Below are 576,716 nucleotides of genomic sequence, written 5' to 3' on the forward strand. Positions count from 1 at the left end.
AAGGAGCAATTCAAAGTACTGAACCTGTTTGGCATTTAGGATCAGCACCTTAAACACTCCTTCATAGTCCAAACCAACACGGAGAGCAGATTTACTGTGGACGGAAAAGCATTCCTTCTGCCACAGCAGTGCAATCTGTATGGGACTACCATGGAAGAGTTGTCAGAGGCTGCAATGTTTTTTTGCTATCCTTGTTATTATTGAACATATTTTGTGGTGGGCTTGGTGTCGCATTGCTAATTAAGAGCCGTCAGCATCACAAAAGACCTATTTCTGATGAAGATGAAAATGGACAAAAGTAGTTTATCGACTTCATCCCACACACTACTTGTATTTTTGGACTCTCTTGAGATGAATATGGCCATGAGGACTGTCATGATGAGCACCAACACATCAAAATCCCCCATTACATTACTGCTACAAGCTTGTAATTCCTGGATTTTATCCTAGAAACTCTTGGGAGGTATCTCTAGAGGGCTTTTACTGCTGGACGTGAATGCTGGGTCTGAGGGAAATCCCAGACAAGATTCACAGACAGTCCATTATTTCACATCTTGTTTTATTCCCTTGTTTTATTGCCTTATTATTAAATGTCTGCTTTAAGGGCTTCTTTCTCCCTGAACGTCTTACTTTTGCAAAAGTATATCTCTCTCTTTTTTGCCACTGACTTTATTACTGACACACAGGAGAGCCCTGAGTTAGATGGAATGGTTCCCTAGAGAACCACGCCATGGAACCAAGACTCGCTCGATTTCAGTGTAATTCATCAGGAAGTTCCTTTTACGGAGCACGTTGGCTGCAAGCATTTTGTGAGGAAGCCTTGAAGGATGCCTCCATTTTGGCAGCGATGTCGTTTTTTCCCTACAAACACATTTTTTGGCTCCATACGTTAAGGGTCAGATCCTAATTTTCCCTGCTTTGTTTCCGGTTTCAGGCTGGGGCCAAGAGAATATCACCCCTCACGAAATAACTCTGAGATTAGTGGCCAAGCCACATATGAAATATTTCTTAGAGCCTGGTATCAGATGCAAGGTTACATCCAGGGAGATGATATTATTATTATTATTATTATTATTATTATTATTATTATTAACCTTTATTTATGAAGCTCTGTAAATTTACACAGCGCTGTACATCTGTTGCAATTTCTCAGCCGTGTCAGATTCACCGCAATAGCTATATGAATGAAGACAAAAACAATATTTGAAATGCAACAGAGTGGAGTTAAAAGTACAGATTGTTGCACTAAATGCATAGATAGATAGATTGATGGGGGACTTGTTCAAATAATGCACCAGATGTTTTTGGCTTCTTCCTTCCTAGGTGAGGTCAGCTGTTAGTTATATTTATATGCTCCTGGAACAATCTATGTCATTCTATATGTTTCAAACGTACAGAGAAGTGATCCGTGGTACATGGTAATTGGTACTTGGTACTTGTGACAACACCATCATTACTGCTCAATCCCTGGGGAAGAATTGCAAGTACCTATCCCCCCAAAAAATCTAGTACTTAAAAACAAACAAATTGGAAGGCAAGGTGAAAGGATGGACCTCTAACTAGTACTTTTCAACTATAAAAGGCAGGATGGATGAAGCAAACAACAGGGTAAGACTGAGATTTGTTCCAGAGTTCACCTTGCATATATACAATGTAAAGGAAGGGGCAAAATGCTGTTCTAGCCATAGATGAAGAATTCGCAGTGACAGCGGTTAAGAAAGTTACGTCTGCCATCACACTGTGTCTATTCTGGTAGATGGGAAGCTGAATTTACTAGTAAGAGTGATAAATAATAGATACTTTGGCACTAAAATGGAAAATAGCCTTTTTGTCCCCCCTTCTCTTTAAGTGTAGAAGCTTTTTCCTTCCTCTGTTCTCCAGCTCTGAACAATTCAAACCTATCCTTTTCCCTCCTCTTTTTGTCCTACACTTTCAAGATGTAAAGCCATGCCTGGTTAATCTTTAGTAAGGATGTGACTTTTTATTTTGTAATTAACTTATTGATATTAACAATACTCCGATCTCCATATTACAACAATTTCTCCCATTCGTTACAAACAAGCCCACTTCCCCTTCCCATCTCTGCCCCAATTCGCTCTATAGAAATATCATTCGGTCAAACCGCTTACATCTGCAGTTTCCATTCTATTCCTATGCATATTAATATAATAGTTTTTATCTAGTTTTTAATCCAGAATTTAACATGGTCATTTAGTGGTTTTAATTCGCCATTACTTTGATACATAAAAATAACAAATGGCTTCCCACATGATACCAAAAAAGTCTTCTTTTACATCTCCTTTTGCTAGTCTTAATTTATAAATTAACTTCTTGGATAAGGCTACAGTTCATATCTCATTTTGCTACTCTTCATGTATAAATTAATTCCTTGGATAGGGCTCTAGTCCATATCACTTAAGCCAATTCTTAATTGATAAATTCTCTAAGGATGTGATCCTTTGCTAATTTTCTTCTGGGATGAGTAATTTTAGCAGTTTCTTTCCTGCTGCAAGACAGTCTTTGAAAGATGATTCACAGTCCAGGAATTATTCTGTGCAAAATTTGCACAGGACATTTTGTTGCACAAAAAACAACATTTTATTTGCAGAAAATGACATTTCTGTGCATTTTTCTTAATTTCTTATGCTTTACTCAGAAAAATACGATTCCTGCACAGAAAATACCATTTTCAACACAAAACAATGATATGTAAATTTTGTACAGTGAAAAAAAATCCCCAATTACACCATTTTCTGCACAGAAAAGAGCATCTTTTACACGGAATAGAATAGTTCTACACAGAAATAATAATTTTGTTCCAGAAAAAGATGTTTTCTGCACAACAATGCCTTGAGCAAATTTTGCATTGAATATGCCCCCAATTGCAAAGGTATTTATGAGTTTAGGACTCTTCTCATCAAGGTTTCTGAGCATCGGAGAATCACTTTTTAAAACCATTTTTAAAAATCATTTCAAATATTTTTTCCCTAGTACTTGGAGGTGGGGAAACTAAGGAATACCAGGTGTTGTCGGCTATATTTCATGGGAAGGAAAGCACAAATTGCAAATCCTTTGTGTATGGAAACATATTAGTAATCCATAAGTCAACAGGCAAGTTATAGGTGCTCTCTTTCTGTCTCTCTCTCTCTCACACATACACATCCCTTATGAATGTAATTTAAGGTAGCTTCCAATAAAATAACACAAATACATAAGAAGAATCAAAGTAAAACAAAATTAAAACAGAAGTAATTAAATTAAATTAAAACACCACCCATTCAGTGAGACCCTCTTTAGCAACAACCCAATTCATTTGTCATCCTGAGGCTTGTTTCTTCCTTCCTGATGTACTAGCATTGATAGGTACTTGAAAACCAACATCCTGTTGGTGTCATGTATAGGAGTAACTGGAATTATACCATAGCATCCAAAATCCACAAAATAGCAATACCTGTATTGGACCAACCAAACTGCGCAAAATACATGTTGCACGCTTTCAAAGCTTCCCTGGCCTCTTTGTCAAAGGTGTTAAAAAATCATACAGGAGAAATTTAAAAGGTTATATGACAGTGTTAGAGTCACAGGCCTACATTGTGTAAATATGTTGTTGTTCATAGTTCAGATGATATGGAGGGATACTCATGTAGGCAAGCACTCCTCCTTATTGCCATGTTGGTTCTGGGAGACACAGGATCCCAATGTCCAGGAAATAAAATTTAAATCCCATTAACAAAACACACAAAATCCTCCCTTTGATATCCAGGTCGTTTCTGTCCTTGTAAGGCTACCAGCCTCCTTTGTCAGGCAGAGAACATTACATTGTCGTTTTGTGGATTTGGGATGTTGTTGTACTTTGCTGTATGGCCAACATGACTAACCCTGGATAAGTTTTCTGGAGTTACAGCAGTATGTGTCCTTTCTCAGACATTGTGGAAGGAGGTATTCCGTACCTTCTGCTACAATGCCCCAAGTGAGCAGCTCTGGCTCCTCAGCCTCTAACGGAGCACCAAGAGAGAAAGGAATAGCCTTACATTGGGACTGGAGCCTTCTCTTTCTTCTCTTCATACTCTTCATACACCTTCTTCCCTTCATACATAAAGAAAGAATCCGTGGATATGGAGGGCCAGCTGTAGTTATTTTGTTCTGTCAGTGGGATGTAGGATCGCATCCAAGAGATCCAAATCTGTTGGTATAATTTAAAACAAACCTCACTCCCAGAGAAGAGGAATCCCAAGGAGCTTGAAACAGAAGCTTTGCCCCCTTTCTACAATAACATCTTGCTGGAAACATTTCAAAACAACTCCATAACCATTTTAATGCCAGTTGCAAAGAGTCTTCATGGCTGTAAACCCTGGAACGGTCTATAATTACACACGTTCGGCCCACTATGGAAAATTGATACTTACACGCTCTGCTGCCTTCCTTATCCTGCCGATGCAGTCTAAATGCAGATCACACATCCCCACTGGAATGGCTGCAAGCGCCATTCCAAAGAGAGGGTACTTAAAGTGGTGAAGAAGTTCTTCTTTAGAAAAGGATGGGGGGGAGAAAGCAAAGGATAGACGAGGTGCAGCTTCACATTAATTTAAGCCTATCCAAATTCTTTGTGCATGGCTTGCTTTCCGACTATGATGTCAAGGTCAGAAAATGACTACATATAGGACTTTCCTGTGCTTTGAAGTTGTGCCTAGAGATAAGATTCCAATGTGTTGGTATTAATTACATTACCAGTTCTGGTTCACAACATAAGTACCTTTTCCCATCAGTGAAATTCCATGTAATTTAAGGATTCTTTCCTAGGGATGACATGGGAAATATTTTTTTGTTAGCCATATTGCTTCATCTCTTTACCACCTTCTTGAAGTGTGGTGCCCAGAACTAGACACAGTATTTCAGATGATTCAGTCTCCAATGCTGAACTGGCATCAGAAGTAGAGATGGGCAAGACCTCAGACTTAGGCTCGAGAAAGTGGGCACCTGCTAGAGCAGACTAGGCAAGATGGACCAATGGTCAGCTTCATATATTCCATTTGATTGCAGCATCACATGCAGGGTTTCCTGTGTTACTGAGACATTATAGTGAACTGGTGAATCTGTGGCTCTGCATAGGTTGTTGTACTCACATTAGACCCACACAGTATAGCCAGTGGTCAAGGATGATAGAATTATTAGTCCAGTGACATCTGCATTCACAAATCATGGCTATCTGACTTTCTAATTCAGTCATCTATTAATTTTGTTTGCAAAGATTTCCATTGTCAGAGGGGGACATGGCTGTATTTTCCTCTTCCACTCCCAGCCAACGATTTCTCTTTTCCTTGGGTATAATCTCTCTGTTGAAGCTGATTCTGTTTGATCTTCTCATTGTAATGCAGTCAAGGGAAGTGAGTCCAGCAAATGGCTGTCTTTAGAATTAAACCGTTTCTCTAATGTGATTACAAATGGCTGTTAACCCTCTTAAACACATGAAGGAATTGATACTCAGGGATGCAGGGTGTGCTTCTAGCCTTCCTTTGCCAGGTATCATCCCAACTGTGTGATTTAGTATGGATAATTTTCTTCATCCTTGTATTCCCATATGGGACTGGGTGGATAAGGAAGCCTTGTGGGGGGAAGGAAGGAAGGAAGGAAGGAAGGAAGGAAGGAAGGAAGGAAGGGAGACACATGTGTTCGCTAAATAAATCCTTTAGAAACACTTTGAATCTGTATTTATTGTGATGTTGGGGAGCACCAAAATCTTTTTAAGTGCTTACAGCCTCTAAAGGTCTGAATCTGGTCTTGGATTTGGTAGAACTCCTGAGAAGATACACCATTGGGAATGCATGCATATTTAAAGAACTTCATTCAGTCTAGCTGATCCTTCCCGTACTTCCAACAAAGATCTTGATATTACTTGCAAGACCACAAAGGCAGCGGGAAAAATGTAATCTATAGGGAAGGGGGAAATGTCCCACATTATTTTCCATAAAGACATGATGCCAAGAGCCAGAAGTGATGCCATGATTGTCAATAGGTTGTGCACATTGGCAGTGGGGAGAGAAGATACCGGAATACATAATAAATACAAGAAGGACAAGATGTGTACATGAAACCCTTCCTCAAACCATAATGCTGTCTCTAATTCCAATCCTCAGTGTGTTGAAATTATTATTGTGCTCAGAAAGTATGTTATATGACACATATATGTTATATGTTACTAAAATACGTCAGTGTATTTTTAAAAAAGTGATCATGGTGGCTGAGGATTAACAGAGCTGAAGTGGTATTACGTGTGAGAGGAAGCTAATGTAAAAATGTAAAGAGATAGGGTTAGTATAAAAGGACATGCCTGGGGTGATGTCTTATGCATGAGTAAGTTCCCCTATGCAAATGGTTGGGCATTTTTGCCCAGTGTGAAATGTCCACATTCAGTCAAAGATGAGTACTATGCACTGGAGGTCAGCGCACACACATTTGCTTCTTTATTTAGCTGCATAATTTGTCCGATGTAATCATTCAGCACAAGAGTTGCATAGCACATTTAAGGCATCCCTCCACATGGGGAGAGGTATACAGTGGGTCCTTGGTATCTACTGGGGTTTGGTTCCAGGACCCCCTGTGGCTATCAAAATCCGTGGATGCTCAAAATCCCATTAAATATAATGGCATAGTAAAATATTGTCCCTTTTATAAAATAACAAAATCAAGGTATACTTTTTGGAATTTATATTTTTTGGAATATTTTCAAGCTGTGGATGCTTGAATCCATGGACAAACAATCTGTGGAGAAGGAGTGCCAACTGTACTACATTACCCTGATGAAATCTTTGCTGAATTCTGGAAACGTCTCAAAGTGTGGACTTTGATAGAAAGGTACAGTCCTGTTATCCTCTGTACCTCTAGGTGAGCTTACTGGTAGAGGGAACTTTTGGATGGACCTCTGCTGCCCTGCAGCACCACTGTTGCAGATGGCCAGAAGGTGGCACTGCAAAAACCTGTCAAACAGTGATCAAATGGCATGATGTTAATAGGGTCCCATCTGGTCCTGTAAAGCTGCTAATTCTGAGCAATTTGTCAGTCAAGTGCTGACTGAACTGCTTGTAGGCTGCCTAATTCTTGCTCATCTGTTTGATGAACCCATCTGCTTGTTTCCAGATCACCAATCCTAATGAGGAATAATGAGATCTGTAGTTTGGTTAAAAAACAACAACATGCACACACAACCTTAAGAATTCTCCCTCAGGAGAGAACTCTAGTACATTCCTCTGAACTATAAATCTCTAGCAGAGACGTGTAAAAACCCCACCAAATGTCAAGAATCTGTACAATGGACCCATGACACCAAAGAGCTTTCAGACTGCTGTAACTGTTTAGTATGGATACAGGTCTCCCAGACATGAGCCAGAATCTCAAGATGGCTTCTAGATACAAGGAAAGTGATAGAGGTTGGTAAAGGCACAGTCTTTCCTGACCACGTGAGCCCTATGGAGCCATGTTCAGTTGTCTGTGTGTGAGCAGGAGACAATGGAAACCTGACTTGAAGCTGAAACAGTAGCTGCCTTGTCGATGGCTCCTCTTTTTCTCCACACTGACAGCTTGACAAGCAAGCAGGAAAAATGAAGTTGGTGAAGGAAGAAATGCTATCAGGAGTTCCGTGCTAAAAGGGCAGACAGGCCAGATTGGAGGAAAATGAGAAGCTGTCTCGGCTAATGCAATCATTTATCACATAATCTCACCTGGCGTTTGGGTGAAGATGTTGGCAAGCAAAGGCATTACACTGGAGCCAGCCCACAGACCTTACATACACAGGAGTCTTCCTTTGAGTTCGCTTGCCTTGGTTGAAGCCGTTGCTGATAATGGCTTAGCTTGTTTAAGTTTAAGAAAGGGTATCAGCAGGCAAGGTGTCAGGGGTCTTGAAAGGGAGGTTATAGTAGGGGAACGCACCTGTCAAACTATTGACTATACCATTGTGGCACCGCTCTGCCAAAGAGAAAGGCTGATTTCCCATATTCTGCACTTTGATGCTAGCACTATCCAGAGTGTTTCTGTAATTTCCTCTTTAGTGGAGATCACCAAGAGTAAAAAGTATTCCATCTAGGGACATTTCCACACGAGGTGCTAGTGGTGAAATTGGATTGGAATTACGACATGTGATTTTTCCCCTTTTTGACTGATGTCAGGACTCATTCATTGCTGGACAGTTGACCTATCATTATTATCATGCAATTTTGCATTAACTAGAAAAAACTCATCAATAGCCACCAATATGTGCAACTGTGAATCTGCATTTCCTTTCTCTATGTGCATACTTTCAAGTTGCCTGTCAACCTATAGCGATCCCTTGAATCTCTGAGGGTTTTCTTAGACAAGGAACACTCAGAGGTGGTTTTACCAGTTCCTTCCTCTGAAATACAGCCTCTAGCACCTGGTATTTATTGGCAGTGTCCCATCCAAGTAGTAACCAGGTCTGAGCCTGCTTAGCTTCCAGGATCAGATGAGATTTGATATCAATCTGGACCTCTCTCCTCTTCATGTTTCTGATGCACCAAACATGAAGAGAGAGGAGTTCTTAATGGATTCTGTCTGACTTTGAAATTCTCTTCTCCTGTGAGAGTCTCCCAAACTGCTTGACTGATATTTTTATTTTTCATTAAAAATAAACAAACTGTTTTTGATTATCAGTGATACAGAAGAATAATCTACATGTTATTAAATTCCCTAAGCCTTTGGAATAGGTCAGTTAAGAATCCACAAACCTTTTGGTCTATAGTTCATGTAGCCTTGCATGGCAAGAAAAGACAACATGCATCCCATAGGATGGATGTGCCCACCATCAGAGATCCTGGAAATGGTTTTTAGGGTGGAGGGGGTCGCCACATCTGTGGGTGAGTTGTTATTAATTTTACCCTTTTGCAGATATTTGCAGGGGGAGAGTAAATCATTTTCCCCCATCCATTATCGTTCAATCATCGATAAATATGAAGACATGTACAAGCTCAACACATGCTTAGAACTGCCTGCCATGTGTTCAGTGTACCAAGCAAGCATGGATAGGTTATAGTGCTGGCAGGTTTTTTAATTTCTTGAGGGCTCAACAACAATAGCTGTCTTAATAGTTCTTAGCACTTGATTGTTTAGTACACTTGTAATGAATAATTTCTGAGGAAGCTTACTACAGAGGTCTTGGTGATCCAGTTCGGTCCAATTATGTTTTGGGGGGTCTCTAACCTCCCTTGCCTAGTCTTGTGGGGGTTGAGCACCCCTGCCCCCATCATATGGCAGAGATAGAGAAATGGGCACATATGAAATCAAATAGTTGGAAGGGACCACAACCTCCTACCATGCAGGAACCCACAGCTAAAGCACCCCCAGGATATGGCTATCCAATTTCTAGTTAAAGGCCTCCAATGAAGGACATCCTATGACATGACCCATATCTATACAATAAGTTCTTCCTCCTACAAAACGGTAGCTGCTGACACCATTGTGCAAAACCACCCCATCCTGCAAAACCACATCACTTCCTCATTCCACCTTGCCTTATCATTCTTGCTCATCCTCCTCTTGATTCCCTCTTATCTTCCTTACTTCTTTGTTGTCTCTCAGAGAACTGCCTTCCTGTCTTCTTTCTATCCATTCACTGGAGAGCCTGGTAGAACTGTGGTCAAAATTGTTGCTGAATGTCAGTGACAACAGTGGTGACAGATTCAATCACTGGAAGTATATTCCAGAGTAGAATGCATACCCCTACTGTATGGGAAACCTATAATAGGGTTAACAGACAAATGTTCCAATGTGCAAAGTTACTCATTTCGCCCTTGCTCCACCATGGAGCTATTTTGGGTGCAGATCAGAGGATGTGGCTCTCCCCCTCCAAGAATGCAAATGTGGACAAAGAGCATTTGCTTTTGACTCCAACTGTCTTCAAATATTAATTTCAGGAACAGAGCAAGAGACCAATCTTTCCACTGTGGATTGTCCCAGAAAAGGGGCACCGTGACAGCAGGAAAGCTTTAGAAATCCAACTCCGGCAAGTTTCATGTCAAAATTACATTGACGCTTTACTGAATCTGAGAATGAAACATTGTCCCCCAGAGCTCACATTTCCCCAAATGAAATGAAGTAATTCTACCTCTTTAGATGCAGAAAAAGCATGGGTTTTCAGACAATGCAAATGTAAATATTTATGCTGCTTCTGTTTCTGGGTACACTGGTTTAAATCTAAGGATATGCATTTCATTCCCATCTTAACTGCCCAAACCAATATGGAAAGGAAGTGAATAATCCTTCCACACAAGTTCTGGGAATTAAAGCAACACAGGCTTTCAAATGCAAAGCAATATTTCTTTGAGGAAGCAAAATGCAAAAGGAACTAGAAGGCAATAGGATGGCTGGGTTTAAGTGTGAGGGGATGCATCATGGTTAAGAAGAAAGGGCCAATGAATTGAACATTTCAAAATGAATTGGGGAATGGCTCTTATGCCTAAGTGTTTGGTGAGAGGAATTGGAATGGAAAAGATGGAACCTTGAACAAAACCTGTCAAGCCCCCATGTAAAGCACAACTAACAATGCAAAATGTTATATAATACTGCCTATAGGAAAATATGTATTGCTGTAGATCTGGGTAGCTTAAATGCAGATTCATGTTTGAAAACAGTGAAACTGAATGATGCATAAACAATTCTTTAGATGGGCGTGTGTGATACGGTAAAACCTCCTCTGTCTCTGAGCAGCCTAGTGCTCTTTAGAGCAGGTAGGATTTTTGGTGTGTGCATACATGTATTTCCCTAGCTCTGCTGTTGGTTGTATTTTTCTACTTCAAACTGACTAGAATAGATTAAGCAGAAAAAACGTTCTCTGAAGATGCCAACCACAGATGCTGGCGAAACATCAGGAATAAACTCTTCTAGAACATGACCACATAGCCCAAAAAACCCACAAAAAACTATGGATGCTGGCCACAAAAGCCTTTGACTTCAGAAGCAGGAAATAGTTTTCATCATACTGTTGAAAATTTCACATATGAAAACCAGGACATGTGTGGCGAAGCAACATCGGAGTGAGTCAAGCTGGTAAATGTTATTACTAAGGATAAACACACACAAGCTAGGAGAGGCTGCAGCAGTTTGCTTTTACATGAGTCTGCAGAGAAGGGCAAGATTCCACCCGTTGAATTCCTTTCCCAGCCACTGAATTAATAGAATGCAAAGTATTTTTGCCCTCTGAACACATTTTGCAATAACTGAAGTATGCAGAGGACAAAATGGGAATGTGGGGAAGAGGAGAAAGAACGTGGGACATTTTAAAAGCAGCCTAGATATGGGAGAAGAAAGTTACTTTTTGGAAAGTGTAACTGTAACAAATTCCTTTGTAAAGCAAGCTCTGGGTGGGAGTTGCTCAGAAGGTTTTATTGAGCTGTGGCTTGTGCGAGGGCCGAAATGCCATGACACAAAGCAAGATGGAGCAAAGTCTGATCACGGTGGAACATAAGCAGGGAAAACAATTCCCTTGCTACTTACTCCAGACCCTCTCCAGCTGAGTCTGTACCACTGAGCCTTTCTGGAGTGTATTCCTCCAATAGCTGGTGGGAGGAAGTTATAAATCCTGCAGTAATTGGGGTTTAACAGGAGTGTTTATGACTTGCGTTGCACTATGTTGTTATTCTCATGGGGGCTACACAGTGAGGACCTAGTTTATATCTGCATGTGGATATGTACGCAGTACTGAGGAGATGTCAGATTGCAACCATACTTTCAGTTGCCATTACCACCTGTTCTCAGAACTGGTGTCATGTGCTCAAAGCACATTGTTTTCTCTGATGGTTGTGCTCTTCTTTTCCTCCCCGCTCCACCGCAACCAAGAATACGAGCTCTTATGGCTGTTGTTATTATTGGGAATGTCACCAAAGGGCTTTAGAGCAATGGCAACAATGCTAATTAATTAGATGTGTGCACTGTTCCTCCTTCTCTGGAGTATTCATTAAAGCATCCTGACAATGCCAGAGAAAGGGAGGAAACAAGCAAGTGGTGTGAATGGATGATAATAAAGCAAAACAAAGCAGGAGCAATGAATGGAAGGACGAGATGAGAGAAGCTGGCACAAGGGGTGCCTTTATTATCAGAAAGACAGCTATTAAGAAACATCAGGTGGGTGGGGCAGCTTTAATTCAGATTAGTCTTTCTTGGTTAGGCATAAGGAAGAGTGTATCTATACATTTTAAAGCAGGGGCCCATAAGACCAGTTCTAAGATCCATATAGCAATCGTACCTTTATTACGCCAACTGAAAAGCATGGCATTCTCTGCGCAAGCTATTGAGACTGCAGGGTTCTTCAATGGACAAAGATAGTTTAAGAAAAATATTCAGGGAAAATGTTAGAATCACATGATTTTTCTGCTTTTTTGAGAAGACGTGTCAGCAGACTTCGTACACTCCAAAATTTCAGAGATGAAAATTCAGATATGTTGTGGCCAAGGAAACATCAGCATGTGGTTAAGATGGCAAGAGGAGGAAGAACAGAGAGGCTAGGAGGAACTGCAGCTTTTTGCTTTTATCTCATCATATTTGCAAAAGCAGGATTCTCCCCTCCTCTCCTCTCCTGTCCTACTGCTGGGATAATTGAGCACAAACTACAGTTGTACATTGAATTATTTATTAAATAATGTTGTGCATTAAATGCTGTCCATTGAACTCAATTTTCACCAACTGAAGTAAGGTGTGGGCAAAGGAGAAAAGTGAGAGGGAGAGAGAGAAACTGGGACAGTTAAAATGCATCTGAAAAAGTGGGATGACAGAGTATTCATCAGGAATGTCCCTGCAAAATTGAGATAGTTGGTGGTCATGAAACTATAAAATTAGTCTTTGGTTCTATTAGTCTGTGGACGCACCAAATTCGCCAGAAAAACGTCAGCACCAAACATTTTGCACATTTATTTCTCCTCGTATTTTGTACTTTTTCTTCCCTTTCCTGTGCTATCATTTCCCTCAGTACAATTCTTTGTATATACACTCTCTGTTACACTGTTTTTTTAATTATTTTCATGATTTATGTTAAGAGTCAATGGGTATTTTGCATTTTTAATTAGTTGTAATCCACTTTCATTATCATTGCATTCATTATCATTGTGATATCATTAAAAACCAAAGTCAGAATCATCAAGGCCACAGTATTTCCAATTTCTATGTGTGGGTGTGAAAGCTGGACAGTGAAGAAAGCTGACAAGAGGAAAATCAGTTTATTTGAAATGCAGTGCTGGAGAGAGTTCTGTGGATACTGTGGATATAGTCTTCTGGACTGCCAAAAAAGATTACTTCTAGAACAAATCAGGCCTGAATTCTCACTAGAAGTGAAGTTGGCTAAACCAAGGTTGTTGTACTTTGGACATATCATAAGATTATATAAATTCATTAGAAAATATGATAAGGCTTGGTAAAACAGAAGGCAGTGCGAAAAGAGGGAGACTATTCTACAGGTGGAATGATTCAATGAAGGAAGCTACAACCTTGTGTTTGCAAGACCTGAGTAGGGTCTCCCATTCATTGGGCTCCCAAAAAATGAAGTTGACTTGATGGCAACAGAAACAAAAATGGATTTCTCACACTGAAAAGTGGGCTATAAAGATTATTATCATCTTAATGTTCTCCTTCTCCACCATCCCAACAGACTAGGATTTCTGGTGATGGCATCAACCTAGATGAAGAGTAGTTCAAGCTCAGCTTAGACAATAGTCTGTGTGGAAAGCCCATGAACACAAACAACAGTGAGATGGTGCATCGAGACAATAATTCCTGTCTTGCCACTTGCTCCATTGAATATGAGAGAGCAAATAGGCATAGGACTTGTGTGAAGAACCTGAAGCTTTCAGCCTTTATCTGAGGTCTCTTGGGAATTCTTAGGCCTGATTCCAACTACCCTTTAAAACGGATCACAAATCGCTTTGAACTGGTTCAAATTACCCTGGTTCCCACTGAAACTGATTCGCTGAAACAAATCGGAGAGAGGGGGCCATGCAGTAGACTCATTTAACCCATGTCTTTTTGACACTGATTTTTTTCACGTCTTTTTGGATAAATCAATCCTGCACAAGTGTGAACCAGATGCAGAACGGAATCGATTTAAATTTGGCCTTTGGCTGGCTGGAGTGAGTCCATTTTGAAACGATTCATTCATCGATGTGAATCACAAGTGGGTTATTTTATTTTGCAGCAAGACAATGCAACTGGGGCAAATGTAGTGTGAACTATGCTCCGATGTTGAATCGACCCATCGATTCGGATCGTGCACTGATTTATTTGTAAGTGGGAATGAGGCCTTACTAAGAGAAACTACAACAAGAGGGAAGTATAAATATAGTGATAGCAGCTGAATATGTTAAGTAGACCACCATTATGGGTTTTCTGAAATACAATCCAGAATCATCCCCATGTTCTCTAATCCAGCCCAGGTCCAAACTTTCATTTGTAGAGATGATAGCCTTTGATTAGCCAAATGGCGTTCTACCACTCTGGTGCGAATCATCCTTTTCCTATATGAAGAGTGCCTGTGAGTGTTTTGTGTTTGTTTCCACAAATCCATTTTCTGTTTAGGTGTCAGAAATAAATTTTACCACTGGAGTCTGCAGCATCTGATCAGTGAATTATTCAGGGTGGAGATAGTGTTCTGTGTGACCTCATTAGTAACCCTGAGGTGAGTGGGATGCATTAGACTAACCACGGCATTGCCACCAAGGAGAAGGATGGGGGCATTAAAATGGATTAAAGTGCTTTACCAAGAAATGCAGTGCACCTCATAAAAATATATTTTAAAAGTGCATTGTTAAAGCTGGAAATAAACAAGCCAGAATGAAGGAGCACTAGCAGGCATCAGGGGGGCTGGAGCATTGAGTCAACCATGCATAAACAAATGATAGCCTTTGCCAGGAACTGATTTTATGGAGTTACAACCCCAAACATTTGCATGGAAGTCAACATAGGATTTACTACTTTGGACTAAAGGTCCTTCTACTCCATCATTCTTTCCCCAGTAGTGCTAGTCATGAACATCCCTTTTTGTATGTACTCTAGGATTGCCAGGATGGATGCAGAATGGGGCTCCTTGTAGCTTTAATCATGAACAGATTTATCTCCTGGCCAGAAGAAGGTACCATAAAATTCTGTCAATCTGGATGAAGGTGCCTGATCTCTTAACATCTAAACCTCAACTTTCAGCTTCAGCTACCCACTTCCAAAATAACACTGGCCTCCCTGGCGACTTTAAGAAACACTCAGCTCTGTTCTTGTAACTGGCACCACTGCAGCCATCCTCTGCTCTCTACTGGGGAGACAATCATTTCTGGAAGGAGAAAGTTGTGGTTGAAAGCTGGAGTTTGGAAGACCTTCATGATCTTGTCCTGCTTCATGATCTCTTCACCATTAAAGTTACTGGAGCCTCATCCTGCAATCTAGTTTGGCAACTCTAATGTGCCCATTTACTACAATTACAATGACAACTACTAGAACTATCCTCATCATCCTCATCATCATCATCTGTGTCAAGATCGGACTGGGGAGCAACATGAGAAAAGGAGGAGGACACCAAGGTAGTTCTACAAAACATACCATTTACGTCAAGAGTGGAGAAACCGTGACACCCCTACACACATTTTAGACTCTACCTTCCATCAACCACAGCCAATATGGTTAATGTGCAAGTGTTATGGAAGATGTAGCCCTTCAGATGGTGGATGACTAACTCCATTAGTAGTTGGTTGTTGTTGTTGTTGTGTCTTCAAGTTATTTCTGACTTATGGTGACCCTAAGGTGAAGTTATCATGGGGTTTTCTTGGCAGGATTTGCTCAGAGGAGGTTTTCCATTGCTTTCTCCTGAGGTTGAGAGAGTGTGACCTGCCCAAGGTCACTTAGTGTAAATATATGCAATTTATAAGGGCAGTAAGTATTTGCATTATTTATTAATAGTTGCACGAGTAATATACAATTAGTAGCAGACTTTTCTTTTTAGTCTTTTGGGCTACAAGTTCTCACCAATTAATAAATCAAGGCTGGACTTCAATTCTCACCCCCAGAATTTATTCAAACTTTAATAACAAATTTTGATTCTGAAATCTGAATACTACATTTTCTGGACACGTTTTACCACCAGAATAGCAGCACTTGAAAAAAAACCAACAACAACAGCATCTCTATTATTGTACAATCTTGGTTACCTTTCTCTGAAGACGCTCCAGTTTGTCAATATCCTTCTTGAATTGTGTTGTTCACAATTGGATACAGTATTCTAGATCAACTCTGACCAATGTAGAATAGAGTAGTACTATAATTTCCCTCAGTCAGGATACTATGCTCCCTTTGATGACTCCGAGAATTGTGTTGGCTTTTTTGGTTACTGCATCACACTGTTGGTTCATGTTTAGCTTGCGGTCTGTTAAGACCTCCAGATCTTTTTCACAGAGACTATTCTCAAGCCAAAGGTCCCCAGTCCTATATTTATGCATTTCACTCTGTTGCTAAGATAGGAATAGAAGCACAAGTGTTTGTACTTTTTCAGAGCTTAAATACAGACTCTAGTAGAGTGAACCATTTACCAAGTATTTCAAACACACTCACAGTCCTCTCTTTCACTTTTGACTGGATGAGTGGGAGTGATAGCACAATACATGGTTTTAAAACCATGGTCTCACACAGAGCATAACTGCATTGATGCATGTTTACACTATTTTAGAAGTATATATGATTGAATATGATGTATATGATAAAGATCCTTATTAGTCAGATTGGAACAGGCATAACCGTCAAATAACTACCAACATTGATTCGAATATCTTTGACTATTAAGGAAAAAAATATCTTATTTAAAATGTGGCCAAAGTAAACATGTGAGTCAGCAATGGGGATGGATGTACTAGCTCCTCCACCTCTTTCTCCTTTATATGTGCACAACATCTTTCTGAAAGAGAGACTCTCTTCCGTCTGAGGATGTTCTCTCTGTAGATAGAAACACTTGGAAAACAAAGTTCAAAATCTCAGGACTGACGCATGGAATTATAAAGTTTTCTTCCATAACACAATTGCCATCTAGGGTTCCTTTCACATTACACTACACAGAGCTATGATTCTCCTTTATCTGCCATGGCTACAACCAATAGGTTCCTGGGCTGGGTGTTTGGAGAAGGGTATTTAGTAATCTCAACCACAGACAACTAATGTCTTGTGTGTGTTGTATGCCTTCCAAGTCATTTCCAAATTTTGGTAATCTTAAGGCAAACCTTATCGTAGGGTTTTCTTGGCAATATTTGTCCAGAGGAGATTTGCCATGACCTTCCCTTGAGGCTGAGAGCATGTGACTTGCACAAGGTCACCCATTGAGTTTCATGGCCCAGCAGGAATCAAACCCTGGTCTCCAGAGCTATAGTTTGATGCTCAAACCAAACATGAAAACAAATCAAACAAACAATAAAACAAGATTCCATAGGTCACGACATTTAAAGTGGAATATAGCACTATACAGAATTAAGGGTAGGAGGCAAGGAATAGAACAACAAGGAACTACTAGACCACAGTATTTTTAAAGGTAACAACCAACACTTTGCACCTTGCCCAGAAACGAATTGATAGACATAACAAAATTCATCCTAAATAATATCCCTAAAAACCAATAAGAGTTTTCTACTCCCCCTTTTTCATCATTCACTTGTGATGCCCTCTAAGTTATAGTAAAACAGTTTAATACAGCCCCAATTCTGAGTTGAGTTACATTGCATCTATGAGAAGAAAGCCAATGTTACATCTGGATGAGCTATGTTCCCTTTTGCCCTTGTTCTTTTTTTCCTGTGTGAGAGAGAGGTTGTGGGAAAGGCAGAGAGAAAGATAATTGGCAGAGAGGCCAATGGATTTCACCAGTGGGACAGGGCTGACATGGTAGTATTTGTTGGCTCAGCAGCAGTTGCAGATAAATGGCTGCTAAAAGGCTTTGTGGTTCATTGATGTCCGTCTTTTTAACCACACATCCTTCATCCCTTTCTTGGGACATTGTAATCCTATTGTTGCTGCGAGTCCAGCTTCTTGGGCACTAAACTCGATTGCTTCTGTCATGCAATGAACTGTATCTCTTTTCTGAAACCCCAGAAGGCAGAGTAGGGAAACTCCTTCCTTCCTTCCTTCCTTCCTTCCTTCCTTCCTTCCTTCCTTCCTTCCTTCCTTTTCAATGGTTCAGGATGAAACCTGGATCTTAGGTTTTACCCATATTTTTTTGATGGTAAACACCTTCCTTCCTTCCTTCCTTCCTTCCTTCCTTCCTTCCTTCCTTTTCAATGGTTCAAGATGAAACCTGGATCTTAGGTTTTATCATAGCTTCTTGGTAGTAAACTGTATGCAACATACTACTGGCAATGAAGTGCAGCTGGTCCTCCATCTCCATGGATTCCTTATCTATGGATTTAACTGTACAAGGCTTGAAAATTTTCAAAAGTATATAAATTCCAAAAATCAACCCTTGGTTTTGCCATTTTATATAAGGGGCACTATTTTACTATGCCACTGTATTTAATGGAACTTTGGTATATGGAGTGGGGTCCTGGAACTGAACCCCACTGGATACACGCTGTATACGCAACATTGTGCTAGCAATAGATTCTCAAGTGTAAATACTGCCTTTCAGGATTAAATGAAGCCTAATATTTTAGGAACAGAGATAGTAGCCACAGATATATCAAGGGAGGCATGGAGCAGGATGTTGACTATCATAAAAGGACTCATCATTTCTACATATCTCAGCTTCACTCTGGAGCCTGATGGAGACATCTGTCTTGCAGATAGTGCTAAAAGGGATGTTTGATTGGAAGAGAATCTCTCTCTCTCTCTCTCTCTCACACACACACACCCTTGTGTATTTGTGAGCCTTGAAGGAAGATTGCCCTAGTGAGAGATGAAAAGGGGACTGAGATAGATCTAGGTGAGAAGTGGGAGGAAGACTGGCAGAAATGAGAGGTGTGGCTTTCAAACAATCTATGGTTATTTGTAGAGAATCGCACCTTGCCTTTGTGAAATGGAAATCTATTTAGCCTTGTAAGTAGGTTACCTTTATTTTTGTGTAAGGGTTTAATCATCTCTCTTATTATGTTCCAAGATGTTTAAGTCAATCTTTTTCCTAACATTTTATTCCAGGTTCTCTGGATTGATTGATATTTTGCATTGTGCATTTACCTGTTGATCTACACATTGTCATTCCATTGCATCACAGAAAAGCTCTTTCAGTTCTCTCTCCACACGATGTTATGCTTACTATTTTCAGGTTTGGTAGGTCTGTCCTCTGTGAGCTAATCATTACCCTCCAAAGTAGTAGCTAGCACCTCTTTCTGTGGCAACAATCTACATACAGGAATCTGATGGGACCAAAGGAGGTGTGTGCATATACACACAGAGAATGAGTGTGGCTGGGGTGGTATGCCTCCCTCCCCGGCTAGTACATAGCTAATGTACCATAGGGGAGCACATGGAGGTAATGTACAGAGGACAATATCACCTCCTAGGTTCAAGAAAAGGGATTCTGTGTGTGTGTGTGTGTGTGTGTGTGTGTGTGTGTGTGTGTGTGTCAAGGATTTCTGATTTGGTATATCTGTTAATTGTTGTTGTTCCCCACCTTGATCTATGGGGAAAGGTAGGTAAATAATAATAATAATAATAATAATAATAATAATAATAATGATAATAATCAGGCAGGAAGGAAAAGTGGTCTCTCACGCCTGAAGTCTGCAGTGTTTTGGGTCTCAGTGTCCTGACACTTAGTTGTGGTGCATGTGTCTATATTGACTCAGCTGCATCATTAAGTGTAAGGTAATCAAGCACAGAAAAATAAAATGTGTTTGAGTGAACAAATCATGTTTGTGCAAACCAATGTGAACAAGTAATTCATGGATAAGATTCAACTATCCTTCCTAGAAAATAAAAACAGAACAAAGAAGTCAAAGTAGTTGACTTCATCAGTTGGTGATGCCTTTGGATTGCAGTCATGTCCATTTACACAGCGAGATTCTGCTCAGTAACGGTTGCACACCCTGGACCTATGATTCGCTATGTGACTTTTTAATATGTGTGTGTGTGTGTGTGTGTGTATTTAAAAAACCCTTCTTCAAACCTGGGAATTTTTCCAGTGTCTCTACATTGATATGATCATGATTCTATAATAATATTTTAATCCAATGATGAGCTAAATTAAGCATAGTAGCCCCTCCGTGTCCTATTCTCCAGACTGGTGCCAATAAGTTCTGATAAAACCGTTGGCACTGATAGGTTTTTGCTGAGACATGACTGTGAATTGCCATTTAAAGATGAGAGGAAGAGAAGCTGAGAAAGGCAATCAAATTTGAATCAAATGTTTTAGGAAAGAGTATTTCCTGAAGGAGCCCATGCGCTGTAGTGGCTTGAGCATTGGACTATGGCTCTGGAGATCAGGGTTCAATTCCCTGCTCCTCCATGGAAACCCACTGGGTGACCTTGGGTGAATCACACAATCTCTGCCCCAGAAAACCTTGTGATAGGTTTGCCTTAGAGCCATCATAAGTCAGAAATGACTTGAAGGTACACAGCAACAAATCAACAAAATTCACGAAAAGACAGGAGGTGACTTGCATCTCTGGAAAATAGAATTGGGCAGTTGAGTGACATCTATAACTAGTAGAAGACTGCTGATACATATTGTATATACTCATGTATAAGTCTAGAAGTTTTAAACCAAAAAATTGGCCCCAAAAACCTAGGTTGACTTATCCACGGATCAATGTACATACTCTTCCTTAACTCTTATCAAACTGGGAACCATTCCTTTCTCTGAGTAGAGTGGTGAAACGTGAGAGCTTAGTCCATCCAGGGAGAACCTAAAAGAAGCATTGACCTCCTCTACTCTCTCCACTGCAGTGCCTCCTCTGGCCTTTTTAATGTCTGGGTGACAAAAATAGTGTTGCACTTTGGCATAATTTTCCTTTCCTTCATCCTTTACATCCTTTGTTACATGTCCCCAAGTTTTACCCTTGGATTTTACCTGGGTCATATGAAAAGTCATAATTTTGGTTCCCAAACCTGCCCTTGACTTATACATGAGGTTGACTTATAGTGGAGTATATACAGGAGCTATGTAGCACAACTGGCAAAGTGACTGATGTGTATTGGGACCGAAGCAAATAGGAACTGATGTGCTATGGTCCCTCATCAGTGATGGGCCTCCAATGCATTATGGCCCCTCAATTTGTGATGACATACTGGTGAAAGGAGTCTGATGTGCATCAGGTTCTACTGATGCACATCATGTGATGCACAATGAGTAAAAGCATTTCTTACTGTAAAAAAACCTCATTAAAATATGTGTTAAAATGGTTGAGACACTCTAAAACACAATCCTTACATGTGTTTCTAAAGACAAAACAGAACAGTTTAAAACATGCCAAACAACATTGCATACAAGGAGCTCAAAACAAATGGACCCAGCTTAATTTTCATGATCAAGCCATGTGCCACTCATCCTATATTCGTAGATTTCCTTTTTCCTGCCTAAGTGTACCATCTTAAAACTATTGCTCCTGAAGTTCATTTTGTTAGTTTTGGTCATCTCTCCAGGTTGTTAATAAAACAGTATAAACCATTCTTTGGTTTGATTCCATCAACCAGTTAGACATCCACCTAAAATAGCATAGTCTAGCTACATCTTACTAGCTTGGCCACATGAATATCATGGAAGACCTTGTCAAAAGCTTTATTGAAATCAAGATATGCTCCATGCGCAGCATTCCCCTGAGCACCCAAGATTGTAACTCTATTAGAAAAAGAGATAAGGTTAGTCTGGCATGGCATGTTTTGAGAAACCCATGCTGATTCTTAGTAATTATAACATTCCTTTCTAAGTATTCACAGACTGACTGTTTAATGATCTGTTCTAGAACCTTTCCTGATATCATCCTCAAGCTGACTGGTCAGTAGTTGCCTATCACCATCCATGCTCAACAGCAGTCACTCTGTCCAAGAGAAGATATTTTACTTGGCAACGCTAAGGACTGAACATGGGAACTTTATCATGCAAAGCATGCTCTCTGCCACTGAGCTATGGTGTCTCACAAAAGCAATACTGTAATGTAGCTTTCAGAAAACTGCCACTCTTTAGATGCTTTGGACTTTATGTTCCAGAAGCCCCAGCTAGCATAGGCAATGCCAAGGGGTCATGGGATTTGTTAACCATGGCTTCCACATCAGCAGTTTCTTTCATGAATTTATATTGAGTTCCATCATGACTTTAAAGGAGCTATCCAAGGTGCTGCTGAACCTATTTGGCAAGTAGGGCTCAACACTCTGGATCACTCTTTTGAACCTCCAGCTGTTGTTCTTGCTGTTCTTGTCATCATCAACATCATCATCATCATCATCATCATCATCATCATCATCATCATCATCATCTTATTTACTTCTATCCCACCTTTCTCCCAATATACGGACTCAAGGTGGCTCAACTACAACTCAGAACAACTGACATGGAAGCCACCAGCATGGCTAGCTGAAGCCCAGAAAGTCCGGAGAGCCAAAGGTCCCCCATTCTAGTTGTACTGTTTCGGGCAGATAGTACTTTAAAATATTATCAGATATTCTTTTAACTTGCTTTGCATATTGTACCAGAATTTAGCACCTATGACACTTGATGGTAAATAATCCATTGCACTAGAAGTACCTAAGACTCTAACCTTGGCTTCACAGATTTTATTTACTTGGTCCAGCAACTAGATTAGGTTAGATTTTTGTTTATTTCTATGCTGCCTTTTTGAAAAGGAAACTGTGCTCAATGTGGCTCACAAAATGCAAGAGAAAGAATCTGTCACTAGAATACAAAAAATAGAAATTTCAGCACTATCAGCTGTATACTTCAAGCATACTATTAACATTTCAATCATGTTTCAATAACAATTGATACAAATGTTTCTTGTATAAAACAAGCCAAATGGAGATCTCTGCATAGATATGACAAACTGAAGCAGCATCAACAATTATTACAGTAATGGCAGTTGTCAAAACTGTAACAAATTGTTTTCACAACCCACTTCACACTCAGGTTACTTTCACAGAGTCTCCCATTTACCAAGTGGGTTTGCATTGCTCACCATGTCTCCTCCTCATGCCAGGGGCATCCTCAATACATTAACCATGTATTCTTGACTTCCCAAGAGTAAATGGGAGCAAATGTCCACTGTCTATCTTGTGATAGACAGAACGTCTCTCTTTGCCTCCAAACCCTCTCAGAAACAGCTTTCCCTTGAAGACTTCTGAGCTGTGTGGATGGAGCAAGACAAGTGGAAGTATCCAGGTCTATGACGGCAGCCAGAAGGTCTCTCTTCCAGTACATACTTTCTGTGTATGGCTGAGATTAAATGTAGTCACAGGTACTCATCCAGATACATCTCTCCCATAATGCTAGAGTAAGCATAGATAGTTTGTAGCCCTCCAGATGGTGTTGAGTTCAACTGCCATCAGACCTAGTCAATGTGCACAATGTTAGCTATACTGGGAATTATACTTGAGCAATATCTGGAGGATCACAGGTTTCCATTTCTTATTCTTGAACTCAGGACCATACGACTGATTGATAATACTCAGAAGATATGATTCCTTTCTGATGTTGGCTACCACAAGAGGCTTTCTATGGTTTTCCAAAAGTATCAGATCTTACAGTATCAGACTTTACGGCTGTTAGCTACAATAGCTACATGGGGTATATTGTTAGTAGTCGCTCCTGATATCTTCATCAACACATGTAGATGAACTCATGTTTGCACATGTATGTAAGAAAGCATAGCACACACATTGTACACTCACACACTGTGCTGGATTAAAGTGAGAACATTAGGTTACCGACAAACATAAAGGCTGGCATCCTGTTCCATCATCTAGATTTATGATCTTGTAATTGCTGGGGAGTCATGTTTATAGTACTTAATGACTGAATGCAAACACCTTTTCAGCTTAGCAAAACCCCAGTCAAAGGGTTTCTAATGCTCTGCAGATCCAGGTGCTAGAAAATGATGTATCCACTATCCTTTCAGTTATGAAGTGCCTTGAAACAAGTAGTTGCAGCAGGACTGCCAGGCAAGTTTGGTTGGGATACTACCAGGCTGTACCTTTTGTTGGGGAGGAGAGAGGAATGGCGTTGTCGGATGTGACTGAGGAGTACATTACTCCATAAAATCAATCTGGAAGAGTATTCCCAATAACGATGAACTTTGGAGAAACAATATATTTGGGTGCCAGTTGTTCAGGGTAAACTATATGGCCCAGGTAGGCAATTTCATCATGTTCAACATCCAGTTTCACTCTAGAATCCTGATACTGGCTCTCCACTGAAGCATGGTAGCAACTGGAAATGGGAAGAAAAAACACCAACATTTTCCAGAAAACTGTACTTTCTGTAGTAAAACCAAGCACATTTGACTATAAGTCTTGTTTTACAGCTTGGGTGAGCAATGGTTTTGTGAGTCCTGAGCATAGTTGCTACTGTGAGATTCTGCTCCTGGAAGCTTCCAGAAGTGGCATTTTTGCTCCGAAATAGGTCCCAGCAGCACTCCTTAAACCCAAGTCCTACTATATCCCAAAATTCAATTCAGAAATGGATTTCTAATCACTTAATTTGGGGTGGTCGTGGTAATGTTTATTTTTGGTCCTATTGCAGTCAATAGAAAGTCCTGGGACTATGTAGAAAATTGCTACTAGATCTTCTGAGGTTTCTCCTCCCTGTTTTAAAGAACAATTGTGCTCCTTGTAGGGTTTGGGGAGCAATGCTTCTCTAAAAATATAGAGAGTGGTTTGTGAATGCACCAATGAAATGTGGTGCTGGTGGAAAGCAAAATGGCAAGGACACAACTTGTTCACAGGGTACATGTTGATCACCTTTGCTATAAGGAGAAGTGGCTACCATGACCATCAAGCTTTATTGACCAATTTACTATAGGCAAACAGTTGGCCACTTTGGTAAATGGGATGCTAGAATGAATGAAGCTTAACTCGACTCCATCGGGCTCCTTTTTCTTCTTCATGGAAAGAATGTAAAATCCCCCCACCCCGCCAATATTAATTATAATAGCTCATTCATACACTATGAGGGATTGTGATGCAGAATCTTAGCTTTATGTAGTCACCTCTCTTATTTCCTTCTCAGCCTCATCTACCAGACAATTACAGGAAACTCATTTAGTGCTATTTAATAATATATACACATTTATTGTGCCTCTCAAGCGATTTGCATTGTTGAATCCTATGGACTTATTTAAAGCGTTCGCTACACTTCTTTCACTGTTTAGGTTAGGAAACCTCAAATACTCATAGCCATGTGGAAAACAGTCAGAATAAAGGCTTGCATGTAAATAAAAGGAAATGTCCTTCTTCAGACAAGTATAGTTCATAAACTGAACAATTAGTACATTAAGACATTCAGGGTGTGAGGATGTTCAGAGTAATAAGTGAATACCCAATCACTAGAATCCTGCTGGTGATGTACATAAACAGTGTGTGTGTGTGTGTGTGTGTGTGTGTGTGTGTGTGGTGTTTGTGTGTTGTGTGCCTTTAGGTTGTTTCCTAAGACAAACCTATCATGGTGTTTTATTGGCAAGATTTGGTTAGACAAAGTTTGCCATTGCCTTCCTCTGAGGCTGAGAGCAAGCGACTTGGTCACGGTCACCTAGTGGGTTTCATGGCTAAGTGGGAATCAAACCCTGCTCTCCAGAGTCATAATCCAGTGCTCAAACCACAAAAAATATGAGAGACACTGGGTCTCTCGTGTGTGTGTGTGTGTGTGTGTGTGTGTGATTTCCTGAGGGATTGGACAAATCCATGAATATCGACCATAGTTGCCAAATGGAGATGCCAAGTACATAGGCATCTGAGTACCAGGTATGGGAAAGAAATATCAGAAAATACCACCATGACCATCACAGATGCATAAAACTAGCCACTTATGGAGATAGAACACTGGGCTCATTTCACCTGATATATACAAAAATGGATCAATCACTTTGGATTAAGAATGTATGATAATGAGTGGCTGGAATCCTATATGTGAGTTACATCTTTGTAACCAGACTCAGCAGGCAGATATTTACACTACAGTGATAGTATGTTGAATTGCAGCCTATATGTGTGGGAGAAAATTATGGAGGTGGCACATCCCTGAACACTAGTTCTTATTATTTCTTACTTGCATGGATATATTTTCCCCATACATTCTGTCCCTATGGAATTTGTGAGATGTTTTGGGACCCTCAGGCCAGCTTTGGAGTGGTGGGAGAGAGCGGCTGCTTAATCATCAAAAGAAAGAGGAAATATGTCGCTTAAAAAGAGGAGACAAGGTTGCATAAAATGTGCTCATGCTAATGGAGATGGCTGCATATTCAGAAATAATGAGCATCATTTAAATAGAAGCAAGACATCTTCTCAGAGTGGCAACAATTGTTAGCAAATTACCAGCATGCCTACTCAGTCTGCTATCCATGCACTGTATACGGACATATTCAAGGTCTTTGCGTTCCTGGCATCTTATTGTTCTTTACCTTTAAGGTGGACTTGGATTGAACAGACCTTCAAACAGAAGATGCTTTCAAAAGGGTGGTTCTATGCAAATTTGGAAACAGCATGAAGGGGCAGTTGAGAACCTTAGTAGGGTAGGGCTGTTGGTTTCATTCTGTCTTTTGGTGGGCTTCCCAGAAGCACTTGGTTGGCCATTTGGAAGCCAAATGCTAGGGGGGATTGTCCCATTATTTCAACACATCCATTACTGGCCAAGATCCTATGTTGGGATTGCATAGTGGAATTGTTTGGCTGCATCCACACTGCAGAACTAATCCAATTTGATACCACTTTAACTGGGAATTGTAGTTTTCTGAGACATTTAGTCTTCTCTGTCAGAGAGCTCTGGTACCACAACAAACTACAATTCCCAGAATTCCATAGTATTGAGCTATGGCAATTAAAGTGGTGTCAAATTGGATTTTTTTCTGCAGTGTGGATACAGCCTTTGTATGCAGAACTACATAGTAACTGCATTATGCAACTCTTGTATTGAAGGGTTGCATTTCACAACTGAACCAACATATCAATTGTTCAACCAAATGCACACCAAATGTGTATGCTCATACATGCACAATGCGCAGTATACACTCATGAAATGCACAAGGCATGCTCATGAATATTGCACAACAGCATAACTTCACTTTCGCCACTTTGAACCAAACATTAAAATTCTGAATTGGACAAATATGTCTAACCTGTTTAACTGGTGGAATGAATGCATGTGCAAGACAAGACACCAACAAGGTGCTGAACAGCCTGCATTTCTCTTACAAATCTTCCAGAATTTTGTCTGGCAGGGCTGGGTGACAAGATGGCACTCCTTTCCTTACTCCTACGTTGTCTTCTTCCCATGCTTCATGCTGTCATGTCCTACCCACATGGCTTGGGAATGCCATATAGTTTGCAGGTGGAAAGGGACCCCCATGTCCAAACACTCCATTAGTAGTTCTGTCAGTACTTGCCACAGCTTGAGGCTCTCACCATTTTCTTCTTCTCCTTTCTGCATTGCAAAGGGATTCTTGATTTTAGCCACTTGGTGCTATTCTTCTGGTGCCATGAGAAGTTCAAATCCTGCATGAATCAGACCCGCTGAAGGTGGCTATGGTTTATTAGGGGGAGGGGTGGGGATTGCCTTTTTATCTGTGGAAAAAGAGAGGGAGAATGCTTCTCCTGCAAAAATACATCCTTTACCATTCGTGGCACCAGGTGGCGTTGCTTTCATTGGAAGCAAGCTCCCTTCCTGGTGTGCAGATCTTGAAAGCTGCTATGTTAAATTCCTCAGGCCCAATGCAGATGTGGCATGGGAGATCTCCCAGTATATTCTACTTTTCAAAAAATTTAAAGCAGCCGTGGGGAGTTCTTTAACAAGAGCAGCAATGCAAATGGGGAGTATATAATGCACCTCCATGTCATTTGCCTCATGCACATTTTGCCTTTCCCATTGCACACTGCCTCTTTATTAGCTTTATTAGCTTTAAAGCAATTGTGAAGCAGTCATAAAGGAAGGCGTGTCATTAAGAAAGAAGGGATTTGCCCACCCCTCCTTGCCACATGCCATTTTGGTGATTTAAATTTAACCTCACGGTGGAAAAACATATGCATAAGAAGGCTATTTGCATTTCATTCTCAGCAGGACTGAGGGCTGCCTTGCTGGGGTAACTCAGATCACAAACTTTAAATCCTCTCTCCATATCTCCTTCAGTCAAAAGCAAAACATCCTTCCCCAGCACTCAACAAAATATGGCTATAAAATGACAAGGTACCTTTTTAGCTCCTCTCCCATCAAAACACTATAATTCTTTCTGTTTCCAGGGTTCATGATGGGAGTGCTGTTCCATATGTAGGCAAAGTGGCACCAGGGAATCTTAGAGTAGAAGACCAAAGATACCTTTAAGGGAGGGATTTAAGGGGGAAATCTTTCCAAGCATCCTCCTGAGGTCTGGTCCCTACTAGAATTGACCCAGTAGGATTTACATCAGTGTTTGTAACATTCAATGGCTCTACTTTAATTGGACTGCCAGATAGATATAGGCTGCATCCACACTGGAAATGTTTCCAAGCTCTGCTTTTCATTTCAGTTCACTGGAATATATTTGCCAAGCAATGGGCTGTGAATTTGTCGACATCGCTACCTGTCCTTTCTAGTATTACATAGACTAGAAATGATGCATTTAGAGGCAGTGAATATTATTCTGGATAAATAAGATTACTGGAAAGCGGTCCTCAAGCAGCAGCAATGTTCATTGGTTTGTATGTGACTAAATATTGACTCACTTCCTGCTGAAAACTGAAGTTCTGAATGGAGGCTTCACCTGCTTCATTTCTGTCCGCCATGCGGCTGTTGACAGCACAGAGCCTCTGGCCATTAAAAATATGGTATTCAACATGGATCCTGAAATGATCTTATTGAATTCCTTGGATCATGACATAATCATTTCTCTGCCGAGGAGAGAAAGGATACCTTAATATCTTGAATGCCGCCACTGGCTAAACTGAAATGGGCTTAACAATCGAAAAATTGATTCCATCAATTCAGCCATGGCTTTATAAGACATGGGTTTTCCTAGAGGTTCACAAGATTTTATACTGAAGGCATATGAGGAACACTTCAAAAAAGTTTTTTTTAAATGTTGCTTTTAAAATAATAATTTATTGAAACTAAGACTATCAGCAGAAAACCTTCTGGAGACTTCTACGCCTCTGTTCAAGTAAACATCTTCACTTTATTTTTGCTTTATAGAATGGACAAGGTTAAAAACTGGGAATGCACTGAAGGATTTTACCTTGACACTCTTTTTGTGTCTAGATGTTGAAGGTAAGATGCATTCTTTCCTTTCATTCTATGCAAGACGAGTCAGTCCTGTGTTAGAAGGTCTCTTGTGTTCTGATTTTGAACATCATTGGCAAAGGATGTGTGCTGTTGGTCTCCAACTCCCATCAGCCCCAGCCAATCTGGCCAGTAGTGTGAGATGATGGGAAGTGTAGTCCGACAACATTTAGAGGGACACAGATCCACTATCTCTGAATGGTATAAAGAATTTGAATCAAAACACACACAAAAGCACTTCAGAAAAAGGAGGAGGAAACAGAAGAAGGTGACCTTGGATTTTGGGGACCAAGGTTGATTGTTTAGCAGCCCTGGTTGGAGTCTTGTGTAAGGGTTTTGTTTATTTGGGGGCTGTAGGCTCTCAGTACATAGCCTAAGAGGATAGGGCTTCTGTGGCATCACTGATTTGGCTTGGGATGGATCTAGCAGTTTCTAATTCTATATAGCTGCTGCCTAAGTCTCTGGCAAACAGGAAAAGCAAAATAGGCATTTTTTGGAGTGTTGGAGGGGAAACTTTGAGCAGGAGGGCTGGAAAGGTTTCCAGCTGCCTTTATAGAATAATGAATATAGATGGTGATGAAGCTGTTGCAGTGATCTGAAACATCTGTGCCATGTTTGTATTCCTGTCAGAGGAGATGTGGGGCTATATCGGCAACAAGTGCAAACTGGTTGCCCTGCTGGAAGACAAGGAGCAGCAGCTTGAGGCCCATGTATCTACATTTTACTTTGTTAAAGGGCGGTTTAAGCTATTTTGGGGAATGAGTGCAGTAGAGAGATTGAAACAAGTCAGAAGGAGGGGAACATTTCTGAACCACAAGAAGCTGATACTTGAAAGAATGTAATGCACAAAAGAAAAACCATCAGGAACCATGTTGCAAGTTTGGAGCTGCACAATTAATTCCATGTTCTCTTCTTAATCAGCAGTTATGAAGAACAGGAACAAGAACATCAGCCTCACTTCTCAGAAGCATTGGTGGTGAACTTGGAGAACTCTCAGGATGAAAGGGCTCTTGTCAGTTCCCAGAGAAAGAAGATACATGATGGTAGCAGATGGAGGAACAAAAGCAATAGAGTGTGTCTCCCAGGGCACAGAGCCATCATGTTACAGAGAGGCTGATAAGACTCATCAAGCCAAACCTTGAGAGTGCTCACCAATGGTTTCTTTTCATCCTGGAGAGAAGCGACTAGTAGGGCGCATCAGGATTCTGTCCTGGGCCCAGTCTTGTTAAACATCTTTATAAAAAGCTTAGATGACAGAATAGATGATAGGTTCATCAAACTTGGAGATGACACCAAATTAGGAGGAACAGCTAATATAGTGGGTCCTTGGTATCTGCTGGGGTTTGGTTCCAGGAACTTCTATTGATACCCAAATCCATGGATGTTCAAGTTTCATTATATACAATGATGTAGTAAAATTGTTTCCCTTATATGAAATCAATTTTTGCTTTTTGGAATTTATTTATTTACTTTTGCAGTGGAAGGATTATATAGACAGTTGAATCTGTGGCTCCATGCATACAGAGGGCTGACTATATTTGTGAAGACAGGATCAGAATTCAAAACAACTTTGACAGACTGGAGAAATGGACCTAGAAATAACAAAATGAATTTCAACACTAATAAATGCAAGGTGCTACATCTAGGCAGGAAAAGTGGCATCTAAAACTATGGAATGAGTGACACCTGACTTGAAAACAGTACATGTGAAAAGGATCCAGGGGTCTCAGTAGATCAGAAGCTAAATATGAGTCCACTATGATATGATAACCCAAAAAAGCCAATGCAAGTCTAGGCCAGAGCAACAGCAGTATAGTGTCCAGATCAAAGAAAGTAGCAGTGCCGTCCTATTCTACTTTGATCAGACCTCACTTGGAATACAGTGTCCAGTTCTGGGCACCATAGTTCAAGAAGGATATAACAAGCTGGAATATATCCGGAGAAATGTGACCAAGATGATCAAAGATCTGGAAACCAAGCCTTGTGTTTAGCCTGGAGAAGAGAAGACTGAGAGGCGAAAGGATAACCATCTTTAAATATTTCAAAGAATGTCCTTTAGAAGATGGAATGACCTTATTTTCTGCTACTCCAGATGCTAGAATAATTAAAATAATTAAAAAGATTATATGTACAGAGCTGTGTAAATTTACAGCGCTTTATAAATAAAGTTTAATAATAATAATAATAGAATGAGAACCAATGGATTCAAATTATAAAGAGTGAAAAAGAGAGAGTACACCTAGACCTTAAGAAGAATTTCTTTACTATAAGAGCTGTTTGACAATGGTGCAGATTGCCTTGAAGTGGGGTAGATTCTCCATGTAATTTTTGGCTCCTTGAGGTTGTACAATGAGTATCTGGGCATGATAGGGCATATCAGGTGCACAACCAGTATCTGGGGTTGGTAGGTAGGGGAAATTCCAGAACCCCAACAATGCAGAGAGGACCTATAACTGCTGATGACAGTCTGCAATTATCAGAAGAAGAGCACAAGGTAAGATGGTTGACTGTTGCCACCACTTTCTTAATTTCCCCAGAATGCCTTTGTTCCCAGATATGAGGCTGAACAACTTTCTGAGAAAGTGAACATAGAGATGAGGTGCTGGGGAAGGATGCGGAGAATACCATGGATGGCCAAAAAGAGAAATACATTTATCTTAGACTAGAACAAGCTTGAACTCTCCCTGGAAGCCAGGATGATGAAACTGAAGCTGTCATACTTTGGTCACACAATGAGAAGGCACGATTCATTAGAAAAGACAATAATATTAGGGAAGGTAGAAGGTAGCAGAAAAAGAGAAAGACCTCACACCAGATGGATAAACTCAATCAGGGAGGTCCTGGGCCTGAATCTGTAGGACTTAAGCAAAGGATAAGGGGGCTTGGATATGTAGCATCCACATGGTCACTGTGAATGTGGGCCGACATGAAGGCAATTATGAATAACAAGAATACAGTTGCTTTGCTTGGTTTTTCTCTTTGGAGCTTCAGTTTTGTAACATCACTTGTCCCTACAGCTGCCTGCTTTGCCATCTCGCTCCAACCTGGTTTTAACTTGAGAGGAAGCCTAGCCAGGAAACCTGACCAAGAGTCTCTCTAATCTTGTTCCTAGCCCTGGATAATTTCAAACTGCTTTCATTTGCTTAGGGAAACACACCTCTGACTTTGAGAAGTGTAGCTATATATGCTGGGCAAATAGGTGTAATTCTTTAAGCAAATAGCTTATTGATTTCCCACTCGGTTTCTCTGAAATGCTGTTCTCGGTGCAGGGGTGGTCTTGGTATTTTTTTCTGTCTTCTTTCCCCTCAGGACTTGTCTCACATTCTGGCAGGTATCATTTGTAGGCAAGCAAGGTGGAGTTGGATTTAGAATTGGAATTCAGCAGCCTTTCCAAAATTCACCTTCACTGCACTGCAGTCTATATCCAGGGAGGAACAGATGAGGAATTGGTTCCTGGGACTTCTCACGGGAGCTGAGACTTGGACCTGGATGAATGCGTGGAGCAGAACTTAAGTTTTCCATCAGATTTTGAATATTTCTGAATTTGAAGTGTAGTCCTTGGTAGGGCTGTGCAATTCGGTAAGCCAAATTCAGAATAATGAAGTGAAATGGGTTGACTCAAATTGATTTATACCAGGGAGTTTATCACACAGGGAAAAATAGGGAGTTTAAACAGTCAATATCCCGTGAAAATTGCACTATTGCAATTAAGATTTTCACACACATCGCAATTAAAGAGTCAAAAATCCTGGGAATAACCAGGGAATAACCAGCAACAAATCATTCATGGGATTTCCCTGTGAATGACTTGTTGCTGGTTATTATTATTCCCTGGTTATATCCGAGACAATGATTCTTTAATCACGATGTGTGTGAAAATCTTAATGACAATCGTGCAATTTTCATGGGACGTTCACTGTTTAAACCCCAGATTTTCCCCGTGTGAAAATCAAGCTCTGAGGACTGGGGATAAGAAGCGCACCCTTTCTCTGAACCCAATCCACATTTTCAGCAACAAGGTGGGACAAGTTTGTCACACACATATGTTTTCTGTGCTTCCTAAACAAGTACCAGATACACTAAAGAGACAAGCAACAAAAACAAATAATAACAAATGTATTTCATTGGCATGCCAGCAATTGACAAAATAGTCAGCAATTTGGCCAAGCAGGGGCTCTTCTCTTCTCTCTGAGATGCAGTTGTTTGTGATAAGTCACAAAGTCATTTGCATAAGCCCAAAGAGGACAAGATGTCTGTGTTCCTCAGCAAAATCCATCACGCCAGGAAAGGCATTTGTCCATTGGCAAGAAGAACCGTTGTTTTTGACAGCAAATGCGATGAGGCGTGGGCAGGTTTATTCATCTCAGTAAATCCAACAGACCCATACAGAAGGCATTGTTTGAGCAACAAGAAGCCTGCAATGAAACGGAGGGTAGAAGAAAACTGATTTCGATCAGTGTGAATGGGAAGATACGCAGAGAAGATCAGGGTGCACCGTCCTTGTTTAGACTGATGTCACAAGGAATCAAAGGGACAACGGTTGATCAGATTATCTCCCTACATCTGTCTTACTCTTGGCCCAGTGGCAAGATCATATGGATACCCAGCAGAGCTGGAAACATTCACCTGTGAAATGTTTCCAAAGTTTTCTCCCCACTGAGTGCGATGTATGAGAGTTTTTGCTCAGTTTCAGTTACTTCTCTTTTTCTTCCATCAAAAACATAACCATATTAGTCTGGAAAATCAGTAACCAAAGAGATCTTGTAACAGCTTTGAGACTAACTGAAAAAAGACATTGAAAGCAGGATAGCTTTTGTAAACTTGAACCTACTTCCTCTACTGCCCTGTGCATCTGAGGAAGTAGGTTCATGTCTATGAAATCTGATGCTACCAATTTCTTTCAGTTAGTCTCAAAGGTGCATTTAAGCCAATGTTGTTGGTTTTTAATGAAAGTCATTTATTTTGCACAACGTAATAATTTCTATGCCTAATGGAACATTTCTCTACAAAAAAACATGTTTTGTTTTGAATCACTGCTGGTGATTTGTTTAAAAAAAGTGCTGGTCTTCTTGCTATCATACGAGGGCAAGGAAATCTCACACCAGTTGGCAGCTTTTTAAATGAAGTATCTCAATATGTTGACACCGTTTTGCATCAAGGATGAGAACATTTGTGAATATGTTTGCATCCCTAGTACCCAAACATTGCCGTATGTTCTTTTTGCACATACAGTTAGCATCTTGTTAGGCAGTTATAATGTTGTGACCTTCGGTTTTGTATTCCAATTTATTACCATGCTACTTTTTCACAACCAGAAAGGTCCCTAAAACCCATCTTAAAAGCCTGGAAGTCATATCGAGTGAAGGAGGTCTCTGAATCTATGTAGAGTTTGCTAAATTCTTTTCATAATGAACTTGAAATTCTCTCCCATTTCTACCAACCAAAATTAGTAAGTGCAGCCATTCCAATTGGAGAGAATCTTACTATTTTCTGACTATTAAAGATGTACATACCAGCAAAAAAAGTGGTTTGAGCCTTAATACACATTAACATGGCTGAATTTACAGGGACCCAAGCCTACAGTTCAAATACTAAACGCTTAAGAGTAATCAGTCTAGATGGATGAATCCATTGGTTCTGGTTAATCCTGTATTCACCTTTATATAATCTCTAGTTCTTTCCATCTAGGAGATGAAGAAATTTGCTGGTATTGTTAAATTCTTATCAAAAATTTGCTGAAACACAGTTTTCTGCCATTTCTTATTACTGCTTCTTAGAGCTCTCTGTATGGAGATAATAAGTCTGGCTTAGTTTATATAGGCATTGTCATATTTACAGAGAAGGCGACCAGACCTTGGGAAAGTTACTTCTTTGGATTACAACTTCCAGATTCACACGGCCAAACACAGGCTTCACAATTCTAAGAGCTTAATCCTCCAAGACTGGGAAGGGACCATAGCTCAGTAGTAAATTATATTTCCCCCTTTTATGCAGATAACCTAGATTCAATCCCTGGAATCTTAGGATTTGATAGTAGGTGATGGGAAAGACATCAGTCTGCTATTTTAGAGAATTATGGTCAGACAAAAAAAAGATGGAACTGGGACAGAGAAGCAAATAATCAGCACTCCTGGCATAAAACATTTTTTAATGTTCCATATCTGAGTAGAACTTTAAAAGAAATGCTATATTATGGAAGGCAGAATTCTATATTCTCAGGAGAGCTGAGTAAAGTTATCTCTTGGACAACTCTCCAAATCAGCAGCCCAGCAGAGCTGTGTGGGATTCTGGGAACTGTAATCCAAACAAGCAACATCCCCAAGCTCTGAATCTCAGAGGCTTTCTTGTTTTTGCGAGATTGGTCTGAAGCCAGAAAGATCTTTTGGTCATGGCAAAATAAGGGGAAGAGCACATGCGTTGCCTGCAGGAAGTGCCACAATGAAACTTACATCTAGTAAACATGGACTGGATTGGGCTTTTGACTGTTACATCCGTCTTCTCATCCACTCTATTCTCGGTGGTATCAAACTGCATTATTTCTGGAGTGCAAATCAGACCTCACATAGCTATGCATGGTGTCTTAGAAAGAACAAAGTCCATTAGATTCTATTACTTTCACCTACAAGTGAACATTCATAGGACTGAGCCTTATGTCCCCTTGAAGGAGACAGGACATAAGACAAGGACAGTTCTTTTGGGGGGAGACTATAAAGTTGTATCCAGAAGGATTCAGTAAGTATCCACTAAGTACCCAGCATGCTTAAGCATGGCTGATTTCAGCCAAACTCAGGCATTTTCTTCCTTTTTTGTATGCTTGCTTGCTTGTGTAATTTCCCAGTTTTTGTATAATCTACCACAACTAATACTGGAAGGAGAAGGAGAAGCAAATGCCTGGAAGAAGCTGGGTTAAAAACAACAACAAAAAACATGATTATGGGAACTTAGAGGAGGGGGAAAAGCAAATAAAAAGAGTTTGTGCCAAATGGAGAGAAGGATAAAATCAATATCTAGGAAGAGCTATGATTACCCAATCTCAGCTCCAGGAGCTCGCAAGCAAAGGGAGAGCAGTGAATTTCAAATGATGATACAGTAACAGTATCATCGTATCTACAGAACAGAAATTCTTAAACCTTTGCTTGTTCCAGACAACAGAGACACGTCTTTAAAATTCATGCCCAGTGTCCAGAGCAGAGTAGTGTTCCTTGGGGGGATTAACCAGGATGAAAGGGAACGTTTGCCAGGTCGACCTGGAAGGGATCCAGATCAATGAGAGATGCTCATGCAGTATCTCTCTGACAACAACCAACAATTCTCTAGTGGTCTATCAGATTTAGGTGACAAACCTATGTATGCTCACATGGCAGCGGATCCCACTGGATTCAGTCGCACTTACTTATGTGTAAGTATGCCTAGAATTCTGCTGCTATGCTGCATTTGACTGCACTGTTACCTGGGAGTATGGCTCATTGAATATAAAGCAATTTGCTTTGGAGTAAACACACATAGAGTCGACCCTCTATGTCTATGGATCTTTTTATCCATGGATTCAATCACCCATGGCTTCAAAATATATTTTTTAAAATATACATAATCCCAAAAGCAAACCTTTGAACTGAAATGGTGGCTCACTTCATAACATATATTTTAAAAAACATATCTGCAGGGATCTAAAGATCTTTTGTATTGGAAATGATAATGGGTTTATGTCAAAATGAAAAAGAAATACATGCATTCATTCTTTTGAAAAAGTAGCTGTTAAGCTAACAAAGAATATTTAATAGCTTGAGATGACTGGGGGTTGCCAGCTTCTGTCCACACACAGAACTGGCTTATGGGTTGGATTTTGCAAGTGGCTGATCAGGAAAAACATTGCTGGTATATGGGAAGCTTTTGGAAGAACTGGCTTTAAAGACTAGCTTTATCTACCTGGTTTCCTATGTTCACTGTGTAGATTTGTAAATCAATAAATATTACAAAAATAATATATCTTCAGTATGTCTGGTCACAAGAGAACTTTTCTCATCAAGGTCTGTCTTCCAAAAAATTCCTCTGTCTGGAGAGGAATCAGAATAGAATAATAAAATCATAGACTTGGAAGAGATCACAAAAACCATCCAGTCCAATCCCCTGCCATGCAGGAATACACAATCAAAGCACTCCTGACAGATGGCCATCCAGCCTCTGTTTAAAAACCTCCAAAGAAGGAGACTCCACCACACTTTGGGGCAGCATATTTTACTTTCAAAATCAAGAAGTTCTTCCTAATGTTTAGGTAGAATCTCTTTTTCCTGTAGCTTGAATTCACTGGTCAGTCTCCCTAGTCTCTGGAGCAGCAGAAGACAAGCTTACTCCAACCTCAATGTGACATCCCTTCAAATATTTAAACATGGCTATCATATCACCCCTTAACCTCTCTTCTCCAGGCTAAACATGCCCAGCTCCATAAGTCTCTCCACATAAGGCATAGTTTCTAGAAATGTCACCATTTTGGTCACCCTCCTCTGGACATGGTCATCTGGACACACTGATATCCAAACCCAAAAGAACATGAGGATCAAACAATGTCAGAGAAAGCAAAGCTGCCATACCTCACAGTGATGTGAGCTTGGAAAGGTTAGTTTCCTGGACTGCAACTTGAAGTATCTCCTACTGATGTCTATTAGCCAACTAAGTGCTTGAAGTCCATATGTTCAGGTTGCTGGCTTCTGTTGGGGCAACCTTATGTGTACTTAGCTGCCTCCCTTCCAGAGTGTGTTAGTTTTCCCTCATCACAAATCAGACCAATTACAAGTTTCCAGCACTTTGCTAAGATGTTATAAAAAGGACAATTACAATGAAAGGAAGATACAAAATTATTTCTTACAATTAAACCATAATTACAAAGAGTGATGGCAAATCAAGAGAATGCCTGACCATAAGGACCTTAATTAAATCGAGAAAGAAAGACGTGGCAAGAAAATGATCAACTAAAATTCCAAATGAACTGATTCAAATTGTTTAAAAATGATAAGGTGAACACATTCGTACAAACATCCTATTAGCAATTAGAAACCAGCGATAAAAGAAATAAAGGGAAAGACTAACAATGCCCCGCATTAAAGACAATGAAACAGTATAGTTAAAACCAAACTGTTCAACAATCTCTGTAGAAGCACTGGAATCGCAGATGTTTGGTGGCACACCAATTTGTTCCTAATTGTCTAGTCTCAGAAGTGACTCACTGGGGCATGGACTTTGTCACCATATTAAATTGGAGAGGACATCCTAAGTCTCAGAAACTCAGATTCTGCAGCTGGATTTCCTACACCAAGGAGCCCTATTGGGCTGTTTCCAGCTGCAAGATTGTATTCTTCTAAGTCACCAATTGCAACTGGCATTAGGCACTAGGCACTAGCACACTTTGGCAGAGAAACCTAAGATCTTGAAAAAATACAAAGCCCAGGATTCCATAGGATGGACCTACAGCACCTAAAATAGTGTCAAACTGCACCATTTCTACCATTTAGAATAAAGCAGACATTAACTTAAACTTACAGCAAGTCTATGTAGTCCTACTGAACACAGAACAATTATACATCTATAACTCTAGGTTAGGCATCTGCAACTGGAATACTGAATGTTGTTGTTGTTTTGTTTCCGATTTATGGCGACTCTAAAATGAACCTATCATAGGGGTTTCTTAGCAAGATTTGTTCAGAGGAGGTTTACCATTGCCTTCCCTTGAGGGTGAGAGCAAAAATTGTATTACCAAATAAGATCTTCCTTGTTAAAATTACTTGCCTCTGTTTGCCACACTCCCATACCTGGGCCGCAAGCTGTGTTTCTGACTTTACGAATATTCTTGTATTCTCGTGAATCCCCCAATTCCCCATGTTCCTCATAAGGTCTACAATGAACCTCCATCTGGACCCTGTTTAAAGACTAGCATGCATCCTCTCTTAATTATTGATTTGTTCATTATAAATGCATTGGCAGGGCAATAGTCACCTCTCCGTGAGCCAGGTTTTCATCCATAACTACGCAGGGACTCAGAGGGGTGGCATAAAATCTGACACAAGGATTGGGGGGAGTGAACTGCAGTGGGGGGTCTGACTGCGGGTTTCTTGGCTCTCACAGCTGTGCCTCTATGCTGCAGCCAAGGCCTCGTGGACCTGGGAAGGCAAGAGTATTTTTGTTCTCCGTTTACTGTGCCTAATTTCCTTTGGCTTCTCTCACAGGCTGAAGATGGCCCCATATGCCATGGGAGGAGCTCTCCGGAACTGGAAGGGGCTTCCCCCCTTTTCTCCCTCCTTCCCCTGTTCTCTTTAACAGTATCGCTTCTTAATGTGTCAAGCGGAGGCTTGGGGAACTTGGCACGCTGGATCAAAACACAATTATGCCATCGAGCACTGAGGCTGCTGTCATCTTTGCACAGGGAGAGATTAGATCCCACGTTTTAGTGATGGTTAACGATTTTTAAAAGCTGCTATTGAAAAAGCATACACACACACGCACACACACACATACAGGCACACACATGGGCATGCAGATGCTTTGGGGGAAAGACATTTTGTCCTCTTGGTTCCAGCGGTGGTAATATACCTGTCACTTTATCTCTCAAAATGGGGGGGGGGGATTGGGGGAAATACTTTTTTGGGGAAATATTTCCCTAAATAAAGAGTCAGTTCATCACTGATGCTACTTTGGGCCCTTTTTAAAACCTATCCATATCTTTTAGAGCTAATCTAGATATCCTCTGATGCTGGCAGGCATTTCTGATTCTTCTACAGCAGTGTGAAATCAGCAATGCAAATCGGTAACCAAACCTTCTGGGAGCCTTCAGTAGCATCACACCTGTAGGCCAGAGCTTGGAGAGGTTACATTGTTCGACTACAGCTCCCAGAATCCCCCAGTTAGCTTGCAGAGCTCTAATATCATGGATTCAAATTACATGGGTTCTAATTTCAAGAAATGGGATTCTACACAAACACTGGGAAGAATGTATGGACTGCCAGATCTATCTGAGAGTGGAATAGGCTGCCTGGAAGAGTGGTTGACTCCTCTTTGGAGATCTTTAAATAGAGGTTGGATGGCTCAGATGTGCTTTAGTTGTGTATTCCTGCATGGCAAGGGTAGGGGCAGATGGCCCTTGCAGTCCCTTCCAAAACTATGATTCTATAATGGCTGAAAGGCCTGTGACAGTTCTTATCTCCAGTGTGAGACTGAGAAGGTGTCCTTTTTTCCTGTAATTTGTGCAAATCTTTGCACAAAATGGGTCTCTTTGCAAAGCAGAAAACGTACGCAAATACAGCGGTGACAGAAAGACTGCCTGCTGTATGAAAAAAGATGCAAACAATCCAACTGAAGCTATTAAGGTTTTTTTATTTTAAAAACTTAGAAGTCCACACAGGAGTCATTTTGGTGCATTTTGTGCAAAATTTGTTCTCCCTGATGCAAGAAGTCAAGAAGAACAGAAAGTACCTCATCAGCTGGAAGGCTTGATGAAAAATTGTATTGTTTCTTCTTCTTGTGCATGGGAACAAACAAGCAACAATTTATATCCCTAGTGAGGCGACCCAAGAAATCAATGAAATGTCATTTGACTCTGCAGAAGAGAGGTGAGTGTTGAAGTCTGACTAAATCTTCTGCTTCTGAGAATTGGTAACTAGGAATGGATGGGAATTTCATTTGGTACTTCTGTTGATAAAACCTTTCCAAAATCTGTACTTATCTTTATGGAGTCAGAGAGAAAAAAACATCAGATTTTAAAAGATGTGAATGTGGGATAGTTTTGATGATCTAGACAGAAAGATTTTAATATTTAGTCTAGAAGACCCTGGCATTGAATCTTTCTGTATTTGACCATGTTTGTGGTTCTGAATCAATTTTAACACCAACATGGCAGAGAGATGCAGAGCAGCATGGACAGTTTAGCCAAATGATGGAGTTGAAAATGTGTTTGTTTTTATTTCTTAGGAAAGAAGTTTGCTAGATTTACAAAATTCATCACTAAGAATCAATTAAGCCAGAATTAAGGCAGTTTGATATTGCTTTAACTGTCATGGCTCCATGCTGTGGAATGCTGGGATTTGTAGTTTTGTGAGATATTTAGACTCCTCTGTCAGAGAGTTTTGGAGCCACAACAAACTACAAATCCCAGGATTCCATAGGATGGAGCCATGGCAGTTAAAGCGGTATCAAACAGCATAATTTCATCAGTGCAGATTGGACCAAATAGGATAGAAAGAACTGGAGGGTTTTAAAAAAATATCCCAGAACTGCTTATTAACTTCTGATCTACTCTGCTACTCTTTGTCCCATTTATTCTTCAGCGCTTGCCTGTAGAGCCTCTACTTTTTAAAATGATCTGTTCCAGAAGCTTTCCTAGTATTGACATCAAGCTGATGGGTTAGTAGTTGATCAGATCAAAACATCTCCTCCCCACATTTTCTGAATATGGACAAAATAATCACTCTCCTTCTGTTATTCCTGTTCTCCTGTTATTATTGACAAACTTATTTTTGAGAAGCCTGTGCTGGCATTTGGTAAGTCCAGAACTTCTCTTGTTCTCCAAAAATTTTCAAAGATCTCCAACCACGTCTCTGACATTACAGCTATCAGTTCCTTCAGTACCCTTGGATGCAATTCATCCAGCCTGGGAGACTTTAATTCATTCAAAGTAGCTATGTATTCCTGTACTACCACTTTACCCATTCTGTCCATCAGTCTCCTTACTGCACCAGTTACTTTATTCTTACCAGTTAGATCACTGCTTTCCTTTTGAGAGCTAAATGAGGGGAAAAAAGGTGCTGAGCAGTTCCACCTTCTCTCTGTCCCTTTTTAGTATTTAACCATCTTAGCTATGTAGTAACCCTATTATTTCCATACTCTTTCTCTTCCTTGAAACATAGTCAGAAAAACTCCTTGATCTTATTTTAAACCTCTCTAGCTAGAATAAGTTTATTTTGAACTCTACCTTTTCCAGCTTTTCCCCTACAAGAACAGACTATTTGTTTGAATTTCTCTTTTGCAACTACTCCTTTCTTTGATTTCTTGTACAGTGGATGCTTCTTATCATAGAATCATAGAGTTGGAAGGGACCGCAAGGGCCATCCAGTCCAACCCCCTGCCATGCAGGAAATCTCTGGGGTTATCTGCTGGGGTTTGGTTGCAGGACTCCCCATAGATACCAAAATCCGTGAATGCTCAAGTCAATAGTACACAATGGTGTGCAAAATGGTGTCCCTAATATGCAATGGCACAATCAAGGCTTGCTATTTGGAATGTATACCTTTTAAAAATATTTTCAGGTCGTGGATATTTGAATCCTTGGATAAAGAATCCATGGATATGGAAGACTGACTGTATATGTCTATTTTAAACCTCGGATCACTTCAAGGAGTTATCTTTACCTACTCAGGCATCTTGTCCAGCATTATTAGCAACTATTTATTAGGTAGAAGATGTCAGGAAAGAGCTTAGAGCTTCCTGGCCCTCAGCCACTGGCTATTTTCCTCTCTTGGAGAAAAGAGCTGTGTATACTATGTGGCCTCTCTTGTACACTCAGCACATGGTAACACCCTGCACATGAAGGGTGCTACCATATTGCCAGTCAAAGTAAGACAGAAGTACCATATCTGTCAGACTTCTGTAGGTGAAATGGAGGCATTGCTATTTCCTCAGTCTGGAATGTGTCTTGGATTGGCCAAGACTGTGAACTTGTATGCCAAAGGATATTGTGTGGCCAAAAGAGAGAAGATTAAGGGCCTGAACAGACAGTGCAAAATAAAGCTGCTTTGGGTCACTTTGGAGGCATGCTGTTTAAATGACACATCCATCTTAAGTGGCCAGAAGCTGCGCTAAAGCTGCGCTCCAGTCCTTAGAACACATGCAGCATTTAAACCATATACCTCCCAAGTGACCCGAAACAGCTTTATTTTCACCTGTCTCTTTGGGCCCTTGGTCTCATTAAAGGTCCTTTCACACTCTCAGGCCATTAAGGTCCAGGTCAAAGGCCCTTCAAGCTAGGCACAGGTTTCAGAAACTCTTGGAGACAAGGAAAGACTCCTCCACACAGAAATTCAGGTGAGGAGCTAGCCAAGGTGCTGGAAGCTCCTGACTGGCTTGCCTTTGCCTAGATTTATCTCATTTGATGGTTTATCAGACCAACCAGGACAGATCTTCTATGGAGCCAGTTTCCCTAGGCCTGAGATCAGGACAGAACAGGACCAATGGAAGAATCTCCCCTTTTTCCTTCTAAGAAAAATTGAGACATTTCTTTTCTTATCCAGGGGATAATGATTGTACTCTGGAGTTGTGGATGATATGCCAAGTCATAACTTAGAAATAATGAAATATGCACTTTCATGATCACTTCAGAACTTTCTACATCTTAATATGGGCACAGGCATCCATGTGAAGCCCTCACCTTAATTTCAAGCAGGCCTCAAGCTAACAGTTTGTATCTCTGGAAGGAAAAACATGCCCTGAGAGTGAGGAGAGAAAGGAAGAGGTGTCAGAAAAAGAGAAAGAGAAAGCAAGGGGGGCATGGTTGTTCAATACTTTTACAGTCTTAACTCCATCTGCCAATGATGTGACCCCACACACTGCCATATTGTGGCATCTGATACATTGTTCCTGAAGGAATGTGACCCCTTGCAAAAAAATAAAACCTTGCTCAACCTACACTTCAGTCACCATTTGTGTGGCAAAACTAATTCACATTAGTTCTATGAACTAATTGTGTGCAACTGAAGATATTCTGACGTTTTGTTAATGGAGTTTGGAGTCCCTACTTATCCCAGGGCCAGAACAAAGCATCTCTAGGTCAATAAAGTTTCATCTGAATTGGACTTCTCTTTTGTTCTGAGATCCTCTTGGGAAACTGAAGAGCCCGATCTTGAGAAATTGTAGTGTGTAGGTTAAAAAAAGGAGCATGAATACACCATGGATAGTGACACTCCTAAGAAGCAAGCAAGTACGGCTCTTCTTTTATAGCAGAGAAGAGCAGAATGGAGATTGGGATCTTACTGCCAAGCTCTAGATGCTTTGCAGTAGATTAGCGAGGATTTTTTACTCATTTTAAAAAAACCACACACAGCAAAATTAAAACATCATCCCAACAGCAAAATGTTGTGGTTTGCACAGTGATCAGTTCCATCATGTACAATGCACCCTGTGCCCCAAGTGAGTGTATATATGATTGCAATGTCAATTGGGTTACTGTAGTTCAGCTATCTAGAGTGAAGAGATCCAGAGTAGCTGAGATTCTGCATCAGGATTGTGCAGTGTAAATCTTTCCGTGTGTAGCTGTGCATTCACCAGGCTACATGTATAAACCTTGTTTTTAATGACTTCATGCAACCGAACAAAGACACTAAATGGGCAACCAAGTACACAAACACATGTGCAATGGCATTACATACATGACTCCACTGCTGCAAACATGAATTGAATGTAGACATTCTGCATCTGGCAAAAAAAAAAGCCCCAAAACAAAACAAAAATCACCACCGCCAACAACAGCAACAACAACATGCCCAACTGCTTCCATAGGGAAGCATACATAAGAAACCAAAAAGATTTCAGACGTTCAGCTCTTGTCATTAACATAAAATAAATTTTCCCCACTTTGAGCATTGATCTATTATATTATGCCTCCTCTGCTTTTGAGAAGCTCAGGAATCCACAGATATGGTTATCCTGTCTTTGTTTCCTAAGAACCCTGGAAGGTCAGCTGAGATAGTATCTCTGCAAGGGATATTTGGAAAAGAGTATCAACCTGCCCAAGGCTACTTAGTGTACCACACAACCTGGCAGTGATTTAAACCCTGATCTCTAATCCCTATTGTGTGCCTTCAGTTCATTACCAACTTATGTCAAGCCTAAGGTGAACCCTATCACAGGGTTTTCTTGTCAAGATTTGTTCAGAAGGGAGTTTCCATTACCTTCCTCTGAGACTAAGGGCACCCAGTGTGTTTCCATGGACAAGTGGGGATTCAAACTTCTATCTCCTGCAGTTGTAGCCCAACAACAGAAAACACTACAGCAGAGCAGCTCTCACATCTCCACTACAGCTGCCAAATCTGGTTCTCCATTACATGACACAAAGAGTTCTTACTTCAGTAGGTATCACCATAGTGATCTCCAGGACTTAGGACTGCAGGGCAAAAGAGAGACAAATGTGAAAAATCAAGCAAACAAAGGTTCTGGTGGGTACTGAAAAAACAAACAAACATCAAATACTGATGCAGTAACTCAAAATCAGGAACCTAAAAATATATAATTCCAAAGGAAGATGCATCCTCCTGCCCCAAAATAATAGCAATCAATTATATTTTAAAAACCCATCTGAATTGAAATTTAAAAGCCCTGGGTGGAAAGGAACATTTTAAACTGATGCTAAAAAGAAAGCAAGATACCGCTTTCATAAGGGCATCTAAAAGTTAGGGCGACATCACAGAGAAGGCCTTCTTCATCATAAAGACACAAAGGCACCGTATATTCCCTCCACTGATTGTTCTCATCTGAAGATCTTAATGTGCAGAGTGGATGATATGGGAAATCCATCCTCTTCACTGCAGCTTTTCATTAACAAGGTTTGTGTGATTCACAGCAGTTCCCCTCTTAGTCACTGTGCAGCTATTGGACGCACCTAATTCTATCTTTCAGCATTCTGTCTGTGTGTACATCACTTTGGAAGGGCTTAGCTCTAAAAAGCAACGTATAAATACTTTGAATGATAAAATGAATAGAGAGGTGAATGATGTATACATTAGTTCGATTTATATTCTCATTTTCTCTGCAGAAGTCAAAGCAACATATATGGTTCCTCTCCTGCCCCCTCCCTCCCCGCCAAGTCTTGCAACAACCTGTCGGGTAAATCAGGATGTGTGTGTGTGTGTGTGTGTGTGTGAGAGAGAGAGAGAGAGAGAGAGAGAAGCTGATGGACTCGCTGAACTTAGTGAGTTTCATATTCCATGTGGCGTCTTGACCCTAGATCTTTCAAATATAAATCCAACGCTCTCGCCATGCAGAGCTCCTTACCTATTGAAGAGGACAGAAATATTTTAATAATCAAATAATGTAAGTATTCTAATTATATTGGTTCTCCCAGTATGCCACACTGGTTGTTATAGGCACACAAGAGAATACTGTCTACTGCAGTGGTTCTCAACCTCTGGTCCTTCAGATGTTCTTGACTTCATCTCCCAGATTAACTCATCATTGGCCATGCTGGCAAATGCTTCTGGGTGCTGAAATCCAAAACAGCTGGAGAATCAAAGGTTGAGAACCTCTGGTCTACTATGTTTCCAAGGTCCAGAGTTCTGCCAGCATGTTCAACACTGGTGGTCCAAACAACAATGCACAACAGAACAGGATGTTACTGGAGTGGATACTTGCAGTGGCTGCGGATGGAGGCCTGCCCTGACTCTGGGTGGTGTTGTCCAAACAGTTGCTCTCTTGAGGCCTAGGAGAGTGAATGCTGCCTCTTTCCTTCCAGTTATGCAATGGCAACTGGACAGTTCTTTGTTGTCATGCACCTTTAAATCATTTTTTTTTACTTATGGTGGCCCTAAGGTTAACCTACCATTGGGTTTTCTTGGCAAGATTTGCTCAGAGGGGTTTGCCTTTGCCTTCCTCTGATGCTAAGAGAGTAGGACTTGCTTAAGATTAGCCAGATGGTTTCTGGGGCTTAGTGAAGATTCAAACCCTGGGGTTCCAGAGTCCTAGTCCACCACTGAAACCATTACACCGCTCTGAACAGTGCCAGGGCACAATTCCTCCCCAGGTTACTGACTGACTTTGGAGGTGTAACTTGCCACTATCAAGCTGTTGCTGTGCAGCTGTGGAAAAGATGCTGCAGAAGGTATCTACCCTTGGACAATGCCTGAATAGGTATTTATGCGGGCATGACTCTTGCTTATGCCAGCACAAGCCAGGGGATTCTGACCTGTGTGCTGTATAATTGTGCTATATAATAAGAGTAGGGCATCTTTCCTCAACTTGGTGCTTCCTAGATGTGTTGGATTACAACTTCCATCACCCCTAGATAGCCTGTCCTTAGTCCTTGAAGGTAGAGACGATAGGAATTGCAGTCCAGGGTGCTTGAAAGGCACCAAGTGTGAGATGTCTGCTCAGCCTACCCCAACTTGGTGCTTCTTAGATGTGGTAGATTACAACTTCCATGACCTCTAGATAGCCTGTGCTTAGTTCTTGTAGGTTGAGATGATAGGAATTGTAATCTGGGGTGCTTGAAAGGCGCCAAGTGGGGAGGTGTTGCTGTGGTGGACCAATACGACCTCAAAAGGGAATCTTCATCGAAGCATCCATGCCACATAGCATCTGCTACCTTTCACAATGCTAGGGCCAACTGAACATCAAGGCCATGAGAGTGCCCCCTGCAGGATCAGCTGAGGGAAGGAGCAAAAGCTAAGACAAATCAAAGCAATTGCTGTCCCCACAGCAGTGTTCTTGTTCCCCTTGTATTTTTTCCCCAAACTTCAGAAGGAAATGATATTGCAAGCAAAGTTCCACATCCTATCTCTCCCCCAAGCCTTGGGAATAGCTGGAAGGCAATTTTTGATGTGGTGTCTGCTGTATAAATTTCCTTTTCAAGTACGCTGGGAGAAGATGCCCACGTGTGCTGCAAAGAGGTTGCCTTTTGCAAACAGATCAGCCCTCACCCTGGAGAGACTTTTAAAAGGGACGTGGGTGGAAAAGGGAGAGAAAGATGTGTGCAGGGGTGACTCTTGGGAGGTGCATGACTAAATTAAGGATGCAACAAGGACCGCAGAGGGTTAATCCCTAGGCAGCTGGTGGAGGTGGCAAAAGTTGCTGTTGGCTCCAAATCAGTTCTCAGCAGATGCCGGCTGACCTTAGAAGACAGGGCAACAAGAGAGGGAGAAAGTGGCCTCAATGCTGCTTTCTTTGTACAGACTTCCTCTGCCAGCAAGGAGCAAGCCAAGAGAGAGAAAGCATGAGATTTTCTTCATTGAACAGAGGTTTCCTTTTCCCTGAGGACCTTGGGAATTGTAGTTCTTTGAGAAGGTCTAATGGAGCTCTCTAATAAAGCATCCTCAGCATCAGCACCAAACTACAACCCCCAGGATTATTTCAGGGAACCCACCACAGATGATATAAACTGATATAAACTGGCATTCTTGGGTAATGCTATCCTTGGATGGCATAACAGAGCTTTCAAAAAGTGGGAGATTATTATTTTTTCCTTAATGGTCTGTACTGGAAGATCATTCTCAGTCTCTTCAACCTACCTGCAAGCTCCCAAGCAGGGCCTTCAGATCAGGTGAGAGTATATAAAGAGGTTTAAATAGGTAAACATTCCCTTGAAGTCAAAATGACTAAAATGAGACCGTCAGACTTTGGACATATGAGAAGACAGGACTCTAAACTTGAAGGCAGCAGGAAGAGGGGAAAATCATACTAGAGGTGTATAGATTCAGTCAAAAAAAGTAACAGCCCTTAGTTTGCAAGACCTGAGCTGCACTGTTGATAAGAGGGGTGACTTAGAGGTCTCTCATTCATAGGCTCATGTTGAAGTTGACATGACAGCAATTAACATCATCCACAACAAATAGATGAAACCCAAAATCAGGTTCTAAGCCATTTAGAACTTTAAAGATAAAAAGTGCCATATTGAATTAGGTCTGAAAGTACAATGTTAGCAAATGCAACTAGTGCAAAAATGGTGTTAGGTATTCAGACTTTTTGTGCAACCTCCATTAACACCTGAGCAGCCAAATTTTGCAACGTTTCCAACCCTTCTTCAAAGACAGTCCATATCAAATTCATTGCAGAAATCCAATCTGGGTGAATGTGTAAACAACATCCTCTCATGGGGGTCACATGCCATCACAGTCCTCTCACCCAGTTTGTGTCAGAAATTGTATTAGTTAGGCACCAATTCCTTATTTCTTTTCTTTCCAGAATACTAAGTCCATAGAGAATCCAAAGCAATAAACAGGCCCCAAAGACCAGAACCTTCTTGTAGTCAGGTCCTCCAGGAGAGCCAATATATCTCCTTTCATTTATTGTGTTCGTTCCCTTACTTTCTCTACATCCATAGATGTTGCATTTATTGTCTGTGTACAAGAAGTCACATCCCACTGAAGACTGGTTCAAAGAGAAGGCGGGTGCCTTTACCAGCTTTCCCATTCCTTCAGCTGGTGCTGTGTCTTTGAAATCAAGAGGCAAGACCTTACACACTTTAGGGAAAATTGTAAATCTCCCTTAGCAGAAGAAAAGAGCCCATTTACGAAGGATCTGGGGATTTTGCCTGCTGCCTGGGAGGTATTTACAATGAGCTCTAGGGGGAAAGTGAGAACTGCAACAATGTTATCAATTCATTATAGAGGAATTGGAGATCTCTGCATATAGATTTACACTCCATTATCATGTTAGCGCCGACATAAGCTGTGCTTTCTTGAAGCACGGAACCATCCTGACAGCTGTATAGGTAGCTGAGGTTTGAATTAGAACCAGGACGAGACGAAAGGCAGGAGTACAATCAGAAATATGGCACAGGGATGTGTTTCGGGGAGGGTTCAGGCTCCCAAAGTTCTAGCCTATTCTGTTCTGGCACAGCTTAAGCAAACAGACATGGAAAAATGTAAGAGCAATATTTGTGACATAAACTACTGTCAAAATTAAAATTATACTTTTGAATTACAATATTGTACATACAGCCTAAATATGTATTTGCATATACATAGCTTCATGTGGTTAAAGCAAACATTTGGTAAAATGTGTTTTTCCTTTCCCCTACTACTGAGCCTCATCCCATTCAGACCATCTCTTCTGCTGAGCTCCAGTGTTTTAAAGGGACACAGGTGAACACTACAGCCCACATCTGCCCAAAGGCAGATGTTTGGGAAGCATCTTGGAAGTATTACCCCCTTTAGGATGTCATCTGGTGCAGCTTGCACCCCATGAACCCCTGAATGATGCCCTTGGAGCCCACTGCCCTCTAAACCACTGCCAAACAGTTCTTACTGTTACAAAGAATTACTAAATTCTTCCTAATGCTTACTCAGAATCTCCTTCCTTTCTGCATGCATGGTTTCTCTTCTCCTGTAGAACTGTCACATATACCCAGCTTTGCCCATCATGGGAACACTAAGAATAAGGAATTGGTTGAATGCTATCCTATAAATCGAAAATGGACAAAACAAGCAACATATTTCTTCCAGGCTCCCACAGAGGGACTGCTGAGTTTACAGTGATCACAGATATAAATTACAAAAAATCAATTCATATTATCCTTCCCAGATAAGGACAACGTGATAACTATGTCATTGTGTTGGTGCTTCGTCCTGTTTGCAGCTGAGGCGCACAGATTTGTATCTTGGTGAGAGGTTTTCTGAAAAGTGTGGCCTTCTTTGGGTGTCATGTGGCTCTGAAGGATGGGCATGGGTAAGAGATCCATGAATGAGGAATGTATCTTCCCCTTCTGATGTCTGCTTAAGTGGAGGAGACTAAGGTCACTAAGGAGTGTAGTGAATCAAATGTGAAACATCTGTAACTGCCACAGTTCAATACAAATGGCCCGCCATATCAATGGATTCAACCAACAAAGGCTTCAAAATATTTTTAAAAATGTAAATTCCAAAAAGCAAGTTTTGATTTTGCCTTTTTATATGAGGAACACAATTATTGTGTCATTGTATATACTGGGACTTTAAGTATACACAGATTTTGGTACCCATGAGGGGGTTCTGGGACTAAACCCCAGCAGATATTTTGAATCTTTCATTATGAGAAACTTCTTTAGAAAAAAGAAAAACCATCTGCACTGGACAAAATCTCTTTCTGCATGCCAAGACACAAGCAAGATTCCAGCCACTGTATTTCTAGTCACACTGGAGTAACTATTTCTAAATGTGCATATATACATATAAATTAACATATACAAATTTAAGCAAGACTGAAACCTCCCCCTCCCTCAGGGGATACATTTCCACTTTGGGGGTGAATTATAAGAGGTTCCTATCGATGGTAAGGAAACCATGCCGCGTGCAGAGCACCACAGGGAGCTGGGTAGGTTTAGCCTGGGGAAGAGAAGGTTAAAAGGTGACATGATAGCCATGTTTAAATATTTGAAGGGATGTCATATTGAAGATGGAGAAAGCTTGCCTTCTACTGCTCTGGAGAATAGGACATGGAACAACTGATTCAAATGACAAGAAAAGAGAATATGACATCTTCCTAAACACTAGGAAGAATATCTTGATAGTAAGAGCTGTTAGATGGTGGATTACGCTGCCTTGGAGAGTGATGGAGTCTCCTTCTTTGGAGGTTTTTAAACACAGGTTGGATGGCCATCTGTTGGGAGTGCTTTCATTATGTATTTCTGCATGGCAGCAGGGTCAGACCAGATGGCCCTTGTGGTCTCTTCCAGCTGTATGCTTCTATGCTTCTATATTAACCATCCAATATACCTTTTCCTTCTCTTATGGAACAGTCCTTAGTATGTCTTAGTCCTTAGTGGCATCAAGGGAGACAATCAAAGGAGTTTATCACATGGGGGAAATCCTGTGCAGAAACAGGGGTTTAAATCTAATTTCTCCAAGTTATAGGAGGAAAACTCCTTTTCACAACTGCCTTTGGTCACAACCTCTGCCTTTTTATTCCTTCCTTAGCCCCTGGAGCCTATCTTTTCATGTCCCTGATATCACAGCCAAGCCTATCTATAAGAGCTCATTTTCTACTCTCTCTCTCAAGTTGGCTTTCATGATTGTTCGGCTGCATTCCCTCCTGCTTCCTAGCACACACCTTCCTTCACTTGCCAAATAGAGGCTTGAGGAAGGGATCCAATTCATTTTCCTACCCAGGGGCCCTTTCACAGTGCCCAAGGATAGCACTGTGATTCCACTTAAACTGTCATTGTCCATCCTATGGAATCTTGGGATTGGCTGTTTAGGCAAATTCTCAGCCAGAGTTCCCAGCCAAAGAACATTAGTGCCACCCCAAGTTACAAATCCTAGGATTCCACAGAATATTGCCATGGTAATTAAAGTGGAATCATAGTTCTGTGATGATGCAGTGTGAAAGGGCTCCATGTTTTATCATACAAAGGCTGCCTTGTCCACATGGGACAGAGCCAAAGGCCCGATTCAACTACAAACTGTCTTCACATGGGAAGGGCAATTCCACAGTGAATCTGGAACATCTATCCCTTAAAGCAAATTTGCTCTACATCATCCCAGAATATCTGAAGCTCTCCAGCATGGTGCTGTCTACACACCTGTCCCACTTTGAGTGTGTATTACTGCATGACATGGGGTTGGACAAGATGCCCCTTTGGTATCTCTTTTAACTCAATGATTCTGTACTTACCACCCACTACATCCTTTTCTTTTCCTATGGAACAGCCCTTATACCCCACCGGCTCTAGTATGTCCAAGTGGCATCAAGGGAGGCAACTGAAATGAGAAACAAACATGTGCTAACTCTCAAAGTGCTTACATTTCTGTTATCTGTGTATCCTGGTGCTAGGAAAGCTATTTCAAAGTAACAAGCTGACACTGTGAAGGTTACAAAGCATATTTTGTTATGTTACAGTGCCAGAAGACTGGGGGACTGGTTATGCAGTAAGAACTAGGGAATGGTGGTTTACTTACAAGACTGATGCCTCAAAATTTTGCCTTCTATTGAATTTGTTAGCTCCATAGAATTTGCTGTGTCAGTTGGCACGAGTTGCTCCCTCGGGGGTCACAGCAAGGCACCCAGCCATGTGGTTGACACTGGGCACCTCATTTTCAACCTCAGACGGAGCATCTCTCTGTGGCAGTGCCAGGTAATACAGCAGGACATGTGTGTAGGCAGCTGCCCAGTGTCACTTCAGTGTGCCCAGTTAATGGGAGGAATTCAGGGCAAATTCGGGGCTAGAATATTCCAGGAGCAACCCAAAGTATTCTGGACAGCATAGAACCATCCTTCACTGTCTCTTTGTTCCACCATTTAGGGACATAGCTAGGATTTTAGGAGGGGGGGGGTCCAGACTAAGTGCCATCATTATAATGGGGCTTGGGTACGGCGGTGCAGCAGCACACACCATTCATTTTTCTAATGGAATGGGGGGTCCTGACCCCAAGAACCCCTCCCTTGGCTACGTCCCTGCACCATTCACCACTGTTTGCTATCTCTCTTAGACTTACATGTGTGGGCAAAGTAATGTGTTATATACAGGAGGATCTGGCCTGGCTCTAGAGCAGCAATTCTAATTTTTAGGGGCTCTCAGAACAGGACTGTCCTGCTGGGTCCTGCATAGTACCAGGTGGGTAACACTCTCCTCCTCACATTTATTTCTGCTTGGACATGAAGGGCATAGCCTCCAAGACTGCAGACCTCAGGAAAGTTGCTTTTTGAAATTGCAATTTCTTCTATTATTATTTTTGGAGCACAATTGGGCATTCTGCCTAGGAGATTCGAGGATGTATAATTTAAAAATAGTCATTTTCCTAGCTCTGCCCATTTGCATGTTCATGCTGGGCATCATCAGGGGGATAGACCGGAGTTTCTCAAGCCAAACATCAAACAGGAGCAAACTCAATTGAACTCTGGTTGTTCTTTGTTAAGATTTGGCTGCTGGCTTTCAGTGAGGGTCCGCTATTTCAAGATGAGGGTGACACTGTTGCTCCCCTCCACCTCCAGAAGGGCCTTTGTGTCTTCATATGGGAGAAATTCAACAAGTCCTCACCAACAGGAAGGTACAGTGAAGGATAATTTCTTTTTACATCATTATTAAAGAGACAGAAGGGCGCAGGTGTTTCAGAAGAACCCTATCAAAACATACATGATTTTCTAATTCAGAGAGCATATCTTCACATGAAAGTGACACACATTAGCACATTTGGGTTGTTGTCACACAACATCTTGATGCAAACATTTCTAGAATCTTGAGCTACAGTATATGCTAGCACAATTGTCACATTGGGATAACAAACAAGGGAGGTGTTTTGATGTCACCCCAAATAGACAAGAGTTGGCAATGGTAAGGTAGCAGTGGGTGAGAGAGAAAATTACCCAATTCGTCTCTCTCTGTCCCACAATAAGAGAATCCAATGGCACCAGTGAAGCTGATAGGCAGGGAATTACGGAAGTCAGTCGAAAGGACGTTTCATCTCAAGCTTGCAACCCTATTTACACTTACTTGGAAGTAAGTCCCATTAAAATCAGTAGGATTTATTTTTGCATAGGAAAAAAACCCAATAGAACCCATGGGGAAAAAAAAAGAGAGCACATGCATCAAGATGCTGAAGAACGATATTCAATAATTAAAAAGCCTGACGCATTTTGGCCTATGAATATTTTAAGCCCTTCTTGAGGGGACTATACAAAGGATTTAAAAGACAATGCATAAATATATATAACCATCATGAAGCACAAAACTATATTATATTTGCACTTTGCCTACATCCTTGCACATATTTGCTTAGGGCAAAAAGTCTGCAGAAATGTGTGATCTGGGGAAATCCACTATCACTTGCCAGCAACTGAAAATATGTGAAAACTGGAAGAGAAGACTGAGAGGTGACATGGCAACCATCTTTAAATACCTGAATGGATGTCATGTAGAAGGAGGAGAAAGCTTATTTTTTGCTGGTCAAGAGACTAGGGCTGCATCCATGCTGGAGAAATAATGCAGTTTGACACCACTTTAACTACCACGGCTCCATCCTATGGTATACTGGGATCCGTAGCTTGCTGTGGCATCAGGGCTCTCTGACAAGGAAGCTTAAATATCTCCCAAAATTACAAATGCCAGAATTCCATAGGATGGAGCCATGGCAGTTAAAGTGGTGTCAAACTGCATTATTTCTGCAGTATGGACCAATTGATTCAAATTACAAGATTCCACCTAAACATTAGGAAGAACTTCTGGATGGTAAGACCAGTTTGGTAGTGGAATAGACTACCTTGATGAGTGGTGGATTCTCCTTCTTTGAGGTCTTTAAACAGAGATTGGATGGACATCTCTCAAGAGTGCTATAGCTGTGGATTCTTGCATGGAATGGAGTTGGACTGCGTGGCTCTTGGCATCCCTTCCAGCTTAATGATTATATGAATGGAAAGCTAAATAGTTTTATGTATGGATGCTTTTTATATCCTTAAAACTTTTGTGTCACCCTGAAAAGGGATTTAAAATATCCATAAGGCTAAAACACATCAGAGTTTTCAGTTATTAAACATAATTCCTCAGCACCTAGATAGATGTCTCCTTTATGGTGGTCTTATTTTTGTATCCATTTTTAATAATGCCATGGTAAATCAGGAATGGAGAACCTTCTTCACTTGGGGTGGTGGTGGATGTGGTCCCTCACATATAACCTTATGTTTGACAGTGGGATATACTGCCTTGGAGTGTGGTGGAGTCTCAATCATCTGTTGAAGGTTTTTCCATACTTTCCCACCTTTGATCATAGGTTAATCTGGCCACTGCGATTAGCTATTGTAACAAATGTTCATATGGCTTCAGTGTTCTTTCCTCTCCAGTCAATTCCAATAAATAAAATTCTGTCTGCAATACTAATTTTTTGGGGGTGAAACAGACTACCCCAAAGGGGTAGATTGGGCCGCCCCAGCGCCCCATGAAGACACTAAAGAAAAGCCATCCTAGCTTCCTTAGGAAAAAAGTTCCAAAATGTGAAATCAGTCGCAGAGAAGGTCTTCTGCCATGTTCCCACCAATTGTACATCAAAAAGGAGCAAGAAAGAGAGAAGTGTCTCTTTATCGTATGCCACAAAGGTTGGAATCTGGCCTGTTTTCATTTAGCTGTGGTTGCCCTTCTTCTTTTGGCCCCACTTTGTGGCCTGGGTGCACTTTTACAGCCATTTCCACAGATCGAAATTTGGTTTTCCTCCATGGCTTGTAATGCATTTTACCAATTTCGGCTGGCACACCAGCCACAGTGCTTCTTGATCAAATGGAAGCTGGCTCCAAGGATAAATAGGAGAAAGAACGGCATTTAGACATTCCCTGATAACATCTCAGGTGTGTTTAGTGTAGTGGTGCTGAGCTTTGAAGTCTCTTAAGAAACAATACAAACATGATTGTTCAGTGGCAAAGGTTATACAGCAGGTGTGGGTACAGATATTGGAGTGGGCACAGACCCCGAACTCAGTTCTCTTCCAGACTCTCTCAGTCCTCTCTCTGGCTCTTTGCCTGGGATCTGACTTCATTTCTCTGTCATTTCTTTTCCAGTTGCAAAAAGGGAAACAGAAATGTAGTGCTTCTACAGTTGTCATTTGCATGGGTCAGAAGAGTCCTTAGGTCTTACCCTGTACAGTGAGCCATTGGTATTCACTGGTGTTTGGTTCCAGGACCGTCTGTGAACACTAAAATCCGTGGATGCTCAAGCCCTATTAAATACAATGGCAAAGGGAAAATGGGGTTCCCTTACAGAAAAGGGAAAAATCAAAGTTTGCTCTTTGACATTATATATTTTTTAAATATTTTCAAACTGTGAATGCTTGGATCAGTGGATAAAAAACACATTGATATGGAGGGCCGACTGTTGAAAGCACCTGGCCTTGCAGTTTCAACTCCTTCTCCTCAAAGGGAGCAAGAAGGATACACCCTCCAACATTTCATAAATGAAAATAGATACATGGCCAAGCAATATTAGTGGGCAACCAAGATGACAAAAGGTATTAAGGACAAACATGAGAGAGGCTGCAGCAGTTTGCATTTGCCTGAGCCTATTGGGAAGTGCAAGACTCCACCCTGTCCCCTCCTCTGCCACTGAGTTAACTAAGGTTAACTTAGTTAACCTTAACTAAGGTTAACTCCTGCTGCCCCCTTTACAGCCAGATTGGGGGCTGTGGCAATGCACACTGCGCCTCTGATCTGGCCTTTCCAGGGTGCGAGAAGGAGGCCCTGGAAAGGATGCGATAGCCACAGTGCCACAACTTTACAGTGCTCCTTTGGCTCCATTTTAAACATGGCTAAGAAGCATGAATTTATATGTATATGAGTGTTTGTAGCTTCTATTTTGTAATGTCCCCCACTTTTCTTCAATGTCTTACATTTTGTGGTGCCTTTTCCTCCTTTGCAGTTAGGACATCTAGTCACCCTGGATGGGAGATGCCATGCATTTTCATCTTGGCCTTCCAGGAGCTGCATGAATCTTGGCATTGTGTCCCAACCACTGTCTACAAACACAGCTGTGCCCCTGGAAGGCAACTGTCATTATTGTTAGTCAAAGATGGCAAGGACTTCTCTCCCAGCCCAGCCAGGAGGAACTAGGTTTTAATGAGAGGGAGAAGGCTATGGGGAGCCTCTGTGTGCCTGCGGGATTAGGTCCACAAAGTGGCATATCCTCCCTGGGAGCATCACCTCCTGCCAGCACTTAAAAGGGCATCATTTCATTTCTGGGCACAATCCAGAGCTTTGACAAACCTACATGAACCAAGCTAAGGATGTGTGAAGGATTCCCTGTTCCTCAGCCATTAAAATCCTCTTCTGCTCAGTTCTTCATGTTTTGAAATGCTGTGGATGCCCACACAGAGCAGTTCCTTTCCAGTTACTGCCATGCCGTCATGAACATTGCCCAATCTCATCTGATTCCACAAGTCAAGTAGGATTTGGCCTGCCTTGTATTTGGGGGAAATGCTACCCCCCACATTCACATCAGTCTCAATGTACACCACAAGTTCAGAAAAACCATCCTGGAATAAATTGAGACCAACCTGTAACTGAACAAAGACGCCTCTAAACCCAAGGCACTCATCCATAATGAAGACTGCCCATTCTTGCTTCTTTTTGACTTGCTGCCCTCAATGCCTTCCAGCTGTCCTTCACTGGAGGTTGCTCTGTTGCACTTTTCTAGACTTCAGCCTACTCCTTCAGATGCATTTGAACTTTTGCAAAGGCATCTAAGGAAGTAGACTCAAGTCTACAAAACCTCCTGCTGCCAACTTCTTTCTTTCCATGAGTCTCCAAGGTGCTCCAAGATCTTGCTACAGACTGATTCTACAGAGTAACACGACTATATCTTTGAATTCTATGTACTGTATTGTTGTTGAGAGATCTTGCAGCATCTTGGAGATTCACCGATAGAAAGAAGTTGGCAGCATTAGCTTTCCTAGACTTCAACATACTTCTTCAGATGCATTTGGACTTTTCTTCAGATGCATTTTGGATTTGCAAAGAACGAAGTTGGCAGCCTGAGCTTTCCTAGGCGTAAGTATACTTTGAACTTTTCTTCAGATGCATTTGGACTTTGGACTTTTCTTCAGATGCATTTGGATTCGCAAAGAACGAAGTTGGCAGCATGCGCTTTCCTAGACTTCAGTCTACTTCTTCAGATGCATTTGGATTTGCAAAGAATGAAGTAGGCTGCATGAGCTTTCCTAGACGTAAGTCTACTTGGGACTTTTCTTCAGATGCATTTGGATTTGCAAATGCATCTGGGGAAGGAGACTTACGTCTAGGAAAGCTCATGCTGCCAATGGTCGTCCTTTCCATGAGTCTCCAAGGTGCTACAAGACACATACCAAAGCCAGGAGAAGGCTTTCCTTTCTCTTTTTCTAGAAGGAACCATTTTTTGGGGAGGCAAGGGCGAAGCGTGCAGAGGGCAGGGACGTAGTCAAGGGGGGGGGGGTTCTTGGGGTCCGGACCCCCCCCCCCTTTCATTAGAAAAATGAATGGTGTGTGCTGCTGCACCACCGCACCCAAGCCCCATTATAATGGTGGCACTTAGTCTGGACCCCCCCCCCTCCTAAAATCCTAGCTACATCCCTGCAGCAGGGAGGTTGTTATTCCAGATGAGGGGGAGGAAAAGCTCCCCTAAGTTTGGCAGGAGCAGATCTGGTGGCAGGAGACTTTCTTGCCAGGAAGCCAAGGATGCTTTCCTGGGGCTGTTGAAGGATCTGGGTTCTTTCTTTGCTCCACCTGTCGCCTCCTTCCTCTTTGCAGCCCAAGGCCCACAAGTCTGTTCCTTGATAGGTTGCCTTCTTGTGTCTGTGTGCAAGGGAGCAGAAAGAAGAGCCTTTGAAAAAGAGAAAGAGGGAGGAGGAAAGAGGAGGAGGAGGAGGAAAAGCCAGAGAGGGAAGCCACGCAAAGCAAGCCCAGCCGAGCCCCCGAAACATGCAGCTTGCATCTTAATGCGCTCCGGCCTTCATCAGGCGCGTGCACGACGGGCGCGCGTGCACGCACCCCTTTCACTTATATACACTCCCTTCCTGATCCCTGTTAAGTCCCTTCTCCAGGATTCCTTCTTCCTCTTGCAGTTGCATTTCGCCTAGTTTGCAAGCATACTTGCAACAAAAAAAGCATTAAAAGATATTATAATCATCATCATCATCATCATCATCATCATTATTTTGCAAGGTCTAGGAAGACAGGCTCCTCCTTTTCCAGCCCATGTCCTCCTTTCCTCTTTCCAGCCTTCCGACCAGGAGGAATCCCCTCCATGTAGTGCCTTTTGGAGTAGTCATTTCCAGGGCTAATGTTTCGAGCTGTTCTCCATTTTTCTCGGGCGTCCTACATTTTTGGGGGAGAGGAGAAAGGGGTGTTCCTCGTCCTCTTCGGAGGGGAGGACATCATCCCCTCCCCCTCCCGCAGGAAGAGATCTCACCAGTTTTGGCAAATGTTGGCCAGTTGCTAAATAAACGTTCGCCAAGTGTGGAAGAAAAAAAGTAAGCCGGGTGACGTTGGACGGTTTTGGAAATTGCATTTGTTTTTGTTTTCAATTTCAAAATCGTCCAGATTTACCCTCCTTCCTTCCTCTCTCTGTGTTTTCCTTCCTTCCTTCCTTCCTTCCTTCCTTCCTTCCTTCCTTCCACTATCTTGTCCTCCCTTCCTCTCTTTCCCTTTCTTTCTTTTTCTTTCTTCTCTCTCTCTTTCCTTCCTCTTTTTCTTTCCTTCTTTCTTCGTCCCTCCCTCCTCCTTCCTTCCTTCCTTCCTTCCTTCCTTCCTTCCTTCCTTCTCCTTCCCTTTCTTTCTTTCTTTCTTTCTTTCTTTCTTTCTTTCTTGTCCCTCCCTCCCTCCCTCCCTCCCTCCTTCTTCCTTCCTTCCTTTTCTTTCTTTCTTTCTTTCTTTCTTTCTTTCTTTCTTCCTCCCCTCCCGCCCTCTTCCTCTCCGGGCTTTTCCTCGAGGCTCCTGCTCTCCTCGGCCTTTAGGTCCTGAAGCTCGTTCCAAATGAAGGCTTCCTGCCTTGGCTTGGCTTGGCTTGGCTTGGCTTGCCAGATGGAGGACTGGCGGAGAGGGCTCCCGAATTCCATAGCCTTGAGTCAGAAAAGAATCAAAGCGGTGCCAAACCGGGTTATCTCTCCAATGTGGATGCAGCCAAGGTGGTCAGCTTTCCTCGGGAGTCAGCCCCCAGGTGCCTGTTCCTGAGGGATGGGTTTGTGTATCTTACACACTGGAGGCACAGAAAGAGATGCCGCCCAAGGCCAGGGGGCGCCCGAGGCCTCCCCTCCTTCCAGGATGGGCCCTTGCCAGCCCTTGCCAGCCAGCTGGTCCCTTGCTTGCCCAGAGCCCAGCCTCCCCGGCATCAACACTCAGACCTTGCGGGGGGGCTCTCCGTCTTCTTTTGGAAAAGAACCACACACACAGGGAGCAGCCATGGAGGCCAAGGCGAGGGGGGTCCCCTGGAAGAGGAGGAAGAGGAGGGAGGTCAGGAGGAAGGACCTCTGCTTAGGAGCACCCCGACCCCCCCCCCCTTTGCAGGTGTTTCCCTCTTGACCTGGCCCCGAAGGGGGGACTGGGCACCCCAAGCGCCATCCTTTCGCGCTCTCCCCTCCTTCCCTCTTTCCTTCCTTCTTTCCTTCCTCCCCTTCCTTTTCCTTTCCCTCCTCCTCCCGCTTCTCCTCTTCTTCCTTCTCCTCCTCCTTTCCTCCTCCCCTTCCTCCTCCTTCCTGTCTCCCCCTTTCTTCTCTTCTTCCTCCTCCTTTTCCCTTCCTTCCTTCCTCCTCCTTCCTCCCCCTCCTCGTCCTTTCCGCCTCCTCTTCTCCTTCCTTCCTTCAACACCTTCTCTTCCTCTTCCTCTTCTTCCTCCTCCTCTTCTTCCCCTTTCTCTTTCCTCTCGCCCTCTTTCCTCTTCCTTCATTCCTTCCTTCTCCCCCTCTTCCACATCTTCCTCTTCCCCCTCCTTCTTCCTTCCTTCCTTCCTTCCTCCTCTTCCTCTTCTTTCTTCCTCCCTCCCTTCCTCCCTGCTTCCCTCCCTCCCTCCCTCTTCTTCCTCCCTCCCCCTTTCCTCTTCCTCCTCCTCCTCCTCTGCTGCCCATCTCCTTCTCTTGCAATCTTAGCTAAGGCTGGAGGCGAGGAGGGAAGAGGAGGATCAACCAGGAGCCACAGAAAGAGAGAGAGGCAGGCGCGTGCCTAGCCAGGGTGACGCGCGCGCGCCCCCGCCCCCGCGCGCCCCCGCCGTCCCTGTCCCTGAGAGCCGGAGCCCCACTCACTACAGAGCAAGAGCCAGAGAAGCAGAGCATCGCTGGATCGGCTGCGCCTGGCGCCCGTCTCCCGGAGCAGGACTCCTTCCCTGCAGCTGCTCCCTCCCTCCATCATGACTCCCCCGTCGGAAGGATCGGGGCCGGATCGGAGCCCTTGAAGGGGGCTTTTGGGGGCGGGTGGGTGGGTGGGGGTCGCCTTGGTTCCCCCTCCCTCCCTCTCCATCCTCCCCTCCCCTCTTGCCATCCCCCCTCTATCTCTCTCTGGTCCTACCCCCCTAAAAAAATTAAGCACCCCTATCTACCCCCCTTTCCCCTCCTTCCTCCCCCCTTTTTTGGATAGCACCCCCTCCTCTCCCCTCTCCTCCCCCCCTTGAAGATGGATGCCTCCTTTTGCCCGACCAAAGGTAGTTTTTGGCAGCTGCTGTGGCTCTGGAGCCTCTGGGGGGACTACCTGCTCTCCGCCTGGGGATGCCCGGCCAACTGCCTCTGCAACAAGACCGAGATCCACTGCAAGAAGCCCGACGATGGCAACCTCTTCCCGCTGCTGGAAGGGCAGGACTCCGGCACCACCAACGGCAACGCCAGCATCAACATCACCGACATCTCCAGGAACATCACCGCCATGTAAGTCGAGGATCTGCCCCTCTTGGATGCCTTGGGTGCCAACGGGAAGGAAATGGGCACCGAGGGAAGGTGGGCACCTCTGAGGTGCCCCTTGGCAACTGGGTGGTTTGTGTTTTTTTTAAAAGAAGGGCATTGAGTTGGATTAGGCATAGGCTTTAAACAGAATGCAGATCTCCTCTTCCATGGCTTGGTTTCCCCTCCAAAACAAATGGACAGAGAAGGGGGCATGCCAGTTTCAACCCTCTCCTGATGGAAATGCAGACCTCCTCTTCCATGACTCCAAAAATATGGGCACAGAAGGTGGAATACCAGTTTCAACCTTCTCCCGATAGATATGGAGATCTCCATGTCTTGGTTCCCACTCCAAAAAAAGAAATGGGCAGAGGAGGGACATGCCAGTTTGAACCCTCTCCTGATGGAAATGCAGATCTCTTCCATAGCTTGGGTCACCCTCCAAAAATAAATGGGTAGAGGATGCCAGTTTCAACCCTCTCCTGATGGCAAAAAAGCAACAGTTTGGACCAAAGCTGGGAAGTCAAAAGCTGAAGGAGCTGGGAGCCACCTTGGGGGTGAGGTTTGTGTGTTTGTGTTTGTGGACCAGAAAGATCCTGGCTTGAGATACCTTCCCCATCCAGCCCAAAAATGAAGACCAGTCTTTCTCCTCCTCCCATTTTGGAGAAAAGCCTTGCCATGCCCATCAGGGTGGCATCTCTCGCTTCTTTTTGCCACCTTTCTGGGTTCTCCATGGTGGTTTTGTGTGTGAGTTGAATGCAGTGATCTATAGCATCTCTAGTGGGGTGTGTGTGTGTGTGTGTGTGTGTGTGATCTATAGGCATCTCTGGCAGGTCTGATGGGATGTCTTCTACAAAGAGGACAAGACTTGTCCCTGCAAAGAGCTTCTTCGGGTTCAATAAGGGACATATTTTGGGGATTAGAAACCAGGGGCTCTTGATGCCAGTCTGCCTCCCAGCATCCCTCCCTTTGGACCTCTTTTCTTTTTCTTTTCCCCCCTCCCCCTTTTTTCTTTTGCAGTGAATGTTTGGCTGCCAGAGTAGCTGAGGTGAGGCTTGTGGAAAGGCAAGAGATATTTTTAGTGCAAGGGCTTCAATACTACTACTAATAAAATGGCTTGTAGGGTTGTTTATCAGGGAAACCAACTTCCTTGAGAGATTCCCAGTGGCTAAAGCCCATGCAAAATCCCTTCAGTGGGGGAGGAAGGAGGGAGGGGGAAAAAGAAAGAGAGAGAGACAGAAAGGCAGCCTTTCCTTCCCTCTCTATTCCACTTTCCTTGTAAGCATCCATTCTAGATTTTAGTTCTGGATGCATTTTTTTTTACAATAAAACACCCTGCTCGGCTTTAGATCTCTGCATTGTGCTATTTCGAGCAAGGCACATCATGCACACACACAGAGAGACCGCGTTGGGGAGAGTGCATGGGCATAAAAACACCCTCATTATCCTTTTGCTAATTGCAAAGAAGGAGAATTAGACAGAGAGAGAGGGGGGCATCCTTTTCCATCAGCCCCAATAAGCCGCCTGTCCCACTCAAATGGAGGCAGGATGTGGAATGTGGATTGCTTCATTTTTTGGCAGCCCAAGGCAGGAAGGCCAAAAGGGAAGGAGGGAGGGAGGGAATCGAACCATTAATTAATCAATTAATTAATTGATGGTACAGGGAGGGGGGTACATGGACCTTCTTGGGAAGTTGGGGGGTGGTGGTGGAAGTGCAGAGACATGATCTTTTGGGTTGTTTCCCTTTCTCATTTCCCTGGCTGGGCTGTTCAGATCTGGCTTTGGAAGAGTTGCCGGAGAGTGTTTTTTGTGGCTTTTTCGGGCAATGTGGCCATGTTCTAAAAGAGTTTATTCCTGACGTTTCGCCTGTGTCTGAAGCTGGCATCTTCACAGATTTCTCTGGAGATGCCAGCCACAGATGCAGGCGAAATGTCAGTAATACACTCTTCTAGAACATGGCCACAGAGCCCGAAAAATCCCACAAAAAACTATGGATGCCAGCTATGAAAGCTTTCGACTTCACAGTTGCCAGTGAACTTGTTTTGGACCTTAGTAATGGCTTCATGGTGTGTGTGTGTATATATGTATGTATTTCTCCCCCCGCCCCTCTCTCTATATATTGGCCATGCCCTCAGCAATGGATCTTCACAATTCTCCAGTACTGGTTCGCTACCAAGGATGGTAGCTTTTGTATAAATAAGTCAACAAAAGTTACTACACTCCAGAGATGTGGGGAAGAGAAGAAAATAAGTATCTATCTCTGAGCTGACAAATGCTCTTCTATTTGCTCTCCTGGGGGTGAATGGCTCTCCCCAGAGGCAACTATCCAAGTGGCTGTTTTGGAGCCCCTGCTGCCTCCAATGGATTCCTTCTATTGCCATCTTTCTATCCTGCAAATCTGTTCCATGCCGCCCATTTTCTGTTCTGCCTTTTTTCTTCAGTTTTTTAAAAACCCACGCAAATGTTCTTCCACGTAACCAGAGAAACTGACTCTGGATGTAATGCCACCTTCTGTTCCGCATTTCGTCAGTACGGAGAGACTTCCAGGTAACATTAGAGAGAAAGAGAGAAAAGTCAGAGAAAGTTGGTTTCAGGTTGGTGTTTTGGCCTTTGGACCTTTGGAGGCATGCTTTGAAGGTTGGAGAGAAAAGCGAGAAGAGAAAACTGTGGACGATAATGACACTCTGCCTTGATAGAAGTCTTTCTAGCATTTTTGGGTTGTTGTTACATGGATATTTCAGCCAGTGTGTGTATATCATAATCTGAACTGCTGGGGGAGATATGATTATGTGAATCTTTTGTGTCCGGGAAATAACTTGACTGCTTTGGAAATGCTGATCAAGCAGTTAGTTAAGTACAGGGAGGACTCACTCGACTCCAGAATAAGTGAAGGTGATGTGTGCATTTTGAAGAATGAGGACATATTTTTATTCCCTTTATTGTTATTTTTTCAAAGTCGGGAAATGATTGGAGATTCTTGTTCAGGAGAACTGAGTCTGCTCGCGATTCTAGCTTTTTGAAACAGCTAAGGAAGAAGCTAGTGACTGTTCCACAGGCCAGCCCTGTGTTGCAAAAAGGCTGGACAAAATTTGTATTTTGGGCCAAAGAACTCTTCAAAATGTGTGCATGTGAATGTGTGATGGAAGTGATAATAAAATCATCAGTGGTTATTTGCTACAATGGTGTGATATCTTGAGGTACGGTCTACTATGGATGTCAAATCCTGGGAACTTTTTGCCTCACCAATGGGCTTCCTTGAAGTATGTGAGTGGCCAGCTGTTGGAAGCAAAATGCTGGATTCGATGGAGCCTCATCTGTGGACCACTATATGTGTATACATGGATTACTAATCCCTTTCTCCTGTCCTTCAGTAATTCTCCTCAGGGACCTACAACATGTAGAGAGATCTTGTAACATCTTTGAGACTCATTGAAAGAAAGAAGTTGGCAGCACGAACTTTCGTAGACTTTGGCCAACTTCCTCAGATGCATTAAGTCTTCGAAAGCTCATGTTGCCAACTTCTTTTAGTTAGTATCAAAAGTGCTTCAGGATCTCTCTCCATACTGATTCTACAGACTAACACAGCTATGTCTTTGAATGGGGCCTACAATGTTAGCCTAAAAGAGGTCATGATGAGTGGAAAACAGGATTACTTTATTGGATGACAGTTCTTAAATTCCCCTAACCAACGATTCCAAAGTTTGATGGAAAACTGGTGGAAAGTGTTGTTTAAGGTTATGGCAAGTTAATGGGTTCATAGAATCATAGAATCTTCACATTGGAAGGGACCACAAAGGTCATCTCATTCAATTTGATTCTGCCATGCAGGAATACACAACTACAGCAGTCCTGAAAGATGCCCATCCAACCAGCCTCCATTCTACGATCAAATAGCTCTTACTGTCGATGTTGAGGTGGAATCTCTTGTAAATTGAATCCATTGGTTCATGTTCTAGTTGATAGACAGGAGACTGAGGACCTCTCTTCCTCAGTTCTATATACTTAGGCCTTATTTATCTATAGAACTATCAGTGTACATGCACTTCTCTCTCAAGCCTGGGTTTGAGTTTGGTAAAGCTCTAGGGCTCTCTGGCTGAGAAATTGAAATACCTCTTCATAAGCCACAAACCTTCAAATTCCATTGGATGGAACCTTGGCAGGTAAAGTGCAATCTTTTACTTGGTCTCTGGACTATAACAATGAGTGGTTGTTCTTGTTGTCGAAGTGGAATCACAGTGCTATAGTTTTGTAATGTGAATGTGTCTATGGTAAAGGGTTGAGGCACAAGAAGAGCTTCTGCCTCTGGGCTTCCCATTGTGAAATTAAGTGGATACCCTGCTGTGTAAGATAAAGATGGCTGTGAGAGAAATGCATCAATTGTAACATAAGCAAATCTGTTTGTAAGTTTCATATGTGGCTTTTAATTGTGTTAACCATGCCACATAGAGGAGACCATTTGCTTCAGAAAGTGAAAATGTGATGGTCAGAAATAACATTGGTCTCAGATATTTTTTTCTTCTTCACAGAGGAAGTTACAAAAAAAAAATCAAAATCAAAATAACATAACTGGCTCCAAGACATCTAAACATCTTTTCCAGACCTTCCCCTCCTTCCTTCCCTTTTCTAAAGCTCTTGATAGGGAACATGAAGCTGGCGTTTCAGTTCTACTGTTCAAAGTTTGGTGTGTGACAAGGTGTTGTCTGCACTGCAGAAATAATGCTGTTTGGCACCACTTTAACTATCATGGCTCAGTGCTATGGAATCCTGGGTTTTGTTGTGGCACTGGAGTTCTTTGAGGAAGGAAGCTAAATAACTCATCCAATAATAATAATAATAATAATAATAATAATAATAATGAAAAAAATTACAAATCCCAAAATGCCATAGCATTGAACCAAGGCAGTTAAAGTCGTGTCAAACAGCACTATTTCTGCAGTGCTGATTAGACCAAAGTTTCGTAGTGATGCTTGTAGCATCTCATGGGGAAAAGTGGAGTAGGAGCAGGATACATGGCTTGTTGTGTACCTGTGGTTGCTGTATATCCAGGTTCAATCTCTGGCATTTCCCAGGTAGTGCAGTCTGAAATCCTGGGAAATGCTGAGCTAAATGGATCACAGCTTAATTCAGTGTCATTCTGATGGCTGAGTTTAGAATACTAGATGTTGTCAGGCAGCTTTCTGTGTTTCTAGATGTAGACCTCATAAAGCCAATGAAGCATGTAGGCCAAAGCTTGTCTGCCAGCTGAGGCCTCAGAGTCTTTTGTTCCATGCTATCTTAGTGGTGAAACTGCAGCATTTTATGATACAATCGAGATGCCTCTTTCTTTTCTCCCACGCTCAGTCTTGTGAGTTTTCACAGTCATGATTTCTTTCTTTGTCTGACCCACATTCTTTAGTCCTTAAAGGGGTTTAGGTAGTAGTTTACTTGGCTTAAGAATAGATGGTCAGACTTTGATCAGACTTCTGCTCAGTGCTGGGTAAACAAACAAACAAACCAAACTCATGAAGATGTCCATAAAGGCAGAAGGGGTCATTGAAATCTTTTCATAAAAGTTTCTATTTGACAGACTGTTCTACATTTTTTAACCTTGAGTCAGTCTGAATGTTGCATTTAAGATATTAAATGTCATTGATCCTTGGTTTGCATCAGAGTTTGTTCTTTGGTGAATGATGTGAATGGAGACTTGTCAATGAGGGGAGTCAGTTCCATGGAGGATCATTGGAAACTGAGGCATGCATTCAGATCTGAAGTAGCCACAAAGCTAGTGATTTTACTCAACCTCCCACCAGTTTTAAAGAGGTTTAAAGCATAAACCATCAGAGCCTACCATCTTCAGGTGAGAGAAATTCCTCCCTTCTAGATGATAAGACAAGTTTCCAGTTTCCTCATTCTCATTCATATCATGCATCTCTTTCTAAGCAGGCAAAGAAAACCTGTTCCAGCAATGCCAAGGCTGAAGTTGCTCTCTCATCCTTGCCACTTCTCCAACTTAGATGATATGGTGCTACTCAAAGCTCCATACCAAAACTCAGCATTACTATTCAAAACTCAGTTTCAAAACTCAAACACATCACTACTCATAGGAGTGCAACTTTCATTTCTTTCCTTCTTTCTGAAGAAATGTGGTAAATTTGAAATGTCTAAAATTGGGCCAATGCAATTTTTTTACTTGCCTGCATTGTCAAAGAGTTACATTTCGGGATGCTCAAGGAATTGGATCTTTACAGGTTCTGAGACAAACTGCCCTAATCTCTGTGTGCTAGACTAATCTGAGACTAGAGCATGGCTGTCCTTCAGGTTCCATAGGTTTCCAATGTTTCCAATGAAGTTGTAGTGTTTAAAATGTGGTGAAAAAATGTCATTTCAGATTCAATTTTTTTCTTTAAAAAGTCTATTTGGACAGAAATAGATTTAGTAAAAAAATCAATTGACACTGCTCTCTCTGTGTTATCTTCTGTTACTCTCTCCCCCTCTTACACAGACACACCTATCTATACTGTAAGGGGGATCATTCCATAGATTACAAAGGCCAGGGCTAGTCAAATTGTAGCTCTAACAGTATTGCTGAACTACAACCCATCACCCTAGACAGTATATGTAATGAAGATGGATGATGGGTTTTTTCCCCTCTCCCAACAACATCCTAAACCAAGCTGTCTTGCATTAAGTCTGGACAATGCTTTTGCTGACTCAGTATGATTTGCTCTGACTGGCAGGGGCTCTCTGAGGCCTTGGGTAGAAGCTTTCCCCAGTGATACTCCCTGATTTGTTTAACCAGAGATGCCAGAGATAGAAGCAGAGAACTTCGACATGCAACACCATGCGCTCTAACGCTGACTGACGGATTAAGGTTGCTTCCAAGCAAAGGGTTTGTGAGTGACCTGTGCTGCTGAATCAGCATGCCAGATCCAATAATAGCATCTGTACAGCAATTTAGAGGTGTTCAGATTGCAAACTGGACACTGTCTTGCAATTTTTAAAAGACGCTTCCCATTGGAGAATAGGTGTAGATGGTGGCTTATTCTGGGGAGAAAATGTGTAGCTTGCCAGTGGTTAGACTAGAACGAGACTGTTCCTAACTCATGGCATGACCTCTTGGCTACTCTTCATGACTATTGGGACATAGCAGTTCAAATTCTGGATTGAGCCTAGAGAGTTGCTAGTTGACTCAGCCATGAAACTCATGAAGTGACATTGGGCTGGACCTTCTCTCTTAGCCAAGCTCAATGGCTTGTTTTGAGACCACAACTGTGGTGAAGGGAATCATGTAGGCCACCATAGGTTACCTGAAGGAAATATAAGATATAATGATGCCATTTATAAGCATAGTCCACAACTGCCCCTTCAATGTTGATAGGTAGATGGACTACTCATAGCTGGATTGTTCAAGATGACTGTCAGTTATCACAAAAGAACAGTGACAGTTTCACTCTTCTTCTAGGTTGGCATTATTATAGCTGATTAATAGCACATTTATACTAAAGAATCTAAAGAAGTCAGAACCATACAGTTGGAAGAAACCACAAGAGCGATCCAGTCCAACCCCTTGCCATGTAGGCATAAACAGTCAACGCACTCCTGACAGATGCATCCAGCCTCTGTTTAAAAACTCCAAAGAAGGTGATTCCACCACACAGAGGAAGCATGTTCCACTGTCTAACAGCTCTTACCATCAAGAATAACAGAATCATAGAGTTAGAAGAGACCACAAGGGCCATCCAGTCCAATCCCTGCCATGCAAGAAAACTCAAAGCACTCTTCCTAACAGATTAGTTTTTCCTAATATTTGGGTAGAATCATTTTTTCTCATTGCTCCATGCCCTAGTCTCTGGAGCAGCAGAAATCAACCTTGCTCTATCTTCAATATGACATTGTCGCGGGACAAACTGCCCAAAAAGGGTGGTCTGCCGGTACCTACTTTCCTGCTGGTGAGAAGCTGCAGCGGACAAACCATGCGGCTTCTCACCAGCGAAAAAAGAGCCTGCAAAAAGCGGGTTCTTCTTACATCGTGGCTGCAGCATAACTAGTGTGCCATGGCTTGCCATGGTGCACTAGTTTCATAAGTGCCACGCGGCACTTACGTAGCAATGGCTGCGCCCATCTGTACTGGGCGCTGCCATTGTTACGGCACGACGCCATAATAAGGCTAGGAACTTTGCAGTTGCCACACGGTCCCTTAGCCCTAATACAGCACAAGTCCACCGTATTTGGCCCATCTGGACTGGGCCATTGTTTCCAATTTCTCAGCATGGCTATCATGGCTATCATGTCAGTTCTTAACCTCCTTTTCCCAGGCTAAACATACCAAGCTCCCTAAGTTGTTACTCATAAGGCATGGCTTCCAGACCTTTCACCATTTGGGTTACACATACATGGTAATTTCTTTGAAACCAATTTCCCCCCCTCCCAACTATAAGTACATTTGGATAATTTCTTTTTTAAAAAACACACACCCTGAAACAAAATTATCTACAATCCATACAGTCCAACAGATACATCTATTCCTAGCAAAAAGAGGATCATGTTGCCATATTTGTGGGTCTTTTTTCTCCCCTTCTCTGGAAAAAAGTTTCAATACAGATTTACCACTAACACGCAGATATTCAGACCATGGCCTGTAAGAGTCAAGTACTTAATCTCTGGGCATGGATGGAGGAACCTGCCAGTTTAATTTTCTCCCACATTAATTTTTAAAAGTTCTTTTCATCTTGAATGTCTAGAAATGCATGAATTTTTATAAAGGGCAGACATGTGAATGGGATGGGCAGGCAAGAAACGTCACCACTCATTATTCAGGCATTAAGTTAGGAGTGCATAACCAGTGAGGCTATTAGTCCATCTAACTTTACATTTTTGACACTGATTAGCAGCAGCCTTCTGGGGTTGAAGATGTTGATCTTTGCAAGCTCTATCTAAAGAGGCCAAGAACTGAAACGGGCAACTTATGGGTGCAAAGCATGGGGTTCTGCAACAAAACTATAGCCCTTCAGTTCTCACCTTGTTCTATGATAAAGATCTGAAGGATAAACTTAAATATCTTAATCTGGTCCCTCTTGTCTATGATGTCGATGGGTGAACCATTGATGGTCCTTCAGGCAAAACACTCTTACTATGATATTGAAGTCTACTTTTGAGCCCAGCCCACTTTCTTTTCTGGTGCTAGGAAGCAACCTAGAGGCTGCAGCACTGGAGTATTCCAATATCCCAGCTATGATTTGTTGTATCTTGATAGGAATCTATTGTCTGAACCTTGGTTATTGTCTAAACCTGTGACTCTGTTGTCTTTAGTGGATTTTTCATGCTCCCCCTTGTCTTTTTCTCTCTGCAGAGCTATGCCAGGACAGTGACTATGGTATGGCCATGGCACCACTAGTCTTCTGCCATTGGCAACTCTTTGCAGATGCACCTTTTTGGTTGTGTCTATAATGCAGCATGTGGAGTTGCAAAGTGAGCTGGTGATGGCAAAACCCAGATGCCTCTTTCTGAAGCAATTAACCCCAGCCTGCTCTGTTTTGCACTGCTGGCTGCCCTGCACCATTCAATACGGTGGCGTGATGTTATCATCCTCGTTGTAACCCACTCTACAGTTTAAATGCTTGTTGAGAAACTGAACAAAAGCCTCAATTAATTAACATTCGGCTATGGATATTTTCTCTCCTCCTGCTCCCCTCTGGTATTCCTCCCTCCTCTCCCCCTTCTTTCCCTGGGGATAGAACAGATATGTTCATTGAGGGCAAAGCTAGTACAGCTTGCTGTTGTGTGCTGCAAAAATGAACCAAGGTCAGGTGGAACTAGAGTGAGTGGGAGAGTCTGAGAGGCTGTGGATTTGAAGACAACACAGCAACGTTTTGGAGAGGGTCGTTCATGTTGGTTTCAGGTGGTGGAGATGGTCAGACGAATTACTAGGCTTTTGTTAATATTATTATTTCCCCAGCTAGCATACAATGGAATAGAGCACACTGTAACATTCCTATAGCTTTGAGTATCTGCTTTTATTTATACTGGAAATCCAAGGTTCACCAACTCTTTTCCTGGTAGTGTAGTTTGGCAGAAAAAAACTGTGAGTGCAGGAACTTATTTTGAATTCCAGAAATGAATTAATTTCACACAGTCCTTCTACACACAAAAAATCAACTTACCAAGTTGTTCCAACTTTACTACATTTCAAAACTCTTTTTGTAGCATGATTGGCAGTTGGAAATATTTATTCATATGTTGGTGACCACCTAAGCCACATTTCAGTAGATTCCAATTTAGATTTTTATCAGTGCTATACTGGGTATCAGGGTGCCACGTACATGCCATGAGAGATGTGCCAGAACCCAAAATATATACTACTTGGTGGAAAGGGGATGCCTAACATCTCTTTGTATAAGTTGCTGGTCTGTCTTTCTCTCACACACTGAAAAACTCTACCTCTGTATGTCACCTTTTACTTGAGAGGTATATGTGGGTTACTGTGGAATCAAATTTTTACTTGGTCATCAAACTCACTGTGTGACTTTGGGCCACTAACACACATCTCAGTTTAACCTATGTCACAGTGTTGTTGCTTAGTATACCTTTGTTTGACAAAGTGGAGAATGATGCGCACTGCCCTAATGTCCTTGGAGGAAGAGCAGAGTAAACATGTATTTCTAGTAATGGTGGTACTAGTACGCAGCAATGAGAACATCAAGAGCAACAACAGAACCACTATCAATGATCTTTGAGTATTTCTGGAGAGCAGGAGAAGGCCCAGCAGACTGGAGGAGGGCAAATGCCATCTTCATCTTCAACAAGGGAAGGAAAAAAGAGGACAAAATAATTATCAACCAGTCAGCCTGACATCAATCCCAGGAAAGATTCTAGAGCAGATAATTAAACAGGAAATCTGTAAGCACTTAGAAAGGCATGCTGTGATCACTAAATGTCAATATAGCTTTCTCAAAAACAAGTTATACCTGGCTAATCTTATTTTCTTCTTCGTTGATAGAGTTACAAGCTTGGTAGATGAATGGAATGCTGTGGATGTAGTGTATCTTGGTTTCAGTAAGACCTTTGACAAGGTCCTCCATGATATTCTTTCCAAAAAACAAGCTAGACAAGACTACTGCCTTGTGGATTTGTAATTAGTTGACAGACTGAATCAAAGGGTGCTCAGCAATGGTTCCTCTTCATCTTGACAAGAAGTGACTAGTGGAGTGCTATTCAACATCTTCACCAATGACTTGGTTGATGGAGTAGAGGACATGCTTATCAAATTTGCAGACGGCACCAGATTAGGAGGAGTTGCAAACACCCTAGAGGACAGGCTCAGAATTCAAAATGTCTATAACAGATTGGAAAGCTAGGGCAACACTAACAAAATGAATTACAACAGGGAGAAATTTAAGATGGTACTCTTAGGCAGTAAAAATGAACAGATAAAGGATGGTGACACTTCACATAATGACAGTACATGTGAAAGAGATTTAGGAATTTCACTAGGCTACATGCTGAACATGAGTCAATAGTGTGATGCGGCAGCCAAAAAAGCCAATGCAGTTCTAGGCTGTATCAATAAGAGTAATGATATAAATGCAAGTATAAATAGAGACTTTGGACAGCCATACTCCTCACTGTACCTATAAACAACAACAACAACAAGTGTTTTTGCCCTGAGCTTCCCTTTGGGGCTCATGTGGAACATTCTTACCATGCTTGGCATTTTTAGGATGAGTGCAGCCCACATTGCTCCCAAACCCCCCACAACCTGCCTACCTCTGATCTAACTATTCACTGGATTAACCTTTGCTTGGACTTCAGACTCCTTTCCTACTCAGGCTGCCTTTGGGTCTTGCAACTGCTTTTGTTCTATGGCACCAGTACTAACATGTGCTGATTTGTATCTGCTCTATTTTCATGCTACCCAAAGCAGAACAATTGTGCTGAAAGCCAAGAAAGAGATACACGCTGTTCTATCACTGAGTGATTACTCTTCTAACCTTTGAAAGCATTTTCCCCCCCTGGAATATAAAAGAGGAGTGTGACTCTGATTTTAACTCTTATTTTATTTTATTTTATTTATATCCTGCCTTTCTTCTAGTATGGGATTCAAGGTGGCTTGAAATCATTTGAAGACATATTACAACTAAAACTATTAATACAAAAGTGAAAACACAATTTAACCTGATTTCACTCTCTTTCTGAAAACAAAAAACACCCTTAAAGTACAGATTAAAAGACATCCTTAAAAGATCATGGGGAGCATGAAAGCCTTTGACTTCACAAATCCTTAAAAGACATTTAAAATATAATAATTTAGAAACACAACACCTTCCATTAAAAGCTCCATCTGCTACAATATATCTTGGTGTATTTGTGCGTCAGAGAAAGTGTTCTCAGAAGACTTGGAAGTATACTTTAAAGGGTCAATTGTGTTTGCTAGGAAGAACAGGCTGAGCTCTGCTCTTGAACTGGGGTGGGGTGAGAAGCCATGGCTGTTTCACTCTTCCCTTAAGATTGCCTTTTTGCTAGGAAGACAGAAACACTGGTCTCCTTTGCTGAAAGCTCTGCATGTGCATCTGTTTTGATGCCTCCAGGGATGAGGTCCTGACCGTGAACCATTAAGCTTTCCTTGCCCTCCCTTGGGATTCACACAAACTGAGCCATTATCTTTTGTCATGTAGGGTCAGCCCCAATCCTTGTCTGAACAGCTGTTCTCGTGGTTGGGAGATCACTTAGCACCAGCTGACTTGCAGAGACATGGTGTTTTGTGTATCTCTCACCACCCTTTTGGAAGAACCTTGTAAAAGCTGCTGAAAGTCTTGATCTTCCTCCCAACACCACCCTCATATTGTGTTGCTACAGAGTTATTTTGGTCCTTGGTGCACCTGGCAGAGGCCAAGGCTTGTGGATTATTTCTTGTGTGACTTCAAGCCATTTCTGACTTATGGCAACCCTAAGGTGACCCTATCATGGGGTTTTCTTGCCAAGATTTGTTCAGAGGGGGTTTGCCTTGCCTCCCTCTAATGTGAACTGTTACCTAGTGTTATATCTCCATTTCCCTATTGTTCTTATTCATGATACAAAATGTGTGACTGAAATTGAACTTGTTTACAATGCTTTATCATCTTTTGGTTTCAAACTGTCTCCTGGAGAACCTTAGTACTTGCTGACACTGTCTCCAAAATTTCTTAAGAAGAATACTCTTAATGGTAGAGCAGCTTTGCATTTGGGTTGCCCTTGGTGGCTTATCTACTGCCCCCTTGGAAACGATAGTTCCCAAACTTCACTGAGTGAAAAACCACACCAGTTTTTTACATAGTGCTGAAAGATTTTTGTCGGTGAAGCTCTGGCTTGGAGGGGGCAAGAAAGAAGATGATGGATAGCCTAGTGTGTGTATGTAATGTGTGTGAGCATGAGACTACTCAGAAAGGCTGGAGCAAGAGAGCTGTGTTTAATAGGAAAAGCAAGCTGAGTCCCTGGAACTGGGTTGGGTAGTATGGGGTGGAGAAATCTGATATGGCACAGGGATGGCACAGGATGGGTCACGCTGTAATAATGGTAATGCTTCTAAAAGCATATGGATTAATGGGACAAATTGCTACAAATATAGTTCCTTTGATTAATTTCTAGTACAACATGAAGGAACTCAGTGTACCCAACTGAGAAGTCATCCATTAAGATGGAGCTGGTGCAGAGCTGTTCCTTGTGAGAAAAAGGCATGCCAAAATGTACACACCCTTTATAAGGTCTATAGAAATAAATGGTAACACCACAGCTCAGAGGCATGGCTTGAGTTCTGGATGTGAAAGGTACTAAATTCATCTCTTGAGCCTCCAGGAAGGATTGGAGCCAATACTGCAGCCTTTTCCGCCTCCACTAAGTGTCAGCCAAACAAGGGCACTGCTCTAGAAAAAGGGTCAGTGTCTTCTTCCCTTTCATAAAGGAAGGAAACAATCTGCTCCACTGGTCTGCAGGGTTCTCTGATGCTGAAGAGTACACCATTACCATCTGGCCTCACTGTGTATTGCCGTCTACTGAATTGCCACTTAGTTTCAATAGAATTTTCCTAGTTGCTGCTTACTTTTGGTGGTGAAGACAAGGTTGTTAGTTGGGAGGACTTAATATTTAAATGCTTTTACATTTGAAAATGGATGAATCCCACCAATGAATGTGTTGGGCTTTCCAATCTTCTCCTCTTATGATGCTTAGTCTTCTAAGTTCTGGGAGAATCTGAGCAGCAAGGTACATAGACATCAGATCCTTACCTGCATCCTGAAATGGGACAGACTGGCAGCAGTCACATTGAGGTAGCCACTCCTTTTGAATGCTTTCTCCTTTCCAGTAGCAGTGTAGTGATGGTAGAAGTTTGCTCATTCATTTGTTTATGCAAATCCATATATCCCAGATTGTTTTCTCCTTTCCCAAGGACTGATTTACTGCATTCACCTCCCCATTTCCTGGGCTGTGACAGCCTAGTCTTATGGCGTGAATAGAGAATGATACTATTTTCTCATAGGGGGAACTGAAATTATCAACAACTAAAAGGTCCTCCTTTCTCCTTATCTACCCATTAGTTAGCAACTGTGGTTTTCCTCCAGATTTTTCCCTCCATCAGATGATGAAATAGTTACTGGCCAGAGGGATTTTATTAATTGGTGGCATCTCTGCTTTGGCGTCTTCCTCATTGCTGAGGGTCATCTGGTACTATGAATTGGAGTCATTTGCATGCTAGGTTAGACAGTCTGGTTTTGCCAGAGCTTTAATGAACAGTGATGACTATTGTATCATTTTTAAATGGTTCCTGATTTGATTGTTAGTGCTTTTAAAAATCTTGTTTGGGTGTATTTAGTTGTTTTAAATGAACCTATTATGAGTCACCTTGTTCATTCTAATAATAGGATAGATTTATTTCACAGACAAACAAGTCTATGAAGCTGTCGGTGGGAGGGAGTTGTCCTTCTTTACTCATCCCAGTTGCCCTTACCTGTCGCCAGCTGCTGCTCTTCTAAGTATTAGTATTAGTATTTGATGCAGCTGGCACTGGATTTTCCCAACCTCAGCAGCAGTCAGAATAAGGCTGGTGAAACTCGCAAGCGTTGTCAGTTTCAATGGACTTCCATGGAATTGCTGCAGAGGTAAGGGAGAAACCTTGTCACTTTCTTAATGGGGGCTGTAAACACATCTGCTGAAACACCGTATAATCTACTTTAAAAATTGGGAAATGTATTGTTTACATGCATTTGTTTGATCTATGTTCGTCCTTTCCTCCAGTGAGCCCCAGAATGGGAGCATGTTTTATCCTCAAAAACAGTCTTGTAAGGTAGGATAGAGGGGAACTATTGATAAACGGTCAACCAGGAAAGATTTCATGGCTGCATGAGGACTTGAACCTGGATCTCCTGCAAACCAGTTCAACACTCTAGCCACTAGATCATACTATCTGGATTCCAGAAGTCCTAGTTAAGCACTCGAACCAATACATAGTCGTGGCTTTTATTTTGCATTTGTACCAACCATGGGAAAACTGGCAGAAATGGCTAGTTTTGTTGAATGCATTGCCTTGTTTGGATTTGGCTGTTGAAGCAGGGGGATATTTTTGTCTGGTTCATGACTTCTGTCATGTTATTTTCAAGGCAGTGTCAAAAGTGCTGCTTTGGGAGGAGATGTCAAGGAAATGCAACATGGGACATGCAGTTATAGAAATAAAATATGTATGTGAAAGTCAGAATGACTAAGCATGAACAATTAAGAAATCACACAGGTGTAAAGGATGATATAATTTAGAAGTCTTGGGAGCCAAGGACAAAATTAAGGAATGTACATTGGTAACACCTGAGACTTGTTACATGTACAAGGTGATCAGATGATGTTCATGGGTTGGACTTGAGTATGGGATGAACAAAAGTCAACCAATCATTGTGAATGTACACACCCACTGGGTGGTAATTGTCTAGTGGGTGGTAACAAACATTTGCTATAATAATTGCCAGTTTTGCTAATGTAACTTGTGGGTAGTTGAGGAGTATTGGTAGAGTGTAGAGATATTGTGGATTGTTGGGCATATAGAGACAGTAACTGTATATAGTAGAATAAAGTAGATCTTTTATCTAAGACTACTGAGTTGTGTTGGTGTCTTGAGTGAAGATACAAGAACCAGCAGGATCCTGATGGTGTTTGGAGACATCTGAAGAAGAAGAGTGAGAAGGCTTGGAGAAGATTGTCAGGGTCTTCAGCCTATTTTCAGAAAACTCTGCTGCTTTGGGAGAAAGCAATAACCACTGACCAAAGCTGGTCAGCTCAGCTTCATTAACAAGGTGGTGAGTTACAGCCTGAGGTGAAGAGCAACAACTCCCATCATCCCTGACAGGAGAGACCTGTGTTCTTCCTTTGCATGCGTAATACATAATGTGCAGTCACTGCAGAATAGGATTGGTGATGGAGGAATGCGTTGGCGGTGGTGATGGTGGTGGCATACAGCTATCTGTGTGTTTGGGATGACCCTTGTGTGTGCTTGAGCATAGAGGTTCATAGTAGGGATGGTTGACTCTGCCAATTTGCCCAGTTTCAGTTGTTGTGATATCTTAAAATTCTTTCCTGGGAATTATGACTTTTTTGTCATTGCAAATTTTGGTCAGTTCTTTTCAAAACGAATAGAACAAAAGTCTCAGAACACTAGACTGACCACATTCAGTTTCTTGTTGTTTTGTGCCTTCAAGTCTTTTCCAGCCTATCATGGGTTTCCTCAGATGAGCCTTGTCATTGCCTTTCCTGAGGTTGAAAGCTTGTGACTTGCCAAGGGTCACTCAGTGGGTTTTTATAGCTGAGCAATTTCCAGCATGGAGAGAATCATATCTGGTATCTGTCTGCCATATTGCTGTTTAAAATGACACGATAATAAAAATAATCATTAAGAGGTAGCAACTCGGGATGCTCAAGAAATATGCCCTGCTTGAAAATGGTCCAGATGCTTTAGGCTGCAAAGTGTCAAATTATGGAATTGTCGTTGACCACTGTTCTGAGCTTGGAGCAAAGTAACTCTGATTTGCTAATAACATAGGGAAAGAGTTTCTTTTAGTCCGCTGCCACTTTTCCATTGTAAACAATGGGAAGCAATGTGAACACTGTAAGCTATGGGTGTTTTGGGGACAAAATTCACCTAAGGAAGTTAAACGTTTGGCTCTATAGGCAATCCAAAAAGCATAGGAATGTTGAAATGGGACACATTAGGTGACATTGTCAGGGTATCAGTTGTTTTGGGGGTTAAAGAGCCTTTTTATTGTACATCTCAGACTCACAGTTGTCAAGGAAAAAATCTCTATGATGTTTTGCTAGTACCTAAACCTTGCAGTTTAAATTTGCAGTCTTTTGTTTGTATGTACAACACTGTGTACATTTACAGCATTATAAAAATAAACAACAACAACAACAATAATAATCATAATAATGTCTTCCATTTCTAGTTTAGATCACTGAACCGCGATCCTCTAAGAGTAGGTAAGGATTTAGTGAACGAATTCTGGAGCCCAGTCTCCATTTGCCAAGCCTAGTATTATCCCCTTTCTTTCAGGGTAGGGGAGAACTGGCTTGTGTGTTGTTGCTGCTTTTGTCATATTTGGCACTGTTAGGGCAGTTTCCACATTCACTGTATGCTAATGCTGTGAGAGTATATGGTGTGTCTGTTTGTGTGGGGGGACATGCAGAGTGGAAAGAAGGCATGAAGGAGTTGGGCCATCTGGTTATCCCTGATTTCTCAGTTTCTGCTGTTGCTATGGTCCACATCTCCTGCTGACTGCATCATCCCAACATTTGTTCTCTGTTGTGAGTATCTGGGTGGAGACACTGCCACCTACCCTCTTTGGTACATAATGTCCATCTGATCTTATTCTCCTGCAAGCGCCATGGCAGATAAAGGGACAGTGTTTTAACACTGTGAGATGCTGTGTGTCTAGGAACAGCTCAACATAAAAGAGGCAAAGGGATATTTGCTCTATGGAAGAAAATGTTTGTTTCCAGGCAAAAGGCAGATGCTCTACCTTCAGAGACCCAGGTGCAATTGCCAAGGCTAAGGAGGACGTACAGTAGTTTATATCCTACTTCACTGATGGTTTTATTGGGCAGCGTTTTGTTGCTTTTGGGATAACCTTTGCCCTCAAATCCTTTAGAACCACCCTACCCCCATTTGTATGAACACATACAAAAATACCCCCACAAACACCCCAGGTAAGACTTTTTTTACTCCAAATAGCTCCATTTCCCTCTGCAGTCTCTCTCAAAATGGCAACAGGAAAATGACCCCTTACTTTCTGTTCTATTTTGTAAAAGTTTGCAAAGGAAAAGGGAAGTATTTGGGCTTGCGGTGAGGTCTGTGGAAATCTATATGTTGGTGACTAATAATAATAATAATAATAATTTTCTTATATTCTGCCTTTCTCCCAATACAGGGACTCAAGGCGGCCCTGACTCCTACACAGATATCCATCACCACATTAAAATAAATGAAGCTTACTGCTGGGTAGATGTATATGGGACATGCCTTGTCCTAGATTTTGTAACAATAAGATAAGAGGACAATGAAACTGTCCATTCGGTCGTACATACAGACGTGAACCTTAGCCAATTTTATTGTTGTTGTGTGCCTTCCAATAGTTTCTGAGTTATGGCAAACTTAAGGTGACCCTATCATGGGGTTTTCTTGGCAAGATTTGTTCAGAGATTTGCCATTGCCTTCCTAAGTACCAGCCTTCATCTCCATCTGAAATTAAACCTGTATATGCATATTTATACATGTTTTGGCATACGTGCTACGAACGATCACTGGGAATGGTCAAATATATTTGATCAGCATTCTGTTTCTGTCACACATTTTTCACGCACTGGTTCCCTGCATAGTGTTTCTGCATCAGCTGGTTGTTTTTTTTTAAATAGTCCACATGAAAATGTATATAGGTTTTTAGGGTTATGAAAATACATATGCATTTTTTTACTCTGTTCCCCTCAATTTATGCACATTTGCAAGCAATTTCCTACAATGTGTGCTGCTTCCTTATACTAATTCCCCGTTGCACATTTGCGTGTGTGTTTATTCCATTGGAAAATTGGAAAAAGTGTGAAACGTGAAGGATAATTGTGTTCCAGTTTGTGTATGGGTTCAGACAAGTCCTCTTCCTGCTCTGAGCACAGGACTAGGACTCTGGAGACCAGAGGTCAAATATATGCTCAACCATGAAAACCTACTGGTTGACCTTGGGTGAATCACAGTCTCTCAGCCCCAGAAAACCCCATTATAGGATAGCCTTAGGATTGCCATAAGTCAGAAACAACTTCAAGGCACACAACAGCAACAAATCAGCCAATACATTATTTCATTTGGAACCCAGAAATCCAAAGTAAACCTCCAAGTGGAACTCACGTATTAGGCAGCCTCCATTTTTCATACTAGGCTTTTATACATTCCATGTGCTGCACATATGTCAGTTGCTGCAGTCTTTAATTTCTTCACTCAACTAACTCTTCCTTTACATTACCAATTGGAAAGATACCTTTGGTTGATTTTATGCCTATATAAATCTCCTTAATGCAGTATGAAAAGGTACACATGACAATATCCGCTGAACGAACTTTTAAAAACCTTGTTACTGTTCTTCCTCACCAATGAATTGCTTAGTAAAAAGTCAATATGATATGCAATAATAATCTTGATGCAGTTTTACACATGATCATGTCCAGATCCATTTTGAGTAGTGTCTTGCAGTGCAAAGTGCTTTGGCAAAGCATCATGCAGAATTAATCTTGGTGCAGTCAAAATTGCGGTCTGGATTGGAGTTGAAACTTTACAGGTTTTTCCTGATATTTTTCTTTCTCTCCCGCCCTAGAAAAACAGAGACACTTTGCTAACTTTCCCCTACTTATTCTCTACATGTTTTTTGTGGTGGCTACTGTTTGGGGCATTATGGCACATATGTATATATGTTTGTTGTTGTGTGCCATCAAGTTGTTTCCAACGTATGGTGACCTTAAGGCAAACCGATCACAGGGTTTTCTGGGTTTGAGAGTGTTATTTATCCATTGGGTTTCCATGCCTGAGCTGGGAATCGAACCCTGATCTCCAGGGTCAAATTCCAACACTCCAACCACTACACCACACTAGTTACATATGTGCATGCACATAATGTTAATGTGAAAGTGGACACTATATCATAAGTATGAACATTTAAACAAAATCTGTTGCTATCTTTTTCTTATCTTCATTTTCTCCCAGATTGTCAAAATGGTAGCAGTTGTAATGAAGGCAGTACTGGATTAGAGAACTTGTGTTTGTAACAGTAATATTGGGAGAGGGACACATTTGCAGAAGGGAATTTGGGCATTTAACTCTTTTCTGTCATTCTCCTTTCCCCATAAATACTCCTGTCTCCCCCTTCCTGTAACATTTTTCCTCCTGCCACCAAGGCCCTGAAATGAGAAGCCTGTCTAGTAGAAGAGGGGGATGTTTGGAGGAAGGGAAGCAAGCATTTGTTGGACAGTAATTGGTGGGAATGGGTGAGTTGAAGCACCTCTCCTCTTGGTAATTGATTCTGCTTCATGTGTGCTACCTTCACATCACCTTTGAAAACATGATGTGTGCTGAACTCATGCACGGTTCCACTCCAGGACTGTAACAAAGCTCTGCTCTCTTCTCTGCATACCTAAGCAACATGCCAACTGTGTCAATGGTGCTAGGCAAATAACTGTATATTTGGTAGGCTTGCCTCAGAGACAGGAACACACTTTTAATTGCGGTAATATCAGGAACAGCGTCTCTGGTGACGTATGCCGTGAAAGTGCAACAGTGCGGCTGTTTTATGCATCCTTCTGTTATTCTAGCACATTCTGCTATGCTGCTTGAAAGAAGCTAGTGTGAGCTTTGTGTGTAGGCGAAAGGTGAAGAAAACAGGCTTGATAAATGGGGAAATAAAGCCTCTTCTGTGTTATCCCCCAAAGGAAAGCGATCGTATGGACAGGCCAGCAGATTGAGACAAGGCTTGCAAATCATTGCCTCCTTGGTCTCCTTTGGAGAATAGCAATTATCTCCAGGTGATTTAGGAGGCAAGCTTTATGACGGCTGCATTTTTTTCTTCATCCAGATGAATAAGATGGGTATTTTTGGATCTGAGCTTGGCAATAGGCTTGTGCATGACCTTGTTTACAAATCTGGGTAAGGCCTCATCAAAATATCAGTACCCACCCCCCCTGAGAAACCAACTTAGTACTGTTCACAGGCAGTGTGTGAAGAAGAAGGTGGTAGTTTTGGGAAAAGGAAGTGTTGTATTCAGAACTTAAGGATCAGGGGTGGGAACCAGTGATGCTCCAGAGGTTAGTGGGATGGAGATCCCAGCAATCATTCCAATCATAATTTGTGGTCTGGGGTTATGGGCTTCACAGCCTGAAAACATTTGGAAAGCCACAATTTCCCATCACTCATAGACTGAAAAGTAAACTGGCAGCATCACCAGAGTCCGTAATTTGCACATTGGTTTGAGAACAGTACATATGAAAAAGATCTAGACGTCTTAGTAGACCACAGACTATATATGAGTCAACGGTGTGATCTGGAGGCCAAAAACATCAGTACAATTCTAGGTTGAATCAACAGGGTATAGTATCTAGATCGAGGGAAGCAATGGTACCATTGTATTTTGCTTTGGTCAGATTTTGCCTGTTCTAGGTGTCAGTTCTAGGGCATCACATTTCAACAGGGATATTGACAAGCTGGAATGTGTGCAGAGTAGATGATCAAGGTGTTGGAGAGGATATGTAGAAAATGGAACAAGCTTGTTTTCTACAGCTCCTGAAACTAGGACATGAACCAATGGATTCAAATTAAAGAAAAGATGTAATAAAACATTAGGAAGAACCTTCTGATGGTAATAACTGTTTGACAAAGGAAGAGAGTGTATCTGAAGGGGGTTGATTCTGTGGAGGTCTTTAATAAAAGGTTGGATGTCCTTTTTGTTGTATTTCTGCATGGCAAGGGTTGATCTTGAGGGTCCTTGTGGTGCACCCATTCTATGATTCCTGTGCAAAAATACTGCACTTTCCCCATAGAAATCAAGGGAGGTTGTGCTAGAATCTAGCATGGAAAATATGCTCTCCTGCACAGGACTGTTTTTTTGTTTTGTTTTTGTGTGTGTGCAGAAAATGTCTTCTGAAACAGCTGGTGGGGGGGAAGCCATGTGTGTTTTTGGGGTCAATGAATTTCCCTGAAGCAGTTTCTGAAATGCAAAGAATCCTGCTCAAGATTTTTGCTCAGCATGTTGGATCTGGTCACAGTGTCATGAAACCAATATTTCACTCTGTAAATATTAATGAGTATTCTGCACATGTCTGTCTGCCTTGGATCCTTCCCACCTCTTACTCTTGTTCTCACTCTCCATCAATCTAATTATTTTATTATTTTATTTTATTTTATTTATGTCCTGATATTTTTTCATAACCAGGTCTGTAGCCAGACTGAAATGGATCTAGATAGTCTAACCTACCTCACAGTATTCATACGAGGATAACATGGTGAATTGGACAAGCACTTATGTTACCCTGAGGTCCTCAGAGGACAGGTGGAATAATAAGCATGAGGCATTGTGATTCCTAGAACTTCTTAATGATTTTATGCAAATAAATACAAATGCATGATTGATGTTAATGTGCAGAGATGTGTGAGGGTGATAAACCAGCACTTGGTGAAGAACATATTGTGCACATGCACATTCCTGAGTTCAGTTTCTAGACTCTCTGGTGGCAGTGTTCCCCAATGTTCAGATAAGTAGGGTGTACACATCACCATTTGAATTAAAACTCGATGTTTATACCTGAAAAAGATGCTTTGAGATAGTGGGAGTGTAAGAACAACCTCCCTTCAGAAGAGCCAGTATTCCCTCTTTTGATGCGCTGACCTGATGTTTGAAGTAAGCAAGCCAAGAGCAGTGACTCATGCAGAGATGTGACAGCCTGCCTCCACTGAGGACAAGCAGTTCCGTTGCCTCTCTGCATGTTTCTGGTGGACTAACATTGCTACATGCAGTTTTTGCTCACATGTCAAGCTGTTAAATGCTCTGATTGCAGCAGAAAAAGAAATCAGCAAAATAACCCACCAGACCCCAGTGAAGACCGATGGGAAGATTGCACATCCAAAGTAGTAAATCATATGCTTTCTGACTTGGAAGGGATTTCAAAAGTCATTCAAAAGTTACCAACCCCTGCTAATTCTGGGAATCTGTTCCTTAATACATCCCTGATAGGTGGCCACCCAACCTATGCAGTGTTCCTTTAATGAAAGAAGGTCCTATTTTTTTTTTAGGCAACCTACCCCCAAATTAAATAAGCATATGGGAAAAGAAGTCATTGCTGATCTTCTGTTTTCTTTAAGAATAATCTTTACTTGTGATTTCAGCCCCTCCCCCCCCCCCCCCCCAGCCACATTTGCTGGTTTCTCTTTCATGGATTTGATGATTCACAGATTTGATTAATATATATTCTCTCTAGGAATCTCTAGCTCATCCAGAGCAATTTTATGCCCAACATCCAGTGAGAGAGTTACACTGGAGGTCCTAGAGATCTTTAGAAAAGTGTTCTCTCAGGTTAAAAATAACATTCGTGATCTTTTATTTATATTTATTCATGGTTTTTCCACTTTTGTGTAGCAGAGAGGGGGCTGCCTCTAAACACCACAAATGTGGGGAGGCTGGACCCTCATGCAAGGCAAATTTCATGTATGCTGGAGTCCCATTGTCATGCGCCATTGTGTCCCACGTCTCTTGCCATCTGCGTAAATTTAAATCCACGTATGGCGAGGGTGTGTATGCCGAGGGCGGACAGTATAAAGAAATTTCTTAGAGGCAGGTTCAGCATCCCCCCCCCCCCCCCCCCCCGCAATTTTAGGTTATTTTGTTTGGGAACGTTATTTAAAATCAATGGTGCCAGCCATGTATCCCATGTTTCTTGCAAGTAAGGAATGAAAGAATGCCTGATGTATTACTTACACAATTTAAGAGGAAACAAGTAGTGTATGATTTTGGTGAGTGGCAATTCTAGGCTCTGTGATTTACCAAGGATCTGTCTTGCTTTATCACAAAGCTTTCTAAAAGGCTGGCTCTTAAGGAAACTGGAGTAGACATGACAGTCTAATTTTAGCAAGGGGGGGGGGGAGGGAGAACGGAAGGCTCTTGGTGAGCCATGGCTGAAGGTTGATTCCCCTCTTGCATTTTTAAGTAACAAGGGCACTCCCGCCAAGTCTCTTTCCTGTATCTAAAAATAAAACTTGCAAAGGAAAGGTCTATGTACATAACTTTTACTTCCAAGAAAGGAGTGTGTGCCAAGAGTTTAGGAGCAGCACTGAGATGCTGAACTCCTTTTTTTTTTTTTTTTTTTTGGAAACATACCCAGAGATAAGCTCTTTTTTCACAATGTTTTTGGGTATTTTTTTATTATTATTAAAGAAAAGATACATGAGGGAGCTGGGAGCTGATTAATATGAACCATTCATGTTGAGGGTGTTTACTGCATATCCAAGAAAATCAAAGACTGAAGGGCTGCTAGGTGGTGGGATAGGTGGAAATTGGAAATAAGTCCTGGGAGGGAGTTGAGGGGGTGTTGTGGTGGACCAGATTGCCATGGCATGGCTGTAGCCTGATCAGTGGCACAGCACATGCATTACATAGAGAAAACAGCAAATTCAGTCTCTGGCATCACCGTCTAAAACAGGAACACGTGCCAAAGAATTAATATTATTAAAGACCCTGGAGACTGATGGTAGTCTAAGGACATTACTGCGTGAGCCCCATTCTTCCTGCAGTTACCTTAGTGAAAGAAAGAAAGAAAGAAACCAGTTGCAGAGCAGCCATTATCACACATCTTGTCAGTTGTGTGACTAAGGCCTGTTACAGACAGCCAAAATAAAGCTGCTTTGAGTCACAGTGGAGGTATGGTGTTTCAATGATGCATGCGTCCTAAGAGTCCAGAAGCCACACCAAAGCCAAGCTCCAGTCCTTAGGGCTGGAGTGTGGCTTTGGTGCGACTTCTGGACTCTTAGGACGCATGCATCATTGAAACACCATACCTCCACTGTGACTCGAAGCATCTTTACTTTGGCTGTCTGTAACAGGCCATAGACTCCTTCTGCCATGATGCTCTCTTCCCCTTAACCCTGCCTCCTTATCCTATGTCCTACCCAGCACACCTTTTGGTTATTTCATTTTCATTTTCCTTTTTTATACAAATCTAGAGCTCTGTTACTGGGATTTAGGCTTAAAAAAGAAAAGGCTTGGGTGGGGGAAGCTTGTGGGAATAGTGAGGGGGAAGGAAGATAGAGGAGAGACACTAACATCATGCAACTGCCAATCTCGAAACTGCCCCGACAGTGATATTAAACAGCTGAGGACTGGTGCAGCTATTTGATGGGTTTCCCCTGTCAATGGAAAGGTATGCATTAACCACACTTGGGGTGGGGAGCAGTTACGGGTTGGAAGTGTTACAGTGCAATATGTATCACCAATGCAGCTCCCCCCTCTTCTGTAATCACAGCTTATAAGCCATGTGTAGTCATCTCCTAAGTAATACTGAGTTACAGCAGGAGTGTGCAAAAATGCAGGGGGCTTTTTTTCTTCCCTGCCCCTGGCCAGTGGACCACAATAGTACATGCCCAAAGTGACACATTACCAATTCCAGATGCCATTTGGGCTGATTTTCAGGTTATTTTTTTCTGTCTTTTTGAGGAGGTTTTTTTTTTTGGGGGGGGGGGGCTTTGGAGGGTAGGGGAAGCAGACTTCCATGCTTTGGGCAGATTTTGGCCAATTTTAGTGAGAAAATGGATAAACGTGCATTGATTTGTAGATAGTGGTGTTCTGGGGACTTCTGAGGGTCACACTTAGGAGTCCCAAGAGCTGCATGCATCTTGTGGGGCACAGTCTGCCCATCCCTGGGCTAGAGAGAGAAACAGCTTGGGGTGGTAGAAGGCAGCTTCTTAATGTCCTCCCTTCTTTCAAGAAATAACTCCAGCTGGGATCCATGCAATAACAGTCATTTATGCATTACCAAAATCCTGTGGCCAGGAACAACATACATTGTAAAAAGGACAAAAACAAAACAATAAAAGAGGACAGAAGAGGGTCTAGATTTCCATAAATTTTCTTCCTCCAGTGCGCTAACAGATTCCTATGAGAAGCCCACAAGTAAGATGAATTGTTCTCCTTCCTGCTTATGCTCCCCTCTGATGCAGTAGGTAATATATAGTCATTGTGGCTGAATGCCATCAATAGTTATATCTTCCATTAAATTGTTTTATCCCCCTTTTAAAGCCTTCCATCACAACCTTTTGGGGTGCTGAGTACCATAAATTAACTCCACGCACCATGTGAAGATGTGCTTCCTTTGGTGAAGGATGAATATTCCACCATTCAGCTTCATGGGATGACCCTTGGACCATAGTATTATTTCACTAAGCTTGTAGTGGAAAGAGTGATGAAGGACCCAGTAGCTGTTGGTTGAATAGATGTGATCTTGAGAAAAGGTTGAAGGAGATGGACATGTTCTGCTTAATGAAGAGAAGACTGAGGGATGATGTGATCATGCTCTTTAAGCATCTCAAGGGCTATCACAGAAGGGAGGAATGATCCTGTTCTCTGCACCCTCAGAGGGTAAGTTTGAAATTATGAGAGGATAGATTTTGACTGAACAATAGAAGAAACAGCAATAGTGGTTTGGCAATGGAAGCAAATGTCTGGAGAGGTGGTTGGGGTCTCATTCTCTGGAGGTCTTCAAAAGGAGGCTGGAAATCCAACTTCTGCTTTAGCTGGATATGCTGCATGGAGCAGGGAGTTGGACTCAGTGGCCCATGAGGCCCCTGCCAACTCTATGATTTTATGATTGGTGTTCTTGGAATACAGCTTGTTCACCAGAAAGAGGAGGACTGAAATTCCATGCCATGCTGGCCATTCGGGTTAATCCAAATTAAATATCAGATAGCTGCAGCCAAAAGAAACCCAGCTAGCAACTGTGCCAGCATCTCTGTGCTAAAAATCCTAATTTGCTCCTGAAATTAAACAGGGATACAAAGTATCTGGTTTGATAGACAAACTCTTCTTTTTAATGGAGTCTCTACACAGAGTTCTCCATTCATATCTCCTTTGTGATTCTGTTACAGGGCTCTGGGTTGGATCTCATGGGGAAACAAAAACACCATTCCTAGGTGCTGCCAACAGACTTGGAGTCCAGTGAATTGGCTTTCCAAGATCCTAATCGGATTATGTTGGAAAACTGGAGCAGATGAGTGTGGCATTGCCTGTTGATTTGCACAGGTCCAGGAACTTCAAAGATCTGGCTTGTCAGGTTTCCACCATAATTTTTATGTAACTGGCCTTGCTTCTGTCATTTTCAATAAGACTTTGGAATCTGAACTGGCTCGTGTGCTTTTCCAACAACAATTTGGCATACCGAAATTAAACTGGGGTAGGTTTTTATTTTTTTATTTTCCCTTGGACAGGAGAGAATTGATGGAAGAATTTCCCCCCAGTTTAATTGCTGGATGCTGGATTGATATTTAAAAGGCACAGAAGTAAGACTGTTTTAAAATTAGCCGGCCAGTTTGTTGCACATGATTTTGAATGTGTTTGCATGATGGTGAGATAGAGAAAGAAATGACCACCAGATGACAGGCTTTTCAGAATGGAACTGGAATCTCAGCTACTCATTCTTGTGGGTTGTTTTTGGAAGGAATTGGCAGATAAGAGGAAGCGGCATCCAAATAAGAGAAAGGAAGAGAGGTGGAGTCTAAGGGGGTCATATGCACTTAGAGTGGACATGCTGCAGATAATCTTATATAGAGCCGAACCACTGGATTATTGGATACAGGAGTATTGGCTACTCTGCTTGACATCACCAGAAGTTGATCCATTTTGCTGTCTGAAGTTCCTCTTCCTAAAAAAGCTGCAGACCACCCTTGAGCTATGTCCACATTCCTAGAGAATTTTATCAAGAATTTTCTCTTGCATGGTAATCCCATGAGGTATAGTTCTAGGTCTCTGGGGCTGGATTTTTAACATCATCAGACTGCACTTCCCAGGGAATTGTACAAGAATCCATGATGCCTGAACTGTTATTCATCTCATATATTCTTGCAGTGTATAGTAGATGGACAACTCAGGAGTGACCCAGGGAGCTGGGTATGTTTAGCTTGGAGAAGAGACAGTTAACAGGTGATAGGATAGCCCTGTTTAAATATTTAAAGGGATGTCATGTTGAGGATGGAGCAAGCATGTTTTCTACTGCTCCAGAGATTAGGATGTGGAGCAATGGATGCAAGCTCCAGGAAAAGAGATTCCACCTCAACATTAGGAGGAACTTCCTGAGAGTAAGGGCTGTTCAGCAGTGGAAGATGCTGCCTCAGAGTGTGGCGGAGTCTCCTTCATTGGAGGTTGTTAAGCAGTGGATGGCCATCTGCCAGGGGTGATTTGATGGAGAGTTCCTGCACGGCAGGGGTTTGAACTGCATGTTCCTTGAGGTCTTTTCCTTACATCTTTTGGCTGACTGCTATGAATGACATATTGCATGGACCCTTGGTTTGGTCCAGGTGAGATTTGTGCTGTTGGTGTCTTATGACAGCATGTCTGTTTGCAGACTGTACATTACAGGTTCCCAAGTTGCCCACCAGCAGGTGGTGATAGACTACAAGTCCTACTATCTCCAGTCAATATATTAGTGGTCAAAGAAGGTGATGGCAGTTGCACTCTGTGCTTGGAAAATGTCTTTTAAAAAGGAATTTGTTGTATAGCTTCCTTAAAAAAACACAACTTTAAATAAAATGGCAAGGTGTATGATTTTAAAGGTAACTTATTACATTACTAATTTATTTTAGCCACTAACCCCCCCCCCCCAAAAAAAATGATAAGAAAATGGGTCAGAACATCAAAAATGCCTCTAAAGATGCCTTTTGAAAATCTTATTGATTATACACACAAACCATAGTTCTCACTGAGAACATTACTTTTGAAATGAAATTTTGTTATCCACTCCTGGTAGTAGGCAGAATTTTAAAGGGTACAATCCAAAGTATAGAAGTCTACCCCCAAAGTAGGTCTGGCACCTTGGATAGCTCTTTTAAAGTGCAGGAGAACTCTTGGAGTATATTCACAACTTCACAAGTTTCACGAATATGAAAGCCATGAAACCAACATTGCATTACAGGCTGAGTCTCCCTTATCTGAAATGCTTGGGGCCAGAAGTGTTTTGCATTTTGGAGTTTTTTTGGTGTTTGGAATATTTGCATATACATAATGAGCGCTTTTGGATGTGAGATCCAAGGCTAAACATGACAATTTTTGCATACACTTTATACACATGTTTTGCAAACACCTTATACACATAGTCTGAAGGTAATTTTCTAGATGATATTTTTAAGTAATGTTGTGCATCTCCAACCACCAGTAAGCAAAAGTGTCACTATCTCTGCCAGATAAGGAAGACTCAACCTTTATAGGTAACTATATTTCTTGTAATTAATTACTTTCAGATTTTGGTTGCTGTCCTGAAATATTGAGTACTCAAGGTCAGAAACCACTCCACTCTGCTCATTTTTCTGAGCAGTACCTTCTCAGCTGTTCCTTTCTCTTATGCCTTTTCATTGTAGCTAAGTCATAAAAGGAATTAGGAATGTAGACTATGGCCTGTTACAGACTGCCAAAATAAAGCTGCTTCGGGTCTCTTTGGAGGTATGCTATTTAAATGATGCATGGGTCTTAAGAGTCTGGAGGTCACACCAAAGCCACACTCCATTCCTAAGCACCGGAGTGCAGCTTTTGGTGCAGCTTCCGGATTCCTAGGATGCATGCATCATTTAAATGGCATACCTCCAAAGAGACCCGAAGCAGCTTTATTTTGGCAGTCTGTAACAGGCCTAGATCTACTAGCCCTGTTACCTTGGCCTACCCAGCCTTCTTTTCTTTTGAAATGTATCCTGGAATTTCCCCAGGGCAGAGCCCTTCCTTGGTGCTTTTGTTATTCTGTATTGAGTAACAGAGAAGATGTTAAAGAAATATTCAGTGTCCAATAATTATTTATTGATCAAAAGATATTCATATGCAGTCCAACTGGCAATGCCCTTGGGGCACTTTAAAATAGTAATGTATTTGCCAGGCCTCTACCTTGATTTGTGCCGGATACATTCAGCTTCCGTATTAAACCAAGAACGAAGGATCTCCTTCAACTTCAGCTCTTCTTTATTGCAGTTCAAAGCACTAGAGGGCAGCACAGTGTGCAAGAAGAAAAGACTTTAGTATAGTAAGAATAAACCCATGATTCGGCAGCATCTAGAGAATAATGCATGTGTGTTTGTGTGTGTCCATGTGTGCAGAGGGGGTAAAACAAGACACGGAAGGAAAGGGATTTCTTGAATTGTCTCAGTCTCGCCTTGCAAAGAGGTTTCACTGAAAGAGTTTGGATTTCTCCGTACAAAACCCTTGCATCAGCTGAATTGCAATGGTGGGAGGCTTGTCACTGTGCTGTTTTGATTGGTTTCTATGGGGCACTATGATGAAATGAAGCTTCTGGGTTAGTGAGTTCTATGCACATTGATGCACACATTGTTGTTGTGCTGTGGTAACTCAGCACTTGTCATGCAGTGGTTTAAATGTGGAAGGAGAACACTAGAGGACCAGAGTTTGGCCATAGAAATCCGCTGGATGACCTTGAATAAATAACACACTCTGCTTTAGAAAAAGGAAATGACAAGCCTCCTCTAAATGAATCTTGCCCAGAAAAATCCATGATAGGTTTTCCTTAGGGCTGTCACAAGTTGGAAACAACTTGCAGACACACAACAGCAAACAGCCATAATATTCAGTGCTGTGCCATGGTTGGAATGTGGTTTTCTTGCATAGGAGGTGAAGAGAAATACAATGGGCCGTTGATACCAAAATCCACAGATGCTCATGTCCCCTGATATCAAATGGCAAAACTGAGCTTTATTTGGGGGAAAAAATCAGTCTATGATTGGTGGAATCTTTGGATGCAGAATCTTTGGATTCTGTGGGCTGACTCTAATAACTATTGGAAGCATATTTTGGATTCAGCATGGAGACTTGGGCTGAAGCCTCTGTAGGGCTTCTGTGTTCATGGCTGTGTGATACAGCTGGATAGTGGTGCACCCCCATAGCAAAGTAGTGCTTGGTGTTGGGGAGGGCAACCAGGAAAAAGCAGTAGATCTGCCTCTTGGACCTCCAATGTAATACACACAGCATGATGCTGGAGGTCTGCAAGGGTAATGACTCTTGTGCCTGAACATCTTCCCACTGCCTGAGTCATTGATTGTTTGTGAAGATATTCCTGGTACCATAAAACACTGAGATGGGTTTGCACTGGGAAGGAAGGTAATGGTATAAAGGGTGGGTGGATACTTCATTTTAAAAACGTCCATTAAAGTGCATAACTTAACATAAGTGAGGATTGCACCAGCATATGATAAATAGCTTTGTTGCCTTGGAGACTGGGATTTGGGTCTGAGTTGAATTTGGTCTCCAGTGGCTCTGGATGGTTTTGCAGATAAGAGTTCAACACCCTGGACAGCTCCTTTAACACTTGGACTAAACTGCCTCATTGATGTGGAAGCCACCAGCTGCCTTTGCTGGACTCAGAATTGGTTTGAGGCCAATGACGTTGTACTTCTGAACAAATGAATTATGTCCAAGACATTATCTAATGGTTGGTACACATCTATAATAAATGCAAACAAAAAGAATTGCTGAATGTAAATAGCTTAATGCTGGCCTGTCACAATCACTTAATGCAGGAGTGTGTAGAAGGTAGACAAGTAATTGGAATAAAAGTAGATTGGCAAGGGTTTCAGCTTTCCAAATCATTTCCTCATAATTATGTATTGTGGATAGTAAAAATGGAAGAAAGATGGGGAGTTATAAGATGAGGAGGCAGCATTTGAGTGTTGGATTAACTCTCTGGGAGCCTTGGGTTCAAATCTGAGCTTGATCATGGGAAGTCACTGGGTGACCCTGTGCAAATCACACTTTTTCAGCTTCAGAGGAAGGCAATGACAAGACCACTCTGATCAAACTTTGCCAAGAATGCCCAGTCCTAAGTTTGCCTTAGGGTCACCATATGTTGGAAATGACTTGAAGGCACACAACAGCAAAGAAGATGGAGAGCTCATTATATGGACCCCTATAAAATTTTGGGGATGAGGTAGTTTGTTTCCGGATGACACATCTTACACTGATAAAAAAAGAGAACTCACTGAAGAACCACAAGTGGGTTTTTGAGTTAGCACTAAATGTTTGATTCTGGTACATAGCACCAATGCCTGGGCGAAGCATTTTTACTGCCATTAATATTACTACTTCTACTGCTGCTGCTACTACTACTACTAAAATATTTATACCTCACCTTGCTTCCAAAATTGGGACTTACAGTTTAAAAGAGGAGTAGAGTGAAAAACATACAAAAAGTGCACATTAAAATAGAATTGAACTACTCGCAATATTAAAACACTTCAAATCTCTAGTTAAAAGAATGAAATGCAATTAAAAAGATTCAAAAGCTATTGAACATAGTTCAGTTAAAGCACAGCACCACCTGGCCCATCTTCCAAGTAGAGTGTGTTGCAGTAGTCCAAACGGGATATAACTGGCGTCTGAAGGAAAAAGTGCAGTTGACACCCAGCCTTTAAATGTACAAAAGCACTCTTAGCCACTGCAGAAATCAGAGCCTCCAGGTTCAAAGCCAATTCGATGAGTGCACCCAAACTGTGAACCTGTGTCTTTGGGGGAAATGTGACCCCATCTAAAATAGGCTGAACTCCCTCTTCCCTGATCTGCCCTTCAACTGACCAAAAGCACCTCTGTCTCGAGCAAGCAAATTCCCATGACAGCCCACAATTTTGAGCAGCAAGTGTCTTTGCTTTACAGAGCAGTTTTAATGTGTTACAGTCAGTATGAAAGGTTGGTTGGCTGAGTTATCTGACAGATTGAGGTAGCAGCAGGGCACCACTCAGGTTTCACAGGTAGCGGGCTTGAGAGGACTGGTCCAAGAATAAATAACACAATGGACAAGGAACTACTTTTATTATCTTTTCCCAACCCACACCACAGTAAGTTGTGCTAAACATGTTTATTATTGGTAGTAATTGATAATATTGCATTCAGTTAAACCTGGATTATGCTGCTTTTTATAGAGAGTAAATGCGGTCAAGTTTCTAGGAAACTGAAAAAATGAACATGCCATGAAGCCAAGGGATGCAAGTTTCATTTTTGTAGCTAATACCCAGATAAAGGGAATAATGTAGAAAGATGGGTTAAAGAGCTTACTGTTTTCTTTTGCCTTATGTCAATGCAAGAAAGTGACACACTGAAGACATCTTGCCATGCCTTCAGCATGGTGCTCTGAATGAATATCCAGTTCTTTTACCCAAAAGGCTGGTCCTGAGTTGGCTTATTTAATCTGTGATGCTGCCTGTCCAACTGGCCATTGCAGAGAATTGACATACTACTGCTTCCATTACTTAACCACCATGACATGCTGTTAGGAACTGTAACCCAAGTCACATAGAGGGAAGGCAGTATCTATGAAGGCAAGCCTTGCAAATAATTTTGCATACGTTTTATTATCCCAAATAGCTTACATGATGGTTGTGTCTACCTTGCAAATCTTCCCCACCTGGAAACAATTATTATCTCCCTCACAAAGATAAGGGTAGTGGTTGCAAGCTTGGTTTAAATTCAGTTGTTTTTACTGAAGAATACCAGTCTTGTCTTTGCTTCCATAGTTTTCATTGTACTCCTGCAAACCACTAACTTGGATTTTCAGGAGAGGCACTCCCAAAACTTAAAAGGAGAGAGAGAGAGAGAGAGAGAGAGGGAGAGAGAGAGAACTTCTTAGTGATGGTGCTGTAACTGAGGTACAGACCAATTTCCATGATGTCTACTTTAGTTTTCTTTCGTTATCAGAATGCCTCCTTTTTATTGATTCAAGTTGCATAAAAATACTATTTTGGATGATACTTATGTTGATTTTGAGATCTTGCTATCTGCTTGGCCTATTATATATTTACTTGTTTGTTTACTTAATGCAAATTCTTCTAAGAACATGATTGAAAGTATTGTGCATTATTAAAGTAGTATTTAAATAAAGACCTACCTTCTTGGAGAACACAAATCTTGGATGTAGGCATGGGATTTCCTGGCAGACCACTTTGGGTGATTGTAGAATCACAGATTCGTAGAAATGAAATGAATCGAAAGGGTCATTGGTATCCTTGAATCATCTAGTATCACTTACTGTGCAGCAAACCGCAGCTAAGAAATCTCTTACAGGTGGCCACCCAACATTAGTATAAAATCATCTAATGAAGAAGACTTCCTGGGGTAGTTCTGAAGAGTACTGCTCCAGTGTCTAGGACCTCATTGTCCATTTCTTGTAATGTGAATCCATGGGTTCAGGTCATACAAACTGGAGCACTACAAAACAAGTTCATGCCATCTTCCATATAGCCCTTCATATAGTTAATGATGGTTGTCATATCAACTCTCAGACTCAGTTCTTTTTTGCTAAACAAACCCAGCTCTCTTGATCATTCTTTATAGAACTTGTTTTCCAGATCCTTATTTGCCACAGTTTCCACTTTATGTTCTTTTAAATTGTGGTACCCAGGGGAAATGATGACTTTTCCAACTGTTTCGAGGTCTTCCTATACATCGCCCTGTAACTTTTATGAAACCTCTGCGAAGTTGGCCAGTGTATTATTATTATTGAACTGGAGGTTTCTGAAGTCAAAGGAGTCAGTGGATGAGTTCCTGGCAGAGGTGGAAAATGAACCAGAGACTTCTTGGTTTGTAGCTCACTCTCATAGCCACTAGTTTTCTAGAATGGACATCTACCACTTGGCCCTCCTTGTGTTAAATAACAAAACAAAAATGTTTCCATGCAGGGCAGGGCTTTGATCCAAAACCTTAAGGGATTTTTATAATAGAAGGGAAGCTGCTTTTCCTGCTTTTCTCTCTTCCCTTTTCTCATCACAAAATAACTGCTTGAATTCTCTTAATTTCCTCAAGACATGCAAATTCCCCAGTGCTTGGCATATGCATATGGAAACTCTGGGAATTAATTGATTTATGGTAGCAGTGCCAGGGAGCTGCAACTTTACTGTAAATGCTTAGCTGTATCTGTCCAGTATCTTGATATCTGAACTGTCTTTTAAGAATCTAATGTCTTCTGTGGAGTCAGCTAAAAGGAAACTAAGAAATGCCCACATTTATCAGGTGGCAAATCCCCATTCAGCCATGGAAACCCATGGAGTGACCTCGTGTAAGTTACATTTTCAGCATCAGAGGTAGGCAAAGGCAAAACATCCTTGAACTAATTTTGCCAAGAAAATCACATGGAAGTTTTCCTTAGGGTCATTACAAGGTGGAAATGACTTGAAGGCACACAACAACAACAACAACAACAACAACAACAACAACGAGCCAATGGGCATAATGGGGCATCAGCTAGAAGGATCTGGAAACTGTTGAGGTCAGATTCATGTACAACCATTAAACATACTGGAAGACTAGGGACGGTTAAACTGATACTGGTCTCTGGACATTGGGGCTTCAGAAGAGGACAACACATTCACCATCTCTGCATTGTGTTGTACCTAAATTTGCATTTCTGATGGGGATCCACAATTAATTCCACCTACCTATATTAGGTTTAAATATTCTAAGTCCAAAGACACCAGCTCCCATTTGATCTTGGATGCTAACCAAGGTCAGCCTTGGTTAGTACTTGGATTAGACACCATCAGACAATACCAGATGCTGTAGGATATATTTCAGATGAAGGAACTGGCAAAACCACCTCTGAGTATTCCTTGCCTAAGAAAGCCCTACGAAATTCATGGGCTTGCCAAAAGTTGACAGGTGATTTAAAGACACATAAACACACATTTGAACATGTACTTGCATAATAGACCTGCTTTTCCCCTACTTCTTGGCTTCAGTTGTGCTCTATCTTCCACAATAAATTCACTTAACACTGTGCCTATAAAGTATATTCTGTGGGTTAGCCAACCTCACACACATATCTTTGATTCTTTATACCACTGTGGAATAGAGAGACATTCAGCATGAATCCCATCTCCTCCTTTCCCCTCCCCACCCCTAAGTAGTGCACCTTTCTTTGCAGAAGAAAGCAGCAGCAGCTGCTGCTGTTTCTGCTGCCTGCTTTCTAGATGATGTGAATTTTAGATCATAATAAGTGTGCAGCTGTGATTAAGATGAATGGTAGGTGGAAAGGATGACTCATGCGCCCCCCTCTTTTGGAATGATTCAACTTGGGATGTGTCCGTGATGTAGCTCTGAAGTATTGGAGGGAAGCTGTTAGAAAGAGGGAAGACCAAACTGTACATGAGCATGGTGGGAAGGTTTCTATTTTTAGGTTAAGTTACACAACTGAACCTCTTGCACACTTACCTATCTGTAGCCTACATTTTTCTTTGCAACTGATGTCCAGATACTATACTTTGCTATTTGGCCAACATGGCTAACCCTGGATATGTCTTCAGTGGATAGCAATGGCAAACTCCTCTGAATAAACTTGCCAAGAAAACCCCATGGTAGATTCACCTTAGGGTCACTGTATGTTGGAAACAACCTGAAGGCACACAGCAACAGCAACATATCATCCCTTAGTCTTCTCTTCACCAAGCTGAACATTTTGGCATGTGTGTATGGGAGGAAAAACAGGATATGTTGCACATTGCTCTCTCCTGAATTATGTCGCTACTGTCCCCCTGCCATCTGCAACTGAACATGTGACAAATGATAGGACTGGCCCTCAGTATGAAGCCCCCTTCACACTACACAATTATAGCACTATGATTCCACTCCAGATGCTGCTGGGGTTGGTAGTTTGGGGAGGCACTCACACTCTCTGGCAGAGAATTCTAAATACTCTTCCTGTACCTCCAAATCCCAGGATTCTGTAGGATGTAGCCATGACAGTTAAAGTGGAATATATTGCTATAACTGTGTGGTGTGGAAACAGATTGTTTCAAAGCATCTGAGCTTTGTCAAAGCAAAAAGTGTAGTCTCATTTACCACCCTCCACCACCAGTTTCCTCTCCGACATATCAAAATTGTACTATTTCTTTTGGTTTCCTATGGCTAGTAGCACCAGGGTTAGGAGACAATTGGCAGGTGATGCTTTGGATTCCCTAAACTGTCCCGCTGCTTCACGGAGACATAACATACTTTGATTTTCTCCCTCAGCTCTCTCCCTTCTCTCAACTTTGTGTCCTGTTGCCACTTTTCTCTCTTGTCTTCTCCCTGGGGAGGGAGAAAGGCCACCATGCTGGTTAATTGTAATGTGTATAGACAGGGATATGTGTTTGGAAATGAAGACTTGGGCATTGTATTGATTCCTACACAGATGGCTGCCGAGCTTCCTCCAGGGAACTCTAATGATTCGGTTGGCAGCAAAGCTCCCCTCGGCTTCACTTTGCCTCCTTCCTGCTGCTTTCACCTCTCAGAAGAGAATACCACTAATTTCCTATATGAATTCATTCTCTTCTCTTCATCTATTCTCTCATATGGACATATACAAATTACAGACCTGGTATCCAGAGGCACAATGCATCTTATATGACTTTTAATCTTGGCATTCACTTTGGAGACATTTTGGGGCCCTTAACTGGAGTAGAGGTTCTGTTTGGATTATTTGCACGATGGTTTTTGAAAGAGGGTGATCCTCAATAGAGATAAGGAAGCCAACCTGCCATAATTCCTAGTTCTCTCACCATTTTAGGAACCCAGTATTACAAAGACTGCCTTCGTCATGCAAACAGCCACTTTTACTCATAAGTCATGACCACACATATTTCACCACGCTTTCCTTTCTTTTTTGTCTGTAATCACTTTTCTGTTGTTTACGAAGTATTTCAACATGGAGGCAGAGCCCAGGTAAAGGCATTAGCTGTGGAATTAGAACAAGCAGGAACACCAAGGGAAAAATTGCTTTTTTGACACGACTCGTTGGGGTGTGATTTCAGATCCAGACTAATTGCTTCCTTTGACAAAGGGGAAACCAAATAGTAAAAGCAAAATAATTGTGCAACCATGCATTGCAAATAAGACCTTTTAATTTGTTTCCGAAATAAAAGCGTTGCTCGTAAGAAAATCAGAGTACGCTTAAAGATGGTGAAGTCTGGTTGCTTAGTCAGACTGCTCAGGTGTAGAAAAGTGTAAATTAACTCAATCAATTTGAGTTTGAATTATGAAAATATTAAGTACATTCACTGAATCTCAGCCAGGGCTCATTATACTGCGAGAATTACAAACTCAACCAGATTCTTTTTACAAACTGACTAATTTTGAGTTTCAGCTGTATCGCTAATTCCGGCTTTTTCCTAACCAGCAATCTTTACTCTCCAGTGATTATTTAATCCAGCCCAGTGCTTGCTTGGAAGAAATCCTCATTGAACTCAGTAGGGATTACTTTAAGTAAACATACAGAGAATCCAGCTCTACAACTGTTGCTCTGTGCCGGAAAAGATTTCATTAGTTTCAAAGGGGTTCAGTTACTCTGTTTGGATTTATATGGTGTGCAAATATAAACTCAGGAATTAGCTAAACGTGAAGACACTTGGGAGCTTTCTCCTAAACCTAAACTTTTGGCAAGATGGCAGGTAGAGGGTTCTTTTTCTTTTTGCTAAAGTGTTGTGAGAGCCAGTGTGGGGTTGCAATTTGAGTGCTGGACTAAGACACTGGGTGACCAGGGTTTGACTCCTGGTTCGGTCATGGAAACCCATTGGGTGACCTTGGGCAAGTCACTCACTGTCAACCTTAGAGGATGGCAATGGCAAACTCCCTCTGAACAAATTCTGCCAATGATACCCCATGATAGAGCCCATGCTTTAGGGTCACCGTAAGTCAGAAACAACTTGAAGGCACAACAACAACAACAACATGATGTTTCTTATCTGGTCTGTACATTGTCAAAACAGCTTCCAGAAACAGAGGTTTCCTTTGCCAAAGGCAAGCTACAGATTAGCTCTGTGTATTCTGAAGGATGATGACCACCATGATCACTTTCATTCCCTTTAAACTATGGCTGCTACCACACTGCAGAAATTGCCCTCTGCTAGGGTTCTTATAGCCGCTGAACTCCATACATGCAAAAACCAAAGTAAAGGGAGGAAAAGTTCTGTAAATCTTGAGAAAATGGACTTGGAATTCTATCTTTGTTCTTTCCTATAGAGTTCATCTGATTTCATGGATAAATAGCTTGTTTAAAGCAATGTATTTGATTTCATGGATAAATAGCTCCTTGTGTTCATGCATGACAAAACTGGCGTCTTTTCTCCACAATGTACAGTTAAATATGAGTTGGCCTCTAGTAATGTAGACTGTTTTCTTTTTAATTTATCAAGCGCAAAGGAGCTTATGGCTTTTCAGGACAGGTTTACATGGTCGGCAGTTCAAATTTAACTCGCGTTTTAATGTGCACCAAGGCCATAGTAAGATACGCTGAGGCCGTCAGCTATTCCAAGAGGCCCTGTATCATTACCAACAAAAGGGGAAAAAATAACATCAGTTATTTTTAATGTATTTGAAAGGCCTCTCATAATCTTGAGGACATAAGCCGTAGCTTACTTATCTTGTGCATAAATCTAGAAGTGATAATTCCACTTCTTACTGAGAAGTATTTAAAGTGAGGAGGAACTAGGAAAGAGATCTGTCTCTCACAATCTATAGTATGACTCTGCCAAATTCCTGAAGGGGGCCATGTGAGAAGGGTTTTTGGAAACTTCACTTGGATTCCACAACCACACATTGCCGCATACCACAGAGAGAGGTGAATGGGAGGGCAGACAGCATTGCCTTCAGGGACGTAGCCAGGATTTTAGGAGGGGGGGGGTCCAGACTAAGTGCGACCATTATAATGGGGCTTGGGTGCAGCGATGCAGCAGCATGCACCATTCATTTTTCTAATGGAAGGGGGGGTCCGGACCCCAAGGACCCCCCCGGCTACGTCCCTGTTGCCTTCTTCCTTAGTGATCATGCAAAGTGTCACAATTCTAATATTATTACCAGTGACCCATAGCTTCCAACTGTCTTTATTTTGGTAGAGTTTAAATCTCTCTTATCTCACCTTCTTTTAAAATGTCTCAGTTTGTGTCTCGTGCTCATCACTTGTCCTAAGTACATTACAGTTCCTCCAAACTGAGATCAGATTGCAAAAGTAGTTTGCAGAGGGAGAAGAGAAGAGTGAGTGGAATGTTGCCCTGCCCTGTAGGATCAGGCAAAAACAAACTGCAGCATCCTCTTCCTAGCTTGTCTGCTGCCATCGTGACCACAGTCTGATGTTGCTTGGCCATACCTGTCCTGTTTTTCACCTGTGAAATAGGGTTAATTTTAATTTTGCTTTTTGTTTGTAAGTAACCAGAGCCCTTTGGTAACTATTAGCAGTTCTGGGCCTTGGGACCCCAGAGGAAAAGCTCATGGAGTCCCAGTATTTCTTCTGGGTCTGACCACTTTGTGGCATTCATATTGCCCAATTGTAAGATCTGATGCTGCACAGAACCCCACTCGTTTTTGTGGGATGTGTGGGTTGAAGGCCATTCATTGCTTTCTATGTGAAGAGAGTGACAGAACAGACAAAGAACGGGTGGATGGGGGGGGGGGGCTTCTCTCTCCCCTTTTCACATTTTTATTGAATGCTTTTGAATATTGACTTCAAAGACTATTGTCATCATTGGACTGTTTGTGAGATACATCTTCTACTGGCCAGGTTTGTTTTGTTTTGGGTTCTTTTTAATTGAAAAAACACTTTTGCAAATCTTTTGCAAAAGCTTTTACAAAGGCTGCATATACTTCTATCTACTTTTGGAATAGGAATCTGGTATTGGTGATGACAGATGGATTACTGCCAGATGGGATCCTATCATTCAAAAGCACTTCTTTCAGCAGATGAAGACTTGGAAGATGAGAGGTGGCAGATAGTAAAAGTCCAGTCTGAAGGAACAAAGTTGTTATTGCGACGGATCTGCATACAGCTGTTCCTGGATCCAGATGCCCAGTTTGCATAAAATTCTACAGGAGCTAGGGAGAAATTATTGACAAAGTCTACTTTTATTTCTAATTCTTTCCCCATTACATTTTCTTTAACTTATTTTTAATTCTAGAGGAAAACAGCCTGAGGTCTCTCTCTCTCTCTCTCTCTCTGAAATGGATTCTCTCTGCCCCATTAACTTAGTCAGTGATTGTAATGGGCTTCTTTCCACCCTTCATCCATTTCAGCCTTGAAGCAGTCATTAAAAGGCAAAAGATGATCAAAGCAAAGAGATGCCTGAGCTTTAGTCAACTTTGGATATCAGTTGCTGAAGGGTTGCTGGTGCAAAATGCATCTCATAATTCTGCAGCTTTAGTTTGTATTGACTCTTGTTCCTTCCCAATGTCTGAAACATTGCAGGTTTTTTTCAAAGGAAAAAAGGAGACAGGGCAGGGGCAGGCAACATACAGTGACTGGGTGCCCCATTGACTCTCTATCTCTGGGGAGTATGGGATGGGGAGACTGCTGAAATGCAATGGTTGTTGCTGATTTTGTTGCCACTGCAATTGCTTTTGAAATTTGGTAGCCACCATGGCGACTGTCTTTGGTGCAGGGCAGGGAGTTTCTTTTCATTTTGCAAAAGAGGGAGAACATCTCTGTAACACCAAGAGCAAGAATGGTTTCTGCCTGGCGGGTCTACAAAACTACAACAGATGGCCAGCGAGAATCACAAACAGTAGTGTCTTTATTTTTATTGTGCAGTAAAGGGCTCAGGGCACTAAGGGCAAACCCAGAGCCTCAAACAATGAATTCCCAGTCATTATATACATTTCTTCACTCATTTGGTTCCTTCCCAAGGCTAGGTTAGCCAATCTTGATTGGTTGAGATCAAAAGCAGGCTTCTAAATTAAACCTTTATGATGACCTTTTTGGCCCATGTTTTGCAGCACTCTGAAGCACAAAGAAAAACCCAAATCCTTTTGAAACTTCTCCAGTCACAGGTTGCACAGGTGTCACAGAAGAGCCACTTTCTATGTCTATGACTGTTGGCTTTGTGGTCAGCTACTTCAGAGAAGGAGGGCCAGTGTGGTGTAATGGTTTGAGTGTTGGACTAGGAGACTGAGACCAGGGTTCAAATCCCAGCTCGGCTATGGAAAGCCATTGGGAGACCTTGGGCAAGTCACACACTCTCAGCCTCAAGAGGATGGCAATGGCAAACCCCCTCTGAAAAAATCTGCCAAGAAAATTCTATGATAAGTTCACCTTAGGGTTGCTAGAAGTTGGAAACAACTTGAAGTCACACAACAACAACAAACTTCAGAGAAGCTGATTTGCCTTGCTAGTTCCAGGAGGCTTGCCAGCTGTGCGGTCACCAAGCTGCTTGACCTACTTTGAGCCAGAAATTTGTCTTTTTGCACCTAGCTTATTTTGTCTAAAAGCTTTCATTTAATTCCCTGGCTTAATATGTCATCCATGCATTTTTCCTTTATTTCTGCTACCTCATCTCCATGGACTAACAGTCATCCCAAGACCCAGATACTAAATCTGCTGTTGGAGCACTGGCATGTCCAGCAGGAAACAATTTCGATCTACTTTCATTTTCTGCTCCTTTGGCCTTCGCTCTTGTGCGTTCATCATTTCAGGCTACATTTTGCTGCTGATTTTGGAAATGCAGCAATGGCCATAACTCTGGTTTTGTCAGGCCAGTGAATAAAACAAACTGAAGGCTTTTTTTATTTTTTAAATCACTTTAAAGCCAGAAACCTAATTCATACCTGATTCTCTGCTTCTGATATGTTACCCAATAGCAAGTATGACTCCCCAATTAAAACACTGTGCTAAACCATAGTTAAGCTTCCCTTTTATCCATGGCTGGGCATGATGTCTGAATTTAATCTTTTGTGTCTGAAAGTTCAACTTCTGTGTGCCATAACTGCAACAGTAGCCTGGCTGTGTCGCTCCACATGCTGTGACTGGTGATTGATGGCCTCTTCCCTGAGCCCTCGTGTTACTCATAATAGTGACTATTACAGATTGGGATATTAACTTGGTATGGCTCATAATCCCTCTGTGCTGAATAGCTGCCATCCCTCTTTGTTGATCGAGGGGAAAGGAGGGAGGCTCCCTGTCTCATGCGTGCAGGAAAGTTGGCAACTCCAGCTTGCTCTGCCTCATTCCAGGTCCATTTCCATTGTATTGATTCTGCTTGGAGGCTGGCAAGCTTGCTCATCTATTTTCTTTCTTTAGCTCTATTGGTACAAACACAGATTGCAAGGTTCTCCATGCATCTCCTAAGCACCATGAGTGGAGAAAACCATGAAGCTGTTTATTTTTCTTCCATCCTCATGGTTAGTCTCATAAGGTGTACATGTGTGAAGTGCTTGTGAGCGTGCTCCTAGGGTGGCATTGTTACCCAAAATGCCAAGGTCCTGAGAGGGCATTCACAATTGATTTTTAATAGGGGCATTTTATTAGCTCACTTAAAGCTGGGATGATAGAGGGCTACTTGGGACTGTCCCTGCCAAAGTGGGATAAGTATGTGATATGAAAGTCTATGCAATGTGACAACAGTTATTGTACCTGAGCAATGCAATTTGGAGGAAAAAAAGAAATGCAAAAACTCTTCAGACAAATAGAAAAGATCTTGTGCATCTCACAGGTGAGGAGGAAAATTGTGTGTGTGTGTGTGGTTTTTTTTTTTTTTTGCATTTGAGAATGAGACAAGGGAGGATTTACATCCCTATTACCCACTATAGCCGCACTTGTTGTTTGCTCACAGTTGTAAGTCGTCTCATGCTTGAATCCACATGGCAATGTCATCTCCCTAGCTCACGAGAAGTAATGTTAAGAGACAAAACTGGCGAGACATGGTATTGACTGCTGTGCTAAATCCAGATATATTAGGAGTTCTCTCTGTTCTGTAGAGGCACCATTTCTGCATTTCCATTCGAACGAGAAAAAAAGCAATCAGGTCTTCTGGGAAAGATGTATTTTCTATAAGTCCCAGCTCTTATTGCTCAGGCTTTCTTGATCCTCTGATACTTCCTTCTTTGTCATACTAGAGAATTGGCAATATTTGCTATACTTTATTTTCGCTTCTAATATAAGCCCCTTTTCTCTCCTTCTGCCTCCCCACACTTCCTGGGTCAATATGCCTTCCATAATATGATACCTGGCTGGGGAAATGAAGAGAACTCTAACTCTCTAAAATAACCCAGTCCTAGGCAAGTTTCCTTTCAGTTCAATTTGATTTGCTTTCTGTAATTATGCAAGGTTGTTGTTGTTGTTGTTGTATACAATGGTGAACACATCTTGGAGTTTTCTTGGCAAGATGAGTTCAGAGGAGGTTTGCAATTGCCCTCCCCTGAGGCTGAGTGCATGTGGCTTGCCCAAAGTCACCCAGTGGGTTTCATGGCTAAGCAGGGAATGCTACTCCAGAGTCCTGGTCTAAACACTAAGCTATGCGCCATTCAAGAAATAGACATTAAGTGACAGACAAGACCCCTTTTCTCCCAAACAGGGATTATTTGGACTCAATTTTCCATCATTCCTTACCATTGCTGTGCTGGCATTTGTGCACTTTTCTTTCGTCACTTCCAAGCACACCTTATCGCTACATAATTATGAGACATAGCAACTATGGTGTGCCACACTGCCAAAATGGCAGGTTTCTTCTTTGTCTGTTTCCTCTTCCCTTCCAGATGGTGTAGGTATCATAGTTTTGGTTTGGACACTTTAGTGTGATTCTATGGTGCACTCTTGCACCATAGAAAGATACCCCTGATCCAAATTCAATGGCAACTGTGGTGGTAGCAGGCAATTCATACCAGTTTAAGCCCCCTTCCAACCTTGTGATCCCATGAGCAGGTTTTACATGTAGCGGCATAGCTGGAGTTATTGAATGTTTACTTCAGCCTTGTAAATGAGCCCAGAATATACTATCTTCCTAATATGTCTTGGGGCTGGTAGAAGAGGGATGGTGACTGTTTTGTTTCTGGGCTGAGTACTGAAGGATGGAGCACCGCTTTCCTCCACTGACACTTACTTCATTCACGTGCTTGAAATCTCTGGTCTCCTTAGTCTAGAACTCCCCTAGTCCCTCAACCAAGCATAGCCACTGTCCATGCTGGATAGGGGTTTCTAGCATTTGTAGTCCCCAAAGTAACATTTCCAAGTTCTATCTGCTATGGCTTCCCAGCCAGTGCTTAAGTACAAGGCTTATTCACACATATGTCTGTAAAATTTCTACTCTAGTATCTCTTCAGTGGTAAGTGAAACTTTTTGTTTTGTTCTGTTGTGCATTTGGAAATTTGTTTAATAGGATCCATTTTATTGTTCCATTTTAAGGCTTCTCTAAGATGCCTTGTGGACATTTTGTTGAAAGGAAATCTAGAAAGGGTAGAAATAAATATTTGGATTTGTGAGGCTGAGTGGAAAGATATGAGAGCACTTTGTTTTCTTCTGTATGTTTGATCATTTGAAGGAACACTTTGACCTGTACAAACCCATATATTTTTTCATCTGTATGTTTAATTCTTCGAAGGACCACTTTGGCCTGTGCAAGTCCATATATGTTTTGATAGTAAGCTGAAACCTTGATCACTGGTTTGACTTTAAGACTCGTTAGGTTGGCAGGATTTGGGCTAATCCTGTTTTTGTCCTGGAGTTCCCAAATTGGAGAATGAACTTCAGTCTCCATATGCTTGAGAGTAAGAAATGAATTGGTGAACCCCTTGCTTAGTCCGCATACAGCTTTACTGCAAGTAGCAAGTTGATAGCTTTTGGTATTCCTGTTTAATAATTTCTTCCATTGCATAAATTTAAGGTATATGTATATTTCACAAAAATATAGAGGGAGGGAGCATTATTGTTTGGTTAGAAAGATTCTCATTATGGTTTTGTGTGTTTAGTTATATTTAGACAAATATATTTTAGACAAATATTAAGCCAGAAGAGAACTGAAAATAAGCAATGTATTTTCCAGCGTTTCTCATTTATAATTATTTTTCTAAAATTGGAGAAGAACACGAAGCTATATTATTGGTGAAGTAACCGCTATGCAGTTAGTTTGCTCACTTAAGTAGATTAAAATATATGCCAAATGCATCATGGAAAGTGTATATTTATTTGACAGTTAACAAGCCTAAATGATTGTATTAAGAAGCGAGAGGGACACTTTTTCCTGGAATAAATAACTGATGCAGAAATGCAAAATTTGACGAAAATCAGCGATACAAATCATATCTCTGGAGTGATGACTTCTGTATAGAGCTCAAAACTAATGTTCACATTTATCTTGGTTTTGAATCAAGCCATCCTAGTGTGAGGTGTTGGAAATACCCATTAACTGTGTGTGTTCTTTTTTGTATGTTAAATTAATGCAAATATCTTCTTCAAATAACACTTACAGTGGGCAGTAACAGACTCTATAGTAGCAGACTCCACCTCTTTTGAGTGTAGATCCTTATCCCTTACCAAGAGTAAAGTAACTTGCAGAAGTACCATCCCCTGGAAGACTCTGAAGGGGAAAAATGAGGGGCACTCTGTACCCCTAAAAACCAATAGGAAGCAGTCAAAATCAGTGGGCACCAGATGCTTATTGACTGTTTGGAGAGGGAATGGAAAAGGGCAAGGAACCAAGGAACTCAGTATCTTGAAGGAACAAGTCAACTGGCTGTTCATCCATACTGGAGGACACCATATGGTCTTGTTTCTGACTTATGGTGACCCTATGGTGAACCTATCATAGGGTTTTCTTGGCAGGTTTCTTCAGAGGGAGTTTGCTGTTGCCGTGCTCTGAGGCTGAGAGAGTGTGACTTAACGTCACCCAGTGGGTTTCCATGGCTTAGCCGGGATTTGAACCCTGGTCTCCAGAGTCCCAGGCGAACACTCCGTCTCATTCTATGTGATCACCCAATGCTTCCAAGAATGGCTTAACTAGGAAGGCAGCAGGGAGGTAATTTCCATTTTGGCTTTGATCCTTTGTGTTTTCATCTTTAAAATTAAGTGCTACACACATTGCTCATTCGGATTAGAACTGTATATACAGGCAGAGAAACACCTTTGAGAAAATAATGTGTAGAGTAGTCTTAGCTTGTGTCCCCGAAAGAGAGAAGGGAGGCTTTGTGGAGCTATGACTTTGATCAGGATGACCGTCTCTATGACCAGCCATGCAGAACATCCTTCCCTGGTTTGCCGCGGTGGCGGCATGTGAGTCATACTGCAGCTGGAGGAGTGGGATTAATGGAGCCAAGAAAATCAGCCCTGGGGACGCAGATGGGTGGGACTGGTGCTGAGGAAAGGGAGTCTTGACAGTTCTGTTCCTGGAGGCTCTGTCCGCTTCCTCATATCTGATTCCATCTGATGTGCTTGAATCCCTGTCCCTTGCAAAGTATCCCAGTGGGAGTATGTGCAAGGTGAATGGAATTATGGGGATGCCAGGAGAGAATTGATGGGGATGGAGACTCGCCTGGGCTCTGAGCAGGTGATTTACTGAATCAGTGTCTTAGAGCAGCTAGGGATTTAGGGGAATGAAGAAGGTAAAGGATCTGTGCAAAAGGAAGTGGGTGATTTATGGGGTCAGTGGTGAGGGATTTATAGGGCCAGTAGTACAAAGAGCGTTGGGATTTATGGAGCATTGAAGGACGGGGTTGCAGAAAGGCTCTGGGCAATGCCAGAGAATTTGGCATTTGCACTCTCTCTCTCTGTGTATTTTAAAACGACTTAAGTATGTATCAGTATGATTTCCCTGTCACTCCAGCAGGTGATTCTGTTGCAGCTCTGACTGATTTCTGGAATAAGAAAAAGCCCAGAGTGATGGACACAATTAGGCTTACCCCAGTTTCATGCATAAAAGCAGACTGGACAGATCATTGGGTCTTACTTCAATACCGGCAATGGATAGCATCACACACCACACCTCAGAGTGATGGGCTAGTTTAAGATGTGCAAAACAGGCTGTGTGACATAAAAAGAGCATTCTTCCAAAAGAAAGGAATGGTTGAGGAATTCGGGAGGAATGGCTGGGAAAGGAGTGTCTGTCATTGCTATCCCTTAGCATCCTTCAGCAAAGAAGGCTTCCTCACTCTGCTTGACAGTAAGATCAGCCATGACCCTAATTCCTTTCTTGCAGCTTCTTTTAAGGCTTTGCCTCATTCTGCCTAACAGTAGGACCAACCATGTCCATTCCTTGCTCCTTCCTTTGAAACATTGAGGAAAGAGGAATAATTGGGGCGGGGGGTAATGAAGAATAAGGGTAACAGTGTGCTCTCCTTCAAATGTTCTATGAAACTGTGAAATTCTTTGAAGAATCCTTTGAGGTTTCTCAGATGTTCAGCTGGAACCCTCAAAGCAGCTTCATTTATTTTGGGAGAGCCTGGGGGCATAAGCCCACGCTCAGAGTTATTTCCCGAATTTATTCCTTCAGTCTAGTAAATGCTAGGAAGCTAGGCCACATTGCTTTCCAAATAATCTGACAAGCATCTTGGGAGAAGAGGTATTATCAAAGGATGGGTGAATCTATCTGTTTTGCTTTGTAGAATATTTACAACTCCATTCTACACTGTTTCTGCATTGGTTTTCTAAGGCTTTTATAAAAATATCCACATTAATTTTAATACACATTTTCATGCAAATTTGGTATGCATTTGTGTATGTAGTCCCCTGAATCATACCCTTATTCCCACCACACTTTATCTGCCTTTTTGCATGCGGTTTCCCCCAATGCATTCATTGTGTATGCACTGGGGCCATAGAACTGTACCACAAAATTCAGAGAAGTTTGTGGACCAAAAGATAGTTGCGTTTTATTTCACGTATTAGTTTGGGTAGTCTGAACCAGGTCAGTTTCTATTAATGATAATAAAATAGTGAATGAAACAAACCCCTCTCTCTCATTTCTAGTGTTCTCTAGTCATAAAAGTCACATTAGACTCAGTTTTATGTATAAATAATCTCACAGGCTCCCTAGTGGCAGCTATTGACATCTGCCCAGTAATTAAAACTATTTCTGCTCCAGCACCATCCCCCAATCCCAGGATTTGCTGCACATGTTTGCAGTCATCTGTGTCCAGATTTTCTGATAAAGGGACAAAATACAAAGCTGCCTCTACTACACTGTAATCAGTAATTTGCTTAATCTGGCCTTGTGCACATTTCCTGTGCATTCCTGCTGCGTTCCTCTGCATGAAACCGCAAGCCAGGTTTCTGTGCTAGTAATGACTTCAGTGAGTCAATGCCAGGAGCTCCATCCATTTGATGCAGCAGCACGTTTTAAGCTACCTTGAGCTTGCCAGCCTTTTAGGAACACCAGGTAATGACACACAAGTTCAGTACAACTGGTTGTATACCCGTGAGCAACATCCCTCTGAAATAATATTGCAACTCCTTCTGCAATTGATTGTTTAGCAGAGAAAGAGGGTTTTTTATTTTTTTCAGGAGTTGGGGATATAAAGCAGGATAAAAGGCCAAACAACGAATGTTTTTTTTCCCCATTGTAGGAGTCAAAATATATCCTCAGGTTCTTTTGGTGTAATATAGAAAATGCTTGCTAAATCCACTGCTCCACACAGTAGCATTGTGTCATCACAAAGTTTGCTTTTGCATGCTAACTGTCTTCCATTTTGAGAGCTACAAATGTTTGTTAAACCAAACCGTTGTCTTTTACTCCTGGCATATTTTTTAATGCTTTCTTTCAACCACTATTCACTCATTTTACTGAAGCTTTATTAGGTGGGTGGGGTTGGGACAACATTGTGCCATATCCCCAGGCAATTCATCTGATGCTCCGGTGTGTTTTCATGTGGCATTGATAATTTCATCTTGATCCAACTCCACCCATATGTAAATATTAGGGATGGAAAGAATATTTGCATGCTAGAAAGAGAGAAAATAGCAAGAGGCTCCCAAGTGTCCTAAAATCTTAGTCCCCTTCTTTCTCCTCAAGTCCATTTCTTGGTTCTCCCAGTCCATGAACAGACTTGGCTACTCCTGTCTTCTCCATCCTGGGCTCACCTATTTCTTCTACTCCAAGCTGGGATGGGAGAGCAGCCCATAAGGAGGGTCATCATTGAAGTCTGATAGCTGACACACAATAACAATGTGTGCATCATTTTGAATCAGCTAATACAGCTGTACTCAAATGTTTACCCTTGGGATCCCCCTTGACACATGCGTAGATACATGGAGACATTGTGCCCCCTTCCACTTGATGTAGTATATGAATATTTTTTATTTAGTGTGTATATTTTAATTTGCACATTTATAAACCTTTTATAAGGAAATGGTTAGTTTTTTGTGGGTTTTTCAGGCTATGTGGCTATGTTCTAGAAGAGTTTATTCCTGACATTTTGCCTGCATCTGTGGCTGGCATCTTTAGAGAATGCTGGCATGGAAGAGAGTTGGGTATACTTCCATGCCAGCATTCTCTGAAGATGCCAGCCACAGATGCAGGCAAAACGTCAGGAATAACATCTTCTAGAACATGGCAACATAGCCCAAAAAACCCACAAAACACTATGGATGCTGGCCATGAACGCCTTAGACTTCACATTGTTATTGTTATTTAACTATATTCATCTGGCCTTAGTACTCTGTCCCCTTCCTACAACATCTATAGGACCCCAACCTCAACAATTTAAGAACAGCACTAAAAATGAGGAAACACAGTAGGGAAGCAGGCATGCCAGCAGCAGTGCTTGGCAGAGGCAGGCTGACAGAGAGGCAGTGCATCAGTCTTAAATCAGGATGGCAAGCATAGAGCACCAGTCAGCAAACACTGTTAAGGTTTAACTAATGCTCAGATATATAATCACAATGAAAAATGACAGGAGAGGGTCCTTTTCCTTTCTTTGAGAAGAGGATATTTTTTTGCTTTATTCTATAAGCAGTCTAACTGGTAAGAGTCGATGACACATCAAAAGGAACTGGAGGGTGATGACAAGCAACCGAAATGGTAAAATCCCCTGCTGACATTTTCTGATCTGGGCTGGCATTGTAAACTTCCATCTCTATACATTTCCTGTCCCATCTCTTACATAGCCTAAGACTCATTGGAGGGAGGAGAGACTGAAAGCTTTTGCCTCTTGGACATTCAGTACCCTTTGTTTCTGAAATCTTTGCTAGTTGCTTGAATTTTTATGCCTAATTCCTAAGCAAGGTTCTCTGGTGCATGATCCAGTGGCATCACTATGGGGGCCCTTATTAGCTTGCTGCCTGCTAGTCCCAGGAATTTCTCTGCTTTGTCTGTATAGACTCAGATTTCCATATAAGAGATTTTTTGGGGGGTTAGAGTGATGTTGCTGTTCCAGCCTATTTCTGATCTTTGGGTTCAATCTTCTGACAACAGAAGCAGAGTTATTTCAACTACTCCCATACTGAGTCCTAGTCTTTCTGGGGTGAAGGCAACTCTCCCATCTACTACTGAAACTATTGCCCTTAATGCGTTGTAACTTGGGATAAAGCCAAGCAGGTCTGTGTCCCTAAGAGGACTCCATGTTGCAGAGATGTCTAATGCTTGGTGAACTTAAATATATAATCACATGTAGCAGCGATGATGGTGATGACCATGTTGATGATGATCATAAATATATATGTTTAAGTGTCTAATGGAAATTAAATAATAGTGGTTTGATTGCTCAATCACATGAGCAACAAAATACTTGTGTTTGCATTGCTTCACAATATAAATTAAATATGCAATACAATAATAGTATATGCTCCTTGTAAATTAAATAAACGTGCTTTCTGGCAGACCAAAACTGCATGCATAGAGAAAAGTGAAAATAAGTAAATCACAGAAAGAAAGCAAACTGGACATAAAAGAAATGAGTAGGGACAATTGGGCAAGGGGGGAATTTCACTACCTAAAAGCCCTTGTTAATATTTGGATGGGAGACTGCCAATGAATACCAGGCACTGCTATATTCCAGAGGAAGGAAGTGGCAAAACCACCTCTGAGTATTCCTTGCCTAAGAGAGCCAGCCCTATGGAATTCATGGGGTTGCCATATTGGCAAGCAACCTGAAGGTGCGCAAAACTGTCCTCTTCACTGGTCAACTCTCTTCTTGCTTGTACTGTTGGAGGTGGTCTGGCAGGTGGTATTAATCTCCCCTATGCTTATTGTGTAGTATCCATCCTAAAGCACTCTTATCAGGACCAGGATTTTATGGCTTCCATGACAACTGTGGACCTGTCTCAATTAATATCTGGCTCTACACATGTAGTAGGCCACACTCTTGATCTGGTTTTTGCTTGTCAGGGTGATGGTGATCTGAAGGAGGAGGGCAGGGTTTGAAAGAACCCTGGTGTCATGGACAAATCACTCCCTGATAGGGTTTAGAATTGCTCGGATTCCTAATCTCTGCAGGGACAGTCGGCCCCATAAAATGATCTGTCCCTAAAGACTAATGGATCCAGCATGAATCTCTTTCTTTTAACCAATGCTACTGTTGTTCTCAGCATAAATATAAAATGTAAATAAATACAATGGTGTCTGCTGGTATCTGCTGAGGTTTGATTCCATGGAATCATGAATACCAAAATCTATGGATGCTCCAGTCCCATTATATACATTGGCACAGTAAAATTGCATCCCCTATATAAAATGGCAAAATCACAGTTTGCTTTTTGGATTTTAAAAAAAAACACATTTTCAAGCCATGAATGATTGAATTTGTGCATGCAGAAACCATGGACATTGGGGGGGGGGGGGGCAGGGGCAATGGCACACACACGTGTGTGTGTGTGTGTGTGTGTGTATGCGTGCGTGCGTGCGTGCAATCTCTAGCATATAATACATGTTATCTTCATGGAACTGTAACTTTCAAGATTCTTTGAGGATAATAAAAGCAATGTATCCAAAGTCTAATATATGTATGTAGCATATGTAGCCACCAAATTGTACTTCCCTGATTCTGGAAACTGTTGCCAGTTCTATTCCACTAGTCGTTGGCTTTATTTTTTTGTTTTTGTTTTTGCTCCTCCTAGCTTACCCACACTTCTTTGAGGAGGCTTTCAAACAAACAAACAGCATGTACAATACAGAAAGATAAAGCATCTAGCTGCTACATTGTAGTGATTGCATGACCAGAAGCCAATAAGCAGTGAACTGTATATATACTGAGTTCACCCGAAACAGTGAGGTAGCTGCAACGGTACCAAGCTCTTGCATTCATTATGCATTGCTATTTTTTTTTAACAAAAAGCTTCCATCTTTCCACCTTCATTAAATATTAGAAATTAGGTCAGTCCTTCCACTGAAGCACATGTGAGGTGTGGGAATTGCATTTCTGGGTTTTGGAAACTGGGTCACCAACAAACACACAGGCACTAGAACAGCTTGGAGATCAGTAGGAGAACCCAAGGTATTGCTTTGCAATGCAAAGCACTGGCCCTTACTTACCTCTCTGGGATCTTGGAGAGAGGTCTTTCCCAGCCCTGTTCCTTGATTTTCTTTTATCTTTTAACCGGAAATGTTTGGGGCACACCATGGTAAATTCTGCCTACAAGGCTGCCAATTTACCTCTGATCTCTTTCTGCTTTCTATACCAGGTAGTTTATATAGTCTTTGCTTAAGCATCTTCTTATAGTCACATACATGGCTGTCAGCAGAGTGTATGCCTCCAAGATACCTTTCCCCCCTTTCCTTTCCTTTCCTTTCCTTTCCTTTCCTTTCCTTTCCTTTCCTTTCCTTTTGAGATTCCAGTTGTGCAGTTAGATGTGAAGGTCAGAAGTGGATGAAAAAGTCAGGATATTGATGGAATCAAAACCTGAAGTTGTACAATCAAGTATTTTTAGATGCTATTATTGAGGCAAAGTAATGCTATTCTTCTTTAGTAGAGGCTGCGTATTGGATACATCTTGGCTTCTGGTAATGATAATGCTTGCCACACTACAATATTTTTAGAAGCTGGTGCTTCCTCCTTGACAGTGGCGTGTGCTGAGTTCTCTCTCACCTTCACACATCAGCATCTGTGGCTAATTGTCAGGCACAGCTCTTTATTTACTTGCAAATGTTTAACCCATTGGTATTGAACATCTTGGCTGGCATCTGCTTACAGAAAGGCACACTGCATCTTCAGTTTTTGCCTTCTGAGATTCTGGAAATATATTCCAGTGTCCCACATCAGGATGTGAAAAACCTCACACTCTACATCTTGCTGTTTCCCCCTGATTTCTACTGTATTCTCAGTCGATGTATTGTTCATGTCAGTTAATGAAAGCCCTCCCATTTCCACATTTTCTGTCTGCATCTCTCCTAAAGTACACTTATTTATATGGATTTTTCCCATTGGCTAAAGTGCATTTGCATTTGTGAAGTGTATTTTGTTTTTAAAAACAAACAAACAAGCATTTTGTCTCTTTGCATTTTTAAAAGCATCCTGACTATCTTAGCCTCTATCTCCCTGCATGAGTTTGCTCAAATCTCATGATCTTCAGGGCTGCTCCTAGAGAGGTTGGATCTGGCCACTCTCTGGACCAGTTTGCTCCCTTTCTGCTCTCATTTTGCCAGCAAGCAAAGATCCTGCTGTTGAAACAGGCCATCAACATTCAATGATTGGGATAGTGAGACATGCAGTTAAGCGTGCTGTTTTAAATATGTAAAATTATATTTCAGGTGTTTTCAAAATTGATTTTTAAATATTAATTTAAAAACAGTGTTTGAATTGGATTAACAATTTAATGCTATTTAAACTTTTGTCTCACAAGTGTGATGTCTCATGGCATCACATACCTGATCCGGACTTCTCTGGCACTTTTTTGAAAGAACGGGATTTTCCCATTCTTTGCAAAGTACAGGAGAAGTCCGGATTGGGTATGGGATGCCATGATCAGGGATGGGATGCCTCTGGACTGGGCATGGAGGCATGCGATAAAATCTGTTTTAACATGTTTCAACCTGCACCTAAGTCAGGAAGAAAGGCAATGCGATAGTCTCCTGAGAGAAGGGCCTCTCCTGAGGATGTCAGAGCCTGGGCCAGCTCATACAGGGAGATAGGGTTGGCCAAATAGCCTGGATCTGAGCCTTGCATGTGGACATCTTCACATACTTGTGTGTGGCCATCAAATGTGAATCATTCTTTTTTTTTTAAAAAAAAAATACTACCCACATGGTTATACCACATTGGTTTGAATTCCTTTCTTAGTTCCAAGTTGAGTAGACTTATTAAAGTAGTGGGATTTACATGAGTGGAAGTGTGTCCATCCAAGACAAGCGCTCAGTAGGTCAAATGTTCTCAGGTTACTAGTAAATGTTTGCATCTTTGATGAAAGATACCGGATACAACCTACCAAGCACCAGCTGTGAGATTTTTTGCACATTGGAAATTTGCTGGAGAAAATTCATTTGTACAAAGATGCACATGATTTTTCTCTTTGGAATACATTTTGGGGGCATGTACTTTGCATAAAATAGACTGATTTCTGTGCAGAATGTTATAAAGAGAACACATGCAGGGAGGCTACATACAGTTTTCTGTGCAGACATCCATACAATACAAATATTACATGCAATTACATGTATGCAATTTCTGGAAATACATAGATTTCTGGAAATGCAAAAAAGATAAATAAAAAATCCAACAACAATAGTATTTTTGTTTAGAAATCATGGTATTCTGTGCAAAATACACTTTTTTGTGCCTTATAATTTGTCTTCTCCTCTCGATAACCATGGGTATATTTGCATGAATGAATTTTCCTACAGTCCTGAAGTATAAATAGAGCTTGAAAATTGTGCAGAAACCTTTCTATCGTTCCAGAGTGATTAAAATGCTAAAATTATTCATTCTTGCATACAAGAATGAAGTAAGTGAAGAATGGCATCCCTACTGTGGGTTCACAGCTGGATTTAGGTAACAAGGTAGTATGTAAAAAGGATATCGTAAAAGCACACATATGTGTAACTAAGGATGCTCAAAGAAAACCTTCCCTGTTATTTTTGCCATCTTTCTGCCTTTCTGGAAAGTGACATTGGATTTTCTCAGGAGGCATATCTGCAAAACCATGTCATTGAATTTTTACAAGGCCAGATTCCCCCCCCCCCCCAAAGAGTCTTCTTGACATTCTGATTTGATTATAAGTATGATCTCATCAAGAGTTGTTGGTTTGCAGTGTTGCACCAATGTGAAAGTTGCATTGCTGTGACAGAGGGGAGAAAGTCATAAAACAAACAGAAACAGAACCATAGCAATAGCACTATGGCACTTACATTCCTATACAGCTTTATAGTGCTAAACACTCTCTAAGCAGTTTACGTGTTTGCCAATTGGCCCCAACAAGCTGCATACGCATTTTACCGACCTATGAACGCATGAAAGGCTGTGTCAACCTGGAGCTCTGCAAGATTGAAAGTCATAACATTTTGGCTGCAGGACCAGCATTTAACCGCTATGCTGCCAGGGCTCCATGCCCAATATCTAGCTATTTTTGTAGCTTTTGCACACCCAGGACCAAAGCTGCAACCTGCCATTTTCTGAGATCAAGCAGCTATCTTTTCTCACCCAGGTGCACAAGAGCATCTGGATGACTCCTGGGTAAACCTCTCTGTCCAGTCAGTGACCAAAGAAGAACTCGAAGCTGTTATTTTGACTTTCTGGCTACAAACCCAAGGGAAGGAAAGAAGCCATTGTGTGCTGAATGTTGGCAGAGCAAGCAAACACTAGGAACCGGAGACATCCATTGGAGCTGAACAACAAAAAAAGAGAAACGAAGTGCCAAGACATAAAAAATGCAAACAAACAAAACCCTACAATATGATTTTAAATGAAAATGTACAATGCATTTCAGCCAGTTAATTTTTTTTTTTTTTTGGACAGCCACTAGATGACTTTATCCTTTTTTGTAAGGCCGACTGTTGATGGGTTGGTTCAAGGCCACAGTTTTCTCACCTTACACTTGTAATGGTTTAAACCAAACGTGGCCTAGATGAGCCAACAGATGATTGTTCTCCAGCGATGCCCTTCAAGTAGGGGACTGTCCTCTGGAAAACAGAATGCTCAGCTGCCCTAGGGATGGTGAGCAGGAGAAGCTGTGGCATATTTGAATTTGTTCATAGCAGCATCTTAATTACATTGGATCTGTTCCTGATAGAAATCCATCAGGGGAAGGTCAATGTAAATAATAGAGCAGGATGAATGAATTGAGATGCCAAGGTTTAGAGGACAACTGATGCTGATTTGAGCTTGGATCTCCCCATGACTAAATACGCAGATTATGAATCATGCTTGTCCTGGATGGACACACTTCCACATGTAGGGATTTACACGACCTAATCCTGATGTAGAATCTTCAACATTACTCCTTTAAGCTCTTTGGCTTAATTATGTAGGATTTTTGTTTTTATTTGACATAGATGATCAAGTGAGCATCTTATTTACCAATAAAATCACAGTTTCCAAACTACTTCCAGAACCCTATATGATCTTTCACTCAGTGTATATTTCCTGTAGCTACATGGCAGAGATGCTAAGAAACCCTGTTAGTGAACTGTGAAGATGTGTAACAGGACACCAGGAAGAGTGCGTGGTGCACATTGGCGCCTGATGCAATTTGGAACCAATGTCTACCACTCCCATTATGTGTCCGTAGTCATTGCCCATTGGTCCCTGGCTCTTTTATGTAATTACATACCAGCAGCCTTCCACTGGATACAGATGTTGTGCATCTTCAAAATTTTAATTCCTACACATGAAGATGCAACTCTTATACAGGATTCTGTCTTAACTGATTGAATCCTCAGTCATCCACTTAGGTACTATGGAAACTGTCATTCAGAAGAGTGCACTAGTCAGAGTTCCTCACCAAAGTCATAAATTCCAGGATTTCATAAGGTCCAGTCATTAAGGTTAAAGTGCTATTCATTGGTGGGTAATGGTCAGTGGAGCTGTGAATTCTCTCCAACTTTTAATCCAGACTTTAAAGGTGTCCAAAGTGCTGAACTTAGTTTAAGGATCAGCACCTTGGAATCTGGAGTAAAAACTGGAGTAGATCCACCCCCTCTATAACATAGAATGCACAGCTGGTATCAAACATCTTGAATCACAGCAAGAGCCAGCCTATGTAACCTTTCTCAAAGGTAAAAGTAACTAGAATGTTCTAGGAAAAGAGAAAATTATGATAATAGTTTACCATTGTTTATGTAGTGCAAACTTTGCTATTGGAAAATGGTATTTTGTTTATTTGTAGCTACTTATTTATTAATGTTGGCCGGCATCCAGTTGGGATGTTATATCATCATAAACTGGTTTACAAAGTAAATTTTAAATGCATCATTGTGCAGTGTTCATATTCTCAGGAAGGGAGGGGAGATGTAGCTTTTCTACTGGGGCCATTGTGGAAGCAGAGCCAGCAGCAAGACAATGCATAACATGCCTCAATGCACAATGTGTCTTGTTGCACAATGGGAACCCCAGTTACACAACCAGACATCTTCTTCATTGGGTGCCACTGCAAAATATGACCCGTTGTGCATCATCACAATTTGCAAGCTCCATCATTGTAAAGTGACACATTGTAGTCTCTGATGCGGCCCTTACTTCTAAATGTTTACTCAATCCAAGTTCTGGGAAACAACAACAACAGGCTTGCTGAAACTAGCGCCTCTTCTTTTGATGTGCACAAGAACAGTCAGTGTTTTGTGAATGTGATAGCTAGATCTCCATGGAGGACTGTGTTCTAGGAATATTTGTTCCTGTTACGCTGGATGTGTAGTTGGGCTGATATTGGTGCAGCTAATACGTTCATCTGAGCTGTTCCGTCTTCAGGGGTTGGCACTACTGGTGTTGAGGGGAACAGATTAGTTGCAGCTTCTCATTATCTTTCAGACCCCTGTGCCTTAGGTCAGAAGACTGCATCCCCTAGTAGGTGTCAAGGAGTTTGGCTTATTCAATTTGCTCTTTTTCCAGTACCACATAAGCTGTATTGATAGATTAATCTTATATTGTTGTGACTAAACAGCTCTGCAATGTTTTCCCCACTGTTCAGTCTAATCTGTCTTGACAGCTGTATCATTAGTTTATATTTGTTGTAATCTCATTCGTTATATTGGCTCTGCAAAGTTCTTATGCTGGTGCCTTTGTGCTGCTACAGCATTTTGACACTGGATGTGGGCACAGCATCTACCAGCTTTTTCCTGGGCTCACTGGCAATTTTTTTGGAGAGGTAGGCTTTGCTTCTAGGGCACATGAGAAAACTGCTGTAGGCAATTGGGAGAAATAGAATACGAGAACGAAGCAGCTCAAGCCTGCACACAAGAACTCTTGCATCAAGATTCAGCCGAATTTCCAAATATTGTGGTGTGAAAAATGCAGGGAGAAATGCCCTACTCTGAAAGCCTCCCCTGTGCTTTTTGGGGGGCATTCTTTCATACTTTTGAGCTACACTTCTTAGCAACTGCTTAGGCATATTTTTTTAAAAGGAAAGTTCTGGCTATATTACCGTAGCTAATCAAGTCAGAAGACAATGTCCTTCCACATTCTGATTGAAGTGTATGGGGGTCCTGGGCCACCTTGACTTCCAAAGGTATTATGGTGATGGTACCAAACCATCAACTGATTTTATATTAGATTGTGGATGGAAGGAGCTTCAAGTCAAGGCACCAATGAGTAGAGTTGCTATGTAGTTGGGGTTTTTGATAGAATCATAGAATTGGATGGGGCCCCATAGGCCATCAAATCCAACCCCTCAATGCAGGAACTCCAGCTAGAGCATCCCCAGCAGGTAGCTGTCCAGCTTCATGTTGAAGAAGTCCAGAGAAAGAGACCATGCCACTTCCCTAGATAATTAGTTCCTTTGTAAAACAACTCTTACTGTCAAGAAGTTCTTTCTAATTTTCAAGTGGTATATGCTCCCCCAGAGTGTGGTGGAGTCTCCTTCTTTGGAGGATCTTAAACAGAGGCTGGATGGCCCTCTGCCAGGGGTGCTTTGATTGTGTCTTCCTGCATGGCAAAGGGTTGTTCTTGATGGCGGTTGAGGTCTCTTCCAACTTGATAAGCTATAATTCAAAGACAATCTACCCTCATGTATCTTAAAACCATTACACCTGGCCCTACTCTCAAGGGCAGCAGAGAACAAACTTACACCAAAATGTTCCAAATACACAAATCTTCTCAAAGCCAAATAAACATAAAGCAGACTCCATTGCTTGCTCGTATCCTTCATCAGTGGGAGCTTTACCACACAGAAATAATTTTTTATCTACTATGGAACAACATTTCATTAACTGACCAGACAACTCAATGGGTCATGCATCAAGGAATATCCCAATTCCGTCACACTTAACATCAGTGCTAGAACCATTCCTGTTGGTTCATCGCATTTGTACTGGCCAAATGGGTACCTTCCAAAATGGGGCTGCTCCTGTTTTCAGACAGTCTGCTTGATAAACACTGTTATTTAAATGCTTAATTAACATGTTTCCTCCCGTTTTTCCAACTGCATGCTATTAGTTTTTGAAACAAAACATGCCTTTACCCAACAGGATTATTTTCACTGAAATAAACTGTATCTTTAATCTAAACTGAATCATTCCATTTATTTTGATTGTAGCCCACAGGTGGATTATTTTAGTGGTCTTAATGTGATAGACCATATTCTCAACATGATGGTGAGCCTAGGGAGATGATTTTTTCCCCCTCCCATGACAATTGTAATGCACAACCTGGTTCTGAGACTAATATTTTTTGCAATTTTAATGGGAAGGAATCACCTTTCGGATGATGGTAAATAGAAGGTCTGGGGGATGATGGAAGCGATTTGAATACTGATTACTGCATTTCCTTTTGTGGTAAGCTTCCTACTTGTCTGTTTAGCCCAATGTCATCTTCACAGCTCAGGTCTTTCACATCCCCTGCTAGCTGATCCTTTTAACTGACAATAATAAGGCTGGAACCTGAGATTTTCTGCAGGGGAAGCATGTACTCAGCCACTGAGCTATCATTCTTGTCCCCCAGTAAATTGTGCATTCAAACCACCATTGCTACACTTAGCAGGTCTATTTGGCTTTCCCCTTAGATGTAAGGAAGGAGGTTTACTTGTGGTGTCCGTCCGAGTTCTTCGGAGTCGATTCATAGCAGGATTTAGATTCACATCCACTGTCTCACCTGCCCTTTGCAGTGTTGTGTGGCTGTGGTGTTCATGGGAGGGCAGCATGCATTTATTCAACAGGACCTGAAGTCATTAATCTGTCAGAGCAGCAGCCAGAAGCTGCAGCACTGTTTCATGGGCAGAATCTGAATGCTGGTCCAACTTGTAAATGGTGTGCTTGTCCAGAGAATCTCGCTCTCTTTCTCTGTCTACTGTGTTTATTCCTGAGGGTTTTTTATAAGATGGCAATTTACTCATTGCAGAAAAGAGGAGAAAAATGTACACTTGCATGTACATATCTAAATAGGAGCAAATCTAGAAATAACCTGGGCAGTGCCCATGCTCACACTCTCCAATTTGGCCATTTAGATCATGCTTCACTCAGTTCTGGATCATAGGTATATTGCAGTTAATGAAGCAAATGCATGCCTGGGCATGACTTCATTTACAGAAAATTTGGTACTAAAGGTAGAAATAACATGGAATAAAATAGAGATAGTTTGCTGCACCACAAGAATGAGAAGCAATTCAACCTGTTTTGGCAAACTTTTTATCCAAACTAGCAACGTGCACATGTGAAATGAAGCATCCGAGTCTTAAACATATTGGGGGAAGCTAGTGAAATAGACTTAATCTACATTTAATCTTTAATCTGCTCTTTTCTCTCTGTTTTGTTTTTTTCATGTGCCTCAAGTAAAGGATTCTGGAAGCAACTGCTGTTTACCTTGTCTATAGTAGACAGGCACACATAGCTATAGTAAGATCACATAGAGTCAGATACTATTCTTTCCCAGTTCAAGTTTTATTCAGGATTGTTTACTCCAGACACATTGCTGCAACTCAGCACCAAATTGTGTTTCTCTAGAACTCCTTCACTATCATTCCAGTGCTGCTGCTGCTAAACACTGTCAGCTAGACAGAGGACAAGAAAGAAGAGAGAGCGTTGTAGGCATACAAAGACTATGTAAAAAAGAGCTTCTTTATCACAGGCTTTGTTAACTGAGGTATGCCAGTAAACTGGAGCTGACCTGGGCCTAATCTGCACTGCAGAAACAATGCAGTTTGACACTGCTTTAACTGTTATGGGATTCAGGGATTTGCTGTGGCACCAGAGCTCTCTGACAGAGGAGGCTCTATAGGTCACAAAACTACAAATCCCAGAATTCCATAACTTTTAGTCATGGCAGTTAAAACTGCGTTATTTTTTGCAGTGTAGATTAGACCCTCAGATTATGATCCCAGAATCTGAATTACCATGGAATAAGCTCCCTGTAGAGCTTCGCTCCGCCGCCTCATTAGATGTTTTTAAAAAACAGCTGAAAACATATCTATTCCGGCTGGCCTTCCCACCTTAATTTGTTTGTCTGTCTTTCCTGCCCCCTCTTTCCTTTCTGACCCTGGATCGATGAACGTTTTGCATTTTTCTTCTGCCCCTGATATATGTATTTCTTATTTTATCGTTTCCTGTTCCTGTCTTTGTAATAATGGTTTTAATTGCTTATTGAATTTTTAACTTGTATTGTAATGTTTTTATAACTTTGTAAGCCGCCCTGATCATTTCTATGGAAGGGCGGGGTAGAAATAAAATTTATTATTATTTATTATTACCATTCCCCCCATTCACTTCTTTGGGAAATCCAGCTTCCAAATTCTACTTTGAACTAACTTATAAGCATATGATTGAAAAAAAGGGTGCAGGTGTCTCCATACACTCCATACTGTCTTCACCAAACAGACAACACTGAGCATATTTCTTACTTCAGTGAAATATTAATCCAGAAGGCTTGCCCAATTGTTTTGCCACTAAATTTCTGAATGAAGAAATGGATCCCACATGAATAGGGATGGAGGGGATGATGGGGAATGCAGAACTATTGTAAAGACTAGAAGGGCCTGACTAAACCCCAAGCAAATAAACAGTGCATTGACAGTAGTATAAGTTAAATAAGTACAAGTTGAAGAAAACTTTTCCAAGTTGCTCCTTGTTTACATACTCAGAGATGCATAGATAAGTCCCATCACTCTTTAAGTGGCAATTTCTTGGAGTCAAAACAGGCAGTTATTTAATCACAATAGTTGAATACATTATGTCTGAGAAGAATGAAGGAAAAATATCACTCCTAACATAGGCATACATGCATCTGCAGAACAGTTTAATAAATGTTAGCCTTAGAAAAATGAATTGAAAACTGTTCCTTTTTCTAAGCTATCTCTCACAAATGCATAGGCAGAAGCATAGGCAGAAGCTGTGCCAGAAGAGCTGGATGAATTTTTAAACCTAAGAAGAATGAGCCAAATATCTCGGCTTCCAGTCTCTTGGCACAAACAGTAAACAGATAAATGCACATGCGTGCTCTGCTTTCAGGTCTTCTATATGTCTCGCCCTGCAGGGGACTGTAAGCTAAGTAATGGGAGAAAGCAGAAAACAGTAAAACACAGTTTCATTGGCGTCACAAACAAACCTTCCCTGCAAATGCTGAAAGTGGAAATGTTATAAAATGCTAATGAGGCTTTAGCCATGGATTACAAGCCAGGGTTGCCACTTCAGCTCCACTTCCATCTCTCCTTGTCAACCATGAAAACCATTAAGATGTCCCAGATTGGAAGGAAAAGATACTTTCCTGGTCTTATCCATGCAAAAATGTCTGTTACTCTGCAACACCCCCCCCCCCCAAGAATCAGAGCGTGTGGCCTGTTCTGGAACCGATTTAGTTTGGCATGACCCAGTCCAGATTCATTCTTAATTAGATAATTAATTAATTGGGCATAATTAATTGGGCTTTGACCCAATTGCACAGTCCTAAAAATAGCTGCAACCACAGCAGAGAAAACTTTGACCAGATGACCTCTGTGTGATTATCCAAATATTAACTGTAGATGGGCAATTTCAAAACACTTCTTTTGTATGATTCTTTAACTTTGAGTGGTCATGGATCTGTTATGATTTGGTCCAGAGGAGATTGTAAGTCATTCAACAGCTCACTGCAAAGAATTTACCCACCATTTTGCAGTTACATTTGCTTGAATTCACTCTGATTTAGACTCCAGAGTTGATTCAGTTCCAGTAGATGTAACCTTGGCCCCTGCTTGTTTAGTATTGATGGATACTTAGAGGTGTTCTTGGTCAGATGGAAGACAGATCTGGGAATACGAATGTAGCACCATGGCAAGATCTGACTTCTCTAGGAGCAGGTGAAGTTGATACACTAGCTTTAACTGTGCAAAAGCACTCCTGGCCACAGCTGAAACATGGGCCTCCGGGCTCAGAGATGAATCCAGGAGTACTCCCAATCTGAGAACCTGCATTTTCAGGGGAAGTGTAATGCCATCTAACACAGGCGAGATCTGGCCATGGTGGTACATTCCTTGGTTACATCCTGTTCGGATTACTGTCATACATGCTATGTGGAACTGACCCTGAAAACTGCTCAGAAACTTCAGTTGGTCCAAAAAGCTGCAGCCACTTGTTAATTCTCTTGCAGTATTGGCTCCATTGGCTGCTGGTCCATATCCAGGCATAATTCAAAGTGCTGGTTTCGACCTATAAAACCCTACATGTCTTGGGTCCAGGTTATTTGAAGGACAATGGCCTGCAACAGATGTGCTAAATAAAGTGGCTTCTGCCCACTTTGGGGCATGGTGTTTAATCCATTCCTGCTGGTGGGCTGTTTGGGATTGCAACCATGGCCCACTTTGTGAACGGAACCACAGTCCCAGAGCGATCACAGCCAGAGAAGCCAGAGATTGCTACTTCCAGACCATCGGCTTCAGTTCAATATCACCTCTGTCCTATCACATTCTTAGGCTCTTTTGGTGGAAACAAGGGAGAGGTCCTTCTTGATTGATGCTCCCAGACTCTGGAACTCCTTTCCTAGACAGGCCAAGATAGCTTCATCTCTGCTGTCTTTTCAGTGGCAGAAAAAAAATGTGGTCAGGCTTTTTCAAACAGATGAGAGATGGGCTTTTAGATCTAACAAAATTCAGGAGTTAAGGTTTATCTATTGCTTTTAACACGTTTTCATATTTTTTTAACATGTAATGTTTTAAAACTGTAAAGCTTTATAAATTGTTTAACTGGTTATAAAACTTTATGTTCACACTTTCAAAATATTTTTGACTTGTTTTTAACTTCCTGGTTTAAATTTGTTGTTAGTTGTCTTGAGTCCATACATTGGGGGAAAGGTGGGATATAAGTAAAGGTGGCTTAAATAAACTTGGTCTCAAATAAACACTTTAAACTATATTACTAGTGAGATGCATGGCATTTCTATTGCAGCCCCAGGTGTTATTTATAAAGATACGTTCATACCTAATGTTGGCATATGCCAGGTATGGAGCACAGATGGTCCTCCAGATGTTGTTGATATGGAGACAGGGAAGTGAACACTCACAGTGCTATCATTGCTGTTGTTTATGGGTTTAAAATTCAGACTCCTCTAAACCAAAAGCATAGGTGTTGAAATGGGTTTAAGTCATGATTTCAACTGCAGTTGGCATCAAATTATTGTTTCTAGTATTTTTCACTCTAAGAATGGGTGAGTAATTTGTTGGTTTCACACTTTAATGTGGACTTCCCCAGCTTGCATCTCCTGGACACAGTTTATAATCAGAAACCCATATATTTCATATATTGCAATATGTCTCACCCCCCGGCCCCCGCTCAGATTAATTGCTTGGGGGAAAACACACATCTCTGTGAAAAATATGCCTGGAAAATGCATCCATTTGAAAAATGCACAGAGGCGCACTTGGGTCTGTGAGAACGAGGGTACAAAAACACATCCATTTGAAAATACAGATTGAACCCAGTGGTGTTATGTAACTTTTTCTATTGCATTTGCACATAAACAGTTATACATAGTTGAATTAGGTATTTTTTTTAAACATGATGCACCTGTATTGTCTCATTGAGAAAATGGTGCCATAGCGCAAATAGCCCTTCAATAACATCTTGCACATTGCAGCTCTTGCTACTAGTGACTAGGTCTGCTCTGCCTCTTGTTTGTCTACTTGTTTGCCAAACTGGTAAGTGAGCAGACAGTGGTTGCTGCTGCTTCTCCCTCAGTTTGCCGTTGCTGCTCACAAACTCATCCTCTTTCAGTCAGGGAGAGAGGATATGTAAGCAAACATATAGCAATTCCGAAGAAGAGAAGAAGGAATGAGCTGCTGGAGAAGAAGGGGTGCGGTATTGATGCCACCTCCAGTCCTGTGAGAAACAAGCTGCTCTTCAGCATGAAATGCAAATCAGAATTTGTCACACAAATGAGCCCTTAGCATGGCAGTTTGGGAGATTTGCTCAGTATTTCAGTCTGAAATGAACAGGCATAGAGTCCTAATGGAACTCTCCCTAGCGAAGCCTGTCTTTAGCAACTTAATAGCTGAGATGGCATTTGTGCATGCATGATATTCTTGACTGAATGAAGCCCTCTGGGTGCCTTACAGCAGGAGGCAGGCGAGCCCCTGATTTTCAAATTTGAACTTCTTGCTGTCACTGTTGCTAGGAATGTTGCTACGGCATGTTGTTGAGGTTCTTGGGTATGGCATAAAGGTGACTGACACGGTTGCTTTGAACTTGGATGAGCAGAATGATGAATGGGAAGGTGGCTGTATTGAGAGAACAGGTCAGTGGGCATTGCTGCTTGTCTGGAATTAATTGGCAGAGATGGTGGTAGAAAGGTTCCATTTCTAAAAGGAAAGTAGACATGCTGGAACTGCAGAAATCTTTCGGGAAACTGGATTGTTGACCAGGGCTTCTTAGTCCACCTGCTCCCAGATAGATACTGGCCACAATGAAAGCATATAATATTCTGGATGAGTGTGGGAGCCCCCTTCCCTTCATTATTTTCATATTGGAGCTCATATTCAAATTTCACTGGCAGTATGTTGGAGTTTTAGGTCTGGTGTATCACAAATTGCTTGGGTGGAATGTTATTTCAGTGGCAGAATGAAAAGCTTGAACCCACCTATAGTTCAGCAAGGGTTGGATAGTTATTGTGTGCCTTCAAGTCATTTCTCCCTTAAGTGACTCTAAGGCACCTATTGTGGGGTTTTCTTGGCAAGATTTGTTCAGAGGAGGTTTGCTATTGCTTTCTCCAGAGGCTGAGAGCATGTGACTTTCCCAAGGTCACCCAGTGGGTTTTGTGGTTGAGCTGGGAATCCAACCCAGATCTCCAGAGTTGTATTCCAATACTCAAACCAGTACATCACTCTGGCTCTCATGTTAAGTAGTAGTTGCTGAAGGAAACCTCTGCCAGTCAAAATACACTATATTGGGTTAAGTGGACAAATTGCCTGGTATCAGGTAGCTTTCTATGAATATGGAGAAGTTGTGTTCTAACGTGTTCCAGAAGGCATATCTTATAGTTTTGCCTCTAAGCTGCTGTCATCACTTGGCAGTAACAGCGTCATGCAGCTGGTTACAAAACACAACAGGGCTGTCCTGAGCCAATTGGAGATGGAAAGAATATTCGAAAACTATTTGAAAAAACTGTTGTTACTGTTGAGAAACAGTAAGGAGAAGAAAGGACCAACAATAATATTTGCAGTTTGGGACAAGTCATACTCATGGCAATGGCAAACTTTCTCCAAAGAAACCTGCCCCTCGAAATCCGAAACCCATGATATGGTTGCCATAGAGTTGCCATAACCTAGAAACAACTTGAAGGCACACAACAACAAAGTCTCCCAACACAAGTTACATTTCAAGGTTGAGGGGATAAATGGGGAGGGGATGTTATGTCATATGGATGAATGATGGGATTTAAAATGGAATACATATGAAGAACGATGCTTGGTTGTTTATAGACTATTAGCCGCAATGTCACAGGGGAGCAGAACCCTTATTATGAGACAATGGAAACAGCAGATTTCTTCTTTTATATCATTGCCTATGGATGAAACAAAAGTTCCCTCCCTTCTACCCAGCTATTACGAGGGCTTAATAAATAAGCAGAGCTGCCGAAACACCCTGGCACGCTTGGGGCCTGAGGTATCACAGAGCATTTTGTGTAGGCGTGAACGAGATGCGGCTGCTTTCTCAAGACAAACACATCCGTCATCTTTGCGCTCCCCTGATAGCTCAGGGACATTGGAGCCTGTCATGGTAGGTAGCAGAGGAATGCTGAGAGGAGAGCCAGTGATATCAGTGGCACTGTCTGAGAACTGCAGTGGGATCTTTAACAGGGCATCAAGTCTGCCTTCCTGTTTCCTCGAGAGGATACTGTTTCCCATCAGTATGTAGCCTGTCAAGTGTTCTTGCACAGGCAAAGGAAAGATGGAGCCAGCAAGAAAGCCAACTCATGTTTATTACTGCCACAGGCAAGGAGAAGGTCCATGGCTCAATGGCTGAGCAACTGCTGTGCATCCAAAAGGTCTCTGATTTAATTCCCAGCATCTCCAGCAATCCCAGTCAGGGCCAGGGAAGACTTTTGTCTGAACCTCCAAGTAGCAGCTTGCAGTCCTTGTAGAATTGAATAGTGAGAAACTATGGGCCCTCGAGTGCTGGATTGCTACTCCATCATCCATTAAATTTGGCAATATTGGATTGGTTTGATGGGAAATGAGGTTCAACAACAACAAACAAACAAACAAACAAATGATTCAACTTGGTTTTACAGAGTGTCCTATATTGTATGTTAAAGAGCTTGCAACCACCAATAGGAAAGAATGGGTATGCTTCTTTTGTTTTATGCCATGTTTGAGTTTCCTAGTTCTTTGTGTGAATTTTGGAAAGTTCTTATGGAAAACAAATCAAATGAAATTCTCCTTCATCTGTGTTAGCCATATTTAATAGGTACAACTATTCTCACCATTAGAGGAACACGCAGAAGCTGGAGAAACTACAGGTTTGGACTACAACTCCCAGGCTCCTCCAGCTAGCAGAGTCCCCCAACCAGTTCTCAGAATCCTGTAGCTTGACTGAGGCCTTTGGGGAGTTGTAATCCTAGATAGATAGATAGATAGATAGATAGATAGATAGATAGATAGATGTTTCTTTGCTCTAGGTTTATGTTGTGCTTGCCCATCACCACAGGAAAGTAGTGTCAAGGTGGGCTCAGAAACATACTCAGCTTGGTTTCTCCAATAGTGTGACACCTCCATACATCAATCAACAGCTGGATGTAAGAACTAACTGCACCGAGAGAAAACAACATTTGTAGTAGATAATATCTAGTGCTGCAGCCTTCAAGGGATGATGTTAGATGGATTTTTTTTGTGTGTGGAGAAAAGTCTGTTTACTGTTGTAAGATGCAGCAAGAAACCTAGAAGTCTGAGAAAATGCGGTCTCCCTCTCTTTGTACTGCCTTCCACCTTTCCTAGTGTCATGGAGTTTTGTAATGATTCACACCTTCTCATGACGTGGACAAAGCATGATAGCCTCAGTTTCATCATCTTGGCTTCAGGGAGAGTTCAGGCTTGTTCGGTTCTAAAACCCATTTGTTTGTCTTCTTGGCCATCCACAGCAGCCTCAGCGCTCTTCTCCGGCACCACATCTCAAATGAGTTGATTTTCCTCCTACTGACTTTCTTCACTGTCCAGATCTCACATCCATGTGTTGCGATAGGGGGAGCACAGTGGCTTGGAGAAGAGGGTCAAAAGTTTGGAAAGTATCGACTTTACCCAGGAGATTTATAAGTTGGTGTGAACTCAACTGTTGGGAGAGAGCTGCTTGTGCATGTGGCTTCCCCAGCTGTTGAAAAGCAGATGCGTGATTTGAAATTACGCTTGCACCTTCACCAGCCCAGCGAGGCATGGACCTGAGTTGCCCCCCTCCTCTGTTGACAGCAATGGCTTTTCCTTGCTCTCTGGGAACAGAATCAACTCCTGGCTGGTTGTGAGCAGCTGAACAAGCCACCCTGGGGCCAAAAGACTGCTGGCTCTGTGTAAGGCAAAAACCCCCACAATGTCTTCATTCATTAGTGGAATGAGCTTCCTTTTTTCTTCTGCCTTTTTGTATTCCTCGGCCATTTCCCATTCTTTCCCCTCCCAACCACAACCTCCCTTAAAATAACTGACTTTGCAAGTTTGGCAGTGGAGGAAAATGGGGAGGGTAGGATGGCTGCTTTAGAATTGGTTGGGTTTTTCCGTCGTCTTCTTGGCTTGGTGCTGATGCTCCTTCTTTTGGGGCCCGGTGTTGCCATGGCAACTTTGGATATGTCTCTTAGATCCGTGACATCACCCGGCATCACAACAACCGAGGGACTGTGCTGTGCTATTGAGACTTTTGCTCTGTGGCAATGTTGACCATTGTTTGACTCTCAGACTTCCCCATTCCCCCATTCTGTTGCGCTTGTCTGATCCTTACATATCACTGGCATGCTTTTATCCCCTTGTCCCTCTGTCTGTTCCTTCCACCATTATTTTTCCTGGTGGTATCTGTGCAAAAGTGGCAAATCTAGAGTAAAAAAATAATAATGTCTCATTCAAATGAAATGTAACGTCAAGACTGGCCAGACAATGTTGCACTGAGACAGCAAAAGATGCTCTGCAGCATAAGACCACTGGGTGGGTCTGGAGGCTGAGTCTGAAGTGCAGTATCTGGACTTTTAGCTATGAAAAAGCAAAAATCCAGACTTGTCACATCCATCTCAGTTCTGGTTGAGCCAGAAAGTCCATATTGATTGCTGAGCATAAGGGTTGATGTTACACCTGTTGCCTTGTATACCTGAAGAGGGTACTAAAGATGGAACATAAGCAGTCCTGGGTAACTCACAAGCTCTCACTCTTCTCTTACCCCCAACCTTCCTTCCCCCACCATCATTTTTCAAATACGGTATGCAGGTGGCAAATAACAGATCTTTCCCTCTGGGGTTCTCTCACTGCAGTTGCCATTAGCAACCAAGAATCTCTCTGAATGCATTTCTGGATGAGTATGAAGCACGTATTCTTCTTGCATCCTCTGTGCATTGCTGAGAATCCTACAGAGGCTCCTGCGATTGTATCTCTGAGGCTTCTCTCTCTGCGTTGAGGGAGTTCCCTTGCAAGATAGCTTGGAAACCACAGCTAATTCAGAATGGAACCGCTAGGGGACCTTTCACACTACACAGTTACAGCACACTTATTCCATTTTAATTGCCAGGGCAACATCCTATGGAAACCTGGGCTTTGTAATTTTGGTAAGGTACTAGAGTTCTCTGGTTGAAAATTCTAAATTCTCAAACCTGTAAATCCCAGGATTCCATACCATGGATCTGTGGCAGCTAAAGTGGAATGATAGTGCTATAGCACTATAAAATGGTGTGAAAGGGCCCTAAGCTATTAACTAGTGTTGAGTGACTGTTTCAAGTGTGGGTTCTTATCTTTAAATGTCCACATGAGAATCCTAGAACTGAGGCATTTGTTGGAGTATCTCTCCATGCTATGCATGGTAAATCAGTCACCCAAACAGTGGGTAAAGTTCTTCTCATATTTTGACTTAGAGATGGGTGATGACAATATAGTGTTTCCTCCCCTGTTCTCCTGTGATGCTTTGTCCCTGGATCACCCTCCTCAGAGAAACTCACCTGGAATTATGTTTACAACAGGCAAAAAAATCCCTCTTAAAAAATTAATCTGCTAAGCTTTTGAAATCTTTTTAGTTCTTAACGGCTGACACAGGTTTTAGCATTTTATCTGCAACCCTCTTGTATTTTTATTGATGTAGATAATTTGCCCATATTGCTAGCTCCCTTGACTGTGTTCAAGCTGAAAATGTGGCTTTTCCTGAATATTGCAAGACACTGACAGGCTCACATGGGGGAATAGTTCTTTGGATAACTTGGACCCAAGCTGTATAAGGCTTTATAGGTCATAGTACTCTGAACTGTGCCCCAAAGCAGACTGGTGACTAGAGGGGTTGTTGCCACAAGGGAGTTGTTTGCACCTTATCACTAGTCCCAAATAGTAATGTGATTGCAGCTTTTTGAACCAGCTGAAGCCTCAGAACACCTTTCAAAAGCATCCCCATCTTAAGGCAAAAAGGTCCCCAAAACAGCTTACAAATTATTAATTTGACAGTTCCCTGCTCTCAGGTTTACAATCTAAAAAGACACGAAACACATGGAAAAGGGGTGGCAATGTGGAAAGGGGATGGAGTGCAGCAAATATTGGCCAATCTTCTCTCCCTCTGAGGACAGAGCAATGGAAGTTGGGATGGAATGGACTTTCATCAGTTGCTGGACCAAGGAATGATGGTGCTGTACCTGCTGCTATTTTCTCCTTCAGAGCCCAGAGCAATATCAGTTGATATAGAGGGAGGTCCTTTTATCACTGGAATCAAGGCATGATGGAGCTGTGTTTACCTGTTCTTTTCCTCTGAGGCCATGAATGTGGCAGTTGAGATGGAAGGATTTTCCTCAGCCACTGAAATAAAGGCACATTGGAGCTGAGTCTGCCTGTTTAGCATATTGCGGTAATCTAAAGTGGATGTAATTTAGGCATGTATTGTAGCAAGATCTGACATATATCGGTTTGTCTTTAGGAGCTGATCCCCTAGCTTAAGTAAATGACTACTGCAGAAACCTCAGCTTCCACACTCAGATCTGAATCCAGGAGTATATCTAAACTGCAAAACTGTGTGTTCAAGGCGAGTGTGGCCCCCAGAACAAGCTGAATGTCTATTGCCTGATCTGTCTTTTGCCTGACCAGGAGTGACTCTTTTCTCTGGGTTAATTTTAATTTGTTTTCTCTTCTCCAGTCCATTAAAGATGACAGACCTCAGTTTAGGAGTTTTTCACATAGCTAAAAAAATGCGACTTATTTTTCCCATTTTGAATCCTCTTTCAGGATGCAGATGGATATTATCACTTGCATTTTGCTGCTGATGCAGCCTCCCACCTAAAACCCACCCAAAACTCAGCTAGAACCAGCTGAGCTTGAATTCTAGCTGGGTTTTAGCTGGGTTTTACACGGGAGGCAGCACTGGCGGCAAAATGCAAGTGATAATATTTGGCTGCATCCCAGAAGAGAATTCAAAACAGGCAATGTAGGTTGCATTTTATAGCTGTGTGAAAAGCTTCCTGGATCTGAAATTTTCTTTGGATTGAGGTGGAAAAGAGCAACAGAGTTGGGTAGCATTTGCCTACTGATGGGATCAGACCTCAAAAGACTGGATAAACTCTGGTATGTAAATGTTAAATAGAATGGGGGACAGAACAGAGCTCTCATGGATCACACAAGCCAAATGTTCAAATGTTACATTTTGAGTTTACACCTATGGGTAGGAATAGAATTGCTGTAAAATGGTGTCATCCAGCAAAGGCGCCTAGAAAGATACCATGGTTAATGAAGCAGAAAGCTGCTAAGAAGTCCAAGAGAACCCACAAAAAACACCCTTTATTCAGTGCCCAGTGTTGGTCATCCACCAAGGCACCAAAGCTGTTTCTGTTTATTAGGCAGGTCTGAAGCCAGACTGAAATGGATCTAGTTAATCCATTTTATCCAAGAACCCCTGGAGCTGGGAAGCCACTAGACATTTCAGTAGCTTTGCCAGAAAAGGAATGCTGGAGACTGGTTGGTTGTTGTCCAATGCGGTAGAATTCAGGGAGGACTTTTTCAACAGTAGTTTTAGTAATGGCATCCTTTGGGCGAAATGGAATTCTGCCTCCCATTAGCATTCACAGTTCTCTCTCCCACTCAGCTAGTCCCCTTTGGCATTTTTAGTAAGCTAGAAAGAGCAAGTTCATAACACACATGTGATGGCTATCCCTTCTTCAAGAATCCTGCCCACATACTCAGGCAGAAATGGTCTCATGTTTGTGGAACAGGTAGTTAAAAGACCTATCTAGGCCCTTTGCTAAAGAAGACTGGGGCCTTGTCCACACTGGCCAGGATATTCCAGCAACAGCTGGCCACACATGCCCTAATATGCCCCCATTACCTTGATTTCATTCCCATACCATGGTGGATGTCAACATAAGCATCCCACTGCGTGCCCAACATGTCCACTGCCATGAGTCGCTCACTTCTGAGGTCCCAGCTATAGTCACATGGCTGGATGCCTCATACTGGGCACCAGGTGACACAGGTGTGTGCGCCAACGAAGGCAGTAATTATGGCATGGGAATGGAGAACTCTGACTCTTCTGGGAAGACCTGGAGCAACATATTTATTTATTTATTGTACTATTTTAAGGTTAGTATAGGCTAGTTCTGGTGAGGAATGTGCCAGACTTCATCCAGAGTGCTTGCACCAAATCCAGAATTTGGGATGTGCAGGGGATAGCAAGGGGGAACAGGCCTTTTAGCCTGTGCAAACAAGACCTGAGCAGGCTGACAGAATTCAGCTTCTTGTTTCTCACTATGTTGTAATGTGTGGGGGGTAGGCTCTCACAGTTACCCACCCTTGAATAGGAAGAAAATTGCTAGAATTACTCATTGCCTCCTTTAAGAATGAAATTAGTGAAAAATTACAGTGTGCCAGCCACATTGACTGGGGTTGGGGGCAGAAGGACCTCTGTGAAAGTTTAAAAAAAGAGCCACAAATAAAATAATATTTTTTAAACCTGAAAAACCACCTCTCCAGTAATCTCTAGGTCCTCCAGTACAATTCTGTGCTCAACACCCTGCAGACATTGCACTGGATGACCTACAAATGCCTAGAAATCTCTAGGTTTCCTCTAGGAATCTCTAGGTTCCAGTTTGACAGAGGTCAACCTTTGGCAGAGTCACATTGCAGGACCTAGGAGATTCCTAAAGAGAACATATTAATCAAACCAGCAAAAAATCAAATCTGTAAAAGTCAAAGATGCAAATGTGCAGTGCCAACTATGCATCCCTTCTGAATAACCCAATTCGTCTCTGGGGCCCTAGAAGATTGATAGAGATTGTTCTCTGAGTTTGTGCCAAGCATTGGGAGACTTCTAGCTTCATCTGTGTCTTCCAATTTGTGATTTGGCCATGAGTTGTGAGAAAGTAGGTGTGGCTGTGATATGAAGCACCATAGTTTGTATCTCCAAATGAACTTGAGAACAAGAGTGCATTAGGATATACAACAGTGCCAGGAGCCTACTAATATCTTTTGTTTATGATCTGTTTGCTGGCACTGGAATATTCTGTGACCCTGCACAGCGCCAAAAGCAAGACTATGTCCTAGAAAATCCACATTATTTTATATCCAAAGCACGGAAACTGCAGCCATTGTAAGAAGATAAAACCTGAGCTCCTCAGAGTGACCTCTGAGTTTCTTAACTCTTCTTACAGCATTTTTGCGCTTGTCAGCGTTAGCCCACCCTCTGGGAATACTTCAGAAACTTTGTCTCCCTCCAAAAACCAGAGACAGGGCAGGCTGTCATGGATGCAGTTTATGAAGCTTAAATTAGAGAAGCAGACAGGAACGTACCGTCCTTGAGACATGTGTTTTTTTCATGCTAAATCTCTAAGTGAAAAAAGGAGGATATATATATATATATATATATATATATATATATATATATAGGGATTTTGTGTGTGCTTGTTTTTTAGCTATGAATTCCTGGAGAGCCTATGGGATGGTGGAAGAAAACCTCAAAGTAGGGATTATAAAGCAGGGAGGTAATGTTTGGATTTCTCCAGGTGTGCTGGCTTTGTGATGCGGTCAAAAAAGGGCAATGCTGTTTGTTTTAATATCTCGCTCATCTTCCAAGTTAGGTAGGGTTAATTTACTCTGTTGTCACAATATCCCTCTGGGCCTGCATAAGTGAGGCCAAGAAATTCTGAAGCATATAGCAAGGAGTGGGAATCATGTGGCTTCCCATATGATATCTGACTGCAGCTTCCAATGTTCTTCATCATGGTGTATGCTGCCAAGACCTACTGGGACTTGTAGTCCAGCAACATCTGGAGGGCTGTGTGATTCCCACCCCTGATCCAAATCTCCATGGAGAATGGTGGAATGGATCTGTTGACCTCTCTTCTAGTATTACTTTCCTTAGGCTGCAGTGGAACTCAAGATATTATTCAGCTGATAACAGGCAAAGCGCTTTAGTGAGGTTGTAAAAATGCCACCACGCGATCAAAGTTCAAGGATACGCTTAAATCTCTTGTGTTTTGTTTGGAATATTTAACAGGCTTCTTCTGCTTTGGGACAAAGAAATATATTTCAGCACTGTTCTAATGGGGACTTTGGGGAGTAAAATCAAATCAAAAGTACTCTTTGGAAGGAGAGAAGAGGAGCGGAGGCAGAGCAGAAAGAGCAACAACAATGATGCCAAGAGCATTAATAGAATTCTTACTAATGAGGAACTGCTTGCTAGTCTTTCCTTCTCTCCTTGCTGTCATCTTTCATGTTGATGAAGTTAAATGTTTCACTTGCTAAATATATGATACATGTGAGATACTGTCAAGTGAAGACCATAAGAAGGCAAACCTTAGAAATGAATCCCCTTGGCAGTACCCATGTTGTTGAGTTTCTGTTTTGAAAGGAAGATATAATAGGTGGAGTTCATGAAACTTCCTATTTTGTCTCTTAGGCAATATTTAAACCTAACCTAGGTGACCAGACAAATAACAGTCCAGAAGTTTGCACTGATCTTGGTAAGAAGACACTTAATAAAACCAGCTTTTAACAGGGGAGCTTCCAAGGAGACATTAGCTAATATAGGGCATCCAAACTGCCATCTCTCTGCATCGCTGCTAGCATTACAAGTTGTAACTGACGGTCTCCAGATATGTATATCTGCCTCCAACATTTGACAGATGATAACCGGTACGCTTGTTCCAGATTAGGCAGACAGATGGTTTGCAGGAAAGGCAGCAAGTGAGACCTCTTTCTGCAGGTCTACTGGCAGATTCATGAAATATTAACTGCTGGCATAAACATTTCATTGCAGTGAAGGAATCACAGGTTTTTATATTTTGGTAGAACTGAATATGCTTCTTAAATAGAAAAAGAAGCTATGGCAATGCACTGAATCAGACCTAAAACGATTTCCAATTCTTTCTTTTCTGACTATTTTACAGAAAAGTATAGGAAATCAGGTTTGCTAAACCAGAGATGAGAGGGTCATATTAGATGTTAAAGAGAAAGGACATTCCCAGCTATTAACCCTTTAGCCTTCCGGCAACATAATTTTCTCATACCTATGCGCCCCAGCAATAAGCCTTCCAAATTAAGTCCATGTTTATCTTCCAATGATCAATCACAAAAAACACACTAAATGCAAGATGTGGTAAATAAGGCATATTGCATACTATGACAAACAGAGGTCTTTCACCACTAGGGGGCACCTCTGCATAAAAACAGTCCTCAATACAGTATATTGTTTTGTTTAACCAAGACAAGTGGGTTTTGATCGGTTGTGGGAAGAAGTGGCCACAGGACTTCTACAAATGCGATTCAGCTGGATGGCTGAATGTGTGTGTGTGTCTGTATATACTGATTGTTAGTGCCATACCAGTTGACCAACTGAAGTCAATTACTGTTAGAATTTCCTCATATCTATAAGCCTCAGTAATAAACCTTCCAAGTTGGGTGACACCTGGCTTTAAACCAATGCAGTCCTTCCTAAAGCAACTCACAATCTGATATGGACTCTATTCGGAATGAGCTCTGAAGTGAAACACTGATAACCTCAACTGTCAGTCTGACATATGGACCTGAACTCAGTCTACCAACTGCAATAGGCACATTTGCAAGCTTGTGCTTCAGTGGAGAAAATATGTTAGAAAAATCCATACGGTTTTTTACAGTGGAAAAATAAAAAACATTTGGGGAAAAATGCTTATAAATATGATATAATTGTTTGAAAATGCATAAAGTACAACTTTTGCGGTGGGGGGGCAGCACACAAACACAATGTAGTCGACAAGAGAATGCATGAAAATTCAGACGTCTTTTTTAAAAGACACACAAAAATGTACATTGCAAAAATGTGTTGTGGGGGAACAACTCACAATCTCATAGGGACTCTGTTCAGAATGAGCTTTGAAGTGAAAACAGAAAACATTGATAAACTCAGATGTGACACATTTTCCCAAGTCTCAAGGACTAAAACAGGCCAGCTAAGAAATCAGCATGCCTGGCAGCCATAGAATGCTTTGTGTCTAGTGTGTATATGTGTGTGCGTGAAAGAGGAGGCAGGTAGGCAGGTAGGGAATAGAAAACCAGTATTGAGAGGAAGAGAATGGAACATACTGGAAGGACTGGCTAGTTGGCTAATATGGAATGAATGCTGAGCAAGAGCATTCTAGACTGTAACGTTTTCTTGCTGGTCCAACTTTTCGGTAAAATAAAATCTTTCCTTACAAAGAAAGTACCATAACTTCCTGACCGTCTTAACACTATTCATGTTTTCAGGCCACTTTTTGATGTTAGAGCCATATCTTATCTTAGGAATTACAGGCTGATTTGGAATTTCCTTTGCTCCCAGCATTCACTGCGCCAGACCAGATTAGACCGTCCCCTGTGAATTGTGCTGTCGGATGAACAAACTGTCTTCATGTGGATTATTTATTGCTTGTTCAGCATTTGATTTTGGCATCTGTTCTGGAATGTTGGCCAGGCTTAACTCTGCAGATGGATCTCAACCAAGATCAATGACCAGGCAATTTTAAATAACTCTCTGCCTTCATGGAGGTCTTCAGCAGAAATGAGCTGGGGCAAAGCCTGAGAGGGAAACTGATACTTCACCATCACAACTGGGCAAGCCTACCCAGTTGGTCACACTTTCAAACAGATAGACAAACAATCACACAAAATCCTTTAAGAACCAGGCTAGCCAAGGTGCAGATAAATGTGCCAGCTCTTAAGGATGGCTCAGAAATCTATTGTTCCACAGGAGCAGAAACGAGATCCAGGAGAGGTGGCCATCATCTTTGTACCTCCATTATCAAGACAGCTAAAGACATTGTAGCATGTGGTGGCTGGTGATTGTATACAGCAATGGAGTGAGGAATCCAAGGTTGAAATAGTTTTGATGAGAAGTAAAGGAGGGGAGAGCCAGGAAAAACAGGATGATAAAGTGAAGGATTCCAAATATGTGATGAGGACGCAGAATGTGTTGTTCATTAGAATTCTACATGGTTTTGAGATACAACATGCAACCTGGACTTGGGGAGGATTGCTTTCTTCGTAGTTTTTATATGTGGATCAGAGGCATATATTTATATTTTTATATATTATATATAAGTCAAAGCCAGTGTGGTGGGAGTGTTTGAGTGTTGGAATATGGCTCTGGAGACCAGGGTTTGAATCCCTGCAGAGTCATGAGACCCACTGGGTGACCTTGGGCGAGTCACACTCTCACAGCCTTAGAGGAAGGGAAAGCAATATCAGGAGCAAGTACATTTTTATACCGCTTATCGGTGCACTTAAGCACTCCCTAAAGCACTCCAAAAGAGGGGAAAGAGCTGTTATAGGCTAATCCTTTGACTAGTGTGTTATGGTTTCATCTCAGAGGAGCAGGAATAATGCTTACTTGGGCTCTACAGTTCAGCTTTTAGGGACACCCCTGCAAAAGAAAGACAATTTGAGGAAGGAGCAACATGACTAAACTGAGACTGTTGTAGTTTAAATATATCATGTGAGAACATGATTCTTTAAATATATCATGTGAGAACTACTCTTGTAGTTTAAATATATCATGTGAGAACATGGAAAAGATGGGAATATGGGTGAAGTGGGAGGCAGTAAGAAAAGAGGAAGGCCACACTTCAGGTGGGTTGGTTCCATCAGGGAAGCTACAGCCCAGAGGTTGCAGGACCTCAGCAGGACCATTTATAACCAAGGCTCTTGGTTGTCTCTCATTCTTAGGGTCCCCATAAGTGGAAGTTGACTTGACAGCAAATAACAACAAACATCAGTTGTAGCTCAGGGACAGGTCACATATTTGGTGCATGAAGTGTCTCAGTTTCAATCCCACAACTCTTCAGATAGGGCTGAAAAATGTTCTACCTATAGCCCTGGAGAGCTTCTGCCAACCAGTGTAACAGTGAGCAACTGACCTGATTCAGTATAAGGGTTTTTCTCTTCAGAGGTGCAGTGGTAATCCACACCCTTTGTGTGCAGAGGTTCCCAGTTTGACTCCTCAGTATATACAGACAAGGCTCATTGGGGATAATTTGTGTCTGAAGTCCTGGATCCGTGATCTTCCAGATATTTTGGGACTTCAGTTCAGCCTGGGCAAACAGTGGGGATAATTTATATCTGAAGTCCTGGGGAACTAGGTGCTCTTAGTGAAGGTCTAACCCAGAGATTATGAATCCGTGATCTTCCAGGTATTTTTGGACCTCAGTTCAGCCTGGCCAGTCATTGGGGATAATTGAAATTGTAGTCCATCAACATCTAAATGACCACAATCTCTCCACCCGTGATGTGTAGAAAATTCTGAGCTAGACAATATGCTTGGGATAAAGCAGCCACAGCGGTCTGTATTCCTAAGCCTCCCAATTCTTGCATATGGAGCAGGCTTCTTATGCAGTGCTCACACCTGGAATAATGACAGAATGATATACGAGTAATTAGTCCACTTTTCTCTTGGAAAGAACAAGCTGGACTCATTGCTCATCGGTAGTTATGAGACTACTTCAGTGTCCAATTTCAAAAATAATTTCAAGGGAAGGTAGCTGTCTTAGTATTTTGTATTTTTATGCACAAATTTGTTGATACTTGTGGTAACTTAAAGACTACCAAGTTTTCTTGGACATTGGATCAAATTCATAGGATGAAGTGGCCTGGACTCCATGAAAGCTTCTGCCAAATAAAACTTGTTTATGTATTGGCTTAGTGGTTAAGACGCCAGTTCTGATAATCACAAGATCGGAAGGTTAGCATTTTGAGGCCGAGTGCTGCTTTATGAGGTGAGCTTCCATCACTAGTCCCAGCTTCTGCCAACCTAGCAGTATGAAAGCATGCAAATGCAAGTAGATAAACAGGTACCACTTAAGTGGGAAGGTAACAGCATTTGGTGCAGTCATGCTGGCCACATGACCATCAGAACAGACCACAGACAACGCTGGCTCTTCGGCTTAGAAATGGAGATGAGCACCATACCCTACAGTTGGTTACGACTAAACATTCATGTCAAGGGACTACCGTTACCTTTTATCTTTATGTCACAAGACTAGCTGTAGTTTCTAGTTTAAGCAGAGACCTCTCCAGTGAACAGATTTCTTAACTTAGAAGGACTCCTTTTTTAGGGAGCAATCCATAACACTATATTGCCATTGGATCACCTTAGGTGGAAATACTTGATTGGTCTACTATGGCAGTAATGGCTCTGTCTGGCCACCAATATGGTACCCTTCTGGCCACATGATCTGGTGCTCCTACAGCATCCATTTAGCTGTGAGGTGGGAGAAAGAGTCCTGGGGAAATAGGAGTACAAGAAAATATAGGCATCAAACTGCAAGTTATGTTAGGAAGTGTGGTGTAGTGGTTTGAGTGTTGCACTATGGCTCTGGAGATCAGGGTTCAGTTCCCTGCTTGGCCATGGAAACCCACTGGGTGACCTAGAGTAAGGCACACACTCTCAGTTCCAGAAAGCCCTATGATAGAGTTCCCTTAAGGTCATAATAAACAACATGAAGGTACACAAAAACAAAGCAGAGCTTAAGGGCCCTGCATGTGCCTACATCACTCTTAATTTGGCCTCTTGACTCTTTCAGCTCCCAATCCATCCTTTCTGGATTTCAGTGTGCAGTTACCTGTTTGCTTAGAAGGCAAGTAGGAATGCTTGCCATTTCACTACATTGTCTTAGTCGAGGTCTCTGGGTCTACTTTGTACTAGGAATGTGAGAACCAAACACAAATTTCACTCCAGATCCTGATTTGGTGCTTTTGTAAAATATCCCATTTTGTTACAGATTGAATCAAAATCATTTCTGTTTGAGATGAGTCACAAACCCAAGCTGAGATTCAGAAGTCTGAATCTTCCACTGGCTATCATTAGAAAGCTAAAAACAAGGTATCAGAACTGAGTGAAATTTGTAAGTGTAGTAACCACCTGCCAGATGTCAGACAAACAGATGGTGGAGACTTTGTATTACTGGTTCTTAACTTTTTAAAAGGGAACTGCCAATAATTTTTTATATTTGCAGGCATTTTTACTTCTTTAGACATAAGCAATGCCAACACATTTCTGACATAGGTGATGACGTTGTTGTTGTTGTTGTTGTTGAAGAGCAGCCTTTCCATTGGGGTTATGTGTCAAAAAACAACATGCATATGCCACAGTTTCTTGTATACTGTTATTCTGAAAATGACAGAGAGCATAGTAAGGAAATTGTAATTAATTTTCTCTCTGTGTGTGTTGGCAATATGAATCAAAATTATATATTCACATGTTGTCCAATGTGCAACCGCTGCATTCAGTTCAAGGTTTTGGAAGTGATGATGCACATGTGATGCCATTGTGCCCTTCCTGTCTGCTGTGTGTGTGTGTGTGTGTTTGTGTGTGTGTGTATCAAGAGCTTGAGAAAGAACATGTAAGGGTTGGCAGATGCTCAACTAGGTCTATGTGCCCCTCCAAATCTGAATCAATAACAAAAGATTGGAAGGTTGATATTGAGATTCTTTTGCATCTGAGGAGTCCTGCTTTGATTTAGACTTCAGTTAAATCTCTCTTGGAATCAGCTAGATCTGGTTCCAGGATCTGGCTAAATCTGAAATATACTCTTAGTTTTAAGGAACCAGTCTTGCCTATCAGGTATGTCTGCTTCCTATTTGTTCAGCAAGTGTACTTTGAATAGAGATATAACAAAATTTGCATTTCCCACCCTCACCCCCCCAAAAATCAGATTGGAGAGCTTCCAATTTTGTGGGGAAAATAATGTGGAAGAAATTACAGATTCATCAAGAATGCTGCATCTACACTGCAGAAATAATCCAGTTTGACATTACTTTAACTGCCATGGCTCATTGCTATGGAATTCTGGGAATTATAGTTTGTTGTGGCACCAGAGCTGTAATAGAGAAGGCTAAACGTCTCACAAAACTTCAGTTCCCAGAATTCCATAACATTCAGCCATGGTAGTTAAAGTGATGTCAAGCTGCATTAATTCTGCAGTGCAGATATAACCTAAGGTCCAGTTTCTTCATATTTAGTCTTGCTAGTTCTGAATTAGGGTTTTTATCTGCTTCTAATCACTAACATCTATATAGTAGGCAGATACACCATGATCCAATGCCTGTACTAGTTGATGTTTTATCCATAATAGAAAGGAACTTCAAATATCTCAATACAGGAGACAGTGGAATTGACAAATGAGGAAGAAAAATATAACAGACAGACTGGACATGTCCTCTAAGACCACTTGCAGCCATATGATACCTCACAAAGTGGAGAGAGTGTCATAAAAATGATATTTCAAGGAAGAACAGCTTGTTATAAAAACAAGTTGAAGGATTCCTAAACTCACACACCTCTGTAAAATGCATAAAATTGAAACTGGAAGTACACCTTAACCATGTCCACTTTTGATTTTGAACATTTTAGGCTTTTTTGTAGTATATCCTGGGGTGAAAATTGGTGCCCGCATCATTGCAAATTGCCCATGTCCTAAACAATAGTTGCCATTGCATTAGGTATTGAATCATAGAGTTGTAGAGTTGGATGTTATCCCAAGGTTCATCTAGTCTTCCACACATTCCTAGGCTGCTATCATGCTGCAGAATTAATGCAGTTTGGCATCACCTTAACTGTCATGACTTCATCCTATAGAATCATGAGATTTTTGATTTGTTGTGGCACCAGAGCTCTCACAAAGCTACAAATCCTATAATTGATCCATGACCGTTAAAGTGGTATCAATCTGTATTAACTCAGCTGTGTAGATGCAGCCTCAATCAATGATTCAGGCATCCCTGACAGTCGGAAAGCCTCTTCTTAGCAATCTTCAATGAAGAAGATCTCACTCCCCTCTGCTGTGACTTTCCAACACAATTTCAGTGCAAAGAAACAGACCCTTGAACTTCCTGTCGCTTGTGGAAACCGGGAATGTGAATCCAAACATTCAGTCAGCCCAGCTGCAGTGGTTTTCCCTGTGTCAGGCTGACAGTGACTTCTGTTGAGATAGTGCAGAGACATATTATCTCCTGCAGCAGACAGCTTGAGTATCCCACTGATGAGTCTCAGAGGCCCACTTTTCCCTCGAGTAATTCTGGAACATGCAACATGTGCATGGATTTCAGGGTTCCAGCCGAATGAAAAATGAACAGGTTTGTAGTAATTGCCTCTAATCCACAGCATATGCTAGTGGAGCACAGCTAAGAGTGTTCTTGTAACCAAGCAGCAAAGGTACTTCTTTTGCTGCAAGGACCAGTGATCTGGGCAAAAGCTTATATCTTATGGTATAGAGAACTACAGCACAGCAGCCATCAGGAGCTAAAAACACCCTTCTTCTCACCCTGCTTCACCTTGGCCATTGAAAAGGCTCTCCCCCAAAGGTGTAAAAGCTCTGGGCAAAGTATGGTTTAAACCTCTCCTCCACTTCTGCTCCTTGCAAATAATCTCCAGTAACAGAGTTTTCTTAAAATATAGGGCTGTAAAGATTCACTACAAATAACAATTACACTAAAACCATTGTATTATATATCAAAATAACACTTTCAAACAAACACAATAAACAAAACAAAAGACTAAAACAATGGAGATTATCACATGGAGGAGGCAAGCGTCCTGTTGTCATTAAATCATTATTAAATCAGGTTAATCACATGATCGGCTGGAAGATTATCACACCTCCACGTTATTGTCTTGTCTGTAAACAGTAATGGAGGCACCATTTGACATTATCGGGAGTTTCTATTAATATCAAATGACACCTCCATTACTGTTTACAGACAGGACAAGAATGGGATAAGCACACAAGGGTGTGATAATCTTCCCCCGGTCACACGATTAAAATTATTTAATAACAGGAGGAGGACACTTGCCTTCCATGTGATAAAGTCTAATGGCAAAGGATGTCATTCAAAAAGGATCAGACAATATTGGGCCCAAACAGACAGGGCAAAATAAAGCTGCTTCGGATCACTTTGGAGGTATGTTGTTAAATGCTGCCTGCATCCCAAGAGGCCAGAAGCTGTGCCAAAGCCATGCTCCAGTCCTAAGGATGGGAGTGCAGCTTTGGCGCAGCTTCTGGCCTCTTAAGATGCGTGTGTCATTTAAACAACATACCGCCAAAGTGACCCGAAGCAGCTTTATTTTGCCCTGTCTGTTCGGGCTCATTAACTATCCCAATAAATCCTAAATTTTAACTACCGTTCTTCAAGTACTTAAATGGCCCAAACACAGTCTGGGCAACCAGCCAAAGGCTGCTTGCTACACAGCTGATAGCCAAAAGCTAATGATCAAGCCCAATCACCGAGTAGTTTAAAGTTCAGCTCTTACTTTTAGTAAATACAAGTCTTAAGTCCTAAACAGAGTTCAGCAATGTCCAAGTCAGGCACACAGGATCCAGGATCAACAAACAATCCAGATCAAGCATAGAGGATAGGTAGGTCAGGTAATCTCTGGCAACTCCTGGAGGGCAGGGCTGGGAATTGATAGATCAGCAGCTCAACCCAGCTTCTGCCTAATTTATTGCTGCTTCCTATTAATCCTCTGGGACCTCACACAGGCCTTTCTTTGTTAGCTGTGCTCAGTGAAGGTAAGTTGTCTTTTATATTTGAAGGGGACAGTGTAGTCTGTCTCTGAGACCTTTGGCTCTGAAACCTTCTTTTTCTCAGGTTGTGGAGCAGGTCCCAGCATATCCACTCTTTCAGTCTCTTAAGTCATTGTCCGTGTCCTGGAAGCAGGGCATGACACCAAAGCACATTCAAACGTGAACACTCTGGGCTTCTCTACACAGAGAGAAAATGTCAGACATTGAAGCTGGTTTAGGCACTTCCATGGTGATACCACAGCTTTTGGACCAAGCTGACTTTACTCAGAACTAAATAAAGTTGGGGGGAAACCCAGGGTTTCCCATAAACTCTGGAATGACCTTGGGTGCTTTGGGCATTTGGTGAGCTGGGTCAGGTCCAGTTCAGCTCAATCCGCAGTCCACATGCCAAAAGCTGCACATTCCCCCTGTGGACCAGTGCAGGGAACAGGGATGCCCTGTTTTTGGAACTGCTGCTTTCTCACAAGCAGGAGCTCCATGTAATGCCAGCCCAGTATGCTATTGTTTCCATTGAGGTCAAAACACTGGCCTGGCCTTATAGTAAGCAAGTGGAGTAGACACGCCCTACAGATTACTTGGATTCAGGAATTTGAATTCTGGAATTGAAGTCAATTATGATAATAGCATGTATGCACCATTATAAAAACCATTGGTAAATAGTAAAAAAGAAATAAAAGACGCAGCTGGTTAGATTACTGACACCCAGTCTACATCTTCTTTTAAACCACTGGGAATAACATTATTCAGTTTGTGAATCCAATATAGTTCTCCTTTCCTCAACTTATTATAGCCTCTATTTTTAACCACAGTTTTCTTTAGGCACCAAAATTTAATATCTTTCCCCCCATGCTAAACTCATAGAAATCTTTCACGAATACTGTATGCATTTTTTCTGGTTCTGATACAATGTTTATGTTCACAAATACAAATCCTTCTTTTCTTAGCTGTCATTCCTATGTATAATAAATTACAGGGATACTGTATGGCATGTATTACTCCTTGTGTATTAAAAGTAAATAGCTGGTTGAGATGATATTGTTTGCTGTTTAACTGAATAATGTTAACCTACAGCAGTTAGAACACATGCTGCAATTTCCACCTGGAAATTGTCTTAACACATCTACTTCCATCTGCAGCAGTATCCATTGATTTATAGGACACCTTATGTCAATGTGCACCAGCATGTCTCTCAAGTTCTCTCCATGTTTAAAAGTGATTATGGGGACTCACCTACATCTGGAAATGTGCTAGAGAAAACAAACAGTAGCTATGTATGATTTTTCTAACATGAGCACTATATGTATTGTAAGTCAATGGTATATTTATTCTGTCTACTTTGGCGTTCCTTGTTTTATTTCTCAAAAGATCACAGGTGTGAACTGCTGAAAATATAATACCATTGTAAAGAGTTAATATCTGTAGGTTTTCTGTAAATATAGATAAGTAAACAACCACCTTTACTTACTTTTATGAGATTGCTTGAGATGGTGATTGCTTGAGGTTTGGATGCTCACCCAAAGAGCATCATGGCTGAACAGAGATTAGAACTCACTTCTTTGTGGCCCTGGTGTGCAGTTGTACATATTACAACAGCAGTGGACTGAATATATGGTGCCGGACTGCAGTTGTGATCATTACGCAATGTTGGCTATTCTGGCTGATGAATGCAGCTGGCCAAGAAAACATTTGGAGGATGCATCATACTGGCTTCCAGATTGACATACTACCTTCTAGATTGACGTATGGAGGACTACCTGAACTATTACTGTATGGAGGCTACTCTAGAAAGGGGGAGCTACTTTTCTAGAGCCTTCTTTCCGTTACCCCAGTTCTGAGCACTTCTGCGGTCTTAACTTAGTCTTTTTGCATCATGCGTTGCATTGCCTTAATGAAAATTCCTCATATTTGTTGGCTGTAGGCCTTGGTAAATTTAGGTGGATATCTCATTTTCTGCTTTCCCTGCTAGAATCCTTGCGTAATCGCTTCCTGAAATAAGCTCTCTAAATCTGGAAATAGGCAGAGACTTGCAAATACAGAGTGAACTGTGTCACAAATGTTATGTTTTATGATCATTACCTTGACAAATCACAATTACACCCCATGGTTATGCTGGTAATTACCAAGCTAGATTCATTTGGGTGTTTGGAGGGGGGGGGGAGCATTACAGAAAAAGCCATGACCTTAGACTATCCTCTAAATGAACAAACTTTCTCTATCATAGTATGGCTTTCTTTTGTTGCTGGGCGAGTGCAGAACAGGGGGCAATATCTAACCTCTTTCTCCCCTATTCATGGTGAGGGGAGTATATTACCCTTAAAAACCTTTATGACATAGTTGTTCCTTTTAAACCTTTGTTACTGAATTGTTATTTTCATATTGCTTTCTTCCGAATGCAATGGAGGGGAACTGTCTTGCCTAAAAGAATCTGCCTTGAGGCCATTACTAAATTCTGGCCAATAATCCTGGAGAATGTGGTGGGGTTTCTGGATGGGACAGATTATCTAGATCCATTTCAATCTGACTTCAGGCCTGGTTATGGGACAGTGACAATTTTGGCCACCTTGATGAATGACCTATGCATGGAACTGAACAGGGGGATTGGGTCCCTGTTGGGTCTGTTGGACCTCTCAGTGGCTTTCGATACCATCAAATATGGTATCCTTCTGGGATGGGACCTGGGGCCACTGTTCTACCTTGGTTCTGGTCCATCCTGTAGAAGCAAGGTGGTGCTGGGGACTCCTGTTTGATGTCCTGGCCGGTGTCCTGTGGGATCCCTCAGCGCTCAGTTTCATCCCTCATGGTGTCTAGCATCTACATGAAACTCATGAGAGAGTTCTTCTCTAAATTGGTGAAAAATTACTCAGAACAAAAAAAATAGGGTGTTTGAAGGCTGGGGGGCAGTGGCCACACTTTGGAGTCCTGATGCCTGCAATGGCTCATACAATGATCTTTCCGACCCTTGTGCTACGGTGACAAAAGATAATATTTGTGATCCAACAACATTTGGGAAGGCCCACTGCTCCACAACGTAAACTTTGGGTATTGTGCAGTGGAGTAGAGCACTGGGTGGGAAGTTATTCCTCTTCTTCCAAAAACAGCTGACCCCAAATTGCATGGGATGTGAGCTGCATTCATTTACCCATTTGCTCCTCAATGTATTTAGTTCAGAACAAATAAAAGATGAACTGAATAGGCCTTGTTAGTTTCAATTTGTCATTCTTTCTGAAATGAATGCACAATGCTACAGAGCAGGAAGAGAGGGAGAGGAAGCAATGCAGAACTGATGTTTTTGGTGGCTGGCAGCCATGGGTCAGGTTCAGCAGCAATGTGCAAATAGTTTGTAAAGTAGCCAAATAATTTGTAACACAGCCTTTACTGCAGCCTGTTGAGCTGACAGTTTCAATGAATTTCCTACCACCACCTTGAGATCTGTTTCTTGGGGTGGTCACAGTCACATCTGACCCCATAAAAGTGGAGTCAGGATTGTTTGTCCCGGCATGCATTGCACTGTACTTAACTATAAATTCCTCATTGATATGCAGAGGGAGTCTTCCCTGGCATTTCACAGTAAAAAAGTGTTTAGAAAGGCACTGGCAGTACAGAGCAGCAGGTTGGGATAAGCTGGGCCTGTTGTCATCCCGATATGGGGGAACTTGCCAGGCGTTGCTCATTATTCTTTGTCACAGTCGTTGCCTTTGATCCCCAGTCCCTTGGCTGAAGAAATCCTCTCTGATTTCTGAGTCTTTTGCACAGGCAAATGCATCTGAAAATTGAAAGAGAAACCTTGTTGGTCCTCCCAGTTATATGTCCAGGTTTTTAATGTAGAGGATAGACCCAGTGAAAACTTGCATTGCTGCTGTTGTTGTTGGTTGTTGGTGGTTGTTTTAAAAGACAAATGAGTGTGGCTTCATTCCCCCCCCCCTCCCCTTCATCTATGAGCCAGCCAGAGGTTGCTGCCCAAAAGCAACAACTGCAGCAAGCTTGGTTAGATAAAAATATAGATCTTTGTATCTTAGAGCTGCAAGTTTGGTGAAACAAACATAATATCTCTATATATATTTCTCCCTGAAAATATGTTTCTGAATGTTTTCACCAATTCAAAAGGGGAGGAAATTGGTCATCCCTTCCAATGCAGTGGTTTTATGATTTGGTGTTTCTATAGCCTATGCCATTGCTAACCTTGTCTCTATGCAGCTTTGGAAACAATTTGACAGAGTGTTGTGATATAGTTTTTTAATATGGTGCAGAAATATAAAAATACAAGTTGGTGATGGAATATGTAGCTCTGTTAATAACACAGGACTTTTGTGGTATTGAGATCTTGGAGAGAATGAGAGATAATGCAAAGTTGTATCTGTCATTGGCAAGTAATACAATATTAAAGCTCAAGACTGGCCAGACTTGGAATGAATACTAGAGCTTGTCCCTTCCTTGAGCAATAGAGCTGCAACTTCAGCTACATCTAGTTTATCAATGAGGTGTTCCACCTTTTGAACAACTAGGAATGGGTTTCTCTACCTCCTCTTCATTATTCACATGGGGAACCCCATTTTGACCTCAGCAGAAGTGATGACAACAGTTTGCATTGGGATTTCCTTGGGCAAGTGATTTAAATTTGCCACATAAAAATTGGGAGTAAGAGCTTTCCTTCTCACATGGTTGTTGCTAAAATAAATGTCACAAAGGTATTTTAATCGCATTTAATTGGAAATGGTTTTGAACAAAGGGTCTCCTTATTCAATTGTTCATCACATTTCATTTTGACAGATCTGGAAATGCTTCATGTTGAATTATGGATTTTGTATGTGGATAACCAGAATAAGCATCTCTTCTCTACTTTCTAGGGTGTGTCTGACTTTCCTGTAAGTTGTCAAATGCCAGGCTTTCAAATAAATAAATACTGTCATTTAAATTCTCGAATGTTAAACAACACAGTCCTTTATTCTGAAGGAAGCTGCACTGAATGCAAGAGGGCTTACTCTAAGGTGCTCTTAAAATTCCCTGTGTGTGTACACACACATATGCAAGTATGCATACAATAATTGATTGTAATAAAAATTGGATAAATTACTTTTTTGGACTACAGAGCTATTGGATATGTTGGTTGAGGTCTTCTGGGAGTTTCAGCCTAAAAACATAACTTTCCCAAGCTCTGATTATACTATTGCTTAATCAATGAAAGCATATGTCTTTAGACTTTCCTCTGGAGACAGTTACATCCAGTGCTACTGGATAGTACATTGCCTGGGAAGTAATTTTCAGCTGAGGCTGTATGTGTGGAGCTAGCAGCAACACAAGAAGGTACATCTCATACCTGGGAAAAGACTGAATATCACATCCCACCAGCACATCATCTACCAAATCCACTTGAGCTCAGCTTCTTCTTTGTGCATTCATCAAATGCATAAATGGAAGATGACACCTACTTTCTCTGCTTTTTGTCCTCATAGCTTCATTGTCCTGATCTGTAGAAAGTGAGAATGAGCTCCACGTAGATCCAGCTGTAGGTACGCATGGTTATGAACCCTGATTGCACCAGAGTTTCACATTTGCACACTGTTGTTGTTATTTTCTGTCAAGTCAGTCTCAACTTATGGTGACCTTATGAATGAGAGACAGAGCACCAGGCATCAACTGCCCTGCTGAGGTCTTGTAAATTCATGGCTGGGGCTTCCTTGGTTGAATCAATCCACCTCTACTATGGTGATCTTCTTTTCCTATTGCCTTCCAGTTTGTGTTTGTATGTGTGTTGGTTGTGTGCCCTCAAGTCAGTTTCGACTTATGGCAACCCTAAGGCAACCTTATCATGGGGTTTTCTTGGCAGGATTTGTTCAAAGGAGGTTTGCCATTGCCTTCCCCTGAGGCTGAGAGCATGTGACTTGTCTAAGGTCATCCAGTGGGTTTCATGGTTGAGCGGAAATTGAATCCTGGTCTCCAGAGTCATAGTCTGATACTCAAACCACTGCACCATACTGTAAACCACAGTTCACTAAGCATTATTGTCTTTTCCAAAGACTTATACCATGCCATGATATGTCATGGTTTCCTGTGTGTTCAGACTCAAATCTGTTCTAGAATCCATTCATTTCTCTTTTCAGCAGTTCATGATATCCATAGAACTCTCCTCCAGCACTGCATTTTAAATGAGTTCTTTTTCTCTTCCTTTATCACTGTCTGGCTTTTGCACCCATACACAGAAACTAGGAATACTGAGGTATGGATGAATCTGACATTGGTACCTACATTTTTACACTTGAGGACCTTACCTAGTTTCTTCATCCTTACCTTTCCAAGTCTGAGTCGTCTTTTCATTTCTTAGCAGCAGTCTTCATTTTGATTAATGACTAAGCAAAGGCACAGAAAATCTTTTAACTATCTCAGTGTCTTGGTTGCACCCTTTAAAGTTATATAATCATCTGTGGTCATTATTTTTATCTTCTTAATCTTCAACAGTAACCTTGCTTTTGGAGCTTCTGGCTTACCTTCTGTCAGTTTGCAAGTACAGATCCTATATGCAAACTGTTCTACATGCATAGGGGTTATTATTGTCTTTCGCTGAACATACAAAGATTGAGCTTCCTTTGTGTTATAATTCTGACAGCTTAATTGGTGGGACTGTAACTAATGGGGAAAACACTCTTAAGCTGTTGAAATAATTTGTACGTTGGAGTATAACTGTGGCAGGTAATGGTGGGGATTTTTTTTTTTTTTTGGTTTTTTAAGGGTGACCTTAATGAATAGTAGTAGATTTTGCTATTTTTGTAAATTAAATGCTGAAGCATCTTTATGTTGTTTTCCCCTTTATGTATCCTAGAAAAGCACCTAGGTTGAGAGTCTGATAATAAGCAAATCTGTTCATAGGCAGGTGATGAAGCAACAGGGATTGACAATGAATCTTCTCCTACAATATTGTTTATTGTAGACTTCACCAAGGTAATAATAAACCCCTGGATTATCTATGGAGCTGTATTCAAATGTTCTGTGGAAAATGAACAGTTAAAATTGACTGGGGAGGTGTTTGAAAAGGGCACGCTTGAAAAGAGCACATAAAAATTGGACATTTCAAATGCAAGCAAAACAGTGCATTAAAACATGATTTAGACAGGGGTGGGCAAAAGGTAGCGCCTAAACTTGTGACTTCCAGAGCACTTAGAAGGGCCATTTTTAGGGGGGCGGGCAATTTTACCCCCAAATATCTTCTAGGGCAGTGGTTCTTAACTTTCCTAATGCCGCAACCCTTTAATACAGTTCCTCATGTTGTGGTGACCCTCAACCATACAATTATTTTCGTCTAGGTTCCTAAGATGTTCGTAAATATGTGTTTTCCAATGGTCTTAGGTGACCCCTGTGAAAGGTCGTGATGCACAGGTTGAGAACTACTGTACTATGGAATTTTGCCATGTTTTAGACCCCCCCCCCAACAGTTGCGTCACTTAGGTTGGTGTCATCCAGTGCAGGGGCAGACTTTTTTTCCCTTCCCATCTGGCTGCCCACCCACACAGACTGCTGCTGAGAGTGCTGTTAACCATGCTGGATCCTGAAGAGAAGCCCTGACCACCAGAAAGACTACAGAGTCAATGCTGAAGGCAGCTTCCCAAAGCACACCTCCAGGAAAGGCTTGCAGTGTCTAGTGTGGGTGCAGCCACACTGAACACTGGAGAGCAGCCACACTAATCACTGGAAGCCATCACCCCAAGGCAGACCCCAGCCCCTGGAAAGGCCTTCAGGTTCCAGCACGGTTGCTCATGCCAGACCCTGAAGGCACCAGGCCCCCAGCAGCTCCCACTATTGAGTCATTCAGAGGGTGTGTTGCAGTTGCTGGATGAATGGGATAGGGAGGCATCCCCTTTTCTCACACCTCAATAGAGATGTCGTTCCTCCTGGGTGTATCGCCCCTACTCTGGGGTGTCACTTGGTGTGGACCACACCCCCGTACCCTTCTAGTGATGCCTCTGCCCTAAAACCCATTGAAGCCCAGAAGAAGCTTCTTTTTCAAACAATATTTAGCCATGCAGAAACATACAACTAAAACAGACGTAAATAATACCCTGTTCGCCCATACAACCTCTGTTTAAACACCTCCCAAAATGAAGACATTTCCACATCCAGAAGCAGTCTATTGAACAGCTCTTACTATAATGATGTTCTTTCTAATGTTTAAGTGGATTCCCTTTTCTTTTAATTTGAACTCTTCTTGAACATACTCTAGTGTCTGGAGCAGCAGAAAACAAATTGGCTCCTTCTTTTACATGACATCTCTCCAGATCTTTAAAGACAGTCACCATATCACCTCTTACTCTTCTCTTCTGCAAGCTAAACATACCCAGTTCCCTCAGTCGATCCTGTTAAGGCTTGGTTTTCAACTCTTGATCATCTTGGTTACCCCTCTTTGGACACATTCCACCTTGTCATATCTTTCTTGCACTGTGGTACCTAGATAGAACTCAATAGTTTACATGTTTGGGGGAATGGGCCCTCGTCCCCTTCCCTTTATTCCTTTCTGCATGATTTGGAGCTGTTTTGACATCATTTTTTGTTTTGTTTCATTTTTTAAAATCACGCTGAACATATTGGATAATTGAAGGCAATACTTGTGTATGGATCACTGAGCATCATACGCCCTGGTGACACATCAATTTTTGTTACCCTGGAGGAGCCAGATTGTTGTATACATAACATTGGAAGGACTTGGTCATTCCCTCCTAAGAAGAATGGCTTATAAAGCTTAATGAATTTGCAGAAACAGTTAAATTAACTAATCATGAGAGAGGGAACTGTTGAATTCTTTTAAAGAGAAATAGAAATTAGTGATTGATTACTGTAAGAAGAAATGGGAAGAAACATCCAGTTTAGGATTTGCGGAATAGAATAGACTGTATTCTTAAATTGTGTGTCATTTTTTAGTATTACTATTGAAAGTGTATTAATTTTTAAGTATCTTATTATTATTATTATTATTATTATTATTTAGAAGTAGACCTAGCAGTTGGGGAAGTAGACCTAGCAGTTCGTTTAACACTATGAACTGACAGGTTGGAAGTCATTTATTAAACCCTGCCATTATAAGTTAGTATTGTGAGAGTAGCGTATAGTTTTTGTAGACACAGAAGTGGATACATTTTTTGTTTGTTTGTAATGTATGTGATGTAACTGCTCATTAGCATGTGATGTCAGCTCTCATTAGCATGTACCTCCCCCCAGATTAACCCTTTGTAGTTTGAGAGGAATTCCCAAATGACTGGAGGGCCCAGTCGTTACAGGGGTCAAGAGCCAAGCACAGGGTGGCTGGGTGGCTGCTTGGACCCCTGGGATCACCATAGTATGACATGTTTGTAATGTTGTAAATCTAAATATGTGTGTTTATGCTATGGGAATATTTATGTTTGAATAAAATATATATTTTTAAAATGTCTTTCTTACTCTACAGTGTCAGGCTCAACCTTTACCTTTCTGTTCTGTCTTATTTGGATGATGCTTATCTGTTGGGATAAACATTGCTCCAAAACTTGTATTTCTCCACTTCCTGTATTTAATATGATTGTGGTGAGAATGGGGCTTGTGCGATAATCTATGATTCCAGGAGGCCAGGGTCTGAATCCCCACTTAACCAGAGAAACCTATTAGCTGATCTTGGGTATGTTATAGCCTCAAAAAGAGGTATGGCATGCCTCACTAGAAAAGACAATAATGCTTGGTAAAGTGGGAGGCAGTAGGAAAAGAGGAAGACTGTACTACAGGTAGATCCACTCAGACAAGGAAGCTACAGCTTTGAGTATGTAGGACCTGAACAGGATCTGTGCAGGACCTGTAAATGGCAGGCTGTCTTGGAGCTCTCTCATTCTTTTGGTCACCGTAAGTTGAAATGGACTTGATGGCAGTTTATAACAACAAAGCCAGAATCCAGAAATCATTTGAAGGCATACAGCAACAACCACAAGATCCAGCAATGATGTACTTCTGAGAAGTGCTTTGGAAAAAGATGAAAGCAGGTAGTCTAGGGCCTCATTCCCACTTACAAAAAAAAGCGGTTTGTGATCCAAATCAATGGATCGATTCAACAGTGGAACGTGGTTCCCACTACATTTGCCCTGATTGCATTTTTCCCCTGTAAAATAACCCACTTATGGTTCACATTCACAAATGAATCGGTCCAAAATGGACCTGCTCCAGCTTGCTGAAGGACAAATTGAAATCGATTTCATTCCGCATCTGGTTCACACTTGCGCAGAATCGATTTATCCAAAAGACGCAGAAAACATCAGCATCAAAAAGATGCGGGTTAAATGGGTCTAGCGCGTGTCCCCTTTTCTCCGAATTGCTTCATTGAATTACTTTAAGTGGTAACTAGGGTCATTTGAACCAGTTCAAATGAATTTGCAATCTGGTTTAAAAGGTAGTGGGAATCGGGCCTAATACTAATTTATTTCTATTTTATAGCTGGAACCTCTAGTATGTGGATATTTCGCCGTTATAATGTTTTATATTCTAGTCTGTCTGTCTCTGGAATGTTTGCTTTGACTCAAGTTGAGATTCTGACATTGTCTCATACTCCAGTTGATTTTTTATGAAAAGAGCAGAAGAAGAGGAGGGTGGGAACAGAGATTTTTCACATATCTTTTGGCAGGATATCATGTTAGGTTAGATTTGGGGCTTGTTAAAATGGTGCAAAGACTAATGAGATAGAGCCCTTCTGTAGCCTTGTTTGGATTGCTCCTTATCGTATTGATACACACAGTGCTGCAGATAAATGTGCTGATGCTGTTGGCCCACCTTCTGATATCTGCAAAATAATGACTTGTGCTCAAGTGACAGATCTGTTTCGTCTTTCCTTCTTTTATAACTTGTCTGTCAGAATGTCTGTCAGAATCGAGACTGCTATAATAAAGGCACACTTAAAATAATAGATGCCTGACACCGCTGTGCTGAAAACACTTTTTCAGCAACAGAAGAGCTGAACATACAAAATTGTTTATTTTCCAACATGGTTGGTTGAATGCTTCCTAAGCCAAGTAGATCTTTCTCCACTTTGCGGAGAGGCGCATTAATGGATGCTGCAAAACACTGTGTTTGGAGAGCACAGGGTGTCCCTTGCAACATCCAGATATCTGGAGCAGCATCCAGACATGTTTGTCCATCATTTGGTTGCTGGAGATGGATACAGTGAGACTTGACTGAGTTTTCTAAAATTAGGCATGATATGGAGAAACCAGTTAAAGGTCAATGCCCCTCCATCTCTTCATACTGAATGTCGTCACATCAAGTGGATAGGTGGGAGATTTAGGACAAACAAAATGAAATATTCTTGAAAGAATGCCTTTTGAATGATGGAATTTGCCACCACAAAATGTAGCATAGATGGCCTTAGAAGGAGATCAGATAACTTCAGGTAGGATTGTCACCAGTTTCAACTGCTGAATAACTCTGTTGCTTCAAACTAACAAGAAGGAGTGATGTTGTCTTTATGTGTTACTTGCAGGCTTTCCACAATACATTTTATATAATTTTTCTGGAGTTAAATGTCATCTACACTTCATTTTGTAGAAGTTTTCTGTAAGATTATTAGATAATGCGAATTTTAAACTCTCCTGCCAAATTTCCTCCATTTTTAATTCAATGTTTTGCCCCAGATTTTGTACCCATTTAACCATACAATCTTTAATAATGTCCTCTTCCATTTTTGGTAATTCATGCATTTTGCCAATTAAGTGATCCTCATTTAAACATACTTTTGCCTCAAATTCTTTTTTCTTATAATTAAAATTAACTCTTTATGCATTTTGTATCTTTCCACCAATTGCTTGTACCAATATGAATTAATATCAAAACCTCCTGACACCAACTCAGCATTAGTTTTAAGTCTACATTGTCCATCCTTAAATAACAACAGATCTTGATATGTCATCCATGTTTTCCACTTTTATCCATCTTATAGAATCTTTCCCAAAGAGATAACCATAATTCTTTATTTTATTTTTATACTTTTTCATATGTTAACTGGGTAAACACTGCACCCCAACTGTTATTATTTAATGTCTGTTTCTTATTCACAATTAGTCTGCAAAACTATGTGTTACAATATTGCGTCACATAACTGGCCAAGGAAAACTTCTGTTAATGCTTTCTTACGTGAAAGGTTTTGCAAGTTCTACTATGATAATCCCAAAAGAACTTGCAGAAATGTTCATGGAAGTTACACCAATATTAAGTAATTAATTAATTAATTAAACTGTTTTTGCCATCCTAGTCAAGTATGCAAATCCAGACAGGGTAAAACCTGGTTCCTGGAGACGATGGTGCAAGAGCAAGTTGGGCCATGTTGAAAGTAGGATACTAAGGAGATGGTATCTTTGCTCACTGGCTAGATTGCAGGGTCGTCTTCTTTCAGGTTCGAACACTGTCTTGTTGTGCTAAAACACTCTTTTTTCCCCTCCTTTCTCCACAGACACATAGAGTATTGGAGAAATTTGCAGACCTTGCATGCCGTAGACATGGAGCTGTACACAGGACTCCAGAGACTGTGAGTACTATGTGTCTTAATGACAATGTGAATACTGGAGGTGTTTCTCAGCCAGCTAGGTTTACCAGCGGAGAAAACCCACTTTCCAGGTTTACTCATGTGCCTTTAAGAGAAACAGGCTGCAGAAGTCAGCAGGAAATTTCTTTCATAGCTGCAGAAATGAATATTTTATTATAACATTTGGGTGGGGGGGAAGGTGGAGTCTGCATTGCTGGAGATTGACGTTCTTCACCTTTTGAGAGGAAGTTGTAGCGATGACAGATTCCCATTAGTCTTTGTTTTTGCTCCTTTGCTTCCTCCCTCCTTCCCTCCCTGCATTTTCTATAGTTCTTTCACATGACCATTTTCCTTTTCAAGTGATTGTACCCTGGCTTTCAGGGCAAGAATATAGCGGTAGGTAGTATACTGAAGAAAGGACACTATTGTCTTTGTTGACATCCCAGGTGCTATTGAAAGGATCTCTAAAAAAACCTTCTTTACAAAAGAAAGCTCTCACTGGGTACACTTAGTGCACACATACACACAAACATCAGTTTTTGCCAGTGCACACATTGATAGCTAAAATTTAATTTCTTCCCAAAGTTACTGTTTGAGTAGTCCTAGAACTGGCCATTCTGGAAATGTCTGAGAACTGAGTTGCCGATCTGAAGGCTCAGATGAAGCATGTCAGGAGTCAGAGGGTTTGCAGCTCAGATCTCCTCATCTCACCAACTTTAACCCTGTGCTACACTCAATTCTGTCCAATCTTTCACTCCCACTCTCATTTTTTTAAATCTCCTCCTCTCCATTGCTCACATTGACTTTCCTTTGCTTGAGGCAATAGGTAAGACAGAGTATGGTGTCCTCTTCAGGTAGCAGATCTAGAAAGGACAGGAAATTCTTGTTCTTCACTTTTTGGATGATTGCATTGGTGCTGCCAGGAAGGTAGAGAAACCAAGATATTTTAACTGGCATCAGGATATTATGCACTTTGACTTGGAGATTTTCAACTTTAGGCAGAACAACACCTTGTTTTGCCCCTCTTTTTTTTGTAAGCTTCCCAGCTTACTTTGCCCTATCACCTTCCTGAGCAATGGCTCTTGACTCTTTTCCTATTCTTTTCCTCCTGCCTTTCTAGGGATAGAGGAATTCATTCAAACCAGCCTGGTATCAGCATCTGGCAGCTTTGGCTACCTGCGAAGACTGAAGCAGAACCACTTGTAGTGATGCCCACCGTTTCTCCCTATTCCCCCACAACATGCTGTGTAGCTTGGTTTTAGAATTATCAATGCAATTTTCCATAATTCCCATCCAATACAGTGTCAGTCCAGCCCACCTCCAAACACATGACCCCTTTAAAGATCATGAACAAAGAAAAGGTGAAACTCTTGTCTTGAGCAGCTTGCAATCTAAATGTCTCCAAATCGTATATCTGCAAAATGTCTTTTGCTTCAGGGGGAAAAAAAAAGTAGAAACAAATCTGCAGTAGTGGCCTTCTGATCACAGGTCAGCAGAAAAGAAGCCACTCTGCTGAGCATCCCTGAAACTTAAACCTGCTAAGTAAATGTGTTCCTTAGAAATTCCTCCATGTAAGCATCTTAAATTGCTTGTTCAGATCTTGTGCATATTTCATGCATGCAGTGTGGAGGAGGAGTTTTTTGTGCGAAGGGTTTTTGTTTGAATGATTAGCAGGATTCGTGCTTGGTTAGCGTGGAAGGTGAGAGAAGGTTATCAAAAGGATGTTCTTGGATGTTTTGGATGTATGTATGTTATTTGAGGAGGGAGCAGAGTTTGAACTGGGGGCTTCTTGAGCTATAGTCCTGCTGTCTCACAGAGGAACATTATTCAGTTTGCAAACTGGAGAGAGGGTGAAATCTCTTTGGTTCACATTTTAGTGCTAACATAATTCATATTTCCTTGGGAAAGAAAGCTGTAATGATCACTGTCACTCACATTTTCTGGACGGGACAATGTCCAGATAAGTGCGATGTCATATGAAAGTCCCAGTTACGATGTCCCATCCCCCGTGTGATAATGTCCATGGTTGCATGCCTCTGAGTCCGGGGAGGTTGTCTTCAGGAGATGGTACACCACCACCTTCTTCAAGGGGACAAGCACCTCCTTCAGCGCAGTAAAAGCAACTGCTAAGATTGCATAGGTATGAACACTTTGGTGTGAACACAAATGTACTGATTTTTTCTTCTCTTGCTCATAAAAGAAATCTGCAACTGTAGATGACAAGCCCTCTCTGAACAAACCTTGCACTGAACAAAGCACACAACAACAAGAAGATTCAATCTAGGATGAGAACCAGCCAGATTCTTCTTGTCTTCCTTTACATTGTCTCACAAATACAGATGGAGGGATGGGGTTGTTTTGGAATGCCCATTCTAAAATCCATCCATCCTTTGATGTTTCAAAACTTCATATTTATTAAAGCATTAGCCTGAGTATTCTTGCTTTTCCTTTCCCCTTCCTCATCCCTTCATCCCCCTTTTCTTTTTGTACCAATATTTTTTAGACTGTCTGTGTGAGGACAAGCACTGACATGCTTTTATAAAGCTGTAGGCCATTCTAGGAGCTTTGGGACTGAGGCCTGGAGGTGTACTGCAGGATGATGTGACATAAGATGTCTATATTGCTGATGCAGAACTGAGTGATGTGAATGTGGGGAATGGCTGCCAGTCCCTGGTCTCCTAAGGAAAGAACCTAAATCAATTACCTCTCCCCTGTTCTTCAAACACACTTGTCCTGTGCTGTTGTATCAGTTTGATATCATCTCAGCTGTCATGGCTGTATCCTACAAAACTTTAGGATGTGCGCTTTCTTTAACCATAACACTAAAATCAGATAGCAGAGAATTTTATATAGCTCACTGACCATAACTAGAGTCTTGCTAGTTAGAATCCTGTCAAACTGTTATAATGGTGTAGTATAGATACACTCCTTATGATCCCTGTTCAGACTGTCAGTATTTGTAAGCATGGAAACGAGTGAGGAGGAGTCTTTAGTCCCCCTTCACCCTGTTATGCCTTGTTATCCCTGTTGTGCCTGCTAGAATGTTGTAAGTTCTTTGGTATCATTTCCCTTTGCTTTAGAGCCTTTAGAGCCTTTGTTAGACGCCCCTAAGTTTTACCCTGAACTTCTCAATGGGACATATCAAGATCCTAATTTTGGTCACCAAACCTGTCCTCAACTTATACATGAACTTGACTAATAGTCAAGTATATATGGTATTTATATCTAGTCATTTCCAAGATTTGGACAATAGCCTCCCTGCTGCCTCCTTCAATTTAGACCTAGGTGGGTCTTCAAATGCCTGACCATCACTGACCATTCTTCCATCTCTGTCCTTTTACATCTCTTTGCAGGACAATCAAGAACTCAGGGCTCCGAAGCATCCAGCCACGGGCATTTGACAAGAACCCTCACCTGCGCTACATGTGAGTAGGTTTGCTCCTCTCCCCTTCCCCACTGTGCACTGCAGTTGATTTTGCAGAAAGGTCATTCTCCTCAAGGGAAGATGGGAGGGTGAAATAGGGATGAGCATGGGAGAACAGCCAGCGTGATGCAAAGCAAAATTAAAGAGGGAAAAAAGGGAAATCAAAGTGGCCGGAGAGAGCTGGAGAATCGAACAGTTCTTCCCCACTGGGCAGCTGGCAGATTTAGTTATCTTAATAACCAAGGCAACTTTGATTGCCATGCTAATGAGCGGCTCCTCATTAACACCCTTTAAGTGGCCAGTGGGAAGTTTCCTTTTCAGCCTGAGGTTCAAGAGAATGCCATTGGGGAGGGCAGGGAAGGTGAAGAGAGCAGTGTATCATTGCCACACAGCGTCATCTGTTCATTAACGCTTAACAGTTAGGAGATACAAGGCAAGATCTGTTTGGGGGTTTTCTCCCTCCCTCTCTTACCTCAGGGACATGGCTGACAACTTGTGCTCTCAATTATTGACTCATTAAACAGGCAGAGGAGATAGGAGCCAGGCTATGATACGGTTACTTCTCACTAGAGGCTATTGACAGAGTTCGTCCAACATGGAAGTCAGTCTTCTGGGTGCAAAGGGGGACCAAACATTAGCTTTCTTTCTCTCATTTAAGATTCTGTTCTTTGGACCTTGGAAGCTTGCTTGTGAATATTCTTCTGTTTCAGTTTTTGGATAGTGAGAACAATTCTGGTGTGTGTGAGGGAAATGTAGAGGCGGCCGTATTGACGATAAAACAAAACCCAAAGCACACATCAAGGTGATGCCTTTATTGAACCAACTAAATGGTATAAAGTTCATCACACTAATTTTCAAAGCACAGAGGCTTCTTCATAAGGCAAAGATGGTTTTAAATAAAAATCCTTCAGGGGAGGGAAAAGGTGATGGAGTCAGGTTAGAGGACATCCCCTTTGGCTAAGAGGAGGCTGGGAACAAAACTGATAAAAGAAAAGCAATGAAGTTTCACACATTTCCATTTGTAGGAGGGATGAAAAATGGTCCTAACCCTGATGAGAAGAATCCTGCAATTATAAGAATTTTCACAGATTAGGACTTATTTTGCACAAAATTCACACATGGTGGTTTTGTGCAGAAAAATAGCATTTTCTGTGTGCAAGCCCTGCAATGCAGCCAAATTGTAACATTAGTCTGGGATAGGAATAATTATGCACTCATGTAGGCTCACTTAAGAGAAACCAAGCTTAAGGAGCACACTTGCCTCCTCCCAATGCCTCCTCCTTTTTTCCTCTACTATCCCTTTTGAAATAATTGCTCTGTGTTATTGCTCCAGAAGAAAACTCTCCTGATTTATTTCTTTTGCTTTTTATTCCCTTCCCTTCCAGGACCTAAATCTTTCTTGCTCCCCTGAACTTAATTGTTGTTTTCCTAAATACTCCCTCCAGATTAATTGCTTTCTCTCTCCTATATCTTTCTCCAGAACATCATTGGTGTCCACTTCCTTTCATCTGGTGCATTAACATTGATCCCCCTCAAACTCTCCTTTGCTATCATTCACTCCTGTTGCCTATTCTCTCCTTCTCCCCCTCTCCCCATGATGATACATGTACTGCTGTTTAAAGTGGAGGATGAGATTTCATTGATACAAGCACAATATAATACAATAGTCTGATCTATTTGGTGAATAATGTTCTTGGAAACCTGAATGATAAAAATAAAAGTCTAGGGGGCATTTTGATCTGCCACATTACCTCTGAAATGATGCTGCGGTCCTGACATTGACAACTTTCAAGAAGATGCAAGCCCACCTTTCCATCAGAAAAGAGATTGAAAATTGAATGAATGGATGTGTTATTTATCTACATTTGCAGAGCAGTTCTCTTGGCCACTGAGTTCTTTGTACCATGTCTTTATTTACAGTAGTTCCATGGGCTTATTTTCAGTTGTCAAGCAAAATACAGGCTGACCCTGGGCAGGTCATACTCTCTCCACCTCAGAGGAAAAGAAAGGCAAACCCCTCTGAACAAATCTTGCAAAGATAACCTTGTGACAGGTTCTCCTTAGGGTTGATTTATCATTGCTATCACTATTATAGTATGTGGCAAAAATCAGTTGCAGCAACAAATGGTGATGGGTATGTGGCAAGTATGAGATCCAGGGTGGTGCAGTGGTTTGAGGATTGGACTATGATTCTGGAGACCAAGATTCAAATCCCAAATCAGCTATGAAATCCAACATGCTTACATAAAAGAAGCCAACTTTGAAAGAGCTATATGCTTTAGAAACCATAAAAGGAATTGTTCCTGACATTGAACTATCCCTCTGATAAACATGAGGAGTTGCTCTTATCAGCCCCCAAGAAGCAGTGCACTTTGTCAGCAAGGCACTAACCCTCATGTTGGCTGTGCTGAATATATCCGCCTCCCTTTAGATAATTTTGATTTCTAAATTCTTTCCTTGAGGTGAGTTGGAGAATGCAGTAAGGCTATTCCGAGTGTGTATTTTTCCAGATGAGAGGGAGAAACAGCTGTTATAACAGACACACACACAACTAGTTTGGTAGACTGTATACCGCGTGACCTTTTAAATCCAGCAGAGTTTATTCTGCACTAGGCTTTTGCATACAACCATAAAGCAGACCAATATCATATTAAAACATGGTTAAAATGAGACAGTTGAATTGGTAATAAAACATACAAAATAAGTCTGAGATTATATCTTGTCACTAGACAGATTAAAAGGTTCTCTCTTTATCAGGCCTAACTTGACATGCTTGGCCATTTGATAGGACATGTAGCAATTAGTTCCTGCCAATAAAACTGTCAAGTTTTTTGAAGGAATAGCATCAAATAGCATTTTGAGGGAATAGCATTTCAGCCTCAGTGAGAAAATGCCTTCTTCAGAGGCCTTCAACAGAATTCACTTAATGCACTTATTGACTTTATACTCAATGTTTCTGTGTTCTGAAGATGGTTCTCATATCTAATTTACCCTACTAGAGCTCCTCAAAGAACCCTTTTTCTCACTGGGGCTGAAACACATTGGACTTTCTAAACAAATAAAGAGTTGACCACCTCAGAACATGTAGAGCTTCTCTCCTTCCCATTGTCTGTATTTAATGTGCTTTTTAAAAATGTGCTTTGTCAGTACTCTCTTCACTACTACAGTAGAATTGGCAGAACCTCACAAACAGCATGCATAAGCAGGGACTCATTGGCGCATTACAGATGGGTCAATGAGGCACTGTTGTTACGCGTGAGGGGCGGTGCTTCCTGACATGCCTTGCCCCTCGCCCATACAGATGGGCACCTCCATTTTGATGTCAAGGACACACCAAGTCCGGACGTTATGCACTGGAAGTGGTGCCGCGAGTGTGCACCTTGAGCCTTGTGGCGCCACTTCCGGGGCACAGGAAGAAGCGCCATTTTGGTGCTTCTTTCTTGCTGCGCCCGGGAACCATGCGGTTTGGCTGCTGCGGTTCCTGGACACAGCAACCGGCAGCGGCACGAGACCGCCCGTTTTGGGCGGTCTGTAACAGGCCAGTGTTTCCTTGTGCAAAACCTCATGCTTTTTTTGCCATCCAGGTGTCATAACGTGCTCTCCCTTTTCTACATTTGGTCCCTGCTTTGGTGGCTAAGTTCCTCATTCATCTTGACTGCTCTATATTTGTCAGCCACAGCTACTGAGCAGGCAACTAAGCCAAATGGTATGCACCATTGTAGTATATAAGTTGCTTTTTCCACATGTGTCTTATTTGGAGAGTTATCACTTCTGCCCTCATTTCTCCCATATCCCATCTCTCTTAGAGTCTGGCAGCCACATCACTCAGCCAGGGGTGGGCATGGGTCGATGTGGACATCTGGAAGCACCCCTGGGATTGTCTGTGAGAAAATGGCAGTAAGACTGTGCTGGCACTGGGAGGTCCCCCTTCCTGTTTTCAGCCAGCTGCTGCCCTGCATAGAGCTCAGCTTGCCAAGGGCCTGACATTTTCCGTAGGTGCCGCACAGAGGAGCCGAGGATGAAAGGATTAGAGGAAATATCACTCTCTTTGGAGTTCTGAGCAGCAGAAGCTGAGTAAAGTAGCTGGTGAGATCAAAGGAAAATGTCCCAATCCAACGGCATGAGGATGGCTTCGTGAGCTGCAGTTCAATGTGTGTCTTACTTGTGAACTGGATAGTGTTGCCGCTGAACTCCAGGACTTGCAGGGAGGATGGGGAGCAGCGTGTGGCATCACTAGAAACGTTGCATCCATCTCTGTCTTTTCAGTCATAGCCACTTAACCTTTCATTCTAACAGGAAGGAAACAAACAAACACAATTTGAGTTGGTGGTAAAATGAATTTCAGCAGGGATAAATGTAAAGCACTACACATAGGGAGTAAGAATTAAATGTACCCCTGGCTTGATAATGATACATCTGGAAAGGATCTGGGGTTTTAGTGGCCCAAAGCTAAACATGAGTCAAAAGTGTGATGTGGCAGCTTCCCCACTTAAAACGGCAATTCCAGGCTGGTTTTACAGTGTTTATATTGAAGGAATCAGTAGTGCCATTCTTTTCTGATTTCATGAGACCTCACCTGGAATTTTGTTTCTAATTCAGGGCACCATGATTTCAAGAAAGATATGGACAAGCTGTTCTATTCCAGAGGAGGGTAAACAGGATGAGAAAAGCATGGGAAAGCAAGTTCTTTGAGGAATGTATTTAAGGAGAAGGGTATGTTTAGCTTGTAGAAGAAAAGAGAAGTGATATGACAGCCATCTTTAAGCATCTGAAGAGATGTTGTGTAGAGACCAGAACAACCTTTTTTTCTGCTGTTCCAGAGGCTAGAATTCAAATTGCAAGAAAAGAGATTCCACCTAAAATACACGAGGAACATTCTGACAGTAAGAGACAGTAGAAGAGATTGCTTCAGAGAGTGAGTGAGAATATTCGTGGAGTAAATGTATGTTTCTGTGATTCAGTGTTGGTGATTTGCAGTCCTAACATTCCTCTCTAGTGCCTATACTGGCTATGACTGCTAGGAGTTGTAATCCAGCAACATAATTCTTAGGCCATAATGAACTAACCATTTGGATATGGGGAGTTCCAACAAATTAATCTGGGATGAAGTGGTGGTAGAGCCTATCTCCTCCCAACCTAAAAGCTGTTGGTCAGTTTTGTTTGTTGATCTTGGCAACTGGGAAACCTGCTCTTTTCTAGCTACAGACTTTTCCTAAAGGGACAGAAAAACTCAGGACAGCTTGGATGGGGTCAATATCAGCTGATGAGACTGCATGAGTCCTTTCTCATATGAAATTGTCAACCTATTTCTGTTTCTTTCATCCCTCATTCATTCTTTGCCATCTCTATTTCTGTCCTTTCCTCATTGTGTTTCCAAGTCTACAGCCTCCAGCTGTGCCATCAGAAGATGAACATTGACTCCAGTTTCAGGATCCTGATCATGAATGAGCAGTGGTTATCTTTCCTCTATGACTTTTACAATTTAACAACAGGAAGGTATAGAGCTATTGAGAAAGAGGCACAGCATTTAAGTTGCTTGTGTTCTTTCATGTCCTCAAATGCTGTCATGATAGCTGATGGAAGGGCGATAAAATAAACAGGTGGCATAATTCTGACCATTGATCCTAGTTTATTCTCTTCTGACCTGGTGACTTAGAGCAAATGAGGTCAGTCTTCAGGTGACCAAAAAAGAAAACTTTACACATATCTCCTTCTCCCAACTTTTCTTCCCCTTAGGCTATGAAAATACATGCAAGCAAGCTGGCAAGATGTAGATTAATGAGTGGCTTTAGTTTAATTTGCTAATGCTAAGTAATTTATGAACTTAGAATTTTTCAAGTGGTTGGAGAGGAGAATATTGTACCTTCTAAATATATGCATATGGCATGTCCTTCAAGTCCATCAGCCCTGATACTTCTGAGGTTAGCCAAAGAAAGAACGTTAGTCAAGAAAGTTGCAAGTTTAAATCTTTTGATTTTTAGGAGGGGTCATTAAAAGACCAGCAACAACGAAGCAACTGACCTCTGAGTAAATATGTCCAGATAACATTGGAACTATGGCTTTTAGACAGGTCCATGCCTTCATCACTCTATTGTCTTTCCCTTACCTTTAACTACATTGTTAAAAGGGGGGGGGGATGACTTTGTTTTAATTCATGTGTGAACCACCTTGAGATCCATTCAGGAGAAAAGTAAAGAAGCAATCAAGGGATAAAGAATGCACAAAAACATTTGTGATAGCTTCCCAGGGCTGCCCCTGGATCTGAAGAGGTTCTGGGCCCTCCACTGGACCTCTTCAATTGGTTTCCTAGCATACATGTGTACATGTGTACACACCTGTACATATGCAACAGGCCACATTCTCATATATATAGATTTCTATTTTTCTTTGCTTAAAGAAGACAGTTGCTCTGGCTGTGTCACATGACCAGGCACCTGTGTATTTCCAGATGTTCTTCCTTCTTATCTATTGTTTTGAGTTTCAACTGGCTAAATGCCCAGAATCTAGGAGCCAGCACATTTCACCTTACTCTTTTCCTATTACGCAAACAACTCCTTTTAGACCTGATTTTCAACACATTTTAACTCCTGAATTCAATATGCAGAGTTCAAGTTGGGGAAATTATCCTCATTATTAATAGAGTTTGAAATACAATAGTCATCAAGGGACATCACTGGTCATGTTGGCTAAGACCTACCATCAAGGAGCGAGTGAGAGAGAGAAAAATGTTCCAAACTTGGCCTTTCCACCTAAGAAAAGCCCAATGAAGTGTCCTCTCAGCAGAAAATGATGTGGAGAACCATGAACCCATCATGAACCTAATATCATTTCTAGCTATGGAGATGCTTTGTTCCATTTGGAAGTTAGTTTTCTGCTGCCTCTTACTCTTTCCTTCTCCTTGCAGATCAGATGCGAACTGGAGATGGTTCAGTAATATCAGACCCTGAATTTAATGGTTGTAGGGGAAAGCCATGAGCTTTTACTGTTTCTGTCATCTCCATTTATATAATAGTCTGTATTCTTCATATGTTAACCCTGAAGACCTCCTGCAGGAAGGAGGGAGTTTGATCTCGATGGCCCTTGGGGTCTCTTTGAACTCTCTGATGATATCGTTCTTTGTGGGGCTAAGAAGAAAGATGGTTTTACCTGATTTGAACAAAATAATACTCTAAACATGTCCATTAGAATTTTAAAAAATATTGATGACTTAGAAATGGATAAACGTACCTGTTTGGTTCAAGGTGACTCATGGGAGAATGGTAAGAAAACATGGATACCATGGATAACATTCATGCAGAAAGAAAAGAATATTAAGTTTACATTATAATAAAAAAAATTAAGAATTTTTCTTTAGGCCTTTTTGGTCAATGTATTAAAGAAGTAGGGTATGTAAGAAATTTAGAATCACCGTATGAAATTTAGGTTTTCTAATGATGTTTATTTTCTAGATATAAAACAACAAGGTAGGTTCATAAGATGTTGCTGGAAAAATATATAAGTTTAAATAGTAAGTAGATCAGTAATTTATAGATATATAGATATAGTGAATTGTAATTATCTGGAAGATTATAAAATGAAGGATATATCGGATTCCAGGAAGGTTTATGTTAATTATACTAGTTATGTTATTTGTAATACTGATTTTAAGGGTGGTGGGTTAATGTGGTCAATGTCTATTTTGTGATATATATATATATATATATATATAGAGAGAGAGAGAGAGAGAGAGTGTATTGGAGTGCTAGGCCAAAGTAGCATTCTCTTTGGACGAGCCAGCCTGATACCTCTAGAAAGCTCACAAGGGAGATAGGAGAAGAACTCTTTCACATGCTGTTTTCCACCAATTACTGGTGTGTATTAGAGAGTGTGTGTGTCTATGATCCTGGTGACAGCATTTAGCCATCATGACTAGTAGCCATTGATAGTTGTATCCTCAATCTGCCACTCACTGTTTTGCAATATTTTACCAGCCCATCTCGGCTCCAGTCCTCATTCTTGCTGCTGCAACAAGTTCTCAGGTAATGGGCTGTGATTGCTTTGCAATCCCGTGCTGAGCCAGCCTGTAGTTAGGTGCGTGATTGTACTCGGCTGAAGGTAATCTTGTGCACCTTTATTTATGTTGTGTTTAAGAAAACAAATTAAGGTCTTGTAATTAGGTATTGAGGCATATGCTTAAGCAAAACTCAGGATTCCATTTACAATATTAATAACGGCTTTATCCGCCTGCCTTTGGTGACTTCTTGTTTTGCCGTGCGAGGGCTTTAAAAAAGAAACCGAGGGAAAAGGAATATATCTCCAGCAGATTTGTGAGGTTCACAAGATGATCTCCTCCGTAGTGAAAGTAGCTCTGTCTATTGAATTGGGCCAGATGAGATTATTGAGATTTTCACATGGTTTGTTCTTAGATAAGAACTTTCTTAAATTTGCAGATGGTTCTCATGATTTCAAGGAATAGTGGCTGTCATCTTACACTGAAATAAGATTCATAACCTAGAGTTACAAATCCATAACTGTTCCCTGTCTAGCAATGTTCTATATCCATAATTCTGGTATGACTGACATGATCGCTAAAACAACACGGTTTTCCTTGTTTGGTGCTCCATGTATTTCCTTGTATTGGAACCAGTGCTGAACCCCTAAACCAGAGCAGATGATGTTGGTTTTAACACAACCTCCCTCCTTTGGCAAATTCCAGAGGTCATCCCTTTCTGCTATGTAAAGAATTGAAGTTGTCTATGCATAATGCATGCAACTCCTAACAAGAACTTTGCCTGGGGCATACTGGAGAATTTGGCTTTCTAGGTATGTTATTTTATTTTATAACACTTGCAGTAAACCAGCATTGCTGTCAGTGGACATCAGCTCAACATTGGCCATTTTCTTTTATTTTTAGTGCTGGAAAAGTGCTGTTACGTTGATGTACTCTGGGTTCTGCAAAAGAAGTGACCCGCAATTCCCTCAGCCCATGTGGGCATTTGAGGACAATTGGTGTAAGCTGAAATGCTTTGCTGTACAAGGCCTTTGTAAAGGTGCCAGCCTCTCCACAAGTGCTTTCTCAGTGCAATTCCCTGAACAACTTCAAGGGCTTCGGGTCTCGTATAGCAAGGATTGTAAGGCGGCTGGCTGCACATCTGGGCCACATGTGGTGATGTTTATGCCATCACTGCTGCCATCTGGGACTGCAGCTCTGTTAAAAGCCTTAGGCAACACATACACACACACACACAAAAATTGCAATTTGCCACCTGTGGATCATTAGGGACATATTTAATTTCCAGTATGACTGGCAGATTACAAGATAACAGTTGTGCTATTTTTCTGATGGGGCCATAATAATGCACATTTTTCATATCAGGGAAAATTTGGATCTGGTAACCCCTATTATATGATCTTCTGCCTTATTGCTTGTTCCTGTTGTGGTTGGTTGAATGTACTCTGTTACCCTTCTTAGTTCCTGAGAGCTCTTTTGCTAACTGCAAAGGTCTTAAACCTTTTCCCCTGGCCATTCTGTCCCACTGAAAATACCTTCCTTTCCACAGATTTTGTCCCCACAGGAAAATTATATGGAGACCCAATGTGGTGTTATGGTTAGAGAACATATTGGAATAGGAGTGGAGAATGGAGGTTGCAGTCCTCACTCAGACAGGAATCTTGCTGGGTAGCCTTGTACCAGGCACTCTGTCTCATCTACTTCCAAAGGTTGTTGTGAGGATAAAGTGTGCACATGGAAATGTTTGAGGGAACAATCATGTATGGCATCTGGAACTCTCTGTAAGAAAGGTGTGTGTGTGTGTGTGTGTGTGTGTGTGTGTGTGTGTGTATTCTGGAGATATTCTTTCTTTTATTATGCGAAGGGCACCAGTCACATATCAGTAACTTGACTAGGACAAGCCAGCTTTAGATCTTCACTGAAGCTGAGTGGGTGATTTTGCATTACATACTCTCTTTCCTCCTTGAATTATTCAGAGATTGGATAGTCACATTGCAAAAGTAATTAGCTGCACGTATAATTCCATGGTACTAAAAGTAGTTAGCTGTAATTATACTTGTAATTTTAAAGAAGTAACTGTTCCATTTTCCTTCTCTGTATAATAAAGAGAAATGCTTAGTTTGGGGTTGCTTTAAAAAAAAAAGCACATGTCTGAATGGTGTTATTCCCAGAACATGGAGCACAGCATGAATCAGCCTTAGCACTACATGGCTAAGGCTGCATAGCTATCTAGACAGCTTTCTTCCTAGTCTTTGGAAACTGAAGATACCATTTGCAGGAAACAGATGTTTCTCCATGGGCATTTTGTGGGCAAATTTGAGATGGAAACCTGTGAGAGCTGATCTGTGACAAACTTGGAGTGTGGTGACCTTGCCGTCTCTGGAGGCCTTTAAACAGAGGCTGGATGCTCACATCTCAGGAGTGCTTTACTGGGGAATCCTGCAGGGCAGAAGGGTGGGATGCATTGCTTCCCACTGTGCCTTTCAAAATGTTGTTCTGTAATTCTATTATTCTGTGCATGAGATCCTACCACAGTATCTATAATGGGAGAAATCATTATCAAGGTAAACAAAACTATACCACAAAAATGGTGATATTATCCCTCATTAAATTACAGTCACAATGAAACTTAGTTATACATTTAATAATGGAAAAATTGAATTAATTATAGAATGTTTGGTAGTCAAATCTAGTTAATCCCAAGAATTTATTATTGATAGGTTACTGTTTTTTTTTAAATGCAATTTCTATATGCTGCTGTGAATGGAGACCAAGGTCAAAAGGAGTACTAAAGTGTCTGCGTGTGTGTAAATAAAATAAAATAAAAATCTAGTGGGGAAATTGGACAAGGAGAAATATTGATGGTATTAAAATAGTCCCTTCCTATAAGAAGTAGCAGAAAGGAAGCAGTACACTGTGCAAAACAGAAACATCCAGAGACTGTGTTGACAAAGCTATAAGATGTGACAGGGTGTTTACTGATGGGACATTAATTTGCACCTCATGCAGGACTAGGCAAGAATATAATATGCTATAACTTCCACATTACTATGTTTTATTAGAAGTATAAAATTTTAGTATGAAATTGTGGGCTTTTCTCTCCTCCTCCTTCTGTTAGTTCTCTCTCTCTCACCTTCTCTTTCTCTCTCACTCATGTGTGTGTTAACGTTAAAGGCAAAATAAAGAATTATGCACCCTAACAGACACCAGGTGGGAATTTGGTAGGATGTCATCAGTGCAGACTCTGTATTAGAGATTCTGTTAGTGCCTGGCTAAAGCTATGTACTTCTTTGTCATTCTGATTCAGTCGGCAGCATGGTCTGTGAACAGGATCTAATGTGGACAGCGGTGAGATATTAGAGCAGAACTGCTTGGTCCTTCAATGTACTGGTACATGAAGGTGCAATCAGGCAAACAGGAAAAGGTTAAATAAGTGAAAACTAAATAAAAGCAAGGGTGTATGTACAGAGGAAAACAGATCTAAAGAGCTTTACAGCCAAACTGCTTTTCAATTATAGGAGCATTTGTGTACCATTACATGCCGTAGGGCAGTTACCTGTGGTTAGTGACAGTTTCCTGGCTCTTGCTTTTGGATTCCCCAGCCCTTTCTCTCTGCTCCATGAATTATCCTCAGTTCCCTAAATCAGCCTGATCCCTCAAGTATCTTGGAGGATGCTTTTCCATCACCAGTACTGAAGTAAGATTAGTCCAGCTGCCTTCTGTACATGGAACAAAGAGAGGGTACCTTCTTGTCTTGTCCCTTAGGCAGCAAAGTGTGTGCAGCCAGTCCTGTTCACTGATGTGTAGTGGTTTTTAGTTGCTATTATAAACCAGGTTACATTTGAGAACATGAAGGATTGCATTCCAAATTAGAGGTGGAATGAGGATGCAAAGCAGGGATGCTCCAGCCTGGAAGCTCTCCTGCTCAAGCAGCTTGAAGCAGAATCAAGGTAAAGACTGCTCTAGTAAAACAGGCTGGTTGCTTCAGTTCTGGTTACACCCCACTCTGACCTGCCTCAGCTTCATTTCCTAAGGTTGAGCAGGGCAATTTGTGTTTCCCCCTATTCTAACCAACAGCATATTCTAACGAACAGCACAGACAGAGTGTGTAGCTGTTTCTATCTCATGCCCTTCCTCCCTTCCTTCCTTCCTTCCTTCCTTCCTTCCTTCCTTCATCTTCTCCATGCTTGTTTTCCCCCTACAAAGTCTGTAGCGGATAACTCACAGCTGGTGCTTTGGAAATGAGCTATGGTAAATTACATTTACCTATACAGTGGATCCTTGTTATACGCTGGGGTTTGGTTCCAAGATCCCCCGTGTATAACAAAATCCGTGTATGCTCAAGTCCCATTAAATATAAAGAAGGGCCGACTGTACTTGACTATCAGGAGTTAGTTGTTCATTTGTTTAATCCGTGCCATTATTTTTCATAGTAGAGCAAGATTTTGTGATGGGGATTTGGATAGCTGACCAACATCGCAACATGGGTCACCTTTGATAGTTGTGTGAGTTTGTCTGGAGAGTTTGATAAGCAACTGCCCTGTCTTATGCCATGGTTCTTGGGCACAGTTGCTCGGAGCGATTACTGCTTTCGCCAGATATGAGTGGAAGGATGCAGAAAGAGAGAGAGAGAGAAAGAAAGAAAGAAAGAAAGAAAGAGAAAAGGAGAGGGAGAATTTAACCAGTGAGATCTAGATTAGAGAGGCAATGCTCAAAAGAGGACAAAAGGAGAAGCTGATAGAGGTGGGAAGAAAGCAAGGTAAGCAGGGTTTAGGGGAGAGTTGAAAGGGCTTACAATACAGAGTCTAAGATAAAATTAGCCAGAATTCTCCCCTTTGCCCCCTCTTCCTTCCTCTGACATTGGATCAGATATGATATTGAAATGTTTCCAATTACTTTGCTTGGATGCATTTTGTGATCCCAATGATATTAATTATTCGTAAAGGTCAACATCATTCACATGTATCTCCCCTTCTGTCTCTAGTGTAATCAGTTAATTAATTGGAAATCATTTAGCGATGCCTGCCAGGCAGCGTTTTGCCTAGGCTTCATTTGGGTGGCTTTGTCCTTATGCCCTTCTTGACATCTCTCTGATGATGATGATTATTCAGATAAGATTCCACCCAATCCTTTCAGGGATCTAGATCTGAGACAAGGCTGAATTGGAGGAAGAGGTCACAACAGATTATTCACTCCTGCAAAAACTGTTCTTCTGGCTGCTTCTTTCCTCCTTTTCATCTTACTTCTTCCCATTTTCCTTGAAAGTAATCACTCCATTCTTTTAATCTCCCTCTAACTGTAATTAAGTGGAAGTACCAATACAAATATTATGTACATTAGTTGTAGCTGTTGAAAATCACAGTCCATCCTACTACCCATTGCCAACCGCTAGTACAAGGGTGAGCAAAGTGCTGCCCACATGCCACATGCAGTCCCCCAGGGCTGTTTTTGTAAATCCTGCCCATCTAGTTGCCCCCAAAAGTCTGATACCAGGTGTAGGGAGCATGTTTGCCATGCTTTTGGACCATCATGGGACACAGGTCCCAAAGAGATATTTGTTAAACCAGGAAGCAAACAGCAAGTTACCTCTGTAGAATATCTGTTGTTAAAAGGGGACTTTCCTAGGTACAAAATGACCAGGTGTGTCTAAAGACATGCCTAGAAAGATTTCTGTGTTTCCTAAAGGTTGTTTGAGGACACCTAGGGGCAAATGCTTTTGTAGTGGAGGAGGTGATGAGGGGGGCATGGCTTTCCAAAGTCTCTTGGGGTTAATGTGCCCCTCCAGCCTTCCAAAGTTGCCTACCCATGATCTAGTAGAACTTATCAGTGTTCCTTTGTTTATTTATATATTTACCTTGTTGGCAAATGCCCTTGGAGCATTTCAGAAGTGCAGTTTATGAATATATTCCAATTCTGTTGATTCTCTCTCTGTGGAGTGAAGGCCTGGAGTGATTCCCTGGAGTGATGCTACTTAGGATACACAGGACATTGTAGGAAACCTAGAATAGTGTCTCACCGTTGTTTGTTGATGCTGTTAAGCCACTACTGAGAGGTCCCTGACATAGAGATGATCCAGTGGAGGGCATTTGTGAAGTATCCATGGGCATGGTGCAAAATCTCAGAAAACAAGTTTTACGTGTATGGTGGCAATTTGGGACTAGAAATGGATCAAGATAATTCAGTCACACTTTCTCAGCATCAGAGGAGGTCTGTGGCAAACCTGCTCTGATCAAATCTTGCCAAGAAAAGCCTGTGATAGGTGCACTTAAGGGTCACCATAAATCGGATGAAGGCAAACAACATCTTTCTACAGTACAATTTTCTACAATCGTGTATTTCTTCAAAACCTGTCTTTATTGTGTCCTTTTAAGCATTACTTTTTTCATTTTAAGTCTGCATTATCATTTTTATAATGGTGGACATTCAGACAGATACTCAGATGAACAAAAATTCTTTTAAAACATGAGCACACGATTTCTTGTAAAGTACATATCTTTTTAGTATGTACTTCTCATTAACTTGCGCCTCTCTATATGCAGTTTTTCCCAGTATAGCCTTCACACTGAATTTTAGCTATAATTTTTTTGTATGTTTGTTTTTTGATCAGAACATTTTGGAGAAGCTCAAAAACCCAAGGATAATTACATTCTGGTTCACATGTTAGTTCAAGAACAGCAAATTAGGTTGGTTTATGTTATAATGCAAAGTAAACAGATCTCATCCCAGTGGGGCAAAGGAATACGATGTCTAACATCACATTCTTGAATTTGACCTAGTGGCGTGCAACTGAATTTGTTCAAATTAATTTATCCCCCCCCCCCTAAAAAATTGTCCCACTGTTAAACTTCAGACTCTCTGAAGCAGGGACCTTCCTTTGTTTCTTTTATTCTGTTATTTTGCAAAACACCAGATTCAGTTGACAGTGACTCATTACCATCACCATTGCAAAAATTGAAAAGAGACTACTTTGAGGAAGAGGAAAGTGGACTAGGGAGGTAAGCATAATTTCCAAGCCCAGTCTATTATTAGGCAGACTGAGTCATCTGTGTTGAGTTTGCAAGGATAAGAGGACAGGCTGGCTGTGAGGATTTTGAAGACACAGCTATCTGTTCCATGTGGTTTGCTATTGTGTGTATTCTGGTTATTCTGGTGGCCTTAAGGTGAACCTGTCACTGGGGTTTCTTGGCAAGACTTTTTCAGAGGAGGTTTGCCATTTTCTCCCTCTGAGAGACTGAGATGCGTGCAAGGTCATTGAGTCATCGATGCTCGGACGAGTATATGAACCCTGGTCCCTAGTCCAAACCACTATATCATGATTGCTACACTGTACCTTCTGGTAAGGATCTGTCTGTCTATCTATCTATCTATCTATCTATCTATCTATCTATCTATCTATCTATCTATCTATGATCCCAGATATCTCCTGAATGGGACCCAAGGTAGCTTGAAGTATGAATGAAACAAGATACATGAATAAAAAAAGTTGAAACTGAAATTAAATAAGTTACAGTATTAAAATATCATTGTAAAATTTAAAAAGGCACCAACAATAATCAACACCAGCACATGCACACTGTGTGTTGAAGACCTTTCTGCCCAGCCATTTTGTAACCAAATGGCTTGTTCAAAGAAAAAGGTCTCTATCAGCCAGTGGAATGAGAGCAAGGGAGGACCGGTCTAATCTGTTGAACAAAGTTTCTCAGCTTTGGAGCAGCCACCAAGAATATTTTCTCCCACATCTTCACCAGACGTTCCTCTGAAAGTGAAAAAGCTTATTGAAAGAATATACTCAGTTGTTTGTTTAAAGGTTGGGCGGGGGGGCAAGGAAGAATAATAAAGCAGCTAGATTGTTTTCTTCTGGTATTTGAACATCTTAAATACAGAAATGCACAAAATTCTAAGTGTACACACATACACACCCACTCACATAAAAGATCCACAGGTATTTCCCAGTGGAATATTTCTTTCAGAACATGTCAAGATGTTCAGGTGCCAGGAGAATACTGCAGAGAAATACTAATTTTCTCTCAAAGCAGGGAAAGAAAAAGGAGAAGTAACTGCATGCAAGGAGGGTCCATGTCTTTTCTCTGCACTTAGCTGACATCTCCTTGTGCCTCAACCAACATAGCCAACAGTCTAAAACATCTGGATTTCTTAAGTTGCTCACTTCTGCTCTTAGACTATTTCCACAAATGTTTGCTGCAGTGTTGTCTGGACAGCTCAGAGCTCTTTACACTCAGGCGAGGCTGGTTGTGGTGGCTGCTTTCATCTGAGCTCACGGGAAGCTTTTGTACATCATGGGAGAAGAAGGGAACATTTGTTGTTCTTCTTGCAACGCTTTGTCTGCTTTCATCCTGAGCAAATCAGTGATTGAAAGCAAAACAAGCACATTAAACCTCACCCCTTTTGGCCGGCAGTGCAGGCTGGCACCTCCTGGCCTCAATTGGCACAAATGTCTCATACAATTGCTGTGTACTGGAGCAGGAAAATGCTCAGCACATAGTGGTCTTCCACAACTGATAGATCTAAATGTATCATAGGGTAGGTGGTGGAGGCATGAGGAGAGATTCAGATGGGAATTGTGGTGCTGGGAGACAAGGACAGAACTGTTGACTTGCATCTCTCAGAGATTTAATTTAAAGGACTTTATAGCTTTGATTCACAGGTGGTCATTTTGCATAGAGGACTAGTTTGTACACTGGTTCACATATCACCATCCTTTGATTTCTCTACCTTTGATTACTGCCGTAACAGTGCTTACATGAACTTGACTGAACATCAGGACCTAGAGAACAAGGACCTGACCTTTCAGTGCGCCCTTTTTTTAATGCAGGGGATCCGTTCCAACCCGCCCCCCCGTGTAAAAAAATGCGTATGCTTGAGCCCCATTGAAAGTAATGGGACTTGTGCATGGCGCGATGGCACAGCAGTGCCACAGGCGCACTCCCCGTTACTTCCAATGGGATGCGCTGCTCCTTGTGCCCCACATGCTCCCACATGGCTTTCAGAGCATGCTGAAAGCCGCGTACAGTGCGTCTGCGTATGATGCGGGCACACTATATTTACTTAGCTTGGAAAAATTTCTCTTTGTACAATCACTCCCAGAATCCCCTATTCAGGATGGCCACTGGCTGTAATGGCATGGGAATTCTGTGATTAGCAATCCAAAACTATGCTCTTTTAGAATAACACATTTGATTTGTTGTCCCAATTTATTTATTCATCCACTGTCCAACCCATCAGAATGGCTCTTGACCATGTTCAGCCCTCATGGGGATAATAATAATAATAATAATAATAATAATAATAATAATAGATTATTTATTTATTGCCCACCCAATCATGAAGAATCCGGGAGGGTTACAACAGTAGGAAAAATACATAGCAATAACAATAGAATAAAAAGAACATAATGATTTACAATCATAATGAATAACAAGAAGAATGCATAGCAAATAACAACAATGATAGCAATGAAAACTGCGTAACAATTAACATACCAGATCAATATAACTTAAAATGAATCCCCAGAATACATAGCAAATAACATTTAACAAAAATCACAACAAATCATAATAGCAATCAATAGCAAAAACTGACAATGTCTAACTCTCTCTTGGCAGCAGGAATACAATACAAACTATATGACAAAATGCAAGATGACAATAATGTTTTGGGCGTTCCCATAGAATTAAAGCTATTCCTGCCCCTGGCCCAAGACTTGCAGTTTCTGCTGAGCCTGACAATACCTTCCTCTTATGCATGGAAGATTTGGCTTTGACTAAATAAGAGGCAGCTCCAGGATATTTTTAAGGGGGTGGTCTGGGTTGGGGTGGTGAGAGATAGGGAGAATTTTCATGATCATCTTATATGAAGGAGGCCTCCAACGTGGAGTGGGACACAAACGTTGCCATTATAGCATTGTTGCTAGCTCATTTCTTTCAGAATCCCATTAGTTTGAGCTTCATAGACATAATAGAAAAGGGAGTATTAAGTTAGGACCATCAAATGAAGATTCTTCCCTGGGGCCTTTTCATTAAAAGGTCTTGAGTAGCAGTTATGCCTAAACATTAGAAACAAATGGCATGTTGACTTACTCACACATACACTCCATAGAGGTTCTCTCTTGTGAACTGTAAGTCAGCTAAAGTAATGTCAGGATGGCTGTTCCAGTGTATATTTAGGTCAGCAAAGGAATCTATCAGTCTCTCATGTGTTCCTCCTCTTTTCCAGTGTTCAGGAACCCTGGTGAGAAAACCATGAAAGCAAAAACCACAGTTGTTTTCTGTGCTGAGAAAATGTTGCTTTCTGCGCAAAACAACCACTTGCGAATTTTGCACAGAATAAGTCCTGAATTGTGAACAGCATTCAGAAACGTTGTGGTATTTGAAGATTTTCCCACAGTGGGGATAAAATGGCTGAAATCCTCAGAAGGGTTCAAGGCGGAGGAGGACCTGAATGAATAATGATAGTAGAATATAGTAGGTAGAGATTCTAGAACACAGAAATAACTAAGGGTTCATTTGCATGCGTTTCTCATGTGATAACTGCAGCATGAACTACATGATTAATGAGAATTCAGATCAATCTGCACTATTGTTTGTGCAAATTTGTCCTAGCACCGTTCTGTAGAGAGTGCAAGAATGAGTGGGATTCCTTTCTTTTGCCAGTGACAAATTGCAACCGCTATGAATCTAGAATTCGCATGGGGCCTAATAAGCTGTAGTTTCTCCTCCTTGCTCTTATTTAACAAGCTAAGCATTTTTCCCACAAAATGTCTAATTTCCCTTGCAAGACAATTATGGGTTTTTCATCAAAGCTATTATTCAAACGTATCTTAAGAGCTTCTCCTCTACCCACTCAGCTTTTGTTTCAAGAACATCATCTGAACATTGATTTAAATCGTTGCCAGGGAAGAAAAGGTAGGTTGCTAACCTTCCCCAGTGCAAGAGTTCCTGTCCATTATCAATATACCCTCCAACTGCCCTGATTTGCAAGGGAAAGTCCTGATCAATCTCCGGACATCTCACCTTTTCTATTGTTTTTAAAATGTCCCAGTTGTTCTCTCCACCTCCCACTTTCCCCCTTTGTGGTCAGCTTATTTGATGCAAACTGCATTCAAAGTGCTAATGTAATTTGTACTCAATTAACTCAGTAGTGGGAAAGAGGACCGAAAAGGGTGAGATCTTGCTGTTCCCAACAGGATCAGGAAAAAGCAAAGTGGTACATCCCTGGCTTGTGTGTTCTTCCTCGTCAGTAATTTTTGCTGCCTTAACCATACTCTGATTTTGCAAAAGCCAGTTCCAAGTTTCCTTCTCCTGCCACCAACATTGCATTTACAAAGGAGTATAATCTATGCCTTAGTTCCTCCTAACATCTGGAGGAGCCCAGGCAGTTTGTGCTGGAAGGGGATGGCTGGCAGCCACAAAACACATGTCACATCAATTTAATTGCAAATCCCATTCTGCTGTCTCATCCATTTCCCCCTTTCTGTAAGCGTAGAGTGGACAGGACTCCTAATATGTGTTGCACTGGCAGAGACTCCTGCAAATGTTTTGGCCATGGCCTGCAGAGTCTTTGTGCAGAGTTATCTGGGATTTCAATATAGGTTAATATCTGGTGAAAGTGGTCCTCAGCAAGGGCCTTGTTTTGGGCCTGGGGGCAGAGTTTGGGCATCATGTCCAGATTCATGACTCCACCCCCAGGGTGCCATGATGCAGCACACTGCTCCACATGGCACGTGGCATCATGGCACTCTTCCAGCACTGTGTCTATATGATGCAGCGCAGATGGCGTGTCGCACAGCCGTGGCGACTGAGCTATGGCACCCTTTTCCCTTTTTGTGCCCTTGAAAGGCCGGATTGGGGCCACGGCGTGAGGATGCTGTGGCCTGATCCAGCATGGAAAGGGGTGGCTGCAGGCCGCCCCTTAGTGGCAGTCTAGCCCCTCAGTGAAAGATCCCATCCCAGTGTGTGTGCGAGGTACATTTTTGTGTTTTCCAGTCAAAGCAAGGCTGGGGAAGGGAGGTACCCTTCTGTATGCTGAAGTAGATGGAACAAGATGATGTTTCTCATCTACTCTGAACTGAGCTGCTAGCAAAGGCATCACCAGGGAAAGCAGTTTAAGGGTTCGAGTGTGTGTTTTGCATCTGATTTATTCCATGCATGCTCTCTTTCCTTTACAGCTCTGTTCAGCTAATCCTGCAGATCAGGATTTTGTGACTGGCAACATGTTATTAAAATGGGTTAAGACCATTTCCCATGAAGAAACAAATGTGTCAGATTTGAAGCAAAAGGCAACTGCAGGAAGGATATGTGTTTTTGCAGTGGGCTGGTGCAACATTTTTTTAAACCCACCTCACTTGGAAGAATGGCTGCAGTAGGGCCCTTTTCCAGCAGACTCATCCTGCTGCCATGGCTTTGGACAGATCACAATAATATAGTTTGCAACTTAATTACAGAGGCTCTTGTTTGTAAGTGTCATTAATGAGGCATCTGGCTTAATTTAGCTGAATAAAAATGCCTCTTAATAGCAGAGCCCTTTTTGCTGGCTCTTAATTGAGGCAAAAGCAAACATGCCATTTCCCTTCATCCCAAATTCCAATTGTTCTGGGTTTCACCAATGAGAAAACTCCTCCATAAAAATCTCAGAAGCTTTAAATAAAATGCAAACAAACATCTCCACAAGCTGAAGCCGAGAGCTACTTCTGTCATGCCACCTTGGCCCATGTCTCCTGTTTGTTTAGCTGTATGAATACATTGGGAATTATCAGATATCCTAGGCTCTGTATGCTGTTCTTTTTGAAAAGAAGAAGAAAAAGGAGGGAGGGAGGGATGTTATACTAAGCTTGGAGAAGAGACGATTGAGAGGTGACATGATAGCTGTCATTAAATATTTGAAGGGATGCCATGTAAAAGATGTAAAAGATGGAGCCAGCTTGTTTTCGGTTGCTGCAGAGACTAGAACATGATCCAATGGATTCAAATTATCAGGAAAGAGATTCTGCCTAAGCATTGAGGACTTCTTTACTGTAAGAGCTGTTTGACTGGGAATTGAGGCTGGTCAACTTTGCACCTTTGGGGTCTTTGAACAGAAGTTGGATGGACACCTTTCAGGAGTTCTTTAGGTGTGTGTTGCTACATGACGGGGTTGCACTAGATGGTCCTTGTAGTCCTTTCCAACTCTATGATTGTAAGAGAAGGAAAATACTTGGAAAGAGAAGTTGCATTCTACAATCTGTTAGACTGTATAGAAGCTTGCAATTCTACATAATATATGCAGAGCATGAACCTAAATGCAATGGGCTGCAGTCCTGGAGCCACATACCTAGGAGTACCCTCATTGGCTTCTGCAAGACAATATTAGTGTAATACTTGCCCTCTAAGAATAATGTTTCTGCTTGCTGTAGAGATGCTGACTGTGGGGATATTCAGGACTGCTAGATGGGAGCGCATCTTTACACAGTGTGTAGTTGCACTATGGCATTTTCTATCACAAGATGTAGAGATAGCTGTCAACTTGTATGGCTCCACATTCATGAAATATAGGGAAGTCAATAACTACCAGTCATGATGGGTATATATTATTTCCATTATCAGAGACTGTATGCCTCTGGGGAACTTGTGCCCTGCTTGGGAGCTTTGTATAAGCATTTTGTTGGCCACTGAATGAAGGCAGATGTCTTATCCAGGAGAAGCCTTCTTATGTTGGTAACATAAGAGAACTGGGCAGGATAATAAAGTCCACCATTACCACTGTATAAGATTCTGTCTAAGAACCGTATGTGCAAAACACTATTAATGGATGCACTTCTTAATGCTCTGTGGAGAATTAGGCTTTGCAAATTGAGTTGTTGTATCCCCACGTTAATAATAAAATAGAAATCACTGGGCACTACAGGTTCTAAAATTTAGACAGATGAGCATACACAAATGCATACTTAAAATAGTAAGAAATAACTTCACAGACTAAAAACATATTAAATAATCGGACAAATTAAAACAAGGTGGTTAAATAAACTAAAACGGCTGAAAACAAATTTAATGCATAATGCATGTGCAGATTTGGCTATAATAAATTAGGCCCAAGGGCTTTAATAAAAAGGCATATTTTTTATTGGTGCCAGTATTGTACCAGTGGTGCACAAATCTGATCTCTGTATTCCAGAATAAGGGCTTTACAACAAAGATTAAACATGCCGGACCTCCTTGTAGCTGAGATATTTTCTTTGTCATGTTTGGGGTGAAAGGGGATTGGAACCATACCATTTCCAGGATATCTGTTGGCCACTCCAAGTACGCAGCTACTTAGAAACTATTGGTCTCAGGGGTCCTTACTGGTATGTGATTTCAGTGATGTTCCATCCATTTATATTCTGATCCTGAGCATGAGATGTCTTGGGATTGTGTTGTTTGATTAGTAATGCATCTGAGCACATCATATCTTTGTCTTATTTAGTAATCCCATGATTGTCACTTATCTTTTCTTTTGCTTCCCAACGGTGTGAGTAGAACTTCAAACAAATATCCCAAAGTCAACATTAAAAAAATATGGATGAGCATTGTGTACTGGAGAAGTTAATATGTGAGATGATATAATACTGGAATTCTGCGTAGAAGTGCTACCATAGACGCGCAACTCTGAAATTTAATCTTGTGTTGCCAATACAGCGCACGTCACTCTTGGCAAACTCAAGTGCTATAAACTACCTACTTTGCTTGTTCATTAGCTGAATGTTCATTAGCTCCTTCTAAATGTTGAATGAGACAAATAGGCGGGTGATATTGGCAAAATACTTTCCAGTCAGGGCCAGCCTCAGATATTTTGCCTCCTCAGTAAGTTGCCCTCCCTGCAAAAAAGTATATCGTACTCACAGCTATCCAATTTATTTTTGCACTTGAAACAGAAAGGCCCTCAAATGCTACATAGAAAACAGATAGTTAGCCTCTAACGTTTTATCTCCGAGGAAGCAAGACTTAAAATATAAAGGACATTGGTTCTTCAGCTGGTTCATCAGGACCTACAAGTGAGCCAGGCAACCCAACCTAAGGTGGGCTGTATGACCAACAAGACCACATCTAGTTTATCTTCTTCCAAAACTTTGAAGTCCATAGACATCTCTATAGAAGCAACTATTAATGAAGACTCTCCCCCCCCCCCCCCAAAGTTTGCATTGCCTGGAAACATGTTGCTTTGGGGAATAATGAGGATATAATGACAGTCGTTTGGCAAAGTAAAGCGATGTCTGGTGATGATGCGGTGTTTTCCCACCAGATAATGAAAAATACTTGCTATGAGGGATTTTTTTTCTCCCTCTCTTTATTTTTAGGAAGCAAATTTGCTTTAGGTCATTTTGATGGCTTTTCCCCCTCCAAAAAGAAATTGAGACCATTTTTTGTGATCCCTCCCCAAAGGATAAAAAAGGTATTGAAAATAACAAGTAAATGAGTAATAAGTCATGGTACGGAGTAACGAGGAAAGACATCCAAACAACAAGCAAATGAGTCCTAAGTCATGGTACGGAGTAACAGAGGCAAGACATATCTAGGTCACTCCATTTGGGACTGGCCAGGAGGACTGAAGGGTGCAGCAAGTGGTAATGGTGTGCCCAGTAGTAGCTTTTTCTCCCCAGCAAGTATTTCAGCTTTTGTGGGCTATTGGAATTGGTGCAAACATCCATCATGAGTGAATTTGGCCAGGTGGAATGGATGGAATGAAGCAGGCCAATCTACTAAGGCTGTTTTTACCCAGGTCTACCTGCTTCTCATATGATCACCATCCTGCATCTGGCTCCCTCATTCGGCACTGGAGTGTCTCCCCTTTAAATCTTAACTTTCTAAGCTGTAGCCCCATCCTCTTGCACATTTCAGCCATTACTGTACTGATGTAGGGGTTGTTTTTGGGGTGGGGGAGGTTTGCAGGATTTGATGAGAAGAGTCCAGTTTGCAGGATTTGATGAGAAGAGTCCAGTTTGCAGGATTTTTAGCCCTTGGATTCCCCCAGAGGGAGTCAATATGGGGAATGAATGAGGCTCAAAGTAGAAAACATTTCTTCCTATAGATCTCCATTTAGTAAAGAGAACCTCTTTCCCATGTCCTAATGTGTTTTGGCCTACATTGTAATAATGAGTGTGCAGTATTTTTTTATCCCATACTTGTATGGGAAGCACAGGGTCTCTCTGTGTATATGTCTTTCCCCCCTTTCCCCTTTTTCTCTTTTGGAATCCAATTTTTCTCTTGACATTTCTGCTTAATGTAGCAAAACATGACCTTTGTGAAAGGACACTTCCAGCGAGATGAGTATTCCTTTAAAAAAAAGAAATCTAACTGAAGAATTGCGTCTTCTATTCCTGTCTTTCTCTCTTTGACTTTCATCCTATTCTTTTTTTCCACTTTGGGGGAGGATGCTGAGCATTGAAACTCTATTTTGACTCCCTCTCCTTAAATAAAACATACCTGAGCCCATTTTGGCCCCCACGAGATTGGGTTTATATTTTGGAAGATGGATTTATTTTGTATGACAGCTAACCCCAGCTCCCTAGTAATGTTAATGGCACTTTATGTTACTCTGTAAATTGTTGTGGTCAATGTAAAGTATTGAAAATAGCAAGTAAATGAGTAATAAGTCATGATATGGAGTAACAAACGGCGCTGCACACAAGTCGTATCATAATGCCACACTGCGGCAGTTATGGTGCCCGTTCTCCGGTGCAAAAAGAAGCCACTTTTCGGGGGATTCTTTTTGAGCCATGTACAGGTTGCCATGACCTGCTTCCAAGGCAGAAAGGAGTGGCATCTCGCTGCCCCTTTCTGCCAATCTGTTGAGCCCCATAGTGTCTTGGTTGCAGCAGTTAAGCAAAAGGTGATGAATACAATCTTGCACAGGAACTACAGAGATATCTTGGAAGTCTCCACAATTGGTGGCCACAGTCATGGGTCAGGAGGAGCTCATCATATAGGTGGCAGAGGCGGGATAAGTAGAAGCCCCCACAACATCATCCAGTTTATGCAGGACTGAGGGACCACCCAATCCAAATTGAACTCTGTGCAAGCTTTCAGGTTGAGATTCGGTTGCTGCTTTTCCCTGTGACAGGCTGCCTTCATTTCTGTTTGATATGGCTTCGGTCTTGCTTCATGCCTTGTTGCTATGCCGAGTGTGAATAACATAGCCTGCTCCCCTTCTCACCCAGCGCATTGTTCTCCCTGATTCTGAAGATGAAAGACAAATATAGCCAAAGGCTTCAAAAACCTCCAGGTTCCCTTAAGTATATATTTGCTGCCTTCAGCTGGACATGACTACTGCTAGCAGCTCTCATGCGTCGAACATGAGTTCCGAATTACAGGAGGATCTCTGTGCCTTGCTGATGAGGAGAAACTCCTAGAGCTACCATCTCTCCTGGTTGTGAGCTTCTCCTCTGAGTAGCTGGTTGGTCAGTTAATGAGCTGATGCGCCAGTTGCTCATGACTCAATCACTGTGCCATTTGCAGCAAACAAGGTCACAGCAAGAGGGTCCTTTACTGTGCAGCTGAGCTTGGCAAACAACAATGCCAGGTGTCTGGAGGAGAAGGAAGCCTAAGGCATCTATAGATCTTATGATTTGTCGGAGGTGTGTATGTCTGTGTGTTTCTCTCTCTGTGTGTGTGTAGGAGTGTAAATCTTTACCTGTTTCATCCTCACCTAAACAGACAAATGATTTCAGTAGTTTTTTCCCTGCTCTGGGAGAAGGCAAACATGTATGCACAGTATTCCCTCTATATTCATGCGGTGCAAAATGTTTTGGGGGCATTATTCTGCTCAGATGTGCACATCCTCCCCTCTTCTTACGCACATACCCAAAAGTTACACATGTGTTGTACAACACGGTCATCAGTTTCTTAACAGCAGTCATTACGATTTACACAACAATGTTGTGTATCGTTTCTGTGCTTGAAACAATATACTGTTTAAAATACACTTTTCCCCCCTTTGTGGCAAAAACATCCTGCCCATATATAATTCTATGCAGAATAATTGCACCAAAAACTTCCGGTGGTGCAAATAGAAGGAAAAAGAGTGTACAAAATGGTCACTGCTGTGTTATTCCTGTTGGTATTTTGTGCGTGCCATGAACCACTTTTCTTTGCAGAAAAATGAATAACAGCATATATCTTATCCCAATTTGGCATGGACAGCCTGGATTAATCCTCCTGCATCCCATTTTTTCCAACTGCTTTTAAAATGTCCAAGTTTCACTGTTTTCCTCTACCCATTTCTTTGCTTTGTTCTCATCTTAACTCAAGTTGACGCAAACTGAGTTTGAAGTGCAAGCACAGGTTTGCAAAAATCATGCAGTTTAACACTGGTGTAAGTGCCATGGCTAAATGCTATTGAATCCTGGGATTTGTAGTTTGTTGCGGTGCCACAGCTCTCCGACAGAGGAAGTTAAATAGCTCACAAAACTACAAACCCCCAAATCCCATAGCACTGAGCCATGGCAGTTAAAGCGGTGTCAAACTGCATTGTTTCCGCAGTGCAGACGCAGCCCATGACTACCGGAGACCACAAAAAACCCAGAGCCTAGCTGGATAAATGATCTGACCATATAGAAAGCATATTTATATGCAAGCTGCTCTTGCTTTTCTCTTTTCAGTGGTTAAGTCTGTATTGATGCACAGCCGTGCCTTTCCTCATTTTGCCTTTTCCTCCTGCCACCTTTTTTTTTTATATAGAAAAAGAGAAAAGGATAAATGATTATTCTCTCTCAACTCCCAAATGGCTTAGAGAAATGGTGCAAGGGTGGGGTGTCGGATGCTGGTTTGCAAAGGCTTCCTGGAGAGAACAGATTTCGCACTCTTTGTCTTTCCCGGCAGGAGCAGAGGGGACTTCTGGGAGGTTGTCTTCAGTTGCCATGGCAGCAGCCTCTTTTGGCGTGAAAAACGGAAAGATGCAAAAGGCAAATTTAGATCCTTGGGAAAAAAAGAGAGGGAGAAAATCCTCTTGGTGTCAAAATTCCCTACTATACACTTGGAAGGATGGCCTTCCCTTGCCTATGTTTTCCCAGCCTCTGATATATATGTATATATATGCAACTTTCCAAATCAGATTTCTATGGCTCCACTTATTATTATTATTATTATTATTATTATTATTATTATTATTTAGAGCCACCATGGTGTAATGATTTGAGCATTGGATTAGGACACTGGGAAACCAGGATTTGAATCCTGGCTCGGCCAGGGAAACCCACTGGGTGACCTTGGGCGAGTCACACTCTCTCAGCCTGAGAGGATGGCAATGGCGAACCCGCTCTGAAGAAACCTGCTAGGAAACGTCCATGATAGGTTTGCCATAGGGTCACCCAAAATGACTTGAAAGCACACAACAACAACGTTTTAAAGTATTTTTTAAAGAATCCTGGAGCATTGGTTATCAAAGCTTGCATTGGCCTGTACACATTTAGGATGGTGGGGCAGCCCAGATGTGTGATGAATTGTAGACATGCTGCCACTATAAATAGGTATTTTGACAACATTTGGTTATATTGTCGTGTTTGTTTTTTTGAAGTCCTACACTTAGGAGAAAGCCACATTGAATGCATTCGGTCTTACATCAGACTTGATGTGTAGGATTGCACTATTACTTAGGGTTGCCGGATTGAAAATTAGAAACAGCTCCTTTGCCTTTAATGATTGCATTATAGCTGTGTGCCTTCAAGTCGTTTTCAACTTATTAAGACCCTAAACCGAACCTATTGTGGGTGTTTTCTGGGCAAGATTTGTTCAAAGGAGGTTTGCCATTGCCTTCCTGTGGGGTTTCATGGCCAAGCTAGGAATCGAGCCCCTAGTCTCTAGAGTTGTAGAACATAGCATAGCAATAGCATTTACATCTCTATACTGCTTATCAGTGAACTTGCGCTCTCTAAGCCTGAAGTTCTCAACCTTTGATCCTCCAGCTGTTTTGGACTTCAGCATCCAGAAGCCTTCGCCAGCATGGCCAATGATGAGGGAATCTGGGAGATGAGGTCAAAAACGTCTGGAGGACCAGAGGTTGAGAACCACTGTTCTAAGCAGTTTACAGTCTTTTACAACAAGTTGGGTACTCATTTTACTGACCTTCAAAAGGATGGAACGGTGAGTCAACCTGGAGCCCTGCAGGGACTGAACTCACAACATTGTGGCTGCAGTACTGGCATTTAACCACTGCATCACTAGGGCTCCTAGCATTTAAACCACTACACAGAAGAGGGAATTTCAGCAGGGGCTGCTTGTGTGACAGCCAAGTTGCAAGCAATATCTACTCAATGTCTCTCTTCCAGACAACCATTCAAGGTACAGGAGCCCTCTCCACTTTTCCCGTTGACAACCCTGCTGTTAATATGTACATTTCCATGACTGCTGTGGCTTTACTTTCTAGTTTTTGTGACCTTATGCACACACAATAAAAGTACGGCATGCATAAAAGGGCTGTGTTTATGCCATTCTAATAAACGTCTGTTTAAATATTCAGACTTATTTTAGTATTAGAGTATCAATGTTTCCTCAGAAATGCTGACAATATTTTATTGGAATCACTACCCGGGTTAATAGAGCATTTTTCTCTTTTTGTCTCCCCAGAAACCTGTCTGGGAACCGCCTGACTACTCTATCATGGCTCCTCTTCAAGACGCTGAGACTTATTGAACTGTAAGTTTTAACCTGGGATCTGCTACCTGCAAGTGGGATGGGAAAGATCAAAAGAAGAAGCACTTGAAAAGCCCTTTCAAGACTGAACTGCATGTTGTAATGAAAATGTAGCTGCCGTAGAAAATGGCAGCCCAGTGTCAACCTGTCATCCTCTTCGAGGAGGAAAAACTAATAGTAAAGCTCACCCTCTGCACTGATGTTATCGTATTGTTCACTTTGCCAAAAGCAGCAGCAACCATTTAAGAGCAGGCACAAAATACCGGCTCTGCGGTGTTTTTATCAGTTTGGGGAAGGTAAAAGGGTTTGACGTGGGATTCGATGTTTTGGTGGAAAGCCCCATATTTATCTCCGAATGCACATCTGCCATGAACAGGTCTCCCTGTTAATTTTTGATATAGCAGGGTAAGGATGTACATATAGATATATAAATGTACATATATGTACTATAAGACAAGGATAATCGGAACTGGTCATTGGATGGTGGGTATATGAGCAACATTCACATATTTTATCATCCTTGAGGACAATTGAGTTACCCTACCAAAAACCTTTCAGTCTCTGAATTTTAGTTTTGTCCTTGTACAAGAGTAAAAAGTCTTTTTTCATCATCCTTGTCAAGGGAAGGGGATATTTTGCTCCAAAAAAACAAAAACAAAAAACCAACAGGTTTTTGGAAGGAAAAAAACCAAACCTTTTTTCACACAAAAAAGGCCAGAAAGAAAAATAAAAGACCGAAAAACATGCAAAAATGTGTAATTTCTCCACTGGGGAGAGAATTTTTTAAAAAAGCATTTTACATGAAAGCATGAAATGAGTAAAGATTTGCAACCTGTCCAAGGGCCTGCAGCTGCTTGAATACATGCAAATGCCTGGGCCTTGGAGCCATTTCCAAAAAGTACAGCAGTTCATTTCTGTGATATTTAGCAGCAATGTGTGGTGGTTGTGCCTTTGTTTCCCTGGCGTTTTATGGACTTTATTGTATGGTTTTGAGAATTCTGTGAAAATTTGCAGGTGCTGTATGGAAGTGTATCTATAGAGTCTCTCAACAGTTTGCATAGGTATAATTTCTCTGCTCTAGAGAGTAGGAAGGGGGGAAAATAGAAGTTCTTTGCTGCTTGCTGATATGACATTTTGTGAATTCAGGCAAAAAATACTGAATGTTTCATCTTTAGTTGTGAATTGACTAGTGCATGGAGAGGGGACTGTGTCCTTCAAGATGTTTTTGCACTGCGGTTCTTAGGATCCATCACTGTTGGATATACTGGCCGAAGCTGATACAGTCCAACTCCTTTTGGACGACCACACATTTTTTTCTTTGCTGTAGCGCAAATGTTGAGGCTAATGAAGTGAAAATAAGTGGTTGTCCATCTTCTGCAAATGCTCTAGAGATAAGCCTTTGCAGTGTGTCTGATGTGTGTTCACATCATTTCCGACTTACAGTAATCCGAGGGTGAACCGATTGCAGAATTTTCTTGGCAAGATTTCTTCAGAGGGGGTTCACCATTGGCTCCCTCTGAGGCTGAGAGTTTTCATGGCTGAGCAGAAATTTGAACCTTGATCTCCTGGAATCTTAGTCCAACATCCAAATCATTGTTCCATACTGGCTGTCAATTGTTATGCACCTTCGGTTTGACCCTGACTTATGATGATCCTATCCTAGGGTTTTCTCAGCATGATTTATTAAGCAGAGGTTTGCCATTGCCTTCAAGATCACCTGGTAATTTTACATGGCCAAGTGGGAATTTGAACCAGAGTCCTAGTTCACCACTCGAACCACTACTCCTCACTGGCTTTCACATTGGTCCTTCCCTTTGCTGTGGAGGTGAACATTATTATGGACTTAGTGCTCCTTGTTAGTATCACTGGTACGCTGAAGGGACATCTCTGGGTTTGCTGCAGATCATAGCGGGGCGAAATTAGGTTTCATCACCACAGCCTTTGTACTGATATCACAAAACTGTTTGTGCACCAATTACCACATCCAACTGCCAGCAATTTTATTTTCTTCTAAGAGAACTAAAATTGGACAGAATCTGTCAGAAAGAGAGGTTGTGGCACTCCTTCGCATCAGCGAAACTGAACTATCTACATTGGAGATCAGACCTCGAAGATTACAGCAGCAACCCCATTATTTCAGCAGGAAAAACAGATTCCCAATAAACCCTTCCTTTTGCTGGAGGACTTTCAATTTCTTAGAACAGTTGTGGACTACAAAAAAGTCAACCCAATTAATTGTGCTTGAAGGTCTCTCCTACAAAAATTCCCTGTTGGGCATAACAAAGAAACGTTACCTAGCATCAGCTGAATGCAGAAATAAATGTATGAGTGACTACATCTCTGACTGCTTCTTTGCAATGTATAAATGCTTTTTGATGTGAATGGGCATTGTGAATGGGACTTTTCCAAGCTTACCTTAGCCGCTAGGAAGTGGTGTATGTGTAGTGCATGTGTGTAGTAAATACTGAGTGCAGACTGTCAAAATCTCCTAAATGACTTTTGGCCATCACAGTAGTTTACAAAAATCAGTGGAGAAGGGGAAAGCCTCCCACATAAATAACACTAAATTCTATGCACATAGGCACATACTAATTGTTTTGATATTTGTAGATATTATTTATTTGCTCTTTTCATCCTTCATATATGAAAACCAGTGTGACATCGTGGTTTAGTGTTGATCTAGGGCACTGGGAGACCATGGTTCGAATCCTGGCTTGGCCATAGAAACCTACTGGATGATCTTGGGCAAGTCACACTCTCTCAGTCTTAGAGGACGCCAATGGTAAACTCCCTCTGATGAAACTTGCCACGAAAACACTATGATAGGTTGGCCTTAGGGTTGCCATATGTCAGAAACAACTTGAAGGCGCTCAACAACAACAACAACAACAACAACAAAAACCCCACCAAAGTAAACAAACAAGCAAACATGCCCAGGGTGATTCACAAGTTATTAATTTGAAAGTTCCCTATTCTCAGGCTTATATCTTAATAATATAAGATATGACACCAAAAGAAAAGGAAATGGCAATGGGAGTAGGGGTTAAGGCCAATAGATGTTGGCTGCTCTTCTGTCCCTCAAGAGTCCAGAGCAATAAAAGCTGGACTGTAGAGGGAGGGACTCTCACCAGCAATTGAGTCAATACATATACCTTTATCACACTAGAGGAGATCCCGTGGGACAACGGGAGTTAAATGCAATTTAAAGTACATTTGAATTTAAACCAAACTTGCAAATTCGGCAAGGTTTTCATACTAGGGGACTGCCCAAGTGAAATAACACAAAGTTAATCTGAACGCAAAGCAAAGAAAAACACCAACTTTTTTTACTTTTCGGTTATTCTGAAAGTAAAAAGCTACCATTTTTGTCTGCTTTGCGCTCGGCTTAACTTCGTGTTATTTCATGCTAACCGTGACATCATATTATAAACTTTGGGCATTTCGGGGGGGGGGGGGGGGGCTTGGGGTTTAAATCTCATTTAACTCTTGTTATCCAGCAGAATCTCACTAGTGTGATAAACTCCATAGAGGGGTTATGCCTGACTGATCTTCTCTTCTCCAAGTCCAGAACAATGACAGAATATAGATGGTGGAGTCTCACCACTCTCTGGGCTGAGGCACCATAGAGCTCTGCGTAGCTGCTTCCAAGGTGAAGCAGTAGCAGCTGAAACATGGGAAGAGTGCCTCTCACCAACTGCTGGGACATAGGCATGATGGAGCTGTGGCTGGCTGTTCTTATCCCCCTCTGAGACCAGAAGAATGAGTGTCAGACATGGAGGGAAACATCTTGACACATTTTTCTTGTCTGCCACAAATTGAGCCTCTATGTGAATTGATTTTTGTCTTAGTGGAAATGCAAGGATTTGGATTGAAGGGTTATAATATCAGGCAACATGAATAGTCTGCATCTCAGTTGGCTTCTCCCTCGTCCCCCATCTGAGTTGATAATGGCAAAGTAGAAAACACTGTCTTCCAATACATGAGGCTCACAAATCTATAACTGTTGGTTTACTGGAACCTTAGAATATTGACCTTTCACATGGCAAGAGAGCACTGGTTGGCACTTCGGTGTACCAATGGACTAGGTACCATGTGTTGTACACATTGTTGGTTTTGGCTCTTATGGAGGTTATAACTGAAGACTTGTTGACCTCTCTTCCCTGCAACAAGCGAAGTACTTTTTGTTTCACTGAAAGTGAGATAGGCTAGCATCTCCCATGGGGTCGAGCAGGTTTGCTGCTTCCTGAATTATAGATGAAGCATTCAGTGCTGCATGTGAAGAATAAGTGGACATGAAATCAATGGAGTGCTGCCCTGGTGACCTGTTGTGTTGAGTTTTAGAAATAGTTGTGCATTGGAAATAAAAGTGCATACGTTAGATAGGATTCCTCCCAAAGGATCATGGGACTATCCCATCCATCCCTACCTGTGATCAATAGAGTTGTAAGTGAGAAGTGACTTATAGAAAAATAAAGGCCAGTCCCTCAAGTGGGAGTCTGTTGGTTATCCATAGTTTAATCTCAGCATGCAGTGTTCATGTGCTTTTTCTGTCAAACCATTAGAGGATTTGTGTATTTTGGATATAAAGCAACACCCATCCTCTAGAGGGAGATCTGGCTAAGTGCTGAAACTGGAATTGATTGCTTTGTGCTAATGGCAGCTGAAACTCTTTCATGCTCCAGTTTCAGCGGGCATTTTGAAGAAGGCAAGTAGTTCGAATGGAGACACATCCATAGGGAAACTCCATAACCAATAATAGAAATACTTGCTCATGCATATAGGTCCTCAAGCTCCACTCACTGTAATATCTATCAAAAGAATCTGGGAGAATAGAACTGGGGTAAAAACATTTTTTCCTGGGGGGCCCAGAGGAATGGTGCCACTCTGAGAGGTAGCAATAATGTGATAGATGGAGGAAAGAACTGCCTTGATAGCAGAGGACTTCATTTTTTCTCAAGGGTACCACCAATTTATGTTATGCTCAGTTTTCTTGCACTACCTTTGGTGAGTATGGCAAAGCGTTCAGCAAGTGTATAGTGCCTAGCTGTGTAAAGAATGTTTGCAAGTTGGACTGTTCCCTGCAAGAAACGATGGCTGAACATGATTTGACACATTGGGGGTAGGGGTGGATTTACATGTTTTTGAAGATTTTTGCCATCTGTGGGTTTGTGTCTGTGGAAAACTCATTTTTACAAGCACCATGTTTTGTGTAAAAATACATATTTTGTGCAGAATATCTTTCTGCGCAAAAGAATCACATTTACACACAAAAGAATTGTTAAATGTGAAAAGTAACTGTAAATGTACAAAACCTAACATAATCTTGCCCAGCAGGAAGAGAACCTTTTGATTTCTTTTTCCATTTCCCTTTGTGTGAATGAAATAAACAAGGATTTACATCCGCTTCCTCCCTGAGGGGGATAAAACTTGGAGTGTTAATTCATTATTTATGTATTTATTTATTTGAGATCTGACCAGAAACGCTGAACATTTCCTTCAGTTTATAAAGCCCAAAGCATCTCAAACCTTATACCTAAGCAAGAGGTCACTTTATTCTTCATGTCTCTTGACATTTTATGTTGTTTAGCCTTACTTTTCCTGCCTTATCCCTAGACTTGTCTTCTGCATTCTCCAAAGTGGAGATCTGACTTGGTGATCCTTTCTGATACCTCCAAGCTTATAAGTATGTAAAAACAGCCCTGCTAGATCAGACCAAATTTCCATCTTCTCCAGATTCCCCTTTCCCATGTTGGTCAACTAGACACCTCCACGAAGTTCGAAAGAAGAGTATGAAGTCAGAAGCCATTCCATCCCATGCCTCACCCTTCACTGACTGAAGTCTTCCTTGTCACTGGTGTCCAGAGGCTTACTTGCTGTACACATGCAGATTGCAGAGATGTAGCTACGTGGTCCTGCATTGGGACATGTAGCTACATCTCTCTATCTACAGCCCTGTCTGTGTGGTCCAAATAAAATGGCCTCCACTGGTCCTCTCAAAGGAAAGTCCAGCAATGCAGGGCCCAGTCTTTGAGTCTGGCACAAATAATCCACTTTAAGAAGTGTATACTTCTTTTAAAAGAGTTTTAAAAGTCATTAGTTGCTCCATATCTTCCTGGAAGGTCTACAGCCCTCCATTCGGACACTGGGCACCTGTTTAAAATGTGTCCCACTGTGCCGCCAGATGCAGGTACTGTTCACATATTTTGCAGGTTCTCATATTTTTCCTCTTCTTCCTTCTCTATGTTTCTCCTCCCCCCCCCCCCCCGGCCAATTTTTCAGGATATGCTTTCTGAAAGACCAATAAATAAAGGAAAAGAAAGAATGAAATCTTAAAACAGAATGGCAAAGAAAGGCACTTTGTATTTGCAACATGTTCAAAACATTTAACTCATGATTTGTTATATGAAAAACAGCAAGACTGCCACTCTGGACAATGCTTAAAATATTGGTTGCAGAGGAATTTTTCTTTGAATGATAGGAACAGTTGTTCTTCATCAGCATTTCCTTCTTCTGGCTGAAAGGATTCTAACTGTTTTGTACTTATACCAGGTCATTGTAGATGTCCAAACTAACGACAACAACATCATTAACAACATTTATTTATAACACACTTGGCCCAAAGAGCATAACACCAAACATATACCATAAAAACCAAGAAAAATAAAACATAACATAATAAATGTATCTGAAATCCCCAACCTCCCACTGAGTCCTCCATCATTTCTTTGCTGTTGAAAACAGAAGCAAGTTATAGTTTTTTTGTGGGTTTTGGGGGGCTATGAGGCTGTGTTCTAGAAGAGTTTATTCCTGATGTTTTGCAAGGAGCTCTGGCTGGCATCTTCAGAGAATGCTGGCATGGAAGAGAGTGGTGTGTGTGTGTGTGTGTGTGTATTGTTGCTTTAGAGGAAGTGATTTACATACCAATCTGTGATTGTTCTGTTGCTGAGTGGCAGATCTGCTGGCGAAACGTCAGGAGTAAACTCTTCTAGAACACAACCTCAAAGCCTGAAAAATCCACCAAAAAATATAGATGCTGGCCGTGAAAGCCTTCGACTTCACAAAAGCAAATTATTCTAGCAACAACACCTAAAAGAAGGCCCAAAGGGGGTTTTCTTGGCTAGATTTACTGAGAAGAGGTTTGCCATTTCCTTCCTCTAAGGCTGAAATAGTGTGACTGGGCCAAAATCACCCAGTGGGTTTCCGGGGCTGAGCAAGGATTCACACCCGGCTCTCCTGGAGTACTGGTTTGATACTCAAACCACTATGAAAGTTGCAGAGAGGACTGTAAATAAAGAGGAACTAAAATCAGTGTTCTTTTTAAAAGAAAGGAAACTCATGCCATGTCCCTCATGTAGCAGAGTTCCAGTTCACCGGTGTGTAGCATGTCCACTAAAATGCTAGGAGTTAATTTGCACAAAAGCCCTCCTGAGCATTGCGATTAAGAAGTGTTACATCACTGATATTGCCAAGGCAAACCATTGGTAAACTCCACACTAAGGCACATAGCTGTTGTATTATTCATAGAGCAGATTAATGTACTAAGAATGATCTGGGAATGGAGCATTTTATTGCTTACAGTTCTGCCCCAATGTTCAGTTATGACAGCTCTCCTTTGCATCCTGATTTCAGGGAAGTATAGTCAGACTAATTCAGATTCCTCCTCAGAAAAAGTCTGAACTGAGAGGTGAGAGCCCAAAAAAGTCCATGCGGCAAGAAATGTAGCTCAGTGATGAAACAGCACATGCTTGGCATACAGAGGGAAAAGGGTTCGATTGTTGGTATGTCTCCATTCCGGTTGTACTTCAACATCTATGACCATGGCATTGGTTGTCTTTGTACATAATCACTACTGGCTTCCAGATTTCCAGGTTGAAATGGCAATCTCAAGGGCCTCTGAATGTCAGATTAGGAACACAGATCTAGCATGAACCTTTAGTTTGTGCTGACCATTGGTAAGAACTCATAATACATTTTTGATTTTCCCGATGGATGGATAGTTTTGTGCTGCATCTCTGCTTTTGTTTACTAGCAGCTCAACTTCGTACATTTATAGGTGTACTGTTGTCTCCATGATGCAGCTGCCTTGGAGTTGGAACACTTTGTTTCCATGATAGAGGAATCTCTTGATGTGGAACAGTAGCCTTTCATTTATCTGTATTCCCTGAAACTAGACATAACAACAAGCCGCATTCAGTGGAAACTGTAGCTTGCAGAATGGCTTCTGATAGTTCTTATAAATCCTAGTCTGTTGTATCCAATCAAGCTACCATTTGCAGAGTCAGACATTAAAACAAGCTGGACAAGGGTTTTTCTTTATATGTGAACACTGCCGTTTATAACAGCAACCTATGATGCCAGTTCACAAAACCTGCTGAATACACACAGAGAGACTAGTTTCTCTTATTTTCCCTTGAAAGTAATATATCCTTGAGAGGAGATATGAGATTCCTCTGGCCCTTTAGATATTTAAACTAGAACTCCCACAATCCATAAACATTGACTATGCTGTGCGGGCTTAAAGGGAGTTGCAGACTAAAATGTCTACAGGACATAATTTTCCCTTCTGCTTTAGAGGATGATGTTGTGATATAGCAGTATTATAGGTTCTTGGGCTTCAGCCAGGAAAGCAAGACCTCAAGGTAGATCCTAGCCTACTGAGCAGTCAGCAATTCTCAGTGTGCTCCAGTCTCGGAGCACAGATCAGTTCCAGGCCAGCTTGAGTCTTGAGCCAAAACAAATATCTTATGTTGAACTGGGAAATTTGTGATCCTCTAACTGTTGATCCACATCTTCCATCATCACTGTTGGCCATGCTGGTTAGGGCTAATGGGATGCACAGTCTGAGGATATTCAGAGGAGACAAGCTGCCTTCCCTTGTTTTAGAAGAAAACCCACTGCAACACTTGATCATATTGCCCATCTTATTTTCCTTATCTGCCTCTCCGAGGGCATGAAGTCAGCATGTAAATCTTAGCATGCTGTTTCACACATTATATCATTTTAAACAATGGATAGCCTGTTACAGGGCCACATTCATAATCTGCTAATGTATCTCGCCAGTGTATCTCTTCTGTTGCATCTCACCAAAGGAACAAAGTAAGCCTTCTGGCCGGGGCCACTGCTGACTGAGGAAATGAATCCAGGAAATAGAGAATAGATTAGAAATGTCAGCAATATATGTTAGTCTCTTTATCTCCCTCTGCCAGTTCCTCTGTGTGCTAGATGTAGAGTTGTGTGGACTGATCTTCTTTATATAAGAACTGAGATGTCACACACTTGTCCCTGTTTGTGTTTGTGAAATGAGGGAATGATGCAGCTCCCAACTTCTGCACACAGAAATCTTTTGCTTCGATAATATTGTAAGTGAGGTCTAGAGCACATGAGCTGCATCCAGAAGGTTCTAGATCAACTCTCCAATATCTTCCAGTAGAATGGAATGGCCTGCATTTGAAATAATGGAGAACCACAGCCAGGTCTTGTGGATGATATAGAGCTAGATGTAGTAATGACCTGACATGGTACAAGGCAGCTTCCTATTCAGGAAAGATCCATCATTCAATTTGTTTTGCAAGTAGCAAGTTCCTGGTTCACTCTCCAGCTAGGAAGGGATATGCCTCTGGTTGAAAAATTAAAGGGCTGCTGCTTGATGAACAAAAGGTCTGAATCAATACATGGTTTCCCAACAATTCTTTCCAATGCCATCTTTTCTTCCAAGAAACACAATCTCACTGTAGTGGTGATATCAAGTGACCAGTATATCTGCTGTTCAGTCTGCTGTTTGGGTGCTGACTGTTATAAGCAGTTCCAAGGCACATCAGGTCTTCTTTGTTGGCTTATCTTTAAACTAGACTTGGTAGAACAGCCTTTACGACAGAAGATGCCTTAAAACAGAGTATTGTCCTCTGATGGGCCTTCAACTAGAGGACTGTCCTCTTTCACTTAGGGAACATAAAAGAAATGGAAGATGCAAAAAATAAATAAATAGGAGACATAAAATACAACAACATTGCTCTGGAAGTACCTTACCAGGTCTTATTTGAAAAAGCAACAACTTTCAGTACTCCCCTGTTTCTAATTTTTACATCCCATAATATCCAAATGATCTGTTTTGGCTTTAATATTTCCTCAAGGGATTTATCGGCCTTGTGATTCTGTAAGAACTGTACAGCACTTTGGGTGATAATATGGCTCCAAGCTGAGAAAGATCAATAATAATAATAAAAACCATCAGTATATAAAATGCAAGTATCTTTTAAATGGAGTCCATTAAAAAGTAGAATTCCCATCTGGCCTGCCCAGCCGGGTCAATGGGGTCTAACTGTATGCTAACCTGGCTTCTTCATTCAATTAAAATGCATGATGCGTTGCTGGTGGCCTCATGTCCCCAAGTAGCAGGAACTCTGAGTTAATGTGTTAAGACGAGTATTACGGCTAGAGCCTTGAATTTATTGAACATGTCTGGCCAAGAAGGGGAATGGATAAATGGAAGGAAAACACTACATAGCATCATTGCATGGCCAGAGATGTCCCAAGCAAAAGAACAAATATACAGATACATGCCTAGAAAAATGTCTGTGCCTCATTACTAGGAGGCCATGAACTCTCACTTGTTCTTCTTGTGCATTATTGTAGGGCTGAGAGCCTTAACTAGTGCAACCAAGCAGATTAATCAACTGAAACAATGCTTCTCGGGCTACTTGAAATAGGGGACAGGCACATAGAGTTTTCCGGCATGCCCTGCACCAACATTTAACTTGTGCCCATTGGGTGCAATTGTTTCTTTCTTTCCTGGAAACTTGTCAGGGATTGGCAGTGGTCCAGTAATCACCATTTCATATAGCACTGAACTGAAGCACACAACTAAGAGTCATGTGCAGCTCATAGCCACTCCCTGGGGGTTGTAGCTGTCAAAACCAGCAAATCCTGCACATCTTGCCTGATCCGAGGGTACTGAGGCTGTTGTTTTTCCTGTGACTATAGCTAGTAGCATCCCACAGTGACCCCTAGATCTCTGTTCCCCATGCGTTAGAAAGGGGAGATAGCGTGTTTGCAGATACAAGGAAAGAGTCTTTGTGTTTTAGAGGTGCAATTCCTCCTTGCCAGTGAGATGGTGAGATATTTTCTGCTGTTTTGTTTCAGAGTTTTTGCATTTACAAGAACAATATTTAAGGCCAATTGTGCATTTGTGCAATCAGGATGGTGTTGCAAAAGCAACAAAAACTCTATGCATGGACTTTTAAAAATTAAACAAAAAATGTCTGCAACTTTTTTGCCAGTCATATTGTCTAACAGGTTACAAAAGAGAACATTTGCAAATGTGTTTCAAATGATCTCTAGTTTCTTTATGGGAGGGGAGGCAGTGTCAGAGGGGTTCCAGGAGCTATTGTGCAAAAGAATAAAAAATTAAAAATCCCATACTGTGATTTGGGTGAAGCTGGATGTATGTATGTGTGTGTGTGTGCATGTGTGCATGTGTGCAGAGGTACATACTAGGGATGGAAACGGTATTTGCTGTTATTCATTTCTTGGTCTGACTTTCTTGAGATTCAGGAAATCCAGTTGGGAAGAATAATACAGTGGTGCAAATATTGTGCAGTTTTTGCTCGCTGGTCACACATATTCACTCCCTTCCACCTCTCGTTGTGTTATAATCTAGAATGGAAGTGGATTTGATTGGCATTGTTGTAACTTGATGTACACAAGATGTGCAACACTGTAAAAGCGCCAAACGTTACCATGTCAGAAATGTTAAATAAACAAAAGCAAACTGGCACTTATGGGTTGCATAAGTATTTACAGCCACCCAATCAATACCTGCTAGTAACACCCTTGGCAGCATTACAGAAGTGAATGTATCTATCAGCGTTGCTCATCTGGAGCTTCCTACATTTTCCTCATTTTTCTCAGAAATGTTCAAGTAATGTCAGGTTTTATGGGGACCACTGTCCAACAGAAACTAAGGTTTGCCAGAGTCTCAGACTGAGGTTTGTGCTTTCATTGGGACATTTTAAGATATGTTGAATGTATGATATAGACAGGACCCATTGAGAAGTTCGAGTCATGATATGTGTCTTTGCCAGCATTTACTGAACAGGCCATAGGGAGACTGGTTGAGAGGATTCATGGAGTGGCCAGTGCCTCTTTACAGTAAAGCAAGGTCCCAGTGTGTTTCAAGAAGGTTGTGGTATGGCCCCTGATTAAAATACCTTCTCTGGTCCTCACTATAGTGCTCCATTTTTGGGCAAGATCTTGAAGCATTTGGTGCCCTTCAGCCTCAGTGGCACCTGGGCAAGATGGATTAAGTAGATCTATTTTAGTCTGGCTTCAAGTTTGATTATAAGATGGAGATGTTTGGTTGACTTGGAGAATGCTCTATGCTGGGACCTGGATGGGGAAAGTGTGTATCTGTTGGTTCTGGCTCAACTCCCTTGTTGCAACAGCTCTATAGGCCACAGGCCTGTTTCTGAGCTCTGCTCAAATTGCTGACTGTGATCTGTAAAGCCACGGTTCAAAAGTTCCTTCTGGCTAAAAGGGCAGAGAAAGACTGTTTTACACACTATCTGGAAATAGTTCTCCGCCCCAAAACTTGACTTCTTCTATGGGAGCCTGCCCAGTCATTGAGGTCATCTTCAGAAACTTCAGCTGCCCTACTTTCAATGGCTAGGCAGGGTTCTTCATTTGGAGACAGCCCTTTCTCTGTGGTAGTTCACTTGCTATGGACCCTCCTCAAGAATGTTTCCCTGGTGCCAAGAAGAATGAGTTCCATATACCAATTTAAGGCTTTTATGTGAACTCCTCCTAAATGAACAACTGATATTTTATTGCTGCATCCCACTGTTGCTTTCCACTGCCTTTATTTGCTGAGAATGTTGCCATTTTATCTGCTTTTAGATCTCTCTTTCTCTCATTATCTATTTTATTTTGTGCAGGGTTCTGTGTAATGACTGCAAAGCAACCTTGCAAATTTGCTGCATTAAATAAGGGAAATTGATCCAATTAATAAAACCAATTATTTAATTTATGTTGTCCTTGTTTACTGGTTTGGTTTCTTCTCTTATTTTCTTTTGTAAAATGTATACTGTATGTTTTTTGTTGTTGTAGATTGTTCACTGTTCTTAATCACATTTCTGAACCAGATTTGGCAAGTATAAATATCATACCGGCTTCAGTGTCTACCACTTTTTAGAAGATGCAAGAGTCCCCAATGTCTTTGCTTGGCCCTATTGGAAGACATTATTATTATTATTATTATTATTATTATTATTATTATTGATGCCTGCACTGAACCTCCTGTTTTGGGAGGGAGGTCCTGATTCAGCTAACATAGTAGCCATTGGACATGTCTGGGGACACTTAGAGCTAGTTTGTCTTAAGAAAGCATATGAAATAAATCTGTGCCCACCAATTCATTTTCCTCCTGACTGTCTTATCTCCTCATTGGTTTTCAAATGCACTGTCACCACGTCCTTCTGTGCTCTGCCTAACATCAGCAATCCTTCCTTGGCCACAATTATTCCATGCAACTAAAAGGAACGTTTCTGTTCTTCACCTTCTTTTCACCTTTCCTTTCTCACAGTCTCATACTTTGTTTTTGTGTGTAGGAGGTTAGAACGAAATATTTTCAACTGCAGCTGCGATATCCGTTGGATCCAGCTGTGGCAGGAGAAAGGTGAAGCAAATTTGCAGTACCAGGACCTGCGCTGCACAAGCATGGAGACCAACCGTATATCTATTCAGGAGATGAATATCACTCAGTGCGGTAAGACACAATAACAACAACAGCAAAAAATCCTGTTTAATTGGCCCCATGCCATGACACCAAGAATAATTTTTTTGGTTTATCAGTGTGTGAAAAACTGTTTTTGTATTGCTCTCTTCCTCTCTATTGTTGATGTTCCAGCCATGTATGACCTTGTTTGTGTTAGCAGAATGAGAACACAAGCCATGTAGAACCAGTGACATTACACCAATATGGTGTTATATTCCACTTAACTGTCATGGAAAGATCCTCTGGAATCCTGGGGTTTGCAGTTTGGTGAAGCAGCCAGAGCTCTGTGGCTGATAATTCTTGGAAAACTCTCCCTAAATAGGAAATCTCAGGATTCCCAGGGATGTTGTCATGACAATTAAGGTGGAATATGGTGCTGTAATGCTGTAGTGTGGATTGGCCACAGTTATCAGCAGCTTTGGGAAAGCCTGAGGTTTGCAAAACGATTAAATCAGGGGCAGGGCTAGTGTTTTTGAACTGACACTCCCAGCAGCCCTAGCCATCAGAGCCAATGATGATGGAGAATCAGAGTTGAAGTTCAACAATATTTGAAGAACGGCATGGTTTCTACCATTGGGGGAAAATCCAACCAGTCCCACTGAAAAAAACAGGGTCCTGGTAAGTCAACTTTAATGTCCATTCCACTAGTTCAGTGGAGATTTAAGTTAAATTCAGTGGAGATTTGTGATTTAGATTTAAGCTTTTATTTATTTATTTACTTCTTATACTTTTAGACCCAGTGGCCAAACTTTGTGGTCGGTTTGTTGTGCCTAATGTGTGTCTAACTGCTATGTTTTTCTGTTTAATAATAATGCATGACAGTGGGAAATTTTTGTTATGTGCAAAGCTCAGGAAAGAGATGTTTTCCAGCCACAACCTTGCTGATAATGCAGAGACTCTTTCAACTAATGGGAGGCGTGAGATACTATGATGTGACAAGAATGGGAGAGCAAACTCATGGAACCACAAAGGAGCAGGATGGGAGCAAAAATGCTCAAACCTAATAATCTGTACTTTGTTGGATTATTGGTTGAGGGATCCAGGGAACTGAAGTTCTTCAAAGGGCTTGCCTGTATAGCCCAAAAGGTCTATTTCTCCCTCATTCTGTGGTTTGTTGTGTTCTATTTTTATTGTTCTTATGTTTCTTGTTACCCACCTCGATCCCGCCCCGGTTCTTGTGTGGACAGTCCAGATGACATTTGGTATGTCCTTCACCGAAACTAGGGCATGACAAGGTTAAGATGATTTAAAGTAGCTTACCTGCTGCTCTGGATCATCCGGGAAGATCCAGAGCCCTCTGTTTCCATACTGTGTCAGTTGTTTTCATGGGTGTCCCATTGGGCTACCTGACATATCTGCCACTGCTGTGGGTCACTTGTTCTAAGGTCAGAATGAGACATTCAGCATTTTACCATCACTTGGCATCTTACTCTGACCTCAGAGATGAGTGACCTGCAACAGAGGTGGCTATGCCAGGCAGTGGGCCACTTATCTAGACATCCACCATGGCATAGAAACAGAGGTAACGGGGTCAGGTCAGGGCAGATGTGGGACCAGGATACTCTGAACTGCCCCTGGAGTGTCTTGGCCAGTGGGGACAAGGCCGGAGTAACTTTTCTAATTTTTATCTATACTATAGCTTTACTAGCAGGCTGGACAGACTTTATGCTGGGGTGGACAGACACCCCTCTAGCAGGATCTGTTTTGTTTCTTGCTAAAAGAAAAATGTTGGGATTACTTTTGAGAGCTAGACACTATATGATAACCAAGGGGCAAAGGCAATTATCTGCTATACCCCATGGGTTCTGGTAGGTAATTGCCTCTGAACCTCAGTTATATGGTATGTAGCTCTCGAAATTAAATCCCAACTGCCTCTGAGTTATCGTATTGTGTCTGGCACTCAAAAGTAAATCCCAACATTTTTAGTGAGAGAGAAAATGAACAGAGGCAATTGTCTACCATCCCTAAAAATTAAGGCTCTAAAATGATCTTTCAAGATATAAATAAAAGATAAATGAAAAATTATTATATCTTTTATGATGCATAAATAGAAGATCAATGATATATAAATAAAGGATAAATAAGATAACTATTTATATGCAAATGTTATTGATGAAGATCACTGAGGCTGAGAGATAGGCACTTAGAAAAATGCCTCCCCTTTCAATATTACTTGATTTTATTTGGATATTAGAAGTCAGAAATCTAGAGATCTCCCAGTAGATCCTGTGTTAGCCTCAACCTCTGTATATCTGGTCATTTGGTAGGACAGTTTTCAAGCAGGTATGTCACAGAAAGGCAAAATGCAGCCCTGCAGATGTTAATGATCTGGAACTCTCCTTAGCCCTAGTCAGCATAGCCAGTGGCGTGAAATACAAAGTGTTACAGTCCAACACCATCTGAAAGGCTGCATTTATCCGTCCCTGATGTAGTTGAAGAACCTGAAAGAATATAGGAAGAATGCACACATCTTGAAACTAAATGTGAGCTTAAGACCTGGTGAGTGGAATTTAGTATGGACAACCTGCACATATAATCAAAGAATTGGAAGTGACTACAAGGGACATCCAGCCCAGCCTGTTGCTGTGTAGGAACACATAATCCTGACAGATGGCCATCCAAGCCTATGTTAAACACCTTCAAAGAAAGAGACCCTACCACACTTCGAAGCAGCATATGTTAGAGTTGAAGCATTCGTAGCATTAGGAAATTCTTCCTAATGTTAAGTGGAATCTCTTGTTCTGTAGTTTGATATGTTGGACTACATTTCCCATAAGCTCTGATAACCAGCCATTCTGATTGGGACCTATGGGATTTGGAGTTGATTACCTGCTCTTTTTGCAGGGCAATCTCATAGTTTCCTAGCTGACTGTTTGCAGTGATAAGGTTACTAAAGGCATGAAAATATTCACAGGTGATATGTAAATGCTTTCTTCTGATATGAGGGGTATGTGTTTATTATGCCTTTATATCCGGTTGTGCATGTTTAAAAATCTACTAGACTCATGGAAGAATACCAATATAACCTTCAGTCTGAAAGAAGGTTGACACTTAAAGGATTCCAAGAATTACAGCCCAATTTCTTTATTAAACAAGGACTATAAAATCTTCTCTGCTATTTTGGCAGAGAGGTTAAAAGAGGTTTTACAGGATATAATCCATGAAGATCAAGCAGGTTTTCTTAGACGATATCTAAGAAATAACGTCAGAGACGTTTTAGGTATTTTTTGGGATATCGTGAGAAACATAATGAAAACCAAATGGACACGATTTTTTTTGATGCTGAGAAAGCTTTTCTGGATGCTGAGAAAGGAATAAAACCCAAAGTCTCACAACCAGATGCAAAACAAGGAGGAAAAGAGAATGTGGGTAGGATTTAGAGAAACTCAGTGAAATCAAATTTGATGTCACTGGAGAAGTCTATTTTCAATTCACAATGTATTCTGCACAAAACTTGTGCATTGCTGTTTGGAAAAGAACATATTTCTGTGCAAGTGGCAGCACTTTATGCAGAAAAAAACCCTGTTTCCTGTGTAAAAAATGCAATTTTGTATTCACATCAACCATGTGCTTATTTTACACAGAAGAACTATCTCCATTGGAACTATCTATATTGGAAGGCCCTTTTCCCCTCCCTTAGGACATGGTATTTCTGCATAGAAATATTATTTTCGGTGCAGAAAATGCTGCATCCTTTGCAGAGAATGCTGTTGCCTGTACAAAACAATTGCATGTGAATTTTGTGCAGAAATGTGTCCCAAACTGCAAAGGTTTTCATCAGTCCAAGTCGCTTCAACAGTTGAAGTTTTATGTCCATCTCTCTTGCTGTCTAAGGTTGCTTCCCTCTTCCTTCACATCAGAGGCTGAAGCTTTTAAAGACTCCCACTGACTACCTCTTGACTAAGCATCCCTGAAATCATAAAAGAGGGGTGCATTTCCATAACAATGACAATGTATGGGGAGAGAAGAGTACGAAAAGACATTAATTTCCTCCCATTTTCTCTCTCATCCTGTAAACATGACCTCATAAAATTATCCAGTTTAAAACACATGACCCCCAGTAAAAGTCAACCCTACACACACACACACACACATTTCCCACCTCAGGTCCCTTTTATTAAATACTGGAAGGGAGCTGTGATAGCTGTGTGTTGGTTAACTGAACGGATTTGGGAGACAACTGGAAATTCCTCAACAAATTAGAGGAGTAAACCTCAGGGATTAGGAAACCTTTAGCGAGAAAAGGAGTAGGATGGGAAGACCTCGCCTGCCATTAACTCGGGCGGATTTATGTGCATTAATTTCCTGGATTTATCGGGTGAACAGTTTCCCTGACCCGTCTGCCCCCACAAAGGCTCTTCATCGCAACTGGAAAGAGACATTCCCCCTGCTGAGATCTTTTCCTCCCCAAATGGAGCTCTTCCTGCTTGTTCTCATGGCCAAACACAGCAATGATTCAGAGCATTCCCCAACTGAGACCACCTGGGTATTTGTGATCCAACAGACTGACGTTTCTTCCCTAGTCTGACATTCCTTCTATCTCTGATATACAGACTGTGGAGTGCAATTGCTTATGTAGCCAAAAACGCAGCACCTACACACAAAAGGGGAGAAATTTTTTTGCAGAGGTATTACAAAGAAGGGAAATATCCTAACGGAGTGGTAGACCCAAAAGTGTCTCATGCAGACAAAAACATGTGCATCAAATGCTGACTAACCAATGGGAGGGGAACACAGAAAAAGGAAACCTGGGATGGTGGGAATTGAAACGCTAGAGTCATAAACAGGGTGTACTACACACTTGGATTTCTATTTCTTTAATTTAAAATCAAAACTTCTCTGTTGTCCAGAGAGGGTCTCAGAGCGATGTATGTGGAAGTGTTTTTTTTTAATACAAACAAACAAATGCAATGTAACTGCAATAAAAATACAACAATAAGATGTGTTCAGCTAGCAAGCTGAACGATCTCATATAAGAGTGTGTTGACGTAAACCTTTACAATGCCTAGGCAAAGAGAAGGAGATCCCATCGCTGGTGGCAACAGGAATCAGTTTGTCAATTTTAGGTAGAGGGTTTCTGTTCATATTTGTTTGGGGGTACATCTCATGCTCCTAATTTTGAGGATAGTAATGATACATTTTGAAGTGGAATTACTCATCAAGATGGTCTCCGTAGCCACATTTCCAGAGAGAGTTCAAGGAGATCTGGCTTTTTAAAATCTGCGCCAACAAACCAGTTCTCTCTGTCAAGGGCAATCTTGATAGAGATTTGTGAAGCTGATGGGTCCTAAATCTCTATCCAAGACCAAGCTACCATAGAATCCTTTGCATCATAATATAGATAACCAACAACAGTGTAGTGTTGCTCAGAAAATCCATTCCCTTGTCTGTTGTTGTGATGATTGCAGCTGTGTAGATTATGTCATCCTTGCTGTTATCAAAGCATCTGAACACATCAACTGTGCAAAGTATGTTTGTACTACATCATTGTTTGATGAAAAGATGGATACAATATTATATTTGAAAGATGTGTCTAGATGTAGTTGTGTCTTGGCGTGTCTGCCTTAAAAATCCCAGTTTTTATATGTTTTGTACAATTATTCTGTCAGTCTGATGCTTGTCTAGATGAGTCATCAGTTCCATGTGTTCGAGACAAACTCATAAATTGTATGCTTTCCCATATCTTGTTTTGTCAGTTCTCCATCATCCTTGTATACATTAATCCCTTCTTCTACCTATGTTTCATTTATACATTTATAAACAATATAGTCAAGTGATCTCTGGATGCATAGAGATGGTGAAGCTATGGAAGACAAAATGAGGACATTGCCCCTCCAGTATGAAATCTGCCCCCTTGGATTTAATTTTCCTTCAGTCCCCAACTATGTAGCATTGAAGAAAGAGAGAAATTAGTATTTGCTGTGCTCACATTGCCTTTATAACTTTGCTTGCTCCTTTTTGTGATCTCCTAAACTCTAAATACTCAGCTGAAGTTTTAAATTATTGCAGTCTTATTATTGCAGGACTGAATAAAATGTCATTTCAGGAGACAAATATTCATTGAGGGACAATGCCTTCATTTTTCTCTTCTGGAGCTACCATCTTGGGAACATATCTTTTACCAAGACCTCCTGAAACCCGCTAACATGCAGTACTGATCAATATATAACAGACAGGATTAAAGGCAGCAAATAGTATGTTATAATGCAAACCTCAAATCTTTTTTAAATGGGAAAAAACCTACTCAGATTTTGAAGTACCTACAGGTTAGGATGATGCTGAGATATTTCCTAGACTTTATGTAGTTGAAACAGAACAAGAAACACAAAATATTTGTGTTCCCCGTGAAGTTGTTCAGTACTCTTGACCCTCAAAGCCATTCTGAACAAGTCAGGCTGAGAACAAAGTGTGAGCCTCACTGTCTATATTGACTGTTCCCTTGACATGGATACTTATTCATTGGTTTGGTTTCTACAGATCTTCCTGAAATAAGTGTCAGCCATGTCAATCTAACCGTGTGTGAAGGTGAAAATGCTGTTATCACCTGCAATGGTTCGGGATCACCTTTGCCTGATGTTGACTGGATGGTGGTCAATCTGCGCTCTATCAACACTCATCAGGTAGGAAAATATATCCAGATGCTATTTCTCCACTTGAGCTCTTAAAGGGTTTGGGAGGAAAATGATCCTATCAATAAGCAGGATCAGATCAGATGCTTTGTTTCCAACTGAAGCCATAAGGTATTTTGACCAACGTATCTCAGATGGATCAGAGTCCAATAGCAATTCTTCATCATATTCTTTAAAATATATATATATTTTTCTCAACTGTCAAGGAAATTAAAAGAAGAAAATAAATCTAAGGAAGAAGAAGATTGGGATTTAGTAATTAAATATTGGAAAAAACAGACAGCGAAAGAAGAGTTAGTGAATTAAATAGTGATGAGAGGAAATTATATATATATATATATATATATATATATATATATGAAAACATAAAATAAAATAGGGAAAAAATGAAGAAGTAAGAAAAGGGTGGGATACTAGTAAGAAAACCCAAAGGTTAATATAGCATGGGCATAAAGAATTAAATTAACCACACAAAGAAATAAATAAAAAGTAATAGAGTAAAGATATGAAATATATTTTTTTGCTAGATAACAATAAAATATCTTCAGAAACAATTGTAAATATAGGTTGGAATAATGGGTATATGATAGATAGATAGATAGATAGATAGATAGATAGATAGATGATAGATAGAATACACACACATTTTTCCAACCTATTTCTACAATTGTATATATATTGTATAGTGTTTAACATCTGTTATTTTTGTAAGTGTGTTTGTATGTATATGTCTCTATTTTTCTGTTTTTGCTTTTATTGAGAATCAAGCTTTAAAAAAATTCTTCTTGCAATTATTTTTCAGACAAACGCCAACTGGACTAACGTTCATTCCATCAATTTGACGTTGGTGAATGTCACAAGTGAGGACAATGGGTTCCTGCTCACATGTATTGCTGAGAACGTGGTGGGAATGTCGAATGCCAGCGTTCTTCTCACTGTCTATTGTAAGTTGATGGAGAGGGGATTGCTTGAGAGTTTAGGGGAGGGAAGACAAGAAAACAGGAGATATTTGTATTCGTTTCTTGTGGGATCTCATAATGCTTGATGCAGGGGAAACATAAACTGGAATAAGGATATAAATCTTGCTTTATTTTCTTCTTGCACAAAAGAACAAAAAAATTCAAAAGCTTTCTTGCTATTTTTCACAGTTTGATACTTCTTTAAGAAAAAAAAAACCATTTGTTCAAAAGATAATGTATGTAAAATACAATGTAATAAACAACTGCCCAAATGAATGTGTGTATGCATGCACACATGCAAATACTCTTGCAGTGAGGTGAGATACCCTTTCTTTTTAAGGATGGGCAAATTTGTTAATATTATTTTCATCCCTATATGGGAAACATAAGCCATATCTTTCATGGGGTTTTCCATATACATGTGGGAACTGATCTCCAAACGTGATGGGAATGTCCCAAGGTTCCTTGGATGAGAGGAGACATACTAGTAGGAGAAGTGCTAATATGAAGCTTGTTTGCCACCTCCATTAAGACACAACTTAGGCATGATCTATCATGTTCTATTACAGTGATTCCCAAACTCTGGTTCTCCAGGTGTTTTGGACGTCAGCTCTCAGAAGTCTCAGCCATCTTGGCCAAGTGGTCTAGGATTCTGGGAGCTGAAGTCCAAAATACCTGGAAGGCCAGTCTGGGAATCAATGTTCTATTATGTTCTCTGAGATCCACAAAGAACTCTCTTGCACTGTGTAATTACATTCAGATGGTACATGTTCTAAAGGATGTGTTTGGCATCTGTACACTGAAATTCCTAATCTTTCCTACTGCAAATTCACCAATGTCCAGCCTAGAGCACCTGTCTAGCAATGCCTGCTTCTTTAGATTTAGAATTAAGGTTGAGAAGGCTATGGAAATTTAAATAGATATGATCTAGTCACATCTACTATCAGGCAGTGAGGCAACATCTTCAGGTAATGGATAATAGGGACAGCAGTGATGCCACCTCCAAGCCATTTTCCACAGCTACCTGCCTGTATATGTCCTTTGGAGAGGGGAGAAAGTTGTATGTATTTTTCACCCTTTAAACTACCCTTGTGTCCTCAGTCATGGTGGCGGACACCATACAATGGCAAATGTTGAAACCAGATTCAACTACCCTTTCTTCTGAGTGCGCAGTGTGGAGCCACCATGTATTTTTATTTAATCCAGGAGGGCTTTTTAAAAAGTGCAATGAACTTGTTTTTGTGGAAAGACATGTGTAAAAAAAATTTTTTTCTCCAAAAATGTCCCACAGTGTTTTAAAACTGTGAAAAAACTGTAATAATTTCTGCCAGTTTAGGAGAAATTTGAAATTGCTTGCTCTTGCATGCCAGAATGAAGTAAGTGAAGATTTAAATCCTCAGAATTTGCATGCATACAATGTTTGCTTTTGTGGCGGTGTGCACAATTGCTGCTGCTGCCGCCACCTTCTCTTTCTCCTCCTCCTTATTTTTGATCCTGTTGAAATTTTTCTCAATCCTGTCATCAGGAGCCTGAACCTCCTCGTTCTTTGCCCTTCCTCATGAATTGGAAATGTAGAACTTGTTAGGCAAAGTAGCTAAATTCATGCTAATCTGCCCAATTTGCATCATGTTTATGGGGTGTACAACTCAGTTTTATTTGTCATAACATTTGGGTGCAAAATTTAAATTGTTCTAGTGCAGAGTACAATGTCCCTGCCAGCATGTAGAATTAATATTAATAAATTGTCTCTCCTCCTCCAGATGTTTTCCCCCCTTTCCTTTCTCTTTTCTCCTGATCTAATGGCTGTAAATTCACACAAACCAGCAGGATTGTGATGGGCGGTGTGAGCCATTTCCCTAAACAGCAAGCATGGTTTAAAGTCTCCGTCAGAGACAGAACCTCTAATAATATTGGATTTTTCCAAGATTCATTTTTCTTGACAAAAGGACTCATCCTGGTGTGTCATAGCGGTGGTGATGTGGATATGAAAATAAGCAGTGATCCCTGACTGAATTGGCCACCTTTGCAACATCTCCCCTCCTTTTGGCAGATTACTTGTCAAAAGAGAAAAGGGGATTATGCTGCATCTTGACCTCTTTAAAACAGCATTTGCCAGACCTTCACCTCTTTTTGCGCCCCCTTCTTAGAGATTGTTGAAATGAGGCCTGTGAAACCGGATAAGCTGCCCCCTCTTTATCGATGTCTCTTAGGAGTAATCCGTCAGGCTCCACATTCCAGTTGTATTGGCTGAAGCCAATAGTGGACAGGGCAAGAGCCAAAAGCAATCAAGTCCTCTTTCCTTTTCTCTCTCTCTTTCCTACTCCCTTTTCCACTCTGTCTGCCAACATATTCTTTTTTGCTCTTTCCCCTTCTTCATCCCCACTTACCAATCTTTCAGTGAAGGAACAGATCAGTCTTACAGCAGCCTAAAGGGACAACTTTAGGCCACTGTAAGATTTTTGTAACCACTGTAATTTCAGAATAGAAGGATTTGGAAATTAGACAGAGGACCGCTTGAGATTATGCGAAGGACTACTTGCAGCCATAGTAATGCAATCTGCAGGGGTGAGACTGTCCTATGTAGGGAAAAAATGATGTAGAAAGTCCAGAACTAGATGGATAGTTTTCCAACCTCCGTTTCAAGAGCCCCACAAGTGGGAGACAGCCACTCTTTTTGGCAATAAGGCTGCATTTTCTACCCACTCATAATATATTGAGCCATACTGTATTGTTTTCTTAGAACAGGAATGGACAAAGTATGGTCTTCAGTCTGCATGCAACTCCTTAATTCCACTTTGGACCTTTCTAAAGCCTCTAACCATCCCACAGTTCCACCAGTTCTTTCAAAAACTCAGCATTATTTTTAGCTAATGTTTTCCCTAAAATCGCACGCAAAAGCCCAGTGTGTGGAAACAGGTGAAAATATTGCACCCCAACCTCACCAGCATTTCAGGGTTTTGCACTGTCCCCAAATATTTCTGTCGAAATGACAGTAGGAAGAGACACGTCTTCACTTCCATCACCATTTTGGGAAGGCATACAGAGGAAATTCATTGAGAAGCTTTGCAGAAGGAAAACAGAGGTGTTTGAACTTGGTGTGTGTAAATGCGAACTTCATGGGTGAGGCTTGGGGGTGAAATTGTCCTCTGACTCCCACACAGTTGTCCCTCCTTGTCATAAACCAATTAATTCTGTAGTGTCTTTGAATTATTAACCAAAAATGCAGCCAATGAAGAGACTGAGCAGCTCCATCCTATGTGAAAGTAAGTGATAAGGCCAGAGAAATAAACCATATGGTTCATTTTTGAACTACGTGGTTCAGCAACTACATTCCACTGAAGATGGAGACTTTTGCCACCCAAAAGGTTTAATTTCTTTCATGACTTGCTAGCTGCTTTGCTATGGATCACAGTCTGGCAATTTGCAGCTCAGATGTATGTTTACTGTAGATGCCTGTAAGCATCTGTAAACTCCCCCCTCAAAGTAGAATCCTTGAGAAAGCTTGCTATGTGCACACTTACTTGATATGTGCACACTTACTTACACTATTCCCCACAATGAAACTTGTGTGTGGCTATGAATTACTTTCCACTATAACCTGTGTATGCCTATAGTGTCTAGTTTTTATATGCAGAACAGTAGCTCAGTGGATCCCATTGGTATATTACAAGACAGTTCAAAATGAAATATTGAAAAGCAGACAGATAATCCTTTGCCTCCAAGATGTGCTTAGTGTTACCTAATGGCTTGAAACTGCATTATATTTTAGCATTGGGATCCATATACCAAGGGATATTTGGGTATATGGATCCAGGCTCAGAGTTTAGGAAAGGTGTATAGGGATGCCATTTTCACTAAATTTCTTCTTAAATTATGCAATGAATAATTTTACCATTTTTTTCTAGCTGTGAGAAAGAATTTGAAAACCACAGCATTTTCACAATTTGGGACATTCTATGTAAAATTTGCACCAAAAATGACCTTTTCATGCACAGGAAACAGCTTGCTCTCTGCCGAAAATAGTATTTCTGCTTGGACATATTATTTTCTGCACAGAACAAGCTGTTTAGTGCAGAGAAAATGTTTTTTCTGTGCAAAACAACCACATGTGAATTTTGCATATAATACGTCCTGAAATGCGAATAATTTCTTCATCTCACTTACATGTTCTAAAATCCTGTTACTGCATGTGCCTTTCCAAATGCATTTGCTATCCTCATGGAAGGTGCTGTTCATATGCAGTCAGTGGTTGCAAACCAGTGGTGAAATGGCAAATTTCAATGCACAGGCTCTCATGATAATGAGTCTCCATAGCCATGCTGCCAAGGAGAGTCCAAAATGCAGGCAGCTATCTTGAGTTGTACTAGGGAGGGGTGGGTAACATTAGTCCATGTACCAGATTAAGCATTCACCTCTGATGAGCCAGTGAATTCGCTTCTACATATTTGCAGTGTAGCAACAAAAGAAAGACATTTCCATTTTTGGAACATGTTATGTTGGGGGAATACGCTGTTTTCAAACACAGCTGCACATTTTGGAGGCTTCTGAGTGTACAACTGTGCCTGAAATCCAGACATACACTCCTTTCTTGTCTGTTCATAAAAAGAAATTGTTTTGTTTTGGGGTTTGGGGCAGTTTTTGTGTTTGCAGTAAGAGGGGTGCAAAACCGGGCAAGAACACATTGTGTTGCCCACTCTAATAAATATCAAGACGACAGATATAGCAGTTTCCTACTGCAGCAGGAATAGATGGTTTGCAAAGTAAATTTAGCTTTAATTGCTGTTTTCAAGAGCAACAAAATCATCTGAAGTTTCCAACTAATTTCAGAGGAAAAAGGGAAGTCTTGGGGTGATGAAAGATAGTTCCTGAAAATCAATGCATCCTAGCACCTCAACCCTGAAAGTCCCAGCTCTATTATACCACGGACCACATGTTGTGGCTTATGTATGAGCCACTACAACAGGGAATAAACTAATATATTTATTCATTCATTTATTTTGATTTGAACATGAGGGTAGAAGTATTAAACTATGCTTTGTCTATAAAGGCCCGAACTAATTAGTTCTATTATATATTATGGCATAAGCACAATATCATATCATTAAGCCTTGTGTTAACTGAATTCAAAATAACAACGCCTCCTTCTTTCCATTTTTATTCTCCCTACTCTTAGAGTGTTGATGCCAACTTGTGATAAAATATTAAAATTCTGCTCCAAGACAAGTTGGCTATTGCAGTTTGATTAAATTATGCAAACAGTCTGAATTTTTAACAACTGTTTTGCAAAATGTACTTTGGTTTTGCTAGCCTTTGGATAGGCTAAGCTGCTCCACTGGGCACTAAGTACTAATCCCAAACAAACACATCCAAGCAGAACTCAGTTCAGTTCTCTGCTTGAGATTTCAGTGAGCATTCTTTACATGCTTCTGAGCACATATGCTCTCTAGATTATATGGCCTTGAAGTGTTCTTTATTTTATTTTTTAAAATGCTAAAATAATACTTTGTTTTGCACTGGTTCTATATTCTGTGTTTTTCTGTACTCACCATCCAAAGGTTGGCCTTCTTCCAACCTGGTGACTTTTAGACGTGTTGAGATACAATTCCCATGTTGGCTTGGAGATTATGGAAGTTGAAGCCAAACACGTCTGGAGAGCAACAGTTTGGGGAAATTGAGTCTACATTTAAAGAATGAACTTCATTCACAAGGATACACTGAAAGTCTAGTGAAGTGGGGAACCCCATTATAACATTTCACTACCCTGAATGTAAATACCAAGCTTAGTTTAAAGTAGCCTTTCCTAACCTACTGTATATACTTGACTATAAGTCAATCTCATGTATAGGTCGGCGGCAGGTTTTGGGGAGCAAAATTATGGATTTTGCCATGACCTATTGATAAATCGATGGTAAAACTTGGAGGGTCCTTCAGTGTATGTATATGTGCACATGGCAAGAAGGACTCTAATTGAGGCTTCTTGCTTCAGCATTTCAATTTTGGTTTCACCCTTCACTCCCCAGACAGCAGCAGCCAGCATGGGCAGGAGAGGGACCATTAGTTTGTTTTATTTAAAAGCAACCGATCACCCAGGACTTTTTCTGCTTGGCTCAAGAGAGAAAGCAAGTGCTCTCCAGTGTATGTGGAAATCTCAAAGAGCTGATATCACATTACTATACTATTAAATAAGTCAACTTGGAATTTTGGGGTCAGTTTTTGGGCATAAATTTCTCAGCTTATAGAAGAGTATATATGGTAGATTTCTCTAGAAGTTTGGGGGTGCAACTTTCATAAGTACTAGCCAGCCTAGTAAAAGAATAAATACAATAGCATCCTAATATAGACTTAGGGAACTGTGTAGACTGCCCCTAAGGGGTGGCCTGCAACTGCCTTCAGCTGCCCCAGATTGATGCCATGGCAACCGCATGCAGCGGCCCCAATGTGGCCTTTCCAGGGTGCAAAAAAGAGAGGCAAGAAGCAGCTCCTTTTTGCACCCTGGAAAGGGCACAATAGCCATGATGCCGCAACTTTAAGGTGCTCCTTAGGTGCTGCGTTGTGTGGATGCAGTGCCAAAGGAGCGTCATGATGCTGTGCACCATGTGGAACGACGCATGTTGTCATGCCACAGTGGAGGCATGCGTCATGTAGATGCCACCCCCGACTCTGCCCCTAGGCTGGCCTTTATGGCCGGTCTGCACAGGCTCTTAGAATAGGAAAATCTGGCTTAAGTGATGCTAGGTTGATGAAAAGACACAACCACTATGCCCCCTTGTTCTACCTGTCAGGAGGCTCTATAGGATGGCTATTTCCCTGATTTTTAAGGATTGAATGCTCCTCTCCTGTCTCACTTACAAGCCTTAAAGTTGAAGTTGTGTAAAGGATCCCTAGTTGACACTACTGTTCTAGCTCAAGGCTCCCATCCCTTTGCCCTTTTACCCTTAAAATCCCTTCCTGATCTTGTTCCCAAACCTCAGTGGCACTTACAGTATGCAAGCAAGTGCTGGTCATTGGGCTCAATGTGGTAATGTGTAATCCATCTTCTTCATTAATTCTTCAGTGAAAACATCCAGACAGAGATGTAGAGAATGAAAACAGTAATGATTTATTGAATAGCAAGTAGATTAAATTATATACCTGGTGCTGTACACAGTATGCGGTAACACTTCAGTTTAAAAAAAGTAATACTTTTCCCCATAAACTCTTTCCACATTCTCAAATTCCTTTAAATTAAAGTTCCCCACTTACTGTCCTATTTCACAGTGATTCAGAGATTTTGGTCTTCCATGTCTTTTGGGCTTCAAGTCCCAAAAGCCCCAGCCAGCTTGGCCAATAGTGAGGAATTCTGGGAGCTGAAGTTCATCACAGCTGGAGGACCAAAGTTTTGGAACCACTACTTAATACTTCTATCTGACCCCCATCTTATTTGTTTCCCTCAAATTTTAATCTGCTCCTAACTGCCCTGCCACTGTCTCTAGTTCTATCTGATCCTATCTGTACTCACTGAAAATAAGCTACTGGCTTTATATACTGTATTCCATAGCCTCCTCCAGCCCTAGCATTCAGTGTACCTTTTATGGACTGGCTCTGCTCAGGCTTGCCTACCTTCATAGGATAGTATATTGACTATTTGGGGTAAAGTTTGAATGGTAGGATCTCTTCCTATTTTTTTCTCCACCATCTAAATACAAAGAAGAAGAAAACAGTTTTATCATCCATCTTTTGGCTCACACTCTCCCATACAATCTGGATTAAATATTTGATTGTTCAGTTGATCACACATTTTCTAGAAAGCTTTGGTTTTCCAGATGGTTTTGCCTTTTATGGACCACCATTCACATTATGTCTGTCTCTTCTCCTGTTTAGATCCTCCCCGTATCATCAGTTTGTTGGAGCCCATCCGGCACATGGAGCACTGCATTGAATTTTCGGTGCATGGGAACCCCCCACCCCTAATCCATTGGCTTTACAATGGCCAGGTTCTCAGAGAGACGGAGTTCATACGAATGGACCTCTTCCAGGAAGGGGAAGTCTCCGATGGCTGTTTGCTCTTCAACCATCCAACTCACTACAACAATGGCAACTACACCATCGTGGCCACCAACTATCTGGGGACAGCCAACCAGACTGTCAGAGGACACTTCCTGGAGAAACCCTTTCCAAGTGAGAGACAAACAACCTACACTTTTGTAGATCTTTCTTTCTTTCTTTCTTGGAATGGAAGAGTCTGTCACTTTTCATTTCTTTCACATTCAGTTTCTTTTTTACTATCAAATTTGTGTGATCCTGAATGTGAAGAATATTTCAATGTTGGGGGATATATATATATATATATATATATATATATATATATATAGTATGTTTGTTTCACCTTCCTTCCCTGACCCACTCTGCCTTTAAATAGAAATTGGGTAAAGCGGCCAGAGAGCCCTGAGTGAGGAAATTGAGATGAAGTTTGAGGCTAAACCAGGAAATATCAATCTTTGCTCATTTCATTCCTGCACAAACAAACATCAAATGTTTTCTTCCTAATGGGTGGCATTACAATGATTTTACGCATTTTTCAGTGAGTTTTGGCATTGTGTAAGTTCCCCCCCCCCCCCAATTGTTTTTCTCTCTACACAAAACACCAAAATACATTGGATTAGTGCAATATATGCTGGATGAGACCTAGTATGGCATTGTGGTTTGAGCATTGGACTATGATTTGAGACCTGGGTTTGGACCTTTGCTCAGCTACGGAAACACACTGGGTGATCTTTGGGAACCCCAGTTTCTCAGCCTAAGAGGGAGACAAAGGCAAGAACCCCTTTAAACAAATCTTGCAAGAAAATCCCATGTCACCATAAATTGGAAATGATTTTAAGGTACACAGCAACAAGAATCTGAAGGAGATGGGAGGCTAATGCTAATACTGAATGGTGATGGAGTTGGGATCTAACTAATTTTCTTGACTTGGGAAAGCATCTCAACACATCAAGGCACAATGTTAAGAAAATTTTGCATATGAAAAACGAACAAAAACTCTTCTTGTGAAAAATACACTGCTGTGTAGAAGAACTGTTGTGTGTTTGTGTAGAACTCAAGGTTTTGGCACAAATCAGTTTCTCAAAAAGTAAATCCTGGTGTGAAAAGTCACTGGAAATGTGTAAAAACCTTTTCAACTCCACCCATCTGAGAGAAGACTTCTGAAATTATTTGTTCTTCCATGAAAGGCTGAAATGAGTGAAGATTTGCATCTCCCAGATGGAGGTAGCAGTGTCCCTTCCTTTCCTAAACAAAATTTTCATGCATCTCATCCAGAAACAGGAGATTTCACCTAGTCAGTTGTTTCCCTTGCTTTCGAATTCTCTCCCAGCAATTTAGCACACTATGATGGGGAAAATTTTACATGGAAGTGCAATGCAAAGTCTCTACTTCATTGTGGACAGGTCGATTCCTTTGTGTTGGTAGGAGTGGACTCTGAATTAATTTAATCTTCTGAAATGGCAAGGATTTCAGAAGCAGAGTGAGGTTGCTTAGGTTTGCACAATCCTAACCTCCTACTTGTTTGAGAGGGGGAGGTCTTGTTAGCCTTGGAGCGCTTAATCTTAGCTGATATCTACATATCTGAGAATTCCTCTTCATGAACTCTCTAGGTGTTCTCTTTAGTTGAAGGAAAGAAGTAGAGTCTTTTGGGAGACACAGGGCCCGAAGAGACAGGCCAAAATAAAGCTGCTTCAGATCACTTTGGAGATATGCTGTTTAAATGCTGCATGCATCCTAAGAGGCCAAGAAGCTGTGCCAAAGTCATGCTCCAGCCCACAGAGCCTTTTAGAGGACCACTAGTTGCTCACAATGGAGGTCAGGGCTCTCTTTTTAATGTGTCTTCTCTTTTTATTGTTTCTTTCCATAAGCGGAAACATCAAATTTACATTTGTGCAGTGTATTAACATGGATTGTGTAGTGCTTCCAGCTTTGGTTTAAACAGGCCCCTGTATTAAATTTAATTTTGACTCAGGCGTGCTTGTTGCCATCTGAAATGCCGTTGTGAGAAAATAAAGCACCCTTTGCTGTCTCCCACAGCAAAATGGGACATTTTACTATACACAGCGAGTGCGATAACAATGGTATTCTAATTTATTATTTATACCGCACTATACATGGAGCCTTCTCTGTACATGAGCTATAGCCCATTAAAACCTAAATCCTTTCCTCAGAGAACTAGCTCTCTGCAGAGGTCCAAGCCAATTTAGATGGAATAAGGGGGAAAATGTATTTCGGGCTTTAAGGCTGATAAGTTGTCTGTCTGAGGCCTAGATTACATAAATAGCAAATGAGGTTTGAAAACCATTCCTGGACATTACTGCTGCGGATGGGAAACAGCATAGCTAAGTTGGTAGAAAACAATTTCATTTGTGTAAAATTAGTTCAGCGGGGAAATGTTAAGCTGGAATCCTTTCTCTTAACATGCTAGTTTCCCATATGCAGGGTCAGGGCTGCTACTTATTCATTGCTTTACAAAGAGGAAATGCAGTGACATAGAAGATTGATTGATTGATTGATCGATCGATCAATCAATCATTATGGTCATATTCCAGAAGACAAAAGTAGGCACAGGTTTTCCTAAAATTTACACATGTATAGATTTGTTACTGGGAACTAAGTGAGGAATGGAACAATTTGCCCCAGTGTTTTAGACCTCAGCTTCCAGAATCCTCAGTTAGCATGGTCTATGTTCAGGGATTTAGTCCAAAACATCTGGGTGGCAAAAGGTGTCTTGCCTCAGATTTAAAATGAGAAGATGGAGAAGACTGTGACTAACTGACTTGTGTGTTTTGAGACTTTACTCATTGACTACATACTGAAAGTCCGAATGAGCTCATCCCAGGACTCTATATATTCCTTATATCTTGGGTTTCTAGACGGACTAGAGGGTTGTCTAAAGAAAAACAGAAAGAAAGCTCACCATCTGAGCCATCTAATTGTCCAAAAACTGAATAGCATACCTAGAACCATAGCGAACTCTGGCCAGCTGGGTAACATGGCAACCTCACTTGCTCCAGCTTGGGAGCCATATCTTATCTCCTCCACTGCAAGAAATATCTTTGGTGGCCTCTAGAGCATGTTTGCTGTGAATCAGAGCCCTCCATGGTAGACAGAATGATGAAATCTCATTGTTGTGGGATCCCTTCTCCATCCATTATTCATTAATACATTCCTTTACTAGTGGCTTAGGCTGCTCTTGTCTGTCCTTGAACCTGTTTGATGAAATTTGGAGTAGATCCAGCCTCAGATTAAGACAATGCATACGCACAGGGTTTTGCTCATGCAGCCCACTCCCATCAGTATTCACAAGGAGATTCAACTAACAAAGCATGATAGGAGATTGCTTTGTACAGAGAAGGTGCCAGATTCGGTCTCCACAATGTCCAGTTAGAAAGATGAAGGAGCAAATTATGAATGCATTTCTCTGCCTAAGACACTGATGAACTGTTAACAGTCAGCGTAGACAACAGCGGAGTAGGACAGGTCAATAGGTTGACAATATAAAAGGCAGCTTCCAATATTTTAGGTAATTTTGAATTGGAATAACAAAAAAAAAATGCTTTTTGGAAATGTAGCAGACTCATTCTCTTCAGTCCCTCTACATATACCTCCTGTCTGCATTCTTCTACTTCAAAACAAAGTTAATGCTTTGTATTAACTGTTCAGCTGTTTTGCGCACAATATAATTAGGGTTCTTTGCATCAAACTCTATATATTCCACTCTTTGCAAGATGAAAAGAAGTTCTTAATTTAACTAGCATGTAATGTCATACATTTTCCCGAGGATTAGATAGTATTTAGCACACAGGTAAGCCTCCCCCCCTCTTTTTTTTTGGTGGAGATCAGAGCCTTAAGGTGTCATTCAATTGTGCTTTAAGGATAAGCGAATGCTTAACTGTGGCTTGAAATCCTCCCTGTACAGGTAATTAAGATGTATTTAATATCACTTGTTGAACATTGCTATTGATGATTCTCTACATATATTTCTGTTTGTTTAACTTAAGCACATTAATATGCATGCACTGAACAAGTATAGAACCTAAGCTGTTATCTAAAGTAAGAAACAGAAATGTATATTCCAAGAGTGGCTGGCTCCCCTGGGTTGTTATTGTTGTTGTTGTTGTTCTATGTGTTTAAGTCAACTTATGGGGAGCCTAAGGCAAGCATATCATGGGGGTTTATTGGCAAGATTGGCTCAGAAGAGGTTTCTCTTTGAGGTTGAGAGAGTCTGTGACATATCCAAAGTCACCTAATGGCTTTCCATGGCTGAGTGGGAATTTGAACTCTGATTTCCAGAGTCATAGTCCAATTTGAAACCACTACACCATGCTATTGATCTCCTGACTATCAGCAGAGAATTTTGGAAACTGTAATGGGATGAGCATTAAGTTACCCCAATTACTAAATCACTAATTCTCTGGCCTCCTGACATAATGATTCCCAGAGTTCTGTTGTCAAAAGGCATTGCTGTTAATCCAGTTTGCAATCTGGTTATGCCATGACAGTTGCAATCAAGGTACAGTTTAGATATTTATATAACATATTGTGATACGTATCTGGTTTGAGAGAGGAGAAAAATAACTAGTAGTTTAATATTGGAAGAATATTATTGCTGACCAACTCATTAATAATGAGACCAGACACAGAGAACTGGATTATAAAATGGGCAACTTTATTTAACTCAACTTATTTAAACTTATTTCTTCGAGAACTGCAAAAAACCAGGGGGGAGAACCTTGTGTAGGAACAGCTGGCAGATGGTCTGCTCCAAGACCAATTCCCCAGCTTCCAAAGGGCGAAAACACCTGTGCCCCAAGGGCAATCCATACTTTGGGTTGCTCCCCGGCCGGCATCCGGAAGGCCAACCCAAGACTCCCCCACTTAACTCGCCAGACTTAAGTGAGGATTTAAATCTCAAGCCAGCCCCAAGGCAAGTCTCTTTCCCTTCACGTTTACTCGCAAGACCTAAACGTGATTTCCAGAGACCTAGCTTCACCCTTTAGGAGGGTGCCGAGGTGTTCACCGAAACATCTATCTCCCCCCGCCTATGCGTGGAACCTATTTATGACCACACCCATGCCAATTGTCAAAGTCCTCAACCAACAGTGTGGGGTAGGCGAAAAAACCCTTGGAAAGGGGAGAAAATTCCTACCCGGCCCCGAGGCGACCAGAATTAATTTTCACACTGATGTCGAGGTGGGAGGGTGGGCCAGCGTTTGAAGCCAAGTGAGAGGAGTTTGGGCAGGGAAGCCCCAAGCAAGCTAAACCCCGCCCCCTCCTCTCCCAACAGCCAGCAGAGCATGCTGTTTTCCTTTAACATGCTGGTCTCTAATGAGAGGCCAGCAAAATCTCCTCCCCAGCCCAAATGGTCGGGGAGAAGCATTGCTGACCAACTCATTAATAATGAGACCAGACACAGAGAACTGGATTATAAAATGGGCAACTTTATTTAACTCAACTTATTTAAACTTATTTCTTCGAGAACTGCAAAAAACCAGGGGGGAGAACCTTGTGTAGGAACAGCTGGCAGATGGTCTGCTCCAAGACCAATTCCCCAGCTTCCAAAGGGCGAAAACACCTGTGCCCCAAGGGCAATCCATACTTTGGGTTGCTCCCCGGCCGGCATCCGGAAGGCCAACCCAAGACTCCCCCACTTAACTCGCCAGACTTAAGTGAGGATTTAAATCTCAAGCCAGCCCCAAGGCAAGTCTCTTTCCCTTCACGTTTACTCGCAAGACCTAAACGTGATTTCCAGAGACCTAGCTTCACCCTTTAGGAGGGTGCCGAGGTGTTCACCGAAACATCTATCTCCCCCCGCCTATGCCACAGATAAGGGGCAAGCGTCGGCTTAGCCCCTATCCCCCACAAGGCTGGCCAAACAGCCAAAACCCCTGCTTGCAGATCTCGAAGAAAGAGCTGGTTCCCCACTTCAAAAACGTGGATGCCATCCGCTCAGTAGAGCTCAGGCTTAAGCAACATGATATCATCGTGAACCAGGTAGAAACCCAGTCCTCCATTCATAGCCTTGCAGATCTTATTGTTGGCCCTTTTACAGGCCCTATTGTAAAGGCGTGGATCACCTCCACCGCCCCAAACTCGGTGTGGCAGCTTTGCCGACTCTAACAGCATAACAAAATGCCATCTCTCATGAATGCACCGCATGTCATGAATGGCTTGACAAAGAAGGGCCCTGCCATTGAACAAAACCAAATCATTGCCTCCCAAATGTATCTCCAAAACAAGAGGGAGCAGAAACTGGCCTTCGCCAAAGACAGTAGCCCGTGCCACCACAGGACACGTTTTTCTTTCCATTCAACAATGGCCTTATCTGATAGCCCCAGCTGGCTTCCAAAATGGCACCTCCTGGCTTGGCGGACCACACAGAACACCATGATGTGTCCGCAGATCCACACATGGTGTCTCATCACAGGGTGTACTGCATCTGAAACAGATCATACAAAAACACCATCAATAAGTCAGAGGTCGCAAACATGACCCATAGACCTGAGATTCCATCAACCGACCCTCTGCATATCTCGTTGATGTACGCCCAAGCCAGCCACTGTAGATGCAGCCCCTATACAAAAGGAGTATGTGGCAAATACAACTCCATTAAGGCATAAACAATTTAATATTCTTGCTGGAACTGAACAAAACTGGAACCTGGTGATTGGTAGCCCATCCAAATAGCATAACAAAGGGCCAGGGGTATGTCCTTTATCTTGTAGGAATTTGTCTAAAGCTCTAACAGGACAGAGCAATTTATCACTGAATGATAGTAGTTGCAGCACCTTGTCATTTTTTGCCTGGTCTGATTTGGAGGAATAGATAAAAAGGAAAATAGACTGCTCGGATAGAGTAACATCTTGAAATAACAGGGCCTTATTGGAGAAATCTTGTCTTGAAGCTACCACTAGCTCGCTTATCCTCAGCATGCCAAAAAAGGCATTTAGTGCGGCTGCATGGAAAAGCATTGCCTTATAAGAGGAAGTGGATAGAGATGGCCAAATAACACTGAGACCCTTTAAAATATTGGGTGACAGAAGCTTGTGTGGGTCCTTAGTTATTATAGCTTCCCTGTACCGTCATTCCAGTAGCTTATGTATCCTAAAATCACTTGAAGTACCATGGCTGTAGCCAAAAGGTTATAGCCGAAAGCCTGTTCTGTCTAGACAAAACTGTTAATCCTTTATCATGTAAGGACACACAAAACTGTAAGAAATGTATAACAGACACAGGGTACCGGTCAGCCAACCCTGAGCATCTTTGGACTGTCATAAATTCATTGGCCGCCCCAATACAGGTTTTCTTTGATGCAGGCGTCAATAACAATCCCAAAGCCAGAACGAATTTTCCCTGCCAATATTCCATATGTCCGTTAGCATCAGGTGTAGAGAATCTGCCACCTCTGGTGTAGAGAATCTGCCACCTCTGGAGCTAGTTGCCTGAATCGCTCCATCTGCATACAAGAAATAGAATCAGGAATCTCATTATCAATTCCAGGGAGGCTGCGAAGAGAATGTTATGCGACAAGCAATGCAATGTGAATGCACATTTTAATCTCATGACTTTATGTGATCTAGAGGTCAGTGAACTCACTACTTGTACAAACACCATGTTGTCACACCAGAGTTGGCCAACTCGCTTGTCCATAAATGTACGACAACTAAAATGGGGAACAATTGCAAGAATGTTAAGTCTAAAGTAATATCTGATTGTAATTATTGCACAGGCCACCTGTGGGCATACCATCTTTTCAAAAAGTGGACTAGAAAGCCTATTGAACCTGTATTATCAGAAAATATGTAGCTGGGCATCTAGCTTCTTAACCTCTCTCCAAATGGTTATACCACTGAACTTATCTAAGAATAGATCAAATGGTGGATAGTTTGCATCAACCTTGTCCTATGGTAAGGGTGTGAAATCCCACCAAAGGCATCACAGAGACATCTTAAGAAGGCCCTACCTGGGGCCACAACCCTAAAGTTGAAATTAAAGTGGCCAATGAGCTCTTGAAATTCCCTTAGTGTTGCCTTTCTAAGGGAAGCAAAGCAGTTGACCCTCTACCAGCATTGGTTAACCATATCTATAATTTTACCTAGGAAGGTAAGCTATTGGCATGGCCCTCTGTCTTACTTTGGTGAGAAAGGAACCCCCAACTCTCCAGCTAATGTTTCAAAACACTGTAGTAATTGGAGACACTGTCCAGAGCTAGATGCCCCCGTGAACAGGAAATCATCTAAATAATGTATAACCCCTTTTAAGCCCAATTTGGTCTTAAACACCCATTTCAAAAATGTGCTAAACATTTGAAAATTTGAACAAGACATTCAGCACCCCATAGGAAGTGTCAGATCCATATAAAATGTACCACCAAAACTAAAACCTAACCAATCAAATTTGCCTGGGTGAACTGGCAACAGGAGAAAAGCTGAATATCACATTTTGCCAACTCTGCTTTCAATCCGTATTTGTTGACTTCCCTCATGGAAGTGCCAAAGAGATATATTTAACAGTAGCCAATTGGTGTGGAATGGCATCCTTAACACAGTCTCTCTTGGTAAAAGAAAGATGATGTCAAAGCTGGAATTTCCCCAGTGTCTTCTTAGGGACTATCCCAATGGAGAGACCCACAGGTCTGGAACAGGAGGTTCCTGGAAGAGTCCAATCAACCTATCTTCGGAAACTTCCTTGATTATCATTTATATACCAGGTCTCCCATTTGCCTAACTAATTTTAAGTTAGGAGCCAAAAAGGGGGACGAAATATCACAAAAAGGGGATCTTCAAACCATAAGTAAAACCTTTTAACAAGAACAATGCAGCCTCTCTGATGGGATAACGTTTCAGCCAGATAGAGAAGGTATCAGCATCTAATGAGCTAGGTCCCTTTTGTAGCAGGGGTGGCAGGGCCACCTACCTTTCTCGTATCTTGGTCCTTATGTCCCATTTGTCCCCTTATCAGGGTGCAGTTATTAAAGGATTCATTCCCTCCACACAATGAGCATTCATGCTTAAACCTACAGGGCTTTCGGTTACAGACACCCTGTGAGCCAAACTCCCAGCATAACAGTTTTTGTTGTTGGCTTGTTGGTCCTGAACCATGAAAGGAAGATAAAACAGGCGTTTTCTGGACCAGATGTCCACTATGCAAGCGCTCACCTTGTGTAGGCCTAGCAGAAGGGGAAGATGGCACCCCTGTAGCCATGGAAGTCCCAGGTATCGGGTTAGGCTGTGATACAGCCTGCAACTGGCCTGGACCCCGTGGTCAAGTGACCAGTGATGAAAGAAACTGTTGCTCAAGTTCCTCACCTGGTGAAATGTCTGAAACATTACCATCCACTGTAGTTCGCTCACCCTCTGGAAGCCTCCTGACACATTGACTGCGAAGAACCCTCATCTTGGGCTTGTAACTGCTCAAGGGGAGTAAGACGATAGCAAACTTTGTTAAATAATCTCTTTTGTTCCAACATCACAGCTGACATATGCCCAGAAGATGCATTTGGAACATATTCCACCCTCTCAGATTCCAAAGCCTGCAACCTGGATAGCACTGAATCCCAATGAATATCTTTATCACTATCCTCCTCTTTGGGGGCAGGGCCCTTCTCCCTCTATTCCTTTCTTTGGAGCTATTAGCAATTACTTTAACTGAGTAAATGATAGTTCCTATTATAAGGATGTGCTCCAAAAAACAAAGGCCATACTGAACAGAACAAACTTGAATTGCATAATATATCATCCATCCCAACATTAATGAATGTATATGTTTGTGTCACCAGCCATCCTTGTATTTAACGGTGGACTCCCCTCCAAATATCATCCATACTGGACCCAGCTTAGCATAAAAATTAATTTGAAAATGGCTGATTAACACTTGACATGTGGAACTGGGGTCCCCTGAAATTGTATGACACCCCTTGTAGAAGCACAGACATCCTCTCAACAAGGCTGACAATGTGACAATAATAAATGGCTGGGGAAAAAGAATAATAATAAAAAATAATGGCTGCCACACTGATAGTAATGGAGGGTAGCCAGCACAGAATGATGTTATAAAGGGAATTAAGCACCAGCTGCCCTTGCATTTATTTGCAGACTCCCTCCCAAAAAATGTCCAGGCAAACCTGGCTTAGCATGAAAATTTTAATCCAAAATGACTGATTACAGATTGTTATGGCAATCTGTGGCCCTCTATAGTTGTTTGACCCCCCAACTGAGCCAGAGACCTCCCCAAACAAGTCTGGGAATGCAGTTATATAAACTGGCTGCCAATACAAAATGGCTACTGAGCCTCAACCAAATCAGCAAGGGAGGGTAGCCAGCACTGAATGCTGTTATAGAATGAATTAAACACCAGCTTAGCATGAAAACTTTTATTCCCAAATGACTGATTAGAGATTGTTATGCCAAACTAGGGCCCCTGGAGATGCATAGCACCCTCCCTGAGCCACAGGCCTCCCCAGAAGAAGGCTGCAAATGCAGCTATACAAAATGGCTGCCAATAGAAAATGGCTGCCACACTTCTCAGCAGCAAGGGAGGCAGCCAGCAGTGAATGAAACACCAGCTGCTCTTGTGTTTATGGGCACACTCCCCTACAAAAACCTTCTGGGCAAACCCAGCTTAGCATGAACATTTTTAGCCTAAAATAAGACTCAGAGGTGGCATTGCCACTTCTTTCTTCTGAAATATAGCCTGCTGCATTTGGTATTCACTGGTGGTCTCCCACCCAAATACTAACCAGGGCAGACACTGCTTAGCTCCCAACATCAGACAGGATCTGAGTCCTTTAAGGTATCAGTGGAATAGGTCTGATTGAGGATTGTTATGTAAAGTTGGGGCCCTCTGCAGTGGAAGGACCCTCCTCACTGAGCCCCAGGCCTTCTTCCCACAACAAGGCTGCAAGGCAGCTATATGAAATGGCTGGCAATACAAAATGGCTGCCAAGCCTCAAACCAAATGGCTGCTACTGAAACTATTAACAGGGGGAGGAAGGCAGCAGGCACAGAGCTTGAAGGGGATATTCTCTTATTCCCCCAGAGGCCCAACTGAGGGCTGCTGTGAAGAAGGACCCAAGCCCCCTTCCCAGCCCCATCACTTAGCCTCCAGAGATCTCTTGTCCTGCCAAGGGCTTCCCACAGTCAGGCCAGCTGGCTCCCTGCTGGCTTTCAGGCCCCTCTTCTCCAAGGCCGGCCAAAGGAGTGCTGGGCAGGAACAGGCATCTGAGGCCTCCTTCCTGCTCCAGCGTTTGAAGCCAAGTGAGAGGAGTTTGGGCAGGGAAGCCCCAAGCAAGCTAAACCCCGCCCCCTCCTCTGCCAACAGCCAGCAGAGCATGCTGTTTTCCTTTAACATGCTGGTCTCTAATGAGAGGCCAGCAAAATCTCCTCCCCAGCCCAAATGGTCGGGGAGAAGCATCATCTGAAGAAAGAGAGGAATTGGATGACTCAATGGATTGATAAGGGAATATTGTCATGGTCTTCACAAGGTCTTGTTTTATACATAGGGATAAGACCACCAGAGGAGTCATTCAGTACTTGGAAAGTGGAAGTCAACAGATGGAAATAATAGGGCAAAACATAGCTCCTTGAGATGATATACCCATCCATCCATCCATCCATCCATCCATCCATCCATCCATCCATCCCATTCAACCATCTGTTTATATCTCCCTCTGTGCGAAGGATACCAAAGTCAGCTTGGAGACTCTCCCCTGCTTTCTGGAAACTTCCATCTGGATTCTGACTATTTTTCCTGTGTTCTTCTTCCTGTCTTAATATTCCTTGTTCCTGACTAATTGTTCTGGTTTCTTGACCTCTTTGGACTGCTACTTCTTTGCTATCCAGTAAACTGTGAGAAATGCTCAGCAAAGAATTGCCATTCCTAGAAGCGCCACGCAGCATCTGCTGACACACTACAGAATTAATGCAGTCAGACACTGCTTTAACTGTCATGCAATCCTGTAAGTTGTAAGTCTTTGTTGTGGCACCAGAGCTTTCCGACAGAGAAGGCCAAATAACTGACAAAACTACAAATCCCAGAATTCCATAGCATTGAGCCATGGCAGTTAAAGTGATGTCAAACTGTAATTATTTCAGCAGTGTAGATGTAGCCATAGAAGGTTCAGGTTCCTTACTCACTCATGTACTACTCCTGTACTACTCCTGCTCCCTCTGTATAGCAGTGGGGAATTGCCATTCGTAAAGGCACCACACAGCCTTGTTTTAGTGAAAATTTGCACTCCCAAAGTTTTCTTTAAAAAGAGGTACTTGGAGTTTAAAGAAATAATAATAAGGACCTGGGGAGGGGGATAAGTAGCCTGTGGCAGGTCCAGGGAGAGGGGCATATTCTCCAGGCCTAGGAAATTTTCTAACCCTGATGCAACTCTTCTGATGCAGATGCTTTCCAGTGTCTATAGCAGAAGGTCTCTCCCCTGACCTACCTACTTTTTAAAAGGAGGAATGTTATGGCTTAAACCTGGAATCTCTTGCATGCAAAGCATATACTATACAAAAGGGTCCTTCTGAACTTACTCTCCAACCAGTTTTGGAGATTGGTCACTAGGATTATTATTAGAGGCTCTTTTCCAGAGTGCACTAACATCCAGAACACACTCTCTCTCTGTCTGTGTGTGCGTATGGGCCACAGTTTGCATGTGGCATGTGATAGGTCTTGTGAAGGTCTTGATCCCCTAGACTTCCCTGGACATCAACATTTTGGCTGACCTTTTTTTTCTGCCAAAACCAGACTCCAAGGGGCTATTTAGGAATGAAATTCTTGTAGAACTGCTTCATTTTTGCTCACATTTTATTTGTGTGAATGTACCTTTGAGATCATTGCTTTATAAATCTGATTTTAATGTATTACTCACTCATGATTTATTTATTGCTTTTGTTTAAAAGTAAGTTACAATGAGCTGCCTTGATTAGATTCTGGAATAACTGAGGAAAAGTTGTAATGCCATGTGAAGAAATGCAATAAATAGATTGGGGCGCTAGAGCTACTTGTCTTCTCAAAGTGTCACTTCGTCAAAACTGTTCTTTTAAAAAAATGATGATCTGAGTTCCAAAGGCAACTTTAAATTATGACCAAAGAAGAAGAAGAAAAATCCACTTCCCCAGAGACAAGCATTGTTGTGACCTACATCAGGATGAGAAAGTGCTGATTTGGCGAAGGGTGTCTCTGCCTAACCAAATCCCTCTTTGTCAACTGAAATTTTTTGCTCATTCCAAGCTCCAACCCTCCCTAGGGGCTGTACTGTCCTATCTTTGCCTTGCGTTTCAGATGCCACTCTTCACAGAGAGCCCTGCTTAATCATTCTGGACACCTTCGATCTTGAAAGCCATGTCAGGTTCTCTTCGCATCAGGTTTTAATGCTCTCTGCTTGTGGGTGCCTGGATATCTGGCTTTCTTTCCCGTGTCGCGTATAAGTGTGAGTGTCACTGAGAGGCATTAGAAGACTGTACGGAGGAGTTTGCCTGGGTGTCGGACTAAAGGAAATATTTATTTGAAGATGTCGAGCCTCATGAGTCAAGGACTTAGAAAAGAACGAAATGTCTGGGCAGGTCATGTGGGCACAGAACAGCTTTCTTCGACTCCCCTGGTGCATAGGGAAGCATCATAGCTCAATGGCAGAGTACATGCTTTGTGTGCAAAAGGTCCTAGGTTCAATCCTTGGCATTTGCAGCTAGGATGAAGAAATACTTTTTGAAACTCTGGAGAACTGCTGTCAGTAAATGAATAAAAGGACTGTTTAGATAGACCAGGAATCTGACAAGTCTGTGTTCCAATGCACAGAATCAGAGCTCTGCTTACCTGTAGTGAGTAGACTACCTTTCCAGCTGACCTTGTCTTTTCACTCTCTTGTAGATAACAAGTGGCTAATAAATATGGTGGTGGTGTATATGGGGGTGCTATGTGTTTGTGGGGTGCAGGTGGTTGTGGTTATATAGATGGCCTAATAGTTGTTTTATGAGATAAGAATGTTTGGGGAGCTATTTACAAGATGGGGCTCAAGTATGTTGGAAATGATGAAAGGTAACTTCAGACTGATGGAATCTCAGACACAAATGCTCCAAGTTTTAGAAGATAGAGACCCCCTTTGAATTTGGATCTCTCCTGTAATCATGCCCATCCATTTTCAATCTCAGTTTGTTTTACCAGTCCTTCTCCCCTTTGCATCTCTCCCCTTGAAAAAAGGTAACTGAGAACAGGGAGAGTGTTGTGGCTACTCTTTGACTGGAAACCATGCTTCACCATATGCTTTGGATATTTCCTTTGAAAGTAGGAATTGGGTATTTTTCTCTGTCTTCTGATCCAGTGTAATATTCTGAGAGATTTTAAGTTCTCATGTTCCTTGGCATGATTCAGGGCATGTCAAATTCAGGACAAAGACTCCATGGTATTTAACGTGTTCCTAGGAAGTCCTTCATGCCACCAGTGACCTTCTCCATCTTCTCAAAGACAGTGGTATGGTGGCCATGCCATGCATGCAGCTGTGATAATCTCCATAAGTCATGCCCCTTAGAGACGTTCCAAAAATACAAGTAGATGTTAATCCATGTTAACAATTCAGCTCTAGCAGTAATCATCTCAGCAAGGAGCAGATCTGTTATAAAAACCAAAAGGACTTTATTAAAACCTATTCAAGATTAACCCCCTCCAGATCCTTGCTTTGCAACAGGGGCAGCTCATAATATATACCATTGCTGGGAAAATCCATTTCACCTCTCCAGCGACTGTAAAGAATTGCAGATGAGCTCAGATGGAGTAAGAAAACCTCAGGGAAAGTCAGGTGGTGTCGCTGTCTGTGCTCCGAGGATGTTGATTCTTTGACCCATTGAGGTCTCTTTTCTGGAAGTTGAAAAATCTAAAATATCTCAAGAAACCAAGACTTTCTTCATGGGTGGCTGGGATAGTGACACGTTTGCTTTCTGTACACAATCTTTATTTCACAGGCAAAATTATTATATATATCATTATATATATAATACATATATGTGTGTGTGTGTGTGTGTGTGTGTGTGTGTGTGTGTGTGTATATATATATATATATATATATATATAATACATAACATTATATGAAATTACCTTCAAGCTATGTGTATAAGGTGTATATATGAAACATAAATGAATTTTGTGTTTAAACTTCAGTCTCTTCTCCAAGATACTTCATGCAAATACAGGTATTCCTACGTCCTTCCCCCAGATATCCAAAATTCAAAACACCTCTAGACCCAAGCATTTTGAATAAGGGAGACCCAACCTGTGGGACTGTTTGTAGGCTTCCCTTTCTTTCCCTTTTCTTCTTGTTTGAGAAGGAGATACAGGCTAATCTATTTTTGAAAGAAGCAATGTATGCATGTCATGTTTTAAGAAGAAGAACCTTTACATATGAAAGGGAGGCTTTGCTCAGGGCTCTCTGAGTCTGATAGTGTGAACACTGATGTGGTTTTTTGATAGTGCTAATAACCATGCTGCTTTTTCTTCTTCTTTTTTGTCTGTTTGTTTTGATTTGTTTGTCTTGCAGGTATTTCTGATGGAATTGTGACATGTAAGTGTCATCCTATTCTGAACTATAGCCAGAAATGTTGGGCTGGTGGAGGTGAAATTTGATAGGGAGGGAATGGAAGCCCTGGGAATGCATGGGGCAGCACACTCTCCTTATAAATAACAAAACAGTAAACTTTGTAAGACTAGGTATATAATGCTCTTTTCTGGCAGGCCTAGCCATATGATTTTTAAATTATGAGTCTTTAAAATTATGAATCACTTGTTGTTGTTTTTTATAATATGTATGCTCTTTTAACTGATGTTAAATTCTTTTAACTCATTATACATATTTTAACTGATGTTATGTGTTATATGTCCATATGTTGTATTTTAATGTGTTGTTCCCCACCTTGATTCATAAGAAGAGGTGGGTAGGAAATCCTCCTATTCCTCATCTATTAGATCATGCCTACTGGTGACACTGGGCCTATACTACAAGGGAGAAAACAAAAGAGGTGGATTTTGCGGAGGGTTCTGAAGGAAAAGGAATGGAAGGGGTATTCCAGAAGATTATCATGGGAAAATGTTCTAGGAGATAGCAAATAATAAATAATATAGGCTGCGGAAAGGTGCAGAAGACTTCCAGTGTCAGAGGGTGGCACAACTGGCAGAGTGACTGAAATAAGCAGGTTGTAGGAGGTTAAGGGAGCAGAAATAAAGAGAGAAAATAAAGCAGTGGCACACGAGGAAGGATTTTTCATGTAATCATTTATATTTTTGAAATAATTATTTCAAGTAAAGCATTTTAGGTGTGTTTGCATTTTTCTCAATAATTTATTGAGTGACTGTTTTGTCTTTGTTGCTTTGGTTTCAGTCGAGTATAGTCCAAGTCCCAGCCCTCTTATCACAGTGACGCATAAGCCAGAGGAAGACACGTTTGGGGTAAGACTTGTGGGACAGTTGTTGGGGAAAGTACGGTTTTGCTGTTCACCATCATGACATTTGTACAGCTACCTCTGAGTTCTTTCTCTGATATCCTTTCCAAAGAATCATACCCGTTGTTTCTTGCTATGTACTTTTTGCGAGTTGCCCAGGACAATTTTGAAAGATAAGGTCACAGTCGTAGGTTGTGGCTCATAGAATAATATAGTCTGGAGGAACAGTAAAATCCATTGAATCCAACCCCACACAGACTTACAAAACCAAAACACTTCCAATAAATGACCACCGGAGGTATAAAGTCATCCAAAGGAGATTCCACGTTCCACTGCTGAATAGTTCTTATCACCAACAAGTTCTCCCTAATGTTTAGGTAGAGTCTCTCTTCTCAACATTTAAATCCAATGGTTCATGTTCTGGTGTGTGGAACAGAAGAAAACAAGATCACTCCATCTTGTATATGACATCTCTTCAGGCATTTAAAGATGGCTATCCTATCACCTCTCAGTCTTCTCTTCTGCAAACTAAACATACCCAGCTCAGTGAGCTGGTTTTCTAATTTTTTATCCTCTTAGTTGTCCTCCTCTGGACACATTCTTCCTTTTCAATATCCTCCTTGAACTTTGCTATAATTACTCTTGAACCTTGGTGTGAAGAACTGGACACAATATTCCAGGTAGGTCTGATCAAGATAGAGTAATATTTTTACTTACCACAGTCTGAAAACTATTCTCCTGTTGATGCAACCAAGAATTGCTTTGGTTTTGTGGTTGCCACATCACACTGCTGATTCATGTTTTGTTTGTCTTACAAGACCCTAGGTCCTTTTGACATTTACTGTTTACAAACCAAATGTGTATTTAATTTCCCTCCCATCCAAATGTAACAACTTACATTTCTCCCTGTTGAAATTATATTTGTTAATTTTGGACCAGTGCTCCAATCTTTCTCAGCCTAGGGTTCTCTGGTTGCATTATATTACACATTTCCCTTGCTGGTTATGGGATACAGGGAGCTAAAATCCAGCATATCTGAAGGGTAGTGGTTTGGGGAAGTCTGGTATAAATATATGCATTCATGCATATATTCCCTCTATTTCCAGTGTTTTGTGAAGGGGAAAAAAACTAACTTAAATCAGCTTAACCATCCTCAAGGGTTAACTCTCTTCAACAGTTTAACTCTCCTCAAAAACAAAACCCTTGCACTAAGTGATTTAATCTGGGATATTTCCATAGAGTGATTTAATCTGGCATATTTCCATGGGCAAGAAAACCCCTTGATGGTTTCCCCTTAGGGCCTCCATAAGTGGAAACAACTTGAAGGCACAGAACAACAATTTCCTAGAGTATTTAGTTATTTTTTTCTATTTTCAAATATTGATATACTGCTTATAAATATATATAAAATTCAAATCGCTGTACATCCATAAAATATGAGCGCTGTATATTCATAAAATATGAAACAGACCGAGTAAACAAGTGCACCAGACACAAACACATTTGTCAAAATGCAAGAAATAGATGGAGAGCTGGATCAAATGGAGAAGGATGTATGGATAAATATGCTTTTAAACATATCTTAAACATGTTTTGATGTAGTGCGCAAAGGAGAATTATTCTGCAAGGTATTGCAGAGTAGTTCACAAGTTTGTTTGTGGGTGCAGATTCCATAATACGCATACATCCCAAGCCAGAAACACATATTCACATGGGATGGAAGATTTGTTCTGAGTAGCTGTCAGCCTTCCTTTATTCCAAAAGAAGAAGAAAGAGTGATGACAATTTCTCTGTTTTTTAAAAAACCTTTTCCCTTTTAAAAAATACTGTACAGTATGTGGCTGGCAGCTGAAATTTAGGGATCATTTTTTACAACTCTTCAGGTGACAATGTTATAAAATACCTACCTTAGAGCTCTTATTCTGTGTCTACTCTACTTCCCAATAAGTTACTTCGCAACTTTGTGGGAAGAAAATGCCCTGTTGGACTGAGTTGAAGGTTCATCGTGACTGGATGTGTTTAGAGATCACAAAATGATGATTGGTGTGTCTGTGTGTATCCGTATGTACAACAAGAGTTGTGGAGTTGGATGTAGAGTATATTTACTGCACTGTACTGTTATATCATGAGAGCCAGCATAGTATAGTGATTTGAGTATTAAACTATGACTCTGGATAAGTGTTGAACTTTAACTCTGAATGGGAGTTTGAATCTCCATTCAGCCATGGAAACTGCTGGGTTACCTTGGACAAGCCATTTACTCTTAGCCTTAGAGGAAGGCAAAAGCAAACCCTCTCTGAGTGCATCTTGCCAAGAAAACCCCATGATAGATTAGCTTTCAGGTCAACGTTAGTTGGGAACACCTTGAAGGCACACAACAACAGACAGTTACACTAGTGTGTCCATTTTACAGAAACGTGAAACTTCTTGCTTGGTGAGGTACTTAGAATTTGCTGATAGAGAAGGATAGTACTGTGGTTCAGGGGATGGATCTGAATGCTCAGCATTCTATTGAAAACTACAGATCTGAAGAATCATAACAGTAAAAACATGATCAAACTTTAAGTATTATTGCCTTCATTTCTCCCAGGTTAATGACTACATTCGAAATGCTACTAGGCCCTGAAACTGCTTGCTTTTAATTTAGTGCTGATTGATGAATTAATAAAAATTAGGAAGAACAGCATCCGCTCAAAGGTGGACTTTGAGTGATGTTTTCTAGGGAAAAGCAGGGATCAATAAGGGTATAGAAGAGGCAGTGTGGTATAGTGGTTTGAGTGTTTGACTAGAACTCCAGAGGACCACAGTTCAAATCCCTGCTTGGACATGGAATCCACTGGGCAAGCCAACAAATCTCTCAGCCTCAGAAAAAGGCAGTGTCAAACCTGAACAAACATCTTGGCAATATCAAGAACAGAAGATCAGATGTCCCTTGGTTGACTGTTTTTTGGAACACGATCACTCCTTTAAGATCCTGTGCTTTTTGGTGCCTGAGAAACTTATTTTCCCAGAATGAGCGCACCTTGCTTAAAAAAGAAATGGATATTGAGACTTGTCACATTAGTCCCACATGGTCTAAATGTGGACTTAGAGTACATCCAACTATTTTAAAACCGGAGTTTTGACATATCCCCTAATTTTTGCTCTGTTGTGTAATTGCTATGATAAGAATGTGCTTGGTACACCTTGGAGAAAAAATGGAACGGTATAATGCTCTGCCTCCTGCTTCTCAAACTATCAGTTGCAAGGCATAAGTTTGGAAACATTCTGTTTGGAATCCCTGCAGGGGTTTTTAAAATTGCATTGCAAGTAATATTTTGTACTTGTATAGGTTTGTTTGGGTTAATAGGCATTTTTAAAATTGAGACATTTGACATGCATCTTGATGCAAGATATATGTACACAAAATTAATATGGTACATTGTAACATGTCTCCTGTTTTAATTTTTGTTGTTTATGTACTCTCCTTTTTCTTTCCTTTATCTTTTTGCAGCCCCTGAAGAAGGCCATTAAATATTACTAGGCCAAAACCTATTGGGATAATTGCAAGAATAAAATAATTATTTTAGCGCCTTGAAACTTAACTCTCTTCTCTATATCCCCTTCTGTGCCAGTTTGCTGTCTGTTGTCAGAAAGAAATGTCTAAAATCTCTAGGCAGACTTGATCAGATACAATATGTATAAATAAAAGCATGAGGATAATCCAAGGCTGGATCAGGCACTAGCCTGCAAGGAACAAAACATCTCTTTATTTTATGTGATATGTATTTCATTTTTAAAGGAAGGGGTTTTACAAGCAGAGCAAGTTGCACAAAGCATGATGAATATTTTCTCATATGCAGAGGGAAGAACCCCTGAGAGAAAGCTGTCTGTGTACTGAAAAGCCAGGAATAAATATTCTGTCAATATGTGCAGAAGGAAAGGCTGGTGCCTCCAGCAAAGCTTTCTATCTGGAGCTAATCCTGCCTGTTCTCTTTTTTCGCCTGCCTTTTCTCCTGCTTCATCCCTAAGTTTCCTTGCTGTCTTTCCACCCAGCCCCATGTGTTTGAACGGATACACAATTGCTATTTCTACATCATGTTTCTGCCCTTGAACATCCTCTCTGGCCACTTCCCATTGTATATGATAGAAAACCTGCATCTCCTTTCCAATGTGTGCTTGAGAAGGAGCTTCAGCCATATTCTCTCTACCCTTTAAAGTGCGACTCTTTGTGTGTCTTCTGAATTCCGTTCATAGGGGTCAGATCCAAACTAACAACAAATCCATACCCACCTCGACTCTTGTGCTGCTGGAACATGCAATGTTTGACTGCTTTCACAGTGAAATTGTTTCTTTGAGGCTTTAATGCGATTTTTACAAAATCACTTTTTACTTTACAGTTTTTGGAAAATGCAGCTTTTTTTTAACAGATGTATCCTGTGAATTAAACTTGGGACTTCTACATGCAAAGCAGTCCTCTGTCACTCAGTGCACCAGAGACATAATGGCCAAAATCCTAGTTTAAGTAGGGCGGGTTATAGACCGCCGCTTTGAGGCGGTCTGCCGCCACCGCCGTTTGCTCCGTGCGGGAGCCGCAGCAGCCACACCGTGTGGCTCCCGCGTGGAGCAAAAAAGGAGCTCCAAAACACGTCTGGACGCTATGCGTCCGATACATAAACATGGCGGCCCCCATGTGGAAGGGGCGCCGCCATGTTGTACGTATGGAATACGTACTAGGGTTAGGGGGGTGCGGAAGCACCACCCCTTCCTAACCCTAATACGTATTCCATACGTATTTTTTGGCAGTCTGTAACCCCCCTAAGAGTCTGCATATGCAGTTCCATGTCTTCCCTTGCACCACCAACTGTTAGCTGCTTGCCAGTGAGGCAGGCAGCGAGAAGGGTGGAATTACAGATGATGAAGAATTAGCTGATCTCAGCCCAAAGGTGGAGGAAATGATGGAATGTTCCCAGGTGGAGGGCATCCTTCTTTTACTTCCCCTGAGAGCCCAGAGCAGCTTCATTTACATTGTCTGAGTTGCCTCCACCTCCCACAGGTAAGCTCCAGCTGCCAATACCAATGCCACTGCCAGTCCTCCTGAGGGTTAACAGCTGCCATGGGAGGCCTCTTAGACAGAGCACATAGGGATTGAGAATAGTTGCCTGTGCCTCATCCAGAAGGAGACATGTATGTGCATAAGGCACATTTGCACAGACGTGCCACTAACAGGATGCTGCTGAATATATTCTCTGCCTTGCTTGGAGATTTTACTTCTGTAAGGCTCTGAGGACGTCTCTAGATTCTTAGAATAACAGCACTAGCACATCACACGATCGCAACTTTAATAAAGTCTTTCCAAAAGGCTAAATAAATAAATAAAAATAAAAAGGGGGGGGGGAACACAAGAGTTTACAAAGGACAGAGATCAGACAATTAGATCCCTCAGTAGTAAATACAAACTGTTGGGCCATGTGTAACTTTGGGAGATTGCAACCTAAATTGTTTGCTAAAATAAACAACCAAGCTGGCAAGCATAAATGCCACAATGGGAGTTAATTCTGCAAATTAGATATCCCACAATGCACACTGAGTTAGCAGCAATAAAAGAATATCTTGTGGGACCTTAAAGATTCAGGGGTTTTTTTGTGTGGTTTTATCCTTTCTGGGCAGATATATATATATATATATATATATACGGATAACGGATAGACAAATGCAAACGGAGACAGCAGTGTATACAGTTGGCTCTCCGTTTTCACGAGGGAACAGTTCCAGTCCCCCCCCCCCCCACGAAAACGGAGGCTTATTCAAGCCTCATAGACTTGAATGGAGCACACCCCCATGTGCATGGCAAGGGCGCATGCACCATTGCAAATAATGGAGTTCACCTGTCCATGGAAAGTTGAGGGCATGGATCTCAGATCCACACATTAGGAGAGGCACCTATATATGCATATAGATACATAGAAATAAGTAAATAAATAAATAGCCAGAAAAGTAAGAAGTATGGCTGTGTTATGGGGGGGGGGGGCAAGGTTCAGGGGCTGGAGGGGTCATATTAATATATCCCTAGCCCACCAGGTGTTGCAGCTCTTGCCAGTGTTTTTTCCATATCAGTGAAATTCAGCAGTGCAAATTCCCTTAAAACAAACACTTCCAGTTTAAAACAAGAAACACAGAGAGCATATATCTCATGTTGAAGCCAATCATCAGAAACAATCATTGGTTGGAAAAGAAGCTGATGCAGGTATCCTCAGGTATCTCTCTTGCCCTCTCAATACTCTGAGCTTGAGTTGAATTTCATAAAAGAAAAAAGAATGAACATTTGAAAAATGAGTCGAGAAAACTGCAGAGAAGTCTGTAACACATGCAAACATGTGTTTAGCCAATGGGCGCAAGTGTCCACATTAAAAAAACAACAACACTTTTGGAAACATGCGTGAAAGGGTTTCTGGGCAGAAAGAAAGACTCACATGGAAGTAGTATGGAATTTTCACCCTTTAGAGAGAAAAAAACCTTGCCTTCGCGTTTAAGTTTCTTTTTGCAAAGGGTTAGCATTTTTATTGTTGCAGTTGTTTTTGTTGCAAATAAACCCTTGACATCTCACCATTTTACAGAGACTTCCTTGACTCTGTTGTTAAAAAAACGACAAGACTGTGATGTCTGCTTGATAAGAACATTCCACACTCAACACCTCTGTTGATCTTGTTTTCCTGTACAGTTTTACTACTAATATTCTACTATTATTACAGAGGTTTTGCATTCCTTTAATGTTCCCGGTATACCATAGGCGCTTGCAAAATATGTATATATTTGTATATATGAATAAAGTGACTTGGATCTGTCAACTTCCTTTGTGGTATTGAAATCAAGATAGCAAATTAAGAAACAATAGCAGCCCTGATTTGTCAGCGTGAATTGTTTGTTCTGTGTTTATCCTATATTCTTTCTCCTTTTCCTGTTTGATTTCTCTTTTCGTTTGTGCATTTATCTTTCACTTCAAATAGAATGTGTGGGCATTATAACACTATAGAGTTGTAATAATATCATATGATGTACATAGTGGAGAACAAGTCACTTTGAGCGTTTCAGAAATAATACTGATATTCATTGTGCCGTTCACAGGTATCCATAGCTGTTGGACTTGCGGCCTTTGCTTGTGTCCTCCTGGTGATCCTCTTCATTATGATCAACAAATATGGTCGGCGATCAAAATTTGGAATGAAAGGTACAAGTCAATCCCCACATCTCCCAATGTATTATATTCTGGGGAGGTTGGGGGGGGGTGTGTTCTTTTCATCTCCTCTTTGTCTTTTGATGGACATTGGTTTGGCATCTGTACAAATGTTCCTGTTGGAAATCCAACTGTGCATTGGAAGCAAATCTAAAGCAAGAATTTGTGGCATGATGCAGAGACTTCAAGCACGGAAGGATAGCTTATGTGCAGTTTCGACTGTAGGTCGCCAGTGCTAATCATTGGTTTTCAACCTACTCTTTGTTTGGTGTTGCTGATTTCATGTTGCTTAGTGTATCCGTTCCATTGAAGAAGTGACAACCCAGGGGACTCCATTCTTATGAGTCTAAAGATATACAGCAAGAAGAATGCTGGTGAGCCTTATAAGGAATGTCTTCTCATTCAAGGTCTATGTAACACTCAACCTCCAGGGTATCTCTATCTATTGTAGGATTGTGGAATACACACACACACACACACACATACACACAATAATATACATATTGTTGCTATTATACACTTTGAGAATTGTGGAATATGTGATGAGAGAACATTGTCTGATTTACAATGATGTTGGTTTTACACTTTTTTTTTTGGGAGGGATTTATTTCTAGGTGTAGACACGTAATGAAAGTAGGATTTCCCTACCTTTTACCCCCTTAAATTCCTAAATAATTGTCGTCTGACCTATCCTGATCTTGTACATCCTATAGAGCATGACAGATGGCTATGAGTGGCCTTATCCAGGCAAGTAAAAGGTTGTGGATGGATGTAGTTGCAGCACATTAATTGCTTCAAGCGGACAACTTGCAAAAGATCTGGCACTCATCAGAGGTCTTTTTAGTCTTCCTGAGCCACCATTCTCTCACTCATCCACCTCCACCCAGCTTTTGAGCACTTCTTGAACAGTAGGGCATTAAAATAGCAACAGTCTAGCCTGGAGGCCAGCACTCTGTTCCTTCTTTATTTACACTCGTGTTGTGAATTTCCTACTTTAGTGAGGAGGAACTGGGTCATGTAAAACCTGGTTGCATGTGGTGCTGTCCTTCAGAAGAGTCTAGCTTATGGAATGATGATGGTGGATTGAGCTGGTGGATTGGGCTCAAGACTCTCCTTGCTGAATGGTGATGGGCCAATCAGTCAAGCTCATTTTGTCAGACTCCTCATTTTCTCCATAAGCTCATTTATTCCTTGTTCCACACCAGTTTGTCTTCTCTTTTGCAGAAATACGTGCAGAATGTTCATGCAGTCTGTACACCTATATCTATCAAAAGTGCACACATTCTAGCATTGTATGCCATTTTCTTTTTAAAGGAACACACCATCAAATAGATGTTTAAAGAGACTGGGATGGGAAAGAAAATTGGTATCCTCAGATCAGGCATCTATTCTGAGACGGCCCACCAGTCAAACGTAGGATTTCTATGTTCTACTGTGTTTGTGCATGAGGGTTGGTTAATGGATCCCATTCCTCTATGTGATAGGAAGACCTAGCCCTTTCCAATGTTAATTACTTTGTGCAGACTAAGCACGGGAGACTTCTATTGCTAGGTTATTGCATTTTTATTGATCTCTAGAAAGCTGCTTTCCCCCCCAGGCGTAGTTGATCTATTTCCTACAGACTATGGTCTGTGAAGTCGAAGGCTTTCATGGCCAGCGTCCATAGTTTTTTGTGGGATTTTGGGGCTATGTGGCCATGTTCTAGAAGAGTTTCTTCCTGATGTTTTGCCTGCATCTGTGGCTGGCATCTTCAGAGGCTGTTACTTTGTGAATGCCAAAGTGGTAGCAGAGATACTTCTTATGGTCATGTCCAGGCGGATCAAATGGAATTGGCCTCACTTTCTTCCCAATACAATTCAGCAGACGGGGAGGGGGGGGACCATTACAAACTCCATGATCTTTGATTTGTTTGTTTGTTGCACCTTTTTCCCACCCGCTATTGAAAGTTCTCTGGTTACTGCACAGTATATTAAAATGTAATAGAACAATGACTGAAGATGGAACACAGTAAAACCACGATAATACTAGCAGCAAAGAAAAAGAACATTTCAACATATGAATCCAAAATTAAAAACCAGCAGTAAGGTAAAAAAAGTGTCAAGATCGAAGTGTGTTAAGATCGAAAAGTATTAAAGACCAATTGTTTTGTTTTGTTTGGGGCATTTTGGGGGGGACTCAAGCTCAAAGGAATATGAGATCAGCTTGAAAGGGGCTAAAGTGTTCTCAATAAATTGGAGGTAGATGGAGGTTTACAGTCCAAATACACCCCATCAGACATTTTGTGCGTAATTTTTTTGTGCTCTCACCGCAAAATAGATTTTCCAGCACATCACAAGGCTCTGACAAGTGGCAGGTTAACTGATACTGGGTCATAAATATATAGACTGGGGCTGACAAATTTGTCAGTCTGTCTTTAACACACATACATTTAAAATAACACATCAGATTTATCCTGCCAAATTTATGAAGGACTTTTAGAACATTTCTATCAAACACAAACTGTGCAACATTTTTAGCATCTATACTTAACAGACTCAAGAGGTAAAGCTAATCTCAGGATGTAGAATATCTACTTCTCCATTCACATGCTGTTAGAATTCATGAATATCCCCCTCCTCTCAAGTGCAACAGTTAAACACATTTGAAAGTCTTAAATATAAACTGTGCACGACTACTAAAACCCTGCAAAAGGTGGAGGATTTGCCAGTGTTTTTCACAGTCCTCTTTTGAAGTGTGTGTGCAGGCTACATTTGGATGGTGTGCCTCTTAAAAATGCTCCTTTTGATAAGTTTCTCTACCAACTTGTAACTTCTGCTACCTGTTTCATAAATCATAGACATAAAAGTCTCTCTGCAGAGTTAATTCTTTCTTTCCCATCCCTTTTCAAAGAGGCTTTTTATTGGTAAAGCTGTTAGGCAGAATCCTCAGTACATGAAGTCCCAAACCTGGGATGGTTTCTCCTTCCTTCTTTAATTTATCTAGTCAGTGTGCTCTCTATAAATGCAAGGCACAAGTGAATCTGCTTCCAATTTATTTGTAAGGATAATTCTCCCACCTTTTTACTACATCGTGGGGCTGTGTGTATGAGACCCTTATTCACCAAAGTAATTGCAAGTGTTTCAAATTGATTCGAAGTCCACAAATTCCCAAATTGTTGTTGCATGCACAGTTGGTTTAATTGTGCACCATTCTCAATTCATTAGTAGTGAGTTAATGGCCATTGGAGTTGTTTGCTAGCTCACAGTCGCACATTTCAATTTGCCAAGTGGAGCTAAGAAGACCTCCGGGCTTTTCCCTTTGGAGGCCAAGCGACGGCAGGGATCCTTTGGAAAACATGTTTAGAAATTTCAATTGATTCAGAGTTCCACAGTCAGCTTTTTGAACATGACTTCTAAAAGTGAACATGCCATTGATCTGGTGCCTATCTCTAGGATTTTATGTGCTTATATTTGAATATATATTGGTTGAATTGCTTGTTATGCTATTTTTAGTCTCTCTCTCTCTCTCTCTCTCTCTCTCTCTCTCTATATATATATATATATATATATATATATATATATATCATGCTCCCCATCCTGGATGCCTTAATACAATGATAGCATCATACCACCTGGAACACACTTTCTCAGCTGAGTTTAGGAACAGAAGGAACAATATTCTGATTTGGAATGAGATAGCTTACTATATACTTACATAATGGCAGGATACATATGTTTGCAATAAAAGTGAAAGGACATGAATAGGAATATATGTTAAATATTCTGGGTGTTAATATTTTTAACATGAGGTTTGGTTTAATTATTACATCTGTTACTTGAATAATAAATAACAATGGTTTGTGTAGATTAAAATCTTGATCAGTCAATTTGAACTGAATGAAAATTCCCTTATTCCAGGGCTTTAAACATCATTGAGTTCATGAAATGAAAGGAAGGGAGTGTGGGGGCAACCATAGAAAAGAAGAAAAGGAAGCAAGCAAGATCAGTGATTGCTTGCAACTCATTGTGTGATGTTTTATGAATGATACTATTGTTGGTTCATTTCATGTTCATTTCTAACATGGCTATATGAATGTGGATGTAGAAAGTACTTGCTGAGCTGTTCAGCTGCAATTCTGAATTAGTTAATAGGTGTGTCAAGCAAAGTAGCTCCCTATTTGATTATGATTAGAAGCCTTTGACATATTCCTTTATTAAAATATGGTAGCTGTCCTTTACATTGATAACCCAACAATACCAGCATTAGGATCTTCAGGAGACCAGTTCTTGCTGTGCGGTTTTGGAGACTTACACATATGGCCTGATATATCCAGAATGAATGTCTGTGTTCACATCTGAGCTTAAAGGAAGTCTAATGCTGAATGTTAGAAAAGCTAGCTTCTGCAATTATGTTAAGTAGAAGTCCTAATCTCTTGATCGGTGGAGTAGGCTCTACTATTCACTTTATGTGGCAGATGCTTGATGGTACGGAGATGTCACAACTAGGGATGGAATGATGATTCAGAAGTATTTGGGGGAAAATATCCATAAACATATTTTTTTTTAAATGTCAAGAAAACCTGATGAGCAGAATTATGGAACAACACAAATTGTCATAGTTTGGGATTTATGCTTTGCAAAATCTGGTTGTGCACCATTCTCAAAATCTGGTTCTGCTGGACTAGATTAGGGACCCGTTGAGCTTCATAAATTAAACTACACTCAATATTTCTAGGCCTTTTTGGAGGACAGAAATGGACATAGGGCCAGTCAGTGTTAGATTGTGGGTATCTAGTTGAGATGGGCATCCAAAAATGTTCCAGTCTTGTTTTCCTTTTCATTTACTGGTAAAGTAATCCCATGATATGCAATGAAGGATTGTTTGGATGAGTTTACTCTCCTCCTCTGCATCCTGAAATTGTGTGAAAATTTTCCTTTAGTTGTACATTTTTAAATGTTTCCTGTCTTTAACATATTACAGGTATCTGCCCTTATAATGGGATTTTGCCTTTTCTCCTCTTCCTGAGCTTCACTTGCATGCCCTCCAGATCTGCCTTAGAGGTTTTTCAGTTCTGCAGGGCAGATTTGTGTGAGTACATAGAGGACTGCAGGGGGAAGAAGGGGTCCTTTCCACCCACAGTTTCATTTTGCTGTTGGGCCGCTAGGACTGCACCTGATTCTCAATATATATATTTCAGTCCTTGGCACCCAATTCAAAATGCAGGTTAATACATTCAACACTACTGTCAGCTCTTATCCAGGGTTGCTCTTGTGCTTTGTCGAATGTTAGGTTTTGTCTCTCACATACACACTTTCTCGCTCTCTCACTCCTAAAATCATCTGAGCCTTAGGGCATTCTGAATTTGTCAGGGTTGTGACCTCTCTGTGTTGGTATCTTTGTTCTTTATTGGATTTTAAAAGCCTCTTCTCCCTTGGCTCAAAACTACTTATTTTCACCTGCCTTTGAACCCAAGGAGTGGTTTCTGTGGGACTCTCTGTATGCGTTTGCGTGTTTGACTTCAACATCATAAAAAATGGGTTCCTGTTTGCAGGTACCATGCCACCCATTAGAGAAAACAAACTTAGTTTATAAAATTCAATAACCAGGCAGAGCTTGTTGTGCTACATTTCAGTTGAAAGCAATAGCAATAAATATATTTTAAAAATGCACAGAAAACCCCAAGTCCCTTCCCAATAGACCCCCCCCCTCTCCCAACCTCCGCTGACACCTGTCACCAATATTTTCATGCAGCTTGGTCACATACGTCTTAGCTACATAACTAAATAGTCTTTAGCTGGTTATGGACATAGTCTTTGCTTTCAAGATATGCCTCTGGGGTTTACTAGTGGGAGTGTCTCCATGCATCCTGACTTGCAAGTCCAGCATAGTGTGGGTAGCTGTAATGGAGAGACTGTGGATCCATCCAACAAGGTGAGAAGTTTTATGGTAAGATTTCAGGTAATTGTCCACCCAAAATCAGATGACACAAATCTGGACATTAGGGATAGTTGGAGCAGCAATAACCATGCAGCAAATAAACTACCCCAAGAAGGCATCTGAAGACATAGACTTAACTCTATGAAAGCTCATGCTCCCAAATTCTTTCTTTCAGCTACTCTCAGCAGTGCTACAAGCAATCTCTACATACTGATTCTGCAGACTAACATGGCTATATCTTTGAATTCTACCCCAAGATCAGTGCAGATGCTCCTGCAGCCCTTGCTGCTGTTAGCCAGAGCATCAGGATTTAAATGGAAAGAGAGATGGAGCTGGGTATCATCTATATAGTGGTGGCATAAGCCCCCCAAACTCTGGACAACCATATTGTAAAGGACCTCCATGATCTATGTTTTCATATGAGCTTAGGAGGGACATCGCTAACAACCTGGTTTGCAAAACTGGATACAGACAACACTGAGACAATTTTCCTTTCCCCAGCAGCAATGCATCTTGATGTTTAAATATTTCCCCCCTGCCTTCTGTAAAGCCAGAAATATTTAAAGTGATGACATGTAAGTCCCACCCCCCAGTTTCTCCCTTCTTTTCCCAGTGAGGTTTGTGAACACATACTGGTGACTCCTAAAGTTGTTTGCAGCCAGGCTGGGATGCAATATTTTAACACAGTTTAATTTTCTGAGTTATAAAAGCCCGCGCAATCCCCAGCCTTGAGACCATTGCAGAGTTCTGCCTCTTTGCCACAACAGCACTCATAAGAAGGAGTAAGCTGGAAGTAGCAAGGCTGCAGGGGCATTGGGTTAATGAGGAGAGGTAGGAGGCTGGTGACCTAGCAGAATATTGCTGGTATCATGCGAATCCTCTAACTTTTGCAGCTGCTCTCAGAGCCTGCGGGAAGAGGAGGATAAGCCTGAGTCAGAGTGAAGGAGCTAGAAAAAAAAATGTCTTTGCTCATGGCAAATTTGGAAGTCACACGGCAGTTTGGTGTCCTGCTTTCTCTTTACTTCAGTATTTCAGCTTTACCACACTGAAAAAATCCCACACTTCTTGACTTTTCACTCAACAAAGCAGCTTTCCCTTGAGGGTGGGGATATTTTTTAAAAACTTTCTCCACTTTTAAAGCTTATTCATCTAACCTTTTTTAGTCCAACCTTTGGAATATCACAAGTTTAGTGTTCAATGTGTGTGTTTCCATTTGCCTGCATATGCTTGTATATATTCCCTCCCTCCTGTCTTCTGGATTTATCTTTGAACAAGCATGGAATCACAAAGCCCTGGTTGTACAATTATCAACTATTATTAATGATTATTTATTATTATTAATGATTGCTGAAGATTCCCAGTTCACCTATTCTGTAGTTACCTTCTTATTTCAGGATAAGCATAGCTGACTGATATCAAAACAGATCATTGGTCACTGGCTGCATCAGCATTGCAGAAATAATCCAGGTTGACACCACTTTAACTGCCATGGATAAATGCAGCCATGCCAGTTAAAGTGGTGTTAAACTGGATTATTTCTTCAGGGAGGATGCTGCCACTGACTGGGAGAATCATAAGAGTATAGATTTGGATGAGACATCAAGGTCCATCTAGTCTAACCCTTGACATCCTGAAAACTGAAACACTACTGAGATATGGCAATATAAGCTCTTCTTAAAAATTCTATGGTAGAATAATAGAATCATAAGAGTTGGAAGAGACCACAAGGGCCATCCAATCCAACCCCCTGCCATGCAGGAATTCACAATCAAAGCACACCTGACATATCCAGCCTCTGTTTGAAGACCTCGAAAGGAGGAGGCTTCATGACACTCTGTGAAGTGTTTCACTGTCAAACAACTCTTACTGTCAGGAAGTTCCTCCTAATGTTGAGGTGGAATTTCTTTTCCTGGAGCTTGCATCCATTGTTCCAGGTCCTACTCTCTGGAGCAGCAGAAAAAAAAGCTTTCTTCATCCTCAATATGACATCTCTTCAAATACTTATATATCATAACACTTCTTAGCTCTCTCTTCTTCGGGCTAAACATACCCATTTCCCTAAGTCTCTCCTCATAAGACATGGAACTTTATCACATGGCCCTAGAACGGGCCCATCACGTTCCAAAAAGGGGGGCGTGATGAGGATGGGATGGGGCTAAGAATGGATCTTACCACACAGAGGAAGACCGCCGCTGCTGCCGAACATTCCCATCGCATTCTACATCTATCCCAGAGGGGCGATTTTTGAAAACGCTTTTGAAGTTCACGGTTTCCAGACCCTTTACCATTTTGGTCAGTGTCCTCTGGAACAGTCCACTTCTCTTCAAGGCAGTGTATTTCACTGTCAAACAGCTCTTACAGTAAAGAAGTTCTTACTAACATTTAGGGGGAATCTCTTTTCTTGTAATTTGAATCCATTGGTTCATATACTTGTATATGGAACAGCAGAAAATGAGCTTTCTTTATCCTCTACATGATATCCTATCATACATTTATAGATGAGTATTCTATCACTTCTCAGGTTTCTCTAAGCTAGGCACACACAGGTCCCTAACTGATTCCTTGTAGGGCTGGGTTTCCAGACCTTTTACCATCTTGGTGACTTTCCTCTGGACATCTTCCAGCTTGCTCACATCCTTCTTGAATTGTCAATTGTTTAACTTTGAAATTTATATTTAAATTTTTATAGAAACAAAATTTTTATTCATTATTATTATTTTACACTGATATGTGTATAGTCTTCCTTGAAGTTTTACAGTGTGGCCATAATTGTACACTGCTGTTTACATTGCATAACTTTATACATACTAAGCTATGTAGCAAAGGTGCTGTGAAACCCTCCTAGTGATGGGTATGCATATCAGAGCACCAGCAAGAGTGTGCTAATGTGCATCAGCCTCTATCAATGCACATCTGCACTTGTTAGTAAGTGTCCCAATGCACATTGGGGTCTACTGATGTATGTCAGCAATTCCTAGCTGTTGTCTGGGTTGGCATGAGGAACACCTGATGAACATTGGTCGTGATACACAACAGTCACTTCACTCCTTTCCCTATGTAGCAATGTCATGGCAGCTCCTTCTTGAATGTGGATGCTGCAAAACTGCTCAGTTCTATTTCCCACAAATGTAAGTCCAATTATGTAGATGTACATCCCAGACTGAATTCCAGCCCTGCTAATAATCATCCAACATGCAGAATACACCACACGTAGTAGAAATGAGAAACAAAGAGGGTTTAGGTAGAGAGAAAGATGCAAGTTAATGACTTTTAATTACAGTGATTAAGACAAGATGCTCAAAAGTGGTATCAAAGGCTTTTTGTGTATGTGCCTTTCCCCAAAAAGGAGGGGACATCTTCATTTTCTGCCAGTTGCACCACTTCTTCCAGCACATTGTCACAGTTGAGGATAATTAAGAGTTTTCAAATGGCAGGAAATTATTAAAACTTCACTGATTTGATTTCCCTGGAGACAGACATTCTTTATCTTTGAAATGCATTCCATATATAGCAGTCACTACTTCCCTGCTTCTCAAAAAAAGTTTCAGCTAAGCAGGAGCTATGTTGGGTTTAGAGCAGGTTCTGTTCCTTTGTGTCCCTGTGGTTCCAGCAGAATTTATAGAGCTGATATCGGAAGGGGGCAGCTCTCCTGCACATCTTCCTTCCGTTTTTTTCTCGCTCCTTTCTTTCATGGAAATGAATCATCCAAACTTAGTCACTGTGAGTCGCTTGAGTGAGTCTTGTTTTTCAGAGGTAGGCCTCCTTGGTACTAAATGCTATTTTGGTCTTCCCTATGGATGTGTCCAAAGTTATGCTGACACATTTCAGAGGAGAGACTGCACTGTGTTTCTTTAACCAAAGGAGGAATGCGGGGGAAGGTTGGCTAACCTTTGAAAATGCCATTTTTACTGTCTTGACAGGCAGTGTGCTCACCCTCTGGAAAAGAGTTGTGGTTGTATTGTAGAACAGGAGGACAATTGTGTCGCACAGTGGATTCCAGGGCCCTCCTGCAAAATATCTTCAATGAGACACTTTAACCTTCAAAATGGTGAATATGAGTGTGAACGAGGGTGAAGGAATTCATTTTACACTCCTAATCAATTTTTTATTACTGAGATTAGCAAGTATATCATTGTTGATTCATAAAAATGCTATTGTATGTGTTGCTCCAAAGTGTGTGTTGAGGTCTGTTGGAACAGTCATACTAAAGCCATACATATATCTGGAGATTCCTGGGACTGAATATGGTTCTTGATCTTTTCACATGCACTGAACCAGCTTATAACATTTGTTGGCTCTGTTCTGCTATAATTCAACCACTGAAGTCTAACTACTTGTGTGTCTCATGACCTGGTGTTCTGAGCTGTAACTGTCAGCAATTCCAGGCTTACCCATGGCTTGGTTTGCTACCATAAATTGGCACGCAACACTATAAGAGAAGCTTTATTGGTGATAAATGATGCAGCATAAACTCTACAACAGAGAAGGCATCACAGCTGGGGTTGAACGATAACTCACACTAGTGGTAGAATTGGGCCTCTCAGCTACTAATAGTACCCAGACTGTTCCATGGCTGACACCTCAGTTCCTCATGGCTGGCTAATAGATACACTCTTCCCACAGTGAGACCAATGGAACATGGACTCTTCAAGATTTATATAGTGCAGAAGCAAACAAAGGAAACTGTTGTGCGCAAATATGACCCATCTCAATAGCTATGAGAGCAGTATAAGCAGAGACGTTTACTCCCCCAATTGAAAATGGTGCTAAAATATGAGACTCAATAAAGACTAAACTAGCATTAATTTTCTTTTTGCATCATCACACTGCTGGGTCATGTTCAACTTACGATCAACAGCAATTCCAAGGTCCCTTTTGCATGTTGTAGTGCTGAACCCTGCATATTCCAACCTATAGGTGTACATAGAGACCCATCTGACTTGGTACAGCGGCCATGCTCACTGAATTTGGACTCCTGAAAAACCTTGCAAAGGACTTAGAAGAGCCCAAAGTACATGATGCACTTTGGATACGTACTACTGTATCATTTCCCGTACCACTGTGTGGACTTTCTCCTAAACTATGTCTACCAGAGGATAAATCTCTTGTGCCATCAGATTTAAAAGCTACCATTTCTCCAACCTCATAAAAACTGGTGGATACAGAATCAGGCCAGGGTCCTTTAACAATATACAGCCAGGAAAGTGAGACCAACTACAGTGCAAGTCTGGTCAGCCTACATAACTCAATCCACTAAAACCACAACACTCCCAAAGTGCCATGCAAGGAGGGGGAGATCCCAGCTTGCAGGGCATGCTAGGAAGCTGTCCATGGTCCTGACTCCCCAGCCATTTACTCAGATTTGATTTTATCTGTCTGGTCCTAGCTCTGCCTGATGTGTCCTAAATACTTCTACATCTGTGAGCTTCAACTTCCAGTGGAACATGATATTAATAATATGTACTATTCTCATCTGTTCAGGGTAGTTTTCAGTAGTCTACTCCAGTGATGTCCAAACTCTGGCCCTCCAGGTGTTTTGCACTTCATCTCCCAGAATCCCAGACTATTGGCCAAGATAGCTGGGGCTTCTGGGAGATGAAGTCCAAAACACCTGGAGGGCTAGAGTTTGGACACCACTTGTCTAGTCCATCTTCTTCATCATGTTGAGAACTGGTACCCAAAGTTTTGTTTCCCACATTTTATATTTACAAGAGGTTGTATACAAATATCATTTTTTTATTTAATTTAAAAACCCACCAAGGAATGAATATTTAGGTTTTTTAATTGTTTCAGAAACTTCTTTCAATCTGCAAGGCAGAAGGAATGTGTCTGTGTACCTTGGAAATAATGCCCCATTTAAAAACAAACCAACAATTTGTCTCCAGCTTATATTTTAATGCATGCTTCCCCTTTATCTATCTATCTATTCACTATTTCTGCTTTTAAACAGCTATGGTGTGAGTAGTTTGATGTCAAGTTTCAAAGTCACTTACCCTGGCCTTTGTTTCTAATTGCCATCCAGAAATCTCCCAGACTAACTTCTGTCTCCCTATTGTATATATGGCCATAGTATTCCTTACCTCCCTACTTTCTGTTTATTATCTCAGCACTCAGCTGGAAAAACTGCTTTCACTGTGTATCCACTGTGGATCAAAACCTACAAAGCAGTCTGTAAGCCTGGGAAGAAGAGTAGGAAAAAAATGGGATATGGTGTTAGCGGAGGAGCCCAGTAGGAGACAAAATGACTATGCAGTGGGTTGCAAATAGGCTATTGAATGCAATTTCTCCTTTACTATTATCAGCATTAAAAAAGAGACAGAGGAAGTGAACAACTCCACAAGACAGAACAGGGAGTGAGCTGAGGTGGCAGTCCTGGCTTCTCTTTCCCCTGTCGGCTTTAATTAATGTTTTAATTGGGATCTGTTTATTCTGCTGTTATCTTGCTTTTCTTTTCAAAAGATGCTGGAAGGCCATTAGCAGTGATAAAACTGTGCTTTGTGGAGGCTGCTGTTAGGCATTCATCATGTTCGTCATTCTCCCATTTGCTTGAGGGCTTCAAAATGTGTTTGTTTGTGTTCACACAGCAGCCAAGGAGCTGAAATGTCCCCATTTTGCCACCCACTTCAGGGGCAGTGCTATGGATAGACACACTTGTTATTTTTCCAGAGGCTAGGAATCTTCCCTGACCATATTAACTTCTCTTGCTGTAAGTCAGATAGCGTCCCCCACATTGTCTTCTGAATGATGACCCTGCGTAGTGAAGCTAGTTTGCCATTGTACCCAAGAATATGGGAGTGGGCCATTCCACTGGCAGTCACACTGAACAATGCTGATCTTTGGCATTCTGGAGGAAAATCTTTCACAGAATCATAGAATCGTAGAGTCAGAAGAGACCGCAAGGGCTATCCAGTCCAACCCCCTGCCATGCAGGAAATCAAAATCAAAGCATCCCCAACAGATGGTCATCCAGCCTCTGTTTGAAGACCTCTAAGAAAGGAGACTCCATTACACTCTGAGGGAGTTTGTTCCACTGTCGAACAGCTGTTACTGTCAGGAAGTTCCTCCTAATGTTGAGGTGGAATCTCTTTTCCTGGAGCTTGCATCCATTGCTCCGAGTCCTAGTCTCTGGAGCAGCAGAAAACAAGCTTGCTCCCTCCTCAATATGACATCCCTTCAAATATTTAAACAGGGCTATCATATCACCTCTTAACCTTCTCTTCTCCAGGCTAAACATCCCCTTGGTCAGAATGAAGTCTTGAGAGACTGGGGTCCCTTGAAGACCCATAAGAGTGTTGATGACACATTTAGCCTCTTTTGATCCCACATATCATCCATGAACCCACTTCTGTTAACTCTATGAGTTAATCTAGGGTCTGTTCACACTACACAGTTATAACACTATATTCTATAGTGTTATAGTATTCTATTCTATATTCTATGAATTCAACACCACAATGCACAGGGACTGACGACTAGACTTAATGAATAAAGCATTTGAATTCCAGGGCTTGAACGGATGAATCTGACAGTTTTTGTTTTTCCCATAGACAAAAATTGTAAAAAGTCAGATGCTTTCCTATGTGAAAAACTATCCAAAGTTGGCTGAGATTGTATCACCACTAGGAGGTGATATGAGAATTCTGTACTAGAAACTCCAGAGACGAAGTGACAGTCAGAGTAGACATAACTGGACTGGATGAACAAGTGGTCTGACTTGTATTTGGTCACTCAGTAGAAAGTAGCTTCCAGGATAGTGCTACTTGAAAGTGAGGCATAGGCCTTCGTACAAGGCAATGTGTCCGATATGGAAAGCTGTTGATGGTGGTGGGATAATCAGGAAAAAAATAGTCCCTGTGGAGTATGGACAGCAAGAGGAAAGGACAAAGGCTGCTTCTTTACTCTCATTTGCAGCCTCTGCCTTTTCATGACCAAAATGGGTGTGAATTAAGCTGGGGCACAGTATTAAGCTGAGGCGTTCTCCGCTCCAAAGGGGATCTCTGTCTCACACAGCTCAGCATCTGTCGCTCACACAAAAGCCTGCAGCGCTAAGACAGCTGCTGGAATTGGGAGCAAAGAAGCTGTCCCTTTTGTTGCTGACAAGACAATTTCCATCTGATCCCCTAAAAGCTCTCGTGACATCTGCAATTTTCCAGATGGATAATAAAAAACTGTAAGCCGGGGCGTCTCGGTGGCTTTCTGAGCGCCTGCCCACGGAGCTGCATCCAGCGGTTTTCATATCTGCTGACAGGACTTAATAATCATTACATTAAGTGGAGCCGTCACGGCGGGAGCAGGTGAGGCTACTGTCCTTGGATGGAGGTGCTTTCTTCTTGTTTGTGCAGAGGCATGATGAAGATGCTTCTTGCGAGCAGCTTGCCCCAAGCGAAATCTTGTTACCTTAACCTCCTTTGCTCCAAGGAATCCATATGTTCTGCTTCAATTTGGATGCGGCCAGAGGTTTGGTAAAAACTCTCTCTGATCTTGATCCAGTTGTACTAGCAAGTGAAGCCATGGGGTGGGCAGAAATGCTATGCCTCTTTCTTCAATCCTCTACAATATGGTTCCAAAACTTAGTGTCTCAGTCCCCTACAATACGGTTCCCAAATGTAGTGTCTCTGTTCTGTGGTACAGAATGACAGTGTGGCATTATTTGCTGAAGTAAGAGGACTTTGGATACTGGCTGTATGATACTCTTCCTTCATCAGTTCCTGGTTGAGAAATGTTGATCTGCCTAAAAACCTTCCCAATTAACTTCATATCAGAATAGGGGTTGAACCCAAGTCTCTTTGCTCCCAAACCAGCTGTCCGTTGAGTAGATTACTCAGCCTTTCCAACACATTGCAGCCATACAAACTCAAAGTTGGGACTAAGATCAGTGTTGCTCCTTGTTGGTTGCATCATGTTTCTTGGCTACATCATCATTCATTTTATGTATATAATGCCAATTAATTCTGAAACATGTTTTTTCTTATTGGTCATTTGGTCAACTGGATCTTTAGAGAAATCTGGAGAGATTTGTAGAGCACATTGTGACTTTTGCTTTTAGGGACAAAAGTACCATCATTCAATGTGGTGAAGAAGCATTTCTTTGTAATACTCTATTCTGAACTTCCCCAAAATGTACAAGCTTAGGGATGCTCACACAGACACACACACACATGTGCGTGTGTGTGCACACAAATACAATTTTGTCATAGGTGGCTTCTGGGCAATTTGGACACTGTCAGGGATGATGGGAGTTGTTGCTCTTCACCTCAGGCTGTAACTCACCACCTTGTTAATGAAGCTGAGCTGACCAGCTTTGGTCAGTGATTATTGCTTTCTCCCAAAGCAGCAGTTTTCTGAGAATAGGCTGAAGACCCTGACAATCTTCTCCAAGCCTTCTCACTCTTCTTCTTCAGATGTCTCCAAACACCATCAGGATCCTGCTGGTTCTTGTATCTTCACTCAAGACACCAACACAACTCAGTAGTCTTAGATAAAAGATCTACTTTATTCTACTATATACAGTTACTATCTCTATATGCCCAACAATCCACAATATCTCTACACTCTACCAATACTCCTCAACTACCCACAAGTTACATTAGCAAAACTGGCAATTATTATAGCAAATGTTTGTTACCACCCACTAGACAATTACCACCCAGTGGGTGTGTACATTCACAATGATTGGTTGACTTTTGTTCATCCCATGCTCAAGTCCAACCCATGAACATCATCTGATCACCTTGTACATGTAACAAGTCTCAGGTGTTACCAACGTACATTCCTTAATTTTGTCCTTGACTCCCAAGACTTCTAAATTATATCATCCTTTACACCTGTGTGATTTCTTAATTGTTCATGCTTAGTCATTCTGACTTTCACATACATATTTTATTTCTATAACTGCATGTCCCATGTTGCATTTCCTTGACATTGATGTCCTCCAAAAGTAACATTTCAAAGCTCTGCGTGTTTATCCGATACCCCAGAACACCCTGTACATTTATTCAGATTCATTGGTCTCTTCTCAGACTGTTGCTGTTATCACAGTAATAATTGTCATCTTCATAACCATCACCTATAATAATAAATTTCTACTACCATTTGGCTCTCAGTGGGCCTCTGGCATGGCTTCCAAGAAAATCATAAAACAATAGAATCCAAAAGTTAACAATAAAGTCAGACAGTAAATCCCCATAGCATCATAAAGAACGAACACAAAGTTAAGCCTACAGCACTGATTTCACATTCCCTGTATGTCAAAGCTCATCATAATTTGGTAAACATAACCTCCGCTCCCCTTGGGAGATATAGAAAACTCTCTCTCCACCAACAACAATGTCCTTTGCTCAGCCTAAAGCTACCCATTTTACCTGCGGAATAGGAGAGAATGATGGAACTACGTGGAACATATATTACAGCCCTTTGGGAGAATATTTGGTAGAAGCAAAGTATGCAGAGCCATTGACCTTGAAGAACACATATTAGTGAACATGTGTTGGATGCTTGTATTCTTTCCAATGAATTCTTAATCCACCTCCAGCTTCCTATGCGAAGACACTGAAAAAGGTCAACCGTCCCAGAAACTTTAACTGGAGTCAGGAAAGTGCAAAACAGGAATACTAAACAAGGTAGGAAGAAAAGAAAGTTCTCTTTACAGATCTAATGTTCCATTTCTTCCAGTGTCAGTGATACACTGGGGTTCACAGGATTAAAGCATCCGGAGTTTTTTCATTAGCAAGTGTAGAAATGCCATATGCATTGTTTCCCTTTAATTTAGCCACATTCCTCACAGTAGCTGAAATGGCAGTGCATTTTCTCAGCAACTATTTATTACTATGTCCCATCTCTGTTTGTAATACAAATTATTTTGAGATGTCTTGATCCTGAATAGGTATATCAAGTTCCATTAACTTAATAGATAATCTGTTTATGAGGAATAAAAACTACCAGCACTGGTTTACTGATATGGACCAACACATAGGAATGTATGTGCTTTCCTGACTACATAGTGAACAATGCTGCAGGAAAGGGGCCAGTTTGATGACGTCTGCGGATAGTGTGTGCTTGGTGCTTGGCACCAAGTGCTGGAGACGTGAAAGAGGTGGAGGCAGAAGCTATTGAAGGAGCCAGTGTGGTGTAGTGGTTTGAGCATTGGACTATGAGCAGGGTTTGAACCCTGGCTTGGCCATGTAAACCCACTAGGGTGACCTTAGCTAAATCACTCTCATCCTCAGAGGATGACAATGGCAAAACTCCCCTGAAGAAACTTGCCAAGAAAACTCCATGATAGGTTCACCTTAGGGTCAGCATAAGTCAGAAATATCTGGGAGGCACACAACAACAACAATCTCCTTTGTGTGTCTTTGGCTTGTCTCAGAATGATCCACTCACTCATCCTCAAATCAGTGTGAGCTATGTTGGTCACTTCAGAGCTGGGTAGGATTTTTCTTTACCTGCCCCCCTTACCTCATAGTGCATCTCATGGGACTTGGAGAATTGGCTATGGGTGGTGTCTAAAATAGCTTCTCACTTGGCTGGTTACGTGGGAAAAGTCATGACACTGGTGTACACCTTGGCACCCTTTTGGTGAAGGGCTGGGCTGTGAGATCACCTCTAGAGGCCATGGGATGAAGGAGGGATAGAGAAGGAGTCTGCCCTTGGAGCCAACCTGCAGGTTTACTCTTTCTTATAAAGTCTTGAGACTTGGCAGGTGAGCCTCTTGGGATTGCCTTCCAGTAAACAACTCTCCAGGAGCAAGCATTGGTGTTTGGATTGATCCTGGGGTCTGATGTTTCCTCAAGGGAAGGAAGGCTGATCACAGGTTGATGCCTGAGCCTCAGCTGGATCTGCATCAGGTTTGCACCTCCACATGCCCAAATTCAGATAATTAGGATATAGGTCAATAAGGTTATCCATATTCAACCTATTTGCTTGTTTCTGGTCTCATTATTTCATGAATGGTCATCCAAGGACACAGGTACTAGTAATTCACAGTTCACTTCTACTGCATTGGCCACTGTCAGTAGTACCATCCTGTTACAGGTAGATTTCCCATGGGCCCCAGTTCATCATTCTGCTTGTCTTTCTCCCTTTCTCCTTTCTGTGCCTGCCTTTAGGCTTTGCTGCAGATGCACCTTGTATCTGAATGCACTGCTGCCGTGATGTACCTGCTTGTGGCATCTGCAGTCTTTAACAGTCAAACCTGCCCACTTCTCATTAGGAGCCTCCCTTGCCAGTTCTCTGGCACCTGTTCCATCTCAGGGTATAGCTTTGTTTGTTTAACAGAGATATTAAGCACGGCATGATGGCTCCCAGTGGAGGAGCCGGGAAAACTGCTATCATCTATAAAGTGGAGTCTAGATTTTGTGTCTGCATCTGCGTGGGTTTGAGAGCTTATTTTTTCCTGAAGTTAATTGATGTCAATTACTTCTTAGTTACTCTTTTTTGGGTTGGGAGGGTATGGCAGCAGTTAATTTTATGTGTCTGCACAGCGTAGAGACAGAAACGTTGAAGGCATGGGTGCTAAAATGAGAACATCTAGAGCAGAGCAGATTGCTTTTCTATTGCTATTTGTGTTTGATCTTCCCCACATTCCCCTTCACATTTTATGTACAACAGTTTAAGTTTTGCCCTTGTTGATTGTTGATGCTCTTCAGAGTATTAAGGAAATGATTTAAATCACTGAGGGGGATTTTTAACACAATTCTAGGCTTGTACCAAAATTACTTTTCTGGTGGTGGTTTAGTAAAACTACATATGGGCTTGAATGCACATATTATTGGCAAGAGAGAGAAGCATGAATTGAAAATGACCCAATTCCACATATGTGGGAGACTGAGGAAAGCTTGGAAAACCCAATGGAAGACATTGGGCAATTTAGATTTTAAAATAGAGTTGGGGGAGAAATTAGGATGGAGAAAGCTTTACTAGTTATCCCCAGAAATAACGGTTTAACCTTTCAAAACCAATAATTAAATCATCATTGAATTGTTTTTCTAGGAGACTCTAGTCCATGTCACTTTGATCTGTGCTTGCTAGGGGTGAAAAGAATACCAAAAACATATGGCAAAATGATTTAAAAACATATTATTTGAGTGTTGAGAAACCCTGACGAAAAGAATCCTGGAATGATCTTAATCTCTCTGTGTGTTTTAAGAAAACCAATGTACTACAGGCTTGGGTAGAGATACAGCAACAAGTAATTTTAGCAGTTTTCTTCTAGTTGTGAGAAAATCTTCAAAAACTACACAGTTTTCAAAGACCGTTCAGCACAAAATTCAAGGGATTTTTTTTTTTTGCACATAAAGCAACAATTTCTGTGCAGAAATGCTTTTTTTAAAACAGAAAATGTTGCTGCTTTCGGTGCAAAAAGCAACCACCCGTATGCAGAATAACTCCTGAAATGTGAAGAGTCTGATCAGTCCAGAATAAGAAACATGTTTTTAAAAACATTTTCTGATTATTTTCAATTATTCCATTCTTTTAGACGGTGAAATAGAGATACGTTTTGAATTTCAGACACCTTGATGTAAATCTGTACATTCTTTATCCTCAACAATGACTTTCTCTAGCACTTTCCCAGCTGCATGAGAGCAGAAAATCACAGTTTGCATTTGAGTGGGTGATTTTCTGTATAGAAAACAGATGAATTTCTGTGATTTTAAGGAACACAACAGAAATAATTTAATGCACAGAGGCATAAAGAATCTGGTGTTTGCCTTATGGCTCCCTCTGTTCTTTCCAATGGGGTTTCCCAGGCATCAAGAAACACCTTTCATAGCTGGGAAATCATAACAAATATTTTTTCCCATCCCTCATCTTGTTGGTTGCCATAGCCAAGAAGTCAAAAGATTCAGACAGCAGCGTTGGTTGTGTATTTCTGCATGGCATGGGGTTGGATGGGATGGCCTTTGTGGTCCTTTCCAAGTCTATGGTTTTGTTCTATGATTCTGTGATTCTAAGATCCATTGCAACAAAACAGTTCTTGCATTTTTTTGATCAGCATCCAGAGCAAGTCTTTTGTAAAGCTAATGGATCTTAATATCCCATTACAAAACTAAATCACTCCAAAATACTTTGCCTGCCAACATGATAATGGACAATGTGATAGTCCATATTGTTGGGAGGGAAACCCATCCTACTTCAGACACCATGGGAACTGCAGTGAAATACAGAGGGAACAGGAAATTTGGAGAGGTAGCCGGTGCTGTTATCATCCCTGCTTATGAGAAGGTCCCAGCTCTGTGACCCTGTAAATCCTGCTCCTCTACCACATTCATTATGGAGCTCCTAATGTTAATTTGGAAATAAGGGTTGGCACAGAGATAAATGGGAGGCTGTGATTTTTAATCTAAGTGAAGCAGCTGAATTTGCAAAACAGACAGAGCAAACAAGCGTAACAAAAGGCCATAGAAACCCCGAGTTCGATTTATGGTTTTCTTTGGTAAATTGCTGCAACAAGTCGTATTTATTATCAGTAAAGTAAACAAATAAATAAATGAGAGAAATTTGCATGCTTGGCATTGCAACATCATTTCTTTTGCACTGAGCAAAGAGGCTGGTTGTTTTGTTTTTAAGGAAAAGAAAAATCTAAAATGTTTAACAAAACAAAAAAATCCAACCCTTTAGTGGTTTAAGATCAGAGTTAAGGCTCTGTTGCCTCGCACTACGCTTGATCTTAGCCAAAAGGTTAAGAAGCTTTGTTGCCTCAAGCACAGAAAGCCTGGAAACTAGAAGCTAAGTCTGATGCTTTAATACATGCGCCCAAGGAATGATGTTGTTCAGTGTCACAAATTCTGCTCACAATTAACCTCCATGTGCCCACATTTTGGGTTCTTCCCACATCCAGATAGGAAGATGGCGTGCCTGGGTCCAGCATGTTTGTCACATATTGTCATAATCCTGACTTGCCTTTCTTGTGGTTGTGTACCTCCAAGTCATTTTTAACTTATGGTGACCCCAAAATAAGATTTTCTTGGGACCAAAAGTTCCAAGAAACCTAATAAATGATATAAGACGGAAAGGATTTGATGGCACACAACAACAAAAACAACAACCTTTATTCTCTTTCACTGTCTCATCTTTGCGATTATTTGTTAACTGCTTCTTCGTGGGTATTGATCCATTTCCTTAAACTCAATTGAGCTAAAATCTGGACTTCTTATTTTCTCTCCAGGTTCTTTTTCCGCTGCTGGTTTCTTTTTCCTAGTATCACTATTCCTACCTTCTGAGGTTCAGATTTTGTTGTTGTTGATTAATTCAATCTTCTTCATCTTTCTTCTTCTTCTCATATTTCCTTTGTAAAACATGCCTCTGCCAACTTGTTAATCTCTTTAAAATGTTCTCCTTTCTCCTTGGCTCATTGTTTCCTTTGTTCTTTAATTTTATCTCATTTGGATTATTGTAATGTTTTACCTAAGTCTCCTTTTATGCCTTTTATTTCGGCTTTTCATTTCGCAATCTGACATTTTCTCTGCTAGGAAATGGGATCATTTACTCCCTTATTACTTTCTCTCCATTGGCTACCCCATTCCTTCCATTTCCCATTTACATTTTTGTTATTAAGTTTTAACTTGCATTCAGTTTTTCAAGCCCTTGCTATGTTTCTTCTTTATTTTCGCTTAATTCTTCTTCATGCTCTTTTCGTTCTTTTTAAAATGACAAAGATAGCTCATAGAAACCTTTAGTTGCTCTCTGGGCAGAGAATTTACTACTCACTGAAACCAGTTGCATCTACCTTTGCTTGTATAGTTAGACCTTTTATTAAATTTATATCGTACCTCTCCCACAAATAGCCCAGGAAGGTAACAGCTTACATAAAACCATAGCACCGCACATAAAACATGATTAAAATCTTAATACTAAAGTAAATAATAAATAAAGAGTAATAAAAGGATAAATAGTAAGATGTTGCAAATTAAATGTAGCACTTGCCTATCCTCCAAAGGCTTCCACAAATAAAACTGGTTTCAGTTGGTGCCCAACGAACAACATTGAGAAGACCCACTGAATCTCCTTTGGGATGGAGTTGTATAGTTTGAAGGGGGCCACCAATGAGAAATCTTTGCATCGAGTGGTTGCTCTACAAGTCACCCTTACCATGGGCCTGGCAAATAGAGCCCTTTTACCCATTCTTATATTAAGGGGTACTCAGTAATAGGGGAAATGATGTTTCCAATAGTTGCATCCAGAGCTATTTAGACCCTGGCAAGTCACAATCTCTTAGCCTCAGGGGAAGGCCAAGGCAACCTTCACCTTAGGGTTGCCATAAGTCAGAACCAACTTGAAGGACACACAATAGCAACAAAGATTTAGAACTTGAATTGGACTCATGGATATATGAAATTTGCTTGCTTATATCTGCCACCATCAACAGACAGAAGCATTGTATACCAACTCTCCCCTCTTCTGTCATCAAGGCTTAGTTCACACATGCATGAGCATATCATGATTTCGCTACACAATTTGCTCTTGAGGACTAGAGGTTGAGTACTTACATCAGAGAGAACAATGGTAAAATAATTCATTCTTGTTTACAAGAGATTACAAAGGTCTGCATCCCTTTGGAGACACTTGCCCCGGGTTCCGGTTGCTCTAGAGACTAGGCCAAATCTGCACTACAAAAATAATGCCATTTGGCACTGCTTTTAACTGCCATAGCTCAATGCTACAGAATCGTGGGATTGTTTGTTGTGCGAGCTATCTAGCCTTCAGTTTGATTTTGTTGTTCTACTACTTTTATACCCTGACCTTTCTCTAAAGCTTCCAAGACAGCTTACGAGATGAAACGGTAGACAAGTTAAAACACATATGGATACAAATATTTAAAAATGTGTTATTTAGGCCTGATCCCCACTACCTTTTAAACTGGATCACAAATCGGTTTGAACCAGTTCAAATGACCCTGGTTCCCACTTGAATCAATTTGGTTCTTCACCAAAAGGAAAATCATGAGAAAAGTGGGGACTGGTGAAAGAAAAAAGTCATCCCTGAATGTGTTTTGGAAGAAGCCTTTATGTGGTCTCTACAAGGTTCAGAATGTTTTTGTTTAACTTATACAAGGCTTATTTGACCTGGTTGTTCCATTTCACATGTGCATAATGCTAGTTTTGCATGTATATATATATTAAAAAATAAAAACAACATGTTGATCTGCTCCTCTTTTCTGAAGTGTAGGAAGCAATCTCAGTTATATCCATGTTATTCCTGCTTCTGGTATCAGTGTTCAAGAACACATCTGCTTTGTTAACTGATTTATACCAGTATGCCTTTTATATTAGTCATGATAATATACAGTCGTCCCTCCATTTTTGCAGGGGATCCATTCCAGACACACACACACACACACACACCGCGAAAATGGAAATTCAAATATATTCAAAGCCCATTGATTATAATAGGCAGGCGGACCATTTTGATCCCTCATGAAAGGCAAGACCATAGACTCCAAGTCCACAAATTAGAAGGGATGACTATATGTGGTTTCTGTAGAAAAGAAACCCATAGCAACAAAAATGTGTTAACACAAACACCTTGTGTTATTCAACCTCTTGGATGTAATGGCATAATGTACTTAAAAACATCTTCTACTGATATTTTCCCCCTCTTCTTTGTAGAGATGAGAGGGACTGAGGCAAGCAGTGACTATCATAAATGAGAAGGCAGGTGTTTTCACCAAAACGCACATTAAAAAATGCGAATACATACCCCAAGTTTTGTTGAGGGGGATAAACTTTTCGTGACTATACAATAATAAACATTATCTTGCTAGGATAGTCAAGGAAATTCAATGACTTTGAATTCAGATGTGAATTGACTTGGTGTAACCATCCTGGAGTAATGTGTAAAGCGCAACAGATTAAAGCTTTGGTTTTCTCAGTCTGCAAACTATGGTGCTAAACAGAGTTTGGAAATAACTTGTTACATATATAGCTATGTAATTTGTTCCTTTCCCCAGTAATGAAGGCATAACTAAGTTATGTTACAGTTGGAACTTAGCCAGGGATAACTTCATTCTGCTGTGATTTGCTTCCTAAATGATGGAAGACAAATATTACCAAGTGTGGTTGTTCTGAGGTCTGGATCTAACATGACAGATACATTTCTTGGGACCTTGTCACCTTACATTTGAAATTGTTCATCTTTGTGTGTGTTACTTTGTCTGTGTGTGCACAACAGCTTCAAGCTGCAGGCAAAATAGCACACCTACAAATCTTTGTCCCTGTCCCTGACACTATTGAAAAAGGAATTGGGCTCGGCCTTTCTCTCTCAAAATTCCTCTCCCAAATTTCCAATGCTTTTCCTAGATCACCCTCAGAAAAATGGCTTTCCGTTTGCTCCCTGGCCTTCTAGATGACTCAGGTCTTCCACATTACCAGCTGCCTGATCCCATTTTAGCTGGGTATGTCAAGATAAAAGCATGTGTTGTAGCAGTCAGCTGCAATCCCTGTATTACTGTACCGATGTTCCACCCTTTGTCTGTATTGCCGATTTATTTTTCTTTATTTTTAAGCCCGCAGTTGCATTCTGGGAAAGGTTCACCCTTCAAATGTGGCATGCTGATCTGCTCATTCCTTACGTTCAGAATAGCATTATTTAGATAAGCTGCAGTGACTAGCAATTGGGCTTATGCTGCCTTGTGCTTCCAGTGCTGTCTCCTCTCTTGTTGGCATTATGCAGGGAGATAGGCTGGCTTTCCCTTTTAATGACCTTGTCGCTTGTCTTGGGAATTAGTTAATGCTCTTTAACATAAACAGCGAGCAGCCTGGGATGAGGCATACAGACACATCCTTCCCAGTGAGCAGACAATTGATGCTGCATGGTTTGTGTGCATTTTGCCCTTGACAAGTTAAGTCACCCCTAAACCCACCTACCTACCCCCACCCAAACATAGTATTTGTATTATTTCTCTTTCAGAGTCCTCACTTGTGCCAATGGTTGTTGATTATTATTATTTTTTTATTTTTTTTTATTTTTTTACCTATGTGGAAATTGTGGTTTGCTTCTTTGCTACATCCTCTCCGAGTGTGTGTGCTTTAAAACCACATCTCTACTGCCACTTATGCAAATAAATCCTTGGCTGGACAACAAATTTCCATGTGTTTATGGCAAAATTATGCGGCCAGACATCAAAAACTGAAAGGCAAGGTTGCTTGAAGGTGCAGGAAGGTAAATAGCATTCTCACTCAAATGCAGGATTTGAGAGTGTGTGAGAAAGTGGGGAGACAGAACCCACTGGACATGATCCAGCCTGAATCAAACATATGGAAGTGTCATTGAGTTCAGGGGGAGGGTGCTAACCAGGTGCTTAATCATCCCATTGAAAAGAATAGGTCTTAAAATCTTTTGTTGGTGGGGGAAAGTAGATACACCTAGATGTTTTTCACCTATTCCAATGAGAATTTGTTTTCTACTAACATAGTGACCTTATTCAAGTATCGTTCTTGTTGTTGCCATCAAGTCAACTTCGACTTATGACAGCACTATAAATGAAAGATATGCTCTGCTCAGATCCCTGGACTTGAACTACCATACTCAGGTCTTGCAAACACAGGACTATGACCTTCACCACTCCTAGTGTCACCGAGTTCGGGGGGGGGGGGCAGGGCAGGGCTGCCAAAGGGCATGTCCAAAAAGGCCACACTCAACTCTTCTCCTTTGGAAGGGAAGGGAAGGGGCATCTCTGCCATGGTACTGGCTGACCATTTGAAGGCACTGGGGGAGAGCCAGTAGGGCAGTGGTCGTGGCAATGGGGTGGGGTGGGAATCAGGCACTGTTTATCTGGTTTTCAAATAAGTGCCAGAGTCTCCCACAGTCCCGACTGGCTCCGCTCCACTCCAGGGCCACCCTCCACTGTCATGAGGGATGAGGGCGATGGGTGATTTGGTGACAGCAGAGCCGGGTGATGTGCAAGGCATCTGGTACTGCTGGCAATGTAACAGGCTTACCTGGGGCAGGTGGCTGTTTTGACTATGATGAGGGGTGGAGGCGGAGGTGGAGGGGACCTGTGCCTTGTTCACCTGTGGAGCCAATGCGCCGAAGCTGCAACGGTCGAAGGGCACCAAGGCTACTGGCAGCCTAGAGCTGGCCAATGGCTGGTGAGTGGATGAGTGAGGGGTTGCAGGTGGGGCTTCAGCTGCCCTCTTTCTCTTTCCTTCTGTCCAGGCAGCATTTCATGGGAGGAGGGCCCAATCGGGTGTCACCCCTCTTCTGGAATGTCACTGTTTGCAGGCTGCACCACCACATCCCTTAGTGATGCCACTGGTTATGGCTTCATTGATAGAAAGAGTCCACCCATAGTGTGGTCTCTCTCTTTTGCTCCTGCCTTCCACTTTTCAAATATGATTGTCTTTTCCAGCAAGTCTCATTGTCTCATGATAAATGTGACAGCATAAAATATTACTTGTCTCAGTGAGGCACATGCATGTGTACAATGCTGTGGGATTATACACTTAGGCAAAGTCATGATGTCATGTGGATGTTCCTGGCCCTTCATATACTGAGTGTGGGGGAAGCACATTACAGCTAAAAGTGTGAAAACCTGTTAGTGCCATTCTCACTGAGTTTTACAATTTCTCACTGGTGTTCTTCTTCCATTCTATTTCCCTATCGGCTTGTGAGACATCTCTCCCTCTCTCTATCTCTCTCCTCTCCTTCCATTTCTGTGCAGAATGCATAAATATTTAGTCCACCCTCCACAAAAGGACACATTCTATATGCATTTTCAAAAGTTTTACAAACATGTTTACCCTGTGTGAAGCATGTTTGTGCACACTGTGAAATTGAAACATTTTGAATCATACACATTTTTAAAATATGTGTGTCATTTTCTGCATTTCCCCCCTTCAAATATATACCATGGTTCTCACAAGTGAGGCAAAATGTGTTTTATTCTTTTGGGAGTCTCAGAAGCTGACATATTTGTATTTCCACATAGAAAGGCAAATTGGGACATTTCTTTTCCATCCGAGGCTTCAAATATGGCGTAGAACTTTAATTCTTCAGAAGTTGCTTCCTAGATATCAGGACACTCAAAGACCTATCTAATCTATTAGTGGACAATCAAATGTGCCTGGGAGGTTCAGACGCAGGACATGAGTGTGAATAGTGTGTCTTATATTTCCCAGTAACTAGGATTCAGAATAATTTTGTCTCTAATAGGAAATGTAATACACAGTCATTGCAACTACGAGCCATTGATAGGCTCTGCAGATTAAAACTGCTTCTTCAAATTTGGGACTAGAAGTGAACTGGATTCCATTTTATCTGCTAAACCAGTGACATCATGTGACTGAAACACCCATCTCTAGGGCCCATACAGACAGGCCAAAATAAAGCTGCTTTGGGTCACTTTGAAGGTATGATATTTAAATGACACATGCGTCTTAAGCAGCCAGAAGCTGTGCCAAAGCTGCGCTCTAGTTCTTAGGACTAGAGCGTGGCTTTGGCACGGCTTCTGGCCTCTTATGACGCATGCAGCACTTAAACAGCATACCTCCAAAGTGACTCAAAGCAGCTTTATTTTGGCCTGTTAACAATCTTGACACCAAGGTTTTTTAGGGGAAAAAACAACCCTGTATAGGAATATTTTTGAAAAGCAGCCTTGTGTACAACAGGTTACCTGAACTTGGTTAATGTAGTGATGAGCAGGGTGCTATGGCAGGATGGGGCAATACCTTTGACTTTCAGTCCATTCACTGCCCTTCACTCATTAGAACCTGTTTATGGATTTGTAAATTGTTGGGTAGTAGTGGAAATGAGAGGAGTGAGCTAGGCAACCAGTTGACCTTGTATGATTTAAGGACTATGGGAAAACTGTGAGTCTGTTACATTCCCTGCCCACTCAGTATTCTGGGTCTTTCTTTTCTGCTTGCGCTAGCAAAGTGATTCCAGAGAAGCAAATACATTCCTCTCACTCATTCACAATATTTGGGCCATTAGGAGAAAAAAAACATTTTCAATGGTAAGGGGGAACAATTTCAGCCTCCTTCAAGTCTTGCCACAGGCTACAGCCTGCCCTGTGTCACTGTGATTCAAGGGTGGTGGTAATCCTAAATTGGGGTGGGGGGGGGAGGTTTCTGGTTTTGCAGAATCACCTTTCCACATTAAAATATGGGGTGCATTGAGAGCTCACCTTGTTTACAAAGATAACAATAATTCCTGGGGCTTCTGACATGCAATTCTCCTCTGAAACAATGTGTCTATCCTTCACATCCCTTGTTTTACCAGGGCAAAGTGGTTTATTTTGTTGTTGTAGTGTTTTGGAGAGACAGCATGTTATACTGGGTTGAGTATTGGGCTATGACTCTGGAGACCAGGGTTTGATTCCCAGCTCAGCCATGAAACCCATTGGGTGATTTTGGGCAAGTCACATGCTGTCAGGCTCAGAGGAAGGCAATGGCAAACCTCCTCTGAACAAATCTTGCCAAGAAAAACCCATGATAGGCTGCTTTAAGGTTGCCATAAGTTGGAGTTGCTGACAGCAATAGAACAGACACTTCTCCTTGGGGTGGGGGACATTGCCCATCTCTGATTTAAGGACTATGGAAAAGCTTAACTCTCTCTGGTCCCCAGACTGAACTGGAAAGAAACCAACCCAAAAAAGCAAACATCACTTTGGTCTGCCACTCATCTGCAGCTCTTTTGTCTCTGAAAGCAGAGATGGGGAGAGAACACATCCCTTGGTTTGTTTCTCTCAGCCAGGCTCCATCCCTCCATCCTCTGCATGGAGGCTGTATTGAGCCCATGGGGTACTCTGAGAAATAAACTGGAAGTTGTGATAGAGAAGACTGACTGCACTCTCCCAGCCTGGGCTTATTAATTAACTCTTCAGATTAATTTCCATTATGATTACTTCTTGATTAATTCCCTGGAAGTCGGCAAGACCGCCTCACTACTTAATCCGCTTTGTAAACCCACTGAGCACAATACTTGAAGTAAACATTTGATGAGGGGAGTGGAGGGAGGCAAGAGCTGAACAAGGCTGATAGGCTACAAAACACACCCTCTTCTCCCAACTGAGAACTGTCTCCCTCCTCCTTTAGCGTTTCCCATTGTCTTCCACTGTGCGCTCTTAGATGGGTTCTTTGGGGCTGACTTTGCCTCCTTCCAGCTCAGCCGTGCTTTGTGCGCTCTTTTGCCATTGTGTCTCTAACAAATTGCTCGACTTCACTTGTTGAGCCTGATAATTAGGGACGATATCCTAGTAATTTGCAGATATGTGGGAGGAAGGGGGAAATCTTTGATGCCAGCTCTGTTTGGAAACATTAGATGAGCTTTTCAGGGCCTCTTCTTTGTTGAAGGGAACTTCTCTATTCATCAACTAGATTTCAGTGCATTAGGAGAAAGCAGGGGGCTCTTGCCACCGCTGGGTACAGGTGTTTGGTAAACTTCCCAGATTGTTTTTTTGCTGGTGCACTTCTGCCACCTTGGCAATGCTTTCTTGTTTGCCCAAACTTCAAGCTACAATATTCCCAGGTGCATGCATCCTGATTTTTCTGGTTTCCACCTCATGTTTTAACCAGCAACATCTGGCAGGAAAGAAAGAGAAGGGTAAAACAGTAAAGTGGGTAACAGTAAAAATCAATAACCATGTAAAACAAAATGAAAAAGGCTGCCATTAACTCTGGGCCTAATTGATTGAAAATTCCAACCAGTACATTATATTATTTAAAATGTGTGGCTGGAATTCACCAAAGAAAGATGGAACAATCTATCTGTTAGCACTTAGAGGTGAGGAGACATTTCTGGAAAATATGGTGGAATCAGAGAAAATCAGATGGAAGAGATTTACTAGCCAAAGTGGCTAGAACTAAATCCTGAGCATATTCCGTTCCGTAGAGTCTAATGAAACAGAGATATTTACTTCAACGATACCTAAAGATGGGAAATGAACATAAAACCACAACCAAGAGTGTTTCCTGTACTAATAAGTGAGCACTAATTTCTAAATGGAGAGGTTGCTTTCCTGCAGTAATGGCCAGATTTTAATGCCCAAATATGTATCTCCCAAAGCTGCTGGAGCTCCCCTCCCATTTTTAATGAAGCATGAATAAATAAAGGAGACTTCATAACTTGCTGCACAAAGGCAAGTGTGGAAGAAGAGAAACAAAAAAAAAAATCCATTTTGACAGCCATAAGCAGCAGGAACAACAAAAGAGCCAGTGCTCTGTGACCAGATTCAATGCATCCCCCTCCCACCCATAAAGAACAACCTAAACAAATAATGTGCAGTCTTTGGAAGAGTGCTTCTCAGACACCCACAAGTCATCCTAGAAGCTATTTGAAGCTAAAAATCAATCTTTATGTCCCTTCTTGCATACCCTCTCGATATTTCTTAGATGGAAATAGGAACATACTTGTAACACCCCTATTTCCATTCAAAGGATCGCTGGCGGGGCCTCCTGGCACTTCTGTACTGCTTTACACACTGTTGAAGACTCTGTACCTGCTCTGAGTTCTCTACTCATTTGTCATGCAACTGTTTTCCACCCAAGTCAACATGATCTTTGTGCTTGAGGGTAAAGAGATCTTACAAAATAAAAGTGGAGTAGTCTTAAGAAAAACATTGTCAACAAATCAAAATAGCTTTTTTTAGCTGCTGTGCATGAATTGCTGCCAGTGACTCACAGCTGCCCATCAATCCATCCATCCCTTTCTTTATACCCTGCCTTTCTCCCTTGCTGGGACTCAAGGTGGCTCATATATATATTACAATAAAACACATATAGCTAAACCATAAAATTAAGATTCAAACAGCATTAGGTAACAACAGTATTAAAGCCATCTGAAATCTTCCTTTAAAACAAAGATTAAAAACAATACCACACCCTAAAAAGTTATTTTGTTAAACATCCAATTATAATCTTGATACATACAATAATGTTTCTTCTATGCAGATAATGCAATTAAAAACAACAGCTCTCTTTCTCTCCCTTTCTTCCACCCTCCTCTCCCCAAACTATGGAGTCATAAACCATATCTCTGTCAATCACCATAAATATAAATGGTCTTCCTAATAATTGCAAGACTGTAGGGATGAGGGTGGGTTGAGGGATCCATCCAGTGATCTGAATCAGGATTACTTCTTTCCTGATCATTAATAGAGTGGAAATAGATTAACTGGATGCTTTAGTATGAAGGGATGGAAGGTCTTTCCAGCACTAAAGTATTAGAGGCTTAGCAGCAGCAACCTCAACTATAGTCCATGATAGCATGGGAGCCATGTATCAGGCCTTGAGGGCCATGCACACCATAAGTTGTACATTGCTGCTCTATGATAATCTATTAAACACACACATATACACACTCACACAAAACCCCAGTCTAACAACAGAGTTTAGCAATCTCATCCAGTTTGCTGCCAGTTTAGGAATCCAAAGCAGAAGCATCCCTGAGATGTAGATATTTGAAAAGAGAGCCCACTACCTGGTAATGTCTGAAAACTCTGCAATCTTTCATTTGCCATAGCAAAGAGTCTGTGCCAGACATCCTGGTGCCGTGGGAGATGAAACCATTCCTTTGGCTCTGTCAAAAAGACCCAGAGCTGCTCTCCCACTCCATAAATTACTGGTCTCATAGGAGCATTCATGCAAAAGCAAATACAACTCCCCTTTGCATTGAAGGTGGAAATGCAGATTCATATAATTTCCTTGGGGGATGGTATATTCTACTGCTTGCCATGGAAATACTAGTGCATGCTAGGGATGTTGAAAGAAAGAAAGCATATTCACCAGCAGGCTGAAGTCAAACAGTGTTGGTTAGATCCATACTTCTTAGGCTTCTGCCCTTGTTTTCTACCCCTCAAGGGCTTGCTAACCTCCCTGCAGTAATAGGGAAGAGTAGCTGAGGTAGCATGCAAGGCCCATTATGTCAACAAGAAAATGACAACAACTAATTCATGTCAATTATTGCTGGGGATACTGGGATCTATAGCCCCAGACTGAATGGGAACAAAAACTCCATCAGGGATCTGGAATAACAAATTATAATAGCACACGGAAAGCCATGTTAATTTGGACTTCATGGCCTTTACTGTGTTTGTCCTCATTGGGTGTTTGCGTGTGTGGTAGGCTGGCTGTGACCCATAGCCTATGCTTTGCCTACCAGTGGTCTTGAGCTTCCGAATGATAAAAACAAACGAGGAGGATTAAACTATGTGGGATGTGAAGAGGAAGGTCGATAAACAGCTTTTAGCATTTGGCTATAAAAACAGATATTTGACGCTTGGAGAACAGATGCCACGCTTCACTCCGGGGTGCCTGGACATCTCGCCAGGCTTGGTGCCTACATAGGGCAGCCTAGCTCTCCTCAAACTCCTCTGGTTATGATATTTAAATTGCCCTTTAGATGTGCTGCATCGGTTTGTCCCTGCAGGAAACAAATTGGTCTGGCTGATAAAACAGATTGAACCATACGCCAGGAATGTGCTGTTCTCCTACTTGCAGCGTCAAGTGCAACATTGGAAGATAACTCAGAGTACAGCACGCACAGGGACAGGCCAAGGCAAGATAGAGTGAAGCTCATGCTGCCAAGTACAGCCATGGTAGTAAGGACGCAAGGCCTTCTCTCCCCCCCCCCCCCCCTTGCCTCGGATGCTGCTGTCTTCAAGAGATTGTTTTTGTTTGTGCCAATGTTGCTCACGCTGGAGTGTGTATGACAAATTGGTAGCGGTGTCATAATAGTGTCTGTAATGTAATTTCCAGATACTGAGAACAACAAAATCATATTTGGAGAAGCTATAGGCACATTGGCAGAGCTTGGAAAAGTTACTTTTGGGACTGCACCATCCAGAATTTCTTAGCCAGCATGGCCACTGGGAGTCATAAACCAAAACGTAATTTTCTAAACTCTTGATTATTGATAAGATGGACTCTGGAAGGATGAACTGTGTGGATTGTCTTGGAGTGCAAACTAACCCTGTGCAATTTCTCAGTTGCTCCACCTACATACATTTGTTTCTGGAAATGAGACAAAAGGAAAGTATGTGCTTTTTAATTCCTCCTTCCTTTTGTTCTGTTTCAGAACTGAGTGTAGTTTCAGGCCTCCCCAAGAGTTCTTCTTCTGGTGCTGGACAGTGACACACAATACTGTTCTAGTTTTATTGATGGCATACGATTTATAGCAGATAAGCATTCCAGGCTTTCTGCTGATGGGATCCAGCATCCAGCATCCCTTCATAGCCAAAGGTGGAACTGAGTCCCTAAAGAAATTCTACCCAGAAAAATCTTTCGCTGGTGATCAGATTCCCCATTGCTGGCTATAAGAAAAGATTTTGGTTGGGGTGCAGCCCCATTGACTGTGGCCAATGAAAGGTTAACTCCAAAGACTTACATACTTCAGAAGTGAACAAAGAAATTCAAAGTGCACAAGCGTGGCCCATCTCTCTCCCTTCCCACATTAGCTATAAGGACTGTAAAAATAGGTTAGCAACAAATTCATTACCACAGTCAATTTCCAACCTTCTTATCTTTTTGAAGCCTCATACTCCCAAACTAATGCTAAAAGTATCTTACAAAATCTCTAATACCAATTAACTGTTTCATGTCAGTGGGCAGCTATTAACTTTTGTCCATGATGCTAACATGGACTCCAAAACCCACCTGCCTAGTGTATTGGCAAAGCCCATTGCAAGGTATTATTTCTGCCCAGTGCTAGCTGCAACTTTATCAGGTGATTCCCAGAGGTAACCTGTTGTCACACAATTGTTGCATATTTGAATTTGTGCTTCTTTCCCCCTCATATTGGCCAGTTGCAAGTTGCTAGCCATTGGACTGGGCTGTCCTTTCTAGGAATGGGCAAATCTGCCATTTTCTAAAGCTTAATTGGAACCCTAATATTTCCAGTTTTCCTAATTAATCATAAATAAAATATTGAGGTTTTCTTTGGCCACTTGTTTATTTTTGCACTGAAATGGTGTCTAGTAAGCTTAGACTGCCTCTACCATCAAGGCACAGTATTATCTCGGTACTTTTGGCCTACTTGTCCTTTCAGATTTTCTGTCTCTAAATGGCAAAATGCCTCTTTCTAAGGGCATTTGACAAGGCTAAAAGAAGACCTTGGGTGCCCTCTGTTTGTCCTTTTCTTGTGGTTTTATAAAATAATGTCATGTTGATTCTCCTTCACTCTCTTTCACAAACACTGCCAACTCTTGGCTCAAAAAGCAAAGCTCTTGCAAAACAAAAGCAAAACATGGAGCAGCACATGCAAACTTCTCCAGATAGTTGGCATATTGACAATCACTGGCAGACCCCCGGGGTTGTGATCTGAGCTGAAGTAAAGAGAATGTGCTGTTCATTTGGTAAACAAGCTAGAGTCAGTGATTTCCAAAGTGGACTGTATTATTTGCTTGAAGTTGGGTTCTCTGGGTCAGATCATAGTTAATTCAGTCTGTGTTTGGGGTCCTTGAACAAAATATTATTTGACAAGCCTCCTTCTTGGAGCCTAGAGAGTTTACTTGAGAGTGACAGGCTAAGGTAGTAATACCATAAACAGTCCTAGGCAATGGATCCAGGTACCATCTCATCTTCTCAGAATGCTCCAAACTGATACAGCGTCAAACTTATTGTAGATCGATCTGGGAACTATGCTAATATCCTAGCAGTGCCCAGAAACTGGAAACCAGGACAAGCACCACGCATGCTGTATAGTATAGTGCCAGGACTGTCACAGCTACCCAGTGATGCTCAGTGTTGTTGCCAGCAATCTGGAACTCAGTCTTACTTTAACACTAGCAGTACAGTATCATTCCACATATAGCAACCAAATGGAGGGGCACATTCTTCGTTACACTTTAAGTCAGCAAGCTAATTTGGGAGTGCTGGACCTCAAGAGAAAGAAATGGCCAGAGGCCTGCTTATTTAGACAGAACTCAAGAAAGGAGAGAGAGAGAGATCTCAATGGTCCCTACATACAGCTGATCTTTTTTGAAAAAAGCCAGAAAAGCAGTAATGATGAACTGCTGATATTTACTGTCCTTACCTCAAGGGAAAATAAGGTGATTTGTTCCAATATCACATACTTGGGCAGGGTAGGAGCATTGTCTCCTGCTGAGCCCTCCAACCATTCCAGTCTTTGGAGAATGGAGTTGTGCATACAACACGTCCTTTCCCCAGGTCATTCAAGTAGCCCACTGCACAGGCACAGCATAGGATAACTGGTTGTTGTTTGTTGTTGTTGTTGTCACTGTCATCCTTAACTCATGGCAACCCTGTGAATGAGCCATTTCCAAGCCCCACTGTTCTCAGTTGCCTTGCTCAGGTCCTGCAGGCTCATAGCCATGGTCTCTTTGAATCTATCCTTCTGGTATGTGGCTGTCCTCTCTTTCTACTTTCCTTGCATTATTAACAAGCGGCCAAATATTGTTTCCATCCCTAGTTTAGTTGCCTATTTTTATTGGGAGAGGGGACAATGATTTATCATGCTTCAAAAGGGGCTAAATAGGATTTCAATTCCTGGGCAGGTATTGGGATCAATTCTGATAGATTAGTCTTTCTACCTTTTTCTCTATTTTCCTACATTTAATTAATCAGTTATTGTAGTAGTAGTTTTATACCCTGCCTTTTCTCTAAAGCATCAAGACAATGTACAAGATGAAAAGGAAGTCAAGTAAAAACAGATATGGATATCTATATATACAAAAATGTACTATTTAAGTGCTTGATGAAAGGCTAACTAGGAGGAGAGCTTACCCTTCTAACATCCTAAGGCTTTGTAGAGTGTAGTAGAACTGTGGCAAAGCTCCTTTGCAGCTGGAAGCTTCCATGTCCATACTAGACTCTGGCTGCATCTACATTGAAGAATTAATGCAGTTTGTGTTCATATGTGTTGTGTGTGCCTTCAGGTCATTTCCAGCTTATGGCTACTCTAAAGACAGCCTATCATAGGGTTTTCTTAGCAAGTTTCATCAGAGAGGGTTTCCTATTGCTGTCCTCTGAGGCTGAGCGAGTATAACTTGCCCAAGATTACACAGTGGGTTTTCATGACTGAGCGGGGATATGAACATGGTCTCCAGAATCCTAATCCAACTCTTAAACCTCTACACCAGGCTGGCTCTCAGTACAGTTTGACACCACTGGCACCACTTTAATTGCCATGGTTCAATGCTATGCAATTCATGGGTTTGTAGTTTTGTGCAATGTTTAGCCTTCTCCATCAGAGAGCTCTGGCGCCACAACAAATGAAAAATCCCAGGATTCCACACAATGGAGCCATAAAAGTTAGAGTGGCATCAATCTGCATTATATCTGTGGTGCAAATTCAACCTCTGATCCAGATTACAGCATGAGCTATAGGAGTGACCCAAAGGAGTGTCCCAAAGTGTTGCACCCTATCCCCAGAAAAGACTCTGAACCTTGGATAGCTAAAATCCACTACCCCAGTGATGTGGAAACTCTACTGATATCTCATGCTGCATTATGCTCTGTATGTCAGTAGAGGTCATTCCCATCCAAGGCTGTCAGTTTGGTGTCACCTCACTGTATAAAATCAAGTTAGACAAGAGACAGCACTTGTTGGTTTTCTTTCCTTCTCCACGGATTCTCTGACTCTTGACAGCCTCTCCTCCTCTTTCTAATACAGTTTATCCTGCTCAGAATCCCAAATTGCTTTCAGCAAGGCAGGGTGAGACTTTTTAACACTAATTTTAAAGATGGACAAGCTAATTTGCCATCAAAGTAATATACATTCAGATTTTTTTTTAAGTCAGAAAGAGGAAAAAGATGGAGAGAGAAAAGGATGAGACATTTAAGTGCCATTTTTAAATATTATTTTTTATATCCAAACAGTTGATTTAGGCTGAAGTCCTATGTCCTCTTACCTAGAATTAACTCTATGGGGTTCAGTATGACTTACAGTATGCATATGATTACACTGCAAATTCTTTTGGCTCTTTTTTTAGCACCGGGGGGGGGGGGGGCGGGGAGTAACCAACACACACACACACAAATCCAATTCATAGTCTGTGCAACTGAAAGTATGTCTTTCAGTTTCCCATTACTGGGAAGAAACCAGCAGCATCCAATTTCCCCTCCCTTTTCCTTCTTCAAATTATATGAAATGTAGACATGCAGTAAATAAATAAGCCTGTAAATAAGTAAATACATACAAGGGAAATGCATTGCATATATCTGAAAATTGCACACCAACACCCCATTACTCAGTGGAGGAGAAATATAAAAACTAATACGCTAAGAAGGAAAAAATGAATGCAAAATTTGTTCATCTGGGAAGCGCATACCAAATGTGCCTCAATTTCCATGTGGAAAGGGTGGGGGGGAGCTGGTCTCATCCCACCTGGATGGGACAGGAATATTAGTGGGAATCTGAGGTGTGCAATGAAAATGAATCTGACAGATTTTCACATCCCTGTTCTCTTTACTTATATTCAGCTAGGCTCCTTTGACAAGTTCTGATTATGGAATATTAGAACTGAACTATCTAGCAACTCAGGTGCATTAAAGTTTCTTTTAATTGCTTTGCAAAGCAGCGGTTGTTTTTTAAAGGTTCTTTTGATCAAGTCATTCTGCTTCTGCAGAGCCAATTAAAGCAGAAGAGTGGAAATTTCAAATTATGCCAAAGTACGCTGTTACCTAGTGAAGGGTCATATGGAGCCATGGACCGAACCTCTTGGATATAGAAGTCTGGAGAGGAGAATATCAACTGAATTTGGCATGGCGTTTGTACAGTGGGCCCTTGGTATCCACTGCGGTTTGGTTTTAGGACCCCACATTTATACCAAAATCTGTGGATGCACAAATCCCATTAAATACAGTGGCATAGTAAAATTGCTTCCCTTATATAAAATGTCAAAATAAATGGTTTGCTTCTGGGAATATATATATATCTGTGTGTGAATATTTTCAAGACCATGGATGGTTGAATCCATGGATAAATCAAATCTGTGTATATGGAGGGAAGGCTGTAGATCATATCAGTAAATATATAGGCAACTGCTTTTCAAGGTTGCAGTTGATTCTGAAGAGTGTACAGTATCCAGGACTAGTTCAACCCACTGTCAATTTTTCCCCCTGCTGGTTTCCTCTTTTCTTGTGATGGTTCTTGTCTCCAGAGATTGTTAATGTGTAATAATTCGGACCATACACATGTGGATATTTTAAGGAACCCAGAGAAAAGATTGGAAAAGATTCTTTTTTAACCTGTGTTTCAACCCGTACCCCATTGTGCCTGCTGCTGGCAGCGTTGTGGCTGGAATGTGCAATATTGTAATTGTTTAATTCTTATCTAAAATATTTATACATCTGTATCTAATGGGACCAGAATAGCATGCAAAATGCAATTATGGGGGATATCCCCACAGAGTAAATGCGCTCATTCATTGCTGTGTTTATTACTGTGTGTGTATGTTGTGCGCCTTTGCCTTCCAGTTGTTTCCGACCTATGGCAATCCTAAGGAGAATCTATCTTGGGGTTTTCTTGGTAAGAGGAGGTTTGGCATTGCCTTCCCTGAGGCTGAGAGCATGTGACTTCCCCAGGGTCACTCAGTGGGTTTCATGGGCAGAGTGACATAAAAGACCAGGAGATAATAAAATAGCATGCTGTATCGCTTGGAACCATACAATAATTTAAAATGTCTGTGAAAACAAAACAAAGGTTTTAACAGAAAGAGGATATAATGTTAGTGCAAATTGCACCTCCATGGGAAGAGTATGCCACAAGGTGCTAAAACAAAGGAGGCTTCCCCATGTTTTGACATAATGTACCATAGGTTTGCTTGTACCAATCTTGCACTCTTCTGCTGAGCAATGTGCCCTGCCCATGTTTTACCGGTTAATTTCCTCATGCATTTGGATTTATGGCCAGACAGTTAAACTTCCAGCTGCCATAGATGATTGTGTGTGAATATCAGCTTAAAACACTAAATTGATAGGAGGACGGTGTGGTTACATTTCTCAAAGGGCAGTGCGGAAAACATTCCAGCATAGAAATCTTTAATGCTCACGGAAATGTCTTATTTTCACAGGTGGCCAGAGGGTGAATACAATATCCTTTCAATATTGCAGGCTCACACACAATCTTTGGGCTTACTCCCACATCCATCTCCCTCTGGCGGCTTAGACTCACTAAAGATGACTTAGCGCATGAAGGATGTGTGGGGATTGAACCCTAATCAGACCATTACTGCACCGAGGCTGGGAGAATAATTTCCTATCCAAAGCCAATTCTTCTTTTTGCTACCTTGAATTTATTTTTATTTTTTCGGGGGGGGGGGGGGACATTTATTTATTTATACCTACGCTGCCTTGAGAAGGAAAAAATAATCTCTCTCTGGAGGAGGAGATAGCATTCCAAGAAGAAAAGTCAACTCTTTTGCTACCAACTTCAACAGTCCTAGCCCTGTTGTAAGGCAATCAGATGTGTCTTATCTTTTTCCCAGGGATTTGAGTGAAATTGTACCTTCCTGCTCATGTTCTCCAGCAACTTCAATGGAAAGGCATACGTCGAGGGAGGATCACGAAGGTTGTATGTGGCCTCCCAGCCTAGTTTCTAATTTGAAAAGCCATGAGCAAAGAGCCCAAATTGCCAGTAAGAGTTACACTATTTCCATGGCAGCCTTCTGTATAATAAGATAGTAGAAAAGGGAACATAGAAAGAGAGGGGAGTTAAAAGAGATAAGATGCAACCCTAACTACTTATGCATCCTTCCCATCATTGACTTCATTACTGTGTGTGTGTTGTATTGTATGATGTGAAGTCAACTCTGATTTATGGTGACCTTGGTCCATTAGCTTTCCATAAGGCTGAGACAGTGTGATGTGCACAAATCACTCTTGTGAGACAGAAGGCTGTCCTGACATGCTGCCTCTGAAACTGGAATTAGTGCATAGTCATTCTGACCAATTGCCATAAATAACCATTATTGTACAGCAGACTTATCCATATCCTACAAAGGTTGCAAGCCCTTTGCTCAGAACTTTCCTTTTGTACTCTGTGTGTCCACTAGGCTCCTGTGCTGAGAGAGTCTCTGTGCATCCTTGGAGACTCTCATTCCACATTTGGGGTTGTAACAAAGGCAAAACAGCCTCCATTGTGTGAAAATGGAGACAAATTGTACTGGCTAGTGCAAGAGAAAGCGAAATAGACAAGAGGTCACTCTGCATAGATAAATGGTGCTACATGTAAACACTTAAGCAGATACTGTAGATAATTATGTAGATGGATGGCTGCTTAGGCCTGTAAATAGGGAGGAATAATGACAGCACACAATTGCAGAGAGACAATACTTTAGCGATAGGCCTTTGTTCTCCTTCTTTGCAAGGGTAATCTTCATTAACCCTGGCTCCTGACAATCGCTTCCTTTGTGCAGAATTCAGAGCAGATAGACTCTGTGTGTGTTTTGTTATCCTCTGGATGTTTTGAGATTTCCTCTGGCATTTCATGGAGAACTAGTAAACATTTTAAAGAATCCTTAGCTATCATTTGTATTTGAACGGACTAATTGATTAAATTAAAATAAATTATTTTGAACATCAACAAAACCTTAGTATATATACCTTTTTCAGACACATAAGAAATAGCTGGATGCTAAACTGGACTAGACACTGGAAATCATTCTTTTATCCCTTTCTTTTCCCATTTCTGTATCATGGAAGCAGAGGGAGAGAAATTTAAGTCCCTTTGATGCTTTACTCATACATCCCACTGCTGTTTGATTCCCTGAGTAAAATGCAAGGAATGTTTTCACTAAGGGGGCTACTACCAGCTTCAGAGAGCACATGAGAATGGGGAAATACTGATGAGGATATTATTATTATTATTATTATTATTATTATTATTATTATTATTATTGATGAGGCATCTCCTTCCTTGAGAACTTTGCTCCTCATCACCATTCAGTTGAGACCCATTCCTGCTCTCAGTTACTTTTAAAAGAAGAGTCAAAGAGATGTGAATTTTAATCCAACCTGGTTTAGTCCTAAAATAATATACTAGTTGATCAACAGAAGGTGCTGGTCTTTCAAAGAAAGGTCAAGTGATAATACATTTCTTTTCCTGGTTGCAGGAAAACTGCACAACCAACTCATTTGGGGTTCCAAAGATAAATCCACTAAACTCTTACATGATTAACCTACAGAGCAAAACAAGGAGACCTGTTTTTCAGAACTAAATGTAGCTTTGGTTGAAGTGAATGACTGCTGGTGGTCTTGACATCATCAGCTCTACTTAAAATGGTGCCTCTGCATCTCAGTTTATTGATCATTGTGTCTAATAGTAGAGAGTCCACAGCAAGTCTGAGCAACTTGAGTCCAGGAGAATGTTTGTGCTGTGCCTGCTGTTTAAATTATTTAAATCCAGGTACGTTTCCAAACTCTTAGTCATTAAGATGTTTTGTTTTCATGGTGCAAGAGCTTTGGCTAACTAATGGACACAATGAAGAATCTAGTTAAACAAAAGTAACATTTATTCAAGAGGAAATGATATTGAAAGCACAAACCTGTCAATTGCTGTAAAACCCTGTTATATTGATGTGTTTTTTTTCTGTCCAGAACAGTGAGCCAGCTGTTCAGTATAAAATGGGTTTATAGGTTGCCATCTACTATTTTTCTTCACCAATTGAATCGCTCAAGTTTTTGTTGTTAATCCTAAAACTCTACTGAGCCATGAAGAATGAGTTCTTCACCTGTCTGTATGAGTAAATTAACCTTATGCTAAAATCCTCCAACCCAAAAACAGCACAGTCAGCAACACCAGTCCTTCTTCTTTACCCTCTAAGTGGGATGGTTGGATGATCCAAAGTACCATCCGCTTAATGGCCTTCTGTATTCTAAATGCTACTGTCATTGAAATGCCAGTGAAATATGTTAATACTGGGGGGCTCCTCTATATTGTTTGGAGGCCGAGCTTAGTTTCCTTCACCCTTCAAATGAATGGTACAAAATTGTGTGAAACAGTTTGTGGCAATGCTAGGAAGAAGCAGATGCTGCCTTTACACTTTCCCTTTTTGGCTAGGAAAGGAATGGACAACATGGTTTCTAGGGCAGATGCCAAGATGATTTGCTGCCAGGAAAAACATGGTGACCTTCCTCACTGCTCTTGCCTAGTCAGTGTGCCAAATGACATTCGTATGCTTCATACTGTTTCCATAACACAAGTCTTTAATGCTCTCAGAAGCTGTTTTTGGATCAAAGGTAAAGTTTGCATAACCCAGGTACACACCACTTTCTCTCTTGCTCATAAATGGTTGCTTTATTTGCTCCAATGTCAACCCAAAATGTTGACCACATTTGCTTCTGCTACCAGTCCAGTCAGTAATAAAAAGCAAGAACCAAAGGTCCTGGTGCACTTTCCATCCCTTGTCTCCACGATTTTCCCCTGCACTTCTTGTCTGGAACAATTATTGACAATCCTATTCAGTGCTGTGTATCCACTATTCAATGATAGCATTCGCTTTTAGTCTAGTTCCATCATTACTAAACTGTAGGCAACTACCAGTCACAGAGGTAGGAAGCAGCAGCTGAGCCAGGGAATCAGACATGCAAAACATATGAAATGGAAAGAATATGTAGGGTTTTGTTTTGTTTTGTTGCTTATTAAAACAAATATGGGGTAAAACAAAATTGACAGAATTGAATAGAACGGAATGGTTTACCTGGAAACACTCACTGTTTGGAGAAAGTTGCAGAGGTGATAGATTGCCGTATCTTGGGAGTGCTTTAGCTGTGTGTGATAGGGTTGGAGTAGATGGATTTTGTGGTCCTTTCCAACTCTATTCTCTGATTCAGTGATTCATCCCTAGGCAAAATGATATCAAAGACAAAATTTAAACAGTTGTGTGTGTGTAGGGTGTCTGTGTCTAGTTATCCAAATTCTCTTTTGTTATCCTTACTCATGTCTTCTGGAAGTCTGTTTTAATGCAACAGATCTGAAAAAGATGACTGTATCCTATTGTCTTGGAGTATGTTTACTATACCTTAATGTATTTAATTTTTAAAGCTGTCTCGTCTTAATTCACAACGGTTGCTGCGACACATTTTCAATTTTCAGCTCCAAAGGCAAATGAGAGTTCTCCAAATTTCTTCATAAGAAGGAAAGGCTAATAGGATGTCCTAGCTGGCATAAGTCCTGTTGAAAGCATTTCCATTAACTGTGGACTGTATTGTTCATAATCTTGTTTTATGACTGCCATTTGATCCTTCAAATAGACTCAAACATCTGAATAAACTCCTAATCATATTTGTAAAGTCTCTCTGGATTCAAAAGGCTGACTCCAAACAAGACCTGCATACACATTCACACTGTTGCTATGAGTTTAATGGAGCCAACACTTTCCCTTCCTTCAGCCAACATAAGCAAACCACTTGGTGACTTAGATTCATTGCTCTTTCAGTGCCTTGAGTACCCTTTCCTCAAAGGCTTTTCTCTTGCCTATCTAGCAATATCCTGTTTAGATCCTTGCAAGGATCAGTTGAGAAGATAGTTTGAGTTCATATTACGATGGAAATAACCTGAACTCAGGAGAAATGAAGGTAAAACACATTATTCATCAAGACTGATTTTTTTTTTTACTGCTTCAGACCACTCTTGAATTCCTGTATATTCAGTCATATAAGTGATGAACTAAGATTGCTGCTTCTGCTTTTTTGAGCGGCTCCTCACCTTTAACACCTGTATGATGGTTAGGTAAAACACGGTCTTTCCAGTGCTTGGAATAACACGAGAATTTGTCTGATGAAGATGTGGGGAAAATGTTCTTTCTTTCTTCCACTCTCTGGCTGGCATTCTGTATTGCATTTATAGATTCATAATCTAGAGTTACAGATTCATAACTGCAGAGAACCCTACATTCTTTGAAAGCGCAACAGTGGCTTAGTCTCCGAGTGTCTCTCTGATGAAACACTCCCAATCCACTCATTCAACCAAAATGTGGGAAGGAACAATGACTTAAATGCAATCTATTGAGGATGAATCTACAATTGGAGACAATTCCAGTGGTACAAGGAAGGATGAACCAGGGCGTGAAGAAGGAGGACCAAGATATGCCTCATGGACAGAGCCTGGAAAAGTTTACTTTAGTGACTACAACTCTCAGAATTCGCCAGCAATCATTATCTTGTTGTCTGTTGTTGGGGCTACAAAGAACAGAATGGAACTGCCTCTGGTTTTCTCTCTCTCTCTCTCTCTCTCTCTCTCTCTCTCTCTCTCACACACACACACACACACACACACACACTCACACACACACACACACACACCCATGTAAATGGGGGTCTGCGTTACCTCCTATCCTCTCTGGAGAGTCACCTGGCCAAACAAGTGGAACACCTGCAAGAAAAAGAGGGATGCCAAATTGTTTTAAAATGCGAACACCGGAGCCTTTGGAAGAATCAATCATTTTATATTCTGGATTCCTGCCTCCCAACTGATGTATCTGAATTACAGATTAACTGGCAGCAGGGGCATGGTAGAATCCATTTAAATGAATTGCTCTCTAATTTATTAAAAGGGTTGTATAGGCTGGAGGTATCAGTACTGTATCACATTCTTGGAGTAGCAGATGACTTCTGCTCTGCTCCTTTGAGTGCCTTAGCCTTTGCTCTTCTGCATATTTTATTCCTTCTCACAAAGAAGATCATGGCGGAAGGGGAAGGAGGCGATAGCGGAGGGAGTGGGATGAGGTACTCTTATCAAGATGCCAGATACTTAGAGTGCTCAATTGGTTTTCAGATTAGCAGTTAGCTCCCTCTGGGCTGGCATCGGCAGTCTCTTTCCTTTTTGATAGCTGGTAAGGGGATATGGAAGGGGATGGGAAGGAAAGGAAGATGGATGCAGAACAGATATCCATGGTTTGGGGTTGTGTTTTTTGTTTGCTTTGCTTTGCTTTTAACTATAGGTCACACATCTGACTCTGGTCTTCAAGGATGGTTGAGAATTTTCTTTCAGCTTTGTGTAAGTGGGAATTTTGCAAAACTGGCACATATTGTCCAATTCAGGTTTGGAAGAAACTGAGGTATTTTAATGATGGAATATGGCAGAAACTAAAATTGACCGATCTATATATCTGAGTCCAGGGCTCTGAATGCTTCACTCTTGAAACTCTGGCTTTGTGTCCCTGCATATCTAAGTATGTACTTTGGCTCCATCTGCACTGCAGAAATAGTCCAGATTGACACCACTTTAACTGGCATAGTTCAATGCTATGGGATCCTGGGGACTGTAGTTTGTTGTGGTACCAGAGCTCTCTGACAGAGAAGGCTAAATGTCTCACAAAATTACAGTTCCCAGAATTCCATAGCCTTGAGCCATGCCAGTTAAAGTGGTGTCAGTCTGGATTGTTTCTGTAGTGTGGGTGCAACCTGGGTTGCAATCTCTTTTTTCTTTTTAGAGGCTCCTTCCCTTGATCAATTGGCAGGAAAATAAGTCATGGTCTGCTCCATGCTCGAAATACCCATACCTACTGAATTTCTCTGTTGTAAATAAAGTGAATTTTGTTTCTGCTTGTTTGTTTGTTTTGAATAATTTACTAAATTACAAATTTCAGATTGAGGATGGAGAGAACATCAGAGTTTAAACACTTTTGAATGTGAAAGCAAAAGGGATTGATTTTCTGACCCATATATGTCCCATCTGCTCTTTCCTGAACCCAAAAATAGTCCCATCAGGGTTGCAGCTGGGGGTCAGAACAGATGAAATGCTAACCTTGCTTTAGAGAGAGAGTCTGCCCTCTAGTGGTAAAAGTTGTCTAATCATAAAAACATAGCATTCCCTACAACTGTGTATTTTGCATTTTTCATGCAGTGTTTCATCTGTATGACCCTGCAGTCTCATAATTCTGCTTTTAACCACAGAGATAAACAACAGAATATCCTGGCTATTCCTTTACAAACACACACACACACACACACACACACACTGTTTTCCTGTGTTTTACTGCTAGCCTATCTGAGAAAATTGCTCTTCTTGCACCTTCTGTTTGGGTTTGTTTTGCTTTTCCTTGAGGGAAAGAACGTCTTCTTTAATGGATGGGATACCAACAGTGCCAGATTGACTTGCCTAGTATGTGCGAAAAGCTACATTCTGAGGAATATAAAGTTGGAGGAGTACCTTTTGAATAACTGTAATATGGTTTGGCATGCAAGGCTCTATTGTGTTTGCATATAAAATTCTTATACACATCCATGTAGGATAGTAAGTTTAGGCTCATAAACAATAATTTCGTTGCAGATATAGTCCAGATTGTCACCACTTTTCACTGGCATGGCTGAATGCTACTCCTGTAAATTATAGTTTGTTGTGGAACCAAAGCTCTCTGACAGAGAAGGCTAAATGCCTCACAAAATTACAGTTCCCAGAATTCCATAGCATTGGCCTGTTACAGACAGCCAAAATAAAGCTGCTTCGAGTCACAGTGGAGGTATGGTGTTTCAATGATGCATGCGTCCTAAGAGTCCAGAAGTCGCACCAAAGCCATGCTCAAGACTGGATCATGGCTTTGGTGTGGCTTCTGGACTCTTAGGATGGTGCATCATTGAAACACCATACCTCCACTGTGACTCGAAGCAGCTTTATTTTGGCTGTCTGTAACAGGCCATTGAACCATGCCAGTTAAAGTGGTGTCAGTCTGGATTGTTTCTGCAATGTAAAAATACAGCTTTTAAATGGCAATGCAATGAAATTTAACTGAGAAAACTGACTTCTTTCCAAGCAAGAGAAGCAGAAGAGGAGGTTGGCTTTTAGTTTTTGAATGCTGAACGTGTTTTGACTACTTTGCTTTCAGTCCTCCCATGAATTCTGCTTGCTTCTTAGACACACACACACACACACACTTTCTCCATGCTGGACTTTTCACTTGTAATTGTGATGAAAAATTAAACCAAAATAGCTTCTTGAAAGTTAATGCCTCATAATGACAGTTGAATCCTGGGCTGCCTTTGGAGTCTTATAAATCAGAAAACTTTGCGGGAGGAGATGAAGTGTGACCCGCAGGGCTCCAAGAGTTTCCCGTTACACTTGGAGGGGAGGGAGATGGTTGCACTAGGGAAGGGAGAATACACTAGTGTCAGCATTAACCGATGAGGCTTAAAGATAGCCTTGTCAGGGTAATTGATCTTGAGTCATTGCCTTTCCTGTCAGAGCTGTCGGTCTCCTTACCCACAATCCTCATCACGTTGACAGCTCTTCTGGAGCATAGGACTTGGCCCAGTTTTGCCTTCATCCAGTAACATTATGAAATTGACACTGACACTTCCATTGGTGCTAATTTCTATAAGGCATAGGAGCCAGAGAACGAGTGATTTACTTCCATGGCAGTTATGATTTTCAGGTAGATGGAGATGGTTGAAGAGCAGATGTTTTGTGGCCAAGTGAAAGAGGGACAGTGAAAGAGGATAAGAGGCTACATTCACAGCTTGCGAAACATGACTCTCAATATGAGGAAATATTGTTAGATGGGGGAAAGTGTACTCTCCCTCTCTGTCTTTCTCTCTTCCTCCTCCCATACATGCAGACTCATAGGAAACAAGAAGAAGATGGTGGTCTAGTTTTTGGTTAGATTTGTTATCAGCTTGGGAATGTGCATCTTTTCTGGGAACTGTTGTGTCGAGGATGCTTCTGTATACATTACAAACTGGAAAAATCCATATCCTGAATCACATAATTATAGTGGCATCACTCACTTTTTGATAACTAACTCAGTGCAATTCCTGCAGCTCCATAGTGCATTGCAGTGGATTGTGTTTTTCACTGTAGCCTTCTATTATTTTATTCGTACGTTCATTCTGGTATCACAACATGAAAGATGTACTATACATTCATAAATGTATACGTGAACCTAAATAAAACTGTAGTCTCAGATTTTAGGGTCTAATATTTAGGGCCTAAATAAAATATATAATCTTTAGTCCCAGCTAGAGTACACTTGTTGGATCAATGGGAACTTGGTAATGCAACAGTTTTGAAGGATACTCTTCTTGGGACTAAAATGTTAAAGCATATGTGCATTAAATGGGATATCAATGGTTGCTAGTCATGAAGGCTGCATAATACTTCTTGTATCAGAGTCAGTATGCTTCTCAATACCACTTATTTGGAACATGGGTAAAAGAGTGTTGTTGTGTTCAGTTGTTTCTTATGGTCTTCTCATAGTAATATGATTGGCCAATGAAGGATTAGAACAGAACACAAGACTAGATAGATGTTGGTCACCTACACTACAACTTTTATTATTTGCAGATGTTCTGAACATGTTGAATTTATAAAGCAAGAGTGCATAAGATATAACAAAGAATCATGATTCTGAATAGGTAGCTACACTTCTGAATAAAAAGGCCATCCTACCAAAACAAATGAGAGATTACTAGTACAGGAATCTTGGCAAAACGTCTGTAAGAGAGTTATCATTTGGTGGTCTACTAGAAGTATATCAATGGTTGACAGCTAGCAAAAAGTGTTCCTCCTGCTCATCTTTTTTCTCTCTTCAACATCATGCTACTTCTACTTGCCGGAGTCCAGAATGCATGGTCATTTTGACCTTCACACCTGGAAGTCTACCATCATTTAATTTTTTTCTCTCTGTGAAAGTTGTGAAATTGGCTGCTGTCTTCTTGTCATATGGTTAAGAAAGAGCCCAGTCTTCTGAGTGGTGTTTTTTAATAGGAGTAACATGAAGCCACACAGAAGTGCACTTGGATGAATTACACTACATCAGGGCCTTAACAATTTGGCGGAAGGCCTTGCTCTGTTGCACACTTTGCATAATGTTTAATTCCAAGCCTTGATTTAACTTGCACTGGGAATACAATTTATAACTTATGTTGTAGCATTATTCCCAGTTCAGGTACAAGGACGTTTTGGCATCCAGCGTTAGCCGAAGCTCCTGACACAGCACTGCTGGAGCTGGTGTCTATGCCAAGCAACCTCTGCTCCAGCTGAGCTCAATATGTGATCAGAAGAGTTGGAGCTTGGTTAAACCATTTATCAATTTGTCACAGTTTTATTCAGTTATGGCTCAGGGACAAAAGAAGAGGATATAAATCTTGCTATATTGATGGACTTAACTAAAGGGAATGCATATGGCCAGTTCTGAACTGCCATTACAGAATCAGAAAGGGCTGTTTGGAGAATGTGATAAAGAAAACAGAGGTTGGCCTGCCTTTCACTACCTCTGCTCTGCCTCTCCCAGAAGAAAAATCCAATATTGCTGAGACTACATAAGGGTCTAAGGAAATGCCTTCAAAAATTCAGGAATTAGACGCTTGCCTAAAAGCAATGAGTATGTGCCATAAGAACTCAGACCAGGACCTCTGGTGGTTGGATACTGCTTTCCTCTTAAGCCACTGCAATAGTTGGTCAGAAGAATGAAGGTTCAGATGTTTCCAGACAGCAGCCAAGAACATCTCAGAAAAACCTATTCTAGCCAGAAGGTAAAATAGTCAAGATAAACCAACTACAGTACTTTAATATGCAGAGAGATCTTGTCGCACCTTTGAGACTAACTGAAAGAAAGAAGTTGGCAGCCTGAGCTTTTGTAGACGGAAGTCTATGAAAGCTCATGCTGCCAACTTCTTTCTTTCAGTTAGTCTCAGAGGTGCTGCAAGATCTCTCTACATGCTGATTCTACAGACTAACTTTTGAATTCCACTACTTTAATGTATCCTTGGAAATATGTCTCAAGGAAATGATAACTAACATCATTGTTAGTTATAGACAAGATCTATAGATCAATGACTTGCCCCAAACTCCCAAATGAGACCAAGGCCAAGACCAATACTCCCTCACTGGCTTTTTAAGTGACTATGAGTATACATCAATGTTAGTGAGTGAACCAATTGATATGGTCATGAGTGAAGAGTGCCTTTGTGCCGACAGGCCACAAGGTCTGAATTAGTTTAGCAGGATTAGCATAGTCAAGCAATTTTACTTTCCTTAGTAGCTCGGTTATGGATTTGCTTGATGGCCTCCAGCTACATATTTTTGTTGTTGTTCTAGAATATGTTTGCAAACAAAAAAAGAAAAAGTATTTCATAACATTCATCTCCTTTGAACACCAGCCTATGTCATGATCAATATGTTGATACATAAGAAAAAGACAGAGGTAAATATATCTGCACATCATCATGAACTGGACATGTGCATTCTCTAGTATGCACATGCATAAATGGGAGTGAAAGCTGCAGTATATAAAATATATCTTATGACCAGAAGAGATTAGAAGGCTGTTATGATGTTATTGCGATTGATTTTGCTGTTGTATTTATACCTGAAAGTAAAGAGCCGACACACTGGAAATCAATTGGCTCTGTGCTACATCCTGACTATTTCTGCAGTGGGTTTGAATGAAACATTTATATCATTTTTATGGTGTGACACTGATAGAGATGAGTGAGCCAAGGGATTAATAGGCACCACCGAAACCCTTACCCAGTGACTGACCATCTCTGGCATTATAAAGCACAAAGTTCTGGAGTTCAAGGTGCCCTCAAGGTGATAGTTTGGGAAGCTGGCTAAAAAAGGAGGTGGTAAAGTCAAAGTAGAAAAAAGGAGATAAAAGGTTACAGGATGCAAACGATGATACTGTTTTAGCTGGGAGTGCATAAAGGCTACACAAATTTGATTCTGAAATGAAACCTAAATGACAACACAAGCGATAGTAGTAATTGCTGTGTAATAAAATTGGGTTAATTAATATTTTAATAAATTATACAGCTTCAGTTACTTGACCTATGAGCACTTGGATTTTGGTAAATAAGCGATGCTGCGAGATAAAAGTGTACATTTTTATGGAAATGGGCCTTAGACCAGCAGGGGAAAAAACATATACTCTTACACCATCCATTAATCTTGCTGTTGTTGCTATTGTTATATTTATTTATATCCCACTTTTCCCAAAAATTGGGACTCAAAGCAGGTCAATACAAGTGAAAACAAACAAAAAATAGACATTGAAACAGAATTCAATGATTGCAGTATTGAAACATCACAAATTAAAAGGCTAATATGCAATGTTTTAAAACAGCAAAAAAATGCTCTAACAACAGTACAGTTAAAACAGTACATCAGATCAAAGTGGTGAATGAATTCAAAAATAAGAAGATTAGGAATGGGGAGGGCAGCTATGAAAGAACTAGAGGGGCTCCTGAAGAGTATAAAGATGTACAACCAAGCACAACCAAGCCATAGTATTCAACATCACCAGGAATGGATGTGAGAGCTAGACAGTAAAGGAAGGAGACAGAAAGAAAATCATTTGAAAAGTGGTGCTGCAGAAGAGTGCTTAGGATACCATGGATAGCCAAAAAGACAAACAGATGGATCTTGGAAGAGATCAAGCCAGAGATGTCCTTAGAAGCCAAGATGACTAAATTGAGTCTGATGGACTTTGACCATATAATGAGAAGGCATTGATCACTGGAAAAAAAAACAATGATGCTAGGAAAAGTAGAGAGGAGAAGAGGGAGAGGAAGACCCCATGACGGGTGGATGGACTCAAATGGGGGGCACAAGCATGGGCTTTCAGGAACTGAGTAGAAAAATGGACCATAGTGGTTCTTGGAGGTGTCTGGTCCACAGGGTCCCCATGAGTTGAGCTCGACTCAAGGGCAGATAACAATAACAACAAACTGCATTATTTCTGCAGTGTAGATGCACCCTCCAAGGAAAATTCCATGGTCTTGGAAGCAGTCATCAAAAAGACTCTACTGAGTCCTCACTAGAAATATCTATCATGGTGTGGAAACTAAAAGAAAGCCATCCCCTGAAAAACTTAAAACTCAGAGAGGCTTGTGTAGTGGTTTCTGTGGCTGAGATGGGATTCAAACTGTGGTCTCCAGAGTTACAGTTCAATGCTCTAACCATTACACTATGCTGAAAATTAATGTGAAGTCAAAGGCTTTCATGGCCGGTATCCAGAATTTTTTGTGGGTTTTTAGGGCTACGTGGCCATGTTCTAGAAGAGTTTATTCTGGACCTTTACCAGCATCTGTGGCTGGCATCTTCTCTGATGATACCAGCCACAGATGCTGGCGAAACGTCAGGAATAAGCTCTTCTAGAATGTGGCCACATAACCTGAAAAACCCACAGAAAACTCTACATTAATATTTGTTAATTGGAACAATTTCCACAATAGTAGTCTGCCCATCCTTCATGTGTCCAGCTTTGGAAAACAGAGTGACATTTGGGCCCTTTCATACTGTACAATTATAGCACCATGTTTCCGCTGTAACTGTTGTGGCTGCATTCTGTGGAAGCCTGAAATGTGTAGTTTTGGGGAGGCATCAGAGCTCTCTAGCTGAGAATTACACACACACACACACACACACACACACACACACACACCTCCCTAAACTGCAAATCTCAGGATTGCCTTGGCAGTTAAAGTGGACTCCCTTATATAATTCTGTAGCAAGAAAGGGCCATTAGTCTTCTTTTTCCTTTCATTTGGACAATGGGTCCAAATCGGGACTCCATCACAGGTGTGTTGTCTGAGCAAAGAAAAGATTAAAGGCTCAGGGATAAATGCTGATAACAGCGGGTTTTCAAACTGCTTCTCCCAGAAACTATCATAGCAGAAGAAGAAGTCGTGTTTTCTGGAGAGAGACAGGGGCAGTTGTCCTTTTGCCCTGGGAAGAAGGGACAGAAGAGCATCATCAGTAGTCTGCCTCTAGTCAGGTCACTGCTTTCTGATAAGCAAGTGCTGGCTTGGCTCCCAGCCCAAGTCTGCCAATAAAAATTAAGCAATTGATTTGCCTTTGTTTGCCTGACAGGATGAAGGCTCTTTTTATGAGACAGTAAATGCAATCCATCTCTGAGCACAGCCAGCTTTTTAATTGTATTTGTTGTGCTTTCACTTACACTGTTTTATGAGTTGCAGTTTCTATCCTTGCTGGCTCAGAAAACTCACCCGTGAGGAATGAGAAGGCGCTGCATTTTTGGATCAGCAAAAGTCTGGGATGTAACTAGGACTCTGGGCAGAATCAAGGTGGTTTTTTTTATTATGATGATTGATAACTCGTTTACTTTTTAAACAGCTTCTAATTAGTCAGCAGTACGAAAATAAGTTTGAATATTGGTGAAAGTGGAAAGTAAGACTTTTAAAGGTATTGATTTCCATTTCAAATACTTTGTCATTTAATACATGGTGGGCAATTGTGTAAATGGGCTGCAGTAGCTCCCCAGAAGTTGGAGGGCTGCACCATCCACATACTAAAACTGCCACTGCAAAATCAAATGAAATTAAATCAAATCTCCTTTAAAGAAGATGCCCCTCAATATAGTTGAGGGGCCCTGGAGACATTTTACCATGCTTTTAACCCACACCATCTTTGGCGCACATGATGACTTTTTTTCAAAACATGACTTAACTGGAAATCATTCCTATTTGAGGCCTTTCCGTGGCCTAAACTAGTCCTGTTCTTCTCCCATGTGTCTCCTGGAGGTCATTGGGGACAGTTTTCGTTCTACAAAAAATAAAATAAAATAAGAAATCACCCCATGGGACCAGAAAAATGGTCCCAGGGCCATTCAGACCCTGGGCTACAACACCTTGCCCACCCCTTATTTAATAAATAAAATCTACCATTTTATTCTCAGAAAGAGAGAGAGAGATTCTGTCTTCATTATCATCTTCTCTTCCATTCCTTATTATAGTAACATGCAGTATAGCAATAGCAATAGCAAGTACATTTCTGTACCTCTTATTGGTGCACTAGCACTCCCTAAGAGGTTTACAATGTGTTGACCAATTGCCCCCATCAAGCTAGGTACTCATTTTATTAAAGGATGGAAGGTTGAGTGGACCTTGGAGCCCACCTCTAGGATCTAATTTACAACATTGTGGCTGTAGTACCAGCATTTGAACAGTGCATCACCAGGGCTCATTCCAGACTCCTAAAACTAAAGAAGTATGGATTTAAATTCATGGATCTGCACATTAAAAAAATGCCATTGTAGAGTAAAGCAATACATATGGTTTGGACTGTGGACATGTCTTTGGACATTGTAGAGTAAAGCAACATGTAAGGTTTGAACATCTGGCAATGTTTTTTATTGTGTTTCTCTGAATCTACCAACATTTTTTAAAATCCTTTTCCCCACTTTTTCAAAACGTAGACATTTTTCTACTCATTTTTGTACTAACATAGACATGTTTAACCCATTTTATCCATTCGCTGAAATGTGAAATGCGTATGCATTTATAGTCGGATATACTTTTGAAATGTACAGATCCTTTGGTGTGCATTTTTTTCCTTCTCCGAAATGCATTGCAAGCATTGATTTCATCCCATTTGCCAGTCTCAAGAGGTGTGAAATAGTTACGTTCATGGGGAAATGTGAACCTAGCAAATTTAATTTTCATCTCTCACTTGAGATGAATAATGAAATACTATGAAAAGTTATATTTTCACATCTGATACTGATCTACAGGCCTTTTTGCATAAAAGCAGTGCATGCAATTTATAGACATGAAGGGAAGGGAGGGAGTCTTCAGAACGTATGATTCATGCAGCATGAAACCAAAGACTCAATCCAGCATTTTGATCACAGTCACCAAACATGATGTAGAGCTGTGAATAGGGAAGCAGTTCTTCACTATGTTACTTCTCAAAGGAAGCAATAAATAATTTGGGCAATTTTCTTCCTGCTGTGAGAAGGTCTTTGAAAACCATGCAAATATTTCTGAACAGAAATATAATGTTTGGGGGAGAAAAATGCTGTTTTCTGCACAAAACAACCACATGCAAATTTTCCACAGAATAAATACTGAACTGTAAAGATTCTTGGATATAGCCATAGTTCTAAGAACAATGCTACAATTTCTTTTGCATAGTTACTTCCTCAAAGGTGTGACAAGATCCCTTTGCATACTGTGAGGATTCCCTCTATAGTTGTGAAAACTTGTCTAAATTGTGTTGCATTTTTATGAATCCCACCCACATTTTCCAGATGTCCTTGTTTCATATTACATTGCAAGACTCAAAGGGGGTGATCATGGAAATTTAAACTTATCACCTTTCTCCCCCTTAAACTGTGCTTTTATTTACTTCTTTCTCTATTTCTATCAGAATTAACATAGGTGTGTGCATACATTTTTGTATCCATGTATCATGTGATACATTTTTGGCCAGCTGCATTTCTAAAATGTGAGCTTGGATTTGGGTACTTCCCATTCTGAAACACCCCATGTACTTCAGCATGATTATTGGTTTAATGTTCTTCTTTCACTTTACTCTAATTTTTGATATTAGTAAATCATGATATGTGCCTCAATTTACTCCCGGTCTCATTTTTCTTGCTGTGAGAATAGGGCTTCTCCATCTTCTGCTTCCAATTATGTAGTATATCTGATTTTTTGTATTGCCCATCCAGTAGTTTCCATGTATACAGTCACCTCTTTGGTTCCATGAGAAATGTGTTTGCAATGAGCAGATGGTTGGCCTTGCAAAATTCAGTCACTTTCTTGCTTCATTCTTTAATCCTACTCTGAATGTTTCTATAGAGTTTGCTCTGCTTCTTACTTTTGCATTCCAGTCTGCTATAATTAACAAGTCCTGTTCTGATGCATGAACAATTTCATCCTAGACTCCAAAACAGAATCTTTCAGTCTCTTCTTCTTCTACCTCTGTGGATTGTGTATAAGCTTGGATTATGGTTATACTGATGAGTTTTTTCTTGAGGTTTTATTGGCATGATTTGGTCAAACTTTGCTTAGTATCCTCTGACTGGTTTTGTTACATCTCTTCTCACTATTAATGCCACCCCATTTTTTCTTCACCCCATTTTTTATTTAGTTTTCATTTCTGGAGTAAAACACTGTAATTATCTGACTCAAAATGTCCTATTTTTGTCAATTTTAGCTCTCTCACCCCAAGTATTGCAACATTTATACATTCCAATGTGAAGTCGAAGGCTTTCATGGCTGACATCAATAGTTTTCTGTGGGAATTTCAGGATATGTAGCTGCATCCTGGAAAAATTTATTCCTGACGTTTTGCCTGCAACTGTGGCTAACATCTTCAGATGGCATCTTATGTTCCATTTCTTGTTTTACTACATCTATCTCCCCTTGATTCAAGCTTCATTCCATGTCCCTATAATAGCTTGTGTGCAGCTTCGGACTTTCCTTTCACTTCTGAACACCTCTACAGCTTGATTTACTTTCAGCTTGAATCTAGTTGTGCCACGAGCTACTTGTGGTTGTCCTCTGCTCTGCCCTATTAGCATGTCATGTGCATCCTGTCCCTAACTCTTATTCCATTTTGGATTGCCTTCCAATAGGTTTTCCAAGATAAAAGGTTTTCAAAAGAGGGTCCATCACTGACTCTTTCTGCATAGCATTAGCTGTGATGTCACTGCCTTTGTCTCTGAAAGATCCTCCATCAGTGTCATACAACACTACTGTGGCTGATCAGTAGTTGTTTGGTATCTTTACCCTAATTCTTCTATCAACTGTTGTGCTGGATTAAAAAGAAATAAGCATTTCTCTGTGATTGTTTCACAGTTTCTAGGGCTCAGGCTCTGGGCTTCCTTTGGTAGACGTTGGGCCTCTTTCCCTAGCTGTCCTTTCCTCCCCTTGTCTCTTACAGCATCCTCTTGCCTTTTCCACCATCTCTAACCTTGCCTTCGGTAGTGATGCCTCATTTTTAAAACACCTTCTCCAGAAATAGCAGATTGCACCTCTATCGGTTTGGCTCTAAAGAAAGTCTTATATTGTTTCCCCAGGCCTGTAAGTAAAATGTAGCGATTATTTCCTGCTGCTGTCTTTGTATTCTATTTGTTTTAATCCGTGTAACACAGCTATTGTATTTTTACAATGGTTTCTTAAGGCTGTAGGTATAGCACAACAGGAAAGAATGAGAGAGAGAAATTGGACATTTCCGTCCTGCAATATGAGGGTGACAACAGAGGCAGATATGTTCAGATGGTAAATTAGAATCTCTATACAGTTGGATTCTCATTTGCCATTGGAAGTGATACAGAGATCAAAATGAAGCTTTGAAAAAACAGGCAATACAATGACAGAATAAAGCAGGAATATTTTTAAAGTGTTCTCTCTCTGTGTATGTGTGTTCAGGTGGGTTGCTTTCAACTCTCCAAGAGGTTTCCCACTGTGTGGCTCCCCAGGATTCACAGTAGTCAGATGTCAAAAACCGTGACATAGTGTGACACTTCGCTGTCTGCTTGCTTGTCAGCTGTGTTGATGTCCGACTCTCTGGCACTATGAAAAAGTCCAGTATAAGCTAACTTAGATATCTGTTCATTTGTTGGATTGTCTGGATACACGTAAGCCTGCAATGTATCTCAAAAAGAGCTGTGGAGCATTTCCTCTGCTGATGATTATCCACCATCTACATGTTAGCATGAGCATCAGAGATAGGGAGGTATACACAAATAGATACCTTTTATTGTTTTTCTAAATGCATTGCATATAATTTGTGGAGGGGTGTTTGTGTGTGAGTGCATGTGCACCTGTAACAATGGTTCCCAACCTGTGCTCTTCCATTTGATTTGGACTTCAGATATCAGAAGCCCCAGCCAACCAGTCCAGCAGTCAGTAACTATGGGAGCTGAAGTCCAAAACATCTGGAAAACTGAAGGCTGAGAACCATTGGTCTATAGAAATGTTTCTGTCCTTGGGTCTTCATATGTTGTCTAACTACAGCCTATCATTTGAGATCATTGGGAGCTGAGTTGGGGAGGCACTGGTCTACAGAGAGGTGGATGACCTATAGCCCTCCAAAAGTTATTGAATTCTTATTCCCATCAGACTCAGAAAGCATGGCTAGTGATCAGGATGAGAGGAGTCCAGGCACAATGAGGGCTATAGATATCCTGGTCTACCAGTATGTTGTTTTTGTGGGCCTTCAAGTCATTTCAGGCTTATGATGGTATTGGGTACTGTATGTCTTTGTTTTAATTGTAAGCTGCCTCGCAATTGTCTCTTTGACAGAGAAGCAGGGTAAAAATAAAGCATATTATTATTATTATTATTATTATTATTGAGCTCCTTTTTAGTAATACAGTTTCTCTTTGTGGAAGACAGCCCCATCTGAAGAAAGATACTTGGTATGGGTGTGGAGGCAGACAAGTTTGGTGTGCAGGGAGCAAGTAGTGCTGGAATTTGTCTCCATCTTATACTAAAATATGAATTATGGTAAAACACCCAAGGATTCATAATGTTTGCCTTGTGTTAGAAGTAAGCATTATGCGTCTAAATTCCCCACTCTAAGCCAAGTCTTTATGACAGTTGGGAACATGAAAAGGTCAACGCAAGCTCTCCTTTGCTCAAATACCGTGGCTGTCGTAGTAAGTGGCATTCTTCTTGATTATAATAAAAACCTGCTTAGTCTGAAACGGCTTGTTCCACTGAGAAACAGAAGCACGATAAGGATGGTCCTCATGATCTTGCGGCAGGCTCAGTTTCCACCACGCGTCCTCTGTCCTGAATGTCCGTGATCCTGTTTGTAGCTCAGGATTAGTAAAAGTGACTGAACAAAAATGTGAAGCTGTCAGCCTGGGTTTGCAGGGAAAGGAGGAGAGACAGAGGCAGTAAAGACTTTCTTCCTTGTGAGTAAAAACACCTGTCACATCCGCTGGGAGTCCTGCTAATTACACAGCAACTTTATTATGTCCCACTTGGAAGAACAAACAATACTTGAAGTCTTGAAAAATGAGCAGACTTTTTTTGTTTTTGGTTTTCCTTTTTCTTTCTTTCTTTCTTTCTTTTTTTTAAATGACGGATTAATGCATTCAGCGCTCGTATTCTCTGGATGCTCTCAGAGGCGCCGAGAGACTCAAACGACTTGAAGCCTCTCCTCTTTTGTTACTTGTGTTCCATAATAAAGTAATTGTGCAATTAGAAAAAGATTAGGCGACAGAAGAGAGATCTCTCCTGTTCCTTGGCATAGGTAAAAGACAGGCCTTTTGAATGTGTTTGAAGTGTGAATGCAGCCGCTCTTCCTCGTCTTGCATTGACCTTCTGTTAGCCCCTGGCAGCTTCAGCAAAACAGAAGAGAAACTTCTCCAGGCGTTTAGATTTTTCTTCCCTCTGTTGTATGAATAAATTGAGGCTCTTTGATTGGGGCACTGAGAAATATGTCAGCTTCTTTCTTCTTCTCCTCCTCCTCCTCCTTCTCTTCCTCCTTCTCCTTCTGCTATTTTTGCTTAAGGATGGATTCCTGTGCTGCCTCTTTCACCTTGCCTGCAGTTACGCAGGAAAATGCCTTGCCAGTTGTGCTGAAAAAGTAGGTCAAGCTAGATCTGATGGCAGGTGGACATAGGTTCTTCTGCACATATCTGCTCCATGCAGATGTAAAGCTTAAGACATCAATATTTCAACATGCAAGCCCTGTTGAAATATTTGAAGGGATGCCATATTGAGGATGGAGCAAAATTGTTTTCTGCTGCTCCAGAGACTAGAGCACAGAGTAATGGATTCAAATTCAAGACAAGAGATCGCACCTAAACATTGGGAAGAACTTCCTGATGGTAAGACCTCTTCAACAGTGGAATATGCTGCCTCGGAGTGTGGTGGAGCCTCTTTCTTTGGAGGTTTTCAAACAGAGGCTAGTTGACTATGTGTCGGGAGTGCAACCACACACCGCGACCCCAATCCAGTCTTTGGACGATGCAAAAAGGAGCAGCAAAATGCAGCTCCTTCTTGCGCCATCTAAAGGGCGCCATATCCACTACAGCATGGAGTGATGACACCCTTTTGGTGCTGCATCGTGTAAACAGGCATGTGCCAAAATGGCGTCCTGGGAGCGGAGTCACAGCATAGAGCGTGTGGACGTTCCGCCATGTCTCCCCCATAGGTTGGCCTTTCAGACCGGTCTGTAGAAGCTCCCAGTTTTCTTAAAGTCCAGAATCTGACTGTGTTTGATTTAGTTTTCTTCTATGTAACAAATCCCAGGAGGACATGGTCACTCCCACTCAAGGATCCTGCTGCTACCACTTTGTTGACCAGTTCATCTCTGATGGTTACGATCAAATCAAAAATAGTTGATTTTCTCATTGCGTCATCCACCTTCTGGTCAGAGATATTGTTAGGAAGGCAAGTGAGGACTTTCTGTCTTGGACCTTGTGTTGCTGGTAGACTTTGTCTTCCCTAGGAGACAGCACAGCTCTCTAGACAGTTTATCAGATCTGCACAACACTGATTCTATTCATTTCAGCAGGAAACTATCTACCACCAACACAGAGAATTGACAGGAGCACTTCCTTTCATGGAACCCTTCAAAGTCACCTCCATGACTTCTGAGGCTGTTGTCCCTGTTCCTGTGTCTCATAATCATTGATGAAAGGAAGAGCTTAGAATCAATTGTGTAGCTTCAAAATAGCAGCATAGTTCTTAAGACTTCCACTTCTGTGTGTCACATTCTCCGATGTATCTCCCTCCTCTGTTTGGCAACTGTTTCCCCTTCCTAGAGACATCTCCTGTGTCTTGACCTTCTAGGAGAGCTGCTGTGCTTGTTCCAAAAAAAGCTTTGTCCTCCCTGATAAGTATAGATATCAGGGCTTTAAGCTGTTAGAACTTCTTTTCCAACACAGCAACCACCTTGCACTGGTTGTAAGTATAGCACCCCTCCCCACAATCCTCTGGCAAGAAAGCAACCAATATACAAATGTCATTACAACAGCTCCATCAGCATATAGACATCAGCACAGCAGTCAAGTCTTCTCCTCAAAAGCCCTTCTGAAACACTCATATAAAGACCTGTTTTCCTCTCCCTCTTTGCTAAACTCCAGAGACTGAGGCAGCAACTTTATAGAGCTACCAGCTGCATTTCCAAACCAAGCCAGTGACTTGGCAGATGTCCCACCACCTTCAGGGAGAGCACACAACTTCAAACACACAAAGAAAAGTCTCCAAACAGCTCAACTAAACAATTAACCTTGACCATTCTGAGTCTTCTTGGGCTTTAAGATCTTAAGAAGAGAGGCCCTTCTCTTGACCCTTCATCCTTTCAGACATATTTGGTGGAGACACAAGTGACAGCCTTTTTGTTGACTGCTCTCTGGTTATCAAACCTCTTCCAAGGGAGGTTACTGAGGCTGGCCCCCTCCCGAGATGATAAGATATTTTTACAGAAGCAGGTGCTTGCGAATTGACTGGCTGCCAAGGAGGATGCTTTTAATTGGCTCCATGTGTGTGCTAAATTTGTTCTCTCTCTTTTTTTTTTTTTGGCACATTTTAAATTGTTTTTAAATTGTTCTTAATTTGTTTTAGTATGATATGTTAGACCATTAAAGGAAAATGCTTAATTTAGCTTTAATATTGTATGTCCCTGGATTTTTAGTTACGTATGTTTTTTAATCATGCTAGGAACCATGTTGGGCTTTTGTGTTGGGAGGAAGATGGGAGAAAGAAAGAGAGAGAGAGAGAGGAAGGAAGTAGGAAAGAAAGATGCATAGTTTCGTGACTTTAAATGGAGGTAGCAAATGCTGGGACAATTGGAATTTAACAGGAATCAAGGGGATCTCATAAAGCTCAACTTGGAAGATCGATGTGCTTTGAGGTCTCTGCTTCATGCTAAAATGCATCTATTTCTATCTATTTCTATCAATTCATGAAGAATTCAGCAATTTTTTTGAAACCCTCAAAAATCAGTTTCTTCAGAAGAATCAAAAACAAAATCAGACAAAATTGCCACCTTTGTCAAGTTTAAAATAATTGGCTATGTGAGTCAGGACCATCACTTTATACATTTAAAAGGCCAAACATATGGTTGAGAATGCATAACACATAAATAAAGACATGGCAAGATAAGGCACTCCTGACTCATGTGGTGGACTGTGGAAAATAGAAGGTTTCTTCCATCATGAGTATAATTCTAGGCTGGCACCAACATGAAAGGTCCCTGATGCAGAAGGATAGCTGACTAACGGAGACCAGGATGTCTTCATCACTTTGTCTCTCTTTTTCTAGGTCCAGTGGCTGTAATCAGTGGAGAAGAAGATTCTGCTAGCCCTCTCCATCATATCAATCATGGTATCACCACACCTTCGTCATTGGACGCTGGCCCAGACACGGTAGTGATAGGCATGACCCGGATTCCTGTCATCGAGAACCCACAGTACTTCCGACAAGGACACAATTGCCACAAACCGGACACGTGTAAGTGTGTGTTTTTGTTTGCTTTTCCCCTCCATATGCTATGACGAAAATAGGACAAGCAAAGAAGCCAACATGGAGGAAGAAGTGAATGAGAAAGATTTTAGTAAAGAAGCATGAGGATTGGAGAGGGAGGTTAGTGAGTATTGTATGATCTAGATACCAGAAGGGAATCTCATGTTCCCCCAAACCACACTCTTGCAGATGTTAAAAGATGACATATTGACCATCTGATTAGTACTTCTTCTTGATGTAGCACTAAGTACAGAAAAGATCTATGAGAATTATGGGATTAGGTGCAAATTGGCTTGAAAGTCAGTGCCTGATGCAATGAAAGGGCTTCAAATTTTAATAATATTTATTTATTTATTTATTTATTTATTTATTTATTTATTTATTTGCTGCCTCTCCAGCAGGATCGATGCGGCTTACAACATTTAGTTGTTTAAATAAATGCAAAATTACATTATATCATCCTGAGGTTATCTGATTTAACTGGGGACCAAGCTTCTAAGGAAGGGAATGCAACAAAAGCTATCTCCTTTCCATTGCTATATCTATGTCTAGAGATACAAGCAACAATAAATGAACCATTGGGGGATAACGGAATAAGTAGTGAAATATCTACCTGATCAGATGGTCAAGTTTCATATTTTGTCAACACTGTGTTGAAGTGAGATAACAATAAGATAAAATAAATATGAATTTGAACCATAGGCAGGAGCTCCAATCTTATTTTAGACTGCTGAAGTAAAATGTTTTTAAAAAAAGAAAATTAAAGACTAAATCCAACTGCTAACCCCAAACAGACCAGTCCCATTGAATCAGTTGCTGAATGGGAAGTCAACAATGATATAAAACCTATTGATTCAATGACTCTTCTCTAGTTGGAACTACCAATTGGATTTAGGTCCAAAAATCTGCAATGTTTTCAGAAATCTCAATGTTCCTTAGATACCTATGACAATGTTTGTGCTTTCTCCTTATGAACTCAGCATTGCTGTTAGACACAATTCCCTCCACACACATAGATATATGCAAAAGAGTTCAGATGGCATTATCTAGTTTCTAAAACAAGAAGGGTTTATTATTAAAACAGTTGCCACCCTTATAGGACTATTTCTCATTGCTTAATCTGTATGCCTACTAATCTATTGCTCACCCTTTGGTTCTTGTGGGGGGAATGACTTTTTATCCTTGTGATCAGTCTACTACTTCCATTAAAATAACAAGCATCGCCAAGTGATAACTCATGTTTTCCAATTAATCAGGAGAACCTTGTAACCTTGTCAAACAAGAGCTCATAATATCGGTAACCATACATGCCCTTAGCTTTGCAGGGTTGCTAGAATGGCTCCAAACCAAACCATATGAAAGGTTCCATCTCCTCTTTCTCACCCATCTCATATCCTCCCAGCTCATGTGCTTGTCACTTTCTGTGTTTCTTGCTTCTGCTCACAATTGGGGTGGTGGGTTGGTTGACTATGACTGTGCTTACAGAAGTGGGGGGTCTTGGATATGCGAAAGTCCACAGTTTGCTGGTTTATTAGGGCTTAGAGCGTGTGGTTTGCGAGACAGTTTTGTACAGAATTTCAGCTCAGATGGAGCCAAAGATCCTCATATTTTTTTTAGTAAGGCTGAAAACCGTGCTGTGTAACCTATGCATGTCTGCCCAGAAGTAAACCCAGTTGAATTTAATGAGATTTAATGCCAGGTAAGTGTGTATTGGATCGCATACTCGAGTGGTTGATTCGGTAGATATTATTACAATTGCAATATATACTGCTTACATTTTAAGATCAAAACTAGCAATTTCAGTAATGTAACCTCTATGCACGCACGCACATGCACACACACACACACACACACACACTCTTAGATTTTCATTTATTCAGTCCTCCACCACGTTCCTTTCTGTGGCTGCTTTCCTCTTCTTCTTTTCAGAAGTCAGTGAAACCTTAACTCACCAAAATGACTTGGCTAAGTTAAGCCAACACTAAGTCAGCTCAAGCTGTGTTGAATACAAGCGACTTCCATCCTAGGAATGCTGGAAATGACCTAGGGCAATGCTAGCTTTGTGAAAGCAGAATGACTGTGTTCCTGGGTTGGAAGATGTTTAGATTTGTCATAACCTTATTCCTCCCTTTCCCCCACTTTTTTCTGGATCTTCCACTGCCTGATCTCAGCTGGGAGAGGAGGTACTAGTAGATCTCTTTCTCATCTAATCTCTGATATCAGCTGACTGAAGTGGATTATTCCAAGATGAACATCATTCCCACGTTAGATTAGATAGCATCTACTTATTTCTAACCCCCCAATAGCCAGCACATCTATGAGTTAGGATTGCACTGTTAATCACTCTCCGCTCCTGCCTGCCATTAGAAATTTCATCATGAAATGGGACGACTTCACAAATACACTTTGTGCTCAATTGGATTTGGCTTTATGGTGACATTGCTGTAGGCAAGCAAGGCTAGTTTAAGCAGGCAAGGGAACATATTCACAGAGAATGTTGTGAGGTGGGGGTGAAATTGCTAGAAGGCAGAGGTTTTCGTTCTTCCTTCCTTGCAGTGTTGCTTACAGTGTTTGTGAAAATGGGGTGACATTTCAGTTCAGCCTTGATTATAATTAGGGGACCAATTTTAATCACTGGGGCTGAAATTTTATGTTTGGAGGCTGTTTTGGTTCTGGTCTGTAATTGAAATACGGAATGTAAATGAAAATCTTTCAACATAGGCTTTGCTTCTAACCACATGTGACAATGATAATTATAAAACTGTATGTTCTTTCACACTTCCTGAGCATTTCAAAATGGTACCTACATTGAGGACTGCTTGTAATCACCCACTTTAAACAAAAATTAGCTTGACATTTTCACTTCCGTGCCCCTTACGCCAATGTTTCTTAGTCTTTGGTCATTCAACTGTTTTGGACTACAACTCTCAGAAGCTCTAGCTACAGTGGCCAGTGGTCAGGGATTCTAGGAGCTGTGTTTGGGTATATGCCCCTTCAAGTTGCATGACCATTTATGGTGATCCCATTAATTTCTTAGGCAAGGAATACTCAGAGTTGTTTTGTCAGTTCCTTCCTCTGAAATAAACCCTCCAGCACCTGATATGCATTGGCAGTCGTCCATCCAAGTACTATTGAGGGCTGACCTTGCTTAGCCTCCAAGATCAGATATCTGGATGACTAAAGGTTGACAGCCATTGCACTAGGCAGTTTCTGTCCCTTACTGTGAAAATGCAGATGTGTCAACCAACCTTCTTACAACAATCTATCACACTTTCTTTATTTCATAACTGAGAGTCAACTTGTACACCCCCCCAAAATGATATTTTCCTAGAGTGTCCCAGGAAAATCTGTGGCCTGTATTCTGGAGAACTTTGGCAGTTTGGAGTTGGCATATTTTCATATTTGCAGATTCTCAGCAAGAAGTCAAGGTTAAAGACAGTCGGTATTCCACATTTGTGGGTTTTACCTTCGCAGATTTGATTATTCATGGATTATTGACTTCTACATTATGCCACTGGCTGCTGCTCTATGCCATTTTTAATAGAGACTGCAAGGCTTGTGAGACTGAGAAGTGCAAACAAGGCTCCTTAAGACCCCATTTAAAATGGTGTAGGGGAGTAGTGGCGGCAGCAACAAGACCCATCACCCACCTGCTTTTGCCTTGCAAAGGAAACTCACCACCAAGAAGGCATCTGTGGTGGGTTTAATTCACAGATCGAACTTTTTGTGTGTGTTAAATATTTTTTGAGGCAGAGGGGGTAGAGTTATTCATGGTTATTCTACTTCCACGGGGTTCCTGTGCCCCTAACTCCAGTGAATGTGGAGGGTTGACTGCACTACATTCTCTAGATTGCTACATTTCTTGATGCATTGAGTTTTGTTGTTAGAGAATCTTCCTTCAGGGATCCAACTCATCTGTAGCCTAAAGTGAATCTGTCTGGTGGAATCTTTTGGAGAAGCTCCTGGAGTACCATTCTTTCGGTTTCGGATATTCGGGCTGTGTGATCAAGTTCGAATAGTTCCCATACCAAAGCACACCTGGGGAAATGCCAGAGTTTTCAGTACTTACAATGGTGGCTGGTGGCCAAGTAGGGCAGTGGGTTTCTTCCATGTTTTATTCCAAACTTTAAAGGTGCTGAAACCTAATTTTGGAACCTATTCAAAGTGCTGAACTTATTTTCGGGACAGGATTCAATTTAAAGCTGGATCATTTAAAGCTTGAAACCTGGAATGGATTCACCACTCACAGACAATGGACTCACTAGCTTGCCATTTCTCTGTCATGCACATACTCACACACAATAAGAAATAAAGAGTGATAAGGTGGGGCTATCCCCAAAGAATTGCTGAACGATTGCTGCAGGCAAGTGAAAAGCATGGATGGTAATGTACGGCAGTGGCTAGAATCCTAAACAGTCCAACATTTGGTTGCAAGTCTCATTTGGTCATTATATCTTTCTCCATAGGCCTATGCTTTCAACAAAAGGTGGGGGATAAAGGCCTGGACACCTTGAATACATGACAGGTACAGGCTGAGTTGTGCATGCCCTGCCTATGCACAGATTTATATCCCAGTGGAGGATGTGGAGTCTATATAATCATGTGTTTAGAAATTTCATGCCTCATCTACTTCTCATTTAATTATGATTGCTGCTACCATTCTTCTGGCCACCCACGTTTAACGTCTACCCTTGTTATACTCAGGCTACCCAACTCAGACTTTTTGGCTATGAGCCTTACTCTCAGATGCAATTAGGAATGGGAACTCTGTATAGATTTCTCTGCAGCTACTAAAGGCAGTCATGGTTCGGCTCTTCAAATGTGATTTTTTTTAAGGAGGCAAAAGCACCTTTCTTACATATTTTCACATTCAGTAATGTTCAACAATACCTTATTTTGTTGGCCTCAGAAATGGAGATCGTGCCCAACAAAACTGTACAGTGACATGTCAACCTTGTCTACTTTCTGAAGAGGAAGGAGTTTTCCTTAGGCTTGACAGCAGCATCTTAGAAAAGGATGTGAACAGGTCTTACTGAGCAATATGTCTATGAAAATTGCAAATAGTGATGATAAGTAAATGTGGGGTATGTTTTTATTTCACTCATAATCTTTGACCAATTTTGAACCATCTCCTCTCACTGACCAAGTTCAACTTTCAGGACAAACTATGAACCCTTGACCATACTCCAACATTCTCTTTCTTGTGGAATTTGGGGAGACATTTGGAAACTTTTGATTGTTCAGGATTTCCAAATTCAGAATAAGGTAAGGGAGGAAAAGAAGAACAGTTTTGCTACAATTTTTCAAGAAAATAGCATAACTTTCCAATCCTATCTCCAAAATGTAGCTATCTCTAATTACTGGAGACATGAGCCAGAGTTTAAGGGACAGACTACAGCTCTATGTACATATCTTCCAACTGTTCTAATCTGCAGAGACAAATTTTCCTGTAGGTCCAGGAAAAAACAAATTACTGCAACTCTCCTAGCTTGTGAGTTTATATATATATTGCTATCTTGAATACTTATCTTGGTCATATGTGTCCTGGTTTTCACCTGTGAAATGTTAGCAGGCATGGAGCCATTGAAGCGCTCTTTCAGAATGGCCGAAACAAAACCTGAAACATGTAACAATGTGATAACTGTTGTGAACTTCATCAAAGTGGCATCACTAGCTTTGGTGTCACCCTGGTGCAGTAACTCATGCTGTTACCTGCAGGCTTGGAGATACCACTCTAATGCTTCTGTGGGAGTAGATCAGTCCTGTATGGAAGAGAAAGGCTGCAGTCTACTTGTCTCTGATGGCTGGTGGACCAGGGCACCAGAAGGGGCTGTTCATACCCTAGGTTTTTCCAGTGTCCCCATATTGTTCAGAAGTCCTGGAGGGGCCTGGTTACCATTTGGCAAAGGGAGATGCCTCCAGAAATTTGCCATGGCATGCTGACAGTATCCTGGCCAACCTCCTTGCTGCCTCTGGATGGGTGGACTTGGTCCTTCCTAGGACCTTTAAGCTCCGGGAGTCCTGGTCTATCCACAAAGAGACCTGGCAATACACCCCACAGATACCATTCTTTCAGGAGTCAACTTGGCGTAGTTCATACACTCCACAGCCCCTAGAAACACACATGCTTCATCCTGTCCTCCCATGATTCAAATTTTCCTTCGAATGGCTTTGTGCTATACTATCCATAGCTGGGGCCTGCACTCTGAAGCCAGTGGCTGCTCTTCAATCACCAAACCAATGGACTGTGATCATTTAATTGCACTCCACTTTGACTTTGATTATAATATCTTAATTGATGGTGTGTCTATGTGGAGAAGCCTGGGTAATTCTGTTTAAGCACTAAAAGACATTAAGGGGAAACTGCAGCCAAAGCAGGCTTATTTGTGTGTGGTTTTTTTCTAGGTCAAAATTCAGCCCCCTCCCGCCCCTCATCTATTCCTAGAATGCACTTTATAGAGTGCATTTGAACTGTGACGGCTTGGTATTTTCTTTTGCTGTCATCTGTGACATTTATAAAACCTGCCAGCTGACTTGCTTATGTAAATGACAGTGGGTTCTTGTTTGTGTGCTGTGGGCTGTTCTGAGATTTCTGGATTGCCAGGAATTGTGTAAAACTCAGATGGTACTGGATTTGAAAAGTGCATATTTGAAAAGTGCATATAGAAGGGTACCCAAATTGGAAATGCGTGCCAAACTTTGCTTCTACATACTTCTGGGATCGGGAAAGTACAGTTTAGCCATATGAAATGGTGATGCTGGAGCTGGGGAGGGAGTAAAACATGGTTTCTGCCACTGGTGCTCAGCCATATTAATGGTGGGGATGTGTTCAGGCCATGTGCACAATTTTAAAACATGTGGACATAAATGTACCTATTGGAGGGGAAACTGAGAAAAGAAAGGGATGGGGTTTTTCCTATAAAACAATTAACAAACAGAAATGGATGCAACCAGGGATGGAGTGAAGGAGAGCTGGGACAGGTATGGTCTTTTAGATGTGGACTTCATAGATATGCACACCCCTACTAGGATTTTTTTTTGTATTCCACCTTGTGGACCATGATTTTAAAAAGTGGGGAGATGGTTGTAATAAGAAAAACATTGCTGCAAAAGCTCTGTGTGCTTAGACTGGAAAACTATGGCAATTTCCACTGGATGAGAAACTTTGTTTCTTTTGGCAGAGGATGATGATTTCTGACCCCTAATTTCCACGTCGTATGCTTTTGAAATGATGATTGTATAATGCATACATTCTCAAATTCCAGAATACTGATGTTTGCTATTTTGAAATTTTCTTGACCCAATTTTCTCTACTGACATAGTTTCTTATTTCTGACACATCAAAGACCAGATGTTTCTTATACCTCCATGTGCACTTCCAAAAACAAATTTTGCAGAGGAATTGCAAAATGACTAACGTACTGTACATTAAAATGTTTATCTAGAAGCATCCATGATTTCAAGTTAAACATACTGCCAAAATGTCATCCGCACAATCTATGGAAGAGGCGATTTCAACCTTCTTCACACAACTGTTGGTTTCAGAGTGAGAAAAGTTACTTTGGGGGCTCAGCCATCATAGTCAGTGGCTTTCACACATGCAAACGGTAAGAAGACATCTCTTGAGTTAGAGAGTAATCGGTATCTCTGTGTAACTGTTTAGACTATAACTATGAGCAGAGCAGTTACTTCTTTGGATTGCTGCTCCTAGAATCCCACAGCCAGCAATAGCCAAGCTTTGGTCTATAATAATTTATTTTTCTATCAAAGAAAAAGGATTTAAGTCCCCTGGTATTAACATTATTTTGACAACTGCTATGCATATTCCTGCATCTGGTAATTCAGCCTTTCCTGGATGGGGATAACTTGCATTCTAATATAATATATATAATATATTATATAGCAGAGTTGACACATGCAAGACCATTATCATTTTGCCTTTCAGTAGTAAAAGTAGTAGTAATAATAGTTACAGTGTGACACCTTAATAAATTGCGAGTAGCAAATAATAAAGAAATACTGTTCTCATCAAAAGAAGTCTGAAAAGCTCAGCGAAGACTGTAAAATAGACTGGCGAAGAAAATAAGAGCCAAAGAATAAGAGGGAATATCAATGGAGGGATGAGATAAGGATAAAGCAGTGTCTTCCCTTTTGGCTGTTCCAACTTTTATAACCCCAATTCCACTCATTTTTCCCCACTTGGTTCCTTCCCTATCAAATAAAATTGGTCTGCATTTAGGATTGCCAAGTATCCCTTCTTATAGAGCATGTTTGAGTGCCAAAAATCTTGTCCCTTATAGGGTTGGCAAGCGTTATAAGACTTGAGGGTTGGATTTTTCTTTCTTTTATATAGATTGAATCAAATGCAAATATATATCCATATTTTATGAACCATGGACATCATGTCAATTTTACAGGGAAATGCATGGCTACGTTCACTGAAATCAATACTTTAAATTGATATCTAGGTAGAACACAAACTGGTTAATAGCTACTGCCTGATGGTCAGCTTTTCATGTCATGAATTTGGGCTTTTCCTAATTGTTGGTTTCATAATAATAAATTGTATTATTATTATTATTATTATTATTATTATCATTATGAAAACCTGGCAAGCCTATTTGAAATTAATGTATAGTTGGATCCAAGGATTTAAATTATTTCTTTATTCTCTCATCACTTAAATTTTCCTTACAGACATTGAAAAGCCACAAATATCTGTACCCCAATTTCGGAGAAAGGCATGGAGGCAAATACATTTTATACATTTTCTCTCCTTGTTTTTAGTTTTTCATCATTAAAGGAGTTTTGAAAATGAACTTTACTAAGGAGAGACCAAGCATTTTACATTGATTAATGACACAGAATAGTAAACTTAAATAAGCCAAATACTTTCCCATTATTTTGCAATAAAATGATTTTGTAACCGTAGACAAGCATTAAACAACTCGAGTGTAAATAAATATAGAAGTGTATACTCCTTAAGGGTTAAATGTAAACACTATGTTAAACTTAATTCACCTAATTATTCCATTTTTTAGCTGCGTGCCAACATGTACCTATGGCCTGAAACATTTTTAAAAATATCATTAGTCCTTTGTATTTATTTTCTCTGTTATTTCACAACAAGCAATACTAATAAGCAATAAGTTGTCGGTTTTATAATTTTAATTGGAACAGAATTTTCAAGGCTGAAAGATCTAACTTCAAATGTTCTTCATTAGCCCTCTACAAGAAGTGAGGCATCTTTCCCTGGTCCTTTTCCAATCTGGTGTCTATATTTCATAGATTGGTTTCACAACTGTAGGTTCATCATAGCTACAAAATTCCATCATGGAGTCTATGATCTAAAAATCCTTAATGATGGCGTCTCCTGGAAATGGTCAGGTAGCAAGGGAAGTTATATCTGGCTACTAGACAGCGTAACACCAGTATGTGGCCCGAAAGAGCCACATTTGAACATCTCACTGATTCAGTCAATCTACCCTCATTGGAGTTTATCAAATGGGAGGAATTTCTCTTAAATTCAAGTGAAAAGAAAGTGGGGCCAGAACGCATTCACTTAAAGTCGCTAGTTTTGCGCAATTACGTGAATACGCATTGCATTCGAACAGGCTCCTCATTGCCAGAAAATAGCATGCCATTGCCCGAATTTGCGTGTGGCAGTCTATCACGCAATAAAGTGAAACCACATGATTGCATTCGGTCTGACTTCCCATTGCCCAAAATTGCGTGTGGCAGTCTATCACGCAATAACGTTAAACCCCATGATTGCATTCAGATTGCCATTGGATTATACTTCCAATTTCCCTTGTCTGATAAACTCCATTGACACTAGCAAAAGGATTCGGGCAAGACTTTAGGAAAATAGGACTATAAGAACAAACTCAATCTCCTCCCTCCCTCCCTCCCTCCCTTTTTCAACTTTCTTCTTTCTCCCTCCCATTCTCTTGCTTGTTTTTTTGCAACATCTTTCCTGGTAAAGGGGGCCTGACATTCCTGAAAGCCAGCACATAATGTTGCTTTTATATAGCCAGCAACCCTGCCTTAAGTTGTGTATCGTATACTGCATAGCTGTGTATACAGTGAGATAGACCATTGTTCAGCTGTCCATGTCTGTGCAGTTAACAGGGATTTTCCAAAGTCCGAAGAGGTAAATCTTCCACGCTATCAATATGAGAGCGTGTTTAATTCTCTTCTGACCTTGCATTTTCCTTTACTCCTTTCTTTGGCACTGGTATCTGATTTTTGAATCTATTTTTATATTGTGTTGCTTTGTAGTGGTGGGAAAATTTCAGGTTTATGGATTATTTTATTTTATTTGCAAGAGCCCCATAATCCACATGGTGCATCCAGTGCGCAAAAAACATACACACATATAGAGCTAAACTGTTCTGAACCCAAGAATTGTTATCTTATCCTTCCACATAAAAATCCATTCCTGACTAACCCAAGGCTTCTTGAATTTGGGACGGACAGGGGTTTTATTGCTGCTGTTGATAAATACTTGAGGAGTCAGATATTCCTAGCAATCTGCTAATAATGATGTGCTCAGCTCCCAATGAATCCAGTTTTATCATATGCCCACCTTTTAAAAAATAGGATTTTAAATAATGCTGCATTTTTAAATTGTTGTGGGCCACTCAATGTGGTGGACAGGCATAAGAAAAATAGGATACATGTTTCTCTGCAAATTAAATACATTCTTTCTGGATGGCTAACCTACCCAGCTGAACCTTCTGTGGGTGAAGGATGTGTCGACACAGGTTACTGAGCTGAAATGAGGAGAGAGAAAACTCTATATACTTAATGCACTATTAATAGTATCTTGGCGTGATATAGATTTCTGTCACCTTCTATACTAACAAACATCACTTATCCGTTTGTTGGGAAAGCGGAGGCAGAAATGACAGATGTTTATTCCGGTCCACTTAGTTCGGTGCAACGGAATAGCTGATGAAATGCAGACAGTGGCTTTCTGCTGCTTCTTAAGTTTCAGCGCCACTTAAGTACAAATTCTTGCTAATAAATATTTTGCAAGGAGACAGTTGAAATGTTGGCTCTTCCTGGAGATACTGTTTGCCTTTGTGTTGAATCTGTGTGCCAACCCTGCACTTTTGCCAACCGTTGGGTTTAACTGCTGCTGTCAAATCCAGCGAACACAAATTCAGGCTGGAAAAAGGCATACATTACAGCATGAGCCAGCATGATGTAGTGGTTTGAGAACAGGATTCAAGTTAATGTTTCTCCATGGAAACCATTGAGTGTCTTTGGGCAAGTTATACTCTCTCAGCTTCAAAGTAAGGCGTTGGCAAACCCACTCTGAAAAACCCTTGTCAATAAAACCCTTAGGGTTGTCATAGATTGGAAACAATTTGAAGACAGAGATGCTCAAAACCAGAGCTGTATCAGTATTTATTTATTGCACTTCTAGCCCACCTTTGTTCCAAAATGGGATCCAAAGTTGCTTACAATAGTTTTAAAAAATGAAAACAGTTTTGCCTGGAATGGGTACAATTCTGATTTGTTATATCATTCCCATCTAGTCGTGTGCAACTGACTTTGCTGGCAAGGTTCCCTGGAAAGGTGACATTCCAAGTCATTTTTTGGAATATGGTTATTCTGCAGGAACTGAGACAAGAAGGATGTTTCTGTGGAATTTTTGTGGCTTGTATCACTGCCATGTAATCTGATAGGACTGGTAAAATCCATAAGCCTGGCAATCTGAAAAGCTGGCTCTGTTTAATCTTGTGCACCTAATGAACGCAGGCTATTTGAAAAGTTGGCATGCTGAACCATATTTAGAATAGAGATGTATTGCTCATAATGGGTACATGAAAGTGGTTTCTCTTTTTGTGGCTTCTTGCATCACTTCCCTCTAGTCTTGTGTGACTGGTGAATTTTGAAGGCATGGCTCCCTGGAAAATAAGTATTCCAGGCCATTTCCTGGAACACAGATGTTAGCTTTCTGATTCTGATAAATGGCCACCGAAGCGCATTAAGGGCTGTAGTCAAATGGTGAACTGGGAGGCAAAAGCTATGCAATATGACCAGGATGCAGCCCGTATTAGGCTTCAATTCTGGAGTGATAAGTCACGTTATAAAGCTGTGTGATAAGCCCCTAAACGGAAGGGGAAAAAATTCAGTGGTTAATGCAAACTAATAATATGCATAATTATAGTAAGTTGCATAGTATGCATATTAGGTAGCCAGATTTGAAGTGAAAGAACAAGGCAACCATAGCCCTACTATCCTGGATTGTAAGTATAAGGGCTATTCTCATCTCCTGGAATTTGGATGCATTAATGCAATTAACCTAACTGACATACCATTTCTGATTTTTAAAAAAACCCAAAACTCAAGAGTATACGGAGATTCATGGAGATTCACCTTGTGGTCAAGAACACATTCAGTGTGCTCTTCAGCAAAATTCAAGTGGGATGAGTCAAATTTAACAAGACTGGAGGGGTCCTTCAGGGCATGTGCATTGCCCCCAGGCTGTCTGTGACTCAAGCCTCTCTTCTGATGTTTCTGACATGCAACCTGCCTCATCTTTTAACATACAGGTGAGTTATTTACTCCCTGCAGGCAGGAGACTGGGATCTGAGGTACAGTGTAGCTGGCTCCTGGTTCCCTTTAATGCATAATTGTTGCCAGCATTTGTTTCAACAGTACAGATCAAACAAAGCTAAACGCAATTTGCAAAGGCCAAGAACTGATAATACAGTGGTGGCTGGTGATGCTACAGCAGAGATCATCTATTAGAATGCAAACCACTCTATTAGCTGATACTCTCCAGCAGTACAACAACATTGACTCTATGTACTCCCAAAGTTGAAGCCATATCTTGGAAAAGTCATTCTTTTGAACTACAGCTGTCAGAATCCTTTAGCCAGAGTGATCATGATTAAGGGATTTAGTGGAATGTACTCCCAAAAGTAACACTTTCAAACTGTGAAACCTAGAGTGAGGGTGAGTAGGCTCTTGCTGTACAGACTGGCAAATCTGGATGTCCCAAGCATTGATTGATTCCATGGAGCCAAGCTGTAGTGTTAAGGAGGCATCAATACCTGCCTAGTATATTCACCATACATGACCTTTGAATCTGACTCAAGGTGGATCAGTGAGTTCCATGACTCAATGGGGACAAGAACATGAATCTCTCAAGTCCCATTCCAATATCCCAAAATCTATGCCATACTAGCTTGGCAGAAGCCACTAATGATATGGAGAGCATTTTGGAGTATTTGGCAAGGAGTCCCTCAAATATGGAACTACCCACTCCCTAAGACCTTCTGATCTGGGATAATACAGTTGTCCCTTGGAACTTGCGGAGGATTTGTTCCACCCCACCCCTCAAGTTCCAAAATCCATGCATATTCAAGCCCCATAGGCTTGAATGGGGTGCATGCATGTGGTGTGTGTGCTGTGGGCATGCACCCCATTAAGGTCAATGGCAGTCACCCCTCCGTGGATTTCCAAGTCTGCAGATTTCAAGTCTGTGGACTTGGAGGGGTGATTGTACTTATTTCTTGACCAAGGCTGTTCTGTCATCAGTTGCAGAGACATAATCAACAAACATAGCTCTTCTAATGTTGTTATGCTATGACCAGAAGTCTTGCTATGGTTGTGGTAGAAGTCTTTACTATGGATTTGTTTTAAATGGCTTTAATTGTATGGATAGTTTAAGTGCATTTTAACATTAACAGTGCATATGTTTTTACTTAGTCCTTGTAAGTGCTTTTAACTGCATTTCCTTTAATTCTTGAAAGCTGCACTGACTCCCAGTTTTGCAGAAAAGACAATATATATAAAGTCTCACAGTCTACCAGGTGTTACTGTCTGGAGTTTTGGACTATCAATGATTTGGATAATATCTGAGAAATGAATCAGTAAAGTATCATCAGATAATGTGTGATGTTCCAAGTAGTGTCACATTTTGTAATGGAACTATTGTGATTCTATCTGTGGTGATTTCATTCAGATGCTTTGTTGATCCATTTGGGATTACTCCCAAAGCACATATCAACCACAGGTATCACAACTGTATTCTTTTTCCAGAGGTTCTGACTCTCAATGTGTAGATCTCAGTATTTCATAATTTTTTACACTCTCTTTGTCTTTAATTCATCAGTCCCCCAGGGTTGCCAAATCTATAATGCAAATGTGTTTATAGAGCTTACATTATAAACTCTATTATGTGGGCTTTACTTTTCTCAACCAGTTATGTCTGGCATATTGCTTATCTCGATGATCTCCTGCAGGAGCTTATTTGGTCCCCTATCTTCCCATCACAGATATAAAGGGTGGCTTGATTTCAAAATCTGCTCTCTAAATTTTCCAGGTATTTCTGTCTGATGCATCTAGTCCTGCTTGGATCTAATCCAGCACTGTATTAAATAACTGCCATGGCCCAGGTGTTTATGGCCTGAATTATGTTGCCAAGTTTTGCTTTTAAGACTTTGCAGACTCACTTTCATAATAAATGTAATGAGGAATTTTAATTTTAATTAAATAAAAATCATCCTCTTCATACTCAGGAACAGTCCATTTTGTTCTTGGAATCTTGGGTTTTCGGGGAAACAAATTTCTCACTGGAAAACTCAGCAGTGGCAAGTAATCCTCCAAGAAAAACAAGTTGTCCAGAGCTATCGCTCTTGACATTTACATAGAAATATGTGGTGTGCTCTTAGATTTTTTATATACAGTTTTTTGTAAACTGCACCCATTTGAATGCATATTTTTACATTGATGGAAGCACTTTTTTTCCAACCACAGTCATTTTTCATAAGGTGCACTTTTCAACCCTAGCTTTGGACCCATTTTCACTCCTTTGAAACATCCCTCAAGTATCCCAGATGAACATAGTTCTGAGACATGATAACCTTCATTCTGTTGCATGTCTTGGGAGATATGAACAAGTTTCTGTCCCATCCCTACGTCACACATGGAATAGTAAGTTACTAAGATGATATAAACCACTCATAGATAATATGCATGATGTGGGGATGGGACAGTTAAGGGGTCAATGCTTTCAGGACAGATTACACTCTTACCTTTCACCAGGGAATGGTTCCATATATATGTGTGCATACACACACACACACACACACACACACACACACACATGAGTTGAGTACTTACATTACAAGTGCAGTACTTACATTGACCCATGGATAAGTCATTTTTGAGTCACGTTTTTGACTAAAATTTCTACACCGACACATGAGTACATAAGCATTTCATTGGCATTTTGACACCAGCTACATGTTGCAGATAATTGTTGGCTATGTAATCCTAAAAGAGAGTATATCTCATTTATCTTGGATGTGATCCAAGACCAGAATGCATTAATTCTCTGTCACAGATGTAATCAATAATGTCCTTGGATCTCTATTACTTTCAAGCTTCAGATCCCTACTGTTGTGCAATATTTTTTTTAAATGTGGTGTTGTGAAAAGATATGGAGAATCTTATTGATTTATTGAGAGTAAAACAAATAGCGGTTAACTTAAAATGGGGAAAGATACCCCCCCTTCCCATTTCTTTGGATGAATAGATCATCAGTGTGCAGGGTATGGGAAATATGGTTTAAGGTAATAAATATATTCAGAGTAAGAGGCAGAAGACAATAGGAAAACAGTTTTATTAAAATATGGAATTTATCCCTCATGTACTGGCTCCACAGAGTCAAAGAAATAACAGAATGTATGCTTGTCAGAGTATACTATAAGGAGAGCATTGCTTTAGCTGCAGCATCAGGACCATTGCACAAACAGATCTATCAGTGTGACCATAGCACAAGTGTGACCATAGCACAATTGTTGTGATGCACAACAGTGTGTCATCTTGTGGGAGAGGCTGCCCCTGCCCAACAACAGCACAACACAAGTGGAGAGCAATGTCCCCCACAATAGAATCACGGGGTACTGAACAGAAGGTACTAAGAAGTTATGGGTGCCCTTCACCTGGTCAGAAAAATGTCCACACTTTTCATGGTGCCCCAGTTCATGATAGGAGCAATTGTTGTGCAAAAGGACATCTTGAATGGGTGCCCCATTACACACAGTGGCAAATGTCTAACATTGTTGTGTATTGTGTCAGCAATGTAGCTCCATCGTTGTGAAGTTCTGCATCACCCTGGATGCAAGACTTCAGCCATGTTGTGCTCAAGTAGACATTTTCGTACACATTTCAGTACATTTCTTTTTCAGCCAAGACTCAAATTTCAGAGATATTCAGACTCTGAAATGGAGCTGGGTTCCATTCCACGCATTCACCCCTGCATTAATGGATATGGTCAATCTACAAATGCAATTGGGAAACATTCCTACCATTGCCACTCTCTTATCTTTCTCGGGGCATATCTACATTGCTGACACTTCTGCGTCGGAAAGCCATATGCAGACAGTTTCCTGCATATAAAATACATTCTGTATCAAAAATTATAAGATTTGCTGTGCAGGGGGAAAAACACATTTTTATCTCTTTTCAAATGAACTGCCCCAAGACACTTCCTAAAACTACAAAAGAATATCACAGCTACTCTTTTTCTCAATGGGTTTTTTCCCCTTAGTGTTGGAAAACTTTTCTTTTTACTTGGAAAAACAAGATAACATTCTTTCCATCCCTGGATTAAAATGTCTGGTTTGAGTATTGGACTATGACTCTAGAGACCAGGCCACTTTGCTATGAAACCCACTGGGTAAACTTGGGGAAGCCATATTCTATCCTCCTTTGGGGAAGTCAATAACAAACCTCCTCCTGTCATGAAAATAATAATAATAATAATAATAATAATAATAATAATAATAATAATAATAATTTCTACCCTGCCTCTCCAATAAGATCAGGGCTTACCCCATTATGACAGCCTTAGGGTCACCATAAGTTGGAAACGACTTGAAGGCACATAACAACAACAACAACAGCAGCAGCAGCAACTATGTAAAACAGAACCATTAAAAATCAGTAGAAAGGCACAGTATTGTATACAGTACTCAAATGTCTCTTTGAATAGAAACGTTTCCAACTGCTTTGGAAGCAATAACTAAAGGAGCACCATCCTGGCCCCTCTATGAAGGGAGCTTGCAACACCTGAGAGCAACCACCAAGAATGTCCTTTTCCATGTTGACACAAGGCATACTTATGAAGGTGTCTTTCTCTAAAAGTACTCCACAGGTTTGAAATCACTGCATTAAATTCATTTATGTGATGGCTGAGGTGTTGTGAACAATGCCTTCACCAAAGGTAAATGACTCCCTTGGATTCAAGTTCACCCCTATGTCTCTCATCTTCCTGAGATGTAACTGATCTTTAGTTCAGTAAGCAAAATGCAGACAAGTGTGGCAATAGGGAGGACTGGAAGGGAGAGGGGGTTCATGCATGAGACTAATAAAGAAATTACTAGCATCGTACATTATGAATTGGATGAATTTTTAATAGCTGAGAATGTGGCTGATTTATAATGCATCAGCCTCCAGAGCCCATTGCCGGTTAATAAATAAATGACAGGTTCCTTGTATTAAAAGTATCAGTCATCTTACATCACTGGCATGTGATTTATGGCAGAGTATCAAGAGCTGGATGGAACATCCCTGCAGAGAGGAAGAGCATCACCTGGACTTGGTGAAGGCACAAGAAACATGTCTCTGTGATGTTTATCTGGGTTTTTTAGAATTAGAAACTGGTTCAGCTTGGAATGGCTAGTGCAGGAGAAAATGACCCTCTGACCTTCCCTCTAAGGCTCTATGAGGAACATTTGGCTTGGCAACTGTTTTGAACTGCAGTTCTCATAATCTTTTATCATTGGACATGCTGAGAGGGACTAATGGGAACTGTCGGTAGATATGGAAAGAATATTTGAAAATGTTCAAAAACATGTTTCTTGAGTGTCGAGAAATCCTGATAAGAAGAATCATGGACTGACAAGACTATTTAAAACTTGCTTTACAAAAAATTCATTCGTAGCTATTTCCAAATATTATCTTCTACACAGAAGATGTTTCCTGGGAAGAAAAATGTGTTTTCCACACAAGAACCCTTGCATGTGAATTTTACACAGAATAAGTTTTGAACTGCAAATAGTCTTTAAAAACTGCAATTTTCAAAACTACCAAGGCTTTGCACTTTGCCAATGGTTGGCCATTGTGAGAAAACAGGGTGCTAGACTGGCTTTGGTCTTCCAGTATCTAATAGGTCTATTCTACCTGTCTCTGCTGATGTGCTTGCCATCGTAACAAGCATCCTATGACACAAGGAACCATTGATTTTCTCATTAATTCTGGCTTAAATCCATCAGATCCATGTCTGGTCTGGCAGGATCAGGTCTGATCCTGGTCCTGGTTTTTTGGCTTGCATTGTCTAAGCTTCACGATGCAAGACCAGGAGGAAGACTGGCCTTTTGGCCCATGTGGACAACCCTTCAGTTAGAGCTTGGAAATACAATGCGTCCTCCATTCAGGATCTCCTGCGAAAGGGGAAATCCACTTAAGCTTGTGCCCCATTAAAAACAATGGGCTACATGCTTGTGGCTCGGGGGCAGCGCACACACCATTGCTTTAATTGGCACATGGCTTCCGTATAAGCTGGCACACTGTAATGTGTTATAAATAATGGTGCTATTCATGGCGCATTGGCTTTTTGAAAAACACGGAGGTGGGACAGGCTGAAAAGCAGCACATAGTATTGTTGCTACTTGTAATAAGCAGTCTTTGGAAGAATGATGTCCAAAAGTTAGTATCTTGTTCATCAAGTTCCATTTTTCCCCTGATTGTGGATAGTAGACACCTTCCTAAACCCATTCTTCATCTGATTTGTGTGAAAGCTATCTAAAAAGTTTTGTTTTACATTTTTGCTGCTAATTCATTAATGTTGTAGTATGGCGACGAACCACAGTGACTCTATGGAACTTACAACTTGCTGACCAGTCAAAAATGGATGCTCTGAGCACATGGTTTGTCTAAGACTGCAAGACAGAATAACTTATTGCCTTATTTATTACTTCTCCCCATACTAGCATAAATAATATTCTCTTAATAGATATGGGTCTTATGAATAATACAGAGGCCCGTATCTAAGTAATTGCTGTGCTTTGCTAATACATTGGATCTACAGCATCAAGGACTATTAATGATCTTTCCTAGCTAATAGTCTGCTGAGGGCAATTGCAGACTCGAGAGATAGAAAGATTTGATGCTGGGGTGGGAGGGATATAGATGCATTGGAAGGAAGAGGGAAAGAACATTAATGCACTACTCATTCACTGTCTTCACATTGGGAAATTTCAGTGGGAAAGTAGGAATCATTTACACATTGCTAATTCTTTTTTCCTCCCTCGGCCTTCTAAAATTCTGTGTGATTCCAAGCAATCATTAAACCTATTTAGTGTGTATGTAGTGCCATGACTGATGTATTAATTAGATTTAATAATTCAGGGTGCTTCATTCTTTCCAAGTCAGTTAATTCTACTGAGTTGGTTATTTTTCATTCTTTCTTTCTGAATCAGCTCTTATCAAATGATCCATGTCCTTACATTTCCTACAGAGATGTACTGAATATTTTCTAGGGTCTTTTTTAAAAGGATCGAGACAAGAAATGATGATAGATAAGAAGTCCCCATCCCTCAGAACCGATAGTTGGAATACTCACTTCAACATAGACTGTTCAGATGTTAACTTTTTCTGATATTATAAAATGCTTTCTTCTCCTTCCTTGATTGGTCATAAGAGGGATCCTACCCAAGTCACAAGGCATTCATTCCAACCAATCAGATGGACTTAGGACATTATATCAATGACAAAAATGATAACAAATTAATGAAACTGAAGAATATTCAGCACAGATCTAACTGTAATGTGCTTTCTGGAGCAGCGATTAAGTTATTCTTTAAAAGTCATATTGCTCAGTCAGTTGTCCTGATGTTAACTGCCAGAAATAGTGATAGGATGTGCTTTATAATGCACTTGGCTTATTTTGACAACAAAGCACTGGATGCCGGCATTGTATTACAGCTGTTCTGTATCCAATCTTGGTTCTTGATAAACGAAGCTAAAGTTGAGATCCAGTTTTTGTATAAACTGTATCTTTGCCCACATTCCCTTTTGCATTTCAAGAGGGGAAGAATGTTTCACAGGATGTGGAGAGGGTTTTTTAGTGCTTCGGACTCAGTGCATATCTAGTTTTAAAACCGGGATGCAGCAGGACATGAAAATCACTCTATCTATCTATCTATCTATCTATCTATCTATCTATCTATCTATCCTGCACCTTTCTTCTGAGATGGGATCCAAGGCAGCTTGTCTTACAGAGTCTGTCATCAGTAACATAGTTGTGTGTGTGTGTGTGTGGGGGGGGGGGGGGTTAAATGTGTCCTTGATACAATGGCAGAATAGCCATCATGCCCAGTATTAGATCAGGAAAACAGAGGAAGAATTGAATGCTCATCCAAAGGGACAAGACCAACAGCCATGGTCATCACAAGGTCTATAAGAAAGCTGCCCAGATCAGGAGCTGCTTCTGTGACAATATCATCTGCTACCCACACATGGTGGATGATGCCCTTGTAATGCCCACATAGGTGCACCAGTAAAGGCTATGCATAAGTGTTCTCCTCCCATGCATCCACAAGTCTCAGGTCAGCTGTTCTGCCAATGCATTTTGTTGTTGTTGTTGGCAGAAGGTGCTCTTTCTAAGAGTATGCTATGGAAATGATTCCGTGTCTTACATTCTGTCAGTGTGGCAGAGTTTCAGCCATACCTTATAGTTGTTGTATCTTCAATATAAGGTTCCTTGATAACAATACTAGAAGAGGCTGCAGGAATGTAAGTTCTACATTGCGTGTGATCATTTATTGCTGAGCTGTTGCATTTGAGATTGATTCTAGTTTGCGTCTCCTCAAGGTCTTGAGGAAAGGAACAGAAAAATCGTCTACTGCTACAAGTGCAGTGATGGAACAACGATAAAATTTCATTTGTTTTATTGCATTATTAATATTGGCCATTCACCAACTATTGCTGACAGCACAAGCATGCTAAACCCAAAGCATGCCAATTAACATGTATGCTATGATACAGACCTATTAGCTACATCCGGGCTCTTTTGGTAGGCTAAAATTTCCTGATTCAGCAGCAAAGGAGGAAAAGCGATGGAGGTTTTTTCTTCTCAAGGGTAGCAGTGAGTAATTTCAGCAGTTCCCCCCCCCCCGTAAGAAAATCTTCAAAAACCACATCGTTTTTGAAGGCCGTTCACAATTTGCGACTTATTCGGGGGGGGGGGAGGGGAATCTCAGTTGATAGACACTCAACTAACAGGAGAATGGATTTACAAGTCGACGTTGGTAAAGTAATGCTATAGAGGAAACAAAAATTAGTGAGTAATCACAGTGAATTGCTGACAAGTGGGAAGCCAATTGTCTATTGTGTGTTTGTTATGTAGCTTTTTTCCTTATATGTAGTTTTGCATTATAAAATGTTGGTGTTGTGTGTGAGTGTTTGTAGAGAGAGGGACAGAGACAGAGAAACAAACTGTGCCAATATGACTCACTGATGGTCTTGGGTCCTAAAACAAAGCCAAATCTGGTTTATCTGTCTTTGAATTGGAAATGCCACATGTGGGAAAGTACTGGATTAACTAGTCCTGAACTGAATTATTTGCTGATTCAGATCCATGCTGAGTTTTGGTGTCTGGATCAGTGGTTTCCTTTGAATTTTGGCTGCTTCCTACTCATCCTGCATTTATCTGCTGCATTTAACCAGCTCTTCTTGCTCCTTTTGCTTAGAGCACAACCACACTATATGTCCACCATGGGGCCATAATGCCCTAATTCAATTACTGAGGTTCACGTTCCATGTACTATTGTTTGATTTCCTTGTCAATCAATACAAACTTCATTTTAAAAAGGCAACCAGGCGAGTGGAGGGAAATACAGATGCCCAGGGAAGGTTAAAGGCCAGCAATTATGGAAGGCCTGCATGACTTGGCTTTGTTCTTTAAGCTGTGCAGAACATTTCAGAACAAGACAACTTGCTGCGAGGAGGACTAGGCGAGAATCTCATTTGCAGTTTGTTTTTGATAAATAATTTACCAAAACACACACATTCAGAATGGAAATACGTTATTGTTGTTGTTCAATCAAGGAGAAGCAATTGGAGATGAGGACAACATGCCTAACAAGATGAGGACAACATGCCTTTTGTTTGGGTTTTTCATGGGAGAGGTCTGCAGTGCTGTGACATTGCTTATATAAGAACAACTAAACATGGAAGGAGCTGCTGCAGTGATCTGCTATATCTTTACAATGTTTGCATTTTTTGCTTGAGGTGGTTATAAGCACCAGTACTTGCAGGAAGTGTAAGCTGGTTGCTGTGCTAAAGAGAAGGTGCAATATGAAGTCAACCGTTTTCATGGCCGGCATCCATAGTTTTATGTGGCCATGTTCTAGAAGAGTTTATTCCTGATGTTTCACCAGCATCTGTAGCTGGCATCTTCAGAGAATACTGGCATGGAAGAGAGTGGGTATATATATACACACACACACACACACACACACACACACACACACACACACTGTGTGACCCTGGAAGGTGCAATAGCATGAGCAACTCACTGCTACTTATCAGAGAGGATGAAACAGTCAACGACAAGACAGAACAGACTCTTCTGTAAGGAGGTGCCTCTGGGGAAAAAGAAAATTCCTAAATATAGGAAGGAGAACTATCAGGAATTTTTCTGTGTGTTTGTTTGCACAATTGATTTGAAGCTCTTGGACACCGATTAGAGGATGCAGAAACAAGGACATTCTCAGTCTTCAGATTGCACAGAGGTGGCCTTGGAGCATTCTGTGGAGGGAAGGGCTTCTATCAGTGCCAGAAGAAGATCAGATGTGTGAGGCTTGTAAGCAATTCCATGCTGAGAGAAACAGTATAAGTGATATGCAGGCTTGACAGGATGTCTTGCTAGGTATGATGTCTTCCGAAGGTGAAAATACATGGCATAACACAAAGGCAGAGAAGACTCATCAAGAACATTGAGTGCTACCACCTCATTCTGATGCCCTTGGAGAAAAAAATATACTACTAGATATAGCCTTCAACATACTCTGAAGTTGAGGATCTGGGTAGGAAGCTGAAAGACCTTTGGGATGCAGATTGCTATTTCATCTTCTGTTGAAAGTATGGTCTGCAAAGAGCAAGAAGAATACTGGAAGTGAACAACTGGCTTCATACATGGCACGGTTGGAAAGATCTAGGTTTTTGGATCATGGTCTGTGCTTTCATGAAGAAAGATTTCTGGCAAGAGAGGGGTTGCACCTCACAGAGGTCGATAAGAGCATATCTCTTACCAACCTGATCAGGAGGGGTTTAAACTGAGATATATGGGAAAGGGAACATTATTTCAGAGGGCAAGTCAACACCATGTATGGGGAATAGCCTTAATAATACAAGGGGATTGGACTGATAATACAAAAAAACACCAATGTGCAGGGGGGAAAAGTCCAAGGGTGCAGCTGGAGGAAATGATCCATGGTCTTAGTATCTCTGCATTAATGCCAGAGCACAAGAACTAGAGAAAATGAATTTGATCCTTTAATATAGAAAGTTGAATATGGTTTAGTAAGCAGTAAGGGGATCAGCTATCGTGGAATTCATCCTAACCAACAAGAAAGAACTGGTCAGTGGAGTAGAAGCAGTAGGAAGCTTGAGTCATAATAACTATGTTCTCTTGGCACTGTTATTGAGGGGAAAAGGAAGGCCAAAGCAGTTACACACCTCTCTGGACTTCAAGGAAGCTTATGGAAATACTGGGTGAGATCCCATGTTCAGAAGTGCTCAAAGGGAAGGAAGTTCATGATGTATGGGAGCTTCTTAAAGTGGAGATGCTGAAGGCACCAATGCAAACAAGTGAGAAAGAAGAGTGTGGAGCATCCAAAGAAACTGGGATGAATGGATAAACAACTTCCAAACAAGCTGAGACTTAAAACAGACATGAACAAGAAATGGAAGGAGGGTGAAATCATCAAAGAGGAAAGCAAATGAGTAGCCAGTACGTGTCGGGAGAGAGTTGGAAGAGCTCAGAACAAGCTCAAGCTTGTTAGAGAGGTTAAAAATAAGTGTGGCAGGGTTAGCTATGTTTAGAGCAAGAAAAGATTGTGACCACTGAATGAAGATGGTGAAATGCTAAGAGGAGAAAGAAAGAAGACATCACTGCTTAATGCTTTATTGTGCGTCAGTCTTCTCCCAAAAGGGAACACAGCTCAACATGGTGAAAATAGAGCTGTTCCGTCTTCTAAACAGAGCAAAGGGTTACACTGGATGGTCTTTGTGGTCCCTTCCAGCTCTATGATGTACCTTCCTTCCATCTGCTGGGACCTTGCTTGCTCTTTGAAACTTCCCAAAGATTATTGACAGAAGTTCTGAGATTCTCTTGTCCTTGAATGCAGTACATCAGGCCTAAGAGATGTGAATTTATGTAGAGTAACTAGTTATTCCTGTAGCATCTCCGTGCCTATTCTGAGCTTCCAGTGTCATTTGGTCTGTTTTCACTGAACAGAGTATTGCTTTCCTCACAGGAGTAGACTGAGGCAAAGAAGGTGTTGAGCCATTCTCTCTTTTCTCTCTCATGTTAGCATTTCGCCATCTTCACCACACAGTGGCCCTACCATTGCCTTGTCCTTTCTCTTACTTTTGAACATAGCCAAAAACAACCCCCATTTTATTATTATTAATGCTTCTAGCAAGCCTGGGCTCATTCTGAGCCTTCATGTTTTCTGACTACCTCCCTACAAGTCATGACTATATGTTTGCCTCCCTCTTTGGTAATTTCCCCCTTCTTCCATTTCCCCTACTTGTCTCTTCTAAATCTTAGCTCATCTGGAAATTCTTTATGTGTCCATTTTGGTTTCTATGTATAGCATCCAGTGTGTTTGCATCCATCCATAATTCTGAATCTGGTCTGTTAGCGACAATGCTATATAAAGCATCTTGTTTATTCACCTCCTGCTGTTCTACATCCTTCACATAATTCATGTGCTGCCCTGCTTGTTCATCTACCCATGTATTTCTTGGCTGTTTGCAGGAGGCACAAGTCTAGGCATTTGTTTTCTTTTTAATGTTAATTTCATTTTGAAATGCATGTTTGTGTGTGCGTCTTATCAAGTTCTCTAAAGGTTGCTGTTGGAGCCTAATAGTCCCCCCCCCTCCCAAATTGTGTATAGATCAATTCAGGGTTAGTTCACCCCCTCCCTAGTAGGATGAATGTAAGGATGTATGGCTAAAATATGTGTGTGTCTATCTGCAAATTTAGGGACAGTGATGGAAGCTTCTCTCTTCTACTGGTGTCTCCCAGCCTAGGATGCAAGAACAGCTGTAGGGCTGACAGATGTGGCTTTCTCTCTCTGGCCATTAATAGCCCACAATGGTTGCACTTTGCCTTGTTCTAGATCAGTGGTTCCCAACCTGTGGGTCAGGACCCCTTTGGGGGTCAAATGATCCTTTCACAAGGGTCACCTAAGACCATCAGAAAACACATATTTGCATGTAGCAATTAAAATAAATGTATGGTTGGGTGTTACCACAACATGAGGAACTGTATTAAAGGGTCACGACATTAGGAAGTTTGAGAACCACTGTTCTAGATGTTCCTGAATATGGAGGGAAGATGGAGCAGTCTATGCCCCCAGGGTAAGGTCACTTCTTCTTCCTGTGATGTTCAGTAACAGATGGAATGAACCTGGGTGCACCCTTTCAACTCATTGGGGGCTAGAGAGATGGATCTGCATGTTGGACACTAGGTTATGGCTCACCTCTTTCTGCTAGGTAGAAAACATTAACCTCCAAATACAACCATGTGTCACCAAAAGGATACTGGTCAAATGTATACTGGACAGGTGAGGTAGAATTTTGGAATGCAAGGAAGATGCTCTTCCTTCAGGATCTGGAACATCTCACATCATTTCTGACCACTGGCTAAACTGGGTGGAAATAATGACCATTGTATAGGAGTGTAATTCTTCACTAATTCTTCTCAAACGGAAGCAACAAGTCATTTTAACAAATTTCTCCTCACTGTGACAAAGTGTTTAAAAACCACAGAAGTTTTGAAGCCTGTTTGTAAATTTTACACTATTTCTGGGCAAAATTCTCCTGTGGTTGTTCTGCACAGAAAACAGCATTTTGTGTGTAAACATTTTGCTTGTTTGTTTCCTGCACAGAAAATGCCATTTTCTATGCAAATCAAACGTGTTTGAGTTTTGTGCACAATGAGTCCCTAATCACACCAATTTCTTCATAGGAAACAACATTTTTCTGCACAGAAAATCATATTTCTATATGGAAATTTCAGTGCAGAAAATAATATTTCTCTGCAAAAATATTGAAAAATGCAACAGCTAAACATCTGTCAGATTTAAAGTACTTTTTCCCTGTCTTATACTAAATATCTCAGGATGAAGCACAGACAACAGAATAATTTAACAATTTGAAAATAGCGATAAATGATTTAAAACCGTGTGAAACTACATATGCTGTAATGGAGCACATTGTAGTCAGGCCATGATCCCTAGGTTCACAAAAAGTTTTGATCATTTAACTTGGTCCGAAATGAAACTAATCTCAGCATCAGTTGGACTTCCAAGCAAAAGTCATTCCAGAAACAGAGTGGTGCCACAACTGAGATGAACAAATTGGCTTTCCAACTTTATTCTAACTGTATTCTGACTTCTAAATTTCCCCTGGAATTTAATCCAAGGTTTCTCAGTAAAGCTCAACAAGACACTTTCAGTCTCTTTCTCCAATGTGCAGCTGTAGGATTAGCAATGAGTCGTCTTTCAGAGTCAGTTTGTACAAATCCATGGAAAATCTGCTTTCCACAATCCTCTGCAGCATACTGGGGCTTTGTAGATGGCAGACTGAAGTTCCTCAGTGAAGAGGCTCATTTGGGAAAAGCACCCTAAAAATAGGAAATGTTGAAACCCTTCATCTAATAAACTTGTTTGCCAACCACTGGCTTATAGACAAAGAGTTTCAAACTTCGATGTCTCTTGAATGCAAAGGGGAAGGCCTGGATGCATACACACCTCTCATGTTAAGCAATGAAGGAAAAGTTTTGGAGACTATTTCTGGCCCCATTTGCACATCCTCCAGATACTTTATCTTTTAGGGTGCACCAGGTGAAACAGAGTAGAGGCCTTCTTAAACAGAAGAAGGGAAGGCAGAAAAGCAGGGGTAGCTTTTCATCAATTTGTTTGCTTTGGGGCAAAATCTGCAATTGGCTGCTGCCTTTTTGACATTGTCAATGTCAATGTCAAACACATGCTGTCATCCAGTCCTCTGTGCCAGATGTTTCCCTGTCTTGGTGTTTCTGAGAAAGGATTTATTATTAGTTGTTAAAGCCATCCTCTGGCTATTTTGGCTCCATCAGGACCACCATTCTGAGAGTTAACATGACAGAGTAGTGAAGTTAGAAGATTGAAGTTGGCAAAGAGAAGACCATTTGGCACTTGTGGTGCCAGCTTTTCCAGGTGCCTCTGATTAGTCTAATCATACTGTGCTCAGTAACTCCCAGATTAGGAATATCTCTTTGTAAAGCACCTCTTGTTACAGTGTCTGGCCGTTTAGAAAGACTCCTGTTTCAAAGCTATGGCATCCTTGATGAAAAGTGATAGCAAAAAAACCTCAGTAGTGCCAAGCGTGAAGTTAATGTACACCATTGGTTCATTTTCTTGTGCTATCAAGAAATTACAACCGTTTTATGCATTTAACACTAGGTAGCACTGCAGCTACTTTTACACTTTGTCCAGAGTGGTAATCTTGGTTTTCCTCTGGGTTTTTAAAAAATAAAAACATTAGCATATTGAGTTGGCTTCCAGTGCGCCTTGAGCAACTTTGAGTGAAGTCTTATACACTGAAGAGGATTCTAGACAACAAAGTGCTAATATTTTATTTGTGAGCCCTCTCTGGGTCCCACAGCTGGCTGTTGTTACTAAAGCATTGATCAGGCAAAACCTCCCTGTGGGCATAAACACATATTGCTGAACCAGAGCTTGCAAAAATTTACCGTTGGAGCATACAACTCCAACCCAACTTGGCAGTACCTTTCTTAGTAATGGGACAGAATGCTCTAGTGAAGCAAGAGGCTATGACAATGGTAGTGTTGCTACTACTAGTAGGCTCTCTCAAGTCAGACAAGCTTTTTGCTGAATGGCCAGATTAAATGTGCCAAAGAGCTAATGGGGTGTGAATGACACCGGCAGAGCATCTCTCAGAGTTAATGGCAGTGACACTTTAGCTAACTCTTGTTAGTGCTGCATAGAAGAAAGCACTGGGAAACCACTCTGCCTTTTACCTTGAAAGCCTTATGAAGATGGGAGACAGTCCAAAATGAAGCAAGAGTGCTGGAAGATGAGGCTCCCATGTCAAAAGGCACTCGGCCATCTATGAGGAAAGAGCAGTGCCAAGTTACAATAGCTCTGGGTCTAATGTTTTTTGTTGGACATGAGCCAAAAGGGTGTTCAGCTGCAGACATGCTGAGATGTGCAAGGAAAGTCCAGAGCTGCACAAGGCATATTTCAGGAATGTGGAATGTGAGATGCATGGATCAAAGAATCATAGAAATTGTAAAACAAGCAATGGAATGAATAGATATACACACATTTTTGCTAATCACAATTGAAGACCAGCTGGATCTTTGTGGTCTGAAACACCTGCACTGCTCCCTCCTATTACTTCTGCTTAGAAAAAAACAGCAGCAGCAGCCCCTTCCAGAGCTTTATCCTGTGAGTACAGGAAGATTTTGCATGCAGTGCAAAAACAAAAGAATAAACTTCTGTGCCACTTCCAAAATAAGTCATGCTGCCCATGGTGTCATCATATCATTAAACTGGCTACTTGATCCGAAATTGGCTGGATCACGTTGCCATTGAGAATAATTCTTGATGAGCTTGTGTGTAGTGATCCAAAGGAGATAAAAAGGGCAAGAGGACAAGGAGAAATGAGCAGAACCAAAAAGCAAGGGTCTGAAAAACTCTAGTGTACTTTTGGTGGCACCTGAACTCCCTTTTTGGCCCTTATTGTCTGCTCTTGAAAAATGGACTTAGTTCTAATACATGAAATGCATTTGCAAAATAAATGCCTGCCTTAGATAATCTTTTATACATGTTCATAGAGTTTGGACATGATATCCAGTAAAAGCAAAAAATAAATAAATGTCAATACATGTTTTCATCCACATGTGTAATGTTCACAGGAGGAACACATGTTTCCACACTCATGTATTTAACAATGAGTTACAGTATAGAACTGTGCTATTTACATATGATGCATGCTATTTAGCATGCCTCATATGTAAGACTCACAAAAGTGGATGGAAGACTCTTAGTTCCCCCCCCCCCCCAATTGGATGGAAGAAGCTATATAATCAATACAATCTCTTCCTTGAATGACTCTATCCACCTGCAATGTAGCTTTCATCTTTTCCTACTGCCTTTCACTTTACCATGCATTATCATCTTTTCTAATGAGACATGTGGTCTCATAATATTTCCAAAGTACAATAGTCTTTTTAAAATCCTTTTTGGCTTCTAGGGAGAGTTTAGGAATGGTTTGCCCTCAAATCCATTTATCTATTTTTTTCTTGCTATCCATAGAAATCTCCATCACCACATTTCAAAAAAAAAAATTCTTCCATTCCTGTTCAGCTTTAACAGCCATGCATAGAAATCAGAAATATGAATGATTCTGACTTTGGTATTCAATTACATTCCTTTACACTTGAAGATCTTCCTTCATGGCTGTCCTTCCAAGTCCTAGTCATCTTCTTATTTCCTCACTACATTTTGTTGTGTACACTTTTCCCCACTACATCTTTATTTCTTCACCACATATACATTTTGATTTATGATTGAGGCAAGCTTTAGAAAATTTAAACTACTCTGATATCTTTAGTTATGTAAATAATCTGTTTTCATCATTTCTCCATGCTTTTGTTTTCCTTCTTGACTTTCTCCAATACTTGCACCAAGTCCTTCTTACTTTCTGCTAGTAATATGGTGTCATCTTTAATTGTTGCTGGTCCCCCCTGTTTTCATGCATCTGTCCTATAAATCTAATACCATTTTCCAAATAATAATGTTCTGTGTATAAAACTGAACAGTTAGGGTTTTACAATTCAGCCTTGCCTGACTTGTCTTGCCTATGCCTTGTGTTTCTCTATATTCTCTAATGACAATGTCCTCTTGTTCTGAGTATACTCAGTCACACATCTGGCCAACCAGAGGTTTTGGTACACTCTTTTCTTTTTAAACAGTCCATAATTTTTATGATCTAGATTCTAGATCCTCAAAAGCTTTGCTGTGCTGGGTAAAACACAAGCTGATTTTCTTGTGAATGCTTTAGTATCCTCCATTAGCCAATATATGCTTTCGGTATACTCACTTGTGCTTGTTTCTTGTTTGAACTCAGCTTGGACACCTGGCATTTATTCCTGCATGCATCGTAAAAGCATTTGCTATAAAATCTTGAGCAGCACTTTCCCTGTATGAAAGCACAGTGCAATAGTCCCATGGCTACTAGAACCTCTGGTGTCTCCTTTCCTAGTGACTGAAATATATATTGAGACTTTCCAACCTGTGGGCCATTGTTGTGATTTTCATGTTTGTAGGTTGATTTTTTTTCCATTAGAATTTGAGTGGATTCCATTTCTATAGCTTTAAATAACTGTAGTGCTATTGTGGATGGGAAGTGAAAAAACAGAAAGGAGGTGAAATGGGGTAAGGGAGAAGGGAAGAAAAATGGAGAAGAGGAGAGGGATGTAGTATGGTTGGTGAGAACATAGATAGTTAGGTGGAGGGAGTAGTGAACATGGCCTTCTGTGTAACAAGCGACATCATTTCACCTGTCCGTCCTGTCTCTGCACCTCCAGCCACTACCTTATCATTGTTTAGATACTAACACAATGTCTAACCTCAGGCCACTCTAAGCTGTTTGTCTTCACCAGCAAAAGCCTTCCCATATTCATGCTTTCCCTCTGCTTCATGATTACCAGAAATCCCATCAGCCAATGGCGGGCAATGGAAGAAAGGATGTTCTCTTTGCCCAACATGCTTGCTCATTTTCAAAGTCCAGTTTTCATTATGGTTTGGACAGCTTTGAGCCTTTTATTTTTCAGACTTGATTTTAAGAAGATATTGAACCTTAAAAGCCAAACTAGACGTGATGTGGGGAGCTAAATTATTCAGTCAACATGGCTGTGAGTGGTGCTGAGTGGATTCAGATCAGGTCTATAGCATCCGTGTTGGCTTTTTGATGAATTACCTCCTCCATCTAAGCCCTCCTCCCTATTTTCTTAGCCCCAGATTCATGTATTCTTTGTAAAAATAAAATAAAATAATACAGGAGCTCTGATCATGGATTCCTACACCATCTCATCTAGTTTGAACATTTTAGTAACACTATGAACTAATATTTTCAAGTGCCACCTATATTGGTGATAGAGCAATCATCTATTTTTAGTCCACACTCCAACGCCTTTTGAGATTCACTTATATCCAAGTTGGGAAAAGCTTTATTCCCTATATGTTTTGGTCTTTAAATTCTTTCAGCCCCAATCAGCATAACCAATAATAAGGAACTCTTGGGCTTAGAAGTCAAAAGTATCTGGAGGACAAGAAGTCTCATCCTCTGGTAGATTTACCCCACACCCCAGATTGCTTATTCTAAACCCCAGATTACTGTGGTCCTGTCTCACAGACAGATCATGTAATGTAAACTTAGCATGTGCCATTTTGGTTTCTGAGCAATATAAAATAAAACTGAGTTTTAGGGCTAGGAACCTTATGATGAATTTTAAGGGTAATTGTTAGCCAAGCATGAAATAATGAGACCAGACAATGTCAAATGGGTTAAACAAGGGCCATCTTTCTTGACTTAGAACCTAATTAAATTGGGGCTGAGCAAACAAAAGTGTGGGGTGGGAGAAACCTGGTGTTGGTCCAGCTAAAGCCCAAATGTCCACCTATGACACATCCCCAACCAGCCTTTGGGTGAAACACCAGACCCCCAAGTCCTTGGTCCCATGCCCCATGGAGATACCACCATTGTCCAACCTTTCACCACAATGGGGTACCAAGCTGTACACTGATCTGATATCTTCTCCCCTGCTACCCGCCAATGGAAAGTTATTTACCAACACCACCATATGCCAGTTGTCAAAGTCCCAACAGATACAGTATGTATTGAGGAGTGGTGGTGCTAAATGGGGGGGGGGGGGTTCCTACCCAGCCCCAAATTGACCAGCAAAGCTTACACTACACTGAGAGTAGGTGGATAGGTTGCCCAAAATGACCAGGAAGAACATGTGAGGGAGCAGCCAGCTCTTAAATAGAGTCACTTGGTGCCCCCTACAGATGACACCACTTGACCCCATGGGCCAAGCACACAGCATACTGGTGTCCATCATGGAGGCCAACAAAAAGCCCCCTCATCCACAGCAGTGGTCACTGCATGGCTTGGGGATGACATATATGATGAGTCTTATAACATCTGTACAAGGAAAATTGGTATAGCATCCATTTGTGTTAGTCATTTTTATCCTAATGAAAGGAAAGATTAAAATTATGAGACAGACCATTAAAAATAGTGCAAATACAGTATCACAACAAGCATGAAAATGAATCCTGTCTGAGAAAGGCTTTAAAGATTTTGTGGAGGAAAAAGGGTTTGTCCCACCCCTGTTGCATTTGTCATATGATTCAAAATTCAGCCCCAGTAGATGTTCCTTTGGCCAGAGGTTAGGATAGGAGGAGAGCTGTTAAACAACAAGTTACAGAGGTGAAAATATAAAATGTTTTAAAATGAGGTTTTGTGCAAGGCATTTTAGGATAAGAAGAAGCCTCAGATGGCCCTAACTGACAAATACCACACCGTTTGGTAGTGAGGACACCGTTTGCCATGACTCTGCTGACCACACCTGATGCATAAGTAGGCATGTTATCACAAACCACTGTGTGGCAAAAGGGTATGTTATAAACTGCTTCTATTAATAAATGAGTGAACAAAGAAAGATTTCAGACAGAAAAGCTCTAGCCAATAGTAATTTTTATCAACCTGAACCAAAGGCCTCTGGGTACATCTTAAAGCAAGGGTTTTTATCCTTTGCCCCCCTCTAATGTTTTTCAGCTCCCAGAAGCCCTGCTCAGCATTGTCAGTGGTAAGGGATCATGGAATGCATAGTCCAAAGCATCAGAAGGGACAATGGTTCCAAAATCCTGGTTTAAAAACATTACTACCCTTGGGAACATTATTGTGGTGAAGGTGTGGGATATATATGATAGACAAAGTTTCAGTATATCAATGCTAAAGCTAAGCATTTCTGAGGCTCCTTGGTGCCTACAATCCCAACTGCTCAAGGACTTCTGTATTAATTGCTCTGAGACCCATTATAAAGGGAAAAATGAAATTAGAAAAGAAATAAACACAAATTTGCCATCTCTTCTTTAATAAGTGACTGCAACATGTTCTGCAATGCAACATTTTCTTTTCTTTTAATCTGGGTGCAGGACAAATAGGAGTCTAGAAGGCAGCAGAAATATAACCCAACTGCAGCCAGTTGGAAGATTTTATCCCTTTCAGTTATTTCAATATATATATTTATATATATCTGTGTTACTATCTCACTGTTCTTTTCTAGTTTGGAACTTTGTTTTGTGGGGTTACTTTATTTTTCCCCTTTTTCCTCCCTTCTCCCCTCTCTTCTTTCCCCAACTCCTTCATCCCTTTTCCCCGCTTTAGGTTTCAGAGAAATTATGTTGAATCCAATAACCCTTCCTGGACATTCTAATCCTCTTAACCATCATGGCATTTATGTTGAGGATGTCAGTGTTTATTTCAGCAAAGGACGTCATGGCTTTTAAAACAAAACAAAACAAAAAAACACCCATAAACAACAATGCAAAAACAAAAACAAAAAAAGGCGAAAGATACAAAAAATATTTCAAACCGAAAACCTCCTGGAAAGGTTTTTTTGTCCTTACATGAATTTTGTTTGCTGTGCCCTCTGAGAATCACAGGACACAGTGGGAGAGCGTGGTCTGTAATGTGGATCAATGCTACCAACCTGTGGGACTGGACCACAGTCTACGCCATGTTGGAAAGACCAAGGGGTTATTAATATTATTATTATTCCTGTCACCAGATCACAGGGTTGTTCTTCTCCTCTGTTGGCCACTATGTTCTTTTCCTCCATTGGTCATGGTGTTCCTGCAAGGCACAACAAGAACAAAGCAGAGCAACGATCTTTTTTAAAACAAACACCCCAAAGTATAAGGAGATGGAACCTCGATGGAGTCATCCTAAAGTTACACATTGCTTTTTTAAAGAAAACCCCCAAATCAATCAACCCAAGTCCAGCAACTTTGGTTGTGGTCCTCCCCACTTGGAGTCCTTGCGACATCACCAGATTCTGTTAAGGCCACCTGCTATCAGCCATGGTGGCCAGGTCATGGGAAATGCCCCAAAGCAGGAGGAGATGGGGAGTACAATACAGAAGATGCGTTAACAGAATGAAGATCCTTGGTAAGAACAAAGGCAGCCCCTCTGCACTCCACTTGTCCTCCACCCCTCCATCTGCCTAGTCCCAAGGTGTTACACAGAAATGATGCTCAAAGCAACAACGAGAAGGTTCCACTATTCTACCCCATGGAAAAGCTGTCAGTGGCTTTGTTTAAGATACAAAATGTCCTAAGAGGATTTTTCTGTTTGTGTGTGCTTGTGTGTTTTGTGTGTTAGAGCCTCTCTTCAGCTATCTCAGTGTTCCATTTTTGTACACCAGCCTCTTCCCTGCTGCTTGTAAAATGGCTTTATCTGGGGACGGGAGGTGTGGGGTGGAGGTGGAGGTGGGGTTTCCTGGCCTTCACACCAGGATTGTGGAGGAGTACAATTGCCTGTCATTGATATGCCAACAGGTCTAAAACAAAAGAGAGAAGTGTGGATGGCACAGAAGGGTCTTTCCATCCCAAATTTGCCAACCAACAGTACGGTGCCTTCCTATCTCCCCTTCCAATTCCATCATCTTCAATTTGTCACCATGTTAAATATGTATTATAATTCAGTCATGCACACCGAATGTTTGACTCAAGGCATACAGACCAAGTAAGGGGGTCAGAAAAAGAATTCCATTGCTTATTCTCTGACATAAACACAAATATTGATTCTAGACTGGGATCAATATTTATATATCTAAATATATTCTTTTCTTCTTCCTCTCATCTCACTTACATCCTGAAACCTTTCCAGTGGTGCAGAGTGGGGGGGTATGCACACTTTGATTTCAACCCTCAAGTAGTGGTTTGCTTCGGATGAGAATTTTTAGTCTGGAATGGCCAATATTATATATTGTCCCTCTCCCACCCCTGAAGGATTCAGGCTAGACATGCTTATGGAAAGCAGTGCTTCTCATACCAACATATGTTAAAGTTTCTGACAAGTAAGAGAAAACTATGCAGTCTACTCTCCAATCCATCACTGGTGGAGCCATGAACTTCATAAAATGTTCCCACCAAGCTGTATAATTTTGATAACTGCTTAGTTGAATAGTTACTTCTTTGGGCTGGGGGAGAGTGAAGCCTGAGATACCAGAACTAAATAATTTTAAAACTAAGACATTGCAAAGGCATTTTACCTTTAAAGGTGTCATTGAAGATCCCAAGAAACTGTTTGAATAGACTACAAGTTTCTGAAGAGGATCTGACTAAAAACCATCTAGCGTGTTATTTCTTCTTTTGCCAGTTTGCTCGGATAACCTGGTGAACTGTAGTATCAATGCAAAAATAAATAAATACCAGCAGAAAAGGAGACACATACACACTTGCCTCATTCTCAAGACCAAAAAAGACTGACTTAGTTGGAATCGAATAAGAACTGACAACCAAAACATTAGCCAAAATGTAATTTTGAAAGTTTCTTTGTCGAGAAAACGCTGGGAAGCAAACGTAGGTGGGCCTCATCTCTACCTTGGATTACATACAGCCATTTGTCTTGCTTGTGTTTTTTCCCCAAACCATATTGAAGATCAGTTCAAAGCTGAGTGCCCTGTCATATTATCAACATAGTTTATAGCTCTCCCCACTGTGACAAATTTCAGCCACTGTTTCCCAGCCTTTGGACAACTGTGAAATAGTTTTTTTAAAATTAAGATTTTTGGAAGCACACTTTGCTCCTATAGCCCTCCCCGGGGTCTTTTAGAGTGGTTGAAGGCAAAAACTTTTTGGCCTAGTGTGATAGTGGTGCCCAATACCTTTTAATGTGTAGTGGGTATGCAAAGTCATTTCACAACTGATTGTGCACCTAGTTGCAAAACCTCTTCCACAACCAGTTGTGTAACCAGGGTTATATCTCTACTTTGCACAGCCATTCGTGCAAAGCTGAAATCCAGGGCGATGACACTAGTGCAGATTTTCACTCATCTTTAGTTAAGATGGATTTAAGACTGTGCATAAGAGCCCATAGCTACTGTTCCTGTGTGAGTCAGTTTTCTGAGCGTGCGTTTATGATTGGATGGAATAGGCCAAGAATGGTATATCATGCAGAGAGTCTACACGCAGCCTTCTGCAAAGGTAGTTATTTCTACTCTAGCCTTATAATAGCCCTAAGATCTTAGCATGTTTAGTAAACATAGAAAGAGTGATATGAGCCAGCCTGCAGCACTCCATCCCCAGTTATATCACTCTCCTTACATGGAGAATTCAATAGAAGAGCCTCCCCTATTTGTCAGTACTCTCCACACAATGGAAGACTCTGACAGGTGAGGGCCCCAATTGTGTGGAGAGCCTCTATGCAAAAGGGGTACTCTCCTGTTCAGAGTTGTTATTCCCCATATGACAAACTGGGATAGTGGCAGTGGGGCTAGCATACATGCATTTTCATATGCTGGTATTCAGATAAAGGAAAGCATTGGGCTTGTGTTTCTGCATCTGGATTTTCCAGTTGCCCTAAGACAGAAAGGTGACAGATGTTTCCAAATCACACAGGGGAAGCAGATTGCTCTAACTCCATCTTTCCCCAACGAATCACACAGAGAATCAGAAAACAACCTTTTTTATGGATGATTTACACAAGCCTTGAATTATTTGGTTTATTTCACACAGCACACAAGCAGTCCTGTCACAACACACAGTACGGGAAGAACTAACATGAGCAACTAGAAAGTATCCGGTAGTTTTTTAATGCAAAATGTGGGTGGGGTGGGGAGGGAATGGGAAACTAGGCCTTGGGCACTTGCAATTGGTGGCTTTAAGCTGTGAGTCTTAAGAAACAACAACAACAAAAAAGTGTTTCCAATTATGATTATTGTAAATCATTACCTCATTTCCCACCAAGACTCCTGCATCCCCAGTCATTTCTTTCCCTCTTGCCATGTCTATCATTTTGTGCTATGAAAATCAGAACATCCCCTTTCACAGAGACTCTAGGGGTCTTTGATGTCTAGTTTCTTAATAAACACTTTATTTTCTAATTAAACTGCTGCACTGAGTCTTTTCTTTTCAAGGAAAAAGAATCAATAAAATTCCCAGGGATGTGTCTTTTACTTTTGCTGTTGCAGAGTCCAAATAGCCTGCGAGAAACTGAATTCTTTGCCGGAAGGTGCCAACTACTCAACCTTTGCACTGGTTGACTACTTGCTCATTGTGGGAGGGGATGCATCACTTTTGCATATATTAATCAGACTGTGAGCTAAAGTACCATGCATTTTAAATTATGGGTTAAGAGGGTGAAGCTCGTGGTAACCATTCAGCAGTTGATATGACAGCTTGTCCAAGACTATGGAGACCTTGGTATCTGTTTCTTTATATTGTAGAAATTGGGACCGTTTCTTTATGTTGTGGAAACCTTATACCAGTATTTTTCTGGCTTCACACTACAGCTTGATAAACCTTCTGATATATTGTTCTGTTTTGCGGGAGACTGGTCATTTTGCTGTACGGTGCAGCCTTTGATGAAATAGACAAAATGTGGTTTTGGCATTCTAGCAAAAAGGCTGTTGAAAAGTTGGTGCATGTGTGCAAGAGAGAGAGAGAGAGAAATGAAACTTTTAACTGAAGAGTTCAGTCTGTGGTGGTTTTCCATACATACAGTGCTCAGTAACCTGCATCACACACACAAAACATAACACTGCACACATAGTTAAAGAGTTTGTAATTGGGAACAAAATCTTCATTTATTTCATTTCCGCTTGCAAGAGTGGTCTTTTTTTCACATTTTGTCCACATTGGAGTCTAATCTGTCTTGCAGAAATAATGCAGTTTGACAGCACTTTAACTTCCATGGCTCCATCCTACAGAATCTTGGGATTTGCTTTTTTGTACGATATTTTGCCTTCTCTATCAGAAAGCTCTGGCGACACCACAAACTACAAATCCCAGAATTCCATAGCACTGAGCCATGGCAGTCAAAGTGGTGTCAAACTGCACTATTTCTGCAGCGTGGTTTAGACTTAGGAGAGTTTTTTGTGCATTTTTCAGTGATTTAAAAAATAATTGGGACTTCTTAAACAACATTTCTTGAAGAGTTTTTCTGTCTGTGTAAGAAATGTTAACCAAGATCCTCCACTGGGCTGCATAGTGTAGAGTTGTGCATTAATTGTGCCAGGGACTCCTTGGTTAAATGGCAACATTGCACAAATGGACCAAGATAGCAAAGGTCCCAATGAGCACACACATCCCAATGAGCATGCCCAAACATGCGTAATATGTATCCATGCACAACTGCACCATATGTGTAATTGTGTAATTTAGGAGTGTATTTCCTAAAATCTAGACAGGATCACAACTGATTGTCAGAGGAAAGGTTGGTGTTGATCAATGTACACTCTCTATCTTGTGCTTCTTGATGCCCAGCTCGCCTATATATTTCAGTAAATTCCAGATTATTCCTAACCTTGCTATCTTGCATATGCAGGATGTTGAGTATTTTATATACTAACAGATTTGAGCATGAGAAACTATATAAATCTAATTAACCAACATCTTATCCCTGCTTCTACATTTGGAATACATTAGGGAAGAGTTTCATACAGCTGTGAAAATGTGTTGTGTTCCCCCCCCGTAATGTATTCAAATTACAAATTTAGGACTTATGTTTGTAGTCCATCTGCAAAATATAAAATGTTGTATAGAAATCCGATTGTGTTGTCCAACGCCATGCTCTCTAATTGTCCCATTTGGATTCAGCCTGGATTATTTCTCCATTGCCAAGAGTCTCCATGTTTAATAAAAGGTTGCTTCTTGTTACTATATATTGAAGACAAGAGAACTATATAGCATAAATCTTTTGAAGATATACTTTTATATGGGAGGTTCCTGTTTGAACTAATAACTCATTCTGTTGTCTTAGCTGCCTTGGATCCCATTTAGGGAGAAAGGTGCATTAAATAAATACAAATAGTATTGTCTTAGGCAAGATTTCATCTCTTGGCTTATGCCTCCTGATATAAGGATGGTAACACTGGCCTGCATTACAAGACAGCTGATTAGCATTACTAAGATAGCACTATAGCAGTTTGAGCATTTAATACAAGGATTCAGAACTTTGCTACTTAGGGGTGGGATTGTCCATCACTGAGAGCCGTTATGGGCCAACAATACATCCAAAATATTTAAACATTGGTCAAAATCCCATAGGACCTTTCATACAATGTAAATATTTGTGTGCCTAACTTAGTAGCAGAGGTGCTAGGAGTCAATGAATTGAGACCAATGTGCACCAAGAGTGCCTGATGGGCATCAGAACCCCCTCATTGGTGTTCCACTGTCCATCAACCCCTTTGTCAGGTTTGCTACATAGTTATGAAACAGAAGTCCTCTACTGAATATAGATATGCTAAGATTGCATGGAATGGACCCATAATAGATACACTGAGCTGCTATGCTTGCAGTGTAGACAAACTGTACATCTGAATCCAATCCAATGGGTACAGTGACAGAACCAAAATATTTAAACAAAGATGTGCACAATCCACAAAGTAGTGATTTGGATCCTGGATTGGCCTTGCTAAAAAGAAGGACTGTGCTTTATCCTTCAAACCTACACAAACCATAGCTCAGCCCTTTCATCATTGTCAATTGGCCTTTAGTGTATCACTTTCCAGTGTCTTATAGAAAAAGGATGGACAGGGAAATTGCTTCTCCTAGCCTAGTTACATGCAGCCAGATCTGAACCTAATCCACTGTAAGCATTGGGTTCTTCGATAACATCTATCCAGGGATGAATGGATCTGTCCATTTTAGCTTCAATTAGTTTCTCATTTTTTCTGATTGTATCATTACAGATGTTGAGAATTTCTCCATTTTTAAGATTGGTTGGTTGTAAATGGATAAGTTTGCATGAAAAATGCTTTTCTGGCATATAAATAAATCTCTCTCTCTACACACACACACACACACACACACACACACACACACACATTTAATGAACAATTTTTCTAAAAGAATACATTTTTAACATGGTGAATAAATGCATTTTTCTATGTGCTTTTCCTTGATATATGCAATTTCTTTGACTGAGAAAATCTTTTAACTTGGGGGAATATACAGTTTAAAAGATAACTGAATTTTGGCTTGCGTGTTGATTTGGATGTGCAAAATTAAGTAAATTCACATTAAAAATGCAAGCCAAGCTAATTTTTCTTCTATCCTTACACATATCACTTGTTCCATTTTGGAGTGAAAGCAATGTGGGAATCTCTTGTGTAACCATGTCCTGAAATGGGCAGGGAACCTATAGTCTTCTGCATGTTTGAGACTCCAACTCACATCAGCCTCATGCCATTTTAAGGCTGGGGAAATAGCTGAAAGTTTTCCTGTTGGCTTGCTTGCTTATTTGCTCCTTCAATAACTTTAGTTCTGCAAGAAACCTGAAGCTGTCTTCAAGAGTGTGTTGTTACTTATGGATGCCTAGGAAGTTCCTGCCAGGGTTTTCTTTTGTTTAAGGCCTTGTTAGAGCTTTGAAACATTTCTTGGAAGGCACTGTCAGAGTAGAGGACAGTTTCGTTAAACTAAGAAATGTGGACTCAGTGAAAGTAGCTCACAAATAAAGGTAAAAGCCTGTCACCCAGAAACTGTGCCTCATTGCTTCCATGGACTAGAGAAGGATCTTGAGGGCTTTCTGGGTTGTAATTAAGAAAATCTCCATGGCCTGTCAGCCATGCCAAGTTGGAAACATTTTCCCCATTTGGTTCATGAGGACAGGAGTTGTCACATGCAAAAGATTGCTATTGCTGTCACCAACCTCCCACAATCTATGATCTTGCATAAGAACTTCCGAGGAAAACTCAGGATGGTGAAGTTTGTGCACTGACCTTGGTAGATATTGCTCCAGTAGTTTTACAGCTGACACAGGAGAAAATAAAACCAGGGCCTCATTCCCACTTACAAAAAAAGCAGTTTGCGACTTGAATTGATGGATTGATTCAACAGCGGAATGTTCTTCCCACTACGTTTGCCCTGATCACATTTCCCCCCCATAAAACAACCCATTTGTGGTTCATATTCACAAATGAATTGGTTCAAAATGGACCCTTCCAGCCAGCCAAAGGGAAAATTTAAATCAATTCCGATCTGCATCTGGTTCACACTTGCGCAGAATCGATTTATCCAAAAAGACACGGAAAACATCAGCATCAAAAAGATGCAGGTTAAATGGGTCTAGCGCTTAGCTCTCCTCTCCAAATTGCTTCAGCAAATCAATTCAAGTGGGAACCAGGGTTATTTGAACTGGTTCAAACTAATTTGTGATCCAGTTTAAAAGGTAGTGGGAATCAGGCCCAGGAAGCTTGGGTGGTCTACCATTAGCCCCTAAGGAGCAAGAATGAATGAATGAATGAATGAATCTTTATTTGTATACCGCTATTCCAATGATCACAGCGGTTTACAATCAGTTAAAATATGATACAACAAATCCAATAAAAGAAATCCCCCCACATTAAGCAATAAAATACAACAATAAAAATATCCATCATTCAATCACCTTTTAAAACCATTAAAACTAATAACAGCAATAACCCCAAAGACATCCATTACATTACAATTACAACAGCATAAAGGAGAAGAGTGGAATTAAAGGACATGGGGGAAAGCAAGGCGGAAAAAATGAGTCTTTAGGTTTTTTTCTAAAAGACTCTAGGGAGGGGGCTGAGCGGAGCTCAACAGGGAGAGAGTTCCAAGCCTGCGGGGCCGAAGCAGAAAAAGCCCTATGTGCAGACATCACATATCTCGTGTCAGGAACTCTCAAAAGCTGTTTCCCACCCGACCGGAGAGTGCGGGGCGGATTGTATGGGGAGAGGCGGTCCTCCAAGTACCCTGGGCCCAAGCCATTTAGGGCTTTATAGGTTATAACCAACACCTTGTATTGCGCCCGGAAGCCAATTGGCAGCCAGTGTAGGTCCTCCAGTACTGGTGTTATATGACTGGCTCTGGAGGTACCCGTAACCAGTCTAGCCGCCATGTTCTGAACCAATTGAAGCTTCCGAGTTTGGTACAAGGGTTGCCCCATGTAGAGCGCATTACAGAAATCGAGTCGAGAGGTTACCAGTGCATGTACCACTGTTTCAAGGTCCCCCCGGCCCAGGTAGGGTCGCAGCTGGCGTATCAACTGAAGCTGATAACAGGCACCTCTGACTGTTGCATCCACCTGAGAATGAAGACATCACTCTCAGGAGGCAGTTTGTCCTTTTGGCTTTTGGCTTTTCGATACCGTATTTCTCACTGATATTTGGTTTAGACTCTTTTCTTTGTACATACAGAGTTTCCCTGCCATGGTTCAATGCTATGGGGTCCTGGGAATTGTAGTGTATTGTGGTACCAAAGCACTCTGACAGAGAAGGTTAAATAGCTTACAAAACTACAACACCCAGAATTCCATAGTACTGAGCCATGGCAGTTAAAGTGGTGCCAAACTGGATTGTTTCTGCAGTGTGGATACAGCCTTGGAAATGTTACTTTTAGGGTCCATATATTCTGGGAGCTGCAGTTTAAAAAAGCCACTTTTTTTGTTGACCACCACCCACTCCATGATGAAAACAATATTGTACATGTTAGCACTTGTAAAAAATAGCAATAGCATTTACGTTTCTATACCGTTTCATAGTGAACTCAACACTCTCTAAGCAGTTTGCAATGTGTTAGGTAATTGCTTCCAACAAGCTGGGCACATATTTTACTGACCTATGAAAGGATGGAAAGCTGAGTCAACCTGGAGCTCTCTGGGATCGAACTCACAACCTTGTGGCTGCAGTACTGGCATATAACCACTGTGGCACTAGTGCTCCCTGGTAATAAACTGTCAATGTATTAACTGGTTTTATATGTGCATTTACATGAAATCAGCATAAGTGCTATAATTGCGCCACTACTGTTATACTAATGATGGACTGATATCAACTGGGATTTACTTGACCAGCGAAGTTCACTGGTTGAACCCACACTGTTTCCAAATCCCTTTGACTACTATTGCTTTACCAGAGTCCAGATTTGAGTTGTAACTTTTCTATAATATGAAATCACTCATTTTATGTTTGTACCGCTCCACACTCAGAGGTCTGGCATAGAATTAGAATTCAAGAACATAGGACACAGTGTCTTATGGTTTTCCATTTTTCCATTGTATCATGCTGACTCAGAAAGTCCTATGATACTAACTTACTTAACAATGAATTTGGTCCTCTCTTCCAGAGTTGCTATTTGCAATTGGGGACAACAAAACAACAAGAGATATAATATTACTGTTTGTATTTAGGAGTACATGTTTTTATTTCTCAAGAACACCTACATTTCTTGACAGTTCTTGCAGCTCTACATACTGAAAGCCTATTGTTTATTGTTTGCAGTTATATGAAGTCAGAATTCTTCTGTGGGACTTGAGTTGGAAGGTTCTTACTATCCTATCCTCTTAGGGAATGACATTTGCACTAAATTCAAATACAGAAAAAAAGTAATATTGCTGGACTTTGAATGAATGGAGCAGTCATACATCTCTTACGACTTCTTGTGAGAAAAGTGTTGCATCACCTCAATATTTACCCATTTGTGAGACTTTCAGGCTGTTTCCAAGAAACAAAGAACTCACAAGTAATGTGCATTCTTAGAAATGCAAATGAATACAACTGCAAAAAAATATCCATATCTATAGTGCAACTAGGCTGTTGCTGATCTTTTGGGTTTGTGTATATGTGTGCATGTGTGTGCATGTTTTAATGCAAATCTGGAGTTGTGCTAATGCAGTTCAATAAATAAATAAATAAATGGGAAGCAAAGCAAGAAAACAACAACAACAGACTGTTCTGGACTAGTAAAGGGAAGGAAGGATGGGGGAAGAGAAGGAGATATTGGCACCACATGGCTGCACAATCCCAGAACTGCCACAGAGATAACTTATTGCACCTGAGAATTAGTGCTATACTGGCATGTTTGGGAGCTTATTGATGGGTTTTCCCTGTCAATGGCAAGGTGTGGGCTAACCATGTTTTGAAGGCAAGGGAGTGACAAGAGGGTGACAGCATCATGTGACAGATATTGCCAAAAAACACTATTATCCGATTATAGTTGTTGTTTGCAAGTCATTTCTGATTTATGGCAACCCTGTGGTGACCCTATCTTTCTTGGCAAGATTCATTCAGAGGAGGTTTGTCTTTGTTTAAAAGCTGTATGTGATAAAGCCCAATGAGGCACAAGAACAGAAAGAAGGAGAAAGGGCAGGAAGTAAAGGAATATCTATTCTAAATACTTTTTAAATTACCTCTCATTGCTTTGCCATCTTAAGTTATTTAACAAAGGGAAGAAGGGGCAAATCACAAAGGAAAAGTGCAAATGAATAGACAGTATTTACAAGGAGAAGGTCAGAATGCCTCAAGCTTTGAATGAGCTCAGGCTTGCAAGAAAGGCTTCAAATAAGGAAAATGGGGTTTTTGAGATATGTTTGAATTAAATGGAAGAACAAAGAAAAAGAGGAAGAAGGTCTCCTGCATAGAAAATATGGAGAAATACTAACAGGTGACAAAAGGAAAGGAGAACTGTTCACCACATATTTTGTCTAGTATTTTCATCCCAAAGTAAACAGTGCTGAATTTGGTGGAAATACAATCAATATGCAGTGAAGGGATTGCATCCTGAAATAGGTAAAGAAGTAATATTGGAACACTTAGGTACTTTAAATGAATACAGATCTCAGGGTCCAGATTCGAGAGGGAAAAAGGTATTCCAAAATACTCATAAAATGGTTGAAGAATATTTTGCTTGATAGTTGAGAAACCTTGATAAGAAGAAAGCTGGACTGGTTAGACCCAGACATTGTAATCTGAGACTAAGCCAACCCAAAATTCATGGGTAGCTCTTTTGTGCAGAAAACAGTAAATTCTGAACAAGAAAGCAGCATTTTCTGAACAATGCAGAAACATTGTCTTTTCAGAGCAGAAAATAGTTATCTACCCAAAACAACTCCATGTGAATTTTGCACAGCGCAAGTCACACATTGCAAATAGTTTTCAGAAACGATTCAATTTTTAAAAAGACTTTCTTGCAGTGGGAAGAAAATTGCTAAAATTACTCATTGCATCCTCTGAGAAGAAAATTAGCCAAGAATTACATCCCTTGTACAACTGAACTGCATCCAAGGGCACTAAAGGAACTCTCACATGTAATCTTAGAGTCTGTGTCTGTAATCTTTGAGGATGTTTTGAAAACAGGTGAGGTCCTTCTAGACTGGAGGTAAGTGAATGTTGTTCTCCTGTTTTAAACGGGGGACAGAGGAGGACCCGAACAGCTTGACGTCGATAATGTCAAAAAATTGCAAACCAAATAATTGGACAGTTGGTCTGTGAGCACTTAAAAAGGAATACTGTGATTATTAAGAGCCGGTGTCGATGTCTCAAAAACAAGTCATTTTAAACTACTCTTTCCTCTCTTTTTAAAAGCATTACAATAGAACGATAAATGATGTGGATGTAGTAAATCTAGACACCCCCCCCCCCGATATTCTTGCAGACAAGCTGGTAAAATATGATATGGACAATGCTATTATTAAGTGGATTTGAAGCTGGTTGGCAGACCAAACTGAAAGGAGGTGCACCGATGGTTCCTTGCATCCTGAAGAGAAGTGAAAAGTGGAGTGCTGCAAGGTTCGGTCCTGATCTTAGTTATGTTCAATGTCTTTATAAATTATTTGGATGACAGAACAGAGGGCACACTCACTAAATTTACAAATGAAGCCAAAGAGGGAGATAAAATCTGGAAAGAAAGAATTGTGATTCAAGACAACCTTAAAAGATTGGATAACTAAGCCAGAACTATCAGAATTTATTTCAACAGGAATAAATGGAAGGTACTTTAATAAGGTATTATGACAGGAAAAAAATCAGATTCACAGACATAAAATGGGTGGCACTGGGTTTAACTGCAGTAGATATGAAAAGGACTGAGGACTCTTAGTCAATCAGAAGCTAAATATTATTTATTTATTTATTTATTTATTTATTTATTTATTTATGCTATTTATACCCCACTCTTCAGCCCAAAAGGCTATCAGAGTGGCTTACAATTATTATTTATAATTATTTATAATTATAATTAATTATATAATTATTATATTATTTCTAATTAATTAATTATAAATAGGAGTGTGATGCTATGATGTGGCTCAAAGAAAAAGCCCAGTGAAATTCAAGAATGCATAAACAGAAGCACAGTTGGCCCTTGGTATCCACTGGGGTTTAGTTCCAGGATCCCATGTGGATACTAAAATCCATGGAAACTCAAGTCCCATGAAATACAGTGGCGTAGTAAAATGGTGTCCCCTAAATAAAATGGCAAAATCCAGATTTGTTTTGGGGAATTTATATATTTTTAAAAATATTTTCAATTCTTGGATGGTTCAGTTCATGCATAAAGAATCTGTGGATATGAAGGGCTGACTGTCTAGTGACCAAAATCAAAGAAACCAATAGTGCCACACTTTTTGCTTTGGTCAGCCCTCACCTGGCATACTGTGCCAGTTCTGGCACTATAGTTTGTAGAGGATATTAGCCAGGTGGAATGTGTCCAGAGAAGGGTGACCAAACAGTAAAGGGTCTGGAAAGCAAAACATATGAAGAATGAGGTAAGGGATTTAGGTATGATTCACCTCTAGAAGATGGAGGAGTGATGGGATAATCATCTTTAAATATGTGAATAGCTGTCATTTGCAATGAGGACTAAACATGTTTTCTGATGCTCTGAGGGACAGGATTCTATTGAATTCAAATTACAAGGATTACAAGAAAGTAAATTTCATGTAAATATTAGGAAGAAACTCCTGATGACTGGAGCTGTTTAAGAATTGAATGGACAACCTCAGCAGAAGGTGGGCTCTTCTTCAGAGATTTTTGGACAGATGTTAGATGGCTTGCTGTCAGGGATGCCTTAGATCGGGATTTATGCAGTGGCAGGGGATTGTGGACTAGATCAGCCCTGGATCCTTTCCAGTACTACAGTTCTTTGATTTATTATTAATCCAAGGTTCTGAATTATACCTTCCTACCCTATCTGGTTAAATCCAAAATTGTGGATCTTCCTTGGTGCAAAAGTACAAGCCAAATTTAAAAGCATTTGTTAGTGACAATGCTGATCCATCTTCCCCAAAGTCCCACCTTTTCTTTTCTGCCTTTTATAATTTTCTGTTTTAGAGGTCTGGAAGGCAGGGAGGTTAAGGTTCCCAACAAGCTTTGAGTAACTGTAAACAACCATAAACTGGTTGAGTATTCATGAGCTGAGTATTCTTCCTTCATTTTGATCTGTGCAATCTGTCAATGCATCAGGTTAAGCTCAAGCGTTAGGAAGGGATAAAGTGTACTACATCCAATGGTAAAGCTATAAAGTAAGCCTGAAGGAGATGAGGAAAATGTGTGAAAGAGATCAACAAAAGGAGTCATGGTTCCATTTTTCATTATTTTTGCTTATTTCTTTGTTTAAAGGTTCATACATTTCCAGCCTTAGCTTACATAAGCAGAAGAGGTGCTTTCCTTCTCTCAGTATTGTTTACCCAAGAGAAGTACATGAGACTTAAAACAAGAGGAATGCTCTCACCTGAATCTGTTGAATGTCTGCCAGTGAGAAACACATAGTCACTACTTGATGTTGCCTCTATCTTAAAAGAATCGGTGTAGAATTTATAATCAACAGCATTTAAACATTGTAGGTTCCAGTCAGTAAGAGTTCAGAATGGACAGTGCAGGAATTAAGCCCTGCCCTGAGACTACAATCACTATGTCCAGTTTTCAGCTACCAATCTGAAATCATTCTACCATCTTTTTTTTCTAGCTATTTGTACCTTGAAGTAGTCTCTTGACTTATGATAACCTCACAAATTTCATAGGGTTTTCTTAGACAAGAAATACTCAGAGTTGGTTTGCCATTGCCTTCTTTTGAACTATAGCCTACAGCACTTGGTTTTATTTGGCAGTCCTCCATCCAAATATTAACCAGGTTTAGGTTGCCAAGTTCATTTGCGATCTGGTGCTTTCAGAGTATTTTAGCTGTCTGCCTTCTTTCAGGGGGCTAAAATTGTCATGTACTTTAAATGCCTCAGCTTGTGTGTGTGTGTGTGTGTGTGTGTGTATGGTCCCATTTTGCTCCCAAATGGATTGGCCCATTGGCTGTTCATTTCATGGATGCAGCAGAAACAGTGGCCGCTTGGTTTTCATTCAAGAGATGTACTTCTCAGACAGTAGAATCACTGTGGAGGTTTTATATGGGTAGATTCCAGTGGGAACTCGGGTATCCCCTCCAACAATTTCAGAGTCAACGAACAAGCTCTTGGACAGTTGTTTGGGTGATATCAAGGGTATTCCCTCTTGTGGCCAATGAATGCTAGTTGAATGTTCAAGGCCTATAGCTCTCTGCAGAACAAAGCTGCTAGGAGTGGAATGACTGGCCATCAGAAGCAGTGGTTCTAAGCGGGGTTGGTGTGGGTTTTCTATTATGATGATGATGATCATCACTATTATCCTGTCTTGTTCCAAAGTACTGAGTCAAATCTAAATTAATTTTGAAAGGACTGCTGTTAAATCAGCTTAGAGACCCACTGTAAATGCCCTAGGCTTGTAAATGCACAATTTGTGAGCTGTGCTTTGTGACTTTGCAATAATTCATGACTTCCCAAGCCATTCTTTTTTAATATTTAACTAACTAGTAGCATACCTTATGGCTGTCAAGCCTGCATTACTTAAATATTGAAATAATGGATGGCAAATAGGGAATTATAAATTTGCAAATGACAACTGGCAAACAATGAGCTTTCCAACAGAGGAAATGAAGGCTCTGTTGCAAAATACCAATGTTCATTTTTGCTTCCTGTGTGAGTTTTGGATAAGCAATGAATGCAAGGCTTATTTTGAGTATTGATTTTGGATGGAATACAGATGACAGCCTTAAGCCACAGGCCATTCAGGATACTGTTCCAAACAATGTCAGGTGAGTAAATCATTAACAGATGAAGAAGAAAAAATATGATCAGAATGGCCTTGCTTTTGATCACCTAGACTGAGAGTTAGTAGAGAAGTGAAATAATACTGTGTCCTATGTGAGTGGGTTACTGAAAGCACATTGCATGAATTAGTACCATTTTTTCTTTGAACATATTAGAACACACATGGACAGCTCCTCTCTTAAAGGATGGGAAGAGCTATGTAACTTGGCGAAAGACCTGGTGAAGGACATTACCCCATTTGGAAAGCATGAGTGAAAGTGATCCTGTGAAAGACTTTCATATGACAATACCCTGATCCTGTCATTGTTGCATTATTGCCGCATCATTGAAGTGGCATTGCCTGGCATTTTGCATTAACAGGAGTTCATGTTAATGCAATACCGCTTCAATGACAGGATAATGACAGGATCATCACTATGTTATGAAAAGCTTTCACACAATTGCTGTCATGGACAGGATAAGGACAGGGGAGCAATCCCATCCCTATCCGATCTGTGTGTGATAATCTCCATAGAGAGGGCCTTTGGTCATGCCATTAAGTATTGTAATTAAAGTACCAACACTGTTGCTTGCAGTTTGTAATTTCAATACACACACATACACAGAATATATCTTCCTATTTTGAAATTAAGAGAGAAATCTTAGTTAAGGGAAATATTAGCACCAGATCAAGGTGAAATGAGGGGATTATTCCACCTCACTTCCATAGAGAGATGGAATAAAGAGCAGGTAACCTATCTTACTTGCTTCTAGTCAGAAGCTGGATGCAGAACTGACCAGAAGGTGATCCCTGGCACTATAACAACTCAAAGGGAATCTAATGGTAATTATATAGACCCACTGAAGAGGCTTTGCAAATTGTAGCAAGAAATCAATTACAGCTTGCAAACTGTAGTAAGCTGCAGCTTTGCTGGCTGAGCTGGAGATTTGCATACAGCCCTTTCCTCTTGCTTGGAGGTGAGTCCACCAAAACTGAAGAATTAACACACACATTCTCTGCTTAGATGACCCATGAAAACTGGAGATGCAGGCCCAGGCCCTGAGATCTGCCAAAGATAACTCAGAAGGCTAGATTTGGCCCCAAGGTTTACGGTTCCCCACATACATTATACTAAGCTAAATTAATCAGTGGCCAGAGTTGTTACAGTGCATTTTCTCATATTTCTGTAAGTAACGGAGGGAGGGTGCTCCTTGAAACCGCTACCGTTCACTTCTGACTGAATTATCTTGTCTGACATCAATCGAATGTTGGAAAGCACTGAGGAAGGAATGCTCCCAAAAGATGGAGGTGAGTTGGGAACCATTTGCACCTTGAAAGGAAGGGGACATTGTGGCTTCTAAAGCATAGTGTGAGTGTCTTTTCTTCTATGGCTTTGAACTGAAGATTCGTGTGTGGGGTGAGAAAATAAAAATCTGTACAGTAGCCATATTGCAGAACTAGATATGGGGATAAGCAAGTTGTTCTAATACAAATAGAATATACTGTAATGCATCTAATCTAAAAGGGGCTAACCATGGAACATGCCTGCATTATATGCTATGAAGAAACATTATATGTATTACATCATCAACATTTAATTTAAGCGGACAATTTATTTCTAGAAAGATACAATGCTGTCCGGCACATCCAAAATATCAATTTCTACCAGACTGAATGTAGTTTAGGGCCAAAGATATTTTAGATGTTGAAGCGGAGGCCATTTTCTGCTGGCTTATTTGCACGAGACAATCTAATTTTATCCCACTCAATTCTAATGTCATTACCATCAAATTTCCCAACTTAGATTTATTAACTAGGCTTGTTGGTTTCACTTTCTCAGGGGATATAATTAAAGTTCAGCACAGTAAGGGAGACTGAGCTGATGGTTTGTACAGAAACTTTGTGTACTCCCCATAAACCTCTTTTCCACATTTCCACCGCTTTACTTCAGTATAATCTTTTTATTTTAACTTCTTTGCTGGAGACCTCCAGTCCTGTCCCTTGAGTGTCTCACGATATTTTAAATAATGTAATCCTCAATCCTTCTTTTAATCAAAACTGGGAATCCAGACCAACTGATGTTATAAGCAGACATTGCTTAAGTAGAATTTAAGTAAAAAAAAAAAAAAAACCCTCAGAACTGGGAAACTTGGCAAATGCACCTTTTAAATAGTTTTTCTGCGCTTTTCCCCATCCCATGTCAATTTGTCCACCTACATTTCAAGTAGCACAATTCTCATTTTGTAGATAGATAGATAAAGGTGTGGGATGGGGGGATAAGCAAGGTTTCATAGACAGCTGGGTTACACAGAGGCGGGACATATGTTGTTCACAATGTGAGACGTGAGGTTTTAAATAGTCATTCCTCAAATTCCCTATCTGAAACCAAGTGCAAGGTTTTGGACCAAACATCAAAGTTTCCTGCTCTTGCGAAGCCCCTGATCTTGAGGACCGCTCTTATTTCTGAGAAACTTGGTGCCTGCCACCTAATAACTCAGGGGCTATACAGACAAGCGACACGCAGCTGCCCCTTTTTGCCCTGGATTGGGGCTGTGGCAACTGCACACCGTGGCCCCTGGATGACACAAACAGAAGCCACAAAAATTAGCTTTTTTTCAGCATCCTGGAAGGGGCATCATAGGCACGGTGGAGTGCCATGATGACACCCCTTCTGTGCTGCACTGCGCCACACACTTGGAAGGCAGCCCAGTCCCACTAGTGATCGCTAAACTTTCCAGGTCAAGTGGAGCGGTTGGCCAGGTGGGAAAAGGAGGGGACTCATTCTCCTACCTGGCCAGCTGAAGTACCAGACCTGGAAAGCAGCCCCTGCCCAACAGCTCACCATGTGACACTCTTCTCTGAGGTGTCACCTGGTGTGGTCCACATCTCCTGCACACCTCTAGTGAAGCTCTGCTGGAATGTATACCCTCTGGGCTCCCTTACAAAGCATGCAACATCTTTGGGGTCTAGGTTTCATGGTATTGGAATGATGCCACATGCATGTATGTGTGCACAGAGAGAGAGAGACATATTATTCTAGATTATGCTTGTAGAAGACAGCCAACATGTTGTAGCAGTTTGAGCGTGGGTCTATGATTCTGGAGACTAGTGTTTGATTCCCAGCTTGGCCATGAAACCCACTCGGCAAGTCACATGGTCTCAGCCTCCAGAGAAGGCAGTGGCAAACCACCTCTGAACAAATCTTGCCAAGAAAATCCTGTGATAGGTCTACTTTAGGGTTGCCCTAAGTCAGAAATGACTTGAAGGCACACAGCATGCATGACTGTAGAAATGGGAAGGAATGTTTGACAGAAACAAAACAATACCACACTACACTGCTATAGCACTGTTATTCCATGTTTACTGCGATGGCTGCCTCCTGTGGGGTTTGCAGTTTGGAGAGGCTTAAGAGCTCTCTGGCTGAGAATTATAAATGTTCCTCCCTAAACTGCAAATCCCTTGATTCCACAGAAGGCAGCTGTAGCAGTGAAAGTGGAAAGATAATGCTATAACAGTGTAGTGCAGTATTGTGTTTGGTTGATGTTCCATATACATACTTGTACAGAGGAAGCAGAGAGACGTTCCAGGGCTTGGCATTAAAAAAAAGGTAATTTTGCCTTTGTGGCTATTATGGAAATAAGGGAGCTGTGAAGATGGACACAGCTGATTTCCTTTGCCACAGATAGACAGAGCGATGTAATGCTGAACAGCAAGCTTTTCCATCTTTGATCTCAGGAAGGCAGCTCTGCCTGACAAATAGTCTGAAATGTCAGAAAATAAATGTTAGAGGGGTGTGTGTATATGGGTTCATTCCCCACGGAAGAATCTAGCCTTGGCTCAAGAAGAAGCTGGGCAATGAAAGACACTCTGGGGGGCCTGCCTCCCATCCTTCTTCTGACATGGCTAGTGATCTTTTAGAAAAGAGAGAGTGAGATTTTTAAAAATAAAAAAGGAAACCCATGAATCATTTATTAGCAAAAAGATGAAACCAGATGTCAGAAGTGTGGAGAAGGCTGAGGGTCTGAGGAGAGGAAGATTTCATTATTAATGGTGTTAGATTTTTAAGCTGGTAGAGTTGTGTTCCCTCTGCCAAGTCTGATACCCATATTCACACGCATGCACCCTTCACCTTTTCTTTTTGCAATTCTTCCCTTCCTTTCGCAAAGATGCTGTGAACTGATGTACCATCCTCTACTAGAAATAAGTATAGGAGTTTTAAATTTTTATTGCATGCAGGAGCTAATTTGATGCTCTCCTGTGCCCACAGCTTGCTTTCCTGGCATTTGGCCCATGCCCTTTCAAAACGTTTATGCTTCACTTAGGGGTAAAGGGGTAAACTTAAGTGTAGCAGCCTTTGAAAGGGTGAAAGAATGTGATGGACAAGGTTACATGTATATATGCGGGTGTGAGAGAGGAGACGGGTGTGAAAGAAAACCATGCCACTGCCTTGGCATGGTGAGACAGTCTGTAGAGGAGACTCTCCTGAAGAGATCCTTCATTGTGGGATCAAGATTCAGTGTGTCCCTGCCTCCCTCCCTTTGTGTTTTCCACAATTTGCAAACCAACCAACCAACAAAACTATTTTCTCCAAGCTAGTGTCACCTTTACTCGTCCAAACACAAAGACTGCACAAAAGGACAAGTTGGTAGATCAGAAAAACACAATCAGCCCTTCCATTCCTTCTGCTTTTAGTCATTTACTCAGTATGGGAATAGTTGTCATGCTTTTCTTCTCTCTTTCTCTCTCTCTTTGGCATTTTAGAGACATACGGGGGGGGGGGGGGGGGGAATAGCCCTGAGAATGTGTCAAATCTCTCCAAAGCCCCATTCACACTACAAAAATAGAGTGTTGTGTTCTGTTTTAACTGCCATTGCAATTGCCAATGGACTCCTGGGGTGTGTAATTTGCAAAGGCACTGGAGCTCTCTAGGTAAGAATTCTAAATGCCTCTCCCAAAACTGACAATCCCAGGATTTTGTGGGATGTTACCATGTCAGTTAAAATGGAATTATGTAATGGACACCAAGGTTGACAACAAAGATTCAACAAAACTCCCAAGCTTGCCATCTTGTGGTGAGGAGAAGCGTATTTGTTTTGTCTTATGTGTGTGTAGTGTGCTTTCAAGTCATTTCCGACATATGGCAACCCTAAGGCAAACCTATCAGGGTTTTCTTGGCATGTTTCTTCAGAGGGGGTTTGCCCATCATCTATGGTCATCATCTATGGCTGACAGCATGCGACTTGGCCAAGGTTGCCCAATGGGTTTTCATGGCCGATCGGGGATTTGAACCCTTCTCCCCAAAGTCATTGTCCAATGCTCAAAACACATGACTACACTGGCTCTCTTGTCCCATGTGCTATACAACAGTTACTAAAGTCAGGATTTATATTACTAGCATAATGGCCTATTTGGATCACAAGTGCTAGTGTATCATAGAATAAAGGTTAGGCCATTCTGGATGAAGCCCTAAATTCTTTATTTTTTTAAAAATGGAAGAATTGACCAAAATATGCAAATTCCTTTTAATCACTATGGACTATGAAAGATTAACCTGGTTCTAAGCTTTGTTTGCCAGTGTTGAAAGAAGGAAAACAACAGAAAACAAGATGGCCTTTGCGAGTACGTAGACTAATAGTGTCACATGCTATCTATTATTAAGAGATTTAACAAGCCAGGCTAATTACAATGTACTCAAGGATTTTCCAGCTTATAGAATCTGCCCTTATTTGCGTGTGTCAATGCTTTTAACCTGTTAACTCTCCAATTAAATAGGCGTGTGCAGTTGAGGGCGTTTGCAGTTTCACCTATGGAGGTGAATTTTAGACAGAGGTTAAAATGCCTTTCCTGTCAACGTTTCAAACTGCTTACTTTCTGCTTACTTTTGTGTGTGCTATTGAAATAGGGTTGGATTTTCTTCCCTAATGGGGAAGCACTGCATCCTGGAGACTGGGATTAACGCAGAAGTGATTATGCATGTTTATATATGCACATATTCTTCCCAATAAAGCAACACAGAAATCTGGTATCATATAACACTGTGCTTCTTGGAAACAATGACACATGGTTATTTGATATTCAGGAGTACACCTTGTTTGCTTAGGATGCTGTTCATAATGTCCATAAACACACACAACGCAGGAGTGCCAAACATAAAGGCCATGCAAGAAGAAATGTTTCTAATTATAGAAGATTATCAAACTCAGATGGGACAAGGTCAGGATCGCTTTCCCGTCCTTATACAACCTGTTGGGGGAGGGACCATGCAAAAGCCTTTCATATCATAGCACTGAACCTGTCATTATCCTGTCATTGAAGTGGCATTGCATTAATGCGAACTCCCATTAATGCAAAATGCCAAGGCAATGTCACTTCAATGACGGCACAATCACAGGATCAGCATAACATCATTTGAAAGGCTTTTGTGTGATCACTGTCACTCGTGCTTTCCAGATGGGACAATGTCTGGATAAGTGCAACGTCGTATGGAAGTCCTTCCCAAGATTTACCATATATACTCAACCATATAATGTATAAATCAAGGGCAGGTTTTGGGGTCAAAATTATGGATTTTTATATGACACGTGGATAAGTCAACGGTAAAATCTAGGGACATATAACAAAGGAACTATGGGATAAAAAAGGATGCCAAAGAACTTAAAAATTCCAGCAGGCATAACAGTTTGTGCTTATCCTAAAGGCTGGATGGATGAAAGAGCAGAGGGAGGTCAGTGCTTCCAGAACATGTTACACTCTTGATTTTCACCAAGGAATGGTTCATTTTTAAATACGAGTTCAAGGATAGTGCATACATTCACTTGTGGATAAGTCGACTCAGGTTTTTGGGGTCAATTTTTTGACTAAAATTTCTACACTTATACATGAGTATATACACTAGATATACTGTATCTTCAACAGTTTGCTTTTGCCTGATCCTACTGAGAAAGTCAACATTGTATCCCCTTCTCTCCTATCCCTCTCACTCCCTACTCAATTGAATGCAAACTACCTTTGCACTTTGATCTTGGTTTTCAGCAATTGAAGTAAGCTGAGGACAAAGAGGGCAAATGGGAGGAGGAGAGAGAAATTCTGACATTGTTAAAGCAGTTGAAAAAGTAAAATTGGGACTGCCATTGCCAAATTAGCATAGTTGTAGTGTGTAAAGGGAAGTAATTTTTTTCCAACAGTTTTTCAGGATTAGTATTCACCATTAGCCGTAACAATAGAACAAATGTCCTCCCTCCGCCATTTCCTTCCTTTCCTTTCCTTCCTTCCCCTTCCCCTTCCCCCTCCCTCCCTCCCTCCCTCCCTCCTTCCTTCCTTCCTTCCTTCCTTCCTTCCTTCCTTTCTGTGTTATCAGCCTTGCCCTCATTTTGGAGCCTTGACAATGTCTTGCACATTACATTGTTCAAAGGTATTATAGGGAGTAATAGTGTTTGCCCTGGACACACAGAACATTATAGAAGATTTTCAGAGGAAATTATGCAAAGTGGTTTTCTTATTCTAATAGTGGGATGTGCATGGAGGGAAAATGTACATATTTTCTTTTTAAAAAAATGTATTCTGAGATAACTAGCCTCAGCCCAAGCAATTCAGGCACCACACAGAAGGATGGAAAAGCCATAGATGGACTAAGCTGTGGCAAACTTCCCATTCAAAGTACAGTACTATGCATATTTTCAACACTTTAAAAAAATCTGCAATATATATATATATATATATATATATATATATATATATATATATATTTTACAATCATACCTTGGTTCCACACCATAAGATAAGGAATCAGAATACACTGAGAAAAAAAAAATCAGAACTCTATGAATGACTTCCAGATTATCAAACTAGGGTCCTTTTGCTATAAACAGCGGATAGATTAATAAAACCTTTCATATGCATATCTATTTAGAAATAAGCCCCACTGAGTGCATTTTGACATATTCCTGGACAAATGAGTATGATATTGTAGCACTGGAAATCTAAACACACACACATACACATACACCATTAAATATGACTGTGAGCACTGGTGACAAATGTCTTCAATGGTAGTGGAGCATTGGATCCAATCCAGGGGTTAGTCCAAATTATCAAGGAAGGTACAAAAACAATTTTGCAATAGCATTCAATACTTTAAAGGTTACACTAAAATCCAAAGTGGAGTAAAACCCAACATTTTTGTTCTACTGATATGGAAGCTACCAACTTCTAATGATTTAATGTTTATCTTGTATATCATGGAGGAGAATTCTGCCCCAGCCATCTCTTTGCTCCTTCAGCTTTCTGCTTGAAGGGAATTTATTTTCACATGGAAGAATCCAACCAAAAGACCCCATTCCCTTTCACTGAAGTCTGCAAAGATGCATCCCAGAACCAGGTTTGCCACCCCATCTGTTTCTTTTCTGGACTGAGCCGATAAGTCTTGGAGCCTCCCTAAAGTCAACAAGTTTGACATCTGTTTTGGATCATCATCTGAAAGGAACTCAGGATGACACACCTGCAAAAGCAAACTTGTAGGAAGACCTAACCGGATTGAGACTTTGGGAATGCATGTTTCTTCCCTCAAAGGAGCCAACTGCTGCAGCCCATATATTCTCCTTACGAGCATGGAGTCTTTATTTAGATTGTCAGCAAGCATTTGACAACTCTTCACATTAGAAATTAATGGACAGGAAAAAGAATTCCACAGCCGGATTTTGAGGGGAAAAGAACGGAGGGGGATTGGAGAGAAATCGTGAGTGTGGGATGTTGATGACAATGGAGCATTGACCGAAAATTTGATAGATGGGAGGAGGTCAGAAGCATGAGGTCTCCTGAGTCCCTTAAAGGCCCACCGTTGTTCACAATCTCTATTAAGGCTTTTGTCTGTGTGAAAAATAGCAAGTAACTTGACACCAAATTCATCCCAAATTCTAATCTCTGGAGATAACTGATTACAACTTTTTGAAGTATAGACTAAGAATAGACTCTGTTTGGGAAAGGACAGGAACGGGTGAGAATGTTGTTCACAGTAAATTCAGCAAGTGTACGTTCCCTGAACCTAAACCCAAACTAGAACTTGAAATCTGTACTGTACTGAAGTTTGCAATGCAGTTTGCACACCAAAATATGTGCCTATGGAGCTTAGTCTTTGTTGACACAGAAAGAGAGGACATGTTTGGGGGTTTTTGATGCTCAGAATTGATTTTTTGGCTATGCTGTTTGGAGATGTGTGTCTCTGAGCACTTGGTTTGAGGGGCCAAGGCTGAGTCTCTCTCTCTAGCTCAGAGGCAGAGCTAGCAAGCATTTGGTGTGCATCTACACAGAATTAATGCAGTTTTAACACCAATTTTAGATCTGTAGTTTTGTTAGATACTTAGCTTTCTCTGTCAGAAAGTTCTGATGCCGCAGCAAACTATGCCTTCAGTAAGTCCAATCAACTTACTTTGCTGGAATCAAAAGTGCAGCAGCTTGAGACTCCAGTGTCTACATGTCAACTTATCAGGGAAGATGAAGCATAAAAACAAGCAGAGCAGACACTTCTAGAAGGCAAGAAACAAGAGATGCTTCTAGAGAGGAGAACAATTCCCAAACACAGGAAGCAGATACTTGGAAAAAGGTGGTGCACAGAAGCAAAACTGTGCAGAACCTATTGCACTGCAATTGATGCCAAACTGCCTCTTTCATTAGTGAGATAAAGGAAGAAGGACAACAACTGCCTCAACACTTAGAGATCATGAAGGTGCTCTTGGAGGCTTCTGTGGATTGAAGGCTTCTCCTTGTTCCCAGGGGAAGCAGAGATGTATAGCGGTGGTAGATGATTCCTTGCTGAGAGGAACAGAGACAGTGTGTGGGCCTGGCAGATGTCTCAAGCAATGTGCTGTCTTTCTGGGGCAAAGATTTGTGATATAACTTGGTAAGACTAACTCTTACCAAGCCCACCAATCATTACACTTTCTTCTTTATTCATGTGAGAACATATGATATTTCCTTCAAAATAATGCAAGAGGCTATGAGGCTCTAGGTGGGAAGTTGAAGAACACAGGTTGCTACTTCATCATTCCTCCCTGATAAAGAACCCTAGGAAGAGAGAGAAGAATAGTGGACACAATCAAACTGCAATATTTGTGCAATGTAAATTAGACCTAAGTCAGGCAGCAGATATTTGGAGGCAGCAACAAAGTGTTCAGGGGACAAAACTATATATTCAGTGCATCAATTTTTGTCACTTCTAACCTCAACTGGTGTCTTTGAGTGTGGTGGAGAAATGTTCCATGGCCAGGGCAGAAGAAATATTCAACTTCTAGTTGAGTTGACTTGGAATAGAAGGGATACGCCATCTTATCCACTGCCTCAGACAGCAAAATGTTTGTGGAAGGTCTTGAAAATCAGAAGCCTCTCATTCTAATCTATGCAAGTAGTGAAGTTCCTTCAGGGACAAGCAACAGTCCCTGCTAATTTATGGGGAGCAGCTGCTATCCTCATCTGATCAGCTCATTCCTTCATAATTTCTTTCCCTCTTTCTATCTTTCCTGCTGCAATTTCCAGCCTAATAGCTGTCACTGAAGCAGCCAAACCATGGTAATATTAGACCCCAGTGTTGAAGGGGCTGCAAGAGTTTTCTCACGTTCGCTCAACCTTTGGGGAGTTCCTTCTGTCAGAAAATTGGGGAAGATGAAAGGCAAAAGGGTATGTGGATGACACCGATGGGGAGAAAGCTGAGTAAACCTGAGATGGAGAGAGAGGAGTAGAAAGCCCAGTTGGGGTATTAGAAAAGCGTAACTCTAAAATAACACCTTGTCAAGCCATGGGAGAGAGCAGCATTCCAGCTATAAACAAGGCAAAAAGGGTGTTTGGGGATTGAAATAAGATGGTGCAGCCTTTCAGGGAAGGGAAGCGGAACATGGAAATTAGCTAAATTAGACAGAAATATTGCAACAAAAACAGAACGCAAGCTGAGAAGTGTCATTCAGCACCTCTTGCTTGAACACTGTGTGGCTTGTCTCCCAGTTTTCTCATTCCCTGATCTGGGTTACATGATGGTGGCCAAACTCGGTTGCAAGGGAAGGGTAAAGAAAATGGGTGAGATGATAAAAGTTGTTTTAATGGCACGGGAAGGAACTCAGAGGACTCAAGCTTACCATTAGCAGTCATAGCAAACCTCCCAGGAACTGAATTTGGACAGGAGAGTGGACTCTTGTGAAACATTTGACACCACTTCCTGCTCTCAGCCTGGCCAAACGGTGCAAAAGATCAGCTTTTTCTCATGGTATTTTTGGCACGTTGATATCTGACAGAAACCAGGACTCCGAGGAGCGAGTTCTAAAAATAAAACAAATTTTTGAAAATTTAATTGGCCAATGCACTTACATATCTCCCTCCTGTCCCCCCCCCCACACACACACACACTTTCAAAAACAGCTTGGATTTTATTGCCGTTTAGGCAATAAAGAGCTTTGATTGCAATTTTCAGGCAGCCATGTTTAATTTTCCTTCTTTATTGTACTGTAGATCATTATTAGTCGGTGTACCCGTTTGACCAATAGACTGCATATTTGACTGTGTTTCCTCTTCTTTTGCATATAGTATGGTTTGCAAAATAATATTATATCCGAAATAATTTGCCGTATAATAAATCATATCCTTTTTGCATGCAGTGCTATTTTCAAAATAGTACTGTTTCAAAATAATTTACAAACGTGTTCATTCAAAGTCCACCTAACATTCATTAGCTGACACTGTTAGGTATGCCCATTTGACCAATAGCTACATATGTGACTGTGTTTCTTCCTCTGGTCTCCAGGGTTGTAGATGCTCAGAGCACTATGCCAAACTGGCTGTCATAACATCTGTATGATGTTGCCATGAGATTTGTGTTAGACAGGCAGTCCTGGCAGTGTGAAACAGCTTTGCAAGGATTCTCCATCTCCATGTGAGATATCATGTCCTCATCATATCAAGACACCAAGTACTTTTGGGATCATGGGTTCCACATTTTGCCCAGCATGGCTTTGGACAAAACTAGTGTTAACATTTGCACGTAACGCTAGCAAACACAAAATGAGAAGCTGATCACAGACACAAGTGACCACCCATGCAACCAAGTAAAAGTTAGTCTGTTTTCTCCATTTTACACATTTTGCAGAAATGTATTTTGTTTTAAAGAGGGAAAGAGCAGAAACTGGGAATCACTCAATAAAATCCACAGAAGACACTGGAGACGGATCTCAGGATGCTCAAAGGATGTTTGCTTTATTATTAAAAATGTCCAATGCCCTTCAGGTTCACAAAAGCACATGGATGGAGGTTGAAGGTGGATTTTTTCAGCCTTCATCACATGTTTTCATCTGTCCAATAAATGTTTGAGGTGTCCTCATTCAACACATTTTTGAAGGTAGATTTTTGGATAGCTTCTGAAGAAGGCCTTTAGAGCAGGCACAGACTAAAGCATGTTGGACTTTTAAAAAATTAATAAAACCACCATTATTTCGGCATCTTGTGACATGTCTCCAATTTCTTCAGCAAAGCAAGCAAACAAAACCCATTAGTCTCAAAAATGCAACATCTTGCTATCTTGAGCCAGGGAGGGTTTTTTTCTCCTGCGTTTACTGCCTGAAAATGAACCAAGACAAGAATTATGCCCTGGTTGGCTGTAGAATCTGTATATTTCCCTGTCCCAATCTGTGAATATAAGACTGGCAGGCTTTTGATTTGGCAGTTCATCTGGTTTCAGTTCTCCCTCCTGTGCTACTTTTAGATTGCTCTGCTTCCTCAGGATATTTAATGTGTGCCCCCATAAAAACAGCAGATGACAAGGTGGATGAGGTATTAGTCATGACCTTTCAGTCATGACTAGGTCGTGACCATGAATATGGAACAGTTACCTAGATTTACTCATCCATAACTATTCTGTATTCACAATCGCTACTTAATCACAATTATGGCAATATTACAACAATTGTAGTTCCACCTCTCCTGTCCTACTTTACCAGGGACTAGAAGCATGAGGAGAAGGAGCTCCATTCTGCTGGTATCTTCTGTCACTTGTAAATGGTCCCCAATGAGGTTGTGAATGTGGCTTTATGGTAAAAATATATATCTATGCAAAAATGTCTCCGTGTACAGTTAAGAACTATTTCTGGATCAAGAACTGGTTGACAAATCTATTTCTTTCCTGTCTGACCTATTTGTGTGTTTGAAAATTTCTGAACCTAACATAACAAAATAGGCCACCTTACAGATTTAATTCTTACTCTTTGCACTAGCATCTTGAAATAACTCCAGTTTTCCTCCAATGTTTATCTGTCTTTGCCTATCCATTAAGGTTAGTTCATGGTTACTCAGAAATAAGCATTTCGATCTCCACTCTTCTAAGTGACCTTGTTCTACAATGTTCTACACTGCTTTTGAACACCAGCCCTTTGGGGCAGTCTCCATAGCCCCATGGTCCCTCCAGAATAACTATCCCAAGCTCTGTTCCTGGCACTAGCTTATAAGTTTCTCTGTATGCTACAATTTTATAGACGATAAAACCTGCAGAATATGGTTACAGGCACAGAATTCTTAAAGAGAGGAGCTGCATTTCAGTGGTCAGGCGTATGCTTTACTTTCAAAATAATGCAGGTTTTAGCTGTAGCGTCTCAGGTTAAAAGGGATCAGACAACATGTGATGGAAAGATCGCTCCCTAAGACCTGCTGCCAGTCACAGTAGGAAATGCTGAGCCACACAGACAAATTGTCTAATCTGATAAAAAGCATCTTCCTTTGTTCCTTTCCATTTTCCTTAGTGCTTTAGATTGTGCTGGATGGACAAATAAAGCATCTTCTTATCCCTGCAGTTTCTTTCGTGAGCAGCTGTAGCTCAGCGGTAGAGATGAAGCTATGAGAAGCACACAATTTTAACACTTAAAGTCATAGGCCATCGCCATGCAGATAATGGCCTCTGGACAAAGCTTGCCAAAAAAAAAAAACCCCAAGACAGGTTATCCTTAGGGTCACTATAAGTTAGAAATATCTTGAAGACACATAATAACAAATGTACACATGCAATGCCTAAACATAGGATCAGCGCCACCTGCCTTGATAACATTTTAAAAGGACCATCTAAAAGCATCTGGAAACTATGTGAATGGCTTAGAAAGCTGTTTAACTTGGAAAAGAGAAGATTGAAAGGTGTAAGGATAGCTAACCTTAAATGTGTGAAGGGATGTCATACACAAGATGGAGCTCGTTTTCTGCTGCTGCAGAGTAGGAAAAATAAATAATGGATTCAGAATTCAAAAGAGGAGGAGAGAAAGGGAAAGAGAAAAAGGAAAAGAAAAAACTAAGAAGGAGAAGAAGGCATTTCACATTAGGAATAACCTCTTGACTGCAAGAGCTGTTGACAAGTGAGAAAGATTGACTCAGAGAGTGGTGGACTTTCTTCAGAGGTCTATAAACAGAGGTGGGATGACCATCCTTCAAGGATACTTTTTCTTGCTATGAAAGAAGCAGACAAGATCCTAAAGTTTAAAGATACTGTATAACTCTGAACTAGTCTGTTAAGTTATCATTTTCCCCTTCACCATGTACACAGTGTGAGAGTAGGACAATGAAGAAAGCAGACAAAAAGAAAATCAATTCATTTGAGATGTGGTCTTGGAAAAGAATGCTGTGGTTACTGTGGACAGCCAAGAAAACAAGCAAATGGGTCCTTGGACAGATCAAGCCTGAACTATCTCTGGAAGTCAAGATAATGAAATTGGGGCTGTTGTACTTAGGCTATATCATGAGAAGGCAAGAGTCATTAGAAAGGGCATTAATGCTAGGAAAGTAGAGGACAGTAGATAAAAAAGACTGCATGGCAAATGGATGGACTCAAACAAAGGAGTCTTGGGCCTGAGCCTGCAGGACCTGAGCAGAGCATTGAGGGCAGTGGGTCTCGGAGATGTTTCATTCATGGTGTCATCATGAATCTAGGGTAACTAACAAGAACTATCTGGCATCAAGTCTGCAGTATCCCAGAATGAATTCTGCAAATGTGCACAACCTGAGAAAACCACTTGTAGGTGAGGGTACTGAAATGTATTTTTCTTTCCTAAGGAAGAGGGCCAGCCTTTAAGAGCTTTGAGCCTATGGCCTGAAAGCTCTCCAAGCTTTCAGCTCTGACCTTTATCAGGATTATCCATCTTAGAGAGTGGGATGTCACAAAGTGTCTGATTACTACATTGCTAAAGTAACGAAGTCTGAAATCTGACAACCGCACAGGGCTTAGCAGAGAAAGGGACCCTGACCCATTTCACTGTTCCACTCCAGTCTCTTTTCAATGCAAAAAGGAAAAGATTGCAAATGGAATTTGTCTAATATAGTTGTTTCCAACCAGAAATGGATAGGGGAAGGGAATGCAAGATAGGATTTAGGAGCTGGGAGACTTAAAAGTAACTGTGGGGTTGAGGGGAATGAAGTCTGGGGTGTACAGAATTTCCTGCAAAGTGCAACTGTATCTCCACTATGTATATTTTCCTTTCTGGGGAGAGTGAACAGAATGGCAATTGCAGATGATGTAAAACAACCTCCTTTGGCTCTAGGTTGATTCTGTTCCTCCCTCCCTGTAACCACCACCACCACTGCTTTTGCCAGGCACACAAACCTTGGAAAAAGCTGTCACTCTCCAAAGATTCCTTTTCTCCATTCAAAGAAAGTTACTTCCAAATAATATGCAATTAAATGTGTAGTAGTGAATTAATGTTGCAGCTGAAGTCCCTTGCAGCATGGTTTTTGGACTGGAGCAGAAGAAGGGACTGGCTAGCAGGAAAAGATCAAGTACATTCACCAAAAAGTTTTCCCTTGTCTCTTTTCTCCCCATCTTTTTCATTCCTTTCTTCCCTTCACTCCACTGCCAGCCCCTTCCTTTGCCAGAATGGTTGGGATCCTGTCCAACAAGGTTGCAGAAAAGATTGTGTTTCACGTCAGCTGTATTTACAAGGCTCTACAGTGCTGCTTTTGCAATTGAAGAGAGCATGGGGATTAATGGGTACCACCCAGGGAAAGTTAAGCGCTTCTAAGTCTTCTTGATTCCAATGAGGAGGTTAAGCCCATTGGAAATGGTGGCATTTGTAAAGTTCTTCTCTTGCTTGGTTGGTGCCAAAGCCTAATAGAGTTTGCTTTTGTCTGCCTTGAAATCTGACTTGTTTTGCATTTCCCATGGTGCCAAAACACTTTAGCTCCAGCGTTCTTAGCAAATATATTTTTTGGCCACGCATGAGCTTCTGGAGTGATAGATCCAAAGATTTTAAACCTTCATGATTTTCTATGGCAGCATTCCATGGAAATGCAATCTAAGCGAGTCTGTTTCTGATAGGTGACTTTCTGGCAGATGTGTTTACAATCAGAATATATGACCATATGCAATTTCCTTCCCTCAAGCCCAGCTCAAATTTTAATATTTCTCTGCTTTCCAACCCACCCAGAGAGGGTAACAAAACTCATGAAGGAGATGAAGGATTGCTGTGCAGAGAGGGTAATAGCACAGAAAACACTGGTCTTCCCATGAAAGCTGTGAGCAGCTACTCTCATGCTCCTCACTGAATAATCAATCAACTCCTTGAATGTGGAAGACTATTAAAGAGCAAAGCAAGGAAGGCTGTGACTCGGATCATGCTCTGGAGTTTCGTAGTGTAAATCTACACAGGCAGAGTTCACACATTAAGGCCAAAATTCTATTGTTAATCCTAATTGGAGGAGAACCATTGAATTAAGTAGATTTACCTTTATGCTGACTCACCATTTAATAATTTATTGAATGGCCCTGCTCTAGGTGGGATTCACCAACAGGATTCCAGTCTAATTGTGCTATACAACCCTTTGTGTTAAATAATAATTGTGCAATTGAACCAAGATGCAAAATATGCACCTGCAGCAGTGCACATCAGTCCATAATGTGCAAAGTGTATACGTAGGCACAGTGACATCAAATCCACATTTTCACTTCTGGAAACTTGACCTGAATGTGGAGATTCTACAATGCCTGCCTGAATCTGAGGGGCTCTCCCAACTGCAGGGCTTGATCTCTGACTCTTGAAGCCCAGCAAAGAAAGGACAAGCTTTGTAGGAATCAACCGCTGTTAAATATCTCATCAGGCACCTGGCATCCAAAGGCAGCCACCTATAAATTTCCCAGCAGTTACTGGGAGTCCTCATTGCTTGCAACAGTTCACTCTCTTCAACTGGTAGTGCTCTCTGTGTTTGTATATTTCTTGAAATTCCAGACCTCTGGACAGGCTTTGCTTAATGATCCTTGTCTTATACCTTTTTGGCTTCAGTTATCTGGACTATGGGCTTTGTGCAATGACTTCAATATGAAACCATGCTCTCATGCATCTCTTCATGCTCCTGGATCACCTGTGCATAAACTTGACTGGATTGACCTATCCATCACTATTTCCCTTACAAATAATGTCTCTCTGAACGCATGCTGCCAAGAGGCATAGGACAAAATCCAAAAAGAAGTAAAAAAATAAGGCTGTTTTACAGCCCAAGAATGAAACCAGTTACTTGAGACATCCTGGCAGATCCACTGGAGAACGTAGGGATGGAAAATTGCTCTCCAATATTGGTGCAGTGGCCCACCCTGATAGAGACAGTACTGGCTAGAATGCTAGCTAGAGTAGCTAGCTAGGTTCCAACACCTAGATAAACTCAATTGATTCAATAGGTCTATTATATTTGGGACTAACAAGGACGTAAGCTGCTGAGATGAATAAGAGAGCTGATGCATACACCAAAATGGAAGTACAGTAGTAGCAACCATAGAGCTTTTAACCTAAGGTGGCTGGTGACCATTTTAGATCCCCCACAATGCCCCAGGTGTATGTGAATTCTTTGCATCATGGAGAGAAACATACACAGCCATCATTGAAAACGGCAGCTGGCAAAGGAACGAAGCACACTAAGGCTGCACCTGCAGTGCAGAAATAACACAGTTTGACACCACTTTAACTTCCATTAGATTTGTAGTTTGCTGTGGCACCAGAGTTCACTGACAGAGAAGGCTAAATATATCACAGACCTACAAATCCCAGGATTCTTTAGCATTGAGCCATGGCAGTTAAAGCCATGTCAAGCTGCATTACTTCGGAAATGGAGTTGTGCAGCCTAAGAAGCACTGACATCAAGACAGCCGCATTTGCAGTGCTCCTTCTGCCCTGTGACACATTTCCTGTATGACACTGAACACAAACACAAATACACCACCACCACAATTTCAAAATATTCTAGGAAGTGCAAATATTATGAATTGAATTGGGTTCTGATTTGAACCCTGGATCTTTCATTTGGCTCAAGTAAGAGAAACTGGGCTGGGGATTGCACCCTTTCAAATCCTGAGCTTTTCTATCTGACTTGTTGGATTTAAAAACTCATCAAAAGAGAGTCTGCACATTAGCTGCATGGATTTCTGTTCAAGCTTGTGTGATCCAACTGCTTTTGTCAGCCAAAGTATTTCATGTCACTCATTAGAACAACTGGGCTGCCAGCATCTGAATTGCTAATAACTTTCAGTCATCTGTACAGTTCTGCAATGCATTCAGTGCCGGTTAGTTATGTATCTTAATTACACAACATGCCTCACAGATTTGTGAATTTTACATTTGATGTTAATAGTTTCAGGGTGCTCAATCCGCATTAGATTTATTATTACAATTATCCAAAGAAGAGATTAGTGAATAATTTTGAATATTGAATAAATAAGACTACTTCTGTATCTTTTTGTGGACAAGTTGTGAACAGAAAGCTTGGGGAGAGAGGGGAGAAAAAGCAACAAAAACGAAACAAAACAACAAACATGCATCCCCTCCTCTTGAATAAATTATTCTCTGTTTTGCATGATGCAGTCACTCATTGTCATTATTCATAAACCACGGTGGTGTGAGTAAGGCTTTAGAAGCGCATGAAAGAGGACGCCCCTGCCAGGAAGAATCTCACATCGACTTGGGAGATCAATGTGCTGTAGGGAAGCACATGAAAGAAGAGAACATTAAAGCAGGTGTTGGAGGAATGAGAAAAAGGAAACTATTCTAAGAGGAAAGTTTGGAAAGACTAACAAAAGCACCATTGGAAGAAGGGGTGAAAAGAGCTCTTGAAGCTGAGTTGTGTCATCAGCAGCAGCCCTTCCTGGATTGTATCGTTTTAAACTGGAAGTTGTGGTGGAAGCATCAAATGTTTCAATATTTTCCCAAATTTAAAATACTAATAAAACATGAAGAGGACATTCTCCCATATGCCCATTTAGGGGGAAACATGGGCATGTTTTCTTCCTCTGCCCAATGCTTTAGGTCTGAAGCAGGCCTTTCTCCCAGAGGAAGAAATATGGAGCTTGACTTTTGGGTTACTTCATGTTGAAAAACAAATGCCTGTTCTAGGGCTCAGATGGAAAGAAGGGTCATTTGCCATCTCATGCCCTTTAAAGAGAGTTGAAGGGCATTTCGGTGGGCAATATTGGGGAGGGGGATGCAGTGGGGGCATCTCCACATCCCTATATTTGGGAAGCCAAATGATAACCTATGTCAGTTTCCAGACCTCTGTCTGCTCTGACTGACGCTCAGTTTTGAAAAGGCTTTTTTCTAACATCTGTTGTCGTTTTTTAACGCAAGATGCCCAAGACTGCTCCTATGAATATAGAAGTGAATACTCAACAAAAGTGCATGCACATCCTCATCAACATGTGAATCACATGTGCAACTACGTGCACAATGGTGTTGCATGTGCTACTTTGCTTCCTCAACCATGAATTCAATGTTGCCATTCATCCTTGGACAAAAATGTCCAACCGCTTTCATAGATGATTGTACACAAACAGATTCCAAGCAGAGTATTGTTGATGGCTGTTCCTCTTTAGCATTTTTCAACAAGTATAGAGTTGTTGGCTTAAGCTTGAGAGAAGGGGAACAGACTGACAGAATATGTTACGGTCATGAGAGAGGGAAAATGGAAATTGATCTGTACTGTGAACTTGCTTAAAATATGGAAAGAAAACTTTATTTTCTCATTCTAAATATATTTACTGATGTCTTTCTTTCAGCAAATTGAATGTTGTCCCGGAAACAGGAGTCACAGAGCAAGAGTTAACTGAGCAGGCCACCCTTTCTGGGAATGAAAATACATTGTGTGAACTTGATAGAAATCAATTTTAATTCAGGAAAGACAAATATCCTGAGCTGTTAGCTAGAGAAAGTGATTTGTGCTGCTGTCCATTTTGCTACTGTCCAGTTTATTGCATTCGAGTTTCAGAAAGAAAAATTTGCACATCTGTCGGTCTTCTATGGCTAAGTGTTGATTGTGATGCTTCCATTGTTGATCACTGTGATAATGAGAACGATAGTCCATGCTTCATTTTCTCATCCCCTTTGCTGGAATCACCAGATATGGGTTCACAATCAGAAAGGTGTTGGTTAGCAATCCCCAGGAAGCCAATATAAAATTCACTACAATTGTACAGTAGTAGCCTTGACGGGGAAAAAACAATAGCTGAGATATGAGTGGAGATACTTAAGAGGAGAAGGACAGTGATGAAGAGAACATGGTTTTCTGTCTTGGAGGTAATCAGGCAATTGGCTTGAACAGTAGTTCAGCTTAGTTTATTATTGTCCTTACTGACTGACAGTGGCGCTTCTCAGTTTGAGACAAAAGTAATTCAAGTCCCATGAAATAGACCAGAAGAAATTGCTTTCTTCAAGCAATGGAAATAATGAGTCACAAGGAATGAGGGTGGCTATAGCACATTCCTTGCTGACTTATTTACTTTGGAATTCTCTAAGCCGTATATTGTACATTGTGTATTAGGACTGATACTGGATTATGAATTTGCTATTGCTATGTAGACTGAATACCTTATGCCCCCAGCAATGAAATGAAATTCATTACAGTCAATGACCAGCATAAAACAATATAAAAAAGTACAATATTATACAGTGCCCAATAGGAAAAAAAACCAATGCAAACAGTATAGTACAAATACAACTAGATGAAATCAATAGATTAAAATTAAAAATTAAGACACTACAAGCTATTGCAGCAATGCAAAAACTTGCCACCTTGGTTGTGATTCCTGGCCCCCATGGATTATGTACATAGGGGCATACTATGTACGGAGGGACACCAACTGTTGCCATCTTATTTGTTCAATTTTATATGATTGGTGGGAGGTTAGGGAAATGGAATTTTTAATCCTGGTTGTGACTTTAATTGTCTTATGTTTTAAATATGTGCTGTAATCCACCTTGATTCCCATCGGAAAAGGCGGAATAGAAATATTATTATTATTATTATTATTATTATTATTATTATTATATTTTACCACAGTCTGACGTTGCTTGACTACATTATATTTAATAATATTTATTTATTTATTTATTTATTTATTTATACATACATACATACATACATACCCCACTCTTCAGCCAAAAGGCCATCAGAGCGGCTTACAGATTGTTAATTAGACATTTTTTAATTATACATATGTGAAATCTTGAAGAGTAAGAGTGAGGGAAAAAGAGAACCTTCAGCTCAGCTGGCTGCCATTGAAGGGGCAGCGCACAAAACACAATGCCCTTATTTTTTATGACATTTATAAGATGCAATTTTTATTTTAGCAGCATTTTAATACCTGTGGCGAGCGTATGCTAAGTCTGTTCCTGTGGCAGGGATTGTGGGCAATTTTTATATAGGCTGCGTTCTCACTGTATCCATTGGTTGGCACCGCCTAGAGTGTGCGTCCAGATGGTGGGCCTGGACTCGTGCCATGCCTCCAACCAGGCTGTACCCAGGCTTCACAGATTCAGAATTTTCATTATCAACAAGCTTGCATTAGTCTCAGCTGCTTCTCGGTCGGCACTGTTTCTCAGGAACAGAATGGCAAGTTTCTTACGAAAATTCAATTTATTTCTCCATTGTGCCCCTTTGGGTTTCTATGAAGTCTGCACAATATTCTATAAGTTACGGTGCTATTTTAAATAATTTATTTCGGAGCTAGAAATCATTTAAGGAGACCTGCAGATGGCAAAGTTTGACTTCCTCCTCTTCCTTTTAATATAATCACAGCTTTCATAAAAGAAAGCCATTTGTATTTCAGGCACTAGTGAAGAACAAACTGATCTGTTTCACAATGGAGCTAAAGTCTGGACCAGAGTAGGGGAAATGTTGACCTTCCAGATGTTTTTGTTCTCCAGCTTCCATATATCCCTTGCCATTCTCCATGCTGGGTGGGAATCATGCACCAAAAACATCTAAAGAGCCAAAGGGGCCCTGTCCCAGTCGACTCAAGTAACACAACATGTACAGTAAGATTGTTTGGATTGCAGGCTTGTTGGTCACATTTCTGAATTTCTGTCTCTGTCCTCCCATTCAGACAAGCACATTACATGAAAATACAAGAGTGTACACCAAGGGAAAGGAGTACAGAAACATATCTTAGGTGTTAGTCTCCTCTGCACAGGATTTTCACTTGTCCCTTTTTGTTTTAACATAGGAAGGCAATCAGCTATTTGGTCACTCTTGCAAAGTTTAAAGCAGGACTGTCCACATGTGAAATTTTCAAATGATCTGCTGCTGTTGATATATTCCTTAAAATCTGAATCGGCAACCAAAGGGTGCATCTACACTGTAGAGATAATGCAGTTTGATGCCACTTTAAGTGCCGTAGCTCCATCCTATGGAATCCTAGGGTTTGCAGTTAGGAAAAAATGCAGGTGCTGTTAGGTAAAACTTGCCCACTGCAGTTTTATTTTTGTTGGAGATACAAAGCTCAAATAACACAATCCATTGGCTCTCTCTTTGTGTGTGTGTGACTAAAATGTGGTATTTTCACATCCAAGAATCACATCCAGAGGAACCTGTGCTGGCCATATAACAAAGTAATAGAAAGGCAGAGAACACAATAAAAAGGCAGAGAACACAATAACAGTGTTCTCTGCCTAATAGTCCCTCAAAGGACTAAGACATTCTTGATCTCATAAGTGGTATCATTTTATTTTGCTAATGGAATTTAAATTTCTTGGACTTTAAAATACAGTAAGCCTTGGGTATCTGCTGGGTTTTGGTACCAGGATCCCACCCTTGTGGATATCAAAATCTGTGGATGCTCAAGTCCCATTAAATACAATGCTGTAGTAAAATGGTGTCTCCTACATGGCAAAATCAAGGTATAAATCTTGGAATTTATACATGTGTTTGGAATATTTTCAAGCCATAGATGGTTGAATTCATGGATAAAGTATCCATGGATATGGAGGACCAGCCGAACTTTGTTTCCCAGTGCCATGTGGCCAGAAGGAGGAATGGATGGCCTGCACAGATATGCCTCCATACTCAGAACGACACAACAACTTGACAAAATGCACAGACGTGACTACCATTGTCATTTTTTCTCCTGTATTATTTTTAACACCTACTGTATCCCTGATGATGAAACTAGTGGTGCTTTAAAAGCTTGTGACATGCATTTTATGCATTTTGGTTGGCCCAAAAAAGGAACCACTTTTTTGTGGATTTTGGATGTTATTGTACTTTGCTATATGACCAACAGGGATATGTTTCCAATTCCCTATGTTTCAGTGGGATCTGGACTCAGGTGTGTATGGGATTGCAGTTCATTCCACATTAACCCCCATCTTCCCAAATCCCATCCAAGCATTTATTTGTTCCCAGGTGCACCATTTTATAAAACAAGTGACCTATATTTGTCTTGGTGGCTCAGGAGACAGGATGTCTTTATGCAGTGCACTGAAAATGAAAGAAGAAAGTGAGAAAAAACACCAGCATGTTTAGAAATGCTTCAAATAGAGACATTAATTCTTGTCATATATTTTTTCTCTCACAACAATTCAACCAAAAAGTGCTCATCATAATTGAGTGGGTGGGTCACCGACGCAACTTCCAAAACAGTCAAAGGTTTAGAAACAGAAAACACTGTAATGGATCTCAAACAATTAAGCCTGCTAATTGGAAGATTATGGGTTGGTATAAATGCTACCAAAACTATCCAACCATCCTTGCTTGTTTGCAAAGAGCGATGTTGCCAGTTTGCATAAATAATAGGCCTTCTAACTAAAGCAGCTTCTTCAGAGAACTTCTGTTGACATATTTATTGAATATTTAATGGGTACAATTTTAAAAGTATGTTTATAATATTAATATTATTAGTGCAATTAAGGCAGTAGTTTGGAACCAGAACTCCTCATTTATACAGTTTACTAAGCGCTCTTGCCTTGATGCGGAACAGTGCATTTCGTTTATAATGCAGGTTTTACAAGATGTCCATCTTTTGGTCCTAGTTATACTGCATCATGGGTTTGGCAGTTTTTATGTCCTCCATATTACCATTTTTTAAATAAAATGTATACATGTTGTTTAATTTAACTGCTTCTAAAATACTCTGATCCTTATCTTAAGTGGCATTCCATCCTTCAGGAAATACCTTCTATGATGGAGGAGCACTTTAGCTCAGGGCTGAAGACCTTAGGTTCAATTCCCTCATTTCTAGAAAGGGTTGGGGGAAAAGGCCTTTCTGGATCATTGGAAAGGACCACTACCAATCACTGTAGACAAGGTGCACTAGATAGAATAGTAGCTCAGCATTCTGTTAGGGTGAGAACCTCCTAACTGTTTGGTATTTATATTTATGATCATGCACCATTGTTATGGCTGCAAAGGCCCCCAGACCTACCATAAGATCTAGGTAACCAAACTGAGCAACATTGTTCAACAGTGCTGATGAGTGGGGCATTAAAAAGTAATGTGTCCAGCCCCTTCCCACCAGCAAAACATGGTGCAAGCAATGAATTGTGACAGGACCCCACAAGGATCACTGACTCTGTTCATTACACTGTCAGGAGGGGGCTGGATGCATCATCTTCAGCAGTGTGTTCACCAATGCCACATAGCTCCATGCCTCAGTATGGCTCCCAGAATTTTAAGGTGAAATTTGTGGGATCCGATTGGGAGACAGAACATAGCCACAATGCTGTAGCTATGTATCCAATGCAAGATCTCAACCATAGCCTGAACTCCTGTGTTGCTAATAGGATGCTTGCTGTAACCAGTTGATAGATCAATATAAATGAAATTATGGCTTCCTAAAAACCAGAATTATTGTTTTGCATGCAAATTTATCTAGAACACACTGACTGATAGGCTAGATCTCATACAATAAGTCTGAAATCCTATACTAATTTCACATGGATCTTGAAGTCAGTAAGCTTTACAACTGAGTGGGCATGCATAGAATTGCCATTTTCAGTGTACTATATGTGGAATTGAAGATGCACATACATGATTATTTGCACATTGTATTGAACACAGTGGGAGTTGCAGTTGAGTAGGCATGCACAGGTTTGTGCTATAGCGTGTGTGAGTGTGTGTGTATGTTTACATACATGTATATACTTTATTGGATTGTCTGTTGATGTCAATGATGAAAGTGACTGAAAATTCAGGAGAGTAGTCAATGATGTTAGAGCTGCAATGACAGACACACATTCAACACTTTAAGAAAGCTGATTTCAGTAAATATATGAAAATACTGGGTGTGACCATCTTGGTCAGGAATATTGAAAAGCTTCATGATGGAGGACTTAGAGATTACTAGAGAAAATACTTTTCTGGGCGTTAGGTGTCTGTAGATCCTCCAGCATGATTCTATGGAAAATGTCCACCAGATTTTGACTACAGAGTTTGTGTTGGAGGACATAGACATTCCTAAAAAGCTGTTGTTAAAGGTTTACAAAGTGTTGTTGTTTTCTATTTTCCACTTGTATGGGGGCTCTGTGTGCCTGACCCCAGCAAATGTGGAGGGCCCCCTGTATTCCTTTTTGGACAGAGTCATATCCCAGGCTGCTACTGTCAAATCCCAGTTGCATCACTAGTCCCAGCAATCTGAATGTGTCTGAATAATATTTTGCCATTCCCAAATTTGCCATGCAATGGTGTCATTCTGCCAACAGAAATAACTGTGCACTCCCAGACACCCATTTCCAAACTATGGATAACAGGGAATCCAGTGCAAATTCTAGTTGTGCATCTGGCTGGACAAGTGAGAGCATGCCTTGAGAAGCATGTCCATGAATGCCTGCAAGAAGTAGCGTGTTGCCAGTTGTACAAGAAAATAATGGGATTCTGCTAGGCCCCTGTTTTCCTCTGCAAATATTATGCTGGATTTAGGCCAATGGGACAGTATCTTTGAAAACAATCGATCCGATGGAGAGAAATCAATATCCTTGCCACCTTCATGGGGAGAGGTAGCTTTGTAAATTGCAAAGCTCTGGAAGGCAATAGGACATCTTAACAAGGTGGGATGCCACTCCTGTTAAGAAACACTTGACAAGTATTTAGCAGAGCACTCCCTCCTTTTCAGATCAACAATACAATAAGAAGATGAGGTTGGGGGGGGAGAGACATCGTTTGAAATAAAAATTAATGACAGTGTGCTTATTGGGAGAATGGGATAAATTGTTTTTTTAGCTGTGCTTTGCATTAACATTAATTCCCAATTCCCCTCCCTCCTGCCCCTTGCTACCTGCAGATGTACAACATATTAAAAGAAGAGATATCATTCTGAAGAGAGAGCTTGGGGAAGGTGCTTTCGGGAAGGTCTTCCTGGCTGAGTGCTACAACCTCAGCCCCACCAAGGACAAGATGCTAGTGGCTGTGAAGGTAAAACCCCAAAGATGCCCAAGTCGAACGTTTCCAATCGCAAACAGGAACGGTATCTGGTCGTGTTATCCCCTGGGGAAGAGAATTAAAATGGAAAGATGTGATACTTTGGATGGTTGTGGGGTAAAGGAGTGACACGGATTCTCAGTTTGCTTGGTGTGCTCTTGGTATGGAAAAGTTTCCCAACTATCAAACACAGTTCCTCAGCAGTACATGTCATTCCTCAGTAAAGGACACCAACTTGACATGACTGTATTTTTTAAAGAGCTTAACTCAATAGAGTCAGATTTCTAAAGACAACGTGAAGTAAAATGGGTTGCATATGAAATTGTTCTTTCTAAATTCTTGAAGCTTCCTCGAGTTCCATTCAGGATGGATTCAAATATCGTATATCAGTGGGAGAAGTGCCAGTCCTTTCTCTCTTATTCTTTGTCTATAATCAAATCATAATGGCAGAGAATATATATTTTTAATATCGCTTCTCTTGAATTACTATCCTACAGTTCAATCCAAAGCGATCTTTGAGGAAATGTACAGTACATAACATATCAAAATATAAGCAAACATTTAAAGCTGAGGATAATGCCTGTTTATTCATTTATTATACGTCAAGAACATTTATATACTGCCATATCTGTATTTCAAGGTGATATGCTATCAGTTATTTCTTCATTAATATATATTCCACTGTCAATAATGGCGGATAGGTGTGCATCTGAGTGGACACTACACTGAATTTTTATTTATGTTCATTTTTATTTCTATATACATTTTTACTTTTAGATTACAAAAAGAGAATATATATTGTAGGGGTTTGACTAGGGACCCAGGAGAACAGGCTTGGAAGCCTTTTGCCATGGCATCCTACTTGGTGACCTCAGGCAAGTCATACACTCTCAGCCTTAGAGAAGGCAATGACAAATGTACTCTGAATAAGTCATGTCAATAAAAACCTATGGTCATCCACCCACCTACTCACCCAGAGTTGACTTCAAAGCATATAGCACAGCAACAACAATACAAAACAACAAACAGCAGACAGAATACAGATTTGTGTGGGTTTTCCAGGCTATATGTCCATGTTCTAGAAGAATTTATTCCTGACGTTTCACCAGCATCTGTGGCTGGCATCTGGTGAAACGTCAGGAATAAACTGTTCTAGAACATGGCCACATAGCCCGAAAAACCCACAAAAATCTATTGATCCTGGTCATGAAAACCTTCAACTTCAGCAGACAGGATATCTAACAGTTACAATATTATTAGGAAACAGAAAGTATAAAACAAATCAAAATACCTTAGCAAATGAGAACACACTTATCTGGAGTTGAAAAGACTGCAACATAGGCACCAGGAGAGCCTCTTCTTCAATTGTGTTAAATCATTGGCTGGTTCTGCACTGCAGAAGCAATCTAGTTTGACAGCACTTTAACGGCCATGGCTCAATGCTTTGGAATTCTGGGAACTGTAGTTTGTTAGGCACCAGAGTTCTCTGATACAGAAGGCGCTAGATGCCTCTCTGTTGAACCGCACCCAGAAATCTACTTTGCCCCAGAGATGGCTACATTTATTTCTATGTTGCACCATATCAGACTGCAGGTGGGGACTCATATGACCAATCTTTTTCTAGAATGGATATGTTTTTGATTTCCAAGGCACTGTATAATAAAATTAACGATATGGAAGTTTTCCCAAAAGTGTTTTTGGACTATAATCCAGTGCCTTTAACTGTAAATAGAGCTGAAAGACACTTTAACTGGAGACTGAATGAAACATTATTCCAAAATGGGGAAAAGAAAGAAAGAATGAAAACAAGTGAAGAATTGGAATTGAGAGGGATATAAATTTCAGTTGAATTTTTATAGACTGATATTTGAGAGTTTTAAGATGGATAAGAATATATATATGGTCGGGAAATAACAAAATCAGAATCTGAAATTCAGTTGTGTGCAGATGATGAACATCTGATTGCAAAAATATATAAGCTTTTGTTAAGACTGGAAGTGGAAGAAGAACAAGTCAAATAATGCATTTGATCTGAATATAGGTCATAATAGTCAAATGAATCAATGAGAGAGGTTCTGGAGAAAAAGTTTGAAGTTTTCATTGTATTATGATTTAAAGGATATTTTACTAAATGATGTAGTGGTGGCATTTGACACCAGAAATAGTTTCCAAGCTGTATAAAGATTCCACTAACATATGTTGATTTGAAGAATGACAGATTGGATTAATAATTAGAAGTCTATTTATTTATTTAGAGGAAGTCAAATAATTTAATAACTATAACCATCATTTATTAAACCAAATGCACCACGAAATGCATCTGAAGACTTAAGTCTACGAAAGTTCATGCTTTCTTTAGTTAGTCTCAAAGGCACTACAAAATCTCTCTACATGTGTTATTTAGTAAGTTAGAAGTCATATGTATTCGCTTTTTATTTGCTGATGTTGCACTGTTATGTTAGTGTATGTTAGGGTATGTAGTGTGTAGATATAGTAATTTCCCCATGGATGTTGTTTTTATTTTTAAAGAATAGGTCCACAACAGAAGTCGCCAAATTATTTCACATCCAAACAGATACGTCTTCTGATTAAAGGCAGCCAAATCAGCTTTTCAACAATAAAAAAGCTAGATACATCCATAGAGTGATAATAATGAGATATGGAGCCTTTTGTCCTCAGGTTTGGATTCTGATGGGGCCAGAAATAAGAGGAAGCTATTACCCTCAGAGAGCTGGATGCTGCTGTCTTGAAAACGTGTTGGAAGAAATTTTGTTGTGATGAGATGTGAGCTCATCCATAGAAAGTCTTTCATAATAGGCAGTCCTCTGACATTGTTCATGTCTGCAGTTCTGCATGGATCATAGTACTCATACTTCGGCCTACGTTTCCGTCCCAGGAACACACTGTTTTAGTAATACATTCAGAAAGTTGTCATCATGACTCATTGGAAAAGATGAGAATGCTTAGAAAAGTGGGAGGCAGTAAGGGGAAAAAGGAAGACCGTATTAGAGGTGGATAGACTCAATCAATGAAACCACAGCCTTGAGTTTTCAGTACTTGAGCAGGCTCTTGATGACAGGGAGTCTGGGAGGTTTCTCATTCATAGGATTGCCATAAGTCAAAGCTGACTTGATGCAAAACTCACCTGATAACTTTCATTTGTCTCACTAAAATATATGGGAAGAGAGAAGAAGTTTTCTTTTTTCTTTGGCATGAAACAGATGGGCCAAATAGAGCAGACGGAGACTGCACTGGCACCATTCACACCAAGAGCGCAGCAACTGTATGTGCCCAGTCCCAATTTGAGCTGGCACCACAGTCCTAAACTGAGATTCTAGAAGGAATGGATTCTATCCAATCCCTTTTGGCTCGGTTCTTTGCAAATGATGTGGTTTCAGGCCATGTTCAGGGCATGTGTCATGTAAATGGCATGCCCCCAACGTGGCCTGAAGCTGCGTCATTTTGCCTGTGTGCTTTGCGCCATTCATTGCAACCCTATTCCAAATAGGAAAGAGAATTTGAAATTTTGTCATGATCTAACATTTTCCTCATCTCACTGCCAAGGAAATACAAACAACCAATGTAAGACAGGGGCTACCTGCAAAACAGGGAATTGACATTTGATAGATAGTTTGCATTCATGAAACAATTAATACATATGATAAACTTCCTCACTCTGAAGAGGAAGCCCTGCTTGCCGTATTGTGATCTAGCTGAAGTATGAAAGAAGGCCTTTTCTGTTGCAGCACCCTCCGCATGGAATGGTTGAAATTAGTCAGCAGCCCAATAAGGGGTGATTCCCTCACTATTGACTTAAACATCTTTGCGCAAGCAATGTCCTGATTATATTCCTGATTGTTAACAATGCGACTTACTCCCATTTTAATGAATTGTTTTTAATGAATTGTTTTACTGCCCCTTTGTTGTTTTATCATGGTTTTATTGCTTTTTTAACCATTGGTGTTTTTTAAATTGCATCTTGTTTTTATTACATAGCACTTTGAGAAAATCAGTGGAATGAATGAGAAGTTGAAGGTTTTCATGGCCGGCATCCATAGTATTTTGTGGGTTTTTTGGGTTATGTGGCCATGTTCTAGAAGAGTTTATTCCTGACGTTTTGCCAGCATCTGTGGCTGGCATCTTTAGAGAATGCTGGCATGGAAGAGAGTTGGGTATACATACTTCCATGCCAGCATTCACTGAAGATGCCAGCCACAGATGCTGGCGAAACGTCAGGAATAAACTCTTCTAGAACATGGCCACATTGCCCGAAAAAGCCACAAAAACAGTGGAATTAATATTTTTATGAAAATAAGTGGAGAGGTAATAGAGGAACAAATGCAAGAAATCAAGGCAATGAAGAATTTGTGATCAAAGAATTTAAAGGCGGAAAGGACTATGGCCTTTGATTTCTACGTTGTGTCTATCTATCTGTCTCTTTCTTTCAGGCTCTGAAGGACCCAACCTTGGCGGCACGGAAGGATTTTCAGAGGGAAGCAGAACTGCTAACCAACCTACAGCATGATCACATTGTGAAGTTCTACGGTGTCTGTGGTGATGGAGATCCTCTCATAATGGTTTTTGAGTACATGAAGCATGGGGACTTGAACAAGTTTCTCAGGTAAATCTTCAACCTATTTATTATATTTTCCAGTGTTTTAAAAAAACTGGATTGCTGAAGCTATTGCAGAAGTACGGAAACTGTCATACAAGTGGGAAAACGATGAACCCCTTTCCTGGGGTTGACATGCAGAGGACAAGTATTTTTGGTGGCATTTCAGAGGATCCGCCTGTTCTCTTATTAGTGGTACAGGCATCTTTGGAAGCTCACACAATTCAAATGACTAGGCATCAAATCAGCCTTAAGAGGCGGTTGGGAGAGTAATAAATAATAATAATAATAATAAATTGTTCATTTATTAACCGCTTTTCCTACGATCAAAGCGGTGTACAGAAATCGTTAAAAACAGACAATAAAAAAGTAGGAAAACCACATCTTAAAAATACATAATTAAAATAAATTAAATGCAACAAAAATTTTAAAACATCTAATAATACTATAAAATCAAGAGTCATAAATACTATACTTCAAAATTGATAGGGGAATATATTCTTAAACGGAATTAGGAGGGAAGGCTTGAAGGAAGAGATGAGTTTTTAAAGCCTTCTTAAAGGCTTCCACCGTTCCACTAAGGCGGATCCCTTCAGGTAAGGCATTCCATAGAGAGGGCACCACAGCCGTAAAGGCCCTTTGTTGAGTGGATACCAATCTCACTTTAGGGTGATTGAGTGACAGTTTTCCAGTAATCCTGAGTGTGCGGGGAGGATTATGCAGGGAGAGGCATTCCCTCAAGTAACCCGGGCCCAAGCCATTTAGGACTTTAAAGGTAATAACCAACACTTTGTTCCAAGACAGATAGGCAAATGAGAGATTAAAATGCATTTTTCCAAGTCATTCTAATAAGGTACCAAAAAGCCAGAAGATTTGTTCCACTAGATTTAACAAAGGAATATTGACATGTTGTCCCATAAGTCAAGGTCAAAGAGATCATCTGTCCCAATGAGTATTCTCTTCTCCAGTGGAAATGTTCAGTGCTAGGGGCCAATGGAAATCAGAACCCACAGAGGGAAGGAAATGTGAGACCCCTTCACCTCCTCCACAAGGATCTTAGGCTGAACCAGACCACCAATATTTGCAGTTTGTATGGGGGGGGGGGGGGAAGAAACCACTCACCAGAGCAATTTGTCCCCAGTACAATTTGCAATGGGGGAACGTGAGAGAGCGTGATAAGGGCAGAACTACTTCTGTTGTGGCCCCAGTCACTGATGGCATTCTGCCCCTTACAGAACTAGACAGCAAGACAGGTGTGAACTGATCAGAAAATCCATAACAGCAAAAATGCATCTCAAACATTATAGGATTAACATGAAGAAGTGTGCACTCTTATAAAAGACACAGGGCCTAAACAGAGAGGCCAAAATAAAGCTGCTCCGGATCACTTTGGAGATATGCTGTTTAAATGACACATGCAACTTAGGAAGTGAAGCTGTACCAAAGCTGTGGTCCAGTCCTTAGGACTAGAGCATGGCTTTGGTGCAGCTTCCAGCCTCTTATGATGCATGCATCATTGTGAGGCACACCTGTACAAGACCTGACTCAACTCTTTCAAGAGGAAGGCCTGTTGCAAGAGTTTCAAGCTCCCGTGAGATATTGAATCTCATGGGAGCTTGGAACTCTAACAAGAGACCTTCTTCTTGGAAGACTTGAGTTAGACCTTACATAGGCCTGCTTGCCTCACATGTACCAGCTAGTCTTGAGTTGACTTGACAAGAGAGGAGGTGTTTCATATTGATCATCAGAAAACCTGGCATCCCTGCTGAACATTGTTGTGTTGAAGTGCAAATTAAAAAAAAAACCTAGTAAAATAGGAAATGATCTTTTTCACAGTCACATTTTATCAATGAAGGCGGTTGATGTGGCAGCAAGGATCATTTCTGTCTACGCTGTTAGCTAAGCCAGGGATTGTGTGTGATTAGGATCATCCTCGCTTCACACAGTGATGTTGCTCAGCTCTAGCCATCTCAGCCATTCCTATGTCAACTGCTTGAGACTCCCTCATGTGAGAGGCATGTCAGACCTCAGGGTGGCACCGTCAGAAAATACAAAAAGGCCCACTGTAAATTGTAGTGTCCACAGTGATAAAAAGCTGGTTTTGAAATGGCAGCTCCTGTTTAAACAGTCTGTCAAGAAGAAGTATTGATATCTCTTCTCAGGTTACAGGGGATCTGAAGAAGTGGAGGATTTTCTGTGCTGATGCCAGTGGATGTGTGAGAGAGATAGCGAGATAGAGCAAATGAGACAGAATTATGTAGCTGTAGCATTGTCTGGGCGAGGGGTGGAGTACAGGGTGGGCACATGTAGGGCTGCCCTTCCACTTCCTCAAATATATGCATCAATTTTGCACATTATGCATATTATACTCCATCCAAATAGACTTTATATTTTGTGAAGTCAAAGGCTTTCATGGCCAACATCCATAGCTTTTCTGAAAGCTAATTTTCTTATTCTGGAGGAACGCAGAGTTTTCCTTGGCTTTGCTTTCAGGAAAGTGGCCATATTCTGCATCGAATAGTATTCTTCATGTCCTTCAGCGAATGCAATGAGCTCATTGAACTGAACTGAGTTTCATAGATTGGTGAAATTTCTCAGGGGTCCTATATAAGACATGGATGAATCAAACTATATCCAGTTTATGTCATATATCCCCTCCCTGCCTTTTCACAGCTCATTTCCACAATAATTCATGATTTTTGTAGAGGAAAATGTACGTTTCGATATATATCTATGAAGGAATTTTGATAATATTTTCTCTCCTAATATGCGTTTTGACACTTTTCTCTGAAAATAATTTCTCAATGTGTTGAGATGTATACTTGTTTTGAACCAAAAATCACACTGGGCATGCTAACAATTAGGAAATGCAAACAGCGGGTGGAAAGGTACGTTCTTATCTGCACATTAGTCCAAGAATTGTGGTCAGGTCAACTGATATGAAAATACGCATGAATCAAATTCCTCACTGATCCCTTTTCCATGCAGCTGCATTCTCAGCACACAGCCTTCCCGATTTATGCTCTTTGTGTATAATATGATCTGGTTGTTGTTGCTCAGTTCTGGTTGACATGACATATACACCCATTTTTAGAGTGATGCCATCTCTCTCATGACAATATATTTAGAAAAGCATCAGGAAGAGAACTATGAAAATTGTGACAAATGAACCAGAAATCTCAAGCTGGCTATATGAAGCCTTCATATTGTCATGTAGCCATCTTCCACGACACACACATCACATACCTGAAACAAATCAAAAAAGGAATCCTGGGAAGTAAGCAAGTCAGAACCTGCATTTTCAAGGGGGTTAGTTCCATGTTGGGAAAGATGTAGCCTCAGTATTTGCAATTTTCAGTTTGCTAGCTCTCTGCATGTCTGCTACTGTTGACAAGAGTGAAATGCTAGGCATCCTTTCAAGGAGAATGGAAGGAACCACAAAGGACATGTTGCTACTAGAGCCTCATAAATGATACAAAACCACACCGCAGTATTGTTTTTCTTTAACCGCATGTTCATGTTTTGAGTGTTCAGTGCCCATTCTGGCTTCATTCCAGTGTGGATAACAAAAACTGACCAAGCAATCCAATGGCAGAAATGTTGATTCCATTGCAATACTGTAAAAGAAGAAGAAACCTGTATCCGTCTTATATTCAGGAGGGACAAAAGGGGGCAATCAACATGAGATTTATTCTCCAACAAGAGGTTCTGATCACCATCTCTAGTCTCAAGTACAGACACTCCTAACATGGTTGTGTATTGTGTCAGCAATATACTCTGTCATCTGTATGCCTTGCAACCTATGATGCTGGATCTCAGGCAATGTTTCCCCTTAGTGCATACCTCACCCAGTGGTTTTCTTTTCCTTGTCTCGCCTTCTACAGGGCTCATGGCCCAGATGCGATGATCCTTGTGGATGGGCAGCCCCGGCAGGCCAAAGGCGAGCTGGGCCTTTCTCAGATGCTCCACATTGCTAGCCAGATAGCTTCAGGAATGGTTTACCTGGCCTCCCAACACTTTGTACACAGAGACCTGGCCACAAGGAACTGCTTGGTTGGAGTTAACCTTCTGGTGAAGATTGGTGACTTTGGGATGTCCAGAGACGTCTATAGCACCGATTACTACAGGGTAAGATGGCTCTGGATACAGAGCTAAAAAAGAGTATTGTTGAAGGAGGTCCTTAGCATCACATTGTGTATGAACTGCATGCTTATTCTGCTATTGCTGACTCAGTATTCACACAATATGGATAAAAGACAGAATCTGGCAATTGTTATGACTCATAGTACCTCAATGGAAGTTCCATCTGTAGTGAAAGTAAAACATAAAATGCTATATGTTTTGTGCAAACAATAACGGGAGGGCATTCCTTCATGTCTTGCATGGTGTTGGCTGGACTAGCTAGTCCAATGTAGAAGAGAAATTCTGTTGTTTTTTGTAAAGTTCTCAATTTGTCTTGGCTATCCCATATTCTTTCTCAAAGAGATAATGCAAAAATGAAGAGGGGCCATAGTCATCTACTTTTCTTAAAATTATTTTTTAAACACTAGATAATAGGTGGCATAGAAGTTTAATTACTGGTCCCAAAATGCCATCAAACAGTCATGGAGATACATTTTATCATCAGCATCATGATATGGAAGATTTTCCTAGTGATGGACCTGCTGAAAGGCCTTAAAACCACAGGTAAGATACATATCTGAGACTGACAAAGCCAGATACTCATGGATTTAAAAAATGGTTCTTTTTAATCTTAAAATTAGAAAGGTCAGGGGAAAATGATCAATACTGTCTTTCTTTTGATATGGTCTCCATAATCCACCACCCCACAGAGATCCTTTCCATTGAGCAGCATTACTCAGGCCAAGACAAAACACACGTCCCACTCATGGATAACAAAATGGGTGACTCTGGTCTAAAACACCCTGCAGAAATAATCTAGTTTAAGACCACTTTAACTGCCCTGGCTCAGTGCTAGGGAATCCTGGAAACTGCAGGTTATTCTGCCAACAGAGCTCTCTAAATGTCTCACAAAACTACAGCTTCGAGAATTCCCTAGCGCTGAGCCAGGGCAGTTAAAGCAATCTCAAACTGGATTCTTTCTGCAGTGTGTTTTGGACCAATGTTTTGGAGCTGGGTGAATTTTGGAGACTAGCGACAAACCTATCCCTAACAGCAGCATGGTTCGTTCCAGCAGCTTTCAGTTGGTATCTGCCTCTTCCCTGTGCCTAAAATTTGTGGATATTATATTAGAAGGAGGAACTCTGATCAGTGGCATTCCTGGGGTTGGTGGCACCTCAATGCAGTAGCTAATATTTCCATCTCCAGGCAGGCAGCTACTCCAGGGGTGAAAACATGGGAGAAAGCAGGAAGGGAAGGCAGTGGGAAGAGACATGGCTGCAGACAGGGGAGGGCACTCACCATCCATCCTCTCCCTCTTGACTGCCTCACTGCCCTCCCTGCCCTGACCAAACTACCTGACAGACACCCCCGGCCACCTCCATCTGCCAGCCTGGATGCCTCTGTCATCTGCCTGCTGTAGTCGCTGGTGGGAGTGGTATTGCTGTTACCCATCAGCTCCTTCCAGGTCTGGTAGGGTTGCTGGCTGGGTTGGAAAAGGAGGCAATGGTGGCATGAAGGGTAGGATACCATTGCTGCTGTAGCTGCCAGTACTTCCCATTCCTGGCTCTGCCAGGAGCGCTACCAGACCTGGAAGGGGCTTCCAGGTGGCAGCAACAATCCATCTCCACCAGTGGCTGCAGCCAGCAGAAGGCAGAGGTTTCCTTACTGGCAGAGGGGGTGGCCCAAGGGGTGGTGGTCTTGGGATGGAGGATGAGCAACTACCACACCAGGTGTTAACCCTCTCTGAGTTCCCTAATGATGTCCTGACTGTACATGGGTTTATGGGAAGTTAAAATAATAGTAAGTGGCAGGCATCCACAAAGGGGAACTGAACTGTCACCACTGCCATTGATGAGGCAATGGTTCAGTCTCACCAGCTGTGTCTTAGTAAGGCCCCTATTAGTATGAATTTCTCTCCCCTTGCTGAATTCACTCTTAATTTTCCCAGTCTAGCTGGCCTCCATCCCCAATAATCTCAGTAAAACAATACCAAGATCCAATATTTTGGTTCAGACAGATTCCTGTCTTCACCCTGAAAAGGTTCATTACCTGGAAAGAAAAAGTAAGCCTTGATTCTGGTGTAGGACACAGGGATATTTGATGAAGTAAGCAATTGGTAGATAGGTAACCATCTAATAACATCATTATTTCCACATGGATGCACACAGGAATTGGGAATCTTGAGGTTAACTAAATAGATATTTAGGGTAACAGAGGGTGAAAATGTTTTACTTACATGAATTGTAGAGCAGATGTATCTCAGTGAATGGTAGAATTGCTGATGATTACATTGCCTTGGCAAGAAAAAAGGCTTGTGAATATCACTGCAGTTGGAAATATATTCATAGAAATAACCATTTGATGGTCAAAATATAATTTTATAGAACAGCCATCCTTGACCCAGTGATTTCCAGTTGATTTGGATTATAACTTCCATCCATGAGGGAAGATGAGAGCTGGAAGTCCAGGAAAAAAATCTGAAAGGCAGCAGGTTGGAGACAGCTGATGTATGGAGCCTCATATTTAAGACTTCTGTCGAAGTTAAGGTTTCAGTAGAAATGAATCTTAAAATGGCATATACTGAATAAGTGACACCTGTGACCAATATCTCTGAACTGTGGAGCCCTTTCTAGACAGATACATTTCACAGGCGCTGTGAGAACTAACTTGTATTTCTCAATGCTTTTAAATATATGTGAAGACGCATAATTGACCTACAAGAGGCATCCCTTGTCACAAGACAAAAGAAAAAAGGAAAGCATAATGTTCAAAGCAGCTCTCATGCCCCAGAAAAGACAGTGCAATTATTATTTCTCTCTCTCTCTCTCTCTCTCTCTCTCTAACCCTTTCATATAAATTTGCAGCACCCTCATTTATCCACATTGCACTCCAGTCACGCATATGTTCTTTCTTCCTTCCGCCACATGCATTCGACATTTTCCATTTTCACTCTCTCTTTCTTTTCTTCCTCCCCCAGAATCTGGCAGTGCTGTGGTACAAGCTGTACATTCCTTTCTCTTTCTTTTCTCTGTGTCTTTCATTAAAGAAAAGACATTGATAAATTAAAGAGAATCCAATGGAGGGCAACAAAGATGATTAAAGGACTGAAGGCCATGACCTGCAGAAGGAGATTAAGGAAACTTAATACACGGGGCTTATGGAAAAGGCAACTGGAAGAGTGACTGATAACTGTGCATAAAATATGGGAGAGGAAATAATAGGCAATTTAGGCCTGACCTCAGTACTCTCCACAATTTAGACAAGGGAATAATTTGTTGCTGGTAGATGGTTGGGCGCCAACATTGGAAATACCAGATAAGCTGGCCTGACTGAAGAATCCGAGACAAAGGAGGATCTCTTCTGGCAAACCTGTCATTTGACAAGCCCAGAGATGCAGTTTTGACCTCTCCAACTGTACTAATCTCTTCAAAGCTGAAAAATGAGCCTTCTGATCACAGAGGATGAGTTGCATGATAAAATTCACCATAAACCGAGCATAGTTACTACAGGCATCATGAAAAACAGGGGCTGTCAATAGTGTGGCCTTGTCAACTGACCCTAAAGAGCAAAGTATTTTTCCATACTTAAATTAAAGGATAGCTTTTTCTCCCTAGTCTGTTTTCTGTCTTCAGAAAAACTTACGAGTTTTGAGGCAAGGTGGGGAAAATGCACTAGTTACAGGCTGGGTGTTACCAAGGCAGGCATGACCATGGCTAGGCTAGATCTGTGTAAGTTAGACCTATCTTGACAAAGCAACTGGCTTGACATCCATCAACATTTCTCTCTACATTTATCTCTTTCTCCCCAGTAGAATCCAGCAAAACCTTCATTGAAGGAACTTGCATGAACATGCAGATACTTGCTGGACACCCACAGTATCTGGAGGGATATAGGCTCCCCAGTCCTGCTCTAGCTTCTAGGCCATTTTAGCTTGCTTAATGAGCCCAATGATCATCCTTCAGCTTTATTCCTTTGGCTAAGACTGCACAATTTGCAATCCATCAAAGGAGAGAGCCCACTAGTCCTGCATGGCAATGTCAAGAAAGTCACTAACAGGATGCCGCATGTGCATGTCACTAACAGGATGCCAACTTCTGTACTTTCACTAACACACTGATTTGGGATGCATGAATATATTTCACGCTCAAGATTAATGTCTGGCTCTGTGCTTTTGTTTCTTACTTATTAAAAGATTTTCTAAAACAAAGGGGAAAATGTACCATCTGGCTCAAGCCTAAGTGGGATGCAAAGAGCTTTGCAAAGGTGAACTACTTAATTTCCTGCTTCGTGTCTGCATACAACAAAGAGACATTTACGTAACAAAAGCAGCAGAAGCATCCCCTTCTTCTCTCCTGAAGTCTCTCCATGTTCTGCCTGAAGACAGATGCGTCCTTTCCAATGCAGATCACTTAGGAATGTACTCGGCTGTTTATCCTGCTTTAACAAGGAAGCATTTTGTTTTATTGTTTTAGAAGATTAATTTCTTTTTTAAAAAATACAAAGAGATTAAAGATAAATTTCCAAGCAGGGGGGGAAATGTCAAAAGAAAGCTTTCTTATTTGCAACTTTTAGGCTTCAATCACAAACATCACCCTGGGTTATACTCTGATATGTCTTCCTAAGAGACAGTGGTGTGTGAAACTTTTATTTGTACACATTGAAATCTTCTCAGAATCTAGTTATGTTTGGAACACTCATTTACCAGTGGCAATATGGAGATTTTGCAGGCAGTTTGGTGTAATTGTTTATCACTGCTGGACATAATATTGTCCCAAATGGGCTCAATGGTGTATCATCTTGCACATCCAGCTAAATTAATGAGAACTTTAAGCCAGGGGTTTATACCGCTTTTTAAAAAACTGGAGGAAGAGCTCCGTTGTAAAAGTCAAGGAAGTGTGAGTATCACAGGGTAACCGTTTCTGCATTTGTTTGAAAATGCAAAAGTCAGGAAGATTACATTAAAATACATACAAAATACATTCCCATATAAGATGGCACCTTCCTTCAGTATTGAAATTAAAGTACTGCAATGATGTGGCAATGTGGGTATCTCCCTTGTAGTCATGTCCTGAAACAAATGTTGGACTCCTGTTCCCATCAGCCATATCTCATTGCTATCAAGAGGTCCCATGTTTGTTAGTGTGTTTATTTAGTGTGTTTTGACCTGCATTCTTTTACCATGAACTAACAGCTCACCAGAGTGGCATGACATGCAACATCTTTTAAATGTCCAAACAATGTCAGATGTGGCATTAATCATTATTTAGATAACCCACCTCATAGCTTTTTGACTGAAGCTCAGTGCATGAGCCTCCCTCCTTTAGTATGCGAAAGTCTTTGCTAAATATACTGTCACAGTATATTTTAGTGTTTGGTTAGTAGGCCACTCATCTTAGAAAACCTAGTTGCAGCATAGTGGAGAAATCGATTCTTCACCTGCCCTTCAGGAGTTCTATCATTCCTCCTCTTTGATTGATGCTAATTAAATGAGTTTCTAGCCCTTTTCCCCTTGATTAAAACTGAAGAAATAATGGTCTGTGAAATGTCAGCCGTTTCCAGTTAAATAGAGTTGGCTGAAGTGCTACCTCTGGTCCTGATACTGTCATTAGGCCACCTGTCAGTAGCCTGAAGGAAGGGGGTGAGTTCCATGCATTGGGATCTCACATGATGTGCATCATTTGTGGAGTGGTTTGTCCGAGAGGCCCTGCTTGGTGTGATCAGTGAGGCAGAGGCGGCAAGGTTCATAGGGTCAAAGCAATGGGGCTTGTTGATTTGGAGGGGCCTGCTATGCCCCATTAATTCCTCCCCTGAGCTTTGCTTTCTGTTTCATACTGACTCTGAAAGTGAGGAAAGTGCTTGAAGGTAAAATACTTTGAGTAGACAATTTAAACCCATTAGCTTTACAAAAGACCTGCTCCATCTCAACGGATTTGCTTAGACCTGGTTTGTCGATAGAGACTAACACAGGCTTACACAGCTGCCTGCATTTTGCGGCTGTTCTTGAAGAAGTGAATGTAAAGGCCAAAATAAAGCTGCTTCAGGTCACTGTGGAGGTATGCTGTTTAAATGACACAGGCATCTTAAGGGGCCAGAAGGTGCACCAAAGTTGCACTCCAGTTCTTAGGACTGTAGAATGGCTTTAGCGTGGCTTCTGGCCTCTTAGGACGCATGCATCATTTAAACAGCATACCTCCAAAGTGACCCGAAGCAGCTTTATTTTGGCCTGTCTATTAGGGCCCTAAGACTGTCATAATCTATTTCTTCATTTCAAAACTGACAACTCTGCCGGTGGTAAAAACTGGCCAGTGAACAAAAAGAAATGCATCACCATGGAAGAGTAGAATCATGTCTGAAGGATATTTCACTCATACTGAGAAGCGACTTTGCAGCTTTGAAAATCCAGAGGCATATCTCTTCAACAGCAGTTCCTGCAGTAGCGTTTGTATGTTTCGAGGGAGCTTTCCCCTCCCTGGCTACCTTTTCCTCTCCCTCATTTAGACCCAAAAGGAAAAAACAAACTTCCCTTTTGAAATGTGAAGAGCCCTTCATAGCCAAGCATTGTGAGTGCTGAGGAATTAATCGGGGCAATTAGGCTGCGTTACATTGCATGGCATTATCACAGGAAAGGTAATTATCCAAATGTTCTGTTTCCACCACCCGGAAACACCTGATCCTCATATTCGTTTTTCCCCACCTCACTCTTTCCCCACCAGCTCTCCACCTATCTGGCTGATGTTTACAGATGTGTTTGCTGTTTGTTTTATGATAGGTAATGAGAGAGATGTTGACAGAGAAGAGCTCCTTTAAGGCTGATAGGAGTCTCTTCCTAAGAGTGCAAGTAAAAATGAGATGATAGTGATGGTTCTGGTAAGTGTGGATCCCTTCAGTTGTGAAGGAGTGCAGTCTGTTGTGATCTGAAACCTCACTTAGGCCAAGGATGGTCTCAGGTTGGCATCGTAGGATCCCCTTCTTCCATTATTATTAATATTTATTCCTATTTTTATTAAGAGGCTCTCCTCTCCCCATCTTTCCCAACAATGTTGTTGTTGTTGTTTCCCAACGTTGTTGTTGTTGTTGTTGTTGTGTGCTTCCAAGTAGTTTCCAACTAAGAGACCCTAAGGCCTATCATTGGGTTTTCTTGCAAAATGTGTTCAGAGGAGGTTAGCCATTGCCTTCCACAGAGGTTGATAGCATGGGACTTGCCCAAGATCAACCAGTGGGTGTCATGGCCAAGCAACTTGTATAAATATAGTTTGCATACTGTGCAAAATTCTGGCAAATTGATTTGGGAAGAGTCTTGGCATTGGGTCTCAAAGTCTGGTTGGAGTGTCCCTTCCACTGCGGGAGGGGGAGGAATCCCAGGGTAAAAGCACTGCCTTCAAAAGTGTATGTGTCAATATTTTACTTGTTTGTTCTACTTGGTGTTAGACTTGATTTAAATAGCATACTCAGTGGAACTGTGGTTGATACTTTATGGTATCATGCCCCTTGGAACATCATCCTTTGGACATCACAAAGCGATGCCTATTCAAGACCATGTTTTGGTTGCTGACGTATCAGAGTTTGATATAGTCCTGTTATAGTAATCCTAGTTAAAAATTCACATTACAGAGCTAAAAGAAGTACAGAAAAGGGTGAATAAAATGATCTGAGAAAGGAGAAAACATTTGGAAGTGGTGGTGGTTTTAAGGAAAAAAAGATGATTGACAAAGCAATTCCATTGACATTTATTTGGGAGTAAACCCTCTTCTAAATTCATCAGGACTTCTTTCTGAGTAAACATGTGTATACAACTATATATACAGTTGGGCTTCCCACCTTATATGCAGTGATCTGGGAGGAATAATAATAATAATGATAATGATAATAATGATACTCTCCACCATTTCTCAAGGCTGGAACTCAAAGTGGCTTACAACAGTTAAAAATATATTGCTAAAAATCCACATGGTCAAAAGGTAAAGAAGATTAAACAATCATAACATTAAAATTAGATTAAATCATACATAATTCCAACATGCACAATAGTACAAGAATTAACAATATCTAGCACATTGTGTAAGATGTAATCACTCATCAAATGCCTGTTGGAATAGAAAAGCCTTTATTTGTTTGTGAAACGAAAGTAGGGAGGGTGCCAGACTAACTTTTCCGGGAAGGGAATTCCAGAGCTTGGAGGGAGCCAGACAAAAAGCCTTCTCCTGTGTTCTCTCCAGATGTACTTGTGAGGATGGATGGACAGAGAGAAGGTCCTCCCCAGCAGATCTCAAAGCACAGGCAACCAAAGGCGATTAAAGCCATCTCTGCCCTGTAACCACCATGAAACCAGATTAAAATGCCATTTCATCCAGAAACTCCTGGAGCTGAGAGACTACCACAGGCTTCAGAATCTTGCCTGAAAATGGAGTGTTAAAAGACTGGATGATAATTATTCAGAATATTGGGATCCAGAGAGGACCTTTTTAATGAAAGTAATGGTTTTATAATGCCTCCTTCAGGCAAGCTGGAATTCTGCCTTATTTGAACAAAGCATTAACCACTCCATGGACCCACTCAGCCAGTCCCCCTCCAGCTTTTTTAATAAGCCAGGGAGACCAAGGATTTAACTCTCTCTCCAAGAATGCTGTTCACATCCTCAGATTATACAAATAAAACAGTATCCATTGTCACTGGACAAGCAGGGGCCAGCATTACATCTACTGGATCTGCATCAATTATAGCATCCAAGTCAGAACAGATTCAAGCAGGGATTTGAACCCTGGACTTCAGAGTTGTATCTAATGATCAAATCACTAGGTCATGCTGACTCTCTGACTTACATAGTATTGGAAAGCATTTGATAGCATCTTCATAAAAAAATTAAATGAACATTCCCTTTGCATGAAAACATGATTGAGGGAAGACGTTGATTTTCAGGATATTCTGGATACACAAAAGAGAGATCTCTCCTTTACAGGCCCCCAAGAGCTCAACAGTACTTCCAGATACCTGATCTTCCTTAATACTGCATTATGGGGCCAGTCAGCAAGAGACGTATGTTTCCCTTATGCATGTGAGCTTCACAGCTACACATGCTGCTTACTTTCATAAGGAAAACATGGATTAGGGACATGGTCACAAAGGCTGAATCCACACTGTATAAGCAATCCAGTTTGACACCCCTTTAACTGTCATGGCTCCATCCTATGGGATCCTGGGAATTGTAATGTTGTGCCTTCTCTGTCAGAGAGCTCTGTTGCCACAACCAACTACAGTTCCCAGAATTCCATAACATTGAGCCATTGTAGTTAAGACAGTGTCAAAACATATTGTTTCTGCAGTGTGGATGCAGCCAAAGTCTCCCATTTGCCCTAGTTGACACAGTCACTTGTAAAGATGAGTCAAGGGTGGAAGTATTTTGGGAGACTGTATTGAGACTCTTCTCCATCCCAGATATTGATCAGAGCCAGAGAAGGCTTAAGAAGGCTTCACAGCAAGAGTGGGGAGACTTTAGGCCTGTAGGCTTGATGGATTGATTCAAGAATGTCTTTAAATCCTCTTCTTCTTTGAAGTGGGCATTGAAGAGTCTTGAGAATTCCCAACTGCTCCAGACTTGCACAAACTGTCACAGCATCCCTAGATGAACGTTTGTCTCATCCAGTCACAACAACCTTTATTTCAAAGGCAGGCTTCAATAGGTAACAGCTTTTCCCATCGAGATCAATATGCTCATTATTTACTCCTCGCAGGTACAGCAGCAAGGTTCAAATTGGCATGGGATGGAATTCATGACTTCTGTATCTAAAGGTCGCTAATGTACCTGGATGATATGGTTGTAAACCCTGTTCCCAAAGCAGCAGTATCACCATCACTGTGCCATCATCACCATGGAACTCCAAATATAATGAAAGAGACAGCTTAACAAGTGCTAGATGCAAAGACGGCTTTGGGTATGCATGCAATGCCTTCCCTGCCTGCCAAACTTAGCTTGTTGAGTACATTGGGAGCTCTTTAATTCTGACAAACCTGCAGGCTTCCCTGAATGTGAAGGGCCATTCTGGAAGATAGAGCAGCACAAATTTACATACAAATGGCCTTCTCATCTTCTGTAATTAAGATATTTGCATGAAAAGAGTTGGTCTTCTCTACTTCTTTCCTTTTTCAAAAAATCCTCTTGACCAGTACGTGGTCAGAATTTTTTGCTTCCTTTCCAGATCTATAGTCTTCTTTCAAAGATGAAGTGGAAATGAGCAAAAATGCCATGACTGATCAGCAAACACAAGTCTTTCACTATTGCATTGTTTGTCTCTCTTAATGGGCAGCTCAGAGTCAGGAGGTTTTGCAATGGCTCTGACTACAAGGCTTCAAGTCGCAGTAGCACCCAGGTCAACACATGTTTTTATTCAGAATCAAAATAAGGTGATGATCAGATATTTGGGAAATCCATATTTAAGCCACTGTTTTCAAGTGGATCCCAAGGACCCCAGAACTATGTGAAAGTGTGGGGCTCAAGGCTAGCAGACAACTCATTGTGAATTTTGCGTACTTCCAAGTATATTTTTCCAAAACACAGTGACTAAGAACATTAACACATTGAGTTAAAGGGATTGATGATATGATTACCATGAAGACAATGACAAAAATAATACATAAATCATATTAAATTGTTTCAGGCATAAATATGACAAAGAAAGAGGGAAATGCAGATGACTATTACGCAAATGCAAAGATTTCTGTAAACTAGTGTAGTGGAGTCTCCTTCTTTGGAGGTCTTTAAGCAGAGGCTGGACGGCCATCTATAAGGGTATGCTTTGATTGAGATTTCCTGCATGGCAGAGGGTTGGACTGGATGGCCCTTGTGGTCTCTTCCAACTCTACGATTCTATGATTCTATGAACTAGGACACTTCTGATTGGTAGCTCCTAAGGGATTTGACTACTCAGGAGTCTTGGTGATTCTGATCCTTGGTGCCTGATCAGTTCATGGGAGATCCCAATGAACTAGATGTAGGAAGGGGGTCAAGTTCCCCCCAACCCCATTACAGTGTTGCAGCATTGCAGCATTTTGGTGAAGTTTCCTGCATTCTAAAAATGTAGCAACTAATTTCTAAAAGGGTTTTTTTGGTGGTTTTTTGGGCTGTGTGGCCATGTTCTAGAAGAGTTTGTTCCTAAGAAGCTTTAAAATATTCACTTCATCTAATTTTATTTAAAGATTTATTCAGTTCCATATCTCCTGGATTCAATGTGGGATTGGACACAATTTGTTTTTCGAAAATCTGTACATTTGGTGGGCTTTCCAAGCATTGTATAAAAGGAAAAAGAATAATGCATTCACTTGGAACTCGGAGTACATTTCTAGTATTATATACAAATATGCCTCAATTGATGGAGGTGTATGGCTTTTAATGCCCCATTCAGTGCATTATTTGAAAATTATGCAGTATATATATATGTTTTTCAGTTTTAAAAAAGAACCACAATAGAACTGGTATAAAATGGACTTGGAACTGGGAAAGGGAGGGGAAATCTACAGAAATGGGCTAAACAGATCTATCTATCCCTCAAGTCCCTACATCAACCCAATACAAGATCTGCACAGTATGCCCCTCATATACTTCCCCCATTAATTCAAGTATCCTGATGGGACCTATTCCAGACTAAAAGACAAAGTACAGAAGAAAATATACTACTTATTTACAAATGCAGTCCACATTCTCAAATGCAATATGCCATTAATATCATGCTTAAACCTGCCCTGGAACCATTTCTCTTGTCAAACTGCAGCACCCTCACAAGTGGATGCTCCAATTTGACCCGCGATTTTGCACATCTGTTTCAGTCTTCATAAAAGCAGAAGACAAGTTTTGATGGGCTTATATTAGGTTTCAGAAAGTTGAGACTGTTTTATTCATGAAAGACAGTGTGGTATGGGATTGGGGTGGGCAGAAATTAAATCAGGCTAGAATAGCTGAGATCAGCATTGCTGATTGAGCCTGTTCTTTGGACATATCATGAAACAGTGTGACTCACAGGAAAAAAGATGATGATTCTTGGTAAAGTAGAAAGCAATAGGAAAATATAAAGTTGGGTGGTTTGACTCCATCAAGAAAGCCACAGCCCTTTCCAAGACCTGAACAGGGCAGTTGACTGGAGATTATGGATCTCTTATTCATAGTGTTGTCATACGTCAAAGTCAACTTCTGGTAGACTAGGAGGACCAGGTAGGCTGGGTTGAATGCCCATTTGGCCAAGATGTTCACTGAGTAATCTTAGGCTAATCTCTCTCTCCCAGTTTAAACTACCTCATAGGATTGTTGGTGAGGATAGAAATGTGGAGAGAACCTAATGTTCTTCCTTGAGTTCGTCCCAGGAAGAAAGGGATAAACATATAACACAATTTTAAAAAAAATCTGGCAGTTCAGTATGCAAAAACAGTGATTAATCTAAAATATATTTCTCCCACCCATCTACAGTGGACCCTTGTTATACGCTGGGGTTTGGTTCCAAGATCTCCCGTGTATAACAAAATCCGTGTATGCTCAAGTCCCATTACATATAATGACATAGCAAAATGGTGTCCTTTATAAAAAATGGAAAATCAAGGTAAATTTATACTTTTTTGGAACATTTTCAAACCGTGTATGCTTAAATCCGTGTATAAAAAATCAGTGTATAAGAAGGGCCGACTGTATAATTCTTTGCAGTCATTTCCAATACAGTCATCCCTCCATGCATCCATGGATTCAACCACCCATGGCTTTAAAATATTTTTAACAGTTCCAAAAAGTAAACTTTGATTTGCCATTTTATATACAGAACACCATTCTACTTTGTCATGGTATATAATGGAACTTTAGCATCTGTGGATTTGGGTCCTGGAACCAAACCCCAGCGGATATCAAGAGCTCACTGTAACATGCAAAATCCTAAAGTTTGGAGATTTTTCTTTACCCTAGACTAGTACAGCAGCCAGGAAAATGCATTTCTTCTCCCTCATGACCCTTCTTTTTTTCTTTGCTTTGTCTATACAAGGAAAATGTATGAGATCATTGGGTTTTTATTTAGTCAGAAGCTATGGTCGTTTCTTCATATTTACTCAAAGTGGGCTGTAAATCAACATTGAATTGCCGTCTCTCTAAGTTATTTGCATGGGGACCTGCAGCAGGGGGAAGATCAGTCTTTCATCCCAGTACGTTCGATGAGATTAGCATTATTCTTTATTACATTTACTTCCTCCCCTTCGTCCCTTTTTTGATTGCTTTTCTTGATGGGGGTTTGTTTGCGCACAAGGACTGTTTGTCCATTACTGGCGGTGGGATTCTTACAGCAGACAATCAGTAAGTTTTTATTGCAAGGGAGATTGTTTAACTACAGCAATAATGACTTTCCCTTTTTGCACTTGATTCTCCAGCTGCCAATAAGAATATCAAGAATTGGAAATACATGGCCTTCTAGATGATATTGGGCTGCAGCTCCCCTCATTCCTCACCATCAGCTATGATGATTGTGCATGATGGGAACTGCAGTCCAACAACATCTGGAGGACCTTATGGTTCCCATCTCTGCTTTGCAACATCACTATTGGATACTAGTTACCTATATGATCGGCTTGAATCAATTAGTTAGTATTCTTGGGCAGCTGCTAAACTCAGTATCCTAAAACACCTTCTTTCTGATTTAATCTGGACTGCACATGTTTTACGGTTCACAAAATTGTTTTAACTGGTTTTAAATTGTCTGTTTTCAAACTGAGAAATCATTTAATATATTTCTAATCTTTTAAAACTTTTGTACCCTAAGGCTTTGATGTGATCCACTGGGGCTTCTTCCTGAGTTCAGTTTGCTCTTTCCAAAGAGACTAGCTCATAACCATCACAAGGTTGCCTCTGAAATGTGTCCATTACAATCGTATTTATGCTAGGTATGAAATGTCAATATTTACAAAGCAACTTAAGAAGATTGCCAGGACATGTGCAAACTATGGCTGCATCCACACGGCAGAAATAATGCCATTTGATACCACTTTAACTGCCACAGCTCAATGCTATAGAATTCTTGTTTTGGGAGACATTTAGCCTTCTCTGTTGGAGACCTCTGGTACCAAAACAAACTACAATTCTCAGAATTCCATAGCACTGAGTCATGGCAGTTAAAGTAGTCTCAAATGGCATTATTTCTGCAGTGTAGATGTAACCTATATTTCACGAGTGGGAAGAGACACCAGAAGGATAAGATATGGGAAATATACCATTTAGGGATACTTATGGAATTCCTCTAATTGGAAATTCTTCAATTTTTCAAGTTCTCAGTTATTCAGTCTTGTTTGCGGGACATTTAAGACAGCTCTATTGTTCGGGGTGCAGGGAAGGCAGGTTGTAAGTGGTTTTCAATGTCCAAGTTTTTATTTGGCCATTGTTCATATACCGTTTGGGTAGATTTTCAGTTTCTTTGTCTCTTTCTCTTCCCAGTGATGCACATGCATGCAGAAAAGGAGTGCTGAAAAAGCAGTCTTGATGCAACCGTATATATGATTGCATCAATTACCTTTTGTATGTGTTCTTTTTAATGACATGCAAGAATGCAAATGTTTGCATCAGTAATCTAACAGATGAAAGAATATTGTATTGCAGAAAGAATGCATTTTGACACTGCTTAAACAAGAAAAATCCCAGGATTCCACAGTGTATTCAAAGTGGTGTTAAACTGCTTTATTTCTGCCATGCAGATATATCCTGTCTGTGGTTTGGATATACACAGTATCGACGGACTGGCGATGGCAGTGGCAAACCCACTGGATGGCATCCTGTACAGCAGTAATAATATTATAAAATGGATTTATGATCCTACAACTGGGGATTCATATTTCCAAAGTTCTGGAGATCAGGGTACTATGGAACGATGTCTTCAGCATTCTCCTAGTCATGGTTGGCTTTGGAACAAGCTGTTGTTCCATGATCCCGAGGGTCGCTCCAGCTCCCTGTTCTTGATTTACCTGTGACTGGGAGAGTGACGCAGGGGTAATTTTCCAGTGCCGTGATCTCCATTGCTTTGGAAATGCTTTGGTTGGGGTACTGGCAAGCTTTGGTAGTTCAGTTGGCCCTCCTTGTTCACAGATTCAAGCATCCACAGCTTGAAATTATTCCAAAAATATATGAATTGCAAAAAGCAAACCTTGATTTTGTCATTTTATATAAGGGACACCTTCCATTGTGCTTGATGGGACTTGAACATCCACAGATTTTGGTGTCCCACAGAGAGCCCTGGAAACCCCAGGAGATACCAAAGTCCCGCTGTATATATTAGTGGTGATGGAATGGCAACATGCAAGATTTTGGCCTACAAAAATATTGGAAATGTGTCTATTAAAACTTTATTGGCTGCCCAGCCTGTAAATCTCTGCATTGCGTGTATGTGCCACATGGCTGGCTTACAATGGGGAAACAGAACATCCTGAAACATCCTGTGGTTGCCTCACCATTGTCATCTTCACCACTACTAAGTATTTGCAAACTTGAAAAATGCTTGGAGCTCTTGGAATGTTGCAGCCAATGAAAAGACATACGATGCAGTTAAAGACACTCCCTTTCCCTTCTTGTCCCCTGCTTCATACCTTCACATACCACCTACCCCCCATCCTCCCTCCCTGCTGTTGTCTATTGTTTTCCTCCTTCCTCCCCCTTTCCCTTTTCTTCACCCATTCACTGTCAGGAAGTGCCGCATCCGAAGGGCTATTTCAGCACAACGTGGCAGCACCAGAGACTAGCAGCAATGGCAGCTACAACAGTGAGTGGATTTTGACTCGAGTGGGGAGTTGTTTGACTGAATACATGGTGGGTTTGGATGAGCAATTCTAGTAAGCATGCTACGGAATAGGTATATTGGCCAGATTGCATTACCTACTATAGTAGGTAATGCAGTCTGCCCAACATACCTATTCTGTATAGTATGATAATATGGAAGCACTTCAGTAATCTGCTAACTTGCCCACATTCATATCATTAAAAAAAAAAGCAGGTGGTGATATTATTATCACCAATGTCCTTTTATTTAAATTAGAGTGCTGCCACCAGAAATGTGATTGTATTTCACACCTTTATCACTGTGGTTCTTCTCTCTGCTAAGGCTTCCTTGCCCTTTTGGACTCCTCTGCCAGGTCTGTCCTCTCCCCCATTCCTATTCCTTTGAATTGCCCATTCCCATCCTCTCTCTTTTCCTATGTTCTCTTGTTGGCCTCTGCCTTCTCAAGACCTCAAGTAGCATTTACCACTCAGTATGGACAATCCTGGGCCCAGCGTTCCTATCCAAACAATCCCTTGCATCTTTACAGCTGGAGTGGAAAGATGTCAGGCTTGTTGGGTGGATGGATGGATCTACTGAAGAAACTGCAAAACCACCATAAGGAGTCTGGAGAAAAACACACACATATACACACAAACACACACTTAGAATTAATGAATTCAGTGACTTTTTTGGCTTCCTTCTATGGGTGCATCTACACTAGAAATAATACGGTCTGTTGTGGGACCAGAGGACTCTGACTGAGAAGGGAAAATTCGCACAAAACTACAAATCCAAGAATTCCTTAGCATTGAGCCATGACAGTTTAAGTGGTGTCAAGCTGCATTATTTCAGCAGTGCAGACGAAGCCTGAGTTCCATTTTCTGCTGCAAAATCAGCAGCTGGTTTTCCTTCTTGTTCAGGAGCCCATTTCTTTATAAATGTGTCTTCTTTTAAAGAAACACCCAGCTAACAAGTTTCTAGTTCCTTTGTTTCATTCCTCCTTGCTGGTATCGTTCACCCTTTTCTTTTTAAAAAGAAGTGCTTTCTCCCAGTCTATAAAATATACTGCTTTTAAAAAAAAAACTTTTAGCACATCCAGAACTATTTAATAAAATAACAATTAATGAATGTTAACGCACTGAGATAATAGTAATTAATGGAATGAAGGTGCCATGGGGGAGGAATAAAGAGGATATTCCATGCTGTTTTATCTTTTGGATGAGTCACTAAATCTCTGCAGCTGTGATGTCAAGCAAGAGTCAGCATAGTACTATGGTTTGAGTTTTGCACTGGGACTCTTGGGAGACCAAGGTTAGATTTTGTCAGAGTGGCTTTGCTTCTACCTTCTTTTGAGATGGAGAGAATGTGAGTTGCCCATGGTCACTGAGTGGGTTTCCACGGTTGAGTGGGGATTCAAACCCTGGTCTCCAGAGTCATAGTCCAACACTCAAACCACTACACCATTAAGGGTCTATATGAATGTGTCTCTCACAGGCGTCATCCATGACAACACTTGTTTGCATCCCAATAAGTTTCAACAGAAATTAAGGACCTAGGAAGAAAACTTTGTCAGACTCCCTTTACATAACGGGGAGGAAACTTCAAAGATGCTTTTATAGCACAGAGAGTAAGAGAACAATCCTAACTCACCTGAATGCCTGAGGGCCAACTGCATTGACAGCAGGTGAGCTGAAGCAATGCTGAATCAAATTTGTTCTCAGCTTAGAGATGTTACTTGGAAATTACTTAGTGTTCCCTTCACCCTGGCCTAACTTTGTGCTAGTCCTATGACTCTATGCCTGGGCTGGAATAGGTTTGGATAAATGAGGTCCCTTTTCATTTCGTTCCTTTTCTGGCTGTTCTGCCAACTGATCTCAGCCAGCAGATTCCGCTGCCACTTCGTCTCTGAGATGAGCTGGCAAAAGACAATTATAAGGAAACTCTGCTCAATGGAAAACCAGGTAAGCTGGCACAAGAAGCTCCTTTCTATTCCCAGCACCCTATACCTGGCACACCTTTGAGTTAGGATTGTAATGTAAGTCATTTGGAGAGGCCGACATTGCCATCCCTTCAGCTCATGTTCAATAAACCTCCCATCCATTTAAAAATTAGTTGTTCAACCTCAAAGCAATACATCCAGGTTTGGAAACATACATGTAACAGAGGCTCAGGCATTCAAGTGTCAACACTGGCCCTGGCTGTCTATGCTAGCTATTCCCTGGATTTCTCATTAATTGATTGCAGAATGCTATCTCTGAAGGTTTGGGTAACTGGGATGCTGTATCATTCAGTCGATAAATATGTATCATACTGGGATGCTGTCCCATTCAGTCGATTTCTGTTTATGATTTCTTTTTCAGACGAGTTGTAAAATGTATGCTTTATCAAACAGCCATTGCTTTGCTATCTGTAAATAGCTACCATCAATGAGACAGTATTTTTTAAGCTTGGTGAGCATGTTGACAATCTCACTGATATATATTGATATTTTTACCCTAAGAAAGAATGGTGATATTGTTATATCTAGAGGTGACAGGTCTAGAGGAGGGGAGGAATTCATACTGAAGTCATTTAATAATTTAGATTCTTTTACTTTTACTTTTTAAGTAGGATACATAGCTAGTATTTGGTCTGCTGCCTTGGGACTCACATATATAAAACCAAATATGTTTCTAGACTAAGTGGCCATTTGAATTCTGGAGTGCTCAATCTGGCCATCCGTAGATAGCATGCAGGCTTGCGAAAAAGACCACAATCTTATTTTTAAATGTCAGAAGAGCTATATAATACTTGCTTTTTATCTGCTCTGTAAAAAATTAGCAGATCTTATTAGACCATAATCTGAAAATCATAGTGGCTGTTGCTTTATAAGCCGTAACTACTCCAGGAGGGAAAACATGAGTGGACTTAATGTGAATGGAAATATACCAGTCATCCAAGATAGCATTGATGGACATGTAAAAAAGGCAACTGCTTGTGAGGCAACTGATATAATGGGTAGAGCGTTCAGTCCATGCATTGGATCTGAGTTCAAATCTTTGGTCATTCATTTAAAAAATGATTCAACTCATCTTCCTAATAAGGAAGGATAAAATGGCACAAATAAATGCTTTACAATAGCCTGAGATCCTTGGAAATAACAGGACATTGTTATCTTTTATTAGTTTTCAAATGGGTAATCATGTTAGTCTGTTTCAGAGGAAACAACAAAGAGTCCTCTGACACCTGAAAAACTAATGCTGTTGTTTTAGGGGACCCTCTCCAGAGCTACATATCTTTCAAGGAAGAATCCAGGGCATACTCAAGAGGAGCATAGAAAAATACATTAGGAGACTATCACACGGGGAAAATCAGGGAATTAAAAAGGTATTTTCCTGGGGAAATTGCATAATTGCAACAAAGATTTTCAGACAACATTGTGATCTAAGAAGACTTTCCTGGGAAGAACCAGGAATGCTCCAGCAACAAACCATTCAAACTCCTCTCAGATTGTGATGTGTGTGAAAATCTTCACCATGATCGTGCAGGAATACAAAATCAAAGCACTCCAAATAGATGGCCATCCAGCCACTGTTCAAAAACATCCAAAGAAGAGACTCTACCACACGCAAAGGTAGAGTATTCCACTTTCAAACAGCTTTTACCATCAGGAAGTTCTTCCTAATATTTAGGTGGAATCTTTTTTCCTGTAGTTTGAATCCATTGCTCTGTGTCCTTGTCTCTGGAGCAGCTGAAAACAAGGTTGCTCCTTCTCCTATATGCCATGCTTTCTATATTTAAAGCTGTTCCTCATAGAGCATGGTTTCCAAGCCAGACCATTTGGGTCACTCTCCTCTGGACACTTTCCAGCTTGTCAATAATAATAATAATAATAATAATAATAATAATAATAATAATAAATTTATTTATATACTGCCTCTCCAATAAGGTCAAAGCGGTATCCTTCTTGAACTGTAATGTCCACAACTGGACACCTGTGGTTGATGTCAGGCAGACTGGATAGTAATTGTTTGTCCATCTTTTTATCCCCCTTTTGAAGAAGGGGACATTTGTTCTCCAGTCTGCTGGGACTTATCCTGTCCTCCAGGAATTATTGGTAAGAACTATTAAGGATCTCCGACTGAGGTATTCCACCTGCCTAGCTATAACTCTCTGCAACTACTCAGCCTCTCCACCACCTTGGCTAAGCCAAAACATCTTGAAGAACCCACTCAATATTTCTTCTGTGTCTCCAGGTTGTGGGTTGAGTGCTGAAAATGGCCTTTCCACCACTCAAATGCAATGCAGCATTACATTCTAATATAATTAACACTCATTTCTTTTCTCTTCAGGAAGAGACAGTGGCTGCAATCCTTTATTCCCTCAGTGTAGGGTAAATATGCACATGTGGAGGGAATGCCGCACCAATAGTATGCAACCCCCTTGCAGGATAGCAGCACTGTGCAACACACATGAATGAGTGGGTCCTGTTGTGCTATGTGGAACATGCAACCACAAGGTGAAATGCACAACTAGAATGCACAGTGCTCTACTGCAGTGCACCCAAAATGAACAATGTTGCTGTGTACACAACTCTGCTTCCGCTGCTGTCAGCGGAATGCATCTGTTGTGCTCTGGTGAATAATTCACCCCATATGACTTATGCATGCGTATGTCACTAACAAAATGCCAGCCAGTATGATTAAACTATTTTGCACTGAACTGTTGCCAGTACCTTCAAGCTTTTACAAGATGCCTTTAGCCAGTTAAATAAGCTCAGCCTCTTGGTTTTAGTAATGACTGCAATGGAGACTGCTCCCTGACTCTCCAGAGAGAGAGTGTGCCCCTCAAAGGTTATTAAAATGCCCAAGCTGGCAAGTGTCGAGCAGGTTCAGAGATTAATGACCACTCTGGGGGCTGTGTTTCAGGTTTTGGATGAGGTTGTAGTGGTGCAGACAGAAAGACCCAGATAATTTACCCTGCAATGATATGGCAGATTACCCTATACTTACAAGGTCATTGGCTACTGTATAATTTCTATAACATGTTCACCTCTGACAGGCGTTTGAAATGCTACATTACTACCTGGTGTCATAATAGCAGAGAGGCGGCAGTCTGTGTATATGTGTGTGTGCGCTCTCTCTCTCTCTCTCTTTCTCACACACACATGTGAGAAAGTCCTAAGTCTTATGAAAGAGCATATCACTGCAGAAGGGAGGAAGATAGTAAGATTATCATATGATCACTTGATTTTAGCCAAAAGTCCGAGAAGCGAGAGAGAAGCTCTAATGAAGGGGAGACTATGGACATTATCGCATGAGCCTCATTCTCGCCACAATTCTGTTAGTAAAAGGAAATGGATGCATACAGTTTTGGGAGCTTTCTTTATCAAACAACCATTTAATAGCATGTTGGGGGCTGTTTCTGCTTTTGACAGTCCCTCATGGTCTCTTCTGCATTCCTCCTTAACCTCATCTTTTTGTCCTATGCCTTATCCAGCATTCATTTAGTTATTTTTATTTGTAACACATTTCAGCAATTGTGGTAATATGATTTGGAGTTTATTGATGGGGTTTCCCCATCAATAAAAAGCTGTGCTCTAACCATAATTTTGGAGGCACAGCAGCAACATGTTGGAGATGATGTTGTGTGATAAGTATCACCAAAGGTGCTATTTTCCACTTTGGAAACAACTTCCAATTGTTGTTTCAAAGCCACATATGATAGTCTCCTAAAGCATTCCAAGGAAATTTATTTCGCTGTTGAGCAACTCTTGACGTTGTGAAATTCTTTCTACTATTTAACAGGAATCTCTTTTCTTCTAATTTGACTCTGTTGGTTTGGGTCCTGCTTTTGTTGTTGTTGTTGTTGTTGTTGTGTGCCTCCAAATCATTTTCTACTTATGGTGACCCTAAGGCAAACCTATCAAGGGGTTTTCTTGGCAAGCTTCTTCAGAGGGGGTTTGCCACTGCCATCCTCTGGGGCTGAGAGAGTGTGACCTGCCCTTTTATGCTCAAGCAGGGAATTGAACCCTGATCTCCAGAGTCATAATTTATTGTTCAAACCACCTCTATGGTGATTAAACACAAGCTTCTCCATCATCCATATGACAGTGCTTGAGATATTTAAAAGTATCATATCACCTCCCAGTCTTCTCTTCTTCATTCTCGTTTAACTTTTCCTTGTAACTCTTGGTTTCAAGACCCTACAAAAAAGTTACTAGATTGCAAACCCCATCTTCCATCACATTTCACTGTGTTGCTTAGGGCTGGTGGACAATGAAGTACAATACGATTGGGAAGACTACACATGCCCCAATCCTGGTTTAATGTGAGATTACCTATGGTTGACTTCTGTTTCTTCCTGAGGTTCAAAGAAAGCTACCACTGTAGGGATCATGACAAAGAAAGTTCTGTTGGTGTTCATTTTTTATCGGGCCTATAATCTGGATCTCAAAATGCAAAACACAGCAAAACTGCAGGTTATCCTTCAAAAAGAAGAAAAAACATCATCCAGCACTGTTTATAATCTGCTTTGTTAAAAAAAAAAACCCTCTGTTTTGTAACAATGTCTCATGAAAGCTATGAAACAGCTAAATGAATTCTTAGAAAACAGGTTGGTAGGTGGCAAGCTAAGATTAACAGTCCAGCTGGTTGTTGATAATTCCTCATGCTGTGAATAGCTTTCAAGTAATATGACAATAATGTGAAGTTGCCCCTGCCATGAGAAGATATAAAGAAGTCCCATGGGACTTGTGAAGGTTGGTGTTTTTTTCTCGTTCTTGACTTCATGAGCCAGCATAGAAATTTGGTTGTTTTCTTTTCCTTTTCCATCCACCATCCCCTTTGTAACATGTTCAATAGTTTATGGTCCTCTTTCAATCTCAGTACAGTGTACAAAACAGTTTGAAGCTTTATAAGAGAACAATAAACAGTGCCAGTGTCCTGAACAGGCAGCAGTTTTGAGAATGTTGTTGCCAGAATGGAAAAGGGAGGAAACAGAAATCTGCCACAAGATGGCCAACAATGAAGCTACTTGCACCTTCAAAATCCAGTAACAGCCAAGTTTCTACACTTGCGTTGTAAATGTATGGAAGCACAGATTATGCCATACAACTCTTGTATTGAATGGTGTAACTGACTCACACCCAAATGAACAATATAATGGCACATCAGCATGCACATCCACATGTGTATCGCATGCACATCTATATTGTACTGCATGTGCAACTCTTCTTCCGCAACTGAATACAGATGCTTCACATCAGACAAAAAAGTGTGCAGACACTTCCATAGGATAAATTACACATGTGTAAGGTGCCAACAAGATTCTAGCCAGTGAATAAAATCTGCATTATAAAGGAAGTATCTGTGCTTTTCAACTAGGAACCTAATGCCTGTGGCTTCCATTTCACTGTGGCATTGAATCTGCTCTGGGTTTTAGTCTAAACTTTAAAGGAACTGTTCAAGGCATCGCATGCTGTCCTCCAAATGCACACCTTGGATGTTTCTGCAGACACACCAAGTTGCATTTACCTTACATAGATCTAAGGTTTAGAGTAAAACCAAGGGCAGACTTACAACTCTCCTGCTCCTTTTCTCCTTGTCCCTCTTCTTTGTCCTCTCCTTTTCTGAGCAGTTCCTCACCTTTAATATCTGTGCATGTTCCACTCCATACTGAGAATAGCTAACCATTTTGAATTTGGGCAGTGACAAACTGGGAGGTAATTTGCCCCTTGTTTGATATTAAAGAATTGAAGAACCACTGCAAATGAAGATTTGGGGAAGAAAAAGTACTGAAGGGTTAAAAATGTGAATACAGGGAGAAAAGTGAAATTAAGACATTATTTTTCCTCCATCCCCAGGTGCAGTTCACATATCATTCATAGTCTAGATAAGAATTGAAGGGAAAGTTGGTTGGCTGTCTGTCACACTCTAAAATAACTCCTCTAGAGTCAATAAATGGAACGCGAGAAGATAAGGCTCCAAGAGGGGTTCTGACCTAGAGTCATTTAGGAAATCTATGACTTTACAAAGATGTTGTCTGCCTTGAAATTACTCCTCCATAAGGGCCGTGGCACCGCTCATTCCACCAGGCGCAGTTGAAATAAGTGTCTCTTTCCTTTCTCCTGCTGTTTGTCTCCTCCCAGCATCCATTTGTGGCTAACCCTTAATGGAGAAAGAGAGTGCCCACACAGACACATCTGGGAAAGTTTAGCTGGTTAAGTCATCCAGCTAACCAGGGGCTAATGAAAGTCTTACAGCAAAAGCTTTCAGTTGCATCCCACCTGGTGGATGATTTCAGTGAAATGCATCCTTTGGGGGCTTGGAGGGTTTCGCCTCCCTCCTTTCTGTCCTTGCTTTCAGGAAGAGAAGGAAGTAGTGGTGCAGGGGATATAAGAGGTAAGCACTTGTATGCTTTTCTTGGCTCATTGTTCTCCTAATGGCCTTTACTGGCTCAGACATCTATTGGCATTTATCTTCTCTTTGTTCTTCTTGTTCATCCCTTTTCGTTTATCTAAAGTGAAGCCCCATTACAGGCTATTAGCATTAGCAGAATGCTAGCTTGGAGTTACATTCTGTCAAGGAGTTCCTGAGGCAAAATTAAACAACAACAAAATGATCTACAGCTCAGTGTCTGACTATTGCTGTTAGAGGTATTCTAGGATATTTTTGCCAGTGATAATCTGTTATGTATGAATGTGGCAACCAACAGCAAACCAGCATAGTACTTTCTCAAATGTTCAGCGCCTTTGCCATGGGCAGGAGTGAATGGATGTACCTCTGCTTAGGGATTTTCTAACCCAATAATGTTCCTTTCCATGCTGAGCATGGAATGCTGAGCATTGTCCACAGACTTGGAGAGCCAGCATGTTGTAGTGCTTTGAGCATAGGACCAAGACTGGAGATGAGGGTTCAATTCCCCACTTGGCCATACAAACCCACTGGGTGACCTTGGATGAGTCACATATTCAGCCTCAGGAAAATCCCATGATAAATTCACCTTAGGGTCACCATAAGTTGGAAACAACAGGAAGGAACATAACAATGAAGACTTGGAGATCCTTACAGACTAGGACAAGGCAGCACTGTTTGGGCACTGCGCCACCTGTGCGTCATCATGGCGCATGCCATATGGATGGGTGTGTGTCATGATGGTGGTGGGGTGGCAGAACTAGGGCTAAGAGCATGTGAATGCTCCACCCTAGTTTAGCCCTTGTATGCAGTCAGGCTGGCACAAAGTGCCAGTCTGTACTGCCTCTGTCTGACTCAATATATTTCTCCATCCTATGTTTCATGCAGAGCACTGTGCAGGTAAATGCTTTTCACTCACTGCATGTCTCAGGTAAATCAGATCCAATAATGCGTATCCTCAGTTTAAAAGTCAGAAACCAGCTTGGTGTAAAACCACTCAGCAGTTCTTTGACATTTCCACTGATAACCTGCATGCCATTCCTTATACATGAATGAAAGACCACTCATCTCAAGGGAAGCAGCAGAGGTAGTGTCATCTAGAATATTGAAGCTGACTGGACAAAGCCCTTGGAAACTTACAATTGCAGAACTGTCCCGTTTTAGTTCATGAGAGATTGACTAAATGCCACTTGACTAGGCTTTGAGGAGACTGGACTGATTTAATGAGGACAATCCATCTCTCCATCATAAAGGGACTTTCACCTTGTCAGAACAGTGCAAAGGAGATAGAGGGCTGGTGAAGTTTTCAGAACAACAAACTGAATTTTGAGCATTAGCACTGTTGATTTTCTTTAGAGCCTAAGCTTGTAGCATAAAATGGTAAATGATAATAAATTGCAACATAGAGACACCCCTGATGGTCGCCCATTTCCAAATATCTTCCTAGATCTGGTGTTGCAAATTATCTTTTCAGATGAATGAGTAGTTTAATGAAATAGGTGGACATCTGAGACTGCATAGGAGGTGCAAATACAAGGAGAATGCTATTTTAATATATTTGTTTATGATTTATTAGTTTGATTTATACCTTGCCTTTCTTCCAGTAAGCTGAAGGAAGCATGCATGGCTCTCCTCCTGCCCACTTTTACTCCACAACAATAACTGCAAGATGTAGGACAGATATGAACCAAGGACACCCAAGAAAGTTTCATGATTCAGTGGAGACTTGAACTTTGATCTCCCAAGTCCAATAATAATAATAATAATAATAATAATAATAATAATAATAATAATAATAATAATTTTATTTATATCCCACCGACTCCAACTAGGTCTGAGGCAGCTTACAGTAAAACAGTCCAATACACAGTAAAATAACAATAAACAATAATCCCAAATGCTACCCTCTAACTACTAAATTACAACTGGTTCTCTGAATAAATTTCTCTTGGTGGTTTACATGGGGAAAAAATATCTTCATAATCACCACCACCGCCATCATCATTAGGAAGAGAAATGTTGTTTTATATTGGCCATGATATACTGGGCTTGTGTATCGTAAATCTTTGCATGTGTTGAACGCAACCCTAGTGTGGCAATGTTGCACAACTTAAAAGCACACCAAAATATACAATGGAATGTGCATCTGTATGCATAATGGCACCACCTGTGCACCTCTGCTTCTGCAATTTTAAATGCAAACCTTGGACATCAAAGGAAAACAAGGTCCAGTTGCTTCCATCAGAGAACTTGCACATGAGACACTAACAGGATTCTGAGTGTTATATTCTCTTTCACTGGTTTTGGTTTTAACTATTGTATGGTTTAATTTGAAGCTGCCCTGCATCTTATTTTTTTCCCTTTAAAGATGTCCAAGAAATGTAAATCATCACCACCACTACCACCATCCCCATGTATAGAAGATCCAAAGAGCAAGTAAATCTCCAGCACCATATATATATATATATATATATATATATATATATATATATATGATTGAAATGTTTAAGATTGAAGAGAGCTGACTAAATAAGGTCTTCAGCTGATGCTGAAAAGACCACAGGGAGCTGCCATTGCAAATAATGCCCTCTTTCTGATAGCCTCCATCAGACCTCATCTAGATGTGAAAAGGGTCTCAGAAAAAGAACTTAATATATCATGGAGTAGGTCATGCTAGTTAATTATGGTATTGCATGGTTGAGTAAGTGTCAGCTGAGTGGAGCCTTAAAGATTCATCACCATATGAAGAAAAAACACATTTAATGACTGTTTCTAGGACTTTTGCTTGTCTTGTACTCCTCAGCATTTCTTTCAACTGCCAAATCCATGCTCCATGGATTTGATATTAATGGAAAATAGATTTCAGAACAATTATGTCTAATGAATTTTGAAAATTATTATGATTAATGGCAAGGCAGCAGAATTTATTATGCAGCATCCTAAGTCTATGTGTATGTCTTAACAGAGCCCTATTTAATTCCTGTGTACTCTTATTTAGAAGCAAATTGATCTGGCTACCACTGCTTATGTTGGCAAACTGGTCCAAACTGGGGGAAATAAGATAATTATCAAGACTCAAAGGAAGTCTCAATTGCCAGGATTCAAGGTCTTTGCAAGTCTACATCCCTGGCAGGCAGCTTAGTCGAGGTTTGCCCTGTTCTGGCAGCACTGGGTGTGCCACAATGACACACGCATACACCTTGGCAGTGTGTGATCCAGGACACATATAAGGACAGATAGAGTAATGGACTCACTGATTCCCCTCAATTTTTCAAGTCCTGTTTCACCTGTAGAAGACTCTTAGGATATATTTTGAATTTTGCCTCCAGCATAATTTGGGAAGTGGCTCCATTGAAGCTTGAATTTGGAAGTGAGAAACCTTTTGCAAAAAATACTAGTTTATAAACAGCCTCGACTGGCTCACCTTAGCAGATCGGTGAGCTCAGAGGGAGTTCAAGATAGTGTACAGATGCTGCTGGTAGTCTCTCCAAAGTTTCCCGTCACCACTTTTCAAATAGCATGAAAAACACATAAACCATCCTAGCATTTCTAAACAGTCCATGAGAGAGAGGGCCCTGGGGTATAAGGCGTCTCGCTGCGCTGATGTGATTTATCTCTGCCACTTTTAAGGTAGCAGACTTTTACTTCCAGCAACCCGCTGCCAGTCTGCACTGATCATTTGCATAGGTAATTGGCAGCTTCTTAATGGCTCATTAGGATTGTTCAAAACCTTGGGATAAAAACAAACCTAACGGAGCAGAGACAAGAAGAAGTGCTCGGTGCGGGGAAGAGAGGACTCCTTCTTTCAAATTTGTCTTGTTAAATTCAAGTTGATTTCCAAATTATCAACCATAAACCAAGCACATTGTTAAATGAACCTTGAGTTGTAAGGGTTGGTGGTCCTAACGAAAATACTGTGCCTTGAGTTTAATTTGGGAATAATACAAAACATGCATATCCTAAAGACACCAGTGGATTCTTCTAGTATTTTGATGTCTTCCTTTGGTAAACGTACCTCTCATTTTCTCCTTCGATGGTGGCTGGTTGTACCTCCGCCAGTGATTCCGCACTAGGTTTTACTCTAAAATGATGAATATATTTGAACTTGTGTTAAGGATATGACACAAAACCTTGGCACTTTACACTTCTGACTGAAATCCAGAGTGGATTCTAATAAATAATAATAATAAAAGCTTTATTTTTACCCTGCATCTCTGTCACAAGGACAATTCCCTGTCACAGGGATTCTCCCTCTATCATGGTTTTTCCCACCCCTCTATTCTGAAATCTATAAACCTGATAATCCTGGTTGATCTAGCAATCCAGACATTGTCATTTTGTCATTTTAGCAGTGTGAATGTCATGTCAGCTGGACCAATAGCTCAAAATCGTATGTCATTTCTACTGGAATAGGTTATAACCCCATCCATTACTACAGGTGTCAGTGATGCCAGTTAAACTGTATTTGCTTTTCAGTGTTAACAGTTTAAGTTCACCTTGTTTATTCCCCATGCTCTGTGCACTAGCTTTGAGATATCCAAGGCCAGGATATTTCAAAGCTAATGCCCAGATATGCTCTCATCTCTTCTGATTTCAATGATGCCTATTGAGTCATGTTTGCCTTTCAGTGTTCCTGTTCCTCAGGCATTGTGGATTTTATCCCATTGCCAATGTCAAAATAAAGTTCAGCACTCCTCTCCGTCAACTTGTGTATGGGGAATGGAGGGGAGCAGTTTTGTCAACAGCATCTTTCTCATTCAGTCACAGTGGGACACAGCCAGATAGAGAAAAGAGTGCAGGGCATAGCCTCTAGACCTGCAATTTGCCTGGTCATGTAAATGGCTGGGGTGTGTCTTGTCCTGGAATTAACTGGAAGATCGCTTATTAGCAGTCAAAAAAAAATCTCCAGTGTAGTTTGAACCATTGAAACTGGAGATTATTTCCAAACTGCTTTGCATTCAGGTCTTTACTCCATTCTTCTTACCGTGAGAACCTGCAGCTCCTTTCTCACTCCACACAAACTGCAGATTGATTGATTGGCGAGTGCAAATGCTCAGCTTCCTTGTACAGAAATACATAATGATTATCTCCAGAGCCAAGGACATGAAATATAAATTGGCTCTGCAAAACCAGGGAAAACAAAGGCTGTTTTCATACGGAAGCTTGTTTAATTCACGCCGTTTTCTTCCAGTGCCTTTGGCTACACATGTGTCTCTCGGTGACTTGAGGTACCATGTGCAGCAGGTATGGTAATGCATGCTCAATGAATTATGCTGTTTTGGAAAGAATCCTTCAGTGCCCCAAACATATTGCAATTGGGAGAGCAGGATTATCTTGCTTCATGGGAGCGATGTACAACACACTTAACATCCAGCTTATATATTGATTGTTAGAGGGTTTGCTGCTTAAGGCAAACAAATATTTTGGGGGGAGGTGATCCCCTGTTCTTTATGTGCATCCTGCCATTCTCCTAATATGAGATTTGAGATGGTTTATAACATATATATATATATATATATATATATATATATATATATTGATACCGCCTAAGATATTTACAGTATATTAATATGGTGTAAGATAACTATATCATGGTGTATAATATGAATGCTTATAGTATATGACAATTCTATGAAATGTATGAGGGCTTATAATGTCTAATTTACAAATTGTAAGCTGCTCTGATAGCCTTGGCTGAAGAGCGGGGTAATAATAATAATAATAATAATAATAATAATAATAATAAATATTTAATTTATTATTTTTCTATTCAATTTGTGCCGCAATCCTGTACATATTTAACTGGGAGGTAGACTTAATGTAGTCAGTTCTGTTTACTTTTGAGTAAACAGGTACAGGATTGAACCATCAGTTATTGTACCTATTGTTCCAGAATGTTGTTTTCCGGATGCACTTATCTCCAGAATAAGCGTTTCATGCATTGAAGGCAAATGTAAAGTCTCTCTCAACAGTTTTAAAACGTTAGCATCTCCATATGTATTGAAGCTGAGAATCTCTTATTTCTTTCTTAAATAACATAGTGACATATCTTTGTGATTTTCTATTTCTTCCAGCTCACTATAACTTATTATCTATGGCTGCATTCATATCACCTCCTAAAATAATTTCCCCTGCTGAAAAATCTGTTTCAGTGTTTGCAAGGCTCTAAAGAAATCACAATCTTTGTTCAGCAGGATATATGCAGCTCATTCCCGGTTTCTTTTTTTTATGTCTTTCTTTTCATGACAATTTAGCAATCTGCTTTATTCAAATATATACCATTAACCTGCAAGCTAAGGTTCTTGAAATCACTCCTTTTTTTCCTCGTCTTATCCACTGTGGCATATAATTGTCCATATTTATTATCTCTACTAATTGTATGCAAAAAAAAGACTTTCCTTAATTAATACAGTATTTACTTTTTCCTTCTATAATTTCCTAGGCCTTTCTTTCTACTTATAAATATTATTCAGTCCATTTGCATTGATTGATTATCTGTGCATGATTAACTTGGTTTCCTCCATGTTGACACAGTCATACTGTATAACAATGAAATAGAAGTAGGAGGAACAGAGGGTTGTTTAAAAAGAGGAAATATAAAATGTAAATTCTAACTCCCAGACCCATGGATTTTGAGGTTTGCAGTTTTGTGAGATATTTAGCCTTCTCTGTTAGGGAGTTCTAGTGCCACAACAAACCCCAGGGAGCCATAGGATGGAGCCATTGCAATTAAAGCAGTGTCAGTCTGCATTACTTACGCAGTGCAGCCTAAGCCTTGACAAAAGGAAGGTTTCAAGTAGAGAAGGAGCTCAGCAGAGCTGGCCTCGCTCTTTTTGAAGGAGGAGGAATGGGAAAGAACAAGAGATGAATCACAGAATCATAGAATCCCATTCTGCCATGCAGGAATTCTCAATCTAAGCAGCCCCCAACAGGTGACCATCCATCCTCTGTTTAAAGACCTCCAAGGAAGGAGATTCCACTACACTCCGAGGGAGTGTGTTCCACCATCGAACAGCCTTTACTGTAAGGAAGTTCCTCCTAATGTTTAGGTGGAATCTCTTTTCTTGTGGCTTGCATCCATTGTTCCGGGTCCTCTTCTCTGGAGCAGTGGAAAAGAAGCTTTCTCCCTCCTCAATATGACATCCCTTAAACAGGGCTATCATATCATATCATTATGGTGGCCCCCATGTGGACGCCTGTTGTGCGGTAGGGCTTGGCGCTCTGCTCTCCTGAGCCCTAAAATCGGCCCCATGACGGCGCTTTTTGGCCATCTGTATCAGGCCTAAGGTAACATTTTTGGGCTCATTCTGTGCTTTAAGGCCCCCTGGCAGCAGGCGGTGTCTAAACGCTGCACTGCTGGAGTGCCCAGAAGCTATCCCATGTGTGGGCAGCTGAGTTGCATGAAGCAGGCTTCTGGTCATCTTGGGTGTATTCATCATTTGTACACTAAGCTTCCAAGCTGTCTGGATGCTGACTTTTTATGCAAGCCTGTTCTGGTCCTTAGTTACAAAGGGGTAGTGACCTAAGTTATATGGTTAGTTTGAATGAGAGAGAGAGAGAGAGAGAGAGAGAGAGAGAGAGAGAGAGAGGAGTTTGCATGCATGAATTCCTTATCTATCTAAAGAGAGGGGGGAAAGAATGCAAAAATCTTCCAGTATTCTATATATAGCTACAAACAGAGAAGAAGCATGTGGTGGTGGTCAAATCCCTTACCGCAGAAGGAAGCAGAAGGAGTACTACAAGGACAAGGCAGCCTCCAACACTCTGGTGTACTTGCCACTGAGTCAATGGACTCACACAGGCTTTTCTTAGACTTTTTCATATAGTGCACATTTGTTTAGCTGTTTTCTCTGTTTTTATGCATCCACCTGGTTTATGGAAGCATTTTATAGAAAGGAGGAAATGGGTCCCAAAAATGTTCTCCCTCTCCTGCAATCCCCTGGAATCTTGATGCAGGTGTTTCTTGAACTATGCAAACATTAGTGCTTCAGAAGCACAACAAGCCTTTAATGTTGTTTGTTATGCTCCCAGTACTGCAGTATGCATAAGGGCCAGCTTATCTTCCAAAAGCTGCAGCTGCAAGTTGCTCATGTGCACATGCATCATGGTTTCAAATAAATTGATATAATTTTAGAGATGTTTTAAAAAGGGGAAGCTAACAGAAGAGAGATACGGGCACACCCCAGCACAAAGACAGGACAAGCGGCATATGCTTAAAAGTACAGGTGGTTCATGTATTATGCAAAACTGTATAACACAGATTGATGATCACTCATCAGGAAAAAAAAGTGTTCTCTCTAGGCATTTTCTTGGTCCTCCAATGCAATTTTATGATATGCTTCCACTGGAAATTGACCATACAGTTGTTTAGGAGGGCCTAGAGATTCCTAGAGGGAGCACTTCTCTGGGCATTTGAAGGTCCTCCAGCATGACTCTATGGTCAACTTCCATCATAAGCATAATAATGAATCATGCTGGAGGACAGAGTTTGATGAAGTTTCCATTTTTGCACATATAGTAACCTTGCTGTAGTTACCATATACAGAATTATTCTCCAATACCTTTTTTCTATCTCTTTATCTAAAACATGTGTCATGTTTAACATATACAGTTCTGATTTCATAAAGAATTATTAAAATTAAAGCCTATCAACATGCAGCAGCAAAAAATATATTAAACATTTTCCCTTCCCTTGAAAATGTGTATTAATAGAATGGGTGTTTTATTTCCGCAACTGCCTAAAAGACAAAGGTGTGGTAGATGGCCTATTTCTTGACATAACTGGAGTGCCATCACCAAGAAAGTCCTGTCCTGTATCATAGTCCAATAAGCTACCCATTTTACCATGATGGACACTCTTGTTCTTCCACTGACCACAATTTTGCTGTGTCTTATGTTCTGTTCTTCAGGTTGGAGGGCACACCATGCTTCCCATCCGTTGGATGCCCCCTGAAAGCATCATGTACCGGAAATTCACAACAGAGAGTGATGTCTGGAGTTTTGGGGTGATCCTCTGGGAGATCTTCACGTATGGGAAACAGCCTTGGTTCCAGCTCTCAAACACAGAGGTATTGGTCATACCTAGATTAGCAGAAATAATATTCTGCATGGAAGAGGAAGACAGTATTGATATATGTCAATGCGCTAGAATGGAAAGAGTATTCACCAATAAGGTTATCATGCGATTTTCACCTAATGGGTTTCCCAATGAGCTGAGTGCAGGTTCACCCCCAGGTCTTCCAGAATCCTAGTTCAACACTCAAACTGCAATGAAACAGATTACTTTTTAAAAACCACAACAATAATAACATTAATGACAATGATGTGTGAGGTTTCAAATGTTGGTCTCCAGAGCTGCTGTCCAGCTCCTGACCAGTGCAAATAGGACCCTAGACAAGGAATTGTTTTCACAGTTTTGGCCTCACTAGTACCACAGAACCCATCTGGTTGGTATTACTGTCTTGCTTTCAAGGTAGATTTTGAGCTATTGGGTTGAGAGATGGATTGTTGTGTTGGGAGACTGATTGTAGATGATACATAGAAGATTTTCAGACCAACGCTTACTCTGGGGTAAGCACTTGTAAATCGCTGCTAAAATGTTTAGGAAGTGAGTGTGTATGAAAGTCTGGCATGCTCCCTAAACATCAGGGAATTGTCGGCTCCCCTCCAGCGTCCCTGAATTGTTCGGGAGAGGCAATTTCCACTGGAGGCAAAGTTTCCATTCAGAGGAAATTTCCTCTCCATGAATGATTCAGGGACACTGGAGGGGAGCCGACAATTCCCTGATGTTTAGGAAGTGCGCCAGGCTTTCATACACGTGCTCTTCCTAAACATTTCAGTGGCATTTTAGCTGGTCTGAAAATCTCCATAGTCTTAATAGCTATGCATCTTGTGCAGGATCTTGGTCAACAAGTGATGGAGAACTTTAAAAGGAATGGTTGTGGATGTATATGAAATTAATCTCCTTTGTTTTGCACTGCAGGTCATTGAGTGCATCACCCAAGGCCGCGTCTTAGAGAGACCTCGAGTCTGTCCCAAGGAAGTTTATGATATCATGCTGGGCTGCTGGCAGAGGGAACCTCAACAGCGTCTGAACATCAAGGAAATCTACAAGATCCTTCATGCTCTGGGCAAAGCGACACCAATCTACCTGGACATCCTTGGCTAGGCTGCAGCCACTTTTCAGAAAGAGTTGCTGTGTCCTTCTTCTCCCTTTCCCTACCTCTCCCTTGACCTCAAGCCAACATATTCATATAAACTCAAGTGCCTGCTACACATACAACACTGAAAAAAAGAAAGAGAGACAATAAAACATGCAAGGCCCCCCAACAACCAAGCTGTAAGACGATTTGGATTATATATAGCTAGAAATAATGTAGAGAGAGATATACACCCGTCCAGCAACTGGCTGCTGTTCCAGAACATGTAAAAGAGAAAAGGAAAAAAAGATGAGAGAGAGAGAGAAAGCAAAAAAAAATGCTCTACAGTATTAAAGAGAGAACTAGGAAAACAGAATATTTAACTCAAGGTGTGGAAGTGACTGTGAATCCTCTTACGTTGTTTTGCTTCTAACTGCTGGTTAGAACTCAGCTCACTTGGGAAAGCTGAAAGATAATCCTGCAAGAGGAGGCAAAGCTGGAGAGGCTGTGCCTGATCTGGAGCTGCACTGCGGAGAATCAGCCCCTTGGCACAGAACTGGGGGGGGGGGGAACACTGGGATTTGATCCGGGGTGATCCTCCCCTGCCCCTACTCCTGGAGAAATGTCCCTTGCCGATCTCACCCAAATTCCTTCTCTTGCCTTCTTGTTCCTCCCACCCAGCGCACCACCAGTTTTCTGATTCTCTCACATGTGTGGATTCTACCCTTTTGGAATATTTACAGTTCAAAAGGTTTGCATCACCTACGGGTAAACGAACATGTACCAGAAAACAATCAATTGACTGCAAGGACACAAGAATCCCTCTCTTTTATTTTTCTCGGTATCCTTTTTTTAAAAAAACTGTCCTGGGAATGGTGCTGAGGAGCCAAACAACTGTCTACAAGAGCCATACGAGGAAAAGGTTGTGAGGAGGACATCTGGGACACAACGCATCTCTCCCACCCCTGACTTTGCTATTGGAATAATCTTCCACATGCACGCACAGATCTAGCTCAGTACAGCGGTTGGTCCCAAACATGGTGGCTTGGAAGCTATGGTCTCAATGGCGGTGGACAGCGGATATAAAAATCACACCAGTCTTTTGCATATCTATACAAACACACACACTCACACAGGCCAAATTTGTTCCTTTACTTAAAACTGTTTATGATAATTTATATCATACTGTTTTTTCTTGTACAAAAAATACTTTACAATCTCGAATCCAGCCTCCCATCAGTATTGCCTGGTAGGTAATGGGGAATGTTATGGACATGTTGTGGGAAGGGTGGTTTAGGGCCAAGACAGAGAAGGAGACTGAGAGAGAAAAAAGAGCCTAGAAAGCCACACAGTGAATTAGTGATGAAGCACAAAAGTTGGATACAAATATGCCACAGTCCATGACCTATGATTGTGCCCCAAACAAGGCTGGCCCTGGCTGATGCAGAAAGGAGGCAGTCCAAAATTGGAGGAGACAGCTTCTTTTCCCTGCTGCCTTCAACTTGGGATGGGTGGGTGGGTGCTACACCATCCTCAGCGTTGAGGAAAGATACAACTGCCAGGCTTTTTGGAATGCTTTCCACTTTTCTACATGAAATAGGTGAAGGCCTTTCTGTTGTTGTTTGCCTCAGGGAGCAAAATATCTTGGGTTGGCCTTAACCCTGAAGCATTCTGTCTCTCTTTTACAGCACTGAGGTTAAGCATCTAGCTGGAATGTAAACTGGAGACGATAGGAGAGTCCTCTCTATCAGTCTCTTGATATTTTCCTCCCTTCTTTCTATCCTACATTCTTTTTCTCCTCCTCCTCCTCCTCCGGTTGTCTGTCTCAAGCATTTTCACCCCTTTGGATCTGGAAGCAGGGTGATGCTGTGCAATGACTAGAAATGTGAAAGTGACACTTTCCCTCTTCTTCTCTATCTTTTCTGTTGGCATTCCTCTCAGGCTGACAGCTCCTTGAAAGCACTGATATACCTGCTCTGGAGGTGATGTGAACTGAAGAATAGTTCCATTGGCAGCTTAGCAGAGGGAGGGAGATGTAAGGATGCTTTCAACAGCCAGTGGTTCAGTAAGCAGCCAAGATGGGTGGCCTAGTATCTCAACAAGAACAGATCCTTGGCTGAGGGAAGAGGAGAGAAAAAACAACCTCCTTGATCTGCTCTCAAACTGAGGTAGAGGCTGAGAAGCATCTTTTCTGGATTCTACCTATTGGAATCCCAACCCCACATTGAGAGGTTCTGTCTAAAATTCTTTTGGAGGTGTATTTTTTGGTTCCGGCTGCACTTGGTTTTCTTTTGAATGTCGTGGAAGGAGGTATATTGTCCCTCCTTGTGCAATGCTGCTCACCTAAGGTGGACAATGGCAGCTGGGGGATTTCCAGTGATCGGCTGTGGAGGTGTGCCCCAAAATGTTAAGGCTGTGCTCATGCACATGGGGGAGAAGGAACAGCTTAGCCTAGCGTTTCTTCTCCAGCTGCGACATGCCCATGTGTAACCCCAGAACTGATCAACATCTGGTAGAAAGGAGCCCCTTCCACCAGGGAGCAAGTGGGAAAGGGGAAAACCTCCTCGCATCCCAAGATGAAAGTGTAAATATGCTGGTGGAAATGTGTACTTACTGGATCTCAGACTCCGACTGTTGTAGTCCAAATACAATTTTTGTACGTTCTGGCAATAGGCAGTCGAACGTTTGCCCAGCCACTGTGTCTCATTTGGTGATGCCGCCATCTTTTTGTCTCCCTTCCTTCTATTAGTTAGCAATTGGTAATGCTAGCTGGGGGATTCTGGGGGTTGTTTTCAAAATTTTCCAAGCTGTGTATCAAGGGGATTGGGGTCTAGAAGAAAAAGTTTTGCAATCTGGCTACATGTAGCCTTTAGGGCACTTTAACAAAACAAAACAAAAATCTCATTCATTTTTTCTGTGTGGAATCAGGATTTTATTTATTATTTGTTATTTATTAGCTACATTAATATGCCACTTTTCCTTCAATGAACTCAAATTTGCATTCATGGCTTTCCTCTTCCTCTGTCTTTATCCTCTCAATAGTCATGTGAAATAGGGAGGTTCAGAACTTGCACAGTGACTTTAAAAATAAAGGCAATGGATACAAAAGTAAACAGTTGCCATTATAGTCAGAACCTATTAAATGTAAGTCTTTGTGTACCCATTTCTCAAATGTAACTGAAATAGTTGCTTTTAGGAGGTTTGTTTTGTTAAGCATCTCGATACAGTCAAATGAGCTGGTACTTGAACCTTGTGGGATATTCCTCTTCCACCGCTTGTAATTTTGAAAAGTAAAATTAAAGTTTCACTTACACTGCTAGGAGAAGGTACAACAAATTCTAAAATCCACAAAACAGTGATGCCTTTCTTGGAACAACTAAAAAGCACAAAATTCAAAATGCAATCTTTTGAAGTTCCACAGGTGTTAAAAACTATACAGGGGAAGGAGAAGATGCTTTTGTTGTCAGGTAAGATGGTCTGGAGGGATGTCGAGAGGTCATTCCCTTCTTTGGCTGGTAGGAACTAGGAAACATAGGGCCCAAACAGACAGGCCAAAATAAAGCTGCTTTGGTCACTTTGGAGGTATGCTGTTTAAATGATGCATGTGTCCTAAGAGGCCAGAAGCCACGCCAAAACCACGCTCCAGTCCTAGGACCAGATTGTGGCTTTGGTGCAACTTTGGGCCTCTTAAGATGTGTGTGTCATTTAAAAAGCATACGGCCAAAGTGGCCCAGGCAGCTTTATTTTGGCCTGTCTGTTTGGGCCCATAGAGTCATAAAGGAGCTGTGCAAACCAGCTATTAAGGCTGGCCTGGGGGCAGAATCAGGATGTGGAGTCAATGCAATGCACTCACTGACTTTGCTCCCATTGTGGTGAGACGCCACACACTGCTCCACATGTTGCACGTTGTCATAGCACTCCTCTGCCACTGTGTTTACATGATGCAGCCCCAAAGAAGCGCCTTAAAGCTGCAGCTATCGCACCCTTTCCAGGGTGCAAAAAGGAGCCAGTTTTGTGGCTCCATTTTCAACCCTGGAAAGGCCAGATTGGGGCTGTGGGGTGCGGTTGCTGCGGCCCTGATCTGGGGAAGATGGAGGCGGTTGCAGGCCACCTCTTCAGGGGCGGTCTGCACAGCTCCAAAATCCAGATAATCAAATTTCAATTCCATTAACAAGAGAAAAATTAGTTCCCTTGAGATCCACGCTGTATGTCTCCTGTGTGAGCTTACCAGCTTCTTTCTTAAACAGAAAACATTGAATTTCTCAAGAAGTGTCTGTATTGTTGCATCTGGGGGGGAAATAGGTGATGTATAGAAAATTGAAGCTGTTCCTCTTTAAGTTACAGTCATGGTTTAATTGAAGTATACCTTTGTCATCTGATAGTACTGGAACTAATTTGAAGCAACATGTTACTTCCAAGCTCTGGTCTGTGTAGGAGAGATTGAGCAACAGGCTGAAAGTCATCTGTTTCAGGGTCCACATAGTACTGGATCTCCTAAGCCATATCCAAACAATTTAACCACTGGAGCACTTTGAATGTGGGCACAGCAGTAATTTCCATGAAGTGGAGGGAAAAGAGGAGGAAAATGGATGTGTGAGAAACAGTAGGTACTATAGCCATTGTGTAAGCTATTTTCTTAGGGCATGACAACTGCAGTCACTCCCATAACATTAGTGCTCTTGCTGAAGTAAATGTCACAATTGCCTAGTCTGGAAGAAAAATGTGGCACGCTCATAATCAAGTCTGTATTAAAAATTGGGTCCATTTGCCCCTTCACCATCTCCCCCCCCCCCATTTTCTTTGAAATCTCTTACAAGTAATATTTATTGCACCAGAGGCTGGGGTTGCTCTGTTGGCAGCTACAATTGGTCCTCTGTAACCATGGATTCAACCATTTATGGTGTGTGTGTGTGTGTGTGTGTGAAACCATTTAGTTTTTCAACTGAGTTGCAGGTTTGTAGCATCATGTCAATACCATGCACTATATATACACACACACACACACACACACACACACACACACACACACCAAAATCAAACCTTGTTTTTATATATGGGATACTTATATATTACCCTAATGTGTGTGTGTGTGGATACTGAGGGACCACTGTATATGACTGTGATAGAATGCACAAGTGTGATAGAATGTAAAAGGAGCATAATCCTCCCTAAGGCTGTTACTATGCAGTCCCACCTTCTTTCAGCCATTCTGCCAGCATATTTAGAATCATAGAATCATATGTTCAGTGATGGCATCTTCCACTAATGCATTCAAGACAACCCGCTGACATATACATGTGTGTGTGTGTGTGTGTGTGTGTGCCATTGGTAACTTGGCGGCCATGGCATGCATACATGTGTGTATGTCTGTGTGTGTTATGCTCACCAGTAACTAGTTTGGTATTCTACTGGTGGAGTGAGAGTAGTGGACCTTTTGCTGATGGATCATTATTACAGGATGTTATCCTAAATAATAATAATAATAATAATAATAATAATAATAATAATAATAATACCTATGAATCCCTAGTTTATCTATTTGTTGAGTCCAGAGTGTATCCTAGGCAAACACTAAACTAGCAAGCCAGAAATCTATTGTATTTAAGTTGTGTTCATAGGAGATGTTGCAAAATCTGTCCGTAATCCTCGGCAAACACTAAGAGAAAGAAAGACAAGGAACTGAGGCCACCATCAAAGCAGAAGAGGTTTTATCCAGGGAGAAAGGAGGAAAAAAGCAATATGTTGTCCAAATGCCAGCTTTTCCTGTCTGAAATGTAAGCTGTAGCACTAAACATTGAATGATGTTGATGGTTCAAGAAGCAGAAGGGGAAAAATCCATAGCAAAAATCAACCCATTCTCTCTCTTTCTTTTTCAATTTCCATCTCACTCTTTAAGACTTCCATCTGATATGACCCTCAGTCTGCCTTTGTGGCTGGGTTTTAGTCCTAATAGCCTATGGCGAAACATACAGCCCTAAACCCCATGCTTGGCAGAAGAGTGAAAGCAGTATTAATTTTTAAATGTGGATGTCAGTCAAATGCAATGCACCTGTCATTTCTTTATACCCGGAGTAGTCTATTAAGGATTTACTGCGGAGCTTTATTACCAGCTACATATTTTTATAAAGAAGCATTTCACTTCCATTTTATACTAACTCAGAGGTAGGATGTTTCAGTGTCTGAAGCTGGTGGCTGCTGTTGGGCACATGTGCTTCCAAAGTGCTATCTTTTCCCTGGTAGAATTCAGTTCTCTAAAGATTGTAGTTCTTTCAGCTGCAGATATCAGAGAATTTCAACATACTCCACAGATCCATGCAGGCTGAGTCTCCTTATCCAAACTGGATCCATGTGGATTTTGGAATATTTGCATATACATAATGAGAGATCTTGGAGATGGGTCCCAAGTCTAAACATGGAATCCATTTACATTTCATATACACCTGATAAATATAGCCTGAAGGAAATTTTATACAGAATATTTTAATAATTTTGTACCTGAAATAAAGTTTGTGTACACTGAACCATCGGAAAGCAATGGTGTCACCATGTAGACAATTTTGGATTTTAGAATATGTTAGATTTCAGAATTCTGGATAAGAGGTTCTCAACCTGTGTAAGGTAATATGTAATTGTTGCATTGCAGACTGCAAGTATGTATGTGTGTGAGGCAGAGATAGTTAGAACTGGATACCTGAAACTATTCGGCATTACATTTAGTTTTTCGCCTGAGTTGGAGGGATGTAGCATTCAGCAAGCGATAAAACATATTGTATGAATGTGCTGATATTGTCGCTCAGATCATGTTACCTGCCAGCAGTTTATTCCACTAGATGTGAAGGATGGTGGCTTGAATGTCAGTAGGGCAGTTAATCTGATTTGAGTTGTACTTTGGCTCCAAACTTTAAAGTAGATTTCCATGCTAAGCCTATCCCAAAAACAGATTTGACATTTTGAATAATTCCTTAAAACTTCAGTCGAAAACCCAGAGTGGAGTCACCATTCCACTGATATAGAGTCACCATTCCACCACTAGCCTCCACTGAACATCCTAACTTTAAGATGGCCTTGTTGTCCATCAGACATCTGAAGGATATCCAAACCTATGCACATCCCTAAGATTTTGCCTAGTATATGTCTTCTGGGACCATTCTCAGGTTTCTTTTCTGGATATATGTAGTTTCTTATATTTTATGCAGGACTGAATTGTATAGATGTGCACAACATCCACTGTGAAGAGAAGTCTAGTTTATCATCCTGAAAGCATGACTTGCCCACACCCTTCTCCTTATTGCAGTAGTGGCTCATGGTCCAAGTGGGGTAGGGCACATCATTGGAAAGTTAAAGAGAGTTGTCTACTTGTCCATCTGTGAGCAGCCTTTAATGCATTTCTGCTCCCAACCAGTTTCTATTATTGATTTCTTACACTATGTGTGCACTCCCCAACCCCAGCTGTCTGCTTTTTAATGCAAGATATTTTCTATGGGCTCAGACCTTGGCTTTGAATATATGACCCCAGTAAGAGAAATGTAGTCTGTGGTCATATCTGGTCTTGCAAATAGTTAATTCTGCTGGAGATGCACTGGAAATTATATCGGTGTGGGCTGGCTAATGTCTACAATGAATCACTTTAACGTTTCTGCTGCTACCAATAGTATTCAGCTACTGATATGCTACTGCAAAAATCAAAAAACAAAAGAATTTATGAAAGCAGATTCTCTGTTTATCAGTTTTAGCAACAATATTGCACCACCAAATAATCACATGCACACCTAAATGTGGCATGACATGTGAAGCAGCATGAGCAAAGTTTTCATAGGTCAATGTAGGACATCATCCCTGACAATAGTGTAGGTTTTTTTTTACTTATTTAGTCATCATTATAAAATGAAATACAATACAAACATGGAACGCAAAGTATCTTTACTTAAAAATGTTTCTGCTTTATTGAATATCTAAATGAAAATATTCAATAACTAGGTCCACCGTCCTGTCATTTGTATTTCTGGAATGACACCTTCTCAAAGGATGCAAGACAGTAATGTAAAAGACGATAAGTGGTACTCATTTTCCATATGTCCTTATGTTATATTGGACAGCATCTATGACAACAGTTCTCACATTTGCCCCAAAACTATCTAGTGATGATTAGACATGTACAAATAGCCCTGGCAAGTTTTTAGTAGCATGTCAGATGCTGAAAGCAGTGGATTGTGGCAGACACCAAAGATAGGCTCAAGAACAACCTGTGAAGAAGCCACTCTGTTTTCCAGGGAGATTAAAATGTTAAATATCTACTGCAGGGTCCACTGGATGTGCACAGATGGTTGTATAAACAGATCTTGCAGCAATTCAACTTAGTTAAAAATGCCACTTTGTTTTCCACATCGACATAGATCCAAATGCTAGGATTGTCTGTTGGTTATAGCAAACCTCTCCACTGTATGTTTTGCCTACAGCTCCACTGCCCTGTTAGGAAAGAAAGTACTCAGGCCAAACCTGATCATCTGGTAGGTTTGTGTTTTTTATGGATGAATCCCAGGGTGTTCTTGATAATGCTATAATATTGGTCTTTGAATGGACTTTAAGTGGCACATATATGAGATGAATTAGTTGATTGTGAAGGCATTTACATTTAGGTGCATTTAAGACAAAGAGCTAGCAAGGTCCAGCAGTTAGCATCTGGAGAGAGAGAGAGAGAGCAGAAAAGTGAAAAGTGTGGAGAAGCAGGAGGAACAGAGTTTGGAGTTGGTTCCCACAGTGAATCATTGGTGAGACCATGAAAGTGTTGAAGATAAAGTTATATACCAAGCTCCCAAAGATTACCTGGTTTGTATTACCAGAAGAAACCTGTGTAACTCATTGTTCCAGTCAGTGGCACAAAGACTAAGGCAATAGTACATCAAAGTCAAAGTCTCTTTTTTGAATCTTATGATAACCAAAACGACTTTTCTCTGTATCATGTCGGGTAGGATGTAACAGTTAGATTCAAGATGCTCTTGAACCAGTAAGTGTTCTTTGCCCCTGCCTTCATATTTTCTATACCCGTATCTAACTCAAGATTGTTTTTCCAAACAAGAATCAGAAGTCTTGTTTGTAACTCTTATAACTTACAACCAACCCAGGGATACCACAGAGAACAATCTCACTTTTTCCCCCAGGAGGCAGTCTGGGTTAGCTAACAGGTCATTCTCATCTCTTCTGTCTCAGATGCCCCATTGGCCCCAATTTCAGAGCCATCTTCAGACAAATCAAGATAGTTCTCTTTTCCAGGCCCCTTCACTTTTTCATAAACAACTGACCTTATCATTCTTGGGGGGAAACATAGATGGTCTTTCAGGGGAATAGCAGACTTTGATCTGCATACAGGATTTCCCCATAGGGTTCCGCCTGCAACAGACAACAAAGCCAGTGATCCTATGGCCTAAACAACAGCAGCTCTTCTGGAGGGTTTTTTTCTTCCCACTGACACTACTGGCTTCTTAGCAGGAGCCAACTACAGTGTCTCTGAAAGAAATCAGTAGCAATAGGAGGCTGGAAAGATCTCAAATAACACTTTCTTTTTTTCAGGTTTTCCACATTATGGGTAGTTTCATCATGGGGTTTCATACCTGAGAATCAAAACACATTACTAGAACAATCAAAAGGTACAGATTCCCCCCTCCCCAAAGTGTTTGGACTGGTTTATCCAATGTAGAACATCCCTTTCAGTTCAGGGTTGTGGAAGTGGAGCTGCTCATGGAGTGCCATTACAAATGCACATTACACATGGATGTGTATTTTACATTGCACATTTATATGCATTGGGGCTTGTGAATGGATATGCATATACATTTTGTTGTGAATTCAGTTACTCATTTGTTGCCTTTGTTCAGTTTCTCATATTGCCATTGAGCACAAGGGTTGCATTTCATGATTAAATGAGTAAATCTGCATGCAGAAAATTTAACCCTGAAGCCGCATGTTGGCCATTGTGTCTCACTAGAGAAACCTGCATCATGCCATTTATTTTAGCCCAGCCACTTCTGTCTCCCTTGCTCCCCATCAGAAACAACTAAGACTAGTACGACTTTGAGTTGGCTGCAAGAGGCACGATTCTCTTTGTTGCCCATTCTTCTCTTCCCCACTATACGCACAAATGACTACTTCTTTTCTCCATTGGCATCCACCCTTGTGGCCCTTGGTGCCCAGTGATCAGACTTCTCAAACCAAGAAAAAGCCTTAATGTGAAGTGAATCCCAGATCACAAATAGTTTTTACACTGTGAGGAAAATTGGTGCCGAATGATCCCCACACAAAGCAGAAAACTTTCATTTCCTGTGGACAGGGTGGAATTGACTTTTATATTAAGACTTCAGAAGGAGCACTACCCTGGAGTAATTTCACCGCTGTCAGGCTATGTTGACATCTACATTAACCTCTGTGCTGTGGATTTTACAGCAAAGCTCATTGTGATGCTTAGAGGATGTGTGTGTGTGGGGGAGAGCTCTTGTAAAACAGGAGCTCCAGCTTTCCACCCTCCAGAAAGAAAAAGAAAAGCCATAGCATGTTGCCCCAGGAGAGTGAAAAGATGGGCCTGCTGAAGGAAACAGTTTGCTTAACCAAATGTGCAAGAACTTCCTTGTGCACTCCTCCTCTCCTCTTCTTTCTTCTCATATTCTTTTCTCCTTAAATTTTGATGGACAGGACAAGCAGGGATAGGAAGAGAATAGAATAGGAATAAGTATGCTATTTGGCAGTTGGAGTCTCTCAGGGTGACAGTGATGTCCTCTGTATCCAAAAGGCAAGCAATCATATCTATGGCTATATAACACCTCTATTACCAATGCACTTTCTGCCTCCCTTGATTTTTTCAACTAAAGGTTTCTACCAATCCTGAACCAAGTTTTTCACACTTGTCCATTGCACCATTTTCACCCCTCGGTGGTTTTTTTCTTCTCTTCTGCGGCTGCTTTCCAGTCAATTAGGGAATGATTGACTGGAATCACTATCTGGAATCTATCTGGAATGAATGTGCTGAAGTCATGATGGTATAAAGCTGACCATGTTTTTGCTGCATGCTGGCATTATTTAGGGCAAGTAGTTCTGCCTGAGGGTAAAGCTGGTGCTTTTTGGATTGAGCATACATCTGATTTTAGCCAATTAGCAATGTGACTGGAAGACAAATCATTTCAGCACAATGGTTCTTTGAGCGGGAAATTTGGTCCCCCTTTAGAAATCTATGGAAACTTGCCAAAAGGAGAGACATATTGTTAATGAAAAGGTTTGCGGAGATTGCCTCCTTTCTTGTTTAACCCTACCCACAAGTGTTATGCACAATTAACGTACTTTTGTAAGAGCTTATGCAATGTATGCACCACTTTCCCTCACAGATCCATTGCTAACATTCCCAAGACTGTGGCTCCCCCCCTCCCCCCGTCTGAATTTCTAATTGCTTTTTGCTTCAGGGATGGAAATATAAAGTTTGCTAATCTGTTTGTCACATCAAAATGGATATGCATGCACACACATACTGCGTGGCACTGTATGGCATTCATTCATCCTGTTGAGACTGTCATGTGGATATTTAAATGAAGAGGTATTGTGGCTTTACTCTGAATGTCCCTCTCCATATCAGCTCCACGAAATCCCCAGCTTTCCTGTGTTTACTAAGAAGGTTTGAAGGAGCTTCTTGTTAGAAAGCAGAGGAAGAAGAGTCTCAAACTGTGGCACAAGCCAGTGTTCTTGCACAGAAAGCCATGGTTTTACCCACAAATATAGTCTTCTTTGCAAATATAGTTTTAACTATGATGATGAAGCCCTATCACCTTATGATTTACAATGCTCCCTCAAAACCTACTTTTTCTGGGCATTTTGGAAAATGTTGTCATTAAGACTAATTCCAAATGCAATTGACACTGCATTTGTATTTGTGCACTAATATTCGTATTTATTTCCTTGCATTATTGCCACTTTAAAATGTTATTTCATTTTAAACGTTTTATAGTGTTTAGCACACCACACTATAAAATGTTATTTTAAAGTAAGATGTCCTTCTACTGAAGTCAGTGTTACTATAGAGAAGTTGTTTCCAGTGCACTGAAACCGATGTGTCTCAGATCTTTTAAAAATGTTACTGTTATTGTTGTTCTTCTTGTTGTTGTTGTGTACCTTGTAGTCATTTCCAACCTATAGCAACCCTAAGGCAAACCTATCATGGGGTTTTCTTGGCAAGATTTGTTCAGAGGGAATTTGCCTTTGCCTTCCTCTGAGGCTGAGATAGTATGACAGGCCCAAAGTCACTCAGTGGGTTTCCATAATCAAGCAGGGATTTGAACCCTCATCCCCAGAGATGTTGACTAATGCTTGATCCACTATACCATGCTGCTACTGAGTCCTAAACATGCTGCCTTGACATCTGTTTCTGGGCTCAGCAGTATTTCCAGGCAATCTAATCCTTGAAACGTCTCAGAGACTTTTGCATAGATATATTTAAAGGCTGCATCTCAGATTTAGTTGTATGAATAGACCTATTCCCTGCCTTTTATCATCTCTAAGGGTTTTTGAAATGGAAGCGTGGACAGAAACAGAGAGACTTACTACACCCCTGGTTTATGTATACACAAAGTGGAGGCATATATTTCTGGAGCGGTACAGTCAACTGTGCCATTTCCCAGGCTGAAGGCAGGTGATTCTATTTTAAAATACTCCCACATGTCAACAAACATTAAAAACCCTCCATTCAAACAAGAGAGTGAGACTATACATGTCAGAAAGAGAGGTTGCATGTTCTTTGCTTGTTTTCTTTCATGTGGAGGAACATTCAGAAATAAAGTTTGGAACCCTGGGAGACAGAGGGAGCAATCTGAATGAGAACTGTCATATTACATGCTTAACATGGTTGCTTTGGCAGACCATTTCTGAGGTTATGAGAAGATAGAGAAGGCTTGCAAATAACAGTGGGTGCAAAACCCCTGGGCTGGAAAGTGAGGGAAGAGATCAGACAACTCACCCTGCAGTGCAGTTGGTTGGTTTGTTGTTGTGTTTCTTTCATTTTTGTTTGTTTGTTTGCTTGCTACAACCATCCATGTTGGAGGCAACCCAATAGGCAAGGACGGGGTAGCCATACTTTTGATGGCTGCTAGCAGATAACTATGAGCTCCCTCCCACTTAGCCTTTTCTATATAGCCATGTTCAAGATGGTTCGGGGAGGGGGGGACCACTATTGTTTGCTTGCTTACATTGTTTCCCTCCCTCCCTCCCTCCCTCCCTCTCGTCTATCCATCTAATGGAAAACCCCTTAAAATGATGCTATGGATTGCTTAGACAAATTGTCAGTAGCTGCTTAAAGAAGCACCAGACTGCTACCTTTAAAAAACCCCCAAAATGTCCCCAAATCTCCCTCATTTTGTTTCACCATTTGTCAACAGAAACTAGGAGGTGCCCATGTTGTGTTTTATAAGTTCCTTTGCTTTCTCAAGACAGTCGAATACAACTCAGGATCCATGCATAATATGCAAAGTCACCTGTAGCAATCCAAGGACAGAACGCATTTCACACTTGAGGCATGGCACATGAAAGATGGTTCTAATTAATGCAGCTTGGTTTTGGGAAAGCCATAGCTCCATTATGCTAAACAAACACTTTCACGCATCAGAAGGTCAATTAGCTGCTAATGGACAACACTGCCACATAAACCTGGCAAGTCTGCTCAGTAAACTTTGACTTACAAGCATGCTCAACAACAACAGAAAAAGGATATTTCCCACATTTTAAAAATATGGACCTCACTGAATGGACAAGCGCGGAGTTTTGTTTTGAACACTTTAATTTGTTTTGCCCATGCTATTTAAAAGACGGTAAAAGCCCATGCGCCCAGACTCAAATAGCATGCACGATCCACATTGCATGAATAACTGAATAACTGAATAATGGCTTGACCAAAAAGGTAGCTTAGATTGTCTTTCACTCATGAGAAATATGTAATAACAGTAGTAAAGATGCTGTCATGTGGCATGTGTTCGAGACATTCTAATGCAAATAATGCTTTCTAATACATTTAGGGTCCTAGTTGGCCAACCATATCCACTTCCAAGATATGTCATTCCATCTCTCCCCGTCTTTTCTGTTTGTCCCAAAACAATTTTATGACCACTAGATATTTATACAGCTGTTTTTCACCTCTCCTCTTATTCCCCCTTTGAAGATGTGTTTAAACTTCTCCATAACTTGGGTTTCTTCATAACTTGCTAATATGTTTGAATTGTATGTGGGTCAAACTGTGCAGGCTACTCTCAGGGAATGAGTTTGCTATTAGTATATAGGATATTGGCCTTGCAACATTTTTCAGTATGGATTGAAATCCTACATTGGTATGGGGTGGTAAAACTCATTGCATGTGGAGATTGTGTTACACAGTCCTTGTGTTGCACACCTGGATACAAAGAAATGCACATCAGAATGCACAGTGGCAACACATGCACAACTCTGCTTCTGCAGCCTTGACCTGAGTAGACCTTCTGCATAAGACAAGAATATTCAACTTCTTCCACAGCAGTGTAAGGCACCCAAACAGTTTTATCCTATGTTTTAGAATCCCCCGTTGTGTTTGTACAAATCCCAGGAGAAAGCTGGCTGTTGTTTGAGAAATATAAAGCTAGGTATTCTAATTGAGCATCTTGCGGACTACATGACTTGCATATCTTTTTCAACAGGGTAAACCAGCCATGTACCCATGACTGTAGGTTCATAGGGCAGGGAACTGTGGAAGACTGTAGTTGTGTGTTGGAGGGAAAGAGGAGTCAGCCAGCTCAGAATCCTACTCTCTTGAAAACCTGTAGAGGATTTTACACACCAAGCACATGGCTCTCTAAGGGCAAAAGATATATCTGTGCTAACTAAGCAACTAGATAGTTTGAATGACCTGTTTGCACCTGAATTTTCACAGTGTAGTAACAAGAACTGCAGGGAAATGCTTTGTCCATGGCTGAAAAGTCCCCAAGACCAGAGAGATCAATTCCAGACAGTTTCATTTGTTTATTTGGTTAGTGTACAGTTCTAATGGGTGCAAACATTGCCAGAGGCGAGTTGTCTTGAAAAACCTGCTGACAATTGTTGTCTCTTCCCCATCAGGTCTTTTCCTTTCTTAAAATTAATGCAGGTCCCCAACCTGTTCCTGCCTGGGAAGTGTTTCTTTGGGTGCTGGCATTTTCAGTACCTTGGACAGTGATTTCCCTTGTTAATTAAATGGAACTAACACTTGCAGCCGGCCAGATTTCTTTTGCAGGGGCTCTAGTTGATACAAACTCTGATGGCTTGTTCTTCAAATGTGAATGATTTCTTTAGGGTATGATTTTATGGAGCTAGATCAGTAAAATCTCTTAGATTAGCCTTCCCCGCCAGCAAGATGGTCCCTGAAAATATGCAAGTTGCGAGTCAAGTCAAGTCAGTGCATTATTTACTGTGAAGTCAAGTCCAAGTCGCTTGACTTGAAATGACTTGAGTCCAGGTCAGTCAAGTCAAGTCTGCATCACTGTTTTCCCATTTTCTTCATGAACCAGATGGAAAGAATTTGATTTTTAAAAAAAAATGAATGGAGAAAATGAAATTGAAACATTTTTTAATCCCACTTCAAATTTATGAGAGAAGGTTCCAGTGAGTTTTAAAAAAATCTGATTATCAACATCTAATCAACACATTGTTTTAAATTAATGTATATATTTATTTATTTATTTAAGCCCTCTATTATCTTATAAATATTTATCTCTCAATGGTTTGCAGTACAATGTAAAATCAAAAGCAACAACAACAACAAAAACTACAATACTAAAATCGATAATATCCATAAAACAAAATAGTGGGAACATTTCCTCAAATGTTTTCTCCTCATCTTCCCCCGTTTTAAAGCAATTAAAGCAGTGCTTTAATATATGAGTTAATTAAAATGCTTGAAGGAATGAAATTGCCTTAACTTGGTGCCTGAAAGATATTAATGGGGCCACAAGAGAAGCCATTTGGGGGAAAGTGTTCAAAATTGGAGGCACCACAGATGTGCTCTTTGCTGCTGCCTTCTCCCAGACTCTGACAATCAAGGCAGTGAATGTAGTGCCTCAATTGCAGCCATCTTCCCTTTTCCATCTTCATGTCTGGTCCATGACCAGTTTCATCACTCATTCTCTCTCTCAATCCCTCTCTATACTTTGTTTTGTTTTGTTTGTGGGACAAAAAAGATCCATCTCTTTGCTGATCTTTTCCTTAAATTTGTACACATCTTCTAAAGTGTACACAATGCTTGAATCCATTGTCTGTCTGTATGTTTCAAATGTGCACATTTCTTCCCCCATCTGTCCTTGGCGGGAATGTTGTTGGGGTTTGAAGCTTGCCTAAGTAGCCAGTTGCACTTTTCACTGGCTTCCTCCAGGTTGCACAATGCACACAAGTTTCTTGGCCTTCCAAAAAGATGCCCGGGATCTTTCCCTCCAACCTGGATGCTCTCAAATCCTAAGAAGTTATGCCTCTCCCAGTTCTCAACAAGATTGTATCCAATGTCAGCCTTCTGGGGTGCAATTGTTTTGACCACACTCCAAACTGTTCAGAAGTGTAGACAAAGGCAAGCCATTGCAATGGCTGTGTACCTTGATTTCAAATGAGGTGTTATGAAGATGCCTTTTATTGAGTCAGGTCAGAGGTCCATCTATGCTCCAGATGTTTCTTGTCTACTTGGAACAGTAGCTACTTTCCAAGGCCTCAAAATGCAGTGGAATTGTAACTGAAGTATGTTCCTCCCACCAGGTTACATGGAATCATCATTATCAATGTAACATAATTCAGACTAGCACAATGTACTACAGGCACAAGTCACCAAAAATATAATGTGTATCGTCCATAATAAAGGCATTAAGCATGAGGGCCCTCGGCACTGACAGATTTTTGTTTTTTCAGTTTTACAGAAGGAATGCGATAGAAAAGGAATTCAACCTTTAATTTTCAATTTTCTCAAAAACGTCTATTGTTTTGTCTTTGTTGTTTTTATGTGCCTTCGTGGCCTTTCTGACTCATGCTCACCCTAAGGCAAATCTATCACAAGGTTTTCTTGGGAAGATTTATTCAGAGGAATCACCTTTGCTTCCTATGAGGCTGAGAAAATGTGACTTACCCAAGGGTTATCCAGTGGGTTTCCTTAGCTAAGCCAGCATTGCAATGATGGTCTCCAGGGCCGTAGTCCAACACAAAAATCACTACACCACACTGGCTCTCATTGTTTTTGCTAATCTAATACAAATGTTGGAATTACAAACTAATAGCATCTTGGTGGGATGGAGTCATCCTTTTCAATAATGAGGTAGGCTGTCTACCTTGAATAATTCCACCCTATTTTGAGTCATCATCCTTTTTCTGGAGAAGCCAGGGTTTGGATCTGCATGCAAAGCATTTGGTCTGTCAATGAGTTATGGCCCCTCCAGCCATATGCCTTGGCTTCTCTTGGGTTGTTGCTTTGGAGTATACAGAAAAGCCCTTTGAGAAGTGAGGCAAATGGTAGCTGAATATATATTTGGAACTTCTTCAGAGTTCACTGCATCATCCAATAATCCTATGCTATGGGTTCTTATCAGTCCTAATATCATCTGGTTTTATTCTGTTCTTTGGTAGCACCAACACATCTGCAAGTGATTTCCTTTTGTGGGTTTTTTTTAACGTAGCGCCGTCAAAGGGTGATGTACTTTCTCCCTGGAGAAAAGTGTCTTTTCAAAATTCCTGTTAAAGTGGCTGGTAATTTCTTGCATGAGCAGATCTCATGTAGATGCCATTTTACATATATTATTTCTGGAGTATGGCAGGGGAGGGGAGAGTGGAGGAACGGACAAATTTCAAGCCGTGTAAATTACACACATTAATTTAGCTCCTACCAAGCATTGATTATTCTTCTTGCTATGCTCAGAATGTTGCAATGCTTACAAGTCTGTCCAGGAAGGTTGTTAGAGAATGAGGTGCCCCAATCCTCCTTTCAAATTTGCCATAGTAAGTACATATTATGATCATATTACACTGGGACTGAGTGGCGTAGGTGCAGATGTTCTAACATGCCAGAGACTGAATGACTGTTACCTTCCCAGCATTAGAAAACAGCAAAGTAAATATAAAGACAGTTCAGTCCAAACCTCTGTTCTTCATTGTCTGTAAAGAAGGATGCATGTATCAGCAGTCTTGCCACAAGAGAAGCTTTACAGTGTTTTCTTAATACTCTTACTTGATCAGCATTAATTTAACATCCATGTGAAGTGAGATGATGGGAAAGATTGGAGGAAGGAAGCAAAATCTTGTTGCTTTAACTACAGGATTAAGAGTCTAAAAGAGAAAGGCTTTTCTATGGGATGCCAAAGGAACTCCACTCCAGAAAAAAGGGGGTTCCACAAGAATCAAGGAGCCATTTATCTGAACTGGCCTTAGACATATTGAAGTCCCTCTGGATGGTGGGCAGAGCGGAGGCAATCTAGCCATTGTTAAGCACTTTTCAAATCCCCTTGGATTGGGATTGAGAATGTTAAGAAGATATTTAAATTCCTCTTTTGAAAGAAGGGGAAGATAAGCACTTTCAATTGTGGCCGGTTAGCTGCCTCTTTGTGTCGCTTGGGAAACAAAGATACAATTACATGTAGGGTTTTTTTTTTTGACCTTGCAGATCCAACTTCATGTTGCAGTATACCACCTGCTCCACTGTATAAAATGCCTTTTGGAATATGTCAAGAAGAGAACAACTGTGTAGAATTGTAACCAGCTTTTATCATTATTCCTGTGTGTGTGTGTGTGTGTGTGTGTGTGTGTGTGTGTGTGTGTGTGTATACATACACAGATTCAAGAAGAGGTTGTTGGATTCTTCAATGATTCCCAAACTTTGGTCCTCTGGATGTTTAGGACTTCAGCTTTCAGAATTCCTTTCTGCTGGCTAAGCTCTCTAGGGCATCTTGGAGCTGAAGTCCAAAAGAAGTAGAGGACCATAGGGAATCACTATGATTCATCCTTGACTTTCATTTGGATTCTTTTCCAAATCCTCACCTGATCTATCTGTTCTTTGTCTTCCTTCACCAAAACGTCTCTATGAGACCACTATAACAGCCCTGGCTCAATGCTAGGTAATTCTGGGAACTGTAGTTTTGGGAGACATTGAGCCTTCTCTGTCAGAGCCCTGGTGTCACAATAAACTATTATTATTATTATTATTATTATTATTATTATTATTATTATTAACCTTTATTTATAAAGCGCTGTAAATTTACACAGCGCTGTACATACAATCTTTTTAATTGGACAGTTCCCTGCCCTCAGGCTTATTCCCAGGATTCCCTAGCACTGAGCCAGGGCAGTTAAAGTGGTCCCAAACGGGATGATTCCTGCAAGATGTTTTGGACCACCATCTTCTGCTCCACCATAAGATGCCTGGCTTCCTACAGCATTTTTATCCCTGCTTTTCTTTTTGTGGCTTAACATTTGTTTGGGAGTGAGTGTCTGGAGACAACTATTTATGAATATTTTTAACTTACCATGGTGTTCCTCTCTGTGTATATGTGTCTGTATGATATGTGGTCCATACTGTTCTGTCAATTGGTATGAATAATCTGCCAATTGGTATGAATAATCTACCATTCTGAGCCTCCAGTCCTAGACTTTACATCAGGGCAGATGAACAGTAAAGTGCATTTAGCTCAGTGCCAGTGCTCACTGAATGAAGGAAAAAGATTACAGTTGATCCCCAGAATGTCCATATGTGGCTGGAAAATCCTTACTGTGGACCCTTGGAAGCTATTAATCAATGTAGATAATACTAAGCTAGATGTACCTGATGTATGTATTGCCTGCTCCATGGCAATACAGATGACCATCCTACCAAGTTATTACACACACACTGTCATCCAGTTATCACTTTTCAATGGTGAGCTGTGTAAATTGAGTTTCAGTTCAGATCCCAGCAAAGAAAATGGACAGATTTCTCACCATCTAGACTGGAGCCTTCTATGGTGGGAAGAGAAGGGAAAAATCAGTTCTCTTCTTTCCCCGACACACAGAAGACTTCTTTGGTTGTTATTGTTTTAAGAAAAAGGACCAACCGATTCTGCAGTCCGTAAAAGGTGGTAAATGCTGAGTTATATTTGCCCCACTAAACCCATTTTCCACCCCCGCAACCCTTGTCCCCTGAATCTTGAAACAAAAGAGAAAAATTATTTTTTAAAAGTAAGGATAATTTATGTTTAATATAAAGGATGATTAAACGGCATCACCAAAGGTCATGTGCCCTATCCATGTGTCACATACCTGCTTTGTGCCCCTATCCATTCCCTTTATCCACAGCATACATGCCCCACAACTCAATGAAAGCCTTGTGCGAAATCGAGGAGATTTACCTGGATGCATTTTGACACTGGAGAAAAAGGCCTTAGGATTTTGCTGCCACCACCATCGAATGAAAATGCCTCCTTGAAACAAGTGACTGCTGACTTTAAAAGGCAATCTCATTCCTTGACTTTTCGTTCAAAAGAAGCCTTTTCTTCATGTATATGTGTTTGTACATGGACAATGTACATCATTAGACCCTCGCATTTATGTGTACTTCCACAGATGCACACCCTTCTCTCGAGTATAAACATATTGTATGTTAGAGCTGTAAATAATTCTTTGTCATGTGTCTCCTGTCTTCTCATAGTATCATATCCTCAGTGTTATGTTCAATGACGCCATTTATTGATTGATAAAACCTGTGTGTAGAGCTGTATCCTCCTGACATAGTTTATGTAGATCTCTCTTCTCAAATAAAGTACAAAAACGACAACAACTTTAACTTTGTAAGATTGGTGCGTGCCTAGTGACTTTCTTGAGTCTCATCTGTTAGCTCTTGTGGTTCGAAAGCAAAGTTACAAGATGGCATTGAGTTTTCTGGAGACATAACCATAATAAATGTCATAGATGAAATAGTCATGAAATATGATAGCATGCTATACATGAAACTTCATATCACTGCCAACATGGTCAGTTCTTTTACACCAAGAATGCACCAATGCACTCAAGCTTATATTCATATAACATATTATTATTATTATTATTAAACTTTATTTATATAGTGCTGTAGATTTACACATATCCAGATTTAACATGGGTAGCCATGTTGGCCATGTAATAAAGTACCATACCATCCAAAATGATTGACTGGCCCAATAAAATGATCACAATTTTTGTATTCATACAGTTAGGATCCAGTGTGGTGCAGTGGCCTGAGCATTGAACTACAACTATGGAGATCAGGGTTTGATTCCCTGTATAAAATCTCACTTGGTGACCTTGGGCAAGTCACACTCTCTCAGCCTCAGTGGAAAAAAAATCCTCTGAAGAAACTTACCCAAAGAACCCTATGATAGGTTCTCCTTAGGGTCACCGTAAGTCAAAAATGACTTGGAGGCACACAACAAATAAGTTGCACTTCCTCTCCAGCCACTGGAGGGCCTTTGGTACACTATAGCAATAGAGATAAATGCTTTTCGACCAGTAACCTCCTTGTTACCCTTTATGTTTTTCTATTCTAACACAGTCAAGGAGTGTTTCTTCTAAACCTCTTTCTTTTGACATCTGGATTGCTACTAATAGCAGCAAAGAGCTGTCACAATTTGAAACGTGACAAGCTACACAAAGGGACCAAAAAGAAAAACAAAACAAAACAGAAACCAACAACCCACAACCCACTACCAAGATAGGAAATTAACCGCCTGAGGAGATAGCAGGGCAGAGAAGTGCAAAAACCACTATCATTCATAACTATCTGATAACTCCCCAGGACGTTTCCCATTTCCTTTTCTTCTCCATTGCATTGCTATAAGGTGTGTTTGATGGCTTTCTTGTTCTAGTCTCAGCAGTTTTCCATTGGGGGCTTAACTACGGCTCTGAATGTGGCACAGTGGGAAAGGGGTCACTAATAAAAGTGGGAAGCTAATAAAAGGACTCAGGTTTACAGTGCATGCGATGAAGCTTCAACGACACGGGAATATAATATAGTAAAAAGAAACACAAACTTTTCCATTATTTTCACTCTGCTACATTTTGAGGGAGGACATTGTTGTGTGCCTTCAAGTCATTTCTGACTTATGATGATCCTAAGGCAAACCTGTCATGGGGTTTTCTGGGGCTGAGAGTATGGGATCCATCCAGTGGATTTCCATGGCTGGGCAGGGAACTGAACCTTCTTCTTCAGAGTTGTAGTCCAATGATCAACCCCTACACCCTGTAAATCTACAGCGCTATATAAATAATAATAATAATAATAATAATAATAATAATAATAATAATAATACACTGTGCTGACTTTCACTACAAAACCATTTTTTCCTCCATACAATGGCTGCCATGTAAGGTATGCTTCCAGGTAAGGCAAAAATAGACATCACAATATGCCCTAGTTCATGTAAATGTAATACTAGATCATCATATCCCCAAATCTTTCTTTTTAGTAAACAGGAGATTAAAGGATGAAGAGAAGTAAAAATGAATTTTATATCTGAATATATAAATAATGACGTATCAGTGCTGTTTTGACGGAGAAGATGAAATGACTGGAAAAAGTTAAATCTGTCCTTGGTTAGGGCAGATAGTATCTTTTAAAACGTCTCTTTCCCCAAATGACACATTAGACTATCTACAAATATTCTCAAGTAAGAACTAATGAAAAAGCAAAATAATAATAATAATAATAATAATAATAATAGCACACTTTATGAATCAAGGTAATGGTTAACGGACACCTGAAAGCATAACTTATAGAAAGGGGCACGTAGAAGGATTAGGAATACTACACCTATTTCTCTGTCACAAAGCATATCAAATTTTTCCATTAATGACAAATAATCTCAGTGTTGTCACATATTTACTATTACTATTTCTACATATTTCTGACTCTAACAAGCACCTCAGGTCTGCTAATATCCACTCATATTTTGTAGGCCGGTTGTTTGGAGAAGCAACACTGTTCAGCAAAATAAATGTATTTTAACCAAAGCAGGTATTCCCAAAACCGTGGAGACAGAATCCAACCCTTAGGTAAGCTGAAGTCTTATTGCTTCTATTCAAATTTAGTTTCTCCATTTTTTGTTTTTCTTTGGCCTCAAGGATGTTCCCTTGCAGACTCTGAGTCTAACCGTATTATTTGCCATTGCAGTCTACAGCCGTTATACTTGCCAGGCAAAGCTGTAAAGGTGATTTGTGGCGCAACATTAATATATCGCTCCTTCCACCAAACTCCAACTGTCGAGAATTTGACTGACAATTCCTTTGTATTTATAACTGCTTATATAATATTAGGCTTAATGGTATAAATTCTTTTAACTGGAATTTCATAGCGCCTGCTTGGATATTTATTGATTGTAAAATAACCGGGGCAATTGCATACAGCCAGAGCAAAGGAGAATTGGCACCAGTTAATTCATTTGGCAGGCCATAGGTATCCAGACCGCGAGGGTTGGAAAATGAGAAGAGAAAGGTTTCCATGATGGGTCATAGGATGGAAAGAATTTATATGCATTTATAAAAGGTTTACTACCTCTTTTTGAATGATTTTTTGAAGTTGTGTAACATACAATGAAAGATATTACATTGAGGAGATGGAATTTAACTTGAACAACGCTGCCTCACTAGTGAATTGCAAAGTTGCGTGACATGATGTGCATTCACATGTAGAATGAGAAGATCATGTCTGCATAACATATGCATTGGCATGCACAGTGTGCACCCACATGCACAGGGCATAATGTCATGTTCAGTAGCACTGGAACCACAGCTCTGCTTTCACAATTTTCAAGTGAATGCAGACATTGTTTGCTGTTGTTGTGCACCTTCACGTTGTTTCCGACTTCTGATGACCCTAAGGAGACCCTGTTATGAGGTTTTCTAGGCAAGTTTCTTCAGAAGGAGCTTTGCCATTGCCTTCCTCTGAAGCTGATAGATTTACCCAAAGTCACCCAGTGGGTTTACATAGTGAGGATTTGAACCCTGGTCTCTGGTATCATAGATCAACATTCATTGTGCATTGCAGAAAATTCTTCAACTGGTTCTATGGTTTCTTATGGGTTACAAATGAAACTCTATCCTGGAACAGGGATAGGGGACACATGGCCCTCTACATCCTGTTTGAGTTAAATACCCCTCATCCATAGCCAGCACAGAGAATGGTGATTGATAATGGAAGCTGCAGTTCAACAACATCTGGAAGGCCACACGTTCCCCACTCCTGCACAAATGACTATTTTATGTGAGACACCATGTTGCGACTCTGTTCATCTTGATAGTTGCAATGTTTAGGACTAGGACAACATCAAACATGATCCCATCTTCTTTTATGTGCTAAAAGTTTATGCTTTTGATAAAGTAGAAATCTTCTCTGGAAAACGCTTTGCACAAATTCTTTTTTCCTGTCCCACTGGGGTCTTTCTTTTCTCTGACTCAGGCCACTTTGTTGCCTTTCCCCCATAGCATCTGCTCCTTTTCTTTCTTGGATTAGAAATAATTGTAGGGGAAGACAGCCAATTTGGATTCAAAGAAACCTCGAGCACACTAGGGACAGACATATTTGCCAGTTTTGCTTTCTTTCACAATCTGTTGTTGATGGCGTTTCAGGCTCAAGTTCTTTCGATAGAAAATTTGTGAATCTGAACAAATTGTTATGGCAAAAAATGCATCTTAAGCAGTGATTGGGTGGGTCAATGAGCTCTAGGTTTTAATCTGAAATTTAGAGGAGCTATCTGAAAGTTGGATAGTGAGGAAAGCAGACACCGTGGATGGCCAAAAAGACAAACAAATGAGTCCTAGAACAGATCAAGCCCGAAATACCCCTAGGAGCCAAGATGATCACGTTGAAGGTGTCATACTTTGGCCACATCATGAGAAGGCATGGCTCATTGGAAAAGACATTAATACTGGGAAAGGTTGAGGGTAATAGAAAGAGAGGATGACAGCATCCTAGATGGCTAGACTCAGTTAGGGAGGTCACAGACATGAAGTCACAGTGCAGTGGAAGACAGAGAGTCTTGGGGATGTCTCATCTATAGGGTCATCATGAACTGAGGTTGACTCAAGAGCAGTTAACAACAATCCAAGGTGGTCTGACTCTGTTTGGGGAAAGAGGGTTCAGAAACATGGATAGCTTCTTTAAGGTCTGCATTTCCTTGACATGAAAGCCAGCATGTCCTGTTACTGGATTATGTTGATTCTGCATTAGAGTGTATCACCTACCTTGGACAGATAGCCTTAGCCCTAAACTGAAGGTCAAGAGCTCCATCCTAAATAGTTTTCACTAATCAGTTTCACTACCATTCCTTTCCTTATCCAGACCCACCAATATATCCAATATATCATGTGTAGATATGTGTCCTTATATAGGGGAAGAATGAACCTAACTAATTTTCATGTCAGGAACCAATAATCAGACAATTATCCTTTGCTATCTGTGTTTCTAAACATTTTGCAAAGTAGTTCTCCAAGGTTATTTGTTTTTGGTTTTTTTAGTGCGTACTGAAGTGTGTATGCAAAGGGAAAATGAGCACAGATGTGCAGCTATTAATGAAGATACTGTATAAAATGCATCCTGGTAGAGAAATTGCTTGCAAAAATGTGAATATTGGGGGGAAATTCACATAAAATGAATATATTACAAGAAATTGGCCCAAATACTTCTTTCTTTCTTTTTTTAAATCTTTTTAAGATGAAAATTGATGTGAAACAAAATAAAAAAGCTGCAAGCCTGAAGAGGAGGAATGAAAGACTGAGATAACTAAAACAAACAGACTCTGCATCCTTACCTGAAGCCTAGGGAAAAGATGCTTCAGTTGGTCAGCTCATATTATGCCTGGGTCTGTATGAGTCTCCTGTAAGTCATCTACTCACCTGAGGGAGGTATAAGATGTTTCTGTAGGGTCATGCACATGTAATAATGCATTGTGTGCCATATGAAACTGAACCTTACTTTTCCGTTATATAAAATGCTGATCTGGATGCCAGTCACTGAAGTCCCAGATAGGCACAAAATGCATTTGATAACCTTTTCAAGGTCCATAAATCCCGTTACTGATTACCCTTCCAAAGCCAGCATCCCATTTTATCTGTGGAGGCAGAGGGGAAAACAGGGGTTGTGCTCTCAGGGTCAGAATGAAATGTTAGCTTTAATGCTTTATGCACTGCTGGTCCCATGAGGGCAGACTATGAGATGGGACCAAATACACTTTATCCTAGGATCAAACAATGGCCACAACAGGAGGGGAGAAGGAGATCCACCTCCTTGCTATTACCGCTAGTCAGTTTATTAATACCTGCCAAATAAAAGAACCAGTCATCTTACTGTGTTAAACATGTTGCATCCATAAAGTATCTTGAAATGTTATTGTATCTGATTGCAATAGCACATGATAAATATATCATGGCCTTCCAAAAGAGAGTGGCCAGTGAAGGAATGATGGAAGTTGTTAAAATTGACTGTATTAATGAATTTGGCTTATAAAGATCAATATGGAGGCCAAGCATATGTTATAAAATAGCTTAAAATAGATGATTACTTTCTTTTTCAGGTATCATCCAAAAAGGAATAATTTATTAATGCTCTACTAATATTATATATCAGAATGCAATATAGGAATTGTTGTTGTGATGTGCCTTCTAGTCATTTCTGGCTTATGGAGATCCTAAGGCAAACCCATTATGGGGTTTTCTTGGTAGGTTTCTTCAGAGGGTGGGGTTACCATTGTCATCTTCTGAGACTGAGAAAGTGTGACTTGCCCAAGGTCATCCAGTGGGTTTCCATGGCTGAGTGGGGTTTTGAACCCTTGTCTCCAGCCAGGGTCATTGTCCAATGCTCAAACTACTATACCACACTGGTTCTCCAATATATGAATACCCTTTCTCAAATGTATTTATTTATCATTATCTAGTAAGTATTTGAGAACCAGGGTGGCATAGAGGTTTGAGTGCTGGACTACGGCTCTGTCTCAGAGAAGGCAATGGCAAACCTCCTCTGAACAAATCTTGCCAAGAAAATCCCATGATACGATCACCTCGCTAGAAGTCAGAAGTGACTTGAAGTCACACTTCAGGTTGGAGAAACCTGGAAATGAAATTCTGGAAAGCTAGGGCAAGGAGAGGTTGCAACCTGTAAGTACTTGCCTCCCTTGATGTTCACATAATCACCTGCTGCACCTACCTGGAAAAGGATTACACCTGCATTTGCATTGTAGAAATAATGCCGTTTGACTTTGCTTTAAATGCTACAGCTCAATGCAATGGAATCCTGGGTTTTGTAGATCTGAGAGCCTGTTCTGTCAGAGAGCTCTGGCATCATAAAAAACTTCAAATCCCAGGATTTCAAAGGATGGAGCCATGACACTGAAAACAATGTTAAATTGTGTTGTGTGACAGCAGCCAGTATTTCTCAGTTATAGCAGACATATTCTTAGCTTGAATCATTGCTGATTTAGTTGTTTTAAGAGAGAGAGAGAGAGAGAAGATGTGACCAGTTTGAATCCAAGTGGATATCTTGCATCTCCATTTGGGATGAGGGACTGGGTTGAAATATCCCACCCTCAAGCAGACAAGTAAAGGGTGAGTAATGAATCTCATTTCAATGTGGAAGAATAACACAAGCAAGGATTTATATCATACTATAGGTCCTAGATAAGCACTCTAATAAAAGTGAGCATCCAGAACCACCATGTCACCAGCTACTAATGTGTAAGACTATTTCCATGCAAAGAGCTCAACTACATCATTGGGAATGGAGTACCGCTGAGCTAAAATATTCTCCCAAACCTTTGCTACCTTATCTGGGAAGCCGAGGAACCTTTCAGCATTTCCCGATTGTGCCCTTTTTCTTTCATTGTTCTTTACCACTGAAACACATTTACCTTCTGACCCCCTTCATGGTCAGAAAGGATTATGTAGACATTTAAACAATCTAGAGTCAGATCTTGCCCACAGGCTTGTCATATAGGAGACTGGACACACAAGAGATTAAGGAGAGTATGGGGTGAAGCCAAAAAGAAAGGTAAATGTTAAATGGGAAAAGGGCAAGCTTTTAATCAGCGTTTGAATGGGGAAACATAAAAGGCCACCTGAAGGTCAGAAGGTGAAGCATTCCAAGCAAAGAAAAAAAGTGCAGAAAGGAAATGGAGAATGAAGTTTGGCTTTCAGGGTGAAAGAGAAGGAGTAGAAATAAGCAAGAAGGAACATAAAAAGAGAGGTGGGGAGGGGACCGAAGAAGATGACATTTGGAAGACCTCATGGGGTCCCAGAGGTCACTGGATTATTTTAAAGAGGCCGCGTGATAGACTACATCTCTATTCTTCCTCCAAATAATCTGCGAGTGCACGCTTTCAATCCGAGTTCTTGTAGTTAAGGAATATCCCCTTTATCTTTGCTTGGAAATCAAGGGAGATGCTTTGGAATTCAATTAGCCAAACAGTTGCCACAGCAACAACAACAGTATACATGGGGACTTAAATGATTTATACTGCCAGAAACCCACTTCAAATAGGAATAAATTTAATACAGCACCTGGGAATGAAATGCTTTGTACAGGAAGAAAATTGTATTTTCCCTCCCTCCTCGCTCTTTCTCCAGCGATCGACGTCAAGGTTGTAATGCAATATAGATGAAAGGAGAGAAATAGATATTTGGGTAGAAGGAGAATAGATTGTGTTGCAGGTACAATGCCAGCTCAGAGGGCATGATGTATAATGAATGTGGGCACCTAAAAAAAGTTATTGGGTTTGACCCATGCAATGGCTAAAAATGAGAGACTAGTATGGCATAAGGACAATTGGTTGATAGTGTTTCTTGCTGCCATATCATCCAGAAGATATGGATGATATCCTACAGCATCCTATTAAGCCCATGCTGCTTTCCCAGTGGGGACTATGCTACCCTCTATTACTAGAGTTCATAGGCAAGCGATGATCCTAATATAGTCAAAATGGTAATGTCCATGGGAAAAGAAGGCAATATCAGCAAGTTTTGGGGAATCACACAGTTTGCGAAAATGGAGGGGGGAAATAGGAAGGGGAAAGGAAAATCTCCCAATTATGGACTGAATGTGGTTTGTGGCCAGAGAATACCAACTGTTTTGCAAAGGGATAGTATTCCAAATGAACCAGTGTGGCATAGTGGCTAGAGACCAGAGTTTGATTCCCTGCTTGGCCATGAAAGCCACTGGGTGGGCAAGTCATATGCTCTCAGCCTCAGGGAAGGCAATGGCAAACCTTCTCTGAACAAATCCTGCCAAGAAAACCCCATGAAAGGTTTGCTTTAGGGTCACCAGAAGTAGCAAAAGACTTGAAGGCAGATAACAACAACCAAGCATTCTAGATCAGGGCATGATGGGCTCTTTGAAACCGTAAAACTCCACCCTTCACCCAGCAATATTTTCTAGACCATCGCATTTACTTCAATTATCATTATTCCATGAACCCACTCCCAAAATGATGTCAGGAAAAGATGCACCTTTCTGTTGTCATTTTGAGAAGGTCTACAGAGGAAATGCCTTCATATTCTTTTGCGATACCGCTCAAAATGACAAGAAGAAGTGAAGGTATTTCTTTTCCTGTTGTCCTATTGAGAGCACCACATAAGAAAACTGCGGTATTTGGGTTTGGTGTGTATGGGGTGCAGTCTACACAGGTATCTGGCATGTCCCTCACATGACTCCTCAACCTTGTTTTACTTCATAGCAAACATCCTTTGATGAATTTGTAGAGGATCCCCCAATTTGGTGCTAATATTATATATGACACATTTTAAATTGTTCCATTTTAGTCTTTTTGTTTGCATTCTTTTCCTATTTAGTTTGCCTGGAATGCAGTTGTTTTTGACACCGATTAATCATATTAATCTAAAAATAAAGGGTTTTTAAAACATATATCTTCCCATCTTAGAAGGACCTTTGGATTGTCTTGTTGCACTGGGCATTACAGTTTCAGGAAAATCAAGATTGATTTACTACCATTTGGAGGGAACTGTGTAAACGGTGGTAGAATGAGATGAAAAGAAATTGTTGCCATACGTTCCTTCTAGTTACTTTGACAGCAGAATGCATTTGGATCCAATCAGAAACATCTGATGCCACTATGATAACTGGTTTTGAGAACATCTTTGGGAAAAGAAATATGTAAAATTCACTTAGACTAGTCACAAACAAGAATTCCACATGAAACAGAGAAATGGATAAAAAGTGCCTAAGTTAGGTAAGACACCTGGGGAATATTTATTACCACTGGGAATATCCAAAGAAAATACAGAATGCAATTCTAGTTTCTAGGCTGTTTAGAGATATCATCATCATTATCACACTTCTTCTGCAATAGCACTATGGTGCTGCTTTGGCAATGCATGATCCTATAAGTCACAGTTTCTCATGGCCTCACTGATCCAGCCTTCCTACCCAAGTCCACCCTACTAAATGCACAGTCATAATAAAGTTCATTGCTTTTGTCACTGAAACCTATCTCCCTGATATGTTTGCAAGTAATGTAGAGTTTATTTTCAGGGCTAAAGAAATCCAGGTGACTCCGATCCTGAGAAGGCAGGTAGGTGCATTGCTGAGCATGACAAATGAGGAATCTAAAGTGAATTCGCACATGGTAGAAAACAACAACATGGACACAAATGAGATCTTTTCTGCCTACATGAGAAGCTCCTACCAGCAATGACCCCCCCACACACACACACACACACAAAGGACAACTTACATAAACCTACAGGATACAGAAGTTGCCAATCCCAGTCCTGTGATTCCTCACAAGTATCTTTGCCAACTCAAATGTGTGTATATATCTCCGTGTATTTCTTTATTTCTATCTCATTCTCTCTCTCTCTTCCTTTCTTCTTTCTTTCTTTTTTCCTGTTTCCTCCTTACTTGGTTGTGAGCTGCCAGTCCCTTTCCTCCTCTCTGATAGTATCCTTGTCATATGTTGTCTGTGTGTGTTTGTGTTTTAATCAGAGTAATGACCTATGAGTATTCTTTCTCTCTCTCTTACATGCTCACATCTCATGGCTGCTGCAATACCGCAACTACAAGCAGAACAAAATGGTCATATCAGAAACAATAGCGGAATGGTAGCTATATCCATTAATGGGTTTTCTCCTATCAATGAAAAGATGTGAACCAATAATGATTGGCATACAATGCAACCATTAGACTCAACATCAGGGGATAAGTCCTTGCCAAAGACGCTATTGTCCTGCTGTAATTGTGATTTACTGCCTGATGGGATAATGTCCTAAGTAGCTTATACAGAATTCCAGCAACTTTTCTTTCCTTTTGGGTGGGACATGTATCATCAGGATGGACTTACCAGCATTGCGGTTCCTATCCATAGGAAAGTAAAGGAAAGTAAATGAATGTGTTCCAAGCAATATATGATTAGAGTTTACCCATATTGCCCCTCAGCTGTATATATGTGATATCTCCTCTAAAAACTGAAAGGCTGGGAGACAGAAACAAAAATAAATGGGGAGCAGGCAGGCTTTTGCAAGGGTCAGTCAGCAATAGATCGTTGCTTCATTTTGCATCAGATTATTACAACGTCTATTATAGGACCTATAAAGAAGCTTTATGCAGCTTTTATGTATCTCTCAGCTGAATTTGATTTGGTTAATCACCAGTGTCTTTGGGGTAAATTAAATAGAACAAACATAGATAAGGGTTTATTTTTAGTTAATACAGAAATTACGTAGCCAAAACATTTATGCATATTAGAAGGGAGTGTAATGAAGCCACACAAATAAACCAAGATAAGTAACAGTTAAATAAGGGCATATTTCACTCTCTTTTAAATTTAATTTTTATGTTAACAGCATTGGGCAGACTTTATCTGGCATTACCTTTCATTCACCAATAATTGCAGCCAGAGAATTAGCCATATTGATCTATGCTAGTATTCCTTTCATGGTTATAAACCGGCCTTAGGGGAATGTCATTAAGCTTTAGCCAAGTGTCTAAACAAGAACATTTAAAATAAAGTATCTGAACACTAACTAGTGGCATGTAGACTGAATGGAGGGGACACTCCTCTCACCATTTAGGAAGAAGTGTTGCATCCCTGCTCAGTCCCAGGAGACTGCACTGCCAAGCTGTATTTGATAGGAAGAGAGATTTGATAAGATTCACAATTGGTCAATGGATGCTCAAACAATCTAACTTGGAAAATCTTTGTAGAGGGCATCAAAGTAATAGCTACCAAAGAGTAAGAGGAAACGTGAAGATCAGTTGAACATGCTGGAAACTGTATACATTTATAATCTTGGCACAGATACATGAGGATGCTGAAAACTTACCATTCCAGCCAATAGGGAAATGACCTAGAATAGTGGTTCTCAAAAAGTGGACTGGGACCCTAAAGAAGGGTGCAAGAGCTGCTCAAGGGGGGCACAAAACCTGGACGTCACCAAGAAAAGGGACACCAGGGATTGCAGTAACCACATATCTATGGCATTCATGTGTGCATGGTGGTTTTGGTATGTATATAGCTGGATCAGGCCTAATTCAGGCAGATTTAATCCACCCACCAAGAGCAACAGCATCCCACTTTCCCAGGCTGAGCAGTGCAGGGAAAGGGATGGCCTGTCCACAGACCTGTTGCAGCAGCTTCCTCACTTGCAGGAACTTCATGGAAAGTTTGTGGCATGGTGCCACATTTCCTGAGGGTAGAACAGGTTCCCAGGTAATAGAAAGAGAGGAGAGGGCAGAGGTACTTCCAGTCATATGGCTGAATACCTCCTGGAGATGTCACAGCCAGGACATGTCCAGCCGTGTGATTCGAGGGGGTTCATCTACCCCCAATGGCAGTCAATCGGGTGCCCAGGGTATAGAATGAGAGGAGAGGGTAGAGGTACTGCTAGTCATATGGCCGGATACCTTCTGTAGATGTCAGAGCCAGGAGATGTCCAGCTATGAGACTGGGGTTGTTCATCTACCCCCCAATGGCAGTCCATGGACAGGCAAAGGGCCATTGGAGCTGATGTGGTATCGGGCCAGATGGCTCTTGTGGACTGCTGCAGTGTTGCACTAGGTTCAGATTGGTATGTGTGGCTGCCATCTAGTCTTGAGCATAATGGTCCCCACATGAGCAAGAGAGGCATGGCCTCTGGCTACATTGAGATCCCTCCAACTAAACTACAGCAGAGACAACAAAATGTAGGCCTCTATGACTCCAACACCATCACTTTTCTCCCTCCTGTGAGATATATATACACACATCTTTCACCTGCTGAAGAAGCCAGTGAAACTTCAAAATCTTGCATTGTGCATTTTGTGCATTTCAGTTGGCCAATAAAGATATCACTCCTTTGTGGATTTTGGATTTTGTACCATTTTAAAGTAGTTGTCTTTAATCCCAAATTGACATATTCAATAATAACAAGGTATCCTCTATTCTCTTCTTGCAAGACTTCCTAAACATTTTCCCCCTTAAATCTTCTTGCAAACATTTTGGCCTCTGGATTTAGTAAAGAAATTGATCAATAAGACTGTGGATTATTGTATTTGGTTTTAAACTGACCTTCATGTTTGCATTAGACCAAGATGCAGTCAGCCTTTGAAAGTGTATTGGTTCATTACTCATTGCTGTATGTTTTTGAATTATTGTATCTGAAAAGTCTTTAAAAATTGTCAGGTCAAACCATGTGGTCCAGGGTTTATTATTCTTCAGATTTAATATAGACACAGTAACGTCATATTTAGATACAGGTGCGTTTGACAAAAATATATCTGTTTGACAAATACTCAATATTTTCAAACTGGCAAATTCTTGCTCAATGCCACTTCTTGTTGGATCTTGTGAGGCATATGCCTCTTGATAGGATTTCCAAAACTGTGGAGCTTTCTCCATTGACATTTTATCCATTTTCTTATTGAAAATGAGAGCTGGAACTAAAGTTTAATAATAAATAAATAATAAATTATTATTAACTAAAGTTTGCATTGGCTTCTCTTTTAAATTTTTTGACTGTAATTTAGATGGCTTGTTTCTAAATGCAAACCATTTCTGCTCAGTTGCATTGGTATATTTTTCTAATTTACTATTATGCTTTTGTTGAAACAGCCTTCTTACTTTAATTGAGTAATAATGTGTATTTCATTTCCAATGTTTTGATAAAGATAATTCTTTATCTTTTTGAGTATATACATATACATATACATATATATTCATTTCAGTTCTTGTTGAGGGAGTTTTATGAGTATTATCCTTATATAGTCTTTTGGAGAGTCCCAAATAGCTGGCCATGTGACATCTAATGTAATTTTCTGCTCTAGAAATAGCTTTTCTTTACGTTCATATTTTGTAATCTACTAGTGTTTGATCTCTATAGTTTATCATTAGGAGCATGCTTAGCTAATTCCAAAGATAACAAAAAGCATGATCAGCACAAATCACTGGAAGATTTGATATCTCTTTTGTGTTATTAATCTTGGATCCAAAAATGAAAAAGAAATATTGAATAAGTATTATGAACATAGTTTAAGTTAACCTAATTTAGCACGACAGTAAATATATAATCTCTTTCTACTGGGTTGTTGAATCTCCATACATCAAGTAAATATTTTTCTTATGTTTGGCCAAAACACCCCAAAAGTACCAGATCCTATATGATCTTGGAAGCTAAGCAGGGTCAGCTCTGGTTAGTACATGGATAGACCACCAATTAAAGCCAGATGCAGGGGGAGGGAGTGAATAGAAAAACCACCTCTGAGTATCCCTTGCCTGAGAAAGACCTATGAAAAATTAATTGGGTGACCATAAGTCGACAGTCACAATTATTTATGTGTATTTTCAGCATGCTATATAAACCTTCCTCTGGTCCATCACTTGATTTAAGTAACATGTTAAGGTTTCTTTATCAGAATTGCAACTAATCTCTTAGTTGATTTCCAAAGAATACATTCCCCAACTTCAGTAGTTCTAAATATGTTTTAATCTCTTTGTCTACTATAAGGGGCAACCCCAAAGTGGGGAAGGGAGGACAAGACCCGATCCCCTTGTCTGAGAGGGAGGAGGTATTTACGGTGGTTGTACTTTTCTCGTTGGAGGTTCATGATTGTTTCAAATCTGTCGTGCCAGAAAACGAACAAAAAATCCATCATATGAAGAGCATGGAAGGGGAAGCAACTCAAGGAGCTGCCATTACAATAATAATGGACAAAGGAAGATATGGAATGAGGGGAAACAAGGTGTTGGTTGCCACCAAACTGTTTTGCGCTTCAAATAGTCTGGATAGCTCTTTATGGAAAATGCACAAGTCCAGGTCAGTAAGTGGGGAAAAATGAACTCTAATGAACTCAAATGAAATAAATAAAAGCATCTTCTGTAGAAATAGATCCAATATTAAACTGGGATCATGCACCCTTGACTTTAACTTGGGAAATCAATACGGCTTACCAACTCCATTTTCATGGAAACTTGTTATCCGATCAACTAGACGTTGAAAGTATTGAGGAAGCAATTCAGCATTTCTACAAAGAAAAATCCACTCCTGATTTTCCCAAGGCAAAGCTTTGGGATTTTTTAAAAGCTTTAATTAGAGATCTGTTTATAAAGAAAAGCGTAACTCTTTGGTGAAAAAAGAATTAAGATCATAGGCACAAGAAAAACTTGGAAAAGAACTAATTGACCTTTTCAGGGAGGCATGAATTTAGTGGCTTGCAAAATATTTTCAGTGCTTTATCTTGTAAAAGGTCTGAGATTGACTCTCTGATCTTAGATAAAATCCGCAACTTCATAATCTATGTGAAAATCCATTTTTATAAGCCTGGGAACAAAAACTCTATGCTTCTTTAAAGAAAACCAACAACATCAAATAGAAATGCCATGCCCTCATTAAAGAACGATCAAGATGAACTCCTAACCTCGGCCATGAGAAATGTGTACAATTTTATTCTTAACTGTTAAAATAGGAATGAACACCAGAACTCAATAGATCTACATTCCCTTTCTGTGGGATACCACAGAATACTAGGAATATTTAAATAATCCCATCGTCGTCTCAGAAATACCAAATACAATAAAAATTTTCAAAGTAGGCAAGTTTCCAAGACCTGATGTTCCAACAGGGGAATTCCATAAAACTTTTAAAGATGCCATTGTCCCCAATAAAGTCCTTAAATCCTGGAAAGTACAACTCACCCAGAATGGTAACAATCCAAAAACCAGGAGGAAATCCATCATCTGACACTGCCTTATCCTTATCTTTATCCTTTACCATACATAGCAAAACATAACCAGCTGTTTAAACTATGCTTGACAGGCTATGGCAGGTACATTTTGCACTGTTGCTGTTAACTGATCTAGAGTCGACCTGTGTATGAGACACCTCTAAGTCCCCCTGTCTTCCATTGCTCTGCTTAAGTCTTGTTGACATCACTGCCAATACAGTATAGCACATCCCATCATCCAGTATTAAAACAGTATAAGCGTGCTGATTTTATCTCTAATAGCTATGGCACCAACTGAAATCAAGATATATGACATCCATTGCATTCCTCTAATCTACCAAGGTTGCAATGCTACCAAAGAAGAGACGTAAGATTAGTTTGCCGTGTCTTGCTTTTGAGAAACCCATGCTCCCTCTTACTCTTCACAGATTGCCTTTTTAATGATCTTTTATAAATATCTCTTGGTATCGATGTCAACTTGACTGCTCAGTAGTGGTTCAAGTCCTCCTTTTTGCCCTTTTAACAGATGGAAACAATATTTGCCTTCCTCCAATTTGCTGGAATCTATCCTATTTTCCAAAAGGTCTGAAAGATCATTGACAGTGGATCTGAGGAAGTGACTAAATTATTTGTTACACTGCAGAAATATGATCCTTTCTTCAAGGACTTCTATAAACGCCAGAAATTATACAGAGATGTTAACTGGAAAATGCAAAACACATTCAAAACATTTTGAAGCGTTTAAAAAATCAGAACAAGTCAATTTCCTTACAGGTCAGACATATTTCCCCCTTTAATGGATAATGAATATACTGTGTTGTGTTGGCTATTCAAATTTACACCAAGGGTATGTATCCTTATTATTGTATGCAGCTACTTCTTTAAAGTGCAGCCACCCTCGGAGTATTCTTTCATAGACTACAGACTTAGAAACTGACTTACGTTAATTGTTCCAGACAAAAACAACTAAAACCCACTCTCCTGGAAACTCAACCAAGCTGGTACAAAACTACAAGGGCCCTGGAACAAATACAACAATACACATTTCCCTGAAGAAAATAAGGAAAGTTGTTCTGTTGTTTGTTAACTTGCATTGCTTCTAGTAGCGGTAAGGCATTCTATTGGACTCGCCATTTTTCAGGCTTGGAAAAAAGGTACAATTTCAATTACATTTTAAAAGAATTCTCTTCCCAGAGGGGTTAGAAAGTAACCTTCCCTGCTATTTTACCATTGGTAGTATTGAAGGCCTTGAAATGTGAACTAGAAAAAGGTGTAACAACAACAGCAGTAAGTAGTATCATTATCATCATCATCATCATCATCATCATCATCATCATCACTATCACCATCACCACCATTATCTTCACTATCATAATCATAGTCAGTATTCTATATCAGCGTCTTGGTTAGGGACCAGAAGCCCCTGAATCTTTATTCTCCCATGCTTCAATCACTGGCAAAATGGACTTGCTTCTCCCTATGCAACTGATGGCTAAACACAATGTGAGGGCATTGTGATTATGGCAATAGCATCGCAATTGCGACTAGCGATCATGAGTATGGAAGAGTTACAGTTGAGTAAATCTATGCTACCGTTCCATACTTGCAATATTTTTTTAATTATGCTTAACTAAGGAGCTGATACATAATACTGGCCAATAATAATAATAATAATAATAATAATAATAATAATAATAATATAATAGCAGATCTCACAACCCAAAATGAAACAAGGATAGGAAGAAAATGAAGGAGAAATTTAGAGAAACTGTGAACTGAACTGACACTGGGAAGTTTGCATTCCTCATCCCTTCCCCAAAATTGGTATCAATATTTTCTCATGCTCCTTTCCTGTGTTGAAAACAGATATAAGACGTGGGACAACCTTGGCCTTTCGAGTAGCTTTTAAATGGCTACAGGTGTGGAATGATCACAGCAATTATCAAAAGAACCATTATTCTTCATTATTTTCTCTCTCTGGTTTTTCTAATAAAAACCTCTTGAGATCAGGGCTAACAACTTTGACATATCCAGAGTCTAGTTGCCTGCTTCCGGGACACTTTGGGGGCTGTACAGAGTGCCAAATGTGCAGCCCCCCCCCCTCAATTGATAGAAAAGTCTGCTCCACTTTATTTAGCAGTTTGTTGTTTTTGGTATTTTAATATTCTGTGTCCCTCAATAATTACTCCTCCTGTTCTTTAGGAACATGGAATTCAGGGAAAGCGGAGCAAAGGAGCGTAAGGAGAGTGTGCAGATATGTTGCTTCGGAGGATACATTTCCTTGGGGAGCAATCTAGACTTCTCCGTCTAGTTCCATTCTTATTCTTAGACATTTGAGATGTCTAGGCTTACACTTCTTATCATAGACATTAGATAGCCTAGACAACTTGCTTCAATAGACATTACATGGCTTTGGGCACAATATGCATTTTATCTCTGATAATGAACATTCCTCAAACTCTGAAGGCACATGGTCCTCATAGTACAACGCACTGTTAAGGGAGCAACATCTTCCACAATGTCAAAACTGGTATTCTTCTGTGCAAGACATTGCACAGATCCAAGAGATATTGTCAGTACATTTCATTACCTCAGCCTAGCTATTGTTACAGAGAGTTAAACTCTATCTGTTATAACAGCATAGGGGAGACATTTATCTCATCCACTGTGAGTAACATATAACAATATAGCCTTTTGCATGTTTACTCAGACTGTCCTCTTCAGAGGCAGGCCCCATTTTGCTGGTTTTTCTCTCTTTTTATAGTGCTCACAAGGTTTTGTTTACACTATCTCAACCCTTAATCATGAAATATCAGAGACTACTGATCCACAAACCTTGGCACTTTGCCTTCAAGCCTGACAAAGTGCTCTGTCGGGGTCCCCCCCCCTTTCACTGGCATCTTCTACTGAGGTTTTATCAAGGTCACTCCTCTATGGATTTGGCTATGTCACATCTCAGCTGGACAGTTTTCTTATCAGTTAGCTGGCTAAATGCCCAGAACCAGATATCATGCCCTTAGTTTTAATATTCCTCTGCCACATAAGCATGTAGGGGTTTTTTTAAACCCATTTTTAAAAACATATTTTAGTCAAACCACAAACTGGAAAATATATATATCATCCAGCCCATAGCAGGTAAGCCTCATAAGCATAAGAAAGAGCTCATCAGAAGGCACTTTGCTGGTGCCCACAGTCTTTCCTAGCATTAAAGGGTGAAAGTACATATTCCCTCAATGTTTCCAACAGATAATAGCTATACTGAATTCATGTTGCTACTACATGAGGAAAGGTTCAATTTTCCCCATCTAATTAGACTGAATATTTGCCAAAAAATAAGAAATAAAATAAAAATCCCCTTAGTACACAGAGTATATACTCTGTGAAACAAGGAAACAAGGCACTACCACACCTGTAGTCCAATGGGTTTTCCACATTGTAGTTCCCATTCTCATGCCGATCAGCAAAAGTCAGTGGATTTCCTGGGGCTTGCTTGCATCCTTCATCTCTTATCCATAAATGGTTTAATACTGAGCAACATTGTTAGCCACATGCTCTCAGGGGAAGGCAATGGCAAACCTCCTCTGAACAAATCTTGCCAAGAAAACCAATGATAGGTTTGCCTTAGGGTTGCCATAAGTTGGAAACGACTTGAAGACACATAACACAACAACAACAACAACAACAACAACAACAACAACATCAACATTGTTAGTATTAATTTCCTCTTGCAAATTCTTCCATTTAAATTCAGAGTAGCATGGTCATTGGATGGTGGGTGAAAGATAAGGAATGGAATATGCTAAAGCTTTGGAATTTATATGACCATCATGTCAATTCAAAAATGACCAGATGTGATCTTTCTCCTGAAGCTCTCTCTGCATGAGCTGAATACAACAGAGATTGTGTTGGTCAATGTAAACGCGGGTCATTGATAGAAATCAAACACTCCCTCTCCTTCTGGAGAGCATTTAATTTCTTTGTAGATCATAGCAGCTAGGCGTTTGGTTATTTTGAATCAAGCAGTACCAATGGCATGTGATAATTACCAAACAGATCCTCTTAATGAAATTATTTTTACATAGGCAGAAAGAAAGCTCAATTGCCTGGAGAGTACTAGGCTTGACAAGTGTAAATACATCTGCAAATAAGTCCACTTGACATGTTGCCAAATTTGCTCAGCCAAGGATACCACTTTAGCACTGAAGTGCCCCCATAGGAGAAAAAGCAGGAAAGCATCTAGAAAGGTCAATGGGCAGAAGATGGAGCTCAATCAAATTATTATGCAAACAAGCACAGGTTGCTGTACATGGGACGGATTTTATTCCAGCTGGATGTGAAGCAACAAAGGCATGAATGCTTGATGCTACAAACCTGAAGGTAACTTTCTCAGAAGCACTTGGGCCTTCACTGATGATCAAGAGGAGACACTGATTCTACCAGCGGGGAGCTGAGAAGTGATTTGTGTTAATGACTCCATCCCTTTTTAGAGCATGTTGTTTGTTACAGAACATCAATATCAACCTGTCTCAAAGAAAAAAAAAAGATCCGCAATAATAATACCCTGGTTTGGATACACTGATGTCACCTCGCTGTGTGTGTGATATTAATAGAGTCACTGTGGACCTGAAAAATGCAAGGTGGGGCCAAATTTTACATCACTATAGACACATCCCTGAATAGGGATCTAACTTTGCCTCCATGCTCAACTTAGGAGTTTATCACATGGGAGGAATTTCTCTTAATTTCAAATGAAAAGAAAGTGGGGCCAGAATGCATTCACGTGAATTCGCTAGTTCAGCGGATTTACGTGAATTCAAATTGCATTCGAACTGACTTCCCATTGCCCGATAATAGCTTGCCATTGCCCGAAATTGCATGTGATCACCTCTCACGCAATAATATGAAACCCCATGATTACGTTCGGACTGACTTCCCATTGCCCAAAATTGCATGTTGTAGTCTATCATGCAATAACGTTAAACCTCATGATTGTGTTCGGATTGCCATTGGATTATACTTACAATTTCCCTTGTCTAATAACAACCTTAGTTTTTTGCTTGAACAGTAACCAGGCTCCAATTGCATCTATTTTATTCACATAATTTTGGTTTATCAGCCTACAGACTATTTAAAATAGAGGACTGTCCTTTGCAAAGTAGACTATACAAGCACCCTGGCCCTAACTTTATGCCATATTCTTCCGTTGCAATTCAGCTGTGCTTCAGATGTAATTCAATGCATGGTAACTCTTCGTCAGATCCATCTTCTTGATTCTAATGAAATAAATCCATTTCCCTAGCAACACTAGGCAAGAAAGATATGCTGCCAAGCTATTGGGGGTGATGCTGTCTTAAACAGAAGGGATTTCCATTACAGGAAGCAGTGCTCACTTGCTGATGCTTTTCAATAAGGCACTGTTACAGAGAAATGATCAGCAGCTTCATTTTAATTAGCCACTGCAATTCCAGTCCCATGGAATTGAGAAACTACTGATAGTCTCTCTATACCAAAATAACCTCAAACCCCAATTCAGAAGGGCAAAGAGATTCCAGGTGAGACACTGCTCCATGTCTGGCATATGGGCACACTGTTGGCATGCATTTACCATCTAAACCTCATTCTGTTTGGCAAATAACAAGAGCTTTTTGATGACAGAACTTTTCATTCAGGTGCAAAGCCTGCACCTTGAAAGCAAAGGGACACTGCTTTCCCAGCACCGAGACATTTTTCAGCAGTGCTTTAGTTGTGTATTTACTTGTGTGGGGTGTGTGTCCCAAACAGTCTGGGCAACCAGCCAAAGGCTGATTGCTACACAGCTACTAGCCAGCAGCTAATGATCAAGGCCAGGCACAAAGTAGCTTACATTTACTTTACATTAGCAAATACAAGGCTTAAGTCTCAAACAGAGTTCAGCAACATCCAAGGCAGGTAAACAGCATCCAGAGTCAACAAGCACAACCCAGGTCAAGAACAGAGTTCAGTAACACTGTGGGAAGCCAGGTAGATCAGATAATCTCTGGAGAGCAGGGCTTGGAATTTATAGATCAGCAGCTCAATTCAGATGCTGCCTAATTAATTGCTGCTTCTTATAAATCCTCTGAGACCTCAAGTCCTTCCTCTCTGTTGCCTCCATTTGGGGAAGGTAGGTAGGAATAAGTGGTCTTCTGTATCTGAATGGTCAGGAGTCTCTGCCAGAGCTGGTACTGTACTCTGGTCTGTCTCTGAAGATTATCACACAGGGTCTTATTGTGAGTCAATCGCCAAGAAAAAGTTGGGGAAGTATGTGTGAATGAACACCAGGTGTGCTTCCCGAGCATCATGGAATCGTGAGCTCCCTCTAGCATCCTGGAATCATTCAGAGAGAGTAACTTCCTAGTAACAGAAATTTTGTATTAGTAGGAAAGTCATTCTCCCTGAATGATTCCAGGATGCTGGAGAGAGCTCACGATTCCATGATGTTGTGGAAGCATGCCTGGCATTCATACACATGCATTTCCCCAACATTTCCTTGACTCATGGTAAGACCCTGTGTGATAATCTTCCCTCACACATGTGGCTCTGGAACCTCCTCCTGCATTATATAGAATAACAAATTTCATCACATTTTCACTCTGGCAACCCTAGACTACAGTGGCTGCAAAAAGCTTCTCTTTGGACAATAGCAAACTACACTGTTATAGCACTATTGTTTCACTTTAACTGCCAAGGCTTTCTCCTGTGGAATTCTGGGCATTGTAGTTTAGTGACTTGTAAGAGCTCTCTGGCTGAAAAATCGAAATGCCCTTGTCTGAACGGCAAATCCTAGAATTCCACAAGAAGCAGGCATAGTGATAAAGGTGGAATAATAGCGCTATAACAGTGTAGGGTGATACTGGAAATTGTCACACAAAAAGAAAGGTGAAACAGATTGGGAGTATAGCAGCTTCCTCTGTGTTGATCCACATGACACCGTAGGATTTCCATTCTCTTCCTCATGGGAAACAGTCGTCAAATGTGCCTTTGGCCAAATGGGAAAAATCTGAAATGACTGGAAAAGAACAGTGCCACAACATGTGGAGCAGCATGGAGGATACCACTATGCACCCAATCCCTTTCACCTTTCTTCTTGCATGTGGTAAAGTCCATTGTCCTTTGTCTCATATACTCCAACTGTCTCAGTTTGCCAGGAACAGTGCTGGTCATTCCACTTTTTCAGCTACTTTTAAAAAGGTCCTGGTTTCTTTTTCCTCTTACTTCAGTCACAGCAAACTGAATTCAGGTTGCAAAAGAAGTTTGCATACAGTGGGAGGGAAAGGAAAAGAAAGTGCAGAATTGTACCCCTCCCTATTGACTTGAGCAAAAGCAAACTGCTGCAGCCTCGCTTAGCTTGTGTTTTCCCCCTACTCATTAACAGGTTTTGCTATCTTGATCTGATGTTGCTTGGCCACATGTGTTCTGCTTTTCTTCTGTGAAGTGTTGGAGGAGATGTTGTCTGAGGCTAGTGAGAGCATTCAGTTGTGGTCTATGTAGATGTAGATCAAAAATCCAACTCAGGATAAATTCATGGGCAGGAGGTAAAAATGCTAAATCAAAACACTTTCTGCGGTATAAAAGTCTTTTGAAATGATAAGTCAGTGTATGCCAAATGTCTAAATCTTTAGTCGCTCCTTCCTCAATGAATACTTTGTTTGATGAACACCTGGAGCACTTTGACTACAACTGCCAAAGCTTCATCCTTCTTAACAAGAAGAGACCTTTTCAGCAAACTGAGGTTAACCTTCTGATGCTCTCTCTCTTTGGGCAAGTATTTTGCTTTATTTAAAACAATTCCTTGGTTTCTAAACCTGCAGCAGTGTGAGATTGTTTCCTCTTATTAAATCCACTGTGGCTTATTTATTTTGATTGAGTCTTTTTATGTTGACCCTGGATTATTTGTGAGGATTTTTCCTTTGACCAACCATCCCTCCTTTATTACTGCTAATAAGCCAAACTCCGTAAGCCTGGTTTGTCTTGGATAGACACATGCTGAATTCATATTTAAAACACTTGAGGAACAGTAATAGATTAGATGGAGGTCATTTACAGTTCATCTAGTGGTAACAAAACAGAACTAGATGTGTCATTTTAGACATCTGAGTCTTCTGTCTTGAACCACTTTGGACAAAGGAGTTTGAAGGCATGTCATATTGAGGATAAAGCATGCTTGTTTTCTACTGTTCCAGAGATTAAGACATGAAGCAATGGATTCAAGCTACAGAAAAAGAGATTCCACCTAAACACTAGGAGTACATTCCTGATCTTAAGAGGTGTTTGACAGTGGAATACTGTGCTTTGGAGAATGATGGAGTCTTCTTCTTTGAAGATTTTTTCAAACCCAAATGAACTTGCAGGATTACATCCTCCCAGAAGGTAGCTACTATAGGACAACCCCAAAACATATGCACCAACAAAGCTTCAGCAGTATTGCTTCTCCAGCAATTTGATGATTTAGAAAGTCCTACCTTGAATACACTGTTTCCCCAAAAGTAAGACATACCCATAAAATAAGCCATAGCAGGATTTCTAAGCATTTGTGCAACATAAGCCATTCCCTGAAAATAAGACCTAGTGATAGGCCTGGCACGGAATGGAAGGGAGCGGAAAAATTGGGGCCAATGGTTCTAAAGGAAATGGAGTCTCAAGAAATTCAGAATGGGATCCCGGGTTGGAGAGTTATGATGATGTTCCAGAAGAAGATGACTTAACTCTATTTGAATAAATGTAGATTGTTGTACCATACTTAATAAAAATAAGACATCCCCTGAAAATAAGCCATAGTGTGTCTTCTTGAGGAAAAATAAATATAAGACAGTGTCTTATTTTCAGTAGATGTTGCCATGCCCAATATAACTGAAAGAGCAATTTCTGCTGTGTAAGACGTAATCCAAGGTCTATAGCCATATTTCCCTTTTTAAAAACACTGATTAAGTCCCAAGAGCTTTGCAAAAGAGCTGTTGTGGGCTGAGACTGAAATGACTAGAACTACTTTTGTTGATGTGGATCAATTCACCCTAGGGGATCTTGGGAGTTGTAGTTTATTGTGGCACCAGAGCTCTCTGACAGAGAAAGCTAAACATCTCATGAAACTACAGTTCGGAGAATAGCATTGAGCCAGAGCAGTTAAAGTGGTCTCAAATTGGATTATTTCCGCAGTGTGTTTTGGACCCAAGAGAACATTCCTGGTACTCATGTGCAACCAACATGACATCTGCACAGGCTACTAAAGAAGAACGTCCAGCATACAAATGCAGCTTTTTAGCTGTCCTCTTACCAGCCAAGGGCACATCCCTTGTCAGAGGCAATGGCATTTGCATGACTGAAATAAATAATCAGTACCAACCCTAGCATTTATAGTACAGGAATTGCTCATTCCACACTAAGCAACCTCTCCATATTTTGCATTGGTTTTGACTGATTTAGCAACTCCCCCCTCCATTTCTAGAAATGTTAAGATCCATCAAAGGCCGTCGTTTTAAAGCCTTCACTAAGCAAAACAGCACTATCTCGAGTGCTTTTGCATTTATTTATTTTCATTTATTTATTATTTTAGCTTCTTTTTGCTTTGTGGAGGCTCACCCGGTATTTTACTGACATAAAAATGCAGGGGTTTAACTTTCTGGAGGAAAAATACTGGGAATATAAATATTACGCATGGGAGGAAGGAAGCAAGGAACCCAAGAAAGCAAAAATGTTCTTCCCTTGTTGTCTGCGATTGTTGGATAAATCTGTCTCTCCAGCAAACTGCGGAGAGCAACCCACTGTTTGGAGAGTTTGGGAGAAGACGCATACTAGGAGGAAACAAAGGACTGGCAAATACTGCCGACTGTTTGAAAAACATCTCAAAAGAAAAATCGCATCGAGGGATGGAAGACTCCCATCAGTTTCACTAACACCCAGATAGGCATTTCTTCTAATATCAGGTTCTTTGCATCTGAAACCTACAGAACTGCATGAAGATCTATAAATTCATATCAAACTCAAGTCAAAGGAAATCCTCCTTTCCATTCCATCTGCCCAATTTTAATCTCTGTGAGCATCAGTATCAGTCTTAGGAGAGGGACTTCTATTGCCTGGAAATGAGAGCTTGGAAATAACTACTTACCAAAAACAAGTTGCTAGTAATTCTTTTTGCAATAGCCTGCTGCCACACGGCAGAATTAATGCCATTTAACACCACTTTAACTATAATGTTTCCCTCCTATGCAATTCTGGAATTTGTAGTTCTCTGATAGAGAAGGCTAAATATCTCACAAAACTACAAATCAAAATATTCCATAGCATGGAGGCAAGGCAATTAAAGTGGTGTCAAACCGAATTAATTCTAAAGTGGAGAACCACCTAAGGCATAATTTAAGAGTTAATCCACACTGCATAAATAAAGCAGATTGACACCACTTTAACTGTCATGGCTCCACCCTGTGGAAACCTGGAATTTTTAGTCTGGCAAATTATTCAGCCTGGTCTGTCAGAAAAGTGCCTCAACCAACTACAAATCTGAGAATTCTGTAGGATAGAGTCATGGACATTAAAGTGACGTCAAACGGCTCTATTTCTGCAGTGTGGAAGCACCCTAAATTACATTGGAACTGTCATTTAACATGGGATAATTTACCAAGGCTTCATCTGCACTGCAGGAAAAAAAATCCAGTCTGACATGGCTTTAACTGCCATGGCTGAATGCTGTGGAATTTTGGAATTTGTAGTTTTGTGACACATTTAGTCTTTTGTCAGAGAGCTCTAGTGCCACAACAAGCTACAGTTCCCAGGATCACATAGCATTCAGCCATAGCAGTTAAAGTGATGCCAAATGGAATTATTTCTGCAGTGCAGATACAGCACCAGAGTTATCCAGCCAAGAGTGATAGAAAAGGAAAATGATTTCCCGATGGGACTTGCTATACATTTCCCTTCATACTTACTAGCATTTAACACCCGCAAGTTTAAAGATCTCTCAAAAAGATCGATTGACTAATTCCCTTTAGTCATCAGTCTCATCCTCAGTGATGAGGTGATGCATCAAATGATGTTAACTCCTTCATATCATTGAGCCAGATCTGTACTGTAGGACTGTTTTAAACCAGCTAGCATGCCATGATCATAGCTGCATTTTTCCAAAGCTATCTGCCTGTTCCTCCCATCTTTCTTTCCTATTGGGTTGTGAGATTTTGTTCTTAAGTCTCCCATGGAAATCCATACATTTATTTTAACATTATTATTATTATTGATATCCATGCTTCCTGGCTTTTCAAGGCCATCCTACTCCCCTTTAAATGAGATTTGTTTATACATTTCCTCCATTGATTGAATTTTGCATGTGTGCATTTTTTCAAAGATACAGGGCTTTTTAGTCTATCAATATTTCTATATTTCTATATATCAAAGGGGTGGGGGTTAGAATTAGATGGCTGTGATTATATCTGGAAATGGAAAAAATAATTATATCCATTTGCTTTCATTAATAGTCTCACAGAGCATGCATCTGAAAAATTTTGTTTCTGAAACCAAACAAAATCCAACCCCACTAAATGCAAATTGCTATGACAGTGTCACACCATTGCTATTAGCTGATGTGGTGTCATGGTTACATTGGGACTTATTATATCCAGGTTGTCACCACAACGATACACAAGCATTGTGGAATGACCTTAGGCCAGTCATTCTCTCCCAGTCTGATTTATGTCACAGTGCTATTGTGAAGTCAGAGGAAGGAGAAGAAGAGTACAGTTGACTCTCTGTATCCACGGATTCTACATCCACAGATTCAAACATCCACACCTAAAAAACATATTTTCAGAAGATTCCAAGAAGCAAAGTTTGCTTTTGCCATTTTATATAAGGGACATCATATTACTACCCTATTGTATATAATAGGACTTGAGCATCCATGGAATTTAGCAAACATGGGACCAAAACCTCAGCAGATACTAAGGGCCCACTGTATACCATTTCAAGCTCATCGAAAGAAAGTCAGATTACAAATGAAACAAATCAGCAGACTTCACCAAGGATGCGAGAAACGGCCAGGAAGAGATGCCTCTTAGCTTCAGCAGCAGCAGCAACATCATTCTTATAATGTCAGTTTTCCATCTTACTTCCACCAGCCTTAGTTTGGACACAGAATTTGTGACATTGTTTTTGTTCTGCTGAGATACTGTATGTTTTCACGCACCTCAAAATTACCTTTCCAAAGCCTTCCCCGCCCCATGCCCTGAAATACTTGGTTTGCAAAATGTTTCCATTGTCAGGATTTGATCCCCAAATTGGGCTGATTGACTGACAAGCTAAGAAAATGCAATGACTGCTGGTTTCCCCCAACTGAAAAATTGCATGTTTCTCTAAACACCATGTAAAGGTTATCATCTTCTCCTGGGTTGTCTCTTTGTGGAGGGAAGGGAGAGAATGGGTAGCACTTTACAATGCACTTACACTGTGGAGCACTGCCATCCTTGCAGAAATAGCACTCTGAGTTCTTTCTCTGAAACTAACTTCAGTGGGAAAAATAACTGTGTTGGGAAAGAAAACTCATAAGTAGATCCAGCTAAAAATAAATACCTGTAAAAACTACTGATTAATATTTTTGTTTTGAAACATATTTCATCCTCATTTCTTCTGGAATATGGAAAGAACATAAATTAGAGATGAATTCAATTTATAGTTGTGAAGATTTCATATGGAGGGAGGAATCTGATTTTTTAAAAAAGAGGGTTACATTTGGGTACATATTATGATATTTTTTCTTTATCACCCCCCTCCCTTTTATTGGAATAAATATACAAAATTCTGGGTGAGACTTCTTGGTGTTTTACACATTAAAAATTTCACCCTGTTCAGCAGAATGACTGGGTTTAGTTCAATACTGCAGAAGCAGAATTATGCACATAGTGTCATTGGTCATGCAATGCACACAGGCAAATGATGTGCATGCATGTGCTTGAGAATGAACATGGACATCCAGTTGTGAATTTACTTGCACAAGTCATCCTGCTTTCAGAATGCAGAGTGCCAAAAGTAGAGTAGCCAAAGGAACAAGTGGTATCCGATAACAATCCAGAATCAGGAGTTGTAAAACAAAGGAGAGATGTAGCAAGATATTGAAGTCATGAAACAGTCCAGGGTCGTATATCACAGTAGACATAGGCTGAGAGATATTCCAAGTTTGTTTCCAGCACAGAAAATGAGGAAAGTCCCCTGACTTATAAAGCTTGCCAGCTCAGCCCCACCCAAATTGCAGATCATGTTTCAAAAGAGTGTTTCCCCATTGCATGCATACAGCCTCTCACTTAGGGAGCCCTGGTGGCACTGTGGTTAAATGCAGACACAGTGTTGTGAGTTTGAATCTGCAGGGTTCCAGGTTGATTCAGCCTTCCATCCTTTTGTAGGTCAGTAAAATGAGTATCCAAATTGATGGGGGCAATTGGCTAACACAATGTAAACTGCTTAGTGAGGGATTAGTTCACTATGAAGTGGTATAGAAACACAAAGTGCTCTTGCTCTTGCTTTGCCTGTGCGGGAGGGACTTGGAGCTTTCCCTCCTATCTTCTCCATCTCTGGAGAACTCAGATGGCTGTCAGACTGAGCTGAGGAGCGCATGGCTGTGGTAGGTCAGTTTCATCTTCTGTCACCAAACTCTCAAAGAGGAGCATGACACAAAGGTTGTTAATTTCAATCAGAGCATACATCTATATATAGAGATTTATGCTATGCAATTCTGATGACTTGGGGAAGTCTTCAATTGATGTTCAATGCTGACTTCAGGACATATTTTGTAGTCTTTGAATAGAACTGGAGATGATGTGCAAAAACGTTATTTCATGATATGAAACCATTTAGAGCAGTAACAATTTTAGTTCAGAAACTGGGGGTAAAAATCCATATCATGACCTCTTGGTAGTCCCAACTGAAACTGACCAATTCTTAAATAGTGATTTAATATTTGCTACATATCAATATAATATCAATATGATAATGGCATACCTTGTCATTCTGCGTTGAGCCTCAGCTTTGGAAAAAAGTTGGCATCCAGGATCAAGGGGTTGGTCTTCATATAAGTGTCTTACGCAACCTGCTTCAGATTTTCACACATTCACATCGATGGTTGATTGTCTTCACTTTCATGCACAAATTGTCAGCTATTCACCCCGCTTATCCTAACATGTTTATATATTATATAGGAGGGAAGCCTAAAAAAATGCGTAGTTCCAGCAAAATTTCATGAAAATGGACTCTTTGTGCAGCTTAATTGCACTGTTTTTGTGTGTTTTAATTATTAATTTTCTCATTAAAAAATGAACAAAGCACACCAATGAGGAGTCACATGTAAAACTAACACAGGACACAAATAGGCTGATGTGTCCATTCTTACACACTTAGAGGTAAAAAAAAAAACTTTATGTCTGAAAAAAACCCAGGCAATTTCTAGTGTGTTTTAATAAACTTGCCTACTAGAATGCATAGGGAAATAGCCACTTGAACCCCTATTACCTATTACCCATTGGCTCCCTGCATATGCACTTTTACTTTATAGAGTGTTTTGATGACCTCCTGAATAGAAAGGTCTCAAATTAAATTATTACATTGCTGATAAGCAGCAGACCAAGAGATTCAAACTGATTGGAGTTCTGCCAGGCCAGCCTTAGCTTTCATTACATTTTAACTACTGTGTTGTCCTTCACATGCATGAAGTCCCCCCCACCCACCAAATACTTCCTTGCTTAGCAATATAAGGAACCCCAGAGCCCTCCTCCCTCTTCTATCCAGAGTCAAAGCAGTGCATTTTGATGCCATTTAAAATTCTAATCTTTTCAAGGTCCGGAAATACTGAGGGTTGTGCTCCAGCTCTGTCTTTCCAACATCTGCAGTTCGAAAAGGACGGGGGTGAGTTAGTCATTTACATGAGCGTTCAGTTTGATGAATGCAAAAGCACTAAAGATCAGGGACATGACTACATCCTGTCTGAAAGGGTATTGTCTGTCCCTGTGAAATGCAGCGAATAGCCCTTTCTTTGGCTAGGTCCCCCTGCCCTCTTCTGTATGAGTGTGTGTGTTTGTGTGTAAATTTCCTAATAGTTGGCCTAAATGAGTTCTTACCACCATCAGATAACCCAGGACAACAGACTAATCCTTCTAATAGGATTACAGCAGAAGCTAAAAAGAGGCTGCGTGCCTTTTTATGTTCTGAGTTGTAATGCATAGCCATACTCTCAGTTCACCCCCCTCCCTCAGTACACACATCAGTTGGATGCACTGGCCCAGCTGGTTATTGGGGATGATGTTGGAATATTTCCCCGGTGTTGGTCTTTCCTTGGGAAATCAACAGTGTGACATTTGTCACTTTCACACACAAACACTCACCACCACAACAGGTTGGAGAAACAGCTAATGTGGGTTTCTGAAAGATTCAGTCTCATCGAGATTAACAGTGAAAGCACATGATCAAAACAATCATAGTTATTGTTTCCAAGTTTTGGAGTGCTGAATGATACAGTCTTGCTGCAAAGTCAAAAAGACAAAATAGGGATCCTTCATTGTTTCATTTTTTTTCAAATTTAAATTTAAACTCTACCGATATGGAAACTGTACTGATATGGAAGCCACCAGCTTCCACTGTCCATGTGAACTGCTGTCAAGTTGTCTCTGATTTATGGCAATCCCTCAGATCTTGCAAACTCAGGCTTATGGCTTGCTTCACTGAGTCCATCAACCTGGAGGGCACTCTTCCTCTTTCCCTACTGTCTTTCACCTTGTCTTTTCTAGAATATCTTCTCATGATATGTCCAAAGTACAACAGTCTCAGTTGGCTTCCAGAGAAAGTTCAGGCTTGATTTGCTCTAGTGCCCATTTATTTGTCTTTTTTGGCAGTGAAGGGTATGCACAAAATTCTCCACCGGCACCACAAAGCCCCTATTTCAGCATCTTACTAGACTATGGGGGACATGCTGGCTGGACCTCCACACCATGGCACCCATTCGTGCCTTGGTGGAACTACTTGGAGCCTGCATAGCTGTGAAGGCTGGAGCTACTTGGTCCACCAATGCTTCAGGGTGGCCATTGACATCAGCTGGTGCAGATATCCAGGCTTGCAGAGTTGTAAGACTGCCTTCCCATCAGCTCTCACCTTTCTGTATGATGGCCATAAGGTTTCCATGCCTTTTCTGCTGACCTTTCAGCATTGTTTCATATACAGTTAAAATATGTGATACATTGGAGAACACAATATTATCAGATGTATGATTGGTTTTTGTTTTTTTCTTTAATCATCTATATTTCGGTCTTGCTCTTTGGGGAGTATATTTACTGCACATACACAGATAGCTTCTTGTTGTTCTGTGCCTTCAAGTCATTTCTGACTTTTCACCCTACAGAGAACCTTTCCTGGGGTTTTTAGGGGGTAAAAAAGATTTGTTCAGAGGGGGTTTGCCATTGCCTTCCTCTGAGGCTGAGGGAGTGTGACCTGCCAAAAGCCACCCATGGCTGAGCAGGGATTCAAACATTAGTCTCCAGAGTCATAGTCCAATGCTCATACCAACACACCATGCTAGCTCTCTAAGTTAGATAGTTATGCATATGACACATCTGGTTATGTTTTGGAGTATTTTGATCCTGTACTGTTAGATGTTAAGATGTGTTTTCTTTAAATGGAAAGGTATGATATAAAGGAGTTTTTATATTTTTAGCAATAAAGGAATGAATTAAAAAGCAATCAATTAGGAATCAATATTCTGTCAGCGTCCACTGAAGGAAGAGGGCACATTGTAGAAGTATAGTGAAAGGAGTGTGTGAGAAATGAAATGTTCAAATATAGAACCTAAGAATAACAAATCATATTTAATTGGGGGAAAAGTCAACAAATGGCTCACCTAATTGTTTTGTGAATAGTCCCCAGCTGGCAGACTATTTCAAGGCTATGCAACACACTCCTTAGACCATTGTATTCAGGTGCCTTGAAGGTCTTTCTTTACAACCAAATTGTAGCCTTGAGAAACACAAACACCTTTTCAATTCTCAGCAAACCACCTGATGGCAACAGGTGCACCTATTGTTCAAGCAAACCAAAGACTGCTTTTCAACCTCTTGCCGTAAGTTGAGCAATCCATTTGGTTTGCAAAGTTTTCAGAACTCCAGTGGATCAAAATGGGACAGAGAGCACAAGATGCATTTTGATAAAAGCCTGGCATTGAAATCGACCTGCTGCTTCCATGATGACCCACCCAGAAGAATCCAGTGCCCAAAGCCTGGTGAGATAACCAAGATTCTGTATGTGTTTTGCTCTCAAATTTCCAGTGCTGCATTGAAACACTTGCTAAACTACATGTTGGAACAGAAACATATAAGAAAACTGGGGTGCTGTACAGACCACCCTTTTAGTGCCAGATTGGGGTTGTGGCAACCGCACACTGTGACCCTGATTTGGCATTTTTGCTGCAGAAAGGGTGGCATAGCCACTGTGGCTTTTCTGCACTCCTTTGGCATTGCAGTATCTGGACACAGCACAAGAAGAGCACATTGATGCTACCTGCCACATGGTGTGGTGTGCAGCATGGAGGTGGAGGCAGGGTGTGCATTGTGCAGATGCCAAACTCCCACTCTGCCCTCATGCCATCCTTAATGGTCTATACAGCCTATGGGTATTCCCAGGTTGTGGTACTCTGTTTTCCTTCTAGGAGCAGACTACTTCTTTGAGCAAGCATTTAGTGACTAAGGGCCAATATTGAAAGGTCTTTAATAGTGAGCTCATGCTGCTTGGTTGACATCACATTTTAAAATAATTTTACAGCATTGATGTTTTAATATACCAGATTTACTTTTTAAATACTAATTTTTAATCATGTACAGTACCTTGCTTTAACTCACATGTGAGCTGCCTTTAGTCCCATCTGGGAGAAAAAATGAGATGATGATGATGATTGATGATGATGATATCAGCCAGAAAACTCTATCATTGCATACATTATGTAACTTTATGCATACTTGGGTATAATGGGACATTGGCAAGAGTGTCTTGATATGCATCTGATATGTAATATTGATACTCCCTGGCTTGTGTCTTAATGTATAACAGTTCCTATGTGTGTAAGTCACTTTGCTGAATACTGATGTTATGAATTGCCAAGTTCTAATTCCTGCAGATGTAAGTCCACTTATGAAGACCTAAGTCCCCAAAAGGATTGGGACCAATAATAGTAGTTGTAATAATAATAATAATAATAATAATAATAATAATAATAATAGCAAATGTGTAACCATCAGGAACAAACTCTTCCAGAACACGGCCACATAGCCCAAAAAACCTACAAAAAAACAACAACTATGTATGGAAAATGTCTGGGAAGGACAAAAAACCCAAAGTAACAGATTAAGAACCTCACAGGAAAAAAATGGGGTGTCAACCCTGATTTAACACTAATGTGGAAGAATATGGTTTCAGACATATATTATGAAGAGTTAAGCACTTCTATTTGGCTGACTATGCACATCACTAAGAAACCTGACTTAGCCCTGCTGCGTTGAAGTCTCTTTCGGGATAAAGTCAGGTATTATCATATACAATATGCCACCGATGCAGCCAGCTGAGTGCAGCCCAGCTAACTTCTGGATAGAAGGCATGCTCAGCTGGCCGATTTGCAAAGCCAGGAGCTACCCAGTTTTGAAAAGAGGCTGGCTGAACATGGCTTCTAGCTGGATGTTAGCTGGGCTGCACTCGGCATTGGCAGCATTTTGCATATGATAATACCCGACTTTATTCCGAAAGAGACTTCAACGCAGCAGGGTTAAGTTGGGTTTTTTAGCAGTGCGGTAAACTCCTGGGCCTTTGCACTTTGGTTTCACTCATGTATGAACGTCTTTGATGTCAATGTTTTTCATCACAAATATGAAGAATTCCATGGGTTTTGGAAAATGCTTATCCAAAACAAACTGAAATGAAAATTTCACCCATGGCTACACAGATTAACAACAGAGGGGGAAATGGAGGCCGTGATTGAAAAGGGGCGGAAACAAGAAAGTCCATGGACAAGGGATGCTATTTAGAAATGCATTCCTTCTCTGAATGTGTCCCCACACTTTATCAGAAAACAAACATAATAACACCCATCGGTGAGGTCCTGGAAGCAGGTACCTTATAAATATTTTACTGGAATAGAGAGGACTCTCTGCTCATGCAGGCGCATGGCAAGATGAAAGATGTTATCTCATCTCAGTTGAAACACGCCAGCACTGTGGGAATGTACAGCTTCTTTCATCTGTGTAGCGAGATGCCACCTGCATGCATCAGAAGAAGGGACAGCTAGGAAGCAAAAGCTCCCTTGTGATGGAAAGATTAGCAGAAAAATAAGATTCCAATTTTCAGCATTTCCTTCTGGGGAAGAAATTTGTATTAGATTTCAAATGATAACATAGCAATGTATCATATACACAATCCTCCTGTCTTTATAGCACAAATTCAGATCAAAGGGAAACACTAATACGGACAGATATTTGAGGTAAAATTGGCATTTTAAAACATGACAAAGTGACTCCGTCGTTCTATTATTTTTCTTTGTCGATCATATAATTATTTCTAGCTTACATATGTATACATCCGCTGTATCATTATAGTAAGGTTGAATAGTCTTAAGAAGATGCAAAGGAGGAGGGATTTTGTTTTTGTCAAAATGAAACAATGGTGATTTTGACTATTTTCCATGAATTTTTTTAAGTAGTTAAGAAAGATCCTTTTGAAATAGTTCTATCTGATATCTAAAAACAGCCAAGGAGACTTGGACACTTCACAAGGCACCTGTTGGGACACCCAGCATGGATACATCCAGCTGACCAAACTAAATAATCTACATTAATATTCATTTAATCATGGAACAGCGAATGGACCTCGTACTGATAAGCACAAAATACTATTGGATGGAAGTGAAGAGAGAATAAGAGGAAGCAGTGTGGGACCAGCTTTCTATTAATGGCAGCAGGAACCTCTTTCATTGTATGCTATCCTTGATAACCAAAAATGTAAACTTCTACCTGAAGAGCAGCTCATACATAAAACAGATAAAACTTAAGGACTCGGAGAATGTGTATAATGCAATTTATCATGGAGATGTGCTCTGCGTTTAAACGCACAGACTGGTTTGGAAAGGGAAAGAAAAATAAAAAGGTCTCTTAGGAAATGATTACCCTGTCATCTAAGTCAACAACTATGATACTGTGATAGACACCAGCAGTTTTGTCACATTGTTTTATCAGTATAATTACATCAGGAACACAGGAACTGTCTGGGAAAGATAAGATGAACTGGAGTTGTTGTTAGTTTTGCTATTCATGGCTGTGGGATTTATAGAATGGCTGTGTTTTTTGGACACTGCTTCCAATTATTTTTCTTTAGTTCTGAACCTCTCCATTCTCCTGAATGGTGCAATCAGGGGATTTTCAGCAAGGCTTCCATTTCATGAGAAATGAAATCAGATTATACTTTAGAAAGCATAGAATTGGGTGTTAGATTGAGTACTAGTGCCAAATTGCATCAGTTCTGCAGTGTATATGCAACCCCTGTGTTCTGGTTCAGAGCAGGATGGTTTAGACTTAAACAGGGAGGTCAGGGAGGTATATTTACAGGACGTAAGGAGAGGAGTGGAGGACAGGGAGACTTGGAGATGTTTCAGCCACAGGACTGGTGTGAGTTGGGGTTGATTTGAGGGCAGCTAACAACAACAAAGAATAAGTTGTAACTGATCAATAAGAAACACATAAAAGGGTGAGCCAGAGATGAAAATCAGCTGATCTAGACCATGGAAAATGTTCTTCTGTTCATCCAAAGCTGTTCTTGAAAGATACACCAAGCTCATGCGGTGTCAGCTAAGACTTGCATACTCTAACTCCTTTCCACCAACAGAAGCACAATCTCAGTATGTTTATCCTCTGATCAGAAGCATCACTAGGTTGGTGCAGTGGGTGTGGACCACACTGGGTGACACCCTGAAGAGGATGTGACACCCAATGGGGCAGTATACCCAGAGAGACTGGTGCAGCTACTGAGTGAGTGAGAAAAGGTGCTGCTTCCATTTTCTGCTCATCCAGCAGCAGATTCTAAATGGGCCATCCAGAAGTTGCAGCACTGCCCTGCTCAGCAGTGATGGCTACTGGGAGGGTGGTGTCAGAGCCCAGTATGGCTACTCAGACAATGGGTGCTACAGAGGCCACAGCACCCCTCAGTAGTGATCTGGGCAAGTGAGTGGCCAGGTGGAGGAAAGGGCAAGGCAATTCATCCTCCCATACCAGGTGACACCAACCTCATTGGCATCACTGCATCTGATCATACCTTTAGCTGCATTAATTCAGCTGGAATTGTCCTCCCCAAAGATGTGGGTTTTTGGTTTGTTTATCAACTGCATTCTGTGCTGCTCTCCCACAAAGCAGCAAGCATTCAAAATGCTTAAGAAATCTATATTTTGAAGGAGATCAGCAGATAAGCAAGCAGACAACTGACATATGCCAGACAGAGAGGGTGCGAGGGAAGATAGCCCCATCCAGTTTTCTGAACATTGTTTACTGTTGCCTCCCGTAAAGGCATCAGATGAAATATCCTCTTGTCTGAAGCTTCCAGCCACAGCACAGTTAAGGATTATCCGTCATGCCGCAGAGCTTTATCATGGTAATTACATCAGGAACAAGTTTACTGTTTGAAAAAGAAGCAAGATTACAAGAAGCAATCCACCAAACCAGCAGCAGCAGCGCAGCAAAGAGATATGCAATGGAGAAAAGGGAAGAATATGTTACATTAACCTGGTGGTGATTAGATTTATTTAGCTCTGTAGATGCTACTGTAGCAATAGTCCAAGACCCACTCTTCTGAAAGTTCATCCAACGGCGATGCTGAATCATCCGAAGACGCAATGGGAAAGAACTGTGTTTAGTTTGTTTTTATATGAATTCACTAAAACTCAAAAATTCCTTCATGTGCAGAATGAAAAAATGGGAGGTTTTTTTTAAAGATAAAGGGGAAAAAAGAAAGATGAATGAACCAAATATGAACCAAAACCCACAGATTTGTCCATCTATGCCCAGAAGAAGTATCTGCAGAAGAGAGGAAGAAAGTTGCAGCTGAACAACCCTAGAGGGCTATATGTCCCACGTTCCAAAAATACAGGCTGTAAGTTTGGATTCATGTGACTCACTTCTCTTCCATGCTCCCTCATGCAGAGAGCTAGCACATTAGGGGGAAATTTTAATTCATCTTACTGCTGTTATACCCTGGTTCTGGTGCTGAATGTTCCCGACATCATCCATACTGTTCACACCAGTAATGTGGTTTGGGCTGTTCGCCAGTTGAACAGGATGCTGCCAGAAACAGGGTGTCTCTTGGCCCATGCAGATGAGGCCATTGAGTTGGAAACTTTGGCTTGCCTATACTCACCAATACAAATTTATATTATGGTGATTTCCTGTTTGTTTGCTTTTGCCAGCCTCACTCTCTACTTGTATCACTCTAACTCATTTTCCCTTTCCTTTCTCTCCTCCATCATATCATGTATTTGATAATGTGCAAGTGTTATAAATAAGGCTACAAAGAAGACTGCTTCTTTCTCTGATAGGCCTTGTGGCTGGACAGGAGGGCATGGGAATGGTTGTGGTTCACCGTCTGCCTTACCAGTGTTATTACTCCACTAATATCTCTCACAGTCCAATCAGTATAACATGCAGTTGGGCCATTGGTTGCTTTGCCAGGAACTGCTGAAACAGTATGGCAACTTCTCTCATCATTTGTGACACTGATGTCTGCAAGGGCTCCAGCCTATGCTCTTATCCACTTTGGAACAGCATGAGAGATTAACATTTTCAGTGTTTCTTGGCCTAAAGTTATTGTAAAACAGTTTCTGTCTCTATCATGTCCTGGCTGATTTTAGCTCAGACATCCTAACTTCAGTGTAAAACAGCAAGCTTTGTACAGAAACCAAAGCATTTCACAGTATTGTGATATTGTTAGGACTAAAAGCAATTTATTTTACACAGTACATTAAAAGCACAAAGCATTTCAAAACTGTGCATGTGCTCAAAACCAATTAATTCCTAAACCAAAACATGCCTCTTTCCAGGACAATTTTGTTGTTTCTCTTTGTACCCAGCATTCCCACAGATCCGGGTGCCTTTTACCCCCCTTTAAAAATAAACAGGGGGAGGAGGAGAAGTGCTTTTTAAAGAACATGAAGTGACAAAATGGCCCTTTGTGCCCCTTAAATGGCATTTTATATATGGGGTGGGCAAAATATGACCCGTGGGTTGCATATGGCCCTAATGCTATTTTAGTAGCCCCTAGTTCCCCCATGGATATCCATGGGGGAACTAGGGGCTACTAAAATAGCATTAGGGCCATATGCAACCCACGGGTCATATTTTGCCCACCCCCTACTTTAGAGATAGAGATAACTAGACAAATTAGAGATCAAGAGTGTCAGAGATCTCTTGTCAGGGATTATCTGAAGCTTTGCAGATTACATAGGTTTAAAATTAGGTTAAATGGCACAAAAGTGGACAAAATAATCAAAGCCCCTGCTGTAAAAAAGAAAAAAGAAAGAAAGAAAAAGAGGCAAAGCACTTCAAAGCGTCCTACAGTCCAGCTTCTTAATGCTGCAAATGAAGATGCAGAGGATCATATTGCCTGTTTCAGCAGTACTAGGGGTCCATCCAAAGGCAGCTCACTGACAGGAGCATTAGTTCATAAATCATCATCAATCAACCTGGTATCTACAGCTCAACGAACCACAATGCAGCCACTTTATTCTAGCCGCTCTGACACTGGCGCTCCATAGGGAACAGGCCTATTTGAAAAAAAGAAATGCATATTCTGGCTCCGAGAAACGAGGCAGGTCAATCAAACCCTTGATCTTGGAGACTTCAGACTTCAAGATATCAAAAACCTTGTCAGGCTTGTGCTAGCAAGGCAGAAATGGGGAAACGCCATGTTCCTCCCTTGCTTTCCTCCTTTCCCTGCTATTTTATTTAAATTAAACAAATCACCCCCCTTCCACACACACACGCACCTTGATATTATCTATTATTGTCTAATATTACTACTATAATCTACTATTAGCATCAGAGATCAAACCCAATTGATAATAACTGCGGATTTTTTTTAAAAAAATCATAAAATGCAAAACCATCTCCTATTTTAAAGTTATTTTGTGTTTTATGGCATCTTCAAAAATATTATGGGGGGGAGGGAAATAGTGTTTTTGTTTGCTATGTTGTGTCCCCATTCCACTTCACAACAGCCCCTACCATCCCCATTGGAAATTAGGATGGCTGGATTCAGGTGTAGGCAGTGAAAAGTATGAAGGATAACAAGAAGATTAGGATGAAGATTACAAGATATGTGCCAGCCTTGGGCAGATTTAAGGGCTCAGGAGAGTGGAACGTCCCCATGCTCTCAAGCCCAACTGCGCTCTTCCGGCACCATTTTGGTGCATGCACCTTCAGATGGTGTATGCATTGATGATGTGCATTGTGCGCTGCATCCAAATGGCACAGCACACAACAGACATCACTGTGCTGCTCCAGGGTGCTAATGGCGCCTTGGCAGTAGCAAAAAAAGGAGCCGCATTTCGCAGCTCCTTTTTCTGAGTGCAACGATGTGGGGGATAAAGGAGCAGCCTCTGTCTGCCCCTTTTCCCCCATCTGTCCAGCCCCATAGATAACACAAAGATCAGGATGAAGGAAGGAGCAGGATGAGGAAACCCAGAGTTTGCTCAGAAATATACATACTTTTAATTGTAAATGTTACCTATTTTCATGTTTGGCCTAGGAGGAGATGTAGACTTGACAAATCCAATTTGAATTCAAGGCCTCAAAAAGCCAGTTTCTCAGCTTTCTCTAGGCATATGCCTTTTCATTGCTGGCACACTGTTTATGAAATGCTCCTTATGCAGCTGTAGGAAACACCAATGTTGTGTACATCTAGGAAACAAAACAGAGGCCTCTGAATTTTGCTCTGCCTTTCAACGGGTGTGTTGATTTTTATTGGTTTGTTTTCACACCAGCCCTGATTATTTCAGCTTTGTCCTGTTGCATCTGCTGCTGTTTAAATTGTTTTACTGTTACTTTATTTGTAAAGGATTTTTATTATGTAAATTGCTCTGGGATATTTTAATAGTCAATTAATATTTCAATATTTTATTCTGCAATGCAGTAATTATTGCATAAGAGCCGATAGCAACAAGCTGTGTGGGACTAATTGCGCATAGCCCAAAAAATTGTCACCACTGATAACAGCTGGGTTTAGCATCACCGTTTGTCTGCCATATTTCCCATAAATGCATTGCGCTCAAAACAGTTCATGGGAAACTGACAATTTGAGTACCATAATGCAATACATAATTGCCCAATAGCCGTAAGATATAATAAAAACTATAACACAGCTGCAACATAGCACTGGCAGTTTAACAATTAGCTGTTCATTTAAAACATATCATAAGTATAAATGAATATCAAGCATACCAACAGGTCAGTTAACAGTAACTCAGTACTAATAGTGTTAACATTATATTCATTCAGCAATTTCTATAAAGAGACCTTAAAATAAGATACCTAGTTCAGCACCACAAGAAGGAACGGATAAAACAGAACTGCTCTTAAGAGCAGCCTCCAAGCAAGCCAGACCCAGTATGTTATATCCCTAAAGATAAAGTGAGATATATGATATCAATAAACATAGGCCCAGTACAGACTGGTGCTATGCACCGGCCAGGGGCTGAAATTAGGGCTTGGGAGAGCAGAGTGTCCGCATGCTTCTGAGCCCTATTGCACTGTCTGGGTACCATCTTGGCATGGGTGCATCCAAACAGAACACGCACCAATGACATGCCTCATGCACCACATCCAAATGGCGCAGCACATGAGAGGTGTCATAATAGTGCATGAGTGCACCAAGGGCACCTTTCAGGGCTTCTTTTTCTGACATGCATAAGCCGTGCCATGTGTTTGTCATGGGCTGCTTCTGGGACAGAAAGGGGTGGCATCTCGATGCCCCTTTCTGCCCATCTGTCAATCCCCATAGAGTGAGAACCACAGTGGTGGTGTGGTTTGACCTCCCCACTCAGTCATGGAAACCCACTGGGTGTCTTTGGATGAGTCCTATACACTCAGATCCAGAAAACCCCATGATAGCCTTCAGGGTCACCATAAGTCAGAAACTTGATGGCACACAACAACAAAAAGCATAGAGTGTATCTAGCTACACTAGAGCCATAGCACTCTGACTCCCTTTAACTGCCATGGGTCCAATCTATGGAATCCTGGGCCTTGTAGCTCTACTAAGAAGTTTTAGTGTCCTAGTTCAGAGGAGTTAAGCACTAAAGCTCTGTAGCTTTAAAGTCTTCTCATGGCTCAATATTAATCGGTAAAAGCAAGCACTCTCTTCTTTCCAAGGGAGCAAGAACTCTTAACAGACTCAGCCAATTTAAAATATCTTTCATTTACAATGCTGGCTGTTTAGTATTTCCCTAAGTACAGAGGAATTTGGAAAAACAACATTCATAAACTGCTGTCTGGGGTGACCAGAATTTGGATCACAATCTGTGCCATCTTCATCATTACTTTGGTTTTTTTAGGGTAGAAGGAATAAGCCATTGACTCTGTGGCATGCTGCCATTTGACTAAACAAGACATCTGCTTATGGCAGAAAGTGAAATGTCACCCCTAATGGCCCCATTAGCACCTCACAATCTCTGTTTTCCATCGGCTGGCTGAACAATGGGTAGCTCAGTACTTCCAATGAAAAGCAACTTGGCAAACAGCTCCTGAACAAGTCAGGTATGTCTCTAAGCTGATAAGAAAAGCTTTGCACTACTTCTTAACAGCTGATGCAGGGAAAAGCTGGGGATTCCAGCACTTTTCTTTTTCTTCCTTTGAAACCTAGCTCAAAAAGAAGGTCAAGAAGGATCATGGGGCAAATTGTGTGTGTGTGTGTGTGTGTGTGTGTGTGTGTGTGTGTGTGTGTGTGTAGAGGGGGGATGGAGGATTTAAAAGTAAAGGTAGTCCCTTGCCATGAATGTCTAGTCATAACAGACTGTAGGGGGGCAGTGCTCATCTCCGTTTCTAAGCCAAAGAGCCAGCGTTGTCTGGGGACTGCTCTGGTGGCCATGTGGCCAACATGACTGCATCAAATACTGTTACCTTCCCACTGAGAAGTGGTACCTATCTATCTACTTGCACTTGCATGCTTTTAAACTGCTAGGTTGGCAGAAGCTGGGACTAGTGACAGGTGCTCACCCCATCATGCAGCATTCGGGCCTCAAACTGCCAACCTTCAGATCCTCTGATCATCAGAACTGGTGTCTTAACCACAAAAGGTAAAGGTAGTCCCTTGACATGAATGTCTAGTCATAACCGACTTTAGGGATGGTGCTCATCTCCATTTCTAAGCCGAAGAGCTCGCATTATCTGAGGACTGCTCTGGTGGCCATGTGGCCAGCATGACTGTACTGAACACTGTTACCTTCCCACTGAGAAGTGGCATCTGTTTATTTGTTTGCATTTGCATGCTTTCAAACTGATAGGTTGGCAGAAGCTGGGACTAGTGACAGGAGCTCACCCCGTCATGAAGCACCTGGGCCTCGAACTGCCAACCTGCCGATCTTGCACTCAACAGAGTCACTGTCTTAACCACTTGAGCCACTGCATCCCACATATTAACCACTAAGCCACCACATTTACTATTTTGCTATTTTACTGTTTATAAAACGTCTTTCCCAAATGATGATTCAATGCAAAATGCAGTTGGCCCTTCCTGTCCACAGATTCAAAAACAAAGTTTGATTTTGCCATTCTATATAAGGAATGCCATTTGATTATGCCATTATACATAATGACACTTGAGCATCCATGGATTTTGGCAAATATGGTGTTCATGTATTTTATTGCTACAGTGAAATGTTGTTCTTTCTGCAGGAAGCCTGAATTTCCAGTAAAATAAATGGAGCTGAACTACCTGACCTTCAGATGAAGCAGATGTAATCCGATTAATCAAATTCCTCCTTTCAGATGAGCTGGTCTAGCAGGAGTCATAATTTGCAGCCCTAACTGTGGCTATTGATCATCCAAATAAAGGGAATAATAGCTGCTTTGTTTGGAAGGCTTGATCGTACTGAAGCCATGCCAGTCTCATGAAATCCACATAACCTCTAGATTACATACTGCAGTATTTTCTGCAGAGAAATCCATATTTATGAATTGAAATATTATTTTCCCTGCAGAAAACATTGTGTTCTGTATGGAAAAATGTTGATTTCTGAACTAAACGTCCACAAAGATTTTCAAAACGACTACAAAGGTTTTCATCAGTCCAGGATTTTTCTCCTCACAGTTTCTCAACACTAAAAAAAAGTGTTTTGTGACAAATGTTGGACTATTTTTGAAGATTTTCTCCAGCACATATGTCCATCTAAACTCAATAAGCTTTGCTAGAGAGGATGTGAACGTTCAGGGCTATTGGATCACCTGTGGTTAAAATGCCTTAAGGTGAAAACTTTTTGGAAGGAAATAATACAGTGGTTGACTTCAATATGTAACTTAACTATGCATTTCAGGGATACATGACTACTCTTCTCTATCTTTGATGGTCACAATTAATTTTTTTGCATAAAAATCTTATGTTTTTTACTACATAGGGCAGCCAGGGATGGAAACTATAAAATTTTGGAAACCTTTTTGAAGTCTCTCATCAATGAGTTGGCTGTGCAGAGTCTGGTCTACTGTCATATCTCCAAAATTAACTTACTGTCAATGACAGGGAAGAGATAAAGGGAGATGACTTCATAGAAATCTAGTTACCATTTCTTTTCTACAAAACAGATCTGACACCAGCATATGGACCACCAATAAATCAACTGGAGTTTTGGAATAGTACTTTTGACAGAATGATTTACAACTGGAAAGGAGACCAGTGAGCTATGTCTGGACTTGATGTGTACACACCTAGTGATTGTGATGGCTGATTGTATTAATTTAACTTTCTGGGAGTGGGGAGTGTATTGTCATTTGTAAATGTACCTAAAATCTAAATGAAAAGCCAGAGTTTGGGATGTGTGTCATCCAAATAGCATGATGACAGAACAAGATGGGGGGAAATGGGCTCTTTGACCTGTGCAGACAAGATCTTCACTGGCATCCTGTTTGATTTTAATGCACATGTAAGTTGCCTTACTCATGTGCTTGCACTACTTTGACAATGGCATAACATGTCTATTCATTTCACAACTGAGTAAGTGGAATTCTGCAAGTGCAATTCATATCTGCAGTTGTATACCTTCCATCATTTCCACAGGTGAAAAATAGGACACATGTGGCTAAGCAACATCAGGTCAAGACAGCAAACATTACTAATGAGGAAAAACACACAAGCTAGGTGCTTGCTTTTGTTGGAACTTACTGGGAAAAGAAAGAGCCCCCTTCTTTTCCCCTGAATTAATTGAATGCAAGCTACTTTTGCGCTTTTCACTTGCTTTGCAGCAACAGACCTAAGCTGAGGGAAAAGAAGGAAGTGGGAGGAGAAGACAGAACCTGAGACATTTTAAAAGCAGCTGAAAAAATGGGACAGGAAAGGACTGTATCTGCTAAAATGGGAAGGCTGGGGTATATGCAGTTATGCATTCCTGGATGCTGCCTATTTGTTCATATACTCCTTGAGAAACTACATCCAGTTGGGATGGATAGAGGACTCTTCATGTGCTTTTGGACTTAGGTATGGCAGAACTGTGCCTGCCTCTTCTTCTCTCCCTATGAAGCCAAGACAGTAAAAGTTGGGAAGGAGCGTGAGCCCTTCATCTGCTCCTGCGCCTAGGCATGATGGAGATGGACCTGCTTCTTTTTTCCTCCTGAGGCCAGGCAGAGGGAGGGCCTTTCATCTGCTTCTAGGCTTAGACATGGAGCTGTGTCAGTCTCTTCTTTGCTCCCTCCAAGGCCAGAGCAATGGCAGTTGGGATGGAGAGAGGGCTCTTCATCTCTTTCTGGGCTTAGGCATGGTGGAACCATGCCTTCCCCTTTCCCTCCTTCCAAAGTTGAGGTGGAAGGAGAGCATTTTATATGCTTCTGGACCTAGATATGGTGGATCTGTGTATGCCTCTGCTTCTCTCCCTCTGAGGCCAGGGCAGTTGGGATGGAAAGAGGGCTCTTCATCTGCTTCTGGGCCTAGGAATAGTGGAGCTTTGCCTGCTTCTTCTTCTCTCCTTCGGAGGCCAGGGCAGTGGCAGATGAGATGTTGTGAACTTTCATATAAATTTGGTTGGATCCTCCGAGAAATCTTCAGCAAGGCTTTGCTTTTTACACTTAATTTCATTTTCATTTTAATCTTTTATTTTGCCATCCATCAATGTTAAAGCATCTCTCCAAAGAATCTATTAAAAAACCTATCTTTTCGTGGTCTCTTGAAGTGAGCCCTGAGAGTTTACAAATGGGAGTTATGTATGTTTCGGTGCATGACTATAACATTATTTTTCACTATACCGGTGCAGTATTATTATTATTTTTAAAAAGCAATATATACTGAGAATTGAAGTTGCCTCCTTCCCTGAAAAACCTGCTTTGCTTGAAAGGCAGCCATCTTATTCTAAAAGGGCAATAAAATAAAGGTATTGTGGAAATAAAGGGAAATCTCTTCCACTTGGATGTCCTGGGTATTTTATTGTCATAGGACAAAACAAGGTTTTTAAAAAATGTTCAAGTCACTTATCAATTAAGCATTTCACTACATCATTTAGTTAAAATGGAAACATCTGGAGCTGAGAATCAATTGCCCAGAACCAGCAGCTTTGCTAATGAAAATTAACTTTAAATTGCAGTTCTGTCAAGGTGCTCCTCCCTTCCTTGACAGCCAATCTTTTGTGACCAAAGAGAGAAAGTATTGGGGAAGATTTAGACACAATAAAGCATGGGAAAATGTCAGTGATTTATGGGAGAGTTAAGCACATTGGTCAAGATCCTGCTTCAGAAGTTATGATGCATAACTTTATGACGATGGAGTTACTTTGTTGACAGGTTACACCGAACTGCAGTGATGGGTATTGTGATTAGTTATTTGTCAATTTTATATGCTTTGGGATAGACTTCAGAGCGTGAAAAAAATTAGTTTTGGATTATAGTTTCCTGTATCATTTTGGACTATGGTTCCCTGAATCCCCTTGCCAGCATAGCCGCTAGCTACACCTGGGGGATTCTGGGAGTCGTAGTTGAAAAACGTAACTTGTCCAGGCTATGTCACTTTCACGACAACCCCAGTGAGCTGAACCGGGACCTGCGAATTTGCCTTAAAATGTCACCTAGGATATAATCTAGAAGGAATACCCTTGATGTCGAAGTTTTTTCCTGTGCGCAACAACCTATGATAGATTAAAGAAAATGACTGGAGATAGGATATGCCATCTGGTTGCACATTAAAAATCTAAATAAATACCTTGTGAGTATCTCCACCTAGGGACTATATGGCTGTCCCATGTATTATTTCATTGTTACTGAGGCCTGTTACAGACAGCCAAAATAAAGCTGCTTCGAGTCACAGTGGAGGTATGGTGTTTCAATGATGCATGCATCCTAAGAGTCCAGAAGTCGCGCCAAAGCCATGCTCCAGCCCTTCAGGACTGGAGTGTGGCTTTGGTGTGGCTTCTGGACTCTTAGGACGCATGCATAATTGAAACACCATACCTCCACTGTGACTCGAAGCAGCTTTATTTTGGCTGTCTGTAACAGGCCTATGTTTGCCATTACTCTTTTCCCAGTTTTGTGGCTGGAGAACTACTCATGAAGGCCCAAGCTAGGCTGGCTAAAGAGCATTGGGCTCATAACATGGAACAGGATGGCAGAGCATGCAAGCAAGACTTGCTGAATTTTTTCATCTTTCAGCCTCTTGCTGCTCATCTTTCCTTTTCTAAGCCTTGATTAGGAAGGCAAAGAACCGGTTCATTATGATTTTGCTTACACAGCTCCCTTCCTTCAGCTGAGAGAACGTGCCCTACCTGACCTCCCTACAAACAGCCTCCCTCATTTGGCTTCGGTACAATATTTGCTCAAACTTATATTCATCAGATTCACCGCAGGAGGGTGAAGGAACAGGAACCTAGAATTTCACACCTTCGCTCACCCTATCTGACTCATTCGATTTAAATAGACTTCATTGGGCCTGGGAGGAATTTCAAGCAACAAAATTAGGAAGGCTGAAACTTTCAAATTTACACCTTGGAAGAGTGTGGAGAATCCAAAGAGAAGAGATGAATAGTGGCTTCTGTGTAGATACCACAAGAGCTGAGCTGAAAGAAGGCTATTTTTGTAGGATTTCCTCCAAATATGCTCCACCGTTCCTCGGTGGCAGGTGCTATTCCCCCTCAATGCCCCAAATGAAAGGTCTGGAGGACCTCATTATATAGGATGCAAAATGGTACCCGTACAGTTACTATGGTGACAACTTGCAGTAGCAAAAGTAAACACAAACTGACGAAACAAGAAGAGGAATGGAAACATCCAATAAACGTGAAATGCAAAAGAGACAAAGGCTCAGGATTTTGAAAAAAAGAGATGTTTTTATTATTGAAATAGCCCAAGTCACTTCATCCTTTATATCCTTTCGTATTAAAGATCTGCCAGTCTTGAGATTCTCCCACCACACTTCCTCCCTTTAGTCTAATATGATACTTTAGTGGTTCAAAACTGGGGGAAAAATCCCATTAAGATGCATCAAAGGGTTAAGATAAGAAATGTACAGTGCACTCATTTGATTTATTATATTTTTACCACACTTTTCAGTCAAAAATGGCTCCCTACGTAATTCACAACATGCAAGATCCAATGCAAAAGGAAGTTATAATTCAATGCAACATAGCATGGTGATGATGGATTAGGGACATAGTATGAGGCAAGAGACCAAGGTCCTAAATATTTATCAAAACACTACCTTCTTCTGTTAGCTCATATTCCTTAAAATTAGCCAGGCTGAACAAATAGGGTCTGTAACAGAATGTTATAGCAAGGGCTGCTTTGGCAAGGATTCCAGACATCTCATTATTCTCCTTCTCTGACTGATTTTCCAGTTTTCACCACCAAGAATTCTTTGTCATTCATGATATCTCAAATCTGTTCTTTAACCCAAATCTCTGTTGTTTCTCTCCCACTTAATTTTTACCCAGATTGGCTTCCATGTCACATACTCTCAGCTTCAAGGGAAGGCAATGTTGTCTGTATAACATTTGGGCTACTATCTCAAGTCCTCCTGATCAAATCTTTGACTCCTACCAAAAGCATGTTTGCCCACTGCTGTGAGGAGAAACCCATCCCTTGCTAGAAGTCCACCTCCATGAAACTGCCCACTATGACTAGAGTTAGAGCCATTGACTCATAGATATCTGTTCTTCTACATAGGCCAGGATACTCCAGGGGTAGCCTGGAATATTCTGGTCCCGCAGCTGCCTGGCACACATTTCTTGGCCCTCTGTTCCCATGCCCTGGCAGCTGTTTGCGTGATCACCTTGCTAAACTGCCTGATGCATCTGTCACTGCCATGGGTCATTCACTTCTGGGGTCAGAACGAGGTGCCCAGGGACAGGTTTTTAAGCTTAGCTTGTCTTACCCTTTGTAATCTGCCTTGAGTCCCATGCCAGGAGAAAGGCATCATAATATCTGCCAGAATCATTGGTTGGTGAAGAACTTCAGGTTTCCTTATCCCCTGCAAGGAACAGTGAAAATTATTGTGCACTATTATGGTGGTTGCCACAATAGTCAATCCCCCTTAAATGAAATGAGTTTTCTTGGTGTGTGTTTTTTAAAACCATAAAGGCATTGAAAGTAGAGTTTTGAAAAAGAACCTTTCCACACAAACATACAACTTCTATCGCCGTCCCATCTGTCGCTGGCACTGATGATATATGCTTCCAATGTGAAGTCTAGATATAAGTTCTAAGAAGCATGAATTTCCCTCTCCCTCCCTCAAACCTTAAACAATGGCACAGAAATAATGGCAAGATTCTTGGAGGTCTGCGGTAATTTATAAAAAAGGTCCATTAAATAACAAAAGCTCCTCCACAGCTGCTGAGGAACGTATCCAATATGTTCCTGCTGTAGCGAAATGGCCTCTGAGGTCATCTTGACACTTACATTATGCTACAAAGAAACTGTTTTAATTACAGCATCTTGTGTGAGTTGAATACCAGCCATTAACACCAAAGCCTCCAAGTACTCAGTGGCAAGAGATCAGAGTGGGAGTGAGGAGAAGGAAGCCAGTGTTGGAGGAATATAAATCAAATGCGGACATGATAATTATATGACTTATATTACTTTACCAATTATGGTGGTGGTGGTTGGGATGAAAACTGAGCCAGAACTACTCAGAGCAAAACACTGCAACCTGCTGATTATTTTGGAATGATTTTTATTTACTTTAATCAAAGCATTTACCTATTGCCTTTGGCTCACCAGCCCCCCCCCCCCCCAAGGCGAGGTACAAGGGATAGGAGATTTAAAACATGAGATGTACTTGAATAAAACCTTCTTTAAAATGCTCCTTTAAAATAATTTAACGGCCAGAGTAGATGCTCCTGATTTTAAGAAGACCTAGCAAAGGCCAGAAGATCAAACAGAATGGATCCAGCCTTGCTTCACGTGTGAGAGAATCCTCCAGTCCAAGTCCAGCTACAAAGAAAGCTCTTTCAAATGAGCACATTAGAAGAGTTAAAGGAAACAAGGTCCCAAGTGCGGTTGATGGTCCACAAACTTTATTATCTTTAAAATCCCAATGTGTTTCGGCCTTGGGGCTGTTGGGCTGCTAGAAGGCTCCTTTTCGGCAAGCATGAAGAGAGGTGGAGCCAGGTGTCTTGCATTGGTCTATAAAGTAGCATCCTGATGTGCCTGGTAAAGGTCAAGATGTAACCTATTTTGTCTAATGCTGGACCCTCTTTTGCAGTTAATAGGCCCCTGCCTACTTGCCCACCAGTTCAGTGTATGGTAACATCTCACACAATGCCGTACATTTAAACTCACTGTTGCATTGGCTCCAGATGTGGCTTTCTTTGGAAAGTGTTTGGAAAACTCTAAGCAGAAATGGTTAATCGGGCAACTAAATTGCATGGTCAAGATGGCAGGGTACTACACAGTACAAAGTAACATCCTGCTAATGGTGAGCACCCCTAATGGTAGATGGGGCTTTTAGAGATTTCTCCCAAGTGGTGGGACCAGAGAAACATCTTTGAGAACTTTGAAAAGATACTCTCAAAACCCTGGGCCTTTGTACACTTGTTGTGTTGTGACACATTTCCTCAACAGTGCTCAAAGTGGGCTGGCTGGCTGGTGGTGTTGTGAAAAAAAGGTATGCAATGGAACAAATCTGAATCTATTTTTGGCTTTAGAATGCCAAATTCCTGTAAAACCAGCCTATATATATATATATATATATATATATATATATATATATATTTTATGACCCTCAGTTATGCAGGCCTACATTTGTTTACTGCGAATGTTTAGCTATGTTTATTTTAACTGATGGGAGTTCTAGACTGTGGGGAAGCAACCACCGAAAAAGCCATGCATAGCTAATCCATCTGGATCTTTCCTTCCATCCTCAAGAAAGGAACGGTGACACATGCACATGCTACTTTGGAACAACGTGGCATTATCACCCCTCACACTGATACCAATGCAGTACAGACACATTTAGGAAAAAAAGATCCAACAAATTGTTTAGAATCTCCTGATGTGGATACTTGAGAAGCCCAATCATGCATATAGAAAATTCTGCATCACCTGAAATGGTAAAACCTTCTTTTACTGCTATAATTTTAAGCCAAAGCTGGCACAAACATCAGCAACATACCTAGTTTTTCTTTTTGCAGGGACAGCAAAATATTTGGATATGTTTGTTTTTGTTAGGAGAGAAATAATTAATCGCTTTGTAAGTTTATTTTAGTACACAGCTGTTGTTATTACCATGCATGATATATATTGAATCTGGAGCCATTTTTCTTGAGCCTGTGAGCTGCTATTGCTGATTTCCCTCGCTGCCTGTATAGATTCAGTTCATAATAAAAATCATTTTTTAAGGGAAGTGTGGAAAGCATTTTGACATCTTCCCAGAGCTGTGATTTCCAGCGCCAAGGTTTCCAATTGGCTCAAAGGAGGATGGAAGCCAGGCCCTTAATGTCAGGAATTCAACTCACTCTGCCATCTGAGGCTGGTCTGAGCAATTTAGGATAACGTCTTTATTCTAGATCAGACAACTTGTCCATACTCCCCTGAATGGCAGCGGCTAGAATCCTACCTTGTTTTGCATCATGTTGCCTAATCCTTTCAGCTTCATCCGGCATTGAACTCAGGACCTTTTGCAAGCGAACAGGCACTCTGTGACTGAGCTATATACTTTTCTTCCCTTTATTATAATGCCTCCAAAGCAATTATTAAAATCAAACTACATTGCACACATGTTTCAAGCCAACTATTGTTCACCTCACAAGGGTATTTTATTAAAAAGCCATAGAATTAAGCCCCTAAGTATTGTTCAATGTTTATTATATTTATATAAGAATTGCCAATGCACTTAATATTAACAAAGATCCTTTGCAACCTATATGATGCAAGAGGTAAAGGATGGGAGGACAGAAGAGGAAAACAAGCAAATTCAAACTTCTACAGTGTAGAGGGTGAAGGAATCAAATCTGACCACCTTTTACATTGCTAATGGGTTTTATGAAACCAGATCTCAGTTGAATCAGAAATATTCTATATTGTTAACCACTACTGGTTTTAAGAAGCCCACCTCAGGCTTCTCTTCCATTTTCAAGTAGACGTTTTATGTGCAGCACTGTTTGCATTTACTGTGTAAATCCAGCCAAAGCAGTGAAAGTGATTAAAAATTTGTTTGCACATCTAGTCAGTAAAATCATATGCAAACACAAGTCCACTGCCTTGCATATTGGGGGGGGGGGGCAAGGTCTGCTGAGTAAGAACCATCTTATGGCACTTTGCTGAATAAGCAAGAAAATGCAAACTTGCACTCTTAGCAAGGAAAGTTGAGAATCAGGCCTGAAGGCTCACTTTGTAGTCCAGCTGGTGCCCAAACTTTGGCCTTTCAGATGTTTTGGTCTTCAGCGCCCATCACCCCAAGCATTGTGGCTAATGGTGAGGGGTTATGGGAGTTGTGTTACAAAGCTTCTAGTGAGTATCAGGTTAGGTGTCATATTTCATGGGGTGGGATTCAAAGAATCTGACTTAGAGGAGTCAGACATGAAAGGGCCACTGACTCCAAATGGTGACTTCCTTGAATCAGAGAAGCTAGCAGCAGATACAGCTGATTAGGAACTGGATCAGAATTGCTGCGTATGCAGGAGACACCCGCCATCATTTGTGATGTTTCAAAGGGAGAAAGAGCAGCACCTCAAGACTTCATGCAGAAATTTACATTTTTAAAAAACCAAACACTTCACCATCTGGTTGTTCAACGTCAGGTGGCTATAAACCTCCCAGCAACTACTAAGAGGTCTTGTTGATTACAAGTGTTTGTTCACCCTGGCTTTCAGTGTTCTTTGTGTTTATGGATTTATTTTGATTTTTACATTCTTGACCTATGGACCAGCATTTATGTCATCCTGCCCTTTTTGCTTGGGTCATCATGACTTTTGCTTTCTTTTGATGGATTCTGAGAAATGACTTCTGCACCTCCATTCAACTTTAGTTAACTCCTTTGATTCTGTGTACGACGTGGACTGACTTGACTCACTGGTAACCATTTCTTTCTATTATAGCTTTTTGCTTGAATAGAAATCAGTGGCTTTCTCTATAACTACAAAGCCAAGGGCCTGGGATCATTCTGAACTAGGAATCCTAGTAGATCAGTCCTGGAGAAATGCAATTCAAAGGTCCACAAATGTATGTAAAGAGTTAAACTAAGCCCTTTGTTTGGTAACTCACCCATTTACCTCTAATTCTATATTATTCACAGCTCAACAAATCTTGTTTCATTATAGAATTTTTTTCCCCATCCTTGGAAACAGAAAGGTAATTTTAATAATTAACTTTAAATTGGGGATAATGCACTGACATGCATTAACATAATGTCAAAACAATTTCTTACAATTATGATTTAACCTTGGTCAAACCATTTCAAAACCCTTTTCTCCCCCTCCTACCATCCCCTTCCCTTTATAGTCACTCCCCAGCAAACCTTTACTAATAGGAACTAGACACACTAGAACTCTGGGCGTTCCATTTGAGAGCGATTATAAAAGATCACTTACCAGATGTGATTCTTACAAGCCAGAAAGGGATCAGAGTGAGGAAAATAACAAAAATAACACAAATTCCCATGAATGCAGCTAAGACTGTCCTGTGGTGACATAAGACCCTCTGCGGAGTCCGTTGCAGTGTTTCATTTAAGAAAAAGAAAAGGGAAGAGAAGATCTGATTAGAAAACTGAGAGGGAAATCAAAGACATTTATAAAGGCAATGATGGATCGCCAATTTGGGAGAACAATTTAAGTTATGGGTTGGGACCCAATTTTGTGGCCCCAGACATCTAACACCTCCTAATTTTTGGTCCACCAAAACCATCCCAAACATATGCAGAGAGAGAAAATGTGTTTTCAAGTCACCTGGAGACCCTATGACTTTGTTAAGCAAAGAAGTTATTGTTCTGTTCCTTTTACTCATTTCAGACTTATGCGACCCCAAGGAAAACCTACTACAGGGTTTTCTTGACAAGATTTGGGAGTTTGCCTTTGCCGTCCTCTGAGGCATGTGTTTCTTGCCAAAGGTCTCAAGAGTCATAGTCCAGTGCTCAAAACTTTACTTCATATTGGCCCACATATGAAACCACACACCAAAAACGAATCCTCAGATTGATTCAGGAAATTCCACTTCGAGATACCTCCTTGTTTACTCATATCTTGACCAAAATGGTGGCTGGAAGGGCGATCAATTCCTGTCATCATTTTTGCCAATGTACACCTACAGAACGGAGGGTTTCCTCATGCCAGGCAGTAAGGGGAAACTGACCTTCATCTCTGGCACACCTGATTTGTGTGTGTGTGTTGTGTGTTGTGTGTCTTCAAGTCACTTATGGCTTATGGCAACCCTAAGGTGAATCTATTGTAGGGTTTTCATGGCAAGATTTGCCATTGCCTTCCTCTGAGGGTGTGACTTGCCCAAGGTCACCCAGTGGTCTCCAGAGCTGTAGTCCAACAATCAAACCATTATGCTTTGCCAAAAAGCAAGGCCAGATCTGTTACAGACACTAAAGCTGTAGATTTGGTTAGAGTCTTTTATATGAAGCTACCACTTCCCTCTACCTAAATGACAGGCTGGCCATCTGGGAGAAGATCCATCAACTCAGTGTTCTATTTCCAGTGATGATGATTGTTTTTGGAACCTCACCAATGAAACCATTTCGCCTTCCCAAATGAAACATATAATCAGGTTTAATACCAATTTAACACCAGACAGGTTGTTGAAAATGTACAAGAACAGTTCAAACAAATGTTGGAAATGCAAACAGAAGACAGGGCCCCCATATGTGGTGGTCCTGTGATAAATCATAGAAATGTTGGACTCAATACAAAACCAAAATGAAAACAAGTCTCTCTTTTGACATTCTCTGCCTACCCTCTGAAATGGTCCAGCCAGGTCAGAGTAGGACAACATGTTTCTACCATTCTGTATTTCCATTTTTAGCTGCTGTAAAAGAAAAAATCCCTAGGGAATAAGAGTCGACAGCTTCATCCAGATTGCGATGACTCACCACTGAAGGAAACTTAGATCTTTAGTCAACTGAGAGAACAATAGTCAATTTTACTAATGAGCACTTAGATGTCTTCCTCCTTTTTGGCCAAACACTTTGCCCTCATTAAAGCTATGTGATGTCTGCTGTAATGAAGGGAAGGCTGAACTATATCTGGATTTTAATGAGAGATGCCACCTGGATGGCTAACCTTGGAATGCCTCTCCTTGAAATCCTCTGACCCTCCATGGAGACTGATCCTAGCTATCTTTGCTCTGTTGATTCCAGTGAAGTTTTGTTGTTGATGTGTACCTTCATGGTGTTTTCAACTTATGGAAACTCTAAGGTGACCCTAAGACCCAACTCTAAGGTCATCCTAAGTTTTTTTTTTTTTTGGGGGGGGGGGTGTTCTACGGTCAGTTAGAAAATTAAACTCTGATTACTCATTTTCAGTTATACATATTGAAGACTCTTACAGTAGCTGTTATTGGCATTTTATTTATAAAGAACTATATGGCTTAGGTCCTGAGTATATGAACGATCATATGAGTGAACCTGCCCAAGTTGTGAAAAGTTTGCAGGAGGTCCCACTGCCTCCACAGGCCTCACAATGACATGAGAGTAGATCCCAAAGATACAGATGGGAATGGAGATTATCACATTCATTTTAAAGTGACATATCCCCAATAGGATAAAGTTGTGCTTAGTTTTAATAGTGGGTATTATCGCATTCAGCGGTGGCCAGGCGACTGCAACCCATATGAAGCTCCCATTTTTGAAAAACAGCTGAATAAGCTTGGTTGGTTTGATGGCTTCATCCATCTTTTGATGGTTTCTTCTAGCAATTATCCTTTCTTATCTTGACCTTTACGCTGCTTCTTTTGGGAGCCCTCTGGCAGTGCAATAATTGGCATGACTAACCTCTGTCACATGTGGTTTGTTCTTCCTAGGACTGTGTCCTTGCACATGGTCTTGACTCATGTCAGCCTGTGGGCTTTGGCTTGAGCTTGCGACTGTTTCAATTCAGCCAGCATGCTTCCTTTAAATAAGTGTACCAACCATTGGTTGCCCTTCTTTGCCATTATGCTTAAGCAACTAACCCAACATGTTGCTTTGTATTAGTTGAGATGTCAAGTCAGATATGAGCCATGCCAGGAGATGACTAGTTAGTAGCTGTCACTTGCTTGGTTGGGTGGCTTGTCTTATCCCGGGAGATGGATTGTTGGTAGCATGTTGACTGCTGAGTTTCGCTGCATAAAGTGTACTATTTTGCACAATATGTGATGGACTGATTCAGCATCTCCCTACAGTCCACTGAAAGAGGGGAGGCAGTTAACATTGCCAATATGCCCTTCAAAGAGAGCATTCTAGCACAGTCAAATTGATGCCATGGTAACTGCTGACTTTGCTTCATTAATGGAGAGTTGGTGCAGCATAGTGATGAAGCAGCTAGAGCATGAGCCGGGAAATACTACTGGAGTATCTGTCCAGTTCTTCTGCTCACAGAAGATCAGAAGCCATTGCAAGTGGAGGGTACATTCTCCCCTCTTCGTTACAGATGACTGAGTATCTCATACTGTTTCAGTAGACTTCAAAACCACAGTGAAGTTTGATATAATACCGAGGTCTGGCATGGGGAGCAACTAAAAGTCTCAAAGTATCAGAGTCATACTAGATCCAGGTTCAGCTCACAGTTCTATCACACACTTACAGTATGGCTACATCAACAATATGGCACTAGAGATTGTTACTATTCAGTTCTAAGTATATTTTTCTTGGTTCCAAAAATTCTTTAATAGACTCACTTGAGCATTGGCCTCCTACACAATATCAGCTATGTTTGCAGCTGATGCTAGGCAGACTGACATTTGCCAGCCCATGGTTTGTTTAAACATCCAAGCCTATGCTTGTCAACAGACTGCGGTATGTGGTTTATTAGCAAACCACAATTAAAAGGCTCATTTTGTGGTTGCCTTGTGAATTCTAGCTTGCTTTTAACTAACTTGTTACATTGTAAACGAGAAGACGTGATAAAGCTCTCACACTTCGGCAGAGAAGCTTCATGGCTTGAAAAAGCCTCCAGAATGAACATTTCACAATGATGTCAAGCAAACAAACAAAAATGGGAAACTAGCAGGTTTACACTTCATGTGGCTCGTTTTAATAAATGAAACCACTAAAACTGGCTTTCTATGTATTTAAATTGGATAAATGCTTCCCTTTAATTTTGTAAATGTATCTCCAGTTCCCCTCTAGTCCCAAAAGTGCTTTAAGATAGGAAATATGAATGGCGAAATATGATTGTTCATTAGCTCTTTGTTCCTCTTCACTGTCTGTTGTTCTACAGCACCTGAAGATTGATATGAAAAAGGCTCTCTTGCAAACAATTATTTCAGACTTAACAAACTCTAAGAAAAATGTGACAGCCCTTGTTTTTATATTTAACATACAAAGGTCTGCCTGCCCAGGGAACTGAAGGCCTGCAGACCTTGGTAGATGCCTTGGTAGATTCTGAGAAGCAATGCAACCACAACTGTGAGAATTTGTGTATCCATCAGTTAAGGGACATTTTCATAAACACTTTTGTCAGCAGAGAGAGAGAGAGAGAGAGAGAGAGAGAGAGAGAAAGCAAGGGGTAGAAAACAACAACATATTGTTCGTGCCCAAAGGAACTCAGAAAGGAAATTTGTTTCACATGTTATTTGAATACTGAATTCTGAGTAAAGGTTAGGAACAGGTTTAGAACAGAAACCTGTATTTGTTTACTCAATCAGAAGTTAAGTTTTTTTGCAATCTTAAACACAATTTTCTAGCAAGTAAGTTTTGTGGAACACAGTGGGATTTGGTGCTGAATAAACATGCCCTGTTTGTTCTATGCATGAGTTTGGGGGCCATTGTAAGAAGTGCCATTATCTTCTCCACTCTTTTTCTTTGCAATGTACAAACATTTATTTTTTATCCTTGCAGATTGTTTTTTTTCCCTGCTACAGAATGTGGACCTCAGTGAAGAATGAAGAAGAGTCAAGAATGGATTGACACTGTCCCATAAAATCACCATTAGAGCCTTATACATGGTGCACATGTTAGGCTAGGAAGATTGGCTTCTCACATCGATTAGTTAGTGCCATAGTTAGTGCCAGGCAAGTCCAGCTCTAGAGAAAACCAATGCTTAACTCATTCATCTGATAAGGATGTCTTTGGCTATTCCCATTACCTTGTCAGAAAAGCCGAGTCTCCACTTCTTAAGGAAAGAAACTTGTTTCACAGAGAGAATTTCTCATGACAGTTGTAACAAGAGGGTGAAGCCTATATAAGATTTTAGGTGAAGTATATTCCTTTGTTCTCTCTCTCTGAGGGAAAGAACACAGTGTGCTGCCTCTCCAGGGAATTGGAGGCCTACAGTCTTGGTAGATTTTAGGAAGCAAGGCAACCACAACTGTGAGGATTTGTGTATCCACCAGTCAAAGGATGTGTAAGCTCCCCTTTGCATTTGCCATTGTATTCTGCATTTATATTCCAACCATGTAATCTGGTTGTTGTTCTTTCACCTGAGCAGCTTTATTTCATTTTTCAGAACTGTGGTTTTAATGGGCTCCTGAGTGGATGAGACCCTCAAGAGACCAAATAGTGCACTATTTCTAATGCAAGTTTTTAGCAGTCACAAAAACATTTCCTTATGGGTGAGGACTCTTTGCAACAATATTCACACATAGCCCATGTGAATAGCCCACCAAAAGCTATGGATGCTATATGCAAGTATTGTTTTGAACTAGTGATGGACTACCTCTAGTAAGAAAGTGATGAAGCAATTCGCAAAGGTACTAACCAAAATTGAGGGAAACATGCCTTCCAGTAATTTGGGGAGATGGGTTGTGGAAGGGCTTTGAAAACTGTTTAAATGGTAGTTAAAATTGTTCATGTTTCCTATGGGGGTGGAATCTGCACAAGTTTTATCTGTCATGATATCAACACACTTCAGCAAAGAATCTAATGTATTTGGCTGCATAAGAAAGTTGTGATATCACCATATGTTGCCTTATAGACAGTATATGTCATCACTGTCTATGTTCCCTTATACACATCACCATATATGTTCCATATAGGTTAGCACCATTCAAGGAGGAATACAAATACAATATCCCCTGAAACAGTATCATAGGGTACCATTTGCTTCAAAAAGCACAGTGCAGGCATAATAGAATGCAAGTTTAAGGTTTGCTTTAAGAGGGATTTGTTCTTCTCACAGTATCACCACCACTCTGTTAAGCCAAAAAAATCAACTCATAGACAGTTTTTATTTCAAGTCTTGTCTACATGGCAGATTTAATGCAGTTTGACAGTGCTTTGACTGACATGGCTCAATGACATGGAATTCTAGGATCTGTAGTTTTGTGAGGTATTTAGCCATCTCCATCAGAAAGCTCTGGTGCCATAACAAACTACAAATCCCAGAAGTTCATACCATTGAAGCCATGGCAGATAAAACAGTATCCAACTGCATTACTTCTACAGTGCAGATTAGACCCTTGTCTGGTTTCAGCCTTTAACAGTTGTGCTACTCCAGCTGTTGAGAGAGCATCAATAACTGTTAGTTCTCCTGTTGTCTCCATGCAGTGCCTTCCTTTTGTTGTTATGGAACAGAAGCAAGCTATCATAGCTACCATTACTGCAGGGTTACAAAAAGATGTGTGTCCCTTTTAATTAGTTTGTGCCAACATGAGGTGCTGTACACCAGATGCTTTTTGTTAACCACAGTGCGAAACTCGAAGAGGTGTTGAGGAAAACAACAGTTACACAGATGTTCATTAAGCTGCATGAGAAGACAAGGTCAGAGTTAGCCTTAAGACCAGTTCTTCTTTTTAAGGCAAAGTAGAGATTAGTCACATTTCCAGATATGCCGTGTTGTTTTATTCTCCATAAATGTGAGAATAGTTGGGAGGGGGGCTTTCCCTTGGATATACTGCGACATGGTGCCCATTCCCAGTCATGATGTCTCCCCATAAGTTCCCTTTCTCTCACACTGAGATCTGGAGAAATCTCTTTTCCCCCCCTAATGGGAAGCATTACATTGTTTGGAGAGGTCCTCTGAATGTTGCCTAAGGCCATCAGAAAACCACTAGGATGAATACTTTGGACAGAATACCCCACACCGAAGCCCTAGTGTCCCAGGTTAAACAATAGATTTGAGATAAGGTGATAGAGAAGCTCTTTGAGTCCAAGGAAGGGCATTTTTACACACACACAATTCTAACCTGGAGAACGCACTGGAGAGTTCTCCCATTCACAGGGAAGACTGTTATGTAACTTGCTACTAACTCTGCTCATCTCTCCATCCATCTGGAAGAGAGAGAAAAAAACTGCTAGTGATTGGGGATTGGGGAATAAGCAACATCAGTGTTAGTTATAAAAAAAACATTGCCTATGTGTTTGAAAAGGATCTGTCCAGACAATGCCAAAGCCAAATTTGTAGCCTGCCACATGGCAACAGACTAATCTCTTTAGCAGCTGGCTGCACGGCCTTGTCTCCCCTCTGGGGAGGTTTTGCGGCAATTGTCAGAGTGTATTTTAGATGACAGGACACCAAGCTTCATTACATGGCAAATGGGCCCAATGGAAAATAGAACGAGATGGATTATAAGGCAGAGAGATTTCCACTGGGGGTGTAACAGTGTGGGGGTGTGTGGTTTGTTGCTTTGCTTGTTTTGATGAGTGAGACAGCTGCAAGGGATCTAAATTCAACTTTGGAATTATCTGGCGGTTGTTTGGGATTCTAATGAACCCCTTTGGCAGATTCTGGGAACGGCCCCTATGCTAATGTCTGGTTCTTCCAGGTAAAGGCACCTCATTGAGAATAGTTGTCCCTAAGGCACTCTATGCTACTCCTGCCAAGTTACTTCTGTGATCACCTAGCTTAAAATGCAATGTTTACCTTAAACATTGCTGGAGGAGGAGAGTGACAATATAGTACACTACTAAAGTAAGATTCAATTGCCAATCCAGACTGCTTCTTTATGCAAAAGGAGAGAGGGTGCTATCATGCTCTTAGCCCCAATATCCAAGTGCAATATCTTCAAACATGCTCCAGCATCCTCTGTCAGTGTCTGAACGTAAGGTCAGATTATTTGTCCATCTAAACCGGTACTTGGCCATATGTTTGTACATGCTGCTTGAATGTTTGAGAGATGAACCTGGGATTTTCAGGCTATGAAGGCTATAAAGATAATGTGCTTTATAGTACTGGATGTGTGGGGTGGGATGGGAATGGCAGAAAAGCCCTCATGTGACAACACATGGGATATAGATTGACACTGGGAGCATGGATCACATGGTTAAGGGGAAAGAGGTGGGATCACAGCATTAGAAGATGCCCACAATATATTTGGGTCTCTCTGAAGGTCATCTGTAAATAATTAATCAAGTGTGGCCCAAATTTATGTCTTGCCTCTTGTCTGCAATGATTTTGACTCAACACATCTGGCTGTCTGCAGCTTTTCAACCCCTGGAGACCATTGCTAACTCTACTTTTAAATGACAGTGATAAAGGTGGAACCTGGGACCTTCTGCTTAAAAAGCATGAGCTCTGTAGTCTTGTATCACGTATGCAAGCCTTGTAACTATGGTGTGCTGCAATGCAGAACAACTAATTCTTCCCAGCTTCTTACTTCCAAAATTAATATTTTAGCTGGCCTCTTATTGTTTTTAATAAGGAGGGTTCTTTTTCAAGAAGCCTAGATTGTACATTAGGAGTGATCTCTTTGTACACAATGGAATCTGAACATTTGGGGTCTGGCTCCTCCTAGAACTTGCAATCTTTTTCCTGGTCATGACATCTTTCGGATATAGTACGATATAGCAGTGTCTGTTGATCAAAGGAAACAGCAATGAACAAATAGCCCCTGTCTCCCCTAAAAGTGATGCTTTAGACCCAAATGATATGCGAGCGGGGGGAAAATGCAGTTGATTCTGCTTACTCCCCAGGAGTAATGGATTTTGCGGAGCAGGACAACAGTCTGTCCTGTCTGGAGGATGGGCCATTGCATCAGGGCCACAGATTATGGTACTAAACAATCCCCCTCCTGCCATGGCTTTTAACACACACTTGAACTAAAGCTATTAGCCCCCTGCAGTTTGTATGGGCTGTTCGGAGACTTCAGTGTATGAGTCTTTCCCCCACTGTCTCCAAGCACGAATCTCTGTCTTGTTGCCCTCCTCATAACTCTCAAGATGTGTGGTTATCACAGCAGGCCTGCGAGACTGACTATAGCTTGGTTGCTTATTATCTGTATAAGGCTTCTGAGAGCTGCTTTAAAATGCCCATGATTAAGTTTGGACCAGGGGGTAATTTACCAGCAGGGAATGGGGTGGGGAGATAATGCATTACACTCTGCATGTCTGGAGGCTGGTATATAAGAGGCTGGCGCGAAGGATGAGTGATTCAAGCCAGCATGAACTTTTGCTGCCCCCTCTCTCTGCCCCTGTTTGCAACCTTTCCCTTTGCCTCTCAGCTCCCACCCTCCTTGGAGGAAATAACTCAAGACTGACTTTCTTTGGTGGGAAAACATGTTTCCTTGATTCCTTTCTTCCTTTATTTCATTTATATCAGACACTTTTGTAATCGTCTTCATTTATTTATTTATTTTACCTCGGAAGTGAATTGCAAAATCCAAAAGAAGCCAGTGATGGTCTCAACAGCAGTGTGGCAACCAGAAATAGAATAATAACCCACCAGAGAGATGCCTACAGTCCTCCAAATGGTGGGGTTTCTTTTGAAATATTCATCACGATTTCATCAGAATGGTGATTTCACAGAAGAGGGGTATTTATGGATGCAGCCTACAGAAATCTGTTTGGGAGTAGATTGAAGTCTACAAAAGCTCATGCCTCCAATTTTGTTCTTTCAGACTCAAAGGCGCCACAAGATCTCTCTATGTACTGATTCTACAGACTAACACGGCTAGATCTTTGAATTTTACCACTTTGGAAACTGGGTTCATGTCATCTATAACATGTGAAGGATATCAACCTCTGTCTCCCATCTGAGTCTGGGAAGACTACTGTAGTAGTTCTATGGTTCTGAGCATTGACTTAAATGATAGCTGAATGGGGCAATACATCTAAAAACATCTGCACTTCGGAAATAATCCAGGTCAACACCATTTTAACTGCTATGGCTCAGTGCAGTGGAATTTTGGGAACTATAGTTTTGGGAGACATTTAGCCTTCTCTGTCAGAGAGCTCTGGTGCCCCAACAAACTACAATTCCCAGAATTCCATAGCATTTCAACATATAGTCACCCCGCAAATCAACCTGGGAGGATAGAGCCCTCCATACAAGGCAGCGGTCAGAAGATATTGAGAGACTGGAATTATACTGTATAGCTTCCCATGGGGAAACAGCTACAACAAATGTGAGAGCAGTGGACTTAACAAAATGGTTACAAGTATTGCAAAAGCCCCCCGGGAATCTAGCAATCGCTTTGAGTTTCACTTTCAGACCTCTTTTCTTAACAAGAATCCAAGTGAGCATACTGGAAATCAAGAGGAACTTATCCACTAATGAAATACTCAGCCAGAGTAAACACAGTTTTGTAACAAAGATAGCAGGAGGGGATTGAAAGTCTCTCTTTTTTCACATACAATCCTTATTACTGTTTCTAGTGAAGAGAATATGGATTGAAGCATCAGTCCTAAAAACTATTCCCTGGAAGGAGATCTCACTGAATCCAAGAGGGCTTTGCTCTGGATGGACACACATAAGATTGTACTGGAAACAAATATACTAATATCAGGTCCTCAGTCCTATGAAAGACAATTTAATTGATAGTTTTTTTTTAATCCCCAAATGATAAAAAGAATATAAGCACACAGATGTAGTCAAAAATTTGAAATAATATTGTTTTTATTTTATTGTGTTTTAAGCATCTTTTCATGCTGTTTTTAACTTGTTTTTAATACTGCTTTTGAGTTTTGAAAATTGAAATCTAATTTAATTGTGGTTTAACATCTTCTATAAAATGAAGGACCATCCAATTGAGCAGGTTCTTCAAGTAAGCAATAAATGAATCAAAGCTGTTTGTCTGCTCCACATATTCAGAAAACATGTATCCAAATTGATGTATGCATCTTTGGTGCCTTCACGTCATTTCTGATACATGCTGCTTTCTTAGACAGATTTGTTCGGAGGAGATGTGTCGTTGTTTTTCTCTGAGGCTAAGAGAATGTGACTTGCACAAGGTCACCTTGTGGGTTTCCATAGCTGATCCTGATCTCCAGAGTTATAGTCCAATGCTCAAACCACTACGCCATGCTGGCTTTCAATTGCAAAACCCTGTTGAAAATGCAAGGTGCAGAACCAAGATTTGAATCAACCAAGGTGTTACTTTCAGCCTTGGAATGACAATTCCATACTCTGCCACTGTGCATCATACTCAGTTTTCCTACTAAATTCTTGGTACGGTCATTTTTAGAGCACACAAAAATTCTGTGCCCAAAGAGAAAACTATTGATCTTATAACAAAACCTGAACCAGGGGAGTTCTTAATATTGCTCTTAGCAACTGAATTGGCTGTTGCCCATGCATCCTTGGTCAGGTGCCTTCTGGATGTTCACCAGAACAGAACAAAACCACTCACTTTGCTTGAGCTAAAGTGTGGCCTCTAAAATAAAAAAGAAATCCAGAGACAAAGATTCTGGGTAGGACAAGATTGATGGGCTAATAATGTGTGTCCATCTCTCTCACTAAAACTATCAGCATCAATTAGAGTGGCAGCTGTAATTGTTTTGCCTCCTAGGAAGGGAAGGTTTGACACCACTATAGTTCTAACAAGTCAAAAGGCACTAAAGTTTGGTGAATCACAGTTTGATAGTTTGATGGGAAAGAGTGGAATACCTTCTTGAAAACTATTTGTGTGTGTGTAAGCTGGGGCTGGGTAGAGCTGGTGCCAACGAAAACATGGCATAATTAGTTGTAGCAAAATAATTAGCAACAGAAAACAGCTCCAGGCAAGAATTAGGAACTGCTCCTGCTATTTCTATGAAGGTAGATTGACCTCACTTAGTGCCTATTATCAAGCATTTTCCAGGTGTCTTATTAAATTCTATATTGCCAAGATCTCCGGTGCTTGGCATAGTTCTATTCTCCTGTTTTACCCAGGCAACAGCAGTGCAATCGCAATTGCTTGGGAGATTAATTAACTTGTCAAATAATTAAGCAGACAGTGCTGTAATCGAGGTTTCGGTTTCATAATTGATTTATCACTTCTGCAGGACTGAAGTCCCTTCTTGGCAGAGGGATTTTTAAAATATTAAATATCAAGCGTCCTCAGACTGAAAGACAATGTCGTCTTCATTTCAAAGATTCCCTCCCCCCCCAACTCCTTTAAGTTGCTTCCAGTGTTGGTGAGGAAGCGGGAGATAGGATTGTTTGATAATCAAATAAGATGGCTCATGAATGGCATTGAGAAGTAAGGAATTCATCAAAAGTAGCCTTATATACTACAAAGCCACTGGTAGTAGTAGAGGGTGCAGCTCCTGTCAAAATATGATTTATGGCTTTTTGATGCATACCAAAAAGTGATTTATGGTTTTTAATGACCTGTCAAAAATGACTGAGGCCTGTCAAAATGATTGCCATGTCTCTTCCACACAGAAATGCTAGGGTGGGACATCTAGAATGAGTCATATGACCCCTCCCATATCTTACCTCACCAGCCCTGACCAAGAGGAACTAGTTTCAGACTCATTTAGACCAATAATGCTAGATTTCCAATGCACGGTCCAGTTGGCCGCAGAAGGTTATGTGACCCCTTCTGAAACTCGTCTCACTACCTCTGACCAATAGGAACTGGTTTCAGACCACTCAGAATCACTTGATCAAAACCAGTCAATAGGAAGGCAGCCTATTACAGAGAGAGAATAAGCCATTTCTCCATATCCAGAGACATTTTGCAAACACAACATGGAGGTGTCAAGCAATCCCCTGGAGCTCAGTCAAATCTTAGACTTCTGACCATAAGCATTCAGCCAGTGATAAAACATCAAACCTTGCAAACTCTCAGCATCGTACTATGTGGCAATCTTTGCTCTCTATTCCCTGCCCCCAGATCAGCAAACAATTTGCGCTGCTAATAAAAGCAAAAGCAAGCAGAGAGAGGGAGAGATTGTAATCAACTTGACAGTGTCCTTTGTTTTCTCTCTTGACCTTTATTTTGGTTGCTTTGGATATTCTCCATGGGACATATCACGCATGAAGTCAGCGATGCATGTGGCTATTTTTACGTTGCTTCTTTCCCAGTGCAGACCCTCAGCATCTCATTTGTAGTTGTTGGCTGTCAAAGCTGATCTCTTTAATGACTTAAGGGAAAGAATCTTTTAATTAGGCCCATTGAAGTGGCAAGGATGGAACATGCTAGCCCTCAGTCTTACTCTGTTTGCATTTCTTGACATTGATAGCATGGAGCTTTCTTTAAATTGCTCTTTTTCCCCCACTATCTTGACATTTCTTTTTTTAAAAAATCTACTTTTTGCAAAAGTTAGCTTCTTAACTCACAACCAAGGGATGGGAAGGAAGCCCCTTTTTTTTCACTGAAAGCTTCCATGTCACACTGCCCAGACCTTGTGGTGGAGCAAAACATAGGAGCTTATTGCACAGGGCTCCAGGAATGCAAATGGCATGGAACGAAAGGGGGCAAGATGGGAACAGAAAAGGGAAAGGATGCTGCCAGAAGTCTCCGTTCCATTTCCCATCCATGCCAGGGAGGCCAATTTCCAGGAATGATTCAGAACAGTTCCTAAAAATCGGTCTCTGGGGGATGGATTTTGAACAGAATGGGGACTTCTGGCGGCATCGGTGGCATTCCAGTCTCAGCCACTCTTCATCTTCCCTGGACCCCTCTTCATAACATATAATTCTCACCCTGTTGATTTCTCAATATCTTGCTATCCAACCTTTCACATATTTCTTTCTGTTAGCCTTGTATGGTCCTTAAGGTTGCATTGGTTTTGTGTGTTTGCATGCACCTTTGCACATTTCTAAAAACAAAACTCTCTTATTCATTGATACTGCAATCTTGATGCAGTGAGTAATGGTATACATAGGTGAAAAGATCTCTTTAAAGTTACTCACCTCTTGCAGGCATGTGTTTGAGCTAACAATTTCCCCAAAATACCAAGGTACCATTGATGCTGTGAGTGGAGACCACAACTCCCCCAGCTTTTAGTGTGACAGAATCTACACTCTCTGCCTACTCTAACTTTAAGGGTTGTGGGTATATGGATATGAATGGTGCCAAAACTATTCATGCTGCTCTTTTGAAAGACCAGATAAAAAATACAATTACAATTACATATGATAATTGGGAGTTTCTAAGTGCGATCTAGTACATCCTTGGTTTATTTTCATTACAATCACCAATGAAAAAGCTGCAGGGGGAAGCAAGCTGTGGAATGATGGTCTTTCAGAATGAGATACCGCTGGATGGCTTTTGGGAAGGTACATTTTTCTGCCTAATTTACAAAGCAGATGCTTTGAAAATAAAATAAGCCCCTTCACCGCTCCTCTATTGCACTCAGCAGGACTGGCATTTACTCATGAATGCCTGCTTCAAAGACAAATGAATCGACTCTGGCACTTACTTATAAATAGTATCCCATTAAATGCTTGCCAGTAACAACTATAGAAGACAATGGGCCCTGGGTGACTCTCTCAAATGCTGAGTTCATGGGCTTCACTCCAATTATCCCCAAAGATAATTGTAAAGATAACGCTGTTTAAAATATCTAATGTTTTATTCAATATTGTGGTGAGTTTCAATTACTCCCAATTATCATTCTACAGCTTTCTATTTAAAACAATTATTGTCCTTTACAATGTGTTTGAAGTCAAATAAAATACTCACCATTATTCATCATTGTTATTTGGGTTGTTTTTGTTCCTTGGGACCCCCAACTTCCCTCTTTCTTTTGCGTCTCTGTCTTCTTTCTTTCTTTTGTTGCTCATTAAATGTGTACATTTTTTCATTAACCCCCAAGGCAACCTCTAAATAGACAACATCATACGCCTTTGAAAAACAGATTTTTCCAGAAAGTCCCCAGATGATCAAAATCAATCCATCTCATTAAAAATCAATATGTTTCAGTGGAATCTGTTTTTACATAATGATTCAGCATCGTCTCAAGACTTTAACCAAGAGCATGCAAGGATTCAGAAAGCCAGCCTAGGGATGCATACCATCAGTAGTTTATTGTCATATGCAAGAACATAAAAACCAGAATAGGTTTTCGTTTCACCTGTTGTTGTTGCTGTGTTCCTTTCACTCGTTTCTGATTTATGACCACCCTAAAGTGAACCTATCATGGCGATTTCTTGGTACATTTCTTCATGGGGAATTTGCCATTGCCATCCTCTGAAGCTGAGAGTAAATATGATGGTCCATGTCAAGGACTTTTAAAAATTAGAAGCATTGATTGAGTTGCTTGTATCTTTTCTTTTTTATCAATCTCAGCTTGCTCTTTGTGCTTTGCTTCACAAAGGAAAAAGACACTAGTTATTTGTACCAAGACCTCTTCTGCAAATTGCAGAAGCTTTGGCAGAAGAAGGTGCATCTTGTTCTCATGTCAGAAACAAGATGTCTTATGTGGTTTAAAGAATTGTCAAGTAATCTAGTGAGTTTTCTTTCAAATTCTCCTAGAGGATTTGGAAGAAAACCATGTCCTCCCCTCTCTCTAAATGTTTTCTGAAAATGTAGAAAGTCATCAAGAATCAAAGGGACAGAAATGAAATCATATTTTCCTATTCAGTCCTGGAGGTCTGGATGAAAAAAAGGAGAAGGGGGAATGTATTTATATTTAAAATGTCAGCTAACAAAATTTAAAACAGATACTGTTAAAAACGCACACAGCAGTAATATCATCAAAACATATTAAAATGTAATTAAGGTGCCTATAGATTTAAGAACAATTCAAACCATTCCTTTACAAGACAAGGAATAAAAATGGAGAAGCACACTTTTATAAGCCCCTTTCTTATAAGCCGGCAGTTGTGAATGTTTGTAAAATCATCCAACAGAAAAGTTTTGAGGTACAACCTAGATCCCAGAAGAACAGTATAAAAATGAAGGCAATTTAATACAGTTTATTAAAATGACTGAAAACAGGTGTTTATAAAAATCACCAAATGTTTTGGCTTCTGGCTTTATTGGAAATATCCATTGGAACAGCATAGTTCCCCATTCAATAGTATTTATTCTTGGGGTCTAAGAATGGAATTCAGTGGACAGTGCTGTAGACAACATGGTTTTTATGTTCCAAATTAAGCCCATTTGCCATCAATGTATCAAGATTGTTGATGGAGTTTCTCTAGAGGAAATGTCACCATGTTGGAAAGGACAAGCTCCTTAAACAAGTGATGTTTTGCAACAAGTTGTACCAACTTTTTAAGATGGAACTTTATGGTTCCTAAATCTTTGGGCTCAGATTGGTGGTGCTTTTCCCAAAGTGAGTTGCCTCTAGTCTACTGACATTCAGCCGTATATATGCTTGAATTGCAAGTTGTTTTATTTCATGTGATTTCCCCCCGATGCCAAACAATCAAAGCGGTGTACAACAGACTAAAATACATCCATATATATACAGTACCCCCCCCTTAAAACAAGATTAAATTGTATAAAACTAAAACTAACATTTTAAAATCCAGACAATAACCATGGGCAGAGTTCGATAAATAGGGAAGTCTTATTTGTGGCTGAGTTTCATGCAGATGTGTGCAAGTAATTCAGTCTTTGGATTCACGGTGTTGTGATCCAATTTTCAGCATCTTCTTTAGAGTATACATAGAAATCAATAATAAAATAATAAAAACCCATAGTTTAGCAAATTGTGGGAGCCAGTGTGGTATAGTTTGAGTGTTGGACGATGAAGATTTTCGTACCAGTGCTTATCGTGGGGTAAGCACTGGTAAAATGCTGCTAAAACGTTTGGGAAGTGTGTATGTGTGTGAATGTGAAAGCTTGACTCGCTTCCAAAATGCCAAGGAATCATCTGTTCACCTCCAGCATCCCTGAATCATTTGGGGACCAGTCATTTCCCATGAATGGAAACTTTGCGTTCATGGGAAATGACTGCTCCCCAAATGATTCAGGGATGCTGGAGGCGAGTGGACAATTCCATTTAGGAAGCGCATCAGGCTTTCACACACATGCGCTTTCTAAATGTTTTAGCAGCATGTTACCAGCGCTTACCCCATGATAAGCACTGGTGCAAAACTCTTTTTACCGGCAGTAAAGAGCTGATGGCCATTTAAGGAAGAATTAGCTTACTTGCTAATTAGCTTACTTGCTGTTCACCACTATGATCTTTGGAATAGCGGTATATAAATAAAACAAATTATTATTATTATTATATGAAAATCTTCTCTGACTCTGTATATCAGGGTTTGATTCCCAGGTTGGCCATGAAAACTCACTGGGAGACCTTGAACAAGTCACACGCTCTCAGCCTCAGGGGAAGGCAATGGCAAACCTCCTCTGAGCAAGAAAACCCCATGATAGGTTTGCCTTCGGGTTACCATAAGTTGGAACCCCCTTGAAGGCACACAACAACTAAAGTTAGGAAGCTATCAAACCCTAGGTAGCTTTCTAGTCTTGTTAAATGGTAAAAGCAAGATGATGGGTGGAAATAACCACCAAAACCTCACACAACTGTCCCCAATTTTTATTGCCTTGTCTTTGTAGAGAAAAAGTTCTCTAGTGAATATCATAGCCTGATAGATGTTGTACTCAGTGATAAACGGTGGATATCCTCTTTGAAGCATGGGATGTTTTAGTTCCTGGATTCGTTGTTTGTAGATAGTATCATCATTGCAAATACATTTAATTGAGTGTGAAATGTTGTTTTTAATATAATTTTGGAGCAGCAGAAATTCAATACCATACGAGCAATCTTCTTGTAAAGGGAGACAGTCAGATCTCCCTCATTTGAGAAGAAACCTAAGTTTTTCATTCAGTCCACTTTGTTAAGCAAACCAATTTAATTTTCACCTCTCAAATGAATATATGAATCAAAATGAAATTGTCTCTGTCATTCTTTAATGCTTTTAAGTTTTGTGGATACGTTTGTGACACAAAAACATACCAAACAATTTGTGAAAGTTAAAAGAAGAGGAGTTTTGTCTAGTTTTCATTTGGGTTAATGTCATGTTAATTCTCATTAACACTAACATCATCTGAAAAACAATCTGCCTTTGCAGGTTTTTTTCTACTTTCTGTTCAGGTTAACCCCGAATGTCATCTGATTTTGCGGGGGTTTTTCCAGTTTAAATCCAGTTTCTGCATGGGATCCATCCCATGTGATAAACTCCTATGATTCTGTGATTCACTTCGCCGAAGGCTGTGTGAAGCGCTAGTCTGCCAGAAAGAGGCTAGGAATCTCCATTTTGCATGTTTGTCATGTGCTATTTAATTTATGCACATGCTTTCTTTCTCCTGGGATGCCTAATCCCCCCTGGAATTGTTCCCAAGTTTGAAATGAAAGACACTCCCTTTGTGTTTCTCTCTCTCTCTCTTTCTCTCTCATTCCTCTCTCATTATTAAACAAAGCTTAATAAATTAGCAAAATGTTTCAGCTTCTGCCTTCTTCAATTTCTCAAAATAAAAATGAGTTATATCTGAGCTGGCATTTTGGAACACTCTATTGACAACATTAAGTAGATGATGGAGTTAAGTATTATCCAGTAGGATGAGATCATGTGGTGCAAAGCTCGAAGTCTATGCATCCAGATCATTTATCTAAACCCCATCATCCACTTGAGAATTTTAATATAATTTGGATATAACTTAGTTTCATTCTGGGCAACTCAAGAAGGCAAAAGCCAAACCATTTGACTAATTCATTTATTAAGTTCTGTTTGTTAATCACTCTAATAACTATGTGCAGTGGTACCTTGTCATCCATGAGCTTGCCATCTCTGGACCTGAGCATCTGCGGATAACAAGCCCTGTTGTCCCAAATGGTGGTGCATGCAGCTGCTGTGCTAGCAGCCATGTGCATGTACTTTTAGGGGCTAAGTCATCCTGACCTGGATCCTAACATGGGTTGGTGCCTAGGCTGGTGTGGGGATTGGGGGGTGCTTACAGGCTCGCTTGCCACTGCACCATGGACCCACTACCATCTGTGTGCCCCCTATCTTCCTCCACTGTCACCACTATAGAGAAGAACCCTGTTACCACATCTGGCATGGAAACAGGGCTCCTGGCTTCACTCCCATGGCCAGGGGTCCTGTTTCCATGTCAGATGTTCTGGCGGAGGTTTTCTCAGTAGAGGTGAAGGTGGAGGAAGGTAAGGGGCACGTGGGGCTGTCAGGTCTGCCAGGCGTTGCCACAGAGTTTCTGAGGTTAAGGCCCCTTTGCACTGGGATTGGACCAGGACCACCAGATCAGTATCCAGGCTTCCCAGTCCTGCCCCAAAGGTATTGGCCTGTGCCATCCAAACAGGATCCCATGCAGTTGGGGGAACAAAGGCCTTTTGCGAACAGTCCCTTATTGATTAACTGTACCCCTCTAGGATCCAAACCAAATTTCTCACATGGGCTGTTTTCAAACCATCCACATGTACATATGTATGTGAACACACATACACTTATTGTGCGTTGTTTGTGAGAAAGAATAGAGCAGTAGTTAATTCCTGAACATGTTTGCTTTCCAATGTTAGATGGAGGAGGTAATGATGGAGGAGTTTGTTCTTGGGGAACTCTAATACAAACTTGTGTTGTGCATTTTGGACTCACGTGTGGACCCATGTATACTTGGTCTAGTTATCCACCAGGTGCCCAGTGATGCCAACCCCTCATGCTGGCTCTGAGAGTCTAAGAGTAACATTAGGGATCACAAGAATCCCAATGTGACCTTCACATTTCCTTCTCACTTAAAGATGTCTGATTTTTTAATACGGTCCCTTAAAACTAGTATCCTAAGAGGTGGACAAAAGCATTTGAATCACATTTCAGCATGTTTATAATTTGAAAAAAAAAGCATTAACATAATCTCCTCCTAGCCTTCCCTCATTTACCATTCTGGAAATTTAATTCCACGCATCAGGTATTTGGGATTTGAATAAAGTAGTATATTTCCCAGAACCGCATTATATTCATTCTGAAGACTGAGATTTTGCTTTGAAAAAATGCACATTTTCCTGTGCATTTCTCCTAATAATACACGCCGTTATGCCATTTTGCCTAACCAATATATTTTTGCAAGAAGGTGTTTTTTTTTTTTTTGTTATATGGCTTTTGTCAATGTGGCACGTTGTGGCGGACGTTCTTCTATATGTGCATTTTACATGCATTATTTCAATGAAAAACTCCACTGGAAAAATTCAGTAGAGTGTGAATTTTAGAGGCTAATTTTGATCTGAAGATGTAGAATTAGGCAAATTTACATTATGAATTGTGAATGCCTAGCTGTACAAGAGGGCTACATCAGTGCAGAGAACACAGAATGGAAACTATCATACCTAGTTACTCAATACTAAAAATAAAATAAAATTTATCTGATGTAGGACCAGAGCATAGGCAGTAGGGTACTCTGGGCTGCAGGGTTTTCAGCAGCTGTAACTGGATACCATGTTGTGGATTGTAGCTGGATACCATGTTTTGGCTTAGACTAAATGCCTAAAGGCATGGGACACATGGCCATATGTCCAAATTATAGAATTATAGAATCATAGAGTTGGAAGAGACCACAAGGGCCACCCAGTCCAACCCGCTGCCATGCAGGAAATCCCAATCAAAGCATCCCTGACAGATGGCCATCCAGCCCCTGTTTAAAAACCTCCAAAGAAGGAGAGTTCACCACACTCCGAGGGAGTTTGTTCCATTGTCTAACAGCTCTTACTGTCAAGGGGTTCCTCCTAATGTTGAGGTGGATTCTCTTGTCCTGGAGCTTGCATCCATTGCTCTGGGTCCTAGTCTCTGGAGCAGCAGAAAACAAGCTTGCTCCATCCTCAATATGACACCCCTTCAAATACTTAAACAGGGCTATGAAAGACAACTCTATTCAGGGAAGCTTTCCAACTCTCACCTTGACTTCATGACTGTATGCTTTTATGATTGACTATTTGTATTATTTGTATTTTTTAACCTACTGCTTAAATGTATTATAATGAAATTTTATTAATTTTATAACTCCTTGTTGGTGGTTTTAGATTGTATGCCGTAGGCAGGCTTTTATTTGTATTTTGGATTGTTTTGCTTTGTAAACCACTCTGTAAAGTCTATGGCGCTCTATAAACAAATTTAATAATGATAATACTACTACTAATAATAGTAATATGTGGACCAACAGCATCAGACTGTGGTCAAGATGGCAAAAATATTAATAAAGAAGAACATGCAAGCTAAGAAAAATTGCAGCAGTTTGATCTAGTTTGCAGCAGGAGGATGTTCAGAAACAAGAGAATGCTCAAAGGAGTCCAAATGCTATAGTCCTCTTCAACATATTTGTACATACAGCCTAAGATATACTGTACCTCTTTTTCTCTGTCCGTCTGCCATGGCACAACTGTATTCAAAAAGAAATTCTCAGATGTAATATTATGAGAAATGTATGGCATTAATAGGAAATTGATTGATTATAATGCAGAAGTGGGCAGAATGGTCTCTTAAGTCATCCTTCAGTAGCTGAAGAGAGTCTTTGGGGGGAATTGTCAGCATTCTGGGGAGCTTCAATTCTTGATTTATCCACTTGTTAAATTTTGCAGTCAGCACACTCTTCTGAACAGCATTTAATGAAACTGATCTTTGGGCATCCATTTAGAGAAGGCACTAAGGGCAGGCAGATTAGGAAATCTTGGGCCAATATGGAAACCATTTTTTGTTTGCTTGTTGGACTTGACAGTCTTGACAAAAGATGGCATTCTTGCACCTCCTGAGGCTGGTTGCAGGAAAATGTGCAACACTCCCTGAGTGTTAGTATATTTGCAAGATCTGCAGGGCATTTCTGAGAAATGAAATGTGCAACAAAAATGTTCGTATTTGAAAATTCACCCAACACAAAAGCCCCCTGTATCAGGCTGCCTTGGGAGATCTTGGTCTTCTTGGAGGCAGGAACAGAATGTACAGAACCAGTGACTGTGGAAGATTAAAACAACAGCAGTTCCATTCTTTTGGCCTTTTATTCTCTTTCATTTTTCTCCTAGTGACTGTAAGAACTAGAGACTAATGATAATAATACTAAATAAACCATTGAATAAAAAAGTACTTCTTCCTGTTTGCTTTCAAATCCCATTCCATTTCCTCCACTCTCTCTTCCTTCTCATATTAAATCTGGACACACACACTACCCTTGCTCTACACTTGAAACAAAATCACAACAGAAGCCAACAACCACAATACTCTAGGTGTCTATTCAACAAGCATTACAGTTATAATTAAGTTTTCTCCACTTCCTGCTCATTTCACAGGTGATGGAACTGGAGCATTAAAAGAGCTGACATTTGCATGAATGGAAAGAATGCATTGCATACAGATTTTGCTCCAATCAGGTTACCTGGCCATTTGGTAATGCACTATAGGAGCATCACAAGGACCTAGAACTGAATTTAAAACCAAGTCTGCTTTGATGAATTTTCTCAACAGTATCTTGTATAGTCTGAAATCTCCCAAGCTACAAAAAGGTCATATACTTTGAATGGCAATGACCAAGATCCTATCCACTTTATTTTTGTTGTTATTATTTGAAATCAAGTTGACTTTGATTTATGGGAATTCTATGAATGAGGAACCTCCAGGAGCCCTGGTTATCAATGGTCCTTCTCAGATCTTGCATACTTAGGGTTGTGGCTTCCTCGATTCAATAATGTTAGTCATTATATGTAAGTTTGTATTTAAAGGTGTGGTTGTTATATGTACAGTGGGCCCTTGCCTTACATGGGGGATCCATTCCGGACCCCCCCCCCCCCCGCATAAGGCTAATTTTGCATATGCTTGAGCCCCATTCATTTGAATGGGGCTCGTGCATGGCGACGTGGCAGCGCAGGAGCGTGTGAGGTGCCATGGGCGCGCGTCTCATTCATTTGAATGGGATGTGCCGCCCCTTGCACCCTGTGCATTCCCCAGGGCTTGAGCACGAACACTCAAGTCTGCGTAAAGTGTGCCCGCATATAACGCCGGTACACTGTAATATGTTATATCTTTTATGGTATATGGTTTGTTTATAAATGTTTTGTGATTGACATGCAAATCATCATCATCATCATCATCATCATCATCATCATCAATCTATCTATAGTGCTGCCTATCTATGTACAAGTTGAACAAGTTGCTTGTTCAACTTGTGCATAGAAAACATTATACACAGAGCAGGTTTAGACTCAGTGGGAGGAGGAATGAAGAGTTTCTAATATTTGTTAACAACGTATGATAGAGAGGAGGGACAATCTGTCAAATATTTTCTTGGATAAGACAAAAACCTATCCACAATTATGTCCCATCTTCTTTACAAAAATATAAAGCTATGCAGATGCTTTAACACTCTGATTAAGGTTTCCTGTATTAATCTTTCTCTCTTATCCCCCACTTTTGGCCCAAGGCGATACCTGAATGAAGTCCTCAGCGGAGTAACAAAATAGATTATTTATGTCTTAGGAACTCAGATGCATGCGTTACAGAGAGAAAATAATATCTAGCAGCTGATAATGATATACCGAGCCGCTGGGGTTTCAGTTCTATGGCCTGTTTGTTGTTTAATGAAAAAGCCTTCCAGGGATTGGAAGCGTTCAGCAAAAAGGGTGGGAAATGTAGAACAGTAATTTCAATATTGAATATAGGGGTGAAGTACAAACAGAGAATTTGCACAGGCTGCAAAATCAGATTGAAGGTTTTCCAAAAAGGCCCACTTTGTTCCAGGTGGAAATGAGAAACTGGGCCAACGCTATTAGGTTCTGTATGAATAGGGACCCAGCCAAATTAGTAATGGGGATAATTTTGTTTGATCTGTATATTAAAGCAAACTGTCCTAATTCTTGCTCCCCAGACTAATATCCACATCAGGACACAGTCATTTGTCTCCAAAGTTTGGAGCACTTCTCTGAATTGTGCTATATAGTACTCAGCTTAAAAGAGTTTATTGTTATGAGCTTTCAAGTTATTTTCAACTAAGGCAAATCTATCCAGGGTATTTCTTGGCAAGATTTATTCATTACCATTCACCATTCTGGGTCTCATCTTAAAACTGAACCAAATGCTAATATAAAAATGCTAACAAAAACATTTACTTACAGGCTCAAAAACCTATATATAAAAATAGATAAACTGGGTGACACTGCAATCAGCAATATATATTTTAAAAGATGTATTTATGTATTGCCCAAAAGACTGGGCAAGCGGCAGGTGAACTAAATGTCACTTTTTTAAGATGTCAGTTTTTGGGAAAAGGGACCAGCATAATGATGTGGCATTTGGATGGAAGTGACTTTTAACCGAATGAATGCAAAACTCATGTAGACCAATATAGACTGATCTGTTTATTCCCAAAGCTGTTATACACTTACATCTTGCTGTTAAATATTGCTGAGTCTAAACTAGAGCTGATACACACACACACACACACACACACACACTGGTTTTTTGTTCTCCTTTGCCTCTCACAAACCGTTATACATTTCGCTCTGAACAGTCATCTCAATTCCTTACTCTCCATCTGTATTCATTTGCCAGGGACAGTCCTGATTAATCCTCTGCCATCCCACTTTTTCAGTATCTTTTAAAATGTCCCAGTTTCTCTCTTTTCCTCCCACTTTCCCTCTTTGTCCTCAACTTACTTAAACTGGTGCAAACTAAGATCAGAGTGCAAAAGTGGTTAACTCAAAAGGGGAAGAGGAGTGGACACAGTGAATCTTGCCTTTCCCAATAGGTTCAGGAAAAAGCAAACTGCTTCAGCGTCTCTTAGTTTGCATGTTCTTCCTCATTAATATGTTTTGCCTTGACCACATGGTGATGTTGCGTGGCCAAACATAACCTGGTTTTCATCTGTAAAATGTTGGAACAATTCATCCTAATTCTTGATTGCACCATCCATTCTGAGAACCAAGATATAGACAATCTGGACTGAGCCAAGGTATTGAAAATATTATACTGTTTCAGTGTCTTCACCATCCACTTTCATATTATGCAAATCACCTGTAGTCATTATTTCCCCCTTTTTAATATTCAGCTGTAATCATTCCAAGCCTTTGCTGTTTTCCACCAGTAGTATGGTGTTATCTGCACATCTTATGTTGTCGGTATTTCTTCCTCTAAGTTTCATGACTCCTTCCTGCACGTCTAATCATATTTTATATACAATATGTTCAGTGCACAAGTTAAATAGATAGAGTGATAAAATGCAGCCTTTACATGATCTACAAAATCAAAGACTTTGCTATCATTGTCTTATGAAATTCTTTGATGCACTCCATTATTGAATGTATGGTTGCAATATGATGCTTGGTGCCTCTTTCTTTCATGAACCCAGCTTGGACATCCAGCATTTCCTGCTTTGTGTATGGTAAAGGTTGTTGCTGTAGTATTTTGAACATCACTATGCTTGTATGGAAGATTAATGCAATGCTCCTAAGGTTACTGCAATCCCTGGTGTCCCTTTTCTAGGGGACTGGATTGTATATTGAGTTTTGAGACCTCCTATGATTTCCACATTATTTTGAGAGGGAGGAGAGGACATTATTTTTGTTACTCAGCATGCATCCCTTTTTGACCTGTAGGCTATGAGAACAATTTGTCAATTTTTACAAGCCTCCTGTTTTTCTACAACCAGAAATGAAACAGCTGAAGGGGACGCAGGAACTGTGCCCCATATTGCTTAAAATGTACAGGAGGCATTATGTGTAAAAATTTTTAAAGATAAATCAAATATCAAATCAAATATGAAGTACATGACACTGGGTTAAGAAAGGATCTTGAAAACAAAATTGCATGGGTTGAACAATTTCCCAGCAGCAACAGCAGGAGATATCTCCAGAATGGGGTCATTGCACAGTGGCTTAGAAATCCAAATGCAAAGAGTTTATAGGGGGAAAAAATTAGGACCCCAGTAATAGACTGAACTTTGGAGCTTGGATTTCGTTCTTCCCACCTTTTATGCTTTTTTGCTTCCTCCATAAGCTACAATTTCTGTCTGGTAGCAGAATTATTTCCATCAGATAGTCTCTATGGACATTAGAAGTTCATTAATTAGCACCCTTTTAAATGCTTGGATAATATTCTCCCATTCTGAGCAATTTCCCCAAGCCCTAATTTTAATAAAGCTGGTGCTTATGAACATTTCAATATTAAAGCCCTTGGTTACAGGAATACGAAAGATGCATTTTAAAAGAAGGCAGAACAAGGATGACTAAAATGGCTAGTGCGTTTCCTCCTTCCTTTCCCCCTCCCTGTATCTACTGTATTTTCCATATAAAATGTTGTTCTACCAACAATTGTTTCATGTGTGAACACTTATGGGTTCAGAATCAGATTCACAGAGGCAGCCATGCTTATTGGGAAGAGGAAAGACCTCTGGGAAATATAGCTGTGAACACCATTCCCCATACTGTATGCCATTAAAATAATTAGGTTTAACATTAATTAAAGTCTGTTGAAGTGAGTGGGTACTTCTTCCATGTCTCTGCATTGGGAATGACTGGATCGCTTAGTCTTTGTGGTTGCTGTGTGCCTTCAAGTCATTTCTGACTTATGGCAACACTAAGGTGAACCTATCATGGGGTTTGCTTAACAGAATTTGTTCAGAATGACAAAGGAGAGAGAAGATATAGGGAAGAAAAAGGGAGAGGGCTTAAAGAGAGAGCAAGGGAACATATATAGAGTGCCAAAATGGGAGGAAAATGGGGAATGGGATAAGGGAATTGAAGGAGATTCTATGCTAGGGCCATTACTCTTCATCATTTTTACAAAGGAATCAAATGATGGAGTGGAGGGAATCCTTATCAGATTTGCAGATGATATAAAGTGGGAAGGGTGCTTAATACATTGGAAGATAGGAACCGAATTCAAAGAGTAACTGATTAACTAGAAAACTGGGCTCAAGTTAATAAAATGAAATTCAAGAAAGACAAATACAAAATTCTACATTTAGGACACACTGGTATGGGACGGGGCATACTTTGCATCAGACACTTTAATGAAAGTGAAATACCCAAGAACGATAGCTCACCTAGCGCACACAAAGACCAACTCTCTACCAAACTGCAAAAAGCACCGGAAAACCATAGATGGGAGACATGATATGTGATTTCACAATGCTTTTATCTGTTTTGCAACTTCCTGCATCAGACGCCACAAATGGAAATAATACGATGGAAAATAAGTAGTGGCATTTTTTTTAAAAAAAATGCTCCAAGTTAAATATTTGCAGCCCAAGTATCTTATTTCTCTAACATCTAAAAGAGTAATTTCTCAGGAGTAGAGACCCATTCTAGATGAGTAGGCAGTAAGGAGGGGGCATATTTTTATTCTGGCAATTGCATAATGGGTGAAAGGCATCATTACCAGTTGCAAAAACAGCTTTGGGCCTTCAAAGCCAGGGATAAAAACATCTTTTTTTCTGATTCCGCCATGCACATAGGAAAGCAATACCTCCACTCTATCCTTCCGTAATTACATTTTAAGTCACAATTGGCTGTTTACTGCCATACTTTCCACAGGTAGGGAAATTGGATTCTGTTGTGGGGCTTGTGTGGTCATTCACAGCTGAGACTCGTTTTTTCCTACCAGCTGCCAGTTAGTCAAGAAATGAACCAAAATTGTTTCCTGGAACATTCCTCGTCTCCAACAACTCTGCACACAAGAAGCAACAAATTGTTTTGGACATGTGGGGAAAACAGAAAGTCCCTCTAGATTCCTCAAGGAAATTATATTTACTCAGGAAAATAGCTGCAAAGTATGTTGGGGGGAAAAATGGAAAAATCTACTTTAAAAATGAAATTATCAGATTATTAACAAGTAAGGTCTGCAATGAGATTTTGCAGTGTGGAATATTTCAGAATTTCAGTTTGACAGTTGTCACTTTCTCTACCACACTCCAGTCCATTTGTGTTCCCACTGGATTTTCTGCTTTTGCCCCCAATAGCATATGGTGGAGAGCCAGAGTTATGTAGTGGCTTGTGCATTGATCTCTGGAGAATAGGGTTCAAATCCCAGCTCAGCCATGTAAATGTAAACTGTGACCTTACGCAAGTCACAGCCTCAGAAGATGGCAATGGCAATTTGCCAAGAAAACCCCATGATAGGTGCACTTTAGGGTTGCCATAAGTTGGAAAGAACTTGAAGGCACACAACAACAACAACAAGTATATGGTGACTACTAAATCAAATGTGTCTCCCTGCATGGCAAGGAGTTGGTCTGGATGGCCGTCATGGTCTCTCCCAACTCTATGATTCTATTCTTGTAATCATTTTTAGTCCTCATTTGGCATTTTTGGTAGTCACTTCCATCATAGGATCTTCTAACCTTTTAAAACTGAAAGCCTTGGGGCATCTAAAAGCAGATTCCGTCATCCTATGATAACAAAAGAAACTCAAAAGAGTATATTTATATTATACAGTTATAATTGTTAAATGCCACTTTGGCTATTATTGCTCCATTCTAAGGAATCCTGGGATAACTGTAAGTTTGGTAACTTACTTTGAGTCTTTTGCCAGGACTACAGCATGAGCAGTCTGCTTTAATGGTGATGTACCCATGCATTCCCAGACCACCAGCCAGCCATGAATGGCTGACCATCACAATTACATTCATCTCACTTCCCATTTTTGTTCCTTGCTTGGCTGAGAAAGGAAGTGGATTGTCAAGAACCACAATTGTTTGTTAAGATTCAGCCTAGTGGAGCATACCATGTATATCTGAACCCAACAAATGCAATGAAAACCATCATCTGGATGACTGGCCAGGTGCCTGGTTCTGAAGAAAAGAGAAAAGACATATTACACAACCACCCATGCTATGCTATCAAATAATACTCTAAATAAGAAAATGGACCTTTGATGCAATAATGTATTTTAAAAATGATGTGAGTACACATACCACTAGTGTATCATGATTCAACCAGTGGGATCAGTATTAACAGCTGTTCATATTGTTCATATTATTACTATGGAATCCTTTCCCTAAACCAGAGCTCATTAATATATTATAATAAGGAATATATTTATAGGCCCTAAACCTTCCTCCCTTCCCTCTCTGAACCTTTCCTCCTCCCAGTCCAAAGACAGTTGCCAAAGGGAGTACACTGTATGATGTCAAAACTGTGACTCAACAACATTGCTGGAGACTTTGAACATAATTATTTATTAATTAGATGCTTTCTCCTCTTCCTAACCTCTTTTTTTTTTTAGAGTAAACACCAGAGATTAAACATCTTGCTACCAACTGCCGGCGGAAGAAAGAAGAAGCAAGAAATGAAGGCGGAAGCAGGAGGGAAAAGGTTTGCCTCTGCAATCACAAATAATTAATTAGAATCACTCCAGACAAGCTGACAAACATGTAGCAACATCAGCAGTTTTCCATCCAAGCACCTAGAGGTCAAGGAGATGGTAAATGTTACAAATAGCAACTGGATGAACAGATACTTCCAAAGTGGTTTACAAGTGAACTCTTAAACTGTGGATACATCCTTTCTTCTTGCTTGGAGTTGGGCCCTCTCAAAATTGGAGGTTTTCTACCTGATCCTCGCTTCTGGAGATGACGCATGAAAACCAGAGACTTAGGGCCAGGTACTGGGATCTTGTAGCCCTATCCAGTACAGATGTCGGTGGTAGACTTTGCTTTGGCGCTGGGATCCTGGCAGTTGCCTGAGAAACAGCCTTTGAAGACAGTGCCAGCGAAGGGCTAATCTTCTGCTTCCATCACATTGTGGAATTCAATTTTTTCCTTTGCCAGGGGTTCTGTTTTATGAAAGGGCATAGAAATAAAATTTAGTGTTCCAGATATATATCGGGCTCTGTAAGAAACTATGGAACCAAGAGGGAACAAAACCTATTTTACAATACATCAACTGGCAGTAGTGGGAAAATACTTCAAAAGAAGAGTAAGGGAGAAATTGCTTCAACCTTGAAACTCAATTCCGAGCCGGGTTTCCAAGTGAGTTCTCACAGCACAAAGCCAAGGAAATCTAAGGAGGAAATCTAACAAACAATGAAGAGTAACAACCCTGACCAAAACACAACCATTAAATGTTAAACGCTGCACTAGTAAGTGTCAACACCAGCAACTTTAGAGGGCTGCCTTGCCAGCGTGTTCATGGGCACATCGGGAATTGTGATGCTTTAAAAAACAGAATGGGAGTGAATTTTGATTTTATTTTCATTTTTAAACTCTTTTTAATGGCATCTAGAGATGAGGTCAGAACAGAAAGAAACCATAATTTAAAACTGTGACAAATGAAGCTAGAGCAAGCCCAACCCAATAGACAATAAGAGTGGATGTCTGAAACACTGGGATTTAATAGATCCTGGGGTATTTTGTGCAAGGCTGGTTATGGGGCCACATTTATCCCAGATCAACAAAAAGCCCATTTCCCCCACTGTTCTGGTGGTGTCCTGTTTGGATGACACATGGCCCAAACTCCATTTCTGGTGTAAACAGTCTGGACACACATTCAGCACCAGAAGTGGGATATAATACCTTTACCATGAATTTGAAAAACTTACCTCTTACTCTGGGTCTTCTGGGAAGATCTGGAGTCCTCCATTCCTGTGCATGGGAGGCTGTCTGCATGGATGGCTCACTGAGCTGCCCTATGCAACCACCACTGTCACCAGTCACTTGGTCTATGGTTAGAATGAGGCACTAAGCCATGTGGACATCTGTGGGTACCTTGTTCTGACCTCAGAAGTGAGCGACCCATAGCAGCAGATGATGATCTGGGCAGTTCAGTGGGATGCCCATGAATATAGCCACCTGGCATGAAAAAGGAGGGCCAGGTAATGGGGAAGCTTGGGGCATGCCCTGGTCAGACAGGGTCAACTTTTCTGTGATCACAGGCAAGATGGCACCACTCTCACAAAAGAGGGATTTGTGCTTGTGGAAATGCCAAAATGTACAGAATTAAAAGGGGAGTGGAGAGGAAGAGAAAACCCTCTGAAATAACCCATAGCCCAGTGATGACTGAACATGCTAACCCATTGTAGGAAGAGAGGGTAGAGTGGAGATCCCAGCGAAGATCCTTCTACTTACTTAAATGTAGGGCAAAAAGACTAATCCAGAAAAAGAAATTAAATAAGAAGTTTCCATCAGTTGTCCATGTTGAATAAGGGTGCAGGCGAGCAAACCTGTGAGGATTTTTTTGGTACATTTAAGCAATAAAACTTGAGTTGGCCCAGGAAACGTCATACAGGAAAATACAAGGGAATGAGAAGTTGCTAAATAGACGCACTCTGTATGTGTTTCTTTTAGAAAAGTGCAGGCCAAATTTAATTATTTCTTTTGGGGGTTTCTTTCTGTTACATTCAGCCTTTACTGATGGATTCTAAGTTGAAGACAAAACCATATCATGGATGCACTGGAAATTCTTGAAATGTTACCATCTTGCTTGGGTTCTAATAGAAGGATGAGACTCTGCCATTCTTCTGAATAGGGTTCACTCTTGATATTCATTGAAGCCCACATAATTAGATGAAAAAGAAACCAGCACCCCACACATCTATAGAACCAACATTGGCATTTTTCTTTTTATCTATGTGCCTAGAGATATGTTCCTATGTTCCACAAGTGAGTAGATGTAACTATCTGGAAGCCTGCTTTCCCTGGATAAGAAAGATGGCAAATCCACTGCCTCCTAGTTCTCTTTTTATTGTTGTTAGTGCTGATGCTTCATGAACATCTTGATTTGAATTATCTTTTAATTTGTTATTGTAACGTTTTTAAATGGTTTTATTTGTGAGCCATCTTGGGTCCCTTTCTGGAAGCCAGGTGTCATAGCAATGAAAAAATAATAGAGATAGATATAGATAGATAGATAGATAGATAGATAGATAGATAGATAGATAGACAGACAGACAGACAGACAGACAGACAGACAGACAGACATCTGCTCACCACCCCCTGGCATATCTTGGTCATCTTCTTTCGAATCACACCTGGAACATGCTGATTTAGCCTGTCATCAGAAATATATTCATTCCGTAATTTTCACTTGTTTCTTAAACGGAGGCTGAGCCCCCAGAGTCTTCGCTTGAGACTTTACTGCAAAGCCCCTGGAAAACGGTGGCAGGGGCTTATTATTTGCAGTAGAGGAACCCCTAATTGGAAAATGTGACAGAGAGAAAATAGCAAATTCCCAGTAATCTCCTTACAAAATGATAATGCACACAGCTTAGTGAATATTAATGTACCATATTTATAAAATGAGGATGTTTTAAATGTGCAAGATAACATTGCTGTCTACATATGTAGCCATTCTTCATATAGCTGCTGGAAGAAGCTCTAATGGACAGACATCATAGACTCGATCTCATATACACACACATCCTGCTCTCCAGGGCTTCACCCTGGAACTAAATGCATTCACCGTATTTGCACACAAAAAAGCCCAAATGGTATTGCATTTTCCAAATGCGCCATTAATAGCTGCACTGCCAACTTGGGCTACTTCTTTTTAGTAAGCACATTGAAAGCATGCGTTACAAGCAGAGTAGGATGGGATGTGATGCAGATGTCACAGAGCGATCTGTAGAGAATGGCTTACATTTAGTGTGATAAGATCAAATGTCTCAGATTGACAGGTTTGTATAAGCATACCCTCCAACATTTCATAGGTGAAAACTGGGACACATGTTTGCTTTTGCCTGAGCCTACAGAGAAGGTCAAGATCCTGCTCCTTCCTCTCCTCTCCTCCCTGTTAAATGAGTACAAAAAATATTTCCACTTTGAACTCCTCAAGGAAAACTCTTTCCCTGCCATCTCATCTTTTCTAACTGGAAGTGCATGTACTCCACCATTAAACGATACTTGTGATCATTCTTAACATGGAATGCCCAACTAAATTGCAGATGTTCTGTCTGCCAGCCATTCACTATGGCAAAGGAGGTGGAACAGGTGGAGAATGTGGATTCAGAAAGAATAAAGTGCATCGCAGTCGGGGTTACTGATATTTATCTATTTAAAATTGCCCTTGAAATGAACAACTGCATCACCTACAGGTCTTAAGATGCTTTTTAAAACAACTTACTGCCACAGTAACTACTGTGCAAGAGGCTTTCTAAGGAAATTACCTGCTCCTTAAGTATAGTCATTACCTATTCCTGCTGATTTCTCCGTAATTTAGCTCAACTTTTTATTTTAAAAAGATATAATTACTGTGGAATCTGCACAGAAGCTTAATGGTGGAAGATAATCACATATTTACTTGATCTTTACATTGTTAATGCCATGCCGTTGTGCACTCAACTTGACATTCGGTGGCTTGGAATGGTAATCCAGTGGTTACACTTGCTATTAATTGAGATGGAGGATAAAGGACAATTTCAGACATCTTTCTACCCTTTCATAATAAAACATCTCTTCCTGGTTTATGTCATTTCTCAGGCAGTACTTGAAGCTGCCTGCTTCAGGAAATAGAATAGTATAGATCTAAGGTTGCCAAGTCCTCTGGAGATTTCACTCTCTGGAGGCATTAGGGAATGAGCTGGTGTCTGGCTGCAAAGCCTTGAATCAGAATTGAGTTTAAAAGTGTACAGACTGAGCTGTGTGCTTAAGGTATGACATCCATGGGTTCATCTACACTGTAGAAATAACGGAGTTTGACACTACTTTAGTTGTCATGGCTCCATCCTACATTATCCTGCTATCTATAGTTCTTTGAGGCACCAGCATTCTTTGGCAGTGAAGGCTAAAGGCCTTGCAGATCTACGCCTGAGGAGCTCTAAGGTGATTACAACATGCATGTTCTGTGGGCTGAGATTTGTGCTTATACAACAGATATTCTCACATATAGACTAACAACTCACAGATTCCATCCACTGAGACTGAGGTGAAAACCAACCACCATCAATTTATTAAATAAAACATCAAGCATATATGCTGGTTTCAATATTACTGCTTTAAATATTATAACTGGTACCTAATTCTTTCTGAATTGTTACCTACTTCCCTTCCTTGCAGACCCTCCACTATCAGCCCCCTCCTCAACCTTCTACCAAAACCATCCCAATTGCAAATTGACTGTTAAAATGTCAAGCTTTTCCTTTTATTTCCTCCTTAGCCTCCCCTTCTCAACACTCAGAGGACTGGGATGGCTTGGTTGTTTTCTAGGCTGTCCATCACAGGTAGGGCTTTGGGTTGTGTTATGACCTGGAAACCATAACAAGATTGGTGAGGAGAGGTTAAAAAAGAAATGGAAACGTGCTGGAAGGATAAAAGAGATAAAGACATTTATCTATACTTAAAGCTGGATGGACACAATCTCGGCAACCATACACTACAATAAAAACCTAAATCTGACAAAAACAAATTTATACACACACACACACACACACACACACACACACACACACACACACAATGTGAAACAAGACTAACAAAACCAACAAAATATTTCCTTATTGTCACTTAGAAATATGTTCAAGACATTACCAAGGGTTATACTACAAAGCATCGGCCACTTTCCTGGCAGTAAATGTGGTCTCAAACTGCATTATTTCTGCAGGTGCAGATGCAACCCTATTTTGCTTTCTGTGTCAAGTTGCAGGACAGTTTGGATTACCTCTGATTTGAGTTTCTATAACAAGTCTGGAATTTATTTTTTATTTTATTTTTAAGACCTTTGTATTATTTTCTTGATGTAAGCACACCTGATCAGAGTTTTGTCCTGAAAGACAAAATATACACTTTCAAAATGAATCTTCTCATTCACATTAGGCTGTGATAAACAAACAGGTTCAGCCAGTCTTTTCTGTTTTCCTCCTCCACTAATATGGCTCTCTAGTATTGTGGCATCAGGTTTAATGGCTCCAATCTATTTAAAATTGCTAATGATCAAATCCTACTTAAACCAATGGAGCAAGTTAGATACCTAATGTCGGAGCTGATGCCACTACTGAGTACCTGGCATCTGCTGGGGCCAATATCATCAGCAGGATCTATAAAGGATGCTAGTCCTGGAACCTTCTTTGCCAGGATCTATAATGGCGGCCCATCACTTTAAATTCCCTGAATGCTACACAATATAGCATTACTTGGCAGGGGGAGGGATTTAAACTGATGGCTGATGTGCCATCAAAATAGGAGGGACCCCCAAACATTGAGCCAAATTTGGCACAGATGTTCAGTGTTTGTGTATTGCTATCTTCATCTCTGCAGGTCTAATAACAGGAGCTTGGGAAGCTGGTTTTGATCAGGAAAATGAAATGGTGGGAAAGCCATAACCTTTTCCAGCAAACAGTCAGGCACTGCTGCTCTGGTCGAGTTGGGACCTTCTGCATCTGCTTTGGAGTAAAATTTCACGAGGCCCGAACATGAATTTCCGGCTTCATATGTAGTTTTTATCTCTGCTGTGAAAATTTAAGGTCCTTTCAATGATACTTAGGCATGATTATTTCTGGCAGGATCCTTGCCAAAAAGGTTTTGCAATAGAAGGCCTATCTCTCTAGTGGAGATTGCCACTCTGTTCCATTTGCAGATGATAAAACTATCATTCTTCCCCCCTCCATTCCTGCAGTGTTGAAAGCATAATAATAGTAATAAAGAAAGAAATGCTGAGTTTAACAAACTCTCTTGCACCTCACCTCCAATTTGATGTTCGATGACCTATCGCAGAGGGCTTTTCAGATCACATTACAAATCCCTTTATCCAAGAGGCATGGGGGACCTGCCTTCCTGTCAGATGAAGTGGGCTTGGTTGACGGAGAGAAATGCAGACAGCTGTCAGCTGCAATCTTTCAATGAACTGCCCTTTGGTGTCCCATAAAGCATGCATTTACTAAACAAGAGCATTGATTCAAAGACAGAGTCATAATTATTCTTAAAGTCGTTAAGATGTTGTTTTGGAAGGGTTACTTGTGGATAGGATGGGCGTGGAAAGAGAGACATTGCCGGTCACGGGAAACAAACTGCTCAGAAGAAGTGCTGATACAATGGGCCTTTGGTATCCGCTGGGGTTTGGTTCCAGGACCTCCATGGATACCAAGATCCATGGATGCTCAGGTCCCATTAAATACAATGGCATAGTAAAATGGTGCCCCTTATATAAAATGTCATAATCAAGGTTTGCTATTTGGTGTGGATGCTTGAATCCACAGATAAATAATCCATGGATACAGAGGGCTGCCTATATATTACCAAAGTACCTATTAAGAGAGAAGAGAGAAGCAATAAGAATGTTTCCTAAAGAAGGATGCTCACCTCCAGCGTTTTACGTAATTTGAAGATAGCTGCCCAATTTGTCTAGCTGCAAAGATTTGGCAAAAAAGAAGAAAAGAGGTTAAATTCAAGTAAGAAGGAATATAGAAATATGATGGATTGGCTTTTCTGGATTTAAGATGTTAATATGGATCTTGGTGTCGGATGTTGATTTAGTGTAATGGAATGGATCATAACACAAAGCCTGTTGATTTAAGAAATTATTCAGAAAGGTTATTAAGATGAGTTTGTACGGGTTTTGGTGGCCTGGACATCTCAAAGGGATATGTGTCTGAGAGCGCCACGTACAGAGAAATAATTAAGAAAAGCTTAAAAAATATAATAATTCAGATAGAATTAGAGATTTACATTAAAAATGAAGGGAAGAATGTCACTTTTTTCTGTTGGGAGAAACATCTGATGCGATGACAGATAGATATTATTTGAGAAATTGAGAGAGAAGAATTTGATGTGTTCAGAAATATTGATATCTTAGAGGCAAGCGGATGTAATTCTGCTTAACTCAGTTTAGGGGAGGAATAAAATCAATAGTCAATAAAGATTATTTATATATTTGATTAACTTACTGTAAGGAAAAATTATGATTATATAAGATTTGGTTTTGAAAAATTATGAGTGTATAATAATAATAATAATAATAATAATAATAATAATAACAACAACAACAACAACTGTTTATTTATATACCGCTTTTCCACACGATCAAAGCGGTTTACATCACAAGGTTACGACCAAAGTCATAGTACAACAAAAGATTTGGTTTTGATTATTAACAATTGTACCTTACAGAAATGAGGTTGACGATTTATTTTATGAGAGATGCATTGACGGATCTTATAATATAATACGGTTTAATAAACGCTGAAGAGAAGATTGGAGGTCACTTTTATGTCACCTTTTTTCATTTTTAAAATTTGATTTTACTTTGTTCTCTTTCTTGCCTTTGTTCTATTTTTCCCCCTGTGCTATATTTAGTTATTGATCTGTTTTATATATTTGGAAAATCTTAAATACAATTTAAAAACGATGAGTGTGCATATATGTGTTCATGGTCATAAAATAAGGGAAAACCTCTGTTTTATACATGGATAACTTGAAATAGTCTCATAATTAAGCATCACTGTTTTTAAAGCCACAAAATAAAGATGATAAATGTGCCATGTTTGTGGTTTGCTTTTTTTGTCAAACGACAGCCAATTTAAAAGCTTCTGTGTTATACATTGGTTTCATTTCGTCTTTAAACATCCCCCAGATTTTGCCTAAACCACTAATTTAGTCATTCTCTTTAACATGTTACATTAGCTCTAAAAACACAAAAATAAAAACACGGGAAAATAAAAGAAGCTCTAGGGAAGTTGTGACAGATGTGGGTGGTGATAAATTAGAGACACACGTCACAGTTTGTGAAATGGGTTTTTTCCATTGAAAGCCAAATAATAATAGGCTCCACATTGTATGTTAAGATGTTTATTTGGTGGCCAGAGCTACTAGGAGTTAGGCACAATCTACTTAGGTTAGTGTTAAAGATTCAGATTACATACAGGAAAGTAATCCACACGGCATTTAATTCAACAATGGAAATTATTTCCACAAAATATAGTAATAGATGGCAACTTGGATAGCTTTAAAGAATAATTCATGAAGAATAAGGCTAGTAAGGTTTACTGAACGTGGTGACTTTAGAATTGTAATACTGTCAATACCAGTTTCTGAGAGACCCAAGGAAAAGGTTTCGACTATGCACATCATAATCATATGGCCTTCTCATAGACATCAGATTGGTCTCCATTGGGACAAGATGCAAGTTTCTGATGATCCAACACAGTTCCTCTAATGTTCTTATCAAGTGCAACAAATGTCCATTCAGCTTAGAGGATGAATTTGGCACATATCCAACTTCATTGGAGACAACAGGGAAAAGGAACATGGAGAAAAAAGTTTATGCAGGGGCAAAATTGGGCAGAATCTAAACCTATATCTAGACCTAGAGCTAGAATCTAAGCCTAGATCCTGATATAGTTGCTTCCCCAACATCTCCACTATTTTGCGATGAGACATCCCACTGCTTCATCCACAAGTTCTCACTGATATAGGACACCTAAAATTAGGTCTTGGCAGCAAGGGACTGATAAATGGACCTACCTTATTCATGCAAAAGCCTTTGAGAAAAAGAAAGCAAAGTACAGTACACTCATTCCTCCATATTTGCGGCTTTGACATTTACGGATTTGATTATTCATGGATTTGATTAATATGTTCTAAGAATATCTAGGTCCTCCAGTGCAACACTATGGTCAACTTTAACTAAAAGTTGCACTGAAAGACCTAGAGATTCCTAGAGAGAATACTCTACTAGCCATTTGTAGCTTCTCCAGTGCAGTTCTATGGTCAGTGTCTGTCGGACATTGACCACAGAGTTGCACTGAAAGACCTAGAGATTCCTAGAGAGAATACTCTACTAGCCATTTGTAGCTTCTCCAGTGCAGTTCTGACATTGACCACAGAGTTGCACTGGAGGACCTAGAGATTCCTAGAGAGGTGACCTCTCAGATAAAAACATGGTGTTTTTGTTATTTGCAGTTTTTCCATATTCAGAGGGTCTTGTGCCCCTAACATTAGCGAATATGGAGGGACAAGTGTATATATTTTGTCATAGTTCCCCTTAACTCAGAGGATGCAAAGTATAAAGCAATCACAAAACACAAAAATGGTGTGATGGAAGCAAATCTTCATCAATCCATCAATGCAAAGATTACATTATATTTCAGGACTATACACACACAGACACAATGCTTTCAGAGGAGGGGGGTCTTTGGGGTTGCTTTATCTCAACCTTATCACTGAATTGTAATGGTTAGGTACCTGCAGACCTTTTCAATTAAATTTTACATCGATTTTTTTTATGAGCCGCTATTGCACATAATGTCTGAGTCCACCAACATTGTCCTCCCTGGTGTGGGATGAAATCGAGTTCATAGCAGGAGTATAATGGATGCTTTTGGAGCAAACTATAAGAAGTGGGTGAGTGTATTAGCTGAGGGTTATCTCCCAATTACTTCAGGCTTGAGAAAATGTTGACTTTTATGTCTCTGAATAAAAACTGCATTAAGTTTTTTGGGGTTTTTTGCAAAAAGCCAAAATATGTTTAAATGAAGATGGGGGTAGGTTCTGATTTGTTGTGCCAAATACATTCTACTTCATTTCGGCACACATATCACACTTCCTCCTTCTTCCTGAAACCATAAAAGGATGGTCCCAGACTCCTGTGTTCTTTTATTACCCACATCAGGATCTCATAAAAAACAAATCTGAAGGAAAAGCTCCTTCCACTCAAGAAAGGAGCTTGGAAAAGGGATTTTGGCCTATTTTATCATGACGTTGTGGTGTGTTGAGGTAACCTGCCATCAGCTTGCACCTGTCTCACATTTAAAGAATATGTGAGGGAAGTGATTGTGGATCTCTGTTTGTAAGCAGCCCAGGAACCATTAAAGTGATAGCTAATGCATCCGTAAGAGAGTTTTTGGCATACAGATGCTGACACTTGATACCCCTTTTGCTCTAAGCTAAGAACTGCACTGAAATCCAGTTGCAGAACATCAGTTTTATTTTTCTCAGGTGGTGGATAATTTTTTTTAAAGCCATCAGACATTTCTCGCCGTGACTTAGTGACCAGATGTGTTGGAACATCCATTTTTGCTACTTCGCTATCTATAAAAAGATGAAGAGGCACATACACAGGGACAATGCCAATTGGCAACTATCAACCATGAGTGCTAAAATGGATCCGCTACAGTAAGAAGTAGGATCCTCCCAAATGTAAGGCATTGGGGGGAACACAGTTATGAAGGGCAGATGTGTTCATGCATTTGCTGAAAGCGGACTGCAAGATGGGGCTAAACATGTGTTGACATCTGAACTTGAAATGGATGTTCCAAGCAAAGCCCTTGGATTCTGAGGGCATTCAGTTGGAGTCTCACAAAGCACTTGCACACTTGCTGCTGTCTTCCCATCTGTCCCAATGCCCAGAAAACCATTCTGGGAGACCTTTTTGCAAACACAGGCACGTTACAAACGCGCGCATAGTACACACTCCGCGCATACTAGGGTTAGGAAGAGCCATCTCTTTCTCACAGCCCACAACCCTAGTACACGCAGAGCGCATAAGAGATGGTGCCGCTCGTCCACATGGGGGCCGCCATCTTGACTTATGGTAACCCTATCTCATGGTTTTCTTGGCAAGTTTCTTCAGAGGGGGTTTGCCATTGCCATAAGTGGCCAGTGCGGTGTTGTGGTTTGAACATTGGACTGTGACTCTGGAGATGAGGAATCAATCCCTGTTCAGTCATGAAACCCACTGAGTAACCTTGCGCAAGTCATACTCTCTCAGCCTTAGGGGAAGGCAATGGCAAGCCACCTCTGAACATTTTTTGCCCCAAGAAAACCCATGATACCTTAGGGAAATTCACCATAAGTCAACATGTGACTTGAAGGCACAGATACAAACACACACATGCCATCTACTAAGCCAAACCAATTACAGTCCAATGGAGTTGTACAAGAACGTAAATGCACACACTCATACATAGAACACACATGCATACTTAGAGACAGGCAATGTGTTTTATTATTCTTACAACTGTATTACTGTCAGATATCAGGTATAATGGCATGATCATACAGTGCACACTTTTCCCCCATCCCACCCCCAGGTTGACTCTTGGCCCATGTGACTTTTTACTATAGTAGCGAGTAGACTTTCTACTTTGATAGATGTAAAGATGCCTGAGAACACATGGAAGGAAAGAAAGCACTCAGCAACAAAGAGGGAGAACAGAATGCCAATGCATACACCTTTATGTAGTGTATACGCTCACTGATCTCTCTCACGAGGCCATGAAACACCATAAGGTTGATGAAGAGCCTAAAATACAACAGGAACTGTACTGAAACAACAAAGGATCATAAACCTTTTTTGGCACCAAAATCAATGCTTCTAAAGAGAGGACTGGAAATGTGCCAACAGACACATCCCTCTTTCAGTAGCTAGAATCACCCCCACATTTGCTGCTACTTCTTCACAAGCTTGGTGTTCCTGAATCCAGACCTACACAGAGAAACAAACAGAGCAGTGGAAACCAAAGAGGCTCTCTTGGCAAGAGCTGGAATCATGCCCTCCAATTTCTTGATCTGTCAGGGATGTGTGTGTTGTGTGCCTCCAAGTAATTTCCAACCCATGGCGACTCTAACCCAACCCTATCATGGGGTTTTCTTGGCAAGATTTGTTCAGAGGAGGTTTGCCATTGCCTTTCCCTGAGGTTGACAGTGTGTGACTTGCCCAAGGTCATCCAGTTGGTTTCATGGCCAAGCAAGGAATTGAACCTTGGTCTCCCGAGCCATAGTTCAACTCTCAAACCACTACACCATACTAGATCTCATAGTCCCAACTGATCCTCTGCTGTCTCTCTTTTTCAGATGCTTTTAGAAAGCAGGAGGATGGGTGGAATCATACTCTTCCCAGTAGGATCAGGCAAAAGTACACTGCTACAGCCTCTTCTAGCTTGTGTGTTTTCCTCATTAATAACTTTGGCCATCTTGAACACACTCCGATGTTGCTTGGCCACACATGTCCTGGTTTTCAACTGGGAAATGTTGGAAAGCATGGCCTGGTACACACCAACTGCACAGTCCTGAGCCCTACTACCTGCGGGTGGCACCACTATTGAGCGGCACTGCCCACATGGGGGCGTGTTGATGACATGTGTGCATCTGAACCCCCACACGTCTATTCCAGAAAGTGGCGTAAGGGCTGCACCATTGCAAAAGTTTGCACAGCAAAGCGGGCTGGCATTTAAATGCCAATGTGTACCGCCCCATCATGACAAACACAAAGGTCCCTGAATTATTCTGAGGCTGTTTTTAGGATGTTGCAGAAGAATTATATACTACCTCCTTGGAATTTTATGCAAGCAGCTTTAAATAGCTTGGACCTACTTTCATTGCCATCAATTGGCAGGGATAGGGAAGGTGAAAGAAGTTAATACCTAGGCAGCACCCAGCCTGTCTATAGCCAGGTGGGAGAGGTAGGCTGACATCAGCTTCACAGATCTCCAGTGAGCCATTGGAGAGCTAGGAGAGTGATATGGATGATCTCACCCAATGCACAATTGCACAATCAATAGGCTATCATCACAGTCACATTTAGCTATATGGTGTTATCGCACTTGGTGGCTGAGTGTACTGTAACTTACAAAACCAAGCAAGGGTAAACTGCAGTACATGAATGAACATTTCACCCTTCCCATATACTGAAAAATCACTAAAAAGGGAAAACATTTTTCAGCATCATCTTTTAATATTCTCTGTTAATATTCTCATCTTGTAGAACTCTTATGTCAGATTATGAATATAAATATGCAATGCAATATGTAACCTAAAAGTACATGTTGATTTTACGTATGAACAGCTAAAGATCAATCTTCATTTCATATATAAATGCCTCATGAAAGGCGCAGGATCTCAGCAGAATTTCAAGATGTAAAATATATAAATTGATCCACCCACAATGGATGGAAGGTGGATGCGTGAATTAAATAAGACTTGCAAAATGTGCAATGATGGTATCAGTTTTCATCAAAGAATGTACAGCGGGGGGAAAGTCAATTTACTCACAGAGTTCCAAATCTTCTGGCACAATATTGTAATGCCTTGAGTGCCCAACTATTTCACACTCCCAAAGTGTGGATCATCAGAATTAGAAATCTTTAATTAGTAGCAGAATAAACTACCAGTATATCATACTGGTTGGAGGTGGAGGCAGCATTAGAGGTGTGAATATATGTAAGAAGGGGTTTTCTGGAAATTAAAGGATAAAGCTAGCGCCACAGGGAGACGTTTGAGCAAGTACTTTTTTCTCTGAACAGCTACTTTGCTACACACAGTGTGTTCTTTGTGGAGGAGATCTCACTCTTCCTTTTCTTAGTTGTCACCTTCTATTTCTTTGCATTGATCATTATCGTAGCTCTCCTTATCCCTGCACAGAAGTCACTGAACACTTGCATTTAAATTTCTGATTCTATTTCTGTCACCTTTTACTTTTGCTTCACCTCTGTCCTTAACTGCTTGTCATCCATTGAAGCTTATCTTTCTTTTTTGCTGTAGATAGTGTCTTTTTGCATCCCACTCTGTCACCCTGACCCGGTACAAATGGGCCAAAAGCAGTGTGCTGGTGCCAATTCTAGAGTTCTGGAGTGCACAGCAACTACATGCTCTGGAACCCTAGTTCATGCTGGTGGCGCCATGACTCTGTGGCCCCACCCACATGGGGCATGCATCCATGACGCAAGCACAGCACTGCATCTGCATGTCCGGGCACCATGCTTGCATCATGGATGGGCCACAATGCACCAATGGCGCACTGATGATGTCATCCATGCACTCCACAGAGAACCTGGTTTTTTTGGGTTCTTTTTGGGGCGGAGGGACGCCACATGGTTTGGCTGCTGGACGCCTCCAGCCCACCCTTTTGGGGCAGTCTGGAGAGCCATTTAGTCTGGCTCCTCAAGAAAAGCCTGCCTGACATGGAAGACCCTATCAACAGCATTGCTACCATCAACATAGTCTCTTGCTAAACAGGATAATGCAATCCCACCACCATGGAAAGGTACTGATATTGGTGGGATATGGGAGAGTATGGACCTTCAAATAACCTTGACCTGAACTTTACAGTAAATGGGACATGTAGATACAATCTAGTTCTCATTCTTACCTGTTTTACATGGCTTATGGGTACATAAAAAATGGAATGGAGATCTAAAGAAGCCACTATGGTCTTTTAGTTGTGGCTAAATACCAGTCAATATTAACCTCATATCTTGTCCATAAAGTGGTGTATGTATCCCAGCATTCTGTAACATCACAAATGTGAACCCAGTGTTAAGTCTTTCCAATGTAAAAATAAGAATTTAAAAACTCTAGAAAAAGGAGGAAGAGGAGGAGAAGGAAGAGGAGATCCCACATGATGACAAACTATTTATGATACCCCCTTTTCAAGCAGGAGACTAGAATGCACTATTTTCTGCAGTTTCAAAACAAAAAATAATAATCATCACAACAGGCCAAAGAGAACATTATCTCTAAAAGCTTATGTAATATCCTCTTAAAATGTTAATGTTTCCATTTTGAGCTCTACGAATAAACCCCTGCAATGTGGATGCAACTAGTGCTAATGAGCATGAGTGCAAGCTTGGAAAATAAAATAGCAACAACAATAAAAAAGTCCCTGCTTTAAATCATACCAAAAAAAAAAAAAAGACTTTTGGACTAGGGAGATATAAATCATTATTTAAAAATGGCTGTATTAATGTGCTGTGAACAACGGGCTTTTAGCTGGAGAGTTCCAAAATGACTTTCTATTCCCATTTTCTTTTCAGAGGGATAATAAAGAAGAGCTTTGGAGGACCCTTCAACAGGGAGAACCAAAGATGAAAAATTCAAGAGTCTTTTCTTCCAGTTTATCATGTATGCCATTTCTGTATTTTTGTCTTTTTAAGCTAGCTGTTCGTATGTTTCTACAGCAATGCAATCAGCTCCCTATAACATTTCAGTGTTTATTTTTTCCCATCAGAGAACACACTGGATTTTTACATAGCATAAAATGATGGGTGAAAATTGGGTTTTTCAGACATTTACAGTATCCTGCTACTGACATACAGTTGCATAAGTTGTGCTATGCATGTGGGGCACATTATGCACCATAGTGCAACAAGTGTATTCTGCTCAGAAAAGTGGAAGCAGACTTGCATGTGCAGTAATGCTGTGTTACAGTTGCAAATTGCAGGCTGCAGTTCCACACTGTGATTTCACATTGCACATTATGGTTGGCATGTGTTGTGCAATGTTGCTATTCTGCATAATGCTGGCGTAGTTTATCTCTGCAAGTGTACAGGAATGAAGTGATGTTAGATTGCTGCCTGTGTAGCATTGCCTGCAGTAGTGATACCAGTATAGTGTAGTAGTTTGAGCATTGGATTATGGCTTTGGACATCAGTGTTCAATTCCCCACTCAGCCATGGCTGGTTGCACAAAGTGATTTTGGGTGTCACACACTTTCAGCCTCACTAAAACCCAGTGATAGGTTCATCTTAGGGCCATCATAGGTGAGAAATGACTTGAAGGCACACAACACCAAGACCAATAAACAGGTATGATGGATGGTGGTTCATTAGTTCTTCAAGATGTTCCTTGGAGAAGTTCCTTGGAGAAAGATTTGATACATGGTGTGGCACAGTGATTTGAGAGTTGGGCTACAACTCTGGAGACCAGGGTTTGAGTCCCCCTCAGCCATTAAACCCACTGGGTGACCTTGGGAAAGTCACAGGCTCTCAGCCTTTGGGGAAAGCAATAGCAAACCTCCTCTAAACAAATCTTGCCAAGAAAATCCTATGATAGGGTCACCATAAGTCAGAAATTACTTGGAGGCACACAGTAGCAAAGAAACAATGACATTTCTCAGGTGACTCTTCCCTATTTTTATGTGAAACAATGAAAACAAATATTGAACAAGGTGAAAAATTGTACCATTCATTAAGAGAGAGTTTTTTTGTACAGAGTGAGAGATTGCAAATAGTTTTCTGCTCAATTTGCCAACCATGGAGGGATAAGAAAGCAGAGTGCTCTTAGATTAATGATTGGATTATAAAAGGATGGGGTCAGGTCAGCCAGGATCTTATTGTAAAGCACACTTTCTGGCTGGTTGCACAAGACTGGTTAATGCAGCCATGAAGGTGATCCTAGGCATACAGACTAACCATACTAACTCACCATTACCACTCTTTGAAGGCGCTGAAACAACCAGGCTCCCTGCAACAAGTCCCCGAGCCGCTATTACCTTTTTATGTCATTACGTTCCTAAGTGATGTCTTCAAATGTTATATCCACTGAGGAAGGATGAGCTGCTGAAACAGGCGGCACGTCGCTCTGCCAGGCAAAGCCTCCTCATGCGTGAAATGCATTGCCTTCCCCTTTAAGAAGTTTACTGCCTCGATGACCTTTATGTTCAACTAAAAAAAAGGGGAAAAAGAGCTTTTTAATCTCCTGCACAGCTTACTAAGTGGTTTCTTATTTGACTGGCATTATTGAATCAGCTTCTGCATTGGCAGGCTCTATTATTATGACACTGGGAATTGGACTGAAATTCTCTTTCTGTAGTAGTGGAAGTTGTTGTTGTCGTTGCTGTTATTAATAGATGAATCTAGCTGTCTTTAACCCAGACAAATAGTCTGCTTGATTCGTAATACATCAGAATGTCAGATTCATCTCTGGCAAATATGGTCTGTAATAAGCCAATATAGGACTCTGAATTGTTTAGTATAGTCTGACTCAGAAGATTTTGTGGGAATTAAGGGATTCAGGCCTATGTACTGTTTTCCGTAACAATATTTCACTGTTTTTACCACTGTTGGTCAATCTTGGACATTGACATGCAGACTGGATCCATGCTTGGCCTCCCTTACAGCAACTATTCAAACCAACTAAAGGACAGGGTTTCATTTTGTTGTTGTTGTGTGTCCTCAAGTATTTTCCAACCTAAGGTGAACCTATCATGGGGTTTTCTTGGCAAGTTTCTTCGGATGGGTTTTTCCATTGCCATCTTTGATGCTGAGAGAGTGTGACTTGCCCAAGTGGGTTTACATGGCTGGCGGGGATCCGAACCTTAGTCTTCCAGTGTCCTAGTTCGACATTCAAACCATTAGATCATGCTGGCCCTATGGATGAAAGAGATAAGTTACAGGAGTTAAAGAACTATGAGATGTGGTGCTGGAGAAGAGTGCTTAGAAAACCACAGAACAAATGGGTTCTTGAACAGATAAAGCTTTGGTTCTGCCTGTGTTTTAAGGCCTTTGCTCAGTTCAAAAGAGAGTCCCTCAAAACCAGGACGCTCACCAACAGTAGAAGTCATCTGAGACTTTTGTTCTATGCGTAGGAGGCACCTGAGGCAGGATCTTCATTAGCAGTCCTTTTCAGTACATGAACGCGGTTGAAAAAAGTCCAAAGCACTCATCAGTCAAGTGCTCACCCATTATTTTTTACAACAGCATGTACATATTCAAAAAGACAAAAGGAACAAACAAAAAAGCACACCCCTTCCCATATCGCCATCGCACACAGGCCTATCGCTTGTGCTAATAAGAGGGAGGAAATATCAGAAGTGTTGGCATTATCGAGTGCTGCCTCTCTTTAATGACAAATTTTAACTAATTAGGCTTTGCACAGGAAATCAAATGAAATTGCATGAAGACTCAATTTTCCATACAGCTGAGGATCTGACCTTTTAGGAATGAGGAAAGAAAAATTATTTTTAATTAACATGATTAATCATTTCCTGTTGTTTCCAGTTAATTGGAGTTGTTTTTGTTGTTTTGCTTAAAGGGGGGGGGGGGGGAGACGAAGAGATGGCAATAATGGGAGTGGGAGGGAGACAGCAAAATGAATGGCTTTTAAATCCTCTATATCTCTAGGAACATTCTACCCTGAATCAGGTAGTTGTAACAAAACCCTTTGAATGGTATATATCTCCTTGTCTCCCAACCCAGATTTTGGATATACTTGCTTGTTGTTTTATTAATTGAACCAGTGGACAGATTGCTCATTCTTTCACATTTTCCTAGAATCATTATTAAAGATCCACCAGCAGAATTGGGTATAGGCCAGACTCCTATAGATCTAGCTAGGGGTAAACCTCACATAATTCAGTATCCTCATGCTTTAGAGCTGGAAGGGCAAGAAATGGGGCTAATTTGGCTGTCTGGATCTGGGCCCAAATTGATCCAGAGCCTGATCAACTCTATCCATACTGTGAATTTGAATCAATATCCCTATTGACTTGCACTGGTAAACTAAACTCCACCCTGCCCTGATCTCTTTAAATGTTAGAGGGAAAGGTGCGGTGCCCCTCCAAGTCATTTATGATTTATGGCAACCCTAATGTGAAGCTATCACAGCATTTTCTTGGCAGGTTTCTTTAGAGGGGGTTTGCAAACCCTACCTAAGATGGGTTATAGTAATAACTATTAAAAGGAGGGGAAATTTGACAGGCAGCAACAGAAAGAGAGAGAAGGGAAGTCTCTCCAAGTGCTGTGTTGAAAGATCAGCTCCATCAGGCCTTCCCTTCCTCAGTCAGTGGACCATCAAACACAATTAGCAAAATCCAAGTGACTGTGCTACAAAATGCACTTTGTTCATCATTTATTCTAACCACTGTCATTTACTTGCAATTATTTATGGCCCTACTTAGTACACTCATAAAGACGTGCTGTCATATTGTGTTAAAAAGTAATGGGTTTTAGGAACAGAAAAGCACTGGTTGATGAATTTTGCTGAGAAATCAGAGGACATCAAACGATGGTTAAGACAACCAAATCTGCAGGTTAATCTGAGAGAGGGACTATTTGGATCTCTTTATACATTACATTTCCTTCCTACGCAGAGTGTAAAAAATAAAAATGAAATCTGGGCAAGACTGGTAAAATGCCTCATTTTCCAGCAATGAAACGAATGCAGCATCATGCATGAAAATCCATGTGTTCATTTTATAAAAGGAGAGGAAGAGGTTCTAAATCACGGATGTGGAATGTTCTGTAAATGTTGCTGAACAGGGATTAGACTAGTGAACCTTTGGGGTCCCTTCCAGCTTTATCATTCTATGATTGTTACATCAGGAAAGCCAAATGTCCTCTGTTCCTTCACTATGTTTTGCCTATGTTTCAAGCAAAGACATGAAAAAATACACGTACACACTTGGATTGCACCTACCTTCCCTCTTTACTGCCCTCACCATTTTAGGGCAGTAGAATGGGGAAAGACAGTAGCAATGGCAGATCTAGCCCCTGAGTGTTGGACATTCTCCTTTTCTGCAAAGGAGAGATATAGGCTGCCATTCTTTGCACACTTATATAGGAACCAGCTCCATAAAAAGCAATAAGATTTATGCCTGAATAAATATCCTTATGATTGCTCTGTTAATGAGATATTAAAACTAGCTGGAGCTTTGTAAAACCCCACTATTTCCAAGGAGATTATGGATTAGCTGTCTAATATGGTCCCTTAGGAGACCTGTGGGTTAGCTATCAGGATTATCCCTTGGGAAAACTGTACATTTAGCAGGTAGCAGGGACCTCTTGGACCATGGTGAGCAACGAATGAGTTTCCTGGCTGAACAGGAAACCACAACATGATGCCTTAACGTTTTCCTGCTATTGACCTAGAGTAACACAACTTTATTGGGGAGATGGCATAACAAGTGCCTCTCAGGAATCAATGGGCATTAGAGGAATATGGGGGAATAAGTGAAGATGACTAACTTAAGGCTGTCATACTTTGAACATAACATAAGACAATGCAACTCACTGAAAAAGATGATGATGCTTGGGAAAATGGAAGGCAGTAGGAAAATAAGCAGATTGAATTATAGTGGATTGATTCAATCAGAGGAGCCAAAGACTTGAATTTGCAAGACCTGAACAGGGCACTTGTGGTCTCCCATTAACAGAGTTGCTGTTCCATGAAGTTGGCTTGATGACAAATAATAACAACCATTTGTTGGAGCAGTTAGAGAAGAAGGAGGAAAGATTGTAGCTAGGTGTCTTCCTGTGTCTGCTCAGAATACTAAACATTGCATCTAAATATAGCCCAGATCCTATTGGTTAGATAGTTGCACCAGTCCCTTGTTGTACGGTGAGTCAAAAATAAATCCTATTGAGTCATAGGCTCTAATGACTGGGACTAATAATAGGATTTCTGTCTCTAGATCCTAACTGTAGATGGGCAAAATTGAAATGCTTGGCCTTCTAGCTTCTTCTGATTCTTCTCTTGTACTGGGCAGCTCTTTAAATAAGCATTTTAAAGAGCTGTTGTAGATTCTTCTGGATTCAACCAATGGGAAGACCTAGAAGAGGGTCTTGTCTGCTGTGGCAACCCAGTTGTGTAATCTTCTATCTTTGGAGGCCCAGTTTGTGCTGATGTTGACTTCATTCTGTTGTAAAAACACTTGTTTTTTATTATTATTATTATTATTATTATTAAAGCAGGACTACCATATTTCAAAATACTACTACCTGATTCCTTGTAAAAAAAAATCCATATGGACCAAATTTTAGCTCTGGAAAAGAGGGCATGTCTGGGAAAAGAAGGATGCATGGAAATCCAAATGAAAACTTTTGACTCTATTGGTATGCCACCTTGAGATCTTATCTTCAAGTAGAGGACTCCTGGAACAGCCTTTTTAGACAAAGGTGATGCTCCTAGAACCAAATGATAGGCAGAAACAAAAATACTGATGGACTGGAGAAATAAAAGGGGTTGAGGTTGTCTGGTTGACAAAACTGCCTCCACAGTTGTACTGGACAGAGTGGATGTCGAAGGAGATTGAAAGGATACTGCAGAGGCACACTGTCCAGCTCTATGGATGTGGTTTGTGCTTTTATTTTACCTTCCCCTTCCTCTTGAGGTATTTGCTTCTTTCCATCATATTCCTCCAGATAAATGGTGCACATGGGTTGTCATTCATCTTGTCTTTGCAAGCTCTTTTGGGACTCCGAAAAGTCAGAAAGACAGGATACGACTTGTCTGAGCTGTCCGAATGCATGATATAGTGGAAAGTATATGTTGTCCAAACCCCATCGCCTTGTCAGCCCCATCTCCGATCTCTAAAAGGTAAGAATGCCCTCATTGTAACATTGAATTCTACCTCACTTTAAAGAAAGTTAATGTTTGGCCTTTCATTTTCAGCACTCTGCTTCCCCTGTTTTGCATTTTTTATAGGTGCGTATAAACATGCATTACAACATACTCAGCATGAGCCGGGTGATATAAAATCCAATTCTCTTCTGATTTCTCCATTTTTAAAGTTCTTAAACCTTAAACCTCAGTTTTACCCCTGGTCTCACATCGCTGGACCTGTCACTGGAATTAAATAGAGACTGTTAAACTGATTGCTCCAAGGAGATGGGGAAATAACCTAGCACAGCACTTTAAAACAAAATATCCTAATAAAAACAGCATCTCATTTAAATTTTATTTTCCATGAACACAGAAGATAAAGACAGACCAATGCTAATAAGAGAGAAGAAGAGGGGAGTGACCTTAATTTTGAATGATCTGTTTTTTGGAAATAGTGCTGAAGATTGCATTTTTTTAAAAATCTATTAGTAAATTATACATGAAGTCCAGCTGGTAGTAGCAGTGGTGAAGACAGAATAGCTCACAAACTGGAGTAGATTCATCACGGCTGACCCCTAGTGGGTAGACTCTGAACTACTAAACAGAGTAGTATTTAGAGAGGGCAAGGGCACTACTCTATCCATTTTTCCTACTAAAATGTTGCTAGAGATGCCACCAAGTTCTGCATTTCACCTACCTTCCAACATTTCATAGATGAAAACTGGGACGCATGCAGCCAAGCAACATCACAGCATGGTCAAGATGGCCAAAAAAAGAATATTATACAAGCTAAGGGAGGCTGTAGTAGTTTGCTTTTGCCAAAACCGTCTGGGAAGGGCCTTGCAAAGTTAATGGAGTGAAAACTACTTTGACATCAGTTTGCAGCAACCAAAGTAAGAAGAGGGCAAAGCAGGAAAGAACAACTGGGATGCTTTAAAAGGAGTTGAGAAAGTAGGATGGCAGAGCATTAGTCAGGACTGTCCCAGCCAAATCAAAGAAGTTAGACAGAATGATTTCATAGCGTGGAAAGATGAGTCAGCAAGTATATTGGCACTTTATTCACGATGTTGAATGCCCAAGCAGGTTGTGGGAAGAATTAAAAGGATTTCTCCAAACTGGGTGAATGAGCAAGAAAATGGCAAATGTAGTTCAATGCACTGAATTTGTTAACTCATATCCTTGCTCATATGTGCATGCAAATTGACACCAGAGACGTAGTGAGGTTACAATGAACATGCAAGTGTGTTTGTCTGAAACGGAAATATCTGGATCTTGGGACAAGGCATGGCACATTTGTGGCAGTTTGGCACTCAGTTAAGTCACATTGAGAGCACTAATTGAAAAACACTGACCAAAACTACCACAAATGATATTTTTTTAGAAAGTAACCATACATTAACATTGGAAACATGCATCAGTAGTGGGGAAAAGACTGCATCAAGGTGCCCTGTTTGTGAAATGTCAGGTGTACCCATACTACAGAAATAAAGCAGTTAACTGTCATGGCTCCATCCTGTGGGTTCCTGGGAGCTGTAGTTTGGTGAGGTAGAACCCTGGTCCAAAGTATCTTGAGAACATCTGGTCATAGAAATCTGCATACGGACCAGTAACATACTGATATAGCACCCCATTATAGTGGTACCATGCATTTCTTCTTTTGGCTTTTGGGTAGGTTCTCAAAGCTAAAGACTCTCTAAGAAGGCTGTCTTGGGAAACTATACAAAGGTGTGCTTTTTCCTGTTTTGGCTCTTAGTTGGCTTGCAGAAGTCACGATTTTGCTGGCTAGGGGGATGCAGTTTGTATCTCATCTTGGAGCACTGTAGTTTATGTCTGCAGGTAAATCTTGCCATCTGTTTTCATTCAGAGTGACTATAGTAATGAATGCAAAGCCATGTGCTATGAATACATGTTACAGATATGGGCTTACGTAGCTTTTCCATTTCCATGGAAAACCAGGACACTTAATATTTCTATAGTACATTCTGGTCTTCAAAACATTTATGTTGTTGCTTTTGCTGCTAAGATTTTATTAAGTGTTCTGTAGATATTGTGTAGATAAGGCCACTCTGAGTGCATCATCTCATAGATGTTGTTGTGTGCCTTCAAGTCGTTTCTAACTTATGACAACCCTAAGGGTTCCCTTGGCAAGATTTGTTCGGAGGTGATTTGTCTTTGCTTCTCTCTGAGGCTTAGAGAGTGTGACTTGCCCAAGGATACCCACTGGGTTTCCATAGCTGAGTGGGCATTTCAACCCAAGTCTCCAGTGTTTGAGTCCAACATCCAAACTACTGCACCATAATAATCTCATAGACTTAACACAAAAAGAAAAGGTGTCTTTAAACAAGCAGAAAACAAACATTAGAGCAGCAGCTTCTTCTCTGGATGACAGATGGGGACAATCTGGTTTCCTCCTTACTGTAATGTTCTTTCTGGGAGGCATGAAGTATATCCTCTAGTGGTCCTTGATATTTCGATAATTACATAGTTGTGTTCATTACAAAAACCATGTAAAATAAGTCAGTTTTATGACACACACACCCAGTATGAAGAAGTAGAGGCTTGGCTGCTGCCACACTGCAGAATTAACACAGTTTGACACCACTTTAACTGTCATGGCATCATCAAATGGAATAATGGGATTTGTAATTTGTTGTGGCACTAGAGCTCTATGAAAGAGTAAGGCTAAATATCTCATAAAACAACAAATCCCAGAATTTTATAGCATTCAACCATGGCAGTAAGAGTGGTGTCAAACTGCATCTTCCAGATGCATCCTAAGTCTGGGGAGAGAAGAGACACTTGCCTAGAATGTTCATGGCAGGGGTGCATCAAACTAAGGACGTCTTGGTTTCTAGCCCCTATGTTACATCATGTTATCCTACGTTACTAAAGTCAGAATTGTCCAAGCCACTGAATTCCCCATCACCAGGTATGGATGTGAGAGATGGACAGTGAAGAAAGCAGGGAGTGGGAAATAAATTCATTTGAGATGTGGTGCTGGAGAAAGAGTGTTGAGCACATCATGGATGGTCAAAAAGAAAAATAAACAGGTCCTCGAATAGATGAAGCCTGAACTCTCCCTGGAAGCCAAGATGATCAAACTGAACCTGTCATATTTTGGTCACATCATGAGAAGGAATAACTTGCTAGAAAAGACAATAATGCTAGGAAAGGTAGACAGCAGTAGAAAGAGAAGACCACACACCAAATGGATGGACTCAATCAAGAAGGTCATGAGCCTGAACCTGCACAACCTGAGGGTAAGAATAAGAAGACATGGAGATGTCACAGGGTCACCATGAGTTGAAGCCAACTCAAAGGCAGCCAACAACAATCAAACAACAAATGTGTCATCATCTCTCAGGATCCCACTGTCCTGGCACCACCTCCAGCTTGAGAGAGACATTTAAGCTCTGCCTTGCTTCCACGCATCTGACCCTGCAATGAGAAATCTAATAGACAACTTGTATTAACATCATGCAGGAGAAGGAGAACAGTATTTTTTAAAAATAAAATCTTCTCCCCTCTCCCTGCCGATACCCTTAAACAGATGCTTGATAAAAGAACAGAGGCAGGCAATGGAGAGATTTGTTCCATTAAAGAGATATCCATGCAATTTGCATTTTATAATTGTTTCTGCAAAGGCTGGTGTGAGCGGAATCGCAGTGCAGCTGTCTCTTTTATTCTGCCTCCCGCCCCCATGGAGTGGCAGAATGTTAAATAGCTCCGATTTCATCAGACTGGAAATGATAGGAGTGTGATCTTTTGATCATTCCTTCAATTACAATACCAAAATAGGTGTCATCCCCCACTAGCTTGCCTGAGCGACCTCAGGACACAAGTGGTCCCCTATGCGGATGAGTCCTCCAGCTATTTCTCATGGATAAGGCAGGGAGAGGGATTTAAATGATTTCCCCCTGACTTTTCCTCCCCCCATCCCTTCCAAATGAAATGGGACAGAAAGGATCGAACACTGCTCCCAATTATTAATCCCACTGTGATTCTAAATGTCATGCTATTACTGAGAGCACAAAGATACTTGAAGGTTTTCTGATTTCAATTAAGATTATTATCTCCTCTGAGGGATGGGGTTTGGGCTGCTGGGAAATCTTTTTAGCTGATCTGTTTTGAAACGATAGCAGTTAAGTGGTAAATAGTAGACCAGCTCCGTATTAAATCTGAGTGCCAGCTGGCCCCTGTTGTGTTCCCATCCTCCCTTGTCCTGCCCTCTAAATGGTTGTTAAAAATGGTTTAGGATTATTTCATGCGTCACATGACAGTAACAAGTCTAGTTTCTTTTCGTGGGCTATACGTATGACCAGGAATCATGAGTAAGGCTGAAGTAGAAATTCATTTGCTTTGCTTTTCGGTGTGAAAGTCTCTACCTCTGCACTTTCACCCTAATATGGGAATTGAAACTCAACCGTCCTTTGAAATCCACACTTCTCTCAATGTTGCAAAGGCGTTCTCCAGTCAAGAAATATGTGCTAAAATACACACATGTTGGGAAAAATGTACAAGGAAAATGCATACATTTGTAGAAATAAAGTTCAAGGATGCATTACGTTAGAAAATTGCTTGCAAGAAACAACTCATGTGCATTAGGCAAAATTGCATACAAAAATAGATACATTAGGAGAAGTGTGCATAAAATTGCATACGAACTTTCAAGAAATTCTTTTTAAGAAATCTTAAAATTCACAATGAACCTTTGTTTAGATGAATGAGAATCTAAAATGGGCCAATTCAGCCCTAACCAGAGCCAATCACACCTCTTTTATAAGCAGAGTGCAAATGTTTTCAGCAATCCCCCTATTGTTTGTCTTTGCCACTGACAGTTCTTCTTGAGTTCTGTCAAGAGGTTCAGTTGAGCAGGAAGAAACAACACAGTAACACACATACAAAGCCTGTCCTTCAAGCACACAGAGAATTGTGATTCAGATCCATAGCAAAACTGACACCCATAGCAAAACTGATTCAGGATGATTGAGAAATAGGCCTGTATCTAATAAACTTCACAGAAGAGGATGGATGTGAATTCATAATGTAGTGGTTTCAGTGTTGGACTGTGACTCTGGAGACCAGGGTTCGATTCTCTGCTTGGACATGAAAGCCACTGGGTGGCTTTGGGCAAGTCACATGCCCTCAGCCTCAGCAGAAGGCAATGGAAAGCCTCCTCTGAACAAAATCTTGACAAGAAAACTCCATGATAGGTTCTCCTTAGGGTCACAATAAATTGGAAATGACTTGAAGGCACACAGCAACAATAACAAGGAAGACATGGCACTGAGCATAACCCACAAATGATATCTATAAATAAAATCTCAAGGCAAGGTGTGAACTAAATATAAAGCACCTGGAAATCTGTTAGTCATATACTAACAGTCATGGAATAGGGACCAAGGTCCTTGTCAGAGCGGCAAGAAATGGCAGCATGGGGGCAGAGTGGGAGCATGGTGTCCACACAACACACACCCCAATGCTGCCCTGATGATGCTGTCACACCGTGCGCCTGATCACATGACGGGCAGAATTATGGTACTCTTCTGGTGCTGCATCCAAATGATGCAGCAACAAAGGAGTGCCAAAAAGCTGTGGCGCCAGCAGCTATGACACCCTTTCCATGGCACAAACAGGCCAGGTCAGAGCCGTGGCATGTAGTTGCCACAGCTCTGATCCAGCGAAGAAAGAGGCAGCTGCAGGCCACCCCTTAGGGATGGTGTGTTCAGCTGTTAAGTCTTTTTGGATGAGAGATGCAGGTTTATAATGTGGGTGTACTGCTGGATTTTGAAACCTCATGATTCTGTGGTTTCCAGAAGTACAATTGTACAGTTGAGGTTTGTCTGCCAACTGAATCCATTCCTTGTTGCTGTGTGCCTTCAAGTAATTCCTGATTTATGGCAATCCTAAAGTGAAGCCATATCATAGGATTTTCTGGGCAAGGTTTGTTCAGAGAGAGTTCGCATTTGCCTTCCTCTAAGGCTGAGAGAATATAAGGTCACCCAGTGGGTTTCTATGGCTGAGTGGGGATTCAAACCAGAATTGTAGTCCAATACTCAAACCACTAAAACACACTGGCTCTCAAGTCCATTTCTAGAGATGTTCAGTCTGGCCATGATGACACATACCTCAATTACATCCCCTTTGGATTACTGTACCATGTTGTACATGGGGCTACCATTGAACAGTGTTCAGAAACTTTTGCTGGTCCAAAGTACAGATTAAATGGAGGTAGTACAGCTCTCCCTTGTTGTGACAACTCCATTGGTTGCTGTTCCATTTCTGTGCACAATTCAAAGTGTTGTTTATAGCTTAGCAAGTGCCATCCATCTTAGGTCCAGGATATCTGACAGACTGTTCATATTCTGAGATCTCCTGGGAAGCTCTCTCTCTCTGTGTCTCACCATCCTCACAGGTATATTTGATGGAAACGTACAAGAGAGCTTTCTTGGTGGCTGCTCCTAGTCTCTGAAACTCTATAGAGAGGATAGACTGTCACCATTCTTGTTATCCATCCAGGTGAATGTTTTTTTGTTTTCTTTTGGCAGACTTTTGAGAAAAGATTGCTCATAGGGAAAGGACCTTTAATAGCATGCTGCATTGTCTATATGCATTGTTTTCCTTTTTAATGACCATGCTTTTATAGTTTTTAATTCTATTGATTGATTCTATTTTGACTAGCATACAATGCTTACTTTTGGCTGCATCTGTTCCAACATTTGTAAGCTGCCTTGAGTTCAGCAGAGGTCGTTGTGAGTTGTTTGATCAGGCAGCACTGGCATCGGGCTGGGAATGGGTTATTTTGCCTATCTAGACAAGGCCTAAATCATACCAGAGATAAATGCCTCACATCAGTATAATCTCCAGCAGAGTACTTGGATTATGTTTATTCATTAAATGCATCAAGGATTTGCAAATGGAGTTTTTGTCTTCATCCTTACTTAACATTTGTTGTCGTTGTTGCTGTTGAGATGTGGGAAGGTTTGTTAAATATCAAAAATGCCACTGACTAAAATGGCTGTCGTTGATTCAATCAGAGTTTGCATATTAAATGTTGTCATTTGCCATCCTGTCTATATAATCTACAAAGAAATCTTGCAAGCACAATGGCAGAGTTTTCTTTGCTGACTCTGAAATAACTGTGACGGAATCATCAATGGGACTGAAAAGAAAAGAAAGGAATGTATATGATACCCGATATATTTCATCCCAAATTTGTTTCAATCTGTTTAACCTCTGTTAAAAGGGGAAAGAATTTTTTTAATAAATAAATAAATAAAAATAAAAGGTCTGTCAGTGCACCAACAATCTAGGAACAAATCAGATGCAGCAAAATCCTATTAAACTGTCATGAGTGTTTTTCAATTTCATTTTTTCCTCATTGCTGATTAATAACATATTTGTGCATTATAGCTGCTTTTGACACTCCACCTGTTGCACTGAGCTGCCTTTTCACTTCAGCTGCTAAATCACTTCTTCAGCCCCATGGTAAAGGGGATGAGCTGAATGTGGATTTATTCCTGCTACACCAACACAGGAATCGCTTCTCAGTGTGAACCAGAACGTTAGCTTCCAGACAATATGATAGTCATGTCTACTTCTTAAAATCTCTGCATGTGTCTTGCATCATCCACTTTCCTCCTCCCACCTAGTTTTCATTTTTTTTATCAGCCATCCTCTACTACCTCTTGTAATAATGCCACTCATGCAATAACTAGTGGCTATGAACCAAGCTACATCCAGTCAACAAGGAGTTAATCCAGAGTTTCACATGAGATAGGGGAGCTATTTTTTGCCCATCAAGCTTCATGTGAATTATTGGAGTGTTAGAACATCTGAAGGATCAAGGGTATAAAAGTATTTCTGCATTTATTCGGTGGCTCTGTTTTTTCACGGTCTCTTCTGTTCCTATTTGGATGCCAGTCATTGGCAAGAGGAAGGCTGGTAGAGACGGATCCGGAAAAAACAGACTCTCACTTCCTTAGCCATGGGAAGCCCCGAGAACAGAAGGTCTACTTCTCTGTAAGTGACACAGACTATTGTATACTCATCCCTCCATATTGGCTAGGGTTAGGGGCACAAGACCCCTGTGAATATGTGAACAGCAAATAACATAAACACTATGTTTTTACCTGAGAGGACACCTCTCTAGGAATCTCTAGGTCTTCCAGTGCAACTCTGTGGTCAACGTCCAACAGACACTGACCATAGGCATTTGGAGGAGCTTCACATGCCTAGTAGAGTATTATCTCTAGGAATATCTAGGTCTTTCAGAGAGTTGCACTGGAGGACCTAGATATTCCTACAGAGAACATATTAATCAAATCCGCAAATATCAAAGCCGCAAATATGGAGGGATGAGTGTAGATAGGGGCCATCAGAGAATGTGGTCAGTTCCAAGGTGTCTTTGAATGCACTTTGTTTCTTGTAATTTTGCAACTTCCAACGCTGTTGCCTGGAGAGGGATACTCCAAGATATTATACCAAAAATTTTATTTAACTGTTAAGCCACAGAGTGCTCTTTGGTTACCCAGCATTCGTAGGTTTCTTTCTTCTCCAGAGGAAGAGAAGGGAAAAGTGGCTTTACTTCAGTTTACTTATTTCTCTCTCTTCTGATGGGAAAGTGGAGAAGAAAGTGTTGGGTAGCACATAGGTAGTGAATAGAACCAAGGAATCCCTGTTTAGCCAACTTTCTCTTGCTTGGCCAAGTGCTTAGGAGAGAGGTCCAGAACCTCTCCTATCTTTAGACAGACTTTCAATCCAACTTGGATTGTCTCATCATAGGATTTTGGAGGTAAAAGGCTTGAGAAGTGGTTTGCTATTGCCACCTTTGTGCTGTGCTAAGGAGGTTTAGCTAAAATACCATTGCCTTGTCTATGAGAGCTTCTCTACCAGTTGCATCTCCTACTATTGCAGCTGCTGCCTAGTAGATTCCGCTCAACATTTTAAGGTGTGCGGTGTACTTAGTCTGACTCCTCAGTAAAGCATGCCTGGTTTGGAGAGCCCACCTCTAGCAATGCTACTGTTAGTAGGATGAATGAAGACAAACAAATGATCTGAGAGAGATCTCTATAGTGAAAGCTAGAAGCTGGACTGGGAACATGCTCTACCACTTATTATATCTCAGCCTATTCTCTTTTAGAGGGCTGTTATGAAGATCAGCTAGAAAGAGGAGGAATGTGTACAAATTTTAAACAGTAGGTCAAGAAATCTGTAAATCATATTATCACTAATAATGGCACTGTTACTTTTCAATCTAGTTTTTATTGTGCCATCTTGGGCCTTATCACATTACAAAAGGGATCCGGTCATAAACGTGTGGCTTTTGTTGAACAGATTTTTCCAGCAGAACAAAAAGGCATGCATTTACCATGATCTCCCTTGGCAGTAGAGCAGAAGTACTTCATGGGCATGTGGCAAGGTTAGCAAAAATCTGCTTTGTTTGTTTTTCTTTTGCAATGGGCTAAGGCCACCTGTCAATGTCTATTTCTTTGCACAGCCAATGGGGAAATGTTGTGTTTGATAGCAGCCTCTGTCTCTATAACCCAAGTTAACTGGTGTGGAAAAACGTCTTTGTTCTTCCATTACACTCCCAGTAAATGATTCCCATTCCATTTCCCAAATGCAGCAAAATGCAACTCCTGGATCTATACAGTATCTTTTGAAAGAGACAAATAGATACTACAACGGTGAAGACCTGGAAGCATCCAGTTGTCCTTATCACCTAATCTCCAGAGTCAGTTTATCACAATGGCCCATCCATGTTGTTAGGGTCCCTTTGAACTACGAGTGACAGGATGCAGTAATTAGCTGTAATTGGGTCATTGATCTGAGAGGAATATATACTTCAACAATTTCCATCTGTCCTGCATACTTATGCATGCACAGGAGAGCCTCTAGCATTCTATCTTTCCTCTCATATCAAATTCATTCCAGAATCAAGAAAGGTTAATAACAACTGAGCTTTGCCAATACAGCCTCAGAAAGAAAAATGAAAAAAGACAGTGTAGGGGCCCAGATTTTTGGAAGAAGGGCAAGGGCTGATGGTAGATTCCACTACTATACAGTACATGGGTTTTAAATGCTTAAGGGAAATACAAGATTGTAGATGGCCAGGGCTGGGACAAAAATATGAACTATGCAGCTTTCCAGTAGGTGAGGTTTCTCTAGCAGCTGCAACCTGTAACGGATAAAGATATTCTCTTCTGGAAAGCCTGGAAGAACTGTTCCTTTGTAAGAATGGGGTGGAAATGTCAGGACTTTTCTGACCAAGAGAGCAGAAGTAAATCAGCCCAGTATTTTTGGTCTGTGGGATGGCATCTGGTTCATCATGAGCTCCCTGGCAAATAGAAGCTGTGCCAAAAGGCAGCTTTTTATCAGAAAAATGAATATCAACTTTCTTTGGCTTTAGGTTTTATTACATTTTTTTTAAAAAGGATTTAACATATCTGAGTAGTCACTAAATCATCACATTGTTCTACTGTGACTTTGTTTCATTTTGGCAAATGCTTGGGTTTGGTTGCCCTGGGACCTGAATCGCTCAGGGCCCTGCAAGAGTTACATATCCTGGCACAAAGCCAGATCTAACTGTTTCATTATTTATTGATAAGTAGTTTTGGCATTTGCGTATTGCCTCTTAACTCATCGGGGTTCCTGAGGTAACATACTATATATTCATCTTTTGCATGCTTCAACTGGATTTTATTTTCCTCTATAAGCCACATTGAGATTCATTCAATGTACAACAGCTACATTGATGCACATTTGGGACTCTAATGCCAGATACCTTTGCTAAATTATTTCTAATTTGATGTGTGCTAAACAGAGGATCAGATTCATCTCTGAACTTGCCCGCTATCTTTCAGTATGGTCCTTCTGATAACAATGGTTACTGTCTTACTCTGATCAATTCCTCTAATATATTCCTGATAAATCAGATTTCTCCCCTCCCTGAAGAAGACTTGAAAAGTCTGTCACAACCTACCATTGTACAAAGAACGACAATGCTATCAAAGATTCATGGCATCTATTACTGAACTCTCCAATGGGCCCAACAAAGAGAAGTCTCAGATATTTAGCAAAGAATGATTGCACCCATAGGAAGCGCATGAACCTTTACTGGCACCTGTTCTACCTTTCAAGCACTTTGCTTTCAACATGTTCACTACTGTTGTACATGCTATACTACCTGCTTGACAGAAGGTGTTGGGGAATCAGGAAGCCACAGAAATGTGGATGCAGCTCCATTCTTTAAGAAGGCTTTTCGGTTCTGAAATGAGTTTGCTCACTGACTATCTTCTATAGGAGAGCACTTCAGGCATGGGCAACAGAATGCTCACAACAGAGGATTTTGGGTTTGTGTTCCCTGATTCTCACCCGGCTGTGGCTGGCACAGTATTTGGCCACAAATACTCCATCAGCTCTGACAATGTTGGCTGCATTGTCAGAAGATTCCTTTAGTCTAAAATGTGGTACTCCAGTTCCTATGGAATGCAACTGTAGAGACCATAGGCCCTTTTACACGACCCAGTTATAGTGCTATGGGTCCTCTTTAACTGTGGAATTCTGGGATCTTCAGTTTCAAGTGTGGTATTCTGAATCCTCAGCTGGGGATCTCGAGTGCCCCATGCGACAACAAACCCCAGGATTCCATAAGATGTTTCCATGGCAGTTAAAGTGGAATCATAGTGCTGTAGTGGTATAGTGTGAAAGGGCCCCATAGTATTCCAGCTTTAAAAACATACCATGAAATTCGGTTAATTTATATGGACCCTCTGAAGACATTTAATGATCTGGGTGGGGAAAGAAATTTCCTTTTTATGGACCCATTTTCCCCCTTCCCTTCACAATCTCTTTCAGAGTTGTAAAGTTTCTTCAGGATGGGAAGGAGGAGGTGAGAGCTACTGCTACCAGGACAAATAAATTTTGATTGAAGGGTGCTGGGGAATCAGCATAGCTCTTCTTACATTCTTATTGGCTTCAGTGGCAGGTTCACATACTGGAATCTCATTAGGATTTTACGTGTGTGTGTGTGTGTATTTTTAAAGTGCACAGATCATTTATCCTGCAGGAAGAGGCACAGCTAAAGAATGACATGAAATGGGAGGCAGAGTGAGAGAGTTCCTGAGCACAGCTGAATACAAATTTCTCCAGGCCACATGTCCCTGGAGCTTTTGGTCTCAGTATCTTTAGTTGCCCAGAGCCAATGTTTAGGCTTGTCTTCAGATTCTGGGAGTTGTGGTCCAACATATTCATACATGCACACACATGCATGCATAAAGACCTTTTTTAAAAATGAGTTTTATTTAAAATTTTGTCCTTCTAGTGACATATTTTGAACTGATTGAAATAGCATTTAAAGTTTGGTCCTTCTAGCCGAGGATGACATCTTTTCAATTGTCTGAAATAATGTTGTCCAGTTGTGGTCAGAAAATCTGCATATTCCTTACTATCCTCCTCCAGTTCACTGCTGAGCTTCAATAATGCTTGGATCTGACAAAACAAAAACATTAAGCCATTAAACCAATTTTATCAGGTTTCTGGAAGCAACCCTGATCCAATTACAAAAGGAAGCTGGTTCCAATGTACAAATTTTGTACAAAACAGCTTATCTAATACCTTTTATTGAATGAACAAATGAATTATAAAATGCCTGAACAAAAATAGCAACATTTTGGTTGTTAGTGAGCCCATAAGCAAAGCAGAGCAGAGCAGAGCAAAGCAAAGCAAAGCTTGTATAAGGCATGAAAGGTATTCCAGAAGATGTCTGGAAATTGCCCCTTATCTGTGGCATAGGAGATAGTCGGTTTGGTGAACACCTCGGTACCCTCCTGAAGGGTGAAGGTGGTTCTCTGGAACGGAGGTTTACGTCTTGAGGCTAAACACGAAGGGAAAGAGACTTGCCTTGGGGCGGGCTTGAGATTCAAACCCTCACTTAAGTATTGAGAGTTAAATGGGGAAGTCTTGGGTTGGCCTTCCAGATGAGGGCCGGCCAGGGGCAACCCAAATTATGGATTGCCCTTGAGGCTCAGGTATTTTCGCCCTTTTTGGAAGCTAGGGAATTGGTCTTGGAGCAGACCACCCACTAGCTGTTCCTACACAAGGTTCTGCCCCCTGGGCTTGTAGTTCTCAAGAAATAAAGTTAAATAGGTTGAATTTTAATAAAGTTGCCCATTTTATAACCCAGTTCTCTGTGTCTGGTCTCGTTATTTAATGAGTTGGTCAGCAAAATTATTTGACAGGTGAGTTAAATAGTTAGAGATTTGCTGTTTTGAAGCTTGCTAGGCCATGGGAAGCAGGTTAAAGTGAGAAAGCATCCAGAAATTGACACGTAGCAGAAGTCAGCTGTCAGTTACTAAAGAGTAGGTTAAAGCCAAAGGTTTGGGATAGGAATAGAAGACAAGGTTGAGAAGCAATCCAAGACATGGGAATAAAGAACATGTCAAGACAGAGCAGAGCTTTGGAAATTACTATTTTAGATTATCCTCAGGATCCCAGTGACCTTCCTATAGGTTTTTTGAGTTGTAACACACACACATCCCAACTCTGAGAATGAAGATAGCATCGAAAGTCACAGCCAAAGAATGGTGAAAGTGTCACAGCTCAAGCAGAGCTGCTTGGTTAAGCAAGTCTCACCTGGGACAAGTAGATCGTTTAGACCCTTTCCTAAATCTAACAGAGCCGATGACCAGTGTAAATGGGAGATGTAATTACAGGACCTGATAGTACTTCACCAAAGACATTGGCATCTATGTTGCGCACCATTTAGGCAGGCTGCATACAAATCCAGAAGATCTTCACAAAGTATTTGTTCTTAGTATCAGTGGTTGGTGGGTGACGTTTATGGCAGTGGAGCAGATTCAAGAGCTATCAAAGGTTTTGAAGTAGTTTGAGCACTTTGCTGATACCTACTTTAATCTTCAGTCTAAAATTCAAAATAGATTGCCATCTCACTGACCTGGAAACCACCAGAAACCACTACATCATGTCCATGTTTAGAGCTCCTCCTTGGATTTATCCCATGCCTCTATCAGGTCCACTGCTTGGCCCATGTCCATAGTTCACCACTAAGCTATCTGGAGGCTAGCAGTTTTCTGACCTCGTGCAGTTTAGGACCCTGAGGTTAAACACTATGGAGGAAGATGCAAGTGAGCTGGCCATTGGTCTCTCGGGGCAGCTTGCTCACCATAATTGATCTTCTCAGTGGGGCACTCACTGAGAAGCTTCCAGAGACCCCAAGGTTACTTAGAACATCATTGATCTCACCTGTGTTAAAGAAGGGCTTTCTGATCAAACCAGCAGTCTCAAAACAGGCGTGTCAACCATTGTAAAGACATCCAAATGCATTTGACTTCATGACTGCAGCCATAACAAGTAATATCCTTGTAATGAGAAAATCTGTGTTTCAAATCCAACAATCTAATGATATCAATCTCTTCACCTTTCAAAGTAGTGGCTTATTAAAAAGGAGGGGAGTGTGGGTTGAAATCAAGTTCAAAAGGAATTTGTCTGATGGTAAAAAGACAATAGCACAGCTGTAGGATTAGCCTGGATGGAAAGTCTGTGATGGCTGTACTATTTACACAGGATTCTGAAGCTTAGCAGCAACATGTTCATATGCAGGGTTCCTCTGGCTTTATGTTTAAACCCAAGGAAGGCATGTTTGCTTTCCCACCAGCTTTTCTTTGGTCAGTCTTAATCTTTATTTATTTATTAATGCTTATTAAACTATTATTTGTCTCAGCATCTATCATGAAATCTCAGGGTGATTATTGTTGTTATGGGCCTTCAAGTCATTTCTGATTTATGGTGACCCTAAGGCCATTGGGTTTTCTTGACAAGTTTCATCAGAAGGGGTTTGCCATTGCTGTCCTCTGAGACTGAGAGGGTGTGACTTGCCCAAGATCATCCAATGGGTTTCCATGGCCAAGCTAGGATTTGGACTTATGTCTCTCAGTGTCCTAGTCCAATGCTCAAACCACTGTACCACACTGGCTCCCAGGGTGATGGACCATATATATATGTGTGTGTGTGTGTGTGTGTGTGTGTGTGTGTGTGAAAACATTTCCTGGCAAATAAAGTAAATAATTGAAACAAGACATGTACCTTTCAAAGTAAATTAGTCCCTGAAAACTTCTGTTCTCTTCCTGAGGCAGACAGTTATAAAAGCAGTTCTTTGCTCATGCTGGAAAAATTCATTTGCAAAACACTTGCTTTTATGACTGTCTCCCTCTGGAAGGAGAATGGAAGTGCAACAATAGCATGCTTCTCTCACCTGCCTCTCAGCTTTCTTTTCTCATGCAATAAGGCTCTTAGTTAGCAAACTTCTCCTAAAACAACCACCTCTCCAATACTTCATTTTAAAAAACAAAGGCCACGGAGATATGTTAGAAGATACAGGATCACACAAATAACTGTATCTCACTCAAAAAAGTGCAAGGTATATATACCAAGCATGCTTGATTTTTACAAGCTCTCCTGTTCTAAAACCTTGAGTTAGAGATGTATAATGAACTGACCACACTTGCTGATGACAATCAATAATGTTGTAAGCCGCCCTGATTGCATTTCCTAGAGGGGCAGGATATAAATATTATTATTATTATTATTATTATTATTATTATTATTATTATTATTATTATTATTATTATTAAATGATTTAGCTGAGAGCAAAAAGAGATTGCAAACAGCCCTGAAAGCATTTCTACAAAGTGGGAGAAAGGACTTTAACACAGTAAATGAAAATGAAGCAAAAAGTGTAAAGTGATTCATATTGGAGCAAATAATCCAAACTTTACATATACAATGATGGGATCTAAATTATGAGCAACTGATTTAAGAGACTGAGGTTCATGGGTGATATCTCTTTGAAAATGTCACCTAGTGGGTGGCTATGATAAAAGAAAAATGAGCAAATGGTAAGTCCGGCATAATTAGAAAAGGAATCAGATATAGCACTGGCAATAGCATATTACCTTTATACAAATCCAGGATAGAAGTATAGCTGGAATATTGTGCACTGTTCTGGTCAATGCACTTTAAACAAATGTTGTAGATATGGAAAATATGCAGAAAGGGCAACCAAAATAGCCAATGAATTGTCACAATTAACTTGTGAGGACTGGTTCCAACGTTTAGCACTGTTTAGCTTAGGAAAAGGGCAAGTACAGGGAGACATGTTGGAGATGTATAAAATAATACATTTCTCATTATCTGGAAGCCTAAGGTCATCGTCTGAAACTGAATGCTAGGAGATTCAGGACAGATAAAAGTACACAGCCTGGTTAAAGTGAACATAAAGTGTGGAATTCATGGCCACAAGATGCAGTGCTTGCTGTCAGCATGCATAGTTTTGAAAGGGAACTGGATATATCCATGCGTAACAAACTCATCAGTATTAAAGAAGTAGAAAAATTACTTAAAACTATTTAGAAAAATAAAGAATAAACATAGCTCATGCAGAAGCAAAGCAAAAGATAGATGTGTTACTGGGAGAGGTGCCATACATCCTAATTGAAAACAAAAGAAAATCTATAAGGAGGGCAGAAAAGAAGGAGGAAAGGCACATTTGGGTTTTTATTAATATAAATCCATTTTGACTTTTCCTGCATCTACATTGGTTCTCCCACTAGAAAATTGTTTCAGTTAAAGAGGTCTTCTGTGTTGGTTGACTAGGCTATCACTATGACTACAGAACCAAAAATTAATTTTCCATTTTAGAGAAATTAAAACCTTACGCATATCATCTTGATGTACAGTAGAGTCTTCCGCCTACATTACACATATGAAGGTCACTCAGTCCTTGGAGATTGGTGGCATAGCTTTCATTGGAAAGTGCAGAAGCTGGATGGCCCTCAATGGTTTACTTTGGACGTCTGCTGTGCCATAGGTTAGGCTAGATAGGCTAGTCAAATAATATGATTCTATGACTCAGATCTGAGCCACCAATGTCCCCAAACCCTAAAGAAATGAGAAAAACTAGCACCAGAACACAAAGCACAAACCGCTCACTGGAGCTAGGCTGAATGGCTTTTCTTGTGAGGGAGATGGCATCCTTATGAGCTTTGGAGGTTATAACTTCTGTTTGAAGCAGTGGAATAAATAGACCACACTAAAGACTGAGGTACCTTGAGAAAACTCCTTGTCAGATTCCTTGGCACCTGGGATGCTATGCTGCAATATTTTCAGTATCTAGGAGTAAAGGAGGAGGAAAATCTTCTACCGAGTTGTCATGGCTAAAGTTAATAAGAAGTCAAGAAAAGCTTGAGTGGAAGACTCATGAGTTGCAGGGGAAGCCTTCGAGACATCATCATGCCCCACATGATTTTATTTAGCATATGGAAAGGTCCAAAAGGACAGACTTTAACTTAAACTCATACATATCACCAAGTTTGTTTGTTTGTTTGTTTTTTCCTGAAGTTTTAAGAAAACAGCTTGGTCGGTGGCTTGGTTGAATGACTTCCCCATCATGAAAGAATGCAGTTCTAGAAAATAATGAACACTCTGAGGATGGGTGACAAGGGGCACGCAAGAAGAAAAACCCATTCATTTTGCTCGCAAAGTAAAGTGCTCAATGCTTCATTTCAATTGGTTGGAACGCTCTGCATTTTGTAACAGCTTCAACACATTTTCCTTCTTCACCTCAGGGGTTGTGTGCATGTCACTTCCATGTATTACATCCAATTAGTATGACATATTTATGCATTCTGTTTGTCATCCGAGGGATCACACCAGTTGGGTCTCAGCCACACTTTGTAAAAAAGAAAGTTGTCTGTTTTGTGGACCACTTTAAAAAGGCACACAATTCCAGAGTCTAACTTCTACTCTTTCTGGTCCCTTGCAATGTTATGGTAAGATCCCGAAAGACATCTTTCCATCAAAATTTAGCTAAAATTGGGGGATGTCTAGAGACTAAATCTTGCTGGATGTATTCAATAAATGGGTGCCAAATCTAATGAAAGGTCAATCCAGAGTGTAAGCCTCTCGCTCTGTTGTTATTATCTGCAATTTTCTCCATTAACCACAAGTCCCAGAGGCTAGTCCACCATAAGATTCTTTTAAAGGCAAAAATTGTTTTAATTTGCATTGCCAAATATGTAATCTAGATTGATGGTTTTCTTACCTCAAATAATCCAGACCTAACTGGGAGGGGTTCAACATCCAGATTTGTGAGACGATTGTGCTTAAAACAGGCTTATTGAAGTCAACAGGAAAATTAACTATGATTTCCTTAGATCAGATGGGTTTCAATAGGTCTGTTCTAAAGTCTTGTCTTCATGGGGCAAAAAACCTGTCCCTCTCCATGGCCCAAACCCTGGTTCTGGTGTGGGCAGTCTGGATAATGAACACAAGAAACAAGGCATAATGAGGTTACAAAAAATTAAAATAATGTACTTCTTCTCCAGATCTTCCAGGAAGATCTGGAGCTTTCCAGTTTTGTCCCATGACTGGTGTCACACTAGGCTTCCCAGCTCATCCATCATCACTGCAGGTTGCTTCTGGTCCATGCTGTGAGGTCAGACTGAAGCATACAGCATCCAACCCTCACTGACCTCAGAAGTGAGTAACCCATGGCAGTAGCAGACATGTAGGGCAGCCCAGTGGGACAGCTGCCACAATGCAGAAATGCTGGCTGAGTTAACAGGAGCAGGCCAGGGCAGCTGTGGGGCCATACTCCAGTCCGCCCTCGTATTATTCTAGCCAGTACAGATAAGGCCTAAGCCTGCTTTAAGGCAGAGAGTCTAGTCAGTACCTCTGCAATATAAAGCTGTTGTAGCACACTTATATGGAAGCAATGGTAATGATGGTGGAGCTGGGGGTTAGTAGTGTGGCTGAAAGTTTTGCAGTCATTCCAGTGGCCAGATTTTTAAACAAATCTACATATAAAAATTAAGTCTGAATTCCACACCTGTAAAATCCAGCAGAATACACAAAAATGTCCTTGACTCAAGCGATTCATGTACCTTTGGCTGCGAAAGAGTGGAAATTGTTTTGATGTTTTCTCCATGCTACCAATTCTGCAGAGGCATAAATAGAAAGACATAGTGGGGCAACCTGTGTACTTATCGGGACAAGTATATGTATGTCTCTTGTCTTTCATGCAACTAAGAGCAAATACATAAAACTGCATCAAAATGAACAGCAGAAATAAATGAAGAACTAACTTGGCTTTGGTTTAACCTGTCATTTTAGGTCTGTCTCAATTCCACAGCTCCATGTGGCCATGGGGCATGAGCCAAAAAGCACTTTTTGCCCACACCTAAAACAAATTATCTAGCTAGCTAGCTATTGTTCTATCTAAAAATATATAAACTGCAAACATCACCATAGCATTCAAAAATTAACGGATACAAACGGCAACAACATTCCTCCAGCCTAAGCCGTGATGTTCATTTTTATAATATTAGCAAAATGGGTTCACGTCTTTTGCTTCGGTTGTCTATGGCCTCCCAGATTTACAACGTGGAACCTGAGTGGACAAGAGTGGCCAGTTTGTAATAATGCTGTGTTGACAATCTCAGATCTTTCAAGCAGAGTGGGCAAATACTGTGAATGAGAAGAAAAAGGCTAGGCAAAATACCACCAATATTTACAGTCCGGCCCCTGCCATCATATGTTCCTTGGAGGTATTGCCAAACATCCTGCAAAGGGGAGATTGCAGTCTCCCTTTCTCTCTCTACTAGTACATTTCTGCCATTGAATGAAGATCTTTATCATGAGTAATTACAAATGGTCCTGGGTAATCATCCACGTCACGGTACATTGCGCTCATCTGTGTGAAACAGAGACATTGCTCACTCCCCTCCCTTTGTCATACACATTGTTAAAACACCTCAACAGCAGACAGTGAATAATTCAGATGTGTTTATTACAACCTCTGGCAGAGGATCAGTGATAGCAGAGGTGGTAATGCAATAACATTTATCTTCTCGTGGCATCTTTCATATATGGTATCACTCACAAAATCGCTGTGAAGGTCAGGATGACCTAGTGCAGTGTTTCTCAACTGTAGGTCTCCAAATGCTTTTAACTATCATCTTCCCCAGCAAGCACAGCCAATGCCCAGGGATAATAGGAGGTGTAGGTCAACAATACCTGGGGGAAATTGAAATGCTGGCTGAAACAAAGACTATCTATGGGTTTTTTACCACATCAGGAGTGGAAAATGATGGTCCTGGTTGTTTTTACACTACTAATCTCCTCTTCCCTGGTCATTGGTGACTGAATTGACAGGAACCAACATCATCTGGAGGTCCATATTTTCCCCACACTTGAAATATGTAATAGCAAAATGGGTTGACTGGACATATTAGTATGCCATGCAAGAATGGAAAGGGATGCAATTTTTACTTCAAATCTTCTTGAAGGAAACAATGAGTAATTTTAGCAGAAATGCACACCAGTTTTTGTACTGTTTTTTAATGAGAGATGTAGCGGTTTTCTCAACCTGTTGTGAACGCTGATCAAAATGAATTTGCAGCTAAGAATATGAGAAACTCTGTGAAACACAAATGCATTGATTTGGCCATTCCTACTCCATCCTCTGGCTTCACTCCCAAACCAGCCCTGTATCTCTACTCCATGATGTTCTACTTATTGATAGACCAGTGTGCACAGAAATATGATGGCTGCTGCACTTTGCTGGCAGAGGACATGTTATTCTTCTCAAAATGACCTATTTCTGGTACATTTTTTCCTCTTTAAATTATGGTAGATGCATAATTTACATTGAGTTGGCATTTCTAAGTGTGCTTCCATTGCTCACATTTTGATTTTGGTTTTAAATAAGAGTGAGCCTAGAGGACATACTATGGTAAGTCCTGCCTATTCTCTTGGCCCTAGCAGCTGTTTGAAGATGCCACTCACTGTCAGGGAAGCTTGGTCCATTTGCTTACTCTGAAAACCCAGTTTACCTGTCTTGAGAAGTGTCTACTTTTTGAATCATTCTGAGAGTCGTTGCTCTGGATTTGCCTCATCCCGTGTATGGATTCAGCCCTTTTAATAACATTAATAGGATGTTATGCCTTTCACAGAAGAGGCATCCATGCTTAGTAAGGTAGAAGGTATTAGGAAAAGAGGAAGAAGGCATTGCAGGTGGATAGACTCAACCAAAGACAACACAAACCAGGTGTACAAGACATCAGCATAGCTGCTTAAAACTAGCCAACTTGAAGGTCTCTCATTCATAGGGTCTCCAGAAGTCGAAGTAGACTTGGCAGCAGTTAACAATAACAATCCCTTCCATCCATCTCACCCATCTCAAATGCAAACTTCTCACCTTCTGTTATCTGGGAGATAAACCATTCTGTTTTGTACCATTGCTTCTGCTTGATAATCCAAGAAAGCCTTCTTGAACTGAAAGAGGGGGGAGAGATGACTGTCTGGATCTACTCTTGAGTGAATTCTTTTGGCTCCACGTTCCCAAACAAAGTTAATATGCAGCAGGGATATTCAGTTGCTTAGAAACCAATTTTCTAATGGCGAATGTATTATTGCCTTGCCCAAGTTTGCTCTTATGAACCTTTGAAAAGCTAGTTTTTCTGCCTTCTGTCTTAATTAACAAGCACCTACCAAAAATAAATGAAAGAGCTCAATAAGGGGGCAGAGATCACTTTTGTTCATCCTTTATGTATCTCCTCACTCATCCTCCGGGGATTTTGCTGCTTATATGGCCTCTGTATTTCCGATGCTGTTTCAGCAGTAACTAGAATCTCCTTCGACCCCTGACGGGAAAAGAGAAACTTATCAAACCTTCCAAGAAAACTTCTTTTGTAGGGGCAGGGGATCTTCATGGGGCCAATAGCTACCATCCCTGGGGTGAACTCCATGGAGAGCGGCACTGATATTTCTCAGAAGATGTTCTTCTTCTGAGAAAATATATATATGAAGTTTCTCCCTTTCCCCTCCTCATCACCCTTGCACCCCAGAGAATGAAAACTGTTGCTATTGAAAAAGGCCAACAGTCACTACTTTTCTCTGAATATTCACCACCTTCTTTTTTTTAGGAGGGTAGAGTTATAGCTACCATTCTTCTACTCCCACCACAATCCAGCCCTGGCATGATGATCAGCCTTTCATATTGTGGCGGGTGAAAAAGGATTGCCAGGCTACTGCCATATGATTGCTAATTTCATGGGTACCACATTGGTTTTCACACCCCTGGGAATGCCCTCCCTGCAAAGAAATATAAACAGTCATGTCACTTCTGAAGACACTTTTATTTCAGTCCACATTTGATTAATATATGGAGCCACTGCTTTTTAAAGAACACGCTTTTTAAAAATTGCCATACTTACTGGTGTTCATTTGATGTTTTTATAAATCACCTTCTGCAGGAAATGGACCGTGAAGGTGGGATAGAAATCTATCAGGTAAATCAATACATAAAAGTGTATTCAGAAGAAGAAGAAAAATCCACTCATTTTGATGAAATGTACTCCCAGAACGTCTGTGTAAGGTTGGAATCTTAGAGCCTTACATTAGCACAAATGAATGCTGGTAACTGTATACCACCCCAATTTAGACTAATCCTCTGCTCTCCTACTTTTTCATCTGCTTTTAAAATGTCCCAATTTCTCTCTTCCCACAACAACTTAGCTTTCCCCATTTGTTCTCAGCTTATAATGGGATGTATTTTAACTATGTTGTATTTTATATTATATTTTACCCGAGGTTGTAAACCACCTTGATCCTGTGGGAGAGGTGGCATATAAATAAATATTATTATTATTATTATTATTATTATTATTATTATCAATCTCATTTTCTTCCTTTGTCCTCAGCTTATCTGCTGCGAATTGAGTTCTAAGTGCAAACATACTTCACTCTAAATCAACTTGGGTCATGGGAAGAATGGAACATAATCTTCCTCTTGCCAGTAGGCTGAGGCAAAAGCAAACTGCTGTGCCCTCTCCTAACTTGTGTGTTCTTCCTCATTCATAACCTTTGCCATCTTAACCACATGTGCTTGCTGGGTCACATGTGCCCCAGTTTTCATGAAATGTTGGAAAGTATGGAACTGAGAGACCCAAAGTGGTGTAGTAATTTGAGCATTGGACTGTAATTCTGGAGATCAGGGTTTGATTCCCCACTCACCCATGGAAACCAGCTGGGTCACACACTCTCAGTCCCACAAAACCCTGTGATACAATGACCACATAACACCCATATTAAAATTGTTTCACTGGCTGCCTATCAGTTTCTAGGTGCAGTACAAGATGTTGGTTATAATCTTTAAAGTCCTACATCGCTTGGGACCAACCTATCTAAGGGATCGCCTCCTTCCATATACTGTAATCCACCCTGCACACTCAGGTCCTTTATAAGTTGCAACCTATAAAGACCAGGTTAACTGCAATGACCCTGAAGACCTTTTCTTCAACCACTCCCAGGTTATGGAACGGCCTGCCGGAGAAGATCCATCACATTGCCAGCTTGGACAGCTTTAAAAAGGCTGTCAAGATGGATCTCTTCTGGCAGGTCTTCCCTGAATAGCAAACCCGGCCACCAGTTGAATCCGAATCTACCATCCCACTGAGTACTCTGTAGCCCCATCTGCCCATCCCTGATTATTTTAATTGTATAGCTTTTAACATTTAATCTGTTTAATTGTTGTTTTAGGGGAAGGAGGGATTGATTAGGATATGGGGTATATATATTCTTGTTTTAATTGTAAGCCGCCTCGATTGTCTCCAACAAAGAGGTGAGGTAAAAATAAAGCTTTTATTAATTTATTATACATCAGAAATAACTTTAAGGCAGACAACAATAATGGAACTGAGAAGTCTATAGTATCCCTCAGCTGGGCTATTTCCTACATAGTTCATATCTTGTTGGAAATAGCCCTTGGACATGGTGAAATGGTACTTTTGGACCTGTACTGAAAGAGAATCAAATGCTGGAATTGAATGGTTTTTTACCCTGTATCATCTATCTGTCTCCTTTGAGCTTAACATCCGTGATATTTGGCAGCTGAGGCTGAGAATCTATATAGCATCCCAGCCTCATCTACTAATTGTACATGTAGAATTAACTCTCCAGTCATCCCAATAATCATGGTTGCACCTAAATCTTCCCCTTTAATAGGCTCTGGGAGAACAAACAACACAGCACCTGAACTGTGCTCACAATGGCATTAATCTCTTTCCACTCATCAAATCTACTCCATACAGCAATCAAGGAAAACAGGCATTGACCTGAGCTGGTTGGCATGACTGGCGGTAGCTCTTCAGTCTCATGCACAGCATATTAGATTAGACATAATTGTATAGCTTGGAGGTAATGAATACTCAGTGTAGCAAATGGCATCAGTGCTAGCCTTAGCAGAGATGTGAAAAGGCACTGTCCACGACTGGGAAGAGGCACAAAAATGAATAACCTCACGGAGTATTTAGGATTCAATGCAGACAAATCCTCCCATCTCAGAGAAGCATAGGCCTTTTTCCTAAGAGCTCTTGAAAATCCTGCCTTCCTACTCAGGGGATGTCTCCAGCTTATATTCTAGCTAGTTTCCCTTTGAATGTAGAACATTGGTTTTGAAAATTAATTTAATAATGTTTAAGATTTGAAAATGGGAATTGATTCTTTGGCATCAGTTCTAATAATTAAAATTGATCAATTAGTTGAGTTATCATTGATTAACTCACTATTGAAAATATTAGTTTGGGGACAGAACATGGGATTAGGACCCAGAGCAATGGATGCAAGCTACAGCAAAAGAGATTCCACCTCAACATTAGGAAGAACTTCCCGAAGGTAAGGGCTGTCTGACAGTGGAACAAACTCCCTCGGAGTGTAGTGGAGTCTCCTTCCCTGGAGGTCTTTAAACAGAGGC

General features: G+C 40.9%; 1 protein-coding gene across 3 annotated transcripts; it reads left to right on the plus strand.

Annotated features, from left to right (window-relative positions):
• The first annotated feature begins 62,047 nt into the window (after positions 1 to 62,047).
• LOC149307419 (NT-3 growth factor receptor) lies at positions 62,048 to 428,383 on the plus strand. 3 transcript variants are annotated; one of them, XM_089539129.1, is made up of 18 exons: positions 62,048 to 62,406; positions 160,534 to 160,608; positions 163,959 to 164,030; positions 192,611 to 192,679; positions 206,278 to 206,435; positions 212,922 to 213,064; positions 213,876 to 214,017; positions 221,893 to 222,189; positions 237,581 to 237,604; positions 238,418 to 238,485; positions 245,583 to 245,685; positions 307,473 to 307,661; positions 383,684 to 383,814; positions 388,269 to 388,441; positions 392,317 to 392,560; positions 408,241 to 408,315; positions 425,615 to 425,773; positions 426,688 to 428,383. In XM_089539129.1, exons 1-18 carry the CDS (start codon positions 62,159 to 62,161, stop codon positions 426,871 to 426,873), a joined length of 2,556 nt encoding a protein of 851 aa, XP_089395255.1. In that variant the 5' UTR covers positions 62,048 to 62,158; the 3' UTR covers positions 426,874 to 428,383. The 3 variants fall into 3 exon arrangements, with proteins under 3 accessions (XP_089395255.1, XP_089395256.1, XP_089395257.1); XM_089539130.1 differs by lacking the exon at positions 408,241 to 408,315 and having other exon boundaries at positions 426,688 to 428,382; XM_089539131.1 differs by lacking the exons at positions 383,684 to 383,814; positions 388,269 to 388,441; positions 392,317 to 392,560; ... (1 more) ...; positions 425,615 to 425,773; positions 426,688 to 428,383 and adding an exon at positions 341,457 to 345,176.
• Positions 428,384 to 576,716: the final 148,333 nt, after the last annotated feature.

Source organism: Sceloporus occidentalis, unplaced genomic scaffold, assembly GCF_023333645.1.
Source record: "Sceloporus occidentalis isolate IW3139 unplaced genomic scaffold, rSceOcc1.0.p SCAF_9, whole genome shotgun sequence".
Classification (NCBI taxonomy): domain Eukaryota; kingdom Metazoa; phylum Chordata; class Lepidosauria; order Squamata; family Phrynosomatidae; genus Sceloporus; species Sceloporus occidentalis.

Coding starts and splice junctions, on each gene's coding strand:
- LOC149307419 (XM_089539129.1), top strand. CDS start 62,159: ATGGATGCCTCCTTTTGCCCGACCAAAGGTAGTTTTTGGCAGCTGCTG. Junction 206,436..212,921: donor GATGAATATCACTCAGTGCG/GTAAGACACAAT, acceptor TGGTTTCTACAG/ATCTTCCTGAAATAAGTGTC. Junction 392,561..408,240: donor ATAGCACCGATTACTACAGG/GTAAGATGGCTC, acceptor ATTCACTGTCAG/GAAGTGCCGCATCCGAAGGG.